The sequence below is a fragment of the Pleurodeles waltl genome, chromosome 6 (assembly GCF_031143425.1).
Source record: "Pleurodeles waltl isolate 20211129_DDA chromosome 6, aPleWal1.hap1.20221129, whole genome shotgun sequence".
In the NCBI taxonomy this organism is placed as follows: domain Eukaryota; kingdom Metazoa; phylum Chordata; class Amphibia; order Caudata; family Salamandridae; genus Pleurodeles; species Pleurodeles waltl.
Window position 1 is genome coordinate 1,358,610,784 of NC_090445.1, and position 576,716 is coordinate 1,359,187,499.

Sequence of the window (576,716 nt, forward strand, 5' to 3'; positions counted from 1 at the left end):
ATGCTGTGTCTTGGTTCGGGTTTGCAAAATTTCAACTGAATGAGGAACCATTACTGTTAAGGGATGTCCCATCACTATGCCTTCACACTGTGTGAGGCTTTGACCAACTGCTGCAACTGCACGCAAACAACCCGGTAAGGCTGCTGCGACTGGGTCCAAAGTAGCTGAAAAATAAGCTACTGGGCGGTTTGCACCTCCATGGACCTGTGTTAAAACAGACAAAGAACATGCATCACGTTCATGACAAAACAGTAGAAAAGGCTTTGTGTAGTCAGGCATACCTAAAGCTGGTGCCCTGCACATACATTCTCTCAACTCCATGAATGCTTTCATCTCTTTTTCGGACAAGATTATGTTACCCGGGTCATCCTGAACTTCCTTGCCTGTCAGTTTTATCAATGGTTTAGAGATAATCGAGAAATTGGGAATCCACTGACGACAGTAGCCCACCATTCCCAGAAACATTCTGACATCTCTCTTGGTTGTCGGGGGATTCATCTGCAGTATGGCTGTCAGTCTCTCTTTAGATATTTTTCTCGACCCTTTCTCAATTAGGTGACCTAAGTACTTCACCTCTCTCTGGCAATATTGCAGCTTCTTTGGGGACACTTTGGGCCTGATTCTAACTTTGGAGGACGGTGTTAAACTGTCCCAAAAGTGGCGGATATACCACCTACCGTATTACGAGTTCCATAGGATATAATGGACTCGTAATACGGTAGGTGGTATATCCGCCACTTTTGGGACGGTTTAACACCGTCCTCCAAAGTTAGAATCAGGCCCTTTATGTCCGTTCTTTCCCAAATGGTTCAGTAAGGCAATTGTGTCATACCTGGAATCGTCTTTTGTTCTGGACGCAATTAACAGATCCCCAATGTACTGTACTAGAGTCAAACTGAAAGGCAGTTCCAACAACTCTAAATCCTTCTTCAATATCTTATTGAAGATGGAAGGTGACTCAGAAAACCCTTGAGGAATTCTGCACCAACTGTACACTTTCTCCAGGAATTTGAAGCTGAAAAGAAATTGTCTGTCCTCATGAAGAGGCACCGAAAAGAATGCTTGAGACAGGTCCACAACTGTGAACCACTCTGCATCACACGGAACCTGAAACATGATTACTGCTGGATTTGGCACTATGGGGCAACATTTTACCACAATCTCATTTATTTTCCTCAAGTCCTGCACAATTCGAACCTTCCCACAAGGCTTTTTCAGACCCATTATTGGTGAATTACACAGGCTGCTCATCACTTCTTTCAGAACCCCTTGCTTCACAAAGTCCTCAATTATCTGCGCTACCTGAATGAGGACATCTTGTGTCATGTGGTACTGCAGTACCTGCGGAAACACTGCATTCAGCTTAACCTGTACTTTGACTGGTTCTACTCCTTTTATCAATCCCACTTCTTTTCCTGTCAGGTCCCACACTTCTCTGTTACTGTTCCCTGCAACTCGGTTGGCAAGTCAAGTACTGTAAGCATCGGGAGTAAAGTTATCAGAGGGTAATCTTCATTTGCAGTCTCTGTCTCTGACTCTGAAAACTGCCCATCGACCCCTTCATCATCACTGTTTGTCTGGACTTCAATTCCTTCATTGGAACAGGTAATGGAACACCTCGTTTTGCACAGCAAGTCTCTTCCCAGTAGGGATACTGGACTAGAATCACAGACTACAAATTTGTGCAGTCCCTGGAAGTTGCCAATCTCAACTTGGACCGGGTCTGTAATCAGATTTGTCAAAATCTGCTACTCCTACCACTCTTATGGGACGCCCTGAAAGTGGTAACTTTGGAACCTCTGCACTTCTGACTGTAGAGCGTGTAGCTCCTGTATCAACTAGAAATGAAACCTTGTGACCCATTACCTTCCCCCCTACATGAGGTCCTCTCTGATCTACTTCCAGGGACGCTGCAAGCCTGCACTCCTCACTGTCTGAACAATCATCCAACCATTCATCGTTTAATCCCTCCTCACCACGCAATGGGAACTGTTGTACTGTGTTATTTTGACTCATCGTTTGACCTGTGACCTGTTGAGGAAGCATAACCTGTTGCTGTCCCATTGGAGCTAATGGTAACTGCATTTGCTGTCTAGGTACCATGGGAACCTGCTGTTGTACCTGTTGCATTTGTGCTGGTTGAATACGTGGCATGTGCATTTGCTGCATGGGCTGTAACCCCTGCATCTGTACCATGTTATTCTGGAAGTTCTGATTTTGACCCCTCAATTTTGGACCCCTCACATTTTGAAAGGTACCGACATCATTGCTTTGTTGAACAACACCATCCTGCACCACCATTGGTCATTCCCGCTTCCAATGCCCCACGCACCCGCACGCTTGACATGGCAACACCTTTTTTATCCCCTGCACATCGTTTTGAACCACAACAGTATTCAGGTCTGGACCACGGTTCACAAAACCTCAACCTCTCGGTTGTGCCTGAAACATGCCATTTCCCTGCGGTTGCTGCTGTATAACCTGTTGCACTCCATTTCCCTGCATCCCTGCTTGCGCTGCCTTAATCTGCATCACCATCACCTTCTCTTTCAACTTTCTCTGCTTCAGCTCAATCTCGTCACTACAGTATTTCGCATACTGCAACACCTCCTCAATCAGCTTTGCTTGCCAACAGATCAAATGATTCTTAATCATCTGGCTAATCTCTGGTCTCAGCCCTTCAACAAACCTGAACACAAGATGATCCATGTCTTTCGGATCTATGGTCTCAGTGCCACTGTAATGTTTGAACGCTTTCAACAATCTCTCATAGTAAGCATGAATCGACTCTTTGGCCTCCTGTGAGGTTCGATCGATTTTCTGCCAATCAGTCACTTTCAGCGACACTTTCTGCTTCAAAAACTCAGTCACCTTATGATAATACTTCATCACCTCCTCAGATGGTGCTCCAGTTGCCTTATCCCTTGCCTGTTCTTGTGTAAGCCAATCCACACCTCTCTTGCACTCAAGCCATAAGTCAGGTGGAACTATAATCTCAAACAGGGTATTCAAGTCCTCCCAGAGACACTTTGCCAACTTCACAAACCTGTCCATCTGCTGGTACCATTCTATTGACTTCTCCCTCAACCTGGGATAATCATTTGTTAATGACAGGATGTCTCCCCTAGACCACGGTACATGGACTAGAACCCCTCCGGCTGTTTCTCTCATTGGCAACATTTTTACTGTCCCCATGTCCAGTGCGGTTTTGGCCTGCTTTGGTTCCGGATCATCGCTTTTCTCTTTATCTCTTTTCTTTGCCCATCTACCTTCCCATTTCTCTAAGGCTCCCCAAATCTGCGCACTTTGCAGTATTTCTTTAAGATGCGCTTTCATTCCAGTGGACCTCATATGATCAAAATCTTTAGAATCAAAGTCTAATCTGCAGCGTCTTTTCAAATGTTTAGTATTCTCAATATCAATGTTGTATTTATCCGCCACGTTTGCCAACCTCTGGTGCACCTTACTCACTTCTTTTGTGATTTTGGGGCACAGATACCTCAATTCTGCTTCCATGTATGACTCTAATCTGTTCACCCCCATTGTTCCTTCCACTAGTTCTGCAGCTTCTACACCCAGTCTCACAAACTTCAGGTATTCATCCCTTTCTGACCTCTCTGCAGTCACTGTAGTAGTTTGTGAAGCGTTGATCTTTTCTAACCACTCATTCCACTGTTGCACGGAAAAGCCTTGCAACAAAATGTTTCCTAACTGAATTAATGGTGAATGTGTCGTATTTGTACTCAGTGTCTGTGGGGCTAGCACACTTAGCCCTGCTTGTCTCATTGCCTCTAAAGGAGCCCCAATCAGGCTGAGGTCTAGTAAAGACCTGAGTCCTCCTGCTGCTTGTTCCCTTAATGTCATTGGTTGGGGAGTTCCTGTGAACCCTCCTCTAATTGCCTCTTGGGTCCTCACTCCCTGATCACACAGGCTTACCCTGCGCATATAGCGGTACTGGCGGACCAACAGTAACTGGTAATGATATGGCAGCTGGTGTCTGACCAGGTCACAAACCCCGTGGAGCACTAACTCCCAAAGCTTGACTCACCGTGGCTGGTGCAGGTACTGACTGCGGTCCTGCCACTGGATTGTAACCTGGAATCAGCTGTTGTTGCGGCTGCGGCAACAATTGCGGAGTTGGCTCATTCTGCACTAGCTTTGATCTCGTATATATTGGATCAGGCGGTACCATCAGACTAGTATTTGTCTCTAATACTGGGACATCTGGATAAATCCTTTGAATCTGTGGCGGAGGTTGCAACTGTGTCCGCATGTCTGGTGCAGTGGGTACACTGTCACCATTTTGTGTCAAAACTGTATCGCTTGTCTGCACTGTACTTGTAATTCTCTTACTCTGGCCCTCATTCTGACCTTGGCGGTCGGCGGAGAGGCGGCGGTCGGACCGCGAACAGACCGGCGGTATTAAAAATGGCATTCTGACCGCGGCGGTCACCGCCGCGACCGACCGCCACTTCCCCACTCCGACAGCCATGGCGGTCATGACCGACGGGCTGGAGTCTGCGCACTCCGGTCCGGCGGTCGACCCAAGACCGCCAACGGTATCATGACCCTGCTTACCGCCGCGGTTTCTGGCGTTCGGGAACCGCCATGCGAACCATGGCGGTAGGCACTATCGGGGCCAGGGAATTCCTTCCCTGGCACTGATAGGGGTCTCCCCCACCCCCCACTGCCCCCCCGAGTCCTCCCCCCACACCCTCCACCCCCCTGCCACCCCCCAGAGGTGGTACGAACCCCCTCCCCACCCCCACCCCGACATGCACATACACGCACCCCGACATGCACACACCCCCAACATGCACATATACACACCCCCTACACACACACATACACAACGGGGGCACATACCCGCACACATACATGCCGACATGCGCACCCGCCGAACTACACACATTGCCCATAGGCACAGCAGCACTCCCCGCCCGCATGCACGCACTCACACACCCCCTCTACACACTCACACGCACACCCCCATGCACGCACACATCACACAACACCCCCCCACCCCCTCCCCTCACGGACGATCAACTTACCTTGTGCGTTGGTCCTCCGGGAGGCGACGGGAGCCATAGGGACGTGACCGCCAACAGAAGACCGCCAACAGAAGACCGCCACACAGAAATGTGGGTCGTAATTCTGGGGGCGGTGTTCTGCTGGCGTGGCGGTGGAGGTTGACCAGTCTCCACTTTCCCGCCGACCGCCAGTGTGGCTGCTGGCGGTATTCCGGCGGAACGCTCCCAGCGGTCGGAATACGCGCAGCGGCATACCGCCGCGGTCGGCGGTCTTTACCGCGGCGGTAACTCGCCGGTCTTGCGAAAAGACCGCCAAGGTCAGAATGAGGGCCTCTGTGTCGAATCCTCAGGATCTGCACTAGCGCTCGAAGCAGTGTCATTTATAGCATATGGTGGCGGGCGATCATGTAACAACTGGTTAAGGAACTCTTCATCATCTGAATCATCTTCATCTACCCAAGACCTCTGAGTCTCTTTTGTCTTACCAGAGCCCTTGTCTGTCTTACAGGTGGCTTTCTTTCCCTGTGTCTCCTCTTCCTGGGTTATTGCTGGAAACAATTTAAGTCTGTCTACTATTCATGTTTTCCACATTCTGCTCTCATTGTCCCACCTTGCCTCAGCTAAAGTCTTTTCTGCCCTTTTCATTCTCCTTACAAATTTTTGCTGTCTTTGTCGTGTGGCCATTAAATCCCAGACTGCTAATGCATCATACTGTGCTGAGCTCGGAGGCTGTTTCTGTACACTTAACATCCACCTCAAGTTTTCTAAAATTCTTGTATTGAACGTTCCATGCTCCAGAAACGCTAAACATCCCTCCTTCTTTGTTAATTTGCGCCACTGCTTCATCCAAAGACATGGCGCGACTCCCTTTTCCTCCATTACAATATAAGCTGGAGTACCCTCAGGCGGTGTAGGCTCCCCTTCACTCGCCCTAATATATGTATCTCCCTTCCAGGCACTCTTTAAAGCCTTGAAAACTTCATTTTTGCGTCTTTTGTTTTGTTTTGAATCTAATCTGAAAGTGACTTTACTTCCCAGAACACTCTTCAACCATCTATCTCAACCTATTGCCTCTCACAGACAGCTGCCAATCCGTGCGCGACCCCTCTCGGCAACTGACCTATCCCAGCGCAGCACCACTGATGTCACACTCACACACACTGCAGCTGACAAAGTCTTGCGGCTTGTCCTCTCCACATACACAAATCTAATGCGATATATTGCGAGCACCTTTAACAACAAAACGCAAATTTGCCGGTTTACTACAGGAAGGGTAACACAATTGCTTCAGAACTTTACAGTTCCCCTACTCTCTCCTTCTCAGCTCCCGCATACGCAAGCAGAATTCGACCCGCAAATCCTACTCTCGACTTGTCAATGGTTCATCCTAGTGCACTTTAGAACTTGCCAAATCTCCATCTAAGGTTTCACTCACACAATTTGACTGAAACTTGACTTGTCAACCACGCCCGATTGACCTATTAAACCACACAAATTACAACATAAACCCAAGTGTCTCCTACACTTGTCAATATACTCCGGAGTCTTAGACTATGACGGGTCCGTACATCACCAACAACCAAGTGGATAATTTTTTAGCACAAAGCGCCACACTCACATGAAGTTTGCCGACTTCCCTACTCTCATACTGCAGAGTACGCCCACTCCTACTAAAACAACATTACCTGGCCTAAATTCACACAAATTTCACAAAACACCTGCAATATGCATAAGCTGAGCAAGCGCAAATTGTACACCACACATACTAAAACAAAAAGAACATACCCAACTCACTTAGGCAGGCTCCGAGATTCCGGGAAAGTCATGGTGAATTTAGAAACGCATCATACCTCCAATTTGCATTATCTCGAAAAACAAATTAAACAATAGTCCTCCGTCCTAGGGCCCCAAAAGGCCTAAACAGTCACTCTGCTACCAGAACTGTGAACGCGTCCCTTTATGATTAATTTACTCACTTTGGGACTCGTTTTAGGCCAATTAATCTTTGACCCTGTTTGAAGACACCTTAGGACAAGATAGCTAATCAGCATGTCAATCAATATGTCAATAACGTCATCAATATTTATTAACCCCTTCGCTGCCAGGCCTTTTCCCCCTCCTGTGCCGAGCCTTTTTTTGGCTATTTGGGACAGTTTGCGCTTAGGCCCTCATAACTTTTTGTTTACATAAGCTACCCACGCCAAATTTACGTCCTTTTTTTCCAACATCCTAGGGATTCTAGAGGTACCCAGACTTTGTGGGTTCCCCAGAAGGAGGCCAAGAAATTAGCCAAAATAGAGTGAACATTTTGTTTTTTTCAAAAAAAATTGAAAAAGTGGCTGCAGAAGAAGGCTTGTGTTTTTTCCCCTGAAAATGGCATCAACAAAGGGTTTGCGGTGATAAAATCACCAGCTTACCAGATTTCAGGAACAGGCAGACTTGAATCAGAAAACCCAATTTTTCAACACAATGTTGGCATTTTCCTGGGACATACCCCATTTTTACGATTTTTTGTGCTTTCAGCCTCCTTCCAGTTAGTGACCAAAATGGGTGAGAAACCAATGCTGGATCCCAGAAAGCTAAACATTTCTGAAACATAGACAAAATTCTGAATTCAACAAGGGGTCATTTGTGTACATCCTACAAGTGTTTCCTACAGAAAATAACAGCTGAAATAAAAAAAAGATTGAAATTGAGCTGAAAAAAAAGCAATTTTTCTCCACGTTTTACTCTGTAACTTTTTCCTGTGATGTCAGATTTTTGAAAGCAATATACCGTAACGTCAGCTGGACTCCTCTGGTTTTCGGGGATATATATGGCTTGTAGGTTCATCAAGAACTCTAGGTACCCAGAGCGAATAAATGAGCTGCACCTTGCAATGGGTTTTTATTCTATACCGGGTATACAGCAATTCATTTGCTGAAAAATAAAAAGTGAGAAATAGGTATCAAGAAAACCTTTGTACTTCCAAAATGGCCACAAGATAAGTTGTTGAGAAGCAGTGGTTATTTGCACATCTCTGAATTCCGAGGTGCCCATACTAGCATGTGAATTACAGGGCATTTCTCAAATAGACGTCTTTTTTACACACTGCCTTACATTTAGAAGGAAAAAATTTAGAGAAAGACAAGGGGCAATAACACTTATTTTGCTATTCTGTGTTCCCCCAAGTCTCCCGATAAAAATGGTACCTCACTTGTGTGGGTAGGCCTAGCACCCACGAAAGGAAATGGCTCAAAACACAATGTGGACACATCACATTTTTTCACAGAAAACAGAGGTGTTTTTTGCAAAGTGCCTACCTGTGGATGTTAGGCTCTAGCTCAGCCGGCACCTGGGGAAACCTAGCAAACCAGTGCATTTTTTAAAACTAGACACCCAGGGGAATCGAAGATGGGGTGACTTTTGGGGGTCTGGCCAGGTTCTGTTACCCAGAACCCTTTGCAAACCTCAAAATTTGACCAAAAAAACACTTTTTCCTCTCATTTTGGTGACAGAAAGTTCTGGAATCGGAGAGGAGCCACAAATTTTCTTCCACCCAGTGTTCCCCCAAGTCTCCCGATAAAAATGGAACCTCACTTGTATGGGTAGGCCTAGCACCCACGAAAGGAAATGGCCCAAAACACAACATGGACACATCACATTTTTTCACAGAAAACAGAGGTGTTTTTTGCAATGTGCCTACCTGTGGATTTTGGCCTCCAGCTCAGCCGGCACCTGGGGAAACCTAGCAAACCAGCGCATTTATGAAAACTAGACACCTAGGGGAATCTAAGATGGGGTGACCTGTGGGGCTCTGACCAGGTTCTGTTACCCAGAATCCTTTGCAAACCTCAAAATTTGACAAAAAAAAACTCTTTTTCCTCTCATTTCAGTGACAGAAAGTTCTGGAATCTGAGAGGAGCCACAAATTTCCTTCCACCCAGCGTTCCCCCAAGTCGCCTGATAAAAATGGTACCTCACTTGTGTGGGTAGGCCTAGCGCCCAAGAAAGGAAATGGCCCAAAACACAACGTGGACACATCACATTTTTTCACAGAAAACAGAGGTGTTTTTTGCAAAGTGCCTACCTGTGGATTTTGGCCTCTAGCTCAGCCGGCCCTGGGGGGGGGCAGAAATGGCCTAAAATAAATTTGCCCCACTAACCCCCCCGGGGAGCGACCCTTGGGGGCAGATTGACCCAAAATCCGCCGATCTGCTTCCAAGGGGGGCAAAAATGGTCTAAATACAATTTCCCCCCCAGGGGAGCGACCCTTGCCTAATGTGTCACTCCCCATCTCTAAAGAAACAAAAAAAAAAAAAAAAAAAAAAAATTTGCCCTAGCGCCTAGAGGTTTCTGCCCCCCGGGGGCAGAAATGGCCTAAAATAAATTTGCCCCCCCAACCTCCCGGGGAGCCTTGCCTACGGGGTCGCTCCCCTTGCGTGACATTGGCGCAAAAAAAAAAAAGATCCCTGGTGCCTAGTGGTTTCTGCACCCGATCTGCCTCCAAGGGGGGCAGAAATGGTCTAAATACAATTTTCCCCCCAGGGGAGCGACCCTTGCCTAATGGGTCGCTCCCTATCTCTAAAAAAACAAACAAACAAAAAAAACACAAAATACAATTTCCCCTTGCGCCTAGAGGTTTCTGACCCCCAGGGGCAGATCGGCCTAATAACAATAGGCCAATATGCCCCCAGGGGGGGCAGAATTGGCCTAAAATAAATTTGCCCCCCAACCCCCGCGGGGAGCGACCCTTGCCTATGGGGTCGCTCCCCCTGCGTGACATTGGCGCAAAAAAAAAGATCCCTGGTACCTAGTGGTTTCTGCCCCGCTTGGGGGCAGATTGACCCAAAATCCGCCGATCTGCCTCCAAGGGGGGCAGAAATGGTCTAAATACAATTTTCCCCCCAGGGGAGCGACCCTTGCCTAATGGGTAACGCCCCATCGCTAAAGAAACAAACAAACAAACAAAAAACACTAAATAAAATTTCCCCTTGCGCCTAGAGGTGCCTAAAATAAATTTCCCCCCCCGCCACCCCCCCCCCCGGGGAGCGACCCTTGCCTATGGGGTCGCCCCCCGCGTGACATTGGCGCAAAAAAAAAGATCCCTGGTACCTAGTGGTTTCTGCCCCGCTTGGGGGCAGATTGACCCAAAATCCGCCGATCTGCCTCCAAGGGGGGCAGAAATGGTCTAAATACAATTTTCCCCCCAGGGGAGCGGCCCTTGCCTAATGGGTCACCCCCCATCTCTAAAGAAACAAACAAACAAACAAAAAACACAAAATAAAATTTCCCCTTGCGCCTAGAGGTTTCTGCAGAACTTGCCTAAAATAAATTTGCCCGCCGCCACCCCCCCCCCGGGGAGCGAACCTTGCCTATGGGGTCGCTCCCCTTGCGTGGCGTTGGCGCAAAAAAAAAGATCCCTGGTGCCTAGTGGTTTCTGCCCCCCTTGGGGGCAGATTGACCTAAAATTGGCCAATCTGTCCCCAAAGGGGGCAGAAATGGCCTAAATACAATTTGCCCCTCCAGAGGAGCGACCCTTGCCTAAGGGGTCGCTCCCCATCTGTAAAACAACAGCAAAAAAAAAACTAGTGCCTAGTGGTTTCTGCCCCCCTTGGGGGCAGATCGGCCTAATTAAAATAGGCTGATCTGCCCCCCAGGGGGGCAGAAATGGCCTAAAATAAATTTGCCCCCCAGGGGAATGACCCTTGCCTAAGGGATCGCTCCCCTTGCGTGAAATCCGCGAAAAAAAAAAAAAAACTCCCTGATGTCTAGTGGTTTCTGTCCCCCTTGGGGGCAGATTGGCCTCATAAAAATAGGCCAATCGGCCCCCAAGGGGGTCAGAAATGGCCTAAATATAATTTGCCCTCTATGGGAGCGACCCTTGCCTAAGGGGTCGCTCCCCACCTCAAAACTATAAAAAAAAAAAAAAAAAATGCTCCCTGGTGCCTAGAGGTTGGGGCAGATCGGCCTAATTATAGGCCGATCTGCTCCCAGGGGGGGCAGAAAAGGGCATTAAAAAAAATGCCCCCCCTGGGAGCGACCCCTGCCCAAGGGGTCGCTCCCTCATGCCAATTTAATTTAAAAAAAAAATCCCTGGTGTCTAGTGGGTGTTTTGACAGCCAGATTGCTTGCAATCCGGCTGCCAAAAGGCTGAGAGAGATTTCAAAGGGAAGGAAATAACTTTCCTTCCCTTTGAAGTCTCTCAGCCTCCTCCACGTGATCGGAAGAGAAATGCTTTTGCATTTCTCTTCCGATCGCGCTGGAAGCTGAGCTTCCAGCGCAATGGAGGAGGCCCTCTGTGACAATCAGCGTGCGATCGCGCGCAGACGTCACGGGGGGTGGAAGGGGAAGGCCTTCCCCTTCCATCCCTGCCTTGGGGAGGTGGGGGGGAACCACACAGAGGGAGGGCGAGCGCTCCCTCTGGGCTCTGTTTCCAGAACAGAATGGTTACGTCCTGGGCACGCGAGCACTGTGCCTCAGGACGTAACCATTACGTCCTGGGCACAGAAGGAGTTAAAACAATGCATTTCACCTTAGTCAATAACATTTAATGAAACTCAGAAACACCATGACCTTTCGGTCATGAATAACCACACCAGAATAATATGAATTTTGTGATATTTATTCCCTATTGATTACAATTCTACTAGTAAGTTTATTAGCCTCAAAACCAAGAAACACATTAGCATAGTCACAATATGGCAACTCTGAACATTAGAATATAACACGACGTCATCATAAGTTATCCTAGCAAAGTATCATCATCACGTATTCAACAAAGCATAGGTTCGATCATTTGTATATTTGCGTCAGTTTAGTGAACCCCTCTCAACTAACCTCTAATTAGCATTGGCATGTTGGGCTTCATGCAAAACAATTCAGTAACACCAATTTAGAAAACATCTATCTATGGTCTCTGTCAAAATAAGCAGTTGGTACCTAGAAAGGAAAAGCAAACAGACAATCACAATTTCATTGTCATATAGTTACCCGCCGTTTGGGGTCAGCATTCAGGTTCGGTCTTCGTCCTCAGGACATCAGTTGATTCGCCATCAGGGATTCAGCAATCAGGTAAAAGGGGCACTTCCCTCATAAGGAGGTAAAGTGTAAACGGGCAATCTAAGGACAAGAATGGTTCTAAGTAAAATTAGCAAGTCACTAAGCAAAGTGACAAAGTCTCTGGATCATAGCAAATCGCATCAGCATCTCCCCTAACTCTCTCCTATCCCTCCTGTTCTAATTTACTTCCTGGTGTCAAGGTTTTTTTTCCCCTTTCTGTTGTACATTCCCCTAAAATTAGATTGGACAAGGGGTTGCACCCCACTATCTTTAACAAATTAACTTCACATTAGCTCATCAAATTTGTCACCCCATAACAGTTCTCACGTATTTTATTGGTCCTTATGATTGACATCTTTAGCGTGTGGAATGTCCGGTATGATTTCATAGTGTTGTGGTCCTTTGCACATCTTCGGTCAGTGGCTCCATTGTCTGTACCGGTTCAGGTGACCTTGTACCTATGACTGGTCTACAGTGTTGCATTCAGCCAAAATGTTTCTATAAGCAAGTCGAATTTCATGAGAACGGATCTACTACAGTTACATTCAGCTTCTAGTTTAGAGGAAAAAAACAAGAGTTCATGTCCTTCAGCAAGTCAGCACACTGCACGTTAGAAAAACCCATTTAATATGAGAGCCGGGCAGCTAGGCCTCGACTCATGCTAACAAAAGGCCTAGTGATTTATTAGCAAAACCTTTACATATACCTATTATTAGTAGTGTAAAATCATAACATAACATAATAATTCATCAACATTAGTCAGTTTTATTAGTCCCCGTATATATTGGTGGCCACTCCCCGTGGGCACATTTCAAGTGCACGTTTTAGCAAAGTACATTAATACAATTTCTATGCAGCATTATTACACATTAGTACATAGGCATTTCATGTCAATATAGATTATATAGGCTACGCTCTCTCACTAGTATATGAATAAATTAATATTAGGTGAAAGAAAGTGAGACGTGTGTTCACAAAATGCTATAAAAGATATAACTACTAGGTTATGATGTATGGAAATGAATTATACAAGGAGTTCATTAGATAAGAAAGGTAGTAAGCTGAACTTAGATAAGGGGTTTTATGGATGTTTCCAGTTTTTGTCAGTACATTAAAGTGACCCTTCATGTGCACTGACGCTAGTATGTATAATTCACTAATGAGTAATTAAATTGTTAAAAATGCCATATTGAGTTCTAAAAATTTAATTTGTTTGTCTATACAGAAATGGGTATGTATACAAGCAATGTTGAGTTCATGCAGAGTCACATGTATTGAGATATGAAAGAGGTTAGTTCACTATGAATAGACATTGACATGATTGAAGTATATTACTTGAAAAGGTAAGAAAAAAGATTGTGTGAGAGCAGGTTGAACAGTTTTTTGCTGTATAAGGTCAAGGGGTCAAATATAAGAAAATAAATAAAGCGTTGTTAATATTTATTGTGTTAAAAGTGCACTTGCTATGTTAAAGTATATGTATACTGTCTAATGCATACTGTTAAGGAGATAGAAAATAATACAATTATAAATGGAGACTTATACTCATTTAGAGACATTAACAACCACATGTACACTGATGTATACATAGAGAATTTATGTACATAAGCTGCAGTAAGAGATGCATTTAGGATGTCATATACTGAATGCAATTTGTAGTTTTGTATATTGATACTATAAATTCTTATTTATGTAAATTGCTGTTTAAATATGGTTCAGGGTACTAATTGTGAGCATAGGTACACAGTTTTATTTTTAAGTTCACTTGGACTTAGAAGTTGTTTTTAAGTAGGCTTATAATGTGTGCTGTGAGGAAAGTCACCCTTTAATTGAGATGAATGTAGAATTTAGAAGAGAGATTAAAAGATGAAACATGTTGTTCTGAGTTTTAGTGACTGAGATGAAAGGTTGTGGATGCCTCTGCCCAGGTATATGTACCCTCTACTAGTACATGTGGTACTTATATAGCTAATAAGGAAAACATACAGTCAGTCTTATGTATAGTGAAATAGTGATAAAGTCACTTGTGTATTCACCAATGCAGATACTAATATACCGAGCCATACACCAAGGATCACACTGTTAGGTTCAATAGCACAATCAGGGACACACTGATGCATACAGTGACACTCCTAGGCACACGCTGGTCTGTACACTGACACACCTATGCACACTGTAATGTATAGACCAACATACACAGGTACCTACTAATGAGTAGAGTGACACTCCTCAGCATGCACTGTTGCATGCACTGACACAACCTGGTAGACACTGATGCATTGACTGAGACACCCAGGTGCAATATAATGCATACACTATAATACCTAGGTGACAGTGATCTATACACTGACACATCCAGGGACACAATGAAATATACACTGAGGCACTTAGGTATGCAGTAATTCACACAGTGGGACATAGAGATACACTCTCATATATACACTGACATGGCCAGGCACACATTGATGTATATAGTGACTCATGTAGACACACTGTGAAATATAGTGACACATCCAAGGATGCAATTATGCATGTACTGACAGATCCAGGTATATATTGGTGCATGCATTGAAAGAGCGATGTGGACACTGATGTATTCTGAGAATCGTTCAGATGTAAAGTGATGTATACACTGAGACACCCAGGCAGAGAGAGAAGGATAGAGTGTCGCTCACACAGCTAGAGGTACGCTGATATATACACTACCACACACAAACACACAACAATGCATACACTGATTTGATCAGGTAAATATATAGATATACTGATACACTTAGGTGCACAGTTATATATAGCTGTATATAGGTTGGGACACTCTAATACACACACAGCTCCTCTTGTCTGGTTGACAGAGTTTGCGTGTGTCACGTTTTCTTCGAGCGCCCTCGCATCATCCTGGTAAATAGCCGTATGAGCTGAGCTCTACATCATAATGCACTGACACCCTGCGGTCCTCTCCCTCAGGCACTCTGTGGCTCCCCGCAAGGCCATGTGCTGTTGGGGCTGGGAGGTCCATCCACTCTCAGCCATTTCCAGCGAAGAAGAAAAGCTTTTCCGAGGAGCCGGAGTTGAGTGCGAGCGGAACTGAGTGCGAGCGCCGGACCCTCCTCCTCGTTCAGACGGCAGGAAGGGGAGGAGAGCGGCGGTGCTTGCACCATGGGGTCGACTGGAGGAGGAGGAGTCGCAGTGGCCCCGGGACTGTGAATGGCCGCCCAGGGAGTTTGGGGCCCGCTGGAGACAGCTGAGCTCCGACCGTCTGAGGCTCGGTGGAACCAGGAGCGCCGATCCAAGTCTGTGAGGTGCTTCGGACGCCGAGCTCCAAGGATGGGACTTTGTGTACCTCCTGGCCCATCTGGCTGTTGTTGGTCCACATCGCTGCCATCGTCCGCGGGTCTCCCCAGCCACCCAGAGGACAGGACTGTCCCACGAAGAGAGATAACAAAATAGATGGACTGCTGAATTTTGTAACCTCTGCAGTTTCAACCAAATTTCAACTGTGAGACCAAAGCAAAGGCTTATTTAACAGTCTGGAATCAGAGGACTTATTAGTGAAGACCACCAAAGACTGCATATTGTCCAGGTCTGGAGGATACATTTCTTTTTGTGGATTAATTTAAATCAATGATAGAAGAGCCTTTGAAAAGACATTGAACAGAGGAATAGAGGAACAGAGGAACAAGGCCGGCAGGTGGTGAAGAGCTGCGGGCCTGGTTGAAAGTTGGCCAAGTTGTGATCGGAAAGGGGGCATGTCACCCTTAGTTGGGCCTGCAAAAAAACTAAATCAAACACCCTAAGAAACAAGGGGGTGCAGCAACTAAACGTAAAAAGTTTAAACTCTATTTTCCCATTTCTTTCAAAGGATCCTTGTGAGAAAAAAATGGTCAAGGCAGGAAATACATCCGGCGTCAATAATAATACTCTTCAAGGTCCCATTCAGGGTAATGACTTGAACACCACAACAGATGATGGCACTACTGTTAGGGAGGGATCTGCTGTTTCTACCACCCTCCCTCTTGAGGGGGTCCAACCAGGCTGAAGTTATAGAATTTACCCTTCCTGATAAAGATCAGGATGAGGTGTTCGGCAGCAGAATTGTTTCTTTGTCTATACCAACAATGCCTGTAGTAGCACAATCTAATATCGATTCCCCCATGTTAAAGTTATTTAGTAGTACTCCTTCGGACCACTTTCTCTCAGATATAAGTCTGCCAGAAACCCTGGACCTAGCATACCCACCACAGCAACATATATTTCTTTCTGAATCCTTTAAGTGCCTCGAAAGAATTTTATTGTCCATTTTGGAACTTCTCGAAAAATATATAAAAAATTCTGACCACACTCAAGATATTCTCGTCTCCATTCTAAAAGTCCTACTAGTAAATCAAAACATGAGTCACTCTTCTGATGAGTTGACCAATACAATTGGACGCGCTTTCTTTTTCCTTTTGACTCTGCTCACCTGGGGGCCAGGAGGACACGCCAGCCAGTAGCAAAGGGCAGGAGCCCTTTAAAAACAGCACAGCGCTCCCGCCTCGCGGGACGCGCTTTCTTTTTCCTTTTGACTCTGCTCACCTGGGGGCCAGGAGGACACGCCAGCCAGTAGCAAAGGGCAGGAGCCCTTGAAAAACAGCACAGCGCTCCTGCCTCGCGGGACACGCGCGGACGGCGCCCGGGCGAAGCCCGGGCCAAGGGCAGGCCCGTCCTATGCCCGTCAGAGACCGGAGGAGACTGGGCTGGGCCTACCCTCTTTCATTTATAGCAAGAGACTAGATTGCCACCCGACATCGAGACTTTACATATTTTAATTCGGGCTATAGCTTCTCTAGGCAGCTCTATTAATAGTAGCCTCTCCCTTCCACCTCTTTTTTAGTCCGACACTTAGAATAACATAAATAGTATTATAGAGCAAGAGCCCAGAGTCCCCTATATTAGATATCAGATTTAGGAAAAAAGTGAAGAATTAAATAGCTGGCAAAGAGGTATGGGGAAACGTAAGGCATTAGAACCACCACGGGGAAAAGAGAAAACTATAAAAAAAACTTAGAAACTCGGGTGAAAATTGTACGATATCTGAAATCGATTATCTCATAGAGGAGGTAGAATCTTTACTAAGTAATAGGACCACATTTCGGGAGGGTTCGGACAAGAAGATAACCTCATATTATACAAAGAAAACAGAAGTAGGAGAAACGGAATCAATCAATAGGAAAGAGAGTGTTAGTCAGCAAGAGGAAAAATTATCCCCCGTAAATAGGATAGATAGTTACAAAGATGGTACAGTTCGGGCCAAGCACCACCCCCAAATTACACTAGAAAGTACCAAGAAAAAGGACTATGTGCACAAGAGTGATATAGTATGTTCTAATAAGTATGCAGTTTTGTCTGAAACTGATAAAAGTAAAGCGCAGGAGGCCCAAGAAAGGAAATTTGCAGGTAGGTATGATCAAATTACCCCCTTACAATGGGAAGCTAAAGAGAAGGCACCACTAGCTAATCAAGATCTAGAGACCTGTTTAAAATGTAAAACAAGGAGTTTAACAGACCTTTATGATCTAATGACTGGATTATTGCAGGAAGTTAGAGAGCTTAAATCTGAAGTGGGAAAACTATCAGCTCTTGTGAAGAAGGGGGGGAATACAGGAACCACTAGAGACCAGAGTACAGAGGAGACTTCATTAGTAACATCATATGTACAAGGTAGACGTGAGTCCCCTCAAACTCTTAATGCCCAGCCTATCTCTACCCTAACTACAGTTAGTAGAACACGTGTACCACAAGAATATGTGAAAGGGGAAAATGAGTGTAGTGGAGGGACTCATATTTACCCTGTGGGCAATGCAGGAGAACTACATCAAGAACCTGTGAATCCCTTAAGGGAGGCAAGTTTGGGAGTAGGGTTTCAAGAAGAGAAGATGGGAAGTATATTTAAACCCTATACTCTATCACAAAAGGGTAGCATGCATTCTCTTATAAGGAGTAGTTACCATGAAGGAAAAGCAAGATCCCCTAGGTCTGATATAGTTTACCTGTTAAATGTCCCGAAATTGGCTCAAAATTGTAGTGAGGATGAGGATTCCCTAAAGAATAAACTGACAAACTGGATCAGACATAAACGTCACTGCTTATCCCTAATCCGCTCAGATATTTTGAGGGCGGAAAGGATTCCAGTAGAGGTTGGGATGCAAGATGTTATTGCTCTGACATTAAGGGATGAAAGACAAACTGAAGGTTTGATCATTATGGAACAGAGAGCCAATGCACCCATGGAAAATGCTATGAGATTTAGCTTGGATCCCTATACTTGTAAGCCCATAGCACAGAGGAGCAAATTTGGGGGTGGGAGCGCGCAAATGAGAAATAGTGACTCCCACCTTGAAGCAGTCGATTGACTGAATCATGTTTACCTGAGACCCTCCAGAGACCCAATAGTAGAAGAGATTCAGGAAGATACTAGTTACCAAGACACTGGGGGAGGAAGCACTGAGGAGCTTTTACCCCGTACAAAGGAATTGACCATATCTCAGAGCCCCACTACCAACGATATGACAGCTTCCAGAAGGGGGTTGATTTCTATGGTTTCCTGGATTGTAGCAGGTTTAAAAAGCAAGCTTATAGATCAAGACTGGCATGCTTATATAGAACAGTTTCATGTCTGTCTTTTTCAAGAAACCTGGCTAAAGGATCCACCGCATAAGCTGGGATACAAAACTTTTTGTATTAGTGCAACTGCTGCAGTGAGAGGAAGGCTGTCTGGGGGGCTGGATATTTGGGTAAAAATGTCCCTTAATATCGAGATATGCAAACGCGATACAGGGTCGGTTGATATTCTGTGGTTAGAACTAGGGGATAAAAATAAGGTCCTATCCCACTTGTTCAATGTGTATATAAGGCCCAGAAGATCAAACCTGGAGTCACATGAAATAGAAATATTGGACGATACGTTGAAAAAAATCTCGGTAGGAGAGTCAATCATGATTGGGGGAGACTTTAATTGTAACTATGAGCTCACAATTGGTCTTGAACATCTGGCAGAAGAGGAAGATCTTGCTAGAGCAGTCCCCCGCCTCTCAATAGAAGAGTCGGTCCCTGGTACGGTCGCTGCACTGCAACTTATGGGCCTCACTTTAAAGCATGGATTGAGGGCGTGCAATGGTAGAGTGGGCCAAGGCGGTCTTAATATGGACACTTTTCAAAGAGGTAATAGGGGTTCAAAACTAGATTATATTATGCATAGCACTAGTACGTGGGAGAGAATAGTGACTTTTAAAATAGATAAGAGGAGGGAAAGCGATCATTTTCTGCTAGTAGTTGAATACAAGGGCTACTCCATGGAACGGAATTGCATGGAAAAAGATAAGGTAGAGTTGCAACCCACTCTTAGTAACAATCGAAGGGCAGTAAAATGGCCAGTGATATTGGGCAATTTGGGTGTCATGACTAACATTTATAATACATATATAGAATAAATGGAACCCCATGCCCTCAAAATTTGTACTGATATCCCTATCATGGATATTCACCAATCCATGAGTATTGCACTAACACCTTACTTCACTAAACAGGTACAACAAAAAAACAAAAAGGGCAAGGAACAAACTATCTCACCCAGTCCCTGGTATACCACTGAATGCAGAGAGAGGAAATCATTATTGGTAGAGGCCTTTAAACAGAAAGATCCAATAGCCGTGCAAAGGCAAGGGCTGCTTACAAGAAAAGTTTGGCTACAGCACAAAAAAATTGGGAGGATCAAAAATGGTATGACCTTCTAGAGGCAGCCAAATGCAATGATACAGCTATATTTTGGAAAATAGTTACCCATGGCAGGAAAGAGGGGACATACAGCACCGACCATCATATAGATCCCAATGCTTGGGTCAATCATTTTACGTATCTTTACTCTGACTCGCCTAATTTTGATGCACAACTTTCCTGGAACAAAGAAGTATCTTTTTGGAGTAGCTTTCCTATTATACATTTTAGCCTGAAAGAAACGGTGGCTGCCATTGAAGCGATCAAATTAGGCAAAGCTCCAGGTTTGGACAAAATCCCTGGGGATCTGTTCAAACATAACATAGAAATCTGGGCACCTTATGTAAACTTACTCAGCAAGGCCATAGCAAGGGGGGAGGCAGTTCCTGAGACATGGAAAGGTGCAGAAATAATCCCTGTCTATAAGAAAGGATCTAGGGAGGACCCTGGGAACTATAGGCCAATTAGCCTTATTGATGTTATGCAAAATAATTATGCTAGGCAGCTGCTGAATAGAATAGGATGTTGGATAGAGGGAAAAAACATCCTGACAATATACCAGGCAGGCTTCAGGCAGCAGACAAGTACAATTAACCAGGTCTTCAGGCTACTAGCAATATTGGGGAAATATACAAAACTAAAAAAAGGCCACTTGTACATTGCGTTTGTAGATTTGCATGCGGCCTTTGATCTGGTTCCAAGAGACTCTCTATGGACTGCATTGGGGAAGCAGGGCATGCCGGGGAGTCTCCTTCTCCAGATAAAGAGATTGCACGAGAATACCTTTGCAAAAGTGCGGTGGGGCCCAAATGGAGAATTGACTGACCCAATACCTATAAAAAGGGGAGTGAGGCAGGGCTGTGTGCTTGCCCCGACTCTCTTTTCGTTGTACATCAACGACTTGGTTGAGTATTTAAAAGAGAGTTATCATGACTCGCCAAGACTGAATGGGGAACCAGTTCCTGCCCTCCTATTTGCAGATGATACTATCTTACTTTCGCAAACTCCCATGGGTCTACAATCCTTATTAGGAATGTTTAGCAAATACTGTAACTTGAAGGGGTTGGCGATAAACACAACTAAAACAAAGTATTTGACTGTTAATCCTCATAAAGCACTTAAAAGGAGTATTGTGGTTAATGGGTACGATCTAGAACGTGTACATTTTTTTAATTATTTGGGGATATTGCTGGATGCTAAATTTTCCTGGACGCCGCAGATTAATAAAGTTGCAACTTCTCTAGTCCACAGCTCTGTGGCTATAAATAATAACTATAAAAGTTCAAGAACTGGGATTGTCTCACCAGTGTTTGAGGCCGAGTTATCATCGGAAAGGGGTCCTCTCACCCTTAGTTGGGCCTGCAAAAAAACTAAATCAAACACCCTAAGAAACAAGGGGGTGCAGCAACTAAACGTAAAAAGTTTGAACTCTATTTTCCCATTTCTTTCAAAGGATCCTTGTGAGAAAAAAATGGTCAAGGCAGGAAATACATCCGGCGTCAATAATAATACTCTTCAAGGTCCCATTCAGGGTAATGACTTGAACACCACAACAGATGGTGGCACTACTGTTAGGGAGGGATCTGCTGTTTCTACCTCCCTCCCTCTTGAGGGGGTCCAACCAGGCTGAAGTTATAGAATTTACCCTTCCTGATAAAGATCAGGATGAGGTGTTCGGCAGCAGAATTGTTTCTTTGTCTATACCAACAACGCCCGTAGTAGCACAATCTAATATCGATTCCCCCATGTTAAAGTTATTTAGTAGTACTCCTTCGGACCACTTTCTCTCAGATATAAGTCTGCCAGAAACCCTGGACCTAGCATACCCACCACAGCAACATATATTTCTTTCTGAATCCTTTAAGTGCCTCGAAAGAATTTTATTGTCCATTTTGGAACTTCTCGAAAAATATATAAAAAAGTCTGACCACACTTAAGATATTCTCGTCTCCATTCTAAAAGTCCTACTAGTAAATCAAAACATGAGTCACTCTTCTGATGAGTTGACCAATACAATTTGACGCGCTTTCTTTTTCCTTTTGACTCTGCTCACCTGGGGGCCAGGAGGACACGCCAGCCAGTAGCAAAGGGCAGGAGCCCTTTAAAAACAGCACAGCGCTCCCGCCTCACGGGACGCGCTTTCTTTTTCCTTTTGACTCTGCTCACCTGGAGGCCAGGAGGACACGCCAGCCAGTAGCAAAGGGCAGGAGCCCTTTAAAAACAGCACAGCGCTCCCGGGGGGCCAGGAGGACACGCCAGCCAGTAGCAAAGGGCAGGACCCCTTTAAAACAGCACAGCGCTCCTGCCTCGCAGGACGTGCGCGGGCGGCGCCCGGGCAAAGCCCGGGCCAAGGGCGGGCCCGTCCTGTGCCCGTCAGAGACCGGAGGAGACTGGGCTGGGCCTACCCTCTTTCATTTATAGCAAGAGACTAGATTGCCACCCGACATCGAGACTTTACATATTTTAATTCGGGCTATAGCTTCTCTAGGCAGCTCTATTAATAGTAGCCTCTCCCTTCCACCTTTTTTTTAGTCCGACACTTAGAATAACATAAATAGTATTATAGAGCAAGAGCCCAGAGTCCCCTATATTAGATATCAGATTTAGGAAAAAAGTGAAGAATTAAATAGTTGGCAAAGAGGTATGGGGAAACGTAAGGCATTAGAACCACCACAGGGAAAAGAGAAAACTATAAAAAAACTTAGAAACTCAGGTGAAAATTGTACGATATCTGAAATCGATGATCTCATAGAGGAGGTAGAATCTTTACTAAGTAATAGGACCACATCTCGGGAGGGTTCGGACAAGAAGATAACCTCATATTATGCAAAGAAAACAGAAGTAGGAGAAACGGAATCAATCGATAGGAAAGAGAGTGTTAGTCAGCAAGAGGAAAAATTATCCTCCGTAAATAGGATAGATAGTTACAAAGATGGTACAGTTCGGGCCAAGCGCCACCCCCAAATTACACTAGAAAGTACCAAGAAAAAGGACTACGTGCACAAGAGTGATATAGTATGTTCTAATAAGTATGCAGTTTTGGCTGAACCTGAAAAAAAGTAAAGCGCAGGAGGCCCAAGAAAGGAAATTTGCAGGTAGGTATGATCAAATTACCCCCTTAGAATGGGAAGCTAAAGAGAAGGCACCACTAGCTAATCAAGATCTAGAGACCTGTTTAAAATGTAAAACAAGGAGTTTAACAGACCTTTATGTTCTAATGACTGGATTAAAGCAGGAAGTTAGAGAGCTTAAATCTGAAGTGGGAAAACTATCAGCTCTTGTGAAGAAGGGGGGGAATACAGGAACCACTAGAGACCAGAGTACAGAGGAGACTTCATTAGTAACATCATATGTACAAGGTAGACGTGAGTCCCCTCAAACTCTTAATGCCCAGCCTATCTCTACCCTAACTACAGTTAGTAGAACACGTGTACCACAAGAATATGGGGAAAATGAGTGTAGTAGAGGGACTTGTATTTACCCTGTGGGCAAGGCAGGAGAACTACATCAAGAACCTGTGAATCCCTTAAGGGAGGCAAGTTTGGGAATAGGGTTTCAAGAAGAGAAGATGGGAAGTATATTTAAACCCTATACTCTATCACAAAAGGGTAGCATGCATTCTCTTATAAGGAGTAGTTACCATGAAGGAAAAGCAAGATCCCCTAGGTCTGATATAGTTTACCTGTTAAATGTCCCGAAATTGGCTCAAAATTGTAGTGAGGATGAGGATTCCCTAAAGAATAAACTGACACACTGGATCAGACATAAACGTCACTGCTTATCCCTAATCCGCTCAGATATTTTGAGGGCGGAAAGGATTCCAGGAGAGGTTGGGATGCAAGATGTTATTGCTCTGACATTAAGGGATGAAAGACAAACTGAAGGTTTGATCATTATGGAACAGAGAGCCAGTGCACCCATGGAAAATGCTATGAGATTTAGCTTGGATCCCTATACTTGTAAGCCCATAGCACAGAGGAGCAAATTTGGGGGTGGGAGCGCGCAAATGAGAAATAGTGACTCCAACCTTGAAGCAGTCGATTGACTGAATCATGTTTACCTGAGACCCTCCAGAGACCCAATAGTAGAAGAGATTCAGGAAGATACTAGTTACCAAGACACTGGGGGAGGAAGCACTGAGGAGCTTTTACCCCGTACAAAGGAATTGACCATATCTCAGAGCCCTACTACCAACGATATGACAGCTTCCAGAAGGGGGTTGATTTCTATGGTTTCCTGGAATGTAGCAGGTTTAAAAAGCAAGCTTATAGATCCCGACTGGCATGCTTATATAGAACAGTTTCATGTCTGTCTTTTTCAAGAAACCTGGCTAAAGGATCCACCGCATAAGCTGAGATACAAAACTTTTTGTATTAGTCTTTTACGCCACAGTCATACTTGCTGGCGGGACACCGCCAGCCTGTTGGTGGTGTTCCCGCCAGAAAACCACCGGCCGCCAGGGTCGGAATGACCCCCCTGGTGTTGAAATGACTTCTCATGCCTGGGTTACATGGTTTTAAGCAAAAAAGCACTCACTTTAAAAAAAGGGCGTGCTAAAGGGGGTATAGCCATGCTTTTAAGTGACATATATAACTGGGCATTTGACAGCCTCCCTGAAACTACAAACTTTTTTCAAATAGTACGATTACAAGTTAGGGGGGAGAAGGGTGGAAAACTGCCCCTGACTATTGTAAATGCATATATCCCCCCTGAAAAGGAATTTGACAATATTGTACAACAACTGTTTACAAAAGTTTGTGCTATAAGAAATTCTGTCAAATTAATTATAATGGGGGACTTAAATTGTAAACTTTCTAATTCTACTCTTCATTCCTTCCTGGCCCAGATAGAAAGCGCTGAATATTCCATCTATCATGTTCCCTCCTAGAATCAGAACAAATAAAAGAGGATTCATTTTTTTTAAAGGTCTGAGGTCCTGCAGCAGTATCATTCTGAATGTGTGCTTCAGTTCGGATTCACCCGCAGCCTTCACACATAAGTCTGTTAAGAATAACTCCATTATAGACTATAGTTGTACTTCGTACAACATAGCTCAAAAAGTTGAGGAGATGGTAATTTTAGACACCCTACACAGTGACCATAAGATTTTAAAATGTATTTTAAAATTGCGGCTAGGGGGCACAGCTCCATGGTCTATAAAAGGCACAAACCTTAGAATTAATGAAAAAAAATAGGAGAATGTCTTGGACGACAGATAAAATAATATTGATTAAGCCATTGCTGGAAAACAGAGTGGGAAATATGGAGGTTTGGGGGAAAGATGTTTTAACACATTTTTCCAACATAATAAGTTACATCACTTCGCGTAAACAGCTTGAGCGTAGTATAACTGGAGTCAAAAAAGCTCAGCTGCCTATCTTGAACATGAACAGAGAAATAAATACGTTTTTAAGGCGACAATTGGAGTACAAGACTAAGCAAATGAATGGGAAAATAACAAAACTTAAGAGAAAAAGATCGAAACTGAAACTGGCAATCCGAAGAAAAGAAGAGGATCATAAGTGGATCGCATTGAGGGAAGCAGCCATAAAGAGAAACCCCAGAAAATGTTGGGCTATATTCTCAGAGGGGTGCGGAAACTGTAAAACCATATTTGCCCCCCGATGGCAGAGGAAGCCTAGAAGTTGTACATGCAAGACCTTTATGCTGAAAACCAGCGCGTTGACCCTGGGAGAAAGGTGATAGTATCAAACGGCGGGAGAGAAATGGATAATACGGGTGCTCCTACTGGTGCTGAATTAGAGGGGATTGTAGCTTTAATGCGCTCGTAGGGTGCTATGGGCCCGATGCGGTTCCAATGACTCTAATTAAAAGGGACCCTTTGCTTTGGGAAAAATTATAAGCATTTGGCATCTTCTATGTCCAAGGCATTATCCCAGAATCATGGATGGATAGTATAATACTTCCTCTACATAAAAAGGGAGATAGAACTGTACCATCAAATTGCAAACAAATCGCCTTATTAGATGCAACCAGAAAGATATTTGCGAAAAGCATCTGACTGCAATTAACTGATTGGGTTGAAGAAAAGGGCATTCTACCATTCAAACAGGCAGGCTTCAGAAAGGCCCATAGTACCTTAGATAACATGCTTATAATGCAAACTATAATTGATAAATATGTCCAGACTAGGGGAGGAGTATTGTATGCCGCATTTATCGATCATTCCACAGCATTTGACAGAGTGGATAGGAAAATACTGTGGAAGAAACTCTAAGAATTAGGGTCCCACCTTGTCTCCTGTGACTGGTGATTGCCCTGCACTCATCGACCTGGTGTAAAATCCTAATGGGTGGAGAGCAGGGATTGTCTTCAAAAGTTTCAACCAAAAACGGCCTGAAACAGGGCTGTTTACTGGCCCATTGCTCTTTTCCCTTTATATTCATGACCTTCCAAAAAGCCTTAGGAGCACTTTTGGCAATACCCCGGTGGTGGGAGGCCGGGCAATAATAAGGTTATTATAGGCGGATGACATAGTTTTGTACGATCTCACCCCAAAAGGCCTAAATCAATGCCTGGCCGCCCCAAATTCTTACTTGGAGAAGCACTACTTAAGAATCAATACATCAAAGTCTCAGGTGGTATGCTTCTCCGGGAAAAAAAGCAGAAGGAAAATCTCTACCCCCTGGGTTCTGGAAGAATACGAGTTGGAACAGCTAGATTCATACCAATTTTTGGGTAAGATCTTGACGGCTTCAATAAATGAGCAAGATCATGTTTGCCATAATACTAATAAGGCTATTTCACATGCCCAAGGTTTGGCGGCTTTCTATAATGCAAATGGTAAATGTCGCTTCTTACACTTATTGTCTGCCTACCAGGTTAAGATTCCAGCTACTCTCTTATATGTGATTGAATGTATAGACATAAATAAATGGGATGTTCTTGAGAAGACAGAGGGCAGTATTCTAAGATACATTGCCTCCTGTAATTATTCAGCCTCAGGGGCAGCGTTACGACTTTAATTTGGCATTAAGAATATCTTTGTGCAAGGCCTTGCGGCTGTGATAAGAAGGGCGCATAACCTTATTCATAGCGAGGAATTTACGCTGAGAAATTCTGGGTTTTTCAAAAACTATACCAAAGCTACTCGGCTCTTACAGCTGGACTCGGACCTCTTTCCTTCGATGCCCTATGTATTTCTAAAAAAAACTCTGAAGGAAGCGACATGTTCCAAAGGTTTTTTGATGGACCTGAATGATGCATGTCGCCAAAAAAGAGGTCTCGAGAAGTTAACCAATTTTGTAACTATGAAAGTGGCGCAACCTTATTTTACCTGGAATCTATCACATGGGGTGAGGCAATTCTGTATTCTGCTCTGACGTCATAGAATACCCCTGACAGATCTTATTTCCAAGTGGGATGGCTCGACTAACTCCTGTGATTTGTGTCAAGGTGGGGTACAGAATATCAAACATGTTTTATTTGTCTGTCCAGCTTTAGCTGCACAAAGGAAAAAATGGTTGAAACCCCTCTTTTTGTGGCTAAATATTAGATCTTATAGAGAGGCCCTAGATTTATGTTATACCCCCCAATGAAAGATTTTGTTGCAGGATTTTTAATTTTTTTCAAACATTTTTGCAGATATTCTGATTCTTTGTGTTTTTGAAAAGTGTACTAATGTATCATGTATTTATATGTTTCTGTCCTTTCCTAGAAAAGTGTATTGTTTTATTATGAATTAATATGACACTGTATCATTACTTATGTGGATCTCTTAGGAGTTCCAAATCATGATAATAAAACATTGAGTGATTGACATACTGAGGGACATATTGCTGCATAGACAGGTAGCTACACACTAATGGATAGACTGGCACACCCAGGTACACAGCTATGCAGAGGCTGATATGCCCAGTCCTATGGTGATATATATACTTATACACCCAGGAAAAACAAGAAACAACTGTACTATCTGCTCAAAACTGACAGTAAAAAAACAAAAAAGGTGGAAAATGTTCAGAAGAAGAAAAGAGATACTGGTAAGAGTACTAAGGACTTTAAAAAAAATATGCAGTAAAATGCAAAATGATAGGAAGACGTTGATTAGAAGTGGAAATTTAGAATGTAGTGATGAATTGCAACGTATGGGTGTTGGAAGAATTTGGAAATACAATAAGAAGCCACCGACATTTAGACAACATTTCATGGAGTTGAGAGTAAAAATGTTTTGAAGCAGAGTATTTCAAAATTTGTGTAAGAAGAGGAAGAAGTATAAGAGGAGAAGTGCTATTATAAAACAGAAGAAAATGTTACATTGGAAGATTTAGTAGACCAACTCAATAATGAGCCAGAAAGAAATATATAAGGAAGTCAAAGCAAAAAATAGACCACGGATTACTGCATGAAAGCAATCCATGTGTGTAGTAACAGCACCCACTGGATTAGCTGCACCTAACATCAAATGAATTACTTTGCATCATCTACTAATGCTCCCTATAGAACACTACAATAAATTTGAATTCTAAAAGTTATTTGGTGAACCTTGCCACGAGGTTTCCAGAGTTTTGAAGAAACTAAAGCTTTTAATTATTGATGAGGTAAGTATGGTGTCAAACTTAATGCTTGCCTCTGTGCATTTGAGAATGTAGCACATATTAAAAACTGGCTATGATGTGCTCTAAGTTGGAAATTATATGATTGTTCTTGTTGACTCGTTACAAATTACCCCTGTGAACGGACAACCTAGATTTAAGACTCCATCAAATGAAGAAACTCATAGTGGCAGATTTAAGAAAAGTGGCACTGCACTCAGTGCACCGCCACTTTCCTGGCGTCACTAGGCGCCCCCCACCGCCACTAAGTGTGCGCTATATTTAAAATACGGTACACTTTGGCACAGGTTATGGGCCAGTAGCATCAGAATTTGATATGCTATTGATGTTCTGTTCATAGTTAGCACCAACATTTTGGCACAAACTGTGGACAATACATAGGGGTCCATTGTAACCAGTGGTGTGCCCTCTTTTAATGCCTGGTCTGAGCAGGTGTTAGAAATGTCAAACAAATGGTGCAAAGGAGGCTTTTAGATTTCTTTGCGCCATTTTTTCAGCTGCCCTAATGGGGAAACACCCCTAGCATACATTATGCCTGCCTTATGCCTAGCGCAGGTCATGTGGCGTCAGGGGTTAGACAATGGCACAATCATGCATTGCACCACTTTGTAAATATGGCGCTGCGTTTTGCAATAATATTGTCACATTAGTGTAAAAAAAAATACGCTAATGAGGCTATATATGGCTCAAGGGGCTCTTAAATCTGCATGTAGTTCTTTAGGAAGCATTGGAAATGTAAATATTTGGGTACATTTTCAATACAAGAAACTGATTACAAACGTGAGTCAAGCATCCGATAAGCAATATAGAAGTATTTTGAAAGATATTAGAGTTCGATAACTGTGAAGAGAAGGAGAAAGGTGCCTGAAATCACGTCTTATAAAAAAATCATTTCCTTAAAAAAAGTGCAGCAGAGTTAATGTTTGAATTTATTCAAGAAAAAAAGTCAATGCTCTGCTTTTCTATTCAGGAATGCACACATTTCAATAAGCAATAAACTACAGAATGAACAAATATATGAGTTAATATAAATTAATAAAATGGAACACCAAGTAGTAGCAATACTTTTGAATGATAAACTACAGTCAAAACTGGATTCTCTGGAAAAATTTGTTTTGAAAACTGCAGGATTAGAAAAGTGCTTGCGTGTTTGTAAGAACTGTAGAGTAATTTTGTGGCGTAATTTAAATGTTGAAGAAGGATTAGTGAATGGGGTTATTAGAAATAAAATCGATTTTATTCTTTATCAAAACACAAATGAATCTCAGTATCTGACAAAATAAATTTGATTATCTTGATGATGTAAAACACATAGCAAGATATGTTGCGCGTTTCTTACTTGTGAAAGATCTGTATGTACGTAGAAAGCAGTTTCCTATATCTCTAGCTTATGCTCTATAAGTACATAAGTCTCAAGGTTTAAGTGAAGATGTAGATTTCATTAATATTGGTAGCACTGTGTTTAAGGGAGGCATGTTTTATGTAGCATTATCATGCATAAGAAGATTGCCTGGTTTGTATCTAATAGACTTTGATGATAGTAAAGTAAATGCTGATTCCAGTTCTGTAATGGAGTACTACCATTTTAGAACCCTGTATGCTACCCATCTAGAGCAGTATCCCATTTATAAAAACCTAGGGCCAGATTTAAGTGAAAACTGATGGTGCATGTCGCTGCGCCACATTTGGCAGCATCGCGCACCGTCATTTTCAAAATGCAGAGATGTGATGTATTTACAATAATACAGTGCGCCCCTCTGTTTCCCCCAACGCCGGTGCAAACTTTGCTGTGATGCTCAAACATAATCACCCTTGCACCATAGTGCAAGGATGGCTGCATTGAGGGGGAGATTGTTTTTGTGCAGGAAGGGACACCTTCAAACAAAAAACAATCCTCAATTGCTATTTGCTCCTTCTATGTGTGCTGCAAAATGGGGCACACATAGAAAGAGCAAAAAACGAGAAAAAATTAAAACATTTCTCCTCGTTGTGCCACTCTAACGTGACCCCTGAGGTGATATACGAAAACTCGTAAATCTGGTGCAACGTCAAAATTCAATGGGTGTTGCTGTGGCACACCCATAGCAACAGCCATTGCACGCCCCTTCCATGCAAAGTGCTGCGTGTGAAGGAGCCATATTTACAAGGTGGCATTAAGCCACAAAAAGTTGCTTAATGCCACCTTGTAAATATGGTGCAGTTCATAACGCCACCGGAGCATCACTAAAAGTAATGATCCGGTGGCACTAGGTGCTCTTAAATGTGGCCCCCTACTATCTTACCACAAAAAATTTGAAAAGGTTTGACTGATGTTCCAGGTATCAGAGAAAAACAAGAGGAAAAGTAATGGTGAAATTGTAGGTCACCAGTTATCAAATTTGTCTGGAGCAACTGTTACGCTAATTTAGTTGTTATTGTTAATCCCTACACTGGTTCGTGAACTTAAAGAGAAAAGGGAAAAACAAAACAATTATGCTCTGCACTATTGACTTTGTTAGAACAGTTGCCAAGTGATAGAACAAAAACATTATCTGCATTTTATATTAGAGATATTGTAGATATATGCTCTGGACCTGTACAGTTTAGACAAAATACTCAAGAAGATGCAAAAAAAATTTGAATGGTCCTACTAGGAATTTTAGAAGAAGAGTTGGTACCTACTGATTAACTATTTGGACTACGTTGCTCATGGCAGCATGACTGTGAAAACTGTTCATTCTTCAACAACAGAAATAGATTAACATTGATTTATCTACCTAACTCTATCAGATTTGAAATCTGTCAGTTTTGAAAAGTTGTTTGTAGATGCTTCACAAAATAATACTTGCATGAAGTGCAACTCAGCCCTCCTTTCAAGTTTGATCATAAGAAAAACTGGGAAGAATATCATCTTGAGGCGACAAAGATGTAAAGCAGATTTCAAACCAGGGCAAATCTCAATTTCTGGTAAAACTTATATCTGCATAGCTATTATTTTCCATGAGGGAGTAAGTGTTACATTTGCACATTACACCATTTACATAAAGAATACAACTGGATGGACAGAGTGTAATCATAGTAAGCTTACATTTAAGGAGAGATTACTGTATAAATTGCCAATTTTTACCTTCTGTTTCTTGAACCAAAGTTCTAAGGAAGAATACTACTGGAGGAATGGAACAGTAAATGTATGGGAGTTTTAAAAGTAGAGTATAAGGCATCAGTCGTCCCAACAAGGGGGATTTTAACTGTAGAAATTTTCTTCGCATTAGATGGAAATTGGACACATACTATAAAACTGAAACTGGACATTACAATCAGTGAACTGAAATATACATCTACTGAAGATTAAAAAAAATCAACGACATACTATAGTCCTCTGTAATGGATGAGTAGAGTTTCTGACATCATGCGGCCTATTAAGTGTGATGTTTTCAGATACTTTTTAAACTATTAATGTGATTCATACACATTATTTGCATTATAAACCTGTAATGTTGTGTCTGTTCATAAATATATGCAGCTACTGATAGGTAATGATATTAATAGAGGAATATATTATTGTGAATACAGGTGTATTTTAATATCTTTATATACTAAGACACTCACAAAACACCGATGTTTAACCTTAGAAACTTTCACAAAGACTATTACATAGAGTGATATATTGAAGGATACACAGGAATAGACTCTCAGACATGTAGGCCCTCATTACAACTCTGGCGGTTGGCTGAGAAGTGGCGGTCTTACCGCCAACAGGCTGGCGGTAAAACATTTGAATTATCTCCATGGCGGTTACCGCCATGGTCATCCACCACTTCTCCGCCAGCGGTATCATGACCCGGCTGACCGCCATGGTTTTCCTGGGGTTGGGCACCACCATGAAATCCATGGCGGTAAGCACTATCTGTGCCAGGGAATCCCTTCCCTGGCACTGATAGGGGTCTCCCCAACCCCCACCCCCTAGTCCTTCCGCGACACCCCCCACCCCCTGCTGCCCCCCAAAGGTGGCAGGACCCCCGTCCCACCCCTACCGGCTACATCACTATACAGAAACACACATGACACGCATGCAAACACCACCAACACACATACCCGCACACACACGAACATGCCAACAGACACACACACAGTCATACACGCACACCCACATTCAGGCATACACGCACACATCCATACAAACATACATACAGGCAGACACGCACACATTTCCAAACACACTACACCCCCTGCATGCATACACGCACTCACACACCCCCTCTTCATACTCACACGCACACCCCCATGCACGCACACAACACACAACGCCCCCCCAACCCCCTCCCCTAATGGACGATCAACTTACCTGGTTCATTGATCCTCCGGGAGGGGACAGGATCCATGGGGGCTGCTCCGCTGCCAGCACCCGGTCAACAGAACACCGCCACGCCAAATCACGTAACGTGATTCGGTGGGCGGTGTTCTGTTGACGGGTGGTGGAGGTGGAGCAACCTCCACTTCCCCGCCGACCACCAATATGGCTGCTGGCGGCTCTCCATCCAGAAAAGGACGGAGGGCTGCCAGCAGTCATAATTCGCCGAGCGGAAAACCGCCAGGACTGGCGGTCTTCAGCACGGCGGTCCCTCGGTGGTCTTGTGAAAAAAACGCCGAGGTTGAAATGACCCCCATAGTCACACACTGATGCATTCATATAAACACACAGGTGCACTGTTATGTATACACTACGACACCCAGGGACACTTTTATGCATAGAATGATACACACTTACTCACAATGATATATAAACTGACACACCCATATACACTCTCATGCACATACTAGTACACCCAGGCCAATAGTTATGCATATTTTAAAAGAGCAAGTTAGACTGTCATTTGTACACTGACACACCCGGGTACATACTGATGCATACACTAACACATCCAACTACAGACTTATGTATGCACTAACACACCCACATTGACTGCACAGCTCACATTGACACAGCCAAGGGACACTCTTTTACTACACTAATACACAAACTTTCACAATGATTCATACACTAACACACCCAGGTACACTCTCATGCAGATAGAGAGGCACCCAGGCAGACACTTATGCATATACTGACACACCCAGGTACACTGTCATTTGTACACTGACACTTCCAGGTGGACACTGATGCATATACTAACACACCCCACCAGACACTTATGTATACAGTGACACACCGACGTACACTCCAGACCATACAGTAACACATCCAGGGAGGGACACTCTTACATATATACTAATGCACAAAGGTACAATCACTAAGACAGCTATTAGAAATGGGGTCTCTAGTTGGCAGTTGGTTTTCACCCTGTCCAAGTAGGGACCCTCCCTCTAGACAAAATAAGGGAGATACCCGCTCAGATAACCCCTGCTCACCCCCTTGATAGCGTGGTACAAGCAGTAAGGCTTATCTCAGAAGCAATATGTAAAGCATTCACACATAACACACAGTAACACAGTGAAAACACTACAAAAGGACACCATGCAAGTTTTTTTTTTAAAAATAGCCAATATTTATCTATATAAAACAAGCCCAAATACGATACAAATGCAACATAGAGTAAAAAATATATGAATTCTGAAAGGTTTATTCAAAAATACAGTTCCTTGAAGTCAGTAGTTCCACCTGGGGCTATCATGGCGTTGTGATCAACAAAACCAACAGTTCAGGCCGGCAGCAGCGTCGTGGGGCAGCTACAGTGTCGGGAAGACCTGCAAACAGTACCTTTGGAATTGCAGGGCATTGTGATCCTCACAGTGAGCTCCGGAGAGTGGTGTCACTGGCGTTGCGGTGTCGGTTCGTAAATCAGTTTGGGAGTCGTGGGCCCTTGAAGTCACCCACGTTGCAGATCGAACTCCGGCTGATGAAGTCAGAAGCACTGGTATGGATGGCGTCAGGCTGCGGTGTGAAGTAGGACAATGCGACATGCAGTCCCCACAGGTCACAGTGCAGGCAGCGGCTCAGTGATGGCATCCAGCAGCTTCGGTGAGACAAGGGCTGTGTGTGAAGCAGGACGGTGTGACGTGCGGTGTCACCAGGTCACAGTGTAGGCAGCTACGTCATTGTTGCTGAAGCACTGTCATTGGTAGGCCCAAGCCGGCGGAGCAGGATGGGATGGTGCTTTGTGACCCTCCAGAGTGGTGTCCACCATCCACGGTGCAGGCAGGGATGCCTGGTGACAACACTGGAGTCGATGGTGCTGGCATCGGTAGGCCAGGGCTGTGGTGTAGGACAGGACGGTGCTTCGTGTACCTCAGGAGCGGTGTCCACCGGCCATGGTGCAGGTAATGTGCTGGTGTCAGCAGGAGCAACGTCGTCTGGGATGCCCAGGCTGCGTGTGAGCAAGGCGATGCCGGAGTGTGGGGCCCACGGCTCAATTAAGTCACCTGATGACGGCGTTGGTGAGATAAGGGTCGCGGTGCGAAGCGGGGCAGTGCAGCATCGGAAGGTCAAGGTGCAGGCCAGCAGCATCGCATTGGTTTCTCCTCTTGAACGGTACAAAACACACAGTTCCCAATGCTGCATGTCAAGGAAGCTGACGTCTTTGGTGTCCCTGAGACTTCCAACAGGAGGCAAGCTCTACTCCAAGCCCTTGGAGAACTTTCTCAAGTAGGACACACAGCAAAGTTTCCCTTTACACTCTTTTCAGGCAGAAGCAGCAACTGCAGGCCAGTCCAACAAAGCAACACAGCAAATGAACAGTACTCTTCCTCGAGCTCTTCAGCTCTTCTCCTGAGCAGAGATTCCTCTTGATTCCAGAAAGATTCTAAACGTCTGGCATTTTGGGTCCAATACTCATACCCCTTCGTGCCTTTGAAGTTGGCAAATTTCAAAGTAAAGTCTCAAGTGTTTGCAAGATCCTTTCTTGTCCATTCCAGGCCCCAGACACACACCGAGGTGTTGGAGACTGCATTGTGTGAGGGCAGGCACCGTCCTTTCATGTGTAAGTGACCACTCCTCCCTCCACTCTAGCTCAGATGTTTCATCAGGATATGCAGGCTACACCCCAGCTCCCTTTGTGTCACCTTCTAGAGGAGAGGTTTAAACAGCCCAACTGTCAAACTGACCCAGATGGTGAAACCACAAACAGGCAGAGTCACAGAATGGATTAAGCAAGAAAATGCCTACTTTTTTAAAGTGGCATTTTTAAACTCACAATCTAAAAAACAACTTCACTAAAAGACATATCTTTAAATTGTGAGGTCAGAGACACTAAAGTTCATATTTCCATCTGCCCTCAAAGGGAAACTGTGCTTTAAAGTTATTTAAAGGCAGCCCCCTTGTTAACCTATGAGAGAGATAGGCCTTGCAACAGTGAAAACCAAATTTGGCAGTATTTCATTCATCAGCTCCCAAGTACTGAAATATAATACTTTTCTCTTACTATCCACTTGTGAAAAATTGCAAACATTTTTTCCAAAACCGCCAGTCATTGCTTACAGCAGAGCTCCTAAATTACGATCGCTTATTGTAAGAGCTGAACTTAAGCAAGCTGTAACAAATACAGGAGTTAATTGCTGTGATTCTAAAAGGTGCATCAGATGTGAATACCTTTTACCAACTTCATCAGTAACTAGCTCTGTTTCAAGAAGGACCTATGGAATACGACAACATCTTACATGTGGCTCGACATGCATTATTTATGTGATTCAGTGCCAACGCCAAAGCTGTATAAAACAATATGTAGGCCAGTGAATGACCTCCCTACACAATTCAGGAACCACAAATCAGCAATAGCTAACATGAAACTTGACCAGGCTGTAGCCAATCATTTTAAACTTGTGGACCATTTACTATCAGATTTTAAGATTTTCCCTGTGGAACATGTCTTAAAGGAAGAACTACTGGACATCAGAGAAAACATCTGGATGTACCATTTAAAATCACTGCATCCACTGACAATACCACTTGATTTCTTCATATATGAATATTTCTCAGGACTGCATTGATTCCAATTGGAATCTTCACTCATGATGCTTATATATATATAAAATGTTGTTCTTTTTCCTACTTAAAAAAACAAAGGTTACAGGGATGTTATAGTTATGCTATTGTTTGGTACGTTTAAAATGTGAGCCCAACTGTAGCGTCCCTGGGCAACCTTTGTTTTTTTAAGTGAAAAAAATTAATATCTATATAGATATATATAGATATACATATATATATATATATATATATATATATATATATATATACATAATATTCTAATCAAATAGAATTGAAAAATTGTATGAGAGAGAGAGAGAAAGATCTTGAGAGGGAGAGGGATACAGACTTTTTTAGGCTTTTATGGATGATATACTTAGAACAAGATATCTTTGGACAAATTGAAAAGAGAATTGTATTTGTCAATTAAAAATAGTGAGATCACCTTTGAGAATGAACCTTAAACTTTTGAAGTTTAAAACAAATTAAAGATGGAAAATGATCATGGACACGCCTGGAGTAGAACCCTCAAATGTAAGAGTGAGGGCCTGTGAATTTAACCATTAGGCACAAGTGACTCCTTGATGGACTATTTCTAGACATACCTTTGACATGCAACCCACACATGTGGGAGGAAAGACACATGAATGTTCCATTACTAGGATGGTTTACCAGTCAAAACGCTCATAAATAAACAAACTGCCAAACCATACAAGGACTTGAACCTTCAGCCTACTGAGTGACAGTAAAGAACTTAGGGCCATATGTATGATCACATTTTCCCATAGACACAGAATGGGTAAAACCCTTTGCTACATCTGGCCCTTGATCGCTAGGCCAGCTGTGACTCTGTTCAGCTCTGCATCCAAATGTAACTATAACATTGGTACCGAACATCTTCCTGGTCTTAATTTTTGAAGTCATTGCATGGAGTGACCCTTGCATTGACAATCTCTCTCTCACCGTCTCTCTCTTCCTTCCTTTTATGGGATGGAAGAGAGAGAGAGAGAAAGGAACAGGGCCACAGAGGGAGGATAAAGGCCCACACATTCCTAGCCTGCTCCCAGTGTCCTGTAGGAACCGGCATTGCTCCCAGAAGCAGGGAGCTGCTTTAAATAGCATCTCCCTGCTTATGAGAGCAATGTTTTCATCTGTCTTCCCTGCACACTTTTTTGCATGCAGGAAAGGCAGTTGAAAACTCTGCTTTCTGGCAGCTGCAGCTGTTTGACAGCTCCCAGTGCAAGAAAACAATCTTTGTTTGGTGGGAGCTGACAAAGCAAACAGCTATGTTCTGGTTGTGGGCATCCCGGGACATAGCAGGAGCCAGCCCTGGGGGTGACCGTCCCCAGGGCCATCATTGGCTCCTTGAGGGGGGGTCGCACCCCCCCTCCAATGTTACACAGCCCCAGGGAGGTGGTGGCCCCTGGGGCTTTGGGGGTCTGAAATGGAGTCCCTTCATTCTTTTCACTATAGCCCCTAGGAGGTGGCGTTACCTGGGGCTATAGGGGGCCATGTGCCCCCCATCACAGTTCTTTAAAGGCCTGGGGAGGTGTCAGTCCCTGGAGTTGTGTGGGGATGTGGACTCCCCGCATCATGTTTATATAAAGCCCTGGGGAGGTGGAGGTCCCCAGGGCTGTGAGAGAGCTGTGCGGCCCCTGCATCATATTTCTTTAAAATCCCTGGGATGTGGTGGTCCCATGGGTTGCGAGGGGCTGCGCGGCACACCCATCATATTTTTATAAAGGCCCCAGGAGGTGATGGTCCCCCTTAGCTGCAGGGGGACAGCATGGACCCCCCACATTAAATTAGCAATGCCCTCAGGACTTGGCCCACCCGGGGTTTTCAGAATACAGAAGTGCGGGAGCCTGCACTTTGTTCATTTTTTATTTTTGCTGCATTCCTCTTTTTCAGCGTTCCGTAGTTGGTATAAGGCAGAGTTAGATACTTTAGAATTTAAGTCCCCTATAAGAATAATATGAGGAGGCTCATCTTGTCCAGCCACTTTTCCAATATAAGCAAAAACCTTACTCAGGAGCTCGTTGTAACTGGTTATGGGGAAATATATGCATTTATCAACAAAAGGGGTAAATTCCCTTGTTTATTTTATGAATTAAACTGAGTTACTCCCAAAAACAACTGACTTGGATCTTTATAGCACTCATACCTCCACTTCAGCTTATTGCACAACAGGCACACCACCCCTTCCTTTGCATGCCCCCTTCTTTGCTTCACACTCCAGGTTAAAAAAAAATATCGAAGATTAGACCCCCTACACTTCATGTCTTCTGGAGACTTATTACATCTGCATTTAATGAGGACAAAAGTTGCAACTCCTCTGACTGTTCTTTACTCCAGCTATATTCCAAGAGATGATTTTTAGCTCATTCATAAATGTGAGAACATTGCAAGTGCCCATTCAGGGAAGCGCTGGATAGGTCATCCAGTAACCAGTCCCATCTAATCCAAATCATCTCCATATACTACTTGGGTAGAAAAACCAGGACAATCCCTAAGGGATACCTGTCTACCATGTTTACCCAGAAGAACTTTCAACCCCTTATAATCTAACAGGACCTCTTTACTAATGGGATGAACTTGAGAAGATAAATGCTACTTGCCTATTACATCCAAACCGATGAGAGGCCGTAGCAGCAATCTGCCTCCCCTCATCTTCCAGAATGGGAATAACATCAATCCCCCCACATTGCAGACATTCAACATTATTTATCATATTTGCTGTGAATTTGGAATGAAAGGTTACCCTAGATATAAAACCTGGCCCAACATGCAATAAGGAAACCAACTTAATATAATTGCCTTCAAATAATCTCAGATTTGCAGTTTTAGAAAAACATTGAAGTAATGAGGACCTATTTAAGATTAAGCCTCCATCGAAAATAGGGCCAACATAGTTCTTTGCAGCCTTTGTCTCTTCTAGCACCAGCTGAATTCTTTTAATACCAGGATCTGAAAATGGGACAGCCATTGGGTTTAGAGAAGAAGGAATATAAGGTGCTTGGGACATATAGCTGACTTCCTTTACTGTAGAGGTTCTCTCGACCAAAGTTTTAACAGGAATTTTTGTACAGTCACCTACTGCCTGAGCTAAAGAGGGAATTTGCTCCAAGTACTCAATTCTCAGCAAATGATCGTAACTTCTCGAAAACGTAACTTCCTTTGACTTGCTTTGAAAGTCAACTTTCAAGATTATTTCTTTCCTTTCCACAGTGTTTCCCTCTTCCTGGATTTTACTTGCTTTAGATCACCAGTAAATGGCACCTGTTTGGGATAGGATTTAAAAATCGGAAACAGGTCCTGCTTAATAGCCTGCTCAGCTACATGTGGGTTTTCACTAGAATCCTGTGTAGTGGAGGATTTATTGAAGACAAATCAAATGAAGTCAACTGAGCTGTCTGAACAGAGGGCTTCTTTTGTGTGTTTCTTACATTGTGGTTTTCCTGCCTGGGAATTGAAGATACAGGTCTTTCCAGAAACTGTAAGGTATTTGACATTTTAAGTTCTTGCTTTCTGTATTTTGTATTCTGCTTACTTCTAGGTCTGGAGTAACAGACAGGTTAGATATCAATGAAGAATGATTTTATGGAGTACTACTGGAAAGTTGTAGCCCTGAAGGTGGTGGGCAAATCCCCACTGACAGCAAGGACTCCCCTTTATTTTGATTGCCACAAGCCTTGCATGAGTCTAGATCAAAGTCTGGGAGGGTAAAGTCATCATCTTGGACCTGTGCAGCTGTTTGCTGCAATTACCCATCTCTGTGAGTTGACCGGGAGGGCGGCATCTCCACCGGCACCAGCGCGGAAGGAGAGAAAATAAGAGGTAGAAGGTGGGGAGATAGGGCAGAAGCAGGAGGAAAGGAGGAGGCCACAAGAGTCTCCGGGACATTCTTCTGAGATGCGGACTCCCCAAACTATGAGTTCTACCATGCCCTGCTTCTCACAGACCTCTCTGTACCTTCCCTTTGCATAGCTTTGATTGAACCCCCCATTGGGTCTCAAAATAGAATGCGGACTCTCCTGCTGGGTTTCCTCCTTTTCCCAGAGGATAAAGATCTGAATTTTCCCTTTCAGCTGCAGGGTTCTGGAGTCCTTATTCCAAAGAGGATTAGATTTTGTTTTTACACAAGCTCTTTCTTGAAGCAAGCGGCCGGATCTCAATTTTTTCACAGTAATTTTGCTGGATCACGGCTAATAGCTAGGCCAGTAATATTAAAATAGCACTCAGCAGCTATTAAGGTGAATTTGAACTGGTATTGGGCAGAATGCTGAGCTGAGGCCGGGTTTGTGCCGAGATGATGCCAAACTAATTGTGAAACATTTCAAACATGTGGCCGGGAGGGGGGCACACCCGGCCCTCAAGCTGCCACCGGACCTAACCGGGCCGATTCCACAGGCACGGGGCTCAACCTTAAGCAGCTCCTCTAAAGCAATGCTCTTCCTGTTCTGAAGATTCTGATGCAGCAGGGGCAAGGGCCAGAGGCTGGAAGCAGGGGCAAGTGAAAAGAGGCTGAAGAAGAAGGAGAATGCAGGCCAGTCAACTAAGGGGCGACACAATAATCCACCCCCCCAGCCCTGCCACCCCACAATGACAAAAGCCCATTCGCCGCTCGCCAGAAAACAAAGCCGGAGAGAAACTGGCTGCTCGAGGGGTGCAGGCATGCAAAAAAACACCCAAAACCAAGTCCAACAAGGCGGGCGCTTTGTTATTGTAGCCCAGGGAATCTTCTTACTTTGATTTTTTTGACACCATTTGTGTGTCTGTTGATGATTGATTAATTAAGTCAGGATGCCAAAGTTCAGGGAAGATGAGAGGAAAAACAGTCTGCTATTGACTTAATGCAAGTCCTCAAAGGTCTATTAACACCACTGTTACCTCCCTCCTTTGAAGGGCTCCTTTAAAGCAAGTCCGGCAGTGGTGGCAGCGGGGGCCTGATATGGGGGGTCATGGCCAGGGAGGCAGCTGCAGAGGTCCAGGTCCCCGATTGCCAGCACCACCACTCCAGCAGACTGGCAGACAAGCCGGCTCTCTGGCATCCTCCACGGCTCCACCTTGGCTCTCACTTGGCATCTGCTTGGCTCCTGCTCCGCTGCAAAGCTCCCCCGGAAGCACTCAGCACTGGAAGCAGTAGGAGCCAACCAGCATAGGAGTAGTGCGCCAAAGACCTCTAACCCTATAAACCTCCTACCCAGGGGCTGTGCCAATCAACCAGCAGCACAGGACACTTCCTCTGAACCCAGCCTACACCAAGGTCAGTCTGCATAACTAAAATATCCAGACACACACTGATGCATACAATGGCACAGTGAGGCACACTCTGATGCATACACTAACACACCCATATAGAACCTGATGCATACACCAACATATCCATGTATACAGTGATGCATACACTGACAGTTCTAGGCACACACTGATGCGTACACTGACACTCAAGCACTCACTAATGCATAGAGCAACCCATTCGTGCATACACTGACGCACAGACTAACATATGCAATAACACATTAATACAATCACAGATCCAGTCAGAGAATAATGCATACACTGAGAAATCCAGGTACATACTAATACATACACTCACAGATCCAGCCACACAGTGATGCATCCATGAACTCAGCCAGGCATATGCTGTTGCATTCACTAAGACATTCAGTCATATACTGATGAATACACTACCACATTCAAGCACACATTTAGGGATTCAGACACATACCCAGGAACACAGTAACTCCTACTGCAGCATATCCCAGTAGACACTGATTCATACACTGACACACCTACGAACATACTTATACATACACTGACATAGCCATGCACACAATGATGTTTACAGTAACCAATTTATGGACAACTGTATCCATTCATTACTACATCCAGAGATACACTGATGGACACACTCACACATCCAGGGACACACTAATGCACATGCTGACAGACACAGACATACAGATCCAGGCACACACTGATACATACACTGACACAGCTAGGCATACACTGCTGTATTCAGTCACACACCCAGTGACACACTAATGGATACAATACCACACCTAAACACACACTGATGCATACACAGACACACCCACGGACACACTAATGCATACTCCAACATATCATATAAAATATTGGGTTAATGCCCAATTGGTTGTATGAAATTTGTGTGAAGAGGGAGTGGTTTCTTTGTATTAAAAAAGGCACTCTAGCACATTGAACTCTATGGCCAGTTGAAGGCTTTGGCCGAAACGAGTTGCCATTATTTCTACTAGCACTGAGCACTTTGTTAATAAATCAATAAATTAAGGATTTTTTGGGAATTCTGATCTGTTGGTGACACTTTATTTCTCTTTTTTGTGGGACCCTGCAATGAAGTTTGGAAGAAGAAAGGCCCTTAGAGGGAGAAAAGATGCAATAACTCCAACATATCCATGTACATACTGAGTTATACAGTGACACACCCAGGGTCACACTGATGCATATACTGTTACACCCAGGAACATATACTGACACAGCCATGCACAAAATAACAAAGAGGCTAACTCATTCATAGACACATTTATGCACACATGGCCAAATCCAGACACACTCTGATGAACACACTGACACATCCTGGGACACAGTTATGCAGATGCTGTCAAATCAAACAACACAGTAATGCATACACTTAGAGATCCAGGCACACACTAATGCATACGTTCACACAACCAGGCATATACTGATCCATTCACTGATACACCCAGTCACATAATGATACATACAGACACACACTGGTGCATACAATGAGTCTCCTAGGCACACATTCATGCATACACTAACACATCCTGGCACACACATTTGCATACAGTGACACACCCATGCACATACTGATACATACACTGACACTCCCAGTGACACATTAATGCATACGCTGACACACCGAGGCATACACTGATGCATACACTAACAGACCTAGAGAGACACTGATGCATTCACTGACAGACCTATGGGCACACTGATGCATTCACTGACACACCCAGGTACACCTTCATCCATGAACTGCAAAAATAAGAACACAGACACAGCTCTTTGTAGTAAATATGGCAGTTCCAAGTAGAACCTTTTTTTGCAGTTCTAAGAAGAAAGAAAAATGTATAGAAACGGATTAAAAAACAAACATTATGAGGAAAATGTTCTGCAAAGTTGTTGCATACTCAAAAAACTTGTTTTGTTAAGTAAAATATAAGTAAAACAAATTAACAGAGGTGGCTCTTCACTTTTTCAAGCATGTTGATCATGTCTGCATTCTTTTTTAACAACAAGTACCTGGCACTTGCCACAATGGATGACCATCTCCTTCAGCTCATTGCACACTGGTGGAATATATATATTTTGCACAGCTGGAGCTCCAGAAGAAGTAGATGGTCCTGCTGCAGAGGAATCAGTAGCTCTCTCCCTGATATAACATAGATATACATGCTCATGGCAAGTTTTAAAGTGTTTCCACATAGTGGAAGTACCATGGCTGTGCTTTTTCTCAGTGCCTCTGAAAGGCTTTTCCACACAGAATGCACTCCACATATCTTGCACAAGCTTTTGTTTCAAAAGTGAGGGTAGTGAACCATCTCCACACATCACTTTCCTTCCTATGACCTCCATGCACATCTTCATCTTGTTTCTCCATGCTTGCAGACCTACCAGGATCTCCACCTTCTGTTATTTGAAACACCAAACACCAAAATACACCTTTCTTCACAAAGAGATAACAACCAAATGGCTGGTGTGTGTGGAGTCTTTAAAATGGTGGGTGTGGTTCTTATGAACCAATGGAAAGGTAGGAGTGTCTTTTTCTTTTTCTTCTTCAACTCTGTGGCCTTTGCGTGAAACCTGCAGATTCGTCATAGTTTTGAAGTGCATTTATTCTATGTAAATAAAGAGTACAAGCTCTTTATGAGGTGTGTAATATATATAATGTTATATTTTAAATTACACAGTATTACATGCAAAAACAAATTTGCAACATAAATCTGTGAATCTGCAAATCAGAATCCAAAGCAATACATGGTCAGAGGAAACACAGCAAGTAGCGGGCCTGCGGAAAGTCCGTAGATCCGAATGTTTTCACAAATGAAAACATACTTAGCTATGCAGTAAATCTCTACCATATGATTGCCACTCAAGTAATTTTTCTTCTTGAGCTGCAGCCTTCTGACTGCAAATGATTGCCACCACCTGCATTGGAAAAATCTTGCAGGATGTCCACCTAGTGACCGAAAATCTCACTAGGAGACATCAAATCTCGCTCACGTTTGTCAACTTACTGTTCCATTCCACAACAAGGACAGTGTTGTAATTTTGCCAAAACCCGAATTACAAGAATAACATGGAGTTACTGAAATTCCTCCAATTTTACTGGCAGAAAGGAATATTTCGGTCACTCCCAAAAAAAGGCCCTGGGGGATGGGGTTCCCTATTTTATTGCATTTGGTCCCAGAGCTTGGGGTCCCTGGGGCCCAAAGGTCAATCCTACGCCACCTGGTAAAGGCTCAACCCCCACCATGGATGGCTGAAGGTCCTGAACATCATAAGGTTGGCTATTTTTGGCACGTTAGTCACAGAGCCTGTGGCAGGTCAGGCCCCATGGATAAACCCCCTGCCATGCATGGGTTGGCTGCAAGGCCAGGCCCTGTGGCTAACCAACTGCCATGCACAACTGAGGGTCCTTCACAGCGTTGAATTGCCTGCCTTTGGGTGGGGGGGTTCACCACAGGGCATGGAATTCCTGTGGTTCCCCCAAAAATGCATTCGTGCACAGCCAAAGGCCTTCCACAGGGCTCGTAGCCAACCTTCCACTGTGCATGACCAAAGGCTATGTGTGGCAGGGATTGGAGTTACATAAATAACAATATAGTTAGGTGAAATGTTCAGTAACAATTTAATCTTTAAGCTCTAAAAACCACAGAGTCTACCTCCATCATCATGACTGTGTCAGTTTTCAGGCTTTTATGGATAGGCCTGTACTGCTCAAACACATGTAGTAGGTGGAGTTCCATCATGGGCTTTTACAGGATCTTCAACAGCTTTTGACTTTGAATGAATAACTAAAATGAGAGCAAATTCTTCATCAGGTGACCTGTATGTTGTTGACTATTTCTCTTTTGAGGAAGTCTTGCACAATTAGGTTTATGCAATGAGCTAAACACAGGTCTCCAAAGTACTGAAGTATCCTCCGTCATCCATGGCTTTGACAATCTACTGTCATCATGGTCAGTGGCAACAAACTCAATCCTGTGACCTCTGAGTTAAAGCCATTCATACACTTTGGAATTAATTGTGTCCAGATTTTTTGCAGCTGTATGCAATTTCTCTATAGCAAACATTGCAAATATTGCATGCTGCCAAATGCCTTGAAAGTGGTGAGACCAGCGGCTAGCTTTTGCTTCGCTCCTTTGAATGAGAGCCATTGTGCAGCAAAGACCATGTAATCAGTTGCTTGATAACTGGTCTATATGTCTGTCGTGAGGTGGATGGACTAAACAGTTCTCTCCGTCACATGTCCAACAGCCAGCTCAGCACCTGAGGGGGCAGTGCTGTCAGAGCAATAATGGCAAAATAGGTCCAACTGGGAATCTTTCATTTTAGACAGGCAGTCTCTATACATGACAGACCCCTCTCCTTACACAAAAAGGGAGAAGGCCAGACACTAACATTTTGGGCAACTTCCCATTTTATTGTCATCATCAAAAATGCTTAACAATAGTGCTGATCATGCGTAAAATATCTTTAGATTTTGCTACACGTTACTCAGGAAAATCTAAATTGGTTTCCCCTCAGATATAGTCAGAAAAATAATCATTTAAAAAACTAATTAAATTATAGCTGGTGTCTCTCCAGGGCTCAAGGGACCTCTAGGGGACTCAGTTAGAGACAGACAAAAAAGTGAAAATTATTTAAATAATAGCTGGTGTCTCTCCAGGGCTCATGGGCCTCTATTGGAGACAAAAAAAAATCGGATAAATGTATTGAATAATACCAGTTAGTCCTCTAATGCCCAAAGTTCCTCATGGAAGTAGGGGAAACAGTCAAAATTGAATAAATTAATTAAATAATAGCTGGTGTTTCTCTAGGGACCATGGGACCCCTATGGGAGCCAGGCCAAATAAATTAAGTAAATCATAGTTGGTGTCTCCCCATGGAGCATGAGACCCCAGTGGGAGGCAGGCAAAAATAATATAAAGTAATTATTTAATAGTTGGTGTACCTCAAGGGCCCATGGTTCCACAATTGAAGACAGGCAAAAAAAGGTCAAATAAATAATTAAATAATAGATGGTGTCTCTCTTTGACCCACAGGGACCCTATGGGAGACAGCTAAAACTCAAATAAGTTAGTTGAACTACAGCTCATGTACCTCCAGAGCCAAAATACAAACAATACAATAATAACCATGTCCCAAATTCACAGATTTACAAAACATGGTGGGCAAGCACATGCAGACCAAGCTAGGTGAGAACAAAAGCAAATGCCTGGTTCCATGGGCCTAGACTTAGGGGATCATTGCGTCTCAAGCCACCAACATGGATATGTAGAAAAAAGTCACCTACATTTTGCATAAATACAAGACTATCCACATGCCCCTAAAATGATAGAAAAGTCATCATAAAATACCTACAACACAGCAGCAATGTCAATATGAAAAATAGATTAAAAATATTACCAGGGTCTACTGCAGGGCAGGATAGGCCCCAAGCAGTAAAACAACAACACACTAAGGTGGTCATTTTGACCTCAGCGGTCTTTTGAGAAGACCGCCGAGGGACCGCCGTGCTGAAGACCGCCAGTGGTGGCGGTTTTCCGCTCGGCGTATTATGACTGCTGGCAGCTCTCTGTCCTCTTCTGGATGGAGAGCCGCTAGCAGCCATACTGGCGGGCGGCGGGGAAGTGGAGGTTGCTCCACCTCCACCGCCACGTCAACAGAACACCACCCACCGAATCACGTGCTGTGATTCGGCGTGGCGGTGTTCTGTTGACGGTGTGGTGTCGGTGAAGCAGCCCCCATGGCTCCCGTCCCCTCCCGGAGGATCGACGGAACAGGTAAGTCGATCGTCCGTTAGGGGAGAGGGGTGGGGGGGTGTTGTGTGTTGTGTGGGTGCATGGGGTTGTGCGTCTGTGTTTGTAGAGGGGGTGTGTGAGTGCGTGTATGCTTGCGGGTGTGTTGCGTGTTTTGGGAATGAGTGCGTGTATGTCTGTATGTATGTCTGTATGGATGTGTGCGTGTATGTCTGTATATGGGTGTGCGTGTCTGACTGAGTGTGTGGATGTAGGCATGTATGTTGGTGTGTGTGCGTGTGTGTATTGGTGGTGCCTGCGTGCGTGTCATGTGTGTGTGAGTTATCTGATGTTGTGGGTCGGGGTGGGGAGGGGGGCCCTGCCACCTTTGGGGGGTGGCAGGGGTTGTGGGGGTGTAGGGGAGGGAGTCAGGGTGGGGAGTGGGGGAGACCCCTATCAGTGCCAGGGAAGGAATTCCCTGGCACTGATAGTGCTTACCGCCATGGATTTCATGGCGGTTCCTACTGCTGGAAATCCACGGCGGTAAGCCGGGTCAAAATACCGGCGGCGGTATTGTGTCGGCCACCGGGCTGGAGACCCAGGTTTCCAGGCCAGCGGTCGCTCCGCCCTTGCGGGCGGAACGGAGAAGCGGCGGATGACCATGGCGGTTACCGCCATGGTCATAATACTAAAAAAAAGACCGCCAGCCTGTTGGCGGTCTTACCGCCGCTTTAAAACCGTCCGCCAGGGTTGTAATGACCCCCTAAATGATTAACAAGTCTGAACAAAATTCACAAGAAACACATTGAAATGGAGAACATGTATATATAACCCTAGGCTTCCTCCCTCACAAAAATATTCAAACATCCCACAAAAAAACCTTAATCCCTGACAGGCCCACTCCAAACCACTTTGGCTTCCAGCAACAAACAAAAGAGAAAACAAAGGAACAACAATAGCTGTGCCTGCCTTCCTCCAAAAGGAGCACGTTCTGGAAAAACCTGCATTTAACTTACTTGATTTTTCCCAAAATGTAATGATTCCAAGGTATTAGATGTAGTAGTGATTGTAGATAAAAAGAAGATGACTCTTTTTCTCCAAAATACAAATTCAAAATGTCAGAAGGCTGAACAAAGCAAAGGGAGGAGATCTTCAGAACAGGAAGAATAAGTTACAACTTCATGTCCAGTAGCCTCCCAGTGTCTATGGCACCTTCCTCAGGTAAAACAAATCAAAAATAACATTCCGCTCATGAAAACATTCAACTAAAAAATGTGTAGGTGGATTTTTGGGCACCCACATTAAAACAGATGCTGCTTATGTCCAGGATTGCAGTTTTGTGCTCTGAAAATTGTCCGCACAGTCTGCTCGGATAAAAAATTAACCTGAAATGTACGTTGAACCCCCATATTAAAGAACTGCCACTTTAAAGAAAATGCTGAAATTGTTGCCTGCTTTGTTTCAGTGCTCCTTACATTAGCATTTTTCCCCAAACAGAATTATTGGTACATGGTGTGGAGCAGTGGCATAACCCGGGACATTACACATAAATGAATTAGGTCAAATTATAAGATTAGGCCAAATTATTCCAGCATAGGAAAAATTGCAACAGGGCCTATTTTAAAATGTGGATCGGACAGTACTTGGAGAAATTCTACCACTACCTACTTTCTCTCACTCCCCCATCTCCTTTTGAGCATTTCCTCTTTGGCTTACTGTAAAATGACCCAGAAGCTCCTGTTTCATAACAAGACCAAACTGCCATCAGACAACTCCTAGTACATTTCCCTTTTCACCTGACAGGGGCAAAAACGATTTTCCCTCCTATTGTGATCAGAGCTTGGCTGTCGGGGAGGGTCCTTGGAATTAATAAGAGAAGCCTTCCTGGTCATCTCCAAGTTTTTTCCTGCCAACCATTCCTGTACACACTCAGAATGTGAAGCTCTGCTAAGGAGTCAGCAATCAACATCCATTGGCCTTGGCCCTTCATGGACTCGGGGGCAGTCATTTGTCCTCTGAGCCAGTGTTGTTAATAGGCCTGTGTGAAACTTAAATCATACTGGCATAATTTATAGGCATTTTGTAGTAAGTTAAGTCGCACTACTGTATTGAACTGCAGTCCCAGTTCTTTAGAGACCTGTGAATCATCATGGTCAAAACACATCAGCACATTTTGCAGGGGTAAACTGTTCTCTAAACTAATTTACAAAGGTTGGATTGGTTTAATATCTCTTTGCTTTGCCTCGGTTTTTGTGACAAAGGGAATGTTTTGGTATAAAGGCTAAAAAATAGGAGTTAGATCAAAGTGACATCAATTTTTTATGCCCGGTTCCTCACTACATTAATAATGTGCTCATTGGTAAATCACTTAATTTCCCTCCACATTTCTCTTCTGAGCAAGTGTTCAGGCTTAAAAACTTAGGGCCAGATTCACAAAGGTAAACTTAAACATTAGGTCTAAACGACTTTGTTAATTCACAAAGGGCATTTACCAGTAACATCTATAGGTCTGCACTCAGGACGGATCTCCGCCCACGTGTGGCCCTAAAGATAATACTGGTAAATGCTCTTTGTGAATTCCCAAAATTGTAACCTTAGATGTTTGGTCTACTTTTAGACCAAACATCTAGGTTTACCTGTGTCCATCGAGGCCCTAGTCCCTAGTATTATAATGTATCTAAAAACAATACATAATTGAATCCCATCAGACTCACTGCTGTCAAACAAATATCCTCAAATGCGAATGAGAGTTTGAATGTGTGTATTAACAACCTTAAAAATGAATAGCCTGTAAATCACTGAATCAATCAGCCAAGTTATCCTCAGCAGGACAGTGAAGATTAGTTTCTAGACTGAAGGCAAGTCTCAAATTTAAACACTTCTGTACACATTTCTAGTAGTTGTCATGTGGTAGGTAAATGGTTAACAATCAGCACAATCAGGGAACTGGCTGAGATCATGAGAACTAGAGATTGTGAACTTTAGGTAGTAACAAGATTATAAACAGTTTTTTGCTGAGCTAGCTCTTCTGTTTTTTCACAGTGGAGCCCAAATGCAAAAGCGGTTCCACTTTATCGAGAGACCCTTCCAATTGCTAATGTTAGACTAATCAAGAGAACATGTCTGAAAAAAGTCACAGTTAAGCTATTATGAGCAAATACGTTTTATGCTTTCACACTGCGTGGGCAATAAAAACTATCACCATGCACATGAGACTGTTGTATGTTAATTAACGTGGGCTTTCAATTATTTTGTTGCCGGGGCCTTAGGTAGGACTGCACGATAAAGTTCACTGAGTGGGTTTCATTGTATGAATTTATCCAGTTTAAATTTAACTAGCTAGAAATATACAATTTTGACTTACATTTTACATATTTTAGACACAAGCTTTATAAGCGATTTGCCTAGAGTCACAATATTCGTGTGGTGTCATGATGGGATTTTAAACCCAGGTTAAGAGGTGCAAAGGTAGCACTTTACCAACAAGACCGCATCTAGTTTGTGAGGCAGCCTCCAAGAATGTGAGGAGTCTGCAAAGGCGCAGACATTGGGGAACCGGTACCATTGTTCATTAGTCTTATGTACAATAGTCAAGAGGAAATTTGAAAGTTTGAACACTGAGGGGCATATTAATACTCCGTTTGCGCCGAATTTGCGTCGTTTTTTTCGACGCAAATTCGGCGCAAAACTAACGCCATATTTATACTTTGGCGTTAGACGCGTCTAGCGCCAAAGTATGAGGAATAAGCGTCATTTTTTTGCGTGAACGCCTTCCTTGCGTTAATGAGATGCAAGGTAGGCGTTCCCATCTAAAAAAATGACTGCGACGCAAATGCGTCGTATTTATACTCCCGGGCAAAAATCACACCCGGGAGTGGGCGGGGCAAAAAACCCCGCATTTGCGCCTCTTTTTAACGCCTGGGTCAGGGCAGGCGTTAAGGGACCTGTGGGCTCAAAATGAGCCCACAGCTGCCCTCCCATGCCCCCAGGGACCCCCCCTGCCACCCTTGCCCACCCCAGGAGGACACCCAAGGATGGAGGGACCCATCCCAGGGACATTCAGGTAAGTTCAGGTAAGTATAATTTTTTATTTTTTTTTATATGTTTTTTTGGCATAGGGGGGCCTGATTTGTGCCCCCCTACATGCCACAATGCCTAATGACCATGCCCAGGGGACATAAGTCCCCTGGGCATGGCCATTGGGCAAGGGGGCATGACTCCTGTCTTTACTAAGACAGGAGTCATGTAAATGGCGTCTGGGCGTCGTTAAAAATGGCGCAAATCGGGTTGAGGCGATTTTTTTGCCTCAACCTGACTTGCCCCATTTTAAGACGCCCTAACGCCATTTTCCCCAACGCCGGCGCTGCCTGGTGTACGTGTTTTTTTTCCACGCACACCAGGCAGCGCCGGTCTGCTAGCGCCGGCTAACGCCATTCAATAAATACGGCGCCCGCATGGCGCTTCAGAATGGCGTAGCCTGCGCTAAACTTTTTGACCCTAAACTGCGTTAGCGCAGTTTAGCGTCAAAAAGTATAAATACGGGCCTGAATGACCATTTTCGTGGCGAGTATCTTCTTCAGAAATTACACTATGCAAAGTAGATATATGTGATTAGACTATAAATATTGATGTTCTGTTAATTATGATAATGATTGTTTTAAAAAATGATTTGAAGATTATACATACCTCTCTATTTCTGGAGTGCCCTTAGCAAAGAAATATTCTGAAAATGTCTGACACAATGTCTGTATTCTGGTAGGGGGTTGAGTACAGCATGGTCAATATTTTAAGACTAATACTAAGAAAACTGGCATTTTAAAAAAGGTCAATATTTCAGATGTGACTGTGAAAACCTGTCGCCTGATTTTAAAATAGCACGCCTTCTTAGAGTGCTGCAAATTACTCCCGTAATAACAGGAGCTAAACACTTACTTTAATGAATGAGATCAATGTAGGCCAATTTGTTTTTACAGAAGCATCCTAGAAATATTATGCTGTTTTCACCTAACTTTCCTGCTTGGCGTCCCTGCCATTAGTCTTCATGCAATCTCCTAAAATAGCAAGGCTCCCCAGCTGCAGTGATTCTGAAAAGTATTAAATGACACAGCTTGATAGAGGTGTCACAGTGTGTCAGTCACATATCTTCATGGGAATCCTGTCTCTGGCTAGCACTGTGCTCATGAATGTTGGAATGGAAATATTAGTCTGATGTTCTTGATGTGGCACTGATGATTTCTGTCTGTTCAATCATGATTAGCAACCGAAGGGACGATTAACATGTGGAACAAAGAGTAAATCTCTGTTACCTCTTTTGAGCCTGTGTGGGGATTTGGGGCTACATTTCCTAAGGACTCGTGTTATCCTTATGTGACCCAATTCGTTGAACAGCAATATAAATCCTTAAATGGGATTTACAGAGCCACATAAGGAGCGATTTGCAGCGTTTGCGTGCCTTTGTATTATTGGTCGTATGCAATTTTATAGTGACATTTCCACCAACAACTAGTGAACAGTATATTTTCAGAGTAATCAATGAAACAATAACATTGCTGGAAAGTAAATTTAGTTATTTAGGGCCTGATTTAGAGTTCAGCGGAAGTGTTACTCATCACAAATGTGACGGATAATCAGTCTGCCGAATTACAAGTGCATTATATCTAAAAACCTGTCCGCCGAATTCTAAATCAGGCCCTTGGTGTTCATTAATTAATACTCTGTCACTAGTGGGTTAAGTTAATAGATTTTAGGTATTTGAAAGTTGAGCAAAGTGATGCATTAAAAAACTAGGGTTAGTTAAATTTAGATAGGTTAGATAGGAGATTAAAGGTATTGATGCAAATGAATAGTTAAAATGAGCAGAGGATTAAGATCTGGTTAGAACATTATGGGGCATATTTATACTCTGTTTGCGCCGGAATTGCGTCGTTTTTTTTTACGCAATTCCGACGCAAAACTAACTCCATATTTATACTTTGGCGTTAGACGCGTCTAGCGCCAAAGTCCATGGAGTTTGCGTCATTTTTTAGCGTGGACACCTACTTTGCGTTAATGATATGCAAGGTTCCCGTCTAAAAAATGGACTCCGAGGCATGTGCTCCGTATTTACACTCCCGGGCAAAATTCACGCCCGGGAGTGGGTGGGTCAAAAAAAATGACGTACGGCCGCTTTTGCGCCGTTTTTTAGCGCCTGGTCAGGGCAGGCGTTAAGGGACCTGTGGGCTCGGAAGGAGCCCAGAGGTGCCCTCCCAAGCCCCCAGGGACACCCCCTGCCACCCTTGCCCACCCCAGGAGGACACCCAAGGCTGGAGGGACCCATCCCAGGGACATTAAGGTAAATTCAGGTAAGTATTTTTATTTTATTTTTTTGTGGCATAGGGGGGCCTGATTTGTGCCCCCCTACATGCCACTATGCCCAATGACCATGCCCAGGGGACAGAAGTCCCCTGGGCATGGCCATTGGGCAAGGGGGCATGACTCCTGTCTTTGCTAAGACAGGAGTCATTTCTATGGGGGTTGGGAGTCGAAATAAATGGCGCAAATCGGGTTGAGGCGAAAAATTTGCCTCAGCCTGACTTGCCCCATTTTTTGGCGCCCAAGCTCCATATCCCCCTACGCCGGCGCTGCCTGGTGTACATCGTTTTTTTCCACGCACACCAGGCAGCGCCGGCGGCTAACGCCGGCTAATGTCATTGATTAAATACGGCGCCCGCATGGTGCTTCAGAATGGCGTTAGCCGGCGCTAATTTTTTGGACGCAAAACTGCGTTAGCGCAGTTTTGCGTCAAAAAGTATAAATATGGCCCTTTATGTTCCAGGGAAGGAGTGTGTATAAGGGTGGAGGAACCCTTGTGTGTGAGATGGTCTATTAGGGTTAGCCAAGGAAGGGAAAAGTAGGTGATGGGAGGAGAAAGAGAAGATGTAAAAGACAGCCAATAAACAAAGAATAGTCTGGGAACTCTGGGCCTTGGAGGAAGGAAGAATAAAATGCCCAGAAAAGAAAAGCATTAGAAAGGCATGCATGGAAGCCATTTATGTGTTGCACTGCGACCACTGGCTTGCCCCTAGCGACCCTTGGCATTGCCTTTCTGAACACCTGGCCTTAGAGGTGGCACAATCATTGCTAGGAGCACAGGCACAGCTCGTCCTTATAGATGTCGGTTGAGGATACACTTTACTGTTTTTCAGTTTATTTTTATTACACTAATAGTTCATAATTTTATACTTTTCACTGTTAGTGTAATAGTAAAATGGAGTACAATCTATCCCTACCTGGCAGCTGAGGTAAGTAAAAAGCTTTTAAATGTTTGTTTTGGGCATGCCTACAGATGGGTGTGTGTTTATGTGAGAGAGCACGTGAGAGTGCGTGAGTGAATGTGTGTATGTGTAAGCATGTGTGTGTGAGTGGTAGGTATAATTGCATGTGAGGTCTCTTCTGGTACCCCAACATTTTGGTAAACTAACATATGTTCAGGCACAGAAGAGAAGAAAGCATGGAAAATGTTTCATTGTTTCAAAGATACTCTGGTTACTAATTTACTGTAAGAAGAAAAAAACTCTACAGAAACGTTACAGCATTTAGGCCCAGATTATTACTTTTTGACACAAAACTGCTTTTGCGCTGGCTTGCGCCATTTTTTAGTGCCCTCTTGGCATCATATTTATACCATGACACATGACGGCACTAAAAACTGGTTAGAGTAAAAAATGTTCACGTTAACCATTGTGCCTTGTTGTAAGGCACAATGACGTTAACAATGCAAAAATAACTCTAACCTGTTTTACGGCACGTACATATGTCCCAAAACGGATATGCATCATTTTTAACCACATGAGCATCAACTTCAGACACTAATGTAGAAAACAGTGTAAAGGAGAGGCAAAATGGGCCCAGAAACCCAGATGAGACCCCAGGGTGACCCCATTCAACCAGGAACCAGGACATAAACAAGCCCAAGGGGACAGAGAAGAAAAAGCGCAAGTGTTGTTTTAGTGTGAAGGATCATGAAATACTTGTGAGAGAGGTGATGGAGCACCAACATCAACTCTTCGTCACCTCCAAATTGCCAACTGGAGAGAGGCAATCTGGCAGCAGATAGTTGACAAGATCAACAGTGTGGCAGAGGTGAGGAGAACCCTGAACGGAGTTCAAGAAATGCTGGCATGATTGCAAGCGAAGGGCAAAGGAGAAAATGGCAAGAAACAGGAAGGCAGCACTGCAAACTGGAGGTGGAAGTCCAGCACCACAAGAGGACCTAGACAAGATGGAGGAGATGGTTGCAGTGGTCATCCCGGAGGAACTGGTCTCTGGAATCGTAGGACAGGACAGCGTAGACTACCAAGAACCGCCACACATGTGAGATAGGTTGCATGGGGGAAATTAATGCAAAATTGTCAAGTACAAGAAGGGGGAGCCACATAGGACACACTCAATGCATGTCAAAGGAGCAGAGAGGGACTCATTGCACATGAATCAAGTTGCACCATTCAAACGTAAGCAACACATGTACATACACCTTGGTAGTGCCATGCACCGCAGCACATACACATCGTGGGCTAAATACCTGCATGTACATATGCAGCACATAGGATGGAAGGCATGTCTGATTACTATGCCTCTGGTTGTGTAATCACAACATCCCTTGCATATAGTCAAACAAACCCTGCCAACATGACCAAGACATCAGACACTAGGAAGTCAGTCAATACCATTCCTGGGGTTACGTCATGGTGGTGTCCCTTGCTGAACCACCTTGTAACTGCCTTGTCCCATTGCCAAAACACATGTGTGCTGCATCTTACAGCACATTTTAAAATACACCCTTATCTAACATTACCCAGACATGTGCCGGAAGCACCACCACCACCCGCACATAAACCACACATTCTCACAAGGCAGCCACTACTCCATCATGCAGTAATGATGCCTTTCTTGGTGCAGGGAAAAGTAATTTGGGAGAACTGCAGGGTGGTGCTGTATCTCAGGAAACATGCCTCAACCCAGTGTAACTAAACTGGTGTAGTGTGTAGCCACACATTTTGATGCTGATCAGAACTGTGCCACTAGAACAAATATGTACTACAGATTGCAATCTGCAGGTCACAACAAATACAGGCTGAGCCCACAACTACTGTGACACAACCGTGTGAGACACATAGGTATGGGAAAAATAGTCACACAAATACAAAACATGGTGTATGTCTGTGAACATAATGGTGTACATTTTCTCATTGACAGGCGGAGGATGGTGCATGGGCAAGTCTGGTGTTGGTAAGACTACTAGTGCAGTGTACCCTTTGCGGTTGGTAGTATGAGTTACACAGTGGGATGGCGGGTGGAAATCTGTCTGCTCAAGGTCACTCTGTGGGGCAGTTACCACAACATTGTTGGTGGATCAAATAGAGTCAGTGCCAGTCTTGGGGTGCATTGGGTGCGACAGGACACACTGCTGTTAGCCCTGCAAATCAGGCAGTGGAAAGGGCAAAAGGGCTGGGCATGGGCCCCCTGCACTGCCCATGCCAGGTGCATGGGCTGAGCAGGGGCACACCACACCACCACCAACCATTGCATGGGGGGTTTACCATCATGGAAATTCTGGTCGAAAAACGGGGACATACTTGGAGGGTAGTGCTGATCATAATACTGGTCGGGTGTCACAAGACAGGTGGCATTGTCAGTCTGTAAGCTGCCGGCAAGCTGCCAGTGCCAGGCCAAATGCCTATGGGGCATTCCCCATGGACAACATGTGCCACTACCAGCTGCACTGTTGGGGGTGGTCATATTGACAATGGCAGTCAGGTGGTCATGGGACTGCCAGACTTGTTAAGAGGGTCCATGTATGCACAGTATAACTGCCTGCAAAATCACCATCAAACTAGCTCGAGGCCCTGACCTAAGTTCAACTTTAGTCAACTGGCTATGTACATACATTTTTTACCATCAGGCACTGTCATGTAGAACATAATGTACACAGCAACAAATGATACCCATGCTGGCCCTCCCTGGGTTCACCCGTGTGCCTGTGTCAAAGTAGCTGCACTGCCACAACGCTGCATCTCTTGCATCATAGTGCAAGGATGGCTGCATTGCAGGGGAGATCATAGTTGTATAGGAAGGAGCACCTTCCAGGACAGACAGAAACTGAAATGGAAATCTGCTAATCCATGTGTGCTGTGCAATGTATCACACATACACATACATCAACATGAGGGGTAAAGCAAGGGAAACAACAGCATAGAGTCTTGGTAAATCCATCCCTGGGGTGGTGTAAGGTTTCGGTACTGCTCCGGGTGTTTGTGAAACATGTGAAAGTGGGACAGGGGCATTGCAATGTGTGTTGCTGTGGCTTGACCACTGCAACACCCACTGCAAGGCCCTACCATGCAAATGGATGCATATGAAGGGTCCACAATAACAAGATGGTGTCAAGCCAGCAAAAGGATTTATAGCACACCTAGTAAATATGGCGAAGCCAATTGCGCCACCTGAGCTTCCCCTCACGTGACACTCAGGTCGGGCAAAGGGCTGATAGACTGCAACCATGATGTTCAGGAACAATGTTGGGAAGTAATTTGACAATGAGCCTCCAATAGCAAGTCAGTGACTTGACATATCAACTGGCATGGGCATTGTTGGAAAATGGGTTATTGGTAGGGCAGGTAGGTACCTACACCTAGCAACAAGCCACTAACCTCAACATAGGTACAGTTAGGTCTCAGTAAATTAATCCCAGCTCAACCCTTGGTAGCTTGGCAACGAGCGTCAAGGCTTAACTTAGGAAACAAAGTGTAAAGCATTCAAATATCACAAAACAGTAATTAAATAAAACACAGGAAACAGTTTAAAAATCCAAAACCAATTTATAAAAATAGTTTATATTTTTATCTTTAAAATGACACCAAAACGAATAAAATCGGATAAAGGGAACCGGAGATATGAATTTTTAAAGAATTATTACTTTTCTAGCGCTTAGAAACAAAAAGCGCCAATCGGGTCATCTGGTTGCACCTCGACCGGGGCAAAGTCAAACTTTCAGGCCGACCGCGATGGAGCCCTGCTCGGCTTCAGGTCGCGGGAGGCCTCGGTTAAAAAGTTACCTTCTGACTTAGAGGGTCATTCTGACCCTGGCGGCCGGTGGCCGCCAGGGCCACCGACCACGGGAGCACCGCCGACAGGCTGGCGGTGCTCCAATGAGCATTCTGACCGCGGCGGTTCAGCCGCGGTCAGAAGCGGAAAGTCAGCGGTCTCCCGCTGACTTTCCACTGCTCATTGGAATCCTCCATGGCTGCGGAGCGCGCTCCGCAGCCATGAGGATTCTGACCCCCCCTACCGCCATCCAGTTCATGGCGGGAAAGCCGCCATGAACAGGATGGCGGTAGGGGGGGTCGCGGGGCCCCTGGGGGCCCCTGCCGTGCCCATGCCAATGGCATGGGCACGGCAGGGGCCCCCGTAAGAGGGCCCCAAAACGTATTTCACTGTCTGCCTTGCAGACAGTGAAATACGCGACGGGTGCAGTAGCACCCGTCGCACCTTCCCACTCCGCCGGCTCGATTACGAGCCGGCATCCTCGTGGGAAGGTCGTTTTCCCCTGGGCTGGCGGGCGGTTTAACTGGAACCGCCCGCCAGCCCAGGGGAAAACTCGTAATACCCGCCGCGGTCTTTTGACCGCGGCGCGGTAATTTGGAGGGCGGGATCCTGGCGGGCGGCCTCCGCCGCCCGCCAGGGTCATAATGAGGCCCTTAGTCTTTATTTTGAAGATTTTTCTTCAGCGGGACGAACCTGCCAGTCGAATCCGACCTCCTGGAGCCCTTGTCCGGATACGCGATGTGGGTTTCCTCGGTGGAGACTTTTACCTTCGGACTTAGTCGTTTTTTCGAGATGAAAATCCTTCGACCGGGGTAAACCTGGATCTTGATCCGACGTCCATGGAGCCCTTCTCGGATACGATGGCTGGGAGGTCCCGGTCAACTTTTTACCTTCGGACTTAGTCTCTTTTTTGGATGTTTTTCTTTACCGGGACGAACCACGAAGTCAGGCCGGGTCGCGGTTGAGGCAAGCCGGCTAGAATTTCCGCGGGGGGGCGGTCCCTCTCTGGAGCTTTTTTCCAAAAATTCTCAAATCTTTTCCAAACTTCTGGGGCTTCACCCAGATGTTCTTTTAAGGTTCTTTTGGGGTCCACAGCTCACCCCAAGGGTCCAGAAGTTCTGTGATGGTCCTTGGGGGGTGCGGACTTCAACTCCCAGAATGCACCTGGCGCAAACTCCTTTTTGGCCACTGGACAGTGGTCAGCTGGTCGCTTTCTTCAGGAATTGGTGCAGGGGACTCTGGTTAGCAATTTTTCACCTGTAGCAAACAGGGAGTCCCTCCTTGAACCAGTTGAAGCCAGGCAAAGTCCTTCTTGTGGTGAAGCCCAAGTGTGCAGCTGGTGCAGTCCTTCTGAGTGCAGGTTCCAGGTGCAGGCCAGGGGTCCAGCAGGGCAGTCCTTCTTCTTCTTTAGTTCCTTTCTTGTTGAATTCTGGAGGGGATCTGAGGTGTGGGTGCAGGTCTGCCAGTTTTATCCTTGCTCCTGGGTGAAAAGCAGGGGGGCCCTGGTTCTCCAATCAGGGACAGGGTCATCCCCCTGTGATGACCACTTCCTGGGAAGTGGGGCAACAATCCATCCCAGAAGGCCACAGTCTCTAAAAATCCAACATGGATGAATCTGATTTTTGGAGGTTACATCTGGCTGAGCCCACCCACTGGTGTGGCTAAAAATCATAAACACACCCCTCTCCGGCCCTCTCCTAATCTAATCAAGGGGGCACCTAATTGTCTGGGGTTGCAGGATGTGGGGGTGTTGCTGGGTGCTCCAAATGTCCTTCTCTGCCTTTGAAGACCAGTTTGGCAGCCCTCCCCCTTCCTGCCTCTCCATCTGCTGAGGGGAGATTCTCTCCCCCAAGCACATTCCTTTGTGTGAAGTCAGGCCACTTCACACCTCATCAAGGTAGCCTGGCAGAAGCTGCTGCAGGCTGGCCAATCAGAGCACAGCAGCAAAAACAATGCAGAGCTGAAATTGGCAACTTTTTAGGTAAAGTCTAAACTTTTTACCTGAACTAGTTATATTAAATCCAACAACTGGAAGTTGTGGGATTTATTACAACAAACAATTTGATACCAAATGCTTGGTATGTAACATTTAAGGAGACTTTAAAATTTAAAATAAAGTCTGCCCATTCTAGCCTATGAAGGCCATTTACTTCCATGAGGGAAAAACGAATTTGGCTGTTTTTACCTCACCAGGGCTTATAAATCTATTTTTATAAAGTCCCTGCTTATAGTTACATGGCACCCAGCCCTAGGGGCACATAGGGCACACCTTAGGGGTGACTTATATGTAAAAATAAGGTAGTTTAAGACTTTGGAAGTACCTTTAATTCCAAAGTCGAATTTGCATATAACTTTAATTTAAAAGCAGCCAGCAAGGCAGGCTTGCTTTTAAAATGACACTGGGCACCTCAGCAATGCACCAAGGTGTGCACCACCTATGCTGTGGTCCCTAAACCTACATGCCCTACCATATACTAGGGACTTATAGGTAGGTTAACTTAGCCAATTATAATTAGCCTAATTTGCATATCCATTTTACACAGAGCACAGGCCCTGGGACTGGTTAGCAGTACCCAGGGCACCATCAGAGTCAGGAAAACACCAGCATAAAGTGGAAACTGGGGGCAAAAAGTTAGGGGGCCTCTGCAATCAGCCCTGTTTTCCCACACAACCCCCCCCAGCCCACACGCCCAGGAGACTCAGCCCAACCCTGGGAGAGTCTTCCTGGCTTGTTAGGCGAGGAAGACAGTGAAGAAAACTGGCTGTCCCTTTGCAGGGCCTACTCTGCCTTACATCCTCCTGTCAGGGTCACTCCCTCTGGGTAGTGAAGCCATCCCAACAGTAAAAGGACCCAATTCAAACTGAAACTTCCCTCTAGGGGGGTCTTCCTCCTCTCTCTCTGCCAACTTGGGTAGTGAGGTGCCCACCTCCCCTACTCCAAACTTTGCTAGGGCAACACCTAGCTTACCCAAAGAGGTCACCCAACACTTGAGCAACCCCACCATGACCAATAGGGTCAGGGGGCCTACTTTGCTATTGGCGCTGGGGTCTGCCTCCCAGGCCAAGTACAGTGCTGCCAGGAAGGCTAGCACCCAGCAGAGGCTACTGACAGCTGTCAGTACCCAGAACCACACCCTAAGCTCTCCACTGACAGGTGGCTGAGCTGCTTTAGGGGCAACTTTGGGGTCCTGGCACCCCTCTTGCTGTCTAGAGTGGGGGGCTACCACCTCCTGTGGCAGACACCCTCCTTCCACTCTCCCTTCTGTCAGTGCAGGGGCAACACCTTGCATCTGGACAGCTGCCTGACTACTCAGGACTTCCTTGGGGTCAGGTGAGGCCTCACCAGTGCCAATTCTGGGCTCCCCCCCTACTGGGGCAGAAAGCCTTTGCCTCCCTGGAACTCTCTTTAAGAGTGGCCTACCCTTCCTTTTCTTCTTTCCTTTTCTTGGGGACCCCTGTCTCCTAACTGTAGGGACTGACTCCCCAGGACTTTGGTTTGGGGGGGCGCCCTGGGCGACCACCCCATCTGTGACCAGACTCACCTCTGGGAGGTCATTGCCCAGGATACAATCTAGGGGAAGGTCAGCACTGACTACCACCCTAATCCAGTCAAGGATACCCTCCCTCTCTAGGGGCACTATGGCTACAGGTTTGGAGGTGACCTCCCCTGTGGCTATCCTGACTTTCTTTGTCTTTCCTGGGACATACATGTCTGGGGTCACTAACCGGTCACTCACTATAGTGTGACTGGCACAGGTGTCTCTCAGGCCAGTGGTAGGGATCCCATTCACTTGAATGTGGTGGAAGTGCCTACTCCCACCCTCAGGGATCACCAGCTTACCATCTGGTCTTGTCTCCCAGCTCAATGCTAGGAGGACTTCATCATCTGAGGAATCCTCCTCTATGGCTACACTGGACAGCCCAATGCTAACCACCTTCTTTGGACAGGCTGCATCTCCTCTGAAGTGACCTGTCTGCTGACAGTCAAAGCAAGCCCTACTGTCCAAGAGCTTTTTTAACCCTGGGTCTCCCTGTCTCTGCTTGTCAGAGTGGGAGTGGGATTTACTCTCCTCCTTCTTAGGGTTCTGGGGTACAGAGGGAGTCTCTGTGGTGGGCTTACCACCTCCCTCCTTAGGTTTTTGGGGACCTGTCCCCCCCTTCTTGGAGTCTCCCCCCTGGGACTTGACAACCACCCTGGTTCTCAACCACTCATCAGCTACCTCCCCTAGCTCTCTAGGGTTGGTCTGCTTAGAGTCCACTAGATGCTGGCGTAACCTTTCTTGGGTACAATTGGTCAAGATGTGCTCTCTCATGATCAGATTGTATAACCCCTCATAAGTATCTACTTTGTTACCAATAATCCAGCCCTCTAGTGCCTTTAGTGAAATGTCCACAAAGTCAACCCAAGACTGGGTACTGACCTTCTGGGTGTCCCTGAACTTCATTCTATATTGCTCTGGGGTCAGACCAAACTTCTTGGCTAAGCACCTCTTCATACTAGGGTATGAATCTGCCTCCTCCCCCCTTAAGGTCAGAAGCCTATCCCTCCCTGAATTGGGGACCAACTCCCACAAAAGGGAACCCCAGTATTGAGGCCTAACCCTTCTCATTTGGAGTGCCCTCTCAAAGGCCCCCAGCCACTTATCTATGTCATCCCCCTCTACATAAGCAGGAACTACCCCCTTGGGTAATCTGGGGCAAACTCCCCCACCCATGGACACCTCAGCTTCTTTATCGCTGCTTCCATCTCTTTTCTCTTTGTATGCCCACTTTTTCTTTTCTAGGGCCAGCTTCTCTGCTTCCAAAGCTATGTATGCTAGCTGGGCCTCCAGCTCTCTTTCTCTGATGGATGGGTTCTCTCCTCCAGAAAGGACCCCCTTCCCACCACTAGCTTTGGGTCTGCCCCTAGTGACTGTATTTACTGAGGACCGTTCTTCCTCATCCTCACTTAGGCTCAGATGCCTTCCCTCCCCTGAGTGGTTAGAGCTTGCATCCTCCCTTCTTTCTCCCTCCTCTGGAGCTTCTTCTGACTCTACCTCTTGGGCCTCAGCCCATGCTGTCAGGGATGTGATCAGGATTTGCTTCCTGAGATCAGTGGTTGCAGGCAACCCTCTTTCAATACACAACCCCCTAAGCTGGACTACTGTCAGTGTGGGTAGGCTAGCCAGATCAAGCTCCATGGTTCCCTAGTTTTGTGTCAACAAAAACTTTTTGCAAAAATTGGAAACAAGAATTTAGAAAAATTAAAAAAATTCAATAATTGAAATTAATCCAAATTAAAAATTAAAAACAATTTTTGCACTAGGACAATTTAAAGGATTTTTAATTTGTTTTACCCAAAACTGTAACGTGATATTGAACACAAGTACAGGATCCCGTCGCTGCTTCCAATTATGTTGGAAAATGGGTTATTGGTAGGGCAGGTAGGTACCTACACCTAGCAACAAGCCACTAACCTCCACATAGGTACAGTTAGGTCTCAGTAAATTAATCCCAGCTCAACCCTTGGTAGCTTGGCAACGAGCGTCAAGACTTAACTTAGGAGACAAAGTGTAAAGCATTCAAATATCACAAAACAGTAATTAAATAAAACACAGGAAACAGTTTAAAAATCCAAAACCAATTTATAAAAATAGTTTATATTTTTATCTTTAAAATGACACCAAAACGAATAAAATCGGATAAAGGGAACCGGAGATATGAATTTTTAAAGAATTATTACTTTTCTAGCGCTTAGAAACAAAAAGCGCCAATCGGGTCATCTGGTTGCACCTCGACCGGGGCAAAGTCAAACTTTCAGGCCGACCGCGATGGCGCCCTGCTCGGCTACAGGTCGCGGGAGGCCTCGGTTAAAAAGTTACCTTCTGACTTAGTCTTTATTTTGAAGATTTTTCTTCAGCGGGACGAACCTGCCAGTCGAATCCGACCTCCTGGAGCCCTTGTCCGGATACGCGATGTGGGTTTCCTCGGTGGAGACTTTTACCTTCGGACTTAGTCGTTTTTTCGAGATGAAAATCCTTCGACCGGGGTAAACCTGGATCTTGATCCGACGTCCATGGAGCCCTTCACGGATACGATGGCTGGGAGGTCCCGGTCAACTTTTTACCTTCGGACTTAGTCTCTTTTTTGGATGTTTTTCTTTACCGGGACGAACCACGAAGTCAGGCCGGGTCGCGGTTGAGGCAAGCCGGCTAGAATTTCCGCGGCGGGTCAGTCCCTCTCTGGAGCTTTTTTCCAAAAATTCTCAAATCTTTTCCAAACTTCTGGGGCTTCACCCAGATGTTCTTTTAAGGTTCTTTTGGGGTCCACAGCTCACCCCAAGGGTCCAGAAGTTCTGTGATGGTCCTTGGGGGGTGCGGACTTCAACTCCCAGAATGCACCTGGCGCAAACTCCTTTTTGGCCACTGGACAGTGGTCAGCTGGTCGCTTTCTTCAGGAGTTGGTGCAGGGGACTCTGGTTAGCAATTTTTCACCTGTAGCAAACAGGGAGTCCCTCCTTGAACCAGTTGAAGCCAGGCAAAGTCCTTCTTGTGGTGAAGCCCAAGTGTGCAGCTGGTGCAGTCCTTCTGAGTGCAGGTTCCAGGTGCAGGCCAGGGGTCCAGCAGGGCAGTCCTTCTTCTTCTTTAGTTCCTTTCTTGTTGAATTCTGGAGGGGATCTGAGGTGTGGGTGCAGGTCTGCCAGTTTTATCCTTGCTCCTGGGTGAAAAGCAGGGGGGCCCTGGTTCTCCAATCAGGGACAGGGTCGTCCCCCTGTGATGACCACTTCCTGGGAAGTGTGGCAAAAATCCATCCCAGAAGGCCACAGTCTCTAAAAATCCAACATGGATGAATCTGATTTTTGGAGGTTACATCTGGCTGAGCCCACCCACTGGTGTGGCTAAAAATCATAAACACACCCCTTTCCGGCCCTCTCCTAATCTAATCAAGGGGGCACCTAATTGTCTGGGGTTGCAGGATGTGGGGGTGTTGCTGGGTGCTCCAAATGTCCTTCTCTGCCTTTGAAGACCAGTTTGGCAGCCCTCCCCCTTCCTGCCTCACCATCTGCTCAGGGGAGATTCTCTCCTCCAAGCACATTCCTTTGTGTGAAGTCAGGCCACTTCACACCTCATCAAGGTAGCCTGGCAGAAGCTGCTGCAGGCTGGCCAATCAGAGCACAGCAGCAAAAACAATGCAGAGCTGAAATTGGCAACTTTTTAGGTAAAGTCTAAACTTTTTACCTGAACTAGTTATATTAAATCCAACAACTGGAAGTTGTGGGATTTATTACAACAATCAATTTGATACCAAATTCTTGGTATGTAACATTTAAGGAGACTTTAAAATGTAAAATAAAGTCTTCCCATTCTAGCCTATGAAGGCCATTTACTTCCATGAGGGAAAAACGAATTTGGCTGTTTTTACCTCACCAGGGCTTATAAATCTATTTTTATAAAGTCCTTGCTTATAGTTACATGGCACCCAGCCCTAGGGGCACATAGGGCACACCTTAGGGGTGACTTATATGTAAAAATAAGGTAGTTTAAGACTTTGGAAGTACCTTTAATTCCAAAGTCGAATTTGCATATAACTTTAATTTAAAAGCAGCCAGCAAGGCAGGCTTGCTTTTAAAATGACACTGGGCACCTCAGCAATGCACCTAGGTGTGCACCACCTATGCTGTGGTCCCTAAACCTACATGCCCTACCATATACTAGGGACTTATAGGTAGGTTAACTTAGCCAATTATAATTAGCCTAATTTGCATATCCATTTTACACAGAGCACAGGCCCTGGGACTGGTTAGCAGTACCCAGGGCACCATCAGAGTCAGGAAAACACCAGCATAAAGTGGAAACTGGGGGCAAAAAGTTAGGGGGCCTCTGCAATCAGCCCTGTTTTCCCACAGGCATCAAAAAAACGATGGATTAAACCCAGATCTGTGACTGGGGGTGAATGTTCGACAATGTTCAGCATTCCGTCCATCACTTGTTGTTTTTGCATTTTTCGCCCTAAGTGGGAAGGGTATGCCCAGACGTGGGTCCCGTGCTTCCCATGCCACTGGATTCAAGCTAGCCTGGCTGATGAGGGGTGAAACCCCGAAACTGGTCCCAGGATGCTTGCTTCCAGTCCAGGGAAGACCTGGCCTAGCAGTTCGGGCTGGACTGTTCCCATCGGGAACAGGGTCAAGACTGATTTGCATATGGCTGGGGCCAAACTGGAATGGCATGGGCAGCAAAAAAATGATGGATTAAACCCAGATCTGTGACTGGGGGTGAATGTTCGACAATGTTCAGCATTCCGTCCATCACTTGTTGTTTTTGCATTTTTCGCCCTAAATGGGAAGGGTATGCCCAGACGTGGGTCCCGTGCTTCCCATGCCACTGGATTCAAGCTAGCCTGGCTGATGAGGGGTGAAACCCCGAAACCGGTCCCAGGATGCTTGTTTCCAGTCCAGGGAAGACCTGGCCTAGCAGTTCGGGCTGGACTGTTCCCATCGGGAACAGGGTCAAGACTGATTTGCATATGGCTGGGTCCAAACTGGAATGGCATGGGCAGCAAAAAAACGATGGATTAAACCCAGATCTGTGACTGGGGGTGAATGTTCGACAATGTTCAGCATTCCGTCCATCACTTGTTGTTTTCGCATTTTTCGCCCTAAGTGCGAAGGGTATGCCCAGACGTGGGTCCCATGCTTCCCATGCCACTGGATTCAAGCTAGCCTGGCTGATGAGGGGTGAAACCCCGAAACCGGTCCAAGGATGCTTGTTTCCAGTCCAGGGAAGACCTGGCCTAGCAGTTCGGGCTGGACTGTTCCCATTGGGAACAGGGTCAAGACTGATTTGCATATGGCTGGGTCCAAACTGGAATGGCATGGGCAGCAAAAAAACAATGGATTAAACCCAGATCTGTGACTGGGGGTGAATGTTCGACAATGTTCAGCATTCTGTCCATCACTTGTTGTTTTTGCATTTGACATATCAACTGCCACAATATTGAAAGATTGATTTTACACCATCTCATTGCAGTGGATGATGGCTCTCCTGCCGATCTGCCTGTCCTGGAGTACCCCGATGGCCTGTATGACCAGCTGACAATCATCAGCCAAGAGACCTTCCAAGACGTCCTAGTATCCCTCTAGACATCACCTTCAGTTGCAAGGATGACAAATAATGTAGGAGCGATCCTAGATGCTCCACCCAACACCTCAATAGTACAACCTGCCAGCACCCACACAGCTGAGGACTTCGAGGACCCACGGACCAGCTTTGAGAGGAAAGTGGTAGGAGTCCAGCAGGAGCTGGCCAAGCAGGGTGGGGATGGAGACTGTGGCAGCCAGCCTAGAGGTAATGTGCGCATGCCTTTTTATGGTCAATGAATATACAGCAGCCAAACAAGGCACACACTCCCCAATGCATGGATTCCAGCAGTGTCTGAGGGACATAGCTGCTGCCATGAGGGAGAGACCACAATAACTGCCCTCCCAAACTGGCTGCAGCATGATTGAGAACAAGCTGGACTCCAGGCACTGGGAAGTGACCTCCCTCAGGGCAGACATGGCTGCCTACCACTGGTTTGTTGCTGCTATCTTGAAAAATCAGCAGCTCCTCCTTGCTGCAGTGATGTCATATGTTGTTCCACAAATGGCAGTTGCTGGGAATTGGGATGCAGTCTTCACCCATACACTGCTGACCTGTCTGCAATGGACTGTCATTGTCTCTCACTTACCAATTGGCAATTGCTGTTCCTCCGCACTTAACTACACTTCTCCCAAGCATGTCCCATGACATGTACCTCAACCGTTTACTTGTGTTGTGTCACAATTGGTGGATTTCACAAAAGGGGTCACTGACCTGGATATTGTAAATATCACACTACAACACTTGTAAATAAACACCTTCTACACAATCAGCATGCCTTCAAGTATTGTGATCCATCTACTATGCTAAGTAATTGTGATGTGTGTATCCTTGTAATTGGTCACAGAATATCAGTACAAGAGTGCAGGACTGTGGGGGCACAAACATATACACAGGGTCCCTAACATGACAAATGTTTATGCTGGTCTCATCCCCTGCAAGAAATTCACTGGGTATGTCACAAATGAGGAACACATGTATGCTTTCCTCACTATATATGGCAGGAATGGCTGTAGAGCAAGTCTAAGGCAATATCGTCAGCTGGGAGTACCAGTAGAATACATTAGTGCAGAGGTCTTCAAACTGGGGGGCGGGCCCCCCTAGAGGGGCCCAAAGTGATCCCAAGGGGGGCCACAGACTCTGGCCAAAATAAATATTATACAGATAACAGGCCTTTGTTTTAAGCAGAAGCATGTTATTGCAGTTTTAAAAAGGTAACAGTAGTTAACTGCAATGTTTAAATAGGTTTAGACATATTTAAACATTGCCATGTTTATAAAATAATTGTGAAAAATTCTGAGGGGGGCCCAATGATTTGTATTTTTAATCTGGGGGGGCGCGGCATAAAAACGTTTGGAGACCTCTGCATTAGTGTGATACAGAGGTACCTAACCTCATTAGTGATTGCCACCAGTCTGTTTTGCATGATAGAGTTCAAATTTAGGCCTTTGTAAGATGTGCCACAGTTCTCGACATTCCTACACAGGACCCCAACACTGACAGCCAAAGTCCCTCACCTACCTGTCCAATACAAAGTAAACATAGTCATCTTGAGTGGTGGGTACACTGGATGGCATATGCATGCACAAGTAGATGTGTTGTTGCTGCCAATGTGACAGCTCAGTTGTCAATTGGTGATGCACATGTCAAGAGAGGTATTCGGAGGCAGAATGGAATCCCTTTGCCAACCCCCAGTTTGCACTGTGCACTCATGGGAAGACCCTGAGACAGAAGCATATAACACAAAATATCTGGGAGTATGCAAAAATGTTTATTAAAATTTTAACTGACCTAAAAAATAAATAAAACCTACCCTATCCTAAACTAACCTATTTTAACTATACTTATCCAACAACTAAAGCTATCTACCCTAAGCTAAACTTAACTCACACATTGAACACCACACTCTGAACATTGGCACCTCATCCCCCTTAAGTTACAAGACACATGCAGGCAACACATACTAATACTACACATATACTAACTAATCATAAACAAATATTTATTTTTGTGTAATTTTTCATTTATTACATTTTTTTATTTAAAAAAACGTGTAGATACCCCAACATGATCCGTCACCCACCCACGAATTAACACATAGGGCCTCATTCTGACCCTGGCGGTCTATGACCGCCAGGGTGGAGGCCGGCTGAAGCACTGCTAACAGTCTGGCGGTGCTTCATTTCTTATTCCGACCGCGGCTGTGAAGCTGCGGTCGCCCAGCCGGGTTCGGCGTTTTTCTGCCGGATTTCCCCCCGGCTGGGGGAATCCGCCATGGGGATTCCGACCCCCTTCCCGCCAGCCTGTTTCTGGCGGTTTTCACCGCCAGAAACAGGATGGCGGGAACGGGTGTCGTGGGGCCCCTGGGGGCCCCTGCACTGCCCACGCCACTGGCATGGGCAGTGCAGGGGCCCCCTAACAGGGCCCCACAAGGATTTTCACTGTCTGCATTGCAGACAGTGAAAATCGCAACGGGTGCAACTGCACCCGTCGCACCCCTGCAACTCCGCCGGCTCCATTCGGAGCCGGCTTCATTGTTGCAGGGCCTTTCCCGCTGGACCGGCGGGCGATCTTTTGGCGGTCGCCCGCCGGCCCAGTGGGAAAGTCGAAATGACCCGCGCGGTCTTTCGATGGGGTAACTTTGGCGGAAGGCGTCCGCCGGCCGCCAAAGTCAGAATGACCCCCATAATAAGTAAAAAAAACTACTCCCCAACTACACTTATCCTATCTAATCTACATACCTACACTAACCTAACAGTAACCCTCTATAATCCACAATAAAATATATAAAAGAATATCATAAGGGATGGGACAGAACCTCGAGGTTGCAGATCAGACGAAAGTCACAGTTTTGCCTTTTTATTTTTTTAAAAATGTATTTTAACATCTTATTTCTGGCAACCTCTTCCTCCAATCTGTCGAAGCTTTGGAGTACGAGGGACACGTCCCTCTGCAGATGCAGCAACTGTGTCACAATGGAAGCAGGTGGTGTGGGCTGTTGCGCTGCTGTGGTGATTGTTGCAGCCGTTGTTGTTGGGGTGGTGCGAGCTGTGCCCCCTGCACTGCTGATGAGTCTAGAGCTTGCGGAACCTTTTTAGGCAGTGTGGGGACCCCATGTGGGAATGCCCACCATTCCCATGTTGCCTTCTCTTTACCCAGACTCCACTGCCAGGATGTGGCGGTACCTTACTGCCCTCTTCTGAAAATCACACCGTTCATCATTGGTCATGTTGGCAGCTGTAATATGGAGACAAGCATCCATCAGTGTCAGCATTATATGGAGTCTGTACAGATTACTAGCTTACACTTCTACATCTGATTACCCATTCACTCCAACTCACATTCCAGAAAAGCCAAAGGGCCAGATGTAGCAAAATTCGGAATTGCGACACGCAAATTGCGAGTCAGAGCGACTTGCAATTTGCGAGTCGCAATTCCGAATGTTGGATGGTGTCCCTGACACCATCTGCGACTCTCAAGGGGGTCGCAAAGGCCCACCTCATTAGTAATCATGAGGTGGGTCGCAATTTGCGACCCCCTTGCGAATAGCGGCCCTCACAGGGATGGTGGCCTGCTGCGGACAGCAGACCACCATGTCTGTGACTGCTTTTTAATAAAGCAGTTTTTTTTTTTTGTAATGCAGCCCGTTTTCCTTAAAGGGAAACAAGATCCATTACACAAACAAAAAATGAAACATTTTTGTTTCATTTTTTCAGAGCAGACAAATATCAACAGTGCCATTCTCAACGGGGAAGGGGTTCCAGGGGGACCCCTTCCCTTTTGCGAATGGGTTGCCACCCATTTCAAAAGGGTGCAAATTGCGATTGGTTTGCGACTGCGTTCGCGGTCACAAACCAATCCTGCATTGCACTGCGACTCGCAATTAGGAAGTGAACACCCCTCCCTAATTGCGACTCACACATCCTTTTTGCGATTCGGTAACCAGGTTACTGAATCGCAAAATGATATTTGTGCATTGCGAAGTGCTTTTTGCACGTCGCAAACAGCAAAATTTGCTGTTTGCGACGTGCAAAAAGCTTTGTACATCTGGCCCAAAGGCCCTGATAAATGTAACATCAACGCTGCCTTTGCATCAAATTTTTGAAGTTAAACCGACGCAAACCTACAAAATGAACCAAAATTTGTGAAGTGTACACCGCTTTTGCATTAAAAAATGATGCAAAGGCGACAATAACTTTACATAGATCAGGCTCAAATTTCCTCATCAGCTGTGTCTATTTCCAACCATACATCACCAGTAACTTGGATATGTCTTAGGGAGGACGGGATGCTTTTAGTAACCATAAGGGGTCAGAGTTCATAGGTACACATGCAAGCCTGATCAACATGACTGTCATCTACACTGTGAATATCACATCTACCTACAAATTTGGTATTCCTCTCCCCCTGAGCCTAAGGTGGGATGACTATGCTAACCATCATCTCAACAGTCCTGGTCATCCACCAAGGCCTGATCATTCATACATGGAGTCAAGGACGGGACCATATTTTAGGAGGGCTGCCAACTAGGAAGCTGGTATCCATAGGTCAATCACATCTACATTCATGTGTCCAGGTGTAGACACCCATCAATACAGGATCTGCCACAACTAGTCCTTTCACATCCACTTCCATGCCAGCACACGTTGGACCTTGACCTGCATGCAAGCCAATTACATTCCACAAAAGTGAAACATACATGGAGTGCCAAAAAGACAGAGCGCCATCCTGGGGGCAATAGCCAGCCCAGTCCTCCACCTTCATGACAATACAGGGATGCACCAAACTAGGATCAATATGGTTCATCCCTGTGTTATGAGAATGATGGAGTGTGCCACTTCAATTTTCATTGTATTCAACACACATGACTCACTCACACCAAACAGTGGATTATTTCACAGGACACAGATTATCACTCTTACTGGATACATCTGGGTCTTCGAAACACGCCACTTCACCAATCGTGTAGGGGGCTTGTCTACCTGCAAGACATGAATGGTAAACCATGCTTAGTGTCAAATCATAGTCACTGTGAGTGAACAACACATTTCAGTGTGAACTAGTTGAGAGGAGTGAGAAAGTCATCCTAGTGGAAATCAGTGCAACATACACACCACTATGATCACTCAATGACACAGACACTCATGTGAGCTAGAGTCACACATCTGAACACTAGCATTGGGCCAGAGACTTCTGTGGTGCTACACTCTGCAACATTAACATGTGGTATTGCCACATGAGGCTGTTTTACCATGTACATTCCATCTGAGGGCCATGCTATATTTGTAGCACTCCACTACCCTGGGTTTGAGTGGGTATTGCAAGGTGTTGGGGATTTGCTTTACACACCCTGCAATGAACAGAGTTAAATGTGTGTGCCATCACAAGGCAGACACACTTAAGGAATTGCTATGGCTGTGGACTCACGTGCAGTTGCCTTTCCTACCTGTACATTGACTGAATTGTCACATGTATGTATTGCAAATAGTGGTTGGCCTGCCATTGTTGCCATTGTACACTATTGTCAATCCAGTGAGGGAGAAGTACATGGGCATAGGCATAGCTTTCCACACAGACCAGTGGTCAGAGTATGCTTCTGGAGTTGAGGTTAGTGAGTGGTGTGGCAGAGATGGAGCTGATGCAGTGCAGCCTCATACTATCAGTGAGGAGTTGTAGGCCAGAGGAACAGACTCTGCACATGTGTGTAGTATGGGGGTGGTAGAGGCTGTCTGTGACAGAACATAAACTGGACCATGGAACTGCCAGTAGTCTCTTCCCAATTCATGTTAAATCCCCCTTACATGGCCAATAGGACAACAGTGGTGCATCAAATAGGACTTGAGTAATGAAAAGTTAGTGCCACCTTTGCATCATTTTCCAACTCATAAGCAATACTAATTTACAAATCATGTGTTTGAGGTTAATTTTGTGCTGCTAATGCATCACACAATGATGCACGGGCGGTGCTAGCCTCTCCTGATTCTGTCCCCTAGTGCTGCCCCACTTGATGTGTGCCCCTTAACACCATGTGTGGGCCATCAATTAAAAATGGCACAACGTGGCATAAGGGGGAGTTGTGCAGTAAAAACATAACACTTCCCTGGCGCCTTGCAAGACTTACAACTCAAGTACTCAAACTTGTCCTGCAAGGCACCCAGAGGCGATTTGTGACAGAAATGCAGCTAAATTGAAAGTCTGTAATGATCATGCGTTAATCAATTTATGACTGTTGTGGCAGAGTTGTCTCATGGTATCAAATGCCCCATATTCATTGCCCACTAAGGCGGGTAAACCCCCTTTGCAAACATAATGGCTGAGGCAGGGGTCATGTGCGTGAAATGTTGACAAAGTTGTGCTTTGCATGCATTACACCACTTTGTTGACACAATCTTGGGAAAGTATGGTAGGGTGGCTGTGAACAGTCAATAGTATGCCAATGGGAGACTCACCAACTGCTCCGCAATCTCGATCCCCAGGTGATCTGTTAGTGATCTAGCAGATCCTGCTCTCTGGCCCCAGATCTGCCCAGAGATGCTTCAGCTGGTGATCATTCCTGCCAGTTTTGTAAATATGCTTCAAGTGGTGGAGCACCTTACCCCACTGTAGGCGCCTGGCCTTGGTCCGGTAGCCGAGAATCAACGGCCACCCATTTCCAGCATCATTGGTAGGTGGTGTGAAACCAACCAAATAAGGCCACCAAGCTCATCTGCAGACATTCTGAACATCCTCCCCTTGCCAGACATGTCGACTGATGATCACAGTTGACCCCAATAAGTAATGATACAAAATAAAAGGAAATTTAACCCCACTAACTTAGCCCAACTACCCCAAATAATTAACAACCCCAGACAGACACCCCACAGTACAAAACCAAAACTGGAAAAAAACTACACAAAACTACAACTTCTGAGACAAAATGAACTCAAAATTCAACAGGGCACGGCAAAAGGGACAACAGAAACATCCAAACACAACCAACAATCAACCACCAGCTCCAATACTCAACCACACAGTCACAAAGGCACAGACTGTGAAGAGAAAGTGAAACTACAACCAGCATACCATGCTCGTAGACAGGATTTCCTATTACATCACTTCCTGTGCCTGTGCATCACATTTTTCAGTTATGTGTGTTTTTATTTGGCGCATTTGACATTTGAATTATTTTTTTAGACGCATAACGCATGTGCATTGTTTACATTGACGCATGACGGTTATGCGCCGATTTCACAGAAGGCTTCATTCAGAGGAGTGTGAACGTAGAATTCACACTAAGGGCCCATGTGTCATTTTCTTAATGTTTGCGGATGTTTTTGACACATTTGTGTCATATTTTTTTACTCATATCCTGATTGCGTGTTGTTTGCATTCTCCTTAGATGCACCCTGATTCACCATACATATGACATGAGCTGTGATGGAATGTGGCATATTGGGTATGACCACATGTGGTAGTCCATGCAGCAATGTGTCAAGGGTGTGATTGGTCAGTTCCACCCACGTGTGTGTTACTGAGTCAACACTATGCAATGTTTTGCACGTCATGCATATATATGCTTGTGTGACAACAGTGTGTCCATAGATGTTTGGCATTCAGTACAATGCAATAGTTCTGAATTGTGATTGTGTATTGTGTTTTGGTATGTGATGTGTGATGTTGTCATATAGACCATACTATTTAAAGCTGCATACACAGGTCAGGCATTGTTGATGATGGGCAAACTATTGCTACCTAGGAAATATGTCCGACATCTGTCTCTGCATTTAGATTTGGAGTTTATGGAGACCTGTGTCAAGACAGCATATTTGTCTGACATGTGTACATCTTTGGTACATAGTGTGTATGACACAATCTGCCTACATTCCAGCCAGAATATGGTCTGATTAAAAAATTTGGATTTCACTCATCGCATTTACCAATGGTTGTTGTTTTTGTATGGTGGACTTGCAGCCCTTGCTGCATTTGTTCTCACCCATACTAATGTGTATTCCACAGATGTGTCCGTGCAATGAGTGAGGTCATGTTTACCCTGTGTCAAGGTTGTGACCCATGGCAGTGGCAGGGCAGATTACCATGGATAGACTGTGCAGGCTCAACTTCTTCCACTGGTTAATATCCCTGGACAAATCATGTTGACCATAGTTACCAATGAAGTCCTTGCTCATCACACATGTTCCATGCAACCATTGCAACTCTCACACTGAGTTGTGACAGTATTCATTTCCAACATGACTTAATTTCTATTTTTCAACATCCCCTACCTCCTGTGCAGGCCCCTTGCACGCATCCTATTAGGACATGATGTAGTTGGGTGTGATGAGCTATTGATTAGCATATTGGCAACATGAATGTACAAAATATGTTGCAGTCCATGGATTGTGTCCTTCAGTTGTCACACACCAGTGATAAGGCTGTAAGTGATGTGTGTAATGGTAGCAGTACAAACTAACACATCTCATCTGATGTCACAATATTACTTGTCAGATTAGTAATAGTTACATGCTCCCTGAGGTTAGACTCAAATTCCTATGGTATATGTAGTGGAGATTGAATAGACCAAAGCAGGATTGGTTGTATATGTGAAGTGTTTATTTACAAATTTAACACAGTGATTTTAGTGGTTCTTATGTGTAAAAGTTGTCATCAATATGCTGTCTCCGGCGTACCCCAGCAGCTGTGTTGTGCTGTTCGCCCTCCAGATTTTCAGCACCCTCCTCCTCCTCCTCCTCCTCCTCAGGCAGGTCAGCAACCTGGTCGTACATTAGCACGTTCTTTCGCACACATATGTTGTGCAGGATGGAACATGTGAGGATTATTTTAAACAATGTGTGGGACAAAAAGGAGGCTGGCTCCAGTCAGGTCAATGCACCTGAATCTGGATTTGAGTATGCCAAATGTCCTTTTCACCACATGTGGACGTGTCCCTTATTGTAGGCGTGCTCTGTTGCTGTGTTTGGGTTTGCAAATTGGGTCATCACCCATGGCTGTATGCTGTAACCCTGATCCGCTGCAAATGATAAAAGATGGAAGTTGTTATTAAAGCTAGAGACAGGTTTGTTATGTAGCATGGCAGTTGTTAGTGGGAGTTGGTTGTGACTCATACATGTTTGTGATATGGTGTGAGTTCCTGGCCTTGTGCTAAGTTTTACGAGCACTGTGTTGTTGGGCATGACAATCTTGGGTATTGGCTCAAGGCCCTGGGACATATGATTTGGATTCCTAACTGATGCTCAAAATGTATGTACCATGTTTTGTGACGTGCAGCTTTGTATCAGCGTGCTATCACTAGAGGGGACATGACACATCCTTGCAACACAATGGGGTCAGATGTGGTGACAACATGGTAGCCCTACAAAGCATAGACATCCCAGCCATTTTGACATGTGTCAGTACAGATGAAGTTCAACACTTAGGTCCATTTTAATGGGTAAGTGACAGTGCACAACACAACTCCAATATTGGCAGTGCTGTGCTGCATCATTTTCATTATGCAGGAATGCACCGTGTGTAATATGTTACAAGGTAACCCTTTGTTGTCTCTGCCCCTGCGCCTAATATGCAGCCATGCACCAACACTGCCAACGTTGCACCAGGTTGCTTGGCTGGCTGCCCTCTGGAGGTGGATATATCTGTGCAGGAATGGACACCTTCCTATACATATACTATTTTCATGGGCAATTAGCTCTTTCTGTGTGTGCAGCACTATGCAGCATGCATAGGTGGCACATTCATATGAGATCAAATCACAGTCTATTTCCTTAATTAAATCTGCAAACGGCACCCCTGGGGTGGTGTTTGATGTTGGCATGGCCTCAGGTTTTAGGTGACACCTACAGCTGAGTCAGCATCATCATGGTATGCATCTTGGGGTGACACACCTATAGCAACACACATTGCACGCCCCTTCCATGCTAAGTGCTGCGTGGGAGGAGGCCCTATTTACAATGTGGCTTCAAGTCACAAAAGAGTGATCATCTGCCAACTTGGACATATAGTGCAGGGCATGGCAATCACACTAGGGGTTCTTACATATGTCCCTTAGAGATCTTGAGTGGCAGCTGATGTTTGTGCCAGCCATTAGGTATACAAGGGTGTGTATCCCATTGTTTCTGGATGATCAACATTACTACCATTGTCTCTCCTATCTTCCAATACATGAATCAGCATTGATAATGTCAATACATGCATAGTTTGGGCTTTGGGGTGGGGCTTAGCAAATGTGTTCCTTAGCACAGTGCATTTAAGGTCAGTGATGTCCTAAATACTCCTACAGGGTCCCACAATGGCATCCATGATCTGCACTGTCTAACAGTGACTCTGCGCCATGGTAGACTATTTATTGTTTACGGTACAGACATGATGGTGTTGTGGGTCAGTAAATGGTGCATGTGAGGTGGCACTACAGTAGGTGTGGTGCCACTTCTCACAAACCTGGCACATGGTATGTGACGGCCATTAATTTTGTATTCCTATGTGTGTGACCCAAGGCATTAGGCAGATGTTTATGCACACTACAGGTAAGTCAAGTATGTGTTGATGAGAAGTAGTTGGTATTGGGACCAGTTGTCTGGCATCTGATATTTGTTCTGGCAGAGACTTGCACGGCATGATTTAAGGGGTCTTTGCCTATGTGTGACTTTGGTTACATGCCCATTGTGTATGCCATTGACATTACTGTGCTATTCTTTGTTTGGTGTGATGTGTGTGTGAAGTGTATGTAGTAGCCAACCTGTGGGCACTTGTAGTGGTTTGTGGACATCTTCTGTTAGCAAAAGGTATATGTATCCACCTGTCCTTGGGGTGGTGTGCCTGTCAAGTTGTGGGTGTGTTACGTACATGTGGATGTATGTGTTTGTGCTGTGCACTGATTGTGCTGTACGGCAGCATGGTGTATATGTATTGTTACCTGCACATCTGTGTTACACTGGCCATGTGTTTTTGGAGTGGTGTATGTCTTGTGTGTCCTACAGGGTTGGTGTGTTGTGTGCATATTGCTAGGTTTGTTGACTTACCCGCAAGTAGGCCATTACCATATTGGCTATCCTGGAAGTGTTCATTGATCCTGCTGTGCCTGAATAGGTAGGCGTCATGGACGCTACCAGGATGCTTGCCTAAAATGTTTGAAAATAGTCCTCGGTGGTCCACTATGGCCTGCACATTTATGGAATGCGTATGTTTGTGGTTCCTGTATAAAAGTTCTGTTACTGCAGGTAGGACAAGTCGGACATGAGTGCAGTCCGTTGCACCCAGCACATGCGGAAAGCCAGCAAATTGGTAAAAGCCCTGTTTTATCTCCTGCTGCATTTGCTGGGTGTTGGCGAAGCAGATGTGGCAGGGTGTCAGAGAGATGATTGCGTCCAATACCATCAGCTGAAAGACCGAGAAAGACGCCTGGGACACACCAGCAACCAGTGCACCCATTGTCTGGAATGAGCCACTTGGCAGCATATGCAGAACAGCTAGCGGATTTGTGGCAGGTGGTATAATATGTGGTGTATGCAGGCTGGCTGTGATCTGGTGCAGCAAGCGTAGTATGGCTTGCCGACGAGTCGGTCTGTCCTAATGAGGTCTTGTTCCCTGAGGCCAAGGAGGGTTGTCCTGTTCCAAAATATCCTCTCCTGCCTTCTGTGTTGCCTTTGTGGGTGCCGTAGTGGTGGTTGTGGTTGCTGAAGTAGTGGTGGTGGTTGCTACTGCGAATGTTGTCCTCTGTGTCGTCTCCCAAGCTGGAGCAGTAACACTTCCATTTTGTCCTGTGGGTTGCCAATGTTGTTCCTGTGTATTTTCCTTAAGTAGTGGTGTTTGGGCCTTATTTTATCACCTAGTCTGACCCAGGCATTAAAATTTGACACAAACCATGGTCCGACTCTCACCCGATAAAAATGGCGCTAGGGGCTTAGTGTAGTTTTATGTTTTTTTTTTTTTTATGGGAATGCCTGCCTTGCATCTCATTGACGCAAGGTAGTTTCACGCATCCAAAAAATTACGTCAACTCAAATATGTTGAAGCTAGAAGGGTATAGCGTCAAAATATAAAAATGGAGTTAAGTTTGCCCTGAATTAGCATTAAAAAAATGATGCTAATTCAACACAAAGCAAGTATAAATATGGGCCCTAATTTCAGGCAATGCCCAGCAATTACGCAACACATATGATTGCACTGTGATCAACTGAGGCAGGTTAGTTGGATCACTCGTTCACCCACCAATTGTGCTTTTCCACTTAAAAAATGCTCTCTGCTGCAGAACAAAACTCTCACTAGCCTACAGATAAAAGTACAATTTAGTGGTAGATAGTGGTGCAAGTAAGGTAGTCCTCTTCCCCTTGTAAAAATTGAGGAGCGATTGAAACTCATTTATCCTCCAGCCTCCTTTTAAAAGCCCAGGATTTTAAATTAAAAATGTAATTTGGAGAGTTTTATGAGGTACTCATAAATATAAGCCATTTCTAAAGGTGGCCTTAGAAAACCACACTGCCTGCTTGAAATTAAACTATGGCAGAAGGGCAGAAAAAAAAAGGCGTGCTTAGATGAATGGAAACGTTGTCAAGTTCTCCTGTCCTAATTCATTTACTTGCTCCTGCCCTTTACAAGTCAGAACAAATCTGCTTTCTAGCTCTTTAGAAGTTATGCAAAATTGTTGCGAAGAAGTAGACAAGTAGAGGCAATGCCCTTGAGGTTCTTTTATGCTGCTAGGTAGATTCCATTATATCTGGTAAGAAGATGATTTTAAAGTGTTTGTGCCTTTCTTAAGAATGGGGTTTAGGATCAGTCTTCTTCCACCACTAGCTTCTTTTGCTCCAGAAAATGTAGCCATTTGCTTGAGACATTGTTGATCCCATCTAGGATTATCCCACAGATTTTCACTCTCTCTGTTTTTCGGTTGGCTGTTTGAGCATCTCCTTCCACTACCCTTAGAAAGCATGAGGGACTGTTTTGCATCAACTAGCTCTAGGGAGTAAGCACTAATAAAAGCATCTGAAAAATGGACGCTACAGAGAAGAAAGCAACCCTTTTTCTTTAGAAACTATCTCTCACAGTGGTGTAGCACCGGTGTCACTGGTTCTAGTGCAAGCAAGGAAAGTAAACCGGTTTCCTTGTTTGGCAGCAAACAACAGTTACAATTAGGGTACAATGGACCCCTCAGCTCCTGGGTCCCAGGGCCAAAGCATCTGCCACACTGTTCATAGCAACATATTTTTCATATGTTTTGCTGCACTTCAGCACCATAGGTATGATGTTTGTGTGGTGTGCATATGCCCAATCAACACAAACATCAAACTGTTGGACCTGGCCCTCTCTGCAGGATTGCCCCAAGCCTTTTTGCCTCCACTTTTTGCTCAATTAGTTTTTGTTGACCTTCAGACTTTACCACTGCTAATCAGTGCTAAAGTGCTTGTGCACACTCCCCTTAAAACGTGGCTACGTTGGTTTATACTCAATAGGCATTTTACATTTACTTGTAAGATATTGGAGAGTGACATGCCAGATACCCAGAGCCTGTAACTAAACTGTTGCCAGTAGGCCTGCAGCAATTTGAGCACCACCCACTTAGGTAGCATCTTAAAATGTGTCCCTGGCCTGCAATTGCAGTCTGAATGCAGTTTAAACTGTCATTTCAACTTGAGAAGAAAACCTCCTTGCCAAGCCTTAAACTCCCCTTTTCTTATCTATGTCACCCTTAAGGTAGACCCTAGGTTGCCCATAGGGTAGGGTGCTATGTAGTTAAAAGGTTGGACCTACAATCTTAAGTTTTACATGCCCTGGTAGTGAAAAACTCCTAAATTCGGTTTCTACTACTGTGAGACCTACCCCTACAGTAGGATAACATTGGAAAATCCTTGTTACATTTAGTAAGGTATAGTTTTCACTTGTGAGCAGGTAGCCATATCATATTTATTGTCTTTGGAATAATAATGAAGAACCCTATTTAGTGGTAAAGTCGGGTTTGAATACACTTTGAAAAATGCCACTTTTAGAAAGTTGGCATTTCTCTGTCCTTAACCTTTTTGTACATGTTGACTGTCTAGGGTCACATCAGGCTATGATTTATTCCCAGACAGTTACACAATAGCGTGAAAGGTGTGCCTGGCAGGGTCAGAGGATGGAGCTGAGCTCAGTCCCCACTGCAACTGAATAGGGAGTGTTCTGCCTTCTCACAGAGGACCCACCATCTCCACATTGTCACTGCAGTCAGAATGGGGCAGGGCAGGGGAGTTAAGAAGTTCCATGCATTTCAAAGCCACTGTCTGGAAGCTTCTCCCACTTTCCAGAAGGAAGGCACCAGGGTAAAAAAGGGGACTCAGGCACAAACTCTTTAGTGAACTTCTGGCCCTCTGGACTCTTCCAGGAAGAACGACTGCTGTGCTGCTGAAAGGATTGCTACTCTACTGGACTGAGTCCCTGCCAGACTGATGCCTTACTGAACTGATGCCATGTGTGCCACTTACCTGAAAAAGGAGAACTGGACCTGCAGCTTCGTATTGAACTCAATGCTGCCAGAGTGACCCCAAGGGCTAGTCTGCTGGCCTCCTGATGTGAGCCTCAGGGACATGAAGGCTCCCCAACATCCAGCAGCAGCACCTGGATCCAGCTGATGTGAGTGTCTGACACTGAGGTGGTGCCCCTCAGGTTTTGGACCTTGGTGTGGCCTCAAAGATCCGCACTGAAGATGTTGGGTTCTTTGCAACTGGAATGGGCCCCTTCGCACAAACCTCACTGCCAGCAAAGACACTCATTGCAAAACTCCGGCAGCTGCCTTTTCACAACACAGCATCTTCCGCTCACAGGGACCGCCAACAGGAAACTACAGCAATGCCTGTCTGCGGTGCCTGGCCTGCTCCTCAAGTTATTCTGGCAACATTCCCACAATGCTCTCTCTGCTCCTCCTGTCCCCCTCCACCATGAATGGATCTCTTGGCACTGATTTTAGAAGGCACAATTTCAGCTGGACTAATTTGCACATTGTGGTCGACTTGCATATCATCGCTGTCAGCCTGAAAGAGTGACTTTCACCTGGTCCAGCACAACCAGATATCGATAATTGGTGCTTTGTGCTTTTTGCTGCTATTTTTACTAAAATCTTTACAAATTCATAACTGGTTCTACTGAATGGATTTGTGTTGTTTTGCTGTCAGCTTATTAAAGTTTACTATATTTTTCTAATGTGCTGCAGGATTTGTCTCGTGTTGTGTTTTCAGTTATTACTGTTTTTTTGTGCTGAAACAATACTACACAAACTGCATCTAAATGAATCCTGACTGTTTTTGTGCTAAGTTACACAGGTTTGAGCACAGGTTAATTTAGTGATGTTTTGTGGTTCACCCTGCAAGGGATTCTGGCTGTTGCTTGACCAGGGATCACATTCCAGTCAACCAACTACCCAGGTTCTCTCACAGAACAATTAGACAGTGTAGAGATGATTTAAGATATGGGCAAAGTAGTCCATTTCCTTGGCCCCTATCTTCAAATGGTCCCCATGGGAAAGTGAACTTCCTCCCTATTAAATCGTTGTCTGTTCTTGAGAAGTTTATGGTTTCAAAGTAAGAAATATTTTAATTGACTTCAGTGACCCTGATAATGTTTAACATGTAATTCAGTATTTTTTGGCAGGCAAGATGGTTTGAATTCGCAGAAAATGGGCACTAAATATTTAGGGCCTCATTCTGACCTTGGTGGGCGGTGGAGGCCGCCCGCCAAAGTACCGCCGTCAGAATACCGCTGCGCGGTCAAAAGACCGCCGCAGTAATTCTGATTTTCCCGCTGGACTGGCGGGCGACCGCCAGAAGGCCGCCCGCCAGCCCAACGGGAAACCCCCTTCCACGAGGATGCCGGCTCCGAATGGAGCCGGCGGAGTGGAAAGGGTGCGACGGGTGCAGTTGCACCCGTCGCGATTTTCAGTGTCTGCTATGCAGACACTGAAAATCTTGGTGGGGCCCCCAGGGGCCCCACGACACCCGTTACCGCCAACCAGGTTCTGGCGGTCAAAGCCGCCAGAACCAGGCTGGCGGTAAGGGGGTTGGAATCCCAATGGCGGCGCTGCCTACAGCGCCGCCATGGAGGATTCCTCAGGCCAGGGGAAAACCGCTGCGGTCAGATTGGCCTGGATGCACCGCCAGCCTGTTGGCGGTGCATCCGCGGTCCCCGGCCCTGGCGGTCCATGACCGCCAGGGTCGTAATGACCCCCTTAGTGTTTTGTTCAGGGTTTCCAGAATATGTGTTGCCCAAACCCTCCTAGTTTCTTGAGATGACACTGCTGCAGGGCTTACTATTACTGATAATATAGCGAATGGTCGATGTGGACTGGTGCAGAGGACAGAACCCTCACTGAAAATGATAGCTCACCACAGAGCCAGGATTGTAAGAAGAGAATCAGACTATAAGTGCATATCGTCAATTCAAACACTGCTGTTAGCTATTGATATTTATTCTCCCAGGCATGAATACAGCAGTTAAGGAGCTATAAGCGTAAACTGAATTAATAGAGCTCGCAATGCAGCTTGGGCAGTGACATTACTGCTGTGTGAAGGAACAGGCTGCAAGCTGTTGGACAGACTGCTGACAATGCAGATAACAGGGACAGATTCATGGCACTCAGTTATGGGAAATGATAGCCGGTAATTAACGAGATATTCGTCCCCTTTCAAAGAGCATTATTTACAAATTATAGCTTTGACAAGGTTGGATGAGAACCAGAGTCCTGAGAATGTTGTTAGACTCACACTAGATTGTGAGTAAAAAGAAAGATAAGGGGTGAAGTGCTTAATTTATAGTAATAATATTAACAACAGTTTTTTTAGTAACCCTCATTGGGTGATGCCAAATGGCACACTTACTGAATGCTAAGGTTACCTTGTTTTGATTCCAATTCATGTCTCTTTTCTGTTGCTTTCATCATCAGACTCTGCCTCGTTATCTCACTCGTGCAGATTCTTTTTCATCTCTGCTTTCTTCCTTTGTCACAATTTTCCAATCTTTCTCTCTCTCTTTAGCTCTCCATTTGCTACCTTTCTCTTGACCTAAGTTTGATGACTAAAAGTAGGCCTTGGTCACCAAAAATGGGTACAAGCGTTAACCACCTGCACAAATAAACACTGGGGAGGAACCTCTTTGCGAGTCTTAAAGGCTGGAAATGCTATTTGTGAGAAAACCCAAAGGTTTGACTGATGTAATTGTAAGGCGAGTGGGAAAGTTAGCACAATGTTAACCTTACCTATATGGCATGGAAGAAGCTCTTCGTAGTATTTTTTCCGACAAAATCATGCCTCTGGTTTCTGGGTCAGCCAAGGTATGGTTTGAGCTCTTTGAGAGAAATAATGGCAAAGTCAACACAATTATAATCTTTGGTCCTGGAAACTGCCTAAAATACTAGTCACCAAGACTAGCTGGTGGAGACGGTTAGGTAACTCTGAAATGATTGTTCATAGGAAGGCTAATAATCAAACTGTGAAACTGTACCTTGTGATGGTTTTGCATTTCACTTCATGCATTAGATGCTGCTTCTAGTCGTGGTTTGGGGGCGGTTACAGAGGGCGGGGCAGTGTGAGGGAGGGAATAGTAATAAAATTAAAAAATACATTTAAAAAACGTCCCCTGTCTCCTCAGCAGCAGGCAGGCACAGGCTCCCAGCCTGCCCAGCAGTCAATCCTGACACTGCTCAGAGCAGAGATAGGATTGGCTGGGAGCGCCCAGACCGAGACGGACGGCCAAACACACATGCATACTGAGGGTAGTGCACAGTGCACTCCCCACAGTACTTGTCATCCCCAATGCCTACCCCTTATTATCCTTTTGTTGTTGAAAGATTTGCCATGGTTGCTGCTGGCATGGGGGGGTGACACTCCATTGCCATAGCAGAAGAGCCGCCACTGGCTGCATCACACACTCACAAGCTGGAGAGAGCTTTCAGTCCTTGGCAAGAGGTACAAAAAGGCAATGGAAATGCCACACTACAAAACAATCTTATAGTCCCATGTAGGAGTCCTTGTTCTATTGGGCAACAAGTACTGCAGGGTTTATTATAAAATGCCTACCTACACCTTTCCACAGTACCCTTTTTAATAAACCGTACTAAGGTTTAGTTGGCTCTTGCCCCTCTAGTAGCCCAGTTTGGGGGAGTATAGATTTTGGTAAGTATTCATTCATAGTTTAGCTGCCAATTCACTCTATGGAAATCCCATTGCCAAATGCGTCCGGTTTGCTTCCTGTTTGTTATGACAAAGGGCCAGATGTACAAAGCTTTTTTCTTGTCGCAAATGGCTGATTGGCAGAATTGGGCCATTTGCAACAAGAGAACAGCACTTCTCAAAGTACGAACCCAATTTTGGGATTTGGTAATCTATTTACCGAATCTCAAAAAGGGTTTGCGAGTCACAATTAGGAAGGGGCATTCCAAGGTCGTCATTCCTAATTGCGAGTCTCAGTGGTATATATGATTGTTTTGTGACCGTAAATGCAGTAGCAGAACAAACAGTCACAGTTAGCACCAATTTCGAATTGGTGTTAACCCATTCGCAAACGGGAAGAGATCACCAATGGACCCCTTCCCTTTTGAGAATGGAAGCAAAAATATTTTTTAAGAGCATGTTGTAAGTCAGTAGCGATTAGATTAAGCATTAGCAGAAGACATCTTGTATTTAGCAACTATTGTGAAAATTTTGCGGGATCCATTTAATATTCATGGCAGCCATTTTCTCTGCCATGTGCTCGCCATGTGCGCTGTCCTACCTTTCTGTTAACCACTCTTGAAAATCTGTCTAGTGACAAGTAATATTTAGCATCTCCCACTTTCGCACTTGCCCAGTAAGATCTGCAGCTGTTAGTAATCAGTAACAGACAGTAATGTGTCAACTTGTCCTTGAAAACTGTTAGACCCTCCTACCTGTCGAGTGTGCATTTCCATATGACCTTATATGTATGTAAGTCTTGCTTCTATAATTGTACCACCTTCTTTTAGCCCCTGCGTGGGTATAAAAGGACCATGCTCTCTTAGTTCAGTGTGCTACTTCAAACATTACCAAAGGGTGCTGTTTGAACTGTAGTACCACCTCATGAGGTTTAATAAACTTTATCTTTTATTTCAGTTTCTGTGCCAACTTCTTCCTATATGGTCTGAGGACTTTGTGCAGAGAAGGGCGAACCCCTTGCACTAGTAGGCCTTGCTGAGGCTTACTTCGACAAGCAGGTAGTGGTCCCACAGACCACTGCCTACTCTGAAAGAATGAAAAGAAAACTTTTCATTTTTTTGTTTGAAATGCATCCCATTTTCATTTAAGAAAAACAGGCTGCATTTAAAAAAAAAAAATCTTTATTTAAAAAACAGTCACAGATATGGTGCTCTGCTGTCCCCAGCAGGCCACTATCCCTGTGTTTGCGGCCATTCCCAAAGGGGTAGCAAATTGCGACCTACCTCATGAATATCAATGAGTTATGACATTTACAATCCCATTGTGAATCCCAAACAGTGTTCTTAACAGTGCTGTACATTTTGATTTGTGCAAAACAATAGGTCGTACATCTGGCCCTTTATCAGATCACTCCAGCCAGGGTTGTTTGGTCTCCAAAATCAAGTTGTCTATTAAGGGTTAACTTTTGAGTAAATCCAGAAAATGTATAACAAATGAAATTGCATGGGATTTGAAAATAGGAAAAAGAAAACACATTTACGAACATTTGTTGGTAAAAAAATTCAAACATTGTAGTAAAACCCACTTTTGGTTTAATTTGATATGTCACATGAAAAATCACAGTTATAGATCAAAATTGCTGACTTAAGCTTATGGTAATTTGGTGGTACAGCATATATTTCGGGGGGAATAGAAATGTACATACATCAAAGGTCTTTTTATGTATTGCCTTCCATTTATTTTTAGGTCTAGACTGCTAACAGACTTTTTGTAGTCAAAATATGTAGAGTGGTGTTTGGCCCCACAACTTTATCATAATTTGATGGTTTTCTTCCACATCTCAAGTCCCTGCTCCTGATTCACTGGTTCCTCCCTCTTGTGTTTGTTCCCACAGGAATATTCTTGTCTCATTATGTTTTGAATGTTCATGTTTTGTCCTTCCACTGCTGATATCATGCACTCCACTGTATAAAGGGATATTTTCACTAATCCACCCATTTGTCTTCCTCCTCTCTTATTCTACCACTCTTAATGTAAAAATGTTCCCACTTTGTCCCCAATGGCTGCCTTTCATGCCCTGGAGCCCCTCGTCTCCCTTGACGCCAGTATTGATAGGCAACCATCTTTTAATGGTTTTGAAACCATTCTAAGATTTTTACCCATGTGTTTGGATATACTCATGCACGGCCACATATTAGAATGTATTTGGTTTTATTGTTAACAAAACCCTTACCAAAATGGCCTCTGTGCACACATGCATGTACATGGATGGTAGCCATATTGGAACTAGTTTTCCTAACATTAAAATGAACGGCATTCCAAGATGGCTTGACTTCCGTGAAATGCATTTTGCTTTGCTTTTAACAAAAAAGAAGGCTGCTGTTCATGCACTTGAATGCACAACAGCCATCATGGAATGTGCTTTTGGTTTTTTAGAAAACACATTAAAGAACATTTCAGCTGCACTGCAGGAGATAAGTTCCAAAATGTATGGTCAAGTATTTAAGCCATATCTTGGCAGATGTTCAGCTGAAAGATATAGCACACTCCAATTGTTCCACTCTTTTCTTGTCCTAATGTGTCTAAGACCACTGATAGCAAAGATACCCATAAAGACTTCTGTGAGTGTTTCTTGGCAACAGGTTTGTGGGGTGGGAGAATTAGGCTCTCTAGTTAGCAATGGGGATATTCCACCCTTCCTTATAATACCCAGGAGTGCTTGCCACCTTCCAGGGTACGGTCATCTGTAATGGTTACTCAGTCTTGCAACAAATAATTTGTGGACCCAGTGTGAAGACTATGGGTTGGAATGATACACTTTAGTGATCTGTAGAGGTTTATCTAGGAGTGCAGCTGCCTTCCTCCTTCTTGTGAGGATATCACTCTTCCAGTTCTAAACCTTAAGGAGGCCATCAAGTGAACGATGTTCCAATAAGTCTCGACAACTAAGCAGAAAGCATCAAACAAAATTCTGAATGCCCATTGTTACTGATTGTTAGAGATACCAAACTGTTTTGTGTTTACACTAGATGGCCCTTTTTCTTTTGACAGCTTATTACATTCCTGGATTCATAGTTTCTTGCCTTGAATGTATCAAGTGGACTGACACACCTGAAAGCAATGATTTGTAAAAAGACCAGTAACGGAAAAACTCTCTTCACGCCATTGAGATAAGCTGAAATCTATATTTTTTCATGGTTCTCAAAGTTGATGCACTTCCATTAGAACATGTGTCCTCACATGCTAATGGCACACATCAAATCACACTCTTTGAAAACACTAAGCACACCACACTATAGAGGAATCAGTGTATTTGCATAGTAAATAAAATAATGTGTGAAAAGATGTATTACTTAAAATGGAGCTTAATTTCTTCACCCGGTGTCACTAGCATCATTGTTGCCACACCAACAGACTTATGTGAATGGGAGCAGGTAGCGCCACTATTTTGTTTGTAGACTTTTCTACATATTGCTAGTTGTGACAAGGGGATTTACAGGCAAACTCATGGTTTGTTTTTGCTGTGGATTTTGTGCTATCACTGACAAAGGTAACAAATCTTGCAGCACCTGATGGGGCATTGACAGACTTTAGTTTGTCTTTGCACTGGACATTAGTTTCATTCTTTTAGAGTGTTTAATTCATAAGAGTGCCTTGATATAGGGTTTGTATGATGGTCTGCATTGGCAAGAGATAGGATAGTGTTGGTAGACTTGTTGACTGGATGTAGGCTTTGGTAACAGTCAAATTTTAACGTGGGTTTGCCCACTTATAGGCCAGCTGCCTGAAAGAGCTTGCTCACAGCACTTAAGACATTATGAAGGTCTCTTGATTGGGGTTTCTGGTAAAGTGTTAAATAGTGTAGTGGTCCAGTGACCTCACATAAATCTTTTGTATTGGACTTGGTGAATGGTGGGAACTAGAAGATGTTGAAGCTATTGTGGATTGTTGTAAAGTACCATCTTATGTGCTAAGCAAAGGGTCTAAAATGTTAATTATGCGTTGATTGGATGCTGGCCTAATCTTCAGTCTTTGGATAATGTGGTTGGTTAATGTGATTGTGACAGGTGCAGCCACTCACTAGGCCTCTCAATGCGCAGTTTTAGACAACACTGAAAGTTAAGCATCATTGAAATCCTCTGATTTTAAGTTAACTAATTGGTCTCCAACAAAACTGCTACAGGGAAGAATCTGATAGAACAAAGATAATGTATATTACTACACTGAACTGCAAAAACATTATTTTCACAAACCAGCCAACTGAGTAAATTGTGACTTACTACTGTTTATTCCTTATTTGCAGTATTGACCCTTGCATGACCACTTCTATGACTTCAAAATGAGTGCTGACCTCACCATTGGAATGACAGTCAGCCTGATCGATTGAATGGGCACTATTCAATATCCAGCCTAATCACCAGAATGAACACCAGCATAGCATAGGGTGCATAGTGTCTTCAGAACATATTTTTTAGAAATGAAAATTTTATTTTTTCTCAGAATATAAGAATAAACATAGAACATATTCACAGTGCAGTCACAATAAGAAGTTCATCTGTACACTCAATCAGGGGGTGGCTCCTCTATTAGGGAGGAGGAGCTTCATCACCCCCCCACCAGCAGTAGCATCTGCAAAACCTTTAAAAGAAAAAGATAACAAACTTTGTTTATTATCCTTTTCTTTTAAAGGGGCAGGGCCACGGCGGTGACAAGCAGCGAGGGGGAGTGCTCAGCTCTCCCCCTCACTGCGCATGTATGTTTGTCCGGCTGTCTCAGGCTGGCCAAACACACATGCGCAGTAGACACTCTCCAGCCTGGCAACACAGTTGCCATGCTGAAGAGAGCCTTCACAGGCTCCCAGTCTGCCTGGGAGTGCCCTGGTTGGGTGCTTCCAGTCAATCCTGATGCCACTTTGAGCAGTGTCAGGATTGGCCGCAGGGCAGGCTGGGAGCCTGTGTCTGCAACCTGGAGCGACGAGGGACAGAGGAGCGGTGCACGGCGGAGCAGTTAAGTGTTTTTGTTTTTATTTTTTTATTTAATTTTTATTTACACCCCCCCAGAGTTTGTGCCGCCCCTCCCCTTCTCCTTGTCACAAGCCGCGACTGCAATCAATAGCAAAATCATTGAAGCACGTCAGTTGTCCTTTAGCCCCTAGTATTCTAACCATTTGTCCCAGAACTTAGAGTATTTCCATCTCTATCTAAATGAGTGCTTCAATTTTCAAACATCTGTCCATAGAGTTCTTTCAAGCAGCACTAGGAGGAAGGACAGGCGATTTTCCTTCTAACAAGCAGAATCACTATACCAACTGTAGCAGGATGCCCCATGTGTGCTGAGGCCGCATGGCAAGCCTTACTAAGCCTCAAACAATGACACAGAACACATGCTAACTGTATTTTCCAGCGAAGGCCACAAGCGACCTTATGCCCATTTATTTATACCCTTAGGGAGAGCCCAGCCCTCAGGGTGAGTGTGGAAACGAATTATTGTATAGGCCGGGTGGCTCTCTACATCTCTTCTTTCTTTTAGTGAACTGGAACATCAAACATAAACATGCGTCATACTTAAAAGACAAAGACCCATATTTATAGGAAAATGACGCAGTGTGATGCTGTGACAAAATTGGGAGAGCTGGAATCCGTCAACACAGGAATGTGCCGTAGTTAATTGAATACGGTGCACCTCGGTGTTGTCCCCTCCACTAGCACTAAATTTAGCTGCCAGAGCCAATGCAGTCATCCTTGCACCATTGTGCAAGGATGTCTGCATTGAGGGGTGTTATTGTTTATGTGTGCCATCCTGCACATAAACAATCACTAATGGCGATTTGCCACTTCTGTGTGTGCTGCAGAATACAGCACACATTCACGTGTCAAAGCGTCATTTTCAAATGATTGTTTAACCCCACGGTTGACAGGGCAGAGCTCGGGCACCAAGACCTGAGGGAATTTATTCTTGTTCGCCTTAGTTTTTTTGTGCTGGGGGCTCCGCCTTTCACCCTCTTTGGGAAGAGTCACCCCCCAAACAGGGTAGAGAGCTGTTGCCCATTTCTTCCCTCCCTTTGGGGGCAGGTCGGCCTATTTCTTTTAGGCCCATGTGTCCCCAAGAGGGACAGAAGCCATTTAGGCACCAGAGACAATTTCTAAGTTTTTGGTGGCGGGGTGTTTCTTAACTGGCAAAGTATTTGTATTTGTGATTATAACAGTTTATTTCTTCTTTTTGTTCTAGTTCAAAGCTTTTGCTTCCCTTGCTGTGGATCCTTGCGGTTTTGGCAGTAGTTGTCCTGCGGTTTGCATAGCTGCATGTTTAAGGTAAGTAAAAGCAATTTACTCCAAAGGAGTATTGTTGATATGCATGAATGACATATTTGTAGGTGGTGTACTAAATGCAGGATTGTGTGTGCAATTGTCCTTAGATTTGAGAACAATGATATTTGTGTTGTCATCTGTCTAATTTGCTTTTTTCTTTTTTCTTTTTAGTGGGATATTATTGGTGATTGGTGTGTCTGTGCAGAGTAGTTGCTGGTGAGTAGCTTTTTCAGGCAAGTGAGTGGTATAGTTTTTTAGTACATAACTCTTTGTGATAAAGCTACACTTTGTTTATTACTTATTTTAGTGCTGATTGTTGTTGGCAATCCATTTGTAGTTAGAAAGGACCATGGCTAGCCACAGAGTGACTGCTCAGCAGGTTGTTGGCATGCTTTTTTTGAGTTGTCTTCTGACCATGATTATGAGACTGACTCTGCATCTGAGGCAGAGGAAGAAATGAGAGATTCTGGGAGTGAGTTTTCTGTCCAAGAGCATTCTTCTGATGAGGAAGCCACTCTCAGTGCAGATGAAGGGCCTGTTTTAGAGGAGGACATTGATGTGCCAAAAGTGCAGCAGCCTGGGGCTGAAGGGTTTCCTATTAGAAGACCTAACACCTGAATTGCACCAAACATGAAGCAGCCAGTTACCTGCATTAACTGGTCTCCCAGGGTGTAGAGTCAATAAGGAAAACGTTTTGCCTGTCAATTTCTTTCACTTGTTTTCACAACTTATTTTTGGAAGAGATTGTGGAGCAGACTAATTTGTATGCAGAGCAATATTTGAGGGACAACGCTGCCAGTCTTAGGCCTCAGTCTAGAGCAAGGATACTCAAAGTACGGCCTGCGGGCCTCATGCAGCCCCTCTAACCTTTACATGCGGCCATTGGGCAACAGGAGCACTGGCCAGCTGTTTGCTCAACTCCGCACTAACAAATATTAAATACACACACAATCATTTATTTCAAACTTAACTGGTGCTAAAGGAAGTAACTAGGGACTCCTGCACTTAACTTTAGAAACGCCTTCTTGTTTAAAGACATCTTGCAGGATAAGTGTAAAACTAAGACAGTCTCTTCAATATTAATTGTATTTAGTTAACATGCAGAACCTTTTCACCATAGTACAATTTATTTTATCAGTGCATTGAGATGTATTCTTTTTAAAGTGATAGTTTTCAAACATAAATTTGGAAACATTAATTATTTCCTTTACCCTGAGAACACCACCAATAGTAAATTAAAGAGGTAAGTCACTTGGTATGTGCACTTTATTTATGATAGGAACCCAGGCCACCCATAAACAAGATTATAGTTTATTAAATCAAACATAGAAACAGGTTTTGTGCAGCGCACACCATGAAACATGTATTTCGAGGTCATCTTAAATGTGATAATGCAGAAAAAGGAGGGAAAGTGACACTAAACAATTGCCTAGGATCACACAATTTGGAAAAGTGGGTAAGCCGGGATTCATTCCAGGTTTTCTGGTTTCCCATTGTTTATTTCAGCCACTAGATGTATATCCTTTGCTTACCCTACACCTACCTTGCCACCAATCACCCTAGTCACCCCACCCGACTGCCACCCCCCTGGCATTAATGCGGCCCCCAGGCAAATCACAGAGCAAACTTTTTGGCCCCTGGGAAAATGTTTGCAAGTACCCATGGTCTAGAGCTACTCAGTGGGCTCCCACATATCTGGAAGAGATGAAAAAGTTTTTAGGTTAGACTTTTTTGACGGGGTTGATAAGGAAGCCGTCACTGGCTTCTTATTGGTCTACTAGTCCCTTGATGGCAACGGCTATATTTCCTGCAACTATGACTCCTAATCGCTGTTTGCTTCTTCTTCGTATGCTGCATTTTGTAGACAATGCTTTAATCTTGCCACAAGTTCACGCTGATTGTGACCACCCTTTTAAGATCAGGCCTGTCCTTGATCATTTTGTAGGTCGGTTTTCAGAGGTCTATGTTCCAAGCTAAGAGATAAGTGTGGACGAATCTTTGGTCCTTTTCAAGGGGCGTTCAGTTTTTAAGCAGTACATTCCTAGTAAGAGGGCACGGTATGGAATTAAATTGTATATGCTGTCAGAAAGTAATAGTTAGCGAGAAAATTGTGTGGGAACTTGATAGGTAACTGTTTAACAAAGGTCACCATTTGTATGTAGATCATTTTTACACTGGAGTGCAGTTGTTCAAAGAGTTATTTAGAGTGGACTCTGTTGCTTGTGGCACAATACGTTCTAACCGGAAAGGCTATCCAAGGAAGCTTGTCTGTAAAAATCTTGAGAGGGGACAGTGCAGTGCCTTGCAGAATAATGAGTTGCTAGCTTTGAAATTTTCAGACAGGAGGGATGTGTACATGCTATCTACCATCCATGATGAGAGTACTTCCCCTGTGACTGTTTGGGGTCAGGTTGCTGAAGTGCACAACCCTGCATTCATTTTGGACTACAATAGGCACATGGGTGGTGTTGATAGAGTAGATCAGAGGTTGGAACCTTACACTGCTCTTCATAAGTCTTACGTGTGGTATAAAAAGTGGCCCTACATTTATTTCATTCAGCAACTTTTAATGCTTTTATTGTGTTCAAGGACTGTTCACCTGAGTCAAGGATGAAATTTGTTAAATTTCAGGAGTCAGTGATGGAAAACCTTATTAAGGTGGAACAGGCAAGAGTTCCTAGAGTAGCAGTGGTGGAGGATGTGGCTAGATTGAAAGATCGCCACTTTTCAGATCACATTCCTCCCAGTCCCCCCAAAAATATTCCCACTAAGAAATGAAGAGTATGTGCCGAAAGAGGTATCCGGAGGGAGAACCGGATGTACTGCGCCGATTGCCCTTCAAAGCCTGGGTTATGTGTGGCTGGCTGTTTCAGGAGGTAACACACCAAGAAATATTTTTGGGAAATATCGTGAGCGTAAACTGCCTATTTTATATTTTCATATGTTCAGTTTCAAGGTTGGAATTACTGTCATGTATTTAGTTAGAGCTTTTGTGCTTGTAGTTTTGTACTTATTTTATAATTAGTTAATGGTTTCTTTGTTATTTATAAAAAAAAATGATGGCAGTGTGCGTGGGGTGGCGCTTGGCTGGTGGTGTGCGTGGGGTGGCACTTGGCTGTCGGTGTGTGTGGGGTGGTGCTTGGCTGGCAGTGTGCGTGGGGTCGTGCTTGGCTGGTGGTGTGCGTGGGGTGGCACTTGGCTGGCAGTGTGCTCCGGGTGGCGCTTGGCTGGCGGTGTGCATGGGGTGGCGCTTGGCTGATGGTGTGCGTTGGGTGAAAATGACAAAACCTGCTCCGCTGTAATCAGGCGTCGCAGCACACTTGTGTGGGTGAGGGGTCTTTTTCAAATAACCTAAGTGCATTTCTTTTCACAATTTTAGTGTTTGACACATCACAGACGTACATGGACACATCAAAATGATATCTTACAAAACTACCTGTGTTTGGGGGGGAGGGGGACCTATGTTTTTGGTCCTGGGTGCGGCCTTCATCTAGGGAAACCTACCAAACCCAGACATTTTTTAAAACTAGACACCCCAAGGAGTCCAGGGGGTGTGGCTTGCGTAGATCCCCCAACATTTTCTTACCCAGACTCCTCTGCGAACCTCAAAAGTTGCTTAAAAAAGCATATTTTCCTGACTTTTCATTGTAGGTTCACCGCTCCAGCACAAATTTCCTACTCCCCAGCATTCCCCTCAGTCTCCCAAGTAAAATGACACCTCAATTGTGTGGTTCCCCAAAGCAGAGTCAGCCTAAATATATATAAAAGTAAAATATGTGCTCATCAACTCGCGTACTATTCCCTCAATCTCTACAGGTTTTTGGCCTTTTTCTGTTGCAGGCACCTGACCCATCCACACAAGTGAGGTATCATATCAACTGGGTGGAAGGGAATTTGTGGCTCCTCTCAGATTCCAGAACTTTCTGTTACCGAAATGTGAGGAAAAAGTGTTTTTTTAGCCATATTTTGAGGTTTGCAAAGGATTCTGGGTAACAGAACCTGGTGAGAGCCCCACAAGTCACCCCATCTTGGATTTCCCTAGGTCTCTAGTTTAAAAAAATGCACAGGTTTAGTAGTTTTCCCTGGGTGCCGGCTGAGCAAGAGGCCAAAATCCACAGGTAGGTACTTTGCAAAAAACACCTCTGTTTTCTGTGCAAAAATGTGATGTGTCCACGTTGTGTTTTGGGGCATTTCCTGTCGTTGGCACTAGGCCTACCCACACAAGTGAGGTATCATTTTTATCGGGAGACTTGGGGAAACGCTGGCTGGAAGGAAATGTGTGGCTCCTCTCAGATTCCAGAACATTCAGTCACCTAAATGTGAGGAAAAAGTGTTTTTTTAGCCAAATTTTGAGGTTTGCAAAGGATTCTGGGTTAGAGAACCTGATGAGAGCACCACAAGTCACCCCATCTTGGATTCCCCGAGGTCTCTACCTTTCAAAAATGCACAGATTTGGTATGTTTCCCCAGGTGCCCGCTGAGCTAGAGGCCAAAATCCACAGGTAGGCACTTTGCAAAAAACACCTCGGTTTTCTGTGGAAAAAGGTGATGTGTCCACTTTGTGTTTTGGGGCATTTCCTGACACGTGCACTAGGCCTACCCACACAAGAGAGTTATCATTTGTATCGGGACACGTTGGTGAATGGTGGGTGGAAGGAAATTTGTGGCTCCTGTCAGGTTCCAGAACTTTCTGTCACCGAAATGAGTGGAAAAAGTGTTTTTTTGGCCAAATTTTGAGGTTTGCAAAGGATTCTGAGTAACAGAAACTGGTCAGAGCCCCACAAGTCACCCCATCTTAGATTCCCCTAGGTTTCAGAACTGTGCAGGTTTGCTAGGTTTCCCTAGGTGCTGGCTGAGCTACAGGCCAAAATCCACAGCTAGGCACTTTGTAAAAAACAGCTCTGTTTCCTTTGTGAAAATGTAATGTGTCGACGTTGTGTTTTGGGGCAGTTCCTTTCGCGGGCGCTAGTCCTACCCACACAAGTGAGGTACCATTTTTATCGGGAGACTTGGAGCAATACTGGGTGGAAGGGAATGTGTGGCTCCTCGCAGATTCCAGAACTTTCTGTCACCAAAATGAGAGGAAAAAGTATTTTTGGGCCAAATTTTGAGGTTTGCAAAGAATTCTGGATAACAGAACCTGGTCAGAGCACCACAAGTCACCCCATCTTGAATTCCCCTAGGTTTCTAGTTTTCAAAACTGCGCAGGTTTGCTAGGTTTCCCTAGGTGCCAGCTGAGCTACAGGCCAAAATCCACAGCCAGGCACTTTGTAAAAAACAGCTTTGTTTTCTTTGTGAAAATGTGATGTGTCCACGTTGTGTTTTGGAGCATTTCCTACCGTGGGCGCTAGGCCTACTCACTCAACTGAGGCACCATTTTTATCGGGAGACTTGAGGGAACTCTGGGTGGAAGGAAATTTGTGGCTCCTCTCAGATTCAAGAACTTTCTGTTACCGAAATGAGAGGAAAAAGTATTTTTGGGGCCAAATTTTGAGGTTTGCAAAAGATTCTGGGTAACAGAACCTAGTCTGAACCCACGAGTCACCCCATCATGGATTCCCCTAGGTGTCTAGTTTTCAAAAATGCGCTGGTTTGCTAGGTTTCCCCAGATGCCGGCTGAGCTAGAAGCCAAAATCCACAGGTAGGCACTTTATAAAAAACACCTCTGTTTTCTGTGGAAAAATGTGATGTGTCCACATTTTGTTTTGGGCCATTTCCTTTTGCGGGCGCTAGGCCTACCCACACAAGTGAGGTACCATTTTTATCGGGAGACCAGGGGGAACGCTGGGTGGAAGGATATTTGTGGCTCCTTTCAGATTCCAGTACTTTCTGTCACCGAAATGAGTGGAAAAAGTGTTTTTTTGGTCGACTTTTGAGGTTTGCAAAGGATTCTGGGTAACAGAACCTGGTCAGAGCCCCACAAGTCACCCCATCATGGATTCCCCTAGGTGTCTAGTATTGAAAACTGCGCAGGCTTTCTAGGTTTCGCTAGGTGCCGGCTGAGCTACAGGCCAAAATCCACAGCCAGTCACTTTGTAAAAAACAGCTCTGTTTTCTTTGTGAAAATGTGATGTGTTCACGTTGTGTTTTGGGGCATTTCCTTTCGCGGGCGCTAGGCCTTCCCACAGAAGTAAGGCACCATTTTTATCAGGAGACTTGGGAGAACACTGGGTGGAAGGAAATTTGTGGCTCCTCTCAGATTCCAGAACGTTCTGTCACCGAAATGAGAGGAAGAAGTGCTTTTTGGCCAAATTCTGAGGTTTGCAAAGGATTCTGAGTAACAGAACCTGGTCAGAGCCCCTCAAGTCACACCATCTTAGATTCCCCTAGTTGTCTAAGTTTCAAAACTGCGCAGGTTTGCTAGGTTTCCCTAGGTGCCGGCTGAGCTACAGGCCAAAATCCACAACTAGGCACTTTGTAAAAAACACCTCTGTTTTCTCTGTGAAAATGTGATGTGTCCATGTTGTGTTTTGGGGCATTTCCTTTTGTGGGCGCTAGGCCTACCCACAGAAGTGAGGTACCATTTTTATCGAGAGACTTGAGGGAACGCTGGGTCGAAGGAAATTTGTGGCCCATCTCAGATTCCAGAACTTTCTGTCACCGAAATGTGCGGAAAAAGTGTTTTTTTGGGCCAAATTTAGAGGTTTATAAAGGATTTTGGGTAACAGAACATGGTCAGAGCCCCACAAGTCACCCCATCTTGGATTCCCCTAGGTGTCTAGTTTTAAAAAATGCACTGGTTTGCTAGGTTTCCCCAGGTACCGGTTGAGCTAGAGGCCAAAATCCACAGGTGGGCACTTTGTAAAAAACACCTCTGTTTTCTGTGGAAAAATGTGATGTGTTCACCTTGTGTTTTGGGACATTCCTTTTTGCGGGCGATAGGCCTACCCACACAAGTGAGGTACCATTTTTATCGGGAGACTTGGAGCAACACTGGGTGGAAGGAAATTTGTGGCTCCTCTCAGATTCCAGAACTTTCGGTCACCAAAATGAGAGGAAAAAGTGTTTTTTTGGCAAAATTTTGAGGTTTGCAAAGGATTCTGGGTAACAGAACCTGGTCTGAACCCCACAAGTCACCCCATCATGGATTCCCCTAGGTGTCTTGTTTTCAAAAATGCGCTGGTTTGCTAGATTTCCCCAGGTGCCGGCTGAGCTATAGGCCAAAATCCACAGGTAGGCACTTTGTAAAAAACACCTCTGTTTTCTGTGGAAAAATGTGCTGTGTCCACCTTGTGTTTTGGACCATTTCCTTTCGCAAGCACTAGGCCTACCCACACAAGTGAGGTACCATTTTTATAGGGAGACGTGGGGGAATGCTGGGTGGAAGGAAATTTGTGGCTCCTTTCAGATTCCAGAACTTTCTGTCACCGAAATGAGAGGAAAAGGTGTTTTTTGGCAAAATGTTGAGGTTTGCAACGGATTCTTACTAACAGAACCTGGCCAGAGCCCCACAAGTCACCCCATCTTGGATTCCCCTAGGTGTCTAGTTTTCAAAACTGTGCAGGTTTGCTAGATTTCCCTAGGTGCCGGCTGAGCTACAGGCCAAAATCCACAGCTAGGCACTTTGTAAAAAACAGCTTTGTTTTCTTCGTGAAAATGTGATGTGTCCACGTTGTGTTTTGGGGCATTTCCTTTCGTGGGCGCTAGGCCTACTCACTCAAGTGCTGTACCATTTTTATCGGGAGACTTGAGGGAAGTCTGGGTGAAAGGAAATTTGTGGCTCCTTTCAGATTCCAGTACTTTCTGTCACCGAAATGAGTGGAAAAAGTGTTTATTTGGTCAACTTTTGAGGTTTGCAAAGGATTCTGGGTAACAGAACCTGGTCAGAGCCCCACAAGTCACCCCATCTTGGATTCCCCTACGTGTCTAGTTTTCAAAACTGTGCAGGTTTTCTAGGTTTCCCCAGGTGCCGGCTGAGCTACAGGCCAAAATCAACAGCTAGGCACTTTGTAAAAAACAGCTCTGTTTTCTTTTTGAAAATGTGATGTGTTCACGTTGTGTTTTGGGGCATTTCCTTTCGCAGGTGCTAGGCCTACCCACACAAGTGAGGTACCATTTTTATCGGGAGACTTGGAGCAACACTGGGTTGGAGGAAATTTGTGGCTCCTCTCAGATTCCAGAACTTTCTGTCACCGAAATGAGAGGAAAAAGTGTTTTTTTGGCCAAATTTTGAGGTTTGCAGAGGATTCGGGGTAAGAGAACCTGGTCATTACCCCACAAGTCACCCCTCATGGACTCCCCCTAGGTGTCTAGTTTTCAAAACTGCACTGGTTTGCTAGGTTTCCCCAGGTGCCGGCTGAGCTAGAGGCCAAAATTCACAGGTAGGCACTTTTTAAAAAACACCTCTGTTTTCTGTGGAAAAATGTGATGTGTCCACATTATGTTTTGGGTCATTTCTTTTCGTTGTCCCTATGCCTACCCACACAAGTAAGGTACCATTTTTATCAGGAGACTTGGTGGAATGCTGGGTGGAAGGAAATTTGTGGCTCCTCTCAGATTCCAGATCTTTCTGTCACCGAAATGAGAGGAAAAAGTGTTTTTTTGGACAAATTTTGAGGTTTGCAAAGGATTCTTGGTAACAGAACCTGGTCAGAGCCCCACAAGTCACCCCATCTTGGATTCCCCTACGTGTCTAGTTTACAAAACTGTGCAGGTTTTCTAGGTTTCCCCAGGTGCCGGCTGAGCTACAGGCCAAAATCCACAGCTAGGCACTTTGTAAAAAACAGCTCTGTTTTCTTTTTGAAAATGTGATGTGTTCACGTTGTGTTTTGGGGCATTTCCTTTCGCTGGCGCTAGGCCTACCCACACAAGTGAGGTACCAATTTTATCGGGAGACTTGGAGCAACACTGGGTTGGAGGAAATTTGTGGCTCCTCTCAGATTCCAGAACTTTCTGTCACCAAAATGAAAGGAAAAAGTATTTTTGGGGACAAATTTTGAGGTTTGCAAAGGATTCTGGGTAACAGAACCTGGTCAGAGCCCCACAAGTCACCCCATCTTGGATTCCCCTAGGTGTCTAGTTTTCAAAACTGAACAAGTTTTTTAGGTTTCCCTAGGTGCCGGCTGAGCTACAGGCCAAAATCCACAGCCAGGCACTTTGTAAAAAACTGCTTTGTTTTCTTCGTGAAAATTTGATGTGTCCACGTTGTGTTTTGGGGCATTTCCTTTTCGTGGGCGCTAGGCCTACTCACTCAAGTGAGGCACCATTTTTATCGGGAGACTTGAGGGAACTCTGGGTGGAAGGAAATTCGTGGCTCCTCTCAGATTCAAGAACTTTCTGTCACCGAAATGAGAGGAAAAAGTTTTTTTGGGCCAAATTTTGAGGTTTGCAAAGGAGTCTGGGTAACAGAACCTGGTCTGAACCCCACAAGTCACCCCATCATGGATTCCCCTAGGTGTCTTGTTTTCAAAAATGCGCTGGTTTGCTAGATTTCCCCAGGTGCCGGCTGAGCTATAGGCCAAAATCCACAGGTAGGCACTTTGTAAAAAACACCTCTGTTTTCTGTGGAAAAATGTGCTGTGTCCACCTTGTGTTTTGGACCATTTCCTTTCGCAAGCACTAGGTCTACCCACACAAGTGAGGTACCATTTTTATAGGGAGACGTGGGGGAATGCTGGGTGGAAGGAAATTTGTGGCTCCTTTCAGATTCCAGAACTTTCTGTCACCGAAATGAGAGGAAAAGGTGTTTTTTGGCAAAATGTTGAGGTTTGCAACGGATTCTTACTAACAGAACCTGGCCAGAGCCCCACAAGTCACCCCATCTTGGATTCCCCTAGGTGTCTAGTTTTCAAAACTGTGCAGGTTTGCTAGATTTCCCTAGGTGCCGGCTGAGCTACAGGCCAAAATCCACAGCTAGGCACTTTGTAAAAAACAGCTTTGTTTTCTTCGTGAAAATGTGATGTGTCCACGTTGTGTTTTGGGGCATTTCCTTTTGTGGGCGCTAGGCCTACTCACTCAAGTGCTGTACCATTTTTATCAGGAGACTTGAGGGAAGTCTGGGTGAAAGGAAATTTGTGGCTCCTTTCAGATTCCAGTACTTTCTGTCACCGAAATGAGTGGAAAAAGTGTTTATTTGGTCAACTTTTGAGGTTTGCAAAGGATTCTGGGTAACAGAACCTGGTCAGAGCCCCACAAGTCACCCCATCTTGGATTCCCCTACGTGTCTAGTTTTCAAAACTGTGCAGGTTTTCTAGGTTTCCCCAGGTGCCGGCTGAGCTACAGGCCAAAATCCACAGCTAGGCACTTTGTAAAAAACAGCTCTGTTTTCTTTTTGAAAATGTGATGTGTTCACGTTGTGTTTTGGGGCATTTCCTTTCGCAGGTGCTAGGCCTACCCACACAAGTGAGGTACCATTTTTATCGGGAGACTTGGGGGAACGCTGGGCGGAATGAAATTTGTGGCTCCTCTCAGATTCCAGAACTTTCTGTCACCGAAATGAGAGGAAAAAGTGTTTTTTTGGCCAAATTTTGAGGTTTGCAGAGGATTCGGGGTAAGAGAACCTGGTCATTACCCCACAAGTCACCCCTCATGGACTCCCCCTAGGTGTCTAGTTTTCAAAACTGCACTGGTTTGCTAGGTTTCCCCAGGTGCCGGCTGAGCTAGAGGCCAAAATTCACAGGTAGGCACTTTTTAAAAAACACCTCTGTTTTCTGTGGAAAAATGTGATGTGTCCACATTATGTTTTGGGTCATTTCTTTTCGTTGTCCCTATGCCTACCCACACAAGTAAGGTACCATTTTTATCAGGAGACTTGGTGGAATGCTGGGTGGAAGGAAATTTGTGGCTCCTCTCAGATTCCAGATCTTTCTGTCACCGAAATGAGAGGAAAAAGTGTTTTTTTGGACAAATTTTGAGGTTTGCAAAGGATTCTTGGTAACAGAACCTGGTCAGAGCCCCACAAGTCACCCCATCTTGGATTCCCCTAGGTGTCTAGTTTTCAAAACTGCGCAGGTTTGCTAGGTTTCCCTAGGTGCCGGCTGAGCAACAGGCCAAAATCCACATCTAGGCACTTTGTAAAAGTCAGCTCTGTTTTCTTTGTGAAAATGTGATGTGTCCACGTTTTGTTTTGGGGCATTTCCTTTCGCAGGCGCTATGTCTACCCACACAAGTGAGGTACCATTTTTATCGGGAGACATAGGGAAACACAGAATAGCAAAACAATTGTTATTGCCCCTTGTCTTTCTCCACATTTTTTCCTTCCAAATGTAAGACAGTGTGTAAAAAAGACGTCTATTTAAGAAATGCCCTGTAATTCACATGCTAGTATGGGCACCCTGAAATTCAGAGATGTGCAAATAACCACTGCTTCTCAACACCTTATCTTGTGGCCATTTTGGAAATACAAAGGTTTTCTTGATACCTATTTTTCACTTTTTATATTTCAGCAAATGAATTGCTTTATACCCCGTATAGAATGAAAACCCATTGCAAGGTGGAGCTCATTTATTGGCTCTTTGTACCTAAGGTTCTTGATGAACCTACAAGCCCTATATATCCGCGCAACCAGAAGAGTCCAGCAGACATAACAGTATATTGCTTTCAAAAATCTGACATCACAGGAAAATGTTACAGAGTAAAACGTGGAGAAAAATGGCTGTTTTTTTCACCTCAATTTCAATATCTTTTTGTTTCAGCTGTTATTTTCTGTAGGAAACACTTGTAGGATCTACACAAATGACCCTGAATTCATAATTTTGTAGTCTACATTTCAGAAATGTTTAGCTTTCTGGGATCCAGCATTTGTTTTTTACCCATTTCGGCCACTAACTGGAAGGAAGCTGAAAGCACAAAAAATAGAACAAATGGGGTATGTCCCAGTAAAAAGTCAAAATCGCGTTGAAAAATGGGGTTTTCTAATTCAAGTCTGCCTGTTCCTGAAAGCTGGGAAGATGGTGATCTTACCACCGCAAACCCTTTGCTGATGCCAGTTTCAGGGGAAAAAACACGAGCCACCTTCTGCAGCCCGATTTTCCATTTATTTGAAAAAAACAAACTTTTATCTGTATTTTGGCTAATTTCTTGGTCTCCTGCAAGGGAACCCAGAAAGTCTGGGTACCTCTAGAATCCCTAGGATGCTGGAAAAAAAGGACGCAAATTTGGCGTGGGTAGCTTATGTGAACAAAAAGTTATGAGGGCCTAAGTGAGAACTGCCCCAAATAGCCAAAAAAAGGCTCGGCACAGGAGGGGAAATGCCTGGCAGCGAAGGGGTTAAAACATTTCTTTTTAAGTTCACAAATGGGTAGCAAGAATTGCGAAAAAATGAATTAGTGACCCATGCCTTAAAACATTTCTTTTTATGTTCACTAATAGGTAGCAAGAGATGCGAAAAAATGAATTTGTGAATGTTCAAGTTGTATGTAGAAGGGATCCTGCCTGACGCACACACGTTTTGAAACAAAACCTTAGCATGAGGTATTTTTATTTTATTTATCTGGTCTTCAAATACCCATACTGTATTTTTGCCACGCTCAATCTGTATTCAGGGACTTTACGAGATACTCATTCTTTACTCGTTATGTTAGTTCCACTTCTGTGAATTATTATTTATAAATGTGTCAGTTAGTTGTATTTCCCATTGAAGAGGCAATTTTACATAATCATTTCTATTCACCTTTTTAATATTTCATAGTGGACTAATTTGTACTGTTATTATTTGTCAGCTGCATACCACATCCATATTGGGTTTCCTTTGAACAATGGTATTGTTCATTAACTAGGGTGATCAGATTTTGTAAACTAAAAACAGGGACATTTCATAAAAATAAAAGAAGTACTACCCTTATACACCATCAAAGGGTCGGAGGAGGACAGTGCTTCTCATACAAAAAAACATAAGCCATTAGGGGAATAAATGAATTGCAAGTTTTAAATCCAAAATCATATCTGATAATTACATTGCTTTCAGAAAAGCTGCTAGCTAGTCCTGCTTTTGGATGCATAATAAACGTGCCTCCTGTTTTGCACAGGTCAGGCTCCAGGATTGTTGCTCTAGTACAAAGTATTGCAGAGATCTGATATTTTATTTTAGGTATTGACATCTGTCAACATTTGAGATTTGTTTACACCATACCCACGAACTAACAAGGTGCATACTTTGCTTTTTCTGCTGTCCAACCCGCTTTGTGGACGGGGAGGGAGCAGCATGCAGATGAGCTGAAGCATGTTCGTGGTCATGTGCAGCAGCAGAAACAGTCCTGCTGTCATTTAAAAAAATGAGTAGCTTTACAGTATGCAAAGCACTGAAGATTAAAAATGCTATGCAGTAAGCCCTGTGAGTACTTTGCACATCTCTATCTAATATCATAAATCAGACTTTACCATTATATATCCTTTTCAATGCACATGTTCACTAAAAAGAACCAGAGTTAAAAACACAAGTTTTGTTTTTGACAAACGCACAAAAACCAACAGAACTTACCAATTATGGTAACCAATGCAAACTATACAGGCCATAACTCACGTTGCCCATCATAGTCAAAACCAATTTTCTACTAGGTCCCGGTCTTTCTCTCATCTGTTTTGAGGCTTTCCAAGTATTTTCTGAGATATTGTTTTTTTGCTATTTTAGCCTGGTAGAAATGGGGTCTTCAGTTGGCAGAGGTATACACCCTTGTCCAAGTAGGAACCACAATCCTAGTCAGGGTAAGTCACACACAATCCAAATTATCCTGTGCCCACCCTATGGTAGCTTGGCTCTGAGCAGTCAGGCTTAACTTAGATGACAATGTGTAAAGTATTTGTGCAATAGATCCTACAGTAATACACTGAAAAACTACAAAAATACACCACACAGGTTTAGAAAAATATATGATATTTATCTGTTAAATGAAGGTCAAAACGATAAAGATCCAATAAGCACAAGTTGAGATATCACTTTTGCAAATTTAAAAACAGGCTTAAATCGTAAAAATCAACAGTTGTCTCTTGATTACACAAAGTACCTGGTTTGAGTCACAAATACCATGCACAGAGACAGCAAAGGAGGACATGCATGGAAAAATAGCGTGCACGTTGGATAGACAATGCGTCATTTCTTTCCACACAGCAAGAGACTTGTGTCATTTTTCTGCGTAAAGTCTGGGTTCCTCACTGCTATGTGGGGATCTTTTTGGTGCCCAGAGTCGATGTGGGAAAATCCTGGGCATGTGAGAAGACGTCACAGGCATTGCATCGATCAGGTACGGTGAGGTGTCGAATTGACTGTTGCACGCAGGCGCTGCGTCGATTTTCCACTCTGGGATTCGGCAGCATCATTCTGTCTCAGCTGTGTATCGATACCGTAGGGCTGTGCGTCAAACTTGCGGTCGCAAGCCAGGCACTGCATCGAATCTTCACTCTGGAAGTCAAGCAGCTTTGTTCCGACTCAGTTGTGTGGTGATTTCTCAGTCACAAAACGGCTGTGCGTTGTTTCTGGGAGGCCGTGCGTCGATTTTTGGTGCACAAGGTGTTTCCTAAAGAGATGATGTCTTTTTGGTCCTGAGACTTCGGAAAACAGGAGGCAAGCTCAATCCAAGCCCTTGGAGAGCACTTCTCAACAAAGTCAGAGGGCAGCAGGGCAGCGGTCCTTCTCAGCAGAGCAGTCCAGATGAGTCCTTTGGGCAGTCAGGCAGTTCCTCTTGACAGGTTGCAGGTTCAGGTCCCGAAGTGCCTGAGTTGTTGGGATCAGGGACCCAGTTTACATACCCAAAAATGCTTTTGAAGTGGGGAGACATTAAAGAGTGGTTTTGAAGTGCACAAGTTCCCCTTAAAGTATAGGTCTGTCTGCCGGGGTCCCAGTAGGGTGTTTGGCAGTCCATTCTGTGAGGGCATGCCACTAGGCTTTGAAATGTAAGTGTCAGGCCCTCCTCCATTCCAGTCCAGGAAGACCAATTCAGTATGTCGATGAGTGCAGGTGAGACTGAGGGGGTGATTCTAACCCCGGCGGTCTTAGACCGCCGGGGCCAGGGTCGGCGGGAGGACCGCCGACAGACCGGCGGTGCCCCGCAGGGCATTCTGACCTCGGCGCTTTGGCCGCGGTCAGTGCAGGAAAACCGGCGGTCTCCCGACGGTTTTCCGCTGCCCGTTGGAATCCTCCAAGGCGGCGCAGCTTGCTGCGCTGCCGAGGGGATTCCGACCCCCCCTACCGCCATCCAGTTCCCGGCGGTCCGCCCGCCGGGAACCGGATGGCGGTAGGGGGGGGTTGCAGGGCCCCTGGGGGCCCCTGCAGTGCCCATGCCACTGGCATGGGCACTGCAGGGGCCCCCGTAAGAGGGCCCCTAAATGTATTTCACTGTCTGCTGCGCAGACAGTGAAATACGCGACGGGTGCAACTGCACCCGTCGCACGGCTTCCACTCCGCCGGCTCGATTCCGAGCCGGCTTCATCGTGGAAGCCTCTTTCCCGCTGGGCTGGCGGGCGGCCTGAAGGCGGCCGCCCGCCAGCCCAGCGGGAATGTCAGAATTACCGCTGCGGTCTTTCGACCGCGGAACGGTAACCTGACGGCGGGACTTTGGCCGCCCGCCAAGGTCAGGATGAGGGCCTGAGTGTCCTGCGTTTGTGGTTGTGTGGGTGAAATGTGCAAAGGAGCTGTCAATCAGCCCAGCCCAGACATTGCTTGGAGGCAGGCTGTAAGACACACATGGATTTTAAGTGCAGGGAAATGCTCACTTTCTAAAAGTGGCATTTCTCAAATAGTAATACAAAATCCAACCTCACCAATAAGCAGGATTTTCCATTACCATTCTGGCCATACTAAATATGACCTGGTTACCCATTTCTGATCAGAATCTACCACTCAAACAGTATATGAGGGTAGTCCTAATGCTATCCTATGAAAGGAGCAGGCCTCACAGCAGTGAAAAACAAATGTAGGAGTTTTCCACTACCCGGACGCATAAAACACACATGTTCATGTCCTGCCATTTTACCTACAGAGCACCCTGCTTTATGGGTTACCTAGGGCCTACCTTAGGGGTGACTTATATGTAGAAAAAGGCGAGTTTAGAGCTTGGCGAGTACTTTTAAATGTCAAGTCGAGGTGACAGTGAAATTGCACACACAGGCCTTGAAATGGCAGGCTTGAGACATGATTAAGGGGCTACTTATGTGGCTGGCAAAATCAGAGCTGCAGGTCCACTAGCAGCATTCAATTTACAGGCCCTGAGCACCTGTAGTGCACTTTATCAGGGACTTACAGGTAAATCTAATATGTCAATTGGGAATGAACCAGTGTTATCATGTTTAAGGAAGAGAACATATGCACTTTAGCAGTTGTTAGCAGTAGTAAAGTGTGCAGAGTACTAAAACTAGTAAAAACAGTGTCAGAAAAGTGGAGGGAGCCAGGCAAAAAGTTAGGGGATGACCACCCTAAGGCTGTGAAGTCTAACATAGCCTCTATCAGTCTTTCCTGTAGTGGTGACTCTTCGAGCATTCATACCCCCCATTAATGAAAGAAGTAACAACATGCTTGTACTGCTAGTATTGACTTGTCTAGGTGTTTTGTGGCATGTATGCAGTTTGCAATGTGTGATGGGTACTTAATGTGTACCAAATAATAAAAGACGCTTTATTCAGGGAACAGTAGTTCAGTGCCCTACACTAAAGAAACAAGCTCAGGCTACAACACCATAACATGCACTATAGAGTTCTGCTTAGCCACACATTTAACACAAAGACTTCAACAGGAGTCCAGGGTACAACGGATGTGCACTATGAACCTTAAAACACATATCTTGAAGGCGCTGAAATACATTAGGAAAGGTGATTTTAAAGAAAAACAGTAGTGCTATGATAGAAAATGCTTACCTAGTTCTGAATGATAATCACTATCGTGCTATGAATTAATGCATTATTTAGGAATATCTAAGATATTTCTATACTGTTATAATGTATTTTCTTTTTAAAAACATCAGATGTGTTTCAGTACTGAAAGTTTAATATCTATTGAAATGGTTGCTTTTTAAAAAAAATCCAAAAATCAATATATAATCACCTATTTTTATGTGGAATGCTACCACATATTTTGCCACAAATGTTTCAGTTAGCAACGGAAAGACAGACATTTTATCAGCATCAGAAGAATGAAAACCTGAGATGACTCTGATGGACATCAAAATAGTGTCTGATGGGTACACATAAGGCCTCGCGCAGAGCATTCTATCACATGTAACCATCTACATAGATGCATAAAACGTTCTTTCTTTGATCACATGATTGGATGAAACATTTCTTTTACGGACTTTTCTGACCAATTGTTGTGACCTGCTGCGAGGGAGTAAATCCAATTTCCCTCACCTAAGACTTTTTAATTGTGCTGCTCGAAAACAGAAGCTAATCACCCTTCCCCTCCCTGCCCAGAGGACTCAATGTTACCTCCTGAGGCCTGGGGTGGGAGGACATGTACCACGTCCTATTCCCCATCGGCCATCCCATTGTCCTTCTGCAGAAGACAATGGACCAGCCTGACTCTGTGGCTTGCTGAGAGTCACACTCGAGCTGTAGCAGTCTTTCAAGTTGAACTGCGCCCAGGTATACGGGCCTTCTTTACTACTTCTGAATTAGGTTAGGTGTGGTCAGAATCTTACTTGCATGGGCCTGGCCCACCCTCTAGAACTGGGCCTGCCTTTCAGTCACCTTCACTGAAAACCAGGACATGAGTGAAATTTGCCAAAAAGCTGCCGGGGCAGCTGATGAAAAAACAGGGCTGTCCTGGCAAATCCGGATGCCTGGTTGCTGTATCATTTATCCATCGCATGAAAAAGCTTGTTGAATGTAATTTTGTAGATATATGGGTCCTAGAGTTGTTCCAAATGCTTCCTCCTTCCTGCTCCTCGATCCTCCACCCGCACTCCTCTATACTTCACCATCAGCCGTTGCATGTTGTTTTTTGTCATGTTAGGTATTTTTTTAAAGCACAAGAGTTGTCTGACATACTGACACTTTTGGTTGTCATAGGAGTGGATGGATGAATTATTGTGTGTTTTTATACAAGGAGATGAGGTGAGCTTCGCAGAAAGGCTCACAAGCTTTTTGACATTCATAGCCCCAATGTCTACAGCCCCCACCTCTATCTCTGTTGCACCTTGTCACTGGCTGCTGTTCCAAGTGTCTCAAGCCATCATAATTGCTTATCCTGTGTCCTTCCTTTATGCCTGCCGGCACAGATTAGTGTCACTGCTATGCCTACAGTCCCTGTGAGTGTCCAAGCTCTTGACACTGCTTGATTCAGGGCTTCTATGGTATGAGCCATATTGTATAGCTCTTCAAAGATTTTGCTTTGTTCAGTATGCTCTTTAATTTGAGGCTTTATTTTGTAGTAGATGTGAATGGGCAGATCATAACCATCACTGCACTTCCGCTCAGATCCTGGTCACTTGCACTTTACTAAGGTTGGATACAAGTGCCTGATTGGTTTAGTACCTGTGTAGGGTTAGGATCTGCCTTGTGTCTTTCTTCCCTCAGTGCACATGTTGTTTACTCATGTGAAGCAGTGTGCGTCATCTTAAGATCCTTTGGGGCATATTTATACTCCGTTTGCGCCGAATTAGCGTCGTTTTTTTCAACGCAAATTCGGCGCTAAACTAACGCCATATTTATACTTTGGTGTTAGACGCGTCTAGCGCCAAAGTATGAGGAAAGAGCGTCATTTTTTTGCGTGAACGCCTTCCTTGCGTTAATGAGATGCAAGGTAGGCGTCCCCGTCTAAAAAAATGACTGCGCCGCAAATGTGTCGTATTTATACTCCCGGGCAAAAATGACGCCCGGGAGTGGGCGGGGCAAAAAACCCCGCATTTGCGCCGGATTTTAGCGCCTGGGTCAGGGCAGGCGTTAAGGGACCTGTGGGCTCAAAATGAGCCCACAGCTGCCCTCCCATGCCCCCAGGGACCCCCCCTGCCACCCTTGCCCACCCCAGGAGGACACCCAAGGATGGAGGGACCCACCCCAGGGACATTCAGGTAAGTTCAGGTAAGTATAATTTTTTTTTTTTTTTTTTTTTTTTTTGGCATAGGGGGGCCTGATTTGTGCCCCCCTACATGCCTCAATGCCCAATGACCATGCCCAGGGGACATAAGTCCCCTGGGCATGGCCATTGGGCAAGGGGGCATGACTCCTGTCTTTACTAAGACAGGAGTCATGTAAATGGCGTCTGGGCGTCGTTAAAAATGGCGCAAATCGGGTGGAGGCGATTTTTTGCGTCAACCTGACTTGCACCATTTTTAAGACACCCTAGCGCCATTTTTCCCAACGCCGGCGCTGCCTGGTGTACGTGTTTTTTTTCCACGCACACCAGGCAGCGCCGGTCTGCTTGCGCCGGCTAACGCCATTCAATAAATACAGCGCCCGCATGGCGCTTCAGAATGGCGTTAGCCGGCGCAAAACTTTTTGACGCTAAACTGCGTTAGCGCAGTTTAGCGTCAAAAAGTATAAATACGGGCCTTTGTGTTCCATTCTCAGAGGGCAGTTCTGTTCCAATTTCTTCATGCTAGTTTAAGGATCTCAATGACACTTGGGGGTTATTGCTTTCATGAGGTAACACCCCCACCCCTCAGTAGTTGCTTTGCTCTCCCAGTCCAACTGTCTCCTAAGCACAGCACAACACAGCGCAGCACAGCACAGAAAAAGGACAATGGAATTGGAAAGGGTGCCTGTTCCATCACTCTGGGACTGGGAAAGGCGATGGCTGATTGTACCTTCTCCCTCCCATCTTTATTGAGGGTCCCAGTGCAAAACCAGGGACCACTGCAGCTCCCTGTTGGAGCTACACATGTAGCCCCCTGAGCAAGGCACCATGGGTACACATCAGATACCACACCTCCCTCAGGTGCCTCAAGTATCCCTCTGGAAATAGTAGGACTCTAAAGAGAATTTCATGGGACCCTCTTATCAGTATAGTCAGAGGCTCACCATGAGACAATCCTGAGTCTTTCTAGCTAAGCCAACGCAATACAGTGAGACCAGTCAGACCTTGGTATATTTTCTAATGCATGTGGGGATTGAGGGAGGGATCTTTAGCTTGAAGAAATTGCTTTGCTCCTTAGTCTCCAGGAATGCAACAGACAGCCACGTGATGAACTTTGTTGGTCATTGGCAGTATAGCGGGCTTGTGGGCACATCCCTTCTGTTTATACAGTCCCCAGGACAGCTTATCTTGGTAAGAGGATTTGGGCTCTATGGAGATTCTGAGCACTTGGGTTTTTTCTTCTACTGCAGCCCTCCAAGGTGGTTCATGCATTGACTAAGGTAGGTAATGAAGCACCCAGCTGCAGCCTGGCTTCAGTAACAAGAGTTTAGAAATGTCCTTAGAGCTGGGAAGTTGCTGCAGACATACCCTGTCACTGAGGGTTATGATATTTTTAGTCTGCTGCCACTGAGCTAAAGGACGAATGAAGGAACACTGGTTTATTGTCAGCCAACAGAGTGACACTCATCACTGACCCCTCTAGAGTGTCTATGAACTATAATGCCTCTTAAAACCAGATTAATTCCCATCGCTTTCTCTTTTTAAACTCAGGGTAGCCTAAAGCAGCTCTTAAAATCGCTAAAATCCGTAAGAGGACATCACATCATTTTAGCACCTGAGTTCAGAGATTGTGCCTTGTGGGCAGACGTAAAGATACAATTTGTGTCATACCTTTCTGAATTCCCAAATTTGGGAAAGTTAGACTTTTGGTCTACACTTAAACCAAAAGTCTAACTTCTCTCATGTGAATTGGGCCCTTAGATTTTAATAATTCACAGCTATACTACCACAATCTCATGTTTTTTAAATCACACCTTTGCAACAACATTTTCATTTAATGATAATTTGGGGGGGGGGTTCTTCAGATATAGCACTAATCCACTTGCTGCTTAAAATATGTTATATGTAAAGTTCACTCATAGGTAAAGCAGTAAAGGCCAATCTTCAATAATTTTAATGCCCTTTGATGCAACTTCCAGGTTGTATTTCTTTTGTTGTTTATTTTTCTAAAATCATCACTTTAGTTTTTAGTATATTAATCTTTAAAATTGAATTTACTATATAAGGTAAACGCATGTAAAGCATGCTGGTCACCTTTCAAAGTTAAACGAATGCGATTGTATCATGTAAATGATACATGCTTTGTATAGATTCTGGTTGTGATGAGAGGAGGGAACAATAACCCTGGTAAAGCATGCTCGGGGCATCGGGTAGATAAATTGCAAATAATAGGAAGGCTAAGTTACATCCCAGCCCTAGCACATTTGGCATCATTTTCCACTGCAAGAATCAATTTGCCCTGAATGGATCCTTCCCCAGGAATCTCTACAAAGTTCCAATTTTAAAGTTAATAATGATACAGAGATAGCCCATTACAACGCCTTTCTCGTAATAGATTACTGTACACTGAATCAAATACTGTGGTCAAGTCATTATAAGTTACATAAAGACAGATTCTCCTTAATTATATGTAATTTCTACCAGCAGTTCCAATAACAAATATCAGTCATACTCGAATGATTCTTTCTGAACCCATTGTGAGGTTACAGGAGAATAGCAGCTTTTATTAATTGCTATTGCAGACTAATTAGTAGATGATAAACATTTTTCCTGAAGTATCCATGAGATTAATCATTCTATCATTTTCCAGGCTGGTACTTGTCTTCTTCCGTATAGATTTGGATTCTAATGCTACCTCTCAAATACTCAGGGACAGTACATAAGAGGCCTAAGTACATAAGAGGCTCAGCTTATTGTTTTACAAAATTGATGCTTATTGTAAACGTGTGGGCTGAGCTGACACATTTTGTGCTATTTTAGTTTAGTCTGATGGAAGGATTAGTTCCTCCAAACCCAGTTTTATTTTGTAAATATAAGATAATATCAGTGATCAAATGGTATTGAAAAATAACTCTAGGATTTGGCCGTTGATTAGGAGAGGACTTACTTCGAGCCAGACTTATCACCACTGGTCACATCAGATTGCCAAACTCCTTGCTCTCTGTTGGCAGGTTGATATCAGAAGCTGGGATGAAGGCATCCTTCACCTGGAGCTCATATCTCACTTGTATGGAACAGCTCTGTAAAAGAATAGCTGCAGTCAGTTATTCAGCAGTATGCTGTGCAATGTTTCCTTTGAAACTTAAAATGCAGGTTGTGCTATTTAATGCCTTAGCTTAATTAGCATACTATCTAGATATAACATTTGTGTGTTATGATGTCAGAAATATGCTGTATGAGGCTGGCCTGGTTTGTAGTGGGTAACTTGGGTACTTACACCTCATACCAGGTCCAGTTATCCCTTATTAGTGAAATGTAGTAGTGTTCTAGCAGCTTGGGCTATAGAGGTAGCTATAGCAGAGCAGCTTAGGCTGAACTAGGAGACATGCAAAGCTCCTGCATTACCACTTATAGTTACACAGTACTTATGCACAAGTAAAGACAATACTCAGTGTTACCAAAAATAAAGGTATTTATTTGGATACCTTAGAGACAATACTCCTTCTGGAGGTAAGTATTATACACAATATATACACTAGACACCAAAATTAGACAAGTAAATAGTCATGGAACAATGCAAACAATAGGAAATGCTATAGATTGCAATGGGAGAAAATAGATTTAGGGTCAACACAAACCATATACTAAGACAGTGGAATGCGAATCACGAATTCCCCCTAGACAAGTATAGTGTGTGCAGAATCGCTAGGAGAGTAAGAATACAGTAAAGGTAATTACCTAACCCAGAGCCCAGAAAAGCAGGAGTAAAATACTGCAAGGTTCCTTAGGACACACTACACCTCGTGATTGGGATTATGCAGTAACCAATCAAGTCTGCAAATGACAACTGCTGGATTCCTGGACCTGAAGACCAGCAAAAGAAGGAGACCAACTCCAGAAGTCGAAAGAAGTTCCAGGAAGGACAGGAGCCCCTGCCAACCCAGAAGAGGGTGCAAAAGAAGAGTCCACAGTTGGTCTAAGACTGCAGAAATGCACCCTACGAAGATGCCAGCGGGTTCCTTCATGATGCAAAGGATGTCCCATGACGTGAAGATTGTTGCAGATGTGATTTTGTGTTGGAAGTCACCAACAAGACTTGGCTATGACAAAAGAGAATTTAACGTCAAAATGGCGCTGGATGGACCCAGGAGGGACCTGGGGGCCTCAAGTCTGTGTGAGGGGAAGAAGGGGCACTCAGCACTTTAGCCACTTCGCTGCCAGGCCTTTTCCCCCTCCTGTGGCGAGACTTTTTTTGGCTATTTGGGGCAGTTCGCACTTAGGCCCTCATAACTTTTTCTTCACATAAGCTACCCACGCCAAATTTGCGTCCTTTTTTCCCAACATCCTAGGGATTCTAGAGGTATCCACACTTTGTGGGTTCCCCTGAAGGAGACCAAGAAATTAGCCAAAATACAGTGAACATTTTATTTTATTTTTAAATGGGAAAAAAGTGCTGCAGAAGGCAGCTTGTGGTTTTTTCCCTGAAAATGGCATCAACAAAGGGTTTGCGGTGGCAAAATCACCATCTTCCCAGCTTTCAGGAACAGGCAGACTTGAATTGGAAAACCCAATTTTTTAATACAATTTTGACATTTTACTGGGACATACCCCATTTGTACTATTTTTTGTGCTTTCAGCTTCCTTCCAGTTAGTGGCCGAAATGGGTAAGAAACCAACGCTGAATCCCAGAAAGCTAAACATTTCTGAAATGTAGACAAAATTCTGAATTCAGCATCATTTGTGTAGATTACAAGTGTTTCCTACAGAAAATAACAGCTGAAATAAAAAGATATTGAAATTGAGGTAAAAAAACAGCCATTTTTCTCCACGTTTTACTCTGTAATTTTTTCCTGGATGTCAAATTTTTTAAAGCAATATATTGTTACGTCAGCTGGCCTCTTCTGGTTGCGGGGATATACAGGGCTTGTAGGTTCATCAAGAACTCTAGGTACCCAGAGCCAATAAATGAGCTGCATCTTGCAAGGGGTTTTTATTCTATACCAGGTATACAGCAATTCATTTGCTGAAATATAAAAAGTGAAAAATAGTTATCAAGAAAACCTTTGTATTTCCAAAATGGCCACAAGATAAGGTGTTGAGAAGCAGTGGTTATTTTCACATCTCTGAATTCCGGGGTGCCCATACTAGCATGTGAATTACAGGGCATTTCTCAAATGGATGTCTTTTTAACACACTGCCTTACATTTGGAAGGAAAAAATGTAGAGAAAGACAAGAGGCAATAACACTTGTTTTACGATTCTGTGTTCCCCCAAGTCTTCCGATAAAAATGGTACCTCACTTGTGTGGGCAGGCCTAGCGCCCACGAAAGGAAATGGCTCAAAACACAACGTAGACACATCACATTTTTTCACAGAAAACATAGGTGTTTTTTGCAAAGTGCCTACCTGTGGATTTTGGCCTCTAGCTCAGCCGGCACCTGGGGAAACCTAGCAAACCAGCGCATTTTTTAAATCTAGACACCTAGGGGAATCCAAGATGGGGTGACTTGTGGGGATCTGACCAGGTTCTGTTACCCAGAATCCTTTGCAAACCTCAAAATTGGACAAAAAAACACTTTTTCCTCTCATTTCGGTGTCAGAAAGTTTTGGAATCTGAGAGGAGCCACAAATTTCCTTCCACCCAGTGTTCCCCCAAGTCTCCCGATAAAAATGGTACCTCACTTGTTTTGGTAGGCCTAGCGCCCACAAAAGGAAATGGCCCAAAACACAACGTGGACACATCACATTTTTTCACAGAAAACAGAGGTGTTTTTTACAAAGTGCCTACCTGTGGATTTTGGCCTCTAGCTCAGCCGGCACCTGGGGAGAACTTGCAAACCAGCGCATTTTTGAAAACTAGACACCTAGGGGAATCCATGATGGGGTGACTTGTGGGGCTCGGACCAGGTTCTGTTACCCAGAATCCTTTGCAAACCTCAACATTTGACCAAAAAAACACCTTTTCCTATCATTTCGGTGACATAAAGTTCTGAAATCTAAGAGGAGCCACAAATTTCCTTCCACCCAGCGTTTCTCCAAATCTCCCGATAAAAATGGCACCTCACTAGTGTGGGTAGGGCTAGCGCCCACGAAAGGAAATGGCCCAAAACACAACGTGGACACATCACATTTTTTCATAGAAAACAGAGGTGTTTTTTACAAAGTGCCTACCTGTGGATTTTGGCCTCTAGCTCAGCCGGCACCTGGGGAGAACTTGCAAACCAGCGCATTTTTGAAAACTAGACACCTAGGGGAATCCATGATGGGGTGACTTGTGGGGCTCGGACCAGGTTCTGTTACCCAGAATCCTTTGCAAACCTCAACATTTGACCAAAAAAACACCTTTTCCTCTCATTTCGGTGACATAAAGTTCTGAAATCTAAGAGGAGCCACAAATTTCCTTCCACCCAGCGTTTCTCCAAATCTCCCGATAAAAATGGCACCTCACTAGTGTGGGTAGGGCTAGCGCCCACGAAAGGAAATGGCCCAAAACACAACGTGGACACATCACATTTTTTCATAGAAAACAGAGGTGTTTTTTACAAAGTGCCTACCTGTGGATTTTGACCTCTAGCTCAACCGGCACCTGAGGAAACCTAGCACACCAGTGCATTTTTGAAAACTAGACACCTAGGGGAATCCAAGATGGGGTGACTTGTGGGTCTCTGACCAGGTTCTGTTACCCAGAATCCTTTGTAAACCTCAAAATTTGGCCAAAAAAAAACTTTTTCCTCTCATTTCGGTGACAGAAAGTTCTTGAATCTGAGAGGAGCCACAAATTTCCTTCCACCCAGCATTCCCCCAAGTCTCCCAATAAAAATGGTACCTCACTTCTGTGGGTAACCCTAGCGCCCACAAAAGGAAATGGCCCAAAACACAACGTGGACACATCACATTTTTTCACAGAAAACAGAGGTTTTTTTTTACAAAGTGCCTACCTGTGGATTTTGGCCTCTAGCTCAGCCGGCACCTCGGGAAACCTAGCAAACCTGCACATTTTTGAAAACTAGACACCTAGGGGAATCCAACATGGGGTGACTTGTGGGGCTCTGACCAGGTTCTGTTACCTTGAATACTTTGCAAACCTCAAAATGTGACCAAAAAAACACCTTTTCCTCTCATTTCCATGACTAAAGTTCTGGAATCTGAGAGGAGCCACAAATTTCCTTACACCCAGCGTTCCCCCAAGTCTCCCGATAAAAATTGTTACTGACTTGTGTGGGTAGGCCTAACGCCCACAAAAGGAAATGGCCCAAAACACAACGTGGACACATCATATTTTTTCACAGAAAACAGAGGTGTTTTTTTACAAAGTGTCTACCTATGGATTTTGGCCTCTAGCTCAGCCGGCACCTGGGGAAACCTACCATACCCGCAAATTTTTTAAAACTAGACACCAAGGGGAATCCAAGATGGGGTGACTTGTGGAGCTCTGACCAGGTTCTGTTACCCAGAATCCTTTGCAAACCTCAAAATTTGGCCAAAAAACACTTTTTCCTCTCATTTCGGTGACAGAAAGTTCTGGAATCTGAGAGGAGCCACAAATTTCCTTCTATCCAGCGTTCCCCCATGTCTCCCGATAAAAATTGTACCTCACTTGTGTGGGTAGGCCTAGCGCCCAGGAAAGAAAATGACCCAAAACACAATGTGGACACATCACATTTGTTCACAGAAAACAGAGTTGTTGTTTACAAAGTGCCTACCTGTGGATTTTGGCCTCTAGCTCAGCCGGCACTTGGGGAAACCTAGCAAACCAGTGCATTTTTTAAAACTAGACACCTAGGGGAATCCAAGATGGGGTGACTTGTGGGGCTCTGACCAGGTTCTGTTACCCAGAATCCTTTGCAAACCTCAAAATGTGGCCAAAAAAACACTTTTTCCTCTCATTTCGGTGACAGAAAGTTCTGGAATCAGAGAGGAGCCACAAATTTCCTTCCACCCAGCGGTCCCTCATGTCTCCCGATAAAAATGGTACCTCACTTGTGTGGGTAGGGCTAGCGCCCACGAAAAGAAATGGCCCAAAACACAATGTGGACACATCACATTTGTTCCCCGACAACAGAGTTATTTTTTTACAAAGTGCCTACCTGTGGATTTTGGCCTCTAGCTCATCCGGCACCTGGGGAAACCTAGTAACCAGGGCATTTTTGAAAACTAGACACCTAGGTGAATCCAACAGGGGTTGACTTGTGGGGCTCTGACCAGGTTCTGTTACGCAGAATCCTTTGCAAACCTCAACATTTGGCCAAAAAAACACCTTTTCCTCTCATTTCGGTGACATAAAGTTCTGGAATCTCAGAGGAGCCACAAATTTCCTTCCACCCAGCGGTTCTCCAAGTCTCCTGATAAAAATGTTACCTCACTTTTGTGGGTAGGCCTAGCACCCATGAAACGAAATGGCCCAAAACACAACATGGACACATCACATTTTTTCACAGAAAACAGAGGTGTTTTTTACAAAGTGCCTACCTGTGGATTTTGGCCTCTAGCTCATCCGGTACCTGGGGAAACCTAGCAAACCAGTGCATTTTTGAAAACTAGACACCTAGGGGAATCTAAGATGGGGTGACTTGTGGGACTCTGACCAGGTTCTGTTACCCAGAATCCTTTGCAAACCTCAAAATGTGACCAAAAAAACACCTTTTCCTCTCATTTCGGTGACATAAAGTTCTGGAATCTGAGAGGAGCCACAAATTTCCTTCCACCAGCGTTCCCCCAAGTCTCCCGATATAAATGGTACCTTGCTTGTGTGGGTAGGCCTCATGCCCATGAAAGGAAATGACCCAAAGCATAACGTGGACACATCACATTTTTTCACAGAAAACAGAGGTGTTTTTTTACAAAGTGCCTACCTGTGGATTTTGTCCTCTAGCTCAGCCGGCACCTGGGGAAACCTAGCAAACCAGAATTTTTTTTTAAACTAGACACCTAGGGGAATCCAAGATGGGCGTAACTTGTTGGGCTCTGACCAGGTTCTGTTGCCCAGAATCCTTTGCAAACCTCAAAATTTGGCCAAAAAACACTTTTTCCTCTCATTTCGGTGACAGAAAGTTCTGGAATCTGAGAGGAGCCATAAATTTCCTTCCACCCAGCCTTCCCCCATGTCTCCCGATACAAATGGTACCTCACTTGTGTGGGTAGGCCTAGCGCCCACGAAAGGAAATGGCCCAAAACACAACGTGGACACATCACATTTGTTCACAGAAAACAGAGTTGTTTTTTACAAAGTGCCTACCTGTGGATTTTGGCCTTTAGCTCAGTCGTCACCTGGGGAAACCTAGCAAACCAGCACATTTTTAAAAACTAGACACCTAGGGGAATCCAAGATGGGGTGACTTGTGGGGTTCTGACCAGGTTCTGTTACCCAGAATTCTTTTGCAAACCTCAAAATGAAGCCAAAAAAACACTTTTTCCTCTCATTTCGGTGACAGAAAGTTCTGAAATCTGAGAGGAACCACAAATTTCCTTCCACCCAGCGTTCCCCTAAGTCTCCCGATAAAAATGGTACCTCACTTGTGTGGGTAGGCCTAGCGCCAACGAAAGGAAATGGCCCAAAACACAACGTGGACACATCACATTTTTTCACAGAAAACAGAGGTGTGTTTTACAAAGTGCCTACCTGTGGATTTTGGCCTCTAGCTCAGCCGGCACCTGGAGAAACCTTGCAAACCAGCACATTTTTGAAAACTAGACACCTAGGGGAATCCAAGATGGGGTGAATTGTGGGGCTCTGGCCAGGTTCTGTTACTCAGAATCCTTTGCAAACCTCAAAATGTGGCCAAAAAAACACTTTTTCCTCTCATTTCAGTGACAGAAAGTTCTGGAATCAGAGAGGAGCCACAAATTTCCTTCCACCCAGCGTTCCCCCAAGTCTCCCAATAAAAATGGTACCTCACTTGTGTCGGTAGGCCCAGCGCCCACAAAATGAAATGGCTCAAAACACAACGTAGACACATCAAAATTATCAAATACAAAACTACCTGTTTTTGCAGGGGGGCACCTGCGTTTTTGGTCCTGGGCTCAGCAGCCTTCTAGGGAAACCTACCAAACCCAGACATTTCTGAAAACTAGACACCCGAGGGAGTCCAGTGAGGTGTGACTTGCGTGTATCCCCCAATGTTTTCTTACCCAGAATCCTCAGCAAACCTCAAATTTAGCTAAAAAATCACATTTTTCCCACATTTCTGTGTTGGATCACCGTACTGGGACACATTTCATACCACCCAATGTTCCCCTCAGCCTCCCGGTAAAAATGATACCTCATTTGTGTAGGTGGGTCAAGTGCTTGTGAAAGGGAAGAGCCAAAAACATGTCGATATTGAGGGGGAGCAAAGGGGGTCCAAAAGGGCAGTTTGCAAAAAAACATTTTTAGTCTGACAAGTGCAGCAGAATTTTTATCGGTATAGATGAGACAATGCTGGGTGGTAGGAATTTTGTGGATTCCTGCAGATTCCAGAAAGTTCCATCACAAAAATGTGGGAAAAATGTTGGAGGTTTGAAGGGGATTGTGGGTACAAAAATGGTGCGGGGTGCATGTGAAACACATCACCCTGGAATCACCCACATGTTTAGTTTTCAGATGTGTCTAGGTCTTGTGGATTTTTCTGCATGGCAGCGTCCCAAAGTCCATAAAGTGCAGCCCTCACCATTCCAAGTGGGACGATTTTCAGAGTAAGCCAAGTTCTCATGGCCCAAATATAAAACTAAAACCCTAAATAATCAAATGTCTTCTTGCTTGCTGTGGGATAAGATGTTTTAGAGTGCGGGGGGAGCTGAAAGACTGTTACCCCCTTCAGTTGAGGTGGGGGCGTAACCAGGCCCACACTGGTTGGTAGCCACCATCCCAATATTTTTTGTTTTTCTTTAATTCCCTGGCATCTAGCAGACTTTCTGCCCCCCCGGGGTGTGGATGAGGGTAATTCCCCCATCTGCCTACTAGTGTGCAGAACAACTTTGGCCCCATTTATTTGGGTTGGGGGTATGGCCATACCCCCACCCTCTTATTTTTGGAAAAAAAACTTCCCTGGCCTCTGGTGGGCTTTGTGCCCCCCTTGGGGCAGATTTACCTTCCAAAAATAGGCCCATCTGCCCCCAATGGGGGGCAGATATGGTGAACAGTAATTTGCTCCCATGGGGAGCTACCCTTACCCAAGGGGCTGCCTCCCTAAAGAAAACACACGCATACACACACACCAATCCCTGGTGCCTAAGTGGTTTCTGCCTCCATGGGGGCAGATTGGCCTAACAAAAATCGGCCGATCTGCCCCCAAGGGGGGCAGAAATGGTCTAAATACAATTTGCCCCCAGGGGAGCAACCCTTGCCTAATGGGTCGCTCCCCATCTCTAAAAAAACAAACAAACAAAAAAAACCACAAAACATTTTTAGCCCTGGCGCCTACAGGTTTCTGCCCCCCCCGGGGGCAAATCAGCCTAATAACTATAGGCCGATCTTCCCCCAGGGGGGGCAGAAATGGCCTAAAATACATTTCCCCAACCCCCCCGGGAGCGAGCCTTGCCTACGGGGTCGCTCCCCTTGCGTGACATTGGCGCAAAAAAAGAATCCCCGGTTCCTAGTTGTTTCTGCCCCCTTGGGGGCAGATTGACCTAAAATCAGCCGATCTGCCCTCAAGGGGGGCAGAAATGGTCTAAATACAATTTCCCCCCCAGGGGAGCGACCCTTGCCTAATGGGTCGCTCCCATCTCTAAAAAAACAAACAAACAAACAAAAAAAATATGTTTTTTTTAGCACTGGCGCCTAGAGGTTTCTGTCTCCCCTGGTGGCAAATCGGCCTGATAACAATAGGCTGATCTGCCCCCAGGGGGGGCAGAAATGGCCTAAAATAAATGTGCCCCCCCATCCCCCCAGGGAGAGACCCTTGCCTACGGGGTCGCTCCCCTTGCGTGACATTGGCGCAAAAAAAAAGATCCCCGGTGCCTAGTGGTTTTCTGCCCCCTTTGGGGGCAGATTGACCTAAAATCGGCTGATCTCCCCCAAAAGGTGGCAGAAATGGCCTAAACACAATTTGCCCCTCCAGGGGAGCGACCCTTGCCTAATGGGTCGCTCTCCATCTCTAAAAAAACAACAAAACAAAAAAATCCCCGGTGCCTAGGGCAGATTGGCCTAATTAAAATAGGCTGATCTGCCCCCAGGGGGGCAGAAATGGCCTAAAATAAATTTGCCCCCCAGGGGAACGACCCTTGCCTAAGGGGTCGCTCCCCTTGCGTGAAATTCACAAAGAAAAAAAAACTCCCTGGTGTCTAGTGGTTTCTGTCCCCCTTGGGGGCAGATTGGCATAAGTAAAATAGGCTGATCTGCCCCCCAGGGGGGCAGAAATGGCCTAAATATAATTTGCCACCTAGGGGAGCGACCCTTGCCTAAGGGGTTGCTCCCCACCTCAAAAAAAAAAAAAAAAAGATCCCTGTTGCCCAGAGCCGAATAATAGGTCGATCTGCCTCCGGGGGGGCAGAAAAGGCCTTAAAAAAAAATGACCCCGCTGGGAGCGACCCTTGCCCAGGGGGTCGCTCCCTTATGCCAATTTCCAAATAAATAATAAATCCCTGGTGTCTAGTGGGCGTTTTAGCAGCCGGATTGCCTTCTGGAAACCCGCAAGCAGAATCTGAAGAGAACCCACAGGAGAGACCCTAAATAGGCCTGAGAGAGGTATTGGCTACATTATCAGGTATGGACCTATCAGGAGGGGTCTCTGACATCACCTGCTGGCACTGGCCAATCAGAGTCCTTCAGAGTGCCCCCACACCTTGCAAAGCAAGATGGCTGAAGTCTGGGACACACTGGGGGAGCTCTGGGCACCACCCCTAGGGTGGTGAGGGACAGGAGAGTGGTCACTCCCCTTTCCTTTGTCCAGTTTCCCGCCAGAGCAGGGGACAAAGGGTCCGTGAACTGGTGTAGACTTTCTTATGCAAGGAGGGCACCATCTGTGCCCTTCAAAGCATTTCCAGAGCCTGGGGGACGCTACCCCTCCCCTGCCTGTAACACCTATTTCCAAAGGGAGAGGGTGTAACACCGTGCTCTCAGAGAAAATGCTTTGTTCTGCCTTCCTGGGACTGGGCTGCCCAGACCCCAGGAGGGCAGAACCCTGTCTGTGAGGTGGCAGCAGCTGTAGCTGCAGTGCAAGCATTAGAGAGCTGGTTGGGCAGTACTGGGGGTCCATGGTGGAGCCCCCAGGATGCATGGAATTTGCTCCCCAATACCAGATTTGGAATGGGGGGACAATTCCATGATCTTAGACATGTTTCATGGCCATATTCTGAGTTACCATTGTTAAGCTACATATAGGGATTGACCTATATGTAGTGCACGTGTGTAATGGTGTCCCCGCACTCACAAAGTCCGGGGAAATGGCCCTGAACTATGTGGTGGTACCATTGCTAGTGCAAGGGTGACCTTACACTTAGTAACTTTGCACCTAACCTTCGGCAGGTGAAGGTTAGACATATAGGTGACTTATAAGTTACTTCCGTGCAGTGAAAATGGCTGTGAAATAACGCTGTTAACTACAAGGAGGGGGTCAGTGACTCATGATATAAATGCTCTATTTTATTACCACAGCGCAGGACCCACACCTGGAACTATGCCGCTTGACTCAGCCTTCCCTTGCCTGACCGCCAGGAGTGGGATTACATCCCCCAGCAGGCTGTTTTGTTACCCAGGAGGAGGGGACCAGTGCCTGGAACTGTGGTGCTTGACTTGCCCTTCCCTTCCCTGACCTGAAAAGGTGGGACTACATCCATCAGCAGGCTATGCTATTACCCAAGAGGAGGGTGCCAGTGACACATGGTACAAAAGTGCTACATTGTTACCGCAGCGTGGGACATGTGCCTGGAACCATGCTGCTTGATTCACGTTGCTCTTCCCTTACTTGCTGGGGTGGGTCCATGTCCCCCTGCAGGCTGTGCTGTTACCCAGGAGGAGGGAGCCAGTGACTCATGCTACAAAAATGCTATATTGGGACTGCAGCATGGGACACATACCTGGAACTGTGCTGCTTGTATCACCCTGGCCTTCCCTTACCTGTAGGGGTGGGACTATATCCCCCAGCTGGCTGTGCTGTTACCTAGGACGAGGGGGCCAGTGGCTCTCACTACAAAAGTGATACATTGTTACCCCAGCATGGGATGCACACCTCAAACTGTGATGTTTGACTCACCCTGCCCTTCCCTGACATGCTAGGGTGGAACTGCATCCCCTGTAGGCTGTGCGGTTTCTGAGGACTAGGGGGTCAGTAACTCACACCACAAAAGAGCTACATTGTAACCATGGGATGCATGCCTGAAACTGTGCTGGTTGACCCACCCTGCCTTTCCGTGACCTGCTAGGGTGGTACAACAATCTCCAGCAGGCTGAGCTCTTACCCGGGAGGAGAGGGCTAGTGACTTTCAAAACAAAAGTGCTAAATTGTTACCGCAGAACCAGACTTGCACACGGAACTGACCTGCTTGACCCACCCTACCCTCCCATGACCTGCTTCGTGGGACTACATCCCCCAGCAGGCTCTGCTTTCACCCAGGAGGAGGAGGCCAGTGACTCATGCTACAAAATCACTGCATTGTTACAGTGCAGGATGTGCATGGGACATGCGCGGGATGCCCCTGGGAGAAGACTGGGCCAGTACAGACCCATCTGCACCTGTCCACGGCCAAACGAGGCTAGGCTGAGCCCATCCCCTTGAAGTTCAATACCTTTGTTCCCATGGAGGTGTGTGCCAACAAGTGAGAGGCCCTTTTGTTTATTGCAACTATGGGCAAAACAAAAACTGTAGGTACTGTCACCACTACTGCTACCGTCTCCACACCCTGGCCAAGAAAGACTATCAAAAGTATGCTTGACAGAGCAGTTGGGGTAATTTCTACCAAAATCACTCTCGCCAAACGTAGACTTTCCTTGGGTATTGAACCTTCTTCAGAAGACAGTGTAGACTTTTCTACCTTAGGTGCCAGCACTCCCAACAGACTCATATTCTCTGGCTAGTGGTCTTGTTGGAACAACATCTACCATAGTCAGGAACACAGAGTCTAAGCCACCCAATTTTACTCTAGATCAATCTTCAGCTCAGATTCAAAGTGGCCTGGCTGCGAATAGGAAAAAAACGATGGGGAAATATCGTCCCTCCAACAACAACAAATCCACCTGCCAACCTAACCAACAGTTAGCCCCAGAGGGGCATCAAACCAACTTTGATCGTGGGTCCAAAATGTAACCAAGGCTTTAACCCAGTCACCGCAAACCCAGAATCCCCGTTACCATCCCCTATATGATGTGACGACATGGTGGTGAAATTTAGTACTGTCTTGTTGGAGAAATTGCAGCCAATAGTAGATTGGCTTGATCACATTGAAAGCCAGATTGCTGGCCTGCTTAGTAATCAGTGTGTCAGTACTGACAATCAAAGCCCCTTGGGTCAAAACCAAATTGCTTGTTGTCAGCAAGGTCTTAGTAACAATTTGGGCAATGTCAACTGTGTTGCTACTCATTCGAGCCAAATACACAGCTCTCTACTCACCAGTAACACCTGCTTAGAAGACGCTCCTCAGGAAGTGGCTGCAACCCCGCTGAGCAAACATCATCAGGTGCAACACAGTCAGCCAGGTATCCCACCTCAATAGACAGTTTCGTGGAGCATAGCAGCACCCTAAATAAGGATATTTTTGAATTTACCACCAGTGGCTTGCCCGTATGTTGTAATTTTGACAGGAATACCCCCTCTTATGGCCCTGGGATCAGCTTTGAAACAAAATTGTATTCTGGTTAAATAAGAACAACTATTGTATTTTTAGGGACCATAAAGAGATTATCATGGTGAGAAGGAGTAATCTGGGAGGCGCTCAAAGAAAACTGTTGAGGGGGACTGTATTGTGGTTAACTTTCAGAACCCTCTTTTTGTCCAAAAAATACTGAGTATCAAGGATCACATCTGCTTTTATGAATCATGAATCTCTGTACTCCAACTCAACTACCTTTACAAGCCATCTTCTCTATACCACAATATTAACACATTTATAGATCAGCCGCCTCTGCTTACCCGTGCTAACAAGTTTGAGCCTTTGAACTGTCTTGAGGATGTAGAGTGACTGCATAGGAAGATAACAGCTCAACAAGGTCTGGGCTTCATTAGCACATTGTGCCCCTCCCCCGTGCCCTCCTAAATCTGAAACCATGAATGTCGCCTGGGATCACACATTGAAAATATTAAGCTGGAGCATTTCAGGGCTTCGATCTAAGCTCAGCTTACCTGTATATTTATCTTTCATAAAATTATACTATAGTATAATGTTTCAGGAGACTTGGGACATACCGCCCTCTGTGGTTGATAGTTTTCAGTGCCTCTGTGTCCTTTCTCAACCCTCTAATCAAGGCTGTGCCTCTGGGGGACTAGCCGTCTGAGTTAATATATAGAAAGGGGCTGTGTTTGTGCTCTGGATTCACCAAATAGTGCCTTCCAAGTCATACTGTTTAAGACTCACATAAATTTGTATTTAGTAATTTTTTTATAACAATGATTTCACTAACATTCCAAAACAAACCGCACTGTTTGATTATATTAATTATGTTAATATGTTAATAGAAGGAGTTACCACCTCAGGCCATCTAGCCTACTTATGTTTGCATGGAGGCTTTAATTTTAAGTTGTCGCCCATCTGGTATTGGTACATCCTTTCCATGTAATGCGGATCTCAGTATTCCAACCTTAACATCTCACCTAACGTTATGTGATCTACAAAGTGTAATAGAAGTAGCAGGTTCAGTGGATGCCACCCAATATACCTACAGAGGCCGGGGTAATCCTTCTGTGATAGATTATATTTTCATCACACATAGGGGGTCATTATGAGTTTGGCGGTTTTAGGACTAGCATGTTGGCGGTCAAACAGCCTGGCAAAGAAGGCCACCAAATTATGACCATGGCGGCACTTCCAACAGAATACAGCCAGCACCGCCAGTGCGATCAGGCCGCCACGGATGATGGTAGCCACCTGCAAGCTGGGGGAGACTATGTTCCTGTCGGACAGATTATGAGGCTACATACCACCAAGGGTTCCGCCGCGGCCGCAAAACCACAGAATCCCAGGTGGAAACTCAAATGTATAAAAGGAGACCTTCATCGTAAGGAACCCATACTCCTCCAGAGCTGTCATGGAACCTGAACTACATGTCTTCCTGCTGCTCCTGCTCGCCCAGCAACATTCAGAACCAGCGATGACGATGACAGCAACCATGAGTACTCATTCTTACCTGTCACTGTTGTAAAATGTCAAAGTACCTAGGCACACACAACATACAAATCAGGAACGGGTGGTGATGGGGACACGCACACACATGTAACCCCACAACGACACACACATTCACACACAGCCACATACACATCTGCACCTACATAGTACACTTAATATGGCCTTCACACACACACACACACACGTCTAAAACATACACCAATCCTAGATACACAGCACCTGCACAGTCACACACAACAACAAACAACAGCACCAAACCTCACAACTACACCACAATCGCAACATCATCAAAGCATTGTCAAGGACCTACAAAAGACACCACGGCCTGACAAATCATACATACAACACAACGTACCAACACCAGGGAACAAACACACACATTCACAAATCCAAAATACACAGCATACAACATACCCCACAAACAAACATTACAACTTATTTGACATACCATTTTCCACACGCTCACACACACAGTCCAAGCACACAAGGGCACTCAACACTGCAACTAAAACATGTCAACACAAACACTACACAATATCAACACAACTACATGTCCCCAACATACACATGGCGCTCATACAACACACCCATCACTGGGGACAAATGCTATGCACAGAACAACACATGCTGCCCTGACAAAACAGGTAGCACAACCACCACTGACACACAAATGCTTACTCACAGACAATGTCAGCTAAGACCAAAACTGCCCTAAGTAAAGAAATGCAGGACAAAGATATAACGTTGACACCAACAACAGGTTGCTCCTAATATATACTAACTGTAAATAAATAATATCAATGTCCAAGGCCAGAGGCCAGTCTAATATGTTTACGCAGAATATGCACACGGAGCGCATGTGTGTGCCCCCAACTTGACTTCCATGTAACCTCTATGGGTAGCAGCATCAAGGGGGCAGGCAGGCACCTCAGGGATTAAGAGGGGCAGAAAGGGTGGGTTTGGGCTTTGGATTGGGAGGGGACCATTGGGTTTTGGTTTGGGAGGGTGGCTTAGGTTGAGGCTTTGGGAAGAGTTGGGTACTCTTGGGAGGGGTTGACTTCTTGGCGAAGGAGAGGCATGGGTACTAGCGGGGGGCAGGGAAGGTCTTGGAGGTGGAAGGGCCAGACTTGGGTAGGAACACAGAATGTTTAGGGGTATCACTGGGTGGGAGAGGAGTAGGGAAAAGGGAAAACTCTGAGAGCAAAGCTTTATTTGACAGACGCAGATCCTCATAACAAAAGGGTTTGGGTGTGGAGGGAGAGGGAGTGGTTGTCTGATTTGTCTGAGGTATAGTTGTAGATGTTTTGGGTGCATGTGTGTGAGAGGTATGGTTGTGGGTGGTGAGTGTCCGTAGGGTGGGTGAGTGTCGGTGTTTATGTGTCTTGGGAGGAGGGGTGGAGGTTCTGGGAGATGCTGTGGTAGATGGTCTGTTGGGGTGGTGACTGCAGGTATGGTGGATGTTCTGCATGTAGGTGTGCCTGTGTTTGTGGTGTCTGCAGATGTGGTGACTGGGTGGATCTCCGAGTGTCTGTCATGATGTCTGTGGGTAAGATACCTGAAGTGGCTCCATCTGATAATGTTGGTGTGGTGTCTGCTGGTGTGTCAGGTGATGTGTCTGTGATGTTTAAGGCGGTTGGGTTGTCAGGGCAGGTTGTGACTGTTGATGTGTCTGCAGGTGTATGTTGCTTGTGTGCATGCTGGTGGTATGTCCTGTGGTGCTTGTGTTTGTCTGAGCTACGCTTGGATGTTGAGGTGGATGCATGCTTGTCTGTCTGTATGCATTGGCTGGGGCGGGAAAGAGGGGTTTGGAATTGGTAAGAGGAAGGTGGAGGGGGATGTAAGACAAAGGGTGACTGGCTGCCGTCAGTGTAGAGGCCAGAGAAAAAAGGATCTCTGTAGGCCAGCAGTGCACAGTGAATGCCCTCCAGGATTGCATTATTCTGTTGTACTTGGGTTGCAAGTCCCTGGATGGCATTTGTGATGGTCGACTGACCCACAGAGATAGACCTCAGGAGGTCAATAGCCTCCTCACTGAGGGCAGCAGGCCTAACAGGGGCTGGGGTAGAGATGCCTGTGGTAAAGGAGATGCCCACCTTCTTGTATGAGCAGGCACCGCCAACCGGGTGGGGAGCTACTGTGAGGGCGGTGGTAGAAAGGGGGGTGGTGGACAATGATGATGCTGGGGTAGTCTCAGATGGGTCCGCCACTGCCAGGGTGTGTCCACTGGAGTAAGATTCAGAGGATGATGATGATGTAGATCCTGTCTTCCCTGTGGCACTTCCTTTGCCCTCTGGGCCACTGGATCCCTCGCTGACAGTGGTCTCAGTAATCCAGGTCCCATGGCTGGCAACATCCCCACTTGCCTGTGCCCTGTCTCCTTCTCCTTCTAAAGCTGGTGCACATAAGAAGAGAGAGGGAGGAAGAGAAAGGGTCATCACATTCTTCACATACACACATTACAACATATACAGCTGTAGGCATACATCTCCTGCCAGGGAAGTCCCAGTTTAAAACCATCAGATCCTACATCATGTCAAAATATGATACTTCCAACTACCCCATTTTTCATCTGTCTCACCAACGTCAAAAGCCGTTGCTCTAAGGCAGCACACTAATCATGACCTGGCTAAAGCAAATATTTCATCCCCATACAGCTCATCACTGTCCATCATCTAATCAATTTAAGGAAATGCAGTTGACATATGACACAATATCATGCCTACTCTGACTCCACACCTGCCCAGTTGATCAACAAAAGTTATGTTCCATGCAAGGGAAGTCATCTCTCATCACATACGACACAGCACCTAGCCTTCCAATGACATGCCTAGCTGATCCTTCAGTACATAACTGACACAATGGCAACATTCGCTGATGAATACACAGCATGTGGCAGTCCCATAAAGTGGCCATCACAAATTGATATTCCATGTCTGGAGAACAGCTGTGCCAATGCATGTACAAAATCTTACAGGATTTACTGCAGTCACTATTCACAGACATTGCCAAATACTCCAGAACTCTATGTACTGCAACTGTGGGCTACCTAGCACACATGAACATCAACAGATAATCACAGAGAGCATAGTTACAACAACAATACTATGGACAGCCTACTATTTTCTAGGAGAGCTCATAGCATTCCACCACGACATGACAACATCATAGCAATCAATAATAGCGTTTGTAAACCGCACTACTCACCTGTGAGGTTCTCAAGGCGCTGAGGGGGGAAGGGTGCTGCTACTTCTCAAACAGCCAGGTCTTGAGGTGTCTCCTGAAGGTTAGCAGGTCATTTGTCTGTCGCAGGTGGATAGGAAGAGTGTTCCATGTCTTGTTGGCGAGGTGGGAGAACGATCTGCCACCGGCAGCCGTTCTGTGGATGTGTGAAATGGTTGGAAGGGCAAGGTCAGTGGAACTAAGCTGGTGGGTTGGGGTGTAGAAGGAGAGTCATGAGTACACCTGCATCACTTACAGCTGTCCTGACATGTGATTCCCACTAGCTATGTCCTGAGAAAACAATTATCCCACTGAAAACCAGTGTACACATGAATTACACATGAATCACACATCCACCTCCATTGACTGCTATTTCACTGACAACATATCCCACAACAACAACAGGTGTATGTGAAAAGGAATAACAGCTAAATCATGAAATATGGCTAATATGAGGTGAGCAAAGACCAAATCCTGTCCACACTGCCCACATCAGCTAAGGTAAGTGTAGCAAAGAATAGCCTACTATCCATGATCAGCCACCAAACATCCATTGAAACATGATGTAGGCAGGTAATACCATATGTAGCACCCTTATAGAGATGGCATTGGCACATCCACCATGGACAAAGCACATTTTCTAAGGGTAAAACACCCTAGCCACTTACCTCCTCTATAACAAAGGCCTTGGAAAACAAGTTATTTGTTCTCATGCCCATGTAATGCCAAGAAATATTAAAGCTAATACACAATATGAGTCTCACTTCACATACCCCATTTTATGACTATGAATTGGCAGTGGGGATAAGTCCTGAAACCTTTTATGGACAGTACTATATTGGCCATACCAATTGCCTGAATGGGATGCCAGCCTCAGATGAAGTCTGCAACTGTTTCAGGACACAGGATAAATTGGCCCTGTAACTAATATGTCAGGCCCAATGTTGCACATAGAGCATATCCATTTGAATGGCAGTGGTCTGACACCTTAGAGCTATATTAAACGCTAAATGGATGATTGGACCTGGGAACACTAGATGGGAAGGATGATACAGCAGCTTACAGAATATAAATGGGTGGGTAGAGTAACACATGTGGCTCTGTCACATGTGCATCTCCCCATACAGTCATACATATTGCTCGACACAGGTGATCAACATGTTTTCATGCACAACCCAAAGACTAGATCTCAATTTTTATGTTGCCAATTGGAGTACTATGTATTCCCAGTAGTCAACATAACTCTAGCACCTATGACATTGTCACAGCTGCTATGCTGAGACAGAATACACCAAACCATCAGAGGAAAGTACATTGATTCAGTCAGTATTTATCCTCTTGTGGCTGTTGTGCTTCCCTCAACTGCCCATCAACCTCACGGTAGGCCACTGCTAAAATGCGGACCATTAGAGGGGTCAGGGTCTGATGGGCACCCCCTCCCTTGTTGGGAGGACATCCCAAGCTTGGCCTCAGCGGTCCTCCGGGCCCAGCAGCTCAGTCCCTCCAACTGCTTTCTACAATGGGTGCTCCACCAGCTGTGGACCCCAGGGTCTGCACTTGCTTGGTGATGACACGCCAAATCCCCTTCTTCTGATGGGTATTGACCTGCATGGATGACACAGACAAGAGGAGAAAGTCATGTCGACATGCACCATACCAATAAGAGTGGACAGTACACAACAGTCACAGCACATTGGTACACATATCTTCCACTCTGCTCACAAACCTTCACAATATACCAGCTGCATGCATCAACATCTTCACAAGTTTACATCAACAGAACACAGTCAAACTCAACACCTATCACACCCTGCTATGACATTGTACTCACCTGTTCCTCTGGTGCACCATATAGCTGTTCATACAGGGGTGGGACCTCATCCACTAGATTTTCCAGCTCTTCAGGGATGAAGGCAGGGGTCCCTATCCCCTGCAGGATGTGGCATGATAGCTGCCAGAGGCAGTACACAGTAGCTCAGGTCATGGAGGTCTAGCTGGTAGCAGTGGCAGGAGTCAAGTGAGCAATACTGCAGAAGATGGTGGTCACGACCGCCACGTACATGACAGCTACCACTGGCAAACATCGCCATTGGCCCAAGAATGCCAAAGGCAGCAATGTCTGCCAATGGCAAGTTACACCATGGTTGGGACCACCTACCGCCATGATGACTTCCGCCGACTGACTTGGGTCACTTCCACCTGTCCAGTATAGTAGGTCAAGTGCCTGCCATTTTCAGCACATTTCATGTATGGAAGTATTTCCTAATCTGTGTTATATACGTAACCCTCTATTGTGCTGTACATCTGTACGTACTGCCCTCATGTTTTGGTTACACATTGTGCATATGTGCTGTAAAATCTGTGTTGTGTCAAGACATGTGGTGACAGCTATATACAGCTACGCAGAGGTTCCCATTTGTCAGAAAAATGTGATGAAGTCCAACAATATGTGAGAATTATGTATAACTGATAAGTCTTACACACATTGACAGTTACAGTAGTTACATCATTTCTATCCCATTGTTATAGTTGGCAATGTGCACCAAAGAGGGTATAATTAGATACATAGCTATATGCTTTAATGGATATGTCAAATGTTGTAGCCAACCTCTACAACTGTTAAGCATGAGAAATGTAAATAACTGTACATGATGTGTGCATTCCGCATGTTTCATACTATGTTTACTTTTTCACATAGTTATCCTGCCATGAGGAGAGTAAGACAACCACCAGTGTACCGTCCACTGGTAGACCTGCACACAATAGAGGAAAGGCATGTCATTCAGACATATCGTCTGAATCGTCATACCATCCTGGATCTTTGTCATCATTTGGAGCCAGATCTGATACCTGCCATTCGCACTCCCTATAGCATACCTCACATCGCTCAAGTCTTGTCAGTGCTACACTTTCTGGCCACAGCATCCTTTCAGAATACAGTGGCTCTAACAGCAGGGATGTCTCAGCCCATGTTCAGTCTAGTTTTGAAGGACATACTGTGTGCATTGTTGAAACCTGGACAGCAACATCAGGTTTCCCCACTAAGCAAATTTGGCCTATGTGGAGGCAGACTTTTATGCAATGAGACACATTCCACATTTGGTAGGAGCCAATGATGACACCCATGTAGCCTTGGTCCCTCCCAGTACAAATGAACAGGTGTTTAGGAACAGGAAAAGCTACCACTCAATCACCATTCAGGTGTTGTGTCTGGCAGACCAGTACATCTCACAAGTCACAGCCAAGTATCCAGGATCTGTGCATGATTCCTTCATCATGCGAAACAGCAATGTCCCACTGCTAATGACACAACTCTACACAGAGATGGCCTGGCTGGTTGTTAAGTTACCATTGAACTGTGTGTTTGCCATATAAGTCTCCTGCCATCACAATATAGCATCTCACACCTACATGTTTGTGTTGTGTTCACAAAATGTTTTCATGTGGCTCTGGCTATCCAAACCTTCCTTGGCTGTTGACACCAGTGAGGCACCAACCATGCTAGGGGAAGTCCGCTACAATGAGGCCCATGGGAGGACAAGGTGTGCAGTTGAGCAGACTTTTGGGCTCCTGAAGGCAAGAGTTAGGTGCCTGGACTTATCTGTAAGAGCCCTCCTCCACTCACCAAACGAGATATGTCAGATAATAGTTGCCTGCTACATGGTCCACAATCTAGCCCTGAGATGTCAGATACCATTGATAGCAGATTAGGGGGAGGCAGCTGAACCTGTGGCTTATAATGCTGATATGCCAAGTGATGAAGAGCCAGAGGATGATGAAGCAGGTGACTGTAGGGCAGATCTCAACAACCAGCACTTCAACTGATACAGGGGTATGAGAAGTAGACCTATTGTTCAGATGTAAGTGTACAACCATATGTAGTTGGCTGGCATCACACCTCCTTCCTTGCTTCATCTGTGGGGCTGTAATGAACTCCAATGCCTATAAGTGAGTTGTGAATGCATACAGAAACTACAGTGCAGTTTGTCCTGCATTCACATGTATTGTACAGGAGATGCTAATGTACACTTCTGGTAATGACTTCTCAGATGTGAGGTATGTTTTGTGTAATTTCCTATCCTCTTTCCCTTTCACTCACAGATTTATCTAGATCCTGTTTGGCTATGCAACCTTGGCTTGAGAAATACTGTGTCAGAAGCAGATGGGAATTGCTGACAGACACGAGAGGTGTACATGACAAATACCTGGTAATATCAGTTTAGTCAAAGTGGGGCGTAAGCTTGATGTTTTCACTGTCATAAAATGGGGGTGATAAATATTTCTCCTTTTATTTCACCTCTGAGTTAGAGAAGGATGTCAAATTGTGTATAATGTGTCTGGAGAAGTGTCTGGTACATTTGTAAAGGCTGGATCATAGTCTCTAACTTCACAATGCGTAAAGAAAATTGTGTTTGCCATTGGACTTAGCTGTCATTTTGTTCTGACTTTGCAGTCCAAGGTGCATGTCACTTTGAGTGACATAGGTGAGTGACAAACTTGCAGGTATGGGACCAGTGTTAATGTATGGTTTAAGCACTGGGTACCTCTGTTATGATCTTTGTATTTTCCATGGGATATGTGATTTAGAAGCTATGGTATGGATATGTGAAGAGCCTATACTAGGTGATACAGAGGACCGATCAGTGAGCCCCTGCTTTGTAGGTAGACTACCATGAGCCTGGCTTCTCTATCCTGTGTATTTGCATTGTATGACACCATTGAATACATCCTGATGATACCCTCTGTCATGCTCTATGTGCTGATTGCAATGCTGACTATAAATTTGTGGCCACCCCCCAACAGTCCCCAGTCAACTGTGTTTGTACATTCCTTCAAACCCTTGGCGTTAGACTGCAATGGTCTTAACAGGCTCTACAGAGCACCACAACAAAAATAGCATTTGGAAGAAACATGTCATGTAACCAAATATTCAGCCCATGGAGGGCATAATCACACAAAAAAGAATGATAAAGAACATTGGAGTGTAATAATATAATCAGCCCCTTGAGGGCATAGTGTACTACACATTTTCAGACCTAGCAGGCCTTTTAAATATCATTTAACTGTGGAGTCAGTGGCACATCGGGGCAGTGCCACAGGTCCCTGTAGAGTCAACAGCGAAAGGTGCAGTACCACTGGTCGTGGCTTGATGTCCCTGTAAAGACAACAGCAGGAGGTGAAGTACAACTGGCCATGGCTAGATGTCACTGTGGAGCCAAAAGCACTCAGAGTACAGTATCACAGAACGATGCCAGAACTTCTTCGGACGTCAGAAGCTCAGAATGTCCTGCAAACCCATAAATGGCTGGAGAAGAACCGGGTCCTCAGTGAAATGGCTGAAATATTTAGCCATGCCATAAGTTAAACCTTTGGTGAGCATAGCGCATTACATGTTTGCAGGCCGAGCAAGGCTGTCAGAATATTATTACAAACAAGGCCCTTATAACACACGATATGCGGGGAGAGATGCTGTTGAGGATTCATTCTGGGTCAATTTAATGCTATGTAAAGCCGCAAAAATGTTTTACAAAACACCACATGGCACAACTACTTGTATTTGCTGATTATGAAGAGTAAGAACCAAGCCAAGGGCACTGCACAAAAAATGAACCACGCGCGTGAACACGAGTGCTTACTGGCAAACAAGAGAGGCAGAAAACAAAAAAAAACAAGCATTTGCAATGCACTAGGGTCTCGCATTGGTTGGAGTTACAGCTATTCCCAGTTGTAAACTCCCAACCGGATTTTTCTTGCATTAAAAGAAAAAAACCTAAAGCGTTTCTCTAGTGATACGCATGCGCAAGCGCACATGCGATGCAGGCTCGACCCTAAAAAATAGTCCATCCAAACAATAGAAAAACATTCCAAGCGTAATTAAACTGTACTTGGCAGGTGCTTCTCAGCCAAGTACAGGAAGTGACATATTGGCTGCCAAACCAGTTAGGAAACAGCAAAACAAGAGCGGCACTGCCTTCAACCTATGGTAAGCGGCAGGCAGCGGCAGGCAGGAGCAAAGTCCTCTACTCTTTCTAACAGGTCTTGCAGACAGCACTTGTGTGCTGTCTAGGCTCAAACCTAAGATGGAGTGAGTGGCCAGGTGGCTTCTCAGCAACTACAATGCTCACTTGGAGAGTGAAGATACATGAGCAAGGAGGGAGGGCTGCCCTGCCACAGGTTGCTGCATCTAGGTACTACTGAGGTGTGGGTTCCGGTGGTGGTCTCCAGGGTGGCGGCCCCAATGGGAGACTGACAGTCACTATTGGCCCAAGAGAATTCCTGCATTGTGTGCGTAGGATGAGTGGAGTGTATAGCAACCCTGAGGTCGACGGTTGGCCCAAAATGACCTGGACCAAGTTCTCTAAATAGCTTCATCCTGAAGGCCTTGTCCAAAGTGGGGATGGTGACCCTATGAGGGGGAGCACAAACCACGATCTAGGGGGCCACATGGACAAGGATTCTTGTAGCCATAACAGAGACCAAAACTTTCCTGGAACACAAGAGTCAAGTCATGGCCAGTTCATTGAGGTAAAAAATGTAAATGGCAAAATGATATTGTGCTCCTATACTTATAATAGCAAGTACAGAAACATTAGAAAAAAAGTATTGTTGACACTAAAATCATCCATAAATCAACAAAAATATCTGTTTTTTAATATAAATAGCGTTAAAATTTCTATAGTATAATATATACATTCAATATAATGTAACAAATATATTCCACTGATATTTAATACTATAAATAAAATTTTACAGATATAAACACACAAACACATATATATATGTGTTTATAGTTCTATATGAATATCTCTCTGATGACATCATCCAAGTTTTTTTTTTACACCTTAGTCTATAAACTAGTATGAAATAAGAGCCCTGGGTACGTGAAATATAGCTCAGAATAATATGTAGCATCATTAATGCCATCAAAGTTACAACTCCCTTAGGTGTAGCAAGATTGTGTTATGCGCAACATTGACCCTATACCATACACTCCACAGGAAGCCTAGTTCACATTAACAATTAACCATAGACATATGGGACATCCTAATTACACAGGGTGTTCAATATGTGTACAACTGCTCAGAGAAAGCCAAGTTCTTCAAGCTACTCAACTGTTCCAAAATTAATGCCCTACTACTGACAGCTTTAATCTGCATCAAACCCCTCACAGTCACCAAACTTACAATGAGAAATGAAGTTGATTTCGGTAAAAAAGTGGGTTCTGTAAACAGTGTTTACTCTATAGAGAGAACTAAGGGCCAGATGTAGGAAACAAAAAAATTGCGAGTCGCATTTTGCGAGTCAATGCGACTCGCAAAATGCGACTCGCAAATTGGTATGCCAGGAAAGAAACCGGTCCGATTTAGCGACTCGCATCCGGACTCGCAACGCTGTGTGCGAGTCCGCAGATTGCGAGGTCGCTGTTTGCGAGTGTGCAAAAAACGAACTCGCAATTAGCGAGTTGGTGTCGCAAATTGCGAGTTCCCTCAAAATTGCTTGCAGGTGCAGCAGAACACTCCAGAAAGCACACCAAAACACTCTGGAAACACTTCCTGGCACATGATGATGACATCACAGCCAGGAAGTTAACAAATACACCTGGGAGGAGGTTGGACCACACCCTTTTACAACTGCCAGTCTGCACACTGAGCTAGCTGCAGCAGCCATGGAGGGAACCCCCCGAAAAAGGAAAATTAAATTCTCAGAGAGGGAGCTTGAGGTGCTGACCGAAGAATGTTATCAGCACCATGATGAGCTCTTTGGGAGAGCTGCCCTCACTGTTCCAGAGGCCACCAAAAGAAAAATCTGGCAGGAAATGCAGGAGAAAATCAATGCCCTGGGGGTGAGCCACAGGACAATTGAGGACATAAGGAAGAGGTGGTATGACCTCCGCTCCCGGACCAAGGAGAGGGTTGCAGAAAGGCTCTGGGAGATGAGAGGCACTGGAGGGGGACCATCATTTGTGCCACCACCCACACCCCTTGAAGACAGGATTGAGCAAACCTTTGAGCCGGAGGCAGTGTGTGGATTTGGGGACCTGGACACTTCAGAGCCCAGCACATCAACCGGTGAGTACCATGTGATAAGCCTGTACCCCTATCAATGTCATACCCCACCCACCATGTACACATGTGCATGCACAACCAAATTAGCTCCATTTCAGGGTAGAAAAAGCCAGAATGATGCATTATGGGAAATGTAGTCCAGTAGGCAGTGCATAGGCAAATGTTTATTAGGAATTGTGCAACAGATACTAGACACTGACAGTGTGTTCCCCATGTCCCACAGGTCTCCAGCAAGACACCCCCTACACCCCAAGCACCCAGGCCCAGGAGGAAACCCCAGGACCCTCCAGCACCCCCACATGCACAGTCAGCAGCATTCCTGCAGTTGTAACGCCTGCTGCAACAGCAACGCCAGGAGCTGCCCCAGCAACAGCCAGGGAGGATACAGGTGCGAGGACAGGGCAGCCACCACTGCGCAGGCGTCGCAGGGCAAGAGCGTCTGATATCCGGAATCATCCTCCAACCAGCAGTGAGGCACATCTGCTGCGGGGTCAGCGCCTGCAAAACACAACATTGGGCAGGATCAGTGGGGTGCTGCACCACATTGAAAGACAAAACCAGGCAAGCATGCGGCACCTCAACAGGCGGATGGACCTGATGTGCCAGAACACTGGGGACATTGCCTCTGCCATCAGGGAACTGGCGGCCGGACTGCTGGGTCAGGCAGAGGCTGGGCGGCGCAGGGATAGGCAGATTATGTTAAGACTGGACAGGATGGCCACATCAATCGGCAGGCTAGCCATCAACACAACAGGCCTGTCGAGGAGGACAGTTGGCCTGCAAATTGAGATGGGCCATTTTGCTGGGGATGTTGCCAGGGGCCTGGGACGTCTCACACATATCATTGAACTAATGGAGACACGTGAGATGTCGAGGGCCACCGGGGAAACACCCCAAGATAGTGAAGAGGGCTCCACAGTGAGCAGTGTATCTGCCACTGACAGTAGGGTGCTAAGGAGTGGGAGGCAGAGCACCATAGATGCGGCTGGGACCAGCCAGGCTGGCAGGAGGGGCAGGAGAAGTTAGCCAACAGCCCGGACAAACAAATGTGGCACATGGCTTTAATGTGCCACATGAGTGGTTGGCATTTCCCTGCCCATGGACAATTGAATCATGTATATAGTTCATCCATTACATTATTAAAACAGTTATTTCTCTTCCACTTAACAAAAGGAGTGTCTGGTTAATGGGTGAGTATGGTGGGAGTTTACACGTACCGTCCAAAATATTGCGTTGCGATGTGTTCCTGTCTCAGTCTGCCTTGATTAGCTAGACTCCTATCCCCATGATGGCGGTGTGGTTGTTCTTGCTCTTCCTCATCAGGATCTGGGTCTGCTGGGGTGAGAGGTAGCCCACGTCTGGTGGCTATGTTGTGGAGGATGGCGCATGCGACCACAATTTTGAAGGCGGTAATGGGGGTGTATTGGAGGGCGCCTCCGCTGCGGTGGAGGCATCGGAATCTTGCCTTCAGGAGTCCGAAGGTGCGCTCGATCAGGTTCCTGGTCCTCTTATGCGCACTGTTGTATTGCCTCTCTGATTCATTGCTGGGTGTTAAAAATGGAGTCATGATCCATGGCCTTAGAGCATATGCACTGTCACCTGTTGGGCACAAAAGTACACTGTTAGTAAGTCCAGATAGTCGTGCACAGTGACCTGTGTGTGTGTCTGCAAGGTGTATGCAGCTCTACCTAGGAGGTATCCGTCTCCAAACTCCCCACGTTCCAGGCGTTGATGGATCCCACTATGTCTAAAAATGTATGAGTCATGGGTACTGCCTGGAAACTTAGCTACGATGTCCGTGATGACGTAATGGGCATCACAAACAACCTGTATGTTGAGTGAGTGGGTACACTTTCTGTTGCGAAAAATATGTTCCAGATTAGCGGGGGGGCATATTTGAATGTGTGTCCCATCTACACATCCAATGACCTGGGGGAAGTGGGCAATGCGGTAAAAGTCCAGCTTCGTGCTGTTAATTTCTGCCTCATTCCTTGGTAAGTATATGAACTGAGACCTGTGCGCTACTAAGCCATCTAGGAATGCACTGAGGAACCTTGACACTGCACTTTGGGATACCCCACCTGCCACGGCAATGACCCCCTGATAGCTCACTGATGCCAAGAGGTGCAGTGCGCATAGTACTTGCACATGCGTAGGAATGGCGCAGCCACGCAGGGTCTTGTGTTCTAGCTGTGGTTTTAGTAAATCTATTAATTCTAGAATGGCAGCGCTGCTAAGGCGGTATTTATCATAGATCTCCTCTTCAGTTTGCTGGAAAAGGGTCTGCCTTGTTCTATATATCTTCTCCTGTCTGTGGCCCATCCTCCTCCTCTGCTGGGCTGCGTAGACTCTCCTCCTCACTGCTATCAGGTATATGTCCGCCATCTTGAGTGACCCAGATGCCTTCTGGGTCTCCTTTTATACTTTGGTAATGGTTACCACCTGCTCTGAGTTAGTGGTAAATGCGACTTGCAAACTGGGTTTTTTGCGACTAGTCGCAATTTGCGAGTTGCAATTGCATAAGCTTTGCGAGTCGCAAATTGCGACACGCACATTGCGGGTCGCAAAAGGGGGTCGCAACGGGTGCGACTCGCAAACGGGGCACATCGCTTTTTGCGAGTCGGAAATGGGCTTTTTGCATCCCATTTCCGATTTTGCACTGTCGCAAATTGCGATTCTGCCCGTTTGCGAGTCGCAAACCTTTGCTACATCTGGCCCTTACTCTCATAAGAAATACACCTGTTAAAAGTATCTACCAAGAACATTGTACACACTATGCACATTTGTGTAAAAAAATAATAATAATACACTATTTGCTTAAAATAACCAAGGTCTGAAGGTGCTAAGTATCATACTACCTTCAGTCTTTATACTGTTGTGAAAACTTTGTTGATAGCGGGGTGATCGCTCTAAGCAATGTGGAATGCTGCGGTGGCTTTCCTGAACAGTTTAGTGCAAAGGTTATTGTACCTTATCTGTAATTTCACCTCAAAGAATATGATTTCTTCCTCGCTCATTTCTGCTGATTATTAGACTATATTCATTGTTGTTGAGACATGTACCAAATGTTTCTGCTATTTCTGTAATGCTTTGCCAAATGACAAAGTGATCATTTATATATGACATAACCATAAGATTAAGGGGGTCATTCTGACTCCCGCCGGCCGCGGTAACCGCGGTGCCGGCGGGAGCCGCCAGAATACCGCTGCGCGGTCAGAAGACCGCCGCGGTTATTCTGTGTTTCCCGCTGGGCTGGCGGGCGACCGCCAGAAGGCCGCCAGCCAGCCCAGCGGGAAACCCCTTCCCACGAGGAAGCCGGCTCCGAATTCGGAGCCGGCGGAGTGGGAAGGGTACGACGGGTGCAGTAGCACCCGTCGCGATTTTCAGTGTCTGCATGGCAGACACTGAAAATCTTTTAGGGGCCCTCTTACGGGGGCCCCTGCAGTGCCCAAAACCGCTAGGAACAGGATGGCGGTGAGGGGGTCGGAATCCCCATGGCGGCGCAGCAAGCTGCGCCGCCATGGAGGATTCCACAGGGCAGCGGAAAACCGGCGGGAGACCGCCGGTTTTCTGTCTCTGACCGCGGCCATACCGCCGCGGTCAGAATGCCCTTGGGAGCACCGCCAGCCTGTTGGCGGTGCTCCCACGGTCCCCGGCCCTGGCGGTCCATGACCGCCAGGGTCAGAATGACCGCCTAAATGTTTAAAACCTTCTTGGCTTACCTAAGCAATGGACACCTGTTTCTCCCACCAGCCCATCAAGAGTGAAAGAAGTGTTCCTCGTGGTCACTTGTTTTTGTCTGTGCAGCCTGTCATTGAACATGAAAACATTGTTTTCTAAACAATATTTCTCCATTTGTATTAGTGTGTTAGGGTTAGATTACATATTTCTACTCCAGTCACTACAATAAGAGGAAAAGTGTTGGACTTCCGGGGAGTTAGACTTACTATTCTTACTCCAGTCAGTGCAACAGTAATGAAAGCGTGGACTTTGGGCGAGTTACATTTACAATTCCTACTCCAGTCTAAGTAACAGTAGGAAAAGATTTAGACTTCAGAGAAGTGCAATTTACTACGCCCACTACAGTCTAAACAACAGTAGGGGAAGTGTTGGACTTCATAGGGTTTAAATTTACTGTTCCCACTGCAAACAGTGCACCAATAGGAAAAGCGTTAGATTTTGTAGGGGGAAAATGTACTATTCCCACTACAGTCAGTGCAACAGTAGGGAAAGTGTTCGACTTCGGAGGGGTAAAATGTACAAACCCCACTCCAGTCTGTGCAACAGTAGGGAAAGCAGTGGATTTCAAGGGGGGAAGGGTTAAATGTACTGTTCCCACTCCAGTCAGTTCAACAGTAGGGAAAGTGTTTCACTTTGGAGGGGGGGAAATGTACTACTCCCAATCCAGTCCGTGCAACTGTAGGGAAAGCAATAAACATTCAGGGGGAAAATTTCCTATTCCCTCTCTAAACAGTTCAACAGTAGGGAAAGTGTTAAATTGTGAATAGGTTAATTTTACTATTCCTACTGAAGTCTTAGCAACCCAAAAACAATCAGTTTACTTAAATACAATTCAATGCAAATATTATCAATAAATAATTGTAATTCAATTATTAATTAATGAATTCCCTACCTTGTACTCCACTAAACCCAGCAGCCTGTCGTTAAAATACAAGTAAAAAATATAACTATTCCATAACTTACACTCTTAAAATAAATTTAAAAAGTAATATGAGGCCCGATTCACAAAGATAAACTTAGGCTAAAAGTCTAAACTTAAACCAAAAGTGTAACTTTACTATGAGTAACGTTAGACTTTTGGTTTAAACTTAGACTTTTGAACTAAGTTTACTTTTGTGAATCAGGCTCTAAGAATTTAAAAGAAATTGGTAATTAATTATTACTTAATTAAGATCCCGCCTTAGATCACTACAAACCTAGCATCCTGCAACTAAAATAAAGAGAAAAAAATGGTATTCCACAATTTACATATTTAAAATTCAATTAAATCATTAATTTACAAAAATAATTGATCATAATTTTTTGCATAATTAACTTCACAGCCTATACCCCTACAAATCCAGCATCCCGCAAATAAAATATAACTAACATATATCCATATTTTACATAATTAAATATCAATTACATTATTAATTAACAATTACAAATACATTGGTAATCAATTATCCCTCAATTAACTCTCCGCCCTACACCCCTACAAACCTAGTAGCCCGCAACTAAAATATAAGTAAAATAAGTATTCCATCAATTACTTAATTGTTACTTATTTATCTTTCAACCATATACCCCAACAAACCTAACAGCCACCACATATCAAATAATGAAAATAAATTAGTATTACATAATTAATGTCAATCACATAATTAAATAAAATGCATTAAATAATTCTTAATTGATTATTACTTAATCAACTTCCCACTCCATACCCCTACAAACCAAACAATGTGCTACAACACTAGAAACAACTATTATCAAACAAAATACAAATTCGAAATCACTTAAAATGACAAGCTATATTTTTTAAACGAATTGATAACTTTTATATAACAAATAGTAATGCATAAAATTAATATATCCATGGAAACAAGTCAAAATAATTAAAAACAAAATGTGTAACTATTAGAAAATTGAAAACAATATTAAAACCATTGATATTTTTTAAAGCAATATTACTTACCTCAAATGATATTTGTGCATCACAATATTTGTTTCATGGTATTTAATTTATGGTATTTCTGTTTCCTGATATGTTTAACTTGATATTTTGTCCAGACTCCCAGTGACTCACATTGCAGGACTGACTATCAGAAGTTGGTAGATAGGGTCACCGAAATTGAATCTACATTGGTCCAAATTAGACCTATGGTTATAAATGGTGAAACTTGCCTCAAGGCATTTGAGAAGGCTGTAGCAAATCTGGGGGCACACTGGACACTGCTGAAAGGATACTCTTACCTTAACAACATTCACCTGGTGGGAGTTACAGAGAAACAGAAGATCTTTTTTTCTTCACTTTAGCGATAGAGCCCTGGTGATGTGGATCTGCAGTGATTCATTAGTCAGTGGCTTGAAATGGGATCTGGACTGTTAAGATGTGATCTCACTGTATGCACATGAGGTACTTATATACCTAGCTCGCCCAGAGGTCTCAATCCCATGCATTCTTCATATCCTTGATATGTTTAGCACATGTGCGGACATCCACTTTAATTTCATTTTATCCAGTAGCTGGGAGGTCCCTTGAAATATGAACCAATTGATTTCAAATATCTGATATCTATGTAACAGAGGAAAAGTTATTTCAAGACAAAGACAAGGTGACTAGACTGCTGCTGTAGGATGGGGGCAGGCAAGGATAGCCCTCTCTATCTTCATGAGGAAGCGGTAAACGGGGAAGGTGGCCCTCCCTAAACTGAGGCTGTATTACTGGGCAGCTCAATTGCTGACCGTCAACTACTGGGTAATTGAAAGGCGACAGGAACTCTTGACATATAAGGATAGGAGAGCCATGGATCCAGGAGGGTACGCTGTCTATGAGATGTGCAGGGAAATCTGATTGCCAAACCTGACTGCTGTGGGGGTCAAGATTTGGCTACAGTTGCTGAGGAGAGTAGGGTGGAAGGACAAGGTAATGCTTTAAACACCATACTGAGAGTATGTTATATTGGCATGACAAAGACAGATGAATAGCCATAACAAATGGGACCTGGTGGGCATTTTGAAATTGGGTGATGCTTGCAGAGATGGAGAGATTATACCATTTCCCAAACTCTAGGCACAATTTGAACTCACAGGGAGTCAATTTCTTCGGTACCAACAGGAGAAACACATCCAACAGGGCTAAAGTGACTTGCTAGTTAATACTATGGAAGAGACACTTCCGGGAATTAGAATACTGGGGTTCACACTACATAAGCATGCACTCTAGAAGATTTATGCCACACTACTGACGAACAGTGTTTCACCCTTTGATGCCCTGTGGAGCAAATTGGAACAGGATCTGGGGAGATTAGAAGATGACTCATGGGGGAGGCTCATAGACATCCTCGTGAGGTGACTATCCACATGGGGTTCCACTGGGTCCGGATGAAGACTTTTCATAGCGCATACTATACAAAGACCGGCCTTACAAGTAGGAGAAAATGGACATGAACTGATGCAACAGGGAGTGCAGACAGCAGGGAACACTAGTTCATAACTTATGGGATTTCCTGAGGATACGGGGATACTGAGAGACAGCAAGGCAGGATATCCTCAGTCATAGATTGTTTCTTGGTGCTTATCCCCAACTGGTGACACTGAGCACCTGAGAAGAGCACATACTGAACCAGTAAATGCTCCTTTTTTTATGACATGTCACTGTTGGTGGAGAGGAGGGCAATAGTGTTATTTTGGCGGCAACAATTTGGAAAGAGTCTGAATGGAAAAATATTTTACAATGGAGTTTGAGAGTGGTCTACCGGCTGAGGGGCTGTCCATGAAAGTTTATAAAACTTGGGGGCCCTGGAAGAGTTCAGAGGAGGACAGGGACTGAGAGGAGATGGATGGTGTAAACGATAGAGAGTAGAATGGACTCACCGGGTTGGGCTTCCAGGTTTGTGGTCATTGTCAGGATAGGGAGTGCCGACTTGTTCTAAATTTATTAAAAAAAATAAAAAAAATTGGCAAAACTGGTGAATGAGTGGATGCGACCGACTATATTGACTTTGTATTTCTGTGCCTCAGATTTACAGTTTTACCTGTGAATGTTGTTATAAAACAAATTAAACAGATTAAAAAAGAAGTGGATTGATTGAGCATTGCAGAAAAGAATATAGCTAGCAGAAAAGTGAATCAGGAAGTGAAGGTGAGGATGGCAGATGGACAAGCATGTTAGGAGATTTTAGTGTCCATAACATCATGAAACCTAATTTTCCATTTCCTTTTTTTGAGTATTATTACACATTTTTTTTGATGATTATTTATTAACTTAGCTTGATTTGACATATTAAAAAAGGGGTGTATTTTATTCACTTTAATTTTTGGAAGATTTATTTCAGATAAATTATCCTTATTTCTCCTTGTTTCGTTTTGGGTTAGTGAGAAAATACTCCAAACAATTCTCCAAGTTTTCACCAGGATCTTTATTCTTTGTTTGCCACAATCAGTTTTATTATCCATCCTCTTCATGTGCAGATCAGTCAATATGCTTTCCTATAATTCTATGAAATACTCTTTTTGAGTTCGAGTTATGCAAAACGAATTAATATCTGTATTGCTTTGTGTTTCATGGCTCTCATCAATTGAGTGTTTCTGAGCCTCTGCATATACCAGGTAGCATCTCACCACTTTTCTATTCAGAATCCTATTTGTCATGTCTACTAATAGCCATGGAATCATTAGTCAGAACATTCTCCTGTTTTAGTACTATAGGATTCCTGTTAGAAGATACCCATGATGCTCTGAATTAGCTATACATTTTCCAGGAAGGATAACATTGATTCCAAAATAAATACATTTGCAATTATCACTGATGCTCTAAAAGTGAGTCAACTACTTGAAGAGCATTTCTGTCATCATGTGGGTCTCATCTTTACCTGAAATTAGAAACAGAGTGCATTTCACATTAGCGGTAAAGGTAGACGTGGTCAAAGTGAAAATCTGAATATGGTTTAAATTAAAATCATTATAATACATTGAGGCCAGGAATCCCTGTATTAAAAGCTGTCCCTAAGTTCCCTATAACAGTCACTCAAATGTTATTAAATATTAAGGTTGAGCTGTTACATCACAATGCTTGCTATCAGCAGCGAGCAAACATAAGACAGGACACCTACAATAATTACAGTGGCAGTTTAAATGATGAACACACAAACCTTTTTTTCTTCTTCTGATCTTTTTTACAAAAACAAAGTGATCACCACAAAAGAGGGAATTATGGCATCATGCTTGTTTTTGCACACTTAGGGCCCTCACAAAAAAGCCAGAATCTTTCTACCTGTTTCAACATATTCTGGAGATAGCATTTTTAAATCCGACTTGCATTAAAGTGATTCTAATGTCTTTTTTGCAACAAATTACTAAAATCTTTTTAAGTCAATTTAATTTGACATTACTCTATACTTTTATTTTTCATGTCTCCAACCATAGAATGTCTCTCACATGAAAGACCAGTACACCAAGGGGCAGATTTACAAGACACTGACGCATCAGCACTGATGCACCAGTTATCTTGCTTTGCCCCTGCCTCACCTAACAACACCATTGATGCACTGCATTTAAAAAATGACGCACCATGGCGATCGTTAGGACAATAGTGTCAGAACCTTTTTAGGCTATTGTGATGCTTTGCTACACTAGCATCAAAAACGTTGACACTAGTGCAGCAAAGTGCAGGGAGGCCCATAGGTGTCTATGGGTGAGTCATTGTAATGCCTCATTTGAGCAAGCATTAAAAATTATACCAAAAATGGTCAGTGAAATCTTGTAGATTTCAAAGTGTCATTTGTGCAGGCCTTCAAGTGCCAATACGCATCCCTTGCACACACTATGCCTGACTCAGGCATAATGTAGCTAAAGGGGGAGGGGGGTAAAGTGGCGCATTAAATGCTTTGGGCCAATTTGTAAATCTGGTGCTGCAATAATTCCCTTCTTTCGCCACAGCAGCATTAAAAAAAATGACACTAATGTGGCACAGGGAGGCGGTAGGGGCTTGTAAGTCTGCCCCCAAGGATTTAAACAGATTGTGGGAAGAGTGATGGTAATGACCATATAAAGAACAAAGGGCCACAAGTACTGAGAATTGTAATGCTCAGAAATGCTCTGGTTCGGTTTTTGTGACTACTAAAATGTTTTTTGTTGTTTACTAATCCCATTTTAAGAGTTGGATTTGCTTTTCCAATTACAAAAATTGGATTTTGGATGGATACTGGTTCAATATGTGGAAGGGGCATGTTGTAGGTGTCTCTTCCAACTACTAAATAAGTATTTTATGTATCAGTGTTTTGCGAGAAACTTCTGCCCTCAAAAAAACAATAATTTACCAACTCCCCAAAGGAAGTGGTAATGCATTCACAAAAGAGAAATCCCATTGGAATCCCTTATACTTAGTGAAAGTAACAAAGGTTTATTCAAGAGGAGGCAGTGATTGATGGGACAATGGTTGATGGGGCCATTGTCAACTCTTAAACAATCAAAAAAGTAAAAAACATTTTAAACAGAGTCCCATTTTCTTTAAGGATAACAAGTTGCATTTTGTGTAAAAAAAAGTTTGCTTTATTAACAAGCATTAGCAAGGCAAAAAGGTTTCACCTATGCAAGACTTATTGGCTTAGGGAATCCTACAGAAGTGGCATCACTGTGTTCAGTCAATGAGTTGCTTTGCATGTGTTTTGAACATAAAAAAGATGCAGGTGTCTTCGTCTCAGGGCATATCTTAAGAGCATAAACACTCCATATCTTCACCCTTTCAGAGGTCCAGCATGGAGGAACCATTGACTGTGGAATAAACAGGGAAAGTGATGGAATAAATAGCATGGAATATAGCCCCTAGTACGAATGGTTCCCTGTCTGAATCTTACTTAATATACAGAGCCATCTTGCCCATAGACTTCTCAAAACATATGAATGCCAAACTGCTGCAGCTTAGTCACGTTTGTTGTGTGAGGTTTGCATAGTGGTTCTTCCTAACTGGGCAGAGACAATCTAGATGTATGATCATATTGTCCCATGGCAATGTTAAACCTGGACTACAAGATTATAGGGAATATACCTGCATATAGACTCCTCACAGTGGCAGCCTTGTTAGTACACCCTGATCAGAAATACTTTATGCCAGGGAGAAGCACATTCCTCAACCTGCACTGTTTATTCAACCTGACAGAAAACTCACGAGCAAATAACACCAGGAACATGGTGCAATCTTTTGACTATGAGAAGGCCTTTGACACCCTCTGGTGGCCTTCTCTGATGTTGGTCATAGAACCCCTGGGTATAGGTGCCTACTTCTGGCAATTACTTCAGTTACTGCACATGAAACCAGTAACATGGTTGCAAACAGGGCATGTGATATCTGAACATTTTCCATCCAATGGAGGCACAAGCCATGGTGCCCTCTATCCCCCCTTATCTTTGCCATTGTCATGGAATATCTGGCATCTCTTTTGCACAGTAGTGAAGCAAACTTTACAACAAGTCAGTTGGGTCCATTAGCAGATTTTCTCCTTATACATCATTGATGCCCTTATCTGTTTACAATAGGGCCTGGAGGATTTACCAGATGTGATAGACCTTTTAAATGAAATCAAAGACAATTCCTTATTGAGGATCAATTGGAGAAATATTTTGTGTTTCCCTTTTAAACGTTGTTGTTGGAGGAGCATGCTGTGTTTCCATTGGGAAGGACAGAGCTGAAACCTTATTCCTTTAAGTATGTGGGTATGATCCTGTATCATTCTGATGCTGATCTAATATAAGGGAAGCTGGGCAGTTTGGTCACAGCACCAGTGACTTAACTTTTGGGTGTCTCTACAGCTATCCTCAATGGGAAGGATGGTGAATTCTAAAATGTTGGTCCTTCCCAAATTACTTTTTGTCTGTTCTCCCAGTCTAATTGAACCAAGATGTTTTTTTCACAGAGTAAGACAAGAACTTCTGTGAACTGATAAGGGGGAATGGAAGGATGCAAGCAGAAATGGCGGAATCTAATCAATGCTGGATGGCTAGAGGCTACCAACTGCAAATTATGGTACGCAGCAAATCAATTGCAGTGGGTGGCTAGATGGATACATGCTGAACTGGACCCGGAGAGTGAATATGTATTTGGGACGCTGCACATTCCGGAGATATTGCATTACCAGGTGTTACCGGGGCAAAGAAACATGGGGTTTACTAATTGTGGAAAATAGCAGACATTGCTGGTGATACTCCCCAGGCTCCATGCACTTCCAAATGCACAAGACCTTGCTCTTTGGTCCTCCCCTCCCCTTCGGCCTTTAACCACAATTTACAACAAACAAACATCCTTGGCTTGAGGCTGATATTTTAACAATGGGCAACCTCTTTATACATGAGATTCCACACAATCTCTAGGATGTCTAGGTGGAATACACACAGGGATAGGGTCAATTTATCGCTTATAGTGCCTTGATATATACATAGGGACATAGATAGAAGCTAGATTGGGTGGAACCTTTTACAACCCACGCCCTTCAGTCACTCCTCACACATGGTCAAATGAAAAGGTGGTCAACACATTATGGCCCTCATTACAACCCTGGCGGTAAATGCTGCTTACCGCCGTGCAGAAGACCACCAACATACTGCTGCGGTCGCAGAATTCCGCTACAGCTATTACGACCCACAGCTCGGAATCCGCCATAATCCAGACACCAACACAAGTCCGCCACACCAAAGGTCAGTGATAAACTGGCAATAACAAAACCTCCATTGTCACGCCAACAGTAATACTCCCACACTATCACGACCCACGAATCAACGCGGCGGTCTTTCAACCGCGGTATTCCATTGGCGATACACACCGCCGCGCTCAAAATACACACACATTTACAAAACACAACCACATTGGACAATTCAAAATACACTCACCTGACACACATTCACACACCACACCCACACACCCAATCCAATATAAAGCACACACCCACATCGCCCACAAACCCTTACTACCAGAATTTTGAAACCACGCCAGAGAGAGACACCACCATAAACGACACCAGCATTCACACACTCACAACACCATCACTTACACAACATCCACGCACCTCAAACAACCCACAACAACACATCCCCTCACACATCACAACACACACCACCTCACACATCACCCACACCACATCATGGCTCCTCAACGACACCCCAGGTTCTCTGAGGAGGAGCTCAGGGTCATGGTGGAGGAAATCGTCTGGGTAGAGCCACAGCTATTCGGATCACAGGTGCAGCACACCTCAATTGCAAGGAAGATGGAGCTATTGTGCAGAATTGTCTACAGGGTCAATGCAGTGTGACAGCATCCAAGAACACAGGATGACATCAGGAAGATGTGGAACGATCAACGGGGAAAGGTGCATTCCGTGGTCTCAAGACACCAGATTGCTGTACAGAGGACTGGCGGTGGACCCCCACCTCCTCCCCCACAACTAACAACATGGGAGGAGCAGGTTTTGGCAATACTGCATCCTGAGGACCTCGCAGGAGTAGCAGGAGGACTGGACTCTGGTAAGTCAACTCTTTACTTCTTCATCCCCCCACCCTACCTGCATGCCATCACATACTCCCACCCTCACGCCCATCACTCCAACACCTCACATATGCCCCACTATCACAACCCACCCATCCCAATACCAAGCCCTGCATGCAACGCCAAACCATGGACACCCATCACCAAAGCATGTCCACTACAGATACCCACACAGACCCCAAACCAAATATCACACAAGGACCAAGACAAGAATACAAGCACTGGAGTACAGGGTCACTCACTAATTGCACATGATGGCACACACAGATGCAATAATCATGCCTTTACACCCCTGCAGGACCCCAACCCAATGTCACCAGACAGGAGGTACCAGACATATCCAGTCCCCCCATAGAAGAGACCCACAGTGATGACAGCAGCTCTGCACAACTGGATCAAGTTGACCAGCCCGGCCCATCAGGGACCTCGGGACAGTCGGTTACCCTGACACTGGCACAAGCCACCACAGAGCCTCCCCCGTCAGAAAACACCAGCACAGCACCCACCCAGTGGGCCCATCCCTCTGTCCCCAGGACACGTCAAGCAGCAGTCTGTCCACCACTACAGGGAACCCAGGCAAACCCACCAACCCAAGAAAATCAGGGACCTGGGGGCAGTGGCAGTGGGCACACGGTTCAGGGGACAGAGGCTCAGGAAAACAGGGAAGCTGGGAGGACTGCTGTGCGACAGAGGGAGAACCCACTCTCCACGAGGCCCTCTCCAGCATCATGGGAGCTTATCATCATTCCCAGGAGACAATGGCAACGGTACTGGCCAAGTTTCAGGAGACCCAGCGGCTGTAGGAGGAACACTATCTGGGGATCAGGGAGGACCTAAAGTCCACAAACAACACCCTGGTCACCATTGCATAGGTGCTGCTAGACCTTGTCAACACCAGGAGGGACACTGTGGCACAACAAGGGGCCCCTGACGCTAGCCTGAACGATGAACAGCCCTCCACCTCCGCCGGCGCTAGTGGACAGGAGGCACCACCACAGGAACACGACACCAGCACCCCACACCCTGCAGATGGAGAACCACCCCGCAAACGGGCCCTGAGATCCAGGAACAAGACAGAGAACATTGCCAAGACCCCCGCCAGGAAATGAGACCCCCCTGAATGTCACCCTTCTGTCCCACTTTGTCACCCTGTCCATCCTTAAACAGCCATTGCTCCACTTCCTATGCCCCTTTGGACAATGCACCTGTGAAACAAATAGACTGGACTCTGCCATGGACATTCCTACACTATCCCCCCTGCCCATTTTACAACCCCTTCCACTTATTTGCACAGAAATAAACACACTTCAATCACAAAACAATCTGGAGTCAGTCTGTGCTTTCACAAACGTGTAATTACAATAACCAAGGAATAGAGCAATGTCAATTTACTTGTGCACATACCTATGTAACACAGCTGTAGGGCTGGAGGAAATATAGTAGAGGGCACAAAGTGGGACCCACATCTGTGAAATGGAAAGGCAAAGTGACAAGTCAGGGTCCATACACTGAGTGAAAATGACAGACTTATGCTAGCTCCAATAATAGTATGAGATATGGGAGGCAGTGACATCTTCTTACCTGTGTCTCACTGGAAGTATTGCATGATTATGTTGTTTCTGTTGTCGATATCCTCTTCTTCTGCCTCCTCTTCTTCACTGTCCACAGGCTCCACAGCTACCACAAGACCACCAGCTGGACCATCCACCTGCTGAAAAGGCACCTGCTGTCGCAAAGCCAGGTTGTGCAGCACTCAGCAGGTCACGATGATCTGGCACACCTTCTTTGGTGAGTAGTAGAGAGAACCACCTGTCACATGGAGGCACCAGAATCTGGCCTTCAGGAGGCCGAAGATGCGTTCAATCACCCTCCTAGTTTGCCCATGTGCCTCATTGTAGCGTTCCTCTGCCCCTGCCCTGGGATTTCTCACTGGGGTCAGTAGCCATGACAGGTTGGGTTAACCAGAGTCACCTGCATATATGGAGGGACAACTGTTAGACACACACTAACCCTTAGGGACAACCCCATACACAGACACCTATGTCAACTGTATTGGGACCTTGGAATCACCTATTAGCCACACACGGTGCCTCTTGAGTTGCCCCATCACATAAGGGATGCTGCTATTCCTTTACATGTAAGCATCATGCACTGAGCCAGGAAATTTGGCATTGACCTGGGAGATATACTGGTTTGCCAAACACACCATCTGCACATTCATAGAATGGTAGCTCTTCCGGTTTCTGTACACCTGTTCACTCCTGCGGGGGGTACCAAGGCCACATGTGTCCCATCAATGGCACCAATGATGTTGGGTATATGTCCCAGGGCACAGAAGTCACCTTTCACTGTGGGCAAATCCTCCACCTGAGGGGACACGATGTAGCTGGGCATGTGTTTCAGCAGGGCAGACAACACTCTGGACAACACGTTAGAGAACATTGGCTGGGACATCCCTGATGCAATGGCCACTGTTGTTTGAAAGGAACCACTTGCCAGGAAATGGAGTACTGACAGGACCTGCACTAGAGGGGGAATTCCTGTGGGATGGCGGATTGCTGACATCACGTCTGGCTCCAACTGGGCACACAGTTCATGGATTGTTGCACGATCAAGTCTGTAGGTGACTATTATGTGTCTCTCTTCCATTGTCAACAGGTCCACCAGCGGTCTGTACAATGGAGGATGCCGCCATCTCATCATTTGCCCCAACAGACGTGCCCTATGGATGAGAACAGCGAGCAGAGAGTCAGCCAACACTGAGGTATCACAAAATGTAATTTTCACACATTTATTAATCCGCAATGTGCCTGTAACTGTTTGTATTTAAAGCCTACATTGGTGTGACGCAGTTAATATTAATGCCATGTGACCCCCTGAAATGGCAGCTGCCTGACCTGTAATGTGGGACAAGGGGATATGAGGTAACTGCGCTGGTGTTGTACACCGTCGCGGTTGGCGGTCGAAGACCGCGGTGCAATCCAGCATTGGTTAACATTGGACCCTATGGGTCCGAGGAGCCAATGACGATGTACGTCGGCAGTGACGGTACGCACCGCTGTGGACGTAACCGCCATTTTCTGTCTGTTCACTCACTTGATACCTGACCTTCAACAGGAGAGGACCTATACTGCAAGTGCTGCTGTGACCTGTTTCTGGAAGCGACGATGGCTACAGTGTCTGGGGAAAGGGCCCCTGCCTTCACTTCGGAGGAGTTGGAGAAACTAGTGGATGGGGTCCTCCCCCAATACACACAACTGTACGTTCCTCCAGACAAACAGATGAGTACACTGTGAGCATGCTGCATAGGCAATGCCTGTTTGGAGTGGTGTCGATGGAAGATTAATGGGGGGGGACTGAGGCCTGCATGTGCGGACGGTGAGTGTATGTGCGTCAGGGCAAGGGTGGGAACGTGGGCCAATGAGTATGACGGTCCGGATGTGTAAAGATTTTCCTTTCCCCCTGTACTATTCCTCTAGGTCAGCGCCCACCAGAAGAAGGCTATTTGGCGTGCAATCGCCAAGGACGTCCGGACCCGAGGGTCCACCACAGACGGAGCACCCACTGCCATAAAAGATGGGAGGACCTGTGCCGCTGGAGGAAGAAGGCGGCAGTGGCCCAGCTTGGGATGCCCTTCCAATGTGGGAGGGGTGCCCGTCGCACTATGACCCCCCTGATGTTCCGGATCCTGGCGGTGGCATATCTGGAGTTGGATGGGTGCTTGAGGGCATCACAGCAGCCACAAGGGGGTGAGTACACTCTCATTCAGCTGACTCTGCAGACATTACGAGGTGTCTGGGTGGGGGAGGTGGGCAGTGGGTTCCCCTAGGCCAGGGCAAGCTTGGTAGGCAAGGTCCCTTGTGAGGCAGGCTCTGTGGCACCCCAACCCCACTAGTGGTTAGTGCCATCTACACCTAGTCAGGCTCCTGTGACTTGCAGGTGTGCAGCAATCGGACTTAGGCCTCGTACCCCATGGTCATGTGATTAATCTAGGAACTATAAGTGCATGGCGTAGTGTAGAGGGCTGCTGTGTCTGTTGTGTCCGCCAACGGTAGTGGTGTTGCATGCACTGAACATGTCTTTCTCCTGTCTCTCCCCCCCTTTTTGTGGTCTCCCTGTTCCTGTGTGCAATAGCATCATCAGACAGAGGAGCATTGGCACCGGAGCAGGAGGGAGCTGCATCCCACTTGGCCCTGGAGGGCGAAACAATGGAGTCTGAAGCCACCAGTGGGATGGAGGGCGAGGGGAGATCCACGGCAGGGTCAGGAGCAAAGACCAGCGACAGCGACTCCTCCTCTGATGGGAGCTCCCTTGCGGTGGTGGGCACCTCTGTGCCCACCGCATCAACAGGTACAGACACCACCCCCCCTACCAGCACCGCCCTCCCAGCAGCCCCTCAGCGTGTGTCCCGTGCCCGCTCACCCAGGAGAATGGGCATCTCCTTCGCCCCGGGCACCTCAGGCCCTGCCCCAGTCAACCCTGCTGCCCTCAGTGAGGGGGCTATTGACCTCCTGAGATCCCTCACTGTTGTGCAGTCTACCATTCTGAATGCCGTCCAGGGTGTTGAGAGGCATTTGCAACAAACAAATGCATACCTGGAGGGCATTCATTCATGGCAGGCGGCCCAACAGAGAGCATTTCAGGCTCTGGCCTCAGCACTGATGGCAGCCATTGTCCCTGTGTCCAGCCTCCCCCCTCCTAAATCCTCCACCCAGACCCAATCCCCTGTACCTCAGCCTATCCCAAGCACACCATCAGACCAGCATGCACACACATCAACACACAAGAGTGTCTCAGGCAAAAATAAGCACCACACATCCCACAGGCACTCACACAAGCATCATACCCATGAACACATACCAACATCCACTGCCTCCACTGTGTCCCCCTCCTCCACGTCTCCCTCCTCCCTCCCAGTCTCGTCTCCACTCACACCTGCATGCACTACATCCTCAGCCACTACCTCCATCACCAGCACACCCATCACCACACACCGCTCATGTGCACTCACCACCCCCACTACCATTCACACACCCCCAGTGTCCTCTCTCAGTGTGTCTGTGAGCCCTCCTCCCAAAGTACACAAACGCAGGCACACACCCGCCCAAAAGCCATCCACCTCACAACAGCCTCCAGCCCATGCACCTTCACCCAAATTCAGCAGACGTACACCTCCTACAACCACTACCTCTACCTCCACTCCCAAACCCTCTCCATATACCAGCCCCAGTGTGTCTAAAGAACTTTTCCTGGCTAACATTGACCTCTTCCCTACACCTCCCCCCGTCTTTCCCCTAGGGCCAGGCCTTCAAGGTCCCAGCCCAGCACCTCAGCCACCACATCCCCAGGCACAGTGGTGCCAGCAACTGAGGGGTCATGGAGTGCGCCAACCATCAGGGCTGCCAATGTGCCACGGAGCGAGGGCAAGGACATTTCGCCACCTGCCAAGGTGAAATAGGTGCCCACATCCCAGAGGGAGAAGCCGAAAACACCTGCCACCAAGGGGTCAGAGAAAACGAAAGGGCATAGGGCCAAGACAGCTGCGCCACCATCAAAGGAGGGGAAGGACCAAAAACTGAAGGGCAGGTCAGGAGAGGGCATGGTGACACCGACTGTGGGACCAGTGTCACACCTTCTGTCCATGTCGACACCAACCTGTACAGCGGAGAACACCGCCACCTGCACCGCCACCTGCACCGCCACAGACCCTGCCACCAGCACCGCCACCACAGACCCAGCAGCCAGCACTGCCGCCACAGACCCCGCAGCCAGCACCGCCGCCAAAGACCCCGCAGCCAGCACCGCCGCCACAGACCCCGCAGCCAGTACCGCCGCCACAGACCCCGCAGCCAGCACCGCTGCCACAGACCCCGCAGCCAGCACTGCGGCCACAGACCCCGCAGCCAGCACCGCCGCCACAGACCCCGCAGCCAGCACCGCCGCCACAGACCCCGCACCTAGCACCGCCGCCACAGACCCTGCACCCAGCACCTCCACCACAGACGCCGCCTCAAGCACCGCCGCGACTGACACCGCTGCAAGCACCGCCAGCGGCTCCACGACGTCCTCAGACAGTGGTAGCACCGCAGACACGGCTACCATCCCCAGTGGTCAGTCGTCCGAGGCTGGTGGTGAGTTCCAGGAACCTGAGCAGCTTCCATGAAGCATCACTGTCATCACAGTTGTCACCTGCATATGGAATGCGTTGCCGCAGCAGTGTGGGGTATGTCTCTGCCTCTATGGTGTATCATGCTACCTGTACCTTGGCAGTCTCGTGGCACACACACCCAGGCGAGTGTATTGTTCCAGCCACACTGCACGTGGAGCACTCTGGGCACCAAGCCCCCTCCAGAACCAGTGGAGTATCATATCCACTACCTCAGTCCTTTGCAGGATGAAGCACTCTCGGCACCATGCCCCGTCCAGAACCAGTGGAGACTGTTATCCACTAGAGAGACTGTGGCTTTGCACTCCCCAGGATAAAGCAGTGGGCAACCCACCCACTGGAGAGACTTGAGAGACTGTGGCTCTGCACTCCCCAGGATGCAGCAGTGGGCAAACCACCCACTGGAGAGACTTGAGAGACTGTGGCTTTGCACTTCCCATGATAGAGCAGTGGGCAAACCACCCACTGGAGAGACTTGAGAGACTATGGCTTTGCACTCCCCAGTATGCAGCAGTGGGCAAACCACCCACTGGGGAGACTTGAGAGACTGTGGCTTTGCACTCCCCAGGATAAAGCAGTGGGCAAAAAACCCACTGGAAAGACTTGAGAGACTGTGGCTTTGCACTCCCCAGGACGAAACTGTGGGCATGGAGCCCCCTCATGGAGCAGTGGCGTTGTGCGTTCATCAGGCTGAGGTGCCCCCCCTCCCCCTGAGGTGCCTGTATATTTTCAATCTGATGCCCCTCCAGTGTTCTCTCCGTTTGGAGTCAGGTATCATGTGTGGTCCTCACCCATGCATTTTGGGCCAAGTGGTCCATGGACAATGATTGGTGCACTATCCGGACTTGTGTAGTTGGTGTACATAATTGTATATACTGGATTTTGCATTTTGATAATTATATTTCACATGATTACATTTGTTCAAATCATTTCCTTTTGTCCTTGCATTTTTCCAGGGGGTTGAGTGGGTGTATATGTAATGTTGCAGCATGTATTTGTGTGTATGGTGTTGTGGGTGAGGTTGGGGGTGGGGGTGTTGCGTATTGCGTGTGTGTGTCACTATCTTTTCCCTCCCCCCTCCCCTGTGTTGTAGGTGCAGTACTCACTGTGGTCATCGCCGCCGTCGTTGGAGCTCCTGATAGAGGAGCAGGAAGACCATCGCCGGCAGTATCTGCAATTCGTGCTCCATGGCATCCTGGTTCCTCGTGGGGTGTAGAGAGGTGAGTGTTTTCTCTTCTGTGTACTGTTTCCCCCGTGTTTTTATTTGCGTTGGTTCTGCCCTGGAAAAGGTGGTGGATAGGCCTGTTGTGATAGGGTGGGCGTTACATTGTCTGTTGGCGGTTTCCGCTGCGCTGTTTGTTTGTACCGCTGTGGCGGTCGGAGTGTTAAAGTGGCTGTCTATGTTGGCGGTTTCTGCCACGGTTGTAATCCCATTTTCTTTCCGCCGGCCTGTACCGCCGCTTTAACACCGACTGCCAGGGTTGTAATCTGGGCCTATATAACTAACTAATTACATTATCCACAACCTCCCCAACATCGCCACTAAATATCAAATGGGAGCAAGACACAAGTTAAGACATAACTGACAGGAACTGGTCCCACGCCCTTGAATTTGTTCTCATTCTCTCGGAAGGCCCACCTGAAGTGAATCCAATATTAACTATCAGGACCAGACTTATCTCACTCAAAATAAAATACCTTATATGTACAGTTTAGCAGACTCCAGATGCCCACACTGAGAACATCTGAAGGCAGGGTCTTATGGTATGGCAATGCCCTGTAATATTGTGGTACTGGTAGGAGACACCTTTGGTACTTGTAGAATTGAGAAGGAATACAGTACACCAAACCCACACTGGTAAAGGTTCACAAAGGCAAAGTTAGACAGAATCCGCCCAGGTTCGAAGATTCTGCCCAAAAGTGAACAAAAAGATACAACTCATATTTCACCTTTTTGAATACCAAAAATTTAAACCTAGACCAAAAATCTAACTTTACCTTTCTAAATTGGGCACTGTCTGCTGGCTTAATGCTCAGATCGAAGGGAAACCAAATACCACATGAGGTTCGTAGACTGGGCCTGTTTCTTAGTGAAAGTCAATTTCTCCAGAGACCCCAAGATGAGTCTGTGGTTGAGGAATGTTTTGAGATGGGCCTTGGATGAGGCTGATACTCTTGACACCTTGAAGAGGGGCAGGGAAGACAGCAGGCAGGCATGTTATAGGACATCTTTATATCAGCACTGGAAACTAAATAAGACACATGCTCCCCTTTAGGTACCCTTGGATGTCACCAAGTACAGCTGACAGATTACAATGCGGTGAAAGATTGAAATGGACCTCATCACCATCTGCATGTATTGTTTACATGCAAGCTTGAATCATAGTCTTAATACATAGGTCAGGCCCACAGATTATTCTCATAGGTTTAAGAGTCAGGGATACATTAAGCACTGTTTGGAGAGGTCTGTGATAAACACGGAAGTACAACAGAAGTGCACCAATTAGCAGCATAGTTTTGAGTTTCATATTTTTAAGCAAGTGGGTTTTCCTCACCTCCCTTTTTGTAGTTCTTCCTTCTGCACATACTTGAGATAGGTCTGTCCAACTTTTCACCTTATACTAACATTATGTGCTAACCACCATTTGAAGAAGTCATAAGGGGCATATTGTAAAGGCTGCATTCAGGTTCCTGATAAGTCCTGGATTTCTCATTGGCTTCTGTAAGAAACCTATATTATTTCATATGTTATTAAAACTGAATAAAGAACGATTGAAAACACAGTGATCATTAATATTACTAGATTGCAGATATTTAATAACATTAACCATTTTCGTGTTCCCCTTCATGTTGTTGGTTTCTTCTTTAACATGGTTTTATTTGGTTGGGGGACTGAAGCATGATAATCTTGTTTATCAGGTGGAGCTCTTCCTTTCCTTTTCACTGCTGGGTGTTTATGACCATATTTTATTTCACTCTTTTAAAAAATTGTCAACAGTTACTCTGATTAAATATTAACGTTGTCAAATTAGATACAACTTTTCAATCCAGTAAATGAGTTTATTCCATTATACTATGCTCTTGTTAGCTACTTAGTTTATGATTCGAATGACAGCATTCAGTCATCAGTTGATTAAAATTGCTAATCCACATCATGCAAACAGAATTCACTGGTTTGCCTCTAAGATTAATATTGTTTTTGTTCTTCTGTCTACTAATCTAAGGGGACTTTAAACCAGTGTGCTATCATGTTTAGTTAGACTTACTATTTCAGGCTGTGCATTGTCTCTTCCTGAATTCTAAGGTACTTGAAGACAAACTGCAAGTAATTGTTACATCCATAAGTGTAACTAGTACAAAATAATTTGGGATAAGTCGATTTAGGATTTTAGGGTTTCCTTAATTTGAAATGTAGCCAGGACCCCTTAAAGTGTTTGTTACGTTACGATGCTGTGGGTGTTTATCAACACTCTTCATGACATGAGTCACAACCAGGAAGTGAGTCAGTGCATGCTGTTTCCAGAAGCCTGAGCCACAGAGCAGGTAGAGAGACGCAGCATGGCACCAGGGAGGCACTCAGGAGAGTCAGCCAGGACCAGAAAAAACTATGGCCACTGATGGGAATGGGAAGAACAAAGGAGAGAAGAAGGGCAAACTGAAATTCAGTGAGGAGGAATTGGAGGTCCTCACAGAAGAGGTGGTCAAGAACCATGACCAGTTATTTGGAAAATACTCCTTACAGGTCCCAGAAAGTGAGAAGAGAAAAATGTGGACTGACATCCAGACCTAAATATGCGTGGTGGGTGTTGCACAGTGTTCCATCGAGGAGATACGCAACCGCTGGTACGACCCCCCACCCAGACACCGTCCACCCCCATGGAAGACATGGTGGAGGCAACACTGCTGCCTGAAGCGGTTAGTGGTGTCACTGACATTGACACCTCAGGCACTCCTGGCACCAGCAAAGGTAAGGGCAGTAATGATTTGAATTACCATATGTGAATGTACAAATGCCCCTTAGAAAAGAGCAATGGCACTATGCACAGTCATAAGTAGTCCATGCCACATATTACATACAACATAACAATGCCTTATGGGAGTGGTAGTACATACCCCCTAAAGTTCATCTCCTACCTAAATAGCAAGATAGTGTAAAACGAAACAGATAAATAAAACAACAGACAATTAAAGATACTATGTCAGGGTTCATTGTTATAATTTAAGTAACTGTGAGAATTCATACAAGAATGGTATGCAGTGCATTGTTGTTGCAGATGATCCGGGTCCTAACGCAGCAGGAAGTGGAAATGGGGTAAGGACGAAAGTCTGCCACAGTCCGATTCAAACATCAGTGAATCCATCATATAAGCACCAACCAGATGCAGGGCAAGAGTGCTATCTCTCCCCGAGTTTAACCTGGACTCCGATCATTTGCCGAAGAGGTACCCACACCACCTCCAGAGGTTAGAAGCACTGACAGACAGCAGTCCCTGTCCCAGCATCAGTCCACTCCCCTCAGCAGGCATCGCGAAGAAGGCAGACAGTGCACAGAGGAAGGTGAGGGCCCATCACTGTTTGGTGGCCTAGAGGCATCCATGCTGAAAGTGCTGCGCCTGCAATGTAAACATATGAGATCAATGCACAGGCAGTTGTTGTCAATCAGTCACAACATGGGATTAATGCACAGGCAGTTGAGGTCTACTGATGACAACATGGGATCAATGAACAGGCAGTTGGGGTCTATCAATGACAACATGGGATCAATACACAAGCATTTGGAGTCTCTCAATAACAACATGTGCAAGCTGCATGAGGGACAGCAAGCAGCAGCAGAACACGTGAGGGAAATGACAAATGCCATAAGGGAACTCGGCACTATAATGCAGCAGGAGCATGTCACCCACCGTAGGCGCCATCACCAATTGATGGGCAGGTTGGAGGGGTTCAGCAGATATGCCAATTGGCTCACTACCACAACTGCTTTGGTGTCACGATGTGCTTTGGCATCTAAGTAGAGATGGAACATTGCAGTCAGGACGTTGCACGAGGATTGGTGCAAATCACCAATGTATTGGAGACAATGCAGACAGCCCGGAGTGCTACAAACAGCGAACTGGGTGGTGAGGATAGTGAAGAACTGTCTAGCCTCAACAGTCTTACAGCCCCTGGGATGGATCCTAGGCATTGCAGTTCCAGACACAGTACTGTCTCTGAACCTGCAACAACAGGTGCCACTGAGACCACTGAGCGTTCAAGTGGAGTATGTGGATGTAAAAAGTAATGTGGGGAAGTACAGGGGACTTGCATATCATGTAGCAATGCAGAGATACTTTGATGTTAATAGTGTCACACTGTAACTGGGACCTGACTGTATATACTGTATACCTTTGTCCTATTCACACTTATATTACCTGAAATCAAGGCAATAAGGCCCTCATTACAACCCTGGCACGGTAATAAAGTGGTGGTAATACCGCTAACAGGCGGCTGGTAACTACCACCAAATTATGACCATGGCAGTGAGAACTCTGATAGACAGCCACTTTACCACACTGACCCCCAAGGAGAAAACAACTACCACCACGGCTGTAGCCGCCATCAGCCAGGCGGAAGACAATGTTCCGCCCACCGTATTATGAGACAGGAAACCGCCACCTTTTCCGGCGTGAGACCAACGACATCAAAAGCCTGGCAGAAACACTGCACAGAAGGGAAAGGACTCACCTTTGGAGACACAGGGAACAACCACAACGCCATGGAGCTCTAGCTGCAAATATTTGCCTGGTGGCCTGGATCCTTTCCCACCGGGAGTGGGTGTGGAGACAACTGGGCCCGTTGACTGGGTGGCTGAGTTGCTTGCCTGGGTTTATACCACCCTTGCCAGACATGAAGGACGGTGGGAGGGGTAGTGAAGAGGTAAATGGTGGAGAGGAAAAACATCTAAGGGACATTGGGGAGGGGCGAGGGAGAAGGTTTGGGAGTGGAGTAAGAAGGAGTGGGTGTAGGAGGTGTCTGTCTGCTGTGTTCAGGTGCAAGGGCGTGGGCTGGATGCTGTTGTGAGGTGGACGGCTGTTGGGTCTCTGAGTGCTTGCGTTTGTGTACTTTAGGAGGGGGGTGACAGACACAGTGGGAGAGGACACAGGGGACGTGTGCATGGCTGTTGTGTAGGTGTCTGCCAGTGAGGTGTATGTTCTGTGTGGTGGTGATGCTGGTAGTGGATGAGGATGTAGTGCATGCAGGGGTGAGTGTAGACACAACTGGGAGGGAGGTAAAAGAGGAGGAGGAGGGGGAGACAGTGGAAATTGTGGATGTTGGAATGTCTGCATCTGGATGGTGTTTGTATGAGTGCCTGTGAGATGATGTGTGGCGCTTGTGTTTGCCTGAATTACTCTTGTGTGGTGTCTTGTGTGCATGCTCGTCTGCTTGGTAGGTTGGGGTTGAGGGGAATGGGATTGGGAAGAGGAAGTTGGAGGGGGGAGGGGGGAAACCAGGACAATGGCTGCCATCAGAGAGGAGGCCAGGAACAGGATTGATTGCTGTTGGGCCGCCAAGCCAGTGTGAATGCCCTCCAGAAATGCATTCGTTTGTTGCATTTGGTCTGCCAGCCACTGGATGGCATTCACAATGGTTGACTGCCCTACAGTACATCTCCCATGTCAATGCTAAGTATCCAGGGTCGGTGCATGATGCCTTAATCCTGAGAAATAGCAGCATCCCAAATGTGATGGCCCAACCACAGAGGCACGGGTGTGGTTAATAGGTGAGCCCTCGTTCCCACCCAGTAGATGTAGGTGTATGGGTCTGGTGTGGGCCATATGGGATAGTGTGTGCCTAAATGCTATTCCTCGATATTTGCAGGTAACTCTGGTTACCCCAAACTATCATGGCTACTGACCCCTGTGAGAAATGCCAGATCAAGGGCAGAAGAATATTACAATGAGGCGCATGGGTGAGCAAGAAGGATAATCAAACGGCCCTTCACAGGTGGATCCCTGTGAAGGTCTGCCAGATAATCGTGGCATGCTGCATGTTGCACAACTAGGCCTTGAGACGCCATGTGCCTTTTCTACAGGATGAGGAGGCTGGAGATGGCTGTGTGGCAGCAGTGGACAGTAAGGATGAGTAGGTAGAGGATGAGGATGAGGACAACAGAACAGCATTGATACAACAATACTTCCAATGACACACGGGTAAGACAGTGTTACTTCACATTTCATTGACATTATTTAGATTATCTTTGGCACTGGCATGCTGTTATTTCCCACTTCTATGCCCACTCACTGTACCCTATGGCAATTCATTTTGCAGGTGTTAGTGCCCCACTATCGCTCCTGGTGTGATCACTGCAGCCAACTACAGGTCTTTCCTATGTGAACATTACTGTACAGTTGAATTTCATTGTTTGAACCTGGTTAAACAAATACATACTTAAAAAATTTGGCATACTCCATACTTGTATTTTTTTTCAAAGGATTTTTATTGAAGTGCTAAGAAGAAGTGTGGCAAGGGCATTGGGATGGGGTGATGATGGAGGAAAGTCCAGGGTATTGTTCAAGTCTATTTGGTGCACAGGTGCATAGTCCAAGGGGATGTAGGAAGGGGAGCAATGGCAGTTCACAGTGGACAGTGTGACAGAGTGGGACACAAGGGTGACAATCAGGAGAGTCTCATTTCCTGGCGGGGGTCTTAGTAATAGTTTCTAGCTTCTGCCTGGATCGCAGGGAACGTTTGTGGGGTGGTTCACCTTCTGCAGGGGGAGGGGTGCTGGTGACCTGTTGGTCCTGTTGCGAGGCCTCCTCTCCACTAGTGGAGGCAGAGGTGGAAGGCAGTTCAGATGTCTGGCTAGTGGAAGGGGCCCGCTGTTGTGAGACTGCCTCCCTCATAATGTTGTCCATGTCTGCCAGAACCCCTGCTATGAAGACCAGGGTGGTGTTGATGGCCTGCAAGTCCTCCCTGATCCCCTGATACTGTCCCTCCTGCAGCTGCCTGTTCTCCGGCACGTTGTCCAGGATCTGGCCCAGCGTATCCTGGAATGTTGGTAGACTCCCAGGATCTCAGCAAGTGCCTCCTGGAGAGTTGGTTTCCTGGGCCTGTCCTCCCCCTGGTGCACAGCACTCCTCCCAGTTTTACTGTTGTCCTGTGCCTCTGTCCCCTGAACCCTGTGCCCACTGCCACTGACCCCAGGTCCCTGATTGTCTAGGGTATGAGATGTGCCCTGAGGTCCCTGTAGTGGTGGACACACTGCTAATTGACCTATCCTGGGGACAGAGGTATGGGTACGCTGGGTGGGTGCTGTGGTGGTGTTTCCAGGTGGGGGAGGCTCTGTGGTGGTGTGTGACTGTGCCTGGGTAACCGACTGTCCAGAGATCCCTGATGGGCCAGGTTGGTCATCCAGATCCAGGTGACCAGAATTGCTGTCATCACTGTGGGCCTCTTCAGTTGGGGGACTGTATAGTGCTGACACCTCTTCTCTGCTGACCTTGGCTGGGATCCCTGTGGGGATGTAAATGCTGTGTTATTGTTTCTGTTTGTGACATATTGTGCATCGGTGGGTTGCCCTCTTTGTTTGTAATTGCCCTGGCAGGTTTCACTTGTGTACGTTGGTGTATGGTGGGATGATTAGTTCTCTCCAGTGTGCATGCTTTAGTGATAGGTGTCCATGCAGGTCTGTGAGTGGTGCCCATGCATTGGTATGGCACAGGGCTTGGCACTGGGATTAGTGAGATGTGATGATATAGGGTGCGTGAGGTGGTGGAGTGATGGGAGTGAGGGTGAGGGTATGTGTTGGCATGCAAGTAGGGGGTGATAGTAAAAGAGAGTTGACTTACCAGAGTCCAGTCCTCCTGCTACCCCGGCCAGGCCCACAGGATGCATTATTGCCAAGACTTGCTCCTCCCATGTTATTAGTTGTTGGGGGGTGAAGGTGGGGGTCCACCGCCAGTCCTCTGTACAGCGAGTTGGTGTCTTGCTGCTATGGAACTCACCTTCCCCCGTAGGTCGTGCCACCTCTTCCCGATGTGTCCCTTGTTCTGGGGTACTGTCGCTCGGCATTGACCCTGTCCACGATCCTGCGCCATAGCTCCATCTTCCCAGCAAGGGATATCTGCTGCACCTGTGCTCTAAATATCTGTGGCTCTACCTTGATGATTTCATCCACAGTGACCCTTAGCTCCTCCTCTGATAATCGGGGGTGTCTTTGTGATGCCATGGGTGTTGTGTGAGTTGTGTAGGTGAGGGTGTGTAGGGTGATGTGTAGGGTGATGTGTTGGGGTGTGTGATGCTGGGATGCGTGGGTGGTGTATAGGTGTAGGTGGTGTGTAGCTCTGTTTTTCTCTGTAGTGGTGTCTGTCTCGTGTCAATGGTTTGTATTCATAAGGGGTTGTGGGTAATGTGGGTGTGTGTTTTATAGTGGTGTGGGTGTGTGGGTGTGGTGTGTGTATGGGTGTCAGGTAAGTGTTTTTGAATTGACCAATGTAATGTTGTTTTGTATATCTGTATTTTGAGCGCGGCGGTATGTACCGCCAACGGTTTAACGCCACTGAATGTTTGCCATGGTGATTCAAGTGTCAAAATGTGATAGGCATAGTTCTGTTAGCGTAACGGTCTGGGTTTTGATACCGCCAGTTCATCACTGACCTTTGGTGTGGCAGACTTGTGTCTGTGGCTGAATAGTGACGGATTGATGTGTGTGTGTCATAATATAGTGAACGGATATCCGCTGCGGCAGCGGTATGTTGGCGGCAGTCGGCATGGCGTAAGTGGGATTTACAGCCAATGTCATAATGAGGGCCTAAATGTGCTACCTACAGCAGTAAATGAAAGTAGACGTGGTGTTGTCATTACTTCAGAAATAGTTGCGCGTGATCTCAGCACGTCTTTGTCTTCTTCTGCTGCACTGGTTCTGTCTGCTGGGCGAAGGGGTGGCAAGGGATCGTCATCCTCATCGGAGTCAGGCCCTGTGGGATCCCCTGGTATGCCTCTCATCATTGTGATGTTGTGCAACATAGCACATGTGGCCATGATTTTGCAGGTGTTTTCCGGACTGTATTGCAGTGCACCCCCACTCTTATGCAGGCATCTGAAATGACTTCAACAGGCCGAAGGTCCTCTCTATCACGCTACATGTCCTCCTGTGTACTACATTGTACCTCCTTTCATTTGGCGTGGCAGGATTCAGATAGGATGTTAAGATGAAGGACTGCACTGCATATACACTGTCGCCTAGAATGACAGGAGTGTAAAATGAGTTATTGTTCTCTGTGACATCACATAGATGTTATGCATCATTGTCAACTGTTACATTGCCAATTAGGTATCCTTCGCCAAACTTCCCAGCAAGAAGTCTTGTGTGTATTCCGCTGTGCCTGAAGATGTAGGAATCATGTGTGCTACCTGGTCATCTGGCAACAAGATCTGTTATTACTTTGGAGGCATTGTATATGACTTGTATGTTCATGGAATATGTACTCTTTCCGTCCCGATAAACATAATCTGTGTCAGACGGTGGACAGATAGCTACATGTGTCCCATCAATGCTGTCAATGACCTGGAAATTGGGCTTCCTGGTAGAAATCAAATTTTGTTTTCTGCAAATCCTGGGGAGTGTTGGGGAATTTTCTTTGCAGATAGATTTTGTCTAGCATGGCACTTAGGAAAGCATTAAAGAAGCGTGAAAGCGCATTTTGAGAGACACTTCCAGCTGTTGCTATGACCCCTGATAGCTTCCTGAGGTTAAGAGGTGCAGGGAGCATAATACCTGCACAGGAGTGGGTATGGCATTGGTTCTGTGTGTGTTTCGCTGCAGTAGGGGTTGTAAATCAGCTATCAAGTCAAGTATTATGGCTGAGTTAAACCTGTACTTATTAAAAATCTCCTTCTCTGTCTGTGCAAATAAGGTAATGCGCACTCTAAAAATGCACTCCTGTCTCCTCCTCCCTCTCCTCAAATCCTCCAAGATCCTCATCCTCCTCACCATGACGTAGAGTGTAACCATTGTGGAAAAGGGCTGATGCAATCTGGGCCTCTTTATATAGGTTGCACCTGTTTACCACCTGATTTCAATTTGTGGTAAATTGCACATGCGAAAACCCTTTTTGCGACTAATTGCAATTTGCGAATGCTTGATACATTGAATTGTGATTTGGTATTTGTGAATGGCAGTGTGCTATTCGCATTATCTACTCACAATGTTAAGGAATCACTATTTTAGCGATTCCTTAAATTTGCACTGCGAATGCCTTTCATAAATTTTGAAAGACGATTTTGCATTTGCAAACAGTAGATTTTACCGATTCGCACCATTTGCGAAAGCAAAATGCTTTGATACATCTAGCCCTATATTTCTTACCTTAAAACATAAATATTTTTGTCAGCAATATTTTTACTCAAGATATTTCTGTGTCACAATATTTAAAACTAAATATTTCAGCAACTTGATATTTTTAAAAAGATTTTTTGTCTAAACACCAGACTACGGGCCTCATTAGGAGTTTGGTGGACAGGAAGACCCATTCAACGAACTTCTGACAGGTGGGTAGGTTGCTGCCAAACTGGCTACCTCCCGCCTGACCCATTACAAGTTTCCCGCTAGGCTGATGGGTGGAAACCGAGGTTTCCCATCAGTCCAGCGGAAACATGGCAGCAGCATTGACGCCGGCTTGTAATCGAGCCGGTGGCAATGCTGCCACCTGCAAGGTCACCAGCACCCTTGCAATGTTCACTGTCTGCACAGCAGACATTGAACATTGGAGGGTGCTGGGAAGGGGGACCCCTGCACTGCCCATGCCAACTGTGGCCCCATGCACTTTTTCTCCACCAGCCTTTTTATGGCCGTAAAACCGCCATGAAAAGGCTGGCAGAGAACCAGGTTGTAATCAGCAGGGCAGCGCTGCATGCATCACCGTCCTGGCTGATTCCGTCAGCGGAACCCTTGTTGTCTAACTGTCAGGGTCATAATGTGGCGGTTGGACCGCCACAGCAGTGGCAGTCCTGACCTCCACCATGAGCCCCAGCCTCATAATGAGGCCCTAACTGATGATGTACAGCTGATTTAGGCCCTCATTATGAAAGGCCCTTTAATTCCGATGAGGCTGGTAGCTGCAAACAGTGATCATGCTGGAATTATGAGTTCTTATATTCATATCTACTTCTACACTCAGGGTCTGGAGAAACAGCCCTGTATCCATCAGGACCACACCAACATTGCTCCAAGTTTGAAAAGAGATAAAAAAAATCACCTCTTTAAGGAAGACTAATCACTATGCATTATCTGTCTTTTCTTATTACTCACTGTCTTTAAACTTGCCTTTGGCCATGTCAACACTCTGCTGCATTTGGTTAGACTCATTCTATTGAAATACCATTTACATATGTGCATTTTATCTGGTGTTTCAGCTGCTGAAAACAGCCAAAACCTTCAAATGAAAGTCCGCCCTACAGTGAGGGATTACTAGGGAAATCAGACCCAGGGAACATCAATTCTTCAGTAATTGCTCATTTCTTAGTGGACCGTCCAGGTCCAACTCGTAATGGGTTATATTTTCCCCACTACCGAAAATACACTTGGTATTTGTAAGTCCATGTGTGGAAAAAAAACGATCGGAAAATGTCCTTCAAAGTCCCACATAGGAATATGAAGAGCCGTAAAAAGGCTATAATTCAATACAGAAATGCCCTTCTGCACCTGAAGTGCATGTACAAGGATGTCTTGAATATTATATACACTGAATTCCTCAGACCAGTGTTTGGCTCACTAGCTGATTTTTAGATGATCATGAAGGCCCAAGTAATAAATAGACATGCCCTTAAATTCTGTATTTATCTTGTCACATTTGCGGCAGAGATAGAGGTCAAATGTCAGGCTGTATCTTCTGACAAATGGCTGTTTATTTTTTAACATGGTGATGGGTGTTTACAAACTCATCTCACTTTGCAATCAAATAAAGAAACATACATTTATTTATGTGACAAGCTTGCTGAGTTACAGAGAGTGTTAAAGGAAAGGCTGTGGGATGTCATTTTCTTTGCAACACACAATAAAATGTAAATACCGGTAAATGAACTGTACACATTCAGCAGTTAGAAAAGCAAAAATGATGCACATTTTCTGTAATAATTTTGAAGTGTGATGGAAGCAAAGTCCCTTATTTCCGGGATTTTAATGTTGGGCTATGCAGCATGTCATCTTGCTGCTCTGCTCTATGCAAAGTGAAAGGGCTGAAATGCACTGTATTTATGCAAAATAGCGCATTCTTGTCCTATCCCCCTGGGCTGGCACCGTTTTGGCCACCTGGTGCCAATGCAGGCACTCTTACATTAAGGTGCAATCGTGCCTGCACTGCATGCAGGATTGTTTTTGTGCAGGAAGGAGCTCCTTCCTGCACAAAAAAAAATCAGGAGAGCTGTTTCCTCTTCATATATGTGCTGCAGAATGCAGCACATATGGAAAGAGGAGAAATAAAAAGGTTTCTGCTCATAATGCCACACCTTGAGGGGCGTGAGGTTTTGGCACTTTGGTGGGTTTACCTGATTAGTTAAATCTGGGGCAGCATCAAAATCCATTGGTGTTGCAATGCCCTTGGAATGCCTCCCTAGCCATTCCAAGCTTCATAAAGTGGCTTTGTGTCGCCTCATAAAAATGGTTGATAAAAAAGTGATGCTCCGGCAGCCCCAGCCTCTCATAAATAAGCCCCAAAATTTTATTTTATTAGATTCAAAATGAATCAAGACATTACTTCAGATTTAACAAATGATAACTATTCACTGAAACCCAAATTCCATGCGTAGTCATAGGTATGCAACATAGTTGCGTCAGTTAAATTATGTCTGTGCAAACTTAGTGCCCATTTCAATGGAAAATGTGAATGACAGTGCGCAACCACGATGCTCTAGTTACATTAAAACATCTCCCACCTCATGTCCTTTAAAGCTGGGTGGGTTGTGAAGGATTCTTATTCTAAACATTGGGTTGTGGTTATAAAAAGTTTGAGAAGCCCTGCTTAAGAAAGGAAATGGGTTCTTGATCTTTAGAACCTGATTGACTAAAGGATAGAATCAGAGAGAGAAGAGAGTGCAAACAAAAGAGTGCATTTAACATTTGCTCTTAACTGCTCTTGGTCGAGCACCTGCCATTTGAATATCAAGGTCAGCAAGTGAGTAATTGATGTTTTGTTTTCTTTCTGCAGTAGGCTCTAGTTCTCTGGAGACGCTCCTTGGCAATTTAAATGCTTACACTTGAGTAGGGACGGGCAAACTCACATAGGCACTCGCATAAATATGCCCCAATGAGCAGAAAGTGCTGGATAATCATCAATAGATTTACGGCTTTAATACATCAATGCGCTAGATATTTCTATTAGTGAGAAATAAAAGAAGGCACCGTTTTGTACCCATTCTTGCACTCCGTTAAGTGCGGTGCCTAATTGGCTGTTGCTAATTTGCATCAAAAGTTTTGCATGCATACATAATACTATATAAAAGACAACTCGCCTTTACTGCTGGTCTCCTGGATTTTCGTGTAGCATGGATATATTTCTTTTTCTGGGGTTATGGCTTAGTACAATGTCACTGCTATACAGTTACACAGTATGTGTGCTGTGTGCCTAAACTTGCCCTGTGAAATTGGTTATACATAACTGACTTATTTAACTTTCTAGTAAGAGAATGTTACTTGGCATAGAAAATCACTAGTGCTGTGGAAGGTAAATGTGTGTAGGCTGCAGCGCATGTTTAAACAATTTATCATTAAAGTGTATAATTCCAGAAAATGTAATTGTGTGCTGTTGTGAGGGTATTTTAGCAGCATTTTGTAATTTTGGGGTAGGCATGCAGTTTTTGCCCTTTAGCCTAGTAGCAATTAATTTTAATAATTCTGTTCAAAGTAGAACACCACAATCACTGCCACTTCATGGAAACAGAGGGGGTCATTCTGACGTGGGGCCAGGGTCGGCGGGAGCACCGCCGACAGGCCGGCGGTGCCCCGCAGGGCATTCTGACCGCGGCGGTTCGGCCGCGGTCAGATGCGGAAAACCGGCGGTCTCCCGCCGGTTTTCCGCTGCCCTTGTGAATCCGCACTCCGCCGCCATGGGGATTCTGAAAACCCCTACCGCCATCCTGTTCCTGGCGGATCTCCCGCCAGGAACAGGATGGCGGTAGGGGGTGCCGCGGGGCCCCTGGGGGCCCCTGCAGTGCCCATGCCAATGGCATGGGCGCTGCAGGGGCCCCCGTAAGAGGGCCCCACTTTGTATTTCAGTGTCTGCTATGCAGACACTGAAATACGCGACGGGTGCCACTGCACCTGTCGCACCTTCCCACTCCGCCGGCTCAATTCTGAGCCGGCGTCCTAGTGGGAAGGCCGTTTTGCACTGGGCTGGCGGGCGGCCTTTTGGCGGTCGCCCGCCAGCCCAGTGCAAAACCCAAAATACCCTCAGCGGTCTTGCGACCGCGGAGCGGTATTTTGGAGGGGGGAACTCTGGCGGGCGGCCTCCGCCGCCCGCCAGGGTGAGAATCACCCCCATAGTGTTCTTCCTTAGGGCAGTTTTCTTAGAACACCAGCTATTTTATTATAAAACATCTCTGTGTCCCCTATACTTAGAGAGAAGTTCCAGCCAGAAATTGTGACTGCATGCTGGTGCTTTATTGCAGCAGTCTGCTGAGACTTGACGTCTTTTCCACCTACATGGGAGAAGACTCTCAGACCAACAGCTCTCTTCGGTACTACCATATTCAGGTATGGGACAGTGTCTTCCCAAGGGTCCTAAAGGGTGGATTAAGGCTAACACTGCTGTGCTCTGATATAGTAATTTAGTGGCATAGGTAGGAATTCTCATACATAGCAGTGAAACACTATGGTGGGACTTTTCTTATGTTTCACTTTCTTTGTCACCGCTCTGCTATTATTATGTTTCATTATCCTAATCATTGCAGTACATGACATTTTATCTAGAACGCAGTTGATTCATTAAAATACATTGAACCAAAGGCTGCTTCTGTTTGTCTTTGCATGTGTGAGTTGAATGTAACTGAGAAAAAAGAATGAGATCTGTTCCACCACGTTTTCCGTGAGAAATCAGAATGTCATGCGCACAACTGCCACAAATCACTGCCACCTTTCCGGGAGGGTTAGGTCGACAGTTGTCACACTGTGTGGGATTGGACTCAGTTCCCCATAATCCGGTGGTGCTGCCGCCTAAATCCAGCAGTCTCATTGGTATAATGAGAGCCAACACAACAGTTTATTTGACATGGTTTGTGCTTCACACAGGATTCACACTCAAAGTCATCTGTGTGATAAACTTTAAAAAATACTGCTCTCCAGGACTATTTAAGTGGGTCTGAAAAATGTTTGTTTCTAGGGGTGGATACAGATTATTATTTAGCCAGGAATAGACTGTAAAATTGAGGGGCATATTCAGGAGGACTGCCGAATCACTGCAGCAAAGCAGTGATGGGTCAAAAAAAGTTGATCTGCAGTATGACAGTTACCAACGCCATGGATGGGTTACATTTACGGAACAGTGTACCATGTCAAAAGGTATGTCCAAAAAAGAATGCATCCGTGGGATGGATTTCGCAGCGAAAACTGGTGCATGTACAGCCAAAGTGAGGCAAAGCTGCTTTGCGGGTCGAAAACCAACGGTTATGTGCCCCAAATTACCTTTGCATTACAATAGAGTGCATCATGCATCAAAAAATTCCCTAAAATGGGACACATTGAGGAAAAATGTTTCCTACACTTTAAAAGGGAGAGATTGAGCAGACAGCAGGGGGGGGCAGCAGCCAGGATAAGGATCCCAACAGCCCCAACTCCAGGCAGGATGTTCAACCAGAGCCCCAGGGGAAGAGGAAGAATAATTTCAATAAGTAGTGCAATGAAATACTTGTAAAAGACGTGACAAAACATGAACATTAGCTCTTTGTCACCTCCAAATTGCCATTATGGAAGAAAGAAGCCATTTGGCAGTCCATTGTGGAGAAGATAAACAGTGTTGGGCAAACTACAAGGACAGTGCCAGAGTGCAAGAAGTGCTGTCATGATTATAAGCGTAGGATGAAGTAGAAACTGGTCAATAAACTAAGGGCAGCCATGCAGACTGGAGGAAGAACTGATGACCTGGGGGAGCTGGACGCTTTGGAGGAGCTGGTGGCGTCAGTCATCCCTGAAGAGTGGGTGGAAGGAGAAGTAGGATACAACAGTGCTGGTTTTAGGGAACAGCAAGTGCGACAATCTTTCTGTTGCGAGGCAGGCACTGCGGCAATTTCTGCAGGCATTGCATAGTTTTTCCGATGCATCAGTATTTATTTTTATCTGATGACATCTTTCTGGCCCTTAGACTTCAGAACAGGAGGCAAGCTCAATCCAATCCCTTGGAGAGCGCTTGCGGAGAACGCAGAGTCCTTCCAGTAGAGTCTGGGGCTAACAGGGCAACAAGCAGGGCAGCGGTCCTTCTCATCAAAGCATTCCAGATGAGTCCATTGGGAAGTCAGGCATTCCCTCTGACAGACTCCAGATGTAGATCCATAACTGTCTTATTTGGTGGGTTTAAAGACCCAGTATATGTACCTAAAAGTATAAATGTAATTGAAGTGGGGGAAACTCCAAAGAGTAGTTCTGAAGTGCACACATTTCCCAGCCCAGTCCTGTCTGCCACGATCCCTGTGGGGAGTTATCAGTCTGTTGTGTGAGGGCAAGCCACTGGCCTTTGAAGTGTAAGAGAGAGCCCCTCCACCTTTCCTGACCAGAGAGACCCATTCAGTATGCAGATGAATGCAGAAGTGACTGAGTGTCCTGTGTTTATGGCTGTCTGAGTGGAATGCAAAAGGGGAGCTGTCAACCAGCACAGACCAGAGTTGGATTGCAGACAGGCTGTAAGGCACAAAAGGCAGTAAGTGCAGAGAAATGCCCACTTTGTAAAAGTTGTATCTCTAAAATAGGACTATTAAACCAACGATTTTGTATTACCATTCTGTGCATACTAAACATGACAGGGCTACTCCTTTCAGATCAGACGCAACCACTTAAATTTATATGAGGGCAGTTCTAATGCTGGTCTATGAGAGGAGCAGGCCTCAGTAGTGGAAAATGAATTTGTGAGTTTTTCACTACCAGGACATGTAAAACAAATAAGTACATGTCCTGTATTTCACTTACATAGAACCCTGCCCTATGGGTTCTCTAGGGCCTACCTTAGGGGTAACTTATATGTGTAAAAAGGGGAGTTTAAGGCTTAGCAATTTGTTTTAAATGCAAAGTCAATGTGGCAGTGGAACTACACACACAGGCCTTGCAAGGTTAGGCCTGAGACATGGTTAACAGCTACTTATGTGGGTGGCACAACCAATGCTGTAGGCCACTAGTAACATTTAATTTACAGGCCCTGGGCACCTCTAATGCTCTTTACGGAGGATTTACATGTACATTAAATATGCCAATCGCGTAGGAGCCAATGTTACCATGTTTAGGGGAGAGAGCACATGAACTTTAGCACTGGTCAGCAGTGGTGAAGTGCTCAGAGTCCTAAAACCAGTAAACAATGGTCAGTAAAATGGAGGGTGGCAGGCAAAATGTTGGGGATGACCACCCTAAGGCTGGCAGGTATAACAAACATCAAAGGGAAAAAACATGCATATGTACAGGTCTGCCAATATCCAGACCCAGGAGGTCAATGCGATCAGCCTCCTGTGCAACATCAGCCCACCTGCACTTCATCTGTTGTGCAGTTCATTCCAACTCAAAGATCTCCCTCGATGCCAGCAGACATGCTCCCATATGTCTTTTTTATCTTTTGCAGTGTATCCCTGGCTCACCCTGGTTCCACCTGTAACTATCCTCAACAGGTAGTGCATCGTCAACCAGATGAGGTCACCCAACTCTGGCTCAGAAAATGTCTTCCCCTCGCTCTCCCACTAACACTATAGAAAATAACTAAACCCCCAGATACTTAAACTAACCATAGGTTTTGAGCAAATTATCTTTATTTAGTGGTTTGAAAATGGCTTGGGAATACTGTCTTCACTTCAGTGAGGTTGCATTTATGTAATTTATGCATAATTACATCCAGTGTATAATGGTACTCAGCACAGCGGTGGGCTGGATCGGCAGCCCTTGTCAAAACTGTGTGACAAAGGGCAGTGTCCTGGTGATGATAAGTGTTGGATCAAGTGGTGTAGGTATGAAAAGTGTCAATAATACTGCGTGACACAATGTTTCACAAATCAATGCAATGCATTTCTTGCTGCAACTTACATAGACTTCTTGAATGTTCCTTGGGGGGTATCCATGCACACACGATCGTAACATATGCGCTCTGAAACATAACAAAGCACACAAAGTGGGAAATGTGACAGTAAGTAATACATTTCCAGGTGTGAAATAAACAAGGTCTTGTACCAAAACATATCCTAGCCACTTCAGTTCTCTATATGAGCTGGGTTCTGCATCACACATAAATGTTGGAATTAGGCTCAAAGGCTATTACTATTAGCAAGAGGATGCCCCTTGATGCACGCATACATTCCTGCATGTGTTTTGATATTTGCATCCCTGCTCCGTGGTGCAAGTGTACCTGAGTAGCCATAGCCGGCTCAATCATCAGTGGGACAAACGATAAGGCAGGATTATTTTGTATGCAATTATGGATATCACTTTACTTACAATGTACTTTCACAAACAGCCATGCATTACGGAATATATCAGTGGTGCACTGTGAGGCTATACATGTTATATGCCCCTCTGTTTACTATCACAGGTCTTTGGTGGAAATTAACTATGATGCACATATGTCCGATGTAAACTAACATCATTAAAAAACAATATATATATATATTTTTTATTGAGCAGTATCAACAGCATTTCTTTAGCAACTGCAATCAATACAGTACGAAAGACATCGAATTCAGTATATGAATAAAGAAATATAACATCTCCAGCTTTCTTATAGCCAATACCTATAAGAACTTACACCAATAAACAGTCTGGAACTAAGATTGTAGAAGTTAGCGAGTCAGTCGATCAACTCAAGATACAACTGCAGGCAGGTATAGGTAATGGGAGATAATCGCGCTCACCACAACAGTCCCTCTTACGTACATGAACAGTGCTAAACAGGGTATCCCCCCTGAAAAAGCTTGTAAGTGGACAATCAATAGATTAGTCCTATCATAAACATCAACAAACAGCACTCTTGTTCAATAAAAGGTATAATGGAAAATAACATATTAAATCAACAGTCCCAAGAATGAGTATCCAAAAGATTTCTCCTTTAATGTCTCTTCACAGACAGATCCAGCCAAGCCAACACGTGTTTCATCAGGGTTGAATCTCCCCCATTGACTTCCTCAGAGCTCTTACTGGCTGCCAACAACATAAATAATAAGTACTTTTCCTCCAATAAACATTCTCTTTTCTACTCCAAATGATTCCATTAATTACAAAACATTTATTCCACCAATTATATTGTGTGCTTATATATATTCATTAATCATTCGGTGGAAATCTAAATAAATTATAAGCAATATAAACTAGTGTTTATAGGTGTCATACCTACACCATCACCTCAGTGACATTTCATTCAATTAATGTGTTACAAACATGCACACCCATGTGAAGTCCATTGATCCTCCCTTACAGTGTACCTTATAAAAATTATTATTAACCCCTACGGTGCCTTGGACGAGGTGATCTCGTCCAAGGCACCGGTTCCCTGGTGCCTTGGACGAGATCACCTCGTCCTGCACCCGGGAACTGGGGAGAGCGCTAGCTCTCCACCCATGTGCTCCCCACCCACCCCCCCAAGGCAGGGATGGAAGGGGAAGCCCTTCCCCTTCCACCTCCAAACCCCCCCACCTCCCCTGTGACGTCAGCGTGCATCGCGCGCTGACAATCACAGAGGGCCTCCTCCAATCGAAAGAGAAATGCAAAGCATTTCTCTTTCGATCACGGGGGGAGGCCCAGAGAGGCTTCAAAGGGAAGGAAAGGAATTTCCTTCCCTTTGAAGTCTCTCTGAGCGTTTCAAAAGGCGGATTGCAAAGCGGGGGTTGGGGGGGCAAATTTATTTTAGGCCAGATCGGCCTATTGTTATTAGGCCGATAAACCTCTAGGCGCCAGGGCAATTTTTTTTTTGTGTATTTTTGTTTGTTTGTTTGTTTTTTTTTAGATGGGGAGCGACCCATTAGGCAAGGGTCTCTCCCCTGGGGGGTAAATTGTATTTAGACAATTTCTGCCCCCCTTGGGGGCCAATCGGGCGATTTTAGGTCAATCTGCCCCAAGGGGGCAGAAACCACTAGGCACCGGGGCTTTTTTTTTTTGCGCCAAAGTAACACAGGGGGAGCGACCCCGTAGGTAAGGGTTGCTCCCGGGGGGGGGTTTGGGGGGGTAGGGGGCTAATTTATTTTAGGCCATTTCTGCCCCCCTGGGGGCAGATCGGCCTATTGTTATTAGGCCGATCGGCCCCGGGGGGGCAGAAACCTCTAGGCGCCAGGGCAATATTATTATTATTATTTTTTTTGGTTTGTTTGTTTTTTTAGAGATGGGGAGCAACCCGTTAGGCAAGGGTCGCTCCCCTGGGGGGCAAATTGTATTTAGACCATTTCTGCCCCCCTTGGGGGCAGATCGGCCGATTTTTGTTAGGCCAATCTGCCCCCATGGAGGCAGAAACCACTTAGGCACCAGGGATTAGTGTGTGTGTATGCGTGTGTTTTCTTTAGGGAGGCAGCCCCTTGGGTAAGGGTAGCTCCCATGGGAGCAAATTACTGTTCACCATATCTGCCCCCCAATGGGGGCAGATGGGCCTATTTTTGGAAGGCCCATCTGCCCCAAGGGGGGCACAAAGCCCACCAGAGGCCAGGGAAGTTTTTTTTCGAAAAATAAGAGGGTGGGGGTATGGCCATACCCCCACCTCAAATAAATGGGGCCAAAGTTGGGGGCAGATCGGCCGATTTTAGGTCAATCTGCCCCAAAGGGGCAGAAACCACTAGGCACCGGGGATTTGTTTTTTGCGCCAATGTCACGCAAGGGGAGCGACCCCGTAGGCAAGGGTCGCTCCCGGGGGAGGGGTTGGGGGGGCAAATTTATTTTAGGCCATTTCTGCCCCCCCTGGGGCCGGCTGAGCTAGAGGCCAAAATCCACAGGTAGGCACTTTGCAAAAAATACCTCTGTTTTCTGTGAAAAAATGTGATCTGTCCACGTTGTGTTTTGGGCCATTTCTTTTCGTGGGCACTAGGCCTACCCACACAAGTGAGGTACCATTTTTATCGGGAGACTTGGGGGAACGCTGGGTGGAAGGAAATTTGTGGCTCCTCTCAGATTCCAGAACTTTCTGTCACCGAAATGAGTGGAAAACTTGTTTTTTTAGCCAGATTTTGAGGTTTGCAAAGGATTCTGGGTAACAGAACCTGGTCAGAGTCCCACAAGTCACCCCATCTAGGTCTCTAGTTTTCAAAAGTGCACAGGTTTGGTAGGTTTCCCTAGGTGCCGGCTGAGCTAGAGGCCAAAATCTACAGGTAGGCACTTGGCAAAAAACACCTCTGTTTTCTTTAAAAAAATGTGATGTGTCCACGTTGTGTTTTGGGGCGCTAGGCCTACCCACACAAGTGAGGTATCATTTTTATCGGGAGACTTGGGGGAACATAGAATAGCAAAACAAGTGTTATTGTCCCTTGTCTTTCTCTACATTTTTTCCTTCCAAATAGGAGAGAGTGTGTAAAAAAGATGCCTATTTGAGAAGTGCCCTGTATTTCACATGCTAGTATGGTCACCCCGGAATTCAGAGATGTGCAAATAACCACTGCTCCCCAACACCTTATCTTGTGCCCATTTTGGAAATACAAAGGTTTTCTTGATAGCTATTTTTCACTCTTTATATTTCAGCAAATGAATTGCTGTATACCCGGTATAGAATGAAAATCCACTGCAGGATGCAGCTCATTTATTGGCTCTGGGTACCTAGGGTTCTTGATGAACCTACAAGCCCTATATATCCCCGCAACCAGAAGAGTCCAGCAGACATAACGGTATATTGCTTTAAAAAATCTGACATTGCAGGAAAAAGTTACAGAGTAAAACGTGGAGAAAAATTGCTGTTTTTTTCACCTCAATTTCAATATTTTTCTTTTTCAGTTGTTATTTTCTGTAGGAAACCCTTGTAGGATCTACACAAATTACCCCTTGATGAATTCAGAATTTTGTCTACTTTTCAGAAATGTTTAGGTTTCTGGGATCCAGCATTGGTTTCACGCCCATTTCTGTCACTGACTGGAAGGAGGCTGAAAGCACAAAACATCGTAAAAATGGGGTATGTCCCAGTAAAATGCCAAATTCGTGGGGAACAAATTGGGTTTTCTGATTCAAGTCTGCCTGTTCCTGAAAGCTGGGAAGTTGGTGATTTTAGCACCGCAAACCCTTTGTTGATGCCATTTTCAGGGAAAAAACCACAAGCCTTCTTCTGCAGCCACTTTTACCCTTTTAAAAAAAAAAAAACGAAATGTTCACTGTATTTTGGCTAATTTCCTTGCCTCCTTCAGGGGAACCCACAAAGTCTGGGTACCTCTAGAATTCCTAGGATGTTGGAAAAAAAGGACGCAAATTTGGCGTGGGTAGCTTATGTGAACAAAAGGTTATGAGGGCCTAAGCGCGAACTGCCCCAAATAGACAAAAAAAGGCCTGGCACAGGAGGGGGAAAAGGCCTGGCAGCGAAGGGGTTAAAGAAAATACCTGTTTACCAAATATCTATAACGCTCTCTTCCAGAACAGTATCAATAGTCTCAAATGAATGAAATGACTGAGTACCTAAATGTAATAAAGTGATAGTGCGTATAATGCAATGTCCACGCTGCCTTGTCATAATCATCCCAATGCCAAAATAGCTTACCTCTCCTTTAATAACTCAAATAGATTAAGGTGGTCATTATGAACACAGCAGTTTGGCCCGCCATGCCGGCATTGGTGGCTGAAACCGCCAGCCCCGGCATGGCGGGCCAACCCGCTGCATTATGCACATCGTGAGGGCCGCCATCGGCAGCCCTCACTCATCGGCAGGCTTCCGCCGTCAGGCAGCCTGGCGGTAAGTGGAAACACCATCCGACAGGGTAGCTGCGCTACCCTTCAGATAATGTTTCCTGATCCACCAGCCTTTCCGTGGCGGGTTATCCCGCCAGGGAAAGGCTGGCGGAGGGGGTGCCCCGGGGCACCCCTGGGGGGCCCTGCACTGCCCATGCATTTCGCAATGGCAGTGCAGGGGCCCCGGTGCAGTGCCCTGTCACGCAGGTCACTGCCCGATTTTCAGGCAGTGAGCTGCACAACAGGTGCAGCTGCACCCGCCGCACAGAGGCATGGACAGCGGCTCCATGTGAGCCTTCGTCAATGTACCGGCCAGGCCTTTCTGTGGGCTGGCGGGTGGAAACAATGTTTCCGCCCGCCGGCCCACAGAAAGGTTCTTTATTTGGCTGGCGGGGATCTGGGGTCGCTGGCGGTCAGTGTTTTGACAGCCAGCATGAACACGGCGGTTGTTACCGCCGTGTTCATAATGACCACCTAATTCTGCAAAAGCGCAAATTGTATAAGGCAAGTTTATCTGCAACAAGGAAATACGGTATGTTAACGTATTAGCAAGATTAGTGACTCGTGAGTATAAGTATCATATTTAGCATTCCTAATGCCCACTCACCTCGAAAAACGGATCGACGTTGCTTAGAACGCGAGTACGTGTAACTGTGTGGAACTTGAAACGCGTCTCTTCCGGGCTAATAAAGCCCCACCTCAAAATTAGTAAAGATCAAAAACTGACTAACTCCAGTTACCTGTAGTCCGTGAATAACAAAATAGGACTCTCTATTTCCTTTGAATATAAAAAACACCTCACCCGATATGGCATTCTCGTAAACCCATTTAAAAAGGACAGCAGCCTTAATCAGACCACACAGAAAAAAATACCAAAGATTTAACGTGTCAAGGACTAATACCAATACTAAAACCCTTATATAAACAATAAGATTCAGGCATCTAACCTAGTCTACATAGCTAATTCCCATCAACATCTGTATCAAAATAGCTTACCTGTATGAAGTACCTTGTAAGCCTAAATCTAAATATATTTGCTCCTCATGTACAGTACCACTAAGATATATATTGTACCGAAATAATGTTACAACATATAATTTTTTTAAACCACTGTATGGTACTGAGAGAAACTAAAAAAGAGGAACTAGAAGAAAAAAAGGAACTAGAAAAAAAGGGAACTAGAAAAAACGGAGAGGAGTAATGTAACCTACATTAACTAAAATACTAGGGATAAAATATAGTATTTTCCTAACAATTAAATCATGATATTACCAGTATAAACGGGCCTAACACTTCCTTTGTGTGTGCATCATTTGTTACACATTTTCATCAAATATATTTATGACAATTCATCGATCTCCCAAAAAATATTCCACTTCAAAATCCAAATTGTACTACTCCATAATCCATATTCTACTGCCTGTAGCTTCATAATTCTTTCCTCCTAAGGCTAAGTTCTCTATTTCCTCCTCTAGGACTAGATCTAACATGTTCAAAACCAAAAAATCTAAATTCCTTATGCAAATTTTGAACTTTACATTCCTTCATGTGTATTCCAATAGGATATCTTTCGTCACCTTGTTTGATAGCTCTCCAATGTTCAGCAATTCTTATTTTGAGGGAACGAATAGTACTTCAAATGTATATCCGTTTACACTTGCAAATTAACATGTATATCACATATGTGGTGTTACAATTAATATGTGTTTGTATTAAGTATTTCTTATTATCAATTCCCACAAAGTCCCTTGTGCTTGACAAGCCCATTTACACATCCCACAACTCCCACATTTGAAAAAACCTCTGTTATGTAAATCCAACCAGTTGGTATCTAATTGTTTGGGGTAACTTGGACATAGATGATTATTTGGAGTTTGCCTTTTAGGATAAGTTGCTATGGGTTTCTTGTCTAAATATTTCCTCAATGTGCGATCTTGTACAGTATGCCAATTTTTAACAATAAAGCCGAGTGATCAGTGTAATCTAGTATAATTCGTATGTATTCATTATTTTTATGTTTCTTATCTGTTGTGTATTTTAAAGTGTGTTCCCGAGGTAGACGTAATGCATTCTTCATTGATTTTTTCACAATCTCTTCTCTATAACCTCTTGCCAAAGCTGTTCCCTCATATCCTGTGCCCAATCAAAAAAATCCTTATCCATACTACCATTTCTTCTTGCACGAACCACTTCTCCATACGGTATTGCTCCTATTTGGCACACTGGGTGTGCACTAGTAGCATAAAGTATTGAGTTACCAGATGTAGGTTTTCTATAAAGTTTACTTTCAATCCTGTTATTGATCACATATAATTCTACATCCAAAAACTCTATATTCGTGGTACTGTATTGATAAGTAAATTTCATATTAACCTCATTGTTATTCAAATATTTGCAAAACATTTGAAGGTTCTCCAAAGTACATGTCCATATCATGAAACAGTCATCTAGATATCTCCCCCAATAGAGGATATAAGAGTGCCAGTCTGCTGCTCCATGACCCCATAACCAGGTTTCCTCAAACCAGTCCACGAACAAATTAGCGTATGAGGGAGAAAACCTCGACCCCATTGCAGCTCCCTGTTTTTGTCTAAACCATTCTCCATTGAATACAAAATAGTATGGGGTCATGGAGCAGCAGACTGGCACCCTTATATCCTCTATTGGGGGAGATATATATAAGTAATGACAAATCCACTTCAATAAAATGTATTTCAGTAGTTAGCATCTTTATTACCTTGACTTCGGGTTAACAATGTGTCAGTAGGACATACCTATTCACAATGGGCAGACATGATCTATTAACAGTGTCACACTATTAATATCATAGCATGACTTTATTGCACATGTTGAGGTGGTCCCCTGTAGCTCTCCACATCACTTCTTACGTAAAATCAAGGAGCAAGCAATTGAAAACACAATCGATATAAACACATGTCCTCTTTTGCCAATGCTAAGGCACTGATTCTGCTTACTAAGCCTGAAAAGTACCAAAGCTGCTTCTGGATCTATCTAGACCTGGAACCCACGACTAAAAACAGAAAAAAGCTGTTCCTAAAACTGTCCCAACGAAGTGCAAGTATAAAAAGAAAATGGAGCCATCCCCCTGCTCCTGGCAGTGAAAACAGCGATCCTCAACCAATGGATACATTCTGTGAAGAGCTGCCAGGGTGTAATAAGCCTTCCATTGAGATAAAAATGACATCTTCTGAAAATGTGCCTCTCTCAATTACTAAGAACCCATGATCAAAATCATCTGCCAGTCCTTCTAGGAATGGCAACATTGTGTTGTCAACCAGATTTTTTCTAAAAAAACATGTAACATGCCGCTGTATCCTCTGGTTCCGTTGTAGCCTATAACTATTTCTGATCCCGGGAAGCTTGGACCTTAAAAGCTAACACTTAGCAGGATGGGTATCTTGGCTAAATTCCTGACAATGCTTCATCAAAAAATGGATTATCTCCTGGAAACCTAAAAAAATAGCTTATGCCAATCCCGCCAACAAGCATAAAGTTCTTGCCATGTATTGCAAATGGCCCAGCTCCTTAAACCCACAAGAGTTCCAAAATTTGATCTAGGTGGGGTATTGTCACCTAGCGTAATGGGACTCCTGTAGTGTAAGATACATGTATCCTAGTGGAACATGCTATAACTGCACCCTGAGACCTTGAAGCACCTTGTATCTGTTTTTTTAGGGAACTTTGCTGTCATAATAAAAATTGGCAAGCGTGTTCCAGCTTCCTGCATCATTTGGTCAATGAAAAGAGGTTAACCGTCTCCCTTCCATCCAGTGTTCTTGCCAAAACAACTAAAAAGGCCGCCTCATAATGTCTGAACATGCAGGAGGGCCACTCCACTCTGTTCAATATCTAATTGAAGTACTGAGGGGCATATTTGTACTTTATGATGCAAAATTGTGCAAACTCAGTTTTGTGTCAAAAAGTTTAGTGCTGCCTTGCACCTTTTTTCAGCGCCACCCTGGCGTCATATTTATACTATGGAGCAGGATGGCGCTAAAAACTGGTTGGAGTAAAAAATGTTGACATTAACCCTTGCACCCTGTCGTAAGACAAACTAATGTTAACGCTGCAAAATTCACTGTAACCCGTTTTACGGCACATAAACAAGTCACAAACGGATATGCACCATTTTAGCCCCGCATTTGCTTCAGATTTAGACACTAATACAGGAAACTTTGCATAACAGAGGGAAAATGGAACCAGCAGCCCAGGAGAGACCCCAGGGTGACCTGATACACCCAAGAACCAGCCAAGAAGACACACAGAAGTCCCAAGGGAAGGATAAGAAAAAGAGAAAGTGTCGGTTCGGTGCAGAGGGACACTTCAAATGCAAATTAACAAATGCAAGAAGGGGGAGGCACAAAGAACACACTCAAGGCGTGTGAAAGGAGGGCAGAGGGACACATTGCACATGAATCAAGGTGCACCATTCAAACATAAGAAACACATGTAAACACGCCTTGGTTGTGCCATGCACCACAAGACATACACAACCTAGACACATGTTAATCACCAGGGCTACATACCAACATGTACAAATGCAGCACATAGGATGGAAGGCATGTCTAATTACTGTGCCTGTGGTTGTTTCATCACATCATCCCTTGCATATAGTCAAGCAAACCCTACTAACACAACTAAGACATCAGAGACTAGGAAGTCAATCAATGCCATTCCTGGAGTTACATCATGGTGGTGCCTCTTGCACAAATACTTCACAACTGCTTTGTCCCATGGCTGAACCATAAGTGTGCTGCATCTTACAGCACATATTAAAATGGCACTTTAGCTAACATTACTCAGACGTGCAGACTTATGTGCGGGTGGGTGACCACCCGCACATAAACAACACATCTTCATAAGGCCACCACTTCTCCATCATGCAGTAAGGATGCATTCATGGGTGCTGGGGGAATTGGAGGGTGGTCCTGTATCACAGGAAACATGACACTACCCAGTGTAACTAACCTGGTAGAGTGTGGAGCCACACATATTGACGCTGATCAGAACTGTGCAACTAGAGGAAAAATGCACTATAGATTGCAATCTGTAGGTCAAAGCACATACAGGATGAGCCCACATCTACTCTGACACAACCACGTGAGCCACCTAGGAATGAGGAAACAATCACACAAACACAACATGGCCCTGATCTAAGTTCAACATTAGTCAACTGGCTATGTCCATGATTTTGTGGCATCAGGCACTGTCATGTAGAAAATGATGTTCACATCAACAAATGATACCCATGCTGGCCATCCCTGGGCCCACCCATGTTCCAGTGTCAAATTAGCTGCACTGCCACAATGCTGCATCTCTTGCACCATAGTGCAAGGATGGCTGCATTGAGGGAGAGATCATAGTTGTGTAGGAAGGAGCACCTTCCAGCACAACCAGAAACTGAAATGGCAATCTGCTATGTGTGCTGTGCAATGTAGCACACATACATGTAGTGAATCCTAGTTTGTTTTAATGGGATAACAGGAGTTAGCTTAGCCTCCGGCTTGCAGATTCATGCCCCCGTCACCTAGTGACTTTTAACCTACTTAGTCTGCTCTGTCTTAGCCCATTTATTTCTTCTAAGATGGCTGCCTTGTTTATAGTTAGTCCACTTATTATGTTTTGCATTATCAGTGTCACCGCGCTAAGACGTCAAGATCAAGTGACAAAGACAAACAAACAGTAGGTGTTCATACTTAGGGGCTTTCCCTCTCTATACTTTCGAGGGAATAGTTAATAGTAATTGCCACCCCAAGCATGTGTGTTATCTATTTTTTGGGAATACACCTACGTCAGGGGTCCAAGTAGATCTTTATAAATACATCACACTTTAGACAGATAATCAGAGGGATTCCGACCAGAGGGCATCGCCACCATTGCTGATATCGATGCTGCACGTCGTCTTGACGCTGACCCAGTCTTCGTGTCCCTACGGAGTCTGAGATAGAGACCTCATTCCAAGGTAACGAGGGTTGGGGGCTTCTCTCATGGACATGGCATTGGCAGATTAGGTTTAACAAACCCAGCTCTCCTTTAGGTAGGAGGTTAGGCCTATCATATTAGGCTATTAGGACATATTACACACCTTATGTCTGTCTTTTCATGCTATTGCAAGATGGTGGGGGTCTTTGTAATAATGACTCTTGTCTTTACAATTCTGTTTCTTGCACTGTTCATTATCCTAATCATTGCAGCCCATGCAACTTATCGCAGATTGCAGTTGTGTTAAATAAAAACTATTGAAACTTTACTGCATCTTCATTATTGCCTGTGTTTGGATGAGACAAGATGTATCTGTGAGAAAGGGGTAATCTCTGTTTAACCACGGCACTCCCTGAGATGTCTTACTCTCGAGTCCATGTGTAAAGGCTGCCACAAATCACCTTTTACTATTTGGATTTTTGGTGAGGTGCTGCTAGTGAGTTGGGACGACAGCTGCGACTTGTTGTAAGATAGGCATAGTCTGATACAAACATAAGTACTGTCATCCTTAAACCAGCAGTCTTGCCTAGAACAAGAGTCCAAACTACGACATACACAGACATCAACATGAGGAGCAATCCCTGGGGTGGTGTAAGCTTTCAGTGCCACCCTGGTGTATGAAACATACGTAAAACTGGGACAGGGGCAAATTGCAATGTGTGTTGGTGGGGCTTGACCACTGCAGCAGCCATTGCAAGGCCCTACCATGCAAATGGATGCATGGGAAGGGGCCACAATAATAAGGTGGTGTCAAGCCACTAAAACGAAATGCATCACACCTTATAAATATGACGCACCCTATTGTGACATCTGAGCCTCCCTTTACGTGACACTCAGGCGGGCCAAAGGGCTGATAAATTGCACCCATAATGACCAAAAACTATGGGCTGTAAGTAGTCACTGAGCCTCAAATAGCAATTCAGTGATGTGACATGTCAACTGCCACAATATAGAAGGATTGATTTTACACCATCTCATTGCAGAGGATGATGACTCTTCTGCTGATCTACCTGTCTTGGAGGTCTCCGATGACCCGGATGACCAGATGACAACCGCCAGCCAAGAGACTCTACATGGTCCTGGTATCTCTACAGACACAACCTCCAGTTGCAAGGAGGACACCCGATCTAGCAGCCATTCCAAATGACCCACCCAACACCCAAATGTTACAACCTGCCAGCACTGACACACACTCCAAGGACCCAGGGACAAGTTTCCAGAGGACTGTGGTAGAAGTACAGAAGGAGCTGGCAAAGCAGGTGCACGTGGGGATGGAGATCGTTGCACAATGTTCACCTGCCTCGTGACAGCTAATGAACACACAGCTGCCAACCAAGGCATACAATCCCCACTGCATGGACTCCAGCAGTGTCTGATGGGACATAGTTGCTGCCATGAGTGAGAGGTCACAACAACTGCCCTCCCAAACTGGCAACAGCGTGATTGATAACAAGCTCGACTCCATTCAGTGTGTAGTGGCGTCCCTCAGGGCAGACACAGCTGTCTACCACCGGGGTGTTGCTGCTATCCTGAAAAATCAGCAGTTCCTCCTTGCTGCAGTGATGCCATATGTTATTCCACAAATGGCAGCTGCTGGGAATTGGGGCTTCACATCTTCAACCACTGAATTGTGTGTGGCCCTCTGTACTTCCTCACAACACGACCAATGGCACAGGAGACACCACACACATCGGAGGATGAAGATGTGGAACAGATCACCTTCACTCAGAATAGTACCCCATAGCACCAGCCTATGCCACATGGGCAGTGTGCTCCTTAGTTATGTGCTAAAGATCACACCAGAGTTATCACAGTAGGATATGTGCACTTTTCACTTACACACTATTGACATGTCTGCAATGGAATTGTTCCTCTGCACTTATCAACACTACTCCGAAGCATGTCCTATGAAATGTACCTCAACCCTGGACTTGTACTGAGTCACAAATGTATACATTTAAAAAATGGGGTCACTGACCTGCACATTGTAAATATCTCACTACAACACTTCCACTTGTAAATAAACACCTTGAACACAATTAGCATGTCTACGTCTATTGTGATTCATCGACATAGCTAAATGATTGTAATGTGTGAGTCCATGTCATTGGTCACACAATCCAGTGCAAGAGTGCAGGACTGTGGGGGCACAAAGCTACACACAAGGTTCCTAAAATGACAATTGTGTATGCTGGTCTTATCACCTACAAGCAATTCACTGAGTATGTCACAAATGAAGAACACATATATGATGTGGCTGAAAAGCAAGTCTAGGGCAATATCAACAGCTAGGAGCACCAGAAGAACTCATTGGTGTAGTACAGTGATATCTAAACTCATTAGTGATGGCCACTGGTCAGTTTTGCAGGATAGAGTTCCAATTGTGGCTGTTGTCAGATGTGCCACAGTTCCTAACATTCCTACTGCAGGACCCCAACAGTTACAGCTTAAGTATCAGACCTACCTGTCCAATACAAAGTATACATAGTCATCATGAGTGGTGGAGACACTAGATGGCAGATGCATGGACTAGTAGATGTGATGTTCCAGTCAATGTGACAGTTCTTTTGTCAATAAGGAGTACACATGGTAAAAGAGGCTTTTGTAGGCAGGATGGATTCCACAGACCATTTCCCCAAGGTGGCCAGTACACACTTGGGGAGAACCCTGAGACTCACACTAATTACATAAACTGTTTTCAATGATAACAGGACAGTTATTATTAAAAGGATCTACTCAAAAAAACGAAAACCTACCCTATCCTAAACTAACCCACGCTAACTATACTTATCATACAACTAAACTATCTAACCTGTGATAAACTTAACTTACACATAAAACACACTCTAAACATTGACCCCCCATCCCCTTAAGAAACAAGAAACAAGTAGGACAACAATGACTATGGCCCTCATTACAACCCTGGCAGTCGGTGTTAAAGCAGTGGTAATACCGCAAACATGCCAGCGGAAAAAAAATGGAATTACGACCGTGGCGGAAACCGCCAACATAGACAGCCACTTTAACACTCCAACCGCCACGGTGGTAGAAACAAACACCGCAGCGGTAACTGCCGACAGACAGGCGGAAGACAAAGTACCGCCTACCGTATTTGAAGACGCCTATCCACCACCTTTTCCGGGGCAGAACCAACGTTATCAAACGCAGTACACAGAAGGGAAACCACTCACCTCCCGACACCCAACGAGGAACCAGGACGCCATGGAGCCCGAACTTCAGGTGTTACCTATGTTGGTTTACCTCCTATTCTACCAGGAGTACGAATGGCGGCGGCAGCGACTACAGTGAGTACAGCACCTACAACACAGGGGAGTGGGGGAGGAAAGAGAATGACACACACACACAACACGCAACACCCGCACCCTCACCCTCACACACAACAACATACACACAAATACATGCATCAACATTACATATACACCCCCCTCCACCCCCTGGAAGAATGCAAGGACAAAAGGAAATTATTGTAACGATTGTAATCATGAAAAACCCATTAGTCAAAAGTCAAAATTCAGTATATACAAATATATACACCAACTACACAAGTCCGGATAGTGTGCCAAGCATTGTCCATGGACCACTGGGCAAAGCCCACACATGATACCTGACTGGAAACGGAGAGAACACTGCTGGGGCATCAGGGTGAGAGGGACCTCAGCCTGATGAACGTAGGACGCCACTGCTGAGCGAGGGGGCTCCATGCCCACTGCTCTATCCTGGGGAGTGCAAAGCCACAGTCTCTCAAGTCTCTCCAGTGGGTGGTTTGCCCACTGCTCTATCCTGTGGAGTGCAAAGCCACAGTCTCTCAAGTCTCTCCAGCGGGTGGTTTGCCCACTGCTCTATCCTGGGGTGTGCAAAGCCACAGTCTCTCAAGTCTCTACAGTGGGTGGTTTGCCCACTGTTTTATCCTGGGGAGTGCAAAGCCACAGTCTCTCAAGTGGATAAAGGTCTCCACTGGTTCTGGAGGGGGCCTGATGTCCAGAGTGCTTCATCCTGCCAAGGACTGAGGTAGTGGATGTGATACTCCACTGGTTCTGGAGGGTGCTTGGTGCCCAGAGTGCTTCATCCTGCCAAGGACTGAGGTAGTGGATGTGATACTCCACTGGTTCTGGAGGGGGCCTGGTGCCCAGAGTGCTTCATCCTGCCATGGACCGAGGTAGTGGATGTGATACTCCACTGGTTCTGGAGGGGGCCTAGTGCCCAGAGTGCTTCATCCCACTAAGGACAGAGGTAGTGGATGTGATTCTCCACTGGTTCTGTAGGGGGCATGGTGCCCAGAGTGCTCCACGTGCAGTGTGGCTGGTACAATTCCCTGACCTGGGTGTGCGTGCCACGAGATTGGCGAGGTTCAGGTAGCATGATGCGCCATGTTGGCAGCGACATACCCCACACTGCTGCGGCTTCGCATTCCACCTGCAAGTGCAAACAGTGATGGAAGTCATGCCTCATGGAAGCTGCCCAGGGTCCAGGAACTCTCCTCCAGTCTCAGACGACTGACCACTGGGGATGGTAGCCATGTCAGCGGTGGTGCCAGTGTCTGAGGACGCCGTGGGGCCGGTGGCGGTGCACGCGGCGGTGTCTGTGGCAGCGGAGCTTGCAGCGGTGTCTGTGGCGGCGGTGCTGGTGGCCGTGCATGGGTCAGCACCTGCTGAGGGACAAAGCAGGACGTTTCCTGCAGCCTCTGAGGCTGCCCATTGGGGAAGAGGGTGGGGACTGTTGCTGAGGCTGTAGACGTGCCGGGAGCGGTGCAGGTGGCGGTGAAGGTGGCGATTGTGGTGGCAGGGCAGCTAGCGGTGTTCGTCGCCATACAGGTTGGCATGTTCGTGGACAGAAGGTGTGACACTGGTCCCCCAGTCGGTGCCACCATACCCTCTCCTGACCTGCTCTTCTGCTTTTGGCACTTCCCCACCTTTGATGGTGCCGCAGTTGTCTTGCCACTATCCCCTTTTATTTTTGCTGAGCCCTTGGTGGCTGGTAGTTTTGGCTTCTCCCTGTGGGATGTGGGCACCTTTTTCACCTTGGCAGTGGTGGAATGTCCTTGCCCTCGCTACGTGGCACGCTGGCAGCCCGATGGGTGGTGCACTCAATGACCCCGCAGTTGCTGGCACCACTGTGCTGGGGACGTGGTGGCTGAGGTGCTGGGCTTGGACCTGGAAAGCCTGGCCCTAGGCGAAGGACAGTGGGGGAGGTGTAGGGAAGAGGTCAATGTTAGCTAGGAAGAGTTTTTTAGACACACTGTGACGGGAAGATGGAGGGGATTTTGGAGTGGAGGTAGAGGTAGTGATTGTAGGATGTGTACGTCTGCTGAATTTGGGTGAAGGTGCATGGGCCGGAGGCTGTTGTGAGGTGGATGGCTGTTGGGTGGGTGTGTGCCTGTGTTTGTGTACTTTGGGAGGAGGGCTCACTGACACACTTGGAGAGGACACTGGGGGTGTGTGAATGGTAGTGGGGGTGGTGAGTGCACATGAGCAGCTTGTGGAGATGGCAGTGCTGGTGATGGAGGTAGTGGCTGAGAATGTAGTGCATGCAGGTGTGAGTGGACACAAGACAGGGAGGGAGGAGGAGGACGAATGTTAACTGCGTCACACCTGTCTGGGCCAGGAATATAGACAGATACCAGCACATTGCGGATTAATAACGTTTCTGAAAATAACAAATTGTGATACCTCAGTGTTGGCTGACTCTCTGCTCGCTGTTCTCCTCCATAGGGCACGTCTGCTGGGGCAGGTGATGAGATGGTGGCAGCCTCCGGTGTACAGACCCCTGGTGGACCTGTCGACAATGGAAGAAAGACACATCCTAGTCACATACAGACTTGATCGTGCAACAATCCAGGAACTGTGTGCCCAGTTGGAGCCAGACCTGATATCATCTATCTGCCATCCCACAGGAATCCCCCCACTAGTGCAGGTCCTGTCTGTACTCCATTTCCTGGCCAGTGGGTCTTTTCAAACAACAGTGGCCATGACATCAGGGATGTCCCAGCCAATGTTCTCTCACGTGTTGTCCAGAGTGTTGTCTGGCCTGCTGAAATACATGCTCAGTTACATTGTTTTCCCTCAGGTGGAGGATTTGCCCACAGTGAAAGGTGACTGGGACATATCCCCAACATCATTGGTGTAATTGATGGGACACATGTGGCATTTGTACCCCCCGCAGGAATTAACAGGTGTATGGAAACCGGAAGAGCTACCATTCGATGAATGTGCAAATGGTGTGTTTAGCAGACCAGTACATCTCCCATGTCAATGCCAAGTATCCTGGCTCTGTGCACGATGCTTACATTTTGAGAAATAGCAGCATCCCTTATGTGATGGGGAAACTCCAGAGGCACTGGGTGTGGTTAATAGGTGAGGGCAAGGTCCCAATGCAGTTGATATAGGTGTCTGGATATGGGGCTATCCCTAAGGGTTAGTGTGTGTCTAACAGATATCCATCGACATTTGCAGGTGACTCTGGTTACCCAAGCCTGTCATGGCTACTGACCCCAGGGAGGAATCCCAGGACAAGGGCAGAGGAACGCTACAATGAGGCACATGGGCGAACTAGGAGGGTGATTGAACGTACCTTTGGCATCCTGAAGGCCAGATTCCGGTGCCTCCATCTGACAGGTGGTTCCCTATACTACTCACCGAAGAAGGTGTGCCAGATAATCGTGGCCTGCTGTATGCTGCACAACCTGGCTTTGCGACGGCAGGTGCCTTTTCTGCAGGAGGATGGGCCAGATGGTGGTCTTGTGGCAGCTGTGGACAGTGAAGAAGAGGAGGCAGAAGAAGAGGATATTGACAACCGAAACAAAGTCATCATGCAATACTTCCAGTGAGACACAGATAAGAAGATGTAACGGCTTCCCACATCTCATACTGTTGTTTGAGCTAGCATAAGTCTGTCATTTTCACTCAGTGTGTGGACCCTTACTTGTCACTTTGACTTTCCATTTCATAGATCTGGGTCCCACTTTGTGCCCTCTGCTCTGTTTACTTCTGGCATACAGCTGTGTTACATTGGTATGTGAACAGGTAAATTGACATTGCTATATTCCATAGTTATTGCAATTACATATTTGTGAAAGCACAGACTCGCTCCAGATTGTTTTGTGATTGAAGTGTGCTCATTCCTGTGCAAATAAGTGAAGGGGGTTGTAAAATGGGCTGGGGTGATGGTGGAGGAATGTCCATGGCAGAGTCCAGTCTATTTGTTTCACAGGTGCATTGTCCAAAGGGGCATAGGAAGTAGAGCAATGGCAGTTTAAGGATGGACAGGGTGACATAGTGGGACAGAAGGGTGACATTCAGGGGGGTCTCATTTCCTGACGGGGGTCTTGGCAATGTTCTCTGTCTTGTTTGCGGGATGGATCTCCATCTGGAGGGGGTGGGGTGCTGGTGTCCTGTTGTTCCTGTGGCGGTGCCTCCTGTCAACTAGCGCTGGCGGAGGTGGAGGGCTGTTCATTGTCCAGGCTAGTGTCATGGGCCCCTTGTTGTGCCACTGTGTCCCTCCTGGTGTTGAGAAAGGTCTGCCAGCACCCCTGCAATGGGTGGTGTTAATGGACTTCAATTCCTCCCTGATCCCAAGGTAGTGTTCCTCCTGCAGCCTCTGGGTCTCCTGAAACTTGGATAGCACCGTTGCCATGGTCTCCTGGGAATGATGGTAAGCTCCCATGATGTTGGAGAGTGCCTTGTGGAGTGTCGGTTCCCTGGGCCTGTCCCCCCCTGTCGAACAGCAATCCTTCCAGTTTGCGTGTTATCCTGTGCCTCTGTCCCCTGAACTGTGTGGCCACTGCCCCCAGGTCCCTGATCGCCCAGTGTTAGTGGGTTTGCCTGGGTTCCCTGTAGTGGTGGACACACTGCTGAATGACGTGTCCTGGGGACAGAGGGATGGGCCCTCTGGGTGGGTGCTGTGCTGGTGTTTCCTGAGGGGGGAGGCTCTGTGGGGGTTTGGGACTGTGGCAGGGGAACCGACTGTCCCGAGGTCCCAGATGGGCTGGTCATCTTGATCCAGGCGTGCAGAGCTGCTGTCATCACTGCGGGCCTCTTCTGTAGGGGGACTGGATACGTCTGGCACCTCCTGTCCGGTGACATTTGGTAGGGGTCCTGTTGGGGTGTAAATGCATAGTTATTGTATCTGTGTGTGCCATCTTGTGCAATGGGTGAGTGACCCTCTACTCCTGTGCTTGCATTATTGCCGTGGCCCTTGTGTGATTTGTGATTTTGGGGCATGAGTGAGTCTCTCTACTGGACATGCTTTGGTGATGGGTGTCTATGCATTGGTGTTACATTCAGGGCTTGATTTCGGGATGTGTGGGTTGTGTTAGTGGGGTATCTGTGGGTTGTTGGGGTGATGGGTGTGAGGGTAAAGGTGAGAGTATGTGATGGCATGCAGGTGGGATGGGGGGGTAAGGTAGTAAAGATTTGCCTTACCAGAGTCCAGTCCTCCTGCTACTCCTGCGAGGCCCTCAGGATGCAGTATTGCCAAGACCCGCTCCTCCCATGTTGTTGTGGGGGAGGAGGTGGGGGTCCACCGCCAGTCCTCTGTACAGCATTCTGGTGTCTGTATACCACGGAACGCACCTTCCCCCGTATGTTGTTCCACCTCTTCCTTATGTCATCCCTTGTTCTTGGATGCTGTCCCACTGCGTTGACCCTGTCGACAATTCTCCGCCATAGCTCCATCTTCCTAGCAATGGACGTCTGCTGCACCTGTGATCCGAATAACTGTGGCTCTACCCGGATGATTTAATCCACCATGACCCTAAGCTCCTCCTCAGAGAACCTGGGGTGTCTTTGAGGTGCCATGATGTGGTGTTGGGTGGTGTGTGAGTCGGTGTCTGTTGTGATGTGTGAGGGGATGTGTTGGTGTGTGTTGTTTGAGGTGCGTGGGTGTTGTGTAAGTGATGGTGTTGTGTGTCTGTGGGATGCTGGTGTTGTTTTTGGTAGTGTCTCTCTCTGGCCTGCTTTCAAATTTCTGGTAGTAAGGGTTTGTGGGTAATGTGGGTGTGTGTTTCATAGTGGTGTGAGTGTGTGGGTGTGGTGTGTGTATGTGTATCAGGTGTGCGTATTTTGAATTGTCCAATGTGGTTCTGTTTTGTAAATGTGTATGTATTTTGAGCGCAGCAGTGTGTACCGCCAATGGTTTACCGCGATTCGTGGGTCGTGATAGTGTGGGCGTATTCTTGTTGGCGTGACGGTGTTGGTTTTGTTATCACCAGTTTATCACTGACCTTTTGTGTGGCTGACTTTTTTGGGTGTCTGTATTGTGGCAGATTCCGAGCTGTGGGTCGTAATACCTGTAGCGGAATTCCGCTGCAGCATCGGTATGTTGGTGGTCTTCTGCACTGCGGTAAGCGGGATTTACCGCCAGGGTTGTAATGAGGGCCAGTATCTACACATCTACTAACTAATCCTATGACTTAAACAAATATATATATTTTGGTATTTTTTCTTTTTTTCTTTTTTCTTTTTTCTTTTTTTATTTTTCAAAAAAAAACATTTAAACCCTAATATGACCCCCCACCCAACAACCCACCGATAACCCAAACTAAAATATGGTACAACTATAAAAGGGAGGGGAAGGAACTGGGAGGTGGTCCATCACAGTCTAAGTTCATTTGTGAATTGTGTATTGACCTTACTTTTGATGTATTTGAGGACTTTGCGGTCCTCTGCCAGTGCCTCCTCCAAACTGTCCAAACGCTGGAGTATCAGGATCACGTCCCAACATAAGTCTAGTTCCAATTGTGATGGCCCAGCAGCTGGTGGTGGCAAAACTGGTGCGGTGGTGGCGACAGTTGCTTCAAGGGTGGATGGGGTAGTTGCAGCTTGGAACCCATGCAATGAAAATGTTCCTGCTCCATCCTTTTTTTTGGGTGGGTGAGTGGGTCCCCTGTGTGTGAATGCCTGACATTCCCCAGATGCTCTCCCCAAACAGAAACAGCATGCTATGCGGCGGTAACCTGTGTGCACCTCCAGGATTTGGCAGTACCTTTCTGACCTGTGGTTGAACTGACACCGTTCCTCATTGGTCATGTTGGCAGCTGCAAAATGAGGACGAGCAACCATCACTATCAGCATTGGTGGAGTATGAATAGATTTGTAACTTGCACTGCTACAGCTGATTACACATACTGATGCTGATTATGACATTGGCAGTAATAACTGCCTACCACCCCAGTGACAGCCTCCACCATGCCACTTCGGCGGTGACCATCCATCCACCAGATTAGGAGCACAGCCTGACTTCTGCCACAATGAGGGTGGAAAATCGGGCAGTGTTCATACTGGTGGACAGTGGTGACCTGGTGCTGCTACCACCAGCACCATCCCGTCAGTTGTATTTTGAGCTGAAATCAGCCTGGAAGTGTTCTGCTGGCAGGGCGCTGCTGGAGGGGTGCTGTTGGCGGTAGCAGGGCCCCTTCCTGTTCCCTGCTGGAAGACCTCCTCGCCTAAGGTAAGTCGGGCTTCTGACGGGGGTGGGGTGGAAGGGTGGGGGTGTTGTGTGTGTGTGTGCCTGAGTGTGTGAGTGCATGTGTGAATGAGTCTGTGTGTGTTGTGTTGTATGCGAGGTCATATGCGTATGGGTGAATGTGTGTAAGAATGGTGAAGTGAGTGCGTGTCTGCATGTCAGTGTGCCAGTGTGTAAGATGGTGCGTGAGCATGTCTGGACGAATCTGTGTATGCCAGTGAATGAGTGAATGCTTGTATGCCAGTGAATGAGTGAATGCATGTATTCCAGTGAATGAGTGAATGTGTGTGTCATTGTGGTTGGTGGGGGCAGATGTGTGGTGGGTACATGTCTGTATGTGTGTGCATTTAGGGGGGTGGGAGGTTGAATGCGTGTATCAGAGGGGGTGGGGGATGTTTGAATCGGGGGTGGCAATGGGTGTTTGGATGGAGGGGGTGTCAGGTGTGTGTTGGAGGTTTGGGGGGCCGGCTAACATTGACAGGAAAGGAATTGCTAACGCCACAGAAACCATGGTGGTAGGCCGACTCATAATGCCACCGCCGGTACTCTGTGAGCCGCAGGGTCGGAGATTGATATCTCCGGCCCAGCTGCTCATACTGCCATGGCGGTATAAGTGCAGAAGTGGGGGGTTGGCTGCAGTCAACTACCACCACATTAACCCTGGCAGTCAAAAGACCGCTAGGCTCATGATGATCCCCACAGCCCTACACACATGCCTCAAAAGATTTGTATTGCACCTCAACTGACTCTATGTCCAACCATACATCACCAGTATCTTGTACTTGTCACTGGGATGACGTCAATCCATTGGAAATCCTGCTGCATTTCCCATGCTGTGGCCACATGTACAACTGATGTTACCTTCCTATGAGAAAGGTTATGCAAACCCTGACCTGCACATTCACTGTTGTCAAGACATTACAGCACTGGGGCCCCTTACCCTGTGCCATGTAGTACTACGTGTATTCAATTGCACGCACATGGTGGCTGTATGAATGCCCTGAAGGTCACAGCAATCGTGTCACAGCTTTGTGTGCTGCAACTGTATCCATGAGCGCCACACATCATCAGCAGATGCATGTCAGATGTCCTCACAGCACCAGCTACACACACAGGATCACCTTCTCATGCACCTGTGATGTGACCTACATCAGTCTCAATTTACATGGTGGCTGCGCCGTATTGGTTACACTGCTAACATCTGGCATTAGACGATTTTTAGAATTTCACCTGAAATATCTTGAGTGGAGTTGTCCACATATTGTGTACATATATTACTTCAGTTTGGGACATTATGCTTACTTGCTGCACCACCACCTCATCATCTCTGAAAGGGTACTGTGGCACCTGTGATGTGTGTATGTCTCCCACAGAATACCCCTAGAGACTAATGCAGTTGGAACCCAAAATCTGTCCCATCTTGTCATCAAGTGTGAGCTATGTGTTGCACACATTGTGGATTATGGTGCTGTGACAAGGTTGTTAACAACAGGCATGGTTTTTACATATACAGCTAGCCTGTGACCTATGATGGCAGACATCGATAAATGTGTAGTCAGCCATAACTAATCCTTTTACACACAATTCCATGTCAGCACACGTTGCCCTTAGAACTACATGCAAGACAATCTCATTGCATAATCCCACAACATACATGATGGGAATGTGACAGAGCACCATGCTGACAGACAATTGGAAATGCAGCACTCTGACAAATTCACAACACATGGATGCACAAAATTGAATAGGAGAGAGCACATCACTATGTTGTCACCTACGCCGGCGATAATCTTGCTTCCAGTACTCGACCCAGCCACCCTTTCCCCATGGTGCTAAGGTGGCTGTGTTGAGGGGGCGATAGTCTTCGTGCATTGAGGGACACCTTCCAGCACAAGCAAATTCTATACATGGTGTAGGGCATAGCGTCCCTGTAGCCTCTCAAATATAGATCCTCTAAGGGTGCTTGGGCCTCTTACACATGCCCCATGATGTCACCATCCATTTTCCTATGATTTCTTATCATTGGTCCAGAAAAAGACATCACTCATTGCATTCCACTCTTCTGACTGACTCACACCAGACCCTGGAGTAGCTAACAGGAACCACAAAATGGCACTTATTGGATGCATCAGGGCCTTCAAATCTCGACACATCTCCGATGGTGTAAGGGGCAGGTCCACCTGTAAGACATGAATGTAGAACATTGCTTAGTGTAAATGGACAACACAGTTCAGTGTGTTATGCTGACTCTGATACACAATTCACAGGTCAAATGGAACTGCCAGTAATATGGACCCAGTGCATGGTCAGGCTCCATGGCCTTTTAAAATTACACCAAGAGGCTGATAGGACTACAGTATTGCAGCACCGATTGCATCTATACTGTCCTTGTGGGCCTTAGTGCATCCCTTACTTACATCCATGTGTGTGTAGTCATGTGTGGGCCAACATCATGTTTACATGTGAAGGCCAATGATGCACTGAGCAGGTGATGCTACAGATCATGCAACCTCCTGCTGAGTACATAGCATTTCTATTCACAGAGCCCTACAGAGTGTTTGGAATTCATACTTTGGAACATTTGTTGTGACACTGAGGTCTGGATTTTGCCCTCTCTAACAAATTTTTACACATCCTTTCATGCCTTTTGAATGGCACAGGCCTCATTCCTAGCTGTATAATGTGAAAGTTGAACTGTGCAAGCATCACTACACTTGGGGCCATGGATATGGAAGTGGAGCAACACCTAGTGATGGGCCTGTTGAAGTGCGGGCCCTAGCGCATTCCTCATACACCAATAGGCTGTGCACCATGGTGGTAGTTAGGGGGAGTAGGGTCAAAATTGTTTGACAGTAGTCTAGCACTTTGCAGGATTAGCATCAATATTTATATTCCAGAGTCCTGCTAAGCACCCCGGGGCCCATTGATCACGATGGGAGCTTATGTTTAATGGCAGCAAAGAGCAGGTGTTAGGAAATTCACCACAAATGGGTTGCAGCAGTCTCATTGACTTTTCTTTGCTAATATGGAGGACTCTTTTGCACCAGAACAGCCCCCTTGCATACATTGTGGCTGGCACAGCCATGATGTGTGTCACGCCTTGCAAAAGTTGTGTCATGCATGCATTGCACCACTTTGTACAGACTACGCGGGGTAAATTGCAGGTTAGCGCTGTTTTACCATCAATCACATGACACTATGGCAGTGCAAAGGTTGCGCTAGGGGCTCTTACATATGCTCCTTTGTGATGGTTATACAGAGTTCATCATACGTGTTCTACATTGTCTAAATTGTACGACACTTGATCTGCAATCCTCAAGTGGGCAGAGAATCCTCATACAGGTTGCATACAACATGTTTACAACCATTACAAGCAGCACTCAGACTTATCTGCAACTGTCAGTCAAATGCTAAATGCTAAATGCAGCCGATAGTATAGTTATGGAAGACTTACCAACTGTTCCCCGGATTTCAATTCCCAAATGATCCTGCAGATCCTGCTCCCTTGCCATCAGATCGGCCCACAGATGCTTGAGCTGATGCTCCTTGTATCCAGTCTTGAAGATCGACCCCAGGTGATACATGACCTTGCCCCACCGCAGATGCCTTGCCTTGGTGGGGTAGCCCTGGATCACCGGGCCACCCAGTTGCAGCATGAGGGGGAGGCAATGGGGCACCAACCAGATGACCCCCCGAGTTCATCAGAAGACATTTCCCCCCATCCTACCCTTGCCAGACATGACAAAAGGGTACAGGATGTTAACCAAAAAAATACGATAAAGGAAATTTAAACCCAAAACCTACCCAAACTCCCAAAACTACCCCAACAACTAAACTACCCCAGACAGACACCCCACAATATGACACTGGAGTTCTGCTAACCGGAACACCATTGCTTCTACTAATTATGTTTACAAAATGTGTCACTATAGTTTAGTGACTCCATATTCCAATTCAGATTGGCACACTGGACCCCCCTTATAAGGTCCTAGTATATGATACCTAAGTGCCCAGGGCATCGGGGTTTCAGGAGATCCTTATGGGCTGCAGCATTCCTTTTGCCACCCATAAGTAGCGCATACAAACACTCCTTCAGGACTGCCACTGCAGCCTGTGTGAAATAGTGCACAGACTATTTCACAACCATTTTCACTGCACCAGGTAACTTCTAAGTCACCTATATATCTAACCTTCAGTTACTGAAGGCCAGGTGCAAGTTACTGTGTGTGAGGGCACCCTTGCACTAGCAAAGGTGATCCCACATTGTCCAGAACCAATTTCCCAGACTTTGTGAGTGCGGGGACACCATTATAAGCTTCCCCCCCTTTATATGTCAATACATATATGTAACTTCACAATGGTAACTCTGAATACGGCCATGTGAGGTGTCTAAGATTGTGAAATTGAACCCCCAATCCAATCTGGTATTGGGGTGAATTCCATCCTCCCGGGGGCCCCACCATAGGCCCCCCGTACTGCCAAATCAGCTCTCTGAGGTTTCCACTGCAGCCCCAGCTGCTGTCACCTCACAGACAGGTTTCTGCCCTCCTGGGGATAGAGCAGCTCAATCCCAGGAAGGCAGAACAATGCATTTCCTTTAGGAGAGGGGTGTTACACCCTCTTCCATTGGAAATAGGTGGTACAGGCATGTGAGGGGTATCCTCCAAGAGCCTCTGGAAATGCTTTGAAGGGCACAAATGGTGCCCTCCTTGCATACTCCAGTCTACACCAGTTCAGGGACCCCCAGTCCCTGCTCCGGTGCCAAACTGGACAAAGGAAAGGGGAGTGACCACTCCCCTGTCCGTCACCAATCCAGGGGTGGTACCCAGAGCTCCTCCAGAGTGTCCCTGGGGTTAGCCATCTTGGATTCCAAAATGATCCTCTGGGAACATCTGAGTGCCCAGTGCCAGCAGGTGACGTCAGAGACCCCTCCTGATGGGTGCTTATCTGGGTAGGTAGCCAATCCCCCTCTCGGAGCTACTTAGGGTGTCTCCTCTCAGTGTTTCCTCAGATGCAGTTTGCAAAACCCCACCAGGACTCCTCTGCATCCTCTGCTTCAGCTTCTGACCATCGGCTCAACCGCAGACTGCTCCAGGAACTGCTGTAACTGCAACAAAGTATCCACAAAGGTTACTGTGACCTGCAACTTCAACTCCAGCCAGCAATTGTTTCCAGGTTGTGCATGCTCTGAGGACTGCCTGTCTTCACCCTGCACCAGAAGTACCGAAGGAATCTCCCATGGTGTGACGGAGTCACTTCCCTGCTTCAGCAGGCACCTCTCTGCAACGATGACCGGGATTCCTCTCCTCTTGATTAGCGTGATCCCTGAACACAGGGGGTGGACTGAAGTGATCCTGACTGTCCAAAAGTCCAGCTGTCCAAATTTGGTGGAGGTAAAGGTTTGCTGTCCCATGCCAGACAATACCTCTGTGCATCGTGTCTTCTGCAGCTCCTTGGGCTTCTCTGCACTTCTGCTAAACTTTCTTCATGCAGACCATAGCTCACGTCCCCAGCACTCTATCCTGCGATGCTCAGCTCCCTGAGCTATTCACCGGTGGCGTAGGATCCCTTTTTGTAGTCCTGTGATGACTGCACTTTGCAACTCCTTTGTCCCCATGTCCTGGGACTCCAGTGGGTGCTACCGGGTCTTCCTAGGACTCTCTGAAGTGCTTAGAGCCCCCTCTGTCCCCTCAGTACGAGTTGAGAGCCTCAGGTCCCTCCTGGGTCTGTGCAAAACGCGTTCTTGCATGAACCAAGGCTTGTTGGCAGAATCCAGCGATGCAAACTGCCTGCATCCAATGACTTGACATGGGACATCTCTGGCACCAAGCAGGAACCCTCAGATATCTTCTTTGGTGCATTTCTGTCCTTTTCTTCCAACCAGAGAATCCACTTTTTACATCTTCATCCAGGTTGGCAGGGGCTCCTTTTCTTCCTAGACTCTTCTTCGACTTCTGGACTAGGTCTCCTCTCTCCACAGGTCTACAGGTCCAGGAATCCATTGTTGGTTTCTTGGAGTCTTGCTTGGTTCTTGCATAATCCTTTACCACAACTAATATTGTGTTCAGAGGAAAGTTGTTGTACTTTACTCCTGTTTTCCTGTGCTCTGGGGTGAGGTACTTTACTTACATTTGGTGTTGTCTTATACTCCTAGCACCCCTCTACACAATACACTTGCCTAGGGGGGAATCTGACTTTCGCATTCTGCTATTTTAGTATATGGTTTGTGTTGCCCCTAGGCCCATTGCAATCCATTGTGTTTTTCACTGTTTGCACTATTCTATGACTGTTAACTTACTTGATTTTGGTTACTAGCGTAGATATTGTGTATAATACTTACCTCCAGTAGGAGTATTGCCTCTAAGATATTTTTGGACTGGGGTCACTAAAATAAAGTACCCTTGTTTTTGTTAACACTGAGGATTGTCTTTTATTGTGTGTAAGTACTGTGTGACTATAGTGGTAGGGCAAGAGCTTTACATGTCTTCTAGTTCAGCCTTGGCTGCTCTGCTACAGCTACCCTAGGCAGTCTAAGCTGCTAGACACTGCCTACATTTCAGTAAGGTGGATCACTGGACCTGGTATAAGGTTTAAGTACCTCTGGTACCCACTACGAACCAGACCATCTTCTCACAGTTTTATACTCAGAGTATGCAGTGGACTGGGACTGCATTGACATCACGTATCCCTTGTCAAGTTGAGTGTGCATGTGTGTCTACTCATTGGTTACTGATCGTAATTACCTAGTTATACGACAGCTACACATGTGCCATCTATTTTCCTATGCATCTTAGTTGCTGCAGGTGTTATGGACACTTGTGTTGGTGAATAATGCTATATGCCATGTATCTGTATGGACATGTGTTGTGTCATTTGTGTCATACATCGCAACATTGCTGTGTCAATGGGATGTGCAAGCTCACATTGACATCTTCCTGCGTAGACAGAAGTTGTCCTTTTAACTATTGCCTGTGTAGTCACATCACTGGCACATATGTACTGTACGTCACTACACAATTGATGGGTACATTCATACTCTCAGAGGTTTTGTGACATCTGTGCCATTATGTTGCTGCTAGGTTAGCTTTTTTAGTGAATCATTCACATTACTATAGCTGGCCCATTATAGTGGAACCTGTGTGCTTAGATCATTGGGATATGTATGTCTGCCTCCATTTGTGTTTTCTGATCTGTCAACATCATGTCAGTCATGACTGTCACATACAATGCTGTAGTACTGTGCATAGATAGCAGGCCTACCCATCTACATCAATAAGTGAGTTTGTGTGGCAACACAAGCACATGGTTGCATGTGGAGATGCAGGTAGATGGTGGTCCACTTCACTCTGCCCCCTGTGCACATGCATCAAGCATCTGACATTATCATATGTTGATGTTGTCAGAGAAGTGGTGCATGGGTTTATTGGACTGGTATCTCTACCACTTATGATAGCTAATTTCCAGCCTGTGCACACTTCCTAGTGGATGGAGACTTGCACAAATGGGGACATACAGACCTGGTTGTGATTAATTCCAATTCAGTATGAGACGTCAGCCTTCCCCTCTCAGGTACAGAGGTTATGTGCTTACACATGTAGGACATGTATGGATGTTTAGGAGTCCAAAATTGTGTCCATGTTTAGCCTGATTAGGGGATGCATGACTGGTGTGATGTAAAGGTTGGACAAATAAAATGGTTATGATTGAATTGTATGTGACTGTCTTCTGTTCTTGTACCATGCGAAGGGCAAGTACCATGGTATGGTGGTGGCAAACATGTCTGGGTCATGTACTAATGTGTCCACCCTCTCTGTGCCTCAGTTAGAGATTGATATGTAGAGATTGGTGTCTTACAGTATCTTTGGTGTTTGTCTGGTCATTATCCCTTTTGTCTGCCATGAGTAGTGAGGTATGTTTGTGTCCTCCATTGCTCACAGTCTTTTGTCTGCTGGCCCCTTGTACATATCTTCTACAGCAGCATTGTCAGGTGATATTGGGACAGAATACTACATGTGACTTGTGTAATAAGGAAATATTCTCTTCCCCTCAACTGTCAACTCAGTTGCCAATGTCCCATTGGCAATATTAGTGAGATGGAATGAGTGCCAGACACACGACATTGCACATGCCACAGCACTTGAGTAGTCTCCACGTGACATGACATGCACAAATTTGTAGGTATCTCAGAGTTGTACATCCACATCCACTGTTGAACATGGCAATGCAATTCTCCCAGCATGCCACAACCTAGATAACTTTTACCATGACTAACTGATGTTGAGGTGTATAATCTTCTTAGTGCTGTATTCATCCTTTGTCAGATGCTGATGATATGGCTGTGTCCACTCTCACTCAGTGTGATGTGGGTCCCTGACGGTATAAGAGAATGCTCCATATGTTCATGCATGCCACACATAATTGTGATATTGGAGGCCATTACATGTATGCGCAAGTTAGTTATATTTAGTACCATGCAATGGATCTGTCATGTAAGTGACAATGAGTAGTTTGTTTTGCTATGTGCTGTGTTATGTTGTTATACGGGGCATACTGTGTAGACATTCAGACACAAGTCAATCATTGTGGACAATGGCATAACCATTGCTACCTAGGATAGACACCCATACAGTAGTCAACATGTATTTCTCATTTATTAGTAGCGGGCATGTGTGAATCAAGCCTATTTGAGTGACTGGTGTGCATCCTATGTAGATGGGTGTGTCACACACTCTGCCTACATTCCAGCCAGAATATCATTTGGAAGATGCATTCTTCCATTGTAAATCATAGACCATACAATCTGTAATGTGTTTGTATATGTATTCAACACCAGTAGCTGCTTTATGTCACTGCCAAGCCATTGACCATTCCCCAGCCAATGTGTGTGTGCCATACATGATTTACAGTCCTCCATGTGTCAGAGATGTGGCCTATATAGTGCTAGTACATATTCCCATGGACACACTGTGCAGGCTCAGCTTTCAACATTGAATAAATGCCATGGGTAATTACTGAACAAGCAATGTTACCTATGATGTCCCCCCTTGACACACATGTATGGTGCAGGCCAAGCGACTCTCACACAGTGTTGTGACAATGTTAAGTTCTGACATTACTTTACCTCCATTTCCTGACAGCCTCTACGTTATGTGTGCCCCCCTTGCATGCTACCTGTTAAGGATGGTGTTGTGTAGGTGAATGGCCCATGAAATTGCACATTGCCAACATGATGTAACAATATATGTGGTGGTGCATGGATCTTGGCCTTCAGAAGTCACATGCCAGGGATTTAGGCATCACTAATATGTGAGATGGAGTCTGCAGAACCCCCTACATCACCAAAGATGTGTGTACCATACTTGTTGTTTCTGTGTTTGTGACACACTCCCTGATGTTAGATTCATATTCCAAAAATATATGTATTGGACAATGAGGAGACCAAGAATTGTTTTGTTGAACAGAATTTATTGGAGGTGTTGACAGAATATTTTTTGGTTGACTATGAATACAAATTGTCAACAATTGTCTGTCTCCTGCGGACTCCTGCCGCTGTGTTTGGTAGGTCCCCCTCAAGGTCCTCATCCCCATCATCCTCCTTCTCCTCATTGTAGACATCTACTTGTCCATCCCAGGGGATATTGTTTCTGCCACACATGTTGTGCAGGATAGCACATACCAGTATGATCTTGCATACCAATGGGGGTGAATAAAGGAGGCTTCCTCCTGTGATGTTCAGGCACCTGAACCGGGATTTGAGAAGGCCAAAGCTCCTCTCCACCATATTGCGTTTCTTCCGGTGTGCTTCATTGTAGGCACGCTGTTCATTGGTATCTGGATTTGCAAACAGGGTTATGACCCAAACTGTAAGCCATAACCTTGGTCAGCTGGAAAGATAAGAAGTAGAAATTTAGTGAAGAGTTGAGAGGGACCATTTATATTCCATGGCAGTAGTTGGTTGCAGTTTGAGTGGTGACTCAGAGGTGTTTATGGTGTTGTGCATGGTCCAGTTCTTGAAATATTGATCAATTTGACTGTGTTGATGTACATGTCATTCTTGGGTACTGACTCAAGGACCTGTATGTGACCATCTGGATTCCAATACGTGTGCTCATCATGTATGTAACATGTTTTGTGTAGTCCATTTTAGTAGCAGGCTCATCAAATTAGATAAAGGCTACCACGTCCTTGTAGCACAATGGTGTCAGATGTGTGGCCAACATTGTTGACCGACAAAGCCAGCCTATTCCGTCGATGTAGGCATGTGGCATTATGCATGCAGTGCAAAACTTAGTGGGCCTTAGTAGCAGATGGTGGTTGTGTCAACAATTTTGGTCCTGGTCTGGAAGCAGAGAACAAGGTGGGCTGCAGTGGCGCTGCCGCACGTTGAGCGCCACATCTTCCAGGTGAAGGCAAGGGTGGGACAAGAGCTCCAGGAAGTCCTGAGGCCGTATGAGCCACGAGGCGGCTCGAATATCAGATTCTGCTCTCCGGGGGCTCTGTGGTGGAACAGAGCAGCCCTGGAGCTTCGACGCTCCTGAAGGGCTGTGGCACAGGCCCCCCTCCGTGGTAAAGCAGGCAGGGGCAGAGCCAGGACAAGCAAATGCTGGCATAGCCCTGGCCAGCTTAAGGTTCTAGCAGGAAGCTGCAAGACGGTGAGGAGGGAGAGTGGAGCACCAGAAGGGCCCAGAAAGCTTTCAGGGCACCAACAAGGACTGCCCCTGTTGGGGAATTTGTGGAGTGGGGCTCAACTACAAGGTAGGAGGGTCTCTGACCCTTTATGTGTGAAGACTGCTGGTAACTTCTTTAACTCTGTCAGTTTAGGTGAGGGTGAAGGGCCCCAGGGGCCCAGAGGTGAAGCCGTTCCTACCTGTGCATTGGGTCAGGCTCTAAAAAAACGGACTAGAGGTTTGGGCAGCAAACAAAATAGTAATGCTACCCCTAAAATTACCCGCTCTGTGAGATCTTACTTTAAAATTAAGCCTGGGGTGGAAGTCTTCCCATCTAAAAAAGTGGAGACTTTACAGGAAAGGTACTCACAAGGCACTACGGAGATGCATGAGCAATTTGATATAAGGGTCTCTGGAGTAGGGGGCTCCCTCCAAGTAATTGAGACTCTTTTACGTGTTGGTGAGGAACCATCTGAGGGGGAGGAAGGGGTCCCCTCTCCACAGGCAGCTAGCATCGAGGCTCCTCCTGTCGGAAGGGTAATATAGAGTTCTTTGGAGGATAGTGTCCCTTGTACCCCTTGTCAGGACCCGGTTGATCAGTTGGATCCCTCTCGATGTGCTTCTGGTGATAATCCCTTAGTAGAAACAATGTTACTCTCCCTCTCTAAGGATATCGGGAAAGGTTTTTCCACATCTGAAAAAAATCAGCCAGAAATGAGAGAGGCCTGTGAGGCTTTGGAAAGGAAGCTTGATCTCCTGTCATTGAGAACTCAGGATCTGGAAGTTACGGTGGGAACTGTGAAAGAGGAAACTGAAGTGCATAAAGTCGATATTTAGGCTCTGAAAGACTCTGAACAGGTTCTCAAGAGGAAATTGGAACAATAGGAGAATAGCTCAAGGAGAAATAACTTGAGAGTCCTGCATGTTCCGGAAGGGGCAGACGAAGATGATTTGAAGGCATTTCTAGTATCACTTTTGAAGCCCATGCTCTCATTAGAGGAGAGCGAAGAAGAAATTGCGCAGGACATTCAAAGGATACATAGAGACCCCTCCAGGAAAAATCCAAACATCAGCAAGCCTTGGAAAATCCTGATTAATTTTCTTAGATATGGTCTGAAGGAAAAAATCTTGTTGAAGGCACTTAAAATGAGAACCATAAAAGCGCAGGATTTTTCCTTTGAGATCAAATCGGACCTCTCCAGGATCACCGTCAATAGGCAGTGGGAGTTGGGACAACGGCTAGAGGGAATTTAGATTGTTGGGGGCCTCTGCACAACTTAAGTTACCCGCTACCCATAGAGTAATGTTTAATAATAAGACGTACAATGTAAGGGATGGGAAGGCTGCGGATGAGCTGCTGGCAGCTTTCAATTTGGGGAACATCTGTGGCCCTCGCCCGGGAGTCATGTGCGCTCAAATTGTGGACGTATCTCGGTCCACTATTTGAAGGGGGTTCTCCAAGGAAGGGTTGGGAGGGGGGAGGGGGGAGGGTATGGGTCACAGGGTGGGGAGCATGTGGGGAAAAAAAGAAAAAATGGTTCCTCTTTCACCTCAATTAATGTGGCACCCAGTGGATAAGGGTTGGTGAGAGTTATGAATGCCGGGACCCAGGCACAGTTCTTTCCAGATACTGTCTTGGAATGTTAATGATTTAAGAACAAAGGGCAGGAGAGATAAAATCTTACAGTATCTAAAAGACTCCCCAGCTCAAATTTTAACTCTACAGGAGACCCATCTGACCAGAGAAGAGGGGGTCGAACTCTTTAAAAAGTAAAAAAATGGCTGAGCAGAAGACTTTGGTAAAGTGTCGGGGTTTCGGGTGAATACTGAGAAAACAGAGGCTATGGCATGGAATCATAGGTCGGTGGGACAAATACTACTGAAGACAGAGATTAGATATTTAGGGATTTAGTTTACACAAGACATTGATCAGCTTGAAGGATTGAAGCTCGTCTCAAGGATTGGCTGCAGGCCCTCTTCTATATTGCAAGAATGGATCTGGCGGTGGGAGGCTCAAGTAAGAGGAAAGAGTAAATGTGGGCCCCTTTGCTCAACCGGCGAGGAGGCCAAGTACGGCCTTAATTCAATAGGGAGGCTATAAATTGAGGTCTCGTACACCAACGTCCAATGATTATTTCTCCTCTTCCCCCTCTTTCGTTAGACTGGCTGGTGTGGATATTCTATCTACCGTCCGATGTCTATATGAGAGAAAATGGGGTCTCCTTGGCATTATCAGCTTCACTCTAGAAAGGGTGCAAATACCAACTATGGGGCTGATATAGGAGTTTTTGTGAGGTGTATGAGGACAAAAAGAAAAGAAAAGAAAAAAAAAACAATTTTGGTCCTCATTACATATCTGGTGGTCTCAAGTATGCCAGACTCACAGTGCAAGTTGGACCGCTGCGGTCGTGGCAGTATGACTCCCACATTATCACCATGGTGGATCCACCACGTTTGGACCACCAACATTGCCAGGTTGCCACCAGCCATCTTCCTGGCAGTTCCAGAGGTCTTAATCTGCCAGAGCAGCACTGCAAGTAGCACAACACTTCGGATTTGGACTCCCAAATCTGCCAGCCTTTGCATGCGGTTCCACGGCAATGCAAGGGCTAGTGGAAAGGGGGTGTCAGGTGCCCCCTGGAGGCCCCCGCACTGGCCATGCACTTGACATGGGCAGTGCAGGGTCCCACATGGACAGACTTGTAGCACTTTCCAATGCACAAATTACATGCAGTAATAACCACTACCAGTGCTGCTGCACCCACCACAATGCCACATTGCAGCCGGATCAATTACAAACTGGCTGCAATGTTTTGGCCATCTTCCCAGCAGGGCCGGCGTACAGACAATTATGTTTCCACTGACAGGCCCAGCAGTGAACTCCTAACTGGGCCAGCAGGGTTTAGACCACAAAGGCAGTCTAACTGTGGTGGAAGTTTAACTAGCAGCCTCTGCCGGACAACAAACTCATGATGAGGGTCCAGGTGTCCAAGGGTGTGTTTCATATTCTAGCATGATGATCACATTTGGTACTGGTGTATGTCCTACATTCTTAGTAATTGGATTTTCTACTAGACTTACTACACATGCACAGTGCAGATTATAGGAGGGGGCCCTGCTATATTTCTGAAAGGTCACTTAGTACAGTGCATGTATGGCCCATCATGTCCTCCATACTGCTACAGGGGTCTACTATGGCATTCATGTACATTCCAGTTTAGCAGTGAATCTGTGCCATGTTGAACTATTGTTAGTCTATAGTACATGCATGATGGTGTTATGGGGCACCAAGTGGGGCATGTGAAGTGTCACTTGAGTAGTTGTGTCACCATTTTTCATGATTATGCCCCATTGTCTATAATGGCAGGTACATTAGTCTTCCAATGTGTGCAATTCGATGCGTTTGATAGATGTATGTGCAGCCTACAGGTATGTCAGGCATGTATAGGTGGAATGTAGTTGTGGTTGGCACCACTTAGGTGTTATTTGATGTGGCTCATGCCTGAGTCTTGCACACCATGAATTTGGTGGAGATGTGCCTAGGTGCTCATGCAATAGGCCATTGACTTGGTGGAGCTATTGATGGTTTGGTCTAATATGTGTGTGGTATAATTAGTAGTCAACCAGTGGACACTTGTAGGGTTTTTGTGGTCCTAGTCTTTATGCGAAGCATACATAGGGGCATATTTATACTCCGTTTGCACCGAATGTGCGTCAAAACTTTTGACGCACAATCAGCGCAAACGTTGCCCCATATTTAAACCCTGACGCCCGAGCCCGCGCAAGGAAAAAATCTGCAATGTGCGCCATTTTCTGGATGCGGCAACCCGCCCTGCGTTAATGATATGCAGGGTAGGCGTTCCCGTCCAAAAAACGACGCACACAGCCGTGCGCCGTATTTATGCTTCCGGGCAAAAATGACTCTCGGCCGGGAGGCGGAGCAAATAAATTACGCAAAGCCCGATTTGCGTCAAAATTTAACGCCTGGGTCAGGGCAGGCGTTAAAATGGGGCAAACACACCTGTATTTAATCAGAACACACAGAACAAACAACAGAGCAGCAGAGCAGCAACAGGGAGACATGGAGGTGATTTTTATTCAGCGTGCACTTCGACGCAGAGCCCTGCAGCAACAGCAGCTACAACAACAACAGCAGGGACCCCAAAGGCAGCGTAGAAGGCAGGAGAGGATATTCCGCCCAAGAACAACCCTGCATGGCCTCAGGGAACACGACATCATACAGAGGTACCGGTTGAACTGGCAGGCCATTCAGCAGCTGCTGAGAAATATTGAACAGCAGTTGGCCCCCACTTTGGTGACACCCCACACCATACCAACAGAAACAAAGCTGCTTGCCGTACTTCACCTGCTGGCAAGTGGCTCGTTTCAGACAACTGGTGCCCTGGTTGGTGGAATATCACAACCATCATTCTCCGCATTCCTGCCAAAAGTACTGGATGCCATCATTCGCCTGGCACCCCTCCACATCTGCTTCCCTAACACACTGCAGAAGCAGCAGGAAACAAAACAGGGGTTCTACGCCATCAGTGGCTTCCCACACGTCCTTGGTGCAATCGACTGCACACACGTACGCCTTGTGCCACCTGCTGCAACAGAACACCTCTACCGCAACAGGAAGCACACACATTCAATCAATGTGCAGGCCATAGTCGATCACCAAGGATTGATCAGCAACATTGTGGCAAAATATCCTGGGAGTGTACATGACGCATTCATCTTCCGTCACTCTACCATCAACCAATACTTCCAGGATGGACGGTATGGCAATGGACTACTTGTTGGTAAGTACAAAAATCCAACTTATATACACACTGCACAGCAACCCTCTAGGACACACAACACATACACCACAATAGCAACACCTAGCCAGGAACACACTGAGGTCCTGACATCACTAGCCATGTTTCTGAAGTCACCATTGAACCTGTCACACATTGGAATTTACTCTACAGCTTAATGTGAAGGCATTAATGAGTGTGGTTGCCTAAATGTCACCTTGCAATTTGTAAGTGTTACAATAACCTGTACATTAATACATTGCATAAGTCTCAAGGTATGGGATGTCCAGGGTACTTTCATATGAACGTGTTAACTACACTTTCATGTTTTAACTCTGCATGGAACTATCATCTCACCCCCAGTGAAGACACACGGACACCTGTATCACAAGTCACAATGCTAGGGAGGGCACACTGTACTGAAAATCCAAATACATACTGCTAACAAACAGTTAGCTAACAAACACTTGCTCAGCCAAGGAAAAAAACTCAATGCAAAAGTTTTCTCCTACAAGTATAGGTAGTCACATTAGTACACAAAAGAGTCACAGACAACACAAGACAACTACTGTCATCAAAGGTCTGTACAAGAGTGCCTCCTACATCTACATGATCTCATTCTGTGTTTCTCTTTCAGCTGATCAGGGGTATGGCATCCAGCCTTGGCTAATGACACCATTTGGGAACCCGACTACTGCTGCCGAGCGGGCATACAACGACGCCCATAAGAGGACACGCAGCATTGTTGAGCGGACTGTTGGGATCCTAAAGTCAAGGTTCCGCTGCCTTGACATCACTGGCGGTAGCCTACTATATTCCCCAGAGATGGTCTGTAGGATCATACTCACTTGGGCCATATTGCACAATATTTGTGTAAAAAGGAACATTCCCCTCCTTGAACCAGACCCAGACATGCCTGAAGACGACGAAGAGGAGGATGCTGGCCTGCAACAGGAGGGGGAACAACCAAACACGGCTGCTGGAGTGCGTAGTCGCCAACAGCTTGTAAATAATTGATTTTCTTAATTTCTTATATCAACACTTATTGCACAATTGTAAATAAACACAGATAACAAACACCACATCATGGTTTGGCCTATTCATTTCTGCCCACCTTTATTTTGAAATTGCTGAAGAAGAATGTCGTCTCATTGAGCAATAATTACATCACACTCATCACACAAAAAATATACACCACAAATGTCTGCACAGAGGCTATGAGGTTTCATGATACATTACCATCCACAGAGGCCAACAGGAGTACAAATGTGGCAATGACACATGCCTGATCCAGACACCTGAGACATTCTCTCACTCAGCACAAAAATGTAGCTCATTTGAAAGTCTCATTACACGTGTTCAGTGACAGGGTGGGACCATCCATGTGTACGTGACCATGTCCTCAATGGCTTCTCTCAATTTTTGCTACAAACAATGACCAATTGGAACAAGAATAGCTGCCACTAACTCATGAGGAGACCTTGAAGTTACAGTGACAACATACACCCAGACAGTTGATAGTGGATCTACATTCGCCCACACATATAAACATATGTCATCCAATCAACCAAATATTTTCAAGCAGCCGATCACAGTAGTGTCCCAGTTCGAACCTAGCAGGAAGAATGTAACATGCCACTAAACCAGGTAATGCATAAAGGGCCACATACATCCACAACCTATTTGTCATCAGCACATGAGGAACGCCGAGAGTTCGAAAAAAAAATCAGTGCAAAATGCTATGTCAGATTGCTCCAAATAATCAATAGGGCAAACGTCAAATGGGCAAATGGGATTATTGAATGGCTAACAGTGATTCATACCCTATGGCCTTCCATGAGCCTGGTGCTGCAGGTTTAGCATAACAGAATAAATGAAAGCCGTGGATAAATTAGCAAATCTGGAAGGGCAAACCCTAGGGTGCTGGGGGCCTAAGTCCACCTCTACCGCCCCCCAAATATACAATAATTATGTACATGTGAAGTAAACACATGCATAAGGCGCATGTGTGGCCTACATGTCAAAAGTAAAACACATATAAGAAACACAAAATCATTATTAGGACATGGCTAGCCCCATAAAAAGTGTAAGTGACAATTGCACTACCTGTTTGGACTATAGATAAATGCATTACCGTGATAAATGTGGACACATTTATGAGAAGGAATACATCCTGGTATCCCATTCATCATTTCAAAATAGCCATCAGCAATTACCCAAAATATGTGTACAAATATGGTTAATAACCATTTTGAGCAATCATTGATATTACAGTGTGAATGCCTTCTATACATCCAATAAGGGACATGTGTCATAGCTAACCACAAATGTGTATCACATAGCACCGTTTGGTCGTGACAAAATTCCTTTCACAACTTGAAAATATTAAGACCTTTTTGTCAAAATGCGTCATATTTCCACGCATACAGCATGGGCGTCATATTTTTTTGACGTACAGGAGTGCACAGAATGCAGAGTCAAAACTTTTCCTATTAAAAATGATAGATTAATAATCTGCATTACATGTCCCCCATATTTTCTATGATGCGTCATATTTCCACGCATACAGCATGGGCGTCATAATTCTTTGACGTACAGGAGTGCACAGAATGCACAGTCAAAAATGTTCATATTAAAAATGATAGATTAATAAGCTGCATTACATGTCCCCCATATTTTCTATGATGCGTCATATTTCCACGCATACAGCATGGGCGTCATAATTTTTTGACGTACAGGAGTGCACAGAATGCAGAGTCAAAAAATGTCCTATTAAAAATGATAGATTAATAAGCTGCATTACATGTCCCCCATATTTTCTATGATGCGTCATATTTCCACGCATACAGCATGGGCGTCATAATTTTTTGATGTACAGGAGTGCACAGAATGCAGAGTCAAAAATGTTCCTGTTAAAAATGATAGATTAATAAGCTGCATTACATGTCCCCCATATTTTCTATGATGCGTCATATTTCCACGCATACAGCATGGGCGTCATCATTTTTTGACGTACAGGAGTGCACAGAATGCAGAGTCAAAAATGTTCCTATTAAAAATGATAGATTAATAAGCTGCATTACATGTCCACCATATTTTCTATGATGCGTCATATTTCCACGCATACAGCATGGGCGTCATAATTTTTTGACGTACAGGAGTGCACAGAATGCAGAGTCAAATATCATATTCATATTTGGTTCTCATATTTGCCAGCAATTTACATTTCTACTCTAGAACTGTAAACTCAGCCTCACACAAATGTAAGGGAACAATGAAGAAAATAGTTTTGACTCTGCGATTATGTGCACTGTTATGTGTCAAAAAATATGACGCACAATCTGTATGCGTGAAAATATGACGCATAACGAAAAAATAAAAACTGCGGCCATTTTATGCAGGAAGTGATGTAATAGGATATCCTGTTTACAGAATCTGTACTGTGAGTTTACTTTCACTTTCACTTTGCAGTCTCAGAGTATTCTAGACTGTGTGGCTGTGTGAGAAGTGTTGTCCTGTGGTTTACTGCTTTTGTGTCCTGTGTACCTTGTCTATTGTGCTTTTGTGATCATAGTCTTGTTGTCTAATATTGTCTTAGTCTGTTTTGTATACTTTTGTCAAATCCAGTGTTTCTTTTTTTTGTCTGTGGGAGTCTGTTCTGGGTAGTTTAAATTTGGGGTTAGTTGGGCTATTTTTCTTAAGTTTTCTTTTTCCTTCACTACTCTACCTTTCCCCATTTCCCCCTTTTACTTTTTGTTCTAATTTTTTCACCTTGCTAATAGTTAAGATGTCAGATAGGCCACGGCTTTCCAGGATGGGTGAGGAGGAATTGGGGGGATTCATTTGGCTTGTTTGCCATTTCCTCCCACTCATGCTGGAGGCTGGGGGCCGTGTGATACAGGGGTATCACACGGAGGCACGAAAAGTCCGGTGGGGGAAGGTGTGCCATCACTTTGTCCGGGTCTACGGTAGCATGAGGAATGACCATCAACTCAAGCACCGCTGGGCTGATCTGATATCCAGGGAGCAGGATCTGCTGGACCACCTGGGAATCAGGATTGGTGGCCATGTTGGTGAGTACAAATCATTTACAAGTGAATAATTGATAGCTGTGTGGGGACATGTGATGATTGTTACCCAATCTGCTAGATTAGTAGCTGACTGTGTGTAATGCTAGGGAAACCTAATGTGTATTTGTTGCACAATGTGTAGGAAGACCAATGCTAGCAGTCAGATGGCTCATGTTTTCAACACATACCGGATGCCTGTAGCTGTATGTAATGTAGTGTTGCCTTTGTGTCAGACAAGTGACACGTTAATGCCTCTATTTGAACTCTACAGGTCATAATTGCCAGTGAAAAAAGGGATGTTGAAACATCATACCTACATATGTAGACTCCATAGCTAGACAGAAATTTCTAAAACCATGATGATGCTATAAATGAGTGGTGCCTTCACGTCACATGCATGGAGTTAGCTATGTTGTCCACACATATGTCACATGTGTGTCTGGTTGGTGTGTGTTGAAAATGACCACCTAGCCTGTTTGAGTTTGAGGGGTCATGCAGTCCTCAAGTAAACAGCTTTTGGATGTCTCTCTGGGATGCACATGAAGAGATGATTGCAACCCGATATTGTTGGGGCATACTAATGGAGGTGTATCTTTGACACCACATGACTGTCCTGGCCACTGCATGTGTGTAGTAGGGTGTGTTACTGTAGCAGGAGACTCATCCAATGTAAATGTTGATTAAGAATTCTTCCATGCAGTATGAGCATGTGTGAAAGTGTATCATTACGCATGTCATATTCACACAGTGTCATTGTAACTGCAATTGTTTGTCAGTGCACGGAGTCTGAGTATATTCTTCCTTCCATGTTTTACAGGTGGACCTGCACCGTACACCGTGGGAGAGGTGGCTCATTTTGAGGACCCCGACACCTACAGTGTGTGTGGCCTGAGTGCTATTTTTATTGTTTGCTAGTGATGAATGATGGACTACTGTGTGTTCAACAGAATTCAAAGTTTGATGCGCTGCCCGTTCATTGGTATTGTTGCATTAGTGGGATTTCAAATATCACTTCAGTTTCTGTAGACCAATGCTTAGCCATCTCTCAGATTTAGGGGCTGTAGGTCATTCCAGTCGGCCCGCTATGGGGAGTGGGATGAGTCATGTAGAAGACACTGGTTAATGTAAGAGTTGCTCTGGGACTTGGCTTGGACTGAGTCTGCATATCAGACTGACATTCTCCCAGATAACTTCTGCAAAAGGCTTGTATTAAATATGCAGCTTCCGAGGTGAGGATGGACTGAGTACACTGTAGGTTGGATCTTCCGGGGCCATGTACTTCCACAAATTGAACTAGAAGTGTGTGGGACTAGAGTGCAATGGGCGAGGTGTTCATTCGACTCATGATCATGGGTGTTCTTGCTCCTCTGTGTGTGTGGTAAAATATGCCTCACTGGTAGTATGTGATGTTGGCCTGAGGCTGTGCATTTTGACATGTGTGGACCTTGGATAGGACAATGTTTGGCTGACTCCAAAGTGTTGCTAGCCCTTCATTGGTGTTGTGTGTGGAGGCAAATACTTGTTGAGTTTTCTATACACTCCTGGGTGTGCATTGAATCTGGGATTGTTGGTTGTTCTTCCCACCCCACCCTCAAAGACTGCCATGTGATTGGGAATAGGGTACCTAGGACTGTAGCAACCAGTATGTTACACATACTTGTGACCTTTTGCAACTTAGTTTAGAACCTAGTGTACACATTCGGTTAGGGCACATGGGTTCAATATTTGCAAACAACAATTTACAAATGGCATTGAGTGAGGGTTGTGATAGTTATCACATAGAGTGACATATGTAGTGAAGTCAGTATGCAGAAGAGGTTCAGCTATAATGTCAGCTGCATTAGCCATTATTTGGATGAGAAGTTTAGGCTGATGTCATCCATCATGTAGAGACTCGGATATGCTAGGTGTGAGATGGCCTTTTGTATGCAGGCTTCACATGTACTTCCTCTGAGACTTTCAATGAACTATGTTGTGACAATTGCTGTATCAAATACAGTACAAGTAATGTACAAATGACCCATTGTGCAATTCCACCCAATGCATTTCCTATGGTAAATAGTTGCCATTTCTCTTCACAGCTGCAAACATGAGTGCCACAGAAAGACACCACTTTGAAAGGCGTGCCATGCGATACCGGCACATCCTGCAGGTGCAGTCGGGGTACAGGAGGATGGCCCGCAAATACCAAGCAGATCGGGCCTCCGGGGCATGGTGGGCCTCACCACAGGGTGGCCCTACATTGCCCACAACAGCCACCACCACCACATCCACCAGGTCTCCCAAGTGGCCCCAGCAACGGCGGGGACAGTTGACCCTGCCTCGTCAACAAGACCTGGACCCAGCCATTTTCAACACCCAGGACAGTCCAGTGGGCATACAACTACTGCCACACCGTCCACCTCGGCCAGCACACAGACTGCAGCAGCCCCTCCTGTAGACCCTGCCGCATTCCTGGCATTAAGCTGTAAAGTGGACAAAGTTTTTGCAAAGGTGGACAAGCTAAGCCAGGATGTGGCATATATTAAGAAAAGGGTTCGGTCCATCAGGCGGACCCTAGGGAGGGCCAACCTCTAGGACCTTTGCCATGTATAACTTTTACCCCTCCCCTCTCTCCTCTTTCCTATTTTGTACTGATAGTTGGGTTTTGGGGATTAGTGTTAGGTTAGTGTAGGTTGTTAGCTTAGTTAGTGTTAGGGAGGAGGGTGGGGGGTCCTTATTCTTTCTATTTTTCTTTTTTGGGTGGGTTGGTGGGGGTCAATGTTGGGATTCATGTGTGTTTAAAAAAAAATATATATATATATAAAAAATAACCAAAACAAATATATGATTGTTTAGGATAGTATAGTATGTGTGTAGGTTAGTATGTGTTGTCCTGCATGTGTCCTGTCTCATAATGGTGGGTGGGGGGTTGATGTTTAGATTGTTTTGTTATATGTGTAGAGTAAGTTTAGCTTAGGTTAGTTAGGGACAGTTGTGGGTTAGTAGTAGTCAGGTTCGATTAGTGTAGGTCTGACTTTTCCCTTAGTTGCCTCTTGTGTGAATAAATAGGAATAAACATATAGTTAACCCTTTGCATGATGCGTTAAGTGCTACTTTATCATGGCCTTGACATCAGTGTAGGTGAATGTTTTTCTATGACATTAGTGTCCTATGCTACCCACCACAGAAAATGGAGGTTTACCATGCCAGCTACCCGTGTGCTAACTTGGTAAGTATCCACCATTTGGGAGACCCACCATTGGTAGTTTACATCGATCACCAAGGATTTGTGTTGATGAGTAGGTATTCTACATCACAAAGTGTGCTTCCAGACTTGTTATTGTGGGTAATTGAATAGGTCGGACTGCAGTGTGATGTTCAGGGAGATCTTTGTAGATGAGGTGTTGTTAACACTCTCGTCTTGTTGCCTTCATTGCTGACCTAGAACATGTGTGTAATGATTCAGCATGACTTTCCTTCATGGAAGTATACTCAGAAAGGGTGATTGATGCAGTGTTTTCTTTTTTTCTTTGCTTAGATTTTGCTGCAAAATTGCATGTTTTAGTATTCCATGGTGCCTACATTTATCAGCCACCATTAGTTGACTTGAATTGCTATAGATGGAGCATTATTCTGTCCAACACAGCATGATTGTGGGTGGTTTGTCCCTTCATCAGTTAATCTCCTCAGGATGGTAAGGCTATGATGCAATCCTGGCCACTGCACAGATGAATCAGACTACATGATGTCAGGACAGTTGTATTGACAAGCTACATGGTTGCCACACAGGCACTTTTGACTTATCTACTGCACAATTGATGTGTCAAATAACACAGAGACATATTAGGTGTGCAAGTGCTATTTATTGATAGGTGCTGTAGTGCAAAATGTCCATTGTCCATGTTTGCTGAGTCCGTTCTGGTGCATTCTTACATGGTGATCCTACAGAAGGGGTGTGGATGATGCTCCTGACATGCTGGGGTGATGTCACAGACAGTGCAGAGGGACAGGATTTGGCAAATAGTAGGAGAGAGACATTCACTGGCAATGGTGACAAGTCATACAGTGGTTAGCAGAACAGTCATTGAGTGTAGTTGTAGTGAGGCTAGCATTTGACAAAACGTAGGACCTTGGTCAAAGTAGGCCATGGTGCAGGGACTAGTGCTTCCGGGTACTCTTCCGTGAGAATGTGATCTGTTCCATGTTTTCTTCTGATGTGTGTGTTGCCTGGTTTGTCCTTGTTGTTGTTGGTTGTGAAGGGGCAACACACACCTCAGTGTTAGAAGACGTGGAGTCAGACATCCTGGGGGCTGCTCCCTGTGAAGTTCTTAAGGGCAGTACTGCTGCAAGGAGGGCCTGCTGGTTTTTGAGAATAGCAGCCACATCACGATGGTAGGCAGCCAGGTCGGCCCTGAGGGGTTCAATGTTGCATTCGTGCACACGTTGACTGGATTGCAGTTGTAGGTGTTGTGTCAACTGGATGACAGCTGTGCTGATTTCCTTCTGTGTTTTAGCAAGTTCCTGCAAGAGAGATGTTAGGGCTTGCATTGCAGCTGCCTGATCTGCAAATGACGTCATGCACGAACGCACCCCCTCAAGGCTGGCTGCCATGTTTTGCATCCCCACCCGCACCTCCTTGGCCAGCTCCCGCTGTACACCAACTACAGTTCTTTCAAAGCTGGTGCCAGTGTCGTCAGAGTCCTCAGCTGTGTTGGAGCTGGCAGGTCTTACAATTGGGGTGGTGGGTGGGTCTTCTGTGATGGCTGCTTGTTCTCTGCTCCTCCTTGTGACTGAAGGTGGGGTCTGGAGGGTTTCAAGGACCTTTTGGATGGTCTCCTGGGAAATGTTTATGGGCTCGTCATCCATGTCATCAGGGAAATCAGGGACAGGCATATCGGCAGGAGATCCATGTTCCTCTGCAATGAAACAGGGTACAATTAGTGTGTCTGTGTTGTGACAATTTTGCCGTAACATGCAAGCCTTTTGCTGAGTTTACTTTGTGCTCTGGTTTGGTATTGGTATCTGCTGTCCTTCATATGAGCATTGTTATAGGCCTATGGCCCACCTGTGTGTCACATGTATGATATATAGTTATCAGACTTGTCTGCCTAATCACCTCTAGGTGTTGCTTTGTACCAATTAGGGAATTGCCATCTTTTTGTCCTACTCGTTCCTCCGTGTATATCTATTCTTATGGAGAGACATTTTGTCGCGTGGGCTCTCATTTTCCTAAATGAGACTACTGGATTTCTAGGCAGCAGGATCGATAACGGTGTGGGGGCCTGAGTCTGACCCACTTGTAAAGAACTCTGTCACCCTAAATCTTTTTTATGGCTCTGGCTAACTAGCAGTGCCTCATGTCTCCCACGGGGAATAAATGATTAGGCAGCAGAGCGCATGACATTTTTGGAACTTCTCAGGGAAGTGGTGGTCACTCAGATCCAAACCAACTCTCTCATTTCCAGTATGATCTCATATACAAATGACAAAGACAGTATGAGTTTTATATGATGATTTCATTAAACAACTGTATTTTAGATAATAAGGCGTGAGCCGCAATAACCAGAACAATACAACATAGTAGAATTGAAATAGTCACCAGGAGAGTAAAACGTAAGAACAAAGCTATCATAGTGCCTGACAGTTTCTACTCTCCCTCTGCTTGTTCTATTTAGAGCACAGCATGTTCAGCTTCTAGCTTGCCTTTCCGAATCACTGGGGAGACATTAGCCCTCATACCTGAGCAAAGGCCTGTGATCTGGTTCAGCATCTGCAACAAGGCAGGCAGCGTCTAGTTGTGGTTCTCTGTTCGGAAACTCCCTCTTGTGTGTATTTGGACAAGGAAGTGATTTTATAACTAACATGTCATCGTGATCACAAAAAGTTCCTACGCAGGAATGCGACATCTAAACTCCTACCACGTCTATCGGCAATGTACCAGACTGTATCCTTGACTGAAGCACAGAGTGAATATGTTATGGAGAACTCCAGTGCCGAAGTAGGCAAAACAGTGTGAAATGAATACAAAACAAGACCGTAGAACTGGCTATTTGAAAAATAACAGTACAAAGCCTAAAAAAAAACATTTAGTGCAAAGTGCACAGAGGCTCTAAGCTGTCAGCAAATGAATAAAATACATTCAGGGCAAAGTGCACAAAGGCCTAAAGCCTGAAGCTAATGCGCAAAGGATACGTAAAACTTACCACACTACACTTTCACTGGCTGTGGGTGTTGTGATTGCCCTGGCAGCACACTTGCCTCTCAGGACCTGCCCCAAAATCTTTTTATTCACATTGACCTAAATGTAATTGTTATATGACATATCCTATGCATGGCAATGTTAGGATGTGATATGGATTTAAACATTGTTGATGTTTCCAGCTGATGTTGGGTAATGTGTGTTTAATTGGATTGCCCTGTTTATAGTATCAATGTCCTATTTGGTTCTCAGACTGTGCAGGTGTGTTTCAGTGACCAATTGCATGTGTCCCCTCCTCAATGTTGTTGTCTGAGCAGTATGACATTAGTGATGTTGCCTTGTTAGCTAGGCACGTGAGGGGCCCTGACGTGTGCAGCATGTGTGTGTCCTTAGTGCTGTGTGGCTCCTATTGCTGTTTACTTTGGCTGATGTATGTGTCAACTATGGGCATTGGCATTTGAGTGTACTGGTGCCTTTGTCTTATTTCTAGAAATAGTTGCAGAAGTCATCCTCACCCCCTAATTTAGGTATGTATGTTCCATGGGGAGGTTCCTGCCATTTGCTACTATAGCTGCACAGAGATCAGAGGTGTTAGTGTCAACTGTTGTTGCAGTTACATTGCAATTGTTGTTTTGGCTACTGGATTACTGATAGGGACCTAGTTGATGTAGGATACATTTTGACTGTAGAGTGCCTGGATGTAAGTTTGACGTAGTGGCCTTCCCACCTGTCGCTGCTTTCCCTTAGCTCCATTGTTGTCATGACAGGATGGCCCCATGGGACTGGTGTTGGTGCTGTGTTTTGTCGTGCCCCAGCTTCTGTCTGTGCTGGGCATGCCCCCCTGCCATGCCCCTTTACCCATGCCACTTCATATATATGCTGACTTACATGCATTGTGTAGTTGGTATTCCCCACCCCGGTTGCAGTTATCATTATTGCATTATAATTCCCCATGTGACTTACCCTGCATGTGCGTTGTGTCCTGGTAGTCTGCGCTGTCCTGTCCTTGAATCCCTGTGACGATCTCCTCAGGGATGACGGCTGCGACCATCTCCTCCATGTGGTCCAGGGCCTCCTGTTGTGCTGGACTCCCCCCTCCAGTCTGCAGTGCTGCCTTCCTGTTCCTGGCCATTTTTTCCTTTGTCCTACGTTTGCAGTCATGCCAGCATTTCTTACACTCGGTGACTGTTCTCCGTTCTTCAGCCACACTGTTGATCTTGTCCACAATTTGTTGCCATATGGCCTCTCTCCTGCTGATTGACAACTTAGAGGTGATGAACAGTTGGTGCTGCGTCACCTCTTTAACCAGGATTTCCTGCTCCTCTGCACTGAAGCGACACTTTCTTTTTTTTCTAAAAATGTCCTGGTTCCTTTATGGATTATCCTGGCTGGTTCCTGGTCTGCTGTCATCTTCCTGGGGTCTGTTGGGGCATCTGGGATCCATGTTGGCTCTCCTCTGCTGAAAGGGCAGTGTTCGCGGGTGAATTTGACGCAATTGCGCCAAAATTTACGGCGCTTTCCGGGTTGCGCTGTCATAAATCGACCCACAGTCATTTGCGTCGCGTTAACGTTGGTTTCCTTTACGACTTGACGCCGCTGTGTGCGTCACGAAATAATGACTCCCACCTGTTGGTTGCGCCGCCGTGCCTCAAAGTATAAATTTGACGCCCGCATCGAAATGGCGTTAGCCGGCGGTAATTTTTTTTACGCAAAACTGCGATGGCGCAGCTTTGCGTCAAAAAGTATAAATATGGCCCATTGTTCTTCCTGTCCTTCATGTGGTGTGGCTGTTAGTTTGTGGCTGTGTTTGGTACATGTGGGTGTCTGTGTTTGTGATGTCCAATCATTGTGGTGTACTGTGGCATGTTGCATATGTGTTGTTGACAGTAAGTCTGTGGTCCCATGCCCATGCATCTTTGTTGTAGTGTATATGTTGTTTGTCCTACAGGGTTGGTGTGTTGTGTGTTTATTGTTTGGTTGGTTGACTTACTGACAAGTAGGCTATTGCCATATTGTCCATTCTGGAACTGCTCGTTGATGGTGGAGTGCCGGAATATGTAAGCATCATGGACTCTTCCGGGTTACTTGGCTTAGATGTTGATGATCCATGGTGGTCCACAATCGCCTGCATATTTATCGAATGTATGTGCTTGTGGTTCCTGTTTAGGTGTTCTGTAGCTGCAGGTGGCACCAGTCGCACATGGGTGCAATCCATTGCACCTAGCACATGCGGAAAGGCAACAATCAGATAGATTCCTTGCTTGGTCTCCTGTTGCAGTTGCTGGGTGTTTGAGAAGCTGATGTGGTGGGGTGTGAAGCAGATGATGGCATCTAGGATCTTAGGCAGGTAAACAGTTATTGATGGCTGGGAGACACCAGCCACTAGTGCCCCTGTTGTCTCACATGATCCAGAAGCCAGCATATGCTGAACAGGGAGGAGCTTTGTGATGGGTGGTATGTTCTAGGGAGTAAGCAGTCTTGCTGTAATGTCTGGTGCAATCTGGTTCAGCAGGCATAGCATTGACTCCCAGTTGAGACGGGAAGTCCTAATGATGTCTTGCTCCCTGAGGCAAGGAGGGTTGTCCTGTGTCAAAATATCCTCTTGTGCCTCCTGCATTGCCTTTGTAGGTGCCATTGTGGTGTTTGACATTGCTGTTGTGGAGGTGGAGGGAGCAGGTGTAGTTGCACACATCTGCAGGATGTGCCTAGCTGCAACAGTACAACTTCCATGTTGTCCTAAAGGTAGCAAATGTTCCTTCTGTGAATTTTCCTTATATAGTGGTGCATGTGCCTCATTTTAATGTCTGGTCAGACTTATGTGTTGAATCGGGGTTAAGAGCATTTTTTGGGTCCACCTCCCACCCAGGCGTCTTTTACGGCGCTAGGGACTTAGAGTCAATTTTGGGACGGGAATGCCTAACTTGCATCTCATTAACGCAAGGTGGTTTCACACATCAAAAAAATGATGTTAACTCCTATATTTTTAAGCTAGACGGGTCTAGCGTCAAAATATAATATAAATATGGAGTTAAGTTTGTGCTGAATTAGCATAAAAAAATTAGGCTAATTCAGCGCAAACAAAGTATAAATATGGGTCTGAGTATTCTACCGTATGTACCTTCCTGCTCCAGACAAAGGGGGTCATTCTGACCCTGGCGGTCATTGACCGCCAGGGTCAACGACCGCGAGAGCACCGCCAACAGGCTGGCGATGCTCTCAAGGGCATTCTGACCGCGGCAGTTTGGCCGCGGTCAGAAAGGGAAAACCGGCAGTCTCCCGCCGGTTTTCCACTGCCCTTAGGAATCCTCAAGCTGCGCCGCCATGGGGATTCCGACACCCCATACCGCCATCCTGTTCCTGGCGGTTCGGCCGCCAGGAACAGGATGGCGGTATGGGGTGTTGTGGGGCCCCTGGGGGCCCCTGCAGTGCCCATGCCAATGGCATGGGCACTGCAGGGGCCCCCGTAAGAGGGCCCCACTAAGAATTTCAGTGTCTGCTTAGCAGACACTGAAATTCGCGATGGGTGCAACTGCACCCGTCGCACCCTTCCCACTCCGCCGGCTCCATTTGGAGCCGGCTTCCTCGTGGGAAGGGGTTTCCCGCTGGGCTGGCGTGCGGCCTTCTGGCGGTCGCCCGCCAGCCCAGCATGAAACACAGAATCACTGCGGCGGTCTTCGGACCGCGGAGCGGTGTTCTGGAGGGGGAACTCTGGCGGGTGGCCTCCGCCGCCCGCCAGAGTTAGAATGACCCCCAAAATGTCTAAAAAGGTGATCCAAATCTCTTTAATAGTTCTGACTTTAATGGGAGCATTAAAAAAAGCAATACAAGCAGAGGAAGAATGGGCATTTTACTAAGAGTTACTCTGCCAACCAATGTCGGTGGAAGAAGTGCCCATCTATCAAGTAACTCCTTAATTTTCTTCAGTGTTGCTAAACTATTTAATTGGAAGATCTGGGAGTCATCATTCATCACAAATACCCCAAATCAACATATCAGGCTTTGGTAGAAAAATTGCTGCTGCAGAAATGGGGAGATTGCTAGCTGAAATATGAAAAGAAGCAGCTCATTTTTATTTCGATTAATTATAAAATCCCCAATCAAACTGCTTGAACTCGTTGAGCACCGTCTGGACATTCTCCTTTTCAGGTTTCAAATATAAGATGCTATCATCAGTGAACATCTTTAATTTGGCCATCCCGGACAAGGGAGCCCCAATATCCCCATTATCCTGAATGCTGACCTCCAGAGGCTCTATAAAAAAGTAAATATGATTGGAGACAGAGGACAGCCCTGACGAGTTCCTCTGTTGATAGCCACTGTTCCTGCAAGATTGGAATTCACAAAAATATTTGCTTTTGCCGTTTGATACAAATCCCTCAGCATTGAAATAAATTGAACAGGAAACCCAGACTTTTGTAGGCAGTAAAACATTACATCCCAGTTCACCAGATTGAATGCTTTCTCAGAATCAACCAGTATTACTGCTGCTTTAGTCTGGTTACCTGAGAAACAATCCAACACCTGTATTAGAAAACCCATGTTCGCTGCCATCAAATGACTAGTCACAAGTGCCACAAGATGATGGAGTGCCTGTGATATATATGAATTAGGGCCTGGGGGGACGGAGTGATAAGAATAGCCCATATGTTTATTTCGAAGTTGTAATCAGCTTTCAATAAACTAATTGGTCTATATGATGTGATGTTACTAGGATCCTTATCATTCTTCAAAAAACTAAGATTTGTAGATTCCTTAAAATATAATGGAACTTCCCTAACGTACTTAATGAAGTTTAACAACTGAGCCAAAAAAGGTACAAGTTTGGTTGCAAATGTTTTAGAAAACTCAACCGGGAAGCCATTATTGTCACATGCTTTTCCACTCTGCATTATGACAATAGCTTCCTGAAACTCAGCCACTGAAATGGTAGAAATGATCCTTTTGGCCTGAGAATGTCCTAGGTGGGGTAGCCTAGTTAACTGATAGTATTGGGATATACTAGACTGCAATAACTGGCTTCATACATAGGGTGTCATTTACAAAGAAGTGGTGCGCCGCTGTAGCATATTTTGCAGTACCACACTGAGTCATTTCAGAAATGTAGGAATGCATGTTATTTACTTCAACAAGGTGCACCCAGGTGTTTTCTCTAGCACTAAAATTAGTTACCTGTGTTGCAGGGAATGATAGTTTTTGTGCAAGAAGGTGTCTCTTCCTGCACATAAACAATCCATAATGGCAATTTGTCACTTCTATGTGTGCTGCATAATGCATGTTCTTTTGTTTTAACTTGGTTCATATCCACCTCAACAGCTGCCTCCAGACATCTCCACCCTTGCTCAGAGCACCAGATTGAATCTTTAAAAAAGTGTCCGTAGAGCCTCCTGTTGCCTGCTCTACAATTGCGGGCTGATCACCATTCTCTGCTCCACCTCCCATTCATTCTGCGTCCCGGGTGGGCATAACATTGGACTCGCTGCCATCCTAGAGTCAATTCTAGACTGGAGAACGTGATTTGCCCTGGTAGCCGCTGACTTTGCTTGAACATCACATCTCTTTTTCCTCTGACCCACAGTAGGGGAAGAATTTAGAATACCAGTAGCTATAGTTTTAGAACAATGCTTCCTCATGCTTTAAAGAAGCTTTATCAAATAGCTAAGGGTAAGCACAGCTTCTTCCCCCCACAGAGGACCATTAGTGGCTGTAAATAACCAAAACTAAAACTCTCTAGCTCCATTGCAGCCTCCTGCTCTGCCGCACCTCTCAGACATGGAAAGCAGTATTGGAAAGAGTATGCATTTTACAACGCTCCATAGTTCTGGCACACATTGAACATAAAGGACAGCTTGGATTTCAAGCAAAATGCTTTGAATCCCCTCTGCTTCTCCTTTGCAATTAATGTAGAATTAGCTGCAACAGCTGCCACTGCCTCCACCAGGTGATCACCAGCAAGCAGCAGGGGCAATATGCTTCCCTGCCCCGACTCCTTGTAGCTAGCAGCACTCACCTTCGACTGCTGTTGCACACCATTGGAGAAAGTTCGTAGGGGGAAGCATACAAAAGTTTTTGCAACTCCAGCCCGTTCAGCCTCATTGCACGCACTCCAATATTTCAGCGTCTCCCCCTATCGTGAAATAGAACTTCCACAGCCTCACCACTTTTTGCCACATTACAGGGACCTCAGCGTCTCCAATTCATTATGGCCTATTCCCACATATGCCATTGCCCTCTCAATCATAAACGGGCAGCCTCTGCACATTCCAACTCCTTCCACTGCTTCACAGGAACCTCAGCAGTAGACCCTGTTGCAGCATCTCGAACGTGGTCTGCAGCGATGGTGGGGGCAGGAGGAACAGGACAATCATGTGGGCTTGTTGCAGAGCATGTGGGCTACACCTGCCATTATAAACCAACATCATGACGTGCAGCACACACACTCAGTCAGCTGACAGTGTTTGGATCTATACTTCTTTGGAGCTTTGCTTGAGTGTCAGAAGGTGAACACAAGCTTATAGCACACGTAGTCTCAGACTGTGTACTTTGTTCCAGATTTCACTTGTGTATGTCTTGCCCAGGCACATGCGTTTGGCACATGGTGTTTATATGCACACATATTTTGTTCTACATGATGTTGTGCTGGGGTGAGTGTAACACCTAGGTACAGACCTTTGGTACTGGCTTAAATTAAGTTGAGGAGAAGTGAGTGTTTTCAAATTTACAGTAACTGGGACATACATTTGCACACACAAAGATAATGTATATACATTTTTTTGCATTTTGCTGAAATCAGTTCAGATCTCAGATTTAGTCCTTCATGTAATAGAACATTTCGGAAAAGAAGTTCTCTATAATGTGGTTGCCTTGCTGCCTACCTGCCATTGTTTGTTCTATTTCTCCTCTGTCCTTGTCCTGATATTCATCCTCCTCCATTGCTTCCTGCTGCTCATGGGGCATATCCCACAGGACATTCGTCCATATACACATGTTGTGTAGGATATATCATACCAGTATTATTTTGCACACCATGGAATGAATATAGCAATCTTCCCCCGACATGTCCAAGCATGGAAAACAAGACTTCAGCACCGCAAATGTTCTCTCCTCTCTACAATGCCCCTGGTCTTGCCCAGTGCCTGTTTGTACTGCCATTCGATTTCTGTGTGAGTATGTCCAAATGCTGTCATGAACACAGGGCTGCGCCCCATAACCTTGGTCAGCTGAAACTAGAGTATAAGAAAATTCAGTCAATGATAATGCTGATTGTAACACCAAAATTCCTGTACATGTCTGTTATGTGTACTTAATGGTTCATACTCATTTCTACCAGTATTTGACAATATTAGTTACATTGAGATTTGCCTCAATCTTATGCCAAGTCTATTCAAGTTCTCTGTGTCATTACAAAAGATGTGCATGGTCGGATACCTTGGACTCTTCCAGATGCAGACTCTGATTTTTGGGCAGTACCTTACTTTGATAGGTCTTTTGAGAGGGCCATTGGCACTGTAGGTTATATGCACTAACTGCATGTGCAAAGTGACTGTATGTTGATCTGCTTTTAGCACTTTCGGTCATCCCTAGATAGGCTCTGTCAGTGCCAATCTGTTTCACACTCACACATACATATAACACCTCCAAGATGTGCAAGAGACCGCTAACCCCTCCCAGCTGTTCACTTGTCCGTGGCCTCCATTGCCCCTTTCCAAGTCCCCCTTTTCTCTTCCACAACAAACAAGAGGGAAGACGTTGCTGGAGTATCAACGGCTGCAGTTTTTAGTACATTGTACATTACATGGCACCTTAGAAAACATCACAACTAGTGGTCATAAACCACTAATAATAACATTGTGCAATCTAAAAAAAGCACACAGAAGAAAAAAAAGGCACAGATAATATTTGTGGGGAACGGGACAGACAAGGTACATTTTTGTTTTCCTCAGAGTATTCTCCAGTCCATCTATTTTATAAAACCCACTCACCTGCCTTAGCGTAATGATCATGTAAGGCAGTGACTGACTCAAACATGCAAGCAGTTGAAAGTTGCCTGGCCACTTGACGTCTCACCTCAATCTACTCAATCAAAGCTTTTAATGCAGTCAGAAACTAACATCTCTGGTCGCGGGCTGGTCCGCAGAGCCGACCAGTTTGGGGCCTACAAATAATGCTCCTTGTCTGACAGGCAAGGCTGATGCCCACAATTGCCTTTAAATTATCACATCGACTGGTGCTCAATGTTAGTATGCAACAGTAGAAAAATAGATCCTTTGCAGCCCGTGGCCACCTGTGCATCCCACTTCATACAGTTCGGGCCCGTCAACAAATGGCAGTAGTGTTCACTTGTTTCAGATATATAAGCAACTCTTCAGAAATGGCATATGGTCAATTTCATTACTGTGCCCAATCGGTAGACTTATTACTATGGCTAAATGTACGTATACACAAAATAAAGTTGTAATTTAGCCCTGTGGAAGAGTCATCCTTCCTCATTATTATGTCAATGCCCCTGGTAGGAAAAATGTGGGCATCCCTACCCCAACACTTTGTTCGGTGTGCCAATTATGGAGGGCACCTGAGTTCTAATAGATCCCATCAGTACATGGCAGAACATTAAAAGCTTCCTTTTGAGTAATGTAGTAATCTCTAAATCTGCACCCAATTACAAATAAGCAGCATCGCACCAATTGCCCTTGGGCCCATGTCTTTCTCCTGGCAAATTCTTCCAGGCAAACCTGGATGAATCCTCGTGCAAAGGGGAACACCGTTAGATAGGATAAAGCTCAGCTTGGGTTTAAAAAAACAAACAGCAGCACACAATTTAAGAAAATCCCACCCATGGTTTTCTGTGCCTCCTTCTATAGTTACTCAAAATTGCAAGCAGACCACTATGTTAAAGTAAACAATTTTAAATCATGCAACAAAATGGAAATTTAGGCAAGGATGAAATTTATGTTATAATAATGTTCATTTTGTAATAAAATTACCTTGGGAAACATTTGGTCTAGGGAACCGCTTCATAACAATGATGATCTGTTGATTACCACCAATCTGAATGTGAAGGTTGTATTTTATACTGCACAAAAAGTGTGGTGTTAAAATGTTGTATATATTATTACTTGAACACTGTTGTACCCTACGTGTTGGGAGTAGCTCTACTAGTGATGATTCAGTGCTATCAGGGCAGTCTAAAATACTGGTAAACTATCATCCTGATACCTGAATCAATGTTTGAAACCAGAAATCGACCGATGGCAAAGAGGGACAGAATAAGGGCATATGTAGGGCAAGTGATTATAATAACAAAATGTGTGGAAGGAAAAGCCCCTTCCTGAGCTCGCACTTCAACGCTGGGCCATACCAACAACATGCTATGATGTTGCAAAGTTGGTTCTTGTTAGGTGCTGTCCCGCAATCCTCTTTTTTAACCTCACCGGCCTCTGCTGCAATTGTACCTAATTGGAGGCTTCAAATACTGCTGACCAATCCCCGTGTCTAATTTTCACATGTTGATGGCCTCCAACGGTTGGCCAGTCGTCACCCTCGGGGGCGTTATTCACGGGCACCAATCTGGTCTGCTCTGCTTAATGGTCTGCAACCATGTTGTTGCTACACTACCTGACAATGACAGCACATTTGTATTGTTCACTTATTTTAGCATGTGATTTTGGTGAGTACTTGTGGTACATTCCAAACATGTTTCATAGATAGTTCTACCGTTTATTGTCAGCCTCCAGCTGATGCTTTTCATCATACAATATGTCATGGTGCACTTGGATTGACACATGGGTATTGCAATGTGTGGCATCTCTATGTAGGACACACTGATGTTGTAATAAAAATCTGTATACCACAGACCTGGATAAAATACACTGGTCTTCACATGTATTTGTTTTACTGTAACTTGTAGGGTATGCGCACCAGAAAAACCATGATTCTATCATCACTGATGGGAGCCCCCTATCTTCTAAAACAAAATCTTCTGGCCACCTGCTTCCTCCCAGAATTTCAATTTGCCAACCGACTGAATCTATTTACTTATTCAGAAGTTAATTACTACTTGATCTGGAGTAACTTGACGCGGGAATCGGCAAGCAGACACGACCTGTACGGAGATTGAACTGAAATGAACCATAGATAAGTCGGATACGGGATATATTTGGAGTAATTAACTTCTGAATAAGTAAATAGATTCACTCGGTTGGCAAATTGAAATTCTGGGACTAAGCAGGTGGCCAGAAGATTTTGTTTTAGAGGAGAGGGAGCTCCCATCAGTCAGTCCTGAAGAAGACCCGTTGTGGAGCGTTAAAGTGGCCCATGAGAGAAAGGGGTCGAAACGTCGACGTGAATGTTTAAGCCTGGATTGGTCATTGCTTGGGCTATCAATGAAGGACTCAATAAGGAAATTTGTATTTACAAAAACAACTCAAGATTAACTCAATGCAGTGAAAGATTAACCAACTGGCTGCCTTTTTTATATAGCTTTTTGGATTTGTGGGATATTGATTATACTCTTTCTTTACTGTTAAACCACAAACACTTTTTATTTTGGCACTTTCCTGTCCTTCCGTCTTTTGTTTGTGTTGAGGTTTCCTACTAATGATTATATAAATAGGATTTAGTTGTCTATACGTGTTTGAATAAAAGTTTATTCTTAACTTATCTTGTACCTATGCTGCCTATAATGTCTGTAAATAATTGTTGTTCTCCTCTGGGGGCATTGTAGTCTTTGATATTCAAAGAACATACCAGCAGCTTCAGAAATTGCAGCACGTCACTTTCGTGTTCTCCAGGCAGCTTAAAGGCATATAAAAGCATGCAATGCTGATGCACATAAAGAGGGCCATTGGGCATGAGGCCAGAGTTTCAGTTACCAGTCTGGAAAACATGATATTTGTCAGGAATGAAGCAGAGGGGCGAAAGCAGTGAAACAACTGTTAAGATGTGAAGACAAGTACAATAAAGTTATATTTATATAAGTAATTTGACCCCAACAGTAAACACAGCCTCCAGGTTACAACTCCTCCGCCTCCAACCGTCTTCTGCCTCGTTATAATGCTATGCTTGAACTCAGTGACATCACAATCACAGGAGTCTATTGCTGATGTCACTGTGCACGAGCATCGCAACACATCTTCTCCTTCACATAAAAAAAAATGATATAATAACATTTTTTTATTTTAAAACAATGAAGAATAACCATAGGATTTATACCAAACAAACGTAATCTTGTAATCTTCTTGGTTTCTTAACTAAATGTCCATATCTACTACTTTTCTTTGTAGGCATCACATCCCGGACCTCATTTTGATTATTGATAATTGACTCGTCATTTGAGTTATGTCCTAACTCATTAAGACTCAACTCCTTCCAGTCCATTAACCAGTCAAACTTGCATTCCTTGCATTCCGGAATTATTTTTTTCCCCTTTCATCGCAGCCTGACCAGGATTAACATTTCTGCACACAGACAAAGATGACATATGCCAAACCTTACCATCACTCAACAATGCAGAATTACAGTACATTCTTTCTACTCTGAACGGATCCAAAAATCGATTAAAACCTTCACCAATAAAACCAGTTTTTTTTATTTTGACTAAATCACCAACTTCGATGACTTGTCTTTTACACCTGTGTTTTGTATCAAACTTTAATTTACTTTGTTCTTGGGAACATTTAGGCCCTCATTACAACCCTGGCGGGAAATCCCACTTTCCGCCGTGCAGACAACCAACATACCGTTGTAGCAGCGGAATTCCGCTACAGGCATTACGACTCACAGCTCGGAATCTGCCAAAATACAGACACCCACACAAGTCCGCCACACCAATGGTCAGTGATAAACTGGCGATACCAAAACCAACACCATCACGCCAACAAGAATACCCCCACACTATCACGGCCCACAAATCAAACCGGCGGTCTTTCAACCGCGGTATTCCATTGGCGGTACACACCGCTGCGCTCAAAATACACACACATTTACAAAACACAACCAAATTGGACAATATACACACACCTGATACACATACACACACCACACCCACACACCCAAACCAATATAAAACACACACCCACAGCACCCACAAACCCTTGCAACCAAAATTCAGAAAGAAGACCAGAAAGAGAGACTACCTAACACAACACCAGTATCCACAGATACACAACACCATCACTCATACAACATCCACGCACCTCAAACAACACACACCAACACATCCCCTCACACATCACAACAGACACCACCTCACACATCACCCACACCACATCATGGCACCTCAAAGACACCCAAGGTTCTCTGAGGAGGAGCTCAGGGTCATGGTGGAGGAAATCTTCCGGGTAGAGCCACAGCTATTCGGATCACAGGTGCAGCAGAAATCCATTGCAAGGAAGATGGAGCTTTGGCACAGAATTGTCTACAGGGTCAACGCAGTGGGACAGCTTCCAAGAACACGGGATGACATCCGGAAGAGGTGGAACGACCTACGGGGGAAGGTACATTCGGTGGTATCCAGACACCAGATTGCTGTACAGAGGACTGGCGGTGGACCCCGACCTTCTCCCCCACAACTAACAACATGGGAGGAGCAAGTCTTGGCGATCATGCATACTGAGGGCCTCGCAGGAGTAGCAGGAGGACTGGACTCTGGTAAGGCAAATCTTTACTACCATATCCCCCCCACCCCACCTGCATGCCATCACATACTCCCACCCTCACCCTCATACCCATCACCCCAACAGCCCACAGATACCCCACTAACACAACCCACACATCCCGAAATCAAGCCCTGAATGTAACACCAATGCATAGACACCCATCACCAAAGCATGTCCAGTAGAGAGACTCACTCATGCCCCAAAATCACAAATCACACAAGGGCCACGGCAATAATGCAAGCACAGGAGTAGAGGGTCACTCACCCATTGCACAAGATGGCACACACAGATACAATAACTATGCATTTACACCCCAACAGGACCCCTACTCAACGTCACCGGACAGGAGGTGCCAGACATATCCAGTCCCCCCACAGAAGAGGCCCACAGTGACGACAGCAGCTCTGCACGCCTGGATCAAGATGACCAGCCCGGCCCATCAGTGACCTCGGGACAGTCGGTTCCCCTGACACAGTCACAAACCACCACTGAACCTCCCCCATCAGGAAATAACGCCACAGCACCCACCCAGCGGGCCCATCGCTCTGTCCCCAGGACACGTCAATCAGCAGTGTGTCCACCACTACAGGGAACCCAGGCAAACCCACTAACACAGGACGATCAGGGACCTGGGGGCAGTGGCAGTGGGCACATGGTTCAGGGGACAGAGGCACAGGATAACAGGGAAGCTGGGAGGACTGCTGTGCGACAGGGGGAGGACAGGCCCAGGGAACCCACACTCCATGAGGCACTCTCCAACATCATGGGAGCTTACCACCATTCCTAGAAGACCATGGGCACGGTACTGGCCAAGTTTCAGGAGACCCAGAGGCTGCAGGAGGAACACTACCTGGGAATCAGGGAAGACTTGAAGTCTATCAACACCACCCTGGTCACCATTGCAAGGGTGCAGGCAGACTTTCTCAACACCAGGAGGGACACAGTGGCACACCAACAGACCCCTGACACTAGCCTGGATGATGAACAGCTCTCTACCTCCTCTGGCGCTAGTGGACAGGAGACACCGCCACAGGAACAACAGGCCACCAGCACCCCACCCCCTGCAGATGGATAACCACCCCGCAAACGGTCCTTGAGATCCAGGAACAAGACAGAAAACATTGCCAAGACCCCCGCCAGGAAATAAGACCCCCCTAAATGTCACCATTCTGTCCCACTATGTCACTCTGTCCACCTTAAACTGCCATTGCTCCACTTCCTATGCCCCATTGGACAATTCACCTGTGAAACAAATAGACTGGACTCTGCCATGGACGTTCCTCCACCATCACCCCAGCACATTTCACAAACCCCTCCACTCATTTGCACAGAAATAAACACACTTCAATCATAAAACAATCTGGAGTCTGTCTGTGCTTTCACAAATGTGTAATTGCAAAACCTCTGGAATATAGCAATGTCAATGTATTTGTTCACATACCAATAAAACACAGTTGTTGGCCAGCAGTAAACATAACAGAGGGCACAAAGTAGGACCCAGATCTGTGAAATGGAAAGGCAAAATAACAAGTCAGGGTCAATACACTGAGTGAAAATGACAGACTTATGCTAGCCTCAACAATAGCATGAGATGTAGGAAGCAGCTACATCTTCTTACCTGTGTCTCACTGGAAATATTGCATGATAATGTTGTTTCGGTTGTCGACATCTTCTTCTTCTGCCTCCTCTTCTTCACTGTCCACAGGCTCCACAGCTGCCACAAGACAACCATCTGGCCCATCCTCCTGCAGAAAAGGCACCTGGCGTCACAAAGCCAGGTTGTGCAGCATACAGCAGGCCACGATTACCTGGCACACCTTCTTCGGTGAGTAGTATAGGGAGCCACCTGTTAGATGGAGGCACCAGAATCTGGCCTTCAGGAGGCCGAAGGTGCGTTCTATAATCCTCCTAGTTCGCCCATGTGCATCATTGTAGCGTTCCTCTGCCCTTGTCCTGGGATTCCTCACTGGTGTGAGTACCCATGACAGGTTGGGGTAACCAGAGTCGCCTGCAAATGTTGAGGGACAACTGTTAGACACACACTAACCCTTAGGGACAACCCCATACCCAGACACCTATGTCAACTGTGTTGGGACCTTGGTCTCACCTATTAGCCACACACAGTGCCTCAGGAGTTGCCCCATCACATAAGGGATGCTGCTATTCCTCAAAATATAAGCGTCATGCACTGATCCAGGATACTTGGCATTCACATGGGAGATGTACTCGTCTGCCAAACTCACCATCTGCACATTCATCGAATGGTAGCTTTTCCGGTTTCTGTTCACCTGTTCATTCCTGCGGGGGGTACAAATGCCACATGTGTACCACCAATGGCACCAATGATGTTGGGGATATGTTCCAGGGCATAGACGTCACCTTTCACTGTGGGCAAATCCTCCACTTGAGGAAAACGATGTAGGATGGGCGCTTAACGGCATCACAGCAGCCACAAGATGGTGAGTACACTCTCATTCAGCTGACTCTGCACGCATTTCAAGGTGTCTGGGTGGGGGAGGTGGGTTGTGGGTTCTCCTAGGCCAGGGAGAACTTGGTAGGCAAGGTCAATTGTTAGGCAGGCTCTGTGGCACCTCAATCCCACTAGTTGTGTCAAGTAGGCTCTCATTATCCTAATGAGACTACTGGATTTTGAGCGGCAAGATCGTTCACAGTGCGGAGGACCCACGGTGAAGGACCCTTGGCACTCCAAATCCAGGGTTTTGCTCCGGCTAACTAGCAGTACCTCATCTCTCCCAAAGGGAAGAGACAATTGGGCAGCCGAGCGCATGACATCTTAGTACTTCCCAGGGAAGTCGTGGTCACTCAGGTCGCAACCAGTTCTCTCATACACAGTGCGGTCTCATATATAAATGACAAAGGCAGTTTGAGTTTTAAAGATTGGTTTGATAAAACAACTGCATTTTAGATAGCAAAGCATGAGCTGCAATAACCAGAACTACACAACACAGTAGGATTAAAATAGTAACGATGAGAGTGAAGCACAAGAATAAGGCTATCATAGTGCAACTAGATTAGGTTCTCTCTAAGTTATATTCTGAGCACAGCATGTAAAGATCTAAGCCTGCCTTTCAGGTTCCCCGGGAGGACATCAACCCTCATACCTGAGCAAAGGCCTGTAATCTGCATCAGCATCTGCAACGGGGCAGTCAGCATCTAGTTGTAGGTTCCTGGTCGGAATCTCCCTCTCCCTTGTACTAGGACTAGAAAGAGGTTTTATAACTAACACCCAGATGTTCTAAGAAAATGTCCCTACGTAAGGATTCGTTTTTGCTACGAACACTAGAGACTAAACTTCTACCACCTGTACCGGCAATGTACCAGACTGTAGCCTTGACTGAAGCACAGGGTGAGCAAGAATGCATTGTTTGAGAACACAGTGCTGAACTAAGCTAAACAGTGTGATAGAAAAAAATAAAAACAAGACGGTAAAACTGGTTATTGTAAAATAACAGTGCGAGGCCAAATTAAATGTATCTAGGGCAAAGTGCACAGAGGCCTAATCTGTTAACCTAACGTGCATGAAGCTATATTAAAAATGGCTACACTACAGTGGTAATAGCCATCTACACCTAGTCAGGCTCCTGTGACTTCCAGGTGTGCAGCAATTGGGCTTTGGCCTCCTACCCCATGGGCATGTGAATTTGCTAGGAACTGTTAGTGCATGGCTTAGTGCAAAGGGCTGCTCCCTGTGTGCTGTGTTCGCCAACGGTAGTGGTGTTGCATGCACTGAGCATGTTTTTCTTCTGTCTTTCCCCCACTTTTTGTTTTGTCTCCCTGTTCTTGTGTGCAATAGCATCATCTGGCGCAGGAGCAGTGGCACCGGAGCAGGAGGGAGCTGCAACCCACTTGGCCCTGGAGGGTGAAGCAACGGAGTCTGAAGCCACCAGTGGGACGGAGGGAGAGGGGAGCTCCACAACGGGGACAGGAGCATACACCAGTGACCGCGACTCCTCCTCTGATGGGAGCTCCCTTGCGGTGATGGGCACCTCTGTGCACACTGCATCAACAGGTACATCCGCCACCCCCCCTACCAGCACTGCCCTCCCAGCAGCACCTCAGCTTGTGTCCCGTGCCTGCTCACCCAGGAGGGTGGGCATCTCCTTCGCCCCAGGCACCTCAGACCCTGCCCCAGTCAGCCCTGCTGCCCTCAGTGAGGAGGCTATTGACCTCCTGAGATCCCTCACTGTTGGGCAATCTACCATTTTTAATGCCATCCAGGGTGTTGAGAGGCATTTGCAACAAACAAATGCATACCTGGAGGGCATTCATGCTGCGCAGGCAGCCCAGCAGTGTTCTCTCCGTTTCGAGTCAGGTATCTTGTGTGGGCTTCGCCCATGCATTTTGGGAACACTCGTCCACGGACACTGATTGGTACACTATCCAGACTTGTGTAGTTGGTGTACATATTTGTATATACTGAATTTTTAACTTTCACTATCAGATTTTTCATGATTAAAATTGTTACAATCATTTAATTTTGTCCTTGCGTTCTTCAAGGGGGTGGGGTGTGTGTATATGTAATGTTCCTGCATGTGTCAACACCAGAACAGTGTGCGCTCTATTGGCGTAAAAAAATGCAAAAAATCATCACTTTAAAAATAACATGATTGATGCATTGTGCTGATATGTTGTATTTTACCCTTTTGCATTGCAGAGTTCAATCCTAAACACTTATTCTTAATATGTTTACAAATACTGTTTCTTTGCAAGGTATTGCTACAGGTTTTCAGAGTGGGTTAGGGTATGGCCTCTTTCCAGGGCCTTCCAGAGACTTTCCCTGCAACATGCCTGGGCGTGGTTCTGGGCTGGGCCAAGACTCTATTTAAGGAGAGTCAGCCCAACTCCCAGTGTTCACTATTCAGAGGTTCCAGTGCAGAAGAGCAGCTATTTCCAGAACTTCAGTTCCAGTGGCCTTTTTGATCTCCCAGTTCTGCTTTGAAATCTTCATTGGTGCATCTTGTTCCTGGGTGGTAAGACGGTAGTTGGGTTTATTCCCAATACCGTTTATTTTATCTAAAATTATCTCATTCTAAGATCTGATCGTTTATTTATGGTAACAATTTGTTTTAAGGTCATAGTCATAAAAAGTGCACTCGAGTATTTTTGTTAAAGTGTGTACATGAATGTTTATGAATCGGCAAGAAGCGCAATTCGTTTATAGTTTTGAAACTCATGTTACATTGCACGCCAGTGTTTATTGACATACACGTGGATATTTATGAATCAGCAGGAGGCGCGATTCGTTTGAAAAGCTTTGAAATCTTGGGTTGCATTGCGCGCTGGCATTTATTGACACATACATGATTGATCACGAATCGGTAAAAGGCGCGGTTCGTTTATGAAGCTTTAAAAGCTTGTGGAACATTGTGTGTTACTATTTATTGACATTTAAAAGAAGGTTTTGAAGTGGCACGATGTATAATTCAATTTAAGATAATTTCAAAACCTGTCGCTATTTATTGTGCAACCATTTCTTGACTTTGCATGGTGGCATTCGAGTCAGCAGGACATGCAATTTTTTACTAGAGTTTATTTATGTTGTGAACTGCATATTACCATTCCAGGATAATTGCTTGGTACAATTCGAGTTGACAAGTATGGGAAATATTTCTTGAACTATTGAACCCATTGAAAAATATTTCTTCTCTAGTGTTTTAAGAGTGTAATCTGTGTTGAAAACATTTCAAGGAAAATATATATAGGATCAGAAGTTCTAGATGCAATATTATATGCTCCTATTATGCATATTCTTGTAATTCTAATTCATGCTTGAATAAGAAAAGTTTTATTTCAATTAATCTTGATTCCATTACAGGTATCTGATCATCACAAAATCTGTTCATTTTTAAAACTGCAATTCAAGATTGCTCATATTTTCAGAAAGACTATGTTTATTAATATTTACTTCAGGTTATATTGTGTGTTCTAACCTTTTTTCCTATTAAAGGTCTCCTTCCCAGCAGTACCTTTCCTAATCCCCTCTTCCCCTCTTGAACTCTCACAGTCTCTGTGAATTGTCTATCAGAGTCTTGGAGTTGTTCATTAGAGGACGTGTTGGGAACGTGCGCAAACCCCGAGGATCTGGTGACTCTGACAGCATGTATTTGTGTGTATGGTGCTGTGGGTGAGAGTGGGGGTGGGGTGTTGTGTGTGTGTGTCACTCTCTTTTCCCTCCCCCTCTCCCCTGTGTTGTAGGTGCAGTACTCACTGTGGTCGTCAACGGCGTCTGTCCTGCTCCTGATAGAGCAGGAGGAAGACCAGCATGGGCAGGACCTGTAGTTCAGGCTCCATGGCTTCCTAGTTCCTCATTGGGTGTTGAGAGGTGAGTGGTTTCCTTTCTGTGTACTGTTTCCGCCGTGCTTTTGATAGCGTTTGTTGTGCACCGGAAAAGGTGGCGGATAGGCCTCTTGTAATAGTGTGGGCGGTACTTTGTCCTCCACCTGTCTGTTGGCGGATACCGCAGCGGTGTTTGTTTCTACCTCCGTGGCGGTCAGAGTGTTAAAGTGGCTGTCTATGTTGGCGGTTTCCGCCATGGTCGTGATTCCATTTTTTTTCTGACGGCCTGTTGATGGTATCACTGCTGCTTTACCACCATCCGCCAGTGTTGTAATGAGGGCCCTAATATTTTGTTTCACCATTTTTAAGTGACAAATCTGCTTTTTTTTCCAACCCACATTATCTTTTCCAATGGGAATTTTATCTCCCATTAACACAAAAAGTGAAAACCAAGTGAAATCTCATGGAGTAGTTCTGTAGGACCATAAATTCCACGTTAATTCACTTTTCTAATCCAATTTGTTATTATTGGCCAGTTGGATGACACCTTTGATCATGCGAATAAATATTTCCACTGCACCATTTCCAGCTGGGTGATATAAAGAAGTAGTATTATGCTAAATACCTTTCCTGACCACAAAATCTTTGAAAGCTCGAGAAAAAAATTGGGGGCAATTATCACTCACAATACACTTAGGTAAATCTTCTTTCAAAAATACTTTGTCCAAGAAACACACAACTGAGTCCACATCAGCCTTGTTAACAATCTCCACCTCTGGCCATTTTGAGAAATGATCAACCAACACCAATAAATACTTTTGTTTATCTTCATACATTACAGGTCCTGCAATGTCAATGCCAATCCTTTCCCAAGGTCCATTGGGACAGGTTATAGGATGAAGAGGCGGTTTTAATGTGACCTGAGCTTTGTCAGACATGTTACAAGTATGGCAATCCCTCACCTTCCTTTCAACATCTGAGTCCAAAGCTGGCCACCAATATGTACACTTAACTTTATTTTTGGTTTTTCCAATACCCAAATGACCCTCACGACATAAATCAATAATTCTTTGTCTTAAACATGTGGGTGGAATAACCCTGCCATTCCTTAATACAAGGGCACCTTCTAAAGAAAGTTCATGTCTTAATTCCCAAAATATATATATATATATATATATACTTTATTTCAACCATAGGTCATAAAAGTTACAGATTAAATTGTACAAAGAAGGTGCGTTTGTTTGATTATGCTTGCACACTGGCTTAAAATAAAGTTTAAAATAAAAATAGCTTCTATAGGCCATGGCCTACTATAGTCCACCATTATTCCCGATACATAACTTAACATTTAGATGCCAAGGTTTCTAACATCTGCTTCATAATGTTAGAATAATACAAATATTTAAAGCACTTAAAACAATATGAGGTGATTTCAGATTCAAATTTCCCATGTGATACGATCATCAAGATAAATGCAAACTATCCGACCCAAGATTTAAAGATTTAAGGTGCTAAGTTGATGTTACATAATGATACAGTTTCTTAATAATTTAGACGGCATACTTTAATAAAGAGAGCCTACTGCCGGCACAATCGTATAGGCAAATTTAGGCACTGTCAAGTCATTAAAACACAAGCACAGTGTAATAAAAAGCTTATATAATAACTTTAAATGGTTATCAGATTCATGTTAAAATGGCACGGGTACCAGACAGGTGCATAAAAATAACTCTTTGCGGCTAACACTAGTGATAAAATTGCAGAAACACAAGATGATTACCCACATATTATCTAAGAAAAATCTGTTCCAAAGCCCTGTCCAAACCAAATGGTCAATAATTCATCATCATCAGCTTTGTTCGATCAATAACCATAAAAGCACATAAAACAAGATAATAAATAATTCTTAAAGAAATAAATAAATACACATCTATAACTTAGTGTAAAAGCCTTAAAACAATAACTTGAATAGCACATATGACTCTAAAACTTATCTATAAAGAGATGAGACCTTAAATTACTTTTTGGAGATGGCATCGTATGCGCCAAGCTGTTGCTAAATACTTGCTTACTGAAAGAATTACATCGGTTGAATTATGGCTTTTTAGAACCCGTAGAGCCAAGGAGCAGTTCTTGAATCCCATGTCCCTGCAAATATTGCGGATCCATTTTAATCGCGGAATCGCATAGGCTGGGCAAAAGAACATGAAATGCTCAATGGTTTCGAAAGTACTGCCACAGGCAGGGCATATATCGGGAAGATTAATCGACCCCCACCTATGAATCAATGACATCAGGGGCAGAGAGCCAAAACGAAACCTTGCATATAGGCTCTTGCCCTGCGAATCCGGTATCACATCCAAATAGGATTCAAACTTTGGGGACCATTTAATATCAATGAAGGAATTAATTAAGCGACCATGGGATTTGTAGGTTATGTATTTATCCTTGACATAAGACCAATAGGTTAACTTTAAAACGTTTTTGTGCCGTCTCTCTAATTTATGGGGATTTTCCCAATAATCACCCAGACCCAATAGCCGGAGCCAATGGGCCACATGGCGAATCCAGGGAAGAGTATTAGCATTTTGGCATTTCAATAGATCGAGTAATGCAGTCTTATATATATCTAGTTCGGGGGTTATCCATAACCTGATCCAATAAAGGAGAGGTCTTAGAGTAGCTAGATCTGCTACTCGGCTTAACCCCAGATCTAGAAATAATGGAAGCAAGGGTGTGGTGCGTGGACATGCAATTAAAGCCCTAGCAAAATTGTTTTCCCCCACACTGATCTTGTTACAGTTAGCGTAACCCCATACCTCCGCTCCGTACAGGGCTGCACTTTGAGCCTTAGCTGTATACATTTTTATTGCTGGGGAAACAACTTTTGTAAAGGTGCTTTGATAGAAACGCAATATAGATGAGGCTCTGTGTTGTAGGAGCTCTGCACTTTTTGTAATCTGCTCTTCCCATAATAGTTTGCTGGTTAGCCTAACTCCCAAAATACACAAATACACTGATCTAAATGTTGTTTTTTAGGCCATCCGTTCTTGATGTAATCACTTAAAATGATAAAGATGTCATCATGAACCTGTGCTTGTTCCCATTCTTCACTAGTAAAGCCAGGTAATTCAGCCAAAACATTGGCTACTGTGAACGTATCAATATTGGTATCCTCTCCAATCTGTAAAGGTAAAGGCATTCTGCTAAAAAAATCTGCCACCACATTTTTGACCCCGAGGACATATTGTAAGCTGTAATTGAAATCCAATAACCTAATTGACATTCAGGCTATGCGGGGAGAAGCTGAAATTAACCCTTTTGTGGTCAAAACTTTAGTAAGTGGTTTATGGGCACTTCTTAACACAACATGGTAACCCCAAATGTAATGTCTGAAATATTCTGAACCCCAGACTCAAGCTAATGTCTAGCGCTCAATTACGGAATATCTCTCCTCTGTAGGGGTAATTGAACATGAGGCAAAAGCTATGGTTCTTTCAACTCCCTCTTTATCAATTTGGGTCAATGTAGCACCAATGCCTTTTGAACTGGCATCTTTAGTAACGATAGTTGGCAGCATGGGATCAAACCCATACAATGGTGGAGCATCAGAAACATCATTTTTTATTTCTTCAAATGCACTATCACATTGTTCATCCCACACAAATTTATTATTAGTTTTTAGTAGTTGTCGCAAGGCATACATTTGTTCAGAAAAATTGTGTAAAAATTTAGCATAGAACTCAGCTAGACCTACGAAGGATCGCAAATCATCTTCAGACTGAGGTCTTGTGGCACCTTTGAAAGTATCAACCAATTCTACTTTAGGTTTAATACCTACGTCTGAAATCTCATGTCGTAAGTAATTTATGTTTTTTTCAGTAATTTTGCACTTGCTTAGTTTTGCCCTCAAGCCATGTACACTTAATCCTTGTAAAACCTTATCTAGATTCCAGTCATGTTCCTCTCTATCCTTCCCCATTATCAAAATGCCATCCTGAAAAATAAGTACATTCTTCATGTTAGCTAACACCTTGTGCATTAACCTTTGAAACATAGCTGTTGCAGAGGCCAACCTGAAAGGCACCCTTTTAAATCTGAAACATCCAAAAGGTGTTATGAAAGTTGTCAAGCTTCTGCTTTCTGCATGTAATGGTACTTGGTGATAAACAGCTTTGAGATCAATGCTAGAAAACCATTTAATTACCTTAGTACATGCTAAAATATCACTAATCATGGGCAATGGAAATTGATCTACTACAACACTTTTGTTGAGATCCCTAAGGTTCACACATAATCTCAGTTTCCCATTTTTTTTAACTACTATTAAGGGCACGACCCACTCTGTAGATTCTACCAGTTCAATAATACCATCCGATTGTAACTTTTGGAGTTCTTCTTCTACCTGATCCCTCACTGAAAAAGATATGCTTCTGACTTTATGAATACATGGAGTGTAATTTGCTCCCACTTGTATTCTGTGTTGGAACCCTTTAAGTTTTCCAAATTGCACTGAAAAAACCCTGGGATATCCTTTTGCAATTTTTTCAATAAATTCTACATCTTGTTGCACAACAGACACAGGAATTGAACTACTGGGATCCACAATGATACCAAGTTCACCTTGCTCCTTCCACCCAAACACAGATTGGCCTGTGTCAGATACCTATACCTTGCAATGTGCCTGCTTATGTTTGAACGTAATTAACAATTTTTTGTAACCCACTATATTAATGGGCTCACCCGTGAATGTTTTAGCTGAGGTTCTTCAAAACAATTTCCTAAAACGGGTTCAAAGCGTTGTTGCCAAACTTCCTTATTCACGTTTGTGTGGGGAGAACCAGAGTCAGCAACTACTGATATGTCAACCCCTCCAATCGATACTTGGCATAACGGTCTGCTGTTGTTTCCTTTTACATTCAGGACATTATCATAAATGTTCAGAATACATAAATTTGAATATGACTCCTCTGAAGAACTATTCTTATCTAAATCACTAACGTTCACACATTTCAAATACGTGTCACTACCCACAATCTTTCTTTTACAACACACTTTAGCAAAATGCCCCAATATGCCACAATTCGAGCATTTCTGATTGCGAGCAGGACATTTCCTGTCATTAGCTAAATCATATTTGCTCCCACATCTGAAACAAGCTTTCTTGTCTTTCACATTTATGTTCTCTTTACGTGTAGAAACTCTAAATTTGTTACTAATTTTGCTGTTCTTCTTTACCAAGGCTATAGTAGAATTGTCTTCTAATTTAGAAAACGTCTTATCCTCACTGCGCAGCCTTTGTGCACTTTACTGTAAATTCAGCACTTTTAACCATGTCTATGACTTCTTGTAATGATGCTTCCCCTCTTGCCCAAAGTTTCTCTTGAATGTGAGGGTTCGCTGTATGTATCATTATTTGGTCTCTGAGGAGATCATCATGAATATTTCCAAATTTACACAAAAATGCTACATTTTTAAGTGCTGCAACATAATCCTCCACCAATTCCTCTTGTTGTTGCTTTCTATGAAAGAATTTGAATCAGTCAACAGCAACACACACCGTTGGCTTGAAATACTCAGTCAGATCTTCAAGCGCATGACTGAACACATCACCTTGATCTGGTGCTCTAATCTTTTTATTAATACTGTTGTAAATTTTTAAGCCTTTTTCACCTAAACAATGTAATAGGATTTTCTTTTGTCTTCTCAGGCGTACTTTCCTCTTCATCCTCAAATGTAGAAATGTAATTCTCAAAATATTCTCTCCACTCTTCCCACTTTAAAGTAGTTTCACCATTTTTAGGCATGAATGGTTCTGGAGTAGTGAGATTCCATACATTTCCTGATGCCATGTTAACTTTTTTTTTCTGATATGTACTTCGAAAAAAATACTTCAAATAAAATTACTGTTTATACCATATACTACTGTTTGATTTTTTTTTTTATAATATCCTAACTTGTTAAATAAAAATATATAAAAAATTGTTGTAATAAATATCGGTAAGCTTTGTCCAAAAAACACAAATACACAAGTGAATAACAGAGTTTGAAAAAAAACGTGGTAAATTGTTGGAAAATGGGTTATTGGTAAGGGAAGGTAGGTACCTACACTTAGCAATAGGCCACTAACCTCCACTTAGGTCCAGTTAGGTCTCAGTAAATTAAACCCAGCTCAATCCTTGGTAGCTTGGCAACGAGCGACAAGGCTTAACTTAGGAGACAGAGTGTAAAGCATTCAAATATCACAAAACAGTAATTAAATAAAACACAGGAAACAGTTTAAAAATCCGAAACCAATTTATAAAAATAGATTATATTTTTATCTTTAAAATGACACAAAAATGAATAAAATCGGATAAGGGGAACCGGAGATATGAATTTTTAAGAATTATTGTTTTTTTTAGCACCTAGAAACAGAAAGTGCCAATCGGGTCATCTGGTTGCACCTCGACCGGGGCAAAGTCAAAGTTTAAGGCCGACCTCGATGGAGCCCTGCTCGGCTACAGCTCGCGGGAGGCCTCTGTCAAAAGTTTACCTTCGGACTTAGGGGGTCATTCCGATCTTGGCGGGTGGCGGGCAAAAGACCGCAGCGGTCATTCTGAGTTTCCCGCTGGGCTGGCGGGCGACCGCCAGAAGGCCGCCCGCCCGCCCGCCCAGCGGGAAACCCCCTTCCACGGGGATGCCGGCTCCGAATGGAGCCAGCGGAGTGGAAAGGGTGCGACGGGTGCAGTTGCACCCGTTGCGATTTTCAGTGTCTGCTATGCAGACACTGAAAATCTTTGTGGGGCCCTGTTAGGGGGCCCCTGCAGTGCCCATGCCATTGGCATGGGCACTGCAGGGGCCCCCAGGGGCCCCACGACACCTGTTCCCGCCAGCCAGGTTCTGGCGGTCAAAACCGCCAGAACCAGGCTGGCGGGAAGGGGGTCGGAATCCCCATGGCGGCGCTGCCTGCAGCGCCGCCATGGAGGATTCTTCAGGCCAGGGGAAAACCGGCGGGAAACCGCTGGTTTCCCTTTTCTGACCGCGGCTTTACCGTCGCGGTCAGAATTGGCCTGGATGCACCGCCAGCCTGTTGGCGGTGCATCCGCGGTCCCCGGCCCTGGCGGTCTATGACCGCCAGGGTCGGAATGACCGCCTTAGTCTCTTTTCTGAAGATATTCTTCAGCGGGACGAACCTGCCAGGCCAATCCGACCTCCTGGAACTCTTCTCCGGATACGTGTCGCGGGAGCCCTCGGTGGAGATTTCTACCTTCGGACTTAGTCATTTTTTCGAGGTGAAAATCCTTCGACCGGGCAAACCTGGATCTTGATCCGACGTCCTTGGAGCCCTCTCGGATAAGCTGACTGGGAGGTCCCGGTCAACTTCTTACTTCGAACTTATTCTCTTTTTTGGAGATTTTCTTCACCGGGACGAACATGCAAATCAGGCCGGGTCGCGGTTGAGGCAAGCCAGCTAGAGTTGCTGCCCCCTATGGAGCTTTTTTTCAAAAGTACTCCAAACTTCTCCAAACTTCTGGGGCTTCTCCCAGATGTTCCTTTAAGGTTCTTTTGGGGTCCACATCTCACCCCAAGGGTCCAGAAGCTCTGAGATGCTCCTTGGAGGTGCGGACTACAACTCCCAGAATGCACCTGGTGCAAACTCCTTTTTGGCCACTGGGCAGTGGCCAGCTGGTTGATTTCTTCAGGAGTTTGTGCAGGGGACTCTGGTTAGCAATTCTTCACCTGTAGCAAACAGGGAGTCCCTCCTTGAACCAGTTGAAGCCAGGCAAAGTCCTTCTTGTGGTGAAGCCCAAGTGTGCAGCTGGTGCAGTCCTTCTGAGTGCAGGTTCCAGGTGCAGGCCAGGGGTCCAGCAGGGTAGTCCTTCTTCTCCTTTGGTTCTTCCTTGTTGGAATCTGATGGGGATCTGAGGTGTGGGTGCAGGTCTGCCAGTTTTATCCGTGCTCCTGGGTGAAAAACACGGGGGTCCTGATTCTCCAATCAGGTGCAGGGTCCTTCCCCCTGTGATGACCACTTCCTGGGAAGTGTGGCAAAAATCAATCCCAGGAGGCAAAGTTCTTAAAAAATCCATCATGGCTGAAAATGAGTTTTGTAGGTTACATCTGGCTGAGCCCACCCACTGGTGTGGCTAAAAATCATAAACACACCCCTCTCCCGCCCTCTCCTAATCTAATCAAGGGGGCACCTAGTTGTCTGGGTTTGCAGGATGTGGGGGTGTTGCTGGGTTGCTCCAAATGTCCTTCTCTGCCTTTGAAGACCAGTTTGGCAGCCCTCCCCCCTCCTGCCTCACCATCTGCTGAGGGGAGATTCCCTCCCACAGGCACATCTCTTTGTGTGAAGCCAGGCCAATTCCCAAATCATCAATGCAGCCTAGCCAGGCTGCCAGAGGCTGGCCAATCAGAGCACAGCAGCAAAAACAATCCAGGGCTGAAATTGACAACTTTTCAGGTAAAGTATAAAACTCTTTACCTGAACAAATTATATTAAATCCCACAACTGGAAGTTGTGGGATTTATTATAACAATTAATTTGATACCAAACTCTTTGTATCATTCATTTAAGGGGACTTTTAAAATTAAAACAAAGTCTCCCCATTCTAGCCTATGAAGGCCATTCACTACAATGAGGGAAAAACGAATTTGGCTGTTTTTACCTCACCAGGACTTATAAAACTATGTTTATAAGGTCCCTGCTTATAGATACATGGCACCCAGCCCTAGGGGCACATAGGGCACACCTTAGGGGTGACTTGTATGTACGAATAAGGTAGTTTAAGACTTTGGAACTACTTTTAATTCCAAAGTCCAATTTACATATAACTTTAATTTAAAAGCAGCCAGCAAGGCAGGCCTGCCGTTAAAATGACACTGGGCACCTCAGCAGTGCACCTTTGGGTGCACTGCCAATGCTGTGGTCCCTAAACCTACATGCCTTTACCATATACCAGGGACTTATAGGTAGGTTGACTTAGCCAATTATAATTAGCCTAATTTGCATATTGATTTTACACAGAACACAGGCCCTGGGACTGTTTAGCAGTACCCAGGGCACCCTCAGAGTCAGGAAAACACCAGCAAAAAGTGGAAAATGGGGGCAAAAAGTTAGGGGGCCTCTGCAATCAGCCCTGTTTTCTCACATAAATCCTCTTCACATTTGTTGCTAGGCAACACAATGCTTCCAAAGACGTCTGAGAGAAGAAGCATAGCATAGACGTCAGGCTGATGTTACGTGAGGTAAAGTAAATATCCTTGCTCACCCGTTTCAAAGCATGCACGTATGCGCGAAGAAAAAATAGTACTTGCTTGCTCTAGGCAGCACACGCTTATCTGCTTGAGAGGAAATGCTCGTGTGCACAGACCAACAGGAGACATTGCGTGAGCTAAACTGACAATGCTTGCGTGATCACTGGAGGCATAGATCAAAATTGTTACTATCGCTTTCAAACTGAAGGACATCCGCCCGTAAGAACAAATTATACCAGCCCTTGACGCGTCCTCTGAAAATCTGATTCTCAGGACTCCAACGCGCCACAATGAAATTCATACGTCACAAAGTCCAATGGGTTCTTTGTCGGGGTCCCTCATCACTACTTCTGTTAAGACGTGAAGACAACGAAGGTAAGTACAACAACGTTTTATTTATATAAGTAATTTGACCCCGACAGTAAACACTGCCTCAAGTTTACAACTCCTCCATCGCCAACCATCTTCTGCCTCGTTTCAATGCCATGCTCGAACTTAGTGACATCACACTCAGAGGAGTCCATTGCTGAAGTCACTGTGCACGAGTATCGCAACAAAAATGATACAGGATGACACTGGGGCAGAGCTGAACTGCTGAGGTATTCAATCAATACATTCTAAATTAGAATAATACAGTAAAGAAGTTTGGAATGAGGAGCTTGTGCAGTTGTGAACGAGCAAGCAAGCAAACGAACATTACAACATGGGAAAGATTCAGGTTATTAAAATTCTTGTTCAAATATCTTAATCTGTGGAAGAGCGATGGCAGTGACAGTTGGTCCTCTGTGAGTCTAGTAACGTTAAGGTTACCTGATAACTCTATGTCATCAGGGACACCATTGTCCAGTGCAGTCTTTCCTCCACAAACTGTGGTAATCTGGAAATTACAGGTCGATTTAGAGTTTGGCAAACAGGTAATTCTGTCACAAATGTGATGGACAACGTGCCCCACTTTTTACAAGCGCCATAGCATATAATGCACTTATGTTAACGATGACAGGATATCCGTCATATTTGTGACAAAGTAGCCTGTCTGCCAAAGTCTAAATCAGGCCTTAGTCAAATTGGTTCAACTGAGGTGAACCCGGTTTGCAAATCTCAGAATGAATTGGGCTTTTCATTGACATCCAAGTGCTGGAAAATGGCTACCTGATGACCAGGAGTCATCTGGTAACCTTAAGAAGGGTTAAGGAAGGGTCAGTCACACATGGGGCTGTACCTAACTCCAGAGTGACTCTGTCTTAGCCCTTCCAATCATTTTGAAGCACTGTCTTTCCAGTAATTCTCCAGTCACACATTAGGGCTACTGCTGCCCCTGATCACAGGGCTTATGCAAGCAGCAGGAGGAACAGGAATTTTGCTTTCTGTAGTTTATGATCTTTGCCCTTCCCTTTACCCTTAATGTGTAAGCATACATTTGCTAAGGGGCTAAGGGCGGGCACTGGATCAGCCCCGTAAAGTCCAGAGTTGTCCATGTGTGATCATGGTGATTTATGCTATCTTGTGGATTTTGGTAAATCGAAGAATTTTGCTTATGATGTATACCCAGAGCTGGTGCTAGTTCTCTGCTTCCATCTTGTTCCTAACCTTTGCTACCTCATTTATAAAGTAAATTACTTTGATCTGTGAGGTGGTGGTGGTATGCGTGGCTATCTTCCCAAGGGTATAAATCCACAACAGCAGAGGCTTGAACTTGTCTGTAGGTTGACGGCTTTCAACACCTATAAAGCACAGCTTCAGTCCATTTTCAGTGGAGTATAAATTAATACATTGCTGATCGTTTTATATTTCTGCTTACATTGCCTGTATTGCTGTTACATTTCACTGACTCTACCAAATTGAATACTAAGGATTTATACTATGTAATTTGTGTGTATCTACCATAAAATGCGGCTGGAATAATGTTTAGGAATACGATCTCCTGCAGTCATTTTTATTATGACTTGTCAATCTGATTTATGAATGTATGTGCATGCCGACTCCAACGAGTTGTAATCAGCTCGATTGTGAACGCTGGTTTGCTGTATGGAAGTAGGTTCAAGCATGCTCAGCTGAAAGGCAAACGTAATCGGAATGACTGGTACAAAAAAGCAATTACTATTCTCCAGATGTTCTTAAACGTATTGTTCACTTGGGCCCTGATAATGACCTCGGAGTTATTTGCACGGGGATCGGAATTCTGAGCTGTATAATAATTATTGCACCTCTCTATTTTCCCCAGGCAGATATCAGGAGATCAAATCTATTGACATTTATTGGGGGAAAAGGTCATCGAAAAAGACAAAACTATCACAATGTGGTGCTTTGAACACAAATTCTGCACGTTATACCTCATTTCCAACTTGAAACATATGCACCTGGCAAACACCTCGGCCTGGGGAAACAATACTATCATATGTGGTAAGTACCGCATGTTTTTTTAATCTCTTTAGAATCACTTTCTTAGAGGAACTGATGTCACGTATTCTAGTAGAGTTCCAGGTACTTTAGAATGATTATTTTTATCGAATCACCACCCCAGTGCACAACACCTATCAACTAAGCATTCTGCAGTCTTGAACAATGTAAATAGTGAACAATAAGATCTATTGCTTCGGGTAAGCAATGTACATGTTTTTACTAGCAGGTGCTAAAAACAGCTTTACGGCTACAGAACATTGAGGCCTGTTTCTAGTGGTGTCCCACAAAATTCCTGATTCTGGCCTATCTCACCTTGCCACGCACAATGATTTTGCCACTGCTCATCCATGATTTAAATGTGCTGCTTGGCAGAAATAATTTAGATGTTCATAATTATGCCCAGTATTTGAGTCCTCAGTGTATTGCGCCATTTGATCCCTGTTAACTTTTTGTTGAAGCTACTGCCTTCATGTTTCCTAAAACCAGGAATACCAAAACAAATGACATTGGTATTAGGGACAGTCAGAGGTAACAGCTGCTACCCCTGGCTACCTCAACTGATGTCACTGAGTCAAAGCTTGTAGTGGTAGTGTTAACGGGTCCCTTTATGATCATTTATCACACACCAGGACTCGTTTTAGGCCAATGAATCTTTTGACCCAGTTGAGAGACACCTTAGGGCGAGATAGCTAATCAATATATCAATCAATACGTCAATAAGGTCATCAATATTTATCATGACAATGCATTTCACTTTAGTCAAAGTCATTAATCAATTCGAAGATATTACCATGACTTTTCAGTCATGAATAACCACACCTTGTTTAGTAGAATTTTGTGAGTTTTATTCCCTATTAATTACAATCTAATAGCAAATGCGTTAATCTCAACACCAAGAAACATAATAGCATAGTCACAATGTGGCAACTTTGATAAGCTTTCATGAAGGCAAAAATCACAAACATCAGAACATAACACGGCATGAACATAGATCAATTTTAGCAGAGAGTCAATAACACGTCAATTCAACAAAGCATAATCTCAGTCGTTTGTCTATTTGCGTCAGTTTGATGAACACCTGTCTTAACCACTGATTAGCATTCGCATGTTGGGCTTCATGCAAAACAATTTAGAACACCAATTTGGAAAACATCTAGCTATGGTCTCTGTCAAAAGCAAGCAGTTGGTACCTAGAAAGGAAAAGCCAACAGACAAATTACAATTGCTTTGTCATAATTACCCTCCAAGGATTAGGTCAGTGCACAGGTTCAGCCTTTGTCTTCAGGACATCAGTCAAATCGCCATCAGTCAGAATTCAGCTCTGGGGCAAAAGGGCACTTTCCTCATAAGGAGGTAAAGTGTAAAATGGACAATCTAAGGGCGAGGATGGTTTTAAGTAAACCACCAAGTTATCAAACAGATTGACAGAGTTTCTCGATAAAATCAATAGCATTCCCTAACCCACCTAAATGACCCCCCCGTGACATGGGTTTTTATCCCTTTTTCGTAGTACATTCTCCCAAAATTCTATTGGACATTTGCTATACCCCACTATCTTTGACCTATCATAAAGTACATTAGGTAATCTAACTCTTCACCCCATATTATTTTACAAGTTTTGATTGGTCTTCGTAATTGACGTCTTCAGAGGTAGTATGTCCGGTGTGATTTCATCCTTTTGTAATTCTTTGCACATCTTTTGGTCAGCATTTCCATTGTCTTCACTGGTTTGAACAACCTTGTACATTATATAAATCTAAATTGTTTCAATTCACTTTTAACATTTGGTCTGTGGACGAGGGGAGATGATGAGAACGGATCTAACATGGTTACATTCATCTTCCAAGTCAAAGGAAAAAGAATAAATAGGGTCATGGCCCCTTGTGAGTCAGCACACTGAAAAATAGAAAAATGCATTTAATATGAGAGCCAGGCAGCTAAGCTCCGGCTCACGCTAACTTAAGGCCTATGAGGTTTTCAGTACAGATTTTAATAACGTAAATGTTAGTAGAAACTTATTTAAAAGTAATAATTAAAAAAAACATTTTGATTATCATTATTAGTTCGCGTATACATTGGTGGCCACTCATCGTGGCCATAATTCAAGCGCATGTATAAGCAAAATTACTATTATTATAGTTTCTATGCGATAGCATCACACATTAATCCATAAACATTTCATGTTAACATAGATTATATAAGCTACGCTCTCTCAGTAGTCAATGAGGTTCTGTGAGTCTTGTACCAAGATGGCTGTGCTGCGTTGATCCCTTTGGACCTTTCAGCCAATTTTCACATCACCTTCCATAGTGTCATTATAGCTAGGCTCCTTGCGAAAAGTATCAAAGCAAGGGCTTTGAAATTGCGTTCCTCCTATCCTCCTATCTTCAGATACATGTACAAGCTGCCAAAATTGCCTTCTCTTTTTCAGATATTTTTCTATTAATCATTGAGCCCGCCTTACACTGTTCAGTATTTACCTTGCTCCACTTGAACAATGTATTCAATGTTTTAGCCATTTAATGATGTATGCTGATGATACTGAGCTCATCATTCTTTGGATCAGACCAAAGGAACTTACCCAGACTTCTTTTAAGCAATGCCAGTCAGCCTTTACTTGTTGGGTGCGCTGTAGTGCCTGACAGCTAGATCTCATATACTTTTTTTCTTTTGCATTTCTATATAGTGCGTACTCCACACAAAGGTATATGAGCTCTTTACACGAGCACTAGTTCACAAGGTCACATTCTTTGTTTTTTTAAAGTTTTTTAGGCACGGGGAGATTAAGGGGGTCCAGGGCCAACGACCGCGGGAGCACCGCCAACAGGCTGGCGGTGCTCCCATGGAATTCTGACCGCGGCGGTACAGCCGCGGTCAGATACGGGAAACCGGCTGTGTACCGCCGGTTTCCCGCTGCCCAAGGGAATCCTCCATGGCGGCACTGCAAGCAGCGCCGCCATGGGGATTCCGACCCCCTTACCGCCAGCCTTGTTCTGTATTGGCACTGTGTAACCTCCTGATAAACATTACCATCTGGGGTGGATGCTGTGCTATCTGCATACCAAATGTGCAGCCTAGCAAATAATTTGAAAATAAATGAGAGGGCTGGTAAGCATGTCAGAGGAGCTACCAGGCACATGTAGGACAGAGCAGAAGCCAAGAGTGCTGTGAGCTGCAGTGAAGTTCTTACAAAGAGGACAGGATAGAGGAGAAGTTGTGACCACCATGAGGCTAGGTGTAGGAAAGTAGCCTCTTTCTAGCATGGTTCCCCCACTTTTGGCCTGTTTGTGAGTGTGTGTAAGTGTGTTTTTACTGTGTCACTGGGATCCTGCTAGCCAGGACCTCAGTGCTCATATATAAAAACCTATATGTCAGTGTGTTTTGCCTGTCTCACTGGGATCCTGCTAGCCAGGACCCCAGTGCTCATAATTTATGGCCTAATTTTTATGTCTAAGTAGTGCCTAACTGTGTCACTAAGGCTCTGCTAACCAGAACTTCAGTGCTTATGCTCTCTCTGCTTTTAAATTTGTCACTGTAGGCCAGTGACTTCAATTACCAATTTCAATTGGCATACTGGACCCTCCCTTATAAGTCCCTAGTATGGAGTACTGAGGTGCCCAGGGCATTGGGGTTCCAGGAGATCCATATGGGCTGCAGCATTTCTTTTGCTACCCATAGGGAGCTCGGACAAACCCTTACACAGGACTGCCATTGCAGACTGCGTGAAATGGTGCACACACTTTTTCACAGCCATTTTCACTGCACTTAAGTAAATTATAAGTCACCTGTATGTTTAACCTTCACTTGCTGAAGGTTAGGTGCAAAGTTACTAAGTGTGAGGGCACCCTTGCACTAGCAAAAGGTGCCCCCACATAGTTCAGGGCCATTTCCCTGGACTTTGTGAGTGTGGGGACACCATTACACAAGTGCACTACATATAGTTCAATACCTATATGTAGGTTCACAATGGTAACTCCGAATATGGCCATGTAACATGTCTAAGATCATGGAATTGTCCCCCATTCCAACTCTGGTATTGGAGAGTCAATTGCATGCATCCTGGGGGCTCCACCATGGACCCCCACTACTGACAAACTAGCTCTCTGAGGCTTGCACAGCAGCTACAGCTGCTGCCACCTCACAGACAGGGTTCTGCCCTCCTGGGGTCTGGGCAGCCCAGTCCCAGGAAGGCAGAACAAAGCATTTCCTCTGAGAGCAGGGTGGTACACCCCCTCCCTTTGAAAATAGGTGTTACAGGCTGGGGAGGAGTAGCCTCCCCCAGCCTCTGGAAATGCTTTGAAGGGCACAGATGGTGCCCTCCTTGCATAAACCAGTCTACACCGGTTGAGGGACCGCTTCTCCCCTGCTCTGGCAGGAAACTGGACAAAAGAAAGGGGAGTGACCACTCCCCTGTCCATCACCACCCCAGGGGTGGTGCCAGAGCTCCTCCAGTGTGTCCCAGGCCTCAGCCATCTTGCTTTGCATGGTGTGGGGGCACTCAGGAGGGCTCTGAGTGGCCACTGCCAGCAGGTGACATCAGAGACCCCTCCTGATAGGTCCATACCTGATAAGGTAGCCAATCCCCTTTTCAGGGATATTTAGGGTCTCTCCTGTGGGTTCTCTTCAGATTCTACTTGCAAGTTTCCTTCAGGAATCCTCTGAAACAACTTCAGACTCTTCTGACCTCGGGTCAACCGCAGCCTGCTCCAAGAAATGCTGTAACTGCAACAAAGTGTCTACAAAAGACACTTTTCTTCAGTAACCTCAGCTCCAAGTCAGCAACTGCAACAGTTTCCATGGTGTGCATGCTCTGGGGACTACCTGTCTTCATCCTGCACCAGAAGGACCGAAGAAATCTCCAGTGTAGTGACAGAGCCACTCCTCTGCGCCAAGCAGGCACCTTCCAAGGTGATGACTGGTACCCTGGGACTCCTCTCACGGCACCGAGCGTGCTCCTAAGGACACAGAGGGTAGACATCATAAACATAGACTGTCCTGAGGTCCTGCTGACGCAATTTGGAGGAGGTAAGACCTTTCCTTCCCCGAGAATGGTGGTACCCCTGTGTATTGTGTCTTCTTCGCCTCCTGTTGCCTCTGTGCACTCTTTGCAAAATTCCTTCATGCACAGCCTGGCCCAGGTCCCCTGCACTCCACCCTGTGATGCTCAACTCACTGAGTTGTTCTCTAGCGGCGTGGGACCTTCTTTTGTTGTGCTGCATCAACTGAATTTTGCACCGCCTTTGAACCCAGATCCTGTGGCTTCTGAGGGTGTTGGCTGGCATCTTGAGGGCTCTCTAATGTGCTGAGAGCCCATCTTCCTCCTCACACAGAGTTGAGGCCCCCAGGTCCCTCCTGGGTCCATCCAGCGCCATTTTGATGAAAAACGCACTTTTGCCGTAGCCAAGGCTTGTTGGTGCCTTCCAACACAAAATCTCATCTGCAACGATTTTCACGCCGTGGGACATCTTTTGCATGATGCTTGAACCAACTGGCATCTTCCTAGGGTGCATTTCTGCAGTCTTCCACTAACCGGGGACTCTTCTTTTGCACCCTCTTCTGGGTTGGCAGGAGCTCCTGTCCTTCCTGGAACTTCTTTCGACTTCTGGACTTGGTCCCCTTCCTTTGCAGGTCTTCAGGTCCAATAATCCATCAGTTGTTCTTTGCAGTTTTGTTTGGCTGCTGCAAAATCCCAAAAACGATGTGTAGTATGTCCTAAGGAAACTTGTAGTACTTTACTCCTGCTTTTCGGGGCTCTGGGGTGGAGTAATTTACTTACCTTTACTGTATTCTTACTCTCACAGCAATTCTACACACACTACACTTGTCTAGGGGGGCATTTGTGATTCACATTCCACTTTTTTAGTATATGGTTTGTGTTGCCCATAGACCTATTTTCTCCCTTTGCATTCTATAGGATTTCCTACAGTTTGCATTGTTCTATGAATATTTACTTATCTTATTTTGGTGTCTATTGTATATATTGTGTATAATACTTACCTCCAGAAGGACTATTGTCTCTAAGATATTTTTGGTACTTTGTCACCCAAATAAATACCTTTTATTTTTTGGTAACACTGAGTATTGTCTTTACTTGTGCATAAGTACTCTGTAACTATAAGTGGTATTTCATCAGCTTTGCATGTCTCCTAGTTCACCCTAAGCTGCTCTGCTATAGCTACCTCTATCAGCCTAAGCTGCTAGAACACTACTGCATTCACTAGCAAGGGATAAGTGGACGTGGTATAAGGTGTAAGTACCCAAGGTACCCACTACAAACCAGGCCAGCCTCCTACATTGGTGGTGCAGTAGTAGGATAAGTACTTGCAATTGCTTTACCACTTTGTCACCTGTGCTTTTCACAAGAAAAGCTTGCTCCAATACTTAGAGCATATGAAATATATACCTGGAAACAATTTTCAAACTTTCTTAAAAGTTCTTTAAACTTTGCAAAAGTTTTTCAAAGTTCTGAAAAGTTTTCTTCTTTTCTCCGAAAAGTTAGGTCTGTTATTCTACTAACTTTTTACTCACTTTCCTAAACGTTTTTCTTTCAATATGTCTACTACATTCACTAACAAGGGATAACTGGACCTGGTATAAAGTGTAAGTACCCAAGGTTCCCACTACAAACCAGGCCAGCCTCCTACACTAGGTAACAATCATGGTGAGATAGAGGAGAAGCCAGGATCACTGAGCTACAGCAAAGCAGTACGATGGAGGGTGAGGCATAGAAGAAGCCTAGACTACTTTGAGTCATGGTAACAAGGAGATAAGGATCTGAGATCTTGATGATGCTGACTAGACGATTAGGGGTCAGTCTTTCCCAATCAATATAAACACAGAAAATGTCATTAGAGATGTCTGTAGGAAGTTGGCCCTTTATGTGGTATGTGAATACCATGTAAAGGATCCAGGGGTTTCCCAGTGACTGAACAGGGATTGCTATGCAAACACAACATGCTTTATTCAGAGGTAGTGTGATCAAGCAGCCTTAGGCTTAACACAGAGTAGTGTAAGACAACTACAAATACATAAATAGTCAATAAATTAGATAAACGACTCAAGAAGGAGATCCACACCAATTTATAAAAATAGCAAGTATTTTTATATATGTTTAGGCTTCAGAGAAAAATTATTCAGGTAAGTACGTTTTTAAATAGAAATTCTTTTCACTTTAAAAGCTGCAGTTTCTGAGTTCTGCAATGTTATTCTCTGGGAGGAAAACAAGTTTTGCAAACAGGTAGATAACAGTGACTTACAAGACCAATTTCCTGGGGCTAAGGGGGTAGTGGGCAAGGTCCAAGGAAGGTCCCTACAGTACATCCTCAGCAGCATGGGGGCAGCCAATTATAAAGTGCAAACCAGCATTGGGTTCCCAATGTGTTCCTATGGAGATTGGTCACTGTGAAAAGAGGCTGCAGGCTAGGACTGGGCATCTTGTTTGAGTGAGCCACCGAGAGGACTCAGGTCTTGCAATGCTTTGGGATGTAGGAACACCAGTGGTCCTCTTCTCCTTAGTCTGGGGCATTCAAGTGCAGAGGGTTCTTGGACTGTGAGGTGTCTGTCACCGGGGGGGTGGGCACAGTGAAGGGAGACCCACAGGATAGGCTGTAGGCATAGACTGGGGAACCAGCCTAGGTGTATCAACAAGTGAGCTCAAGTTTCCCGAGCCTGGGAGACACACAGACACCAGTGATCCTTTATTCCTCGGTCCAGGGTGTCTGGGTGCAAAGGTACGGTAGACCCTCGGGATTGCCATTACCAGAGGTGGTCGCGGTTGAGGGGGGGTCTGTACAAAGGGGTTGCAAGTTTCGGTATGAAGGTCTCAGTGGGGAAACCCATGATGAACTTTGTTTCTGGAGAGGCTGGGGACTAGGTTGGCACTGTTGGTCCACTTCAACACAGGTTGAGAGGCTCAGGTCTTGTGGTGCTGTCCGGCAGAGCTTTGGCAGTCTGTTGTCATCTTCAGCAGTTCATGGGTGCCTGAAAGGATGCAATGGAGAAGCTCCACTACTCCACAGAAGTTCCTTGTGCTGGGGTGAAGGCTGGCAGTCTTCCTGGATTTTTGTATGTTTCAGCAGCTCGAGGATGAGGTGCCTTTTTCGCAATCGTTGAAGTCCACAGGTAGGCTGCCAGGATTGAAGCAGACTCTGTCACAGATCTTCAGTTCTTACCTCTTGCATCCAAGGAGGGTCCTTCTTCTTCTGGTCAACAGGGTTCCTCCTCTCTGGTGCCAGCGAGTCCCCTAAACATTGGATTTAGGGTTGTTAGGGGTGTGTAGGGTAGTATCCGATAGGCTACTGACCCTTGGGGTCACTACACCAATATTTGACCACTTCCTAAGGGAAGTGGTCATAATCCTGTCCAACAATTCCTGATTATGCCATCTCCAAGATGGATACTTCTGAAAAATCATGTTCACCTTGCAGTAGCCCACCTTAGAGGTGGTACTAGTCCGAGGGTGGCACGCCGACCTGACTTGCTAATTTTCCCATCTGTCCAGGTGCCAAATGGGCTCCATACATGGGAAGTGACCCCTGTGAAGGGAGCCGGATTCACATTTCAAAGGCAGCAGCCCTCTGAGGCTTGCTGCTTAGGAAGGCTAGGTCATACTGTGGGAGGTGTGTTACATCCTTTCCCTAGACAGGCTTTTGTTCTGGTCCTCCTGAGAGGAATGATTTCTTGGGTGACAGGCTGGCAGAACTTGTCAATGAGTACACCAGCGGCTGGTAAGGTTTCAGGGGCACTTCTAAAGTGCCATCTGGGTGCATGTATGGATAAATCCAACACTGGCATCAGTGTGAGTTCACCAATATGAGATGTTTGATACCATCTCTATCTTCAGTGAAGTCAACATGTAGCTGAGGACCTCGTATTGATCATTGTCCAGCACATGTATTAAAAATGGCTTCCCTGAGCACTTACTGTGTCTGAGATTTGACAGACATACCAGAGGCATATTTGCTTGTGGTGATATGCCCTCACACGTAATATAATGCACCCTGCTTTAGGTCTATAAGACCTGCTAGAGGGGTGACTTCCACATATTGTGTGCAGTGTTGGGGACACAGGCTGTGTGCCAAGTCATGTCTTCACTTTTGTCGGCAACTAAGACATGCAGCCTGCAATGGCAGCTTGTCATATGCTTGGTGAGGGGTCCCTTAGGGTGGCACAATTCCTGCTGAAGCCCTCAGGGACCCTCTTTAGTAAATCATGCTCTAGGTACCAGGGGTAACATTTATTAGGGACTAACAGAGGGGGCTAAAGTATTTGCTATTGCACAGTTTTGTGAGACGAAACATTGACAGTGGGGAACTGGTGGCCGGGACCCAGTGTACTTCAGTCAAAGTTGCACCAAATACCTGGCAAAAAGTGGGGGAGTACTGCAACAAAAACCCAGTTTCCTACAACATCTTAATTTCAGGCTCTCAGTCGAGCCCGGACAAAACTTTAACACTTAAAAAAAAAGCTGCTACAGTGAATAAAGTAACAGGAGTATTTTTAGTATGCAATGCATATATAAGAATTCAATGTGTGATGAATGAGTGAACTTTTCAAATGTATAATAGCCTTTCAATTATTGCATGAAGCCACTTCCAAGGAGGTTGAATGATTCACTAATGGTGAGTACTCTTCAAGGATGTTCAGAGATGTGAGTGACATTTGAAAGTAATGGCTGAAGGGGGCTTATGCAAACAAATACCGGCTGAAGGCGGATGACCCAAAGTCCACTCTCTGTGTAGTGGAAACAGTAAGGGCCTGATTATGGCCTTGGCAGATGGGATACTACATCACAAACGTGACGGATATCCCATTCTCAGGATTCCAAGTTCGATTATATCCTATGAAATTCAGACCCTAAGTCTTGTAGAAAATTGAGCTAGGTATAATGTATGCAGGGTAGGCATTCTCCTAGGAAAAGCCACCCAGAATTGACACAGTGAAATTCACAACATTTCACTGCATTTTTCTGTGACTTCACTGCATCAGAATTTTGCCTCCTGCTCAGAGGAGGTGTAAAATTGGTGCAGGGTTTTTCCCTATGGGGGGGTTCCTCGCACTATTGGAATAGTATAATTTTTTTTTTGATGGGAGTCCAGCAATGCATGAGTTTAGCACCATCAGATGCATCAGAATTTCTGACGCATCTGTGAAAACATGCACCATGAAGCTCTGTTTTACAAATACAGTGCATCCATGGCATCATTAGGGGATCGTAGGGCAGTGCAAGAAATGTGATGAATGGGGCAAATGCGTCTGATTCTTGTAAATGAGGCCCTTATTTTCTCACTTTTACTTGCACTAGGATGCCCTTATGTAATCAATGTCGGATATAAATACATCATTATAGACTACTATAATATCTCAGCACAAAACACTTTATAAACACTAATGGACTTCCCACCTCAACTTTTATTTTTGCCTTTTTACATCTTGCTCCTAAACATGAAGGCTTTTAATGTGAACATTTTATAAAATGTTGAGAAAGTGGCATGCACTATTTCCAGTTAAAGTTCACAGGTGAATACCTTGCATACAAATGGCTAGTGAGACCATTGTATGATATTGATTTGAGCAAAAAATACCTTGTGAGTGAGACATTTTCTGCATGAACCAGACTCTTCTATTTGAAAATTACACAAAATTGAGTTATACCAATTTCTAGAAGATTTTACAAAATCTACACATTTCACAAATTTTTCCTGCAGAATTCAAAAATGTGCTCAGGCCAATGTGACAAGTCTACATGAAAGTGTACTCACACTATGTTACCCTAGGGCTAAATGCACATTTTAATGCCTTTCAGGGGGCAGGATGTCTCTGCCACAAGAGTGGAGCTCATGGCAGCTGTAAATTAGTCTCAAAGATGGAAAGGGTGCATTTCAAAAGGTGGTTTGCCTTGAAAGTTTTGGAGCTCCCACAAACATAGAAGTTTGTCTGCATCTAGTGTGGAAAAGAGAATGGCTCACATCCATATTTGGTGTGGGGGCGGGTCTTGGGTGAAGTAGTTTTTTCATAGGAAGAAAAAAACAAAAAAAATATGCATTTGAACTGGGAAATCTGTTCTCCCTATTAGAGTTTCTCTTCCCCGGAGAACCCTGTACGAAAGGAATGAATTTCCAAATTGTCGATCATATGATTTCCCAAGAAATACACATGGAAAAGTGAGAGAAGGAGAGCTTTCATATAGATTCCCAGAGGAAGTGGTGAAATCCCAAAAAAGTTGTAAATGTGCACTCACACTCAGAAGTACATCTGGGATGCAGACTGTGAATGGGGTCCTATGTTTCTTTGTTATTTTCTCCTGCAAAACTTCACAAAGTGAGTACATTCTACCTTGTACAGCTTGTCAAAGATTACTGAAGAGTGTTGGCTGGACAATGAAGAGTTCTTCATCCCACCTCAAATTCTATTTGGACAATGCCTGCAAAGAAGACATTCAAGGTTGCATTGCTCATTTCTGACTGAATTTGGTGTAGAAGAAAGTGATGTCTAAAAATGTATAAATACAACCAGGCTATATATGTGACCATGAATGATTAGGAGCAGCTGACATCCTAGGAGTCAACCAGTAATCCTTAAACTATCCGCCTGACAAAAATGTGCAGGCTGCTACTGGGAAAGTCCTTTTTATGGTGTTACAAAAAGCATGGATAACTCACCTTTTGGAAGATTAGCAGAATGTTTTGGCAAAACAGTGACTCATGTTCACAGAACTATACACAAATGTAAGATTGGCATACAAACACATAAAGCAACACAAAAGAATGATGGACAGAGGGCTAAAAATTTTCAAACACTCACCCTCAATCACAGATCTGGGTTTAATACATTGTTCCTTTGCTCACCATGCCACCCCAGTTTGGACCTAGCCATATGCAAATCAGTCTTGACACTGTCCCCAATGGGAACACTCCAGTCTGAACAGCAAAGCCAGTTTCTCCAAGGGCCAATAACAAGCATTCTGGAACCTGTTTCCGGGTATGACTCTTCATTAGCCAGGCTAGCTTGAATACAGTGGCACAGTGAGATAGGGACCCACATCTGGGCATACCCCTCCCACTTAGGGCAACCTTAGCAACACAAAAGGATGATAGACGGAGCACTGAAACTTTTCAAATACTCACCTCTGTCACAGATCTGGGTTTAATCCATCGTTATTTTGCTCACCATGCCACCCCAGTTTGGACCCAGCGATATGCAAATCAGTCTTGACCCTTTTTCCCATGGGAACAGTCCAGCCCAACTGCCCAGCCAAGTCCTCCCTGGACCAGAAACAAGCATCCTAGGACCAGTTTCAGGGTATCACCTTTCATCAGTCAGGCTAGCTTGAATCCAGTTGCACGGTGAGCACAGGACCCACATCTGGGCATACCCTTCCCACTTAGTGCGAATTTAGTAACACAAAAGGATGATGGACAGAGTGCTAAAACTTTTCAAACACTCACCACCAGAAACAGATCTGTGTTTAATCCATCATTCTTTTTCTCACCATGCCACCGGAGTTTGGGCCCAGCCGTATGCAAATCAGTCTTGACCCTGTTCCCCATGGGAACAGTCAAGCCCGAACTGCGCGGCCAGGTCCTCCTTTGACCAGAAACAAGCATCCTGTGTCTGGATTCAGGGTATTACCCAGGGTAGCAGGGTAGGAGGCAATAGCGTCAACATGTTTGATGCTATTGATGGACTTTTCAGGGTTGGCAAGCTCTGAGCAGGCGTTAAAAATGCCCGCAAAAAATGACACAAAGAAATCTCTTTTGCACCATTTCTCTTGAACCCCCACCTACCAGGGGAATGCCCCCTTTGCATACATTATGCCTGGCACAGGTATCATGTGGCCAAGGGGTTACAAAGTCACGCCGTACATGCATTGTGCAACTTTGTAAATCTGACACAGCATATTTGGCCATCTAATGCCACATTGGCGTAAAAAAAATTAAGTGGGATATAATGAAGGAGCTTCTTCAAGGTAAAAATATATTTTCCCCAGAAATTAAAAAAGTAGAAAAGCAATGTGCCATTTCACATAGGCAGTGGTATTTCCTTAAAATAATTCTAAAACACAGAGTAATTCTTGTGGAAAGAACTCCATATTGTCAGAAATATTAATTCATAATTGTTTTCATGCAGAAAGAACTCCATATTGTCCTAAATGATAATTCACAAAAGTTTTTCAGAACTACTGCTGCATACCTGTGATTTCAGGGATTGCCTGAAAATTGCAAATCTGCACCCATTGAGGACATACACTAGCGTTTGCAGATTTATTCATTATGAGGTCATTTTGAATGAGGCAGGTGGTTTGCCTTCTCAGTGGCCAACCACCCACACACTTAAATTTTCCTGCTAACATGAGATGGATCATTGTTTCAAAAAAATATCTACAGGTGAGGCCGACAAACCCCTTTGGCAAACCTAAAAAGTGGGCCTTTCGCCATGTTTGGTGGCTTGCTACGATTAAATTTTTTGGCTTACAGAAACAAACACCCTAGAGTTGAGATTTATTTATTGAAAAATAAACAGTGGCCCTGAGTCTAAGAGAGTTTTTTCTCATCTCTTAGAGGTCATTATAGCATACTCCCTATCATGGGTACCCACCAATGAATATGCCGCACACAGAGCTATGTAATTACACATCTTTATTCACTAGAGTGTAACCATAAATTCAACATCCTAAACTTGCCTTCACTGTAACATTTTCTAACACTTACGTCCTCATGCTATGAAGTCACAACATTACCCCCTCTGTTAAATATATGTTTTTTTACAACATATACATATTATAATTCTTCAGTGAGTCTTCTTGGTGCTTTTACAACTGATCCGGATCGTGTCTTTCAAAACCAGGAATTAATATTCAACTGTCCATGACCTGCTTTGGTGATGTTGGGGAAATGGCAATCTGAGATTCAACACTGGTTTTCTCTGATCCAGTCTCTACATTGACATTAAGATCTGAAGAGCACTAAGTAGCCTGTGTAAATTGTGAGGACTCTCCTATGATGATTTTCCTCGAAGTTCGGCCGTTATCATGTGCCCTTTGCAGGTTACAACTTGAAAGGGCTCAGCATCAAAAGAGGCTTCAGATTTGCATCATCATGGCTGAAGAACAAGTATTCAATCTCCTTGCTTGAAAACAATGTTCTTTACATCTCACCTTTTGTCAGCATAGACCTTCATCTTTTGCTGATGACACAAGTCGGTTGTATGTGCCTTGGCATCAGTCTTGGATCTGATATTGGTCCACTGAAGTAACTTGGTTGAAATGGCTCTTCTGAACATCAGTGTTACAGGGCTTTTAACTGTGGTCGAGAGGGGCATTGAACCATAAGTTCATAGAGTTGAACTCAAGACAGTCTTGAAGCTGAGCTTCTCTAATGCGGCACACTGAACAGCTTTCTTTGATGCATTCATTAAATGTTCAACAAGGCCGTTGGTCTGAGGCCAAAGAGGTGTGCTTTTCTAAAGCTTCATATTATGCAGATTGAGGAAGTCCCTGAATTCTCTGCTACTAAAAGGTGGGCCATTGTCAGTTTTTAAATCAATGGAATGCTCCATGTCATAGTTATGCCATCTAATCTCTCAATGACTCTGTCATGAGTGATAGACAAGAGATCTTCAACTAATGGGATGCAAGCGTATTATTTCGCAATCACCATCAGGTGATGTCCATTGTTAAGTGGACCGAAAAGGTTGACAGCAATTTCTTGGGCATCTCTGGCATGTTCACAGGGTGTGGAGTTTTCTTTGGTGACAGGCAGTTACATATATGACAGGTTTTTAAGACTTTTTCTACTCATTCATCAAGATGATGAAACTAGACTTGATCACAAAGAGCTTGCTTAGTGCTGTGATTTCACAGTGTCCTTCATGAGCCACTTCAATCACTTGCTTTTATAGACTGTCTCGAATGACAATTTGTGAACCTCTTAGGATGATTCCTTTTTGTGTTACTGTTAGTTCATATTTGACATTTTTGTATTTCTGATACTCGCTGTCACTGATAAGAGATCGAGTATGTCCATTCCATGACTAATGAGTAATAATGCATTTCAACTTCAACATGTCACTATCTTGACTCATGCCCAGTGACAATATGTTCCATCAAAATAGCAGCAGGTGTGTTCAATTTCACAATTAAATTTATGTAGGATGTAGAAGTGTTAGACGGGGTCCCATGATCATGACATTGTATTGGCAATCTTAAAAAGTAGTCGGCAGGATATTGATCTTTCACTGGTTGATGCACAATTGTGTAATACTACTCTTGCAATCTTAGACCTCATTATTCAATTTGTGGCGGCATCTTGGCTTTTGGATTGCCAAATATAGTAAGTAATACTTGATGTTCTGTCACAAGCATGGACGGTTTTCCATATAGGAATAAATGAAAATGTTCATAAGCTCCCATCACTGCTAAGCTTTCTTTTTCTGGCACATTCAGTCTGACAGTCTTTTACTTACATAGGCTACAATATGTCTTTGAGCATTTGGCTGTCCACTGTGTTCTGCAAGGATAGGGCCTAACACAACTTGGCTAGCATCAACAACGAATTCAGTTCGTAGCTTTGGATCAAAATATGCCATTTCAGTAGTGTTTTCAATAACTTGTTTGGTTCTTTCAAAATTCTGCTCAAACGCATGTGACAAGTAAAATGGAATATTCTTTTTCATCAGCTCTCTCAGTGGAGCACTCACAGTAACTAAGGGCCTGATTCTAACTTTGGAGGACGGTGTTAAACCGTCCCAAAAGTGGCGGATATACCACCTACCGTATTACGAGTCCATTATATCCTATGGAACTCGTAATACGGTAGGTGGTATATCCGCCACTTTTGGGACGGTTTAACACCGTCCTCCAAAGTTAGAATCAGGCCCTAAGTCTTGTATACATTGTAAATAGAAACTGGTCATGCCAAGGAATGAACGCAACATGGAAGCATAATGTGGGGTACTGGCAGTTGACGCTTGTACTTTCACAGGATCGGGTGTCGTAGCCCCATCAGAAAAGTTTTGGCTAAAGATCTTTAACTTCATCTTATTCAATTCATATTTTCCAGCATTTTTCATTAAACCGTCATCAACAAGTAAACAACACACTGGCTGTAAAGCTTTGTCATGTTCCTTCTTTAGCTCTGAAAAATAATATGTCATTGATGTAGTTAAAAGCATTTACAACCGGTTCTATGATACATCTAATAACATCTTGAAAAATCTTAGCAGCTGATGACACACAAAAACAAAAGGTCTGACCTATATCTTGCCGTCAATTTACTCCATCACAACTGTGATGGGTCTCCTGTCTGCTGAAATTCTGGCAGTAAATGACATAGCAGGGTACAAGTTAAAATGATTATTTCTGATAGCGGGCCAATTGTAAATGTAGCTCATGTGCCATTGAATGGGTGTACCCTATTTAGGATCCGTCTCACATTATGTTGTATTGTTGTAGTTAGAACATAACTGAATAGTAGGGTGGAAGGCATGCAAGGTTTAAGAACTTTCCTCATAATGTATCCACAGTGAATACAGAGAGTATGCGGTTGGATGTGATGCACTTTACATTTGGACTGTCATATAGGGTTTAGGTTTTCGTAACTATAATACGTAAACTATACTGTCCTGTCACATGTTCATTGAACTGTAGATATTTTGGCATGTAAATGGCCGAATTGAGAGCTTTGGTGCCGTAGTGTGACTAATGAAACTAAACAATTTAGGATCATAAGAATTGCTTTTTTGATTTAGAGACCTGTGGTGGCTATGCCCATAAGTTGTACATGAAGTGCCAATGGTTTACAAGAGATGTGTGCCTTATCTTGAGAACAAGTGAACAGAAGGCATTACAGGTTATACTAATGTTTATAAGAAGCTGGAATGAAATTGCTTCATGATGGGATACCAATGGCCCTCAAATAGTCCTCATCATAGATTTGAAATGAGGGACACAAACTATAACCATAATTTATCACATGCAGGATGCTCATTTTCATGAGTTTAGCACTTTTCTTGAATTAGAATATACTTGTTAATTAATTATTGTATGGATGACCATATAATGGTTGAATAGTAAGCTATGGAATTAACTGTGATGATTGAGAAGCTCGATGAAGTGTAAAAATGTTTATTGATATTTCATAAATATAATGGTTGTATTCATTTATTTTTAAAGAAAGTGTATACAGATGATTTTAAAGATGTATATAATGTATATATTTAGAGATGTTATTGTAGCCCTGAAGGTGTTCCCAAGGAATGAAACATGGTGTGTTAATAGATAATCAGCAATATGTACCTTATCTTGAGAACAAGCACACATGAGCTCCTAAGAAGATCCAAGAGAACTAAATGCATTGGCAACAAATGAAAGTCATTTTTGGACATGTAGTTGTGAATAAACAATGGTTTATTAAATCAGATGTTATACCATTGTGCAATATTTAGAGATGGTACTCTGTGACTTTACATCCAAATGTCTCATATTTCAAATATAGACTATATAAGGCATTTTTTTAAATGTTTGAGAAAAATGAAATTGTTAATCGAGTACTGGGTCTCATTTAAATATCCTTTGAGGTTATTCAAGTAAGGAGAAGGTGTAATAGCACTAAATGAGAATTGAAAAAAACAAGTCTTGCTGACAGTGGCTTGAGCGGTGTTTTCTTTGCTAGGCCTTTGCCACTTTTCTGTAAATCTTTAATTGTATCCACCCAGGTGTGGGTCAACCTTGCAACAACATTACAAAAATAAAAAAGAATGTTAAAGATGATTGGGAATAACTATTGGGGGATCATTTTTCCAAACCCAGCAAAAACAAAAGTAATGACTGGTCAAATGGAAAAAAACTGAGGATTCGAAGGATACATATATTATACTTGAGAGATTTCAAAACAGGAGCTTGCCAAATGGTGGGATAGCGCAACCCACAAGAAATACATTAGGAACCAAAGGATCCCAAAACGTATAAGAATTTTGATTTTCTCTAACTTTGAAGATTGACATAGAGATTGGAGTGGGAGGAAGGATTGTATGAAACATTTTATAATATGATTTGGATTTTGATTAAACATTCCAAAAGAAAAGAGAAAAAGTTGAAGGATAAAATAATAATCCTAGAAATGGAAATTAAGGACCTAAATTTACCAGAGGCAATGACAAAAAACTATGAAATTTTGAAGAAAGACATGAGTAGTTATCACGTATACTTAAAAAGAAAAAAGGTCAAAAACGATACAAAGAGAAGGGTAGGATTTTTACTTTTGTTCATCAATACTATAATATAAATGTTAGAAGTGAAGCAGAGATTACGGACAAAGAAAATGATACGAGCATCTCAACTAGTAGTTAATCTCTATCGTCAATAGAAAGTGATCCTAGGGAGGGTACTGGCATGAATCACCCCCAAACAGGAATATGTCCACTTTTTTAGTGAAGGTCTAAATATACAAAAAGGGAACAAATGAAAAAAGGAAGTAAAAAGAGTAGGAGAACCAGAAGGGGAGAAAAGAAATACAAGAATAGGGGTCCAAATACGACAACAGATGAGGAAGGTTCAATCCAAGTGACTTTGAAATATAACAAGAACCCTGAAGAAGTTAATGGATATATGGACACAATGAAAGATCATCGTGTTAAAGAACTAAGGCCCTCATTTAATAAGAAGTTGTGCAGAGCGGCGCGGCATCAAATTTGGCAGGCCTAAACTGTGTCACTTTAGAAATGCCCTGTATTTAATACAATATGGTGCACCCCTCTGTTTTACCTAACGCTGAAGCTGAAATTAACTGCCCAGTGTCAAAGCACGCACCCTTGCACTATAGTGCAAGGGTGCCTGCGTTGCAGGGAATGATTGTTTATGTGCAGGACAATCAAAAATGGCGATCTGCTAGTCCTATGTGTGCTGCACAATGCAAGGTGTCCCTTCCTGCACACAAACAATCATTAATGGCGATTTGCTCTTCCTATGGGTGCTGCAGAATGCAACACAGATCAAAAAAGCAAAAATGAGGAGAAATATAAGTATTTCTCCACATTGCGTCATGCTAATGCCACCCTTGGTGTTTTTGGCGCTGTCTCAGGTTTACGAATGCTCAGAAATTTGGGGCAGCATCAAAATGCAATGGGTGTTGCAGTGGAATGCCCATAGCAACACCCATTGCACGCCCTTTTGCATGTAAAGGGATCATATTTACAAACAACATTGTCAATAAAAAGTGGCTTATTGCTGCTTTGTAAATATGGGCAGGGTATTGCGCCACCGGAACATAAGTAAAAGTGACATTCCTGTGGCGCAATGCCTTGTAAATGAGGGCCTAAATTCTGTCAACCTGTCAGCCAGAGATTTCTATGATGATGAAATCAAAGGCTTGACTAAAGGTTTGAAATTTTGACCAACTGTCTCGACAGATTTTGTAGAAGGACATGCTGATTTTTTTAGGTTTATGAGAAAACTGAGATCAAAGAAATTCTTCAGCATTAACAAAAGTATCAAAATCTCTGCCAGTATGTAAAATCAACCCCTCAGGCTATTCATTGCAGATGTTTGGGTCGTACACATTCTGCTGTGATTGGATGATTCAAAACATTATAGTGACATGTTGAAAGTAGCATCTGATTTAGGTATAGAGGAAGAGACAACTTTAGAAAGTGGACTGAGATGAAATTCCTAATTTATACCTACCAAACTGTTGGACCCTAAGAATTTTCCTACAAAGTCACTGTGGACCTACACCATCTTGAGGACTCTCACTCACAGAATAGTAGATGTTTTATAAGTTCAATAGCAGTAAAAAAGAGAGATTGATTTTGAAGGCGCTACAGGATGACGAAAACATTGTCACATGTGAGGCAGATAAGGGAGGCAACATTGATTTTATGGACAAGTTGAATTATTTGGGTGAAATGCAAAAAATAGCTACAGTTGTAATAAAAAACTAAGAGTGAATCCCATTCTTTCCTTTACCATAAGCATTAATACTAAGCTAATAGAATGGAAGGAATGTGGCCTGATATCTGAAGATGAGTATCTATTTTTGAAGGTTTGCAGCCTGCGGTAAACCCAGCACAATATGTAGACATTTTCTTACAAACACTAGTATGCAGTCTTCTCTCTTATATACAAGATAGCAAACACTTACGAATGGGACATTGAAAACCTGATATTTGCTACCTTTATTGTGACTAGCTTGTACACATGGATCTGATATAGAGGCATTAAGACACTTTAAATGCCACGTACTTCTGGCTATTTAGAATGTACACAGATGCTTCTGGAAATGGCTCACATCATTTTAACCCACATTGTTTTTCTACATGATGGAGTCTAATATCTACAGAGAAAAGAGACTGCAATGGGTTCCAGGTTTGCTCCATTGGAAGTGAACCTGTTCATGGGTTTGTTTGAAAGGGAGCATGCCTGGGGCCCAGATGCAAAACAATGGATAGATTACATTATATTTTGGGCAAGATATGTTGATGATATTATTGTTATTTTGAATGTACAGTGACCAAATTTAAATCATACATTTCTAAATTGCAATAGCTTGAATGTGCATCTTATAATAAAATTTGTCTGAAAGAAAATAGAGTTTTTGGACCTATTATTATTATATATAGACAGAAATTTCATACATAGTGACATATTCAGACAAGCTATAGCCTGTAACAGTTTAATACATGCGAAGAGTTTGCATCCTAGGTCCACTATCTGGTCAATTCCATACAGTGAAATGGTACAGACACACCGTAAGTATACTCAAGATGAAAACCTCAAAAATAGAATTAATGAGATTCAGGCCTGTTTTAAAGAAAGGGGCTATGATGAGATTTCTCTGAAGCAAGCTGAGGAAAGAGCTTTGACCCTGAACAGAGAGAATACCCTAACATTAATAGACATCAGCTTAGGAAGAAAAGCAGTAGTGAAGACGATGCAATTATCATGCAGTATACTATGTACAGTGTGCACATTTGCAGTATCCTAATACCTCACTGGCATATCCTTCAAATGAAAGGATGACAGAAAGGAGCCATATAATCTAAACCATGGGTAATATATCGTGAAGACAAGACAATTAGGAGCCAGCTATGCCACAATCATATAAAAAGTAGCAAATCTTCATCTACTAGTGAGACTTGGATTCTATGTTTGTGGCAAATGTAATATTAGTCGATTTAGGAGTAACAAAATGTGTGATTTTTGTGTTGATAACAAGAAAAGATTTGCAATCAATGCCTTTATAAATTGTGAAAATACCGCACACATGTGGTTAGATGTGCATGTGGGGCGATCTATGTGAACAGCATTATACGCTCACTCAAATTACAAATTCAGGAACACGTGAGAGCTATAAAAAACGAAAACAAATACTATCCGGTAACATCACATTATGAGGAAAACACCCTTGCAATGTCATGGTCTGGTTCAATGTAGTAGAAAAAGTTAAAGGCATTTAGGGGGAGTAGAGAGATAATACTGAGATAAGCGGAAGCTAAATGGATAACAAGACTCAAGGTGTGGAAAATGGGCAAAATATAATCCAATATCCTTAATCTCAGTCTATCATCAAGACACAAATATTGTATTCCCCTTGCCTAAGAAAGCTAAACTAATGCTATATGCAGATAATATGGCCCTTTTTGGAAACTACACTTCGGCCCTCATTACGAGTTTGGCGGTCTTTTCAGAAAACCGTTGTGGTGGCAGCCACCAAAAGACCACCAATGTTGGCAGTGTCCTGACCACTGTATTATGAGTCACATACAGAAGACAGTCCAAAAACAGCCACAACTCAGACATTGCCAGGCCGGATGAGGGCAGGAGAGAGGCGGACCCACCACGAGCACCGCCATGCTGACAAGGTCCCACCCTCCAAATAATGACTCACAAATCTGCATAGTGGTCCTTCCACGGTGGTAAACCATTGGCGGGGTGACCCGCTGCGCTCAAAAATACACGTCCAAGGCAACCCAAAGCCACATTGGACTGTATGAATGAATACCCCACACCTGAGACACATACACACATCAGACACACCCCCACACATCCCAAAAGGAACGCTTCACACAGACCTGGAGATACTGCCATACCTGATATTTGACACATATACAACATTGGCACACTCACACGTCACACACAGCACATCTGCACACAAACACCGCAACCCAGCACCACACCAACCAAACCACCACACACACACCCCATCAAGCACTACCTCTGCACACAACACCCCTCAATCTACCTCACCACCACCATGTCCCCACAAAAGCACCCACGATTCACAGATGAAGAGTTGAGGGTCGAGGTCGATGAAGTCTTCAGGGTAGAGTCACAACTGTTCGGAGCACGGGTCCAGCAAACATCCATTGCCAGGAAAATGGAGTTATGGCGGAGAATCATCGACAGGGTCAATGCAGTGGGTGACCATCCACGCACAAGGTGGGATATCAGGACAAGGTGGAACAACCTACGGGGAAGGTGCATTCCACCACACCACATTGCCATCAACAAGACTGGCGGTGGACCCCTAACTCCTTCCCCAAAGTTCACATCATGGGAGGAGAAGGCCTTGGACATTCTGTATCCTAAGGGCTTTACTGGAACAATCGAAGGACTGGATTCCAGTAAGTCACTAACACTCCCCTGCCACCAACAACTCCTGTAGATAATGTGTCCTGACCACCCTATCACTCCCAATTCAACAGACCTCACACGTCTTCCGCATCACCCAATGCCCCTCCTCTGCATTCCACACACCCCGCTGCCACCATCCCCACACAGTCCACCCCTGATGCACGGATGTCACTCACAATGGCAAGGACTACAACTCCCACAATGCATGACTCCTTGAAAAGCTGCCAGTCCTACTTCACAGTGGAACACCTGCACATAAAACCAACACACCACCTACAATAACTGGATACTTCTACTGTATACCACTACTTGGCAATGAAAGCTAAGCTATCCACAATCCACAATCCTCATCGGAACATGGAACCAACTCCAGAATCCATCACCCACTGACAATGTCTGCAGTGCTGCATCTGTCATTGTCATCACGGGTAAGCAAGTCAAGACACTGTATGCATCAGACAATGATACAGACAAGTACTTCTCCACAATGTAACTCTCCCCCACTCCAGCCACAGGTACCCCTGCCACTGCCACTCTTCAGAGGATGCCAGAGACAGACAGCCCTCCCCAAGATGAAGGCCTCAGTGAGGACTACAGCTCTGATGTCTGGAGATTGATGACTTACCTGGCCCATCTAGAACATCTGGTCAGACCACTGCCACCAGCCTCACCCTGCCCACATCTGAGCCCCCCCCCACCCATGTGGTAAAAATAACACAGCAAACCCCTCTTCTCCAAACCTGTGTCACAAGGACTGTTCAATCAGCAGTGTGCCCCACAATACAGGAACCTAATTCTAACCATCACACCCAAGACAATAAAAGTCCTGGTGTAGCTGGGAGTGGGGACAGTGGGCAAGGGGCACAGGCACAGGGGACCAGGGCCAGTGGAAGGGCAGCTGTGGTCCAAGGGAATGGGCATCCAAGGGAAAGGACTCGCCAGGAGGCCATCTCCCAAGTCCTGCATATCAGCAATCCCAGGAAAAGATGGGCCAGATACTCTCCACCTTACAGGAGAACCAGAGGCTGCAGATGGATATTGTTAGAAATGGGGTTTTTGGTTGGCAGTCAGGTTACCCTCTGTCCAAGCAAAAGCCCTCACTCTAGTCAGGGTAAGTCATACACTCTCCAAGATTATCCTGTGCCCACCCTCTGGTAGCTTGGCACGAGCAGTCAGGCTTAACTTAGAAGGCAATGTGTAAAGTATTTGTGCAATAAATCATACAATACCACCATATAGCACCACAAAAATACACCACACCGTGTTTAGAAAAATATATAATATTTATCAGGATAATTGTAGGTCAAAAAGAATAAAGTTGCAATGGAAAATTGTAGAAATATCACAGGACAGTGATATAAAGGCGGTCATTCTGACCTTGGCGGGCGGCGGAGGCCGCCCGCCAAAGTCCCGCCGTCAGGTTACCGTTCCGCGGTCGAAAGACCGCGGCGGTAATTCTGACTTTCCCGCTGGGCTGGCGGGCGGTCGCCTTCAGACCGCCCGCCAGCCCAGCGGGAAAGAGGCTTCCACGATGAAGCCGGCTCGGAATCGAGCCGGCGGAGTGGAAGCTGTGCGACGGGTGCAGTTGCACCCGTCGCGTATTTCACTGTCTGCGCAGCAGACAGTGAAATACATGTAGGGGCCCTCTTACGGGGGCCCCTGCAATGCCCATGCCAGTGGCATGGGCACTGCAGGGGCCCCCAGGGGCCCCGCGACCCCCCCCTACCGCCATCCGGATCCCGGCGGTCGGACCGCCGGGATCTGGATGGCGGTAGGGGGGGTCGGAATCCCCGCGGCGGTGCAGCAAGCTGCGCCGCCGTGGAGGATTCAATGGGGCGGCGGTACACTGGCGGGAGCCCGCCAGTGGTGCCGGTCCGACCGCGGCTTTACCGCCGCGGTCGGAATCCCCATTGGAGCACCGCCGGCCTGTCGGCGGTGCTCCCGCGGTCCTCCGCCCTGGCGGTCTTTGACCGCCAGGGTCAGAATGACCGCCAAAGTGTCTTAAGTCTTTAGAAGGTAAACAAAGTCTCTTTTAAGCACAAGTACCTGGTTGGGAGTGGAAAAATCTCCTCAGAGGGCCACAAGAGAAGAGGTGCGTGGAAAAAGGGTGGGTGCGTCGATTTCTCCCCAGCACACACAGACTTGCGTCGTTATTTTCCACGCGGGGAAGTCGGCGTCGTTTTCCGGCGCTCGGACAGTCTCTTTCTGTGGATCGCGGGGATTACCAGATGTCCCGGGTCTGTGCGTGGATTTTCCTGCTTGTTCTCCGGCTGCGCGTCGGTCTGCGGGGCTGCGCGTCGAAATTACAATCTCACGGCAGGCGTCGCGTCGATTTCTCCTCTAGACTTCGATCTGCGGGGCTGCGCGTTGAAATTACGATCTCACGGCAGGCGTCGCGTCGATTTCTCCTCTAGAGGTCGGGCGGCGTTGTCCTTGCGAGGCCGTGCGTCGGATCTTCGATCGTCCCAAGAGCGTCGCGTCGATCAGCGTCGGAGTGCGGCGTTTTTCTCGCCGCGAGACAAGCTGTGCGTCGAAATTTTCGCCGCACGGAGCGTCCAAGTAAAAGAGAGAAGTCTTTTTGGTCCTGAGACTTCAAGGAACAGGAGGCAAGCTCTATCCAAGCCCTTGGAGAGCACTTTCACAGCCAGACAAGAGTTCAGCAAGGCAGCAGGGCAACAGCAAGGCAGCAGTCCTTTGTAGAAAGCAGACAGGTGAGTCCTTTGAGCAGCCAGGCAGTTCTTCTTGGCAGGATGTAGTTTCTGGTTCAGGTTTCTTCTCCAGCAAGTGTCTGATGAGGTAGGGCAGAGGCCCTGTTTTATACCCAAATGTGCCTTTGAAGTGGGGGAGACTTCAAAGAGTGGCTAAGAAGTGCACCAGGTCCCCTTTCAGTTTACTCCTGTCTGCCAGGGTCCCAGTAGGGGGTGTGGCAGTCCTTTGTGTGAGAGCAGGCCCTCCACCCTCCCAGCCCAGGAAGACCCATTCAAAATGCAGATGTATGCAAGTGAGGCTGAGTACCCTGTGTTTGGAGTGTGTCTGAGTGAATGCACAAGGAGCTGTCAACCAAGCCCAGCCAGACGTGGATTGTAAGGCACAGAAGGATTTAAGTGCAAAGAAATGCTCACTTTCTAAAAGTGGCCTTTCTAGAATAGTAATATTAAATCCGACTTCACCAGTCAGTAGGACTTTGTATTACCATTCTGGCCATACTAAATATGACCTCCCTGCTCCTTTCAGATCAGCAGCTGCCACTTCAACAGTGTATGAGGGCAGCCCTAATGTTAGCCTATGAAGGGAGCAGGCCTCTCAGTAGTGTGAAAACGAATTTAGGAGTTTTACACTACCAGGACATATAACTACACAGGTACATGTCCTGCCTTTTACCTACACAGCACCCTGCCCTAGGGGTTACCTAGGGCACACCTTAAGGGTGACTTATATGTAGAAAAAGGGGAGTTCTAGGCTTGGCAAGTACTTTTAAATGCCAAGTCGAGGTGGCAGTGAAACTGCACACACAGGCCTTGCAATGGCAGGCCTGAGACAAGGAAAAAGGGGCTACTTAAGTGGGTGGCACAACCAGTGCTGCAGGCCCACTAGTAGCATTTAATTTACCAGCCCTATGCACATAAAGTGCACCTTACTAGGGACTTATAAGTAAATTAATAGTCCAATCAGGTATGATTCCAGGTTACCATGTTTTAAGGGAGAGAGCATATGCACTTTAGCACTGGTTAGCAGTGGTAAAGTGCGCAGAGTCTATAAACCAGCAAAAACAGTGTCCAAAAAAATGGAGGGAGGCAGGCAAAAAGTTAGGGGTGACTACCCTAAGGCTGTCAGGTCTAACATGTGTCCCCCCCAGCTGAAAGTGGGGAGAGCTACCCGACCTCCTGGGAGCTCTCATCGCTAAGGCGGAAGTACCTGGAGAGACCATCAGCATTGGCGTGGTCAACCCCTGGGCGATGTTCCACCGTAAAGTTCATCCCCTGTAGGGAAATGGACCACCTCAAGAGTTTTGGATTCTCACCCCTCATCTGCATGAGCCATCTGAGGGGCCTGTGGTCTGTCTGAACCCGGAAGTGAGTCCCAAACAGGTAGGGTCTTAGCTTCTTCAGTGCCCAGACCACAGCAAAAGCTTCTCGTTCAATAGCACTCCACCTCTGTTCCCGTGGTAATAGCCTTCTGCTAATAAAGACTACCGGTTGATCTCTGCCCTCTCATTCAGCTGTGCTAGGACTGCCCCTATGCCATGCTCTGAAGCGTCTGTCTGCACGATAAATTCCTGGGAGTAGTCAGGGGCCATGAGTACGGGGGCCGTGCACATGGCTTCCTTCAGGGCGTCAAAGGCTTTCTGACAAGCCTCTGTCCAATTCACCAACCTAGGTTGCTTCTTGGAAGTGAGTTCTGTCAAGGGGGTTACAATGGTACCATAGCCCTTGACAAATCGGCGGTAGTATCCTGTGAGGCCTAGAAAGGCTCTCACCTCCGTCTGTGTTCGGGGTGGTTGCCAGGCCTTGATAGTTTCAATCTTGGCCTGGAGTGGCTGCACCTTGCCACCACCCACTAGGTGTCCTAAGTACACCACGGAACCCTGCCCAATCTGGCACTTACTGGCCTTGATGGTCAGGCCTGCCTGTTGCAGGGCCTGAAGCACCTCCTTGAGGTGAAGCAGGTGTTCCTCCCAGCTGGAACTGTAGACAGCTATGTCATCCAGGTAGGCTGCACAGAAGGCATCCTTGCCAGCTAGGACCCCGTTAACCAACCGTTGGAAGGTAGCGGGGGCATTTTTCAACCCAAACGGCATCACCCGGAACTGGTAATGGCCATCCGGGGTTGAAAATGCGGATCTTTCCTTGGCCTCCTCAGTTAGGCCGATCTGCCAGTACCCTGAAGTAAGATCAAACGTACTCAGGAACTTGGCAGCGCCTAGCCTGTCCACGAGCTCATCAGCTCGGGGGATGGGGTGAGCATCAGTCCGTGTGACTGAGTTGAGACCCCGGTAGTCCACACAGAACCGGAGTTCTGGCTTCGCACCTGGGGCAGTAGCCTTAGGGACCAATACCACTGGGCTGGCCCAGGGGCTACTGGATTTCTCAATTACCCCTAGAGTCAACATCTTGGAGACCTCCTCCTTGATGCTGGCCTTCACCTTATCCGACAACCTGTACATTTTGTTTTTCACAGGGAGACTGTCACCGGTGTCAATATCATGAACACAGAGGTGGGTCAGCCCAGGAGTAAGGGAGAACAGGGGGGAGAACTGCTCCAACAGCTCATAACAGTCTCCTTTCTGATTTAGAGTCAGGGAGTCAGACAGAATGACCCCGCTTACTGACCCATCACCTTCTTGGGCAGAGAGGAGGTCGGGGAGAGGTTCACTCTCCTCTTCCGTTCCTTCATCTGTGACCAGAAGCATGTTGATCTCCGACCTCTCAAAATGAGCTTTTAGTCGGTTCACATGGAGCACCCTTAGGGGATTCCTAGGGGTTTTGAGGTCCACTAGGTAAGTGGCCTCCCCTTTCCGCTCCTTTATTTCAAATGGGCCAGACCAGCGGTCCTGGAGAGCTCTGGGCTCTACTGGCTCCATTACCCACACTTTGTCTCCAGGTTGAAACTCTACCAGGGTGGCCTTCTGGTCATACCATTGTTTCATCACCTATTGACTGGCCTCAAGGTTATCTTGGGCTTCTTTCCAGAAGCGGGTCATCTGGTTGCGGAGGGCCAACATATAGCTGACCACATCCTGAGGGGGTGTCTTTGGAGCTTTCTCCAATCCCTCCTGGACAATGCTTAAGGGTCCCCTGACAGGGTACCCATAGAGAAGTTCAAAGGGACTGAACCCTACCCCTCTCTGGGGGACCTCCCTGTAAGCAAAGAGAAGGCATGGTAAGAGGACGTCCCACTTACGCCTCATGGCCTCAGGGAGGCCACCAATCATGCATTTCAGGGTCTTGTTGAATCTCTCCACAAGACCATTCGACTGGGGGTGATAGGGTGTGGTGAACTTGTAAGTTACACCACACGCATCCCACAGAGACTTCATGTATGCAGACATGAAGTTAGTGCCTCTGTCAGACACTATTTCCTTGGGGAATCCCACACGGGTAAATATCCCCATCAGGGTTCTGGCCACCACCGGTGCAGTTACTGTCCTCAGAGGGATTGCCTCTGGGTAACGGGTGGCATGGTCCACCAAAACCAGGATGAACCTGTTGCCTAAGGCAGTTTTGGGGTCCAAGGGACCAACAATGTCGATGCCCACCCTTTCAAAGGGGGTGCCAACGACAGGAAGTGGAATCAGGGGGGTTTTAACCCTTTTTCCTGCTTTACCACTGGCCTGGCAGGTAGGACAGGATCTGCAGAACTTGTCTGAGTGTGTCCTCATTTTGGGCCAATAAAAGTGGGTGACAAGCCTGTTAAAGGTCTTGCCCTGCCCCAAATGTCCTGCCAGGGGAATGTCGTGAGCCAGACCCAGTAGGAAGGTTCGGTAACATTGGGGGACCACCAGCATACGTGCTGCCCCAAAGCCCGGAACCTTAGGCTCACTGTAGAGGAGATCATTCTCCCAATATAGGTGGTGATCGCCAGAGGCGTCGCCGGCTGCCTGGTTTGAGGCTTGTTTCCTCAAACCTTCTAGAGTGGGACATTCTTTCTGCGCCTTGCAGAATTCCTCCCTGGTGGGTCCACCCTCAACTTGCCAGCCAGCAAGCTCAGGTAAGTCACCTAGGGCGGCAATGTCTTCCCCAGTTGGCTCGGAAGCCTCCTCCTCAGGAGCCCCGTCAGCCACTGTGGGAACAGCTGGGGCCGGTTTCCCGCACCCCTGGTCCCTCCTCCTGGCAGCTCTCTGGGCCATCGTTCCAGGCTCCAGATGCCCTTGACTTCCCTCTCGGTCAGCCATGGACCGTGTGGTCATGCAGACCCACTCAGGTAACCCTAACATCTCCAGGTGAGACCTGAGCTCCACTTCTTTCCAAGTAGTGTGCTCAAGGTCATTGCCTAACAGACAATCTACAGGCATGGCAGGACTCACAGCTACTTTCAGAGTACCAGAGACCCCCCCAAACTCAAAGGGAACCAGAGCCACCGGTAGGTGACTCTCGCGATTGTCAGCGACTCTGACCTGGTGGAATGTATTAGGTACTATCTGCTCTGCTGACACCAGCTGACTCTTGATAGTAGTCATACTGGCTCCTGTGTCACGCAGAGCCTCCACCCTCTGCCCATCAATGGTGACCCACTGCCGGTACTTGGAAGTATTTCTGGGCATGTGGGCCTTGGGCACCATTTCTCCTTCTCCCAGGGACACTAGGGAAATCTCTACCTGCTCCCCAAAGCTAGTTGGGTCCATCTCACCCCCGAGTGCTACACTAGTCAACCCAGGTGCCTGTCCGGTAGTGGACGGTGCCCTCTTGGGGCACTGTGGATCGCCTTTGTAGTGACCATATTGGTAACACTCCATGCATTTGGGGCTAGATTTTCCTGACTTGTCAAATGTCCCTGGCTTTTTCCCAAATTTGGAAAAGGAAGGGTTGCCACCCCCTCCCTGGGAATTCTTTTGGGGGCCTTTAGAGAGTTCCTTATCTGTAAGTTTATCTCCCCCCTCTTTCTTCTGTTGGGAACCCTGACCACCTTTGTGGGAGTCCCCCCCAGGTACCTTTTTGGACACTCTGGTGCTAACCCAGAGGTCCGCCTCCTCAGCAAGCTTCCTGGGATCAGTCAGCTTACTATCCACTAGGTGCTGGCGCAAATCTGTATAAGTAACATTAAGCATATGCTCTCTCAGGATCAAGTCATATAAACCTTTATAATCTGCTACTTTGTTGCCCCGCACCCATCCATTCAGTGCCTTACTAGAGAAATCAAAGAAATCTACCCATGTTTGTGTGGTTTGTTTGGTGCTGTCCCTGAACCTCTGACGGTATCCCTCAGGGGTCAGCCCAAACTTGGCAAGTAAAGTGGCTTTCTGGAGTGGGTATGTGTTTTGATCCGGTGGATCCAATGTGAGAAGTGTGTCCCTCCCCAATGGCGGCACATAACCCCACATAGCTACCCCCCATTGCCCTTCAGGAACCTCATGAGCCCTTAGTGCAACTTCATAAGCAGCTAACCATTTATCTATGTCATCTCCCACCACAAAACTGGGCACCACATTTTTGGGTATATGAACCTTCTTTTCTCCAGCAGGTCCTGTCTGTATGCTGCCACCATTATTGCTGGATTCAGACTGTCTTGCCTTGATCTCCAGCTCCTTGAGACTCAGTTCATGAGCCAACAATAGTTTCTTTTCAGCCAAAGCTCTTTCAGCTTCCACTTGTTTGGCTGCTCTTTCAGCTTCTGCTTGTTTGGCTGCCCTTTCAGCTTCTGCTTGAATCTGTTTGGCTGTTCTTTCAGCTTCAATCTGTTTGGCTGCTCTTTCAGCCTCAGCTTGTTTGGCTTCTCTTTCTGCCCTCCTCTCCTCCTGTTGAGCCTCAATTTTCAGTTTTGCCATTTGCAATTGGAACTCCCTTTCCTCTCTCCTTTCCTCTGCGGTCAGGCTTTGCATGGAGACACTGCTCCCTGGTCTGGAAGGGTGCACAATTGCAGTGGTAACACCATCTACCGATAGTGAAAATTCCTCTGAGGGACCATGTTCTGGCTCCTCTTCCTCATCATCCTCTAAATGGGCTTCTGCCCAGGCCCTCAGCGCCACTTGAAAGTCCTCCTTTCTGGAGGCCCCTTGGGTGGGTACCCTCAATGCCCTGCAGAATCCTCTTAGTTGTTTGACCGTATATGCATCCAACTGGACTAGGTCAAAGTCCCCTGTCTGAGACCCAGTCAGAGACATGTTGAGTGAGGATTTAGTTTTTGAAAATTGTCAGGAAAAGAATCGGGTTTTCAAAAAGAGATAAAAACCAAGTTGACCTTCAACTGTGGGTAGGTAGTGAAATACTTAGCTACTGTATGTCACTGCACAAATACAAGTCCTATCCTCACCGCTGATCACCAATGTTAGAAATGGGGTTTTTGGTTGGCAGTCAGGTTACCCTCTGTCCAAGCAAAAGCCCTCACTCTAGTCAGGGTAAGTCACACACTATCCAAGATTATCCTGTGCCCACCCTCTGGTAGCTTGGCACGAGCAGTCAGGCTTAACTTAGAAGGCAATGTGTAAAGTATTTGTGCAATAAATCATACAATACCACCATATAGCACCACAAAAATACACCACACCGTGTTTAGAAAAATATATAATATTTATCAGGATAATTGTAGGTCAAAAAGAATAAAGTTGCAATGGAAAATTGTAGAAATATCACAGGACAGTGATATAAAGTGTCTTAAGTCTTTAGAAGGTAAACAAAGTCTCTTTTAAGCACAAGTACCTGGTTGGGAGTGGAAAAATCTCCTCAGAGGGCCACAAGAGAAGAGGTGCGTGGAAAAAGGGTGGGTGCGTCGATTTCTCCCCAGCACACACGGACTTGCGTCGTTATTTTCCACGCGGGGAAGTCGGCGTCGTTTTCCGGCGCTCGGACAGTCTCTTTCTGTGGATCGCGGGGATTACCAGATGTCCCGGGTCTGTGCGTGGATTTTCCTGCTTGTTCTCCGGCTGCGCGTCGGTCTGCGGGGCTGCGCGTCGAAATTACGATCTCACGGCAGGCGTCGCGTCGATTTCTCCTCTAGACTTCGATCTGCGGGGCTGCGCGTTGAAATTACGATCTCACGGCAGGCGTCGCGTCGATTTCTCCTCTAGAGGTCGGGCGGTGTTGTCCTTGCGAGGCCATGCGTCGGATCTTCGATCGTCCCAAGAGCGTCGCGTCGATCCCAAATGTGCCTTTGAAGTGGGGGAGACTTCAAAGAGTGGCTAAGAAGTGCACCAGGTCCCCTTTCAGTTTACTCCTGTCTGCCAGGGTCCCAGTAGGGGGTGTGGCAGTCCTTTGTGTGAGAGCAGGCCCTCCACCCTCCCAGCCCAGGAAGACCCATTCAAAATGCAGATGTATGCAAGTGAGGCTGAGTACCCTGTGTTTGGGGTGTGTCTGAGTGAATGCACAAGGAGCTGTCAACCAAGCCCAGCCAGACGTGGATTGTAAGGCACAGAAGGATTTAAGTGCAAAGAAATGCTCACTTTCTAAAAGTGGCATTTCTAGAATAGTAATATTAAATCCGACTTCACCAGTCAGTAGGACTTTGTATTACCATTCTGGCCATACTAAATATGACCTCCCTGCTCCTTTCAGATCAGCAGCTGCCACTTCAACAGTGTATGAGGGCAGCCCTAATGTTAGCCTATGAAGGGAGCAGGCCTCTCAGTAGTGTGAAAACGAATTTAGGAGTTTTACACTACCAGGACATATAACTACACAGGTACATGTCCTGCCTTTTACCTACACAGCACCCTGCCCTAGGGGTTACCTAGGGCACACATTAAGGGTGACTTATATGTAGAAAAAGGGGAGTTCTAGGCTTGGCAAGTACTTTTAAATGCCAAGTCGAGGTGGCAGTGAAACTGCACACACAGGCCTTGCAATGGCAGGCCTGAGACAAGGAAAAAGGGACTACTTAAGTGGGTGGCACAACCAGTGCTGCAGGCCCACTAGTAGCATTTAATTTACCAGCCCTATGCACATAAAGTGCACCTTACTAGGGACTTATAAGTAAATTAATAGTCCAATCAGGTATGATTCCAGGTTACCATGTTTTAAGGGAGAGAGCATATGCACTTTAGCACTGGTTAGCAGTGGTAAAGTGCGCAGAGTCTATAAACCAGCAAAAACAGTGTCCAAAAAAATGGAGGGAGGCAGGCAAAAAGTTAGGGGTGACTACCCTAAGGCTGTCAGGTCTAACAGATATCCACCAGGAAGCCATGCAGCAGTGTCAGTCACACAATGCCACCATGTCCTCCATTGCAGGGGTGCAAAAGGAACTCACATCCATCCTGCGTGCATCCTCCTCCCACCAGCAGGCCCCTTCCACTAGCCACATACTATCTGTGCCATCTACTTTCGCCTCAGCTAGAGGAATGGAGGCCCTGCCAGAGGATCCACAGGCCACTAGCACCCCTGCCCCTGTAGCTAAGGGAACCCCATGCAACCAAGGTCATCCATCCAGCTATCCTGGAGGATCTGATGCAAAGACCACTGCCAGAATGTGAGACTCTCCTGAAAATTCTCCCTTGTATGCCACTGACATGCCCTGTTGACTGTCCACTGTCATCACTCCATTTTCCCATGGCAATTGGATATTGGACCTGTACTACCTACTGTTGGGCCAACTGCTCTGATGATTTCATTCACTATGACCCCACTCATCATCCAATGCACTTGTCAATTACAATAAACACCATTGCGCACAGCTACTGCTTATGTGTCTTTATTGTAACATATATGAGTTAACTGTTGTACAATATGTCAGCTTACTGACCATTGGCCAGCATAAGTCTGTAAGATGGACGGAAGGGGGAGGCATGTGCAGCAAGTTTGGTAGTAGAACATCCTCATCTTCTTATCCTGTGTCAAGGTAGCCACCAATCAAGGCAGGAACCAGAGTAGGTCCACCCATATTACCTGCAAATACAGCAAGACAAGGACAACGATCACAGTAGGAGTCCTTATTGACCAGCCAACACATATGCAGTACCTTGTCGTCCTCCCCAGTACAAGTACATAAGTGACATGTCAACACAAAATACAATAGCAGATCCACGTTTTCTAGACATCCATTCCTAATGGTCCATCCCTCACAGATCACAGCACCCTACTAAATGCAAGTTCCATTGTCAATATGAGTTAGCTACCATACCCGTCCATTGTGTACAGTGAGGATAAATTGCCATACTGATGACACAACCCTGGTAGCCACCCCTTTTACAGTTTACACTTTATTACTGGGTCCATACGACATACCAATATCTTGCAGTTGTGATGGCAGCCAAATGCACAGTAAACATAGCACTGACATATGCACAGTAACACCTCCCCTGATGGGCACAATTTAATTGCCACAAACTCACCCAAAGGGATAGCTGCACTTAATACCCCCACTGATGGCACACATCAGGATGAGCTATATCACAAGGCAGACAGGAGTACAGTTCACATACAAGACACTTGACACATACCTGAAGATCATTGGAAGTACTGTTGGACCAACTGTGTCTTAGAGTCAGTTACATCCTCATCATCTGCCTCCTCATCAGTGTCAGTGTCACCATCATCAGCCACAGTTTCAGCTGCCACCTCCCCAACATCCAATAATGGTATGTGATGTCTCAGAGCCAGATTGTGTAGCATGCAGCATGCAACTACGATCTGGCAGACCTTCAGTGGTCTGTAGAGCAGGGCACCACCTGAGATGTGTAGACACTGAAATATGGCCTTTAGCAGGCCAATGGTCCTCTTGATGACATGCCTCATCCTGCCGTGGGCCTCATTGAAACGGATATCACCATCTGTAGTTGGATATCTCACTGGTGTCAGCAGTCATGGAAGGGCAGGACAGCCAGAGTCACGAGTGTGCACAAAGGTTGGGCCTATAACAATACCGGCAGAGACACAGGGTGGAATATGAAGAGAGGTGTTGGTACAGTAGAACACATACTGTTGGATACATACCAACGAGCCTGGTCCTCTCTCCCTGTAGTTATGCCATCATGTGTGGAACACTGCTGTTCCTCAGGATGTAGGAGTCATGCACAGATCCTGGAAACTTGGCCTTCACTTCTGAGATGTACTGGTTCAGTGAGACACACAAACTGGACATTCATGGCGTAAAATCCCTTTCTGTTCCTGGACACCTGTTCAATGACCCTGGGAGAAACTAAAGCAATGTGGGTGCCATCTATGGCCCCTACAACATGAGGAATAAGTGTCATGGCATAGAAGTCCGATTTGACGTGTCCAAATGCGCACGTTGGGGGAACTTGATGTAGCTGTCCATGTGTTTCAGTAAAGCACAGAGTACATCGTTCAACATGCTACTGAACATAGGTTATGATATCCCTGCTGCCAAGCCCACTGTCAACTGGAACAAGCCTGAGGCAAGGGAGTGTAGCACAGATAAGCATTTGGATTACGGACGCCTGGCAAGAGATCCGGATCCAACTGGGCAGACATTTCCATGCTGGTCTGACGGTTCACACAAAATGTCTGAATTATGTGTCTCTCTTCCAGGGTAGCAAAGTCGACTAGGGGCTGGTAACGTGGTGCATGTCTCATTCTCTCCATTGCATGGTATATAGAAATGAGAGAGAGGAAAAGCCACACATTCATGTTGACAGTTCACATTCCACCTGTTAGACCTGACAGCCTTAGGGTGGTCACCCCTAACTTTTTGCCTGCCTCCCTCCACTATGTGGACACTGCTTTTGCTAGTTTTAGGACTCTGTGTACTTTACCAGTGCTAACCAGTGCTAAAGTGCATATGCTCTCTCCCTTTAAACATACTGACATTGGATCATACCCAACTGGATTATTTAATTTACTTATAAGTCCCTAGTAAAGTGCACTATATGTGCCCAGGGCCTGTAGATTAAATGCTACTAGTGGGCCTGCAGCACTGATTGTGCCACCCACTTAAGTAACCCCTTATCCTTATCTCAGTTCTGCCATTGCAAGGCCTGTGTATGCAGTTTCACTGCCAATTCGACTTGGCACATAAAAGTACTTGCTAAGCCTAAAAAAAACCTTTTTTACATATAAGTCACCCCTAAGGTAGGCCCAAGGTAACCCATAGGGCAGGGTGCTGTGTAGACAAAAGGCAGGACATGTACCTGTGTACTTTACATGTCCTGGTAGTGTAAAACTCCTAAATTAATTTGCCACTACTGTGAGGCCTGCTCCTTTCATAGGCTAACATTAGGACTACCCTCATATTCTGTTTGAGTGGTAGCTTCTGATGTGAAAGGAGTAACAAGGTCATATTTAGTATGGCCAGAATGGTAATACAAATTCCTGCTGACTGGTGAAGTTGGATTTAATAATACTATTTTAGAAATGCCACTGTTAGAAAGTGAGCCTTTCTCTGCACTTAAATCCTTCTTTGCCTTACAATCCATGCCTGCCAAGGTTTAGTTGACAGCTGCCTTGTGCATTCACTCAGACAAACCCCAAACACAGGATGCTCATTCACACTTGCATACATCTGCATTTTGAATGGGTCATCCTGGGCTGGGAGGGTGGAGGGCCAGACACTTACCTGACAAAGGACAGTAGCCTGCCCTCACACAAAGGACTACCACACCCCCTACTGGGGCCCTGGCAGACAGGATGGAACTGAAAGGGGACCTTGTGCACTTCTAAGCCACTCTTTGAAGCCTCCCCCACTTCAAAGGCACATTTGGGTATTTAAACGGGGCCTGTGCCCCTACCAACTTAGACACTTCCTGGAGAAGAGAACCTGATGCAGAACCTGCAACCTGCCAAGAAGAACTGCCTGGCTGCCCAAAGGACTCACCTGACTGCTTTCTGAGAAGGACTGCTGCCTTGCTGTTGCCCTACTTCTTGAGAGGAAATAAACGCAGCGGCTTCAGTGCAGTAGAAATTTCCACGCAACGCCCACTGGATCGACGCAGCCCCTGTGACTTTGTCCTGCCAGCGCCGGATTTCAACGCATCATCCCCGAGGCGTCCGAAAACCCCGCAGCCCAAAGAGGATCCAATTCCGAGTGCCGGAAATCGACACAAAGCCTTCCCTGCGTGAAAAATAAATGACGCATCGCAGTGTGCAGCCTGAAAAATTGTCGACACCTCCTTATTTTCCACACACCTCCTCCTCTGGCGTTCCTTTCAGAGATTTTGAACGCAAACTAGGTACTTTGTGCTAGCAAGAGACATTTGTTGCTTTTAAGAGACTAAAGACACTTTGGGGGTGATTCTGACCCCGGCGGTACTAGATCGCTGGGGCCAGGGTCGGCGGGAGCACCGCCAACAGGCTGGCGGTGCCCCGCAGGGCATTCTGACCGCGGCGGTTCAGCCGCGGTCAGAAGAGGAAAACCGGCGGTCTCCCGCCGGTTTTCCGCTGCCCTTCTGAATCCTCCATGGCGGCGCAGCTCGCTGCGCCGCCATGGGGATTCAGACACCCCATACCGCCATCCTGTTCCTGGCGGTTCGCCCGCCAGGAACAGGATGGCGGTATGGGGTTTCGTGGGGCCCCTGGGGGCCCCTGCAGTGACCTTGCCAATGGCATGGGCACTGCAGGGGCCCCCGTAAGCGGGCCCCACTTTGAATTTCACTGTCTGCATTGCAGACAGTGAAATTCGCGACGGGTGCAACTGCACCCGTCGCACCTTCCCACTCCGCCGGCTCAATTCTGAGCCGGCGTCCTCGTGGGAAGGGAGTTTCCCACTGGGCTGGCGGGCGGCCTTTTGGCGGTACCCCCGCCAGCCCAGTGGGAAACCCAGAATCACCGCAGCGGTCTAATGACCGCGGAGCAGTGTTCTGGAGGGGGGAACTCTGGCGGGCGGCCTCCGCCGCCCGTCAGAGTTAGAATGACCCCCTTTATATCATTTTTACAGTGATGTTTCAAAATATACTGATTGCATCTGAATTATTTTGACCCCCATCTTACCAGATAAATATTATATATTTTTCTAAACACTGTGTGGTGTATTTTTGTCGTGTTCTACTGTGTTGTTGCATGTTTTATTGCACAAATGCTTTACACATTGCCTTCTAAGTTAAACCTGACTGCTCAGTGCCAAACTACCAGAGGGTGGCCACAGGATAATTTGGATTGTGTGTGACTTACCCTGACTAGAGTGAGGGTCCCTGCTTGGACAGGGGGTAACCTGACTGCCATCCAAAGACCCCATTTCAAACACCACCTAACACTATACATGTAGCTTGGCTACACACCCATTTGGTTAGGCCATCCACGAGGCAGAAACTGACTGCACTTGCCATGTCATTGTTATCAATAAACTCACTTGACTATTCATGAATGTCACCGGTGTGAACCTTGCAATGATTAGTGAACATAGCTAATCTATGTATGTCACCAATGATCATACATGACACGCTTATTATTCACATACAATACATTAGCTACATGTAAAATGGCAGCCGCCACAGATGGAGGTGACCTAATTCCGCCAGCGTTTCCAACCGCCATACAACTCCTCATTGGATAACATTGTTGCCTATAGGAGACTGGGGCCAATGATGATTGTATGGGGCACCAGAGCAGCAGGTGAGTCCAATGTTCCTGTCCTGTCTGATGATGATGTGTGTGGGGTTGAAAGGCATGTAGATGATGCACATTGAGTGGATACATGCAGATAACAAAAGAGTAGCTGTGGAAGTGCCATTAAGACACGTTTGTGTGGTCAAGAGATGTGTCTGATGTGTGAAGTCCGCTGCTTTTGGTGTGATGCCACTCTAGATGACTTTCTCCAACTGTCTGTGTCACCCATTCAGGTCAGCACCCATCAGAAGAAGGGGATTTGGCATGCCATCACCAAGCAAGTACTGACCCTGGGGGTCCATGCCGGTGGAGCACCAACTACAGAGAGTGGTGGGAGGACATGAGGCACTGGGCCTGGAAGGTAGTGGAGGCCCAGCTGGGGATGTCCTCCCAACGAGGGAGGGGTACCTGTCGGACCCTGACCCCCCCAAATGACCAGCATTTTGGCAGTGGCCTACCCTGAGGTGGATGGGCGTTTCAGGGCAGCACATCAGGGGGTAAGTACAGACTCACACCTCCCTAATGGTAGGTGTTAGACCTGGCATCTTTGGCATGGTCTTCCCTAACTTTTTGCCTCTGCTTCCCTGGTTGTTGCTATGTGCTAGACTCTGTTTTTGCTGTTTCTGTTACTCTGGCCACTGCAGACCAGTGCTAAAGTGCAAGTGCTCCCTATGTGAAATTGTATGTGCAATTGGTTTTTCCATAACTGGCATATTTGATTTATTATTAAGTCCCTAGTAAAGTGCACTAGAGGTGCCTAGGGTCTGTAAATCAAATGCTACTAGTGTGCCTGCAGCACTGAGTGTGCCACCCACATGAGTAGACCTGTAAACATGGCTAAGACTTGACACTGCAGTGTCTGGGTATGCAGTTTTAAACTGCCAATTCGACCTGGAATGTGTACTCACTTGCCATGCCCAAGCCTTCCCTTTTCTATACATGTGAGGCACGCCTAAGGTAGGCCCTAAGTAGCCCCAGGGGCAGGGTGCAGTGTATGTTACAGGTGGGACATGTACTGACGTGTTTTACATGTCCTGGCAATTAAATAATGCCAAATTTTGGTTTTCCCAGTCTGTCTATACACTAGAATGCAGAAATAGTGAAAAACACACTAGACAGCAATAGGCCTAGAGGGAACAAAAATCATATACTAAAATAGTGGAATACGAAAGTCGGTATCCCATCTAGGCAAGTGTACTATGTAGAGGGGTTCTGGGAGTGTAAGAAAACACCAAAGGCAAGTAATAGATCCCACTCCAGAGCCCAGAAAAGCAGGAGTAAATCACAGTACATTTCCTAGAACACACAAGAAAACGTGATAGAAGATTTTGCAAGAACTAGAAGAGACAGCAAGATATCAATGACGGATTCCTGGACCTGAAGACCAGTGGAAGAAGGGGACCAAATCCAAGAAGCACTGAAGAGTCCAAGGAGAACAGGAGCCCCTGCTAACCCTGGTGAAGGTCCAAATGAAGAACCACTGGTGAACAAGAGCAGTCAGTACTGCACAAAAGAAGACAGATGCAGGTTCCTGGTTGCTGCAGATGATGTCCCACGCCGGTGGATTCTTGCAGTCTGGTTTGCGTCACTGGATTCTGCCAACAAGCCTTGGCACATGTAAAGCTTGTGGTTAGCAGAAAATGGTGCTGCCAGGACCAGGAGGGACCTAGTGGTCTCTACCCAGGATGGGGAGACAGAGGGGACTCTCAGCAACTCAGAGAGCCCTTAGAATACTAGGCAGTGTGCACGGGAGTCTCACAGCATGGAGACAAAGAAGGTGCAAAAGGAGGCCCATGCAGTACTGCACAAAAGAACCCCATGCCGCTAGAGAAGCACTCAGGAAGGTGTGTATCATAGGAAGGAGTGCTGGGGGCTGGGGCTGTACTGTGCACAAATACCTTCATGGAAGGTCGCACACAAACCCTGGCAACTGCAAAACACGCTGTGCACGGGGGGTACTGTCTTGAGTGGGGAGGCAAGCTCTTACCTCCAGCAAAGTTGGACAGCTGAACCTTAGGACCGTCTGGACCACTTCAGTCCACCACCTGTGTTGCTGGATCCACGCACTTCATCAGGAGACAGGAATCACACCAGTCGGTCATCGCTGCAGTGGGGTGCCTCCTGAAGCAGGGAAGTGACTCCTTCACTTCAAGGGAGATTCCTTCATTCTTCTGGTGCAGGCTGAAGACAGGCAGTCCTCGGAGGATGCACAAACTGGAAATAGTTGCAGTTGCTGGAAGAAGCTGAAGATACAATATTGCAGAAGTCACCCTTGCTTTTTTGTTGCAGTTTGTAGAGTTATTGGAGTGTCCAAATGCAGTTTCGTCAGTAGAAGATGATGTAAAGGAAGAAGAGGATTCCTACTGGAGTCTCGCATTCCGAATCTGAGGAAACATCCAGAGGAGGGAGCCTAAATAGCCCTGAAAGGGGGATTGGTCAGCTACACAGGTAAGCACCTATCAGGGGAGGGCTCTGATGTCACCTGCTGGCACTGGCCACTCAGATTCTCCCAGAGTGCCCCACCACCTTGGAATGCAGGATGGCAAAACCCAGGGACACTCTGTAGGAGCTCTGGGCAACACCCCTGGAGTGGTGATGGACAAGGATGTGGTCATTCCCCTTTCCTATGTCCAGTTTTGTGCCAGAACAGGGACTCGGGGTCCCTGAACTGGTGTAGACTGGATTATGCAAGGAGGGCATCATCTGTGCCCTTCAAAGCAGTTCCAGAGGCTCTGGGAGCCTACCCCTCCCATGCCCGTAACTCCTATTTCCAAAATGAGAGGGTGTAACACCCCTCTCTCAAAAGAAATGCTTTGTTATGCCTTCCTGGGCTCGAGCAATAGGATGGCAGAAACCTGTCTGTGAGGTGGCAGCAGCTTGGGCTGCCTGGAAAACCTCAGAAGGGTGGTATGGCTGTAGCGGGGGTCCACTGTGGAGGCCCCAGAGTGCATGGAATTATACAACCAATGCTACAACCAGCATTGGGATTTAATTCCAAGATGTGGCCATATTCGGAGTTACCATTGTGAAGCTGGACATAGGTATTCACCAATGTGCAGTGCACACGTAAAATGGCATCCCTGCACTGATGAATTCTGGAAAAAGGCCCTGGACAATGTAGGTGCTTCTCTGCCAGTGCAGGGGTGCTCTCACACACAGGTACTTTGCACCTAGCCTTCAGGGTTGGAAGGCCTGACATATAGGTGACTTATAAGTGACCTGGTACAGGGTAAATGGCAGTGAAAGGGTGCATGCACCATTTCACACAGGCTGCAATGGTAGTCCTGTAGAAGCCTTTGCATGGGCTCCCTATTGGTGACAAAAGTAATGCTGCAGTCCAAAGGGACCCCCTGGTACCCCAGTACCCTGGGTACCCAAGTACCATATACTAGGGACTTATAAGGGGGCACTAGTATAGCAATTATGAGTGGAATACTGTGTTAGCAGTATCCAACAATGAATTTTACAGGGGAGAGAGCATAAGCACTGGGGTCTTGGTTAGCAGGATCCCAGTGACACAGTCAAACACACTGACAAACAGGGCAAAAATTGGGTAACCATACTAGAAAAAGGCTACTTTCTAACACCCTCCCTCTCCTCCTCTGTCTTTGTGTGCATCTGCATCATCAGGCAAAGGAGAAGGGGCACCGGTGAGGGGGAAAGAGCAGCCCATGAGACCCAGGAGGCTGATACCAGCAGAGCCAAGGGGACCAGTGGGATGGAGGAAGAGGGGAGTGCCATGGGGAGACTAGGTCTACAACATCCTCTTTAGATTCTTCCTCCTATGGACACTCCCTGGCGGCGGTGGACCCATCTGGAACAAGCCCAGCTTCATCCTTGTTCGCCACCCCCTTACCAGCATCGCTCGTCCTGTAGCTCCCCACCCAGTTGTCAGTGCCTGCTCACCCAGGAGGGTGGGCCTCTCCTTCACCACAGCCACCTGTACCCCAGTCAGCCCTGCTGCCCTGAATCAGAAGGCTATTACCCTCCTGAGGTCCACCTCTGTGGGACAGTCAAACATTGTGAATACCATCCAGGGACTGACATCACAGATGCAGCAGATCAAGGCCTTCCTGGAAGGCATTCACAGGGAACAGACGGGTCTGCAGAGATCCTTTCAGACTCTGGCCTCCTCGTTGATGGCAGCCCATGTCCCTTCATCTTCCGTCCCCCCTCCAGCTACCTGTGCCCATTCCCACATCCCTCTCTCCTCACCCACCCAGAGCACACAGTTAGACCAGCATTCATCCACCTCAACAGACACGGATCCCAAAGACAAATACAGGCACTACAAGTCCCACCACCACCATGCACACAGAGAACCAACAAATGCAGACAAAACAACATCCATTCCTTACACGGACTCCGCCTCCACCTTCTCCCTCAAAGACACAATACCGTTCACACCTGCTTTAACCACATTAACATTGCCAGATGCACCCACAATTCCCCTCATGTCCACTGTCACCACAACAGCAGACCCCATACATTCACTCCATTCACCATATGCGCACTCACTACTACTACCGACAGCCCCACATGCAGCATATGCACTTTACCTGCAGGCACCACCCCAATAGAAACTCACACATCCATACTGTCATATCCTTGCATCTCCTCCCACCCTTCTCCCAGGACACCGAAACACCCTCACCCACCCACTCAACAGACACCCAGCACACACATCATTTCCACCCACTCACCTGCACCCAAGGCTCCTACCAAGAAACACCTTTCAACCACTCGCTCTCTCTCCACTCCCACCCGTTTTTTCAATGACTGCCTTTTTGTCCCTGAAAAACATTTCCTATACGGGTTTGCCCTGTTCCCTCTGACTGATCCTGTCCCTGTTTCCCCCAAGTGCCTTCATGCCCTCCCCACACCCAGTCCTTCCACTTCCCAGCTCTCCCATGGCCCCCCTAGTACTGCACCTCCTCCTCCCCCCAGCAAAGTCTACCACCCCCACAAGGGGCAAGCCACCGCCCCTCCAAGTCACAATCAGACGACCCCCCTCCCAAAGCAAAACCGAAGGGCCCCCTTCCAAAACCAAACCTAAGGGCCCCCTCCAAAAACTAAACCTAAAGTCCCCCCTCCCAAGCCCAAACCAACACCTCAACCCCCATCACCCCTGAGGTGCCTGCATGCCCCATTGATGCCCCTTCCATGTGGAGGCCACTTTGCGGTAAGGAGTAAATTTAGGGCCAGATACTCTTCCCCAGGCAATGGACACTTTTGGACTGGCCAGTAGGCCTCTGTTGTAAATAGTTGGATTCAATCAAAGGACATTAATTTTAATACATCTTCACTAGTCACCCATTGGTGTCAAGGTTATCAAACTTGTCCTGCCTTTCCTTCCACAAGTATGTGTTGGATATGGGCAATTTGGTGTGTGGCTTATGTGTATGTGGTGTGTTAGTGTAGCAGCATGAGTTGAGTGGGTGAGTTGTGCTATGGAGTTGATGTGAAATGATGTTGTTGTGTGGCATTGTATGGCAGTGGTGTGTGTGTTTTAATGCATCTGTTATGTACTTTGTGTGTTGGGTGGACGTGGCGTGTGATGTGACATGTTGTTTGTATTGGCTGTGTGCTGTTACGTGTTGCTACCAGCATGTGTTGTCATATGGAGGTGTGTATTGTGCCTCTCTGCCAATGTGTTTGTGTGGTGATAATGGTGTTGCGGCTGTGTGACTATGTGGTGTTGTGTGTGGATGTGTTTGACAATGGCGGTGATATGTGTGCAGTGTGGTGTCTGTGTGAGACGTGTATGTTGGACACGTGTTGTTTGTGTGTGACTGTATATGTAGATGTGTTTGTGTTTTGGTACAGGTCTATGCATGTGTGTGGACATGGCTATCCATGCTGGAGTTGTATATGGATGTGTATAGGAAAGTACCATGTTGCCTGGCATGTTACCCCCATTTTTACTTGTGTGTCAGTTTGTTTTTGCCTGTCTCACTGGGATTCTGCTAGTCAGGACCCCAGTGCTCATAGTTTGTGGCCTAAATGTGTTCCCTGTGTGGTGCCTAACTGTGTCACTGAGGCTCTGCTAACCAGAACCTCCGTGCTTATGCTCTCTCTGCTTTAAAAATTGTCACTGCAGGCTAGTGACCATTTTCATCTATTCTGATTGGCACACTGGAACACCGTTATATTTCCCTAGTATATGGTACCAAGGTATCCAGGGTATTGGGGTTCCAGGAGATCCCTATGGGGTGCAGCATTTCTTTTGCCACCCATAGGGAGCTCAGACAATTCTTACACAGGACTGCCACTGCAGCCTGAGTGAAATAACATCCACGTTATTTCACAGCCATTTTACACTGCTCTTAAGTATTTTATAAGTAACCTATATGTCTAAACCTCACCTAGTAAAGGTTAGGTGCAAAGTTACTAAGTGTGAGGGCATCCTGGCACTAGCCAGGGTGCCCCCACATTGTTCAGGGCAATTTTCCCAGACTTTGTGAGTGCAGGAACACCATTACACATGTGCACTACGTATAGGTCAATACCTATATGTAGCTTCACAATGCTAACTCCGAACATGGCCATGTAACATGTCTAACGTCATGGAATTGTCCTCCCATGCCAAATCTGGTATTGGGGTGCCAATCCCATGCATCCCCGGGGCTCCAGCATGGACCCCGGGTACTGCCAAACTAGCTCTCTGTGGTTTTCACTGCAGCTACCGCTGCCACCAATGTAGGAGGCTGGCCTGGCTTATAGTGGGTACCTGATGGTACTTACACCTTGTGCCAGGTCCAGTTATCCCTCATTAGTAGATTAGTAGTGTTCTAGCAACTTAGGCTGATATAAGTGTCTATTAGGAGCGTTGCATGTCTCCTAGTTCAGCCTAAGCTGCTCTGCTATAGCTACCTCTATCAGCCTAAGCTGATACCCACTATAAGCCAGGCCAGCCTCCTACATTGGTGGCAACAGTGGGATAAGTACTTGTAACTTCTTTACCACTTTGTCATTTGGTGCTTTTCATAAGAAAAACATATACCAAATACTTCAGAATAATCACAGTTAACCTAAACGTTTTAACTTTCCTTCTACAAACTTTCTAAAAAGTTTTAGAAAAGTTTTGAAAAGTTTTGAAAAGTTTGAAAAGGTTTTTCTCTTCTCTCTAAAAGTTTCTAAACTTTTTTTTCTCTCTGTCCTAAACCCTTTCTAACAATCATATCTAAGGTAGAACTTACTCCCACAGCTGTCCGGGCAACCTATGGTAGTTTAAACTTTAAAAGTTTGAGGGGTCTCTGCATTGAAAGAGGTTTAAGCATTGGTAAGAACCCTACCAAATATCTTCTCCTTAGCCTTCTCCTAGAAAGTGACCAGAACCAGTCTGGCCCATCCTAGGATCAGGAGATAGAGGAGGGGGATACCCAGCAAGACTCAGAGGAGTCCCCTGAGGATGCTGGAGAGGGTTCATCCAAAGACCTGCCAGCTAACAGGCCATCTAGTGACACTGGTAGTGGGAGGGGGTCACACACTAGTAGGGTACCTTTCACTCGAAAAGGCCAGGTTACTAGAGTCCAGCTAGTTAGAGACAGGTCACACTCTGCCAATTCCCACATTTCTTCTGTGTCTCAGAATTCCCAAGCCTCCCACCCTGAGGATAACATTATGGAAAGGGAACTCAGAAAGCTGAGGCTTGGAGAGGCCAGGCTGAAGCTAAAACAGCATCAGCTGGCCTTAGACAGGGGATCTCTAGATGTGGAGAGGGAAAGGCAGAGGTTGGGGTCAGTTCCCCATGGTGACAGCAGCAGTGTTTTGATAGCAATCCTGTAAGAGAACAAGATTCCAGAAACCTGCATAAGATAGTCCCCGCTTACAAAGAGGGGGATGACATTAACAAGTGGTTTGCTGCACTCGAGAGGGCCTGTATGGTACAGTTGGTCCCTCGAAGGCAGTCGGCTGCTATCTTGTGGCTATCTTTCACTGGTAAGGGTAGGGATAGGCTCCTTACTGTCAGTGAAAGTGATGTTAATAATTACAAAGTTTTGAAGGATGCACTCTTGGATGGATTTGGCTTAACCACTGAACAATACAGGATATAGTTCAGAGATACCAGAAAAGAGTCCTCTCATGACTGGACAGACTTTGCAGACTGTTCAGTGAAGGCCTTGGAGGGTTGGTTACATGGCAGTAAGGTGACTGACTATGAAAGCCTGTATAATCCAATCCTGAGAGAGCATATTTTAAACAATTGTGTGTCTGATTTGTTGCAACAGTACTTGGTAGACTCAGATCTGACCTCTCCCCAATAATTGGGAAAGAAGGCAGACAAATGGGTCAGAACAAGATTGAACGGAAAAGTTCATACAGGGGGTGACAAGGATGGCAAGAAGAAGGATGGTAAGTCTTCTGACAAGGGTAGGGACAAAGATAAAAAAACATTCTGAGTCTTCATCAGGCCCACAAAAATCCTCTGAGGGTGATGGGTCCGAATCCTCTTCCCAAAATCAAAAGAAGCCATGGTGTTATTTATGTAAGAGTAAAGGCCATTGGGCAAGTGATTCCACTTGTCCAAAGAAAAACACCAAGGCTCCCACTACCACAACCCCAACGGCAACCTCTAGTGCCCCTAGTAATAGCAGTGGTGGTGGGAAGTGTACTACAAAGAGCCAATCTAAGGGTGTAGCTGGGCTCACCATTGGTAGTGTAGTTTGGGTTGGTCTAGTTAGGGAGACCACAGAGGCTGTTTTAGTCTCTGATGGTGGTATTGACTTTGCCACCTTGGTTGCTTGTCCCCTTAATATGGGTAAGTACAAGCAACTTCCCCTAATAAGTGTTGTTGAGTTTGAGGCCTACAGGGACACAGGAGCCAGTGTCACTATGATGATAGAAAAACTGGTTTACTCTGATCAACATCTACTTGGTCAGCAGTACCAAGAGACTGATGCCCACAATAACACACTTAGGGGGTGATTCTGAGACTGGCGGGCGGCGGAGGCCGCCTGCCAGTCTTCCCCCGACAAAATACCGCTCCGCGGTCGCAAGACCGCTGAGGGTATTTTGAGATTTGCCCTGGGCTGGCGGGCGGCCGCCAAAAGGCCGCCCGCCAGCCCAGGGCAAATCTACCTTCCCACGAGGACGCCGGCTCCGAATGGAGCCGGCGTAGTGGGAAGGTGCGACGGGTGCAGTTGCACCCGTCACGTATTTCAGTGTCTGCTTTGCAGACACTGAAATACTTTGTGGGGCCCTCTTACGGGGGCCCCTGCAGTGCCCATGCCATTGGCATGGGCACTGCAGGGGCCCCCAGGGGCCCCGCGGCACCCCCTACCACCATCCTGTTCCTGGCGGGAGACCCGCCAGGAACAGGATGGCGGTAGGGGGTGTCAGAATCCCCATGGCGGCGGAGCGCGCTCCGCCGCCATGGAGGATTCTCCCGAGCAGCGGAAAGTCGGCGGGAGACCGCCGACTTTCCGTTTCTGACCGCGGCTCAACCGCCGCGGTCAGAATGCTCGACGGAGCACCGCCAGCCTGTTGGCGGTGCTCCCGTGGTCGGTGACTCGCCAGGGTCAGAATGACCCCCTTAGTCACCCCATGGCTGTTGTGAATCTCAACTGGGGGTGGGGTCCAAAGAAAGTTGTGGTAGCCACTGAATTACCTGTAGATTGAATACTAGGCAATGATTTGGAGACATCAGCTTGGGCTGAAGTGGAGTTGGAGACTCATGCAGCAATGCCGGGCATTCCTGGGCATATTTTTGCTTTGACAAGGGCTCTGGCCAAGAAGCAAAAAGGACAGGGAAACTTGGATCCTGGAACAATGGGCCAAGTGCTCCCAAAAGCTAGTAGGGTAAATCCTTGCCCACTATCCCTCCCTCTCCAGAAGATTCCCCTTTTGAGAAGAGGAATCCTCTCCCTGTGCAGAACCTACACCAGATGAGCTAGCAGCAGACACTGCTGGCCTTTTGGGTGCAGGGGGGCCTGCTAGGGAAGAGCTGAGTGTGGCACAGCAGACCTGTCCCACACTAGAGGGTTTGAGACAGCAAGCTGTCAAACAGCAGAATGGTGATGTCAGTGATAGCCATAAAGTGTATTGGGAAGACAACCCACTGTATACTGAGTCAAGGGACCCAAAACCTGGAGCTGCCAGGAGATTGGTCATCCCTTTGCAGTATAGGGAGTTTCTTCTAACCTTGGCACATGACATTCCTTTGGCTGGGCATTTGGGCCAGAGCAAAACTTGGGACAGGCTTGTTCCATTGTTTCACTGGCCTCATATGTCAGAGGTCACTAAAGAGTTTTGTCGCTCTTGTGTGACCTGCCAAGCCAGTGGCAAGACTGGTGGCACACCTAAGGCCCCCTTAATTCCACTTCCTGTGGTTGGGGTGCCCTTTGAAAGGGTAGGGGTTGACATAGTTGGCCACCTTGACCCTCCAACAGCTTCAGGCAATAGATTCATCCTTGTGGTAGTGGACCATGCCAGTAGGTATCCTGAAGCATTTCTCTTAAGGACCACTATAGCTCCTGCAGTGGCAAAGGCCCGTCTGAGAATCTTTTCCAGAGTGCGCTTCCCTAAGTAAGTGGTGTCAGACAGAGGTAGTAACTTCATGTCTGCATACCTCAAAGCTATGTGGAAGGAGTGTGGTGTAGCTTACAAGTTCACTACTCCTTATCATCCACAGACAAATGGTCTGGTCGATAGGTTTAATAAAACTCTGAAAGGTATGATTATGGGATTTCCTGAAAAACTCAGAAGGAGATGGGATGTCCTGTTGCCATGCCTCCTTTTTGCTTACAGGGCGGTACCCCAAAAAGGAGTGGGTTTTAGCCCCTTTAAACTCCCCTTTGGGCACTCTGTGAGAGGTCCCCTTGCACTTGTGAAGGAGAGTTGGGAACAACCTTTAAAAGCTCCACAGCAAGACATTGTGGACTATGTACTTGGCCTGAGATCCAGATTGGCTGAGTACATGAAAAAGGCCAGTAAAAACCTTCAGGCCAGCCAAGAGCTCCAAAAGCAATGGCATGACCAGAAGGCTGTCCTGACCCAGTACCATCCAGGACAGAAGGTGTGGGTATTGGAGCCTATGGCCCCAAGAGCACTCCAAGACAAATGGAGGGAGTGGACCCCATCTCATTGTTGAGAAAAAGGGTGAGGTTACCTACTTAGTAGACCTGGGCACTGGCAGGAGTCCCCTTAGTGGACTCCATGTCAACTGCCTAAAACCCTACTATGGCAAGGCTGACTTAACCTTGATCATAGCAACTGATGAGGGACAGGAAGAAGAGAGTGATCCTCTCCCTGCTGATCTCTTCTCTACCACTGAAGCTGATGGCTTAGTGGAGGGAGTAGTGCTTGCAGATTGCCTTATTGCTGAGCAGAAGGACAACTGCATAAATCTCCTAGGCCAATTTTCTGACCTCTTCTCATTGATACCAGGTAGAACTACTTGGTGTGAGTACACAATCAATACTAGAGACAGTTTACCTGTCAAAAGTAAGATTTATAGGCAGCCTGACCATGTCAGAGATTGTATTAAACAAGAGGTGCAGAAGATGCTAGATTTAGGAGTGATTGAGCCTTCAGAAAGCCCATGGCCTAGAAGGTAAAAGAGAAATGAGGTTTTGGGTTGACTACAGAGGTCTCAATCAAGTAAACAAAACGGATGCTCACCCTATACCCAGGGCAGATGAGCTAATAGATACACTCGCTTCTGCCAAGTATCTCAGCACTTTTAATTTAACTGCAGGGTATTGGCAGACTAAATTATCAGAAGATGCGAAACCTAAAACTGTGTTTTCCACCATTGGAGGGCACTATCAGTTCACCATGATGCCCTTTAGTTTGAAGGATTCACCTGCCACTTTTTAAAGGTTGGTGAACACAAGGTTTGGAAGTTTTTAGTGCAGGACATCTAGATGATATAGCAGTCTTTATCTCCACCTGGGATGAGCACCTGGTCCACCTGTGGAAAGTTTTGAAGGCCCTGCAAAAGGCAGGCCTCACTATCAAGGCTTCAATGTGCCAGATAGGGCAGGGGAAAGTGGGTTATATTGGCCACCTGGTAGGTGGGGAACAGATTGCACCACTGCAGGGGAAGATCCAGACCATTATGGAGTGGGCTTCCCTACAACTCAAACCCAGGTGAGAGCCTTTTTAGGCCTCACAGGGTACTATAGGAGCGTCATGAAGAATTATGGCTCCATTGCAGCTCCTCTTAATGACCTCACTAGTAAGAAGATGCGTAAAAAGGTATTGTGGACAGCTAGCTGTCAGAAAGCTTTTGATGAGCTAAAGCAGGCCAAGTGCTCTGCAACTGTCCTAAAAAGCCCTTGCTACTCCAAAAAGTTCATAGTCCAGACTGATGCTTCTGAATTGGGGGTTGGGGCAGTGCTATCACAGCTTAACACTGAGGGCCAGGATAAACCTGTTGCTTTTATCAGAAAGAGGTTGATCCCCGGAGAAAAGTGTTGATCTGCTGTAGAGAGGGAGGCCTTTGCTGTGGTCCGGGCACTGAAAAAGTTGATACCATACATGTTTGGTACTCACTTTATTGTTCAGACAGACCACAAACCTCTATTAAGGCTTAAACAAATGAGAGGTGAAAACACTAAATGATTTAGGTTGTCCATCTCCCTGCAGGGAATGCACTATACAGTGGAACATAGACCTGGGAGTACCCACTCCATTGATGATGGACTCTCCAGATATTTCTACTTAGACAATGAAGACTCATCTGGGCAAGGATAACCTTATTGTCTCTCGTTTGTGGGGGGGGGGGGGTTGTGTAGGAAAGTACCATCTTGCCTGGCGTGTTAACACCATTTTTACTTGTGTGTCAGTGTGTTTTTGGCTGTCTCACTGGGATCCTGTTAGCCAGGACCCCAGTGCTCATAGTTTGTGGCCTAAATGTGTTCCCTGTGTGGTGCCTAACTGTGTCACTGAGGTTCTGTTAATCAGAACCTCAGTGCTTATGATCTCTCTGCTTTTAAAATTGTCACTGCAGGCTAGTGACCATTTTCACCAATTCTGATTGGCACACTGGAACACCGTTATATTTCCCTAGTATATGGTACCTAGGTACCCAGGGTATTGGGGTTCCAGGAGATCCCTATGGGCTGCAGCATTTCTTTTGCCACCCATAGGGAGCTCAGACAATTCTTATACAAGACTGCCACTGCAGCCTGAGTGAAATAACGTCCACGTTATTTCAAGGCCATGTTACACTACACTTAAGTAACTTATAAGTCACCTATACATCTAAACCTCACCTAGTGAAGGTTAGGTGCAAAGTTACTAAGTGTGAGGGGACCCTGGCACTAACCAAGGTGCCCCCACATTGTTCAGGGCAATTTCCCCGGACTTTGTGAGTGCGGGGACGCCATTACACGTGTGCACTAGATATAGGTCAATACCTATATGTAGCTTCACAGTGGTAACTCTGAACATGGCCATGTAACATGTCTAAGATCGTGGAATTGTCCTCCCATGCCAAATCTGGTATTGGGGTGCCAATCCCATGCATACCCGGGGCTCCAGCATGGACCCCCGGGTACTGCCAAACTAGCTCTCTGGGGTTTTGTAGTCAATGTAGGAGGCTGGCCTGGCTTATAGTGGGTACGTGATGGTACTTACACCTTGTGCCAGGTCCAGTTATCCCTTATTAGTAGATTTGTAGTGTTCTAGCAGCTTAGGCTGATATAAGTGGTATAGTAGGAGCTTTGCATGTCTCCTAGTTCAGCCTAAGCTGCTCTGCTATAGCTACCTATAGTACCGTTCCAATAAAAACTGATGCCACTCAACAGACACAAGGAGAAAATGTAAAACAACATAATGACAAACATATGGCCCCAACTAGCAGTACATCTGCGAAGATTAAACTTCAATAACACATCAATAACACCCAATCAAACACCATTAAATCAATACGTACTGTTTAAGGGGTGTGGAATGTTATTTGCTGCAGGTCAAACACCATGACACACATAGCATTATGATGACTACAATAAAGGTCACATGCAATCATTGATGACCGTTCCAATATCTCACACTCCTGCTCTCACATTGCCCACTACCAAGAGGCAAGTGGACACACAACAGATGTACTGCCATACAGACCTTCTGAAACTCAAAATGACAATCTCACAACCAAGTTAGCCAGCTGAACTAAACCATGTGCAGTAGTCTAGGTAGACGTTACAACCTGAGTCAACTTTCCAAGGGCAGAGAAATAGGTCTGCAGTGAACTTGTCACACATGTGAAATTAGTGTACAGTCAAATGTTAACACATCAGTGATCACAACGTACGCAGAAGTTTGGCTAATTGTCACCTTGCAAAATGGAAGTGTCTCACTGATGGTTAAATTAATCTATTGCATATGTCAAAATGTATGGGATGTCCAGGGTACATAGATGCAAACGTGTTTCCACCACTGTTGATTTGATTCTGTGTATGGAACTATCATCTCACCCCCAGTGAAGACATAGGGACACCTGTATCACAAGTCACAATGCAAGGGAATCCACACTGTACTGCAACTCTCAAAATATACTGCTGACATCCGGTCAGCAGCCAAACACTCGTTCAGCGAAGGAAACAACCCAATGCTGATGGTACATCCCAGAAGCCTAGGAATCGACAAAATAACACAAACACAAATGAGTCCCAGACAACACAAGAGAACTACTGCCATGCAAGGTGATATTAATGGGGCAAGCTACATCAACATGATCTCAATAATTTTCTCTTTCAGCTGATCAGGGGTATTGGATCCAGCCATGGATTATGACCACATTTGCCAACCCAAGCACTGCAGCAGAGCGTGCCTATAATGAGGCACATAGGAGGACACGCACCATAGTCAAGAGGACCTTTGGCATCCTGAAGTCAAGATTCAGGTGCCTCGACTTCACTGGAGGCAGCCTCCTATACTCACCAGAAATGGTCTGCAAGATCATTTTAACCTGTGCCATCCTGCACAACATTTGTGTATGAAGGAACATTCCCCTATTAGAACCAGAGCCACAAATGCCTGAAGAGGAGGAAGAGGAGGATGCTGGCCATCAACATGAGGGGGACCAACCAAACACAGCTGCAGGATTGCGCAGACACCAACATATTGTCAACAATTTCTTTTGACTCAACTCACCATCACTACTGTTTTAACATATGTAAATAAATACCTATAATAATCACCATATCATGGTCTGGGTAATCATTTTTGATTACCTTTATCTCTAACTATCAGAATAAGAGTGTAGCCTCATGGAGCATTGCTGATATACAGATCAGGACACAGAAATTTCCAAAGCAATTGTGATGCGTATGAATCAACAGTCACATTCACACACACTGTGAATTACATATATCCAGTACATTTCACCTTTGAAGGGCAATAGCAGAGGACCACACCTATTTCATACATACATGTTGGCAACATGGTTCATTCCAGCATATGGCACACAACTAAGACGCAATCAGTCAATAATGGAACAAAAAGCATCATACATGAGGCAGTGGATGTGCAATTGCATTAGTAATAGGAATGTATGACCAGACCCTTGACAGCAGTAACTGTTACATCACCTATCTTTGCAAGGACTATGTGTGACTAGAATTCCATATAAGCAGAAAATAGATAGCACAAGTGCCACAGCTATGACAAGCATTGCGCACATGACATTCCATGTACATGCCAGCCCATGTCCTAAGTCTTGACACACCCATATTCACGATCTCACCCCACCCATCTTAAGAGGTCCCTGGAATGGTAATATGTGTACCCAGATAATCCCTCCTCTACACACACCCAGACTCACAATGTTAATCCAGTGTGCTTCACCCTTTAGTATGGTATGCCATAGTCATTGTACTTCTGGCTGCATGGACGTCAGGTTAACTAATGCACTGGCTTGTAGTCTCTAAGCCCTGTTATCACCTGTAGATTGCTTCCCATGTGAAAGGTACTGTTGGCCATTTGAACTTGAATCTCACCCACAGGATTTGTGAGAGACTGATGCAGCACACACCTGTGAGCACCTCCATGCAGACCAGCCATTTGAACATGCACTGCCCTTGCAGATGCTTGGAACAGCATAGAAGCTGCCATTTTATCGATTACACTGTTGTGCATTGCCATAAAAATCAGCTGTGTAACACAGCCCTTGGGTTAATGTGTTACCTTCCAAAACACAGGACTAACACAGTTTTCCATTTCAACTGTCTTGTTCCTCCTCTGACCAGTCTCAGTCAGACCACTGAGTATTTACCTTGTGAAATGTCTGGATCCTGATTGACCCTGCATCCTGTTAACCTGACTAGCTCCTCTCTGTGCGTTACCCTAAAGTTTCCTTGTGGCTACATTTGTATCATAGTTGCTTTCCCAACCCTCACATTCCTCCTGGGGTATTTTGTCAGGTGGGTCTACAATGCATACTCAAATACATTATATAGCATAATATGTTTATTTATTGTAATATTGTTGGGAACTTGTCTCCAAATACCCAAATCATGGCCTATCCCTTGTCTGGGTCTCATGTATGTATGAGTGACAAATTGTGACAGTGTACCATGGCCGTATGCAGGGATTGGGTATGGTGCCTCCAGCAGAACCAGCAACGTCAGATAATGTGCATGAAAAGTCCACACATGTTAGGACCCTGACATTCCACACGCTGATTCACATTGATCACAACATATTGATGGGCCGTGCATGGTGAATAGCTGCAAGAATAATCAGCACAGAGGCTATGATGTTCCCAGATTCAGTGGGAATTTTAGAGGCCAACCTGTGTACAAATGTTGTGATGACACCTGCCGGTACAGGAATCCTGAGATATTATCTTACTCAGCACACCAAGGTTGCCCTGTTGACAGTCTCATAACACGTCTGCAGTGACAGAGTAGGACCATACCCATGTGGATTCTCAAATCCTCATTGGCGCTACTTCCATTGATCTCCGAAGGATACTTAGTAGATACAGGAATAGCCGCCACAGACTCATGACTAGACCCGGATGTAACTGTGACAATATAGACCCCTAAAAATATACAGGATAAACATTGCCCCACACACATGAACAAGACACTTCTGTGCATTTGATCACTGGAAATATGTGGCCACGTGCTGCTTGGTCTGCTGGTCCTCCACTGCCAAAGGAGAGTTGTGGCTCCGTTATATGACCTCAACTGTGGCGTGACATTACAAATGTGGTTTATCTTTGGCTCTCCGTGTCACTAACACGGTACCCACTTAGTATGTACATGTGCCTGACTCATGGTCGGTTCACCAACAAGTGCCTAGGAAGCTGTATCCAAAATTACAGGACATGTGATGGCCTAGCTTTGGACCATTGACAAGAACAACCGTCTGCTATCTATCCAGTGCATGCTTTGTAAAAAGTGGTGTTTATGTTACCCAAAAAATAGAAAGTGCACACAGCAGTTGTTGCTACATGTATGACTAACACATGTCCTCTCTCATTTCCACACTGACTTGCATCTGAGGGTTGGACACATTGACTCCACATGCATGCAAGCATATTTGCTATAATGCATCTTGTGATGGTCACACAGTGGGTCAACAACAATATTAGTAGCCAAAGCACACACATTGACCCATAGGCATTGAGTTATTGTACTTATGTGCATCACCTTGCTATCCTCTCCTGATGCCAAACATGCCCAATTTGTGTGATACATATATGTAGGCCACACGTTTGGCCATCTATTGCGTCAGTCAAGAGTGAAAATCCTGTACATGAAGTAGCGGATCATGGTCCGCAGTAGTATGATGTGTCACATGTGCCCATACACCGTCATGCCCAAAGTGGGTGCAATCAGCCTATCTCAATATTGTCACAACTGTAATGTATCATTAAAATGGTAAAATGACCCAAACCCAGTTAATGCCTGAAATCTTTCTGCATACGCGTCAAAAAATTATGCACATGCGTCTAAAAAATTACGCTTATGCCTGAAAAATGACGCATAATGCCCTGAAAGAACCATTGGCCCTGAGCGGTTTCTTCCACACTGTACCTCTGAAAATTGGTTAAGTTAGAAACAATTTTGAACCATATGGATGCGGGGTGAAATCTACTCCTGTGCGTCATTAAAAAATGACGCGCAGACTGTATGCGTCATAATATTTTGACGCATGACAATAAAAACGCACCGCATTTTAGGCAGGAAGTGATGTAATAGGATATCATGTTTACAGAATAGGTACAGTGGGTGTACTTTCAGTTTCACTTTCACTTTGCAGTCTGTGATATTTCCTGACTGTGTGGCTGTGTCTCGATTTGTCTCTGTGCATTTAGTGAATTTGTCTCCAGTGGGGTCTTTTATTTGTCTTTTTGTGATTACAAAATGTCTGTGGTATCCTGTCTGAGTGTTTTTGTGGTCATTTGTGTTGTAAACAATTGTCTTTGTTTTGTTGGGAGTCTGTTGTGGGTAGTGTTAGTTTGGGTATAGTTGGGCTGTGTTAGTAGTTTTTTTTTAATTTTTCATGTCCTTTGTTCCCCTTTCTCCCCTATTTTCATTTTTTGTACCATTATTTTGGGTAGGCCTCGTTTTGGCAGGATGGGAGAGGAGGAGTGTAGGAAAGTCCTCCTTTTTGCCCTGGTCACCCCCACACTTTTTGGACAGGTACTGGTGGTTACTGACTCTTGGCTGTGCCCTGGGTACTGCTTACCAGTCCCAGGGCCAGTGCTCTGTGTAAAATGGATATGCAAATTAGGCTAATTATAATTGGCTAAGTTAACCTACCTGTAAGTCCCTAGTATATGGTAGGGCATGTAGGTTTAGGGACCACAGCATAGGTAGTGCACCCATAGGTGCACTGCTGTGGTTCCCAGTGTCATTTTAAAGGCAGGCCTGCCTTGCTGGCTGCTTTTAAATTAAAGTTATATGCAAATTCGACTTTGGAATTAAAAGTAGTTCCAAAGTCTTAAACTACCTTATTTGTACATATAAGTCACCCCTAAGGTGTGCCCTATGTGCCCCCAGGGCTGGGTGCCATGTAACTATAAGCAGGGGCCTTATAAAAATAGTTTTATGAGCCCTGGTGAGGTAAAAACAGCCACATTTGTTTTCCCCTCATTGTAGTAAATGGCCTTCATAGGCTAGAATGGGGGGACTTTATTTTAATTTTTAAAGTCCCCTTAAATGATGGATACCAAGAGTTTGGTATCAAATTAATTGTTATAATAAATTCCACAACATCCAGTTGTTGGATTTAATATAACTTGTTCAGGTAAAGAGTTTTAAACTTTACCTGAAAAGTTGCCTATTTCAACCCTGCATTGTTTTTGCTGCTGTGCTCTGATTGGCCAGCCTCTAGCAGCCTGGCCAGGCTGCATTGATGAGGTATGAAGTGGCCTGGCTTCACACATAGGAATGTGCCTGTGGGAGGGAATCTCCCCTCAGCAGATGGTGAGGCAGGAAGGGGGAGGGCTGCCAAACTGGTCTTTAAAGGCAGAGAAGGACATTTGGAGCAACCAGCAACACCCCCACATCCTCCAACCCGAGACAACTAGGTGCCCCCTTGATTAGATTAGGAGAGGGCAGGAGAGGGGTGTGTTTATGATTTTTAGCCACACAAGTGGGTGGGCTCAGCCAGATGTAACCTCCAAAAATCAGATTCAGCCATGATGGATTTTTGGAGAATGTTGCCTCCTGGGATTGATTTTTGCCACACTTCCCAGGAAGTGGTCATCACAGGGGGAAGGACCCTGCACCTGATTGGAGAATCAGGACCCCCCTGTTTTTCACCCAGGAGCAAGGATAAAACTGGCAGACCTGCACCCACACCTCAGATCCCCATCAGATTCCAACAAGGAAGAACTACAGAAGAAGAAGGACTGCCCTGCTGGACCCCTGGCCTGCACCTGGAACCTGCACTCAGAAGGACTGCACCAGCTGCACACTTGGGCTTCACCACAAGACGGACTTTGCCTGGCTTCAACTGGTTCAAGGAGGGACTCCCTGTTTGCTACAGGTGAAAAATTGCTAACCAGAGTCCCCTGCACCATCTCCTGAAGAAATCAACCAGCTGACCACTGCACAGTGGCCAAAAAGGAGTTTGCGCCAGGTGCATTCTGGGAGTTGTAGTCCTCCCCACCCCCCAAGAACCATCTCAGAACTTCTGGACCCTTGGGGTGAGCTGTGGACCTCAAAAGAACCTTAAAAGGACATCTGGGAGAAGCCCCAGAAGTTTGGAGAAGTTTGGACAACTTTTGAAAAAAAGCTCCATAGAGGGACCGACCAGCCGCGGCAACTCTAGCCGGCTTGCCTCAACCGCGACCCGGCCTGATTTGCTGGTTCGTCCCAGTAAAGAAAATCTCCGAAAAAGAGACTAAGTCCGAAGGTAAAAAGTTGACAGGGACCTCCAAGCCAGCGTATCCGAGGAGGGCTCCAGGGACGTTGGATCAAGATCCAGGTTTACCCCGGTCTAAGGATTTTCACCTCGAAAAAATGACTAAGTCCGAAGGTAAAAATCTCTACCGAGGATTCCCGTGACGCGTATCCGGAGAAGGGCTCCAGGAGGTCGGATTGGACTGGCAGGTTCGTCCCGCTGAAGAAAATCTTCTAAAAAGAGACTAAGGGCCTCATTCCGACCCTGGCGGTAATAGACCGCCAGGGTGGAGGCCGGAGGTAGCACCGCCAACAGGCTGGCGGTGCTACATGGGCAATTCTGACCGCGGCGGTAAAGCCGCGGTCAGAAAAGGGCAACCGGCGGTTTCCCGCCGGTTTACCCCTGCCCAAGGGAATCCTCCATGGCGGCGCTGCTTGCAGCGCCGCCATGGGGATTCCGACCCCCTTTCCGCCATCCTGTTCCTGGCGGTTGTTACCGCCAGGAACAGGATGGCGGGAACGGGTGTCGTGGGGCCCATGGGGGCCCCTGCACTGCCCATGCCACTGGCATGGGCAGTGCAGGGGTCCCCTAACAGGGCCCCATTAAGATTTTCAGTGTCTGCCTTAGTGGAGGTTAGTGGCCTATTGCTAAGTGTAGGTACCTACCTGCCCTTACCAATAACCCATTTCCCAACATTTTTCTGGGTGGGTTCATTTAGCTGGTGTGCCATTTCCTAACCCGGATGATTGAGGTAGGTGGGCGTGTGATCCAGGGGTATCACACTGAGGCACAGAGGCTCCGGTGGGCAAAGGTGTTGCATCATCTGCAGAGGATATACAACACACCAAGAAACGGCCATCAGCTGAAGCACCGCTGGGCTGACCTTGTCTCCAGGGAGCAAGATCTGCTGGACCACCTGGGGATTGTGATTGGTGGCCCTGTTGGTGAGTACAAATCATGTAAATGTGCACGTTTAAATGCTCTGTAGTGACGTTAGCTGATTTTTACAATATCTGCCAGCAATGTTGTTGAGCGTGTGGAATGCTAGTGAAACATACAGGGCCATATTTCTACTTTGTTAAGGACCACAATTGCGAGCTGTTTGGAAGCAAGAGCTCCACAAACCTACTGAATACATTTGTATTATGTTAGTTAGTGCCGCCTTTGTGTCAAACTGCAACACAAATCAGGTGCAAAATACGTATAGATGTAGGCCACAGTTTCCTGTGAGGTATGGAATTTCCCGACACGTTACCGTCATTTGTTGACACAACAGCTAGACTAACTTTATATACACAACAGGAGTCTGAAAATTAGTGGAGGCTTCATGTCAATTGATGATAGCAATGTGGCGCAATCATATGTCTCGTGTGTTCGGTGAGTGTGTAAGGAAACCGATCATGGAAATCCCGAAAATATTAGGAATTATTGTGCCCCTGCTTCATTTCGGATACATGTCTGATCTGGATTTGGACACATAGGTAACAAGTTCTAGCTGCACTCAGCTAACATCTTAGACTGATATTAGGAGTTTGTAGTGCCACATTTAAATTAGGGATGGCTGGCAAAAGGTATGCACATGGGTTCATATCTCTATGGTTGGTGCAACTCATCATAGCTGTGCCACATCAAATGAAGAAACTAACAAATTGAGGGCTAACAACTGTCCCTGGCCCTCTGTACATTGTACCTGTGTGTCACAAGTTGGTCATAGTCACAATGGCTGGTTGACTGGTAATGCAGTCCTCACGGAAAGTGGCTTTGGCTGTCTCTCATGGTTACACATGATGAGACGAATATACTCCATGGTTTTGTCTGCTCACTAATGAAGGAGCATGTTTGCCACCACATGAAAGTTAGGGCCACTGCATGTGTGCAGATATGTGTGTATCACTCACTGGAGTCCCTGGGTCTGTACATGTTTGCCGTGATATGTAGGATGCAGTATCATCATGTCTGAGAGGCTTTACCTTCTGATATAATCTTACACATAGTATGTGTCTTTTGAATTGTTGTACAGTGCACAGACATTGAGCACATTTCTCCCTTCCATGCCTTACAGGTGGACCAGCACCCTACACTGTTGGCGAGGTGGCTCAATTTGAGGACCCAAACATCTCCAGTAAGTGTTGATATTTCTGTTAGGTGTTGTGTTTGCTGGTGATGTGTGATGGACTCCTGTGTGTTGGACACATAGCAAGGTTTGATGCGCTGGCCATTCATTTGTTTTGTTCCATGAGTGGAATATCATTTTATCACCATCTTTGAGTTGACCAACCCTTATCGTACTGTCATATTTTGGTATTCTAGGTCAGTCTTGTAGGCACAGCAATGTAAATAGGGATGAGTTCTGTGGATAAAACTTGATTCAGAAAAAGTTGCAGTGGACCATAGTAGTGAATTAGTCAGCCAGTCAGACCCAAATTCTCCCAGAATGGGGATGCCAAAGTCTTACCCACAGACTTCTGCTTCCCTATTCACTAATGAACATGTTGAACTGTTTGTTAAACTTCCTAGCAGCATGTAGCTCCACATGTAGTGCTACGAGTATGTGGCACTTGAGTACAGTGGCCTAGGTGTGCATGCAACTCATGGTCAGAGGTGTTCTTGAATCTCTCAGTTTGTTGTAAGTCATGGCTTACTGGTAGTAAATGATATGGACAAAGTTCTGCATTTCCAAACATGAGTATTGATGGGATTGTCCAAGGGTTAGCTGTCTCCTATTTGGCGATCCTCCTTAACTGTGGTGTGTGTGCTGGGCCAAACACATGTCCAGCTTTCCTAAGCTTCCTAAGTGTCCTTGTTGTTAGAAATTATTAGTTGATTGTCCACCCCCCCAGACACAGGTGTAGGGTTTGGAATAGTGTACCTAGGACTGATGTTTGGTACACAGACATGTAAATCAGTGAAACACTTGTCTGAACCTAGTATACCCACTCATGATTAGTACATGCTTTCTATACTGGCAAGTCCATTTACAACTCGCAGATCATGTGGCCCTAGATTGCCATCCCGTACAATGACATTTGTTGCCCTGGCAGTGGTGGAGGATGTGCAGCATGATTTTTAGCTGACAGCTGGCAGAACTACGATGCCAAAATCATGCCAGTTGTTACCCATCTTGTAGGGTTTGGATGTGCTATGTGTGATAGGACCTTTGTAGGCTGGCTTGCCATGTACTTCCTCAGGGACAATCAATGATTTTTTTGATGATATGTGCTGTTACAAGTACATTAGATGTATTGTCTGATTTACTTCTTCGGCCATTTCACACAATGCAGTACCTAATGTTTGATTTTCTATTTGTCTTAACAGCTGCAAATATGACTCCCATCCAGGTCAGGGAGTTTCAATGGCGGGCAATGAGATACCGCCACATACTTGATGTCGAGTCTGGGTATCGCAACATGGCCCGAAGATATCGCTATAAACAAGCCTCCGGAGCTTGGAGGGCATTTGTACAAGGCGGCCCTTCTGTGTCTACCACAGCCACCACCAGCAGCACCACCACTACCACCCAGGTGGCACCAACAGCAGCTGGGACCTTTGTGGGACCATCAACGGCAACTTCTCCCGGACCAAGCACAGCACCACCTGCAGGGCAGCCTACAGCCATTGCCACAACAAAGGCCCATACTTCCTCGGCTGGCACCCAGACCACCCCTGCTGCAGCCATTGACCCCTGCTGCTTTTTCTCATATGCAAAGGAAATTGGACCGTGTCCTAAGAAAGATGACCAGACTGCATCAGGAGGTGGCACAGGTCAACCGGCGGGTGCGTTCCATCAAGAAGACCCTGAGGAGGGCCAACCTGTAGACATGTAGACAGACATGATTCCCTCCCCTCCCTCCTCTTTCCTGGTTCTTATACTTTGTGGGTTTAGGGGGCTTAATGTTAGGTTAGTATAGGCTGCTATTTTAGTTAGTGTTAGTGGGTGGGGGTTTCTGAATATTTCTACTGTTTATTTTTATGTGTGTATGGTAATGTTGGGGTTCTTGTGTTTAAAAAAAAAATAGTAATTACAAAAAAAAATACAAAAAAATATATATTTGTTTAGTATAGGATAGTATGTGTTTAAGTTAGTATCTGTTGTCCTCCATGTGTCCTGTCTCATAAGGGGTGGTGGGGGAATGATGTTTAGATTGTTTAGTTAAAAGTGATAAGTAAGTTTAGCTTAGGTTAGTTAGGGACAGTTGTGGGCAATGAGTAGTTAGAGTAGATTAGGTTAGGTAAGGTCTTTCCCTGAGTTTTCACTTCTGTTTTTACTGTTTAATAAATATCTAGGTAACCATTTACAGTATGTGTCAAATGCTTGTAGATTAGGGCCTTGGCATGAGTAAACAGTGTATCTTTTGTATTAGATTTTGTGTCCTATGCTGCAAACAAATCCCAACTGAGCTGTAACATTGGCAGCTACCCCAAAGCTACTTAGCTAAGATTCGGCCATTCATTGCAACCACAAATCACGGTTACTATGGATCCCAAAGTGTGGTTATTTCATGATGTATGTTTTCAATTTCACATACTGTGCTTCCAGATTTAGTATTGGGGACACTGTTATAAGTCTCACTGCAGGCTCATGTCCCAGGAAATCCTTATAAGGTGAGTGGCAGTAAGCTCTCTTGTAGTATAGTGTACATAACTCACATAGATCACTTGTTACACTGTTCAGCATGGTTACTTATTTGGATGTAAACTCATACACCTCCATTCATGCAGTTTGGTGTGTGTTAGCTTAAATTTGTGGGAAATGTCACATACGTTAGTTTTGCATTGAAGCAACAATTTGAAGGCACTATTTTCTGGATTTGACATCCCTTGAGGAAGCGTTATTCTGTCCAACACAGCATTATGGTGTATAGTTTCTATTTTCCTCAGAAATAACCCTCAGGAAGGGCAGAGTATGGTACAATCCAGGCCACTGTGCATAGTTATCAACCCACATTATTTCAGGACAGTTGTATTGACAATCTATAATAATTGACAGGAGGCAAACTTCACTGATCTACTGCACGGTTGATGTGTCACATTACACAGAGACAAAGTGGTTGTGTAAGTGCTATTTATTTAAAAGTGCTGTAGTGCTATATGTACATTGTCCATGATTGTGAGTCCATTATAGTGACATCTTCCATTGTGATCCTACACAAGTGCAAAAGGACATGTCATTACACATGCTGAGGTGACGTGTCAGACAGTGCAGAGGGACAGGACTTGCCAATGAGTTAGTGAGAGACAATCACAGGGCAGGCTGACAAGATAAACAGTGGGTTGCAGAACAGGGCTTGAGTACAGTTGTTGCAAGACTGGCATGTTACAAAGCGCAGGACCTTGGTAATAGGTGGCCATGTGGCAGGGACTAGTGCTACCGGGTACTCTTACGTCTGAAGGTGATCTGTTCCTGGTCTTCATCTTCTGATGTGTGTGGTGCCTCCTCTGCCCTTGGTGGTTGTGAATGGGCAACACGCACGTGGAGTCAGACATCCCGGTAGCTGCTACCTGTGGGGGTCTTAAGGGCATACTGCTGCAAGGAGGGTCTGCAGGTTCTTAAGAATAGCAGCCACATCACGGTGTTAGGCAGCCAGGTCGGCCCTGAGGGGTTCAATGTTGCATTCGTGCACGCGTTGACAGGATTGCTGTTGTAGTAGTTGGGTCAACTGTATTACAGCTGTGCTGATTTCCTTCAGCCTTTTTTCTACTTCCTGCAAGATAGTTGTTCGCCCTTCATTGCTGCTGCCTGTTCTTCCGTTGACATCATGCACAAACGCACCCCCTCTAGGCTGGCTGCCACAGTTTGCATCCCCACCCGCACCTCCTTGGCCAGCTCCCGCTGTACTCCGACTACAGTTCTCTCAAAGCTGGTGCCAGTGTCGTCAGAGTCCCCAGCTGTATTGGAGCTGGCAGGTCGTACAATTGGAGTGGTGGGTGGGTCCTCTGTGATGGCTGCTGTATCTGTGCTTCTCCTTGGGACTGAAGGTGGGGTCTGGAGGGTTCCAAGGACGTCTTGGAGGGTCTGCTGGCTGATGTTTGTCAGCTCATCATCCATGTCATCAGGGTAGTCCTGGACACGCATATCCGCAGGAGATCCATCGTCCTCTGCAATGAAATACGGTATAATTAGTGTGTCAATGTTGTGGGCTTTGCAATGTGACATGCCTGCCTTGTGATTATTTTCACATTGTGATCTTGGTTCCTGTTCATTGCTCCTGTCTTTCAGATGGGCATTCTCCCAGGCCTATGCCCCACATGCATGTCACATGTATTGTAGTCTGTTTGTGGACTTGTCAGCATCATCTCCTCTAGGTGTTGGTTCTGGCCAAATAGTGATTTGCCACCTTCTTGTCCTACTCAACCCTCTGTCTACTTCCATTCTCATGGTGAGGCCTTTCACTGGCTGTGGGTGCTCTGATGGCACTAGCACCACACTTAACAATCTGGACCTGCCCCAGTCTCTGATCTTTCACATCCACCTATATGTCGTTGAAATGTAGCATATACTATGTATAGCATTGTTATGGCACAATATGGATGTCAGCATTGGTAATGTGTACTGCTGATGTTGGAGAATGTGTGGTACATTGGATTGCCCTGAAAGTCATAGTAGTGTCCTATTTCCTCCTCTGACTGTGCAGGTGTATTGCTGTGACCAGCTACATGTGTCCTCCCCCTCAATGCTGTTGTCTGAGCAGTATGACATTTGGGATGTTGCATTGTGACCCAGGCACAGGATGGACCCTGACATATGCAGCATGGGTATGACATTAGTGCTGTGTACCTCCTAATGTGGATGACATTGTCTGATGTTTGCGGCAACTATGGACATTCACATTTGACAGGACTGGAACATTTGTCTTGTTTCAGGAGATTGCTAACTTTGTCATCCTAAACCCACTAATTCTGGTGTTTTTGATCCATGGGGACGTTACTGCCATTAGCTACTTGACCAGCACACAATGCGGAGGTGGTAGTGACAACTGTTGTCAATGTTACATTCCAGTTGTCAGTATGGCTAGAGGTTGTTAATTAGGCCCTAGTTAATGTAGGGAGTATAGTGGCTGACGTGTGATGGGATGCCAGTTTGACGTTGTGCCCTTCCCTCCTGGCCTGGCTTTACCTTTGCAACATCCTTGGCATGCCAGCATAGACCCATGGAAAGGTTGTTGGTGTTCTGTAGTGGTGTGCCCCAGGTTTCCTCTGAACGGGCCACGCCCCGGTGCCGTGCCCCTTTACCCATGCCACTCCCTGAATATAATGACTTACATGCACTGTGTAGTAGGTATTCCCCCCCGCTGCCAATTAACATTTGTGCATTTTAATTCCCCATGCGACTTAACCTGCATATGCGCTTTCTCCTGGTAGTCTGCGCTGTCCTGCCCTTGAATCCCTGTGACGATATCTTCAGGGATGATGGCTGCGACCATCTCCTCCATGTGGTCCAGGGCCTCCTGGTGTGCTGGATTCCCACCTCCAGTCTGCAGTGCTGCCTTCCTGTTCCTCGCCATCTTTTCCTTGGTCCTGCGCTTGCAGTCATGCCAGTGTTTCTTGCACTCGATGACTGTTCGTACTTCTGCCACACTGTTAATCTTGTCAACAATGTGTTGCCATATTGCCTCTCTCCTACTGATTGGCAACTTTGAGGTGACAAACAGTTGGTGCTGGTGTTCCGTCACCTCTTTAACAAGAATTTCCTGCTCCTCTGCACTGAAGCGACACTTTATTTTCTTCTTCTCCCTGTTCTGGGTCTTGTGTGGGTCCTCCTGGCTGGTTCCTGGTCTGTTGTCATCTTCCTTGTGTCTGTGCAAGCATCTGGGATCCATTCTGGATCTCCTCTGCACAAATTGCTGTGTTTGCGGCGAGTTTTGACGCAATTGCATCAAAAAATGCTGCATATCCGGTTTGCGGTGTTGTAAATCGTCTCACAGTCATTTCCTCCACGTTAACGTCGTTTTCCTTTACGATGTGACGCTGCGGTGTGCGTCCGAGAAAATGACTCACACCTGTGGTTTGCGCCGCCGTGCATCAAAGTATAAATTTGGCGCCCGCACGGTGCAAAGAAATGGCGTCAGGCGGCGGTAAATTTTTTGACGCAAAACTGCGTCACCGCAGTTTTGCGTCAAAAAGTATAAATATGGGCCAAAGTGTTTATTAGATATAGGATCCCGTATGTTAAGATAGAATATCCATTGCGTTATTGCAAAACTCTTTCTCCTGCTTTGATAGAAGAAACAGTCGAAAAATGGGCACATTTATCTATTTCTAAGGTAAGGATTTGTTTTGAAGGGTCCAGGTGGAAATTTCCTCGGGTCCCTTTTTTGGGAAATACAGTTCATATGCATTTTCATTTTTTTTAAGTATTCTCAAATAATAGCTATTCTTAGTAATTTGTCAGAGCAAGATATTGATTCTTCAAGAAATAGGTTTAGACAGCTGCTCCAAGATGATAAAGTTAATCTTACTTTGAGGTAAATTTAGTCTTTCTTGGAGATACTTTGTACAAAGAATTGCATCTGGGATCAGATGACATTGTTCAGAAGTTAAGATCAACATGGGAAAACAATAAGGGGATAACATTAATTGAGATAGATTGGTATATAAATTTGAATCTTAGGGGCATATTTATACTCCGTTTGCGCCGAATTTGCGTCGTTTTTTTCGACGCAAATTCGACGCAAAACTAACTCCATATTTATACTTTGGCGTTAGACGCGTCTAGCGCCAAAGTATGAGGAATGAGCGTCATTTTTTTGCGTGAACGCCTTCTTTGGGTTAATGAGATGCAAGGTAGGCGTTCCCGTCTAAAAAAATGACTGCGACGCAAATGCGTCGTATTTATACTCCCGGGCAAAAATCACGCCCGGGAGTGGGCGGGGCAAAAAAACCCGCATTTGCGCCTCTTTTTAACGCCTGGGTCAGGGCAGGCGTTAAGGGACCTGTGGGCTCAAAATGAGCCCACAGCTGCCCTCCCATGCCCCCAGGGACCCCCCTGCCACCCTTGCCCACCCCAGGACACTCAAGGATGGAGGGACCCATCCCAGGGACATTCAAGTAAGTTCAGGTAAGTATAATTTATTTTTATTTTTTTTATTTTTTTTGGCATAGGGGGGCTTGATTTGTGCCCCCCTACATGCCCCAATGCCCAATGACCATGCCCAGGGGACATAAGTCCCCTGGGCATAGCCATTGGGCAAGGGGGCATGACTCCTGTCTTTACTAAGACAGGAGTCATGTAAATGGCGTCTGGGCGTCGTTAAAAATGGTGCAAATCGGGTGGAGGCGATTTTTTTGCCTCTACCTGACTTGCCCCATTTTAAGACGCCCTAACGCCATTTTCCCCAACGCCGGCGCTGCCTGGTGTACGTGGTTTTTTTCCACGCACACCAGGCAGCACCGGTCTGCTAGCGCCGGCTAACGCCATTCAATAAATACGGCGCCCGCATGGCGCTTCAGAATGGCGTTAGCCGGCGCTAATCTTTTTGGCGCAAAACTGCGATAGCGCAGTTTTGCGTCAAAAAGTATAAATATGGCCCTTAGTATCTCAGATCTCAAATGGGCCAATTTCCGTCAATGGTTTTCTTTAATGGAGGGGTGATGTATCATACTCGACAAGCAGTGAATAGTATGTTTACCTGCACTTCTAGGAACTGCCCGAAATGTGATCAGATGGGGATTTGCTGAAAATACTTTGGACCTGCGAACATGTGAAGACATTTTGGAAGGGTGTGTTTTAAGTAGTAGGTAGGATAATTGAATGGGATATCTAGCTGTTCCTGAGAATGGAACTTTGGGACCTTTGGGAAGGGAAGAAGACAGAGCAAAATGACAGAAAGCATTTTATATTTATTGGAATGTGGCCCACTCTCTGAGTATCAGTTACTGGAAATCTACCACCATGCCTAAGTTAGTAGAAAGGGAGTTAAGGTGCAGTATGTTAGCAAGCGGGAATCTTGGTTTCAGGCTAGAGTTAATAGTTCTTTACAATATTATAGAACAGGAAGAAAAGTGGCCTGAAGGTGTACGGCTGGGTCCCTGGTACAGCTGTTAAGGCTATTTATAGATGGCAAGGGACTTCAGAGATGAGCGTGCTGTTTTCTTAGGTTTTTTTTTACTTTGTTCATAGCATTGACACTTTAAGGGAACACTGGTACTTCTGACATATAGCACTTTAGGATATGTAAATTTCGGGGATTCAAATGAAGTTCAGTGTCCATGTTTGAGGCATTTCTGGGACAAATCTACTTTTTCTGGAATAATTGCATTTTAAGAAACTACATGAACTTTATGACAAGTAGCGCTTTAGAATGTTCAGTTATTGGGGATAATTGGGAATTGATATGAATTCCTGCTATTATATATATAACATTTTGGGTGAAACTTTTTTCTCTACAGAAGCACTTTAAGAAGGTACAGAAACTTTCTATGGTGTTTATTAGCTCAGAATCCACACTGAATAGGAAATGCATGGAACTACAGCCAATATTAGGATTATGATTCTGTTGGGCTGGTAGTAGTGATGGGCGGTAAACTCCACTCCGCAGGGAAGGTTCATAGAGTTTTGCCTACTCCACTTTCCACTTGTGTGGCGGAATTTACCGGCTACATGCAGTTTAGGAGAGGAATCAGGAACTTCCACAAGAACTATAACAGAGCCATAATGATCCTGTACTCACAGAAGAATCTCAGATATACGTTGCCTAACCAGAGAAACATGTCTTTAGAAATGTCTGAGCCAGAAAAAGAGAACAAAGCTATTGGACGTATATGACTAAACCTACCCTAGGCCAGGAGGAATCTTCTTTAAAGTCAACACGGTGAGGTTAATACCAAACACAGGGCCAGATGTAGGAAAAAAGCAATTTGCGACTTGCAAATTGCTAGTCCCTGCGACTCGCAATTTGCAAGTCGCAAATTGCTATGCAGTACGGTGTCTCAGACACCGACTGCAACTCGCAATGGGGTCGCAATGACCCACCTCATGAATATTCATGAGGTGGGTCGCAAATTGCGGCCCCATTGCGAGTATAGGCACTCGCTAACATGGAGGCCTGCTGACGTCAGCAGACTTCCATGTTAGCGACCTGCTTTTAAATAAAGCAGTTTTTTTTTTTTTAAGTGTAGCCCGTTTTCCCTAAGGGAAAACGAGCTGCACTTAAAAAAAAAACGAAACCTTTAGTTTCGTTTTTTTTCAGGGCAGGGAGTGGTCCTTTGGACCACTCCCTGCCGTGAAAAAATATTTTGGGCTCCAGTCACAAACTAGAAGGGGTCCCATGGGGACCCCTTCCAATTTGCGATTGGGTTACCATCCACTTGAAGTGGATGGTAACTGCGATGCCATTTGCGACCGCATATGCGGTCGCAAATGGTATTGCATCCCAATGCGACTCGCAAATAGGAAGGGAACACCCCTTCCTATTTGCGAGTCTGAAATGCATTTTGCGAGTCGGTAACGACTCGCAAAATGCATTTCTGCATTGGGATACGCGTTTTGCGACTCGCAAACGGCAAATTTTGCTGTTTGCGAGTCGCAAAACGTTTGCTACATCTGGCCCACAGTTCCCTTTTTCAACAGCAAAATGGTCAAAGTTACAGCAACATCCTAATAAAATTGAAGATGTTCCTTCTTTTGAAACTTTTTCAAACTTAGAAAATGGATATAAATGTAGAGCACTAACATGCATGCTTCGCTCAGAGATAGTTTTTTAATTTGAAAGATACTTTCAATAATGCCCTTTTTGTTGCATATGCACAATTACTCAGTATTTCTAGAGTTCTGGTGGACAGTGAGACGAACATAGTGACATCAGCATGCAACACTAACACCAGTTTCTAGGATACCCACAGCCTTTTCATCTTTCCATGTCGATTGTGTAAGTTTTGGTGGGTGCTTTGTATGTGTGATCTCGCACTAGCATGAGATGTGTGCTTGCGCAGAGAGAATAATGAAGACGACAGACTGTCAAGGATTGCGCTGCTGCTCCAGCTGCTCTCCTAGCAGCTGTGCCTCGTCTCCTAACCTTCCCATCATCACATCTGTAAGTAAAACTTGGCACTGAAGAGGTTTGCTAGCTGCTCCACATTAACATGCACTTTGAATTGAGCCTGCAGGAAAGCAATCTAATCTTTGGTGCAATTACCACTTCCCCTGCCACCGGAACCCCAATGACCAGTGCTTGATGAATGAAAGCACGACTGACACTGTCCACTCGATATAAGCCTGTAGGGGAAGAGAAGAGGGGGTGGAACTCCACATAATCCTGCAGAGTTTCTATTTAACTCCTAGTCGGGACCTATTTAGGTGACTGGGCGGGTAAGGAAAAATCTTTTATCATCACAGTTATTAATTAGCTCAGGATGGTGTAATTCGCTACATATGTTTGTGGTATTTTTTGTATGCGTTTGAATTTATATATTGTATTGTGAATTTTCTTTCCTTGACATAATGTCATTAAAATCAATAAATAAAAACAAAAAAAGCTTTAGCTGGTATTAAAATATCTGAGGCCGCATCACAACCAGTTCTAGTTATTCAGGGATTTAAAATAAGGAATGTTGAAAAAGAGGGCAAGGAGGAGGGGGTGGAGAGGGGGAAATACTGCATTAGGGGTGGGTGTTTAACAGTGGCAGCCAGCATTTTGAGCAGAGGGGGGAAAGGACAGGCCACACATGCATGCATGCACACTTACTCACACCCTTACATTTGCATGCACACACACAGGCCTTCACTACACACACTCACAAATACTCATACATACATGCATGCATACATGCACACATAGGCACAAACCAAAGATTTAAAAAAACATAAAACTTATTGCATGGAGTTTTGGATGGTAGCAGGGAAGCCATGGTGGTTTCTGATGGTTGGGACTGCCACCTCCTCTTATTTACTGGCCTTAGGTCAGTCAATAAGAGGAGAAGACAGTCCCTGACTCATCAGAGAGTGGGAAGGGGTCATTTAAACTTGCTGGCACCATCCCGCTCTGTGATGAAACATTGGTAATAGACACTCAGACCTGGTAACCTCAGGGCTTAAACATTAATTGCCCAGGTCCAAGGCTATCATTGATGCTCCTCCTCATCATGATGGGGAGGACCTTGCAGGCCTTTGCTGGGCAGAGGAGGTCACATTTATAGAGATGTGCCATCTTAAAGCCAGCAAAGTTCAGCTCAGGCTGCCAGGCGCCTGCACTTTAAGCACATATTAAGCTTCTGGCTGCCTGACCTGAACAAAAAGACTGTCTGTCAGACTGACATTTGGGAAAAAGGTAGGGAGATGGGGCCCCTCCACCCCTAAGGATGGGTTACCACTGGCAATTACAGTTAAGAGGGCAAAGCTGCTGGGATGAGACATGCAGGGAGCACCTGGCAGCGGTGAGAGTGCCAAATCCATTAAAGTAAAATGTTACTTTTGATTTACAGAGTTTCTGCAGGATCATACTCCAACCTAATTTCTTATTTTTTCCCTAAATACTGTTGTCTTATGGAGGCCCCATGATGTAAATACGTTTAGTTACCTGTGCTGTACAATCTCAATTTTTTTATCCAGAACTGCCCCTGGGTACTTTTGTTTGAGGCTGTTTACTGTGCTTTAAATTGTGTTACACACCTACTTTATTGTGAAACTGATAGAGATTTAAGATGTCAGCATGACACCATGATTTCATTTCTGGACCATATTGTGAATGTGTGCGCAAATGCAAAACACAGCTATGCGTCTCTTTTTGTGCTAATCTTCTGTATAAAGTGCATACTTTTAACTCCAAATTTATCAGAGTTAGCCCATGAACTGCTCAGAACCAGAGAGGAAGTCACTCCTCACTGTTTCCACAGTTCATGCACAAATGTGAAGAAAAAAAAAATAAGTTAAAAATGTGTGCTTTAGGTCCTACAGTTCCTATGAAACAGGTGTTCAACTCTGCTCTAAGCAACTGTGCCTGTTAATGATGAACCCCCGGGATTTCAATTGAAAGATTCAAATAAACAGGTGCATTATTCATTTGGTACCATTGCAGACTAGATCGCTCACAATGTACTGCATCATTAGATGAAAGACCAAGACTGGAATGATAACACGTTTTGGTAGACTTGTGAAATATGGCAAAAAACAATGGATGCCCTGTCCACCAATATTGCAACTCTGCTGGGACAGGAGGAATGCCATGTTTCTGGTGGCAGAGCCTCAGTTTAGCTCTTCCAGGGAAAGCATGATTCAAATAAGAAGACAAGGGGAATGTCACTAGAGGGCAGTTCTCTTGTTGTCTGCAAATAACAAACAAACTACAACGAAGTAAGATGACCACATAACCTAATGTATTTCCCAAACTGCACCAGTCCAATCACCAAGCAGCTGCTTGATGAGAATGACAAAAAGCCTGGATCTGAGACTGAAAAGTGTGCGGATACAGAACAATCATACCAACTGTAATTTTATCTTTGTGGTGTATCTAATAAGATGTTCATGTGGCCTCAGAAAGGTTAGGATTACCAGCAGAAAAGTGTAAATGAGAGTAGGGCTACACAGAAGTACCCTGAAATGCCTATAAGTAACACCGAGAATGGTGAGTCACTATATAGAACTGGGCCACACTGAGGATGATTGCAAATGGACAATGTTAGACACCTATCAAGGAAGAGTTAAAAAGTGGTCATGATGATAGTCTTCTTTGAGAAGGAGATAGATATATAAATTATCCACCAATGTCTGCAGTCTAAATGATGAGGTACCATGGATACTAATGGCTGAACATAGATGGTAACTTTCTCTAAGACCCTTGAATAGACCAATAGGGGGCCAGCAGAGCAATACAAAGAGAAATTAGGTGACATAAAATAAGTAGAAAATATATCCATACACTCTTCCTTCACTGCTGTCATGCTAATTAAGAGTTACACAAAAGATGGCTTTTGCTTAGCAAAGAAAACACAGCTCATGCCATTATCACCAAGTCTTGTTTTCTCAATTTTCAATTAGTTCTGTAGAGAAAAAAGGTTTCATCCAAAATATTGGGTGCATAATAGCAGGAATTCATATCAATCCCTAATTATCCCCAATTACTGAAGATTCTAAAGTGCTACATGTCATAAAGTTCATGTACTTTCTTAAAATGCAATTATTCCAGAAAAAGTTGAATGTCCCAGAAATGCCTCAAACATGGAGACTGGATTCAAATCCCCGATTATTGCATATCCTTAAGTACTATTTGTCAGAAGTACCAGTGCTCCCTTAAAGTGTCAATGCTATGACAAAAATTGAAAAAATCCTAAGAAAATAGCTGTACCAGAGACCCAGCCGTACACCTTCAGGCCTATTTTCCCCATGTTCTATAATATTGTAAAGAACTATTAACTCTAGCATGAAACCAAGCTTCCCGCTTGCTAAACTTCTGTACTGTATTTAACTCTCTTTCTACTAACTTAAGCACTGTGGGGGATTTCCAGTATGTGATGATCAGAAAGTGGGCCACCAACAATCCAATAAATAAAAACTGCTCTCTGTCGTTTTGTCCTGTCTTCTCCCATTCCCAAATGTCCAAAAGTGCCATTCTGTGGGAAGGCTAGATATCCCATTCAATTATTCTACCTATTACTTGAAACACACCCCTCCAAAATGTTTTCAAATGTTTGCAGGTCCAAAACATATGCAGCAAATCCCCCATCTGATCACATTTGGGGCAGCTCCTAGAAGTGCAGGGAAACATACTATACACTAATTGTGGAGTGTGATACAGCACCCCTCCATTAAAGAAAGCCATTGGAGGAAATGGGCCCCTTTGAGAGCTGAGTAGCTAAGATTCAAATATATGTCCCAATGTATCTCAATTAATGTTATAACCTTATTGTTTTTCTATTTTATCTTCTGAACCATGTGATCTGATCCCAGTTCAATTCCTTGTAAAAGTACCTCAAAGTAAGTTTAACTTTACCTCAAAGTAAAATTAACTTTATCGTCTCGAAGCAGCTGTCTAAACCTATTTCTTGACAAATCAATATCTTCCCCTGACAAATCACTAAAAATAGTCATTATTTGGGAATACATAAAAAATTAAGATGCATGAGAACTGTCTTTCCCAAAAAAGAGGGCATGAGGACATTTCTACCTGAGCCCTTCAAAACAATTCCTTACCTTAGAAATAGACAAATGCGCCCATCAAAGCAGGAAAAAGGGTTTTGAAACAACACAATGGAGTTTCTTAACATAGGGTATTATGGCCCTCATTACAATCCTGGCGGTCGGTGATAAAGCGGCAGTAATACCAGCCAACAGGCTTGCGGTAAGAAAATTGGAATTATGACCACGGCGTAAACCGCCTACACATACAGCCACTTTAACACTCCAACCACCACAGCGGTAGCAACAAACACCGCGGCGGTAACCACCAACAGCCAGGCGGAAGGCAACGTACCGCCCACAATGTTATGACACACCAATCCGCCACCTTTTCTGGGGCTGTACCAACGCCATCAAAAGCACGGTGGAAACAGTAAACAGAAGGGAAACGACTCAACTCTCGACACTTAAGGAAGAACCACAATGCCATGGAGCCCGAACTGCATATATTTCCAATGCTGGTGTACCTCCTCCTACACCAGGAACACGAACGGCAGCGGAAATGACCACAATGACTACTGCACCCAGCACACAAGGGAGGGGGGAGGATAAAGAGAGTGACACACACACATGCAACACCCAGACCCCCAACACCATACACACAAACAGATGCAGCAACATCACATATACACCCCGTACGCCTCAGGAATAAAACAAGGACAAAAGGAATTGATTAAAGTGAGTGTAATATTACAAATTTAGATATATACGTACTTAAAGCAATAAACGGTATGTACAATATGTACAGATGGAGGGACAATGCCCACTACAAAATGTCTGTGGCCCACAGGGCCATGACACATAGGCCAAGGCCGCACTTGCCTCCTACCTCAATATGGAAAGAACAATGCAGGGGCATCAGGTTGAAATCACACAGGCACCTCAGGGGACGGGGAATGGGGGGCACCTCAGCTGGAAGATGATACAACGCCACTGCTCCTGGAGGGGGCTATATGCCCTCTGCGATGTCCTGGGGAGTGCAAGGCCACAGTCTCTCAAGTGGGTGGTTTGCCCACTGCTCGGTCCTGAGGAGTGCAAAGCCACAGTCTCTCAAGTGGGTGGTTTGCCCACTGGTTCTGGAGGAGGCTTTGTGCCCCGAGTGCTTCATCCTGCCAAGGAGGGGGTGAGTGGATGCCTTCTTCCACTGGTTCTGGAGGGGGCCTTGTGCCCTGTTATGCTGATCCTGGATGGTGCAAGGTCACAGTCTCTCACCTGGGTGTCACACCTACAGGTGTTGCAGGGGCCAGGCATGACTACACACTGCTCGCTGGCAGTAATGGCTGCTCAGTGAATGGCAGTTGCGCTGCAGGTGGCGGTGCTGTTAGTGGTGGGGTGAGGCTCCAGCCCTTCCCCTGCAGCCTCAGACAGCTGCCCACTGGGGCTGCTGCTGCTCGCAGTGGTGTTGCTGGCGGTGCAGGTGGAGGTGCTGCCGGCGGTGCAGGCGAGGTGCTGTCAGCGGTGGGGGGAGGCTCCAGCCCTTCCCCGTCAGCCTCGGATGGCTGCCCACTGGGGCTGCTGCTGCTGGCAGTGGTGCTGCTGGCGGTGCAGGTGGCGGTGCTGCCGGTGGTGCAGGTGGAGCTGCTGTCAGTGGTGGAGGGAGGCACCAGCCAATCCCCTGCAGCCTCAGATGGCTGCCCACTGGGGCTGCTGCTGCAGTCAGTGGTGCTGCTGGCGGTGCAGTTGGCGGTGCAGTTGGCGGTGCTGCCGGCGGTGCACGTGGCGCTGCTGTCAGTGGTGGGGGGAGGCACCAGCCTTTCCCCTGCAGCCTCGGACGGCTGCCCACTGGGGCTGCTGCTGCTGGCAGTGGTGCTGCTGGTGGTGCAGGTAGCAGTGCTGCCTGCGGTGCAGGTGGAGGTGCTGTCAGCGGTGGTGGGAGGCTCCAGCCATTCTCCGGCAGCCTCGGAAGGCTGAAGTGCCATGGCAGATGTTGTTTGCCCAGATGCTGCTCCAGCCCAAGGCACCAGATCCATCTTGCCAGCAGCGTCAGTTCCCTCTACATTGGACTTGGCAGCTGTTGTTCCCTTCCTGCCCTTGGCAGATGGTGGTGCCTCCTTGCTTCTGCCAGCTGGTATTCTCTTCCTTTCCCTTCATGGCTGGTGTTCCCTCCTTCACCTTGCTGGGTGGTGGTGCCTCCTTCGTCTTGCTGGCTGGTGTCCTCTTCTTGCCCTTGCTAGCTGGCGGCCCCTTCTTGCCCTTGGCAGGTGGCACAGTCACACTGGCTGTGCTGACGGGTGCCTCCTTGGAGCCTCTCACACCAGCAGTAGCTTCAGGAACTACAGTGGCTGTGGACTGGGGAAATGAGGTGCTGGCCTGGGTTCTGCCCACCCTGGCCCGCAGTGAAGGACGGGGGGAGGGGCAGGGAAGAGGTCAAGGGTAGAGAGGAAAAGCCTTTTACGGACACTGGGGCTGGAAGACAGTGAAGGTTTGGGAGTGGAGGAAGAGGGAGTGGTAGTTGGAGGTGTCAGTCTGATGTGTGTTTGGGTGAGGGTGCATGGGCTGGATGCTGTTGTGAGGTGGATGGCTGTTGGGTGTCTTAGTGCTTGCATTTGTGTACTTTGGGCGGAGGGGGCTCAGACACAGTGGGAGAGGACAAAGGGGACATGTGCATGGATGTGGGGGTGGTGACTGCCAGTGAGGGGCGTGTTGTGATAGATGTGCTGGTGATGGAGGTAGTGGATGAGGATGTAGTGCATGCAGGTGTGAGTGGAGACGCAACTGGGAGGGAGGTGGACGAGGAGGAGGAGGGGGACACAGTGAAGGCAGTGGATGTTAGTGTGTCTGCATCTGGATGGTGCTTGTGTGAGTGCCTGTGGGATGAAGTGTGGTGCTTGTGTTTGCCTGAGCCACTTCTGTGTATTGATATGGGTGCATGCAGGTCTGAAAGTGTGCTTGGGATAGGCTGGGGTTTAGGGGAATGGGACTGGGTAGAGGAAGTTGGAGGGGGTAGGCTAGAGACAGCCCAACAGAGAGGGATCTCAGGAGGTCAATAGCCTGCTCACGGAGGGTAGCAGGGCTGACAGGGGCAGGGCCTGAGGTGCCTGGGGTGAAGAAGTGTGTGCAGCAATCAGATACGCTTCGAAGGAAAGACGCATATTGATAAAGAAACTGATTTGAAGGAATGCTTTGGAGTGGTACCTATGGAAGAATTTTGAAACAAACATAAATAGATTCATCTGCTTGACAAGTAGGAATACCTAATCAGTGAAGGGGTTAAAAGAGAATATAGGGGACTCCCATCAGTTAGTCCTGAAGAAGACCCATTATGGAGCAGTGATTTGGCCCAAGATAGAGAAGGGTTGAAACGTCAATATATATATTCCAGTCGGGATTGGTTTCTACATAGAGTATTAAAGAAGGACATAAGACGGAGATTTATATTCCTTGATGATTTGAAATTGATTCAATGCAGTAAAAAGATAACCAACCGACAGATCTTATTATTTTTATGCAATTGTGGAGGATTAGGATATTGGTTATTTTTTCTTTGGTTACTATCCATCACAAGCACTTTTTTCTCACTTTTTGTTTTTTTGATTATGAGATGGGTTGTTTTCTATGAAAAAGAAACAGAGACATGTTTTTAATATTAATATGTAAATGAATAAAATAGATTTTTGTATGTTCACCTATGTTATTTTTATGATATTTTTATGATATGTGTGAATAATCCTTGTCTTCCTAGAAGGGCACTGTAGTCTTTGATAATTGATTTCCACCCAGCCCTTTTGGGTTTATGGGTTACCCTCTGTGGTTTATGAGCACCCTCCTAGATGAGCAGGCACGGGAAACTCGCTGAGGGGCTGACTGGGTGGGCGTTGCTGGTACGGGGGTGGCGGCTGTACCTGTAGTTGGGGTGGGCACAGAGGTGTCCGCCACCGCCAGAGAGCTTCCATCGGAGGAGGTGTCGCTGTCAGGACTGTCCCCTCCTATCTCCGTTGTGGTGCTCCCCTTGCCCTCCGTCCCACTGGTGCCCTCACCGTCGGCCGATTCGGCCTCCAGGCCCATGTGGGATGCAGCTCCCTCTGTCGCAGGTGCCTCTGCTCCTCTGCCAGATGATGCTAATGTACACAAGGACAGGATGACAAAACAAAAAGGGGGGGAGAGACAGAGGATACACTTGGTCAATGCCAGGAACAACACTACCGTTGGCGTACACAGCACACAGGGAACAGCCCTATGCACTAGGCCATGCAGTACCAGTCACCAGGCCATGGGGTACAATGCCTAACGCCATTAGCTGCACACCTGGAACCCACAGGACCCTGCCCAGTAGTAGATGCCAACTAGCATTATTTGGGATGGAGTGCATCTGAGCTTGTCCATCATGGAACCTACCCTGCCATGTTCGCCCTGGCCTAGGGGCACCCACAGACCCACATCCCACACCCAGCTAATTCCATAATGCGCGCAAAGTCATGATTCTGAATCTGTACTCACCCCCTTGTGGCTGCTGTGATGCCTTCAAGCGCCCATCCAACTCTGGATAGGTCACCACCAGGATGTGGAACATCAGGGGGGTCAGGGTACGACGGGCACCCCTTCCTTGTTGGGAGGCCAGCCCCAGCTGGGCCTCTGCCGTCTTCCTTGCCCAGCACAGGTCCTCCCACCATTTTCAACAGTGGGTACTGCTCCTGTCAAAGACCCCCCAGTGTCCCCACCTCCTTGGTGATGGCACTCCAAATACCCTTTTTCTGATGGGCGCTGACCTGCTGAAAAAGATACAGCAGAAAAGGTATTATTCATACCGTCCGGACTGTTATACTCATGCCCCACCAAATCCCTCCCATCCCCTTACGCACAGACACTGCCCACCGAACATGCAACACTCTGCCCAGGACCCCTCAGCCCCCCCCCACATGAGGTTTACACATAGATCACTCCATACATTCATGCCCCACGCATCATGCTCACAGTGTACTCACCTGTTTGTCTGGAGGACCATAAAGTAAAGGGTACTGGGGTAGGACCCTATCCACTAGTCTCTCCAACTCCTCAGAAGTGAAGGCAGGGGCCCTTTCCCCAGACACTGGAGCCATGGTCGCTTCCAGACACAGGTCACAGCAGCACTTGCAGTGTAGGTCCTCTCCTGTTGAAGTTCAGGTAGCAAGTGAGTTAGCAGATAGAAAATGTCAGTCACGTCCGCGGTGGTGCGTACCACCACCACCGGTGTACATCACCATTGGCTCCTGGAACCTGTAGGCCCCAGTGATAACCAATGATATGTTGCACGGCGGTCATCGACCGCCTCCCACAATTGCGCACAATGCCAGCGGAATGACCTCATTTCCACTTGTCCCTCCTCACAGGTCAGGCGGCCGCCATTTCAGGGGGGCACAGGCTATGGCACCTAACTGTAAAAAAAAAAAAAGCATATTAATCAGAGTATATGTTTCAATATATTTTTCATCCTAGAGTTCAACCACTGAGGATGGATAGGAGATGGAGACATACCCCTGTGTACAGAACTCTTGTGGACCTGGCGACAATGGAAGACAGGCACATTATCCTAACCTACAGACTTGGTAGGGCCACAATCCAAGAGCTGTGTGCCCAATTGGAGCCAGACCTGATTTCAGCTATTCGCCACCCCACAGGTATCCCCCCGTAGTGCAGGTCCTGTCAGTGCTCCATTTCTTGGCAAGTGGTTCCTTCCAAGCGACGGTGGCCATGGCATCAGGGATGTCACAGCCTATATTCTCAACCATCTGCCCTGATGAAACACATGCACAGCTACATCGTATTCACCCAGGTGGAGGTTTTGGCCACAGTGAAGGCTGACTTCTATGCAATGGGACATAACCCCAACATCATTGGTGCTATTGATGGTACACATATTGCCTTTGTCCCACCCCGGAGAAATGACCAGGTGTTCAGAAATCGAAAGAGCTTTCACTCTCTGAATGTGCTGATGGTGTGTTTGGCGAACCAGTACATCTCCCATGTCAATGCAAAGTATCCTGGTTCTGTGCATGATACCTTTATCTTGAGGAATAACAGCATCCCATATGTGATGGCTCAACTCCAGAGGCACAGGGTGTGGCTAATAGGTGGGTCACAGTATGAAAATAATGACACTATGGTGGAGCTCAGGGGCATAAGGGGCTTGAAAATATGCCCCTTAGTGTCCAGAATAGAAGTGAAAATTGTCAGCAGTACAAGGCAACAGGTTGTGGCCGAAGAGGACTTCATGTCATCGGATAGCCACTGGATGAGGTCTCTGTGGAGCCCTTGACTTTCAGGAAAGCTCTGAGTTACAGAAATTTGAAGTTCATGCCAAAGAGGATGTCCCTTTCTTGGCAGATACTTTTTGCGACTTCGCTTGGTACAGACTTCTAAGTTTTGACTTAATCGATTTTTTGGAAGTAGGATTCTTCTACAGGGGCAAGACTGCAGGCTGTAGCCAAAAAGGAGTCCTCGAGGTTGGATAACTTTTCTGTGAAGTTCTGCTGGATCAGATTGCATTTGCAGAAAAGAAAGTAGCAGGAACAACCTGGAACTTTGGGCCGGCAAGTCACCTTCATTGGATCAGCCTGGATTTTAGTCCTGGTTCTCTGTCACTTCTCATAGCTAGATGCTGGCAAACATTTCCAAGTCCCAGGTTTCAGGAAACGTTATGAGACGTACACTGACACCAGCTGTGAGTCCAGGATCTTTGGGGACAGCCCTTGGGGGTCAACACTCACTCCGGCAGAGGTGAGCAGCAAGGTTCTGGGTAGGTACAATTAGGACTAGTGAACTAGCAAAGGCTTCTTGGAGCTCTTTGTGTCCCTGTAACTCAAAGAGGAGGTCAACCTTCTGACCATCAGAGTCTACACCTTTGTCTTGGGAACAAGGTGGGGAGAGGGTCCAGTCTTCAAGATTCTTCTCAGGTCAGAGAGATTAGATCCAGTGCCCCTCTGTTCTTCCACAAATCCAAAAGCGGTATACGGAGGGTTCTTGGGATGCTACATTTATGCCTAGTGTCAGCCTGTGGGTAGGGGAAAATCTAGGCACCCCTTAACTGATGGGGTAAAGGCTTACAGGGATAACCCTACCACATTTCACGGCACTTTCTATGTGATTTATTGTAAACTATGCTGAAAAGCCCTTTTCTACCTAAATCCAACATCATTCTCTTGACAGAGCTCCCTGTGCCCACCCAAAGGCAGAGCTATGATATAAGGGCAAACCCTAATTGGTAGTCACTCCAAGACAATACTGGGGCTCCTCCCTCCCTCCCACTGGGCTTGGAGATAAGCTGACTTGAGAGGCAAAGTGAGGCATGGGTAGGCGTGAGCTACATATGCCAGTGACAGTGTAATCACCTTTTGAAACTCAGCAAGGGCTTGGCACAACCACCCAGGTCATCCAGCTCAAAGAAGCTTGGTGTTATTCTGTCTTTATTTTTGTCATTGGCTTGGTTGCTCATGACTGCTAGGAATTCCACAGAAGAGAGAATGCAAGGCAGTAGCCAGGAAGTTATGTTCTATAGTTCTAGAAAATAATTGTCAAATTTAAGCCATGAAAGAAGGGAAACTACTGAACAACTAGAAGAGGCATGTGACAGAAACACCTTATTTGAAAATCAGTAATGTTTCCAGGAGTGCAGAAAGTGGGCTAGATGTTCGGTACTCCCTATTTAATAGGGACCACCCATGGTATTTCTTGTCAATCTCAATTTTTTCTTTCATAAAGTATCTGCTAACACTGCCAAAAACTTTTCAGAATTCTATAGCAGAATTCCTGTAAGGGCAGTCTAAGCACAATGGGTTTCCAGTATACCAGTTATAATTTATAAATAAATAAATAAATAAATAAATACATGTAGGGCCCAAAGGTTTTCATAGGAGCCTGCACATGTGCTAGCAAGTGCCAGGTCTTTCTGAATACTGACCAATCCTTGTTTAATTTGACCCATGCCTCTTTCTTTTAGCAACATACGCTGCCTGTATCTCTATCTTAGACTTGTAGGTTCCTTTCCTTGCACACTTAACACTTTCATTTCTTTGCTCTCATCCTACTTATGTTTTCCTTTTATTTATTTATCTGTCACAGGTCAGAGTCCCAAAAAATATGTGCCAGTGCTTACCACGTGCAACCACTAGCACAAATGAAGCTTGTGTGCTCCTAAAAAAGCGTTATTGTTCAGCTACATCAGTACATTTATAATCTTTGCCAAAAACACTGCCCGACAAAGTTAATGTGCCATTTCAAAGGAATTCAGATGTACTTTCTCCTGCCTATGTTACAGGTATTCTAGGTATTGCACTCATCATACAGGTCAAACACTATGGCCCTCTGTGTGTGTGTGTGTGTATGTGTGTGTGTATATAAATAGGTTTAGCCAATGCTGTGAGGACAGGTTCGGTCCTCGTAGCATGGGTGAACACTGTCAATTCCAGACAAACACTATCCTTGTGAGGACCAGTGCGTTTTCAGCACTGGTCCCCGTTGTGTGTTTAGGTAGTTTTGAGCAAGTCAATCAATAACTAAAAGTGCAGTTAAATTTGCCTTTGTCCACTTTCTAATCTTCCCAAGTATCAAAGCGCGTGTGGAGTTAAAATAGTGAATACACACTTCAATACGGTCAATGGCTGGTCGTCATATTTATAGGTGTGTCGTGTGTGTCTGGGGGGTGTGTGTGTATGTGTGCATGTGTGGATTTTATTAAGGCAAATAAGTAACTCCCAATTCGGAGTTTGTACTGGAAAAATAGAAATAACATGTAGACTTTGTCATCAAAATCTGAACGTTCTATATTTGTTTGGCTTTTTTCACCCCATAAAGTTCAACAGGTTTGGCCTTGTGAAACTTATTTGGGGAGAACTGCAGAAGTGCCTAGTACCCAAATTCCTAATTGTGATATATGCGACAACAGGACCATTGTGGTCATAATTTAGAAGTTAACTCATAATGAAGGGCTAAGACAAGACAAACATTGCAATAGTGGTACGGTTGTATGATGGAACAATGCATGAGTTTAAAACGTATGTTTTTACAACGCAGACACTACCGCCCATCAGACACTAACATGCACGTCATTTCAGCGCATGATATTACAACGCTGACTGTTAGAAGAATACCGCAACCATCATTACAATGGACATAATCATCACGCACCTGCTTACCACGGAAACATTTACTACACATTTCTCTAATAATTTATAAATATGTGAAATAAGTTACTGATAAATGTAAGGTATCCCTTAATGTGAAATTGTCTAATCAGAGACACTTCTAACATTTTGTATTATGTGTAAAGTTTTTTGAATAATCATTTGAAAAATACATCACAGCAGAAGCGCATGGAAAAAGTGACAAGAACGGGAAAATAAAACAAAATGAAAGAGCTCATTCCTCTTGTACATGCAAAACATGAAATCATTTGTCCATTGTCTATTTCAATGGCTTTCGCCATTTTCCCCCACCAAAATGGCTGTCAAACGTTATAAAAAAAGTCCAACAGTAAGTTTTATTCTTTCAAAATAAATATACGTTTAACCAGCAGATCAATCTGAAAAAAATGATGATCCTGAAACATTACATAAAATTATGATACACAAATTAAAAACACTATAAAACCTGCTGTTCACCATTTTGTCACTAGTGGTGCACTGCTTTCTGAGGTGACCACACACAACTCTGAGAGCTCTGCCAACAAATCCAGAAATCTAGTGAAACACCACCATCTATTGTTTAACATAAGTATTATAGAAGTATGCAGTCCCTTAAGCAACTATTAATTCTTTCAAAATTATAAATGGAGGACTATTTTATATATTTTGCACAGATCCCTGTAAATCAAGGGGGGTTTTATTGATTACAGGTAATCAACTTCCCCTTAAAATCAGGCAAGGACACATTACTCCAAATTTAAACAACATGAGCATAAATGTATAACTTTAAAAATCATTTAATAACAAAATATGGTAAAAAATATATTCATAATTTTTGTGTGTTGTAGATGAAGTTGGATAGTAGTTATGGAGAAGAAATCAATAAACATTCACAACGTAATACTACATAGTGAGTAGAGAAAACAATACTATTGTAACTTCCTATGGTAATTTTGGTAGGGAAAGTGGTGCATCATAACTGAGTGAAAATTATTACTCCTACTCCAATGTATACTTCCCTTTGAAAAGCTGCGGGACAGTGACAGGGAGTAAAATTAATAAAATACGTCCACCCGGTACTTACCCCAGGTAAGGCACTGGACAATGACTTGGGAGTAAAATTACTATTCCTACCCTGCCAGGTACTTACTTAAGTGAAGGTGCTGGACAGTGACAGGGGGAAAATTACTATTGCAAATCCAATATGTACTCACATCAAGGAAGGTGCTGGAAAATGACTTGTGAGTAAAATTACTATTCCTATTCCACCAGGTACTTACCTCAGAGAAGGTGCTGGACAGTGACTGAGGGGCAAAATTACTATTCCTACTCCGCCAGGTAGTTAACTCAGGAAAGGTGGTGGAGACTGACTGGGGAGCAAAATTACTATTCCTACTCCACCAGCTACTTACCTCAGGGAAGTTGCTAGACAGTAATAGGTGTCAAATTTACTATCCGACCTGCACCAGGTACTTACATCAAGGAAGGTGCCGAACAGTGACTTGGGGTCAACAATACTAAAGTAACTCCACCAAGTACTTAACTCAGGAAAGGTGTTGGACAGTGACTTGGGGGCAAAATAAGTATTCCTACTCTGCCAGGTACTTCCCTCACTGAAGGTGATAGACAGTTGTTGACGCCGAATCAGCTCAGCTCAGTTCAGCTCTGAAAGCAAAAACCAGCCTGCTCCTTAGATAAAGTAAAGTAATTTATTACATGTACACGGAGACTGAACAGCCTGGAAGATCAAGCCCGAACTGTATATAGAAGGAAGTAATGCATGATCTTTTATACTATCAAACCACAAACAAATTTGCACATTTCATTGGTTCTTGACATTACGTATGATCATATTTTCAACATTGCTAAAGGTGTTACCATTAATTCTTCATGATGCACTGTTAGACATGGGGTCTTTGGTTGGCAGTCAGGTTATCCCCTGTCCAAGCAAGGATCCTCACTCTAGTCAGGGTAAAAGAGAATCACCCTCAGCTAAGCACTGCTCACCCCCTTGGTAGCTTGCATTGAGCAGGCAGGCTTAACTTCAGAGTGGTAGGTGTAAAGTATTTGTACCAACACACACAGCAACTTAATGAAAACATTACAAAATGACACAACACAGGTTTAGAAAAATAGAGAATATTTATCTAAACAAAACAAGACCAAAATGACAAAAATCCACAATACACAAGTCAAGTTAACAATTAAAAACCAAAAAGAGTCTTCATGTAGTTTTAAATACAACGCTAACGCTGTTAGCGCGGAAATGTACCTGGGCACATCAAAAATAACCATGCAAGAGTGAGTATGTGTCAAAAGGTTCTTGCGATACATTGATATCACTCACGAGCAAGACTGTGCGTCGTTTCTCCTTCAGTTGGGTCAGCGTGCGTTGTTTCTTCTCTCTGCAGGACAGCGATGCGTCGACCTGAACAGCACTCTCAGGGAATTCCTGCCGCACGATGATCCAAAAACTGCGTAGTGCGGGTTGCTATCTCACCAGCTGCTGTCAATCGATGCTATGCGTCTTATCTCCAGCCGCATGCGTCGATCTTCCAGCTGCGTCTCAGAGTTGCGCCGATCTTTTTCCTGATGGATTTCTTACTCTTGTTCTGCCAGCTTCTCCTTTCAGGGTCCCAGGAACTGGATGGGCACCACTTGCCAGGGGAGGAGTCTCAGCAGAGGCTCCAGGTGCTGGCAGAGAGAAGTCTTTGCTATCCCTGAGACTTCAACAACAGGAGGCATGTTCAGTTTCAAGCCCTGGGAGAGTTCTTCACAAGATGGAAGGCACACAAAGTCCAGTCTTTGTCCTCCTGCACAGTCAGAAGCAGCAACTGCAGTGTAGGAGGCTGGCCTGGTTTGTGGTGGATACCTTGGGTACTTACACCTTACACCAGGTCCAGCTATCCCTTATTAGTGAAATGTAGTAGTGTTCTAGACATTTAGGCTGATAGAGGTAGCTATGGCAGAGCAGCTTAGGCTGAACTAGGAGTCATGCAAAGCTAATGCAATACCACTTATAGTTACACAGTACTTACACACAAGTAAAGACAATACTTTGTGTTACCAAAAAAAAAGGTATTTATTTGGGTGGCACAGTACCAAAAATATCTTAGAGACAATACTCCTTCTGGAGCTAAGTATTATACACAATATATACACTAGACGCCAAAATTAGAGAAGTAAATAGTCATAGAAAAATGCAAATAATAGGAAATGCTACAGAATGCAATGGGAGAAAATAGGTCTAGGGACAAAATGAACCATATACTAAGAAAGTGGAATGTGAATCACGAATTCCCCCCTAGACAAGTGTAGTGTGTTCAGAATCGCGGGGAGAGTAAGAATACAGTAAAGGTAAGTAAATTACCAGAGCCCAGAAAAACAAGAGTAAAGTACTGCAAGTTTCCTTAGGACACACTACACATCGTGATTGGGATTATGCAGTAACCAACCAAGTCTGCAAACAACAACTGCTGGATTCCTGGACCTGAAGATGTTCAAAAGAAGAGGACCAAGTCCAGAAGTCGAAAGAAGTTCCAGGAAGGACAGGAGCCCCTGCCAACCCAGAAGAGGATGCAAAAGAAGAGTCCACTGTTAGTCGAAGACTGCAGAAATGCACCCTAGGAAGATGCCATCGGGTTCCTGCATGATGCAAAGGATGTCCCAAAACGTGAAGATGGATGCAGATGTGATTTCGTGTTGGAAGTCACCAACAAGCCTTGATTATGACAAAAGTGTGTTTTGCATCAAAATTGTGCTGGATGGACCCAGGAGGGACCTGGGTGCCTCAACTCTGTGAGAGGAGGAAGAGGGGCTCTCAGCACTTTAGAGAGTACTCAGGATGCCAGCAAGCACCCCCGGGAGTCCCAGGACATGGGGACAAAGGAAGTGCAAAACGCGGTTGATGCAGCACAACAAGGGAAGGTCCCATGCCAGCGGAGAACAACTCAGCAAGTTGAGTGTCACAGGATGGCATCAACAATATAGCACACCACACTGTATGTAACACATTCAGGAGTCACCCATACTCACACGCCATTCAAAATATCACACAATCCACTGGTGGCAGGCAAATAAACACTGCATAAAACAAACAGTAATCACAGAACGCCAATGTAACCAATAAAACAAAAAGCATCAAAGAGCCAGGCACCACCTGCCCGATCCACTGGAGTGGAGAACTACCACTCAACAACACCTGGGCATCACCTGCCCCCTATACTGGGGTGTAGAACTACCACCCCCTCTGGCTAGAGTATTCCTCTCCAGCCCCTCCGGCTGGAGATGCCAGAGCCTTGTGACACAACCCCTCCCAGTTGGAGGCACGGCCGTCACAGCTCCTCCAGCTGTGACCCTGGACAACTCTACCAGCTGTCTACCACACGCAGACCCACCATCTGTCTTTAACCACAAAGGACGTCCGTACTAAATACTTAATTATGAATAGAAAAGGAACTACACACTTAAAAGAAAAGGGGAAAGGAAATGCTGCAATGAGACAGAAACAATAATATCAATACAAAATCCCAGAATCCGACGAGTGGTGAATGGCAACCAACGGGAATTCTGGAGCAACCACCAGAGAGGGGCCAGAACTATTGGCATGCGAGCGAAGGCAAAGGAGGAACATGACAAGAAAGAAGAGCAGGCTCAGAGGAACAGAAAATATCCAAATAATCCCCAACTCCATTAAAACCCTAATATATGGTGCTCCACCACTACCCCCCTTTTTATTTGTGGCACCGAAACCCACACAGTAGTGGCAAGAGAAAAATAAACAAGAGAGGTAACCAAGGAAGTGACAGATACTCACGAAAGCCCCAGCTCCCTGTCCAGGAGGGGCCTTTCCAGCGCTCAGGGAAAACCCATGGGTGCCGGTCCCCTCCCACACAGAGCCGGGAACCATCCTGGGAAGACCGTCAGTCCGAACACCGCATTCTCCGCCAATATGTCAAAGCCAAATCAGCTCAGCTCAGTTCAGCTCTGAAACCAAAGACTTGCCTGCCCCTTAGATAATGTAAATTAATTTATTACGTTTACACAAAGACTGAACAGCCTGAGAGATCAAGCCCAAACAGTCTAAAGAAGGAAGTAATACATGCTCTTTTATACTATCAAATGACAAACAAATTTGTACATTTCATTGGTTCTTGACATTAATGTATGATAATTTTTTCAACATTGTTAAAGGTGTTACCATTAGTTCTTCATAACGCACCATATATAGTAAATTAAACCACAGACAAGGAAATTACATAATATGTCTGTAGGAGGCTGGCCTGGTTTTTAGTGGGTACCTTGGGTACTTACACCTTATTCCAGGTCCAGTTATCCCTTATTAGTGAAGTAGTAGTGTTCTAGCAGCTCAGGCTGATAGAGGTAGCTATAGTAGAGCAGCTTAGGCAGAACTAGGAGACATGCAAAGCTCATGCAATACCACTTATAGTACACAGTGCTTATACACAAGTAAAGACAATACTCAGTGTTACCAAAAATAAAGGTATTTATTAGGGTTACAAAGTACCAAAAATATGTTAGAGACAATACTCCTTCTGGAGGTAAGTATTATACACAATACATACACTAGACACCATAGACAAGTAAATAGTCATAGAACAATGCAAACAGTAGGAAATCCTTTAGAGTGCAATGGGAGAAAATAGGTCTTGGGGCACCACAAACCATATACAAAAAAAGTGGAATGTGAATTACAAATTCCCCCTAGACAAGTGTAGTGTGTGCAGAATCGCCTGGACAGTCTGAATACAGTAAAGGTAAGTAAATTACCCCACCTCAAAGCCCAGAGCAGCAGGAGTAAAGGACTGCAAGTTTCCTTAGGACACACTACACCTCGTTTTTGGGATTATTGCAGCAGCCAACCAAGTCTGCAAATAACAACTGCTGGATTATTGGAACTGAAGACCTGCAAAGGAAGGGGACCAAGTCCAGAAGTCGAAAGAAGTTACAGGAAGAACAGGAGCCCCTGCCAACCGAGAAGAGGGTGCAAAAGAAGAGCCACTATTTAGTTGAATACCGCAGAAATGCAACATAGGAAGATGCCATCAGGTTCTTGCATGATGCAAAAGATGTCCGATGGCATGAGGATCATTGCAGACAAGATTTCATATTGGAAGGCGCCAACAAGCCTTGGCTCTGGCAAAAGTGAATTTTTCATCAAAATGGCGCTGGATGGACCCAGAAGGGACCTGGGGGACTCAACTCTATATGAGGATGAAGTGCGGCCTCTCAGCACTTTAGGGAGCCCTCAGGATGCCAGCCAACACCCCAAGAAGCTACAGGATCAGGGTTCAAAGGAGGTGCAAAATGCAGTTGATGCAGTACAACAAAAGAAGGTCCCATGCTGCCGGAGAACAACTCAGAGAGTTGAGAGTCACAGGGTGGAGTGCTGGGGACTTGGGCCAGGCTGTGCATGAAGACATTTTGCAAGGAGTGCACAGAGGCTTCAGGAGGTGAAGAAGAAATAATGCAGAGGGGTACCATCGTTCTCAGAGAAGGCAAGGTCTTACCTCCTCCAAATTGCGTCAGCAGGACCTCAGGACAGTCTATGTCAAAGATGTCTACTCTTGGTGTCCTTAGGAGCATGTTCGTTGCCGTGAGAAGAGTCCCAGGGCACCGTCAATCGCCTTGGAAGGTGCCTGCTTGGAGCAGGGGAGTGACTCCATCACTCCACAGAAGATTTCTTCAGTCCTTCTGGTGAAGGATGAAGACAGGGAGTCCCCAGAGCATGCACACTATGGAAACTGTTGCAGTTGCTGACTTGGATCTGAGGTTGCTGAAGAAAAGTGTTTCTTGTAGACACTTTGTTGCAGTTACAGCGTTTCTTGGAGCAGGCTGTGGTTGATCCAAGGTCAGAAGAGTCTGAAGTTGTTGCAGAGGATTCCTGAAGGAAACTTGCAAGCAGAATCTGAAGAGAGCCCAGAGAAGAGACTCTAAGCATCCCTGAGTGGGGGATTGGCTAACTTATCAGGTATAGACCTATCAGGAGGGGTCTTTGACGTCACCTGCTGGCACTGGCCACTCAGCGGCCTCCAGAGTGCCCCCACACCTTGCAAAGCAAGATGGCTGAAGTATGGGACACATTGTAGGAGGTCTGGGCACCACCCTAGGGGTGGTGATTGACAGGGGAGTGGTCACTCCCCTTTCCTTTGTCCAGTTTCCCACCAGAGCAGGGGACAAGGGGTCCCTGAACCTGTGTAGACTGGTTTATGCAAGGAGGGCACCATCTCTGCCCTTCAAAGCATTTCCAGAGGCTGGGGGAGGCAACCCCTCCCCAACCTGTAACACCTATTTCCAAAGGGAGAGGGTGTAACACCCTGCTCTCAGAGGAAATGCTTTGTTGTGCCTTCCTGGGACTGGGCTGCCCAGACCCCAGGAGGGCAAACCCCTGTCTGTGAGGTGGCAGCAACTGTAGCTGCAGTGCAATCCTCAGAGAGCTGGTTTGTCAGTACTGGGGGTCCACAGTGGAGCCCCCAGGATGCATGGAATTGGCTCCCCCATACCAGATTCGGAATGGGGGGACAATTCCATGATCTTAGACATGTTACATGGCCACATTCTGAGTTACCATTGTGAAGCTACATATAGGTATTGACCTATATGTAGTGCACACGTATAATGGCGTCCCCGCACTCACAAAGTCCGGGGAAATGGCCCTGAACTATGTCGGGGCACCTTTGCTAGTGCGAGGGTGCCCTCATACTTAGTAACTGTGCACCTAACCTTCAGCAAGTGAAGGTTAGACATATAGGTGACTTATACGTTACTTAAGTGCAGTGAAAATGGCTCTGAAATAACGTGTGCGTTATTTCACTCAGGCTGCAACGGAGGCCTGTGCAAGGGTTTGTCTGAGCTCCCTACGGGTGGCAAAATAAATGCAGCAGCCCATATGGATCTCCTGGAACCCCAATGTCCTGGGTACCTAGGTACCATATACTAAGGACTTATAAGGGGGGTCCAGTATGCCATTTGAAATTGGTAAATGTAGTCACTGGCCTTCAATGACAAATTTAAAAGCAGAGAGAGCATAAGCGCTGAGGTTCTGATTAGCAGAGCTTCAGTGACACAGTTAGGCACTACACAGGCATACACATTAGCCTCAAACTATGAGCACTGTGGTCCTAGTTTGCAGGGTCCCAGTGAGACAGACAAAACACACTGACATATAGGTTTTTATCTATGAGCACTGGGGTCTTGGCTAGCAGGGTCCCAGTGACACAGTAAGAACACACTGACACACACTCACAAACAGGCCAAAAGTGGGCTAACCATGCTAGAAAGAGGCAACTTTCCTACAATGTCCTATGTGTCTAATATCGCGCAATACATCTTAAGACAGAACCGAGAAGGTGCTGGTCAGTGACTGGGGTCAACATTGGTATCCTAACTGCACCAGGTACTTACATCAAGTTGGGTGGGGAACAGTAAGTGGGGGGGAAATCACTATTTTAACTCTACCCAGTATTTACCTCAGAGAAGGTGATGGAGAGTGACTGGTCCAAAATTACTATTTCTACTCTGTCAGATATTTAACTGAGGGAAGATGCTGGACAGTGACAGGGCACAAATTGTATTCCTACTCCTTCGGGTACTTACCTCAGAGAGTATGGTGGACAGTGACTGGATACTTACCTCAGGGAAGGTGCTGGAAAGTTGGACTTAAGAAAAATAACATTTCTACTTTCTTATAGGTACCTTACCTGCAAACATTCAGAAGAAAGGCAACAAAAATAATGAAGAAAGAAATAACACAATAACAGGTACAAATTGAGATAATAACATTTTTCCTAAAATAGTCGCTTCTTTTCCCAAATGACTATTCCTACTCCGCTGGTTCATGGTGAACATTGACTGTGGGGGCAAAATTACTATTCCCACTCCACCGGGTACCTACCACAAAGAAGTTGCTGGACAGGGACTGGGAGCAAAATTACTATCCCTAGTCTGTGGCGTAGGTAACTCAAGGAAGATAGTGGAGATTGACTGTGGAGCAAAATTACTATTCCTACTCTACCAGGTACTTAGCTCAGGGAAGGTGCTGGACAGTGACAAGGGGGCAAAATTACTATTCCTACTCTACCAGGTGCTGGACAGTGACTAAGTGTAAAATTAGTACTGTAACTCCAATAAGTACTTACCTCAAGGAAGGTGCTGGACAATGACTTGCAGGCAAAATTACTATTCCTACTCCACAAGGTACTTACCTCAGGGAAGGTGCAGGACAGTGACTGGGGAGCAAAATAACTATTCCCACTCCGTCGGTTACTCATCTCAGAGAAGGTGGTGGACAGCGACTGTGGGGCAAAATTACTATTCCTACTCTAGCCGGTACTTACCTCAGGGAAGATGATGGAGATTGACTGGGGAGAAAAATTAATATTCCTACTCCACTGGGAACTTACCTCAGAGAAGTTGCTGGACAGTGACTGGGGTCAAAATTGCTATCCTAACTGCACCGGTACTTACATCAAGGAAGGTGCTGAACAGTGAATTGGGGCCAACATTTGTATTGTAACTCCACCCAGTACTTACCTCAGGGAAGATGTTGGACAGTGACTGGGGGTCAAAATTATTATTCCTTCTCTGTTGGGTACTTACCTCAGAGAATGTGGTGGACAGTGACGGGGGGCAAAATTATAATTCTACTCCATGAGGCACTTACTTCAGGGAAGATGGTGAACAGTAACTGAGGGGGGCAAAATTAATACTCCTACTCCACTGGGTACTTACCACAGGGAAGGTTGTGAACTGTGAGTGGGTGGCAAAATGACTATTCTGTCTTCACTGAGTACTTACTTCAGAGACGTTGGTGCATAGTGACTGGGTGCAAAATTACTCCTCTGACTTCACCATCTACTTACCTCAGAAAAGATGCTTGAAAGTTGTAATCAAGAAAAAACATTTATACTCTTTTATAGGTATTTTGCCTGCAAACATTTGAATACGCTAAAGAAAGAAACTGAACAAGAAAGTTCAAAAGAAAAGCAAGAAAAATATTGAATAAGGGAATAAACCATAAACAGGTACAATTTGAAAGCATAACATTTTTTTCAAAATATTCTCTTCTTCACCTAAAAGGATAAGTGTAGAAACCGGTTAAAAAATGTTTCTATACATAAGGACACTGGTAATTTGCGAAATAGTGAAACCACAGTAAAAACTAACACTGCACATTTTCTCTCTATAAGTCATGTACATATCTCACAAAAACAATTCAAAAGATGTTTTTCTTCCCTAGGGCTGTAAGAAAAAATAGAAAATTATTCAACGTAATTCAACTTAATCCACTTGAAAACATCTACAATTGAACCTATAGGTAAACAGTATACATTCTATTATATTCCCTCATAACAACTGGTTTTCTTTTTCACGAGGGAATGAACATGAAAAATTAAAAACTGCCATTTTGCATTAATCTATTTTATTTCTCTTTAGCAGAAATAATATGTATTGCTCCCCTTAAAGAACAGTAATTGTGAAAACCATAAAAGAAAAAAAATCTGCATAAACATTTTTTATTTATTCTATTACCAGATCTAAATATAATTGACAGCACTTGTTAATTTTGACAGAATTTTTTTCCCATACAAGGACAGAGATAAGATAAGAAATCAATATAAGGAGATTATAGCCCTCATTATGACATTGGCGGTAAATCCCGCTTACCACCACTGTGACAGCCGGCCACATACCGCCGCGATGGAGAATATCTGTTCTCCATATTATGACACACACACCAATCCGACAGAATACTGCCACATGCAAAAATCCGCCAGACCAAAGGTCAGTGCTAAAGTGGCGGTACAAACACCCATATTGTTACGTCAACAAAACAATGCCCACTACATCATGACCCATGAATCACCACAGCGGATATTCAATGGTGGTGAACCATTGGCGGTACACACCAGCGCACTTAGAATGGACACCCAAACACTAAAGTGTACAACATTGGCCAATACTAAAAACACACACCTGACACTCACACACACACCGCACTCACCCATCCAGAGCACTATAAAACACACACCCACATTACCCACAACCCTTTCCGAATCCAAATTATTGCCACCAGACTGACATTAAGACAACTGTGACAACTAGACACACACCACATACACCCATACATTCCCCACTCACACCACTACACACACCCAAAGACACTACCCAACACCCACACACTTACACAAACCACACAGCACCCATGTCCCCACAAAGGCACCCCGTTTCACAGATGAGGAGTTGAGGGTCATCGTGGAGGAAATAGTCAGGGTAGAGCCACAGCTGTTTGGAGCACAGGTACAGCAGCTATCCATTGCCAGGAAGATGGAGCTATGGTGGAGAATCGTGGACAGGGTGAACGCCGTGGGACAGCATCCAGAACAAGGGTCGACATCAGGAAGAGGTGGAATGACCTATGGGGGAAGGTGCGTTCTGTAGCAGCAAGACACCAGATAGCTGTACAGAGGACTGGCGGTGGACCTCCTACCTACTCCCCCACAGCTCCCAGCATGGGAGGAGCAAGTCTTGGCAATCCTGCATCCTGAGGGACTCACTGGAGTTGCCAGAGGCCTGGACACTGGGGAGTCAACATTTACTACTTACCAACCCTAAACCTGTATGCCATCACACCCCCTTACCCTAACTCCCATCACTCCACTACATCCCACACACTGCACCTACACATAGGACTAACCACAATGCCCAGCCCTACATGTAATACCAATGCATGTACAGCCCTCCCAGGCCTGTATGGACACCCACTACAAAAGCATGCACAGCATAGGGGAACTAACAATCCCACAGTACATCACCATACACAAAAAAAGGTGGCAGGAAAGAAGCAATGATAGAGGGGAAGCTAGGTATGTACAATATGTCACAGGCATGAAGCATAATACATCACTTACATCCCGCAGGTGCCCCAGCCAATGTCAGTGGAGAGGAGGTGCCACAACAAACCAGTCCCCCAACACAAGATGCGCCCAGTGATGACAGTAACTCTGGACTTCAGGATCTGGATCAACAACTTGGTCCATCAGGGACCACTGGACAATCGGTCACCCCAGCCCACTCAATGTCCACCACAGAACCTCCCCCATCAGTACACAACACCACAGCATCCACCCAGCGTCCTCACACCTCTGTCCCTAGGACACAACAATCAGCAGTGTGCCCACCTGTACAGGGACCCCAGTCCACACCTCTAGTGAAGTGTGTGTTTTGACCACTGACTTCGTGTTGAACCACTTTTCACCTGGCCTTGCTGTCCAGTGTTCACCAGTTACAGACTCCTTTTTGTATTAAGTTTAGCTTTAGCGTCATTCTGCCTATTGACTTTATCGTAGCATTAGACATTGCCATGTTAAAGGCTGCCCGTAATTTTCCACATTGTAGACTATGCAATCTGTCTTGTTGTCGTATTAATTCCCACCAAGGGCTTTGGCTGATAAGAACGTACTCATATGGCAGGGAACGGCCTTGCTTTGACTTGACAGCATGGGATTGTGGCTAAATGCCAATGTGTTATTTTCAAAGCATACCTAAACTAGCCAGCATGTTTGAATACTTCTTGCGCAACTTGAGGGGTTTTTCCAGAAAGCTCCTTCTTCGCTTTTTTTAAGATATGAAAGAGACCCAGTTCGACAGTAGGAGAATCAGAGACCTCAATCAGGATTCAGATGCTGGATGCCTGATATATATTTCCTGTGATGGTAGAGTTCTCTCTCTTTCTCGCAGTCGAATGGGGTCATCGACTTGCTGGCAGGAGAAAAATGAAGCACCTGACAGGCCCTACCATGATGCATTTTTATTAATTATTTGCTTTGCATTATACTATAGATACATATATTTGCTGTGTATATTGCAGTGGAGAATCATTCATGTCTGTTTTCATTTCATTGTTGTGAATATTTTTAAACGTGTGCTTTAAAAATGCTAATCTCCTTTTAGGAACCTTGCGTAGTGAAATAATACATGTCTTCTTTGGACTAAGAAGTGCATTCCAGAGATTTTTTGTCAGTGCATGAGTATTTCAGCTCAGTCATTAGGGAAAAGCAAAACATTTTGGCGTAGATCCAACAGTCTAAAAGAGAGGTTGGAGGTTGAAAGTGTACGATTTAAAAGTGCATATATGTTTTTATTCAGAGAGTTAAAGGAAGCACCGCAAACCATGTTTGAAAACGCATGTGAAATTAAAATACCTTATGATGTCTTGGCAAATGTGTTTTCTTGTTTATCAGGACTTTCTAAATTTTGGGATGGGTGCTTGGATAAAACAAAATAATTGAATGTTTTTACATGTTTAGAAAAGGTGCTTTTTGAATGGAATGATATCCCTTTTGTTCCTGACAGGAGAGTTTGGATACTTTTGTCTGCTTACAGAAAAATACATGAGAGATTTAAACAGTTAGAATATGCAAATCAGGAATTGAAGGAACAACTTAAGACAAAAAATAATAAGATATTACAAGCTGTCACAGGGGAATCTGACTTTTCACATTCCAGTAATGAGGAGGTTAAAAAATGGTGAGGGCCAGTGTGAGCTGCATGAGCAGAACGTAGATTGTGCGCAGCCAATATTTGGACGAAAAATACAGAGTATCCCACAGTTTTTGGCAGGAGTTGAAATGCATTCTTTAAAAGATTACACCCAGCAAGGTTAAGGATATTAAATATATATTCACAGAACTTTTTCACAGTACGATTGTAGGAAAGTACCATCTTTCTTGCACGTTACCCCCATTTTTACCTTTATGTCAGTATGTTTTTGTCTGTATCACTGGAATCCAGATGGTCAGGACCCCAGTGCTCATAGCTTGTGGCTTAATGTTTGTGTCTGTATAGTGCTGAACTGTGTCACTGAGGCTCTGCTAATCAGAACCTCAGTGCTTATGCTCTCTCTACTTTTACATTTGTCACTATAGGCTAGTGACTTCACTTACTAAATTCATTTGGCACACTGGACCCCCTTATAAGTCCCTAGTATATGGTACCAGGTACCCAGGGCATTGGGGCTCCAGCAGATCCTTATGGGCTGCAGCATTTATTTTGCCACCCATAAGGAGCTCAGACAAACCGTTTCACAGGACTGCCACTGCAGCCTGCGTGAAATAACGCACACGTTATTTCACAGCCATTTTCACTGCACCTAAGTAACTTAGAAATCACCTATATGTCTAACTGTCAATTGCTGAAGGTTAGGTGCAAAGTTACTAAGTGTGGGGATACCCTTACACTAGCAAAGGTGCCCCCACATAGTTCAGGGCCATTTCTCGGGACTTTGTGAGTGCAGGGACGCCATTACACACGTGCACTACATATAGGTCAATACCTATATGTAGCTTCACAATGGTAACTCAGAATATGGCCATGTAAGGTGTCTAAGATCATGGAATTGTCCCCCCATTCCAAATCTGGTATTGGGGAGCCAATTCCATGCATCCTGGGAGCTCCACCATGGACCCCCAGTACTGCCAAACCAGCTCTCTGAGGCTTGCACTGCAGCTACAGCTGCTGCCACCTCACAGACATGGTTCTGCCCTCCTGGGGTCTGAGCAGCTCAGTCCCAGGAAGGCAGAACAAAGGATTTCCTCTAAGAGAGGGTGCTACACCCTCTCCCTTTCGAAATAGGTGTTAAAGGCCTGAAAGGAGTAGCCTCTCCTGGCCTCTGGGAATGCTTTGAAGGGCACAGATGGTGCCCTCCTTGTATAAACCAGTCTACACCGGTTCAGGGATCCCCCAGCCCCTGCTCTGGTGTGAAACTGGACAAAGGATAGGGGAGTGACCACTCCCCTGTCCATCACCACCCCAGGGGTGGTGCCCATAGCTTCTCCAGTGTGTCCCAGACCTCTGCCATCTTGAATGAAGAGGTGTGAGGGCACAATGGAGGCCTCTGAGTGGCTAGTGCCAGCAGGTGATGTGAGAGACCCCTCCTGATAGGTGTTTACCTGACTAGGTGGCCAATCCTCCTCTAAGGGCTATTTAGGGCCTCTCCTGTGGGTTTCTCTTCAGATAATGATGCAAGAGCTCACCAGTGTTCCTCTGCTGACTGCTCCAGGACGCCTGCAAAACCGCAACAAAGTAGCAAGAAGACTACCAGCGACATTGTAGCGCCTAATCCTGCTGGCTTTCTCAACTGTTTCCTGGTGGTGCATGCTCTGGGGGTTGTCTGCCTTCACCCTGCAATGGAAGCCAAGAACAAATCTCCAGTGGGTTGACGGAATCTTCCCTCTGCTAACACAGGCACCAAACCTCTGCTTCACTGGTCGTCTGGGTCCCCTCTCATCGTGACGAGTGTGGTCCCTGGAACACAGGAGCTGGATCCAAATGACCCCAACAGTCCAGTGGTCCATCTGTCCAAATTTGGCAGAGGTAAGTCCTTGCCTCCCCTCGCCAGACAGCAATCCTGTGTACTGCGTGAATTGCAGCTGCTAGGGCTTCTGTGCACTTTTGCAAGGAATCTGTCATGCACAGCACAGCCCAGGTCCCCAGCACTCTGTCCTGCATTGCTCAACTCACTGAGCTGACCACCGGCTTCGTGGGACCCTCCTTTGTAGTGTTGAGATGGCTGCCATGCTCAGTTTTCTTCAACCTGTGTTCAAGTACTTCTTAGGGTGCTGCCTTGTTTTGCATGAGCTCTCTGTGTTGCTGAGCGCCCCCTCTGTCTCCTCTTCCAAGGGGCGACCTCCTGGTCCTTCCTGGGCCCAAGAAGCATCCATATTTTTTAAGTGTGACCTTTGCAGCTAGCAAGGCTTGTTTGCAGTATTTCTGTGTGGAGACAACTCTGCTTCCTCCAGCACACCGAGGGAGATCTTCTGTGCAAAGAAGAAGTTCCTGGCATCGTCCTTTGTTGCAGAATCTTCAGCTTCTTCCACCCAGAGGCAGCCATTTTGCACTTTCATCAGGGGTTTAGTGGGCTCCTGCCCCCCCTGGACAGTTTTGTGACTCTTGGACTTGGTCCCCTTCCTTTGCAGGTCCTCAGGTCCAGGAATCCGTCTTCAGTGCTTTGCAGTCAATTGTGGTGTTTGCAGAATTTCCTATCACAACTTTAGTGTGTTTCTGGGGAAGTAGGGTAATTTTACTCCTACTTTTCAGGGTCTTGCGGTGGGGTATCTTGGACACCCTTAGTATTTTCTAACACTCCCAGTGACTCTCTACACACTACACTAGGCCTAGGGTCCCTAAGTGGTTCGCATTCCACTTTCTTAGTATATGGTTTGTGTTGCCCCAAGGCCTATAGCATCCTATTGTATTCTACAGTGTTTGCACTACTTTTCTTACTGTTTACTTACCTGATTTTGGTTTGTGTGTATATTTTGTGTATTTTACTTACCTCCTAAGGGAGTATATCCTCTGAGATATTTGTGGCACATTGTCACTAAAATAAGGGAGTATATCCTCTAAGATATTTTTGGCACATTGTCACTAAAATAAAATACCTTTATTTTCAGTAACTCTGAGTATTGTGATTCTTATGATATAGTGCTATATGATATAAGTGCTATAGTAGGAGCTTTGCATGTCTCCTAGTTCAGCCTAAGCTGCTCTGCTATAGCTACCTCTATAAGCCTAAGCTGCTAGAACACTACTAATCTACTAATAAGGGATAACTTGACCTGGCACAAGGTGTAAGTACCATCTGGTACCCACTATAAGCCAGGCTAACCTCCTACAGAGATGACACAGAGGATGTGTGCATGGATGGTGTGGATGTGTCTGCCAGTGAGGTGTGTGTTCTGCTTGGTGTGGTGATGATGTTGGTAGTAGATGATGATGTAGTGCATGCAGGTGTGAGTGTTGACGTAACTAGGTGAGAGGTGGAGGAGAAGGAAGAGGGGGAGACAGTGGAAATAGTGGATGTTGTGTCTGCAACTAAATGGTGGTTGTGTGAGTGCCTGTGGGATGAAGTGTGGTGCTTGTTTTTGCTGTGACACACTTGGATGTTGTCTTGGGTGCATGCTTGTCTGTATGTGTGCTTCGGATGGGTTGGGGTTGAGGAGATGGGGACTGGGCAGTGGAAGTTGGAGGGGAGACGGTAGAAACAGGTACAATGGCTGCCATCAGAGAGGAGGCCAGAGCCTGAAACGATCTCTGTTGGGCCACCAATCCACCGTAGATGCCCTCCAGAAATGCATTAGATTGTTGCATCTGGGCTGCCAGCCCTTGGATGGCATTCGCAATGGCTGACTGCACTACAGAGATGGGTCTCAGGAGGTCAATAGCCTCCTCACTCAGGGCAGCAGGGTTTGCTGGGGTAGGGCCTGAGGTGCCTGGGGTGAAGGAGATGCCCACCCTCCTGGGTGAGGGGACACCGGCATCTCGATGAAGGGCTGCTGGGAGGGTGGTACTGGTACGGTGGTGGTGGCTGTACCTATAGCTCAGATGGTCACAGAAGTGTCCGCCACCACCAGGGACCTACCATCGGAGGAGGCATCTGTGTCTGCAGTGTCCCCTCCCCTCACGCTCCGTCCCACTGGTGCCCTCAATGTCCGTGGGCTCTGCCTCCTGGGTCCTGTGAGATACAGCTCCCTCCATCACCGGTGCCTCTGCTCCTCCACCAGATGATGCTAATGCACATAAGGAGAGGATGACAAAACAAGAAAGGGGGGGAGAGAGACAAAGGATACACTGGGTCAGTGTCTGCACCAACACCACCGTTGGTGTACACAGCACACTCACACACAGGGAACAGGCCTATGCACTATGCATTGCACTACCAGAGATATTGCTAGCCACCAAGGCATGGGGAGGGGCACACACCGGAAAATGCAGCACACCTGGGACCAACGCAGCCCTGACCAGTAGTGGATGCCTACGAGCTAGGAAGCAGGATTATCCCTTCAGAACCCTAGCCTCCAGGGGACCTACGCTGCAATGTCAGGCCTGGCCTAGGGACACCCACTGACACGTATCCACCAACCGGATACCACCCTAACATGTGTAAGTTGTAATTAAGGGCACTGTACTCACACCCTTGTTGATGCTGTGATGTCCTCAAGCACCCATCCAGCTCTGGATAGGCCACTGCCAGTAAGCGGGCCATCAGGGGGGTCAGGGTTCGACTGGCATCCCTTCCTCACTGGAAGGCCATCCCCCACTGGGCCTTCGCCGTCTTCCCTGCCCAGCGTCTCAGGTCCTCCCACAGTTTGCGACAGTGGGTGCTCTTCCCGCCATAGACCCCGCAGGGTCCACACCTCCTTGGCAATGGCACGCCATATACCCTTCTTTTAATGGGCGCTGACCTGCAGAGGCAATACACACAGGGAAATAGCATTAGACAATGAGTCCAGCCTGTTACACATATGGCCCACCATGCCTGTTTCCATCACCATTGGCATACACATAGCCCAGCACACAACCTGTATCCAGCCAAGAGGACATCCACCCATCCCCCTTACACGAGGCCTTCACACACACCACTCCATGCATCCTTTCCAAATGCATCATGCCCACAGTGTACTAACCTGTAAGTCCGAAGGCCCATACAGCAGTCCGTACTGGGGTAGGACCCCATACATCATTCTCCCCAACCCCTCTGAAGTGAAGGCTGGGGCTCTTTCCCTGGTCACACGGGCCATGGTAGGTTCCAGACACAGGTCACATCAGCACATGAAGTTTAAGTCCTCTCCTATGGAAGGCCAGGTAGCAAGTAAGGAATGTAATAGAAAATTGCGGTCACATCCGCGGCGGTGCATACCGTCACCGCCTGCGTAGATTGCCATTGGCCACTGTACCCCAATGAGCCTAATGTTAACCAATGAGGAGTTGCACGGCGGTCCCCGACTGCCTCCCGCAACTGCGTACATCAGCAGAATTACCTCACTTCCACCTGTCCCTCCACACAGGACAGGCAGATGCCATTTCGGGGGGGGCAGGCCTCTGGAACAATGCTGCGTCACAAGAGGTATTGGCACCTACTGGACAAATCCCACTGACCCATTACATGTTTGCAGAATGTAAACTACTGTTGGAGCTCCACTGTTCAGGTTGTGACCGGCTCCTCATCATTGTGTCCTTTAGATTCCTACCACTGTGGGTGAATATGAGATGGAGACATACCCCAGTGTACAGACCCCTGGAGGACTTGGCAACACTAGAGGCACATTATCCTCACCCATAGTCTTGACACAGAGCTGTGTGCCCAACTGGAGCCTGACCTGATAGCTGCTATCGGTCACCCCACTGGGATCCCCCCTCTTGTGCAAGTGCTATCAGTACTCCATTTCCTGGCAACTGGTTCTTTCCAAGTGACAGTGGGCTTGGCATCAGGAATGTCACAGCCAATGTTCTCAAACGTGCTGACAAGAGTGTTGTCTGCCCTGATAAAACACATGTGCAGCTATATTGTTTTCCCCCTGTTTGAGGATTTGGCCACAGTGAAGGCCAAGTTTTATGCAATGGGACATATCCCCAACATAATTGGGGCGATTGATGGAACACATATTGCATTTGTCCCTCCCCCCACCAGAATGAACAGATGTTCAAGAATCGTAAGAGTTTCCACTCAATGAATGTTCAGATGGTGTGCTTGGTGGACCTGTATATCTCCCACATCAATGCTAAGTATCTTGGGTCTGTGCATGATGCGTTTGTCCTAAGGAATAGCAGCATCCTAAATTTGATGGGCCAACTACAGAGGCACAGGGTGTGGCTAATAGGTGAGCCCTGGTTCTCACCCAGTATATGTTGGTGTGGGCCATATAGGATAGTGTGTGGCTAAATGTTGTCACTCAATGTTTGCAGGTGACTCTGGTTACCCAAACCTATCATGGCTGCTGACCCCTGTAAGGAATGCCAGGACAAGGGCAGAAGAACATTATAATGAGGCACATGGGCGAACCAGAAGGATAATTGGAAGGAACTTTGGCCTCCTGAAGGCCAAGTTCTGGTGCCTCCATCTAACAGGTAGATCCCTGTGCTACTCTCCCAAGAAGGTCTGCCAGATCGTAGTGGCATGCTGCATGTTGCATAACCTGCCCCTCAGTCCCCATGTCCCTTTTCTGCAAGAGGAGGAGACTGGAGATGCCCGCGTGCCAGCAGTAAACCCTGTGGACAGTGAGGATCAGGGGGCAGAGGATGAGGATGGGGACAACAGAACATCTGTGATCCATCAATACTTCCAATGACACACAGAGAGGACAGTGCAACTTTACATTTCAATGACTTTGGTTGTAATGTGTGTGGCAATGGCATGCTGATATTTCCCACTTCCATGCCCACTTTCTGTTCCCTCTGGCAATTCATTTTGCAGATGTTGGTGACCTGACATATACTCCTGGGTGATCACTACAGCCTGCTACAGGTCATTAATCTATGCTCATTCTATGTACAGGTAATTTGCAATGATTGTCCCTGTTTTAATCTATACATATTTGAAATACATGACATACTCGAAATCGATTTTGATCCAAGGGTGTTTATTAAAGTGCTAACATATAGGGGGAAAGTGCAATCGGATAGGGTGATGGTGGAGGAAAGTCCAGGGTATTGTTCCAGTCTGTTTGTAGCACAGGTGCAGTGTCCATGGGGACATAGGAAGGGGAGCAATGGCAGTTCAAGGTGGACAGGGTGACAGGATGGGACACAAGGGTGACAATAAGGAGAGTCTCATTTCCTGACGGGGGTCTTACCAAGTGTCTCTGGCTTCTGTCTGGATCACAGGGACCGTTTGTGGGGTGGCTCACATTCTGCAGACAGAGGGGTGCTGGTGGCCTGTGGGTCCTGTGGTGGGGCCCCCTGGCCACTAGTGGCAGCAGAGGTGAAAGGCTGTTCAGATGTCTGGTTAGTGGCTGGGGCCCGCTGGTGTGTGACTGCCTCATAATGATGGACATGTGTGCCGGCACCCCTGCTATGGAGACCATGGTGTTGTTGATGGCCTGCATGTCCTCCCTGAACCCCTGGTACTATCCCTCCTGCAGCCGCCTATTCTCCTGCATGTTGTCCAGGATCTGGCCCATCGTTTCCTGGGAATGTTGGTAGGCTCCCAGGATCTCCGAGAGTGCCTCCTGGAGAGTCAGTTCCCTGGGCCTGTCCTCCCCCTGGTGCACAGTAGTCCTCACAGTGTCCCTGTTGGCCTGTGCCTTTGTCCCCTGAACTGTGTGCCCGCTGCCACTGACCCCAGGTCCCTGATTGTCTTGGGGTGAGGTGTGGCGTGGGGTCCCTATAGAGGTGGACACACTGTTGATTGACGTACCCTGGTTACAAATGTGTGGGTACACTTGGTGGATGCTGTGGCGGTGTTTCCTGATGGGGGAGGCTCTGTGGTGGTGTGTGACTGGGCCTGGGTAACCGGCTGTCCAGTGGTCCCTGATGGGCCACGTAGGTTATCCAGATGCTGAAGACCAGAGTTTCTGTCATCACTGTGGGCCTCTTCAGTTGGGGGACTGGATAGTGCTGGCACCTCCTCTCCGCTGACATTGGCAGGGGTACGTAAATTATGTATTATGTAAATGATATATTATGGTTTCTGTGTCTGACATATTGTACATCCGTGGCTTCCCCTCTATGGTTGGATTTGCCCAGCCAGCTTTCACTTGTGTATGTTAGTGTATGGTTGGATTGTTATTCTCTATGGTGTGCATGCTTTAGTGATGAGTGTCCATGCAGGGCTGAGAGGGGTATCCATGCATTGGTACAGCATGCAGGGCTTGGCATTGGGATGAGTGAGATGTGATGGTGGGGTGAGTGGGATGTAGTGGAGTGATGGGGTGAGGGTATGTGATGGCATGCAGGTAGTGGGGTGATAATAGTAGAGATTTGACTTATCAGAGTCCAGTCCTCCTCCAACTCTGGCCAGGCCCTTAGGATGCAGTATTTCCATAACTTGCTCCTCCCATGCTGTGAGTTGTGGGGAGGAGGTGAGGTCCACTGCCAGTCCTCTGTATAGCCAGCTGGTGTCTTACTGCAATGGAATGTACCTTCCCCGTAGGTCGTTCCACCTCTTCCTGATGTCATCCCTAGTTCTGGGGTGCTGTGCTATGGCGTTGACCCTGTCCACGATTCTCCGCCATAGCTCCATCTTCCTGGCTATTGATATCTGCTGCAACTGTGCTCCAAATAGCCGTGGCTCTACCCTGACGATTTCCTCCACCATGGCCCGTATCTCCTCTTCTGTGAAATGGGGGTGTCTTTGTGGTGCCATGGGTGTTCCGTTAGGTGTGTTGGTGAGGGTGTGTTGGGTAATTTGTTGAGGTGTGTGATATGGTGTGCGTGAGTGGCGTATAGGTGTGAGTAGTATGTGACTCTAGTTGTGTCAGTGATCTTGGGGTCTTTCTGTTGGCAATGCTTTGTAGTCATAAAGGGTTGTTGATACTGTGTGTGTTTTATAGTGGTGTGGGTGTGGTGTGTGTATGGGTGTCATGTGTATGTTATTTGAATTGTCCAATGTAGTGTTGTTTGGTATGTGACTGTCCATTCTGAGCGCGGCGGTATGTACCGCCAATGGTTTACTGCTATTGAAAGTCCGCATGGTGATTCGTGGGTCATAATGTGGTGGGTGTCGTTCTGTTGGCGTAACAGTGTGGGTTTTGATACCGCAACTTTATCACTGACCTTTGGGCTGGCGGATTTGTGTCTGTGGCTGAATTTTGTTGGATTGGTGTGTGTCTGTGTGTCATAATATGGTGAACAGATTTCCGCCGCTGCAGCGGTAAGTTGGTGGCCATCAGGGTGGCAGTAAGTGGGATTTACCGCCAATGTCATAAAGAAGGCCATTGAGTTACTTCTTTTGAAAAAAAGCTTTTGACCTGTGATTGGGCTCTAGTGAATACTGAATAAATAACACTAGGTCATAATGTAATTCTGAGACCTGAAATACCGATCATGCAGTGGGTGATGAGTTCAGCTAAATCTCCTCGTATAGGACATGCACAAGAGGCTAGTATCATATGCTGGAAATGGTACATACAAGACAGGAGTCAAGTAGGACAGGCAGGAACTGCAGCCGTACATGAGCAAGTGTCACAAGACCCTGTACAGGATGAGGAGAGGGTGCAGGAGGTACCACAGGTAAAGAGTCACCAGTAAGATGGGGTGCGCCATTCAAATCCTTTTTCCATGAGGATAGGAAGCATGTTCGGTTCACTAATTGTTCATCCAAATACGTGGCTACCAAAAGATATTGGAAAGCAGTGTCATACAATCCAGTTACTAAACAGTTGTTGACCACCACAGGAGAAGGAAAAAGTAGCCGATATGCAGAGTTGTACCTTGTGAATCAGGCTCTAAAGCAAGAGCTGCTTGGTACTTGTCATATTTACACTGATTCTTAGTCCACTGCCAATGGATTAGCCCTTTGGCTTCCCACATGGCATGCACATAACTGGTTCATTCACTCAAAGGAGGTGTGGGGCAAAGAGTTGTGGCAGGAAATTTTGGAAATGTTAGAACAGAGTAGAGTCACAGTGTACTGTATAGATGCTCATTGTGCCACTGACTCACTAGAACGCTGGTTCAATTCCCTTGCAGACCACAAAGCCAAAATTTCAGAGGAAGAAGTGGCAACACTGAATTCTGACTTTGTGGAGGTGGCGCACCGGATTGGTGGGGAAGGGGACTGCCCCAGTCCTTCTGAAAGTGCATGGAAAGGGAGGTTTTAGTTCAACTGACAAAAACCCTGATGCTAAGGTGTGGATGGTATCCACAAATGGCCCTCCAGAACCTGCAGAAATTGTAGCATAGGGCCCCAATAATGTCCTGCTGATTATAAAACAAGGAAAGGTAAAATGGGAGCACATTTCAGATGACAAATGTTATTTGCAAGAAAACTCATACTTGTTTCTTTTACAGATCATACTGCAACTTGCCACTGACCACAAGTGTGCTGTCTGGTCTCCCTTCGGGTGTTTGCGTGTGGAGTTGGTGGAGGGACAGCACCCCCAACTTGAACCTGATTGATCAACCATTGTGCAACGCTCCTGCTGCTTTTAAAGTGCAAACCCTATGGATCCATTTAGCGCTACTTGTGCTTCACAGATCAAAGTTCTGCATGGGAACAATGCAGAGAACCATGGATGTTCTGTCAACCTGTTTGATTACATTTTTACTGGAGCTAAAACATGGCTTGTTATCACCTGATGACTGCTGCCAGTCTCATTGAGCATGTTTAAGTTGCCAGTTGGCTGACTGTTCTCGTATGAGAACCTCACTTTTACTTATATTCCAGCACACAATACAGGTGGACCGTGTACCTTTAGATGATTAGGACTCATGATGTTTCTATCTAATTCTATACCAACTTTTATCCCAGAGACACTATTCAATCAATTATTATCCCAATCACAATATATAAGCTTCAGTCATTTCCTTGTATGTGTGTCTGGTTTAGCTGTTTATAAGATCAATACTTATAATCCACTACCATTGCTTTATAGTGATTACTTTTATCATTTCATTATGTTGCTGTGTTCAATGTCTACCTGATTTGCTTGTAATGTTTTTTTTTTAAAGAAAAAATAATATAAGAGAAAAGGTGATTTTAAATCTGTAGATTACACAGGTCATTGGTCAAAGATCGGAATGTAGTGAAACTTGTGTTTTGACCCCCGACTTCGTGTTGCATCACTTTGCACCAGGCCCAGCTGTCCAGGGTTTACCAGTTACAGACTCCTTTTTGTATTCAGTTTAGCCTTAGCTTCATTCTGCCTATTGACTTTATCTTAGAATTAGACACTGCCATGTGAAAGGCTGCCTGTAATTTTCCACATTGTAAACTGTGCATTCTGTCTTATTTTTGTATTAATTCCCACCAAGGACTTTGGCTGATAAGAATGTACTCAGACGTCAGGGAACGACCTTGCTTTGACTTGACATCTTGGGATTGTGGCCAAATCCCAACGTGTTATTTTCAAAGCATACCTAAACTAGCCAGCATGTTTGATTACTTCTTGTGCAACTTAAGGGGTTTTTCCAGACAGCTCCTTCTTCGTTTTTTTAAGATATAAAAGATACCCCGTTCGACAGTAGGAGATTCAGAAACCTCAATCAGGATTCAGACATCAGATGCCTGATATATATTTCCTGTGATGGTAGAGTTCTCTCTTTTTCTTGCAGTCGAATGGGGTCATCGGCTTGCTGGCAGGAGAAAGATGAAGCACCTGACAGGCCCTACAGTGATGCATTTTTATTAATTATTTGCTATGCATTATACCATAGATACATATATTTGCTGTGTGTATTGCAGTGGACAATCATTCGTGTATGTTTTCATTTCATTGTTGTGACTATTTTTAAACGTGTGCTTTCAACATGCTAATCTCTTTTTAGGAACCTTGCGTAGTGTATTAATAAATGTCTTCTTTGGACTGAGAAGTGCATCCCAGAGATTTTTTGTCAGTGCATGAGTATTTCAGCTCGGTCATTAGTGAAAAGCAAAACAACATCTCACACTCAAAATAATCAGGGACCTGGGGTCAGTGGCAGTGGACACACTTTTCAGGGGACACAGGCACAGGGCTACAAGGACACTGGGAGGACCGCTGTGCACCAGGGGGAGGGCAGGCCCAGGGAACTGACTCTCCATGAGGCACTCACCAAGATCCTGGGTGCCTACCAACAATCCCAGGACACGATGGGCTAGATCCTTGACAACATACAGGAGAACAAGCGACTGCAGGAGGAACACCATCAGAAGATCAGGGAGGACTTGCAGGCTCTCATCACCACCATGATCTCCATAGCAGGGGTGCTGGCAGACATCATGAGGGAATGGACAGCACACCAGCGGGCCCTACCATTAGCCAGTCTATTGACCAGCCCACCACCTCCACTGCTGTTAGTGGGCAGGAGGCCCGGCCACAGGACCCACAGGCCACCATCACCCCTCCCACTGCAGAAGGTGAACCACCCCTCAAACATTCCCTGTAACCCAGACAGAAGCCAGAGACACTTGCCAAGACAAAGACCACTGCCAGGAAATGACTCTCCTGATTGTCCCCCTTGTGTCCCACCCTGTCATCTTGTCCACTTTGAACTGCCATTGCTCCGCTTCCTATGGCCCCTTGGATACTGCACCTGTGCTACAATCAGACTGGAACAATACCCTGGACTTTCCTCTACCATCACCCCATTCCATTGCACTTTACCCTCAATTTTATATCACCACAATAAACACCCTTGAACACAACTTGACTGATAGTATTGTATCTGTTGAAAATTTGCATTTAGGGGAACAGTCACATCTTGTGCAATTGATATGGACACTGTGATAGCATACAATTAATGACCTGTATCTGTCTGTAGTAATCACATCAGGACACTGTTGTCAGAGCACCAACATCTGTAAGATTACAAGCCAAAGGTGACAGTAAGTTTAATTGCAAAGGAAGCAAATGCCATCATGCCACAGTAACACAAATGAAATCAATTTTCAGGGCAATGATCTGTTCCACTGTCTCACCTGTGTATCGTTGGAAGTATTGACGTATAACTGATGTTCGGCTGTCCACATCCTCATCCCCTGCCGCCTCACTGTCCTCAGGGTCCACTGCTGCCAGAGGGGCATCACCAGTCACCTCCTCCTGCAGAAAAGGCACATGCTGTCTAAAGGCTAGGTAGTGCAATATGCAGCATGCCACTACTATCTGGCAGACATTCCCGGGTGAGTAGCACAGGGATCGATGTGTCAGATGGAGGTACCTGAATCTGGCCTTCTGGAGGCCGAAGGTCCTTTCAATTATTATTCTGGTTCGTCCATGTGCCTCATTATAACAGTTCTCAGCCCCTGTCCTGGCATTCCTCACAGGGGTCAGGAGCCACGAAAAGTTTGGGTAGCCAGAGTCACCTGCAAATAGTGAGGGACAAACTTTAGCCTTACACAATTCTATGGGGATAACACCTCAAGGCATACACTGACATACAGTGGGTGGAGACTCTGGCTCACCTATTAGCCACACTCTGTGCCTCTGTAGTTGGCCCATTTGGGATGCTGCTATTCCTCAGGACAAAGGTGTCATGCACTGACACAGGATACTTGGCAGTAACGTGGGAGATGTACTGGTCAGCCAGGCACACCATCTGCAAATTCAGTGAGTGGAAACTCTTCCGATTCCTGAACACCTGTTCATTCTGGCGGGTGGCTAATGCAATATGTGTACAGTCACTCGCCCCAAGAACATTGGGGATATGGCCCATTGCATAGAATCCTGCCTTAACAGCGGCCAAATCTTCCATGTGTGGGAAAACAATGTAGCTGCACATGTGTTTCACCAGGGCAGACAGAACCCTTGCCAGCATGATTAAGAACATTGGGTGTGACCTTCCTGCTGACAAGCCCACTGTCACTTGGAAAGAACCAGTTGTCAGGAAATGGAGTACTGATAGCACTTACACAAGAAGGGGGATCCCAGTGGGATGTTGGATAGCTGATATCAGGTCAGGTTCCAATTGGGCACACAGCTCTGTGATTGTTACCCTGTCCAGACTATAGGTGAGTATAATGTGTCTGTCCTCCAGAATAGCCAAGTCCACAAGGGGTCTATACACAGGGGTTTGTCTCCTCCTCCTATTCATCCGCAGCAGTAGGTATCTAAGAGACCCAAGAGTAAGTAGGCTGTCACAATTTGAACAATAGAACCACCACCTTAGTGTACATACAGCATAAATGTGATGGGACAGTGGGAATGCAATGTGTGTGCTGTTTTAGGCAATGTCACAATTATGGTTTATCTGATCGTTGTCCACCATCATGAAATGGCGCCCGCCTGTCCTGTATTTTGGGACCGGTGGAAGTGAGGTAACTCAACCGACTTTAGGCATCATGGCAGAAGGCGGTCTTGCACTGCCGTACAATAGCTCATTGGATAAGATGGGGCTCTATGGAGTACAGTGGCCAATGGGTATCTGCACCAGCGGTGACGGGACACGCCACCGCAGATGTGACTGCCATTTTATAGCCAGATCCTCACTTGTTTCCTGACTTTCCACAGAACAGCACCTACACTGCGTGTGTTGCTGTGACCTGTGTCTGGAACCTACCATGGCTCGTGTGACTGGGGAAAGGGCCCCTGCCTTCAATTTGGAGGAGCTGGAGCGACTAATGGATGAGGTCTTACCCCACTATGGACTGCTGTCTGCGCCTCCAGACCAACAGGTGAGTACACCATGGACACGATGCATGTGGGCAGGATGTGTGTGCAAGCATCGTGCCATCATGGGGGGGTGGATGTCTGGTGGTAGTGTACACGGTGAGCGCCGGACGATGTGTGCGCCAATGGTGATGGAAATGGGATTGGTGGGCCATATGTGTGACAGGCTAGATTTTATGGTTAATGGTGTCCTCCTGTCTGTGTTTCCTCTGCAGGTCAGCGCCCATCAGAAGAAGGGATTGTGACGTGCCATTGCCAAGAATGTGCAGACCCTGGGGGTATACAGCAGGTGGAGCACCCACTGCAGGAAACGGTGGGAGGACCTGAGACGCTGGGCATGTAAGACTGCAGAGGCCCAGCTCGGTATGGCCTCCCAACAAAGAAGGGGTACCCATTGGAACCTGACCCCCCCCGATGGCCTGCATACTGGCAGTGTCCTACCCAGAGATAGATGGGTGCTTGAAAGCATCACAGCAGCCACAAGAGGATGAGTACAGTGTGCATTACTGCAATAATTGCTAGGTGGCATAAGATCCCGGTGCTGCGTGTGAGTTAGTGGGTGCCCCTTAATGCCAGGCCAGACATTGCAGCGTGATCCAGCTCAAGGGTTATGGTGTATGGTAAATGAAGCTAACCTGTCTCGTTTGCATTCCATGTCAGTCAGGGCTTAGTGGGTCCCAGGAGGGGTGCAGTTGGCAGTGTTTGACCCTCATCTTGCTGTGGCATCTAGCCAAATCAATGGCAGTGCAATACATAGGGGGTTATTCCAACTTTGGAGGAAGTGGTAATCCGTCCTAAAAGTGACGGTAAAGTGACGGATATACCACCAGCCGTATTACGAGTCCATTATATCCTATGGAACTCGTAATACGGCTGGTGGTAAATCCGTCACATTTGGGACGAATTACCACCTCCTCCAAAGTTGGAATAACCCCCATAGTGCTTAATCCTGATCCCTGTGTGTGACGGTGATGTGTTTGCCAACTGTGGTTTTGGTGCTGTAACTGGCCCTGTGTTCCCTTTCTCTCTCTCCCCCCCTTTTTTCTTCTGTCATCCTCAGGCGGAGGAGCAGGGGCACTGGCGACAGAGGGTGCTGCATTCCACAGGACCCAGGAGGAAGAGTCCACCGACGCCGAGGGAGCCAAGGGGACAGAGGGCGAGGGGAGCACCACGGCGGAGACAGGAGGTGACAACACAGACTCAGATGCCTCCTCCGATGGAAGCTCCCTGGTGGTGGCGGACACCTCTGTGACCACCCCAGCTGCAGGTACAGCTGTCACCCTGTACTAGCACCACCCTCCCAGTAGCCCCTCAGCTAGTTGCCCATGCCCGCTCACCCAGTATTGTGGGCATCTCCTTCGCCCCAGGCACCTCAGGCTCTGCCCCAGTGAGCCCTGCTGCCCTGAGTGAGGAGGCTATTGACCTCCTGAGATCCATCTCTGTAGGGCAGTCGGCCATTGTGAATGCCATCCAGGGGCTGGCATCCCAGATGCAGCAATGCAATGCATTCCTGGAGGGCATCCACGGTGGATTGGCGGCCCAACAGAGATCGATTCAGGCTCTGGCCTCCTCTCTGATGGCTATCAAAAGACTAATTGCCCACTCTTGGACCAACTATACAAAAACAATAACAGTAACATGCAGCATAATAAGACAATACTTAAATAAACTTCTTTCATTTACATACAAAATTAAATTGCATATTCACATCCCAACTCCCCTATCAAAAAAATAATAAGAAGGACAGAAAAAGTGCCAAATGAACAAGTGCTCGTGTCAAAGAAGAAAAAAAGAGAAAAGTCAATCTCACACCTAACCAATAAAATCAAGATTAACAGGACAGCCTGTTGGTTCAACTTTTAGCGCATTGAATCTTTAGTATAATTGCAAGAGTATTAAATCCCCATTAAAGTCCTTCTTTCATCCCAAAAACGAAAACAAATCCAGGCTCAAACATCATCGTCGACGTTTCGACCCCTCTGGCTCTCGGGCTAATTATGGGCTCACATACGGGTCTTCATCAGGACTAAAATAATAGGGGGCCAACTTATTATAAATCCATTCACAAATCCACAATCCTCATCTGTTGAACTGCACATCGCCTTATATCCCAATCAACTGGAGATATCCTCCCTTCTTCATAATACCACCAAATCTTTTCAAATTAATCCTTTGAAATCCAATAACCGTTCACTTCACTCCATGTCGATTGTAAATTCTATCAATTGATAGGGGTCGAAATGTCGACGATGATGTTTGAGCCTGGATGTGTTTTCGTTTTTGGGATGAAAGAAGGACTTTAACCCGTAGGGTGCCTTGGACAAGGTGATCTCGTCCAAGGCACCAGTTCCCGGGTGCCTTGGACAAGATCACCTCGTCCTGCACCCGGGGACCGGGGGAGCGCAAGGGCCCCCCACCCACACCCCCGGTCGTGGATGGAAGGGAAATCCCTTCCCCTTCCACCCCCAACCACCCCTGTGACGTCAGCGTGCAATCACAAGGCCTCCTCCCATCACGCTGGAAGCTCAGTTTCCGATCACGTGGAGGAGGCCGGAGAGGCTTCAAAGGGAAAGAAATGAATTTTCTTCCCTTTGAAGTCTCTCTGAGCGTTTCAAAAGCCGGATTGTAAAGCAATCCGACTTTTGAAATGCCCACTAGACACCAGGCATTTATTTTCTATTTGGAAATTGGCATAAGGGAGCAACCCCTTGACCAAGGGTCGCTCCCAGGGGGGGCATTTTTTTAAAGGACTTTTCTGCCCCCCTGGGGGCAGATCGACCTATTATTAGGCCGATCTGCCCCCATTGGGGGCAGAAACCTTTAGGCACCAGGGATCATTGTTTGTTTTGTTTTTGTTTTTAGAGGTGGGGAGTGACCCCTTAGGCAAGGGTCGCTCCCCTAGGGGGCAAATTATATTTAGGCCATTTCTGCCCCCCTTGGGGGAAGATTGGCCTATTTTTATGAGGCCAATCTGCCCCCAAGGGGGACAGAAACCACTAGACACCAGGGAGTTTTTTTTTTCTTCGTGAATTTCACGCAAGGGGAGCAACCCCTTAGGCAAGGGTCGTTCCCCTGGGGGGCAAATTTATTTTAGGCCATTTCTGCACCCCTGGGGGGCAGATCAGCCTATTTTAATTACGCCGATCTGCCCCCAAGGGGGGCAGAAACCACTAGGCACCGGGGATTTTTTGTTTTTTTTTGTTTTACAGATGGTGAGCGACACCTTAGGCAAGGGTCGCTCCCCTGGGGGGCAAATTGTATTTAGACCATTTCTGCCCCCCTTGGGGCCAGATCGGCCGATTTTAGGTCAATCTGCCCCCAAGGCGGCAGAAATAACTAGGCACCGGGTTTTTTTTTGCGTCAATGTCACGCAAGGGGAGCGACCCCGTAGGCAAGGGTCACTCCTGAGGGGGTTGGCGGGGCGGATGGGGCAAATTTATTTTAGGCCATTTCTGCCCCCCTGGGGGCAAATCGTCCTATTGTTATTAGGCCGATCTGCCCCCGGGGGGGGGGCAGAAACCTCTAGGCGCCAGGGCTAATTTTTATTTTGTGTTTTTTTTTGGTTTGTTTGTTTGTTTTTTTAAAGATGGGGAGCAACGCATTAGGCAAGGGTCGCTCTCCTAGGGGGGGTTGGGGGGGTGGGGGCGCAAATTGTATTTAGACCATTTCTGCCCCCCTTGGGGGCAGATCGGCCAATTTTTGTTAGGCCAATCTGCCCAAATGGGGGCAGAAACCACTTAGGCACCAGGGATTGGTGTGTATGTATGTGTGTGTTTTCTTTAGGGAGGCAGCCCCTTGGAGCACATTACTGTTGGCCATATCTGTCCCCCCATTGGGGGCAGATGGGCCTATTTTTGGAAAGCCCATCTGCCCCAAGGGGGGCAGAAAGCCCAACAGAGGCCAGGGATTTTTCTTTTTTCCAAATATAAGAGGGTGGGGGTATAGCCATACACCACCCCAAATAAATGGGGCCATAGTTGTTATGCCCACTAGTGGGCAGATGAGGCAATTACCCCTGATCCACACCCCGGGGGCAGAAAGTCTACTAGATGCCAGGGAATTAAAAAAAATATATATATATTGGGGTGATGGCTACCAACCAGTATGGGCCTGGTTACGCCCCCACCTCAACTGAAGGGGGTAACAGTCTTTCAGCTCTCCCCCGCACTCTAAAACATCTTCTCCCACAGCAAGCAAGAAGGCATTTGATTATTTTGGGTTTTAGTTTTACATTTGGGCCATGAGAACTTGGCTTACTCTCAAAATCGTCCCACTTGGAATGGTGAGGGCTGCACTTTATGGACTTTGGACGCTGCCATGTAGAAAAATCCACAAGACCTAGACACATCTGAAAACTAAACATCTGAGTGATTCCAGACTGGTGTGTTTCACATGCACACCGCACCATTTTTGTACCCACAATCACCTGCAAACCTCCAACTTTGCTGGAAATCACGCATTTTTCCGACATTTTTGTGATGGAACCTTCCGGAATCTGCAGAAATCCACAAACTTCCTACCACCCAGCATTGTCTCATCTATACCGATAAAAATTCTGCTGCACTTGTCAGCCTAAAAATGTTATTTTGAAACTGCCCTTTTGGATCCCCTTTGTTCCTCCTCAATATCGACATGTTTTTGGCTTTTCCCTTTCACAAGCACTTGGCCCACCTACACAAATGAGGTATCAGTTTTACCGGGAGACTGAGGGGAACATTGGGTGGTATGAAATGTGTCCCAGTGCAGTGATCCCACACAGAAATGTGGGAATTTTTTGATTTTTTAGCTAAATTTGAGGTTTGCTGAGGATTCTGGGTAAGAAAACATTGGGGGATCCACGCAAGTCACACATCACTGGACTCCCTTGGGTGTCTAGTTTTCAGAAATGTCTGGGCTTGGTAGGTTTCCCTAGAAGGCTGCTGAGCCCAGGACCAAAAACGCAGGCGCCCCCCTGCAAAAACAGGTAGTTTTGTATTTGATAACATTTTTGTGTTTTGAGCCATTTCCTTTCGAGGGCGCTAGGCCTACCCACACAAGTGAGGTACCATTTTTATCGGGAGACTTGGGGGAACGCTGGGTGGAAGGAAATTTGTGGCTCCTCTCTGATTCCAGAACCTTCTGTCACCGAAATGAGAGGAAAAAGTGTTTTTTTGGCCATATTTTGAGGTTTGCAAAGGATTCTGGGTAACAGAACCTGGTCAGAGCCCCACAAGTCACCCCATCTTGGATTCCCCTAGGTGTCTAGTTTTAATAAATGCGCTGGTTTTCTAGGTTTCCCCAGGTGCCGGCTGAGCTAGAGGCCAAAATCCACAGGTAGGCACTTTGTAAAAAACACCTCTGTTTTCTGTGAAAAAATGTGATGTGTCCACGTTGTGTTTTGGGCCATTTCCGTTCATGGGCACTAGGCCTACCCACGCAAGTGAGGTACCATTTTTATTGGGAGACTTGGGGGTACGCTGGGTGAAAGGAAATTTGTGGCTCCTCTCAGATTCCAGAACTTTATGTCACTGAAATGAGAGGAAAAGGTGTTTTTTTGGTCAAATTTTGAGGTTTGCAAAGGATTCTGGGTGACAGAACCTGGTCAGAGCCCCACAAGTCACCCCATCTTGGATTCCCCTAGGTGTCTAGTTTTCAAAAATGCGCTGGTTTGCTAGGTTTCCCCAGGTGCCGGCTGAGCTAGATGCCAAAATCCACAGGTAGGCACTTTGTAAAAAACACCTCTGTTTTCTGTGAAAAAATGTGATGTGTCCACGTTGTGTTTTGGGCCATTTCCTTTCGTGGGCGCTAGGTCTACCCACACAAGTGAGGTACCATTTTTATCGGGAGACTTGGGGGAACGCTGGGTGGAAGGAAATTTGTGGCTCCTCTCAGACTCCAGAACTTTATGTCACTGAAATGAGAGGAAAAGGTGTTTTTTTGGTCATATTTTGAGGTTTGCAAAGGATTCTGGGTGACAGAACCTGGTCAGAGCCCCACAAGTCACCCCATCTTGGATTCCCCAAGGTGTCTAGTTTTCAAAAATGCGCTGGTTTGCTAGGTTTCACCAGGTGCAGGCTGAGATAGAGGCCAAAATACACAGGTAGGCAGTTTGTAAAAGACACCTCTGTTTTCTGTGAAAAAATGTGATGTGTCCACATTGTGTTTTGGGCCATTTCCTTTCGTGGGCGCTAGGCCTACCCACACAAGTGAGGTACAATTTTTATCGGGAGACTTGGGGGAACGCTGGGTGGAAGGAAATTTGTGGCTCCTCTCAGATTCCAGAACTTTCTGTCACCGAAATGAGAGGAAAAAGTGTTTTTTTTTTGGTTCAAATTTTGAGGTTTGCAAAGGATTCTGGGTAACAGAACCTGGTCAGAGCCTCACAAGTCACCCCATCTTGGATTCCCCTAGGTGTCTAGTTTTAAAAAATGCACTGGTTTGCTAGGTTTCCCCAAGTGCCGGTTGAGCTACAGGGCAAAATCCACAGGTAGGCACTTTGTAAAAAACACCTCTGTTTTCTGTGAAAAAATGTGATGTGTCCGTGTTATGTTTTGGGCCGTTTCCTTTCGTGGGCGCGAGGCCTGCCCACATAAGTGAGGTACCATTTTTATTGGGAGATTTGGGAGAACGCTGGGTGGAAGGAAATTTGTGGCTCCTCTCAGATTCCAGAACTTTCTGTCACCGAAATGAGAGGAAAATGTGTTTTTTTGGTTCAAATTTTGAGGTTTGCAAAGGATTCTGGGTAACAGAACCTGGTCAGAGCCCCACAAGTCACCCCATCTTGGATTCCCCTAGGTGTCTAGTTTTAAAAAATGTGCTGGTTTGCTAGGTTTCCCCAGGTGCCGGCTGAGCTATAGGCCAAAATCCACAGGTAGGCACCTTGTAAAAAACACCTCTGTTTTCTGTGAAAAAATGTGATGTGTCCACTTTGTGTTTTGGGCCATTTCCTTGCGTGGGCGCTAGGCCTACCCACACAAGTGAGGTACCAATTTTATTGGGAGACTTGGGGGAATGCTGGGTGGAAGGAAATTTGTGGCTCCTCTCAGATTCCAGAACTTTCTGTCACCGAAAGGAGAGGAAAAGGTGTTTTTTTGGTTCAAATTTTGAGGTTTGCAAAGGATTCTGGGTAACAGAACCTGGTCAGAGCCCCACAAGTCACCCCATCTTGGATTCCCCTAGGTGTCTAGTTTTTAAAAATGCACTGGTTTGCTAGGTTTCCCCAAGTGCCAGTTGAGCTACAGGGCAAAATCCACAGGTAGGCACTTTGTAAAAAACACCTCTGTTTTCTGTGAAAAAATTTGTGATGTGTCCACGTTGTGTTTTGGGCCATTTCCTTTCGTGGGTGCTAGGCCTACCCACACAAGTGAGGTACCATTTTTATTGGGAGACTTGGTGGAACGCTGGGTGGAAGGAAATTTGTGGCTCCTCTCAGATTCCAGAACTTTCTGTCACCGAAATGAGAGGAAAAGGTGTTTATTTGGTCAAATTTTGAGCTTTGCAAAGGATTCTGGGTAACAGAACCTGGTCAGAGCCCCACAAGTCACCCCATCTTAGATTCCCCTAGGTGTCTAGTTTTCAAAAATGTGCTGGTTTGCTAGGTTTCCCCATGTGCTGGCTGAGCTAGAGGGCAAAATCCACAGGTAGGCACTTTGTAAAAAACACCTCTGTTTTCTGTGAAAAAATGTGATGTGTCCACGTTGTGTTTTGGGCCATTTCCTTTCGTGGGCGCTAGGCCTACCCACACAAGTGAGGTACCATTTTTATCGTGAGACTTGGGGAAATGCTGGGTGAAAGAAAATTTGTGGCTCCTCTCAGATTCCAGAACTTTCTGTCACCGAAATGAGAGGAAAAAGTGTTTTTTTGGTCAAATCTTGGGGTTTGCGAAGGATTCTGGGTAACAGAACCTGGTCAGATCCCCACAAGTCACCCCATCTTGGATTCCCCTAGTTGTCTAGTTTTAAAAAATGCGCTGGTTTGCAAAATTATTGACGCACAATCGGCGCAAACCCTCCCCCATATTTATACTTTGACGTCCGACCCCGAGGGCATCAAAATTCCACCATGTGCGTCATTTTTTGGAAGGGGGAACCAGCCTTGTGTTAATTATATGCAAGGTGGGCGTTCCCTTCCAAAAAATGACTTTAAGGCCTGTGCCCCTTATTTATAGTCTGGCGTCATTTTGACGCACAGGAGGGGGTGGGCCTTAAAAAACGGCGCACATCCTGATGGGCGCCGTTTTTTAACGCCTGGGTCAGGGCAGGTGTTAAGGGACCTGTGGGCTCGGAAGGAGCCCAGAGGTGCCCTTCCCTGCACCCAGGGACACCTTCTGCCACCCTTGCCCACCCCAGGAGGACACCCAAGGATGGAGGGACCCATCCTAGGGAAGGAAAAGATAAGTTCGGGTAAGTATTTTTTTCCGATTTTTATTGTGGCATAGGGGGGCCTGATTTGGGCCCCCCTACATGCCTCTATGCCCAATGACCATGGCCAGGGGACATAAGTCCCCTGGGCATGGCCATTGGGCAAGGGGGCATGACTCCTGTCTTTGCTAAGACAGGAGTCATGTCAATGGAGGCTGGGCGTAAAAAAAAATGGCGCAAATCCGGTTTGAGGCCTGAATTTTGCCTCAGACCTGACTTGCACCGTTTTTTGACGCACAACCCCCATTTTCCCATACGCCGGCGCTGCCTGGTGTGAGTCATTTTTTTTTACGCACACCAGTCCGCAGCGCTGGCTAACATCATTCCATTAATAAGGCGCCCGCATGGCGCTTTGGAATGGAGTTAGCCGGCGGTAAAATTTTTGACGCACAACTGCGTTGGCGCAGTTGTGCATCAAAAATATAAATATGGGCCTAAATGTGCTAAAAGTTGAACCAACAGGCTGTCCTGTTAATCTTGATTTTATTGGTTAGGTGTGAGATTGACTTTTCCCTTTTTTTCTTCTTTGACATGAGCACTAGTTCATTTAGCACTTTTTCTGTCCTTCTTCTTATTTTTTTGATAGGGGAGTTGGAATGTGAATCTGCAATTTAATTTTGTATGTAAATGAAATAAGTTTATTTAAGTATTTTCTTATTATGTTGCATGTTAATGTTATTGTTTTTGTATAGTTGGTCCAAGAGTGGGCAATGTAGTCTTTTGATAACAATTTCTACCCAGCCCCTCTTGGGTTGTGCAGGGTTACCCTCTGTGGTTTATATCATCCTCTCTGATGGCAGCCATTGTCCTTGTTCTTACCGCCCCCCCTCCTACTACCACTTCCCAGTCCCATTCTCCTCAGCCCCAACCCATCCCATGCACGCATACAGACGAGCATGCACACAAGACATCACACAAGAGTGGCAGAGTCAAACACAGGCACCACACATCAGCCCACAATCACTCATATAAACACCAGACAGTTGCGCACACAACCACATCCACTGCCTCCACTGCCTACCCCTCCTCCACCTCCCTCACAGTCACGTCCACACTTACACCTGCATGCACTACTTCAGCATCCACCACCAGCATCACCATACCAAGCAGCACACACACTCCACTTGCAGACACCTCCACAACATCCATCCACGCATCGCCTGTGCCCTCTCCCACCGTGCCTGTCGCCCCCTCCTAAAGGACACAAACGCAGGCACTCAGATACCCAACAGCCATCCACCTCACATCATCACACTGCCCATGCACCTGCACCCAAGTCCTGCAGACGTACCCCTCCAACAACCACTCCCTCCACCTCCACTCCCTTCACTCATCCCGCCCCACCATCACTGAGAAGCGTTTCCTTGCCCAACTTGACCTCTTCCCTCCCCCTCTCACCTCCCATTCCACCCATAAGAGCCCAGCACCTCAGCCAAACAGTCCACGGGGACAGTGGAGGCACTTCCTAGACTTGGAGGCAAGACAGTGAAGGATCCCACTCCACCAGCAAGGAAGGGTAAGGATCCCACTCCACCAGTGAGGAAGGGGAAGGATCTCACTCCACCAACCAGGAAAAGTAAGGATCCCACTCCTCTAGCCAGGAAGGGGAATGATCCCACACCAACAGCCAGGAAGGGGAAGGATCCCACTCCAACAGCCAGGACAGGGAAAAAGCCCTCACCTCCTGCCATGAGAGTGAAGAAGCCCTCACCTCCAGCTGCCACACAGCAGTCTTCGCCTCCAATGGAGGCTGCCCAGGAGGCACAGCTGAGACACAGCAGCCCTCACCTCCTGCAGAGGTTGCCCAGGAGGCACCTTCCACAGCTGAGACACAGCAGCCCTCACCTCCTGCAGAGGCTGCGAGGAGACACCTTCCACAGCTGGGACACAGCAGCCCTCATCTCCAGCAGAGGCTGGCAGGGTATCACCACTACCACTACCAGTGGTCACAGAGCCCTCACCTCCACCTGAGATGGTGCAGCCCTCTCCTCCAGCAGCTGACATGTAAGCCACCCTCCAGGGACTGCTGTGCAAGGAGCCCCCTCCAGACGCAGTGGACAAGTTCCCCACTTGAGAGACTGTGACCTTGCACTTCCAAGCAAAGATAAATGGGCATGGAGCCCCCCCCTCCCGAGAACCAGTCGCAGAGTTTCCCACCTTGGAGACTGTGACCTTTCATTCCCCAGCAAAGGAAAATGGGCATGGAGCCCCCTCCAGAAACAGTGGGCGAGTTCCCTACCTGAGAGACTGTGACCTTTCACTCCCCAGCAAAGGAAAATGGGCATGAGCCCCCTTCAGAAGCAGTGGGCAAGTTCCCCACCCGAGAGACTGTGATCTTGCACTCCCCAGCAAAGGCATGCAAGCAGTGGGTGAGTTCCCCACCTGAGAGACTGTGACCTTGCACTCCCCAGCAAGGGAAAATGGGCATGCAGCCCCCTCCAGAAGCAGTGGGCGAGTTCCCCACCTGAGAGACTGACACCTTGCACTCCCCAGCATAGGCAAATGGGCATGGAGCTCCCTCCAGAAGCAGTGCGCAAGTTCCCCACCTGAGAGACTGTGACCTTGCACTCCCCAACAAAGGTAAATGGGCATGGAGCCCCCTATGGAACCAGTGGGTGAGTTCCCCACATGAGAGACTGTGACCTTGCACTCCCCAGCAAAGGAAGATGGGCGTGGAGCCCCCTCCAGAACCAGTGGGCAAGTTCCTGACTTCAGCTGAGGTGCCCCATTCCCCTGAGGTGCCTGCCCACTTCAATAAAGATGCCCCTGCATAGTTCTGTGAGGATGTCATCAGAAAACGAGTTGGGCCTTGGACTGTGCCCTGTGGCCATGTGAGCACTTAGTACTTTGGACTGGGCATTGGCCGTTTGTGGACAATTGTACATATCTGGTTCACGTGGTGGCTTTTCCTTTGCTAATACATTTTCAGTACTTCTGAAATCTAGTCCTTGTTTTATTATGCCATGTGCCGTGTGCCATTGGTTTAGATCTGCAGCTGGTTGTATGTATGGTGTGTGTGTGTTGTGCGTGTGTGTGTCACTCTCCTTTTCCTCGCTCCCTCCCTTGAGTGCCAGGCGGCTGTACTCACTGTTGTCGTCTTCATCGGCGTTGGTATTCCAGGTGGAGTATGGCATAGAGAAGCATCGGGAAGACTTGCAGCTCTGGTTCCATGGCGGTGTTGTTCTTCGCTGTGTCTCTGATGGTGAGTCTTTGCTCTTCTGTGCAGTGTTTCCGCCAGGCTTTTGATGGTGTTGGTTCCGCCCTGGAAATCATGGCAGATTACAAGGTCATGATATGGTGGGCGTTACCTTGTCTTCTGCCTGGCTGTTGTTGGCTACTGCCGTGGTGAGTGGTGTTAATGCCCTGGCACATGATGTGGTACATTGGCTGTCTATGAGAGTTCTCGCCGCCATGGTCATAATTTGGCGGTATTTACCACCAGCCTGTTGGCAGTATTTCTGCCACTTTATCACTCACCGCCAATGTCACCGCCAATGTCAATGACCACCTAAGTGTGGAAAACACTGAAATATATTTTTTTACTTTTTTTGTTTACAGAGCAAAATGAAAGTGAATCTCAAGTTATGTACAATCCATATGCGGTAACGGATTATTAAAACATGGTGGATACATTTATTGCAATGAAAGGTCAACTGAACCAAAGAGTCATTGGAGGTGCGTTGAATACTTCGCCTCCCATCGCAAAGGGAGAGCGGATACTCTGGGTAACTTAGCAGAGAGGGAAACAGAGCACAAACACTCTCCCTCTGCAATGGAGGTAGAAGTTAGAGAAAGTATCCAACAAATTAAATATTTAGCAGCCACCTCTAAGGAACCCTGTGGTTCAGTTCTGCAGGAAGTTTCCCAAAATGTCCCCATGCATGTTGCCACTAATATGCCCTTGATCCCTAACTTAAGATGCATAATAAAATTTACAAAACAGGCAAGTAATCCTTATGGGATACCACCAAAAACCTTTTCTGATATTAACATCCCTCCTGAGCTCAGTGTCACCTTCACTAATAAACCATTTCTCCTGTATGACAATCAAAACCTTCTTAATTGATTATTGATCTTCTCTTCTCCACATAAATTGGTCACTGTCGAAAATACAGAAATTTGGATGATGGATGGTACCTTCATTTCAACAACCCATCCATTCATCCAAATATATTTTATTAATGGAAATATTAACAACACTGCTGTCCTCTTAGCCTATGGTTTACTCTCTGACAGACAATAGTCTACATGTACTGACTTTTTGTCAATTATGAAATCTAAAACTGCAAATACAAGTCCTTGGAAAATTATTATTGATTTTGAAATACAATTGATAAATACTATTACAAAGCTTTATCCACAAACCCAAATTCAAAGTTGTTTCTTTCACTTTTTCCAGGCATATTGGAGAAAAATTCAGAAAACAACCTCATCAGAGGATTATGGCCCTCATTATGAGTTTGGCGGGTGGAGACATCCCGCCAAACTAAAGCCACCAAGAGACTGCCTGTGCGGTCCAAACACTGCTGGTCCTATTTAATGTTCACTGCAGGGTCGGCGGGAGGAAACAGCGTTTCCAACGCTGGCCCTGTGGTGAACAGGGCCTTAACATTGTAGCCATCTTGTAAATGAGCCGACGGCAATGTGGCAGTGCGGCGGGTGCCCGTAATTTTGGAAGTGGAATGCGTGACGGGGCTGTACATGCGGGCCGTTGCACTGCCCATGGCAAATGCATGGACCATGCAGGGGCCCGAAGAGAGCTCGAGATGTCCCTATTCTGCTAGCCTTTCCATGGCTTCCAGCACTGCCCTGGAAGATTACAACCACAGGGGTCACCAGGATGCCAGCTGCCGGGAACCTCATGGTGTTGGCATTCCGACCATGGTGGTCCGACTGCCACTGTGAGTCTGCCGGTCTCAAGACCACTAGACTCGTAATGAGGACCTATGTGTCAGACAGTAAAAATCAATGTTTTATTTCCCCTTGACTGTGTAGATGATTTCTACACATCAATAATACAATCTGATTATTTTATCCAAAACAGAGAGAAATTGGCACATATTCTAAATTACTTTGAGGAAACCTGGACTGGGAATCTGAGCAGGTCGGGTCGTAGGAGGAAGCCAAGAAGTCTTATAGACTGGTCAAACTGCTACTCTACTTGCGTAGAAGGGGGAGCAAAAAGAGATAATGCTGTCGAAGGACGGCACAACTATTTCAATAAATCCATTGGTGGAACTCATGCTAACTTCTATCATTTTTTGGACATTTTGAAAAAGGAACAAAGTTTCCAAAAAATTAGAATGGCACAGCTCTTTTCTGGTACTGTGAATCCATGAGTTTCAGAAATAAAAAAAGAAATTAACGAAAAACTATTGGCTAAAGTGCAACAATTTCTACTTATGGGGACATTTAAGTACCTAGAAAACATTTCCTATATCTTACATTACTAACTTTTACTATCAACATAGAAAACTTCTTGCCTGTTTGACATCTGTCCCTAAATCACAATTTGCATTTTTTGACTAATTATTTTCTAAATTGACAGAAAATGTATAGTCCTACCTGAAGACATCTTCTTACTTTGTGTCATGGAAATATGTCTATATGTACAATCCCCATAGCTCAGAATGCATTGTTGCTGCACATAAAATCTAAAATTTGAATTCTGCAACGGAAAAAAATTGCACTTTATAAGTGTGATAACATGACCTGTCACATATTGCCTTAAAAAAATACCACAGTACAAAACCTGTTTTTAAATAAGTAATCTTTCCAGGACACGCCATATTCAAAGATGTCAAAAAAAAATTAAGAAAAACAAATCTCAGAAACTCGAAGAATACGCAAAAACACACTCATGAAAAAAATCAGCAACTTTATTAATTTTTTAAAATATAGACAAGAATGTGACTAACTCTGAAAAATCATTTTTTTGAAAAGCAACTGTTCAGCAGAAATTAAATATCTTGTTGTTTTGGAAGTACTTACCTTGCGTCGAGTGCCATGAAAAAAAAAAAAAACTCCTGTACAGTGATTATAATGGCAACATGCTTGGGGATGAAAAACTAGTGTTAAAGAATTAAATACACAAACAAGCATTCTACGTTATATATTACTCACCCCACCTTTCCTTCTACTAAATGTATCCACTATATAATGGAAAAGTGCAAAAACGAAAACTTTCAGACCTGACGTCAGCTCTGCTTTTCTCTGAACACAATGGCATCCTCTACCAACTAAAGAAACAGATGCACAACGAAGTACTTGAATAAAAAAAGTAAAAAGAGAAAACTGTCTATTTCTTCCATTGAAATCAATGGAAAAGTGTGTAAAAAACTTTCAAAATATTTGTTAAAATGTTTTAAAGTAATGTAAAATTAGGAAACATTTTTTAAAAACTAAAGTATTTTTAAAAGTATTTATTTTGTATTTCATGAGATTTTTGTTGTGTTTAATAAATATTTTATTTTATTGCTTCTCTTTTTTAACATTATTTTTTTAATGCTATTTTTCCTAAAAAAATGTTATACTACATTCCATATTCTTTAAAAAATGTATTTAATTTCTGACAATGAACATTTTTTAAACGATTATTTACTGGCACTTAAAATATGTTATTGTAAATTATATATTTTATTTTTTATTCTTTTGTCTATAATAAATATACATATACATATATAATTATAATATATATATATATATATATACAGTTAAAAAAATGCATTGAGAAATATTTGTCTATACTTTATTTCTTAAAAATTAACTCAAGTATTAAAATTGTATACTAAAGAATTAATACAGTTTCCCAACTATAACCCCTATTTACGTTACACATCTCACCCCTCACAGTATATATACATATATATATATGTATTTTAAAAAACTATATATATATATATATAATTTAAAATTACTACTCAATTACTAGAGTATTAATAAACTTCCCCAAACATTACCTGTATATTCCTTACACCCCGTCCCTAAAAAGTACGTGAAACATTTATTATTATTTTATTTAAAAAAAATATACATATATATATATATATATATATATATATTATATATATATATATATATATATATATATATATATATATATATATATATATATATGATCAAAACATTATTTATAATTTATACTCAAGTATTACAAATTAAACTAGAATATTAATAAAAGTCCACCACCCATCACTCCTATATCCCATACATCCCAACCTTATTAGTTTCTGTAATATGGTATATATATATATATATATATATATACATATATATGTAAAAAGCAAACACACACAAGCACACACACACAGATATATATTAATATATAATTTTAAATTAATACTCTAGTATTAAAAACTAATACTAGAGTATTAATACACTTTCCCACCCAACACCCCTATATCTCTTGTATCCTGCACCATAAAGGATGTTTACCATGATGAGCACACACACACACACATATATATATATATATATATATATATATATATATATATATATATATATATAGTTGTGTAAGAAATAATAATACTAAAGTTCAAAATTGAACTACTACAATACTAACACAGTTCCCCACCCATTGACCCTATATCCTTTACATCACACACCCATACACCAAGCACCTAAATGTACTTAGAACATTATTTAAATATGTATATATATTTAAAAAAAGATTTATTCATAATTTTTTTAACTTTCAAATTAATACTTTAATATTAAAATTTAATAATAAAACAATAATACCCTAAATATATGTATACATATATGTATATATGTATGTATATATATATATATATATATATATATATATATATATATATATATGTACGTATGTGTGTGTGTATGTCTATATATTTATAAGTATGTGTATATATATATATATATATATATATATATATATATATATATATATATATATATATATACATTTTATAAAATAACACACATTTAAAAAAAACAAAAGAGAACACTTACCTTCATCCTCAGCCTAGTAGTGTGTACTAAATCTGTTGTTGTAACTCAGTGCATGGTAAAGACATCTGTGGTAACAACATGCATGGTAATACCATTTATGTTAAACATTCCTTTGTTGTGATGCCTTTTGTGATAGAAACATTCGTAGTAATGCCACCCTTGGTAAACATACCTTCGTTGTAGTGGCTTTCTTTATGAATTTACATGCTTCGTAAACAAATCGTTGCAACAGCCTTCCGATTCAAATGCATCATTGTAAATTATGTTTCCCTAGTGGTACAAGGACCTTTAGCTGTAAGCAGTTTATTCTTTGGACTAAAGTTCATTATCACCTTCAGCCTTACTCCTTTTAAATGATGACATAACAAGGTAGTCCTGGCTCCACAAGCACCAATCACCATGCAATTGACAAATTATAAGAGCCATTCCCTTCCACGTATTCTGTTTTATCTTTGTCTCTCATACTCACTGTGTCAGCCATGTGCATAGCTGTGGTTGCTTCAACTTAGTTCTGGTTGATAAGACTTTCTTTATGGAGCAGGGAGATGATGCCATGGTGTGGCAGACTTACTCATGGACACACCACATGCTTAAGATTTAGGCCACACTCCAGCTGCATTCAGGTTGGACTATCTAAAGTGGTCAAGGAGGGAGGGTTAATGTCTCTGGTGCTGGGGCTACTCCTCTCGTCAAGAAGCGCAGAATCAGCATGTTTTGGTCAGTGCAAATACCGAAGGAGTAGAGAGTCTGAATGTTGGGGTACTTAAGGCACTTTTGGGGTCCTGGCACCTTTATTTATATATATTACATTGTGATTCACATTTGCTATCATCATTGCTCAGTGGATGCCCCTGTGGTCATTGTGACATAGGGTTCCCCTTCATCCTTACTGGGGAATATTGAGGGTGATCCTTTATTTAAATTATGTTTGTCTTTGTAGGAATTGTTTAGTTTCTGGTACACAGTGAAGGGAAAGAGAAGATCTAAAGGAACATTTATCTTCATCTTCAGAGGAGGAGGGATTGATTCCTGCTAAAAAGAGTAGGTATTGGCTGAACTGTGGACATCTGAAACCAATAACCTCATAGCTACAAGTCACCTGAATTACTGTGTGTCTTATATCACTATTTCTGTATCCTTGCATTATCAGAAATAAGTTGATTTAAAAAAGAAAGAACAGGTATTTGGAGTCCCTCCTCCCTCCATCTCCTGTTGTTCCTCCTTTTATGACAGTAGAGGAGAAGCAGGAGATAATTCAGGCAGCAGTCTCCAAGGCACTTATGGCAAAATCAAGTCCAGCAGTTTGAGGGTCTCTGAACCTTTCTTCAGTCTCAGATACTAGATACATTCCTTCTATATTAGAAGGAAGTCAGTGCCTGAATTTTGGTGGACATTAGAGACACTCAGGTTTTCCCTCCCTTAACTTCCTCTGATGATAAAGAAGGACTCTTTCCACATTATGATAAGCCGCCTTCTTTTGCCTTGCCAATTCATAAGAAGATTAAGGAGCTTATGTTTTTGAGGGTGGAAAGAGGTGGACCATACCAACATCTCCAGATTTCTATAGAAGCTATATTCCCTGGCTGTACATCCTCACAATGTGAAGGCTTGCAATGGCAATACAGGAGTACACAGACTATGCCAACCTGCCAATGGAGCAATAAGAGTGGTTCCAATCTCTCCCCTTGGAAATGTACAGGACGATAGCTCTTACCTGAAGTAAAGTGACATGATCGCAGTGGTGGCAGCATACACGGCTTTGTTTTCAGAGGAATCAGTAATGTGAACAGGCATTTAAATCTGTGTCACTGGAGTGGGGCCTACTGGCCCACTTGTGTAAAATTCAATTACTGTATACTTAACTCATTGTTGGCCTGCATGGAGTGTGTGTTGCCTTGGGCAGCACATGCTACATTGCATGGAGGATTGTGGACTTCATTTTGGAAGCACTAAAGAATCTGATAGAGATAAAGGCTTAGTCCTTAGACACTTTATGGGTCATTTTTCAGCAGAGGCTGACAGCCAAGTGAATTGACTGCTTATTTCCTTAGGCTGTATAGTGGATTACTCAGATTTGGAACCACTCCTGTTTTGGCAGACTGTCCCTTTAACAAAGGGCAGTGCAGAGGAGAGAAAACTTAGAAAGACGACACAGCCAACAGGAATGTCAAAGGCCAGACACTAAGGGCCAGATGTAAGAAATGTAGTTTTTGCTTTTCCTAAATAACAAATCCAAAGAAGTCACTATTTAGGAAATGAAAAATGGAATGTACAGAAATAGAGATTTTCTAATAGCGATTCCTACAGAGCAGGTATTGCTATTAGGAGATTGCTAATTAGATACACCACTCGTTTCCATGGGCCTAAAGGTCTGGGTAACATGGTCCCTACACCTCAAGGACCATCTCAGAGTTTCTAGGCCCTTGGATTGGTGTTCTGGACCACTGGAGACCCAAATGAGAATTTTGGGAAGGAGATTCAAAAGTTTGAAAAGAGTGGAGAACTTTTAGAAAAAAGTTCCATAAGGTGACCGACCAGGTGAAGAGAGAAAAGCGGCCGATGTTGAACCGCAAACCAGCCTGAATTTCAGGTTTGCCCCGCTGAAGCTCAAGAGCTTTTTCCTGTCAACAAGACTTCCAGGAGTTGACCAGGAGCCCATGCTGAGCCAAGCCAATGACGTTGCATTGAGACCCTGGCAGACTAGAAGCCTCGTCTAACGACGAGAGAAAAAGCTCCAGAAAAGCAACTAATTCCGAAGGCAAAACTTTGACCGAGGCCTTCTGCTCAGTATATCTGAATTGGGCTACATCACTGTCATCCTCGAATTATGATCTGGTCCCAGTCAAGTGCGACCAGGCGTCCCTTGTTGGCGCTATTGGTTTTTAGGCAATAGAAAGTAAAAAATGTGTTTAATCTTTAGAAATTCATATCTCCAGTTCCACCCATTGGATTTTTGTTGTTTTGGTCATTTTAAAGATGAAAATATTTCCAATTTTATAAACTGGTGTTCGATTTTTATTCTGTGTTTTGTCTTACTTGTTTAATGTACTGGTGTTTTTAAATGCTTTACACACCTGCCGACTAAGTTAAGCCTGCCTGCTCCTTACCAGCTACGAGGGGTTGAGTAAGGGATTAATTTACTGAGACCTTGACTAGAAATTATCTTGTAATTGTGGCCTCATTACTATTGATGGGTACCTATCAACCCCTACTAACAAACCACTTTCCAAAAGTGGTCAGGATTCAGTCCAACATTTTGAAACTCCTATCCAACTCCACTCCGGCTCTTTGGTTTCAGGTTCAGGACGTATAGGTAGCAACAATATCTTTGGTACCTTTGCCAGTTACCATATCCACAAGGTATGAAATATATCCTGAACTCTTTGGAATCCAATATCTAAGGATCTTTATTTACAGATCCTGGTCCCAAACAGTTTGGCAGGGTTTGACTTGATAGAATTCGCAGAATCTGTTCAAGAGGATTCCTTTATCTCCTCCTTCTCCAGTGGTCAATATCACAGATGTCAGCATAACATGTTGGGGGGCCTGGTCAGGACCTCATCAAACTCAGGGGTTTTAGTCTCCATTTCTGAGTTACAAACCCTCCTATTGAATCACACGTGTATTCCCTTAATTTCCAACCCAGTGCTCCTGTTCCCCCTGTACCCCTTTATGCAATGGAATGTTCCAATGAATTGTTTGGAGCTGGAGATGACAGTCTAACTGAAGGAATGTGAAGGGGGCTGGGGATGTCATGGATTAGCTGTGACAGAATAAAGCTCTTGTTGATATTGTGAGAATGGTTTTAATGACCATTTTGCAGCAAGATGGGGGAAGAAAACCCAGGTCAAAAGATACATCTTATAATGTAGTTAGACAGGGCGTTAATTGGTGGGGGAATATTGTGAAAATTGAGACTAAGGGGCAGGATTAAGAAAAGTGGTGCTGCACCCAATGCAGCACCACTTTCCCTGTGCCCCTTAGCACCCCCTACTCTCACTATGTGTGCCCCGTTATAAAATACAGCGCACCATGGCGCAGGATAGGGGGCAATCTTGTAATTATTTTTTACGCCATTAATGTACTGTTCAGGGTTAACGCCAAAATGTTGCCGCTAACTTAGAACAGTACATAGGGGCCCATTGTAACCAATTGTGTGCTCCCTTTTAACGCCTGCAGTGAGCAGGCGCTAAAAAAGCCACCGAAAAAAGGTGCAAAGAAATCTTTTAGATTTCTTTGTGCCATTTTTTGGCCCCCCTAATGGGGGAACGACCCCCTTGCATACATTGTGCCTGGCGCAGGTATAATGTGGTGCAAGGGGAACATGGCGCAATGCATGCATTGTGCCACTTTTAAATCTGGTGCTGCACTTTTGGCCTCATAAGGCACATTAGCGTAAAAAACGCTCGTGAGCCACAAGGAGGCACTAGACCCTCTTAAATCTGGGCCTAAATGCCATTCCAGCTGACATTTTTCCATACAGAAGGTTTTGTAGGACCACTTTAATTTTCTGTTGTGTAAGAGACAGGTCCAGAGTGTGTCTAGCATCACGCACCAGGTCATGTAATCAGATTTGCATCTAAAATTCATCTGTAATGGAAATAGGGACCACTGCCGGTGCTTAATGTAATCGGCAATACTAAGGTAAAAAAAGTCTCATTAGTGACAGATTGACTAGAACCAACTGCCTCAGGGGGCAAACTTATATGTAGAGGCGCACTCTTTACTGCATGGGGATTAGCCATAGGAGCAACTGGACGACCAGTTTTGCCCCCTTTATTATACCCCTAGTCCGAAATGAAGACTGCTCATTGATTCTACGCATTTCCAATCTATGATAGCAGGTACAGCCCAAAGTAGAACTGGCCTTCAATACTGTCAGAATTAGTGGGGATGAGTTGTTCTAATTACAAATAGTAGATTAAAGAAGCAGAGCATCTCCAGTAATAACTTGTCTGACACCCACGGTGGACGTAATGCGTAGGCCTCTGATAGAGCGTTCCGTACTAATAATTTACCTGTATTTGGACGCTCTTTAGGCCGATGAATCTTTTGGCTAAGTGGGACTCTCCTTACTCTATATCGGTCAATTTAATCAAATCAATAATCAATAACGAACATAAGCAATGCCCTGATCAACATAACACTTCGGCGAACCCTGACCTTTCAGTCAGGAATAACCACACTAGTTTATTCAAAGTTAGTGAATTTATTTCCCTATATTAATAAAGCTAGCACAATATAGATGTGTCTCAACACCAAATGATAAACATAAATGAACATTAATAGCTGTCCATAACGGCGAAACAAGTGCAATCTATGCAGCATTTGAATAACAAGGCATTCGATAATAGCAATGCAAATCACTAATACTATAATCTGTAATGAGCTAATTGCATACATTAGTCAGCATAACAAGGTCTCAAATTGCATCGTGCAACAAAAGGAATCCTCATCTAACCTCAAATTAGCATCGGCATGTGGGACTTCATGCAAAACAATTTAGCAACATTAATTTAGAAAACTCCTAGCTAGGGCTCTTGTCAAAAATCAGCAGTTGGTTACCTAAAAGAAACACAATGCAATTGTACAATTTCCTTTCATATTTACCAATTACAATCAGCATTCAAGGAAGTCTTCGTCTCACAGGTACCGTTTCTCGATCAGCATGGGACGGGGCAAAGGGGCAGGGGTGGACGGGGCAATTGCCTCACGGCGGCAAGGTAAAACTACTACTTCATGCAAAGGGCATTTCAAAGTTAAAGTCTCTAGGGCCAGAATCATATAAAGTCTCTTTCTCTCGATTAGAGAAAGCATCAAAGTCTCTTTCAAAATGGCGTTGCAGCAAGGTGGGCCATAATAGCTACGGAATGGCGCAATGTCGGGCAATAGCTGGTAATAGGCTACTTTCTTCTCGTGCACCTGGTTTAAATAGACAACAGTTCAAATCCAGTAGGGTCTTCCATTGGAGGGTTCATAGGTTAGCTTCAAATTGTCCAATCAAAAACAACAGTTCTCAAGCTTTTACTTAAGCATACATTATCCTTGGAGACGGGTACGCAAGTTGCAACATTTTATACCAATTAACTCACTTTCAGAGCTTCCATTGTCCGCACCTGCAGATTGACCTTGGAGCAAAGAGAAAAATGCCAAGCTGGCACGAAACCTTAAGATAAGCATGTGAACGATCTCAGTGGAAAAGTACAGCTTCAAGCAAAAATACACGTTTATTAGCACATTGGAAAAATACGAGCATCTAAATCGTGAGACCAGGCAACTAGGCCAAAGCCTCCACTAAAGTTATGCTAAGCTAAAGCATTCCAAACAAGCAAATCGTAGCACACGTTTATGATTATGTCGGATTAGTGCATTTCTAATACATCACGTTATATAAAGCACGCTTATAAATGTTAGCAAACTACTCTGAGGGCACATTTTGTCCCCGTACAATCTTTATTAGTTCGGTTAAAGTCACACATGATTATTTCTCTCTACGTTTATGCGCTAATAAATGTAAAACCTTCATTTCAGCTTCATCAATCCCTCCTCTGATGACTACTTGTCATCACACAAACTATTCCCACAAATTTTATTCCATTAAAATTCTGTCAGTTCTCTTTTCCTTTTAATTCCCCTAGTTTTCGCTTTGTATTCTTCTGCCATTCTTTTCATCATTTTCTCTTCCTTCCTTCTTTTAATTCTTGCCATGATCATTATTATTCCCCTTTTTATTCCCCAAATTCCAAATATGCAAATCAGTACAATTAATATTCCCTGTATTATTTTTAGTAATATTCCATTCCAAATTCCCCCAATCCAATTTCCCACTGAAGCAAGTCCTTTTCCAACCTTCTCCCACACTCCTGGTTCTTTCAATTCCTTCAAATCTGCACTCTCTTTTGTTAGATTAGCAAGCATAGTTTTAATTTTCACACTATTATCCGGAATATACGTGCAACAGTGTTGTGCACCAAGCATTTTGCAAACGCCGCCATCCTTTGCTAAAAGAATGTCTAAAGCAAGCCTATTTTGAAGAGTCATAGCTCTTTCCGCTGCAAGTTCAGCATCTATCAGGATTATAGCACCTGAAAACTTTGTCAACATGTTATCCACTATAGTAGACAACTTTCTTATTTTGATGGAATTCAACACAACTCCCAATGAAGGAATCATGGCTCCAAATATATCTCCTACCACAGCAGCTGCGGTCTCTCTTTTCTGGATACGATGGGATCCAGATGTCTTTTGAATCATCGATAGGTCATCCAGTTGATAAACTTTTGGGAACACTATACCCAAATAACATCTCCCCCACCATCCTTTCGGAAGACGATAATAGGCATTATACCCACAAATGTAATATACACCTGGTATGACAGGGTCAAGTCCGTTCATCATGAATGTCCATTTGGCCTTAAAGATAAACGTATGTTTACACTCACTCGCTCCTACAAAAATGTTGTCATAATAAGATTCACCTCGATATATACAAAATTTCCCTACATGCCAAGCATCTAAAGCTATTCTCCCTTGTGTTTTTATTGCGGCAAAATCATAATTATCTACTGAAGTCCTCTTATGTAGCTCTTTTTCTAATTTAGCATTCATTTGTGCCCTTCTATCATCTGTACGATCTAAAAAGCTTATTTCTACTGCAGAGAGCGAGCAGGTAAGGTTTTCCCTATGAGCGTGAGCTGTTTCAAAAGGTAGCATTGGCTCGAAAAATTCCCTCATTATTTTAGCATCCCAATCTTTAGCAATCTGGCTTAGCTGCGCTATTATAGGAACATATGCAAAGGTAACATCATAATTCGAGTAAAAATACTGTATGTTAGTTTGACCATAAAATCTAGACATTACTATACTACATGTAATCCTGTATGTAAGAGGCATGTGGTGATAAGTCACCCCTTCCTTTACTGATGTCGGTATCTGTGTACACACATAACAATCTTTCGCATCCATAGTCTCAACATATTCTGTTAGCAAGCGATAGAAAACGTTTTACGAAAGTTCTTTCTTATCATGCAAGTGTCTCTCATCTAATTCTAGTCTTTTCAATGCGGTTAGTTCAGTGACAGTAACAGGAGCAAAAGTAGAAGCATCAATTTTCTCATTCTCACCCTTTCCATGCATTGCAAGCACTATTGCCATTATTATTAGTACACAGGCAATCATCAAGCCTATACACACATATTTACAATATTTCTTTCTACTGTTTTGCGTCATGATCTGTATAGAATCAGAGAGCTAGAAGCACCTATAAAGAAACTATTTAGCAATTCAGTTACAAAGCTGAACGAGCGCAATGTTCACACAGTTTTCTTCAAGAGGCCAGTCACTTATCGGTTAGCAGCATTTGTCTCAACTCGGCAATAACTCAGTCTTTTATCAGTTCAGCAAAAGTCTCATCCGGTTTAGCAATGTCTCAGCTGGTTGTTTGTATCACGTTGGATTGTAGCAAGCAATACCATTTATTACCCTTTCAATCGACAGAGTCCATAAAACTTTTCTTTTCTATTGGTATCTCTTCTTCTTCGTTCTCGAGGCTAAGAGATACAAACTCATCAGTCCAATCGTCATTGACTACATATGCCCATTCTGGACCGGAATATCTCCTGTTTGTTATCCTTTTCCTTTTAAATTTTGCTTCCCTTTTCGATTCTGCCTCACTGGTACTTTCCTCTTTGGCCAAGTCTTTTCCTTCACTTGAGGATGGTACCACGACAGACACTTCCTTTCTTTTCTCTTTCACTTTTGGCCTTTCTCCGTCGTTCAAACTTTCTTCAGTCCTTTGTTTTATTGATGATATACTTAGTCTCCTCTTTGCACCATGTCCATTTGATGGACCTGCGATCTTTTCTGAGGAAGCTTGAACCTTTCCGTTCTGTTCTGCCTTGTCCCCTCCTTCTGGGGAATCAATCACGTTCTCTTTCCCTTTTTCTGTATCGTCTGCTTCTGGGAAAGCCCTCCTCTGATCAGGCTCTCCTGCTTTTTCACCTTTTTCGAGCCCTTCGTCACCGTTACTTTCTTCAGGCTCTTTATCACTTTCAGCTGCTTCAGGCTCTTTGTCACCCTCAGCTGCTTCAGGCTCTTTGCTACCCTCAGCTGTTTCAGGTTCTTTGTCACCTTCAGCTGCTTCGTCGCTGTCTGAGGTTTCTCCTTGGTCTTCCCCAAGTGAGTCTGTTGCTTCGTCCTCAGAGAATATCTCTCTCTCTTCCGTTCCTGCCTGTTCACTTTCAGTTCGGTTTTGCTCTGTCTCAGCACTCAGCACTGTTTTATCAGGCACTGGCAGTTTCAGCGCTTCAACTTCCTCATCTGTGGGACACAACACTTTCTTTGTGTGACTGGCGTGAATCCAGTTGGGAACCCCCGCACACTTCACAGCGGTAGTTGTCGTCAGGATCACTTGGAAAGGGCCTTTCCAACAGGGTTCCAGACACGACTTCCTCACATGCTTCTTTACCACGACCCAGTCACCTGCTTTCAGTGCGTGTCCTGGACCTTGGATCGGTGGCAAGGTGGTTGCTTCCACCTGGTGAGAGAAAGAGCGAACCACGTCAGCCAGACCTTTGCAGTAGTCTAACACCATATCATCTGTAATATTCAAAAGCGCGTTTGCGGGAACTGCAGGAAGTCTCATGGCCCTGCCCATGAGAATTTCGTGCGGGGACAATCCAGTCTTTCTATCAGGGGTGTTTCTCATTGACATTAACACCAAGGGCAATGCGTCAGGCCATTTCAAATTTGTCGATGCACATATTTTCGCCATTCTTGATTTCAGTGTACCATTCATCTGCTCCACCAATCCTGATGCTTCGGGGCGATAGCTACAATGCAGTTTTTGCTCAATGTTCAGCGCTTCGCAAAGTAACTTTATCACCTCGTTATTGAAGTGGCTTCCCCTATCTGATTCTAAAGAGATCGGGAATCCGAAACGTGGTATTAACTCCCTCAGCAATAGCTTTGCAACTGTAAGGCTGTCATTTCCACGTGTGGGGTATGCTTCAATCCAGTGACTAAAAATGCACACAATCACCAACACATACTTTAGACCTCCATGCACAGGCATCTCAATGAAGTCCATCTGCATCCTACTAAACGGCCCACTGGCTCTGCCAATGTGGCTCGCGTTCACAACCGTTCCCTTCCCTGGGTTCATCTGCTGGCAAGTGACACATCGATGGCAAACTGCTTCTGCAGCTTGACGAAATCTGGGGTTAAACCAATCAGTTTTGAACAATCTTATCATGGCATCTCTCCCTAGGTGAGCTTGCCCATGATAGAACCGCGCAAGCTGTGACAAGAGACTATTTGGCAAAACAAATTTTCCCTCATTTGAAACCCATAACTCATCTGGTCTCTTTGTACATTGTGATTTAATACAGGAATCTCTTTCATCCTCCCTGACGTTATTCTGTAATGCTTTAAGTTCATCTATTGTATCTACAACCTTCAAGGCAAATGCTTCAGCTGGTTCGAGTTCTGGTTCATTTATCGAATTCCATTCATCTCTGAGTAATATACAGTTCAAGGCACAAAATCTTGCGACTTGATCCGCATATGCATTTCCCAGAGAAACATAGTCCTGTCCCTTCGTATGAGCACTACACTTTACCACTGCAACTTCGGCTGGCATTTGAATGGCGTGTAACAATTCCCTTATTCTTTCCCCATTTTTCACTGGGGATCCTGAAGAAGTTAGGAAACCTCTCTGTGACCATAGTTGTCCAAAGTCGTGCACAATCCCAAACCCGTACTGACTATCAGTGTAAATGGTGACTTTCATCAATGCAGACAGTTGACATGCTCTTGTAAGGGCTACAAGTTCTGCTACTTGTGCAGAATAGACTCCTTGGAGCCAGGATGCTTCCAAGACACCTGTTACCGTACATACAGCATATCCTGCTTTCAAAATTCCCATCCCATCTCTTAGACATGAACCATCAACGAAAACAATTTGGTCATTTTCATCAAGCTTAGTGTCCTTAATGTCAGGTCTAGGTTTTGTGCAAAATTCAGTCACCTGAAGGCAGTCATGCTCGACGTCTTCAGCGTTCTCAATTTCAGCATTTTCACCAGGAAGCAAGGTTGCTGGATTCAACGTAGTGCACCTTTTCAGCTGCACATTCGGTGAGCCCAGAATTATCGTTTCATACCTTGTGAGTCTTGCTCCGGTCATGTGTTGTGTTCGGGAGCGGGTCAAAAGTATCTCAACTGAGTGAGGGACCATGACTGTTACTGGGTGTCCCATCACTATTCCTTCACTCTGAGTGAGGCTGATACCAACTGCTGCTACGGCGCGCAAACACCCTGGGAGTGCTGCTGCAACCGGATCCAAAGTAGCTGAAAAATACGCTACTGGTCTGTTTATGCCACCATGGGCTTGAGTCAAGACAGACAAAGAACATGCATCACGTTCATGACAAAACAATGTGAAAGGTTTTGTGTAATCAGGCATACCTAAAGCTGGAGCCCTGCACATGCATTCTTTCAATTCAATAAAAGCATCCATCTCATCTCCTTTCAGCTCAATTTGATCCAAGGCATCCTTCTGGGTCAGTTTCAGTAAAGGCTTTGCTAGAGTTGAGAAGTTGGGAATCCACTGGCGACAGTAGCCCACCATTCCCAAAAACTTCCTCACCTCCCTCCTTGTCTTTGGTGGACTCATTTGAAGTACACTCGTTATTCTTTCCTTCATTATTCTCCGTGACCCTTTCTCTATCTGGTGACCCAAGTATTTCACTTTCTTCTGACAGAACTGCAATTTGGAAGGAGACACCTTGTGTCCATTCCTTCCCAAATGGTTCAACAGAGCAATGGTATCGGCTGTGCAGCCACTTTCTGTCTTTGATGCAATCAGTAAATCATCAATGTACTGTACTAGGGTTGACTCGAATGGCAATTCTAATGCTTCCAGATCTTTCTTTAGAATCTGATTGAAGATTGACGGTGACTCAGAAAACCCTTGAGGAATTCGACACCAACTGTAGACTCTGTCTAAGAATTTGAAACAAAAGAGAAATTGGCTGTCCTCATGAAGAGGCACCGAAAAGAATGCTTGTGACAAGTCGATGACTGAGAACCACTCGGCATCGCAAGGGACTTGAAACATTATCACAGCTGGATTCGGTACTACAGGGCAACATTTAATTACGATGTCATTTATTTTCCTCAAGTCCTGCACGAGTCGGACCTTTCCACTTGGCTTTATTAGTCCTATTATTGGTGAATTACATGGACTGCTTAACACTTCTTTCAGTACCCCCTGTTTTACAAATTCATCAATGAGTTGGGCGACTTTCATGAGGGTGTCTTGTGCCATGTGGTATTGTGGGGTCTGGGGAAAGATTGCATTGGGTTTTACAGTCACTTTCACTGGTTCCACTCCTTTCATCAATCCCACCTCTGTCATATCCCACACTTCCTTTCCGACTGTTTCCCGTAATTCGGCTGGAATATCTTCTTCAGTTATCATCGGGAAAAGGCAAATCAGAGGATACTCTTCATCAACAGTTTCCATCTCGTCCCCTTCTACACTGTCCTCTTCTCCACATCACTGCTCGTCTGAATTTTAATTCCCTCGTTCGAACACATAATCGAACAACCCAATTTGCACAACAAGTCTCTCCCTAACAGTGCTATCGGGCTTGAGTCACATACCACAAACTGATGTACCCCTTGATAGTTACCGATGCTGACTGGTACGGGATCTGTTATTGGGTTCGTCAGGTGCCTGTTTGCTACTCCCACCACTTGAACTGTCCTCCCTGAGAGTGGCAAATTTGGTACTTCACTGCTCTTAACAGTTGAACGTGTAGCTCCTGTGTCAACCAAGAATGAGACACGATGACCCATTACTCTTCCCTCCACGTAGGGACCCTTTTGATCAACTTCCAAGGATGCTGCAAGCACACAATCTCCTTCTTCTCCTGAACTTTCACTCTCCCACACATTGTTTATTCCACTCTCACTGTGTAATGGGAACTGTTGTACTGTGCCATTTGTACTCATTACCTGACCCGAGACCTGTGGAGGAACCATCACTTGCTGCTGACTCATTGGTGCCAAAGGTATTTGCATTGGCTGATTAGGTACCATTGGAAACTGCTGTTGCATTGGCTGCATTTGCGTCACCTGCATACGAGGCATCTGCATCTGCTGCGGCTGCATAGGTTGTAATCCCTGCAACTGATTTATGGTCTGAAAATTTGGGTTTGGACCTCTCATTTTCGGTCCCCTCATTGTCTGAAATGCATTGACATCATTGTTTTGCTGACCAACACCTACACCTGCACCTTCCTGCACCACCATCGGGCACTCGCGTTTCCAATGACCGACAATTCCGCACACGTGACACGGCATCACCTTTTTCAATGCCTGCACACCATTCGAAGTCACAGCAGTATTCAAATCCGGACCATTATTCACAAAACCTCCTCTGCCTCTGCCTCTCGCCTGTGGCTGAAACATCATATTTCCCTGCAACTGCGGCTGTGGTTGCGGTGCCTGCTGTTGGAACCCTTGCAACCCTTGCAAACCTTGCAGACCTGTCTGAGCTGCTTTAAGTTGCATCATCATCACCTTCTCTTTCAACTTTTTCTGTTTCACTTCAATTTCGTCGCTACAGTATTTAGCATAATTTAACACCTCATCAATAGGTTTCGACTGCCAACAAATCAAATGCGACTTTATCATCTGGCTTATCTCTGGTCTCAGCCCTTCCACAAATCTAAACACAAAATGAAGCATGTCCTTCGCCTCTATTGTCTCCGTGCCACTGTAGTTCTTGAACGCCTTCAACAACCTCTCATAGTAACTGTGAATCGACTCTTTAGCCTCTTGGGCAGTTCGATCGATCTTCTGCCAATCCACATTTTTCGCGGCAACCTTCATTTTCAAATGCTCAATCACCTTATAGTACAGGCTCATCACCATAGGTGATGGTGCACCCGTATCCCTGTCTCTCTCTGGTTCACTTGTCGGCCAACCTACAGCTCTTTTGCAATCCTCCCACAAATCTGCCGGAACCACAATCTCAAAGAGGGTGTTCAGGTCTTCCCAGAGACATTTTGCAAGCTTCACAAACCTATCAGTCTGTTGATACCATTCAATCGGCTTCTCTCTCAGTTTGGGAAAATCATCCGTAAAAGACTGAATGTCGCTTCTGTGCCATGGTACATGTATTAATTTTCCCCCTGCTGTCTCCCTCATTGGTAACATGGTTACTGCATCACTACTCTGTGGTCTTTTCTCGTTGAGTTCTGTAGCACTGTCTCTCCTCTTCTCCTTTCTCTTTACCCACCTGCTTTCCCACTTGTCTAAGCACCTCCACACTTGTGCACTCAGCAGCAATTCTTTAAGGTGCGCCTTCATACCTGCTGACCTCATGTGTTCAAAATCTGTGGTCCCGAAATCCAACCTATAGCTCCTGCTCAAGTGTTTCGTCTTGTCTATATCAACCCCGTTTTTGTCAGCTATTTCTTGCAAGCTTTTATGTACCTTGTTCACTTCTTTCGTTATCCTGGGACATAGATACCTCAGCTCTTCTTCCGAGTAGGACTCTAACCTATTCACACCCATAGTCCCTTCCACCAATTCTTGTGCTTCCATGTTCAACCTCATCCTATTCATATAATCTTCTCCCTTCCCACTGGCTGAGCTTTGTGTGGAATTCAGACTGTTGAACCACTGTGTCAGCTGTTGCGCATTCAACCCCATCAGTGTAGCATTCACATCGACTGCCATTGATGGTTGCGGCAACTTTTCAGTATTCGATGACAGCGGTATCACCAGTGGGGGACTTGACCTCACCAGTGTTGACTGAGCACATATGGGACTAAACTCCATCAAGGACCCAGATCCAGTTGGCTGAGCCACTATCGGAGTTACCCTGGAGTGTTTTCTATGCACCTCCTTTCTGTCCCATTCTGAAGTATTGATCCTTGACCGCTCATACCTAAGTTAGGCTGACTGTACAGAGGTACCGGTGGACCTACAGTAATGGGTAGTGATATCGCATCTGGGTTCTGTCCATTTCCCATGTTCTGGGACATGTTCATTCCCACACTATGGGTCATCATTGCCGGAATGCCCATCTGACTCCCCGTCATCCGAGCATGTGCGTTTCCCCCCTGCATCTGCTTTTGAGGCATCAAAAACTGAGTTGATTCAGCTTGTGCCAGTGTTGGGTTGTGACCATTCTGTCCTCCCATTGCGGTTGGATCTAGAATCATTCCTGCACTGTTGTCATTGCTATAGTATCCTGGGATCTGCGGCTGATAATTTTCTGCTGGTTTCAACATGGGCACATCTGGATATATTCTCCTAACCTGCGGTATCTGCGGGGTGAACAGTAAACTCGGGTCCTTAGACCCCGATGATGCTCCTGAACTCTGAGTTTCACTGTTCTGTACCGGTGCCGGAGGGGCAGAACTGGTACTTGGACCTTGTCCACTCTCTGCATAAGGTGGTGGACGGTCGTTCAGCAATTGCATAATTAACTCCTCATCCTCTAACTCCTCTTCTCTTCTCAACTTTTCCTCGTCCTCTCTATCCTTGGAACACCTCCCGTTTGTCTTACAGGTAGCCTTCTTGCCTGTCTCCTCTTCTTCCTTAGTAATTGCGGGAAACAATTTTATTCCCTGCAATACATCTGACCTCCACAACTTCTGTGCATTATCCCACCTAGCGTCCGCTAGTGTCTTTTCTACCTTTCTTATCCTGGTCTCAAACTTATTTTGCTGTTGCTGTCTAGCCATCAGTTCCCAAATTGCTAGAGCCTCAAACTGTGCTGGCCTTGGAGGTACCTTCATGTCGTACATCGCGAATCTCAAATTCTCTAGGATCCTTATATTGAATGTCCCATGGATCGGGAACGCTACGCTCCCATGTTTCTCTGTCAGCTTGTGCCATTGCTTTAGCCAAAGGCACGGAGCTACCCCTTTTTCCTCCATTACAATGTAAGCTGGTGTACCTTCGGGTGGCGTCTCCTCTCCTACGCTCGCTTTAATGTAAGACTCCCCCTTCATCGCACTCCTTAATGCTTTAAAAAATTTCATTTTCTCGTCTTTTATTTCACAAAATTTGTAATCAATAGGTGACTTTAATTCCCGGAATACTCTTCGCTTGCCTTTCCCCTTCCAATCGAGCCCCACGGACTGCGTCCAATCCGTGCGCGACCCTTCTCTGCAACCAACCTATCCCAGCGCGGCTCCTAGTGACGTCACACTCACACACACTGCGGCTGACAAAGCCTCGCGGCTAATCCTCCTTGACTCAGCTCCTCTCGTAACAACTTCTTGCATGTATCGCGAGCTACCAAAATAAAACAGATCTGTCGGTTTACTACAGGAAGGGTAACACAATCGCTTCAGGACCTTAGGGATTTTTCACTAGCCTCGGCAGTTACTCCATCTTTCTCGGTCCCCACGTTCGCAAGCGAATCTGACCCGCAGACCTACTCTCAACTTGTCAATGATCTATTCTAGTGCACTTAGAATTTTGTCAAAGCCCGAAGTCGAAGTTTCTTTCACTCCCTTAACACACGTACCGACTCGTTGACCACGCCCGATCAACCTACTAAACCGCCCAGACCACAACATAAAACAACATACTCCGGAGTCTCTTCACCTCGCAGGGCCCGTCTCAACAACAACAACCACGTGGACCTTTTTATGCACAAAGCGCCACACTCACATGAAGTTCGACGACTTCCCTACTCTCACACTCGGAGTCGCACCTCCGCTATTTCTATGAAGTTCGACGACTTCCCTACTTCTACACTCAGAGTCGCACCTCCGCTATCCTCTAAAAAGAAAAAAAATCCTCGCAACCTTTTCACACAATCTGCGGCAATAAGCTATGCAAGCGCAAAACCCTAACTTCACTCATACCATCACTAGTACCGCCAACGCTGATCTCACACCTCCATTCTCTTCATTCGCAAGCTCCGAGATCCCGGGAAAGTCGCGGTGGACCTAGCCCATCATCATTTTCCCAATCAGTTTTATCCAAGAAAAATCTAATTCAACTTCTCGAGTGGGGTCTCAAAGGGCGTAACCGTTAATTCAACACCATGTACTTTAAGAGTACGGGATCCCAAAAGGCGAAACCGTCCTCTTCTACCATCTTCTGATAGAGCGTTCCGTACTAATAATTTACCTGTATTTGGACGCTCTTTAGGCCGATGAATCTTTTGGCTAAGTGGGACTCTCCTTACTCTATATCGGTCAATTTAATCAAATCAATAATCAATAACGAACATAAGCAATGCCCTGATCAACATAACACTTCGGCGAACCCTGACCTTTCAGTCAGGAATAACCACACCAGTTTATTCAAAGTTAGTGAATTTATTTCCCTATATTAACAAAGCTAGCACAATATAGATGTGTCTCAACACCAAATGATAAACATAAATGAACATTAATAGCTGTCCATAACGGCGAAACAAGTGCAATCTATGCAGCATTTGAATAACAAGGCATTCGATAATAGCAATGCAAATCACTAATACTATAATCTGTAATGAGCTAATTGCATACATTAGTCAGCATAACAAGGTCTCAAATTGCATCGTGCAACAAAAGGAATCCTCATCTAACCTCAAATTAGCATCGGCATGTGGGACTTCATGCAAAACAATTTAGCAACATTAATTTAGAAAACTCCTAGCTAGGGCTCTTGTCAAAAATCAGCAGTTGGTTACCTAAAAGAAACACAATGCAATTGTACAATTTCCTTTCATATTTACCAATTACAATCAGCATTCAAGGAAGTCTTCGTCTCACAGGTACCGTTTCTCGATCAGCATGGGACGGGGCAAAGGGGCAGGGGTGGACGGGGCAATTGCCTCACGGCGGCAAGGTAAAACTACTACTTCATGCAAAGGGCATTTCAAAGTTAAAGTCTCTAGGGCCAGAATCATATAAAGTCTCTTTCTCTCGATTAGAGAAAGCATCAAAGTCTCTTTCAAAATGGCGTCGCAGCAAGGTGGCCCATAATAGCTACGGAATGGCGCAATGTCGGGCAATAGCTGGTAATAGGCTACTTTCTTCTCGTGCACCTGGTTTAAATAGACAACAGTTCAAATCCAGTAGGGTCTTCCATTGGAGGGTTCATAGGTTAGCTTCAAATTGTCCAATCAAAAACAACAGTTCTCAAACTTTTACTTAAGCATACATTATCCTTGGAGACGGGTACGCAAGTTGCAACATTTTATACCAATTAACTCACTTTCAGAGCTTCCATTGTCCGCACCTGCAGATTGACCTTGGAGCAAAGAGAAAAATGCCAAGCTGGCACGAAACCTTAAGATAAGCATGTGAACGATCTCAGTGGAAAAGTACAGCTTCAAGCAAAAATACACGTTTATTAGCACATTGGAAAAATACGAGCATCTAAATCGTGAGACCAGGCAACTAGGCCAAAGCCTCCACTAAAGTTATGCTAAGCTAAAGCATTCCAAACAAGCAAATCGTAGCACACGTTTATGATTATGTCGGATTAGTGCATTTCTAATACATCACGTTATATAAAGCACGCTTATAAATGTTAGCAAACTACTCTGAGGGCACATTTTGTCCCCGTACAATCTTTATTAGTTCGGTTAAAGTCACACATGATTATTTCTCTCTATGTTTATGCGCTAATAAATGTAAAACCTTCATTTCAGCTTCATCACCTCTTATAACCACTTCAAAAGTTTCCCACGCCACCAAAGGAGAAGAGCAAGTCCCACCATGTTTACTGAAGAATGTATTTATGTATTTATTAAGTGTTAGACAAAAGATTGCGTCCTCTAACATACTAGTCTATAAACGATATGTTGGTATGGAAGCGTTGTACCGCAATTTAAAACGATACACAAGAAGTCATGCTCATGAAAGGGTTTTAGAGTGTTAAGAAATAGGAATGGACATAACTTGTGTAAATTGCTGTAGCATAACTACAGAAAGTACAGAAATGACAGCAATATTATGCAAGATTATGTGAAATCATGCAAGAAACTTTACTGAACATTTAGCATTATTTTTAGCACAAAATGCGACCTTGCGTCCAAAACAGACCCGGGGATGCATTTTGCGCTAAGAAAAAAGCACTAAATGCAACAGTACAGCAGCAGTCAGCAGTAACTTATACTTACTAAATTAGTTGTTCCTGTGCTCCTGCAGCAGGATTTTTTCACAAAGTTACCCATAATTATCTGAATTGGTGTAATCACATAATTTTGGGCCATGTCATATCAAAAGAGTAAAACTAAATTATCATAATTACTCTGATTACTTCCGCATAATTAAAATGTATCCCTGGCCTACTTATAAATAGTGGATATGCAGATATGAAGATCTGATGTCCAAACAAATCTGTTGAATTGAGAATGCATATAGTGTACAAGCGAGTGGAAGGAAAATTCATGGCGGGTGGGGTAGTGTATGCACGCTATATCACCCGAAGACCAATGATCTAGTCACTGTTGAAAACGTTTGCAATTTTGCACCATTGGGGAGTGGGAGAGAGGGGGCACTGACCAGTCCCAAAATGTGTCCATCGCACAATTAAAGTCTTCTCTAATAATCTAAAGGATATGCATCTAGTTTGAAACGCAAGTCAACACACCAGACAGTGGTTTGGTCAACTATAGCACCATAAAAGACGAGCAATCGTCCGTCGAGACAACCCTTAACCAGCGGAACCGTCCATCTTCATCAATACGAATAGTATCAGCTTTGAAGTGAATACCACCTTTCGTCCATGGCAGAGCACCCTATGAATATGCAGAATATCATATACTAGATACATTCCCTTCCCACCTAGTTTAGTGCTTGGAACCCGCGGAGTACAGGAGGTGGGTGCTTCTCCTGAGGAAACAAAATGCGGGCCTTTCAACGGATCAAGGCAGAATGGAACCTTAGAAAATGTTCGTAAGAAGCTTACCCTTCTGACATTCTAAGTGTCTATTTATATGGGGTAGAGACTAAGAAAGGTAATGATGGGAACAACAAACTTAGACATGTCCCAATATAAGGTAAATGTACATCTGGGAGGTGCGATATTTAGTAGAGGGTGAAAGTTTGAGACTGCTGGATAAACAACACAACCACACATGTCACAAAGAACATAAACAAGGAATATTCATCTGATAGATTCCTCAACATATCCATCCATAGAAAAAATAAAGGTGAAGAATAAAGGCCAGTCTCTCGCTTTAAAAAATGCAAAGGGACATAAGTCTAGTTAGGCATACAGAGAACAGGCCTCACTGATAAAATAAAGTTACGAGGAGTGGACTCTCGAACAATACCAATTAAAGTGAACATCAATAGACTACTGGCATCGGATTCTCAGGCTGTGAATGAAAGCCTGATGCCCAGCAGGGCCCAGCATGGGTGATGATGAGTCAGACACATTGATGGTCACGACATTCGTTCGCAAAAGGCTGCATAGGGCCTTTCCCAAGAACAAGCTTGCTAGCCTCTCATAATGTGCCCATTTGGAACAGGCAATTAGAGATGGGCTCAACAGGAGCACACAGAGAAGAAAACGTGTCAGGTATGGGCAAATCAGAGAGGAGTGCAGAAAAAGAAGGAGCCGGCCACACCCAGCATGTAGGGAAAGCACATCAAAGCAGTTGGACAATGAATCGGGGCACAAGCAGGCCCTGCACTGAACGCCATTCAGCGATAACTCGAGGTTTCCTATCCAAAATGCTGGGTTATGTAACAAAGGGAACACTGATCAAGTGACATTAGTGACAAATCTTAAGGTGAGGAGGTAATTAATGTCGAGACGGACAAAAATGTATTTAGGTCTCCCCCCACAGCCATGGCCACCTGGCCAAGTCCAAGAGTGGGACGGGGAGGTTCCATGGCGTAGTGGAATGAGGCTCTGACTGATGCAGGCGAGCCACTGTGGAGCACACCACCAAAAAGTGCAGGAGCGTTTTCACCTAGTCCAACATAAGTTCTTCCACTCATCTGTCATACAGTCCTACCTGCGTGGATGGGCGTGCCAGGCTCTGAACAACTACAAACCATCAAGGACGCGGGGAAGGAACTAATGAGGCTGGTCCCATAGCGATGTCGGGTCCCATAGCAGCACATCAGTGAAGCCAAGCAAAAATTTCCTTCGGCAGGGAAGCGCCGATGCCAACAGCCGCTGATCGGGATCCGTTTAGTGTCCCCTGTTTAAAGCAGCACTCTGCACTCTGCGGCCGTGCCAGGAGGGTATGCGACCCCATGAAGCTGGCAAAGATGTCTGGCAGGACACCAAAGGCTATGGGAAAAAATAGGAAATATTTATCTAAACAAAACAAGACCAAAATGACAAAAATTCACAATACACAAGTCAAGTTATCAATAAAAATACAAAAAGAGTCTTTAAGTAGTTTTAAACACACACTAGCGCTGCTAGCGTGAAAATGTAATTGGTGCGCATAAAAAAATAAGCCCACACGGGCGAGTGTGCGTCAAAAAGGGCTTGCAAGGCATGGATTCCACTCACGAGCGGGACTGTGCATCATTTCTCCTTTCGCCTTGTCGGGGCGCGTCGTTTCTTCTCTCTACAGGAGAGCGAGGCATCGATCCGGTCAGCACTCTCGGGTCCGGGTAGGCCTTGCGTTGTTTTTACACACACGCGATGGTTCATGTCCGAAATTCTGCCGCACGATGATCCAAAAACCACGCAGCGCGGGGTGCGATCTCCCAACCTCCGTCAGCGATGCTGTGCGTCGTTTCTCCAGCCGCGGGCGTCAATTCTTCGGTCGCTTTGCAGGCAAGCATCGATTTCAGCCGCGAAGCCAGCGGCGCGTCAAATTCCCAGAGGTTGCGTCAAAATTTTCCCTGCACGGCATCTGTGCGTCGATTTCTTCTTCTTGTTCTACCAGCTTCTCTTTTCAGGGCCCCAGGAACTGGATGGGCACCACAGGGCAGAGTAGGGGTCTCTCCAGAGACTCCAGGTGCTGGCAGAGAGAAGTCTTTGCTGTACCTGAGACTTCAACAACAGGAGTCAAGCTCTAAATCAAGCCCTTGGAGATTTCTTCACAAGATGGAAGGCACACAAAGTCCAGTCTTTGCCCTCTTACCCTGGCAGAAGCAGCAACTGCAGGATAGCTCCACAATGCACAGTCACAGGCAGGGCAGCACTTCTCCTCAGCTCTTCATCTCTTCTCCAGGCAGAGGGTCCTCTTGATGTCCAGAAGTGATCTAAAGTCTGTGGTTTTGGGTGCCCTTCTTATACCCAATTTCTCCTTTGAAGTAGGCCTACTTCAAAGTAAAGTCTCTTTTGAATGTGAAATCCTGCCTTTCCCAGGCCAGGCCCCAGACACTCACCAGGGGGTCGGAGACGGCATTGTGTGAGGACAGGCACAGCCCTTTCAGTTGCACGTGACCACTCCTCCCCGCCCTCCTAGCACAGATGGCTCATAAGGAAATGCAGACTACACCCCAGCTCCCTTTTTGTCACTGTCTAGTGTGAGTGCAACCTGCCCAACTGTCAAACTGACCCAGACAGGGAATCCACAAACAGGCAGTGTCACAGAAATGGTATAAGCAAGAAAATGCCCACTTTCTAAAAGTGGCATTTTCAAACACACAATCTTAAAATCAACTTTACTAAAAGATGTATTTTTAAATTGTGAGCTCAGAGGCCCCAAACTCCACATGTCCGTCCGCTCCCAAAGGGAATCTACACTTTAATCAGATTTAAAGGTAGCCCCCATGTTAACCTATGAAAGGGACAGGCCTTGCAACAGTGAAAAACAAATTTAGCAATATTTCACTGTCAGGACATATAAACCACATTATTACTATATGTCCTACCTTAACCATACACTGCACCCTGCTCTTGGGGATACCTAGGGCCTGCCTTAGGGGTGTCTGACAGAAAAGGGAAGGTTTAGGCCTGGCAAGTGGGTACACTTGCCAAGTCAAATTTACACTTAAAACTGCACACACAGACATTGAAGTGGCAGGTCTGAGACATGATTACAGAGCTACGTAGAGCTACGTATGTGGGTGGCACAATCAGTGCTGCAGGCCCACTAGTAGCATTTGATTTATAGGCCCTGGGCACCTCTATTGCACTGTACTAGGGACTTATTAATAAATCAAATTTGCCAATCATGGATAAGCCAATTACATACACATTTTGTAAAGGAGCACTTGCACTTTAGAACTGGTTAGCAGTGGTAAAGTGCCCAGAGTAACAAAAACAGTAAAATCAGAGTCCACCACACATCAACAACCTGGGGAACAGAGGCAAAAAGTTAAGGGAGACCATGCCAAGGATGAAAAGTCTAACAGTGCCCAATTAGTTCTTAATATTATAAATCAAGCAGGAACTGGAGATGACAGATTTTAATCACGGGACAGAAACTATGTCAAGTATATCAGTGTGGAATAAAACCCTTTTTCCAAGAGGGCTATGTCATTTTGTTGCAGTATGTGTGATGTTTAAGGTTTTATAAGTGATGAACAGATTCGTGGAAGCAGTGAACATTCTAACTCCTGCAATGGCCAAATAAGGTGAGAGAGGAGACTGTTGTTGGTACTTCACATCTGTGCAATCCGATATTCTAAGCATCTTCTCTCCACCTGGCAAAGTCTGAGGCCAGGGCTCTCCTGTCATCTCCACTAGACTTCCAGACCACTCAGTTAAGCCACATGTTGTGTCCACAATGTCATACTGTCCTTGGCCAACCCTTTGCCATTTCTATCTCCTGTGCCCCTTGTTTCTCTTATCTGGTGACAGTGTGAGGCACAGGACTGCAGGCTACCACAATGATTTGCTGCTGCCTGATGTCCGTCCTGCAGAAGTGAACTTTGAACCACCTTTCCCATTTTCAATGTTTGCCATCTTGGCTTAACTATGGATGCATAAATAAAACATCACTCCTTAATGGAACCACACCCAACACAGTGGAGACAAAACCACTGTTTGGAGCAACTGGTTGGGAGACTGCAAGGCAGGCAAAGACGAAAGGGTGGGAGGTGGAACAGGGGTGGCCAAAGGGAGATGGTCAGTGTCATAGAACACTGCCACAAGAAATGAAGGCAAAGGGTGAGTCGGGTGAGGGGCTGACCAGAAGGGTGGATGGAACTATGGTTGGACACATCAGAAGAAGAGCAAAGAGGGCTTTATAAGTTGATCTCTTAGGTGAAAGTTGCTGACTTCCTCAGAAAGTGAAAGGCTCTACAGTGTTGGCTGACTAACACCATGAAAATAAAAAAAAACAGCAAGAAAAGGGAAGAGAGGTGATTTGGAGTGATGCTTTGGTGTAGAAAATGCCAACAATGAAATCATCATCACAGTAGAAGCACCAAACCTCCATCTATCCAAAGGTTTCAGTTGTCTGAACAGAGACGACTAGAGGCCGAATACATTGGCTGCTCATACTAATATTTAAATGGTTCAAACTGATCATCTTTAAAGTACTGCCTTATAAATTTCAACATTATACTCCTGACACAAGCCATGGGGCATAGTCCAAGGGAGAGAGTCTTGAATACTATCTTCAAAAATAGGAAGAGTGGGATCCACATGAGTATACTAGGGTCCCCATAGAAGCATTGATCGAGGGGGAAGGTTTTGAATGGATTTCTTCAATCATTTCTCATTGAAAAAGTATACCCGTAGAGGAAATTCTGAAGTATAGGGAGCAGGATGACTTGGGCTGTTCAATGCTTGTCACTGAAAGAAGTGGTTCTCAGATGATCACAAGACTGAGATGGTCATTCTGAGTTTGATGAGCGGTGGAGGCCGCCCGCCAAACTCATCAAGCCACCTGACCACTAATGTGGCTAGGACAACATCTGCCCTAATCCAACTTCACCACAGTGCCGGCCCACCAGCCCTGCGGTGAAGAGGGCCCTAACATTGACACAGGCTCGGAATCAAGCCAACACCAAGGTGCCGGTGAAGCGGATGCAGCAGCATCTGTTGTGCATTTCACTGCCCGTAATTCAGGCAGTGAAATGCGTGACGGGGCGGTGCATGGGGGCCCCCAGCACCCCCATTCCGCCAGCTTTTCCACAGCAGTGTAAACCGCCAGGGAAGGATGGCGGATGGGGTCTCGAAATCCGGAGGGCAGTGATGCCCTGGAGGATTACAACCGCCTGGACCGCCAGGAGTCAGAATGGGGCGCTTGGACCGCCACTACTGCGGCGTCTGACTGCCACCCCGAATCTGGCGGTCTCAAGACCACCAGACTCAGAATGACCATCTGAATCCTGAAAAAATGACTCAGGCGGTCATTCTGACCGCGGCGATCAGCGGTCGCCGCCCGCCAAGCGGTTCCCGCCAAAAGACCGCGCCGGCCATTCCGGCTTTCCCGCTGGGCCGGCGGGCGACCGCCAGAAGACCGCCGGCCGGCCCAGCGGGACAGCCCCTTCAACAATGAAGCCGGCTCGGAATGGAGCCAGCGGAGTTGAAGGGGTGCGACGGGTGCAGTGGCACCCGTCGCGATTTTCACTGTCTGCACAGCAGACAGTGAAAATCTTTGTGGGGCCCTGTTAGGGGGCCCCTGCACTGCCCATGCCAGTGGCATGGGCAGTGCAGGGGCCCCACGGCACCCGTTCCCGCCATCCTGGTTCTGGCGGTGGACACCGCCAGAAACAGTCTGGCAGGAAGGCGGTCGGAATCCCCATAGCGGTGCTGCAAGCAGCGCCGCCATGGCGGATTCCCTGGGCCAGCGGGAAACCGGCGGGAAACCGCTGGCTCCCCTTTTCTGACCGCGGCTTTACCGCCGCGGTCAGAATCGCCCAGGAAGCACCGCCAGCCTGTTGGCGGTGCTTCCGCTGCCCTCCGCCATGGCGGTCATGGACCGTCAAGGTCAGAATGACCCCCTCAGTCTTCTATCATATTGGGTATAAGTAACGTGTTATGAAGAAATGTCAGAATTGGGGTGCGAAGATCGGGATAAAAAACAAGTTCATATTATTTGAATGTTCATCAGTAAGACCAAGCCTACAGTTGGGAAGCTTCATGTAGTCCAAGATTTGCACCCTGTGCAACTTCAATGATGAAAGGAGCTTCAAGACCTAAGGAAAGGCACCTCATATGTCTGGTGCTAAAGTTCTCAATTTGTCAATGGAAGAGGTCTCTGGTGAAATATAGAGGACATTTTTTTTGTTATCCCAAGTGGGCACTGCCAACACCTTTACTGAGAAGTTCAGGAAATCACTGACAATATACTGATTAGCCTGCACTTTATGCTGTGATTGATGTAGGTGTACTGTGGAGTACAAGTGGCTGTAAGCTTTTAAGGACTTCTTGGTATGGTTGTTTCTGCTTCTGAAAGTGGAAGGACATAGTTGTGGTAAATACATGTACAGCTTTAACAGTTATAAGACCACATTGCTAAGGTGTTTTAAGATTTTAGCTATGTTTTAATAATGTGGTCAAACTTGAGAAATCATATCAAATGGTATGTTTCATACTTATAATAAACATGCACTAACCAGCATATTTGTATTATATTATACTGCAACATTTCTAGCAAGTAATAGTCCTATGTCGGTTGCTCAAGAATTTGCCTGCACGAGTAGGGTTAGACCTGACAGCCTTAGGGAGGTCACCCTCAACGTTTTGCCTGCCTGCCTCCACTTTTTGACACTGCTTTTGCTGGTTTTAGGACTCTGCACACTTTACCACTGCTAACCAGCGCTAAAGTGCATCTACTCTCTCGCTTACAACATGGTGACATTGGCTCCTACCCAATTGGCTTATTTAATTTACTTAAAAGTCCCTAGGAAAATGCACTACATGTGCCCAGGGCCTGTAGATTAAATGCTACTAGTGGGCCTCCGGCACTGATTGTGCCACCCACATAAGTAGCCCGTTAACCACGTCTCAGACCTGCCATTGCAAGGCCTGTGTGTGCAGTTTCACTGCCAATTCAACTTGCCATTTAAAAGTACTTGCCAAGCCTTAAACTTCCCCTTTTCTACATATAAGTCAACCCTAAGTTAGGCCCTAGGTAATCCATAGGGCAGGGTGTGATGTAAGTAAAAGGCAGGACATGAACATATGTGTTCTACATGTCCCAGTAGTGTAAAACCCCCACATTTGTTTTACACTGCTGTGAAGCCTGCTCCTCACATACGCTAACACTAAGGCTACTCTCATAAACTGTTTGAGTGGTAGATTCTAATTAGAAAGGGGTAAACAGGTCATATTTAGTATGCCAGAATGATAATACAAAATCCTGCTGACTGGTGAAGTTTGATTTTATTTTACTATTTTTTAAATGCCACTTTTAGAAAGTGAGCATTTTTCTGCACTTAAAACCTTCTGTGCCTTACAATCCATTTCTGGGCTAGGCTGGTTGACAGCTACCTTGTGCAGTTCACCCAGACAATCACAAACACAGGATGCTTAGTCAAACCTGCACATATCTGCATACTGAATGGGTCTTCCTGGGCTGGAAGGGTGGGGGGCCTGACACTCACATGTCAAAAGACAGTGGCCTGCCACCACACAATGGACTGCCAAACCCCCTACTAGTACCCTGGCAGACAGGATGGAACTGAAAGGGGACCTTGTGCACTTATAGCCACTCTTTGAAGTGTCCCCACTTCCAAGGCACATTTGGGTATATAAACTGGGTCCCTGACCCTACCAACTCAGACACGTCTTGTAGGAGGTTGGCCTGGTTTGTAGTGGGTACCTTGTGTACTTACACCTTACACCAGGTCCAGTTATCCCTTGTTAGTGAATGTAGTAGGGTTCTAACAGCTTAGGCTGATAGAGGTAGCTATAGCAGAGCAGTGTAGGCTGAACTAGGAGACATGCAAAGCTCATGCAATACTACTTATAGTTACACCGTACTTATGCACAAGTAAAAACAATACTCAGTGTTACCAAAAATAAAGGTATTTTTCTGTGTGACACAGTACCAAAAGTATCTTAGAGACAATACTCCTTCTGGAGGTAAGTATTATACACAATATACACATTAGACATCAAAATTAGACAAGTAAATAGTCATAGAACAATGCAAACAGCAGGAAATCTTATAGAATGCAATGGGAGAAAATAGGTCTAGGGGCAACACAAACCATATACTAAAAAAGTGGAATGTGAATCATAAATTGCCCCCTAGACAAGTGTAGTGTGTGCAGAATCGCTGGGAGAGTAAGAATACAGTAAAGGTAAGTACATTACCCCACCCTAGAGCCCAGAAAAGCGGGAGTAAAGTACTGCAAGTTTCCTTAGTACACATGACACCTCATTTTTAAGATTTTGCAGCAGCCAACCAAGTCTGCAAAGAACAACTGCTGCATGGAGCCCCTGCCAACTCAGAAGAGAGTGCAAAAGAAGATTCCATGGTTAGTAGAAGACTGCAGAAATGTACCATAAGAAGATGCCAGTGGGTTCCTGCATAATGCAAAAGATGTCCCACGGCATAAAGATTGTTGTAGATGAGATTTTGTGTTGGAAGGCACCAACAAGCCTTGGCTATGACAAAAGTGTGTTTTTCATCAAAATGGCACTGGATGGATCCAGGAGGGATCTGGGGGCCTCAACTCTGTGTGAGGAGGAAGAGAGGGCTCTCAGCACTTTAGAGAGCCCTCAGGATGCCAGCCAGCACCCCCATAAGCTGCAGGATCTGGGTTCAAAGGAGGTGCAAAATGTGGTTGATGCAGCACAACAAAAGAAGGTCCCACACCTCCGGAGAACAACTCAGCAATTTGAACATTGCAGGGTAGAGTGCTGTAGACCTGGGCCAGGCTGTGCATGAAGGAATTTTGCAAAGAGTGCACAGAAGCCTCAGGAAGCGAAGAAGACACAATACACAGGGTTACTGTCGTTCTCGGGGAAGGCAAGGTCTTCCCTCCTCCAAATTGCGGCAGCAGGACCTCAGGACAGTCTACGTCAAATATGTCCCCACTCTGTGTCCTTAGAAGCATGCTCGTTGCCGTAAGAGGAGTCCCAGGGTACCTGTAGTCGCCTTGGAAGGTGCCTGCTTGGAGCAGGGGAGTGACTCTATCACTCCACATGAGATTTCTTCTGTCCTTCTGGTGCAGGATGAAGACAGGGAGTCCCCAGAGTATGCACACCATGGAAACTGTTGCAGTTGCTGACTTGTAGCTGAGGTTGCTGAAGAAAAGTGTCTCTAGGAGTGTTGCAGTTAAAGTGTTTCTTGGTGCAGGCTGCTGTTGATCCGAGGTCCAAAGAGTCTGAAGTTGTTGCAGAGGATTCCTGAAGAAAACTTGCAAGCAAAATCTGAAGAGAACCTACAGGAGAAACCTTAAATTGCCCTGAGAGGGGGATTGGCTACCTTATCAGGCACAGGAATCTGGCCCGAGAAGTTTCTGTGGTGGTTGACGGGGCCCCAGAAGAGGTGGCCCTGAGCCAACTGGGGAAGACATTGCCTCCCTGGGTAGCCTGCCTGAGCTTGCCATCTGGCGAGTAGAGGGAGGGCCAACCAGGGAGGAATTCTGCCAATTATCTCCTCTACAGTGAGCCTAAGGTACCGGCCGCTGGGGCAGTACGTGTGCTGGTGGTCCTCCAGTGTTTCCGGGCCTTCCTATTGGGCCTGGCTCATGATATACCCCTGGCGGGACATTTGGGGCAAGACAAGATCTTTACCAGGCTTGTCACCCACTTTTATTAGCCACAAATGTGGGTAGCCTCAGATGCTTTCTGTAGGTCCTGCCCAACCTGCCAGGCTAGTGGGAAGACAGGGAAAAGGCTCAAGGCCCCCCTGATCCCACTCCCTGTTTTGGGCAACCCCTTTGAAAGGGTGGGCATCGACGTCATTGGTCCCCTGGACCCATAACCGCCCTAGGCAACAGGTTTATTCTGGTTTTGGTGGACCATGCCACCCGCTATCCAGAGGCAATCCCTCTAGAGACAGTGACTGCACTGGTGGTGACCAGAGGTATAATGGGGATATTTATCTGTGTGGGGTTCTCAAAGGAGGTTGTGTCGGACAGAGGCACAAACTTCATGTCAGCATACATGAAGTCCATGTTGGATGAGTGCGGGGTAACCTACCGGTTTACCACCCCGAACTATCCTCAAACTAATGGGCTTGTTGAAAAGTTCAACAAGACCCTGAAAGGCATGACCACTGGCCTGCCTGAGGCCATGAAGCGTAAGTGGGATGTCCTCTTCCCATGCCTTTGCTTTGCTTATACGGAGTTGCCCCAGAAAGGGGTGAGGTTAAGCCCCTTTGAACTTCTCTATGGATACCCTGCCAGGGGACCACTAAGCATAATCAAGGAGGGATGGGAGAAAGCTCCCAGGAAACCTCCCCAGGATGTGGTCAGTTACATGCTGGCCCTCCGCAACCAGATGCAGCGTTTCTGGAAACAAGTCAAGAGCAACCTCGAGACCAGTCAAGAGGTGATAAATGAATGGTATGACTAGAAGGCCACCCTGGTAGAACTCTCACCTGGAGACAAAGTATAGGTGATGGACCCAGTAGAGCCTAGATCTGTTCAGGACCACTGGACAGGAACATTCAAAGTCAAGGAGTGAAAGGGGAGGCCACTTACTTAGTGGACCTCAAGACCCCCAGAAACCCCCTAAGGGTTCTCCACCACAGCAGACTGAAGCCTCATTTTGAGAGGTCTGAGGCCAGCATGCTTCTTGTGACAGATAAGGGTATGGAAGAGGAAAGTGAACCTCTCCCCAACCTCTTGATGGGTCAGTGGAGGGTGTTAATTTCTCTGACTCCCTGACTCTAGATCAGAGAGGAGACTGGTACGAGTTGTTGGAGCAGTTCTCTTCCCTGTTGTCCCTCACGCCTGGGTTCACACACTTGTGTCTCCACGATATTGACACAGGAGACAGTCCACCTGTAAAGAATAAAATTTACAGGGTATCAGATAAAGTGAGGTCCAGCATCATGGATGAAGTTGCCAAGATGCTTACTCTTGGGGTGATAGAAAAGTCCAGCAGTCCCTGGTCCAGCCCAGTGGGGTTGGTTCCCAAGGCTGCTACTCCTGGTGTCAAGCCACAACTTAGGTTCTGTGTAGACTTCCAGGGTTTCAACTCTGTCACAAAGACAGATACTCACCCCATCCCCGAGGTGATGAGCTTATAGACAGGCTAGGAGCTGCCAAGTTCCTTAGTACCTTTGACCTTGTCAGCGTACTGACAGATTGCCTTGTCTAAAGGGGCTCAAGAGGATCTGCTTTTTCTAATCCTGAGGGCCATTACCAGATCAGAGTAAAATGCCCTTTGGATTGAAAAATGCCCCTCTACATTCCAACGGTTGGTTAACGGGGTCCTAGCTGGCAGCACACTATGGACTGCCAAACCCCCTACTAGTACCCTGGCAGACAGGATGGAACTGAAAAGGGACCTTGTGCACTTATAGCCACTCTTTGAAGTGTCCCCACTTCAAAGGCACATTTGGGTATATAAACTGGGTCCCTGACCCTACCAACTCAGACACGTCTTGTAGGAGGTTGGCCTGGTTTGTAGTGGGTACCTTGTGTACTTACACCTTACACCAGGTCCAGTTATCCCTTGTTAGTGAATGTAGTAGGGTTCTAACAGCTTAGGCTGATAGAGGTAGCTATAGCAGAGCAGTGTAGGCTGAACTAGGAGACATGCAAAGCTCATGCAATACTACTTATAGTTACACCGTACTTATGCACAAGTAAAAACAATACTCAGTGTTACCAAAAATAAAGGTATTTTTCTGTGTGACACAGTACCAAAAGTATCTTAGAGACAATACTCCTTCTGGAGGTAAGTATTATACACAATATACACATTAGACATCAAAATTAGACAAGTAAATAGTCATAGAACAATGCAAACAGCAGGAAATCTTATAGAATGCAATGGGAGAAAATAGGTCTAGGGGCAACACAAACCATATACTAAAAAAGTGGAATGTGAATCATAAATTGCCCCCTAGACAAGTGTAGTGTGTGCAGAATCTCTGGGAGAGTAAGAATACAGTAAAGGTAAGTACATTACCCCACCCTAGAGCCCAGAAAAGCGGGAGTAAAGTACTGCAAGTTTCCTTAGTACACATAACACCTCATTTTTAAGATTTTGCAGCAGCCAACCAAGTCTGCAAAGAACAACTGCTGCATGGAGCCCCTGCCAACTCAGAAGAGAGTGCAAAAGAAGATTCCATGGTTAGTAGAAGACTGCAGAAATGTACCATAAGAAGATGCCAGTGGGTTCCTGCATAATGCAAAAGATGTCCCACGGCATAAAGATTGTTGTAGATGAGATTTTGTGTTGGAAGGCACCAACAAGCCTTGGCTATGACAAAAGTGTGTTTTTCATCAAAATGGCACTGGATGGATCCAGGAGGGATCTGGGGGCCTCAACTCTGTGTGAGGAGGAAGAGAGGGCTCTCAGCACTTTAGAGAGCCCTCAGGATGCCAGCCAGCACCCCCATAAGCTGCAGGATCTGGGTTCAAAGGATGTGCAAAATGTGGTTGATGCAGCACAACAAAAGAAGGTCCCACACCTCCGGAGAACAACTCAGCAATTTGAACATTGCAGGGTAGAGTGCTGTAGACCTGGGCCAGGCTGTGCATGAAGGAATTTTGCAAAGAGTGCACAGAAGCCTCAGGAAGCGAAGAAGACACAATACACAGGGTTACTGTCGTTCTCAGGGAAGGCAAGGTCTTACCTCCTCCAAATTGCGGCAGCAGGACCTCAGGACAGTCTACGTCAAATATGTCCCCACTCTGTGTCCTTAGAAGCATGCTCGTTGCCGTAAGAGGAGTCCCAGGGTACCTGTCGTCGCCTTGGAAGGTGCCTGCTTGGAGCAGGGGAGTGACTCTATCACTCCACATGAGATTTCTTCTGTCCTTCTGGTGCAGGATGAAGACAGGGAGTCCCCAGAGTATGCACACCATGGAAACTGTTGCAGTTGCTGACTTGTAGCTGAGGTTGCTGAAGAAAAGTGTCTCTAGGAGTGTTGCAGTTACAGTGTTTCTTGGTGCAGGCTGCTGTTGATCCGAGGTCCAAAGAGTCTGAAGTTGTTGCAGAGGATTCCTGAAGAAAACTTGCAAGCAAAATCTGAAGAGAACCTACAGGAGAAACCTTAAATTGCCCTGAGAGGGGGATTGGCTACCTTATCAGGCACAGGAATCTGGCCCTAGAAGTTTCTGTGGTGGTTGACGGGGCCCCAGAAGAGGTGGCCCTGAGCCAACTGGGGAAGACATTGCCTCCCTGGGTAGCCTGCCTGAGCTTGCCATCTGGCGAGTAGAGGGAGGGCCAACCAGGGAGGAATTCTGCCAATTATCTCCTCTACAGTGAGCCTAAGGTACCGGCCGCTGGGGCAGTACGTGTGCTGGTGGTCCTCCAGTGTTTCCGGGCCTTCCTATTGGGCCTGGCTCATGATATACCCCTGGCGGGACATTTGGAGCAAGACAAGATCTTTGCCAGGCTTGTCACCCACTTTTATTGGCCACGAATGTGGGTAGCCTCAGATGCTTTCTGTAGGTCCTGCCCGACCTGCCAGGCTAGTGGGAAGACAGGGAAAAGGCTCAAGGCCCCCCTGATCCCACTCCCTGTTTTGGGCAACCCCTTTGAAAGGGTGGGCATCGACGTCATTGGTCCCCTGGACCCCATAACCGCCCTAGGCAACAGGTTTATTCTGGTTTTGGTGGACCATGCCACCCACTATCCAGAGGCAATCCCTCTAGAGACAGTGACTGCACTGGTGGTGACCAGAGGTCTAATGGGGATATTTATCTGTGTGGGGTTCTCAAAGGAGGTTGTGTCGGACAGAGGCACAAACTTCATGTCAGCATACATGAAGTCCATGTGGGATGAGTGCGGGGTAACCTACTGGTTTACCACCCCAAACTATCCTCAAACTAATGGGCTTGTTGAAAGGTTCAACAAGACCCTGAAAGGCATGACCACTGGCCTGCCTGAGGCCATGAAGCATAAGTGGGATGTCCTCTTCCCATGCCTTTGCTTTGCTTATACGGAGTTGCCCCAGAAAGGGGTGAGGTTAAGCCCCTTTGAACTTCTCTATGGATACCCTGCCAGGGGACCACTAAGCATAGTCAAGGAGGGATGGTAGAAAGCTCCCAGGAAACCTCCCCAGGATGTGGTCAGTTACATGCTGGCCCTCCGCAACCAGATGCAGCGTTTCTGGAAACAAGTCAAGAGCAACCTCGAGACCAGTCAAGAGGTGATAAATGAATGGTATGACTAGAAGGCCACCCTGGTAGAACTCTCACCTGGAGACAAAGTATAGGTGATGGACCCAGTAGAGCCTAGATCTGTTCAGGACCACTGGACAGGAACATTCAAAGTCAAGGAGTGAAAGGGGAGGCCACTTACTTAGTGGACCTCAAGACCCCCAGAAACCCCCTAAGGGTTCTCCACCACAGCAGACTGAAGCCTCATTTTGAGAGGTCTGAGGCCAGCATGCTTCTCGTGACAGATAAGGGCATGGAAGAGGAAAGTGAACCTCTCCCCGACCTCTTGATGGGTCAGTGGAGGGTGTTAATTTCTCTGACTCCCTGACTCTAGATCAGAGAGGAGACTGGTACGAGTTGTTGGAGCAGTTCTCTTCCCTGTTGTCCCTCACGTCTGGGTTCACACACTTGTGTCTCCACGATATTGACACAGGAGACAGTCCACCTGTAAAGAATAAAATTTACAGGGTATCAGATAAAGTGAGGTCCAGCATCATGGATGAAGTTGCCAAGATGCTTACTCTTGGGGTGATAGAAAAGTCCAGCAGTCCCTGGTCCAGCCCAGTGTTGTTGGTTCCCAAGGCTGCTACTCCTGGTGTCAAGCCACAACTTAGGTTCTGTGTAGACTTCTAGGGTTTCAACTCTGTCACAAAGACAGATACTCACCCCATCCCCGAGGTGATGAGCTTATAGACAGGCTAGGCGCTGCCAAGTTCCTTAGTACCTTTGACCTTGTCAGCGTACTGACAGATTGCCTTGTCTAAAGGGGCTCAAGAGGATCTGCTTTTTCTAATCCTGAGGGCCATTACCAGATCAGAGTAAAATGCCCTTTGGATTGAAAAATGCCCCTCTACATTCCAACGGTTGGTTAACGGGGTCCTAGCTGGCAAGGATGCCTTCTGTACAGCCTACCTAGACGACATTGCCATCTATAGTTCCAGCTGGGAGGAACACCTGCTCCACCTCAAGGAGGTGCTTCAGGCCCTGCAACAGGTAGGCCTGAGCATGAAGGCCAGTAAGTGCCAGATTGGGCAGGGTTCCTTGGTGTACTTGGGACAACTAGTAGGTGGTGGCAAGGTTCAGCCCCTCCTGGCCAATATTGAAACTATCAAGGCCTGGCAACCACCTAGAACTCAAACAGAGGTGAGGGCCTTCTTGGGACTCACCGGATATTACAGCAGATTTGTTAATGGGGCACCATAGTAGTCCCCTTAACAGAATTTACATCCAAGAAACAACTAAGGTTGGTGAATTGGACAGAGGCTTGTCAGAAAGCCTTTGAGTCCTGAAAGAAGCCATGTGCACGGCTCCCGTGCTCGAGGCACCTGACTACTCCAGAGAATTCATTGTGCAGACAGACACTTCAGAGCATGGCATAGGGGCGGTCCTAGTACAGCTGAATGAGGAGGGCCTAGACTAACCTGTAGTCTTTATTAGCAGGCGACTATTAACACAGGAACAGAGATGGAGTGCTATTGAGAGACAAGCATTTGCTGTGGTCTGGGCACTGAAGAAGTTGAGACCATGCCTATTTGGGACTCACTTCCGGGTTCAGACAGACAACAGGCCCCTTTGATGGCTCATGCAAATGAGGGGCAAAAATCCTAAACTCTTGAGATGGTCCATTTCCCTACAGGGGATGGACTTTACGCTGGAGCATCGCCCAGGGATTGACCAAGCCAATGCTGATTAACTCTACAGATACTTCCGCCTTAGTGATGAGAGCTCCCCGGAGGTGGGTAGCTCTCCCAACTTTCAGCTGAGGGGGGGACATATGTTAGTACTGACAGCCTTAGGGCGGTCACCATCAACATTTTGACTGTCTCCCTCCACTTTTGACACTGTTTTTGCTGGTTTTAGGACTCTGCACATTTTACCACTGCTAACCCGTGCTAAACTGCATTGCAAGGCCTGTCTGTGCAGTTTCACTGCCAATTCAACTTGCCATTTAAAAATACTTGCTAAGCCTTAAACTTCCCCTTTTCTACACATAAGTCATCCCTAAGGTAGACCCTAGGTAACCCATAGAGCAGGGTGCTATGTAAGTAAAAGGCAGGACATGAACATATGTGTTCTACTTGTCCTGGTAGTGTAAAACTACTAAATTCATTTCACACTGCTGTGAGGCCTGCTCCTTTCATAGGCTAACACTGAGGCTACCCTCATAAACTGTTTGAGTAGTAGATTCTAATTAGAAAGTGGTAAACAGGTCATATTTAATATGCCTAGAATGGTAGTACAAAATCCTGCTGACTGGTGAAGTTGGATTTTATATTGCTATTTTAGAAATGCCACTTTTAGAAAGTGAGCATTTCTCTGCACTTAAAACCTTCTGTGCCTTACTATCCATGTATGGGCTGGTTGACAGCTCCCTTGTGCATTTCACACAGACAACCACAAACACAGGATGCTCAGTCATACCTGCACACATCTGCATACTGAATGGGTCTTCCTGGGCTGGAAGGGTGGAGGGCCTGACACTTACATGTCAAAGGACAGTGGCCTGCCCTCACACAATGGACAGCCAACCCCCCTACTGGGACCCTGGCAGACCGGATGGAACTGAAAGAGGACCTTGTGCACTTCTAAGCCACTCTTTGAAGTCTCCCCCACTTCAAATGCACATTTTTGTATATGAACTGGGTCTCTGACTCTACCAACTAAGACACTTTTTGAAAAGATACTTACTGAGAAAGGAACTCTGAACCAGAACCAACAACCTGCTAAGAGAAGCTGTCTGGCTGCCCAAAGGACTCACCTGACTGCTTTGCTGTAAAGGTCTGCTGCCTTGCTGTTGCCCTGCTGCCTTGCTGCCCCCTGGCTCTGCTGAGAAGTGCTCTCCAAGGGCTTGGATTAAGCTTGCCTCCTATTTCCTGAAGTCTCAGGGCCAAAAAAGACTTCATCTCTGGAAAGAACTCCTTGTGCGATGAAAATCGACGCACAGTCTGCCAGAACTGACGCACAGCCTGCCTGCGGTGAGTGTTGCAACTGGAACTTTGACGCATGGCTAGCCGGATCAACGCATCACTGAGCTATAACAACGCAACCCGATTTCCTGCAAGAGGAATCGACGCAGGACCTGCCATATACAGAAATTCCCCCCCCATTGCTCACCAGATCGACGCAGCTCCTGTTACTTCGTCCTGCATGCCCAGGATTTCTCTGCATCCCCCCTAGGGTGTCCAAATACCACAACCTGAAGAAGATCCAAGTCTGCGTGCCGGAAATCGACACAAAGCCCTTGCTGCGTGGAAAAGCATCAATGCATTATCTGTGTGCACCCGGAGAAACCAACACACACCTCCCTGTTTTCCCTTGCATGTCCTCCTCATTGGTTCCCTGTGGATAAATTGGACACAAACCAAGTACTTTGTGCTTGCAAGAGACACTTATTGCTTTTTAAACCCTTAGCTGCTGGGCCTTATCCCTCCTCAGTGCTAAGCCCTTTTTTGTATATTTGGGATAGTTCGCGCTTAGGCCTTCATAACTTTTTGTCCACATAAGCTATCCACGCCAAATTTGCGTCCTTTTTTTACCATCATCCTAGGGAGACCAAGAAATTAGCCAAAATACAGCAAGATTTCATTTTTTTTTTTTAAAAGGGAAAAAAAGGCTGCAGAATGAGGCTTGTATTTTTTTTCTATGAAAATGGCATCAGCAAAGGGTTTGCGGTTCTAAAATCACAATCTTCCCAGCTTTCAGGAACAGGCAGACTTGAATCAGAAACCCATATTTTTCAACACAATTTTTGGCATTGTACTGGGACATACCCCATTTTTACTATTTTTTGTGCTTTCAGCCTCCTTCCAGTTAGTGACAGGAATGGGTGTGAAACCAATGCTAGAAAGCTACACATTTTTGGGAAGTAGACAAAATTCTGAATTCATCAAGGAGTCATTTGTGTAGATCCTACAAGGTTTTCCTACAGAAAATAAAAGCTGAAATAAAAAAATATTGAAATTGAGCTGAAATAAACAGCCATTTTATTCCACGTTTTACTCTGTAACTTTTTCCTGCAATGTCAGATATTTGAAAGCAATATACCGTTATGTCTGCTGGACTCTTCTGGTTGTGGGGATATATAGGGCTTGTATGTTCATCAAGTTCCCTAGCTACCCAGAGACAATTAATTGAGTAGCACCTTGCAATGGGTTTTCATCATATACTGGGTATACAGCAATTCATTTGCTAAAATATAAGGAGTGAAAAATTGGTATCAAGAAAACCTTTGTATTTCCAAAATGGACATAAGATAAGGTGTTGAGAAGCAGTGGTTATTTGCACATCTCTGAATTTCGGGGTGCCCATACTAGCACGTGAATTACACGCCATTTCTCAAACAGATGTCTTTTGTACATACTTTCTTTCATTTGGAAGGAAAACATGTAGAGAAAGACAAGGGGAAATAACACTTGCTTTGCTATGTGGGTTCCCCCAAGCCTCCCAATAAAAATGGTACTTCACTTGTGTAAGTAGGCCTAATGCTCGCAACAGGAAATGCAACATGGACACATCAAATTTTTACATTGAAATCTGACATGTTTTTTGCAAAGTGCCTAGCTGTAGATTTTGGCCTCTAGCTCAGCTGGCACCTAGTGAAACCTACCAAACCTGCACATTTTTGAAAACTAAACACCTAGGGGAATCCAAGAAGGAATGACTTGTGGGGCTCTCACCAGATTCTGTTACCAAGAATCCTTTGCAAACCTCAAAGTTTGGCCAAAAAAACACTTTTTTCTCACATTCCGGTGACACAAAGTTCTGGAATCTAAGAGGAACCACAACTTTCCTTCCACCCAGCATTCCTCTAAGTCTCCCGATAAAAATAGTACCTCACGTGTGTGGGTAGGCCTAGCGCACGCGACAGGAAATGCCCCAAAACACAACGTAGACACATCACATTTTCCCAAAGGAAACAGAGCTGTGTTTTGGAAAGTGCCTAGCTGTGGATTTTGGCCTCTAGCTGAGCCGGCACCTAGGGAAACCTACCAAACCTGTGAATTTTTTAAAACTAGACACCAAGGGGAATCCAAGATGGGGTGACTTGTGGGGCTCTCACCAGGTACTGTGACCCAGAATCCTTTACAAACCTCAAAATGTGGCAAAAAAAACTTTTTTCTCACATTTTGGTGATAGAAAGTTCTGGAATCTAAGAGGAACCACAACTTTCCTTCCACACAGCATTCCCCCAAGTCTCCCGATAAAAAGTTTACCTCACTAGGTACAGGCACTCAAGTGGGGTAGTGTTTTTATCAGGAAAGGTGGGGAAACAATGTGTAGTAGGAATTTTGTGGATACCAGCATATTCCTGTAGTTTGTGTGACAGAAATGCAAGACAAAATTGAGTTTTTATTCAACATTTCAGATTTGCAAGGTATTCTGGGTAAGAAATCTGTGGGGAATCCACACAAGTCACACCTCTGTGGACTCCCCAGATGTTTAGTTTCCAGAAATGTCTGGGTTTTGTATGTTTCTCTATATGGCCGCCGAGCCCAGGACCAAAAACACAGGTGTCTGCCTTACAAAAACAGTTTGTTTTGTGATGGATCATTTTGATGTCTCCACAATACGATTTGGGCGGTGGAATTTGGGGCTGAGCTAAATTGGGGAGCTCCCAAGAGAGCACTCTATCTCTGTGCTTGCCGCAGCTTGCACCTGCTCTCTGGGTTGGGTTAACCTGCTATTGTCCCGTTGCACAGACTGTGCTTGTGATGGAACAGCAGGACTGTCCTCATCATCTCCCTCATAATTACTGCAAGAGGAGTTATCGAATGGGACTCCTCCAACTGAGAAATCACTCCCAGAGTCTGCGCCACTGTCCTATCCCTCAGATGCTGTCTCAGTATCTGCTGTCTCAGTCTCTGATCCTATGTCAGAGCTGTCCTCTATAACCTGAGTGAGGGCTTGAGCAGCAATCATCCAACGAGATGCCATCTCTGCTACTGGCTAAACTGTTGCTCTAAAACACTAGCCTACTTAGACATCACAAAAGTGCTGGTGTGTGTGTGTTCTACGTGCAACAGTAGAGGTCACCTTACCTTCACTTATTCCCTCAATCAGCACGTTCTTTCAAGACACTCAAAAAACACCTTGTCACATGCCAATCGTCACAGTCTTTAGCACCTCTAGCGCCCAGTCTAACAATCATTATTGGTGCTCCCACTCCCATGTCCTCCTCCACAGATTCCTTCAATACCACCCAGCAAAAGTGCCCTTCATCTCTCCATAGTCGCCCCTCTGCACATACATTTCATTTGTATTATAGCGCAGGTAATGGCTGACTTTACTAATGTACTCAGCTATTTACATAAAATACAGATTTGCTCTTTGCAGTAGGCATATAAACCTTCTGCGCTACTTTATGCCATCAAAACTGCCACTAGTTAAAAGACCTATCCTTTTGTAGCAGAAACCTAATCACAAGACTTACTTAACATTTTTATTGCTACCTAAAAGCTACAGTTGAAATGCATCAGTTGAAGTATGTGTGTTGCCTTGAAGACGCAAGCTGCAACTGCAAGACAACTGGTGGCAAATATATGAATATATGTATATATACTGTATATATATATATATACACATGTGTATATATATATATATATATTTATACATATATATATACATATATATAAATAAATATATCTATCTATATAAATAGATATATCTAACTACATGCCCACGGGTAATTTCGTTCCGGGGGTGGGATCAGGCGTGACGCAACCCCCCCAAGGGCCACCTACCTTTTTAAAAAAAATATGCCCCCAGGGGGGGGTGGCCCTTTTGCCGAGGGGGCCGACCCCCCAAGTGAAATTCCTGGTGTCTAGTGGGGTTTCCTGGCACTTGATCGCAGCTGCGCTGTGATCGAGGGCCAGGAAACCTGATTAGGAAGGTCTTGTTTGAAAGGAGAGAGTCTCCCCTTTCAAACGAGGTCTTCCTGGGGGCGTGATCTGGCCACGAAGAAGAATGGCCACCTGAAGCCAGAGCTCCACACGCCGGATTGTGCCAGGGGAGGACGCAGGGGCCATAGATCGTCGGGAGTGTCCCCCGAACCCTTCATTTCCCTGTACCGACCCGGCTGAGAAAGTTTCCTGGATCGTTGCTTGCCTGCAAGGGGTGGGAGAGCCGACAGCGCACCAAGGCCCTCTGCCTCGCGGCAGACCGTGGACTCAATTTCACCTCTGACAGGGAGGTGAGTTTTGGCCGAAGACCCACTGATACAGATTGCGCTCGGCCTTTGCGGGGGAAGACACTGTCCACCCATCCCTCTGGGACTCCTAGCGGCCCACGGACAGCAAGAAGGGAGGCAGCCATGATGTGGACAGGCCGTCCACTACCTCCTGTCTCGGGCATGGCATAACACGTAATTGGGGACGGCTGCATCACGTGCCAAGCCGGATAGCAACCAAAGCTGCGGTACGAGGTGAGTCCTTGATGCCCTTATTGTGATCCTTCCCTTCAGTGTATTCCGCTCCCACCTCCCCCATACGGACTAAGCGCCTTCGCCAGCCGCCCTAGGGGCCACTGGACCACGCAGTGCTGTATTCCCGGAGAGGTGGTTGCTGGCGGCTTCATATTCTGTGATGGAAGTGTCTGGCTGAGCCCGTACACCTTGGCCCACTGGCCCTCATCACAGCCATTTAGAAGCTGAGCTTTCTGGAGAACTCTATTGTCTGGAGGGTTAAGCACCCACAAGAGGCGAGCCTTGCCGGTCTGCACGCCGGCCCTGCAACATGAGTTGACCCATCTGATTCCCAGGAGCCAAGTTGAAGCGAACACCTAAAGGTGTCGTCTTCTGCCCATACATCTGACCAGATCGCGAGCTGACAAAGGTCGGGGCAGCTAACGGGGCACTCTATCTGGCAATGCCAGGGGGGAGACCTAGCATCAAGCACCTCACAAACCCCGCACCCATCCTGTTTATCTACGTTGGCAGAGCGGTCCTGGCACCAGTCTTCCTGCGCAAAGGACCACTACCAGCTCCCACACTGCCACATCAACCTCACGCCGGCACAGTGCAGCTCCGGTGTTTTGCAGAATCCTCCTTCTTGGGCGGAGATGCCTACCGGCAAACCAACAGGTAAACACTCCTGCCAACTGCTTTTTTCAGAAGCTCTTGCACAGCCTAGACCTATGGCATCACCTAAGACCCCCTCCAGCTCTACAGTTCCACCTACCGACCCTCGCCCAGGTTGATACCACAGAGCGCATACTCCAGGAAATTACTGCCGTGGGTCGCCACTTGGAAGCCATGGACTTGAAAATCACAGACCTTTCTATGGCATCCACTTCCATTCGGGCCGACATAGCCAGTTTTCAAGCAAGGTCCCAGACCTAGACCTGCGCCTCACGTTCATCGAAGGCCAACTTGCACCACTGCTGGAGCGAGACTCAGAGCTGCAGTTCCTTCGGGCGAAAATGAATCCTTGGAGGATAGGAGTCGGAGGGACAATGTCCGTTTCTTTGGAATACCGGAACACAAGGAGGACACTGATATCAGGGCTTTCCTCAGGGACCTACTACCCGCTCTTACTGGCCTTGCCTTCTCCCCGCCGTTGTAGTTTCAAAGGGCCCACAGGATCGCCCCCCCATAAGGCCCACGCAGGTAAACCCCATCCCATTATCGCTTGTTTCTTATGCCATGAGCAGGCCCGACAGATTATAACTGCAGCCAGAACCCAGGGCCCATGCTCTCTTGAAGACCATGAAATTCGAATGAGCGCGGATTTCTCACGAGAAACAAATGAGAAACAGAATGCATTTCTGGCCCTCCGCCCACAACTATGGAATCTGGACATCAAATTTGGCCTCTTCGAGCCAGCCCGTATGTGGATCACACAGGATGGCAGATCCAGAGACTTCCTAGACCCAGCGGACCTATGCTTTTTTCTGGAAGGCCTTGCAATTCACCCTATGGACCAGTCACCCATGCACCTGATGTCAAACTCGCCTGACCCGGATGGCCCTTCCTCCAATTTTGACTCTCATAAGCCTATGGCATACACCGCTATGCAAAAGAGGGGCCAGACCTATGACCGTTCACAGAAATTGCTGGAAGGTAGAGAGCACGCCCTTCAGGCTGTGATTGCCCTCACCCAGGAACAAGGTAGGGACAAGTCCCGCTCCCCCTTGAAACCAACGTCCCTTATTGACCGTCTGCAATGAAGGACTTTTTGAAGTGGCCATGGTCTCCTAACTGTACACTCGGAGTGTATACTCAATGGATGGCTAAGTAACCTGCTCATATCTTCCAAATGTGCCTGTTTTTGTCATAGCCATAGTTTAAGGTTCTATTGTTCTATTGTTACTATTGATATTGTTCTTCTCTTTGTGTAAATGGCTGCCACAACGAATGACTGCATGCGTGGGCTCCACTATTTCAATGACACTGTTCTTAGGTACAGGTCCACGCGTATTGCACATATCCCCTTAGCTTTCGGCTCCCTGTTACCCCGGGCAGGTTGTACACCACTGCAGATATTATGTTTCTGATGTTCAAACTCTGACTGGTGGACAGAACCCCGGCTATTGGCCTAGCTCAATACATGTCCTCCCTGCTGCGTGGCTTGTCCCTGAACTGACACTGATCAAAGAACAGCAGGGGGGGCGTAGCGCTCAGAGTTTAGACCTAAAGTCCTTTTTGCTCCCACATTCCCATGCCCCATTGGTCGCTCTGTGGCCCCTCTCCCCTCTCCTCTGCCCACCCCTCCATCTCAGATACCGTAAGCAGAGGCCCCCCGAACCCTGTACACCGGACCGGACTCGTGTCCACGTACACACACCACCGGTTGGGACGTTCTTGCTGTAGGATCCTTGCTGTAGGATTCTTACTTAGAAAAAGGGACATGGTAGGCCCCCCTTTCTCTGGCATTCCAGGCCCGCCACACTGGCTACTCTCCCGCCACCCGACCGCGGTCTAGTGCCGCGCATATGTCCTAAACCCCTCCCCCCGTAGGACATACTGTACAGACGTAGAGCGCCCCTCTCTGTACCTCTCACCCTCCCCTCCTCTCCCCCCCATGGCAAGGGCCCATACCATATGATGGTGGTGGAGATGAAATGGGAGACGGTATACAGAATATTGATTAGACCCCCACCAATCTAACAACCAAGAAGTTGGCAGAGGTGATCAGTGCACATGGCACTTGAAGGAGAAACTCCACAATCGGAGATGTATTTGTTGATGTCCCCTCCCCGCTGAGCCCCCCCAGTCTATGCCGACCTGACAGAATAAGTGACCACAGGACTGCTTATGTCATCTCCCCTCCCCTCCTACCCACCCATTTTGATATCTACCTGTTTCCTTCCCCCCTCTCCCCCTTAATATCCATACAACACTCCGAATACCACACGCTATCTCACTTGCCCCCAGCTGGCGGGCGCTGGCCCCTCCCCCCCCTTGTACGCACATCTGTTGTGTGGGACACACACAGTTTCTGACCCGCAGTCTAACAGGACCTAACCTAGTGAGGTGATTACCTCGGTATCCATCGTACCCCGGCTACATATATTCATCCTTTCGTATTTCAGTTCTACTCTTATCTCTCATCTATTCTATTCTGTTCTATTCTAACCCACCAAGCCTCTCTTATCTCATTCTATCCTGTTCTATCTTACTTTTATTCCCTTTTCTCTGTCTTCCCTTCACTGTCTTCTTGGTCGCTCCGCGCTTCTCTTTCCTCTTCCCTGGTCCATAGGTCTAAATTCAGGTTGGATTATTTCCTAACTACTCATCGCTTGGTCCAAACGATCAGAGAGTCCCAGATTTTAACAGTCGCATTGTCAGACCACTCCCTAGTCATAATGACATTTGACCTGGGTTTGACTACCCCGGGCCGTAAACCCTGGTGTCTCAACACTGGTAGGTACTGAACACCACAGGGGAAGGCCCAACTTCGCTCCCATGTCACTACCTACCTGCTCAATAACAAGGGCTCGGTCTCCTTCCCGCAACTTTTATGGGCTGCGGCAAAAGCGACGATACGAGGACAGCTCATGAGGGATGCTGCTCTCTCTAACACCCAGAAGCGCTCCCGTCAGCTGGCTCTAGAAGAAAGCATAGTTCAAACCACCCGTGAATATACTGCAACACCCTCCCTTCCTATCCGGCGCCATCTATAGCAGGCTAAAATGGAACTGAATGCTCTTTTCACCTTTCAAGCTGAATATGCGCTACAACGGTTGAAGGGACGCCATTATGAACATGGGGAAAAGGCAGGCCATTTATTGGCTCCCCAACTTTGCCAAAGAGAAGCGGCCTTAGCTATCCCGGCCCTAAGTGGCTCGGACGGCATGACCCTTACTCACCCTCAGGCGATAGCAGATGAGTTTGGATGATTCTACCAAAATCTGTATACCCCTGAAACAGCTGAAGACAGCAATAAACAGGATGCATTTTTTTAAAAGACACAGATACCTAGCCTCTCGGAGGCAGGAAGGGCACTTTTAGAGGGGGAGATCAGAAGGGAAGAGATTGCGCAAGCAATTGCGAAACTCACTTATCACAAGGCCCCGTGGGTGGACGGGTTTGCGGCCTAATTTTATAAATTGCCTGGGGAAGAAACGGTATACTCTCTCTTCGAGGCCTTCTGCGGGGCAGAGCAAACAGGTTCCTTGCATCCCCTTTCGAACAAAGCTTCCACAGCAGTCCTACCCAAGCCGGGGAAAGACCCCCTTCTATGTGGCAGCTACCGCCCCATCTTCCTCCTCAATGGGGACATCAAAATTCTGGCAGGAATTCTGGCAACACGCCTCAAGAAAGTTATACCATCCCTTATTCATCATACACAAGTGGGCTTTGTGCCTAGTCGCTCCTCCCGGAATCATCTACGCACCCTACTGCATGCCTTCTGGTCGGCATGGGACTCACGGGAAGAAGCCCTCGCCACCTCTCTTGACGCTGAAAAGGCATTCGATAGAATAGAGTAGTGGTATCTCTTCGAAACTCTAAATTGATTTGGGCTCAGGCCAGCTTCATCAATAAGGTCCGCTTGCTCTATGGCTCGTTGATGGCGCAGGTCAACTGAGGGGGTTTCCTGTCAGATGTCTTTCCCATAAGGTGAGGGACCTGGCAAGGCTGCCTTCTCTCGCCATTACTATTTCTCCTAGCTGTGGAACCCTTGGCGGCTGCTATCCGCGGATCGCACCTCATCACTGGAATAACCATCGAAGGCAGTAGCTCCACCATATACTTGTACCCCGACGATATACTGCTCACACTCTCTGATCCAGCTAAGTCACTCCCTGCGCTTCGATCAATCTTAGCTGAATTCGAAATACTCTTGAGCTACAAGATAAACTGGGATAAAAGCAAAACACTACCCCTCTCCCCAGTGACAGTCAGCGCGACCATACAGGGTTTACCGGTAAAATGGAAGCAGTCACGCCTTAAATACCTGGCATCTATATTAACAGAGGCCTGGAACATATGGTGGTGGACAATCTAGACCCAGTACTGGCCAGCACGAAGAGGGACTTCGACAAATGGTCACACCTAGGTCTCTCCATGTGGGGAAGAGAGCATGGTGTCCCTGCCGAGGTTCTTGTATGTTCTCGGAATGTTACCCCTACAAATCCCTCTGACTCTCCTTAGAGAGGTGGGCCCTCGCATACAGGCCTTTGCTTGGGGGTCCGTGCGTCCTAGGTTGTCTAAGACCACACTACTTGCTATGTGCGAATGCGATAGGTTAGGCATGCCCTCGGTGGAAAACTATGCCTTAGTGCTGCACCTTTCGCAACTCATCTTCCTACTACCGGGAGCTCTGGATCAGCCATTATGGGTGGAGGTGGAACGCACGATCCTACACTCCCTACCTGGCCTCAATGTACTCGGCCAATTAACCCCATGATCCACGCCATGTGGAACTCTTGCGAATGAACACACCGATTACTGGTGGTTGATCCCTTGCTACATGACCAGGCTCCTTTATGGGGCAACGCAGAATTATCAATAGGGGGAAAAGCAATTAACTGTGAGGAATGGTGACGGAAAGGCCTCGTACGCATTGACCAACTTCTAGTCAATGGCCAACTTAAATCATTTGCGAACCTCCGAGAAGAATTTGTTCTGCCCGCCCACCACTCGTGGTGCTGTCTGCGTCGCTGCGTCGGGGACCTCTCCTTGGCAGCTTCACCGCTCCCTAGTACTCCTCTATATAAAAACATGGGTCTCTTCCGGGGAGTCGTGTCTGGCACACATACCCTGTTGAACCGCCAGCTGTTCTCCCTCCCCCTCTTGGTCTCCCTCAAAGCTAAATGGCAAGCGTGACTACAGATAGAATATGAGCTGGAGGATTGGGCTGACCTGATCGAGGCAAGAGACCGTGGGGCACGGGAGGCCCGCTTGAAGTTCGGTCTCTTCAAGTCTTTGCATGAGTGATACTGGACACCCAAGAGACTTCGGGCTGCAGGGTTGCTGTCTCATGCCTCCTGCTGGCGCTGCTCACATCCTCGATGCGACCTGCTTCATATCCTGCACGATTGTCCATCCATTCAATCTTATTAGTAATTAGTGGGGAACACTCTTAGAGAAGGTCTGCCTCTCCCACCCTCTCTTACCCCCTCTTCTTTTACTGCACGATGCTGGCGATGCTGAAGGGCTCACTCGCCCTCAAACACACCTCCTGCACACAGCATTGGCCAAATTATGCATTCTATGACACTGGAGTGCAACCACACACCCCTCCCACGATGAAAGGATCTCAACGATGTATCAAACTGCCTCGCATCTAAGACTTATTTACAGCCTACAGGACAAAACTGAGGTGTTCCTACAGACCTGGGCCCCCTTCCTTCCTACCACTGATACCTGATACCTGATGGCTCCCGATGAGGGGCACAAAGCCTCAGGCCTCGTGCCTGATGCCCCCCACATGCAGCACTCCTATTTTTGTCCAACCATTATCCCATCGATAATCATGATCAAACTTCCATAACCAGCGTTCCTACGCCTCCCCCCTCCCTTCCCCTAACTCTTGTCACTCCGCCCATATTGTGGTATTCCCTCCCCCCTACCTTGGTCATCGATTACCTGCACTTGCTCCTTTTCTTCCTCTTCCCGCTCCTACTCCCTCTCTTCTCCGATTTCTCTTCTTTCCGTATCTTTGTCCCTTTATTCAACATTGGCTGTCACCATACATCCCTGGTCTGCTATCTCTCTCTCTTTCCTCACAGATCTCCACTTCCAACCTGTTTCCTTGTCTATGTGCACCACCGACACCTATCTCCCCCCATACATTACCCGGGGAATTAAATTACTTTGGATGGGTCGGGAACTACTCGCCTCAATCACTATGTTCCTGCTATGTCTCCCCCGCTTTACTTTAGCCATTACCCCGGTGAGATCCATGTTGGGTGGACAGAGGGGCAGTTGGTTGTACCCTCCTAACCCCCCCCTCAGGGTCTCTTGTCGAATATTGCCCCTTTACAGGAGAGCTTCCTAATGGACATAAAATTAGTTTTGCCACGGGCAATTGAGGTCGGATCCGGTTCTGCAGAGTTACAGTCAAAAGGTATCCATGATCACGTATGCTCGTTAATATTTTTATGTATGATTACTCACCTGTTTTGTTTCACCTGGAGGACCCATGCTAAGGTGTGGCTGTATTTGATGTTTTACCTCTTTCCTGCAAGAAAGAATTACAACACAAACAAGGCCTTCCCGAACGTCAGGAAGGCTGTTTCCTGCTCTGATGGTGAAAACAAAACAGTGACGTCAGCGCACCTAGCTAACTAAAGACTCTATTTATCATTTTTAACAGTGATATTTCAAATTGTATTCATCAAATCTTGATGGTTTTGAACTTAATTTACTCAGATAAATATTCTATATGTTTCTAAAAATGTGTGGTGTATTTCTGTGGTGTTGTACTGTGTTATTGCATGATTTATTGCACAAATACTTTACACGTTGCCTTCTAAGTTAAGCCTGATTGCTCAGTGCCAAGCTACCAGCGGGTGGGCACAGGATACTTTGGATTGTGTGTGACTTACCCTGACTAGAGTGAGGTTCCTTGCTTGGACAGGGGGTAACCTGATTGCCAACCAAAGACCCCATTTCTAACAATTAGCCTGCTATAATGTGGAGGATGTGTGTTTAGGAGGGTTCTGTCTTTGTTTTGATCCTACGTGGGAAGTATTTCCTTGTTGTGTATAATGATCATTGAGGTGCGGTTATCAGGTTATGGGATGTAGCCCTTAGTAATGTGAAGGATAAAGGAGTATGATAGAAAGAGATTTATTTTACGGTTTTCAATAAACCAGCAACTCTGAACAGCTCTGGAGGTCCCTTTATGATATTTCTTATGATCAAAGTCCACTTAGCCAGTACACTGGTTTGCCCATCATGATTTTTTTAAATTTAAAGTTCAAGGTCCTGCACAGGCATGCACAGGAGGAAGATGTGGCAGAGAGATCCACTGGGAACAACTTTGTTACTATCATCCCATATGATTGTCATTGTGAGATGTGAAGAAGCAGTCACAGTGCATAGCTAGTCAGGGCGATGGACTAAATTAGATTCCTCAGTTAGCAAGCACTGTATGACAGATCTCTTCATTTATTCAATGCCTGTTCAGTTGGTGATGTGTAGTTTGTTGCTGTGCATTTGTACAGACCCGGTAGGTGGACAAAACTGGTAGTTGCTCTATCTTACATATGTGCAAGAGGGTCAAGTAGTATATGGAAATTACTATGCAGCCTCTTTGAACTACAATCAGCTACCCTTCTGCAGAATGTTCTGGAATTAGTTTTAGTGAGGGCCAGGACAGTTACTTATGAAAAGATATTACAATATAATACCCACGCTAGGCACTGTGTCCCATTTTGTTTGTATTGCCTGAATTAACTTCTAAGAATATTAATAATTGTCCTCATGAGTCTGTGGACAATGCAGAGTGCCTTAAACATTGCTTGTCTAGCTAGAGATAACCAGAGGAGTGATTGCAAGACTGGAGTCATGCGGTCTCTTGGGTGGAGGTGGGAAAGGATTCTTGCAGCAGCAGTTTTGATCAGTTCTATTTTGTATGTGATGAAAAATCATAGAGACGTAGGCCACTGATATTTTGACATTGTCATCTTTGGAGATTATGAATGTGAGGATAGTTTTTAGCTTTTGTTGGCATCCAAGTTATGGGAATATTTGTTGCTGTGCTCGCATGGTGTAGTAGCTACTCTTTGTAACCTCGTTGACATGTAGCATGAAGGACAGTTCTGAATCCACAAATGTTGCTAGTTTTCAGACTTCTTTTAATGATATTGTAGGCCCTCAAGTTGCTTGAGGCATAAGATGATTGGTTGTTTTTTTCCCAATTTTTACAGGTTATGGCCCCTGCATTTGCGGTATTGAGTTTCAGGTAGTTACTCATAATCCATGCTTTGATGGCGTAAAGGCTGTCATCAACTTTTGATTTATATGGGGACTTACAAGCCATTTGTTTTAAATCAATTTGTCTAACATTTATTTGCATTGTTTTAACAGACAAGGTTGAATGATCTAATCAGGTTCATTAAGGGGCTAAGGTATATGTTGAATAATAGTAGAAATATCATGGACCTCTGAGGGATGACACAGTGTTAGGTGTGAAGTGCTAATATGAAAGGTAGTAGATATACCAAGATTTGTCTGTCTTTGAGGTAACAGGCAATCCGTTTTAGAGCATTTTCACGTTGTGTGGTGGTGAACAGTGTCAAATGCATCAATTATATCCAGAAGCAAAAGAGCAGCCACTACATGCTTGTTTTCTGTGAGTTTAGGTCACCCCAAAAGAAAATGAGGGTTGAAATTGTGCCTTTAGGTAGTCTAAATATGGGGTCTTTGTCTGCCACCGAGTTTTTTTCCTCTGTACTTTTTGAAAGTTGAATAAAAACTGCTCTTTCTAATATTTTAGAACGGCACAGAACATTAGTTCCTGATCTAGAGCTTACTGGGTTTTAGGGGTAGAAGTTTTACATTTGGAGGAGTGGCAAATTGTAAGAACTTTTAAGCTCAGGTGGGAATGAACCTAGCACGAAGGATGTTTTGAATAAGCTTTCAGCTTCCTCCCCTGCATAGATTGTGCAAAGAATATCTTTTTGGACGTGCTGGGTCTGAAGACAGCTCTGATAAAATAATAACATTGTGAAAATCTTTTTTCTGAAAGTATTAAGTGGGTGGTGTAGGACTGCATTTGTCACTCTTCATGACACTTGAGTTATGTGTCTGGGGAGTGTTAGCTGTGTTTTCCTTAAGACACTTTTCTACCTTTTTACTTACTGAGATCATTTTAATGGAGCATTTGGTAAACAAAGCTCACACTAATGGTGTTTCTGTGTTTTAACACTCTGGATTGTAGAATTCTAATAGAATATTGAGGAGTTCATTAGAAATGACAGTCAGCTTCAAGTATGGCTGTGATGTACCATTATGTTGTTCTGATAGCTTTTCTGTAGGCTCTGTCACAGGCGTAGCATACTTTTTATCTTTCTAATCTTTTGATTTTCTCCACTTGTGTTGTAGTATGGTGATTGTTTTTTCTTCTTTTGATGTTGTCATTTTTCCATTGTTTTTCTTTTTTGTGTCCAAACCCAGATGTCTTCTTTATAAGTCTTTTGTTACCCAATGCAGTGGGGATCCAGTTGTAGATAGTGTATGTGTCTTGAATTGGAACATTTATTGGGGGTCATTTACACTTTTTGAGGTGTTGTTTTTTCCATTGTCTGTATGAGTGTTTGTTGTTGGTGGTTGTTACTGTGTTGTTATTGGCTGCTATGTTGATCATGAAAGCAATGATGTGATCTCTCTTGTTTACGTAGTTGTCATTCAATGTGGCTTGTCCTTCTGACCAAATATGACAGAGTATGCTTGGTGGGATGACCTATAATAGTGGTTTCAGTTAGATAATTTTTGTCAAACGGATGTTGAAGTCTTCTAGGATGTTATAGGTGGGTGGTACATAAAAGCCTTGGTTGCTGTAGCTAGGAAGACTTTCTCCATGGTTTAATCGTTCCTTGTAACAATACACTTATTTTAGTCAATGCTGCTTGACTATTGTGAGAATTAGGTCTTGTATCTAAGCTTTACCATCCAGATCCTCCCACTCCTAAAAAAACAACACTTGGCCCTGATGACTTCACTATCTACTGACTCACTCACATACCATGTTCAACTTCAAGTTCACATTAATGTAAAGCATCTCCTGCATTGGTACCAGTCTGCCTTCAGAATATGCTGCAGTATGAAGATCACTACCTCAGACATTGAAGACAATGCCCTTCTGAAGCCGGATGAAGATGACCCCTGTCTCCTCATCTTCTATGACATCTTAGCTGCCTTATACATTGGTGGCCATCCTACCCTCCTATACACTCTGGAGTCTTGAATGAGATTAACTGGCAACCTCCTACCTTTCCAACTAATTCCAATTTGTTCATATGACCAGCCAGAGGTCTCACAAGAGCCCTGGCACCTTTGGAGTCCCATATGGGTTCCATAAAGTTTGTTATCATTGTCAATCTCTACATTGAGCAATGTGGTGCTCTACTCACAGATAACTGCATCAAGATATCAAGATTCACCAATATGCCGATGATACATGGCTCTACTTGAAAATCTCCTCTGCTTCAGACCTCAAATGCCTCAAACCCTGCCAGCACATCATTCGCTCCCTGATGTCCAGTGCTTACCTGAATCTCATCCCAGCCAGGACAGAATTTCTGTTATTTTTCAGTAGCTATTAAGAAACAGTACACACCTGACTCAATGACATCAACTCTCATGGCTTCAAACCCCAATTTTCACTGAATGCATCGTGACTTGGATTCATTCTAGACACAAGCCTCACCCTCAAGGAACACATTACCAAAAAACAAAGACAGCCTGGTACGTGGTCTCTCTTCTAAATAAAGTGAAATGGTTTATCACAGAAAGGGTCTTCAGAACTTCTAATCAAATCCTCATACTTTTGCATCTGGACCTTCGTCATGCCCTGGTTCATGGCCTTCTTGACTCCATGGTGGTACTCTTTAAGGGCATGCCTCACACTACAGCACGTCTCATCCAGGGCGTGAAGAAATACATCATTCTCATCCTACTGGAACTACATTGGCTCAGCTTGCCAACCCACACCAACTTCAAAACCATCTGCATCATTTAAACAGCCATTATAACTGGCACCTTTGTTTATCTTGCAGATAATTTTTAGGGGCATATTTATACTCCGTTTGCGCCGAATTTGCGTCGTTTTTTTCGACGCGAATTCGGCGCAAAACTAACGCCATATTTATACTTTGGCGTTAGACGCGTCTAGCGCCAAAGTATGAGGAATGAGTGTCATTTTTTTGCGTGAACGCCTTCCTTGCGTTAATGAGATGCAAGGTAGGCGTTCCCGTCTAAAAAAATGACTGCGACGCAAATGCGTCGTATTTATACTCCCGGGCAAAAATCACACCCGGGAGTGGGAGGGGCAAAAAACCCCGCATTTGCGCCTCTTTTTAACGCCAGGGTCAGGGCAGGCGTTAAGGGACCTGTGGGCTCAAAATGAGCCCACAGCTGCCCTCCCATGCCCCCAGGGACCCCCCCTGCCACCCTTGCCCACCCCTGGAGGACACCCAAGGATGGAGGGACCCATCCCAGGGACATTCAGGTAAGTTCAGGTAAGTATAATTTTTTAATTTTTTTATATTTTTTTTGGGCATAGGGGGGCCTGATTTGTGCCCCCCTACATGCCACAATGCCCAATGACCATGCCCAGGGGACATAAGTCCCCTGGGCATGGCCATTGGGCAAGGGGGCATGACTCCTGTCTTTACTAAGACAGGAGTTATGTAAATGGCGTCTGGGCGTCGTTAAAAATGGCGCAAATCGGGTTGAGGCGATTTTTTTGCCTCAACCTGACTTGCCCCATTTTAAGACGCCCTAACGCCATTTTCCCCAACGCCGGCGCTGCCTGGTGTACGTGGTTTTTTTCCACGCACACCAGGCAACGCCGGTCTGGTAGCGCCGGCTAACGCCATTCAATAAATACGGCGCCCGCATGGCGCTTCAGAATGGCGTTAGCCGGCGCTAAACTTTTTGACGCTAAACTGCGTTAGCGCAGTTTAGCGTCAAAAAGTAAAAATACGGGCCTTAGTGTCTCTGGTGGATCTCAGCACACCCGTAGCCAGACACCACTGAACTGCAGACTAAGAAGTGTGATAAAGGAAAAACAAAGTAGCAGGATTTTTCCATCGATTCACACAGGATTTAGTACAAAATCCCCATATCTATTAGAACAACACCAACACTGCTCCAATTTAGGGAAGAGTTAAAGAAGCACCTCTTCAAGGAACATTATATCAAAATGCATGAATAGTCAACTACCCAGCTACCTATCTTTTCATTCATTACTTTAGGCTTGTCTTTGACCCTTAGCATTTTGGCTTGGTTTATGCTAAACATATCACATACATAGAAGCACATATTCAACATGCAGACTCACAAAAAACAAATCAACTTAAATTACACAAAACTAATGTGTGGCAAAATAAAAAATTGAATATTTTTTATTTTGCCACTATTAGACCTGACAGCCTTAGTGTGGTCACCCCTAACTTTTTGCCTGCCTCCCTCCACTTTTTGGACACTGTTTTTGCAGGTTTTTAGACTCTGCACACTTTACCACTGTAAACCAGTGCTAAAGTGCATATGCTCTCTTCTTTAAACATGGTAAAATTGAATCATCACATATTGGACTATTTAATTTACTTATAAGTCCCTAGTAGAGTGCACTAGGTGTGCCCAGGGCCTGTAGATTAAATGCCACTAGTTGGCCTGCAGCACTGATTGTGCCACCCACTTAAGTAGCCCCTTACCCTTGTCTCAGGCCTGCCCTTGCAAGGCCTGTGTGTGTAGTTTCACTGCCAATTCGACTTGGCATTTAAAAGTCCTTGCCAAGCCTAAAACTCCCCTTTTTCTACATATAAGACACCCCTAAGGTATGCCCTAGGTAACCCATAGAGCAGGGTGCTGTGTAGGCAAAAGGCAGGACATGTACCTATGTAGTTTACATGTCCTGGTAGTGTAAAACTTCTAAATTCATTTTTACACTGCTGTGAGGCCTGCTCCCTTCATAGGCTAACATTGGGGCTGTCCTCATACATTTTTTGAGTGGTAGCTGCTGATCTGAAAGGAGTAGGAAGGTCATATTTAGCATGGCCAGAATGGTGATATAAAATCCTGCTGATTGGTGAAGTTGGATTTAATATTACTATGTTAGAAATGCCAAATTTAGAAAGTGAGCATTTCTCTACACTTAAATCTTTCTGTGCCTTACAATCAATGCCTTGCTGTTGCCCTGCTGTCTTGCTGCTCTCTGGCTGTGGTGAAGAAGTGCTCTCCAAGCGCTTGGATAGAGCTTGCCTCCTGTTCCCTGAAGTCTCAGGACCAAAAAGACTTCACTCTTGCAACTGGACTCCTTGAGCGGTGAAAATTTGATGCGCAGTTTGCTAAAAATTATACACAGCCTGCCCCGCGGTGAGAAATTCACCGCATGCGAACCGGAGTGACACAGCACGACTTCGCAAGGAGAAGATTGACGCGGCGCCTGCACTGCGACCAGAACTTCGACGCACAGCCGACCTGGGATGACGCAGCCCGACTTCCAATGGGAATCGACGCAGCACCTGCCGTGCAGGAAAAAATTCCACGCAACGCCCACCGGATCAATGCAGCGTTTGTGACTTTGCTTCGCAAGCCCAGGATTCCCCGGGACATATGAAAACCCCGCAACCCGGAAAGGATCCACGACTGAGCACCGGAATCGATGCACAGCTGTCTTTGCGTGGAAACTAAACGACGCATCGCCGTGTGCGGCCCAAGAAATCGACGCACATCCCTTTGTTTCCACGCTTCTCCTCCTCTGCGGCCCTTTGCGGAGATTTTTCACGCGAACCAGGTACTTTGTGCTTGAGAGAGACTTGTTTGCTTTAAAAAGACTTAAGACACACTATATCACTTTTCATTGATATCTCTACATTTACTTAGTGCATCTTTGATCGTTTTGACCTGCAAATATCCAGATAAATATTATATATTTTTCTAAACACTGAGTGGTGTATTTTTGTTGTGCTATTTTGTGATATTGTATGGTTTATTGCACAAATACTTTACACATTGCCTTCTAAGTTAAGCCTGACTGCTCAGTGCCAAGCTACCAGAGGGTGGGCACACAATAATTTGGATTGTGTGTGACTTATGATGACTAGAGTGAGGGTCCTTGCTTGGACAAGTGGTAACCTGACTGCCAACCAAAGATCCCATTTCTAACAGCAACACATTAGTTTTCCAGTCTTGCTCGGAGCGCCCGGGCTGGGCGCTCAGGCCAATCCTAACACTGCTTTCATGCAGTGTTAGGATTGGCTGAAGGGCAGGATGGGAGCCTGTGCCAACTGAGGGGCTAGAGGAGCAGCACGGTGTAGCAGGTAAGTTTTGTTTTTTTACTATTTTTATTTTTTATTTTATTATTATTCCTCCCACAACATGTTGCCTCGCCCCTTTTAACCTCTGTGAGCCGCAACTGTATATCAAATCGTCTACTCAACATGTTAAACAGTATTTTGATTATCTTTAGCTGTGTTTGTAAAAATACAATATGTATGAAAATGATGTATTGATGTTGTTGATGGTTGCTGAAATTAAAGTAACTCACGGGCAGATTTATGGAAAGTGGGGCTGTACCGAATGCACCGCCACTTTCCCTGCGCCTCTTAGCACCTCCTTATCGCCACTATGGGGGTCATTCTAACCCTGGCGGTAAAAACCGCCAGGGCGAATGACCGCAGTAGCACCGCCAACAGGCTGGCGGTGCACTGCTGGGCATTCTGACCGCGGCGGTTCAGCCGCGGCCAGAAACGGAAAGTCGGCGGTGTACCGCCGACATTCCGCTGCCCTTGAGAATCCTCCATGGCGGCGGAGCGCGCTCCGCCGCCATGGGGATTCTGACACCCCCTACCGCCATCCTGTTCCTGGCGGGTCTCCCGCCAGGAACAGGATGGCGGTAGGGGGTGCCGCGGGGCCCCTGGGGGCCCCTGCAGTGCCCATGCCAATGGCATGGGCACTGCAGGGGCCCCCGTAAGAGGGCCCCAAAAAGAATTTCAGTGTCTGCCTAGCAGACACTGAAATTCGCGACGGGTGCTACTGCACCCGTCGCACTCCAGCAACTCCGCCGGCTCCATTCGGAGCCGGCTTCATCATTGCTGGGTCTTTCCCGCTGTGCTGGCGGGCGGCCTTTTGGCGGTCGCCCGCCAGCACAGCGGGAAAGCCAGAATGGCTGCCGCGGTCTTGTGACCGCGGTGCGGTCATTTGGCGGTAACCGCATGGCGGGCGGTGACCGCCGCCCGCCGCGGTTAGAATCACCGCCTATGTGTGCACCGTATTTAACATATGGTGCACCAGGGCACAGACCCTGTGGGGGCAATAGTCTATTTTTTCAAAATATTGGTGCTACTCCTGGAGAGCACATAGGGCCGCAATCTAAAGAATGGAAGGCCCCTTTTAATGCCTACTCTTGAGCAGGCATTAAAAGTGCCGTAATAAATGGCATAAGGAAATCTCATAGATTTCCTTATGCCAGTTTTCCAGCTCCCCTAATGAAGGAATGCTTCCTTTGCATACATTATGCCTGGCGCAGGCATAATGTAGCGCAAAGGGTTACAGAGTGGCGCAATACATGCATTGTGCCACCCTGTAACTCTGGCTTGGGGATTTCAGCCTTGTTGAGCCACATCAACGTCAAAAACAATGACGTTGATTTGGCGGAAGGTGGTGCTAGGGCACTATAAATATGCCCCTAAATGTCATATGTAGGGTGAGCACAATTGCATACTTTAGGGAATATTACATGAAATTTAGTAAAAAGTAGGTTGTGAAATTACTCAAAGAGTGATTTGCTGGTATAACATCTGACGTTTACATGCACCTTGCATACCTTGCGTACAGAAGAAACACAAGATAATGACTGACTGATGACTGGTTCAATCAGAAAATGTCTTCAGCCACAGTTTTAAATTTCTAAATGACATTTTCTGTCTGAACTAGTCTCTTACAGGTAGACAGTATGTGAAATTGGATAATTCAAAATTTCAAGAAATTTCCGATAAGGTCAAAATGACTAACTTACACAATTTACTAGCATAATGCAATTTTCTCCAAAGCTTTATCATATGTATAAAAACCTAAAAAGGCTATAGCGCTGACTCATAATTTGTTTTAACACCTGGTCTGGCCTGGTTTCACTGAGAAAACCATACAAAAGATCAAATAAGGAGGTTAAATACAGGCTCAAAATCTAAAGAATACAGCAAGGATGCAGAGCATCTGCATGCCTGTTAGGAAATAACACAACATGCCTGCTGAAAATATGTGGCATTGTATGAATTACCTGATAGAGGGAAGATCTGGCAGCTAAATATATGGATTCATTGATTACTAGATGGACGGAGGCAACTTTGTGCAACCCAAATGGGCTATTGTTATTTTATTGCTAGGTAACAGTAAATGTAATTGAACTAGTACCCTCAATGTATTGGTTCGTGATGAAGTGTCATAGCTTATTTTACAAAGTGTTTTGTTTACTTATGTTGGACTCATCACCTGGCATCTCTGTGGATGTGTGTGCCCTCACCTTCCTAGTATGTATCTAATCTGATGGGTAATACCTATGGGTATGTAATCAGTGTTGACTTATGATGCCTGAGTATAAATACAGCCCTGTCACTAACTGATCACCGATCGTGTTAATTAGGTTCCAAGGCCCACTCTCCCTTTTTGAGCTTCACACGTTTGGACTACACATGAAATGCTGACTGACCATATCCACAAAATGTAGACAATTTAGATTTAGGACCCACCCTCACTCCCACATCATCTACATTAATTCAACACAAGGTTACACAATTCACATGGATTCAACAAAAGGTTACACAAGACCACCCCTCAACGTTACCAATCTCTAAATCCAAAAACCCCAAAGTAGCCCTAAACTACACAAAGTTTAACAACATTTTGGGTTGTCTCTTAAAATTATCTTCCCTTTAAGATGTTTCCTTTAATTTTAGCTTTTCTGTATTTCCTCACATCTTTATTTTCTTAAACCATGCTTTGATTTCCTCCAAAGTGGTTTCTCAGTTTTTATTTTCCATTAATTCAAACACATCAATATAGCTCACCCATTAGTTCTCTACTCCTGCGAAGCATTTGAAGGTGAGACAGATGTTTTTTGCAGCCAAACATTGCATAAAATTATTGATAGGTAAAATGTCTATTATGGGGATGTTTTTCACCTGGGCACGCTCAAGGTTCGCTCTTGTTACCTATTTGATGTCCCTCAGAACCCCTGGTGAAAAACATCACTGTAATTCACTGTTACCCATCTATAATTCTATATATAAACGCCAGGGATTGTGGAATTGAATTTTAGACTGGTTTCCATTACTCAAGCTTCCAGAGTCACAGCTTTTGGCACAGTTGCTCCTTGGCAAACCATGCCATTTCCTGTCATGTTACTGTCTTATCTAGTCCAGAGTCTCACCTCTAACTGTGTGACCTTGCATTTACATGGTCCCATTCTTCCTGCTTTTAATTGGGAGAATCTACTTTTACTGTTTCTATGCGGTCCCGCACCCACCCATACATCCATCTATGTCATGTTTTGACAAAAGACAAAACCACTAAGTGATACACCAATGCCTATGCCCCTTGCTTATTGAATCCTGATCTGTAGTTGGTGTACTTCTGCTCATTTGTATTTTTCACTGTGACCATATCACTCTGCATTACAATCTGACTTGCTATGTAATTGCATTTTGAGTTTAACCCACTGTAGCAGTCCCCACAGTATAGATACTCGGGAGAGGTATGTTTGGTTTTACGGTAAGTGTTTTTATTGGTTATTGAAAAAGGTACTATGGATATTTCAGTTAGATGGTTTAAGTTCTGTTTCTCCTTTGGGTGATGCGTTTCTCCCCTCTAATGGTATGTCCCTCTTCTTCTTCTCCTTTGGCACTGTGTGTGGTCGTCCTCGTAGGATCCCACCGTCAACCATAAAGGGAAAAGGAACAAATATCTTCTGTAAGTGGGATGACCACATGCATTCACGTCCTTTCTTAGTCTAACTACTGGGGAATGGGATACTGGGGGGGGGGGGGGTGATTCTGTGTCCGTGAGGATTGGAAGGTAAGTGCTTATTATCTTGTTCACTCGTGCGCAGTGGAGTTTTGTGGTTTCCACGTGCTCTTCAGGTGTCCCTTAGTTCCCTCCCTGTCCTCCCCTCACCCTTCCTCCCTCCCTTCCCCAGCTCTCTTCTATTAAAGTGCCCCTCCTTTTGCCCACAAGGACCGTACCTTCCAGAGCCACGACCCTCCGGGGTCGTGGCTGGCTCTGGGGAGTTCCTCGCGTCGGTCTCCGGTATGGTTGCCGATCGGTCCAGGCTTCCCGTCTTCGAGACCGGATCTGCTCCTCCGAGGTCCGCTGTCTTCGTCCTGGGTTTCTTGGGGCTTTTCTCCTCTCCGATAGTTTTCTCCGTCTCTCTGCTTCTCCTCGCCGCCGCCGCCACCTCGCATTCCTTCCTTCCCCTTCTCTCGGGAATTCCGCCCCTTTTGGCCTCCTTCCTCTCCTCCTGGCCAATCCGAACTGTCTTCGTCATAGGAGGTTGCCCCGGCAACCTCCCGATGCGTGCCTCGCTGTGAACGCGTTCCCAAGGCGACGTGGGAACGCGGAAGTGATGTTCCGGCCTCCTCCGGCATGGGGGAGGCTTCTCGATCCGACACGGAGATCGGGGCCACCCGGTCACACACCCTTCCCCAAGAACTGTCCTGTTCCAGGACAGGAGACGACAGGGGAAACCGAGACAGATAATCCGCGGGGGCCTGCTGGGATCCCGGAACATGGCGAACCTGGAAGGAGAATGGCTGAAGTTCAAGGAACCATCTGAGTATCCTAGAATTCGAATCCTTATGGGCAGCTAGCCAAGTGAGGGGAGCGTGATCTGTGAATAGTATAAAAGGCCGACCCAGTAGATAGTATTGTAAACAGTCCACGGCCCACTTGATGGCCAGGCACTCTCTCTCGATGATGGGATAGCTACGTTCTCTCGGAAATAACTTTCTACTGATGTAGACAATGGGATGGTCCAGCCCCTCGCTATCCGGTTGAGTCAGAACCCCCCCAAGCCCAACATCCGAGGCGTCCGTATAAAGGTGGAAAGGTTTTGAGAAATCAGGACAGTGGAGGATGGGGCCGGAGGTTAATGAGGCTCTCAACCGTTCAAAACTTGCGTTCTGTGATTCAGAAAAAGGTAAAAGCCGATTGGGATGGTGTTTCATAAGGAGATCCGTAAGAGGGGCTGCGCAGGTGGAGTAATGGGGAATGAACCGCCGATAATAGCCCACTAACCCTAAAAATGAGCGCAACTCCTTTTTAGTGTGGGGAAGAGGTGCATGTAAAATGGCATCAACCTTCCGCGTTTGTGGTTGTAGGGTACCTTGTTTTATGCGATACCCTAGATAAGAGATGTCGGTTTTCCCTATAATACATTTCTTTGGATTGGCAGTTAAGCCGGCTGTCGTGAGAGTCTGGAATATGTGCTGTAGATGTACTAGATGGTCTTCCCAGGTCTCACTGAAAATCACCACATCATCTAGGTATGCAGCCGAGAATGTAGGATAGGGTTTTAAAATCCTATCCATGAGTCTTTGAAAGGTTGCTGGTGCTCCGTGAAGCCCAAATGGCAATACGGTGAATTGATACAACCCGGACTGGGTGGAAAATGCCGTTTTTTCTTTATCTTGGGTAGCTAGGGGAATCTGCCAATACCCTTTTGTTAAGTCAATTGTGGACATGTATTTTGCTTTCCCTAGTTTTTCAAGAACGTCATCTACCCTGGGAATGGGATAGGTGTCGAACAGAGAATTTGAGTTAAGTTTGCGAAAATCTATGCAAAACCTGACAGTACCGTCAGGTTTGGGTACTAGGACTACCGGTGAACACCAGGGACTAGTGGATGGTTCTATTACTCCTAAGGATAACATTTTTTTGATTTCTTCCTCGATTATTTGTTTTCGGGCTTCGGGAATGCGATATGGTCTTACTCTAGTGATAGTATTGGGGTTGGTTCGGATGTTATGGTGTATCAGGAAAGTTTTGCCTGGTTTTTCTGAAAACAATCTTTGCCATTGTTTTAATACCTTATGTGCTTGCCGTTGTTTATCCTCAGTTAAAGTTTCGTCAATTGAGGGTAGATCATCTTTCGGGGCTGGTGTGGTAGGGCAGAATTCAATGTCTAGTGTCTTGTTGGTGCATAGAAACTGGCCCATTCCTACGTTATGGTTTGGTTGTTCGGGTGCCTCCCATTTTTTAAGTATGTTCACATGATATATTTGGGTTTTCTGTGGACGGGATGATATTTCAACCAGGTCGGTGACGGGGGAAATTGCTTTGACTATCCGATAGGGACCTTGCCATTTTGCCAGGAGTTTGTGTTCAGAGGTGGGTCTCATTAGTAAGACTTGATCCTCAGGTTGAAATACCCGTAATTTACTTCCCCTGTCATAGTGGGACTTTTGGGTTTGTTGTGCCTGTTCCATGTTTTCATGTACTTCAGTCCATAATCTGTGTAGGTGTGTTCTTAACTTTTGGGCATATTCTAGCAAAGGAGTCCCCCCTTCCTCCGCCTCTGCCTCCCAGGTTTCCACAGCCATGTCTAACAGGGACCTAGGTTGGCGTCCAAACACCAATTCAAACGGGCTATGACCGGTGGATGCTTGTTCATGGGTTCGTATTGCGTATAATACTAACGGCAACTTTTGATCCCAGTCTTTCCCGGTTTCATGGATAATCTTCCTGAGTAGCGTTTTAATAGTTCGGTTATACCGTTCGACCAGTCCATCCGTTTGAGGATGGTAAGCGGAGGTTCTTATCTGAGCAATACCTAACGTTTTGCAGACCTGTTTCATTAAGGTGGACATAAAAGGGGTACCCTGGTCTGTAAGAATCTCGTGGGGAAACCCAAGACGAGCGAAAACATTAATCATAGCCTGTGCAACTGTTTTGGTAGTCATGCTGGTGAGGGGAATGGCCTCGGGGTATCTGGTGGCGTAGTCCACAATAACTAGAATATAGGTGTGTCCCTTTGATGAAGGAATCAAGGGTCCGATTAAGTCCATTCCTATTCTTTTAAAAGGGACATCGATAATCGGAAGGGGCATAAGAGGTGCCTTCTTAGGCCTTCCAGGTTCGGTTAACTGACATCGTGGACATTGTGTGCAATATCTTCGTATGTGTGCGTATATTCCCGGCCAATAAAACCGCCTGAGCAAATACTCTTCGGTTTTTTCTCTCCCGAAGTGTCCCCCCCCTGGTTGATTATGAGCTAAGGTGAGAACATGTTCTCTATAGGCTGTAGGTACTAGAAGTTGGTGTTTACGTACTCCCGACCTGGTGGTAGTCACCCGATATAACAGGTTTTTCTGTATAAAAAAATAGGGACCCACCTCCTCACTCTCTTCTGTTACCGCCGACCTCCAAGCATGGGTAAGGGAGGGGTCCTCTCTTTGTTGTTGGCAAAAGCTACTAGGAGCCTCATGTAGTTCTGCCACTATCTCTTCGATGGGCTTGGCACCTGATACCTTCCGGTATTGCTCTCTCTCTTGTCGTTTTTCTCTTCTGGATAACTTTCTGCGGTCTACTGAACATTCAATGTTACTATCTGAAAAAGGGGCCTCTATCCACCAGTCCTGGGATACCTTGTTATCTCTGACGTGGTCTAACAACTCTTGGAAGTGTATGTAGTCCGTTCCAATGATACACTCCTCGATTAATTGTTGCATTATTCCCACCTGCAGGAAATCTCGATAAGGACCCCACCCGATCTGGAGTACCTTTAGGGGATATTGGGCCTTATCCCCGTGTATACAGCAGATAGACACCCATTGTTTCACTTCTGTGTCATCGTCGACCAGTTCTTTTCTAATTACCGATTGGCTACAGCCTGAATCCACAAGGGTATACACATTCTTCTCATTAACTGTTATCATTGTCTTGAACTTCAGTGCCCCTCTTCCTGTACACAGTACCCTACGTCTTGTCATTCCTATTTCCATTGGTTCCCCAGTTTCTTGTTTCTGGGGACACATACGTGCAATGTGTCCCCATTCACCACAATTATAACATTGGGGTCCCGTTGTAGGTGGTGCTTCAGGAAATCTACGAGTGGCTAGCTGATCGTGTGGGTTTTTCGCAAAGGTCTTTGGATTCGATAGGACCGGTTTAAGGGTGGACCGAGTTGGGAGGTTCCTGATATCTGTAGAACGATGAAAAGCGCAAGCTAAATCGATAGCTGTCTCACTATCTACTTTTGGGTGTTGCCTAATCCAGTGTTTTGTGGACGGTGGTAGTCCTTCAAGATATTGTTCTAATATAATAGTCGTGATAACCTCCTCTCGGCTACTCCCAATATGGCCTAGCAACTTCACTGCTAAGTCTTTGACCCGAAAATAAAAGGTCCGGGGATCTTCGTTGGTGCCCCATTTAACTTTACGAAATCTAACCCGGTAGTACTCGGTATCGTGTCCTACCCTTTCGAGTATGCTGGTTTTTATATCCCTATAAGGTGTGAGACCTCCTGGATTCGCGGCTTGGTATGCTGATTGTAGGAGACCGGTCAACAAGGGGGCGACATACTGTCCCCATTTATCTTCCGGCCACAGGGCAGAGGATGCCACTCTTTCAAAGTTTGTAAAGAAGGATTCTGGGTCCTCTCCCTCTTGATACTTCTGTAGCACCGAACTGGGAACATTTGGGTGCACTTTGCTAGCGGCAATAGTCTCCGTGAGCTTTTTCATCGCCGTTTCATGTACTAGCTGATTATTCGCAAGTATGGTTGCCTGACTCTTTAAAGCAGATTGTAGGGCTTCTCGATCCTCTTTGGCTTCTCGCTGTTGGGCTTCCCATACCAGTTGTAAGTGTCTTTGCCCTTCTGCTAATTGCTTGACCATGGTCTCTAATGACGGATTTTTACTCATTGTGTATACTGTTTGGACTGTTAAGGCAGGGTAGGTAATTCGATCCCACTTCTGACACCACTGTAGCAGTCCCCACAGTATAGATACTCGGGAGAGGTATGTTTGGTTTTACGGTAAGTGTTTTTATTGGTTATTGAAAAAGGTACTATGGATATTTCAGTTAGATGGTTTAAGTTCTGTTTCTCCTTTGGGTGATGCGTTTCTCCCCTCTAATGGTATGTCCCTCTTCTTCTTCTCCTTTGGCACTGTGTGTGGTCGTCCTCGTAGGATCCCACCGTCAACCATAAAGGGAAAAGCAACAAATATCTTCTGTAAGTGGGATGACCACATGCAATCACGTCCTTTCTTAGTCTAACTACTGGGGAATGGGATACTGGGGGGGGGGGGTGATTCTGTGTCCGTGAGGATTGGAAGGTAAGTGCTTATTATCTTGTTCACTCGTGCACAGTGGAGTTTTGTGGTTCCACGTGCTCTTCAGGTGTCCCTTAGTTCCCTCCCTGTCCTCCCCTCACCCTTCCTCCCTCCCTTCCCCAGCTCTCTTCTATTAAAGTGCCCCTCCTTTTGCCCACAAGGACCGTACCTTCCAGAGCCACGACCCTCCGGGGTCGTGGCTGGCTCTGGGGAGTTCCTCGCGTCGGTCTCCGGTATGGTTGCCCATCGGTCCAGGCTTCCCGTCTTCGAGACCGGATCTGCTCCTCCGAGGTCCGCTGTCTTCGTCCTGGGTTTCTTGGGGCTTTTCTCCTCTCCGATAGTTTTCTCCGTCTCTCTGCTTCTCCTCGCCACCGCCGCCACCTCGCATTCCTTCCTTCCCCTTCTCTCGGGAATTCCGCCCCTTTTGGCCTCCTTCCTCTCCTCCTGGCCAATCCGAACTGTCTTCGTCATAGGAGGTTGCCCCGGCAACCTCCCGATGCGTGCCTTGCTGTGAACGCGTTCCCAAGGCGACGTGGGAACGCGGAAGTGATGTTCCGGCCTCCTCCGGCATGGGGGAGGCTTCTCGATCCGACACGGAGATCGGGGCCACCCGGTCACACCCACTTACTTTGTTGTTGTATTAAGGGGCATATTTACAAGTGGCTTGCACCGCCTGTGCATCACATTTCTTTGATGCATTGGTATCGCAGGCTGCAAGCCCTTATCAACAAGTCCATGTAAAGCCACTTTGCCTTGCTTTAAATACCCTTGTAGATGTGGAATAGGCAATGCAGTGCAAGTCGCTGTGGTGCCTTACTCTGCGTCAAAGTGGTGTTCCATAGGCATTGCTGTGGTTTTTCACATGCAACGCCCATGGCTTTTGATGTATTCCAAGATTTACAAGGATTTGCAAAGTCAAAAGTCTACGCCTCCCCAGGAGAGGTGTAATGAGGAGAAATATCTGAATTTTTCCTTGTTTGTTCCTCTTTCTATGTGAGCTGAATTCTGCAGCACACATAGAAGGAGGAAAATGCCTCCATTGAGTGTGTTTTTGAAGGAAGGTGTCCCTTCCTGATCAAAAACAATAATTCCTACAACACAGACACCCTTGTACAATGGTGCAAGGGTGCCTGCGTTTGGTGCCTGCGTTGGTGCATGGCAGCCAATTATATTCCAGAGCAGTAGAAGAGGGCAGGAACGCGCCATATCTTAAAGACATGGTGCATTCCTGCCCTTTTCTTTAGACACAGGGCAGCACAGCAAGACACCTGGCTATGCTGCCCTGCACCAAAAAAGTTGTAAATATCCTCTATGAGTGTATTTGCACTCATAGCATATATATCTCAAATGTAACCCCCCAATTATCCGTCCCATCCCTTGCTATGTTCGACACTCATTTGTGCATCTGGACTCAACTTGGGTATAAAAATGACATTTAAAAAATCTTCAAGACAACAATATCCGCAAAATGCACAATTTATTCTTCAAAAACAGCAAGAGGCATGTAAGGGATTTACGAAAATGATTCACAAATGGCACTGTTATACAAAAGTGAATTTTTAATAGAATCATAATCTGGTATAAATCCCAATTACTAGATTTTGTGAATTTTGAAAATGTTCAATGTTTCTTATGCTTAGACTTCTCATACAGATGAATGCCCAGTTCATTTGGCAGGTATCTCATAAGATTTATTGTACCTGAAGGCATACCTTAAGCACACTTTTCACACATTTCATCCCTGCCTGGTTCCAGACAGCATGATGGTGTTCAGAGTTGTACTCAGCATCACCTGGCTGATTACAATTCCCCTCACTGCCAGCCTTTCCATGGAGGTTTCGCTGACATGGAAAGGTCGGCTGTGAGGGTGTGCTGGGCGCCCCCCACCCAGCACCAATGAAATGCACATTGTCTATTTCGCAGACAGTGCACATCCTCAGGGTGCAGGTCGGCCCCGTCTGTGCTACGAGGTAGCACTCAGCTCCTTTAAGGGAGCTGAGTGCTATCTCATAGCACTGTTCCTGCCCATCTGACTGGTGGAAATGCTCTATTACAATGTTCCAGCCAGTCAGACCGGCTGGAACATTCTAATAGGGAAGGGAGGGACGCCACTGCCATTACAGTGATTTCCTACTCGCAAGTTTGGGGGTCCAGCGGAGGGACTGCCAAACTCCTAATGACGCCGTAAATTGTCACACCAGAGAATTTATGAATAATGGGAGAAGGGTAAGGTTCTGATTTACTGTCCCCACACAAGGCGGGAATTTTATATAAAAAATAAAAATAAATTACACAAAAGTCATTACATACACTATAAAAAGTCATTCAATTGTTCATAATATTTATTATAAACATAAATACTGCACATATTAATAAATCAATTCCACTGCAAAGCGGAGCTTCATCTGCCTTGCCTTTATGGATCTGTCAAGCACCTTTGACAATGTGGTCAAATCCAGGCTGTGGGTCCCATTGAGTAGTCTGGGGTGGATTTGGGGCTAGTTCAATTCTTACCAGCTCTGCACTTTGATTCATCAGAGTTGGTTAGGTACATCCCTGCTGGCGAGCTTATCTCCAGTTGTGCGCTGGGGAAGGGTATTCATCAAATATGTGTATTGGCCCCAATCTTATTTCTGTTGTACTTTAATGGCCTTGAGGCGGCTCTCTCAGCTAGTGAGGCAGATGTCCCAAGGGTGGGCAAGAAGAACGTCCCTGCCTTACTTTACACAAATGATGCTATGCTGTTGTGGAGGACACACACGAGTTTCAACATCCTCTTTCAGAAGTCTGTTAGCTTTATGGGGTTCCTTGGGCTGCTGCTGGGCCCTCAGCTGCCCATTAAGTTCTGGGTAGACCACCTCAAGGATGCAGGCCATCTAAGCGGTCAGGCTGCAGCACACATGCTTGCCTCGTTGGGAGGCCTGACCAAGCTGGACTTGCGCTGACTTCCTGATCAAGCATTGAATGTCCTCCCACCTCTTTCTGCAGTAGATGGTCGCCGCTCAAAGGCCCCATACGTCCGCACCTTCTTTGTGATAGCCTTCTAGATATCCCGCTTCTGATGGGCATTGACCTCTGTGGATGAGAACAAATGACAGCAAATTAGGTTTTGTGTGATTTTGGTAGTCTGTAGTGAATTCACACAATTTAGTAGCTGTTCTACTAATCTTTCTCAGGACAGACAGCACAGATTATCTACAAACAATTTAAAGTTCCTTGCAGACACTTATTTGCAATGATCTGTAGATGAGCCTCAACATTTTATACCTCATGTTACCAGTACAGGATACAAATACTATCTAAGGCAGGGATAGGGAACTTTTCATGTAATGAGACCCACTCCAGATTAGTCCAGCTTATTGTGAGCAATTAAAAGGCTAAACAACCTGTGCACTATGTGCCCATTACCACACACACAGCTACACTGATTCCATGCCTAACCTAATAGTCACATATTATGGTTTGCACCACATACAGTGACTGAGGGTAGTATGAAAGGGCTGACATGTGTCAGTGAGAGCATGATTTGAGTGATGTATGAACAGGTGTGTGTAGTAATGGGATATACTTGTATGACTGATTGTGAGCCTATGTCATTTAGACTGGCAGCAAAGGCAAGACGTTGACTCATATGAGGCACCATGACATCTTTAAAACAAAAAGGGCTTCCAATTCCTAATTATGGTCTGTACATTCACTTGATAGAACAGCATCAGGCAACTCCAGAACTCTGAAAAATCTACTTGGATTTCAGATTTCTACAATTGTGACCTGGATGGTATGTTTCTACTTAAACTAGTGGTACAACGCAGACTAGCCACTGGAAGTAGGGGGTCTGTATTTCGTCTCATTAAACCTGAAATAGTGATCAACAGGCACTGAAAGTTCAGCTAATTGTCACAGGTGACTTTTCATTTCAATGCAGAGACATTTCTAACATCCTCAAACAACACCCTTTACCTACCTAAATCATTCAGTTCACTACCCTCCAATTACAACACATCAGTGATGAACAAAAAGGGGCCAACTAGCCTCTAGACAAAGAGGGAACAAGTTACTTTGTAAACTTTTCCTACTCAAACATGTTCCTGTTCCTTTGAGGTCCCATACATCTGGCTATACAGTGATAGGGCCTCCTAGGTAAGGAGCTCCAGCTCCTCAAATGAGAAGACAGACCCCCATCAACTGATTTGCCCAGTATCCTGGCTCTCAGAGGTGGGTAACAGCATCAAAAACACAAGAAGGTCCCGTTGGCTGCAGTTTCAGAGGAAAACTAGATTTTTTTCAATACGCCATGTACAAGTACACAGTGGACGTGATACATGATAGAAACAGGCACAGCCATTGGCGTTCGTGAAAAGCCAACGCACATGTTAGCCTATGACATGGTCTGTCACGGACTGTTCCCCCTACTACACTGTCAACTTCCGTCGACAGATGTCGGGTAGCCAATGTCCTGATGGCAAGGTCAGGCAGCCGCCATTTTAGAATATGAAGCTGTGTATTTCTAAATTGTTAGTGCACCACCACCACTTAAAATGGAGGCTAGTGTCTACACAAATATCAGATATGAACAGCACTGTTTTTGGCAAAATATGACACGTTAAAAAGTGAACCGTGACTTTGTTTAATATCGGTAGTGCAGTTGGGGAAGTAATACTTCTGGTGATGGAATTTTAAAAAAAAACATATAAAAAAATGAGTTTTCAGTTAAAAATATTTATTAACTCTGTGTGTACATGTATTACACAAAGACATTCTTAATGTTACCAAGACTTAAGATGTGTGTTGATTATCAAAGTATAGTGTGACTACTTAAGCTGATATTTTCTTTCCCATACATGCAGACCCAGGCATGGGTAGGAGACAACGACCTCAGGTCTTCAGGCTATGGAGGAAAGCAATGTATTTAAGAAGCTTTGGTTAAATAGGTAAACTATCCTGGATTTGTATCACCAGCGGGAGCCTGATCTACTGCCTCACAATACAAATACAATAGCAACAACACCAATAGTGTACCTCATGGCAGTGCTTCATTTTGTTGCCACTGTCTACTTTCAATGGACTGTGACTGTATCTGGGAGCATGTCCCAACCAACCTTCAGTGTTGTGCCACACAAAGGGGGTCATTCTGACCCTGGCGGTCCGAGACCGCCAGGGCTGTAATGACTGAAAGCACCGCCAACAGGCTGGCGGTGCTTTCTTCCCTATTCTGACCACGGCGGTAAAGCCGCGGTCGCACCGCCGGGGCCGGCGGTTTTCCGCCGTTTCTGCCCCGGCGGTGATAATCCACCAGGGCAGCGCTGCAAGCAGCGCTGCCCTGGGGATTATCACCCCCTTACCGCCAGCCTGTTTCTGGTGGTTTTCACCGCCAGGAAGAGGCTGGCGGTAAGGGGTGTCCTGGGGCCCCCTAACAGGGCCCCGGCCAGCTTTTCACTGTCTGCATAGCAGACAGTGAAAAGCGCGACGGGTGCAACTGCACCCGTCGCACAGCCGCAACACCGCCGGCTCCATTCGGAGCCGGCTCCTGTGTTGCGGCCTCATTCCCGCCGGCCCAGCGGGAATGTCGGAATGGGGGCCGCGTGAGTGCGGCCGCATGGCGGTTTCCGCCCGCCAAGGTCGGAATGACCCCCAAAGTCCATTCTAAGACACATGAACAGCTATATCCAGTTCCCACGACAATAGGATTTCACCCCTGTGAAGGGAAAACTTTATGCTTTAGGTGGACCACCACATGAGATTGTAGCAACAGATGGCATGCATGTTGCCTTGGTGGCACTACACACAAGGGGACAGGTCTACCGTAATCAGAAGAACTTCCTTTCCATCAATGTGCAAGTTGTATCCTTAGAGGATTGGTAAATCCCAAGTGTGTGCCCCGCTTTTCTGGGTCAACTCATGATTTATGTGTATCACGGAACAGTACCATACTCCTGCAATTGTCACAACTTGGACTTGAGAGGGCCTGGCTTTTTGGTGAGTACAATGTGACTTGAGTATCATTTGCTTGAATCCTAGTTTAGGATGGTAGAATGGATTTGATAAATATATATATATATATCTAGCTCGGCGTGGCTAGCACTGTGCTGATCCTATGCTTAAAAACTTTGCTAGATAAGCAGACATTTGAGGTGAGCAAATCTAGAGTGTCGCTGGTGTTGCAGGGTGCTCCTTACTAGAGCTGCTCTACACCTAAATTTGGGAACTTCCCAGAGTTCTCTCTTGTTTTTTGCATATATATATATATATATATTTTTTTTTTTTTCTTAATAACTCTATTTTATTGAGTTTACAATATAAAACAACGTAAAGACAAGAACAGAGCAGTGCATATAATTGCAAGATACTACAGTATCTGTTGATCCCCTAAATGGAGGGAGATGGCACATACAGACAGAAACATGGAGCATATCCAATCATTGCAATAGTAGATACCCCCACCAACCCTACCCAAGGAGCTCCCATGTAACCAATTCGTTCAGATACAATGGTGTCCAGCGTTACCATATCACCACGGGGGGTCGTCACCTTTTATGAACTGCATAACATTCCACTGTCAACAATCATCATCAGAACTCCAATCAGAGCTGGACTCCTCTATCCCTGTGAAGCATTCTAATAGTATACTCCAAGCCGTTATGCCCATCAGTGCCCCCTCCTCCCTACGAGCCATCCTCATGTAATTGCTCTTTAGCAATACCCCATTCCAGAACATCACATGACCAGCTATGAAAGGATGGGCTGCGTGTACTCATCCAGCCTATAACTATCCTATGCTTAGCCAGTACCACAGCGAGCTGTGCAAATCCATGTGGGATGCACCTACCCCGTGGTCTCCGTAGTACACCTAGTAGACAAGTCAAAGGTGTCGCTTCGAGCCCCGAATCTGTGACTCCATCTATCTTTCGAACCATCACCCACCAAAATTGCTGCACCTCCCTAAAGGACCAAGCTAAGTGGAGAAAGGAGCCACCTATCTCCCCACATCTAGGACACCCGGTCTCTCTTGTCGGGTCCATCTTGTTAAGACGAGCAGGTGTAGATATACACGATGAACAAAATTTAAATGCGACAGCTTAAATATGTTGTTACAAGAAACCGTGCATACCAGAGACAGCGCCATATCCCAGTCCTCATCCTCTAGGGGATCCTCCATATCTCGATCCCAGGCCCTGCACGCTGCACACTCTATCCCCGCACGTTCCCCCACACAGCGCTCTATAGGACAGGCTAACCAAGTGGGAATCCTCTCCCCAATTAATCAACCCATTCAACACCTTTGAGGTCGGGGGACACCAGGAATCCAGGCCAGACTTCTCGAGCCACAATCTCAATCTAGGCATACTACAAGAACTGACCAGCACCCAATCTCAACGCATTTCACGCCTCTTGAAAGGATCTAATCTCCCCATTGGGGTATAAATCACCCACCACCAGGCAGCCTTCCACTCTCCAAGCATCCATTGACATTAGAGTGTCCATATTCCTGAAGGGGGCTAGATTCCAAATCTTTAGTTCCCTATCAAATGGGGCGTGTCAACGTACTTTCTTAACAGCCTGCTCCCAGATCCCTGTAGTAGTTTGACCAGATAGGGGATGGCAGTCTCCGACCGACTTCCCATCATCAATACATGCATCAACGCCTCTTCTCCCAACATGCCAGCGAACAGTCACTTCTCCCAATTATCCAACTGAGTCATTCACTTTGCACTCCGTCTTCCATGTCCCCTTCTAACTTGGATAACGCCACCCTGCTAAAACAGCCAGCCCAGACCAGCGAAATCAACAAACTGTCCAGACGATTGAAAAGCTGAGCTGCCAACGGAAATAGAGAATTCTGCAAAAAGGTAAAGACACCGCAGCAAGAACACCATCTTGGCCACAGCCACCCTTCCTATCACAGAGAGAGGCAGCTTATTCCAGAATGAGATAGATCGCTCCAGACCATTCACCACTCCCTCAACATTGTGCGTCACATGTGCCGTCATCGTATGAGTGACCGATATGCCCAGATATCTAAAACTTTTGAGCTCCCACCTGAGCCCCACCACGGACAAATCCTCCAACAGGGCACCACATAATGACCTTAAAGGAAACAGGAGCCACTTTTTTCTATTCACCCAGAGACCAGAACAGCCCTAAATTCTTCCAACAACTGTAACAACAAAGGGACCGAAATGCGCGGCTCTCAAAAGTATATCAACGCATCATTGGCATATAGGGACATAATATGAGTAACCTGTCCCACCTGAATGCCCCAGGGTGACAATTCCTCACGAAGCCAGACTGCCAGTGGTTCCACCACTAAGGCAAAAAGGAGCGGTGACTGTGGGCAGCCCTACCTGGTCCCCCTTCCAATTGCCCAGGATTCCGAAAGCTCTCCGCTCACCTTAATTCGTGCAGTGTAAGCAGTGTACAACAAACGAACTTAAGCACAAAAATGGGGGCCAAATCCCATTCCCTGCAGCACTGCCAGTAGGTAGTCCCACTCCACTGTATCCAAAGCCTTCTGTAGATCCAGCGATGCTAAAACCAATTTGTCCACCGACCCCAAGGTTTCATGCATAACGTGTGCCAAGCGACGTAAGTTGTAAGTGGTACGACGATCAAGAATAAATCCACATTGATCCTCATGTTCCAAACCCCGAATCATTCCACGCAGTCGAGTAGCCAGAATCTTACACTGAATCTTGACATCACTACTGAGCATAGTGAGCGGGCAATAGGAGGAAGGGTCATCAGAATCCCCGCCAGTCTTAAGCATTAAACAGACAACGCCCTGACGCATGGTCTCCGGGAGAATACCCAGTTCCCGGGCTTCCTCAAACACCGCCAATAACCTCTCTCTCAAATGTAGAGAAAAGTTTGGTACAACTCGATTGGGAAAACATCCCCTGCAGGCGACTTAGATTTCACTGATGCCTCCACCGCTGCACCCAATTCCTCAACTGTTTTTAAACCTCTAGAATTTCCATACTCTCCAGCTCCAGCGGCGGTAGTCGCATCCGCCGCAGAAACTCTCCTAAGCTAACATCCAGGACTAATGCACCAGCCCTGGACACAACCTGCAAGGACTCCAATAAGACCCAAAGGATATCTCTGCGATTAGTAATCTGCACACCTTCAGCGTTTTTAATACACAGGATGGGAGGAGATTCAACTTCCTGCTTGAGGACTGTGAGAAAGTAGCCTCTTTCTAGCCTTGTTACCCCCACTTTTGGCCTGTTTGTGAGTGTATGTCAGGGTGTTTTCACTGTCTCACTGGAATCCTGCTAGCCAGGGCCAGTGCTCATAGTGAAAACCCTATGTTTTCAGTGTGTTTGTTATGTGTCACTGGGACCCTGCTAGTCAGGACCCCAGTGCTCATAAGTTTGTGACCTATAGGTATGTGTTCCCTGTGTGGTGCCTAACTGTCTCACTGAGGCTCTGCTAACCAGAACCTCAGTGGTTATGCTCTCTCATTTCTTTCCAAATTGTCACTAACAGGCTAGTGACCAATTTTACCAATTTACATTGGCTTACTGGAACACCCTTATAATTCCCTAGTATATGGTACTGAGGTACCCAGGGTATTGGGGTTCCAGGAGATCCCTATGGGCTGCAGCATTTCTTTTGCCACCCATAGGGAGCTCTGACAATTCTTACACAGGCCTGCCACTGCAGCCTGAGTGAAATAACGTCCACGTTATTTCACAGCCATTTTACACTGCACTTAAGTAACTTATAAGTCACCTATATGTCTAACCTTTACCTGGTAAAGGTTAGGTGCAAAGTTACTTAGTGTGAGGGCACCCAGGCACTAGCCAAGGTGCCCCCACATTGTTCAGAGCCAATTCCCTAAACTTTGTGAGTGCGGGGACACCATTACACGCGTGCACTACATATAGGTCACTACCTATATGTAGCTTCACAATGGTAACTCCGAATATGGCCATGTAACATGTCTAAGATCATGGAATTGCCCCCTCTATGCCATCCTGGCATTGTTGGCACAATTCGATGATCCCAGTGGTCTGTAGCACAGACCCTGGTACTGCCAAACTGCCTTTCCTGGGGTTTCACTGCAGCTGCTGCTGCTGCCAACCCCTCAGACAGGCATCTGCCCCCCTGGGGTCCAGCCAGGCCTGGCCCAGGATGGCAGAACAAAGAACTTCCTCTGAGAGAGGGTGTGACACCCTCTCCCTTTGGAAAATGGTGTGAAGGCAGGGGAGGAGTAGCCTCCCCCAGCCTCTGGAAATGCTTTGTTGGGCACAGAGGTGCCCAATCCTGCATAAGCCAGTCTACACCGGTTCAGGGGACCCCTTAGCCCTGCTCTGGCGCGAAACTGGACAAAGGAAAGGGGAGTGACCACTCCCCTGACCTGCACCTCCCCTGGGAGGTGTCCAGAGCTCCTCCAGTGTGCTCCAGACCTCTGCCATCTTGGAAACAGAGGTGCTGCTGGCACACTGGACTGCTCTGAGTGGCCAGTGCCACCAGGTGACGTCAGAGACTCCTTGTGATAGGCACCTTCAGGTGTTGCTAGCCTATCCTCTCTCCTAGGTAGCCAAACCCTCTTTTCTGGCTATTTAGGGTCTCTGTCTCTGGGGAAACTTTAGATAACGAATGCATGAGCTCATCCGAGTTCCTCTGCATCTCTCTCTTCACCTTCTGATAAGGAATCGACTGCTGACCGCGCTGGAAGCCTGCAAAACTGCAACATAGTAGCAAAGACGACTACTGCAACTCTGTAACGCTGATCCTACCGCCTTCTCGACTGTTTTCCTGCTTGTGCATGCTGTGGGGGTAGTCTGCCTCCTCTCTGCACCAGAAGCTCAGAAGAAATCTCCTGTGGGTCGACGGAATCTTCCCCCTGCAACCGCAGGCACCAAAAAGCTGCATTACCGGTCCCTTGGGTCTCCTCTCAGCACGACGAGCGAGGTCCCTCGAATCCAGCAACTCTGTCCAAGTGGCCCCCACAGTCCAGTGACTCTTCAGTCCAAGTTTGGTGGAGGTAAGTCCTTGCCTCACCTCGCTAGACTGCATTGCTGGGAACCGCGACTTTTGCAGCTACTCCGGCCTCTGTGCACTTCCGGTGGAAATCCTTTGTGCATAGTCCAGCCTGGGTCCACGGCACTCTAACCTGCATTGCACGACCTCCTAAGTTGTTCTCCGGCGACGTGAGACTTCTTTGTGCGACTTCGGGTGAGCACCGTTTTCACGCATCCACGTAGTGCCTGTTTCTGGCACTTCTCTGGGTGCTACCTGCTGCTGAGAGGGCTCCTTGTCTTGCTCGACGTCCCCTCTCTCTCCTGGTCCAATTTGCGACCTCCTGGTCCCTCCAGGGCCACAGCAGCATCCAAAAACGCTAACCGCACGATTTGCAGCTAGTAAGGCTTGTTGGCGTTTTTTCGGCGGGAAAACACTTCTGCACGACTCTCCACGCCAAGAGGGATCCGTCCACCAAAGGGGAAGTCTCTAGCCCTTTTCGTTCCTGCAGAAACCGCAGCTTATTCTGTCCAGTAGAAGCTTCTTTGCACCCGCAGCTGGCATTTCCTGGGCATCTGCCCATCTCCGACTTGCTTGTGACTTTTGGACTTGGTCCCCTTGTTCCACAGGTACCCTAGATTGGAAATCCACAGTTGTTGCATTGTTGGTTTGTGTCTTTCCTGCATTATTCCTCTAACACGACTTCTTTGTCCTTAGGGGAACTTTAGTGCACTTTGCACTCACTTTTCAGGGTCTTGGGGAGGGTTATTTTTCTAACTCTCACTATTTTCTAATAGTCCCAGCGACCCTCTACAAGGTCACATAGGTTTGGGGTCCATTCGTGGTTCGCATTCCACTTTTGGAGTATATGGTTTGTGTTGCCCCTATCCCTATGTTTCCCCATTGCATCCTATTGTAACTATACATTGTTTGCACTGTTTTCTAAGACTATACTGCATATTTTTGCTATTGTGTATATATATCTTGTGTATATTTCCTATCCTCTCACGGAGGGTACACTCTAAGATACTTTGGCATATTGTCATAAAAATAAAGTACCTTTATTTTTAGTATAACTGTGTATTGTGTTTTCTTATGATATTGTGCATATGACACTAAGTGGTACTGTAGTAGCTTCACACGTCTCCTAGTTCAGCCTAAGCTGCTCTGCTAAGCTACCATTATCTACCAGCCTAAGCTGCTAGACACCCTATACACTAATAAGGGATAACTGGGCCTGGTGCAAGGTGCAAGTACCCCTTGGTACTCACTACAAGCCAGTCCAGCCTCCTACAAGGACCCATGCCAGCAATTTACTATACTTGTCTCCCTCCCTAAGGAGGCGCTGTCTATATGATCTAAGGGTGACCTTATATACCGTGTCCCAGCAGTTACTGACCTTCTTAACCCCTTCGCTGCCAGGCCTTTTCCCTTCCTGTGCCAAGCCTTTTTTTGGCTAGTAGGGGCAGTTCGCGCTTAGGCCCTCATAACTTTTTGTCCACATAAGCTATGCATGCCAAATTTTCATCCTTTTTTTCATCACCCTAGGGATTCTAGGGGTACCCAGAGAAGAAATTAGCCAAAATACAGCAAAAATTTTGTTTTTTTTCAAAAACATGGGGGAAAAGGGCTGCAGAAGAAGGCTTGTGTTCTTTTCCCTGAAAATGGTATCAACAAAGGGTTTGCGGTGCTAAAATCACCATCTTCCCAGCTTTCAGGAAAAGGCAGACGTGAATCAGAAAACCACATTTTTTAACACAATTTTGGCATTTTACTGAGACATACCCCATTTTGACTATTTTTGGTGCTTTCGGCCTCCTTCCAGTGAGTGACAGAAATGGGTGTGAAACCAATGCTGGATCCCGGCAAGCTAAACATTTCTGAAAAATAAACAAAATTCTGCACTCAGCAAGGGTCATTGGTGTAGATCCTACAAGGTTTTCCTACAGAAAATAACATCTGAAATAAAAAATATTGAAATTGAGGTAAAAAACCAGCCATTTTTCTCTATATTTTACTCTGTAACTTTTTCCTGCAATGTCAGATTTTTGAAAGCAATATAATATTACGTCTGCTGGACTATTCTGGTTTTGGGGATATATAAGGCTTGTAGGTTCATCAAGAACCCTAAGTACCCAGAGTCAATAAAGGCCCTGCACCTTTCAATGGGTTTTCATTCAATACTGGGTATACAGCAATTAATTTGCTGAAATATAAAGAATGAAAAATAGGTATCAAGAAAACCTTTGTATTTTCAAAATGGGTACAAGATAAGGTGTTGACAAGCAGTAGTTATTTGCACATCTCTGAATTCCGGGGTGACCACACTAGCAATTGAATTACAGGGCATTTCTCAAAGAGACTTCTTTTTTACACACTGTCTTACATTTGGAAGGAAAAAATGTAGAGAAAGACACAGGCAATAACACTTGTTTTGCTATTCTGTGTTCCCCCAAGTCTCCCAATAAAAATGGTACCTCACTTGCGTGGGTAGGCCTAATGCTCGCAACAGGAAATGCAACATGGACACATCACATTTTTACATTGAAATCTGGCCTGCTTTTTGTGGATTTTGTCCTCTAGCTCAGCCGGCACCTAGGGAAACCTACCAAACCAGCGCATTTTTGAAAACTAGACACCTAGGGGAATCCAGGATGGGATGACGAGTGGGCTCTCACCAGGTTCTGTTACCCAGGATCCTTTGCATACCTCAAAATCTAGCAGAAAAAACACCTTTTCCTCACATTTCGGTGACAGAAAGTTCTGGAACTTGAATGGAACCACAAATTTCCCAATAAAAATGGTACCTCACTTGTGTGGGTAGGCCTAGTGCCCGCAAAAGGAAATGCCCCAAAACACTATCTGGACACATCAAAATTATCAAATACAAAACTACCTGTTTTTGTGGGGGGAGTGGCACCTGCGTTTTTGGTTCTGGGCTCAGCAGTCATCTAGGGAACCCTACCAAACCCAGACACTTCTGAAAACTAGACACCGGAGGGAGTCCAGGGAGGTGTGACTTGCGTGGATCCCCCAATGGTTTCTTTCCCAGCATCCTCAGCAAACCTCTAACTTAGCTAAAAAATTACTTTTTTCCCACATTTCTGTGTGGGATCCCTGCAAATTTCCTACCACCCAACCTTCCCCTCAGTCTCCCGGTAAAAATGATACCTCTCCTGTGTAGGTGGGCCAAGTGCCTGTGATTGAGGGGGAACCAAACGGGTCCAAAAGGGCAGTTTGAAAAAAATCATTTTTAGGCTGACAAGTGCAGCAGAAGTTTTATCGGTATAGATGAGAAAATTATAGCTGGTAGGAATTTTGTGGATTCCTGCAGATTCCGGAAGGTTCCATCACAAAAATGTGGAAAAAATTTGTGATTTCCAGCAAAGTTGGCGTTTTGCAGGCCATTGTGGGTAAAAAAATGGTGCGGATGCATGTGAAGCACACCACCCTGGAAACAACCAGATGCTTAGCTCTCAGATGTGTCTAGGTCTTGTGGATTTTTCTACATGGCAGCCTCCCAAAGTCCAAAAAGTGCAGCCCTCACCATTTCAAGTGGGACGATTTTGAGAGTTAGCCAAGCTGTCATGGCCCAAATGTATAACCAAAATCCCCAAAAATCAAATGTCCTCTTGTTTGCCGTGGGAGAAGATGTTTTAGTGTGCGGGAGGAGAGCTCAAAGACTGTTACCCCCTACAATTGGGGTGGGGGTATAACCAGGCCCATACTGGTTGGTAGCCACCACCCAACTATTTTTTAAAAAATTCCCTGGCATCTAGTAGACTTTCTGCCCCCCCGGGGTGTGGATCGGGGGTAATTTCCCCATCTGCCCACTGGTGGGCAGAACAACTTTGGTCCCATTTATTTGGGTTGGGGACATGGCCATACCCCCACCTTCTTATTTTGAAAACAAATCTTCTTTTGTCTCTGGTGGACTTTCTGCCCCCCTTGGGGGCAGATGGACCTTCCAGAAAATAGGCTGATGTGCCCCCAAGGGGGGCAGATATGGCCAACAGTAATGTGCCCACATGAGTAGAGACCCTTGGTCAAGGGTCTGTCCCCAAAACAAAACACACACATGCACACAAACCAATCCCTGGTACCTAAGTGGATTTTGCCCCCCCGGGGGCAGATTGGATTAATAGAAATAGGCTGATCTGCCCCCAAGGGAAGCACAAATGGGCTGAAATAAATTCCCCCCCCCGGGGAGCGACCCTTGCCTAAGGGGTCGCTCCCCTTGTGTGAAATTGGCGCAAAACAAAATCCCCGGTGCCCAGTGGTTTTGGCCTACTAAATATGGCCGATCTGCCCCCAAGGGGGGGCAGAAATAGCCTAAAATACATTTGCCCCCCAGGGGAACAACCCTTGCCTAAGAGGTCCCTCCCCATGCGTGAAACTGATGCAAAAAAATAAAAATCCCTGATGTCTAGGGGTTTCTGCCCCCCTTGGGGGCAGATTGGGCTAAAAAAAATAGGTTGATCTGCCTCCAAGGGTGGGCAGAAATGGCCAAAATACAATTTGCCCACCAGGGCAGCGACCCTTGCCTAAGGGGTCACTCCCATAACATAAAAACATAAAGTAAACAAAAAAATATATCTATCCCTGGTGTCTAGATCGGCCTAATTATAATACACCGATCTGCCCCCAGGGGAGGCAGAAAAGGCCTAAAAATATTTTGCCCCCTGGGGAACAGCCCTTGCCCAAGGGGGGTCGCTCCCCTCATGCGCAAGTCTAAAAAAAAAAAAAGTCCCTGGTGTCTAGTGGTTTCTGCCCTTCTTGGGGGCATATTGGCCTAAGACAAATAGGCCCACCTGCCCCCTAGGGGGTCATAAATGACCTTAATACAATTTGCCTCCCAGGGGAGTGACCCCTGACTAAGGGGTCGCTCCCATAACATAAACATAAACACATAAAGTAAATTAAATTATACATACATCCCTGGTGTCTAGAGGTTTCTACCCCCCTGGGGGCAGATCGGCCTAATTATAATAGGCCGCTCTCCTTAAGTGTAAGTGTATAAAAAACAAAATCCCTGGTGTCTAGTTGTTTCTGCCTCCCCGGGGGCAGATCGGCCCGGGGGGGGCAGAAATGGCCTAAAATGAATTTGTCCCCCTGGGGAGCGACCCTTGCTCCCCACATATAAAAATAAAAAAATATGATCCCTGGTGTCTAGGGGGTTTCTCCCCCCCCCCCCCGGGGGCAGAAATGGCCTAAGAATAATTTAGTCCCTTGGGGAGCAGACCTTGCCCAAGGGGCCACACACCTTACGAGTACGATGTCTAGTGGGCATTTCTGCTGCCCAATGGCATCGCGGTCAGGCAGCAGAAATGCTTGTAGAGACATGAAAGGTAAGGAAAGGCCTTTCCTTTCTTGCCTCTGCCTGCCCCCTCCTCCCGAGTGGAAGAGAAATGCCGAATATTCCTCTTCCGCATCTCTCTGGAAGCATGCTTCCAGGGCAATGGGAGGTGGCCTCTGATGAGGTCAGCACGCGATCGAGTGCTGTCATTTTCAGACGTCACTAGGGGGGTCGGGAGTTTGGGCGGAAAGGGAAGCGATTCCCCTTCCAGCCCTGCCATGGGGGCTGGGGGGAATCCCACGGAGAGAGTGCTAGCACTCCCTCCGAGCTTCGGTGCCGGGACGTAATGGTTATGTCCCGGCACAGGAGCGCTGTGCCGCGGGACGCAACCATTACATCCCCGGCACAGAACCAGTTAAACAGTCAGAGCTGATCTTGCTTGACCTCTCTGGTTATCGGCATCCGGTGCTGCGACACCTCCAGTGCACTGTCCCAGTCAGTAAGTTCCTGTTCCGTTTGTTTGTGCAACCCACAGGCAGTGCCCATACATACTCCCCTTAGTAAAGCCTTCATGGCTTCCCAATCCGTTCCCCTTGAGTTGGTCGTACCCCAATTCAAGTCCAAAAATCACCTGACCCCTCCACTTTTTAGCCAACTTTTGTGACTCCTCCTCTGTCATGTGCGTTTCCTGGAGACAAGCTATATGAACCTTATGTCGCCTCAGGAAGGAGTGTACTCTATAGAGTGCAGTATAGCTCTTCAGCCCCCTGACATTCCACGTCAGTATATTAATCTGTCGACCCATGTTAAGAGTTCACATCTTCCCATCCCACTGTGTCCCCTCCCCCCCACCTCCCACCCAAAAGGAGAGGCAAGACAATTCCTTATCACACATCCCGCACTCAACAATGCACTCCTGTTGTAAACATCAAACATATGCAACCTTGCATGAACTAGAAAACCCCACCCCGGATAAACAGTAAAACAGATAAAACAAAACATACTGTAGATCCATGTGTGTGTATGCTGCCAGGACAACAGCCCAAACCACACCACCCCAAAGCCCTACCACAAGAGTGCAAGTGACCTCCCCCAGTCCCGAAGACAGAATACACAAGGCCTACCTCCCCAACCAATCACAGTCTAGGAAAATCATTTTTCCCCCATTCGTAAAATACAGATTCATGTAGCTCCCCTTTAAACCAATATCCTTAGCATTCCCAGTGCTCCATGCTATTCGAGGCAAGCGCCTCAGGCCTAAGCTCATGACCCCTGGAGGGTCCGCAAGAGCAGCATCCACCAAAGACCAATAAAATGAAGAATCAACAGAGAGCATCGCCCCTCCCCCATCAGATGAGTCAGCAAGTTTGATGGCCTGCTTATGATCTGCCGTAGTATCATCCTGTTGGATTTTAATTCTTCTGACAGAGTTGTCACCCCGCTGCTCTGAGACCTGCTTCTGGCCCTCCCCACGCCTCCTCCAGTCTGTGGCATCTATTCCAGAAGTACGAGCCAAGCCAACTCCAGACCACCCAGAATGGACCAGGCCAACCTTGTCCCACATCTCCAACCATCTCCAGACCTCCTCAGTATGATCAAAGAAATGTGACTTGCCTCCGGAGATCACCTCCAAACGTGCCGGGTACAATAACATGTATCTGATGTTCATGGCACGAAGCTTGGCCTTCATCTCCAAAAAACCCTTTAGAGAGGTCTGGACCTTATTTGTATAGTCCAGGAAATTAGAGATTTTGCAATTTTCAATGACAGCCCAATCGGTTTCAGAGGCGGTCCGCAGGATACAGTCCCTAGCTTTATAGTTCAGGAGATGTGCAATGATTTCCCTTGGTCGCGTTCCGGGCCGAGGAGGAGCAACCAGAGCCCTGTGAGTGCGCTCCACCACAAACACCTTGGATAACTCCTGACATCCCTTATCCATCGCTTAACAAAACCTTCCACCGTAGAGCAATATGCCCATTCTGGAAACCCAAGGAGTCGCATGTTGTTCGTCGGGATCTGCCCTCAGAGTTCTCCAACTTTGCCTCTAACGTCCCAACAATGGAAGTAACCTGCACCATCTGTTTGCACAAGGTGCCAACCTCCATCTGCAAGTCCACAATAGACCCCTCCGCCACCTTGACTTTATCAGAGACCTTGCAGAGGTCAGTTCGAAGAAGGTTCATCTCCACAGCCACTGTTTCTATTTTCCCCTCCACGGGCACTCTAGTGCCCTGTATAGCAGCTAACAGTTCACCACGTTAGGGCTCCTCTGCAGTAGCCGGTGCTACCAATGCCTCTCCAGACCCCCCCATAGGAGTCTGATGCTGCGGCAGTGGGGTAGGCATAGTATATTGTTCCATAGTGTTCCCCTGCGATGGCGTAGTCTGCCAATGCCGACCCATCTCACCTCAACTGAGAAATAATAGGATGTATCACCACTGTACCTCACTCCAACAAGCAGACATGAAGCTCTGTCAAGCTGCAACAGCCATATATTAATGCAGATCAGTTCTCCAACCCCGAATATCCACAACAAAGGGCTGCTTGATGTCCACGCAGGCGTGCCGCCAGCTCAGGCCCAGCACGGGTCTAGTGTGTTTACTGCATGCAAGGTCGTAGGTCCCAGACCTCCACACATCAACACAACTCCAAGGCCGCAGAAAACACTGCACCAGCTCAGTGCAGACACATGCCAATGGCGACCTCTGTCGTCTCACACAGGGAAGCGCTGCAGTTCATTGTGCCTCCCCAGGCCACTCCTCCGCAGCCCAGATTAAGCCATGCACCGCTTAGACCCTGGCTTCCGCTCCTTTCGAGACCACACAGCCGCCCCGGCACCACAAATCAGTCTCACTCACACCGGGGGGGAGAACGGCCTCAGGAATCTCCCCCAGAAAACCAGGCACGGGCTCCAGGCCCAGTCAGGTAGAGGAGCCTGCCAGAGACGTCCGTCACGGGCCTACTGCACTCGGCGCAAGGATGCACCTGTCTCCAAGAAGGCCTGACCCCCGCCATCCAGCTGACAGGGGGCGGGCCCCAAAAAGCAGGGTGCAGACCCACCCTAGCAGTCGGGGCACCACCGCTAGATGTTAGGGGAAGCCACACCAGTCAGGCCCCACCTGGATTCCTTTAGGATGATGCCAGGACGGTAGAGCACACTAGAGATGCATTCCTCCGACCATCTTGGTTGGTACGCCCCGGATTTGATATGATATTAATATATTGATATGGAGCTTCCATGTAGAAGACTCACTTTCTCCTACCAAACCATGGTTGTTTAGCACCGCTGAGGAAACCCACAACGTCAGGGGAAGTCTGCTCAATGAGGCCCATGGAAGAACATGAAGGCCAGTGGGGTGAGAGTTTGGGCTCCTCAAAGCCAGGATTAGATGCCTGGACCAGACTGGTGGAGCCTTCCCCTTCTCACCCAATAAGGTGTGCCAAATCACAGTTGCCTGATGCATGTTCCTCAACATCACTCTTCGACTGAGTATCCAATAATTGCAGAGTATGGAGACAGTGAAGGGCCACCGGGTGTGGATGTTGAAATGCCCAATGAAGATGACAGTAGTGAAGAAGAAGGAATTGACCTACTTTAAGATGTTATTGACCACTTCTTCGCCTGAGTGTAAGTTTACCTTGGCATATTGTAACCTCCAACGTAAGGACAGCTTGCGGCATAGGGAACAAGTCAGTCTGCAATGGTAATTTGGTAGGAATGATCAGTTCAGGAAAGTCCAAGGCAAAGATGTTAGTAGATCAGAGTTTCCCCATATTGGCTACTGTGTTCATTGACATAGATTAACTTTGCATGAGCTAAGTATATGTGTTCTCCTATCTTGTCATTTGAGTCAAATTGAAAATGTGTAATTGTTATTTATCCCTTGCTATTCTGGTTCAGGGTTCTTCACCATGTCATCTTCATTTGGGCATTTCAAAGTAGAGACATTTGCAGTGATATTTTGCTGTTTGGAAATATATAGTGAACCTGTGTTGATCCTGGGACAGGCACACCCCTTAGGGTAGACAGATCTTGTACAGAGACAACATGCACTGTGAATAAAGGTTTGACAAAATGATGATGGAAGACATGAAAAATGAAATGCCAAAATAAATGCAACAACAGTCTTGTAGTCTGTGTCCATATCATTAATTTGCATGACCCAAAGGAACAGAAAAGGGTTTAAAACAATGGAAAAATGAACTCAAATGTCCATTGTGGTGGATACAAGTATAGTAGTAGTAGTGTCAATAACAGTTTGGAGTCCAATGTACAAAATTCAACTGTCCACAAAAAAGGTAAATGTGTCCCTGAGGTAGTCCTCAGACACATACTGGAGGAAATTAGGATCTGCATCTCTTGAAGCTGGTGGTAGAGGTCTTGCCATCCTCTCCTGGTGGTCTATGTGACCGTCCCCTCCTGTGAGGATAGGGTACACAGGTGGAGGGACTGGGGTGGGAGGAGCAGGCTCCTCATGTGGCAGGTCCTTCCTGTCTGTGGCTGGTAGTGGCTGGCAGTGGTATAGTTGGTCCAGATATGAAATGACCATAGACAGGAGCTGATTGCTAGGAACAGCCCTGCACATATGGTGACACATTTCAAAAAGCACCCCAGCCCGGAACCTCACTTTGTCAATGTGGTTTTGTATTTCCAACATGACTTCCCTCTGCACTTGATCTCTCAGACCTCAGTTACATCCTAGCCCATTACATCTTGGGACTTTTGTACTGCTCCCAAAGCTCAGTCACAGGTGGTCTGGCTGATGGTTACACCAGTGGCCTCACTTTCCTGGTCCACTGATTCCATCGCACAAGTCTACCCCCACCCTGTGCCGTGAGGCACAACTGGAGGGGGTGCTGCTGTTGTCTCAAACCAGCCAGGACTGGGGGAAACAAGATTAGTGTGTAAATCCTTAGTGCACAGGAAGTGGAGTTATCCTGATTTGTGGTTGCAGGAGGTATAGATGTGGGCTGAGTGTGACTCACTGGAAATGTCTGGCAAGAACAGACCAGTTGGACCAGGCAGCTCCCAATCACCAAGACTTGGAGGAGAGGAGTCCTCATTAAATGCTTGATCCTAGTCTGGAGGGAAGGTGTCTTGAGTGGCAGACAGTGGTACGCTGGCACGGGAGTTGAACCTGAGAAGAAAGCAGACAATCTGAAATTAATATCTGGTTTGTACCTCATATGTGTCTTTAGCCACAAATGGGGCAACCTAAAAACGTACAATCAGAATGACAGAATGATTAGGCTTTTGTGTGATTTTCATTGTTTTACACACGCAAGCTGATTTACACAGACGGAAACTCCAGTGATGATGTTATAGAGATGTCCTGTTGTAAAATGGTATTTCTAAATTGTACATTACATGTACCAGACATTCAACACAGTGAGTAGATTAGAGTAGATTAGAGTAGAGTAGAGTATTGGACCCTTCCAAGGCCCAGCAGGCTACAAAACATTAGATAAACTGTGGTTCAACTTAATAGTAAAACTGTCATTGGTCATCATATGGTGCAGTGCAAAGTAAATAGTGTGTGGATAGTACTTCTATCCAGCATGCCACATCACATGGTAGGAACTCTTAGATTCAACAGCATTTATATCACTTCAACGTAGCTATAAGAAGATGTGAACATGCTTGATGTAGACAACAACTGACATTTTTATCCATAGCATGACATGATCACTGTCAAATTCACAAGGTTTAGAGATGTGTGCACATGTGGAAGTAAAGGAAGGTAGAGCAATATTACATTCAATTATTGTTTTGCAGATACAAAAACAAGGTATCATGGTAGTTGTAGTCATCTGTTGACAGTTTATAAAATAGTTATTAAAAGTGAGTTACAGATATCTATTTCAATAACTATAGTGGAGATGAACACACATTTTCAACGTGTACACGCATAAGGGTATGATATGAATAGATGAAAATACCACTTATAAACAGTATAGCTTCATGAGCAAATAGATGGAGTTTTGGACCTGTTTTTGGGAGAACAACAACATACATTGATAGAAAGGAAGGAAATAAGCAAATGCAAGGGATGATCCATGGAAAGCAATGCACAATCTGACTAAACATATTGCACATTGTTAAAAAGAAGATACAACCATGATCTGTTTTGATAAGGGTGTTGAACCATTCTAAATGTCTGACATAAGGGCAGAACTCCATTTGTGATTGTTGAGAAATTGCAAAGTGCAACTTACCACTCTCCACTCCACCAGGGATTCCTGTCAAGACTTCAGGATGTAGGATCTGCAAGACATTCTCCTCCCAGGGAAAGAGTTATAAAGTGTGACTGGGAGAACCAACACTAGTCCTCTGGGCCTCCAGGTGACCCTTGGAGGTGAGGGAATGCACTCTCCCCCCTCAGGTTGCTACCCCGCTTCCTACTCCCCTAATGTGTTCACAGGTTGTTTTATACAGCATTCACTCTGTCAACTATTCTTCTTTACATTTGTCTTTTCTGAGATATGGTTGTATTATGTACCTGTGCTCCAAACAATTGTGAGTCTACTGTAATGTAATGTAATGATTTAACCCACCATGACAGACAACTCTCCCTCTGTGAACCATGGATTTCCCCTCCCTGCCATTGTGATTATAAGTGAAAGAAAATAGTGCCTAAAAGATGTGGTGTTATAAACATATATATATATATATATTATATATATATATATTAGCAAAAAACACAGAGGGAGATACATGCAGAAATAAATCTGTCTTGTGAAGCGCAAATTCAGCAGCAAAATGGTCTCCTGTCGTGGAATGACAAAGGATCATAGGCCCTCATTCTGACCCTGGCGGTCTTTGACCGCCAGGGCGGAGGACCGCGGGAGCACCGCCGACAGGCCGGCGGTGCTCCAATGGGGATTCCGACCGCGGCGGTAAAGCCGCGGTCGGACCGGCACCACTGGCGGGGTCCCGCCAGTGTACCGCGGCCCCATTGAATCCTCCGCGGCGGCGCAGCTTGCTGCACCGCCGCGGGGATTCCGACCCCCCCTACCGCCATCCAGATCCCGGCGGTCGGACCGCCGAGATCCGGATGGCGGTAGGGGGGGTCGCGGGGCCCCTGGGGGCCCCTGCAGTGCCCATGCCACTGGCATGGGCATTGCAGGGGCCCCCGAAAGAGGGCCCATACATGTATTTCACTGTCTGCTGCGCAGACAGTGAAATACGCGACGGGTGCAACTGCACCCGTCGCACAGCTTCCACTCCGCCGGCTCGATTCCGAGCCGGCTTCATCGTGGAAGCCTCTTTCCCGCTGGGCTGGCTGGCGGTCTGAAGGCGACCGCCCGCCAGCCCAGCGGGAAAGTCAGAATTACCGCCGCGGTCTTTCGACCGCGGAACGGTAACCTGACGGCGGGACTTTGGCGGGCGGCCTCCGCCGCCCGCCAAGGTCAGAATGAGGGCCATAGTCTGCAATGGAGTGTGTTTTATAGTGTATTTTGCAGGTGTTCTCAATAGTCCTATATACAACAGGTGTGGGCTGCTAGCATCCAACAAACAGCCACAGCCATAGTACTATAGTGAATGGGTTCTGCGACGAACTCCCACCATCATGGGACCACTGCTGATACACCACCAGCACAACGGTGTTATCTAAATAGGTGCAGCAGGATCCCGCAGGCAAGACAGTGGCGGTGGACTAACAGTCAGCATTTGACTCTGCTGCATCAGCTGCGAAATGCAATGTGGTTCAGCACTCACCAAATTCTTTGTCTCATTTGTTGCATTTTCGCTTGCTAGGCTTTTGGGTATTTTGAAGTTTGACATTGTATGACTTTAAGGGTATCCTCAGGACCCAATCATCTGACCATGATTACACCTGCATGTAATAAACTCAGGAACCAGATACCATTGTTAGTCTCAGTTAATATTAAAATAATGATCTGCCACTATGCCAAAGGTGATGCATTAAAGGAAACTATCACTCACAATTGTGTGAGTCTGGATGAGCCTCTCAAAAGGTTTGTGGTAATGTCCTTAGTATTCAATACTCTCGGTATGAGTTTGAACCAATATGTATATATCTCATAAAACAACCTATCGCACCACAAAGTGTGAGCAATCAGTCAATTAATATAAGTGCATCAATAGCACCTGATGTATAAACTAAACTTGGGTATATATCTCAAAAGGCACAGCATATCACGCATGCCATCCATCACAATCATGTGTGTTAGCTACTTTAGTTTATGATGGTACACAACACCTGGCTCAAGCTATGCTATATCAACATAAAGTTACCACTAGTGAAGACTGTGTATTGTGACCTATAGTCCTGTAACTAACCATATACTACTCTCATGCCAAATCCATAAGCAAAAGTACAAATTTACCTCTTGTGAGCCCATACCATTAAGCAAGAGTCACCTGCCTCATGCGATCAGAAGTCACTTGTAACCTTACTCTGAATTCACCTAGAAAAGAACATCCTGTCAGAGAAAATACATATAATCAGATCGGTCACTGTATGTACACGTTAAACCTATGTCCTCAAACCATACATTAGTTAGCTATCCTTACTGTGAGCATTAAGCTCATCTGCTTCCCACCCTGCAATCTGTGTAGACAAGGGAACACACGGCAAACACTCTCTGCTGTCTCTCATACCTGTACACCAATAGATTGGTAACTAGATAACAAATGTCATGAGTAAGAACAAATGAGCGCATAGAGGAGGGGAAAGCATAATGGGTATCCAAGCTTAAAGTACACATTTCAAATCATAGAACATTGCAAACACTCCACATATTGATCATACTGAACAACCTGTGTATATTTTTTCATGTATTCAAAACATGGTTTATCATGTTAAGCACAATGGTTGCATTCAGCAGTTCAAGAATACAACTGTTCTGATGAAAGCAGTCATTAAACCAATATTGAAAGACACCTTAACTCATTTACATCGTTCAACCCATTCTGGATACTGTTGAGCATGTCCATTCATTTAGCCGCTGTCGTTCTAAAAGTCCTTTGATGTTGCCACCTCGGCTGTCCATAGAAACCCCTTCTGCCACCTGCGACTGTATTTCATCGTTGGTGCATTGATGTTCCATAAAATGTCATACCAGTGGTGCTCCTTCCACTTTACATCTGATTCTTCACCTATGCTTTGCAATATGTTGTTTTTTTAATATGGGAGGTTGGACCCACATATACCATCATGCATGGACATTTAGGAGGTCATTATGACATTGGCGGAGACTGTTAAAGTGGCGGCAATACCGCCAACAGGCTTGTGGTAATTACCGCCAAATTATGACCATGGTGGTGATAACTCTCATAGACAGCCTATTTACCCCACCATCTGCCAGGACCTTAACACCACACACAGTGGCGGTAGCCATCACCAGCCATGCGGAAGTCAAGAAACCGCCCACCATATTATGACACTGCAAACCGCCACAATTTCTGGGGCGGTACGAACGCCGTTAAAAGCCTGGCGGAAACACATCACAGAAGACCAAAGACTCACCAAAAGAGACACAGAGAAGACCAACGCCACAATGGAGCCGGAACTGCAAGTCTTCCTGATGCTCTTCAATGCCATGCTCCACCTGGAACACTAATGCCGATGAAGACAACAACGGTGAGTACAGCCACCTAGCACACACGGGAGGAAAAGTTGAGTGACACACACACACACAACACACACCAGACACACACACACCATACACACAACCAGCTGCAGAAGTGAACCAATGGCACACAACGCACAGCATAATAATATGAGGTCTACAATTCGGCAGCACTGACATGTAATAGCAAGGCAACACCCACCATATGAACCAATTTTAGAACAAAGTTACATGAACATTTGTCCAGAAAGGGCCAATGCCCAGTCCAAAGTACATAAGGCCCACATGACCACAGGGCATAGTCAAAGCCCCAACTTGATCCTGATGAACTCCGCACAAAACTGTGCAGGGGCAACATCTCAGAATTGGACAGGTACCTCAGGGGGAAGGGGGGGCAGGGGCACTTCAGCTAATGTCGGGAACTTGCCCATTGACGCTGGAGGGGGCTCCATGCCCATTTCCCAATGCTGGGGAGTGCAAGGTCACAGTCTCTGAGGTGGGGAACTTTCCCACTGCTCCTGGAGGGGGCTTCATGTACAACAGTCCCTGGAGGGTGGCCTACATTCCCTCTGCCCGAGGTGAGGGCTACTGTGTCTATGCTGGGGGAGGTATCTCCTGGGCAGCCTCTGCTGGAGTTGAGGGCTGCTGTTTCCCAGCTGGAGGTGAGGGCTTCTTGCCTGTCATTGGTGGTTGAGTGGGTACCTTTTCTGACATTGGTGGTTGAGTGGGAACCTCTTCTGGCATTGGCGGTTGAGTGGGAACCTTTTCTGACATTGGTGGTTGAGTAGGAACCTCTTCTGTCATTGGTAATTGAGTGTGAACCTTTTCTGACATTGGTGGTTGAGTGGAAACCTCTTCTGTCATTGGTGGTTGAGTGGGAACCTTTTCTGACATTGATGGTGGAGTGGGATCCTTCCCTTTCCTGGTTGGTGGAATGGGATTGTTAGAAATGGGGTCTTTGGGTGGCAGTCATGGTTACCCCCTGTCTATGCAAGGACCCTCACTCTAGTCAGAGTAATGGAGAATCACCCTGAGTTAACCCCCGCTCACCCCCTTGGTAGCTTGGCACAAGAAGGCAGGCTTAACTTCAGAGTCTAGGTGTAAAGTATTTGTACCAACAGACGCAGTAACTCAGTGAAAACACTACAAAATGACACAACTCAATTGTAGGAAAATAGGTAATATTTATCTAAACGAAACAAGACCAAAACGACAAAAATCCACCATACACAAGTCAAGTTATGAATTAAAAAGCAAAAAGAGTGTTAAATTCTTAGAAAAGAGTGCTAACACTGTTAGCGTAAAAATGTCCCTGGGTTGCGTCAAAATAACACTGCACGGGTGAGAGTACATTGGAAAAGGCCAGCGATGCGTTGATTTCTAGCTAGCAAGCGAGGTCGTTTGTCGTTCCTCCTCCGATTGGGTCGGTGTGCATTGTTTTTCCTCTCTACAGGAGAGCGATGCATCGATCCAGACAGGCACCTCAGGTCCGGGCAGGCTTTGTGTTGTTTTTCCTTGCCCAGCGCGGTTTGTGTCCAAAAGCCTGCAGTACGGTATCAGCAAAACCTCACTATGTGGGTTGCCATGTTATCAGCATCCGTCAGCTGGTGTTGCATGTCATTTCTACAGCTGCGTGCATCGATCTTCCAGCCGCGATGCAGGTGGAGTGTAGAATTCAGCCTCAAAGCCGGCGGCACATCGTTTCTCAGCCACGTTTCGGAAGGTGCGTCAAAACCTTCCCCTCACGGCGGTCTGTGCGTGGATTTTCAGTCTTGGTCTGCCAGCTTCACCTTTCAAGGGCCCAGGAACTGGATAGAGCACCACTTGGCAGGGCAGGAGTCTCCGCAGAGAGGCCAGGTGCTGGCAGGGTAAGTCTTTGATGGCCCTGAGACTTGGTGAAACAACAGGAGGCAAGCTCAGGACAAGCCCTTGGAGATTTCTCCACAAGAAAGAATGCACAACAAAGTCCAGTCTTTGTCCCCTTGCGCAGGCAGAAGCAGCAATTGCAGGATAGCTCCACAAAGCACAGTCACAGGCAGGGCAGCACTTCTCCTCAGCTCTTCTCCAGGCAGAGGTTCCTCTTGATGGCCAGAAGTGATCTAATTTTCAGGGGTTTTGGTGCCCTTCCTTTACCAAGTTCCGCCTTTGAAGTAAGCCTACTTCAAAAGAAAGTCTCTCTTGTTTGTGAAATCCTGCCTTGCCCAGACCAGACCCCAGACACACACCACGGGGTTGGAGACTGCATTGTGTGGGACAGGCACAGCCCTTTCAGGTGTAAATGACCACTCTTCCCCTACCTCCTAGCACAGATGGCTCATCAGAATATACAGGCTACACCCAGTTCCCCTTGTGTCACTCTCTAGAGAGAGGTGCAAACAGCCCAACTGTCAAACTAACCCAGACAAGGAATCGACAAACAGGCGGAGTCACAGAATGGTTTAAGCAAGAAAATGCCTACTTTCTAAAAGTGGCATTTTCAAACACACAATCTCAAAACCAACTTTACTAAAAGATGCATTTTTTAATTGTTAGTTCAGAGACCCCTAACTCCACGTGTCAATCTGTTCCCAAAGGGAATCTACACTCTCATCATATTTAAAGGTAGCCCTCATGATAACCTACGAGAGAGATAGGCCTTGCAACAGAGAAAAATGAACTTGGCAGTATTTCACTGTCAGGACATATAAAACACATTAGTATATGTCCTACCTTAAACATACACTGCACCCTAACCCATGGGGCTACCTAGGGCCTACCTTAGGGGTATCTTACATGTAAGAAAAGGGAAGGTTTAGTCCTGGCAAGTGGGTACACTTGCCAAGTCGATTTGGCAGAATAAAACTGCACACACAGACACTGCAGTGGCAGGTCTGAGACATGATTACAGGGCTACTCATGTGGGTGGCACAACCAGTGCTGCAGGCCCAATAGTAGCATTTGATTTACAGGCCCTAGGCACCTCTAGTGCACTGTACTAGGGACTTACCAGTAAATCAGAAATGCCACACATGGATAAACCAATCAACAATACAATTTACACAGAGAGCATATGCACTTTAGCACTGGGTAGCAGTGGTAAAGTGCTCAGAGTTCAAAAGCCAACAACAACAGGCCAGACAAAATAGGAGGCAGCAAGATTGGAGATGACCCTGTAGAAGGAAAAAATGTCCAACAGGGATCTTTCCCTTTCCTTGCTGGTGGAGTGGGATTCTTCCCTGTCCTGGCTGGTAGAGTGGGATCCTTCCCTTTCCTGGTTGGTGGTGTGGGATCCTTCCTTTTCCTGGCTGGTGGAGTGGGGTCCTTCCCTTTCCGGGCTGGTGGAGTGGGATCCTTCCCTTTCCTGGCTGGTGGAATGGCATCCTTCCCATTCCTGCCTGGTGGAGTGGGATCCTTCACTGTCTTGCCTCCACGACTAGGAAGTTCCTCCACTGTTCCCATAGACTGTTTGGCTGAGTTTCTGGGCTGGGTTGTTGGGACCCTGCTCTTAAGGGCAGGACAGAGGGGCAGCGAGAGGGAAGAGGTCAAGTTGGGCAAGGAAAAGCTTCTTAAGGACGGTGGGGAGGGATGAGGGTGGAGGGATGGCAGTGGAGGTTGAGGGAGTGTTGGAGGTGTACATCTGCTGGACTTGGGTGCAAGTGCATGGGCAGTGTGCTGATGTGAGGTGGATGGCTGTTGGGTGTCTGAATGTCTGCGTTTGTGTTCTTTAGGAAGGGGGGACAAACAGGGTGGGAGAGGACACAGGGGACATGTGGATGGATGTTGTGGAGGTGTCTGCTAGCGAGGGGTGTGTACTGGTTGGTGTGGTGATGCTGGTGGTGGCTGTTGAAGCAGTGCATGCAGGTGTGAGGGTGGACGTGACTGTGAGGGAGGCGGAGGAGGAGGGGGAGGCTGTGGGGGCAGTGGATGTGTGTGCAACTCTCTGTTGTTTGTGTGAGTGCTTGTGGCCTGTAGTGTGGTGGCTGTGTTTGACTGTGCCACTTTTGTGTGATGTCTGGTGTGCATGCTCGTCTGTATGTGTCCATGGGATGGTTGGGGTTGAGGACACTGGGACTGGGAAGTGGTATTTGGAGGGGTGACAGTAGGAACAGGAACAATGGCTGCCATCAGAGAGGAGGCCAGAGCCTGAATCGATCTCTTTTGGGCCGCCAATCCACCATGGATGCCATTCAGGAATGCATTGAATTGCTGCATCTGGGATGCCAGCCCCTGGATGGCATTCACAATGGTTGACTGCCCTGCAGAGATGGATCTCAGGAGGTCAATAGCCTCCTCACTCAGGGCAGCAGGGCTCACTGGGACAGGGTCTTAGGTGCCTGGGGTGAAGGAGATGCCCACCCTCCTGGGTGAACAGGCACTGGCAACTCGCTGAGGGGATACTGGGAGGCCAGTGCTGGTACAGGGGGTGGCAGCTTTACATGCAGCTGGGGTGGTCACAGAGGTGTCTGCCACCACCAGGGAGCTTCCATCGGAGGAGTTATCTAAGTCAGTGTTGTCACCTCCTGTCCCTGCCGTGGTGTTCCCCTTGCCCTCCGTCCTACTGATTCCCTTGGCCGTCATTGGACTCTGCCTCCTGGGTCTTGTGGGATGCAGCTCCCTCTGTTGCCGGTGCCCCTGCTCCTCCGCCAGATGATGCTAATGCATACATGGACAGGATGACAGAAGGAGAAAAGGGGGGAGGGAGGGAAAGAGAGTACTGGATCAATTACAGCACCAACACTACAGTTGGCATACACAGCACCGTCACACACAGAGATCAGGATTGAGCACTATGCATTGCACTGTCATTGAATTGGCTAGATGCCACAGGAAGATGAGGGCCAAACAATGCCAACTGCACACCTCCTGAGACCCCCAAAGCCCTGACTCACATGAAATGCAAACGAGCTAGGTTACCTGCATTTGCCATACACCCATTACCCTTGAGATGGATCACGCTGCAATATCTGTTCTGGCAATAAGGGGCACCCACTAACTCACAACCACCACCCAGATCCCATGCCAGTGAACACACATTGCCCAGTGCACACCATGTACACTACCACCAGACATACCACCCCACATATGACACAATGCCGGCACACACATCTTTATGCAAGCCTCCCACAGGCATTGTGCCCAAGGTGTACTCACCTGTTGGTCTGGAGGCCAATACAGCTGTCCATACAGGGGCAGGACCCCATCCACCAAGCGCTCAAACTCCATTGAAGTGAAGGCAGGGGCCCTTTCCCCGGTCACATGGGCCATGGTAAGTTCCAGGCACAGGTCACAGTAGCACACGCATTGAAGGTGTTGTCCTGTGGAAAGTCACGAATCAAATGAGGTTATAGGCAGAAAAAGGCAGTTACGTCCACAGCGGTGTACACTATCACCGCCGACGCTGATCCCCATTGGCCACTGTACTCCATAGAACACCATATTAGCCAATGAGGAATTGCACGGCAGTGCAAGACCGCCTTCCACCACGACGCCCAACATCGGCAGAGTTACATCACTTCCACCTGTCCCTAGATACAGGATAGGCGGTCGCCATTTCATGGTGGTGGACTACATACAGATCTTCCATTACTGTGTCATTCATGAAAAGTGCACATACATTGCCATTCCCACTGTTCCATCACATTAATGCTGTATGCACACTGAGGTGGCGGTTCTATTGTACAAATTGTGACAGCCTACTCACTCTTGTGTCCGTTAGCTACCTACCACTGCTGATGAATAGGAGGAGGAGAAAAACCCAGTGTACAGACCCCTTGTGGACTTGGCTACACTGGAGGACAATCACATTATACTCACGTATAGAGTGGACAGGGCCACAATCACAGAGCTGTGTGCCCAATTGGAGCCTGACCTGATATCAGCTATCCGTCATCCCACTAGGAGCACCCCTTTGTGCAGGTTCTATCAGTGCTCCATTTCCTAGCAACTGGTTCATTCCAAGTGACGGTGGGCTTGGCAGCAGGAATGTCACAGCCAATGTTCTCAATCGTGCTGGCAAGGGTATAGTCTACCTTGGTGAAACACATGTGCAGCTACATTTCTTTCCCCCAGGTGAAAGATTTGGTCACTGTTGAAGCGGGATTCTATGCAATGGGACATATTCCCAATTTTATTGAGGGGATTGATGGTACACATATTGCGTTTGTCTCCCCCCACCAGAATGAACAGGTGTTCAGGAATCGGAAGAGCTTCCACCCACTCAATGTGCAAATGGTGTGCCTGGTCGATCAGTACATCTTCCACATTACTGCCAGGTATCCTGGGTCGTGCATGATGCCTTTGTTCTGAGGAATTGCAGCATCCCAAATGTGATGGTCCAACTACAGAGGGACATAGTGTGGCTAATAGGTGAGCCAGAGTGCCCATCCACTGTATGTCAGTGTATGCCTTAAAGTGTTATTGTGTAAAGCTAAATATGGTCCCTCAATACTTGCAGGTGACACTGGTTACCCAAACCTATTGTGGCTCCTGACCCCTGTGAGGAATGCCAGGACAGGGGCTGAGAACCATTATAATGATGCACATGGTTGAACCAGGAGAATAATCAAGAGGGCCTTCAGCCTCCTGAAGGCCAGGTTAAGATGCCTGCATCTGACAGGTGGATCCCTGTGCTACTCTCCCGAGAAGGTCTGCCAGATAGTAGTGGCATGCTGCATGTTGCACAACCTGGACCTCAGACGGCATGTACCTTTACTGCAGGAGGAGGGGACTGGATATGACCCTGTGGCAGCAATGGATCCTGAGGACAGTGAGGATGAGGAGGCAGAGGATGAGGATGAGGACAACAGAACATCATTTATACGACAATACTTCCAATGACACACAGCTGAGACAGTGGAACTGACCAATACTCTGACTATTGATGTTTTCTGTGTGGCTGTATCATGAAGGCATTCACTTTCTTTGCATTTCGACTTACTGTCGCCTATGGCTTGTCATTTTACAGATGTTGGTGATATGACAACAGTGTCCTGATGTGTTTACTGCAGACAGCTACAGGTCATTATTTGTATGCTATCACTGTGTTCAGATCATTTGCACTAGATGTGACTGTTACCATAAATGCACATTTTCAATACATAAAACGGTGTCACTCAAGTTGTGTTCATGGGAGTTTATTGTAGTGAAAATAATTGACTGGAAAGTGCAATGGAATGGGGTGATGGTAGAGGAAAGTCCAGGGTATTGTTCCAGTCTGTTTGTAGAATAGGTCCAGTGTCCGAAGGGTCATAGGAAGGGGAGAAAAAGCAGTTCAAAGTGGACACAGTGACAGGGTGGGACACAAGGGGGACAACCAGGAGAGTCTCATTTCCTGGAGATAGTCTTGGTCTTGGAAAGTGTCTCTGGCTTCTGTCTGTGTCTCAGGAAACATTTGCAGGGTGGTTCACCTTCTGCAGAAGAAAGGGTGATGGTGGCCTGTGGGTCCTGTGGCAGGGCCTCCTGCCCACTAGCTGCAGTGGACGTGGAGGGCTAGTCAATTGAGTGGCTAGTGGTAGTGGTCCGCTGGTGTGCTGTCGATTCCCACATGATGTTTGCCATGTCTGCCAGCACCCCTGCTATGGAGATCATGGTGATGTTGAGAGCCTGCAAGTCCTCCCTGATCTCCTGATGGTGTTCCTCCTGCAGCCATTGTTCTCCAACATGTTGTTAAGGATCTGGCCCATCGTGTCTTGGGATTGTTGGTAGGCCCCCAGGATCTTGAGGAGTGCCTCATGGAGAATCGGTTCGCTGGACCTGTTCTCTCCCTGACGCACAGTGGTCCTCCTAGTGTCCCTGTTGCCATGTGCCTCTGTATCCTGAATGGTGTGCCACTGACCCCATGTCCCGATTGTCTTGGGGGCGAGGTGTTGACTGGGGTCCCCGTACACATAGGCACACTGCTGATTGATGTTTCCTGGGGACAGAGGTGTGGGGACGCTGGGTGGCTGCTGTGGTGATGGATACTGATAATGGAAGCTCTGTGGTTGACTGGGTGTGGGCTGGGGTGACCGACTGGCCAGTGGTCCCTGATGGGCCAGAACTCCAGAGTTACTGTCATCACTAGGGGCATCTTCTGGTGGGGGGGTTTGTCGCGGCACCTCCTCTCCGCTGACATTGTCTGGGGCACCTGTGGGGATGTAAGTGATGTATTATGCTTCATGTCTGTGACATATTGTACATCCCTATCTTCCCCTCTATCGTTGCTGTTGCCCTGCCACCTTTGCTTGTGTATGGTGATGTAATGTTTGATTGTTAGTTCTCCATGCTGTGCATGTTTTTGTGATGGGTGTCCATGCAGGGCTGGGAGGGCTGTCCATGCATTGGTATAGCATGCAGGGTTTGGCACTGGGGTTAGTCATATGTGTAGGTGCAGTGTGTGAGTGGAGTGATGGGAGTGAGGGTGTGAGATGGCATGCAGGTATGGGGGTTGATAAGTTGTAAATGTTGACTCACCAGTGTCCAGTCCTCTGGCAAATCCAGTGAGTCCCTCAGGATGCAGTAATGCCAAGACTTACTCCTCCCATGCTGTGAGCTGTTGGAGAGAGGATGGGGGTCCACAGCCAGTCCTCTGGATGGCAAGCTGGTGCCTTACTGCCATTGAATGTCCCTTCCCCTGAAGGTTGTTCCACCTCTTCCTGATGTCATCCCTTGTTCTTGTATGCTGTCCCATGGCATTCAGCCTTTCCACGATCCTCCGCCATGGCTCCATCTTCCTGGCAATGGATATTTGCTGTACCTGTGCTCCAAACAGCTGTGGCTCTACCCTGACTAGTTCCTCCACCATGACCCGCAACTCCTCATCTGTGAAACGGGGGTGCATTTGTGGTGACATGGGTGTTGTGTGGTGGGCATAAGTATGTGGGTGTTGGGTACTGTGGTTGGGTGTGTGAAGTGGGGTACGTGAGGGATGTATGGATGTATGTGGTGTGTGTGTCTAGTTTTCAAAGTGGTCTTGGTGTCAGTCTGGTGACAATAATTTGTATTCGTAAAAGGGTTGTGGGTGAGATGGGAGTGTGTATTATAGTGCTGTCGGACGTTGGGTTTGTGTATGAGTGTCAGGTGTGTGTTTTTGGTATTGACCAATGTTGTGTAGTTTAGTATATGGGTGTCCATTTTGAGCGTGCCAGTGTGCACCGCCAATGGTTTACTGCCATAGAATGTCCGTCGTGGTGATTCGTGAGTCACAATCTGGTGGGCGTTGATTTGTTGGTGTAACGGTATGGGTGTTGGTACCGCCACTTTAGCATTGACCTTTGTGCTGGCGGATTTGTGTATGTGGCAGTATTCTGTCAGATTGGTGTGTGTGTGATGTTCGCCTCCGCGGTGGTATGTTAGCGACCATCATTGCGGTGGTAAGCGGCATTTACCGCCAATGTCATAATGAGGGCCTAAATGTTGGAAATCACATTCTGAGTGTTGCAATTCAAAAAGTTAAAGGCTCTTCAACATGCTTTGAATGTTTTCGTATTGAAAGTTAATGTGCACACTGAGCACCTACCACATTTGTAATGGCCTATCAATTCAGGCACTCCCTTATCTCACATTTTATGGGAGTGTCTTTGTGAATTCTTACTACATAATCCTTTACATTTCTATTTCTCTTGTATGAAGATAAAGGAACCACTGTGAATGTATTTTGTACTAGCAATCGATTTCTTGTGCTGATTTTTTTTTTTCATTTCATTATTCACAGGTGAGAAATTGCTCACCTTCACTATTTTCTCAGCAGATGACTCCCTTACTCTCAGTGTCAATAAATGCTCTCTCGGCAGAACTAAGCTCTTTTCATAGCCCTGATAATGATTTTCTTAGCGTATTCTTTTTTTAAGTTTCTTTTTAAAAAGTTCTTTATTTTCCAATAGTTCTGCTTCTGGAAAGAAGTCCTACTTAAATTTTCAATTCATAAGCAGTCTCAAAAATTGGCCGTTTGATAAGTTGTTCCTCAGTGCTCTCAAGTAGGGGCAATTATATGTGAGTAGGGAATTGGTTTCAGTGGGTTTGTTGTATAGGATAGTGTAGGAAAGTACCATCTTCCTTGTAAGTATGTTTTTCCCTGTCTCACTGGGATCCTGCTGGTCTGGACCCCAGTGCTCATAGTTTATGGCCTAATGTGTGTGTCTATGTAGTGCTTAACAGTGTAACTGAGGCTCTGCTAACCCGAACCTCAGTGCTTATGCTCTCTTTGCTTTAATTTTGTCACTATAGGCTAGTGACTTCATTTACCAATTTCAATTGGCACACTGGACCCCCCTTATAAGTCCCTAGTATATGGTACCTAGGTACCCAGGGCATTGGGGTTCCAGGAGATCCATATGGGCTGCAGCATTTCTTTTGTCACTCATAGGGAGCTCAGACAAACCCTTGCACAGGCCTGCCATTGCATCCTGCATGAAATAGTGCACACGTTGTTTCATAGCCATTTTCACTGCACTTAAGTAACTTATAAGTCACCTTTAAGTCTAACTTTCACTTGCCGAAGGTTAGGTGCAAAGTTACAAAGTGTGAGGGCACCCTTGCACTAGCAAAGGTGCCCCCACATAGTTGAGGGCCATTTCCCGGACTTTGTGAGTGCAGGGACACCATAACAAACGTGCACTACATATAGGTTAATACCTATATGTAGCTTCACAATGGTAACTCCACATATGGCCATGTAACATGTCTAAGATCATGGAATTGTCCACCCATACCAAATCTGGTATTGGGGAGCCAATTCCATTCATCCTGGGGGCTCCACCGTGGACCACCAGTACTGCCAAACCAGCTCTCTTAGGCTTGCACAGCAGCTACAGCTGCTGCCACCTCACAGACAGGGTTCTGCCCTCCTGAGGTCTGGGCAGCCCAGTCCCAGGAATGCAGAACAAAGCATTTCCTCTGAGTGCAGGGTGTTACACCCGCTCCCTTTGGAAATAGGTGTTACAGGCTGGGGAGGGGTAGCCTCCCCCAGCCTTCGGAAATGCTTTGAAGGGCACAGATGGTGGCCTCCTTGCATAAGCCAGTCTACACTGGTTCGGGGACCCCTTGTCCCCTGCTGTGGCACGAAACTAGACAAAGGAAAGGGGAGTGGCTACTCCCCCTGTCCATTACCACCCTAGGGGTGGTGTCCAAAGCTCCTCTTGTGTGTCCCAGACTTCAGCCATCTTGCTTTTCAAGGTGTGGGGGGACTCTGGAGTGCTCTGAGTGGCCAGTGCCAGCAGGTGACATCAGAGACCCCTCCTGATAGGTCCATACCTGATAAGGTAGCCAATCCCCTTCTGATGGCTATTTAGGGTCTCTTCTGTGGGTTCTCTTCAGATTCTGCTTGCAAGTTTCCTTCAGGAGTCCTTTGCAACAACTTCATCATCCTCTGACCTCGGATCAACCACAGCCTGCTCCAGCAACCACTGTAACAGCAACAAAGTATCCACAAGGGATACTTTTCCCCTGCAACTTCAGCTCCAGCCAGCAACTGCAAGAGTTTCCATGGTGTTCATGCTCTGAGGACTCCCTGTCTTCACCCTGCACCAGAAGGACTGAAGAAATCTCTCCTGGGGTGACAGAGTCACTCCTCTGCTTCAGCAGACACATTCTAAGATGATGACCAGTACACTTGGACTCCTCTCACAGTGATGAGCGTGCTCCTAAGGACACAGAGGTTGGACCCCTTTGACGTAGACTGTCCTGAGGTCCTGCTGACACAATTTGGAGGAGGTAAGACTTTGCCTTCCCTGAGAGCTATAGTAACCTTGTGTACTGCATCTTGAGGCCTCTGTGCACTATTTGCAAAATTCCTTTATGCACAGCCTGGCCCAGGTCCCCAGCATTCCATCCTGCATCGCTCAACTCGCTGAGTTGTTCTCCAGCTGCGTTGGACCTTCCTTTGTTGTGCTGCACCAACCATGTTTTGCACCTTCTTTGTCCCGGTGTCCTGGGACTCCCGTGGGTGCTGCCTGGCATCCTGAGAGCTCTCTAAAGTTCTGAGAGACCCCTCTTCCTCCTCACACAGAGTTGACACCCACAGGTCCCTCCTGGGTGCAGCCAGTGCCATTTTGATTCACAAAGTACTTTTGTTATAGCCAAGGCTTGCTGGCAACTTCCAACAAAAAATCATGTCTGCATCCATCTTCACATTGTGGGGCATCTTTTGCATCATGCAAAAACCTGCTGGCATCTTCCTAGGGTGCATTTCTGCAGTCTTTGACTAACCATGGACTCTTCTTTTACACCCTCTTCTGGGTTGGCAGGGGCTCCTGTCCTTCCTGAAACTTCTTTCGACTTCTGGACTTGGTCCCCTTCTTTTATAGGTCTTCAGGTCCAAGAATCTAGCAGTTGTTTTTTGCAGACTTGGTTGGTTACTGCATAATCCCAATCACAAGGTGTAGTGTGTCCTAAGGTAACTTGCAGTACTTTACTCCTGCTTTTCTAGGCTCTGGGTTGGGGTGATTTACTTACCTTTACTGTATTCTTACTCTCCTAGCAATTCTGCACACACACTACACTTGTCAAAGGGGGAATTCGTGATTCGCATTCCACTTTCTTAGTATAAGGTTTCTGTTGCCCCTAGACCTATTTTCTCCCATTGCAATCAATAGCATTTCCTATTTTTGCATTGTTCCATGACTACTTACTTGTCTAATTTTGGTGTCTAGTGTATATATTGTGTATAATACTTACCTCCAGAAGGAGTATTGTCTCTAAGATATTTTGGTACTGTCTCACCCAAATAAATGCCTTTATTTTTGGTAACACTGAGAATTGTCTTTACTTGTGTATAAGTACTGTGTCACTATAAGTGGTATTGCATGAGCTTTGCATGTCTCCCAGTTCAGCCTAAGCTGCTCTGCTATAGCTACCTCTATCAGCCTAAGCTGCTAGAACACTACTACTTCACTAATAAGGGATAACTGGACCTGGTATAAGGTGTAAGTACCCAAGGGTACCCACTACAAACCAGGCCAGCCTAATACAGGTAGCATATAAAACACCACCTTGATGTTTAATCAAAAAGTTGAAATAATTGATCTCTGTATGACTAAAGCTGGGTCATAAACTCTAAATCCAGACTCTAATTGTGCAACCACAATACAAACTGACACAATTCCTCCTCTCTTCCACCCCAAATTAGAAAGATTTCATCTATATAGAGCTTCCATTCCCTGATCTTAGTAAGGAAGGAATTATTGTGATTGTATATGACCTGTTTCTCAGATTTTCTTACAAACAGATTTGCTACATCTGGCAAAGCCCGCTTCCATAGCAACTCCCTTCTTTTGTATATAGAATCCATTCTTTCACATAAATTAGTTTCTTTTGAGTGCCACACATGTAACAGCAATGATAAGGTCACAAAGCGCATCATCCATGCCGACCTGGGATATACATTCTCTTATCATATCAATAGTCTCATCCTGAGGAATATTGGTGTAAAAGGATTTTATATCCTAAGTCACTAAAAGATCCTCACCTGCTTCGAAATCCAGCCCTACTGTATCATTAGTGACTTGCATGCTATCTTATACATAAAATGGTAACTTGAGAACTTCATCTTCGATGTACAAATCAACAAACCTACAGATAGGCTCCAATGCTGATCCACATCCTGATACAAGTGGACAACCGGGGGTTGGGCTAGATCTTTATCTATTTTTGGCAGAGTGTAAATGACTGGTGTGTGAGGACAAGTTTGTCTCAATATGCTTATTCCCCCTCATCAATCATTCATTCTCTGAGAGCATTAGTTTTAATTGTCTGGATTTTCTCTATAGATCATTTTCAGGTGATCCACAAGTGCCTTCTGATAATGTTTGCTGTCTGTCATTTGCCTGCATTTCTCATTGTTTTAGTCCTGTCTGTTATGGATAACTATGGCATCCACTTTATGTGCTGGTTTGATTGTTTCAGAATTTATTGATGAGGAGTTAAGAGCATCTTTCTCTCTCTTAGAGATGTTGTTTTAAAGTAAATCTCTGTTGTTTCTCAAGATCTTTCACCAGTCTCAGAATGGCGTTTTTAAAGGCTAACATTTCTGGACTCAAGAGATTATTAGGTACCAAATTGGGAAGGCAAGACTAAGCATGTCCTCTTGTCAGACTGTGTACCTGGTCTACCCTTAAAAAGGTTTTTCAGACTAAGAGTTCTGAAGAATTGGCATAGTTTAGCTTTTAATCTGAAAAAGTCTGGTTTGTCTATTATCATAAACCCAAAACCTCTGCTAAGGACCTTGGTTTCATTGTGTGATACATAATCATCTGTGGTGTCTGTGTGATCTGGGTTCCTACCAAATGTAGAACTGTTTCTTCTGCATCATCTGCACTTGGTTTACTCACTCACTGATGACTGCATGTGAAATGCCAATATACATAATTAACAGAAAACCAGCAGTTCAGTTTGTGATCAATATTCACAAAATAAAATTAAATCTAATTTGGAATTAGCCTGTCATGTTTCATGCAGATCTTCATAGCAGGAGGGCAATTTAAAGGGTGGTCGGGAAAGTCAGATTTTCCATTGCAGTTCCCATTGGAAGCTTTCAATTGTTGTATATAAAAGAGGGTACAAATAATTATACCAAAATTGACATGAAAGCAGACCTTTACTGAAGGACATGACTTTGCATGGTTTGGTTTAAACCATTCAGTTGTTTAAAAAAAATTAGCATTAGAGTAGTGGGTTTTGTATGCCTTAAACTGAACCAGTCTATAGTTAGCTAAACTGTTAATTCAAGGATGGTTCCTGAACCCAAGTTCAAGGACTGCCCACGGACTCAAATTTTGAAAAGCCCTCAAATTTAATTGGTGAAGATTTTTCACCCACTGCCAATTTCATTCCCAAAGCTGAGATCATGGACACAATCAATCCTATTAGCTGGCCAAAGAAGAACCTTTTCTCTTGTGGTCTCCATTACAAGACACCTATTTATGATGCTCGTTTGCTGGTTATTATTTGTGTAAAAGTCGCATAAAGGATGCTGGGTGAGCATACCCTGAACCATGCCTAAGAATGAGTACCCACAAAGAGTCCCATAGTATACAAAACATAAAAATAAATTGCTCTTGGCCTTGATATATGGTCCACGGTTTGCCAGTGCATTTGGAGGCTGCATACAATCAAAAAAGCCTAAGATTCCCCCACATAAAATGGCACACTAACATATACAGTGGCACCACCATTTTCTTCTAGGGATTGTTCATACTGAACTCATCTTTTTTTTTGTGTGCTGATTTCGTTGTCTCTATCATGAGACTGCAGACCCTCATGCCTAATAACAAAGGCAGGGCACTCTGTGTAGGTCTGTAGGCTTCTGGTCTACCCTGTGGATTATTCCACATTTTAAAAGTGTACTGTTGTTTGCTTAGGGGCTTTAGGCACCTTTTTTTGGTTTGGTGTAATACTGATCAGTTGTTTTTCAGAAACCTGCATTACAAAAATGGTTTTGGTGTCTTTGAAGGATTATTGTTGTGTATTTCTTCTTGTGCCTTGCCTCATATCCACACTCTCGTTTCTGAGTCCTTCAAGTCGTGTTGGACTGTGGAATATTCATTTCACAATCTTTAATAGTCAAGGAGCTGGAGGTGAGAAAAGGAGTGTCACACTGTGAGTCTAGTGGTTGCCTTATTCACCAGAGTACCTCTTATCTAGTAAAATGTTTCCCTGGGCCATTATTCATGTATCTTTGATTTTAACACCTGCAACAACTGGATCGGAGTGATCAGATTGGCTCTGGGGGAACAAGTGAGAGCAGAGAGGTGAGTGCCATGCTTAACCTCCGCCTTGATACCCTGTGTCATGCGCAAGCCCCACCCACGTCCATCTGCTTGGCTACTGGACTATGTACAGCATAGTACTGCTCTATAGAGTATTTAGCTCTTGGCATCAGTTTTGTCAGCAACCTCCATTTCGGCAAACCAAACAACGCATGTGTGTACCGATGTACATGTTTGGCAGCCCTCTTTTAGTACTCCTGCTTTTCATGATTTGGGGTCAAGCACAATTACAGCGGTCATCTTATTTATTTTAACTGCCTGGTGTGTCCTACTACTGAGGTCAGTCAGCCTGTGGTGTTCTTTTGCTTGAGTCAGGCACATTTTAATAATTTTTGGTACAATTTTTTCTTCTTTTTGGATTCTAGAACTATATTGCTACATTTAAATTTAATTTCTGTTCAGAAAGTATTCATTGTTGGAAGTGTCCTATTTTTTTTTTCTCAGCATCAGTATTGTATAACATGCATGGCATCGTCATCCGCAACCCTTCTTACAATCTCCAGGAGGACCACATGTATCCTGGAAAGATTGGTTTAGAGGATTCAAGTAATTTTGGGCACAGCTGATGGGTTTAACTTCTAACAAGAAAGAAAATGTTGACTTCCTGAACATTCACTGGTTGTGGAAGGCCAAGAAATACATGCATATTTACCTGACAAATCACCAGATTATCTTGAGGATGAGATGAATAAATATAAAATGGCAGTAGCAAGATGTGACAAACATTTCTGTAAACCCCCAAACTTGTCAGGAGACAGAAATTATTTTCAAGATAACAGTCTGCTATGGAATCAATTGATACGCAGAGTAGTGTCACAGTTAAGCATGGCTATTGTTAGAAATGGGGTCTTTGGTTGACAGTCAGGTTACCCCCTGTTCAAGCAAGGACCCTCACTCTAGTCAGGGTAAAAGAGAATCACCCTCAGCTAACCCCTGCTTACCCCCTTGGTAGCTTGGCAGAGCAGTAGGCTTAACTTCAGAGCGCTAGGTGTAAAGTATTTGTACCAACACACACAGTAACTTCATGTAAACACTACAAAATGACACAACACCGGTTTAGAAAAATAGGAAATATTTATCTAAACAAAACAAGACCAAAACGACAAAAATCCAACATACACAAGTCAAGTTATGCATTTTTAGAGATTAAGCTAAAAAAAATAGCGCTTAGAAACAAAAATGCTTCGATGAAATGTTAACACGGCGTCGTGACGGAGTCGTTCCCAACAATCCGACACCAGTGGCGCCGGACACGGAGTCGTGTAGACCCCCAAGTACAGTACCTTTGGTGAAGAGTGAAAACAAGCCGATGCGCGAAGTCGGGGATTGCGGCATCTGTGCGAAACGTTGAATCCACGCGCTTCGAGCGGCGTCGGTCACGATGGGGTGCGGCGACTTCCACGGAGCCGCGGACTTCAGCGGGGCTGCAGCGGCGTCGGTCCTGCGAAGAGCGTCGCGTTCCAGCAAAGGTCACGGCGTCAGGTGCAGGCGGCGTTACCGGATTCAGCAGCGGCGTCGGTCCGGAGTCGTCCGAAGTCGATTTTCTTGGATTCCTACCAGCTTTCCTTTCAAGGGCCCAGGAACTGGATAGGGCACCACTTGTCAGAGCAGGAGTCTCTCCAGAGACTCCAGGTGCTGGCAGAGAGAAGTCTTTGCTGTCCCTGAGACTTCAAACGACAGGAGGCAAGCTCTAAATCAAGCCCTTCGAGATTTCTTCACAAGATGGAAGGCACACAAAGTCCAGTCTTTGCCCTCTTACTCTGGCAGAAGCAGCACTGCAGGAAAGCTCCACAAAGCACAGTCACAGGCAGGGCAGCACTTCTTCCTCAGCTATCAGCTCTTCTCCAGGCAGAGGTTCCTCTTGGTTCCAGAAGTGTTTCTAAAGTCTGTAGATTTGGGTGCCCTTCTTATACCCATTTTAGTCTTTGAAGTCACCTTTCTTCAAAGGGGAATCACACCTACTTGTGAAATCCTGCCTTGCCCAGGCAAGGCCTCAGACACACAGCAGGGGGTTGGAGCCGGCATTGTCAGAGGCAGGCACAGTCCTTTCAGATGAGAGTGACCACTCCACCCCTCCCTCCTAGCAGAGATGGCTAATCAGGAAATGCAGGTTACACCACAGCCCCCTTTGTGTCACTGTCTAGTGTGAGGTGAAAAACAACCCAACTGTCAAACTGACCCAGACAGGGAATCCACAAACAAGGCAGAGTCACAGAATGGTTTAAGCAAGAAAATGCTCACTTTCTAAAAGTGGCTTTTTCAAAAGCACAATCTTAAAATCAACTTTACTAAAATATGTATTTTTTAATTGTGAGTTCAGGGACCCCAAACTCCACATGTCCATCTACTCTCTAGGGGAATCTACACTTAAATCATATTTAAAGGTAGCCCCCATATTATCCTATGAGAGAGACAGGCCTTGCAACAGTGAAAAACGAAATTGGCAGTATTTCACTGTCAGGACATATAAACCACATTACTATATGTCCTACCTTATCCATACACTGCACCCTGCCCTTGGGACTACCTAGGGCCTACCTTAGGGGTTCCTTACATGTAAGAAAAGGGAAGGTTTAGGCCTGGCAAGTGGGTACACTTGCCAAGTCGAATTTACAGTGTAAAAATACACACAGGGACACTGCAGTGGCAGGTCTGAGACATGATTACAGGGTTACTTTCTTGGGTGGCACAACCAGTGCTCCAGGCCCACTAGTAACATTTGATTTACAGGCCCTGGGCACCTCTAGTGCACTTTACTAGGGACTTAACAGTAAAACAAATATACCAATCATGGAGAACCAATTACGTACACATTTTGAACAGGAGCACTTGCACTTTAGCACTGGTTAGCAGTGGTAAAGTGCCCAGAGTAACAAAAACAGTAAAATCAGAGTCCAGCACACATCAACAACCTGGGGAACAGAGGCAAAAAGTTAAGGGAGACCACGCCAAGGATGAAAAGTCTAAAACGTGTCCCCCCCAGCTAAAAGTGGGGAGCAACTACCCAACCTCATGGGAGTTCTCATCACTAAGGCGGAAGAACCTGGACAGACCATCAGCATTGGCGTGCTCTGTACCAGGACGATGTTCCACCGTAAAGTCCATCCCCTGTAGGGAAATGGACCACCTCAACAGTTTTGGATTCTCACCCCTCATCTGCATTAACCATCTGAGGGGTCTGTGGTCGGTCTGAACTCGGAAGTGAGTCCCAAACAAGTAGGGTCTTAGCTTCTTCAGTGCCCAGACCACAGCAAACGCTTCGCGTTCTATGGCACTCCACCTACGTTCCCTGGGTAGTAACCTCCTGCTAATGAAGGCTACGGGTTGATCTAGGCCCTCTTCATTAAGCTGTGAGAGTACTGCTCCAATACCATGCTCTGAGGCGTCTGTTTGCACAACAAACTCCTTGGAGTAGTCAGGTGCCTGCAGCACAGATGCTGTGCACATGGCAGCCTTCAGGGCATCAAAAGTGTTCTGGCAAGCCTCTGTCCAGATCACTTTCTTGGGTTGCTTCTTAGAAGTCAACTCAGTTAAGGGGGTAACAATGGTACCATATCCCTTAACAAACCTCCGGTAATATCCTGTGAGACCTAAAAAGGCTCTCACTTCAGTCTGGGTCTTGGGAGGCTCCCAAGCCAGAATCGTGTGAATCTTAGGCTGTAGGGGTGCCACCTGGCCACTCCCCACCTGGTGCCCTAAGTACACCACACAACCCTGCCCTATTTGGCACTTGCTCGCCTTAATAGTGAGGCCTGCCTTCTGCAGGGCCTCTAACACTCTCCAGAGGTGTTGCTGGTGTTCCTCCCATATGGAACTAAACACAGCAATGTCATCGAGGTAGGCGGCACTGAACTCATCCAGTCCTGCCAACACCTGGTTGACCAACCTCTGAAAGGTGGCAGGCGCGTTCTTCATCCCAAAGTGCATCACATTGAAGTGGAAGTGCCCATCTGGGGTAGAGAATGCTGACCTCTCCTTTGCCCCCTCAGTTAAGGCAATCTGCCAGTACCCAGATGTTAAATCAAACGTACTGAGGTACTTGGCAGCTCCTAACCGATCAATGAGCTCATCAGCTCGGGGGATGGGGTGTGCGTCAGTCTTGCTGACCGCATTGAGACCCCTGTAGTCCACACAGAACCTAAGTTCTGGAGGGGCACCAGGATCAGCAGCCTTTGGGACCAAGAACACTGGGCTGGCATAAAGTACTGCTGGAGTGCTCAATACCCCTAGGGTTAACATTTTGGAGACTTCCTCCTTAATGCAAGCCCTGACCCTCTCAGTCACCCTGTAAACCTTATGTTTAACAGGTGTACTGTCCCCAGTGTCCACATCATGTGTGCACAGGTGTGTGACTCCTGGGATCAGGGAAAACAGCGAGGCAAACTGTCCCAGCACGTGGCGACAGTCCCTCTGCTGTTCCTCAGTCAGGGAGGGGGAGAGGATCACTCCCTCCACAGACCCATCTTTCTCTCCTGCAGACAGGAGGTCAGGAAGAGGCTCACTCTCTTCCTCCACACCGTCATCTGTCGCTAGGAGCATGGATAGCTCAGTTCGCTCAAAGTGTGGTTTGAGGCGGTTGACATGTAGGACCCTCAAAGGGTTCCTGGGGGATTGCAAGTCTACCAGATAGGTGACCTCGCTCTTTCTTTCCACCACCTCAAAAGGCCCAGTCCACTTATCTTGGAGAGCCCTAGGCTCCACTGGTGCCATGACCCACACTTTTTGTCCAGGCTGAAACTACACCAGAGTGGCATTCTGGTCGTACCACCGTTTCATATCCTCCTGGCTTCCTTCAAGGTTCTCCTGAGCGAGACTCCTGAAGCGGGCAGTCTGGTTTCTTAGTGCCAGCATGTAGCTAAATACATCCTGGGGTGGTTTACTAGGAGCTTTCTCCAAAGCCTCCTTCACCAGACTGAGCGGTCCCCTCACAGGGTGGCCATAGATGAGCTCAAAGGGGCTAAAGCCAAGTCCCTTTTGAGGCACCTCCCTGTAAGCGAACAGAAGGCATGGCAAGAGGACATCCCACTTACGCCTCAAGGGCTCTGACAGGCCCTGAATCATGCCTTTCAAGGTGCGGTTGAATCTCTCAACCAGACCATTACTTTGGGGGTGGTAAGGGGTGGTGAACTTGTAGGTTACCCCACACACCTTCCACAGAGACTTCATATAAGTGGATATGAAGTTTGTACCTCTATCAGATACCATCTCCTTGGGGAACCCCATGCGGGTAAAAACTCCCATCAAGGCACATCCCACCACGTGGGCAGTGACTGTCCTTAGAGGAATGGCTTCTGGGTATCGCGTGGCATGGTCCACCAAGACCAGGATGAACCTGTTGCCCATGGCTGTCTTGGGATCCAGAGGCCCAACAATGTCAATTCCTACCCTTTCAAAGGGAGTACTGACTACTGGTAAAGGTTGGAGGGGAGCTTTGCATTTCCCTCCACTCTTGCCACTTGCCTGACAAGTCTGACAAGACTTACAATAAGCAGCTGACTGCTTGTGCATCAAGGGCCAGTAAAAGTGGGAGACAAGCCTCTTATAGGTCTTGTCCTGCCCTAGATGTCCTGCCAAAGGAACATCATGAGCCAAACCCAGTAGGAAGGCCCTGAAGCACTGGGGTACCACCAGCATACGAGCTGACCCAGGCTCAGGAACCTTAGGCTCACTATACAGGAGGCCATCCTCCCAATATATCAGATGAGTACCTGGCGCCTCGCCAGTCGCCTGGGCTGCAGCCTGCTGCCGTAGCCCCTCAAGAGTAGGGCACTCCTTCTGCGCTGTGCAGAATGCTTCCCTGGTGGGTCCCCCTTCCTGCTGCCACTGCGACAGCTCAGGGACCTCCCCCAGTTCAGCCACCTGTTCCCCTGTAGGCTCCGGGGCATCACCCTCAGGCTCTGCCTCCTCCCGGACCGTGGGAACTTCTGGGGCCGGTTTCCCGCGCCCCCTGCCCTTCCTCTTCTTGGCGGTCCCCTGGGCCACTGTTTCAGGCTCCAGGGGCTCTTGACTACCCTGATTGGCTGCCATAGACCGGGTGGATACGCATATCCACCCAGGCAGACCCAACATCTCCAAGTGAGACCTGTGTTCCACCTCCTTCCAAGGGGAATCCTCCAGGTCGTTACCTAGCAAACAATCAACAGGCATGGTTGGACTCACAGCTACTTTCCAGGAACCTGAGACCCCCCCATTCAAAGGGAACCTGCGCCACTCTGCAGAGGCGCTCAGAGTTGTCTACCGCAACTACTTGGTGAAGTACCCGGGGATCAATCTGCTCTTCAGACACCAGGTGACTCCTCACTGTAGTCACACTGGCTCCTGTGTCTCTCAGAGCCTCCACCCTCTGTCCATTGATGGTCACCCATTGCCTGCATTTCTTAGTGTTATCAGGCACTAGGTTTCTCTGGACCATCTCACTGTCCCCTAGTGAGACAAGGGTCATTTCTGCTGGTTCCCACTCACCTGAAACCAGCTCCTCCCCAAGCGCTACACTGGCCAAACCCTGGGACGGTGCACCAGTGGGTGCTGGTGTACTTTTGGGGCATTTGGGGTCCCCCCTCACATGACCCACCTGATCACATGCATAGCACTTACGTGGGGGACCACCTGCCACTGGCTTCCCTTTGGACAACCATGGCTTCTTTTCACTGGGGGGTTGGGAATCCTTACCCTGGGAATCAGTTTGGGGCCCTTTAGAGAACTCCCCCTGTTTGCCCTTACCCCCCCTTTCTTCTGAGAGGGACCCTGCCCACCATCGGCGTGGTCTCCCCCATACCTCTTCTGGACCCTGGTGCTCTCCCAGCGGTCCGCTTCCTGCGCAAGCTTCCTGGGGTCAGTCAGCTTGCTGTCAATGAGGTGCTGGCGCAGCTCTGGAAAACATGAACTGTACAAGTGCTCCCAAGCAATTAAATTGTAAAGCCCCTCATACGTGTTTACCTTACTGCCCTTCACCCAACCATCCAGTGACCTGCAAAAAGAATCAACACATTCCAACCATGTTTGGGATTCCTTTCTCTTGTAGGATCTAAACTTCTCCTTGTATTGCTCAGGGGTGAGACCATACCTGGTGAGTAAGGCCTCCTTCGTGACAGGGTAGGTGAGACTCTGAGCATCCCCTAAGGCCGTCAGTGTGTCCCTCCCCTCTGCCTCAAAATGCTTCCACAGGGCTGCCCCCCAATGAGCTTCAGGGACCAGGTTCATGTGGAGAGCTGACTCATAACCCTTGAACCACAAGTAGATATCATCCTCCCTCTTATAATCCCTCACAAGGTCTTTTGGGATGTGTACCCTTCTCTCCGGCTGCACTGTAGGATTGCTGCCACCATCCCTACTGGACTGGCTCCTCTGATCTAACTCCTTTAAGTTAAGCCCATGAGCCAGCTGCATCTTCCTTTCCTCAAGGACTGCTCTTCTCTCATCTCTTTCTTTCTCCAGATTGAGCTTCTGCAGCTCCAATTTGTATGCCCTCTCTGCCTGTCTGTCCTGCAACTCCTCAGGTGTCAGACCCTTGGATGAGACACTGCTACCTGCCCTGGAGACCTTTTCCCTGGGCATAACAGGCCCACCCACAATACCATTGTGTACTGAACACTCTTCCTCATCCTCCTCATCTCCCTCATCCTCTGTGTGCCCTTCAGTGCTCTTGGCTGTCACCCAGGCCCTCAGCGCCTTTTGCAGCTCCTCCTTCCTGGATGAGCTCTTAATGGGACAGTCAAAACTTTTACAGACCTGCTTCAACTGAGCTTTGGTATAACTTTCCAATTTCTCAAGGTCAAAGTCAGCTCCAACTGATGCATCTCCAAGTAGAGACATGATGAAAGGTAAAAAGAGTGCAAAGTTCCAAATGCAGAAACAAGTTCCCAAATGAAGTTCAAAGTCAATCAAGGATCAGCGAAAAAAAACAAATTGGACGTAGGGAAAAAATCAACAAAAAGAGAAAAAGCAAAAATCTCAAGACAAGCAGTATGTGGTCACGTAGTGGTCTGAACTCAAACAGTAGTGTACACTTAATTACTGTATGTCAAGTACAAATACAAGTCCAAATCCCAACCGCTGATCACCAATGTTAGAAATGGGGTCTTTGGTTGACAGTCAGGTTACCCCCTGTTCAAGCAAGGACCCTCACTCTAGTCAGGGTAAAAGAGAATCACCCTCAGCTAACCCCTGCTTAACCCCTTGGTAGCTTGGCAGAGCAGTAGGCTTAACTTCAGAGCGCTAGGTGTAAAGTATTTGTACCAACACACACAGTAACTTCATGTAAACACTACAAAATGACACAACACCGGTTTAGAAAAATAGGAAATATTTATCTAAACAAAACAAGACCAAAACGACAAAAATCCAACATACACAAGTCAAGTTATGAATTTTTAGAGATGAAGCTAAAAAAAATAGCGCTTAAAAACAAAAATGCTTCGATGAGATGTTAACACGGCGTCGTGACGGAGTCGTTCCTAACAAGCCGACACCAGCGGCGCCGGACACGGAGTCGTGTAGACCCCCAAGTACAGTACCTTTGGTGAAGAGTGAAAACAAGCCGATGCGCGAAGTCGGGGATCGCGGCGTCTGTGCGAAACGTTGAAAACACGCGCTTCGCGTGGCGTCGGTCACAATGGGGTGTGGCGACTTCCACGGAGCCGCGGACTTCAGCGGGGCTGCAGCGGCGTCGGGCCTGCGAAGAGCGTCGCGTTCCAGCGAAGGTCACGGCGTCAGGTGCAGGCGGCGTTACCGGATTCAGCAGCGGCGTCGGTCCGGAGTCGTCCGAAGTCGATTTTCTTGGATTCCTACCAGCTTTCCTTTCAAGGGCCCAGGAACTGGATAGGGCACCACTTGTCAGAGCAGGAGTCTCTCCAGAGACTCCAGGTGCTGGCAGAGAGAAGTCTTTGCTGTCCCTGAGACTTCAAACGACAGGAGGCAAGCTCTAAATCAAGCCCTTGGAGATTTCTTCACAAGATGGAAGGCACACAAAGTCCAGTCTTTGCCCTCTTACTCTGGCAGAAGCAGCACTGCAGGAAAGCTCCACAAAGCACAGTCACAGGCAGGGCAGCACTTCTTCCTCAGCTATCAGCTCTTCTCCAGGCAGAGGTTCCTCTTGGTTCCAGAAGTGTTTCTAAAGTCTGTAGATTTGGGTGCCCTTCTTATACCCATTTTAGTCTTTGAAGTCACCTTTCTTCAAAGGGGACTCAAACCTACTTGTGAAATCCTGCCTTGCCCAGGCAAGGCCTCAGACACACATCAGGGGGTTGGAGCCGGCATTGTCAGAGGCAGGCACAGTCCTTTCAGATGAGAGTGACCACTCCACCCCTCCCTCCTAGCAGAGATGGCTAATCTGGAAATGCAGATTACACCCCAGCCCCCTTTGTGTCACTGTCTAGTGCGAGGTGAAAAACAACCCAACTGTCAAACTGACCCAGACAGGGAATCCACAAACAAGGCAGAGTCACAGAATGGTTTAAGCAAGAAAATGCTCACTTTCTAAAAGTGGCATTTTCAAAAGCACAATCTTAAAATCAACTTTACTAAAAGATGTATTTTTTAATTGTGAGTTCAGGGACCCCAAACTCCACATGTCCACCTACTCTCTAGGGGAATCTACACTTTAATCATATTTAAAGGTAGCCCCCATATTATCCTATGAGAGAGACAGGCCTTGCAACAGTGAAAAACGAAATTGGGAGTATTTCACTGTCAGGACATATAAACCACATTACTATATGTCCTACCTTATCCATACACTGCACCCTGCTCTTGGGGCTACCTAGGGCCTACCTTAGGGGTGCCTTACATGTAAGAAAAGGGAAGGTTTAGGCATGGCAAGTGGGTACACTTGCCAAGTTGAATTTACAGTGTAAAAATACACATAGGGACACTGCAGTGGCAGGTCTGAGACATGATTACAGGGTTACTTGTGTGGGTGGCACAACCAGTGCTGCAGGCCCACTAGTAACATTTGATTTACAGGACCTGGGCACCTCTAGTGCACTTTACTAGGGACTTAACAGTAAAACAAATATGCCAATCATGGAGAACCAATTACGTACACATTTTAAACAGGAGCACTTGCACTTTAGCACTGGTTAGCAGTGGTAAAGTGCCCAGAGTAACAAAATCAGTAAAATCAGAGTCCAGCACACATCAACAACTTGGGGAACAGAGGCAAAAAGTTAAGAGAGAGCATGCCAAGGATGAAAAGTCTAACAGCTATGTTATAAGATGTGTCAGCCAGATGCAAATTTGGTACATTCACTAACCAGCTCATCAGAGATCAACTCAACCGTAGGTGCTACAATGCAAAGATTCAGGAAAAATGTCTAACATACTAAAAACCATCACTTAATGAGGTTTTTAATATCGCCAGCATCATGCAGGATTGTAAAAGATCTGCCAGGAACTTAATAAGAATGCAGAATAAGCTGTGTTTATGGTTAAACCTCGCAAATTTGGCTCCAACAAAGTTGTAGACAAACGGAACAACCAAAGTGGAGGGGGCACATGTTTTCATTGTGGATCTAAATTTCACATAGCCTCATTTAAGCAATGCCCTGTGTTGAGTAAATAATGTCTAAATTGTGGCACATCAGGCCACTTTCCTAGAGTTTTCCTTCTCAACCACTGAAGAACAGTGTAAATGTGATTGAAGAAGAACAAGAATTAGCACACGGTTTGGACAAAATGCTTCTGTGTATGAAAGTACATTAGAAGGATTTTCCAAAGAATAAAGATCCAATAGACAATTTTATCATTGATGACAAACGTGTACCATTATTAACAGAGTCTTGTCCAAAAATAACAATAATTTCTAAAGTTACCTATATAAGTAGAGACTTTATGAATAAATTGGAATTATTAGACATTAATAATTTTGTGTACAATGGTGAAAGAATTGATCTAAAATAATTTTTCAATTCAGTTGCACAATTCAAACTCTGAGACGTTCACCACAAACTATATATTTCTCACCATGGTTCTGATGTATTGGGTTGGCTTCACCTAGGGTGAATGGGAATAATTTTGAGGACTGGCAGAGAAAACCAAATTCTATTGATGATAGGGGATAATGCACCCAATGAACCTATGACTAGCAGTGAATTGGATTAAGTGCTCTTAGAGAACTGGGGAGAAGGGGATATTTTTGAAGAAAAAATGGGGAGATTGAGTGGATTTGAGCTAAAATAGCATAGTGACCCAGTTAAGCATAAGCTTAGATGCATCCTGTTGAGCAATAAAAATTAGTTGGATGAAATAATTTCTTAATTATGGAGTTAGGCTGTCACGGAAACAGTGGAATCATCCTTGTGGATATCTCCAATTGCAGTTGACTGCAAACAAAACCATGAATTAAGGATGTGCATTGACCTTAGGAGTCTTAATAAGGCGATATGTATGGATGGACATCAGTTATCCCGAATTGAAGAGATGATCATTACTTTGACTGAAGATAAATGTTTTTCAAAGCTAGATATGAAGGCAGCCTATCACCAGGTAGTACTTGCAGAAGAGTCTATACACCTCACTACTTTTGTGACACCATTACGAGTTTTCAGTTTTGCAGAATGCCTTTTGATCTTGCATCAGCTGTGGTTGCGTTTCAGTGACTGATTAGAAAGGTACTGAAAGATTTGAAAGGAGTCTTGGTTTTTCAAAATTACATTTTGGTGTACGGTGAAAACAATACTGAAAATGTTTCCAGACTCAATTATGTACTCTCTGCCCTCAGAGTTAGGGGGTTGAGATTGAGACAGGCTAATTGTGAGTTTGGTGTAAGCAGAGTTTAATTCCTTGGTCATGAGGTGTTAGGGGATGATATTTCACTATGTCTTGGGTTACTCAAGGCAATTGGAGTTTTTCAACACTAGCTGATAAGGAGCAACTTCAAGTGTTTCTTGGTATGTGTGCACTATATGCCAAATGTATTTGAAATTTTGCTGCCAAAACTGATCTATTAATCAAATTGTTAAACATGAACTCAAATTGTGTTTGGGGGCACACAAGAAAATTATTTTCTCCATAAAAAGTGAATGGACCAATGCCCCTCTGTTATCTCCATACGTACAAGGGAAATCTTAATGTATCTCTATTGATACTAGTGATGTGGGTCTTGGTGCAGTTCTGTCCCAAGGGAGAGACAGTTCTGAATGATTCATTGCTTTTACTTCACACACTCAAACCGCAAGAGACTCTTTATTCTGTAATTGAGAGGAAAATGCTGGCCTGTGTTTGGGCAGAAGAAAAATTCAAAGCTTATGTGTGGGGAACCAAATTTATTTTCTGAATCAATCACACACGTTTGGTGCCAATTATCAGTGGGTCCTAATGTTCACTCCACCAGAACCACGGCAGATTGATCCAGTTGAGTGTGAAGCTGTTGGAATATCATTTTGGTGTGCAATATATTCCTGATGGCAGGAACATAAAATCTGACTGTTTGTCTCATCTACCATGCTCAGGTGATAACCTGGAGAAAGAAATGTATGATAAACAGGATGAAAAGTTGTTTGGTACAAGCATTGTGTGGGGTAATGCCAAGCGTGTCAGTGAAGACATATGGAGGAAGAAGTTGGACCAGGACAATAGTTTTTAAAAAGTTGTGGAACACATGACGAAAGGGTGGCCTAGAGAAAGAAATGCATCTCTCACTTTGCAACCATATAGTAAGTTACAGCCAGAATTATCCCTTAAAGTTGGTCTGTTGTTCAGACAGGACACATTGATCCTACCGTGTAATGTCAGAAGTAAATTGTTGCAGTTGAATCATGAGGGTAATCCAGGAAAGGCTCTCATTTGGAAAATGTTTATGGAAGTCCATTGGTGGTGGGGTATGGACAGGGATGTAGAGAACTTTGTTGGAAAATGTTCTGTTTGTTTACAAAATGATAAAGGCCTTAAGAGTGTTACACCTCCCATGGGGGAAGATGATAGTCCAGAGAATGTTTGCAGTACAGTGAGTCTGGAATTTCTTGGTCCGTTAAGAACAGTGCCTCATAGTCAACATTTTGCCATTATACTGATTGATCATCTGTTTAAACAGATAGAAGTCAAATTTGAGATTGATGCCAACACTAAAATGGTGATAACATTCTTAGCAGGTGTATTATCTAGAGATAGATTCTCCTCTAAAGTGATATCAGACAATAGGGTGCAGTTTGTGTCGGGTTATATGGTGGGATTCTTAAGAGATGCTGGTATCAAACACAAAATATATAGGTGGTCATTATGACATTGGCAGTGACAGCCACCAACATACCACTGTGGTGGCCAATACCCATTCGCCATATTATGACACACACACCAAACCAACAGAATATTGCCATATACACAAATCTGCCAGCCCAAAGGTTAGTGGTAAAGTGTTAGTATGTACACCCATACCATTACACCAACAAAACAACACCCACCACATTATGACACAAGTATTACCATGGCAGACACTTAATGGCAGTAAACCATTGGCGGTACACACTGGCATGCTCAGAATGGCCACCCAAATACAAAACAACACAACATTGGTAAATACCAGAAACACACACCAGACACTGATATACAAGCAACACCCACCCGCCCATAGCACTATAAAACACACACTCATATAACACACCACACTTTACGAATTCCAATAAGCGCTACGAGACTAATACAAAGACCACTGAGACAACTATTCACATAAACCACAAACACCCATCCATCCGTCACGCACCCCACATCCCACACCCCATCACATCACTTAACACCCTCTGCACAACACTCTCCACTCTCCACACAACACCCATGTCCCCCCTAAGGCACCCCGTTTCACAGATGAAGAGTTGCGGGTCATGGTTGAGGAAATCGTCATGGTAGAGCCACAGCCATTTGGAGCAAAGGCACACCAAATATGCCTTACCAGGAAGACAGAGCTATGGCGGAGGATCGTGGACAGGGTGAACGCCAACGGACAGTATCCAAGAACATGGGATGACATCAGGAAGAGATGGAACGACCTACGGGTGAAGGTACGTTCTGTGGCAGCAAGGCACCAGCTCACTATCCAGGGGACTGGCGGTGGGCCCCCACCTCCTCCTCCACAGCTGACAGCATGGGAGGATCAAGTCTTGGCAATACTGCATCCCGAGGGACTCACAGGAGTAGCCGGTGGACTGGACACTTGTGAGTTGACATTTACTACTTATCACCCCCCCATAACTGCATGTCATCTCACCCCCTCACCCTGACTCCCATCACTCCACTCCATCCCACACACAGCACTTACACATCTGACTAACCCCAATGCCAAGCCCTGCATGCTATACCAATGCATGAACAGCCCTCCCAGCCCTGCTTGGAGACCCATCACCAAAGCATGCACAGAATGGAGAAGTAACAATCACACAATACATCACAGTGCACAAACAAAGGTGTCAGGGGAACAGCAACAATAGAGCGGAAGCATGGGATTTATAATATGTCACTGACATGAAGTATAATACATGACTTACATCCCCACATGTGCCCCAGCCAATTTCAGCTGCGAGGAGGGGCCACGACTATCCAGTCCCCCAACAGAAGATGCCCCCAGTGATGACAGTAACTCTGGGCTTCAAGATCTGGATGAACTACCTGGTCAGTCAGCCACCCCAGCCTACTCACAGTCCACCACAGAGCCTCCCCATCAGTATCCACCACCACAGCACCCAGCCCAACATCCCCATACCTCTGTCCCCAGGACACATCAATCAGCAGTGTGCCCACCTGTACAGGGGCCCCAGTCCACACCTCACCCCCAAGACAAACAGGGATCTGGGGTCAGTGGCAGTGGGCACACCATTCAGGGGACACAGGCACAGGGGAACAGGGACACTGGGAGGACTGCTGTGCGCCAGGGGGAGGACAGGGCCAGGGAATCGACTCTCCAGGAGGCACTCACTAATGTCCTTGGGGCTTACCAACAGTCCCAGGACAAGATGAGCCAGTTCCTTACCAAGATGCAGGAGAACAAGCAGCTGCGGGAGGTACATCATCAAGAGATCAGGGAGGATTTGCAGGCCCTCAACACCACCTGGCCTCCATAGCAGGGTGCTGGCAGATATGGCCAACATCAGGAGGGAATGGACAGCACACCAGTGGGCCCCTACCACTAGCCAGTCTACTGACCAGCCCACCACTTCAGCTGCAGCTAGTGGGCAGGAGGCCCTGCCACAGGACCCACAGGTCACCAACACCCCTACTCCTGCAGAAGGAGAACAGCCCGCAAACGTTCCCTGTGACCCAGACAGAAGCCAGAGACACTGGTCAAGACCAAGACCACCAGCAGGAAATGAGACCCTCCTGAATGTCCCCCTTGTGTCCCACCTTGTCACCTTGTCCACTTTGAACTGCCTTTGCTCCCTTCCTATGGCCCCTAGGACACTGGGCCTGTGCTACAAACAGACTGGAATAATACCCTAAACATTCCTCAACCATCACCCCATTCCATTGCACTTTTCCATTAATTATTTGCACTACAATAAACACCCCTGACCACAACCTGAGTGAAAGTATTTTATGTGATGAAAATGTGCATGTATGGAAACAGTCACATCATGTGCAAGTGATCTGAACGCTGTGATAGAATTTTAATGACTATGCTAAAGAATACACAGTTCCACCGGAAAGTAAAGCGCTAAATAAAGGGAAAGGGAAGGGGAAGTTCCGGGGAGTCTGATTCAGACGGAGCAAGAGCCCTCACTCACTGCTTGGTGACATGCTTCATCAGTGCGCTTTGCTCCTCTTCAGGGCGGCACTGCAATGCCTGACGGGCCCCTCAAGGGGGCTCTTTGACGGAGATCTTTTACTAAGACAAATGCCAGTCAATAACTGTAGTTATAATGGATTGGTGCAAAAAAGGCTGCTAAAAATGATTTTAAGAGGATGGTGTGTCTGTTTGATTGACCTTTCACTACTTGCTTTGGCACACCACAGAGGGGATTATTCACTAGTGTGTTTTTGAACTTCCCCACTTGTTCACAGTGCACACAAGTTGTCTTTTGTACTGTGTTATATTCATCTACTCTTTCTCTATTTCCAGGTTCCTGAGTGATATCTCATTGTAGATCTGATGAAGATTTAGGATTAGGTAGATTTATTGGTCGTGACAAATCGCACTAGATCCTTATTGACTGTAGATGCGAGAAACATGTTGACCTTTTTTTTTGAGGCAGAATAGGGATTTCCATACTTGCACTCACTACACTTCCAGACTATTAGGGTAGTGTTTATTCAAATAGTTCACTTGATTAGGGGAGACAAGACTTTTTTCTTCATTCCCCCCCACACTCTCTTTTTTAATCATGACAAAGGAATTTTTCTTAATAAAAGGTTATTTTGTTTTTTCCTTTAGTCATTTTAAGCAGCCTTTTTTTGTACCAATCCATTATAACTACAGTTCCGCCACTTTAACAGTCACCACCAATGTCATAATGACCACCATAGACTCTAACATCCTAGAGCTAATAGACTGGTGAGAGAGTGTGTCAGAGGTGCAATCATTTAAGGGGTGGACATATTAGATGTGGTATGTGCCATGTTCTGGTACTATTGTTACACTCCCCATTGCACAACATGGGCTTTGCCATTTCAACCACTGAGTAAGAGGTCTTCTCGGGATTTTATTAAGCCTACATAGTTGAACAATGTATCTAAATTTGAATCTAGCTTTGACATCAAGCAAAATATTGGTGACATGAGTGTTAACATTGAAGAAAGTCAATTTAGAAGTAAAATCAGATATGATGTGGGCAAGAAAATTAAGTCAGTTCCTTGAAAAAAAGGAGATTGGGTGTGCATTAGGTTAACTAGTGCCAAGGTAATGAAGGGCTGAGTGTTGCACGGCGCAACGTGTCAAGTGGATGAAGTGAACTTGAATGGAAGGGCGGTGAGATTGGAAAACAGTGGAATTTTGCTCAGATGGTGAAGGTTTCTCATGTTCCTGCAGGAGTAAATTTGTCTTCCAGTTCTGAGAGTGGGGGAGGTGGTACAGTTGGTGGGAAACGTGGAACTAAGTTTCCTGTGAAATTCGAGGATTTTGTCATGGTATAAAGAAATATATTTATGTCGCATGGTTCATCTTGTTTTGTATCCATGTGTATTCCATATTTTAGTGGTTACAGTAGATGCTTCATTCATATAATCTCCTTCTATTATTGTTGCTATGTTTATTATCTATGGGTTATTTTTTTTGTCAGACATGTGATGTTTTCTTCTTGTGGTATCGTAAAGAGGAAGGTGTGTTTTGTCTTTTTCCTTGTGTCCAGCACTCGTGTTTCTGAGCTCCTCAAGCAGTGTTGGAATGTGGAATCTGCATTTCACATTCTTTAATAGACCAGGGGTAGTAGGTGAGAGATGGAGAGGACGCGCTGTGGGGCTGGTGGTTGCCGTATTCACCTGAGTACTTCTTATCTAATAAAGCATGTTCCTGAGCCATTGTTCAAGAATCTTTAAAAGTTAATTATAGTGACATCTTGAGTTTTAATTCACTGATCATCCATGGAGGTTCTGCCAATCCATTAAAAAATCAGACACATCAGACACCATTGGATGAGGGAGCTTTCTGTCCCATGGTCAAGTGCAGATTTGAAAATCTAAAGCCAGATTTGCAAATCCGCACACCCTAATTAGATGGCCATTAAAATAAATCTATTTCACCCGTCATTACCTAACGTGGTGCACCTAACACTGCATTGGAAATACATTTTAAAAATTCAGCATAAAGAGACAGGATAAACATTACTTAACTCCCCAAGACCATGTTTGAGGGGCATAGAAAATCTCACTAGCATTAAAATACATTTATTAAACTTTTGCTTTTGGCTCAGGTTTCATGGATCCTGGACCAGATTTGTGAATCTTGGATTCTCCCTGGACCTTCCAGGTCATCCAGCGGGGTCTCAGGATATGTGAATTTGGCTCGTAATTGAAGGTGAGGTGTGAACAGAGATTAGGTGTTCAAAAGCATCTTGGAACATAGAGTTGCCCTGTAGTCATATAGTGCTTCACAACACTAAAGAGCCTGCCGGGGTTTGGCTTTGTAGCCTGCAGCCAACCTCCCCTTCACACTGCTGTAGGCTATCAGCAGCTTTACTGGGGCATGATCAGGCATGAGGCACGAGTGATGTTCTGGTACTGAACCTGGAAAAGCCCTGTTGCTTATCTCTGCTGCATGCATTAGGCATGCACAGAGGTTGGGGTAAATAATTGGGCCCTGGGCTTTAGCCAACATGGACTGCGTGTGGCTAAATGTTGTGCATAATGGGTATTGGCAGAGATTGAGCATGTGCAAGGAGGTGGGGAGCTTGAATTGCTCTATTCCCTGCAAAGTGGAGTTGACAAGTAGGTATGTATTATATCACCAAAAAAGCCAGACAGTCAAGTAAAATTCATAGTTAAATAGAAGTTATGTTTTAATTCACTCTTAATATATCTTTACAATTCACATATAAAACATTAAAGTACATTTATGCTTGTGAAGTCAAAACCCTGAAATTCCCTAGTTGTATTTAACCCTGCAATCCATAAATCACACACCAGATGCAATGTCTATTAATTTACACAATTTATACCAGTAGGAACACCTTACGAGCACATCATAAAATATCAATACAACCAACCAAAGAAATCATAGTCGCCTCATTGAAAATGTTAATGATAACATTAATGTTTTTTTTTTTAATTTGAACATTTCGAATTGTGTTTGCATGTCATCATAACACTGAATTACACTTTCTTAAAATGTGTCTTGTGCAAAATGTGTTCTAGGTATAAAATGTCTGCCTATAGTGTGTCTGTGAATATGACAGCCTTTGTCATGTAATACAGTGCACTTAGGTCATGTGTGTATCAAGAGAGCCACATGTCGAACCCTAAATAAGAGCATCACATCTCCGAGGGTACATCTTCTCTTGTTATTGCTGGGGGCTTATTATTTTCTATATTAAATCTGTCTGATAATAAGCCCATATAAATGCATTGGTTTAAGATTTAGGCTCATTTAAAAATAAATGATAGACAATGCCAGGGAAATCTTAAATATATAAGTAGAGCACAAAAATCATTATACTTGTGTGTATCCAACCAATCATTGCTAATGGTTGATTATTTCTGCAAAGCAAGCCTTGTTTACTTGTTTTCTGCAATGCTAAGTAAATAGCGTGAAACAATTTTTCACTAAAATGAGTAACCTGAATTTCCAGCTTTTGTATTCGTGAACCTTGGTTGAAAATATATATCCTAAATTAGCTCCTGATAATGCCTACTATTTTCATAATTATTTTTTCTAACGATATATTATAAAACCATTTTTGCATTTAAATATTTAATAATTTGATTTCTGCCCGTCAATTACATTTATACAACGTCATTTGCATTTGTTTAAAATTAATGTACATCAGGGTTCTGAATTATGTCAATTATGAAATGTACAAAGACAACCCACAAAAAGTATTGTTAAAGGAATATGTGTTCTGGTACAACCCCCAGGGCTTCAAAGTTTGCTTTTATTGTTAGCTACACAGAGTGAATCCCCCCAGTAAACTGCTCATGGTCTCACATGACATTACCAATGGCCTCACAGATGTGTCATGTGTATCTTTTAAAACTTGGCTACCGTTCTTGGCATCTTTTCTGTGGGTTTTTGCTTGCATGGTAAATTACACTACCTCTGGGTCCCTCAGGATCCCATCAGCGGGCACATGTGCAGGGGCATAACGCAGGCCCCTGAGGTGCACAGGGGGCCTCTGTATTTCCCGGGCCTCAAAATTCATTCTAAAGCCTTGGTATATCTGTGAGATATGTGAATTTCAGTGTTCTCTCACCACATTTTGCAGGGGATCCCAACCTTGGAGCCACTGCACTTGTATGCCAGCTGTCGATCTGGAGACCACGCTAATTAGATATGGATTGCATGTGTGGTGCACGGTCACCATGTTGCCCTCTGTGAGTGTCGCTGGTTAAGCTGTTGTACCTGTGCAATGTGGTAGGAATCTGGGATTGAATATACTTTTACCTTAAAAAGAGGGTATTCATATAAGAGGCGTTTCCATTTGAACAAGGTCAACGCAGAACAGAGGAGTACAGAAGCCCATTTTTTGTCTGACGTTCATTTCGAGTTTTGTTGCAAGCTGCAATGACTCAGTATACGCCTCGCCGTAATCTTTGTCCTACTCTTTCAGTAGCGTGGGAAGGCTGCCATGAGTCCAGCGCAGGCAGTGAAAATGGAGCCCTGACTGTTGGTTAGGTAATGAAATATATCATTAATCAGAGGTTCATAGGCCCATCAGGCCTCTACGCCCTGGTGCCACTGCACCTGCTGCACCACCGGAAGCTACGCCCATCTGCCCTTTCTTCCTTTCCCATATGGCTGCGTGGACGTCTTTCTTCTCGAGTACTTTTTCTTTGAACTTCAGCTGGTTCCCTTCTCCTGAGTGCCTGTATATCCCGGGACTTTCTGAATCAGTAATCTGAGTTATTTTTGAGAGACATGGATTTACATGTGTGAAGGTATTGTGTGCATGTCCTAATGTTATTCTTTGTTTCCTTTTAGAGTTCAAACCTCTTCCCTATCACTCATTCTTACTCTGAGATATGCTATAGGGACTGATTTTTAAAAACAAAAGTATTGTAGTAATAAACTGCGATACTTTAGTGAAAGAAAGCGCATTAACATTGTTGACACGTTGTCACTGCTAAATGTGTGCTGGTGACTGCAGGTACCCGGAGCAAGAACGAGAAAGGCAGAACAGGGAGGAAAGAGAATGAGGTGAAAAAGTATAAGGTGAAGTTAATAATTTTCGAAAACGTGGCACGCGAGAGTGCTACTATTGGCCTCTGTTAGCGTGTCAGAGCCTTAATAAGTAAACTTACAAGGAGATGCGTTTAGGTCGACGAACCTTTGGACCACGTTCGGAGACTTCCTAGTACGAGATGTCTTTTTGGCATCACAAATCAATAGATCAATAACCCAATCAATATTCACAGTAACTAATCAATAAGCTAATCAATAACATTTAATAAGAATCAATAAGTTGAACACACCATGACCTTTCAGTCATGAGTAACCACAACAATTTAGTTAAGTGTTAGGATATTTATATCCCTATTGATTACAATCTAATGTCATCTCTGTTAATCTCAATTTCAATAAACTTCATTAGGAACTCTTCTAATTAGCAATTTGAACACAGTTAATCAATGCATAATTTTCCACAAACCACAGTTGTCATGTCGCGGATTGGTCCATGTGATTGACGTCTTCATCGGTTAAAGTTATACTTTGCGCTCCAGTCAGTGTCTCCATTGTTTTCTCCTACAACAGATAACCTTGCACCTGTTACAAATTACACTGTGGCATTCAGCAAGAAGGGCTCCTTGAGCAAGTCAGTTCTCATGAGAAAGAATTTACTACGGCTACACACACATAACTTCTGGAAAAGTACAGCTTCGTGTCCTTCAGGAAAAACAGCACATTGCAAGTTAGAAAATGCAGTTTAATACGAGACCAGGCAGCTAGGCCCAGACCCTCGCTAAGCTAAGGCCATTTAATTAATAAGCAAACTCTTAACACATAGCTCTAATTATGATACGCTAATACAAATTCAAAACATTATTGCATAATAATTCAGAATTAACAGCTTTCATTAGTTTTCGTATACATTGGTAGCGACTCCCCGTGGGCACATTTCAAACGTGTGCATTATTTTCTATGTTAACACGTTTTCTATGCAGCTTCATCACACAATATATTGCAAGCTTTTCATGTTAATATTGCTTTTAAAAGACACAGTCCAACAGCTCCCAAGAAAAATCTTGGGCCCCTTCGCTTATTTTATTCACACCAAACAAAATGTTCAATATTAATTTTATGCAACAATGGTATTACCATTCACAAATTGCATTTTGTAGTAGATTCTATGGTAATAAAATAGTGCCACAAATGTACTAAAAGATGCTATTCATAAACATAAAATGCAAAGGGTTCTGCCTCTGCCTCTGTCTCTCATATCTTATTTTTCTGTGCAGACATCTCCGCCCTGAATAACATTGGAAATAATTGTAATAAAAGAGGGGTGGGTTGGGGACGAGTAAGGAAGGCTTAGGGAGGGGTTTGTGGAGTGACATTTACCCACCCATAAAAAAAGTAAGGGGCATATTTAAGAAAAGTGGTGCTGCACACACTGCAGAGCCACTTTTCTTGTGCCCCTTAGCAACCCCCTAATGCCACCATGTGTGCGCCACATTTAAAATACAGTGCACCATGGCGGTAGTTAGGGGACTAGGGTCAGAATATTATATGCTAGTCCAACGCTTTACAGGATTAGTGTAAAAAATTCCGCCGCTAATCCTGCAAAGCACCCAGAGGCCCATTGTAAGTAATGGTAGCCTCCTTTTAAAGCCTGATCTCAGCAGGCGTTGAAAGTGCCAAAAAAAGTGCCCCCCAACCCCTCTTTGCATTCATTATGACTGGTGCATGCATTGCGCCACTTTGCAAATATGGCATGACATTTTTGGCCTTGTAACGCCACATTAGTGTAAAAAAATGGCTATAATGTGGTGTTGGAATGCCTTTAGGGGCTCTTAAACATGCCCCTAAGTCCATTGCTATTCACAAACTGCACTTCTAACGTTACTGCTGCCAACAAAGAGATCCAACACAGTAGTAAATTACTCTAACTCAGAGTTGAACTAGGGCCAGCAGCAACCATGGCCAAGCACTGGTACTGCAACACTCTACCATGGAAAATAATGAAGACAGGGACTTAAAATAAAATTCCCTTAGGAAATAATGTTAAATTAAATACATTATTTTAATTAAGATTGGCAAAAATGTACGTACATTTAATTTATTGTTGGAAAATAACTAACAATAAAACACATTCATTATTTTAGGATTATTAAATATTCTAAAAATCATTTTTGCATTTTGAAATTATTATAACAATAAATTGTAATACACTATAGTTAAATTAGTTTAAAATAATTCTAGAATCCCTTTTAATAATTCCTAATGTATTTTTTTTACTTTCAATGGGAACTTCTTTTCAAATTTAAACCTTAGCAAAACAATTTCATCTTATTTTTTATATATAAATTGATGAAATATTTAATTCAAAATTAAGTTATTGAGCTGTAGTATTTTTCCTTTTGTTTTACATCTAAAGTAAATCCATAAAATTAAATCAAAATAAAATTTAACATTAAGTATTGTAACTAACTTTTTTGAGTTAAATAAACATTTTTAATTTCTCCTATTCTTTCCCATAGGGAGACTCTGCAGTGAGAGGTCCATATGGTAAAATACAAGGAAAACTAAACATGTTTATTAAATTTGGCAAACATCAGTAAAACTATCTTTATGTTGAGAAAACAATGCTACAACACTATTGTCTTAATTTTAAATTAAACCTTTAATCCACAAGCATATTAAAGTAAATTAAAAGTGTTTTTCTGAAATGTAAATTAAAAAATAAATTCCCACCTAAGTAAACACATATGTTATTATTATATATTAGTAATTAGTAAATGTGATGTACTGAATAATTAAAAGTGACTTAATTATATTGTGATACAGATTAATTTTACATTGTTTTAAATTAAAAATAGTTGCTAAAATACTTTAGAATTAAATAATAAATGTTTTATTTTTGTATTATTTTCCATGACATTATATTTATTTATTTTTACTAATCAAAGTAATTTAATTTAATTTCAAATGATTTCCTATGGGATTTTACTTTAATTCCGTGTCTCCATTATTTTCCATGAGATGGTTTTGTAAATCAGTGGTTGGTCATGTGTGGTGTTTCCTTTTTGGCAGTAGCAACTTACATTGGTAAGCTTGGCTCTGCCCCTTTTTTCAGAGGATGTGGGCGTGTAAGTCTACACTTTTGAGCAACTGTACTCTCAAAAATTTTGAATAGCCAAAAGCAGTGAAGTTAGTCAAAAGTGTATTACACATGTAAATTACTCACAATTGTAAATTACCATTTGCAATAGCTCCATTTGCTTCTAGTACTGTAACTAAGAAGAATGGCAACATATATTTTAGTTTCCTTTTAGGCAGCTACTGCAATTCGGGCTGACGGTTTCATCAGAGGGGATATCACAACTACTCCAGTGTTTCTGCACTCAGGATTATGGGTTGCGGGAACACATTGCTTCATTTTAAAAGGCAGACAAATGATTAGTAAAATTGACTACAGGTATGAGCAGGGGCTGCGGGAACAAGCTCAGCCTGACTCTTGCTTGGCCCTCACCTAGGCACACATCCAGACAAAATAATTTCTTGGTCCCAGATGACCTCCAAGTCCCCATACCTGCTCAAAATTACTGAAAGGTCTGGTGAATACTGTCGAACGTTACTCAAAATTGTAAGCATTGGCAAAGCCAATATATCTTGCCTTTCTATATACATGCATGCTATTGACTTTCCCAGTGCTTTTTTGTAAAAAATGTTGATTCTAATCCTGCCAAGCACCCAGAGGCCAATTGTAACCAATGGGAGCCTCTTTTTAACACCTGCACTTAGCAGGTGTTAAAAATGCCAATAAAATGGCACAAAGGAATCGCCCCCCTTGCATACATTATGCCTGGCACAAGCATAATGTGGTGCAAGGGGTTACAAAGTGGTGCAATGCGACACCACATTAGTGTAAAAAAATGACACTAATGTGGCATTGGAACAGCACAAACCACCATGAATATGGCCCTTCGTTTTTGAGAGTTTTTAAGCAAAGAGATTAGCTAATGCACTGACATTTCCTTACCCCGTGGCATGGCTGCGCGATTATTATCTTACTGTTCTTTTCTCTTCCTTTTCTTTTTCTTACAGGTCTGTCGTGCACGTTGCTGCTGAGGAGGCTGATGCTCAGGAAGAGGATGCTTGCTGGAATCTGGAGGGTGCTGGAGCAAGAATGTAGGAATACAAAAGGTAGGGTCTTGAAGCCGAGGCATTGATCTGTGGCAATGTGCAGTAGCACTACAAGAAAGGAGCAGTGGTTTTGAACATGTGCTGTTTTTAAAACTTATTTTAAACATAAATAAAACAATGATGTAAAATAATCCTCTCTATTCATTCATGACAAAAAACCACTGTGAGCACACAAACTAATAAAAGGGAAATTCCTTGATATCAATGGAAGGCTGGGGACGACTTAAGGGATATGGACAGCACATAAAGCGCGCACTGTGAAAACTATGTGAACCATACATTATCACAGAAGTTTTATTTACCTGCAATGCACTACTGGATTTTATATTCTACTACGAGTATAGTACAGATAAATATTTTAGGCATGCATCTTATCCTAAATAATTATAGATGGTAACTTGAGAGGATGAAGTTTTCTACACATTAGTCACATTCCTATTGGTCAGACATGCCATATGATGTCACACTCAGACGTACAAGCCAGGTATGATGTAAAATCCTTAAGGTTCATCTTTATCCTATGTAGGCCCTGAATCCATCTTATTCCATGGAAGTCACCATATACCTCAACTTAGACAATAGACACCACCATATTTCCTGATTTATGCAGAATCATTGTCATGTCTGCCTTGTAATGCAGATGTCACTAGACCTTATCTTTTTAAGAACTGTGATATCCTCAAGTTCTTCGAATAATGACATAGATACAACATTTAATGCAACATTTGTCTGGGTCACATGTCTCCTCTTCACCATGACAAGGTTAACTAAGAAAACATACAGACTAAAATAATGTAGACTGAATGATGTCCTTTAACCTTATATGTTCATGGAGAAATATCTGAGACCGTTACCTTGATGCACATAATCTATGCCAGACATTAGAAACTTATGTCAGAAATTCTAGTTTCTGATAAGATTTAGGATATAAGGACTGCTGCTTGACCACTTGTCAGGAAAGGTCCTTCACCTACATTTACGCTGGTAATTCTTCCAGAGACAGTCTCACAAGCTGCCAGTGCACTTCACACTTCACTGATTTTATATCTCACCTGAAGCCTGAAGCTGGTAAAGCCAATTCCAAGAGGAAGTCCGTCTGAATGTTGACACAGTGGGTGTTTGCCCTTCATAGAGAACATTGTAATTATACCCCCACTAATTAAGACAGCCTTTGCTGTCAGCAAGGTATGCAGTGTGTCTTTTCTCCCGAAGAAATCCTATACTGCAAGTTGCTCTGCCTTTCATGCTCTTATGGTAGAGCACATAGAAGTAGGTATTAGGGTGTTAGATTCTAGATAACATTTTATAGAACATTTTAGTGATGCTGCAAAAGTTAATTTTGGGCTTATTTATAACATGTAGCATTGCTGTTTTTATAATATTCTCTGTAGTTGTTTTAGATTCATGGTAAAACAAATTGTTCCTATGGTAAAAAAAAACATGTTTAACATAAAGGGCCTCATTACAAGTTTTGGGGTCTTTTGTATTAGGACTCACACAATGAAGTCGCCAAAATGCAGCCAAAAATCTGAAACTGCCAGAACACTGAAAGGTGGAAAGAGGCGGTCCAACCACCAGCACCGCCACCCTGCCAAAAAACCTCAGATCCTATTACGACCCACAAATCACAATAGCAGTTCTTCTATGGTGGAAGACCAATGGCAGTGCGAACTGCAGTGGTCGTTCGTCACTTCAGTAATACACCACACCACATTGGATAGTTGGAAAACCCAACACATGACACACATCCACACACCTGACACACCTACACACTGCATTATAAAACACACCCCTTCACCCCTTCACCCCTCCACAATCCTTTGCAACGAGAATGTCAGACACTGCTATACAGAGGCTGCACAAAAAATTACCAACCATAGAATAGGTATTTTTACACACTCAACCAAGCACTCATCCCACACCTGCACAACACACCCAACACATACATTAGTACTCCACTCATTCGACACCACCAGTCAACAACTCACATCACAGCACACACAACTCATCACCAATTGATTTATCTTCTTAATTTATTCTTTCTCACCGTCTCATCCACCAGTACCATGTCCCCACAAAAACATACCCATTTCACAGATGATGAATTGAGGGTCATTGTGGACAAAATCATCAGAGTAGAGACATGTCTATTTAGAGCACAAGTCCAGCAAACATCTATCACCAGGAAAATGGAGCTGTGGCAAAGAATAGTCAACAGGGTCAATTCTGTAGACAGCTACCCATGCACAAGGGAGGACCCCAGGAAGAGGTGGAATAACCTCATGGGGAAGGTATGTTCCATGGCCGCTAGTCACCAGCTGGCAGTCCTCAAGACTGGTGGTGGGCCCCCACCTTCTCCCCCAACTTTCACATCATCGGAGAAGAAGGTCGTGTACATCCTGCATCCTGAGGGCTTGACAGGGATACCTGGGGGAGTGGAGTCGGGTAAGTCACAAGAGAACAACTGTCACAAAATTGCACTGCACTGCATGCTCATTGATCACCCTTGGCCACCTTAACAGCCAACCCACTCATCACCCCTGTGTCCAAATGTCCGAATACCACTCTGTGGAATACCACATGTCAACTAAACTCACCTGGGGGCACACTGGCTGTGAATGGCATGGATGGTACAGGGACTGACTGCACTACAACTCCCAGCATACATTGTTCTACCATTAAGGAAATTAGAACATTGTACTACAAGTTAAATAGCCTTACATTTGAAACTAACATCTCAATTCAACCTACCTTCTTTCTCCACTATTGAACAGTCCATGGCAATGACATCAATGCTATGGCCATCTGCCAGTACTATTACAAGCAACACACAGCTACAGCTGTGTTCCCTACTAAACTGACCTTTAAATCACCATCCAAACAATGTCATGTACTGACCTGGGGAGGACACAAATAAAGGAAGCTGGGTGGACTTGGAGGACACCCAGACAGAGCCCCACGTATAATGGTTACACCTATACTGTTGGCCAGCTCTGTTACCATAGCACATTGTGCTGCTGTTAGTTGCATCATTGATGCTATACACTGGACTGGGATTTCACATTTAAAATGTTGAGTCTTCAATCAGACAAGATAGGAGTCAATGAACAGTCATCTAACCACCAAGATACTCCAACATTTTGTAGCAAGGTGTATGCAATTGGAGATCTCTGTGTCCCATATAGCCCTAACCCATATTTGGAAGCCGGTGTCATTGTCATATCAAGTTAAGGCTTTGTGCGCATGTCACACAGCATGTCTTGTGGTCAAACTTTGATATCACTTGTTTCATTACTTTCAGCAACTGTGTGTTCCACTTCTACTACAGGTAATCTAGCCAATGTCACCATGGAAAGGACACCAGAGACTGCCACTACCCTCTGGATGAAGCCCTCATTGAGGAAGACACCCAAGATGTGTGGACATTGAGGATGAAGCTGGCCCACCTGGAACACCTGGTCAGTCAACAACTGTGAGCCTCACCCCTCCCACATCGACTCCTCCCAGCTCTGTTGCTATAACATCAAAGGCAGTCATTAACCCCCCAGCCTGTGTTTCTAGGACAGTTTCTACCATATTGTGCCCCCGAGTACAGGTACCTGAGTCTCTTGTTGTAAACCAAGACAGTGATGGACCTGGCACCCGTGGGAGTGGGCAAACTGTGCCAGGAGCACAGGTAAGTGGGGGTAGGGTGCATGGGAGGGATGTGTGGGCCAGAGGATAAAGGCTCAACTGGCTAGGATAACTTCTTTCAAGTCTTAGGAGCTTACCAACAATTCCAAGGTGTGATGGGCCAGGTACTTACCCCGATGAGGGAGATAAAGCAGCTACTGTGGGACAACCACCAGGAAGTCATGCAGCTGTGGCAGGCCCAAAATGCCCACTTGGCTTCCATTGCTGGAGTGCTGCGAGACATGAATACCACATCAGTTGTCTGCTTCCACAAGCAATGGGACATCAGCCCCTTCTACATCTGTGGCTGCCAGTGGAATGGAGGGTCTGCTAGAGGAAGGACATGCCTCAGACACCCCTGGCTCTGTAGCTGAAGAACACCCCCACAAACGTGGACGTCCCCCAAAACATCCAGGAGGAGCAGATGCCAATACCAAAACCACTGCCAGGAAATGATCCTCTACTGATTGGTTTCCCTTGTGTGGCACAGATACATCCTGTTGATGTTTCTGAAGCCCATCTCCATTTTCCTATGATCCAAGGACACTGGACTTGTGTCTCCAAATGTTGTAACAACTACCCTGATGATTTCATCTACCATGACAGAAATCTTCACTGTTTCCTTTGTGTTATATTTGATCCAATTCACTAATTTTGCTGTGCACTCCTCAATACCTCAATAAAGACTATTTAACCAGAGATCATGTGTGAGAATCATTTATCAACCATATTTAACTGTCATCAATAACACCTTGCACAAAAAGGGTTCTCTAACATGTTAAACATTTGTATTGTTCCATCTCACATGTATTGTTTAATCAGAGTTAGATTTTGCATTTAATAATAATGATAGACATAACTCAAATCACTTTAATTGAACCTTTCCACGTATAGGTTGTGAGAATGCCAATGATCACACAGTGACGTACTGCTGCTTACTTTCAGTGTCTCAGCATAGATGTCAATCACTACCACCCTACAGACTATTGAAGTTACAGGCATGTCAGTCTTTTACTGTCCCAATAGGCAAACATATTGTTTCACTGTATCATCAGCTAGAACCTTATTACATATCCATACCATAGCTCCCAAATGACCATACCCCATTATGCAGACAGAGGTCAGTACAAATTCCCCCAGTCATGGAACCTTCCACTTATCATGGTCAGGTATTAGTAGGCATGCCACTCACCTATGACAGTCTTGATGCACATGCACAGTGGCTGCCTGCAATGAGGAAACACATTGACAGCTACATAAAAGTTAGTTGTTACCAATACAAAACAGTCTGATGGTTGAGGTTATGGATAGCGCAGGATGACGTGTGAGAGACAAATGAATATACACATGGCACAATTGAACAAACCTCCAATGATAAACAGGTCTATTAAGTGGGATAGGACACTACCATCCCACTGTCCTGACAGTCTGGGCATAGAACTCACACACCACAAATCTCATGCCTGACAGTACCTGGTTCAATACATGTTTACTTCACTTGTCAGTCTGCAAATCCCACCTGCCTGTGACACTTTCTGATATTGCCAAATGAGGATGACCTTGTGAAGTAATATGCAAATTATAAATGTCATACATAAGGTATAGGCCGCATTGAAACAAAAACATTATACAGCCAATTCCTATACACAATGGCAACCCAGACTGTGCATTGTGATAAAATTAGACTATAGTGATCAAAAAGCTGCACACGACTCCATGTAATATTCTGCAGGCACTTCTGAGTTGTGGGCTTTGAAGCTACTTATGACCTGTCTGATGGTCATACTAAGACCATTATCAAGCATCCCTATCCCCACCAATACCCAACTGAGTTATTTAAATTACATAATATCACATACCTAAAGTCATATGAAGTACTGATTGATGAGATTTGCCCTGATGTCTCCAGCTTCATCCTCATAATACTCATCCTTACTTGGCAAATCTGCACCCGCTGAAACTGCTGGCTCCCCCTCATCTGGTATAAATGGGATTTGACATCTCAGGACAAGGTTGTGGAGCATGCAGCAGGCAACAATAATTTTACATACTTTGGTGGGTGAGTAGAGGAGGGCTCCACTAGACTTATCAATGCTACGGAATCTTGCCTTCAAGAGCCCAAAAGTTCACTCCATGACACGCCTTGTCCTTCCGTGGGCCTTATTGAAGCAGACTTTACCTGTCGTGGTTTGGTACCTCACTTGTGTCAACAACAAGGGACAAATTGGTTAACTAGTGTCCCCTGTAAAGAAGAGTTTAGAAAGGCAAACATAAGTAACGACGGACATCCACACATTTGTTAGCAGATAAAAGTGACAGAGACACATGACATAAGTGACTTACCAACCAGCCAGGCCCTCTCTGTGTATTGTCATGTCATCAGCAGTCGGGTATTGCTGTTTCGCATGATGAAGGAATCATGGACTGACCCCTGGTGCCTTACACAAAGTTGTGAAATGTAGAAGTTAGCCAAACAAACCACCTGGATATTAATGGTGTGGAAGTTTTTCCTGTTCCTTGTACACATGTTCATTGACATTTGGGGGGCCCAAGACTACATGGGTGCCATCTATGGCTCCAATCACATGCGGAATGTGTCCCAAAGTAGAAAAATCAGCCTTTGCCTGTGCCAAATCTTCACGTTGTGGAAATCTGATGTAGTTGTCCAGGTGTTTCAGCAATGCAGACAGTACAGCCTTCAAGACCAGACTGAACATAGGCTGGGACACCACTGCAGTTGTGACCACTGTTTTTTTAAAGGAGCCTGTGGCCAGGAAGTGCAGCACTGACTTAACTTTGGGGATTATGAATGGCAGGCATCAGATCTGGCTCCAACTGACGACAAAGATCTATGATTGTATGCCTATCCAGGTGGTAGATCTGAATCACATGTTGCTCCTACATTGTCTACAGGTCTGCTAGTGGACAGTACACTGGATGTTCCCTCACTCTTCTTATGCCAGGGTAACTATGTCGGAGAAAACCAGAATTTATATGCATCACTCATTCTGTACATCATAAGTATGATCATACCTGTGTCACATATAATGTTGTAAAATGCTACATGAAATTGTTGAAACGAACACTGAACATACCTAGCCAAATAATGGCATCTTACTGCATTCACATCCCCTTTCCTCTATCATATTTTAAAAATGGAAAAGCATGTCACTGACAGTCTATGTGACATTAACATTGTTAACATGTTACACATATATGGGACACACACAGCTGCCTAACCTACTGTACTGGACATTAGGAAGTGACCTAAGTCCGCTGACAGTAGTCATCATGGCAGTAGGCGGATATAACTGGGGTGGACATTGCCATTGGAACTCATTGCTGCCTTTGGCGGTGTTGGGCCAATGGCGATGTCCACTAGCGTGAAAGTCTTTTACGTTGCAGACATGACCTCCATCTCATACGTCATCTCTCAGTTGACTCCTGACACTGCTTCCAGCAAGACCCCCACGACCTGAGCTGCTGGGTACTGCCTCTGGGAGCCATCATGCCATGTCTTGCAGGTGATAAGGCCCCTGCCTTCTCCCCAGAGGAGCTTGATAAGCTTTTGGAGGAGGTCCTACCCCTGTATGAACAGCTCTATGGTACAACAGAGGAATAGTTACTTGCTTTGCAATTGCAAGGTTTTAAAGGTTAAGTGTATACCGATGTCCATGAAATGTGTTGGAATGAAGCATTGAGGTGAAATGTGTGGGTAGATGGTCATGTGCATATGTGTACAGATAGATTTTGAGTCCTGAGACATAGTGGAGAGTGTGTGATGGATGTACCCTGACCCAACTGCAGACAGTAATACATGATCATTGAAGGTATTGTGAAAAATCTTTGGAAAGATATACCATGTTTAGAGATATGCTTGTGGTCTGGTCACATGTTTCAATCTGAGACCTGGTGCTGGGTATGCATTCTGTATGCCTGTCTCAACATCACACATGCCCTGACTGCAGATGGTCATCCCTCATTGAAGGGGCTGTTGAAGGCAGTCTTTGTATAGCTAGTTGCACTAACTTGTAATCTGAACCTGCCTGTTTTGATCTTGTGTATGTGGACATGACATTCTCTTCTTGTCTGTGTCATCCATGCGGGTCAACACCCATCAGAAAAAGGGGATTTGGTGTGCTAACGCCAAGGAAGTGTGGACCCTGGGGGTCCAGATCCAGTACAGCACCCACTATAGGAAGTGGTGGAAGGACCTGAGGCGCTGGGCCCAGAACGCTGCAAAGGCCCAGCTGGGAATGTCCTCTCAATGAGGAAGGGATCCCCTTCAGACCCTGACCCACCCTTATGGCCCACATATTGATGGTGGCCTACCTGGGGACAGATGGGCATTTGAGGGCGGCACAGCATCCACAAAGGGGTGAGCATAGACTTGACCCATTTCCATCTCTTTACCAGGTTAGTGTATGATGTGAAGATTTCTAAGCTGTGGCAATGTGGTAAGTGCAACAGGTCAAAGATCGCAAAGGAGCACATTGATGTACACTCCACAACATTGGTACACAGGTGTGCACATTCTGATTTGTATAGGGACATATCACTCTCCTAACTTGTCCCCTCTGTACAGAAGCATATAATAATGCACATGTGACTGGGTCATATGTCTACCACTATACAGCTTTTCATACCCATTTGGATGTTCCTTAAACTCTAAAGGTCAATACTCCCAATATCATGATGGTAAGTTGAACAGATATTTGCCCCATTTCCATTCCAATGTCCATTGATCCATGTCTATGTCCAACATAGAGTTTGGCAATTTGAAGTAATTACTACTTTTCAAAAGGTTTCTGGTGAGTGACAGCATTATGTGAGGCTGTGATGTCCATCTGAGATTTCACATGCCATACTTGCAAAACGTCTTCAGACCTGTTACAAAGTGAACCCACTTGGTAAGTGAGGGATGTACATAGGCCTCTGTAATGTGTCATCTAAGTGTACATCCTACATGTTGATAACCATGGATTGTATTGCTAGGCTCCTATTGGATCACATAAATTGGTGTCAGGGATATGAATGTTAGTACCATGTTCATGTTCTGTATGTGTGTAGTAGATACACAGCTAGTTCCTTAGTCATAGTGTTATAGGCATAATAAATAGGCCAAGGCATAAAATTCACAGTTACAATCGTAACTGCTTTTTGCCAACATCATGTGTACATGGAAAGGTTATGCCCTGAATCCACATTGGAATGAGTTATAAACATACTTTCTGTTGCTAATTTGGACATGTTTTGAGTCCTTGTTGTATGGATACTTATTGTTTGCACTGACACTAATGTGGTGTAGGTGTGGTAGTTCACATACACATATGAGTAGTATGTTATGTGTATTCAGGCATTTGGCTTGCATCATGGTGAGTGTACCTGTCATGGTAGCCTCAGATGTCATTTGTCTCTCTGAATGTTTTTCCAAACAGATGTGAGGCTAGTCATGTCTGATGTGTGGGTAGTGACATTGCCACTCAGTCATTGGGCTATTGATGGAATCATTGTATGATATGTTGATCTGTATGTCACCTTCATGCACATGACAGGTGTCCATTGACTTGAAAGAGTGAATATATACTACCTGTGGTTGTGTGTGAGTAAATGCTCTGAGCTTATCAGGCCCTTCTATGAGCATTTTACTTTGTTTTCAGGAGGACAATCTCATGGATGACTTGGTCCACAAGGTATGTATAATCCTTTCCTACATTACTGTTCGTGCATGAGTAGGTGACATATGTTTTGACTCTTTCATCTTCTAACATTTCTTTATATCAATTAGGGCAGTTGCATGTTAGCACATTTCAATTGTGAAGGTTGTGAACTTAGTGACATGAAGTGGGTATGGCTTATGTGCAAATGCTGTTTTGTGTTTACTTTACAATATGTTTCCTTGCCTGGTACATGACATCAGGCCAATTAGTTAGTATGTGTTTAGTTTGTGTATGTGATATGTGGAAATCTATGTTACATCTATTTTCCATAACTTGGTTGTAGGTTGACTATGTTGCTGTGGATAGGGACCCAGTATCATGTGACCAAGGCACCTTTTTTGTTTTTTGGATCCTCATATGTATTCCCAATTTCCCTCACATGACCAATAGAGGGGGAGGGGGGAGGCATGGCAGCAAAGGTTTTCACCCAACTGGACTCCTCTGACCCCTAACCATGTCACCCCTGTCCGGGACAAACCTTCCATCCAAAACTCTAGTGCGAAAAGCAGAGGGAAGAATATAATCATAGGATCACCTCCTATCTATTTATTCCTCCCCACTTCCCAACCATTGTTCAGCTGATTCCAAAATCTGATCCTCTTACAAACTTTATAACAGTCAAACTTATAATAGTAAATTAAATAATTTTTCCATTCAATAAAGGTAGGGGAGACAGGGCTGATCCATTTTCTACAAATCTCCCTTCTCGCTACCAGCATCATATAAAACAACAGTTTAGCTCCATCTCTACCCATCTTCTGTGTCTCATATGAGTAGCCAAACATCACAATCGAAGGTCTTACCTTTGGGCTTGAGAGAAGAATGTCATTAACTACAAAGTAAAGGGCAGTCAAAAAACATATGTAAATCATCAGCTGATGCGGAACCACACTTCTTACACCTCACCACGTTATCTTGGCTCAGCCTGGACAATTTTTTGGGAGTCCAGAAGGCTCTGTGGATAAAGAATTGATGATTTCTCCTTAACATAGCCGGTTTAACAGTGTTGTACAAAAGTGTAGTAGGTACTTGCCAAAGGTCTTTAAGCTGTAGCTCCGGCAAGCACTCCCTCCAATTTTCTTCCGGAAGGTTAAATTCCCCATCCCAATATCCAACATCAGCCAATACCGTTTCGCCACTTCCTTCTTCATCGAGGTATCCAGCTGCATCTGGTCCACCAGTCCATTAGTACTTCCCGCTTCCTCTGCTATATTCCCAGCCCAGGACTTCATCTGAAGATATTTGAACTTAGACACCCCTCCTCCTACCTCAATGTTAAGATTATCAAAGTCTCTAAGTTCACCATTATAACAGAGATGTTTCCATTGCATCAAAACTGCCTCTTTCAGAGGGATAGCCAGGGCGTCTTTAGTCCACTCCGGGGATCCAGGAGAGTCCCAAATTGGTGCATATTCATTATAATATGACAACTTTGTAATGTTCCTCACCTCATACCACAACACTGCCCAATCATATAATACCTTAAATTGAATATTTTTGAAGGACTTCGGATTCCCAAACTTATACAAAAAACTACTCTGAGCCTCCTGGCCTTCTATCATAACAGTTAACACCTGCCCCAGCTCAGACCGATGACATGCAACAAAACTTACATTTTTTAACAAGTATGCCCATGCATAGTACTGTATATCAGGAGCTGCCAGCCCACCTTTTTCTCTCTTTCTACTGAGCTTTTTCCATGATATACGAACACCTTTTGATGCCCAAATAAAACAACTAATTTTCCCTTGCAACTTCTTTAAAGCAACCTTGTTAAACATTAATGGCAATGCATTAAAAATTAAAGTTAATTTAGGGACTATCACCATTTTTACCACATTAATCCAACCTATTATAGTTAGTGGAAGATTTAGCCATTTCCTCAGTAAAAAGGTCCACCTCCCTCATAACCCGAGCAAGGTTTATTTCCACCATTTTACATAAATCCTGTGTTACCCTAATCCCCAAATATTTGACTTCTTTTTTTACATTTACTACCTCATAATTTAGTTCCATGTTCCATGCCATAATTTCAGTCTTTTGATTGTTAACCGCATAATCAGAGATCCCCCCAAAATCCTCTGTTAACACTTGTAGAACCGGATTAGCCTGGCTTAGGTTCGCTGTATAAATCATTAGATCATCCGCATATAAAGAGACCTTCTTAACCAGGTCTCCACACCGGTAAGACGGTATTCTCTTATCTCTCCTAATTCTACAGGCTAATGGTTCAATATAAAGATCAAATAATAGAGGGGATAATGGGCACCCCTGTCTTGTCCCTTTTTCTATCTTTACTAAAGGAGTAAGGGTACCGTTAACCAATATTCTTGTGCTTGGGTCCTGAAAGATTTTCTTCAATATTCTAATAAATTGGCCTCCGATTTTATATGATTCACAAACCTTCATCAAATAACTCCAATTAACCCTATCAAATGCTTTTGTTGCATCCACCATTACCACCGCCAAAGGCATATACAATGACGTAGCTAAATCAATTGACCCTACCAATCCCTGTGTCAAATGCTGCATATGCCTACCTTTCAGAAACCCTCTCTGGTCTGTGTGTATGAGTTTCCCCATCACTATCGCCAATCTATCAGCCAGGAGTTTAGCAAAGATTTTATAGTCACAATTTACCAGTGAGATTGGGCTCTATGAATCACACTTCCTAGGGTCCTTACCGGGCTTCAGAATTAGCGTAATAATCGCCTCTTTCCAAGATGGAGGAAGATTCTCATCTCCCCCCATAATCTTGTCACATAATTGCTTCAGGATTTTTAAAATGCTGCTACCCAGAGCTCGATAAACCTCCATTGGTAACCCATCTGGTCCTGCTGCCTTCCCCAATTTACCAGCTGAGATGACCCTTTCTACCTCACTAAGCCGTACTGGTTCATTAACCAACCTTCTCTCCTCTTCATCCAGAGTTGGTAACTCTAATTCCCCAAGCCACTCCATCAATTTCTCCTCCGACTGCTTCAAATCTTCCGTATATAAATCCATAAAGAAATGTAAAAAACCCTGTTCCACCTGCTCAGCATCTTTACTAATCTCACCTGAGTTCTCATCTCGAATTTCTGTCACCCAATCCCTGACCCATCTGATTTTATCTTCCAGGCCAACAATTTACTACTGTTCTCACTATTCTCGAAATGCATCACCCTATTAGCTTCACATCTCAATCTAACCCTGCGATCCAAAAGAGCTGCCAACTCCAAGCTAGCTGTCTGACGTTGCTTAACAAAGTTGTCCAACTCCTCACCCTGCTCCTTACTTAACATTCACTGCTCACATTGTCGTATTTGAGTCTCCAACCTACTTATTTCTTCCTTATATAATTTCCACCTATATGCAGCAATCCTAATCAGACAACCCCTCAAGAAGGCCTTAAATGTATCCCAAACTGTCGCCAAGGGAGCTGAACCCAAGTTTATCTAAAAAATTCCTCTGAATCTGCCCGCAGTTCCGTAACCACCTCATCCTCCAGATGCAAGATTCTATCTAGAGTCCACCTATGGTCCCTCCTTTTTGTTGGCAACCTAAGAACTAAACTAACCGCCGAGTGATCTGATAAATGGACCCCAATATGTACAACTGATTCAACCCCTCAAACCCATTTCCAACAGAAAATAGTCAATTCTGGAATGATGCCGATACTTCTTATTATAATAAGAATAACCTCTCTCTGACCCCCTTTTATCCCTCCAAACATAATATAACCCCCATTGGGACATCATTACCGGAATCTGACCCTGCATTTTCTCATTTACTTTGGACCTACTACCCGCTGATCTATCTAGTTCATAATTCAAAACAACATTAAAATCACCTGCCCGTATAACTGGATCTAAATATTGTAAAAGAGAATCTGTGAGTTCCCTTAAAGGGCCTGCATCATCCCTGTTAGGACTGTAATATTCTACCAAGGTAAAGCGATATTCAAAAGCAGACAGCTTCCCCACCACCCACCTCCCCGAGTTATCTATGGGGCAATCCAGAAAAGTAATACTAACATGTTTCTTAATTAGAACAGCCACTCCTTTACTACCACTCAAACAATTTGAGCTGGCTATCTGCTGGACCCACCCGCATGTCTTAAAAACTTCAAAACATTTCTCCCTGGAAAGATGAGTCTCTTGTAAAATCAAGATGTCGAACGGAACATCTCTCAAATATTGCACCAACCTTTTCTGCCTACTCTTTACCCTGAGACCATTTACATTCCAGGACAGGAGTCTCAAATTCTTCATTGCCATTTTCCGACATCCAAACCGCCTACCTTCTTCCACTCCACCCCCTCATCCCTCCCCCACACCTCAGGTCCACCTTCCACATTGAGGATCTTTTTATCCCATAATATGCTCCCCACCCAGTGCTCACCATCACCACCCCTCCCTCCCTTTCTCCCCAAACTACTTACACCAAAAATAATCTTTTTTAACAGCATTACACACCCCACCCAGTGCCCCCTTTGCCCACCTCCTGCTCCCCACCCAATCCCCCTCCTCCCCAGGGAACCCCCCCAACCATTGACCTGACTCAAGGTCAGAGGGGGATCACCGCTCCTGAGTTAGGACCTTACCCACAATACCTCCCTACCGGGGGAACACTCCAATCTTAGGTTAGACCTGCCTCATTCCTGCCCTCTTTCTCAATTTTCATATTCAACTCATCCACTTCCTTCCAGTCCGTAAAATCACACATCTTATTATTTAACATAGCTTTTAGAGACGCAGGAAATCTCAACTGAGCAGTAGCCCCCAGTTTTCTCAGAGTATCTATTCTTTTTCCCAGCTCCCACTGTTTATTCAAAGTCACAGCCGCAAGGTCTGACCTGATTTCAAAAGGGGATCCGTTAACCATCAACAATTTCTTTTTTAGCGCCTGGGTGAGAATATGTTCCTTCAAGGAGTATGTCTGAAAGTAAACTAAGATTTTCCTTGGTCTAACCCTGTTGGAAGGCAGTGCACCCTTTGAATGTCTTTAGCAATATCTTCCTCTGATATTTCCACATTCACCTCTTGCTTTATCAGATGCGCCATAAACCCTTTTAAGTCACCTTCTTCCAGCCCCTCCGGGACCCTAAGAAACCTCAAATTATTCCTACCCAAATTATTTTCCAGGGATTCGATTTTAGCCATCACCCCTGTTTTTCCTTCTTTTAAATATCTCATCTGCTCCTTATTTTCTTCTACCACCACTCTTAACTCCCCCACTTCCTCCTCCAAAGCGGCAGTACGCCCTGCCAGATCATCAATTTTCTTTCCCAGATCTTCACAGAGACCCCTTATCTCCACCTGATTGGCATTAGATGTCTCAAAGCCATTCTTCAGTTCCATGGATAATGCTTTTAACATATTTGCAATTGAATGCCCATGATCCTCTCCGACGGGTTGGGAAACCTGCACCCCATTCACTTCTGTTTGCCTCTCTATAGAATTCACAGAAGGCGGAGGCTGTAACCCACTTCCCCCATCCAGACGTGGTTCTGAGCCTCTGCTCTCTGGCCTAGCGGCACCATCTATTCTGTCCATATTGTCCAACTCTTGCGAATTCGCCCCTCCGGCTAACACCCTGAGAGCGCCTGGCAATAATCGAAAATAAGACCTAACTGAAGGGGTGACACAAGCTTTCCTGTAACTCAGCCCACCAACACTCTTCGCATCCAGTTGCCTCCTAACAGAACTATTATCTTGCGCTGCTTTCTTTTTCACAAAAGACGATTTCTGAGGCAAGGGGACCAGACTTTCTATTTCAACTTTTTTCTTACTTTTCTTAGCGCTAAAGAGGGAATATGCTACTTGACCAGCACAGTTTCTAAATGCCACCTTCCCCCTTCTTTCCCAAAACCCACCTCCCCCTTTACCCTATCCATCATAAGTTCTAATAAAGTTTCTACAACATTTGTAACATTAGCCTGAAAAAAACCTTCCAATCTTGGTGCTTTCCTACCAAACTCAATAGTCCCCAAGTCCTCCGCCTGCTGAACAATCCTGAAGCACTTGTTCTTCTTGCTTCCACCAATATCCACACTTGTGCTGGCTCTACCTTGATTCCCCCAGAGGGAAACTCGAGCTACTGCCTCTCTGACCCGGTTGAGCTTCAGAGAGGCACTCAGCAACAGAGCTCCGTGCTCCCAGTAGTGACGAAGGCACCTTGTCATGGAATGGTTAGTGTGAGAGATCTACTGATATCATGGTATTGTAGGTGTGAGATAGGTAGCTTAGCTGGTGTATGACTATGTTATGATTGCGGGATGTACATAGTATCTAGTTGTGACATGATGTTGGGACTAAATTGGTTCTACCTGGGAGTGTTGTACAACTAGATGTGATGTTACTGATAAGTACAATGTGATGATCCTACCTCACTTTCTGTTTTCCAGCATCAGCATCAATGGGCGAAGGAGACAGGGCACAGCCGAGTCACAGGACCTCCACTCACAAGAACACCGACACCGAGGGACCCAGTGGCCTGGAGGTAGAGGGGGGTGCCACAAAGGAGATGGGATCCTGTTCATCATCTTTGGAATCCTTCCCCAGTGGACACTCTCTAGCAGTGGCGGACCCAACTGGGACCACCCCAGCACCATCTCTGTCTGCCAGCCCCCTTTCTATCACTGCCCTCCCTGTAGCTCCCCACCCAGTCGGCCATGACTGCTCATCCAAGAGGGTGGATGTCTTCTTTGCTGCAGGCACCTCAGCCTCAGCCCCTGTTAGCCCTGCTGCTCTCAATGAAGAGGCTATTGACCCCCTGAGGTCGATCTCTGTGGGTCAGTCGACCATCATGAATGCCATCCAGGGACTGGCAACCAAGATGCAATAGAGTAATGCATTCCTAGAGGACATTATTGGTGCACTAGCTGGCCTATAGAGATCATATCAGGGTCTGGCTGCCACATTGATGGCAGCCAGTCACCCTTTGTCGACCATCCCCCTCCACCTTCCGCTTCCAAATCCCAAGCCCGCCTTCCCCGACCCAGCCAAAGCACACAAACAAACAGGCATGCATCCACCTCAACATCCAAGGGTAGCACAGACAAACAAGACACATCACTGGCATAAACACAAGCAACATATACCTGCACACACAGCAACGGCCACAACCTGCCCTAACCCCCCCACCACACCAGCATCACAGGCACAACATCTGACACACCTGCAGACACCACACCAACATCCATTAATCCAGCCACCACACCTATCCTACCCGCAGACATCACCCTAGCAGACCCTCAGACATCCACCCCAGTCAGCACACCCACAGATACAACAACCACTGACATACCTAAATGCAGCACATCTGCCATACTTGCAGGCACCACCCCAACATGGCATCCCCCAGCACCTCCACCCCCCTCAACCCAAGACAAATTAAAGCCTTCACTCATCCACCAACAGACATCCAGAAGCATACCTCCCACAAACATGCATCCAAGACATCAACACCTTATACAACCACTCCTACTCTCCCTCCACACCCAAAACATTGTTATTATGACCGTCCCTGTTGTGTGCAAAAAAGCTTTCCTCTCGGAGTTTGACCTTTTCCCTACTCTTCCCTCTGTGACACCCATACACATTCTGTTTCCCTCCTGAAGGACATTCCTTCCATCTCCTAGGCTCCCTTACCACCCCCTCCAGTACCCATGCCCCTGCCAAGAAGTCGACCCTTCTCAAGAAGACCCAACCCTCCCCCAAGCCTAAACCAAAACCCCCTCTCAAGCCTAAACCAAGCCAAAGTCCAAACCCTCTCTCCCCCCAGGTAATCTCTGAGGTTCCTGCCTGCCCCCTAGAGGCACCTACCTGTGGAGGTTACATGGCGGTCAGGAGTCAAGTTGGAGAACTATATTATGCCTTTGGCGCAGCATATTGTTTTTATATTGGACTGGCCAATGGCCTTGAACTCTTCTATTTGTTATGCCAAGAATGTATTCAGACTAACCAGTTGTTGGTTATCTGGTTACATCTTTGTCCTGCTGTTCCTTTACATGGTTTGAGTTGTTCCTGTCTGAAATTGGTTGTGTGTGTGTGGTGTTTGTGCTTTCTGTATAGTTTGTGCAATATGTGAGGGTGTGTGCAGTGCTTTTGTCCCCCAGGGATAGGGTGTATGTTGTGTGATAATCATGTGTATGTTCCAGACATGTTGTTGTGATAGTGTTGTGTGGTGTTTGTGTTGACATGTGTTTGCTGTTATGGTGTGTGGATTTGTGTCCTTTGACTGTGTGAGTGTGCATGCATTGAGCATGGTTTGATAGGTATGATGTGCTGTGTGTGTGTGATGTGTCGATTGCTAAGTTGTTTGATTTATAATTGTGTGTGTTTGTTCCCTGTTGGTTGTACATTGTGTTGTATGTGTGATGAGTCTTTGGCCAGTGTCGGTTATGAGTGCTTGACAATGTGTTTATGATGGTGTGGTTGTGTTGTTGTTGCGAGGGATTGTGTGAGAATGGGATGGGGCTGCATTGCTGTGCTTAAGTGTGTGTTCTTGACGTGTGGTTCATTTGTGTGCTGGCTGCAGTGTATGTGCTGTGTATGTCTTTGTTGTATGTGAGTGTGCGTGTCAGTGTACTGTTATGTGTGAGTGTTGCCCTCGCAGCTCCCTCCCTATGGTGCATTATGTGACTGTTCAAAATGTCACAATTTACAATGTAACAGGTGAGTGTGTTTACTCATGGTTGCTGTCGGCGGCGGCGTGGATTCCGTTGTCTTTCGGCAAGCAAGAGCGTCTGGATGACATCTAGTAGTGGTTCAATGACGGCTCCAGACGAGTATGACTTCCTTGAGGTGAGTGTCTCCACTTATACAGTTCGTTACTGCATGGGTTTCCATGGTGGCACGAACGCGGCAGAAATGTTGGCGATGTGCAACATCGTAATAAGTCAGGTGGAAACTTGGTCTCTGCCGGCTTGCTGGTATCTTCATTCACCCACAAAGGTCTAACCGCACTGGTGGTGCCGTCGGTGCTTTGGCGGGATTCTATATGCATCACTGCCACAGTCATAATTTAGCAGTCCTCTACACCAGCCTGTTGGTGGTCTGACCTCTACTGCCAACACGGCGGACCTCAGACTGCCAAAGTCGTAATGAGGCCCAAAGTGTTCATTCTTCTTAGTACAGTGTGTGTGCAATACTGTGAATAACAAAGTAAGGTTTGTTGCTGTTTCCATGGTGCCATTGATCCATTCATGGGATTATTAGTAACCCAAAAGCAAGACTTCTATGGCGTTACACATTGAATAGTGTTTTGTGGGGCTAAAATAGCTTACCTTTCGCATTCATTTCTGGCTCATTGAACCAAGTTCACCTGTGTCAGCCATGGATGGGAAAGATCCCCTTGTAGAGTTACGCCAAAGTCATAACTTTCACAACAGTGTGTACAGTCCTCAGGCTGAACGAAGGAGGGGCTGAGTACAACTCCCAAGCCATCCTACTCAGGAGAGGAACGCTTTTAGAAATGGGGTCTTTGGTTGGCAGTCAGGTTACCCCCTGTCCAAGCAAGGACTGTCACTCTAGTCAGGGTAAGTCACACGCAATCCAAATTATCCTGTACCCACCCTCTGGTAGCTTGGCACTGAGCAGTCAAGCTTAACTTAGAAGGCAATGTGTAAAGTAGTTGTGCAATAAATCATACAATAACACCATATAGCACCACAAAAATACACCAGACAGTGTTTAGAAAAATATATAATATGTATCTGGGTAAATGCAGATCAAAACGATTAAAATGCAATAAGTATATGTTGAGATATCACTGTAAAAGTGATATAAAGTGTCTTAAGTCTTTTAAAGGGAAACAAGGTCTCTTTCAAGCACAAATTACCTGATTTGCTTGCAAAATCTCCGCAAAGAACCACAGAGGAGGAGATGCATGGAAACAAAGGGGTTTGCGTCGATTTCTCAGCCACTCACGGTGATGAGTCATTTCGTTTTCATGCAGGAACAGCTGTGCGTTGATTTCGGGTGCTTGGTCGTGGATCCTCTTCGGGTTGCAGGGTTTTCGGACGCCCTGGGGATGATGCGTGAATTTCCTGCACTGGCAGGACAAAGTCACAGAAACTGTGTCGATTCAGTGGGCGTTACGTCAAATTTTCTACCGCACGGCAGGTGCTGCGCCAATTCCTCTCTGGAAGTCGGACTGTGTCATTCTGGCTCGGCTGTACGTCGATCCGGTGGGCCATGCGTTGAATTTCTAGTCTCTATGCTGGTGCTGCGTTGATCTTCTTGATGCGAAGTCGGGCTGCATCGTTCTGGTTCAGCACGCCGTGAATTTTTCACTGCGGTGAAGGCTGTGTGTCGTCTCTGGCAGGCTGTGCATCGAATTTCACCATACAAGTAGTCCTTCTTGTGGCAATGAAGGGCCATATTTATACTTTTTGACGCAAAACTGCGCTAACGCAGTTTTGCGTCAAACAAATTTGCACCGGCTAACGCCATTCTGAAGCGCCATGCGGGCGCCGTATTTATTCAATGACGTTAGCCGGCATTAGCCGCCGGCGCTGCCTGGTGTGCGTGAAAAAAAACGACGTACACCAGGCAGCGCCGGCGTAGGGGGATATGGAGCTTTGGCGCCAAAAAATGGGGCAAGTCAGGCTGAGGCAAATTTTTCGCCTCAACCCGATTTGCGCCATTTTTTCCGACTCCCAACCCCCATTGAAATGACTCCTGTCTTAGCAAAGACAGGAGTCATGCCCCCTTGCCCAATGGCCATGCCCAGGGGACTTCTGTCCCCTGGGCATGGTCATTGGGCATAGTGGCATGTAGGGGGGCACAAATCAGGCCCCCCTATGCCACAAAAAAATAAAAAATAAAAACTTACCTGAACTTACCTTAATGTCCCTGGGATGGGTCCCTCCAGCCTTGGGTGTCCTCCTGGGGTGGGCAAGGGTGACAGTGGGGGGTCCCTGGGGGCATGGGAGGGCACCTCTGGGCTCCTTCCGAGCCCACAGGTCCCTTAACGCCTGCCCTGACCAGGCGCTAAAAAACGACGCAAAAGCCGCTGGACGTCATTTTTTTTGACCCGCCCACTCCCGGGCGTGAATTTTGCCCGGGAGTGTAAATACGGTGCACATGCCTCGGAGTCATTTTTTTTAGACGGGAACGCCTACCTTGCATATCATTAACGCAAAGTAGGTGTCCACGCTAAAAAATGACGCAAACTCCATGGACTTTGGCGCTAGACGCGTCTAACGCCAAAGTATAAATATGGAGTTAGTTTTTTGTCGGAATTGCGTAAAAAAAAACGACGCAATTCCGGCGCAAACAGAGTATAAATATGCCCCGGAGTCTTTTTAGTCCTGAGACTTCAGGGAACAGGAGACAAGCTCTATCTAAGCCTTTGGAGAGCACTTCTTCACCTCAGCCAAAGAGCATCAAGGCAGCAGGGCAACAGCAAGGCAGCAGTCCTTCACAGAAAGCTGACAGGTGAGTCCTTTGGGCAGCCCGGCAGTTCTTCTTGGCAGGATGCAGGTTCTGGTTTAAGTTTCTTCTCCAGGAAGTGTCTGAGTTGGTAGGGGCAAAGGCCCTGTTTAAATACCCAAATGTGCCTTTGAAGTGGGGGGACTTCAAAGAGTGGCTTAGAAGTGCACAAGGTCCCTTTAAGTTCAATCCTGTCTGCCAGGGTCCCAGTAGGGGGTGTTGCAGTCCTTTGTGTGAGGGCAGGCTACTGTCCTTTGACATGCAAGTGTCAGGCCCTCCACCCTCCCAGCCCAGGAAGACCCATTCAAAATGCAGATGTAGCAATTGAGGCTGAGTATCCTGTGTTTGGGGTGTGTCTGAGTGAATGCACAAGGGAGCTGTCAACTAAACCCAGCCAGATGTGGATTGTAAGGCACAGAAAGATTTAAGTGCAGAGAAATGCTCACTTTCTAAAAGTGGCTTTTCTAAAATAGTAATATTAAATCAGACTTCACCAGTCAGCAGGATTTTGTATCACCATTCTAGCCATACTAAATATGACCTTCCTACTCCTTTCAGATCAACAGCTACCACTCAAACAATGTATGAGGGCAGTTCCCAAGGCTATGAAGGGAGCAGGCCTCACAGCAGTGTAAAAACGAATTTAGGAGTTTTATACTACCAGGACATGAAAACTACATAGGTTCATGTCCTGCCTTTTGCCTACACAGCACCCTGCTCTATGGGTTACCTAGGGCAGACCTTAGGGGTGTCTTATATGTAGAAAAAGGGGAGTTGTAGGCTTGGCAAGTACCTTTAAATGCAAAGTCGAATTGGCAGTGAAACTGCACACACAGGCCTTGCAATGGTAGGCCTGAGACAAGATTATGGGGCTACTTAAGTGGGTGGCACAATCAGTGCTGCAGGCCCACTGGCAGCATTTAATCTACAAGCCCTAGGCACATATACTGCACTCTACTAGGGACTTATAAGTAAATTAAATAGTCCAATTTGGTATGATCCAATGTTATCATGTTTAAAGGGAGAGAGCATATGCACTTTAGCACTGAGTGTGCATAGTCTTTAAAACCAGCAAAAACAGTATCTAAAAAGTGGAGGGAGGCAGGCAAAAAGTAAGGGGTGACAACCCTAAGGCGGTCAGGTCTAACAAATGCCCTGTAGTCTCTGATCTGAAAGGAATACACATCATATCACAGGAGAGCCATTAACAGTCACATGACCCTAGACACTGGCAGAAAGGCTCTTGGTTTAGGCAACTTTCTAAAAGTGGCATTTTCCGAATAGTAATTTAAAACTGACTTTACCATTACAGAGAATTTAAAATTATGATTCAAATGAGTGAAATATTTTTTTCTAGCTGTTCCCAGACTGGATTTATCATGTATTAAATGTAATAAAGTAATCCAGTGTAAGTCCATGGGAGATCCTGCCTTGCTGCAGTGAAAAAGACTTTCAGGGATTTTCACTGACAAGACATGTAAAACTTAAGTACCTATGTCAGTGGTTCCCAAACATTTTCGACCCACGGCTCCCTTGATCTATTGGCCACTGGCTGCGGCTCCCCATTATGTTACTTTTTGTTGGCGGGTGGGGGATGTAAGCCTGACCTAGGGAGTACATCCATTTTTCTCCCTGAAAAGAATTGGGATGACGCCAATTAAGGTATTGTAATTCTATATATAACTGTAAAAAATAAAAATGTAACAGTAGTTTAATTACAGCATGCATAGGGTTTTTTAGTAAGGGGAAAATATTGGTTGACGGTAACCCTAGTAAAATGGGCAGGTCTCATTTTTATGTAGTTATAACATAACTGTTTAAATATTGTGAAATGTAGAATCCCTTTAGTTGTGTTTAACCACCAGAGGGCGCTCAAGGACAAAATTAAAAAAGAGCTGCTACAACTGAGTAGTTTTATTTTGTACGAACTGGCCCAAGGGCTATAAATAGCTCAGTGGTTCCCAAACTGTGCGGCGCCCCTGGCTAGTTTTGATGGCGCACCAGCGAGCCGCGGCGCACAGATTGGGAACCACTGACCTATGTCCTACATTTTAATTACCACGCACCCTGGCCTGTCTGCCTTTCAGGCCTACTTAATGGTGACTTATAAGTATTAAAAAGGAAGGGTTAGGCCTTGCAAAAGGTTTATTTTGCCAGATCGAAATGGCAGTTTAAAACTACTCTACACGATGCACTGACAGACAGGAGATAGGTTTTACCATGCTACTTTTGGTGGGTAGCAGAATAAGTGCTCCAGGCCCACTTTTGTAGCATTTGATTTACAAGCCATGGCTACATGTAATACCATGTTCATGGGACCTATAAGTAAATTAAATGAGCCAATCAGGTTTATGCTAAACGTACCATGCTTAGAAGAGAAAGCACAAACACTTTAGCACTGGTAAAGTGTGCATAGTGCTAAAAGCCAACAAATAGTGGCTCAGCGAGTAAGGCAAAAAGTATGAGATGCCATGCAGAAAGGGCCAGATCCAACAGGAATGTCTAGCCAAAATAATTACTTGGTCTGAGCTTTCTTTAAGAATTGATTTCCAGCATTTTCTATGTTTAAAAACAGTTGCTCAGAGAAGGGCAGTAGGTTTGCAAACAGGAAATTGCTTTCAGGTATTTTGATAGGTGGTTTGTAGCGCATATTTCAAAAAGAAGAACTATTGGGAAGCACCAGGGCAGTAAGTTTGCAAACAAGAAATAGCTTTCAAGTATTTTGACAAGTGGTTTGTAGTGCATAGTTCAAAAAGAGGAACCATTGGGAAGCACCCCCCAAACCAAATCAAAGTATTGCTGCTGCAATCCAGGAAAAAGTAGAAAAGTGACTTGAGGCAAGGATGGAGGTGGGCATTTTAAAATAGACTGTATTTTGCTTCACGCTAAATTTTTTAAACATTTTGAAAAGTTAGTGCAGAAATCAAATGAATTTGATCACCTTATACCTTTAATGCTCATGTAGTGTTCCTACAAAGGAGTATCATGAGGCACAAATATTGCGTCTTAAATATTGTGGTATATCACAAGTAAGAATTTATTTTCCAAATACTTTAATATGCTTAAAATATTCTTGCATATTATGTCATCGTTTATATCATTAAGTGGATTTTGTGTTTCTTCAGTTTTAATATCCATATTTTTTCTTTTTTTAAATGTTGAGAATAATGTTCGGTGCTTGGTGTTGACTTTACACGGGAGTGGGAAGTAATTTAACATTTTTTAATTGTTGGTTATGTTTAAAATTTGTGTTATATTAATTTTGCTTTTTAATGTTTCTATTACTTTTATGGTACATTCATTTTTATAATATTAAATCAAATATTGTTTTTTGCTTTTGTGAAAATCAAATTGTATAGTACTGCATTTCTACAGTGTTAAAATAGTTATAAGGCCTGATTACAGGTTGGACGGTTGAACCGCCACAACTCCAATACGTCAGTGGTGAGGTGGCTGTCAAGGTGTATTATGATGTTTCCATTAGTCAGCCCAGTGGAAACAGTGAGGCGGCATTGTTCTCGGCTCCCTCAGGGAGCCGAGACCAATGCCGTCACACACAGCACCCTCAGAACGCGCACTGTCTGCCTTAGCACACAGTGCACATTCTGAGGGTGGTGACAGGGTGGGCCCCTGCACTGTCCACGACAAGGTCAAGGGTAGTGCAGGGGCCCCCCTGTGGCCTCCCAATGCTGCCTTTCCACCAGCCTCTTCAAGGAAGGGACCATGCCATGAATAGCTGGCAGAAAGTAAATTTGTGATCAGCATGGCAATACTGAACTCGGCACTGCTGTGGCTGTCCACGACTTTGACCGCCACCAACTGATCAGGTTCCCTGATCCTGGCGGAGGTGGCGTTCTCCTGGTGGTTTAACCGCCAGGATCGTAATCTGGCTGTTGGACCACCTGGATTGTGGACCGCCAAACTCGTAATGAGGCCCATAGTTTTTAAAATTCACAATTTTATAATGGAGAAAAAGATTTTGGTTTATTTTATTGTTTGTTTTGATTATACTGTGTGTAAAGGAATTTAACTGTCATTTGTTGGTTTCAAATCATGTTTTTGAACATAATGTAATTTTTAAATTGTTATTTTATTTTATATTTTAAAATTGTCAATTTGTGTTTAATTTTTTGGGGATATGTGTCTACAAACTTTATTTTAAGTCATAATTTGAAAGTTATAGCAAATGTGCTTTTAATATTTTAGTAATCATCTTAATATTTGTTTTTGGTATGTGGTTTGTTTTCCATTTATAATTAAAACTAATTTCTGTAAATCATTCTTTTTAGTGTAATATCTATCATTAATGTGTGGTATTAGCTAATTTTCAGATTTTAAAATACAGAATGTCCCTTGTCTACACATTTTGAGTGCTTATATTAAAGTTGACCCCTCACCCTGCCAAATTGTAACTTTTCCCCAATGTGGCTCAGTTCAGAGCAGGGATAGTAAATGTGACCATCCAGCCCAATATGTTCCCCAATGTGGTTACACTTTGAGTTAGAATAGAAAAGCCAGATCCCCCAAAGTCAAACACTTTTCCCAAGGTGATATATTGGGATTTCTACTCATATTTGGAGAAGAAATAGTAAATATGATCACCCTAAGTCCAACACCTTCCTGAATGTGGTTACATTTGGAGCTTGAATAGTTTATTTCAACTCTTTCCCATATGTGGTTAAGTTTGGAGTCTAAATAGTAAATCTGCACTCCGTAAAATCCAACACTTTCCTCAATGTGGTTATGTTTGGATTGTGAATAGTAAGTGTGATCTGCTTAAAGACCATCACTCCCCCCAATTCGAACACTTTCGGCATGGGAATACTAAATCTGAAACCATTTAAGTCTGGTGAAAATGGTACATTTGTCACCGCCAGCTCCCACCGAAAGTAAACTATTTTCCCAAATGTGGCTACATTTGGAATAGTAAATCCAACACTACCCCAAATGTGCTTATGTTTTGAACTGGAATAATACATTTGCAGCATCAAGTACAACACTTTCCACAATGTGGTTAAGTATTGAGTGCTAATAGTGAATTTAAACTATTTAGCCAAATCTCAATACTTTCTCCAATGTGACTATGTTTGCATTAGGAATAGGAAACCTGACCCTCCCAAAGTCCAAAACGTTCCCCAGTGTGGTTAAGCGTGTAGTGAGAATATTAACTAAAACTGGAAAAATCATTTTTTATACTTGCCATATTACTGTTCATTACTTTCCAATAATTATGGCAAGTTTTTTTGTTTTTTTAAATCTTAACAGAAATAAATATCTTATATTAAATGTTTACAAACACAATTCTTTACATTAATTCCTTTTTTAAACATTATAATACATTAAAATGTATTGAACAAATTAGTACTATACTTTTGTCAGTATTTTAATATATATTTATATGTGAAGGTGGATCTTTCAAACATAAAGGCCACATTTTATACCTTTCTTACATAGGAAAATGTGAATTGGATGTGTTACTGCAGTCAATAGTTTGTGTGGTCGGATAGAGGGGGCTTTAAAGCCAAGCATTTAGGGGCATATTTAAGAGCCCCTTGCGTCTCCTTGCACCACATTAGCATCATTTTTTGTAACGCTCATATGGCACAATGGGGCCAAAATCGTTGTGCCATATTTACAACGTGGCACAATGCATGTAATGCATAAATATGCCCCTTGGTCTCTGTAGTCCCATGGGATATGTTATGTGACATTGGACAATGAAATGTGAACCTTGTGGCAATAAGCCACATATATGAGTTCAGCACTTCACTAGCACTGTCACAAAGCTTCAGACAGTCAATAAGGCAACTTAAAAATATCCCGGTCAGCGTACCACTCCCCCCTGCTGCTGCCTAGTGCTCATTGTTGAAATAAGACTGCCATAGTCCACACTTGCCTGAAACTCACTGAAGTTGTATTTGGACTCAGTTGTTATATTCTGTTGTATTTTAAAGTTTTCCTTCTGTTTTCTCACTGCTTCCACCATTTTCTTCCTCCACCGTGTATAGGAGGCTGGACTGGCTTGTAGTGAGTACCAAGGGGTACTTACACCTTGCACCAGGCCCAGTTATCCCTTATTAGTGTATAAGGTGTCTAGCAGCTTAGGCTGATAGATAATGGTAGCTTAGCAGAGCAGCTCAGGCTGAACTAGGAGACGTGTGAAGCTACTACAGTACCACTTAGTGTCATATGCACAATATCATAAGAAAACACAATACACAGTTATACTAAAAATAAAGGTACTTTATTTTTATGACAATATGCCAAAGTATCTTAGAGTGTACCCTCAGTGAGAGGATAGGAAATATACACAAGATATATATACACAATAGCAAAAATATGCAGTATAGTCTTAGAAAACAGTGCAAACAATGTATAGTTACAATAGGATGCAATGGGGAAACATAGGGATAGAGGCAACACAAACCATATACTCCAAAAGTGGAATGTGAACAACGAATGGACCCCAAACCTATGTGACCTTGTAGAGGGTCGCTGGGACTATTGGAAAATAGTGAGAGTTAGCAAAATAACCCTCCCCAAGACCCTGGAAAGTGAGTGCAAAGTGCACTAAAGTTCCCCTAAGGACAAAATAGTCGTGTTAGAGGGAAAATGCAAGGAAAACACAAATCAGCAATGCAACAACGATGGATTCCTGACTGAGGGTACCTGTGGAACAAGGGGACCAAGTCCAAAAGTCACAAGCAGCTCGGAGATGGGCAGATGCCCAAGAAATGCCAGCGGTTGGTGCAAAGAAGCTCTTACTAGGCTGAAGAACTGTGAATACTGCAGGAACGACAAGGGCTAGAGACTTCCCCTTTGGAGGATGGATCCCTCACGCCTTGGAGAGTCGTGCAGAAGTGATTTCCTGCCAGATGGACGCCAACAAGCCTTGCTACACGCAAATCGTGCGTTTGGCGTTTTTGGACGCTGCTGGGGCCCAGGAGGGACCAGGAGGTCGCAAATTGGACCTGCAGAGAGAGGGGACGTCGAGCAAGACAAAGAGCCCTCACTGAAGCAGGTAGCACCCGGAGAAGTGCCAGAAACAGGCACTACGAGGATGCATGAAACGGTGCTTGCCGAAGTTGCACAAAGGAGTCCCACGTCGCCGGAGACCAACTTAGAAAGTCGTGCAATGCAGGTTAGAGTGCCGTTGACCCAGGCTTGGCTGTGCACGAAGGATTTCCGCCGGAAGTGCACAGGGGCCGGAGTAGCTTGCAAAGTCGCGGTTCCCAGCAATTCAGCCCAGCGAGGTGAGGCAAGGACTTACCTCCACCAAACTTGGGCTGAAGAGTCACTGGACTGTGGGGGTCACTTGGACAGCGTCGCTGGATTCGAGGGACCTCGCTCGTCGTGCTGAGAGGAGACCCAAGGGACCGGTAATGCAGCTTTTTGGTGCCTGCGGTTGCAGGGGGAAGATTCCGTCGACCCACGGGAGATTTCTTCGGAGCTTCTGGTGCAGAGAGGAGGCAGGCTACCCCCACAGCATGCACAAGCAGGAAAACAGTCGAGAAGGCGGCAGGATCAGCGTTACAGAGTTGCAGTAGTCGTCTTTGCTACTATGTTGCAGGTTTGCAGGCTTCCAGCGCGGTCAGCGGTCGTTTCCTTATCAGAAGGTGAAGAGGGAGATGCAGAGGAACTCGGCTGAGCTCATGCATTCGTTATCTAAAGTTTCCCCAGAGACAGAGACCCTAAATAGCCAGAAAAGAGGGTTTGGCTACCTAGGAGAGAGGAAAGGCTACTAACACCTGAAGGAGCCTATCACAAGGAGTCTCTGACGTCACCTGGTGGCACTGGCCACTCAGAGCAGTCCAGTGTGCCAGCAGCACCTCTGTTTCCAAGATGGCAGAGGTCTGGAGCACACTGGAGGAGCTCTGGACACCTCCCAGGGGAGGTGCAGGTCAGGGGAGTGGTCACTCCCCTTTCCTTTCTCCAGTTTCGCGCCAGAGCAGGGGCTAAGGGGTCCCTGAACCGGTGTAGACTGGCTTATGCAGAATTGGGCACCTCTGTGCCCAACAAAGCATTTCCAGAGGCTGGGGGAGGCTACTCCTCCCCTGCCTTCACACCATTTTCCAAAGGGAGAGGGTGTCACACCCTCTCTCAGAGGAAGTTCTTTGTTCTGCCATCCTGGGCCAGGCCTGGCTGGACCCCAGGAGGGCAGCTGCCTGTCTGAGGGGTTAGCAGCAGCTGCAGTGAAACCCCAGGAAGGGCAGTTTGGCAGTACCAGGGTCTGTGCTACAGACCACTGGGATCATGGGATTGTGCCAACTATGCCAGGATGGTATAGAGGGGGCAATTCCATGATCATAGACATGTTACATGGCCATATTCGGAGTTACCATGGTGAAGCTACATATAGGTAGTGACCTATATGTAGTGCACGCGTGTAATGGTGTCCCCGCACTCACAAAGTTCAGGGAATTGGCTCTGAACAATGTGGGGGCACCTTGGCTAGTGCCAGGGTGCCCTCACACTAAGTAACTTTGCACCTAACCTTTACCAGGTAAAGGTTAGACATATAGGTGACTTATAAGTTACTTAAGTGCAGTGTAAAATGGCTGTGAAATAACGTGGACGTTATTTCACTCAGGCTGCAGTGGCAGGCCTGTGTAAGAATTGTCAGAGCTCCCTATGGGTGGCAAAAGAAATGCTGCAGCCCATAGGGATCTCCTGGAACCCCAATACCCTGGGTACCTCAGTACCATATACTAGGGAATTATAAGGGTGTTCCAGTAAGCCAATGTAAATTGGTAAAATTGGTCACTAGCCTGTTAGTGACAATTTAAAAGTAATGAGAGAGCATAACCACTGAGGTTCTGGTTAGCAGAGCCTCAGTGAGACAGTTAGGCACCACACAGGGAACATATACATGCACACCTATGAGCACTGGGGCCCTGTGTGACAGGGTCCCAGTGACACATACATATAGGCCACAAACCTATGAGCACTGGGGTCCTGACCAGCAGGATCCCAGTGACACATAACAACCATACTGAAAACATAGTGTTTTCACCATGAGCACTGGGGCCCAGCCATCAGGATCCCAGTGAGACAGTGAAAACAGTGACAAACATCCTGACATACACTCACAAACAGGCCAAAAGTGGGGGTAACAAGGCTAGAAAGAGGCTACCTTCTCACACAACCCCCCCCCAAACGAAGGACAATAAGGCTAACCTTGGCCAGTTGAGACTTTATTGTCTAAGTGGTGATAAGTAGAGAGTAGCTCTGCAATAGACTGGTTACTCCCTTTATCATCCACTATATGGTTACTTCCCTGTGGGGATGTAAACCACCCTGTTTGAAGTTTTTTAGCTAAGCAACAATGTGAAGATGTATTTTCAGAGTTTCTATCAGTAAGTTTTAGTTTAGAGCAGTGGGAATTGTCCACTGAACCTATTTGTAGTGATGGAAATGCCAGACAGGGATGCTGTCTCAGTAAAGCCATAGCTGGGCAAAAACTTTGTCCATTTGGCTGGAAGAGGGAACAGGGATGCTGTTTCTCTTGAGTTGGAGCAGGGCAGGGATGCTGTCCTATGAGCTCCACACTAGGGCAGGGATGCTGTCCTAAGTGTTGTGAGGTAGTGCAGGGTTTCTGCACTAAAGTTTCTCTGGGAGGGTTGGAGGGATGCTCCATGTTAACTAAAATGGTGCTGTTTTTCTCACCAATGTTAGTTATCCCACAGAGAGGTACTTCCACCTCAGGGAGTCCAGCTTTTCCAGCTGATGATTCCCTTGGAACAGGTGCCACCCCAGGAGAGGTTTCTCCCACCACAGGAATAGTATCCTGAATGGTAGGGTGGTTAGGGGATACTGTGATACCCTTTTTACCTGTTGATGGAGAGGGATCCTGAGTTTTCAGGCCTTCTCTCCTTTGCTTTTTCATTTCACTTGAAATGAGAGGGAACAATTCCTCAGGGATGCCCAGCATGGCTGCATGGGCATAAAACTCTACATCAGCCCAACCTGAGGCCTCTAGGTCATTACCTAAGAGACAGTCTACAGGTAAGCTAGGTGATACCACCACCTGCTTAGGGCCAGTAACTCCACCCCAACTAAACTGAATTATAGCTAAGGGAAGAAACTTAGTGGAGTTATGGACATCAATAATCTTATACTGTTGTCCAATGATGTGTTGTTCAGGAGGCACTAGGTTTTCAGTCACCAAAGTGAAACTGGCACCTGTGTCCCTGTAGGCCAAGGCCTCAACACCATTTATTGAAACTGTCTGCCTGTACTTATCCATTGTAAGGGGACAAGCAGCCAGTGTGGCAAGGCCAATGCCACTAGGTGTGACAGAAACTGTCTTGGGACTGATTACATCAGTTTCCACTATGGACCCATAAGTGAACCCAACTACACCCTTTGCTTGACTGTTGCCAGCAGTCCCACCACTAGTACCACTACTGCTAGGGGCACTAGAGCTTGATGTATTAGTGGTGGTAGGCTCAGGGGGTTTACCTGGACAGGACTTATCCCCTGGCCTATGGCCTCTATTTTTACACACAAAGCACCAAGGCTTTTTAATGTGTGCAGGTTGGGAAGAAGAGGAAGAATTTGTTTTATCCCCACCCTCTGAAGAGTGTTTAAGATTTGAAGTGGGATCTTTGGTTTTACCCTTATCCCCATGCTTATCTTGAGATTTTTCACCATCTTTCTTCTTATTGCCATCTTTGTCACCCCCTGTATGAACTTTTCTGTTCACCCTTGTTCTGACCCATTTGTCTGCCTTCTTTCCCAATTCTTGGGGAGAGGTCAGATCAGAGTCTACCAGGTACTGGTGCAACAAATCAGACACACAATTATTAAGTATATGCTCTCTCAGGATTGTGTTATACAGGCTTTCATAATCAGTAACTTTACTGCCATGTAACCACCCCTCCAAGGCCTTCACTGAATGGTCAATGAAATCAACCCAGTCTTGTGAAGACTCCTTTTTGGTCTCTCTGAACTTTATCCTGTACTGTTCAGTGGTTAAGCCATAACCATCCAGGAGTGCATTCTTAAGAACTGTAAAATTATTGGCATCATTTTCTTTCACAGTAAGGAGCCTATCCCTACCTTTTCCACTAAATGATAGCCATAGGATAGCAGCCCACTGCCTTTGAGGGACATCCTGTACAACACAGGCCCTCTCAAGTGCAGCAAACCACTTGTTAATGTCATCCCCCTCCTTATAAGGGGGAACTATCTTGTGCAGATTCCTGGAATCATGCTCTTTTGCAGGATGACTATGGGGAATACTGCTGCTGCCACCATGGGTATCTAAACCCAACTTCTGTCTTTCCTTCTCTAATTCTAAAGACTGTCTATCCAAATCCAGCTGTTGCTTCTTGAGCTTCAGTCTGGTTTGTTCCACTCTCAATCTATTGAGCTCCCTTTCTAACAATCTGTCATCAGGGTGGGTGGGAGGGACATTTCTAGATACAGAGGTATGATGGGAATGAACAGAAGGAGACCTGTCCCTTACAGAGGGCACCCTAACAGCTTGGCTACCAGTATAATGTGAGAGCACACCATCAGTATGGTGTGATTCAACCTCTGTACCAACTATGCTAGACTGTCTAGTAATGGGCAGGCTGAGAAGTTTCTTTCCTGAACCTTTTCCTGGGGGAGTCCCTGGATCAGATTGAGAACCATTAGCTACTTTTTCACCAGATTGGGCACTTATGGCCTTATCCTGTACTCTAAGCATATTAATTAACAGTTCTAAGGAAGGATTCTTCCCTACACTCAAACCTCTCTCTATGCAGAGACTCCTTGCTCCTTTCCAGCTAAGGTGATCATATGCAATTTTGGACAGTTCATTTTTTCCTGTGCCAGACATTTTTTAGAGAGAGTTAAAGTGATAGAAAAAGAGAAAAAAGTTTTCAGAACTTTTTTTGGAAAGACAGAAAAAACTTTTTAACTTTTAAGAACTTTTTGAAAGTTTAGGAGTACTTTTCAGCACTTAGAAAAGAGTGAAAAGAGGAAATGCAAAACTTTTTGGCTATGTGTATATACACTGACCTTGTTTTGTATATTTTTCTCTTATGAAAAGTACAATGACAAGAGTGGTAAGTAGTCTCAAGCACTTATCCCACCACTGCACAACCAATGTAGGAGGCTGGACTGGCTTGTAGTGAGTACCAAGGGGTACTTACACCTTGCACCAGGCCCAGTTATCCCTTATTAGTGTATAGGGTGTCTAGCAGCTTAGGCTGATAGATAATGGTAGCTTAGCAGAGCAGCTCAGGCTGAACTAGGAGACGTGTGAAGCTACTACAGTACCACTTAGTGTCATATGCACAATATCATAAGAAAACACAATACACAGTTATACTAAAAATAAAGGTACTTTATTTTTATGACAATATGCCAAAGTATCTTAGAGTGTACCCTCAGTGAGAGGATAGGAAATATACACAAGATATATATACACAATAGCAAAAATATGCAGTATAGTCTTAGAAAACAGTGCAAACAATGTATAGTTACAATAGGATGCAATGGGGAAACATAGGGATAGGGGCAACACAAACCATATACTCCAAAAGTGGAATGTGAACCACGAATGGACCCCAAACCTATGTGACCTTGTAGAGGGTCGCTGGGACTATTAGAAAATAGTGAGAGTTAGCAAAATAACCCTCCCCAAGACCCTGGAAAGTGAGTGCAAAGTGCACTAAAGTTCCCCTAAGGACAAAATAGTCGTGTTAGAGGGAAAATGCAAGGAAAACACAAATCAGCAATGCAACAACGATGGATTCCTGACTGAGGGTACCTGTGGAACAAGGGGACCAAGTCCAAAAGTCACAAGCAGCTCGGAGATGGGCAGATGCCCAAGAAATGCCAGCGGTTGGTGCAAAGAAGCTCTTACTAGGCTGAAGAACTGTAAATACTGCAGGAACGACAAGGGCTAGAGACTTCCCCTTTGGAGGATGGATCCCCCACGCCTTGGAAAGTCGTGCAGAAGTGTTTTCCTGCCGGATGGACGCCAACAAGCCTTGCTACACGCAAATCGTGCGTTTAGCGTTTTTGGACGCTACTGGGGCCCAGGAGGGACCAGGAGGTCGCAAATTGGACCTGCAGAGAGAGGGGACGTCGAGCAAGACAAAGAGCCCTCACTGAAGCAGGTAGCATCCGGAGAAGTGCCAGAAACAGGCACTACGAGGATGCGTGAAACGGTGCTCGCCGAAGTTGCACAAAGGAGTCCCACGTCGCCGGAGACCAACTTAGAAAGTCGTGCAATGCAGGTTAGAGTGCCGTGGATCCAGGCTTGGCTGTGCACGAAGGATTTCCGCCGGAAGTGCACAGGGGCCGGAGTAGCTTGCAAAGTCGTGGTTCCCAGCAATTCAGCCCAGCGAGGTGAGGCAAGGACTTACCTCCACCAAACTTGGGCTGAAGAGTCACTGGACTGTGGGGGTCACTTGGACAGCATCGCTGGATTCGAGGGACCTCGCTCGTCGTGCTGAGAGGAGACCCAAGGGACCGGTAATGCAGCTTTTTGGTGCCTGCGGTTGCAGGGGGAAGATTCCGTCGACCCACGGGAGATTTCTTCGGAGCTTCTGGTGCAGAGAGGAGGCAGGCTACCCCCACAGCATGAAAAAGCAGGAAAACAGTCGAGAAGGCGGCAGGATCAGTGTTACAGAGTTGCAGTAGTCGTCTTTGCTACTATGTTGCAGGTTTGCAGGCTTCCAGCGCGGTCAGCGGTCGTTTCCTTATCAGAAGGTGAAGAGGGAGATGCAGAGGAACTCGGCTGAGCTCATGCATTCGTTATCTAAAGTTTCCCCAGAGACAGAGACCCTAAATAGCCAGAAAAGAGGGTTTGGCTACCTAGGAGAGAGGAAAGGCTACTAACACCTGAAGGAGCCTATCACAAGGAGTCTCTGACGTCACCTGGTGGCACTGGCCACTCAGAGCAGTCCAGTGTGCCAGCAGCACCTCTGTTTCCAAGATGGCAGAGGTCTGGAGCACACTGGAGGAGCTCTGGACACCTCCCAGGGGAGGTGCAGGTCAGGGGAGTGGTCACTCCCCTTTCCTTTGTCCAGTTTCGCGCCAGAGCAGGGGCTAAGGGGTCCCTGAACCGGTGTAGACTGGCTTATGCAGAATTGGGCACCTCTGTGCCCAACAAAGCATTTCCAGAGGCTGGGGGAGGCTACTCCTCCCCTGCCTTCACACCATTTTCCAAAGGGAGAGGGTGTCACACCCTCTCTCAGAGGAAGTTCTTTGTTCTGCCATCCTGGGCCAGGCCTGGCTGGACCCCAGGAGGGCAGCTGCCTGTCTGAGGGGTTAGCAGCAGCTGCAGTGAAACCCCAGGAAGGGCAGTTTGGCAGTACCAGGGTCTGTGCTACAGACCACTGGGATCATGGGATTGTGCCAACTATGCCAGGATGGTATAGAGGGGGCAATTCCATGATCATAGACATGTTACATGGCCATATTCGGAGTTACCATGGTGAAGCTACATATAGGTAGTGACCTATATGTAGTGCACGCGTGTAATGGTGTCCCCGCACTCACAAAGTTCAGGGAATTGGCTCTGAACAATGTGGGGGCACCTTGGCTAGTGCCAGGGTGCCCTCACACTAAGTAACTTTGCACCTAACCTTTACCAGGTAAAGGTTAGACATATAGGTGACTTATAAGTTACTTAAGTGCAGTGTAAAATGGCTGTGAAATAACGTGGACGTTATTTCACTCAGGCTGCAGTGGCAGGCCTGTGTAAGAATTGTCAGAGCTCCCTATGGGTGGCAAAAGAAATGCTGCAGCCCATAGGGATCTCCTGGAACCCCAATACCCTGGGTACCTCAGTACCATATACTAGGGAATTATAAGGGTGTTCCAGTAAGCCAATGTAAATTGGTAAAATTGGTCACTAGCCTGTTAGTGACAATTTAAAAGTAATGAGAGAGCATAACCACTGAGGTTCTGGTTAGCAGAGCCTCAGTGAGACAGTTAGGCACCACACAGGGAACATATACATGCACACCTATGAGCACTGGGGCCCTGTGTGACAGGGTCCCAGTGACACATACATATAGGCCACAAACCTATGAGCACTGGGGTCCTGACCAGCAGGATCCCAGTGACACATAACAACCATACTGAAAACATAGTGTTTTCACCATGAGCACTGGGGCCCAGCCATCAGGATCCCAGTGAGACAGTGAAAACAGTGACAAACATCCTGACATACACTCACAAACAGGCCAAAAGTGGGGGTAACAAGGCTAGAAAGAGGCTACCTTCTCACACCGTGCCCTTCTGCTAGTCCCTCCCACCTCCCTGGTCTACATATTGAGTCAGCAGCGTGGATCCTGTGAGCTGTTCCTGTTGTCCTGGCACAGCGCATCACTATCCCTGCTGCTGACTAGTTCTCACTGTGAAATCAGACTGCCATAGTCCACACTTGCCTGTAACTCGCTGTTATTGTGTTTGGATTCAATTGTATTCTGTTGTGTTTTTCTTTTTTTCCTTCTGTTTGTTTGTCCTGGACCATACCCTACGGTCTCCTTCTAGCCCCTCTCACCTACTATGACTACTTATGGAGGCTGAAGTTCAAACACGTGCAGAGGGCCCACCAGTGGCGTGCCGCTGGCACGGTAAAGGCAAGCCTGTCTCCACTCATCCACATCTGGACAGGGCCTAGCACCAGGAACCCTGGCTCTTCCACCCCTCGCAGCTACACTGTTGGAGACCTCCAAGCCCTGGATCCTGGATGCATCAACAACAGCTGCTGCACTGTCCCACGCACCACCAGAGGACTATTCTCCTGCCAACACTGCTGCTTCACCTGCAACACTGAAGCAACCAACAGTGCTGTCAACACTGCAAACACGACTGCATCCACCATGCTGACTGAGACCACCACAGCATAAGTCCAGTGCATTCTACTCAACTCACGATCGCACACCAAACACACCACAGTGATCTGGGACACAATCTCATCTCTCTCCCAGAATGTCATTTTCCTCCAATAGACCTGGCTGAACCCCACCTCCATGCCAGACTTTGCCACCATCAAATGCTACAAGATAACACACAGGGACTGGACCAACAAACATGGAGGTGGAGCATCTCAACTTCCAACTCCACATAGATGGAAAAAACACCATCAGAGGCACCTATGCCTACAGACCACACTACATCTTTCTAGGGGATCTAAACTTCCACCTTGATGACTCCAGCAACACCAACACAACTAACCTCTGGAAAAGCATGAACAACATTGGCCTCAATCAACTCTATCCACATCGCAGGACACATACTCACCTGCATTTTTATGTCCAACAGCAGGGTCAAGTACAACCACTTTTCAGAACTCACCTGGACCAACCACTAGAGCGTTCACTTTACCATCTCAGGACCTACCAACATCGACACCATCCTCCTCAGCTCCAGATGCTGAAACTGGAAAAAGATATTAGAAGTCCAGTGGAACAAAGCGTTCGCCTCCCAACATCTAACTCAGAACAGAATGTAAAGAACTTCTCCCAGTGGGTTACAGAATACGCTGACAGAGTTGCCCCCACCAAAGCCACCCAAATCCAGAGGACCTACAAGAGGAACAAGCTGGTTCACAGCAGAACTGAAATCCACCAAATGTCACTGCCAGCAACTAGAAAGGCAGTGACGCACCAGCAAAGAGACCACCTCTTGAAAGAAGCAAAGAAGAACATGCTTACAAACCACATAGAAACCAGCACAAACAGCAGCAAGGAGATCTTCACCATCATGAAGGAGTTCTCCAATCCTGCAGCCACTGAGAATGACATTACCCCTAAGGATTATGTGACACCCTGGCAGACTTCTTCCACAACAAAATCTCAATCATCTACTAAAAGTTCAAACCCCAACACCCCGCTGCCAACAGCATTAATCTGCTCACACCCATGAACCCCAAACCTGAACACCTGCTCACCCTTTGGGAACCTCTCACAACTCAAGGAAAATCGCTATCATGCACTCTGTGCACTCAGGAACACCCACGGACCCCTGTCCCTACTATGTATTCCACCTAGGCAACAAGACAGTTGATGATGAGCTCATGAAAGTACTGTACACCTCCATCACCTTGGCCGTCATCCCTGAGGTCTGGAAGCACACTGGAGTGAGGCCTCTCATGAAGAAACTATCCACTGACCCAGAAGAACCGAAGACCTACCGGCCCATCTCTACTCCCCTTTTCAGCAAAGGTTCTTGAGACGGAAATCAACCGGCAACTCACCAAGCACCTGGAACACAACAACCTCCTGGACCTCTCTCAGTCTGGATTTTGAGCCAATCACTCCACCAAGACAGCCTTGATTGCAGCCACCAATGACACCAGGGCCCTCATGGACAGCAGTGAAACAGCAGCCCTCATTCTTCTGGACCTGTCAACCACCTTTGACACTGTCACCCATCACACATTGATCAACAGACTCCACCACATTGGAATTCAGGGAAACACACTCAAATGGATCACCTCATACCTGACTGGAAGTTACCCAGAGAATCCTTCTCCCACAGTTCAAATCCGGGCCCAAGAAGATCGTCTGTGGTGATCCCCCAGAGATCATCCCTCAGCCCTACCATCATCAGCGCATACATGACCCCTTTGGCCAACACCGTAAGGACGCACAGACCCAACATTGTCTCCTATACTGACAACACCCAGCCCATCCTCTCGCTGTCAGAAGACGCCTTCACTACTAGAGACAACTTCTGCAGTTATATGATGAATATCGCTGACAGGATGAAGGATAACTGTCTCAAGCTCAATTCAGACAACATAGAAGTCCTCATCTTTGGGAGTAACACCTAGCCATGGAACCACGCATGGTGGCCTGCTGAACTTGGCCCATCCCCGGCCTGACAGAACATGCCTGCAACCTCTGCATAATCCTGGACAGCACACTATCTATGAAGAAACAGGTTAATGCCTCTCAACCTCCTGCTTCCACAACCTACGCAGGCTTCAGGTGGCTCCCTGTTAACACCAGTAACACCTTCATGCAGGCCCTCATCACCCAGAGGCTGGACTATGGGAATACACTCTACATAGGAATCACTGCATGCCTCCTGAATAGACTACAGATGATACGAAACTCAGCTGCAACCTCCGCGGATGTACCCACATCATATCTTACCTCAAAAAGCTACACTGGCTCCCAGTCCAGAAGCGATGCCAGTTCATGATGTTGACCCATATATACAAAGTGCTGCACAATAAAAAAAAAAACATACATCAACAAACACATGACCTTCCTCCAACCGACCAGACACCTGCAAATTCATCATCTTCTTCCTCACAGACCCCTCTGAATCCACCAAAGCAACAGCAGAGGGCACGCCTTCTCACACTTGGCTTTCAAATCTTGGAATGATCTTCCCCTCCACTTCAGGTCCACCTCATTGCTTCAGCAATTCAGTGAAGGACTCAAGACCTGGCTGTTCGAGCAAACAGACATCCATGATGAGGCTAGCAAATTCAGTGCCTTGAGACCTTCATAGGTGATTTGTCGCACTTTATAAATCCTTGTTTGATTGACTGAAAAAACATCCCAGGAATATAAATATTCTATCTATATGTGCTGTACAACATTATTATTGTAAGAATATCATCTGTCAGCTTACAAAAACATTTTGACGCTATTGTACTAACAACCGCCATGGTAAAATTATAAATTCCTTGCAACCATGGTGTCATTAGGTGCCGGTAAGGGGGGTGCAGATAAAGTGACACATCAGCCCTGATGCGCCACTTTTTCATAAATATGGGCCTTGGTGTTTTGTTGGAACAGTTTGACATTGGTCTAAAGTTCAAGGGGGTTGTTATGGGAAGTCCAGGGTCACAATTAGGGTTAATATAGGTTTTCTGCCCCTTTCCTTCAACATAGGTAGAGGACCCAGCTAAGAAAGCCCCTCCCCCGATAATCACATATCCAGGTACATTGGAAAATGCCTATGAACTGTATATATATATTATGACGATGTCCTATAGCAGTGTCTGGTTCTCTTTGCTCTTACACTACTTTGCGATACAGTGACACCGGCAGCAAAGTACATCACTTCACAAAAAGGAAAGCAGTTACTAAATCACATGGGCTGCACCTGCAGTCAAGAAAGTGCCTCAACAGAAAATATAACTGTAAATATACTAAATATTATTCTAATGCATGCTACTGGAAGGCAACTAAAAAAATGATGTTGTAATTCATGTACGAGAGCACAACCATCCACCAAATGTGACAGCAATAGAAGCAAGGGAGATATTACAAGGTATAAGAAAGAAAAGCACTAGTTCTTAGGAACACACAGCCAAAATCCTCAAAAATATACTGTCCCTCAACACATCACAGACCAACTACCACCCATCCCCGTATTACATTTAAATGCACAAACTAAAAAAGTCTACCGTGATACCCCTTCTGCCCCTAGAAGATAGTAAGACATGCAAATAACAGAACAGAACATTTAACAATGACACATAATGAAGAACCTTTCCTTTAACATGACAACCTAAATAATGAGAAAAAAAATCACAATATTCTCCACAGCAAATAACTTACTAAAACATAGCCAATGTCAAAATGGTTGACAGATGGGAACTTCAAAACATGTTCCAAGCCATTCACTCAGATATAAACCATAGATGGAGTATATCTAAATACAAATATTCCTTCGACATATGCCTTACTAGCAAATAAACAAAGCACCCATGACCTCTGTGGCCTCTTAAACCACTGCAACCTCTTAAACTGCAATAAACATAAAACAAATAACTACACCCCCTAAAAAATAATCATAGACTTTGAGCATGCAATAATTCAAATAATTTAAAAAATGTACCCCACACAGCCACACAAGGCTGTTACTCTCATTTCAATAAAAGCATCTGGAGACAGCTTAAAAAATTTGCACTGAGTATAGAATATTCTCCGAGCTACCAAGTTGCATTTGAAATGAACAATGATAGCACTAGCCTATGTCCATGTAACAGAGGTAGCAAACCAATATAACTTACTAATAGAAAGCCTATCCACCATCAAAATACAGACAAACCTAAGGCCTGATTATGGGTTTGGCTGTCCAGGCTTCTCCATGGCAGCAGAGGCAGTACAACTGCCACTGTGTTGGTGGTCCGACCACCAGATAATGATGATACATGCGGTTACATAGATGAAACACTGCCACAGTACTGCCCGCACCAGCATAAAAACTAAATTGCGGCCTTGGCAAGATAGGCTAATATGGCATTCGGAAGTTGGACCACCAGTGCAACCACCAGTCCAATCACAATGTTGCTTTCCACTGATGTGACTGTGGTGGTCCAAACACCACATTGCATCTGGCGGAAACTGAGGGATGTAAAGCAGAAACTCACCTATATTCTGCTTCACACATCCTGTATCGCCATGGAGCCGATTCTACATGTCCTGTGGCTTCTTGTGCTGCTCTATGACACACAAAATCAACGCTATTGTGGACGCAACTTGTAGTAAGCCAAACACTTACCCATTCCATACAACTCCACAGTAACTCGATGGGCCACCATTGACATGGTCTGTGGGCTGTGCTCCGTGTTCACAAAAATTGTCTGTGCCCCAGTTCAGAGTCGTACACAATGTAGGTCTCAATCACAGCCCCATAGTGCCCCCTTTGGCATGGTCTCTGCAACGCCACACCCTAACAAACTTTCAAAGTGTGCACATCCCAGTTTCAGGGATAGTGATGTGACCATAATATGGTGTCAAACAGCAGCAAATCCACATCAATATCACACTCACAAAGTTGAGTGGCACCCTCATATTGTTCACATCTCATGGCCTGTCTTGACATTACAGATACATCTGTATGAATGTGTCATTGAACCCAACACACCTTCCCTGCAACATCCTTCTAGTGTACACACACATATCACACACATTGCAAGACCATGTAAGGTAAATGGAATCCAGATTAATTTGGGTGCCAAACATCCAAAGCACACAGTATAAACAATCCCTGCAGAATAGGTATGGTGGCATCAGGGGGACCCCAGGAAGACATGTCATTTTGCACCATCCTCTAAACCTCCATTTGCACAGGAACTGTGTATTGATGAATATCTGGAACAACCAATAGCCTAAACAAGTGTCATTCCCATGTGGAAAATGTGTAAGTGCAAGTTTAGAAAGCAGATACAACAGTAGCAGCATGGGTCACACATTTATATGATGTAGGTATAAGGTACATACATCAAAATTGACAGATGACCGTTCAAATATATAGGAAGGTAGCACAATTGAACACCGTCCAAGTGTGGACAAACAAATCTGTAGCTTGCAATCATGATACAAGTGTCAACTCTATATCAGGAGGAGAAATGAAACCCAATAGTTGTTGGCAATGGCCAAGCCGAGATCAAATACTTACCATAGGAAACAACACCCAATGCAATGCCACCCCGATTAGATTACACCCCACACATCTAGCCATCCAACATTTCCCCTTGTCTTGGGGGACTCCAGCACTGATTCCAAAGTCAGATCTTAACAACCACATCAAATGGATCATCAATAAGGGTGAAACAGACACAACTGTAGTTATACAATACAAACTTTTCATGAACATTAAAAAGGTTAAAAATAGATGGCAGGACAAATATGAAGCAATACACACAACTGTACTTTATTTACAATACTCCAAAAAAGGATGCCTCCTAAACCACTTCCACAGAAACCTCCACAGGAAGGTGCATCTAATGGGCACACCAGGCATCTCAATGATCACCCTTCGGTGAAGCGGGTTGGATTTAGGATGGGTGGTTTTGGTCTTGGGAGGGGTGGCCTTCACTTTGGGAGCGGTGGGCTTCTTCTTGGGTGTAGTTGGGGTATGGCTGGGTCTAGAGGGGGCAGGGATTCCAGGGGAGGACTTCAATGTGGAATGGATGGGTTGAGTGTGGGTGGGATCCTTTTTGGTTTGGGAGAGGGGAGGTTTCACAGGGGTAAGGCAAGGCCAAAGAGGAAACCTTCTTGGGGAAAAGGGGTAGGGTGTACAGGAGCATTAGGGTTTGGGAGGCTGTGGAAGTGCTTGGGTCTGTTGTGCTCTTATGTGTTGTTGGTGCTAGTGTGTGTGTATCTCAGGTATGTATTTGTTTTGCTGGTGTCTGTTGAGTGTGTGAGTGTGGGCTTTTGCATTTCTTTGTGGGCTGGGATGGATGTGATGGGTAAGGTGTGAGTTGTGGATGTGTCTTTGTGGATGGGGTGGTACCTATGGTATGATGTGAGTGGTAGCTGTGTTTGTGGGTGTTAGGGTGGTATCTGGGGGTACGGTGGATGTGGTGGATGTGGGTCGGGTGAGTGACTGTTGAGTGCTTGCTTGCTTGTGTGTCTTGTGGTATTTGCGTTTATGTGTGCTGCTTGTTCCTGTTGAGGTGTGTGCATGTGTATGTGTGAGTGTGCTTTGGACAGGTAGGGGAACAGGGAAGTTGGCTGGGGAAGAGGAGGGTTGTGGGGAGGATTGCAGGGGATGGAAGGCTGTCATGTGGGAGGAAGCCAGACCCTGAAAAGATCTCTGTAGGCCAGGCACAGTATTATGAATGCATTCCAGGTACGTAAACATCTGTTGGAGCTGAGTCCCCTGCACCTGGATGGCATTCAGAATAGCAGTCCGACCCACAGAGATGTGCCTCAGGAGGTCAATAGTCTCCGCACTCAGGGCTGCAGGGAAAACTGTGGCAGGGGTTAAGGTGCCTGGTGCAAAGGAGATGGCTCCCCTCTTGGGGGAGCGGATCTGGCCAACTAGGTGGGGAGCAACAGGGAGGTTGGAGATGGAACTGGGGGTGGTGGACAAGGATGGTACAGGTGCAGGTCCTGACTGTTCTGCCACCACTCGGGAGTGTCCACTGGAGGTTGACTCAGAAGATGATGATGTGGATCTGGTCTCCTTGGTGGTACTACCCTTACCCTCTGGGCCACTGGGTCCCTCTGTGTCTGTTGTCTCTTGACCGAAGGTACCGTGGCAAGTTGCTTCCCCACTGATGTTGACACTGTCTCCTCCTCCTGCCTGGGATGATGCTGAAATGACAAATACAAAGAGGGTCATTCCATTACCCTCAGCACACTTGAACAACAGCTGTGATTACAAAACATGACCATAATGTATAGTAGCCTCCAGGCACAAGGTCCTCCAAAGTGCCTCCAGCATTTGCAACACCACATGCATGAATGTTACATGAACCATAAGCATTAGCATTCAGGCAAATCAGATTCACAGACAACTTCAATTGCATGAGTGAAGTTGTCCAATCACAATACCCATGGATCAAGTAGGAGACCTTCTCACCCTGAATGGATTGGCTCACGTAGAACCCCTCACTAACCTGTTGGCATCAAATATTATGGCAATGCCAAGTTTATTCTCACAGACTGCACACAAAGACCTGCAATCAGCATATGTACACATACACAATACCACATCTGGAGGAATTAATTGGCAAATAATCTAGCTGTATTGCAGTAAGAAGCACAGTTGGTGGAAGGTGACATGGAAACACCCATATCACAGTGCAAAAACTCACCAAAGCTAACTTCACAGTATGTACATTGTCTAAATAGTCTCAAGGAAGTAGTACTAATGTTGCTTTGCTAGAAAACCCATCATGCACAGAAATGTATAATGGAGAAAATCTGTTTAAAATGTTTGGGATATGAATATCCACAGCACAATGAATGAGCTAGGCTTGGTACTGCTGACAACACACTTATAATATTGCACAGCAAAAATCCAATAGTCCATTGAATGTTGTTGTGGCATGGGGAATCCCCACAATCTGAAGAGGGCCTTTGACATGTTTCTCAATGAGAAGGCACATCACTGTACCTTTTGTTGTGCAAACACAGATTCTGAAGGATTGCTGAGTGTACACACTTACATATAAATCAAACATTTCTGCATGTGACTCTCTGATGCATGTCAACAGTCAGGTAATGAACCTTCAACAACTAACATGTGCAAAGGACTTAGCCAAATGATTCCACAGTGTTCGCATGGAAATGCACATTGTGTTAAGTACTGCAGGTCTGCCTATCATGTCTTTCATAGCTTCTGCCATTATTTATGACAAATGACATGGAGCAACAGTTTAGGGTATATGTGACCTAACAAACAATGGGCCCGATTCACAAAGACAAACGTACCCTTTTGGGCTAAGTTTAGACCAAAAGTTTAAGTTTATGACTTTTTTATATTCACAAAGGTAAGTTCTGAATGGAATCTTTAGGTTTGCACTTGGGCGGATTGTCTGCACCCGGGGCGGATCATATGTACTCCGTCTGGATCATCCAGTATACAGGCATTATCAGTGTAATCACATGCACCTGCACATTATAAAACCCACCTGCAACCCAGATCCCAAAGCCAGATAAAAGCAGCACACAATCAAGGCTCTGGTTTCCCAAGAACCATACTGTGCCTGACTGTGCTGCATATCCTGAAGCTGTGCAGCCCACTAGGAGGGAAAAAACTACACAGAGGAGGAGACCGCCGTGATCCTGAAATTGTTTGTGATAAACTACAAGAGACTGCATGGTTTCCAACTCTACAGCAGCAGTTCCTCAGAGATGGCAGCTTTATGGCAGCAGCTGGCCATGGCACTCACTGCATTAGGGGAGGATATCTGGACCGTGAATGACATAAAAAAGAAGTGGCAGGATGAGGAGAGGATGTGAAGGAGAAGTACACCAGGAAGCAGGTTGCCAGGGCTCTGCCAGGTGCACAAACTGGAGCCTGCCTCCAACTCACCCTACTTGAGAGGGATGGCCTCTCTACCACACCCCCGAGCTGCTCCATGGGCTTCCTGTGACTGATGATCGCAATGTGGTACCAGGTAATTTGCAATGTAACTAACAATTACATCAAATGACTAATGTTTGAGAAACTCACTAAACGTGACCATGAACAGTGCCCCAAATAAATGCTATCAGCATGGTGACTCTGCCCCCATGTGTCTCAGCTAGTCCATGAAACTACAAGTACCAGAATCCTTTATGATGGCAAAAGAAATGTACAATACCTCAGCCCCAAACAGTAAACCATCACTTCTGCCTCATACACTTCACACTGGTGTATGGCAAGAGAAAAGGTTCCTCAAACATCTACCACTGCTGTTGGCTTGTAGAAGCAATTGTGTAGTCATGATACAGGTTGCACATAATCAAATATCTTGGACATGTCTGGTGGCCTTTCTGTTCTGTTGCCACATACAGCCAGAGAACAGTCCCTTAACTATGAATTGATTGGAAGAATGCCCTCCCCTAGCCATATTTGTGTACGTAGTTTGTGCTGATGATATGGGTTGTTGTGCTCCATGATGTTGCCTTCCTGATGGTGCAGGGACCTGTGCTGCAATGTGTGACTGTTCTGTGGCTGTGAATGGGCAGTTGTCAGACAATGGTAAGGATACATGAAATGGCTTCACAACAAGCTTTTGCTCCTAAACTGTGTTGTAAATGTCAGCAGTATGTGGTGTCTGTCTAATGACACTGTTGTCACCCATCCCTATATGCTCATATATGGCTCATAACAGTATACCACTCACCAATCTGACATATTGGCCAATGACATGTCAACCAAATATATATGTGTATATTACCTACCTAAAGGTTGATATGGGCCCTTAAGTAGGTTGATTTTTGCATGGGTCAGTGTTGGAGGTCTACATTTGACAAGTCCTAATGACTCACCTCATGGGTTGTAAGGTGTTTGTGCTTCCCAGGTATACATGGATCTGTCACTCTGGCGAACTGTCACAAGTGTACCCATTATTCATGGAATGCATCAAATCTTGCTTATGGAGATGCATTTTGGCCACATCCAAGAATCGGAAGGTCTACAGGGAGTGGGCCCGGTGCCTCAGTTGCATAGCCAAAGTTACTGTGCACCAGCCTGGGCTATGTTCCATACTGTGAAAAGGCTTTGACATGTCTTGCCCTCTGCAGGCTGAGCATACAGAAAGTACATAAACATCACATTTTCATCACTTCGATGCATGACAGTACATGCTCTGGCCATCCCATCTGTGAGTTCATGGTTGTGTGGCACACAGAAGGGTTCAGTGAGTTTTGCATTGTTTGCATACCATAGTTTGATAATGTCTGATCTGGGCTGAGTGATCTGTGGGACTTTACACATTGCTACCAACATCCTCAACTACTTAAACAGTTTACATACACAGCTCATGTTGTAATGCTAATACATCTACTGTGTCATTTACCTTCATCAGATCATCAGAGATATCATGGTCTGTCTATAAAGTATACTTGCATAGATATGTGAATGCAACACAAGGAGGATCATCCAACACAATGGGCATTTCTAACACACGGAGTACACAACGCCACAATCCACAACCTGCACCGAGTACACAACGCCACAATCCACAACATACACATCCTATTTATTGACCACAGATTATGACAACAGGCACCCAAATAACTCACTGGGGCTCAGAGGTGCACTGAGGCCTGTGAGGAAGGATAGGGTGGTGTTGAACAGAGTCAAAGGTTGTCAATGGGATGCTTACCTGCTCCTCTGGTGAGCCATAGAGCTTGCCATACAGGGGAAGAACCTCTTCCACTACTAGCCTCTCCAGCTCCTCTGGAGAGAAGGCAGGGGCCCTTTCACCTGCTTGGCCTGGCATGATTGCTCCCAGAGGTGGCACACAACAGCTACAGTGGTGGAGGTGTTAATGGTAGAGGTGTCAGGAGGCAATTGAGTAATTTTCTAAAATGTGTTTACATGTAAACCACATACGCGGTCATCACCGTTGATGGGCATAGCCATTGGCCCAAGACCATCACAGTCTACGTTAGCTTGTGGCTGTCTCTGCCACGGTTGAAACTGCCCACCATTTTCACTTCTGCCGACAGAGGGAGATTCCTAAAGTCCAATGAAAGAAGTCAAGCAGCTGTCATTTTGTCAGTTGAAAATACAATTTTGCAGACTGTTCATTGCGTCACAACTCCTATAAATGCGCATTCACATCTGATCATAAGTAAAGGTCTCTTGATATGTAGATTCTCCTACACAATGATCATTGAAATGCGTTGCTGGTCACAGATGCCATATGACCGTGGTGCACTGTAACCCGCAGGTGGAGTTGTTTGGGCAGTTGGTACATACTTTACAATAGCAAGGGGCACAAGAGGAATAGATAGGTGTGATATGTGCACATGTATATCATGGGCACATGTCTAGACAACCATGGGGATCATAGCTGGACCTTGAGCAGACTGTTCTGATGTGTAATGGTTTTAATGTATTTTCAGTCAGAAATTTGTTGTCACATGTCTTTGGTGTCACTCATCAGATATGTTGGTCTTGACACTGACTAATGCTCCAACTCATTTGATTTCACTAATAGGTGCCCTGGGAGAAGGAGTTGGCTACAACCTCCAGTCTACCATTGATTTCCAGACCTTCAGACTATGGAAGAATGTGACTTGATCAAGCAGTTCCATCTGAATAGGCAAACAATCCAGGATTTATGTCGTCAACTGGTGCCAAATCTCATGCCAGAAACCACTAGTCTTTCATGTATACCACCCATTGAGATACTCATGGCAGTACACCACTTCCCACTTCCTTGCCACAGGGTTCTTTCAATATAAAGTAACTATATCTGGTGGTATGTCACAACCCATGTTCAGGGGTGTCCCAAATGAATTGCTATCAGTAGTGATGAAACACACCGAGAGCTATATCAGGTTCCCTAGACTTAAGGATTTAGCCAATATGAAGGTTGGCGTTTATGGTTTTGGCCACCTCCCACATTTGGTGGGAGCCACTGCTGACAAACATATTGCATTGGTGCCACTGCATGCCAGTGAAGAAGTCTATCAAAACTGGAAAACTTCTATTGTATCAATGTGCAAGTTGCCTGCTTGCCAGATTTGTACATTTTCAACTTCTGTGCCCGGTCCCCAGGTTCAGCCCATGATTCCTTTGTAATGAGGAAGCGCACCACACCCCAGCTGATGTCACAACTGCAACTGGACATGACCTGGCTTGTTGGTAAGTAACATCGGTGTGCAATGTCAGGTGTTATGATCAGAAAGTATGTGACTCATTGTAGCCCATATGCCTCACTACAAAACAGGAGACTCAGCATATCCTAACTGTCCTTGGTTGTTAACACTGCTGAGGAATTCAACCATGTCAGGAGAAGTCAGCTTCAATGAGGCCCATGGAAGAACACAACGGCCAGTGGAGCAGGCATTTTGGCTTCTGAAGGCCAGATTTTGCTGTCTGGACTAGACTGGGGTGTCCCTCCTCTACTCACCCGGGAAGGTGTGTCATATCACTGGGGCCTGCAGCATGCTTCATAACATCATCCTGCAAAGGAACATCCCTTACATCACAGAGGACGGAGCGCCTGACGTGCCTCCGGGCGAGAATCCTGAAATGCTAAATGATAATGACAGTTGTGAAGAGGAATGAGCTGAGTTGTGATAAGATCTCATCAACAGCTTCTTCTCATGAGTGTAAGTATGTTATGAGATGTCATAACTTTGACTGTATAACGAACTCTAGATGTGATGATGTGAGGAGTGTAATTGCTATAAATGTTATGAATCTGAAGCTCTTGCAAAATCTGGCAAAGGGTGTTTGTTGAGGAAGCTTTGGACGCAATTGTGTTGTTGATGTTGCTTTCTTTGTGTCACTTTTTTTATGGACTACGTTCTACTGACTTTTGCGATGTGAATTGTGTCATATGTATGGTTTGATAACTATTCATTGTTTTTGTGTTTGCGTAGCTACTTTCACCATGGCATCTTCATTTAGACATTCAAGAGTTGTGACATTGGCAGGTATATGATGCTGTTGGGACATACAAAGTGGACATGGATTGTTCCTTGGAATGTATGTCACAGACTCTGGGTGTACAAGACCTGTGCCAAGGCAGCTTGCACAGTGATAGGGTGGAAGTTAAGGAGACTCCATTGGACTTGTTTTTGTGGTGTGGTGGACATGATGCATCATGTGTCACCATGAGGTCAGAACATACATCATCATAGGCCTAATCCATGTTAGTTTCCCTTCACATTGGCTAAACACTCATTGTAGGCGAAAGTATCTGTGGCACATCACTGACATTTGTTTGTGTCGTACCACAAGACCCTGTGATCATGAACTGTTGTACTGCACTCTGTCTGATTCTTGCATTATATGATGTTGGATTCCTTTTGTGAGGTAGGCGACATGACTCCAGCTGATGACATCAACCAAATTCGTTTTGCCTATTCCACAGAATAACATGTGATATATCCATTCCTTCCATGTTCCGGAGGTCTGTCCCTGTAAATTTGAACACTTACATAGTATGAGTCAAACATGTATGATTTCCTATATGTCTGACATCTTGACAGACTTTGATTTGGACAATGTAATAAAAAATCTTCTTTGACATGACACTTGTATGTATGTGTTGGTGTGGCATGGTTGTGATCCTGAACGAAACATTGTCTACATGCAACATATCACTGCTTCAACAAGTAGCTTGTTCTTTCATTGTATGGTTCACATGTTCTTACATATCTACATGGCTGGATGTGAAATTTAAGACAGCAGTTGATGAGTTTGTGACTTGTGATTTTATTACAGCGCTAATGGTGAAAAAAAACTGGTAGCAAAAAGTAACATAAATGAGAAGTGAAGGGGTCAGTCATGGTGAATGAAATCATATAAATAGATGCCACACTATCAGTCCTGAGTATTCCTCAAATCCAAAATGGAAAGCAGTTCAGGATCAGCCCACACAGTGAATGTGTGACACAAAAAGGAGGACATTAAGGATTAGGTTTCATGCTGGCAGTGGTGGGTACCTTGCCATCCGCACTTCTTGGATTCTTACATGGATGTCCCAGCTTGCGAGGGTGAGGAGGCTCAGCTGCTGCAGCGGCAGGGGTGCTAGAGATTATGTGCTCCTCTGGCAGGGCATACCTTCCTGTGGCTTCTGCAGATGCACTTTGGCTTGACATAATTGGCCCACAGGAAGCGATAGATGCTTGTGGAAAGGCCCTGCTCAGGGTTGCATGGATGTCCCTCAGTTCCGCTGTTAGGGTGCCCATGTGTGAATTATGTGCATCCATTCCTTGGTTCATGCCCCTCTAAAGCTGTTTGATTTCCTGGAGTTTTATTAGCACATGGCCCATCACACCTTGGGACTCATGATAGACCCCCAAGACTTGGCTGATGATATCCTGGTCAGGAGTGGCCCCAGTGGCCTCACTCTGCCATCCCACAGCATCCCTCCCATATACCCTACCCCCACAAGCATGTGCTCTTGGCACATGGTTCCCTCTCAAACTGGGTCCTGGAGCCTCAGTGTCAAGAGTTGGGATTTGTACGTCAGGATCCAGAACTGGGTGGCACAAGATGGTAGTAACTGTACTAGGTACACAGGTTGGGGGGCACATTGTTGTCTGCGATGTTGAAGCAACTGGGGTGGGACGTAACATTGTGGGTGCAGTGAGACTCTCTGTTGCTGTCTGACCAGGCTGCCCAGATGGGTCAGGATCATCATCCACGTCCACATGTCAAGGAGTGTTATCACTGAGGGCTTCATGCAGAGGTGGGTTGGGAGCCTGGTCGGTGGGCAATGTCTGTCAAGGTGTTGTGCCAGTTCGACCTGTTGAGAAACAGAGTACATTATTATTGTTTGAAATGTGGAAGCTACATCCAAAGGTTTTGTGTCATTGTAAGTAAAGACCTTGGACAATCGTAAGTGGTTGATTTGCTGATTGTGCTATGTTACCATGGTATTGAAGTTGTTGCCATGGTATGTGAAGCTTGCAGAAATATTAGACTCAAACAGCTCCTTAGATGTGCTGATCAGTTTCTTTTTAGATGAGGGAATGAGCATGACATCTTACAAACAGTTAAGCCAACACAGTGGAGAGTCACGTGTATTTGACCATTCCAAGGCTGAGTAGTGTGAGATACAGGCAAACACACAACTGTGTTGTATATTTAGCTGTAGCTATCATATGAGCAGTGCTGGGACAATGTGTTAGCTGCCACTACCAATCTGATGAAGCAGCTTGATGACTTAGGAATACTGGATGTCTAAACTTGATAAGGTGTCATTCTTCCTCTCAATAGTTTCATTTTGGGATATCAGGACAAGAGCAAGCTAGGTAGACAGACACGTCTCTGAGTTGAGCATGATATGTAGATTGCTCACTCCCATGTGAGTGAACATCATTTGAGAGATGGCAAAGAGATGTATTTGCGCAAGTGCAGATTGGCCTGTTGGTTTGAACTACAGAAACAGGGCCTCCTGGTAGTTGCAGGCATGTCACTTGCTGACTTCCCCCATACTACACAAATGCTATACTGTCAGGTGCATGAACATCAAGTGTGAGACTTCAAACAATTGTATTTGGCTAAGAGTACAAAGGCCTGTTGGTTAGAGTTACAGAAACAGGGCCTCCTGATAGTTTAGGCATTTCACTTTCTGTACTCCCCCACACTACACAAATGCTAAACTCCCAGGCGCATGTGCATCAGTTATAAGATGGCAAACAAGTATATTTGATCAAGAGCACAAAGGCCTGTTGGTTAGAGTTATGGAACCTGCGCCTCATAGTATTTCAGAAGCATGTTGTTTGCTGACTCTCCCACACTACACAAATGCTAAACTCCCAGGTGCCAGAACATCAATTGGGAGATGGCAAACAGGATCAAGAGCACAAAGGCCTGTTGGTTAGAGTTACAGAAACTGGGCCTTCTGGTAGTTGTTCGCATGTCACTCTCTGTACTTCCCAAAACGTAACAAATGCTCGTCCATATATGTCTGTTGCCATACTGCAGTTAGTTGGGACCAGACATTTACATGTTGACAAATACCATAGATCTTAGTATGATCTATTGATGTTGGAACAGTTACAGGCCCCATTCTAACATATGGCATGTAATGGGGATTGATACGTATGATTTTCTGTGGGTTAATACACATTGAAAAGCTTACATCTCAGCTACTCTGGGTATTGCATGTTGGGGAAGTAGATGAACAACACAGTGGCTAAAAGTGAGATGTGTGCATACATGACTTTGGATATTTGTGATAGTTTTGGTGTTGTAACTTACCGGACTCAACACCCCCCAGCTATTCCTGCAAAACCCTCAGGATGCAGGATGGCCAAGGCCTTCTCCTCACAGGGAAAAAGTTGTAATGTGGCACTGAAGGACCACCACCAGTCTTCAGGGACTCCATGTGTTGCCTGGAGGCCAGGGAATGAACCTTGCCCCTCAGGGCAGTCCACCTCTCCCTAATGTCCTCCTTTGTGCGCACAGTGGTTCCTACAGCATCTACTCCGTTAACGATTCTTTGCCACCTTTCCATTTTCCTACTGAGAGGAGAATGCTAGACATGGCCTCCAAACAATTGAGGTTCTACTCTTATGATTTCATCCACCATGACTTGAAACTCATCTTCTGAAAGAAGGGGATTTCTGGAACGTGACATGGTTGAAAAATAAAGTGGGTGACAGGGACTCACTTAACAGGAGAAGTGAAAGGGGGAGTAAATGTACAAAAAAGTGTGCAATGTGTTAAAAGGGATGGTGAAAAAAGGAATGGCTTCTATCTCTCTGGTAAACAGAAGTGGTCTCTGTTCTGTGTTTTGCAGTGGAGAGGCAAAGGATCATGCCTGGGAAGGGGTGTGTTTTATAGTGTGATTTGCAGGTGTGTCCACTGGGCCAATGTATGTCGGCTGTGTTGTTTATGATTCCATCCAATGGGCACTTGTTTGTTGTTTTGCTGACTGTGTACCGTGGCTGCGACTGCCATCAGGTAACCGCTGCAAGGGGACCGCCAAGTCAACTGTGTTTTTGTAATATACTTGGAGGTTCCCCATGGGCATGGCAGCAATAGATTGCACAGCTGCAAGATTGCAGACTGACATCAGACTGACGTGTAGCTGGTGGTGCGCCATTTGCCTTCTTCGGACCGCCAACATGGCGGTCTAGCGGTCCGACCACCAATCTAGTAATCAGGCCCTTAGTTCTCTAATGGACTATTTCAAAGACATTTGCACTGGCAGACTGCATCACTCTTGACACAGAAATCAACCTAAATTCCAGTTACCATGGCGGAATATCTATGACAGCAACTTGGCACAGGAAGCCAAAGCAAACAACACAGTGGAAGGATGGCACAATGCCTTCCAAACCACACCATTCAGAACCCAACCTACACTTTATAAATTTATAGAAACATTACAAAAAGAGTAAAACTACTAAAAGCTATGTATGGAGAATCTGTTAGCCAAATTGCTCTTAAACATAGCAGATAAACCAAAATAATTTATGACATGCTACAATGTAAAGTCAAAATCTTCATAAATAACAAAGGAGTAGAATACTTAGAAGTAATAGCCAAAAGCATATTATAAAATAAATAATAACCTGCCAAAGTTCTAAAAAAAATCACAAAATGTAAACCAAGATCGCAAATAATTTTTTATAACTAATAAAGATAATATTATATTACATCAGTCAAAAATTAAATGTAATGTTGCAAAATTAATGAAGAATGAAGAATAAAAATATTGTATAAATTATTTTATAAACATGCAAACATTAACAACCAAGAAACTAAAAACAAAGTCCATCCATCACATAATTTATTTATAACACATAAAACATACAATTACAAATACAAATAACATAATATTTTAAGAAACAATATAATATCACATTTCCCAACGAAAATAAATGAAAAAATAAAGCTTACCATCCTGAAGCTACAGTTCTTCCTCAGTAGCCACGTAGTCAAAAATACCAATCAACCAAAAACGTAAAAATATTGTCCAAAAAGCCCAAACAAAAATGCCAAAATAAAACGGATCCAATCCAGGTTCCTTGAAGCAATTCAAAGTATCTAGGAATGATAAAAAACACAAAAATGTGTTAAAAATAAACACTCCAGGGAAACCAAAACAAAAAGGAAATCAAAGAAGAACACATTAGTTTATTATAAACCAAAATTGATCTCCTTTAAAAAAAAAAAACTCTCAATACCCATAGGACACGATTGCAGACATAGGGCCTCATTATGCGTCTGTCGGTTACTAAACCACCATACTCACTGTGGCGGTCAGGACTGCCACTGCTGTGCAGTCCGACTGCCACATTACGACCCTGACGGTGATCTCGAATGGTTGACGGCAGGTGCAGGGCGCAGTCATCCAGGGCGGCACTGCATGCAGTGCCGCCCTGCTGATTACGACCTGGTTCTCTGCCAGCCTTTTCATGGAAATTTCACTGCCATGAAAAGACTGGTTGAGAACAGGTGCAGGGGTCCACGGGGGGCCCCGCACTGCCCATGCACTTGGCATGGGAAGTGCAGGGGTCTCCTGCCCAGCAGGCTCGCAATGCTCACTATCTGCTGTGCAGACAGTGAGCATTGCCAAGGTGCTGGTGCTCCCTGTGGGTGGCAGCATTGCCACTGGCTCGATTATGAGCTAGAGACAATGCTTCTGCCAGGTTCCCCTCAGGCTGTCAAGCGGAAACCTTGGTTTCTGCCCATCAGCCGAGCAGGAAAGTCGTAATGGGATGTCCAGGAAGGTAGCCAGTAAGGCGGCAACCTCCATGTCAGAAGTTCTGTGGTCAGGTCATCGCGTCCGCCAAACCCACAATCAGACCCAAAATCTTGTAAATTAAAAAATAAAAACCCACCACAGAACAAATTACATTCCCCAAAATACATGTACATCACACTTAGAGCTTCATTACGAGTCTGCCAGTCGCAATGACGGTCGGGCCGCATGCACTCCAGGCAATGTGACCACCACATTACGATCCTGGTGGTCAGACCACAGTCACCGCCTGTTCCCGATGGGCTTACGGCAGTCGGACTCATGGTCAACTGTGCTGATCACAGCTCCTGTTTCCGCCAACCTTTCCATGGTGGGGACCCTACCTTGGAAAGGCTAGCAGAAACACAGTGTAGGGCATGGACAGTGCAGGGACCTCCCTGCTAGCATCCTCAGAATTGACCAATACCACAGCACTGTTCTCGCCAGTCTGACCAGCAGGAATGTTGTAATGCGACGGCTGCCCCTCTATGTGAGTTTGGCAGTCAAAGTTTTCAGACCGCCAAACTTGTAATGAGGGCCTTAAACATCAAAATATAAATAACATAACATAGTTAAACATAACATAATGAAACATCACTAAAATAGTATAGGAAAAGTCTAAGTTACTAACTAGTGAAAACACTATTATTAATACATCTAAATATAACAAAAAGCCACAAACAACACTAATGCTAACATGTAGACCTCCTCCCTAATCCCCTATATTCTCAAAAACCTTTAAAAATCCTTAAAAATGACTTACCGGTTGCGACCAACAGCTGCACCTTAACACAACCGGGTTCTAGAAAAATAGACTGAAAATAACACAAATAGACTACAAAATAGAAGGTAGCAGTAAAAAATATGGACACTAAATGAAGCTAAAAATAAGGCTATATCCCCATAGAGATGAATGCGAAATAAAGTCAAAATGTTGAATAAATACAAGATTTTTTTTTAAATATTAAAAATGGAAAACATCATTTAATGTTGTTCAAAAAGTTACAAAATAGTAAAGTATACATTCAATAGCAGTAATACATAGAATTACTTAATATACACTGAAAAACATGTTATTATATTGAAAACATGTATATACAACAATGTAATAGATGTTGAAAAACTAAAAGTGGAAAACAATCAACATGCAATAGTATTTAAATATAATGTACCTTTTCAAAATAAATATTGAAAACATATTTACTTAAGTTTATATAAATTCTTAGTTCAACATACTGTATATATATATATATATATATATATATATGTGTGTGTGTGTGTATGTGTGTGTGTGTGTGTGTTTACACATGTCAAATAATACAATAAATACATTTTGAAAACATAAATATAATTAAAAAATGTGTTACATGTCTTCATTTAATAGAAAATGTAATTAATTATATTTTTACCTACAAACATACAAATAACATTATTTATTATATTTCTAAGCACAAACAATATTAATAAAATAACATTTACTATACTACGTAGAAATACAATTTCAATAAAGGGATTCAGATTAAAATTACAAAATGAATTCATCACACTTCAACATAACCCATTTTTAAAAAAGTGTTAGACACTTAAAAGGTGAAATTTACTATTCTCACTCCAGTCTAACCATATTGGGAAAAGCTGTTGAACACTAAAGGGGTAACAGTTACTATTTTCACTTAAGTCTAACTATAGTAAGGGAAGGTGTTAGACAGTGTAGAGGTAAGACTTGTGATTCCCACTCCAATCTAAACATACTGAGGAAAGGTGTTACCCACTAAAGGGTGGCATTTACTATTCCCACTCAAATCTAGCCATATTGAGGGAAGGTGTTGAACACGAAAGGGGTGACATTTAATATTTACTCCAGGGTAGCCATATTAAGGGAAGGTGTTGGACAGTAAATGGGGAAACATTTACTTTTCCCACTCCTACCTAACTATATTGAGGTATGGTGTTGGATACTAAAGAGTAACATTTACTATTCCCACTCCAGTCCAGGCATGTTGGGGGAAGGTGACGCTAATACAAAATAAACAATTTAGGTACACAATCAATACTCCATACTCACACACAAAATCATAAAATACATTAATTTGTAATTGAAAAACACACGATCCAAAACTACAGACCTACATATACATACTTAAAAAACTAAATTATGTTAAACAATCATAGATTAAAAAAAAATCCAACGTTTTGTTTTAAAAAGTAAAAAAATATAATTTTTAAATGAAATCATAATTTTGAATTAAAATAAATATACAATTTTTGTATTATGAAGACATTCTTCACAAAGATGCATTTTTTTCAAGTTTATTTAAAAATGTTTATAATAACTTTTCATTTTTTTAAATATATTTTTAACTCTTTGTTTATTTTTTTAAATACTGTACACTGTTATATAATTAAAAAAAAATTGGTTTAAATTTGAATACCATTAATATATTTTATGTTGTTTTCTTTCTGTTTAATTTGATATAATATTGAATACAAATATTTCCAGAAATTTCTAATTATTTTACTTTATTAGAATAGATTTTTAAACATTTTTATTTTGTAAATTATTTTAATAAATTACTTTAATTGAACATATTTTTCACTTAACACCATTGATATATATTTTGATATAATAAAAAAACAAATGTGATAATTTTAAAATCTATTTTGTTATTTTAAAGTTTCTAATTAATTAAGATTAAAATATTAAACTAACAACATACATTTTAAAATTGTAAAATATGAATTTGCAAAATTAATACCATAAATTTTACTTTAAGATGTACAATTTTCAAAAATCTCCTCACCTTTATCCCCTAAAAACTCAGTATCCCACAAGTAAAAAAAAAGTATAAAGCCAGTATTTATACACATCAATACAACTAAAATAGAAAGTCCAACAATTTCATACCTAATAAATTATCTTACTAAAAATACACATAAAGAATTAACAAAAATAGACATTTAAATACTCTATAACCCCTTCGCTGCCAGGCCTTTTCCCCCTCCTGTGACGAGCCCTTTTTGGCTATTTGGGGCAGTTCGCGCTTAGGCCCTCATAACTTTTTGTTCACATAAGCTACCCATGCCAAATATGCGTCCTTTTTTTCCAATAATCTAGGGATTCTAGAGGTACCCAGACTTTGTGGGTTTCCCTGAAGGAGACCAAGAAATTAGCCAAAATACATTTTTTTAAATGGAACAAAGGGCTGCATAAGGCAGCTTGTGTTTTTTTTCCCTGAAAATGGCACCAACAAAAGGTTTGCGGTGGCAAGATCACCATCTTCCCATCTTTCAGGAACAGGCAGACTTGAATTGGAAAACCCAATTTTTCAATACAATTTTGACATTTAACTGGGACATACCCCATTTTTACTATTTTTTGTGCTTTCAGCCTCCTTCCAGTTAGTGACCAAAATGGGTGAGAAACCAATGCTGGATCCCAGAAATAACAGCTGAAATAAAAAAAATATTGAAATTGAGGTGAAAAAGCAGACATTTTTCTCCACGTTTTACTCTGTAACTTTTTCCTGCGATGTCAGATTTTTTAAAGCAATATACCGATACGTCAGCTGGACTCTTCTGGTTGCGGGGATATATAGGGCTTGTAGGTTCATCAAGAACTCTAGGTACCCAGAGCCAATAAATGAGCTGCACCTTGCAATGGGTTTTTATTCTATACCGGGAATACAGCAATTAATTTGCTGAAATATAAAAAGTGAAAAATAGGTATCAAGAAAACCTTTGTATTTCCACAAGATAAGGTGTTGAGAAGCAGTGGTTATTTGCACATCTCTGAATTCCGGCGTGCCCATACTAGCATGTGAATTACAGGGCATTTCTCAAATAGACGTCTTTTTTACACACTGCTTTACATTTGGAAGGAAAAAATGTAGAGAAAGGCAAGGGGCAATAACACTTGTTTTGCTATTCTGTGTTCCCCCAAGTCTCCCGATAAAAATGGTAACTCACTTGTGTGGGTAGGCCTAGCGCCCACGAAAGGAAATGGCTCAAAACACAACGTGGACACATCACATTTTTTCACAGAAAACAGAGGTGTTTTTTGCAAAGTGCCTACCTGTGGATTTTGGCCTCTAGCTCAGTCGCACCTGGGGAAACCTAGCAAACCAGCACATTTTTTAAAACTAGACACCTAGGGGAATCCAAGATGGGGTGACTTGTGGGGATCTGACCAGGTTCTGTTACCCAGAATCCTTTGCAAACCTCAAAATTTTACCCAAAAAACACTTTTTCCTCTCATTTCGGTGACAGAAAGTTCTGGAATCTGAGAAAAGCCACAAATTTCCTTCCACCCAGCGTTCCCCCAATTCTCCCGATACAAATGATACCTCACTTGTGTGGGTAAGCCTAGCGGCGAGGAAAGGAAATGGCCCAAAACACAACGTGGACACTTCACATTTATCCACAGAAAACAGAGGTGTTTTTTACAAAGTGCCTACCTGTGGATTTTGGCCTCTAGCTCAGCCGGCACCTGGGGAAACCTAGCAAACCAGCACATTTTTTAAAACTAGATACCTAGGGGAATCCAAGATGGGGTGACTTGTGGGGCTCTGACCAGGTTCTGTGACCCAGAATCCTTTGCAAACCTCAAACTTTGACCAACAAAATACTTTTTCCACACATTTCGGTGACAGAAAGTTCTGGAATCTGAGAGGAGCCACAAATTTCCTTCCATCCAGCATTCCCCCAAGTCTCCCGGTAAAAATGGTACCTCACTTGTGTGGGTAGGC